General features: G+C 38.4%; 4 protein-coding genes across 12 annotated transcripts; 2 read left to right on the forward strand and 2 right to left on the reverse strand.

Moving 5' to 3' along the window:
- Nucleotides 1-6845: 6845 nt before the first annotated feature.
- On the forward strand, nucleotides 6846-52004 carry cltb (clathrin, light chain B). 3 transcript variants are annotated; one of them, XM_039773927.1, is made up of 6 exons: nucleotides 6846-7070; nucleotides 23073-23119; nucleotides 33226-33343; nucleotides 35723-35834; nucleotides 40296-40349; nucleotides 48931-52004. In XM_039773927.1, exons 1-6 carry the CDS (start codon nucleotides 6896-6898, stop codon nucleotides 49100-49102), a joined length of 678 nt encoding a protein of 225 aa, XP_039629861.1. In that variant the 5' UTR covers nucleotides 6846-6895; the 3' UTR covers nucleotides 49103-52004. The 3 variants fall into 3 exon arrangements, with proteins under 3 accessions (XP_039629861.1, XP_039629862.1, XP_039629863.1); XM_039773928.1 differs by lacking the exon at nucleotides 40296-40349 and adding an exon at nucleotides 40093-40116 and having other exon boundaries at nucleotides 6847-7070; XM_039773929.1 differs by lacking the exon at nucleotides 40296-40349 and having other exon boundaries at nucleotides 6861-7070.
- Nucleotides 52005-82327: 30323 nt separating this feature from the next.
- Nucleotides 82328-99377, reverse strand: higd2a (HIG1 hypoxia inducible domain family, member 2A). Its single transcript, XM_039775387.1, has 2 exons — nucleotides 99165-99377; nucleotides 82328-82683 (listed from the first exon to the last, which is right to left on the reverse strand). The coding sequence occupies exons 1-2, from the start codon at nucleotides 99343-99345 to the stop codon at nucleotides 82517-82519; spliced, it is 348 nt and encodes a 115-aa protein (XP_039631321.1). The 5' UTR covers nucleotides 99346-99377; the 3' UTR covers nucleotides 82328-82516.
- A 4819-nt stretch (nucleotides 99378-104196) lies between these two features.
- LOC120543131 (lysophosphatidic acid receptor 6-like) lies at nucleotides 104197-125613 on the forward strand. Of its 2 annotated transcripts, XM_039776016.1 has the most exons (3): nucleotides 104197-104583; nucleotides 122064-122162; nucleotides 124110-125613. In XM_039776016.1, the coding sequence occupies exon 3, from the start codon at nucleotides 124120-124122 to the stop codon at nucleotides 125158-125160; it is 1041 nt and encodes a 346-aa protein (XP_039631950.1). In that variant the 5' UTR covers nucleotides 104197-104583; nucleotides 122064-122162; nucleotides 124110-124119; the 3' UTR covers nucleotides 125161-125613. The 2 variants fall into 2 exon arrangements, with proteins under 2 accessions (XP_039631950.1, XP_039631949.1); XM_039776015.1 differs by lacking the exon at nucleotides 122064-122162 and having other exon boundaries at nucleotides 104198-104583.
- A 673-nt stretch (nucleotides 125614-126286) lies between these two features.
- Nucleotides 126287-385497, reverse strand: pdlim7 (PDZ and LIM domain 7). 6 transcript variants are annotated; one of them, XM_039774500.1, is made up of 11 exons: nucleotides 385399-385497; nucleotides 328864-328974; nucleotides 255269-255420; nucleotides 191191-191221; nucleotides 184921-185108; nucleotides 149238-149296; nucleotides 142739-142982; nucleotides 138797-138977; nucleotides 136877-136997; nucleotides 136009-136124; nucleotides 126287-127838 (listed from the first exon to the last, which is right to left on the reverse strand). In XM_039774500.1, the coding sequence occupies exons 1-11, from the start codon at nucleotides 385441-385443 to the stop codon at nucleotides 127752-127754; spliced, it is 1335 nt and encodes a 444-aa protein (XP_039630434.1). In that variant the 5' UTR covers nucleotides 385444-385497; the 3' UTR covers nucleotides 126287-127751. The 6 variants fall into 6 exon arrangements, with proteins under 6 accessions (XP_039630434.1, XP_039630433.1, XP_039630435.1 ...); XM_039774499.1 differs by lacking the exon at nucleotides 385399-385497 and adding an exon at nucleotides 385183-385346; XM_039774501.1 differs by lacking the exon at nucleotides 385399-385497 and adding an exon at nucleotides 350926-351073.
- Nucleotides 385498-576716: the final 191219 nt, after the last annotated feature.

Here is a 576716-nt window from a genome sequence, read left to right on the forward strand (position 1 = left end):
CTTAAATATATAACTTTCTTATGTAGGTGTACATTGTTTATTTATCTTTTGTATACTATTTTGTCATTATTATTCTTATCTAAATTTATTTTGTTTTTCTTTGCAGCTAACTACTTTTTTGATATGTAAAGAACTTTTAGCTAAATGTTGCTGATGTTTAATGAAAAAGCTATTAGATTTGCATTTTTTATTGGACAGAACCAGTTACTGTGAACATCTAGGTGAAGGATTTGTCCAAATTTAAATTGAGCCAATTTTAACTAAGGTCAACGCTACTCCAAGACAAAGAGCCTTGCAATATTATCCATGGACTGTGATGAAGCAGAAAAATGCTGACACACTTTGAAAAAGACTGCAACTACTTGTGCTTCTCTGTAAGTAGAATTTTGTTGACACTGACACTGGACCCCAGAGGTTTATTTTTTCCAGGGAAGTTGCTGACTGAAGTTTTTGTTTTTCACTTCTCTGATGTCAACTGGCCACATTGTAACAATAACACTACTGAAAATATCTGGTCCCTCTGGTAAACGTAATATTAAACAGTAGGCCTCATGTCAGTTTAAAAATCTTATTTACACCATTTCTTGTAGGATGTGTCCAGCCATCTATATAGGAGAAATGGGGAGATGGCTAGCAGATCATTTCAGGTAGCAAGTTTGAACCATTAAGGTCAAGGATCTTATAAAATCTTTTGTAGAGCATTTCATATTTCTTAACATAGACACACTGATCTCTCTGTTTCTGTTGTTTCATGTGGGTTCAAAGACATCTTAAAAAAATAGAAGAATCATGGCCCATTATCACCACTGGATTAAAAATTTCTCCCAGGTTTTAATGACTGGCATTTGAATCTCTCCCTTCAAATTGTCTAATAATAGCATTTCACAATTCCATTTGTCTTTCATTTCTTTTATCTCTTGCTGGCTTTGTTCCCTCCTTCCCCTCCTATATACTGTATGCAACCTCCTTTTCCTTTTTAGTCACACCTGATATTTGCAATTCACTTGAAATGCTACTTCTCTTACCTTCTTTTCTTTTCAATATGAGGAAAAAAAGCTCTTACCCTTATTTTTATGCAGATGCACACCAGCATAACTCTTCAATGTTCCAATTCCTGGATATACGTTGTTATGACCGATTTATATTAGGATTGTCCAACTCCGGTCCTGGTGGGCTGTAGTGGCTGAAGGTTTTCCTTCCTGCCACTCTCTTAAATAGTGTCCAGTTTTTGATGCTAAATGGTTTCCCTTCCTTTCATCTTAATTGTCTTTAGAGACTCAGACTTCATACTTACTTTTTTTTCTTTACCTAGCAGCCAAATAAAAATGAGTTGTGAAATGAGCAAGCAGACCACTTGCTAAGTTGGGGCTTCAAACTCCAGCCAACTTCACTTAAAACCATTCTTAATAAATTTGATTTGTTAATTAAACACATTGTTTAATTTGCTTTTTGGTACTCTCATTCTGCCACAGCAGACATTTCCAGAGCTGTTAATTTTCTTTTTTTCTGACAGCACCATCAAAATCTTTTGTGCAACAGAGTAGATGAACATTACTGAGACCTTCACCTTTGTTTATTTTCCTACATTATATGATAGCCACAAGTTAGCTAGTCATCTATTGCTGTTTGATTGCTAATTAAGGAAAAAAAAATTGGTTCCAAGTTTTAAAAAACAAATCAATTAATATTAAGGCAAAAGAAGTTAATTAGCAGCAAACAATGGTCACTAATTAAAAAGACAGAATGAAAACCTACAGCCATTGTAACCCTCCAGGATTAGAGTTAGGCAGCTCTGATTCATGTTAATCAACTGGAATTTTTATATTGTGTGTTAAATATAATGTGTAGTTTTATGTGTGTACATTATGTATTTAAGAACATTTATCATTTGTGTTATACCTGTAACCTTGTTGCAGGGCTCTGGACCTGCACTCAGTGAAGACCACTACACAAACATGAATTGAATAGAATGAAATTTAAAATTTTGTGCTAAATTATAATCTAATTAATTATTTTTGCTCTTAAAACAAGCATGCAAATATATCTAACAGCTAATTTAAAATTATCAACACAGCTTACAGTATATACATCAACTGCCTTTCTGAACCCAGCTAGTCCAATACAGTGTTGCAAAGAGCCAGACTATTAGGAACAAGAAGAATCCCACCTTCAGTTGGGGCCGGTCTACCATAAGGCACATACTTGCTGCCAGATCCACATTCACTTAAACTGACATAATTTAGACCACATGCATCTTTGAGACATGGTGGGAAATTGGACTGTTTAGAGTAAACCTGCAGGAAGAAAGTGTAAATTCCACACAGACATCGCTTACCAATATGGTAACATATTGCCTGAACAAGGTGTAATTTCATTGAAATAGTAACAATGTAATAAAACTAATCTTTTGCAATGGACAATTTATTTTCATTTGTATATATGAAATTACATTGTTTAGCACTGCAAACAAATCCCATACATGGTGTATTCTCTATTTGGAATTTACACACACCTCCTGCAGGTCTTCTCCAATAATGTTATGAGAATTAAATAAAGCATGGCATAAGAGTAAGTGTTTAAATAGGCAATTTAGAAAGACAGTTGTGTAGGAAACAAAAATAATTCTTGCATCATTTGTAATTACCTTATATATACAGTACTAGCTGTGCTACCCATCTAAGATTGGTTAAAATCTAAGTAATCAACACAGACTCCAGCATTAATGTTTCCATTATATTTTACATTGGAATGTATGTTGTAGTGCATGTAGTAATAAAATGCATTACAATACAATACAGTTTATTTTTGTATAGCCCAAAATCACACAGGAAGTGCCGCAATGGGCTTTAACAGGCCCTGCCTTTTGACAGCCCCCAGCCTTGACTCTCTGAAAAGACAAGGAAAAACTCCCAATAAAACCTTGTAGGGAAAAATGGAAGAAACCTCGGGAAAGGCAGTTCAAAGAGACCCCTTTCCAGGTAGGTTGGGCGTGCAGTGGGTGTCAAAAGTAGGGGGTCAATACAATACAATATACACAACAGAACAATTCCTTAAGACAGCATAATAATAAAAATTTTAGAAGTACGGTTTCACAGTAGATGATATGACATAATTAGGTTTGGATATTTTTAGAGTCCTGGAGACTTCATCCATCTAGCTGCCTCCCCATTTGGCCATGCCACGGCTGAAACGTTGCTCCGATGAAAGGACCCCTCTTTCCCATGATTCCTGTGATCCTCCATCAGGGATGACTTTACCATAGGCAGGCAAACAACTTGGCAGGTGGGCCGTGGCACCAATTGCCACATTTGGGTACCGAGAAAAGAAACAGAATAGGTGAGGGTTAGTATTCAAATATAATTATCATGTTACTTATGTTATAGTGCTAATGACTAACAACAGAGATGCAGTATGTACAGTTAATCAGCAGCTCTAGTCAGGATATGCTAAACTGAACATTGAACTGAAACATTACTAAAATGTTTGTAATGGGCCATCTATTGGAATGACAAATGCAACGCATTTTATCACTAAAAATGTTTGTCACACACCACCTTTTGGAATGACAGAGACACAGCAACCAGACGGACCAACAGACATATTTTCAGGTGCTTATCCTTTTATTAAAGTGGATTTACAGTGGTAGTAGAAATAGTTGTGGTGTTGTCATGTGTACAGTGTGTACATTCAATTCTAACTTGCATGTACTACCAACATACAATATGTCTCCACTCTCCAATGCCACGATACACAAGAATGCTTTAAAATAAAAAAACTTCAGCTTACCTATTGTACTCTTTAGTCCTGCTTCCATGTGACCAGCTAACTTCCCTGTTCCTGAAATCTTGTGGAATGCTGTTTGAAAACGGTAGCACATTGTTCCCATTTCTTATGATATGCAACTGCATACTACTACCAGACCTGTAGGAATCATTCATTCCATTTGATGTGCTCCACATACATCTTCTATTGTTTCTTCTAAACCAGCACATTTTACTCATGAGGATTTTTGTATATTTTAGGTTGTAGTTTCCTACTGTAAATTGTAAACAAAATCATAATAGTTAAAATAAAACAAGCATAATATGGCAATCCATGTAGGCTTTCTGTCTACAGCTCTGGAGTTTTCTTTGACAGAGGCATGATTTTTTTTTTTTTTTGTCACACTGGATTTTTACAGGAACACTTCACCCAAAAATTATCTTTTTTTAATCTGTTACTTACCCTGTGTTGCTTGTAGTAATGGCATGAAAAAATGTTGAATGTCGTGCTTTCATACAGAACAAATATAAAGTTCCTGATACAATGGGCTTCAATGGGGGCAAATGCTGAACAGCAGCAAACATTATCAAATGAGAATGAAGTCACCTCAAGTTACTTGTGTCAAATGTTCTACATTAGTTATCCGTGAATGCTCACAATGGTCTAAAAATGAAGCTCAATCAAGCAAATTCCGGCTTTTGAATTGAAGACAGGACTCATGAGCAGTGAGTGAGGAGGGGGTTAGGTCTTCATTAAAAAAGATCAAATAGACTGCCATCATATCTAAGATATAAGCTCTGGCTCATTGTGTCCCTGAAATACAATAAGCAATTTCAGATAATTGTTGGGTGTAGTTTGGCTCTTACGACTAGTGGTCTGTAGTTGCAGAAAAGTTAAACATATTGTATACATATATTGTATATTGTATACAGTCATGTGAAAATGTAAATGCAAGTCATGAAATGTTTTCTCTTTTTGAATATATGTGGATATACCTGTATCAAGATTGCATCTTCATTTAAACAGTGCATACAGATAAAGGTGATATAACAAACATTTTGCTACATTTTCATTTTGTAATCCATTATATAATTGAAATAAACAAAAAAATGCAAATTTTATATTTTAAATTACGGGTGAATGTAGAGACCTTCGGGAAGAAGGCTATAGATGTGTATGAATCTGGAAAGGGATTTAAAAAGATCTCCAAACAACTGGAAATCAATCATTTCACTGTCTGGAAGATCATCTACTAGTAGAAAAAATTTCAAACAAATGCTAGCTTGTCTATGCAAGACAACCCACCAGGTTCAGAGGAAAAATTAGCGCAAAATTAAAGATTCTGAAAGAAGTCTCTTAGAACCTTAGATTTTCATCACAGGACCTACATATAGGTAGTTCTTCCTGCTGTTCATGTCAAAGTTCCTGAGTCTACCATCAGAAGGCAGATGCACAAATTAAATATACATGGGAGGTGTGGCAAGAGGAACCCTTTGCTGAGCACAAACAACATTAGGGTATGACTAAATTTTTCCCATGAAAACATAGACAAAGACTAGTGATCTGGGCAGACAATGCAAAGAAAAAGTCATGTGGCCACAGTACCAGAAGACATATATGGCAAAAATTAAAGACAGCACTAACCAGAAGAACTTGATACCAAATGCAAAGCACTATAGTGGGAATTTTATGATTTGTGGCTGCTTTGCAGCTTCAGGGCCTGGGCAGATCACCATCATAGAACCCACCATAAATGTTTCATTGTACCAGAGGGTGCTTCAGAATAATGTGGGGTCATCTGTCAGAGAACTGAAGCACAAATGAAAATGAACCTTGCAACATGACAATGACCTTAAGCATGCCAGTAAATCCACCAAGGAATGGCTGAATGAAAGAGATGGAGAGTTTTGAAATGGCTAAGTCAATGCTTGGACCAGAATCCCATTGAAATGCTTTGGGGAATTTGAAATGGGCTGTGCATACTATATACCCATCAAACATTGCACAGCTGAACACATTTTGCATGGAGGACTGGGAAAAATGTTTTCCCATTTGATCTCTGAGTCTAGTAGACTGGGGAAACACCACCTTGAGGTTGTTTCTGCCAAAGGCAGTCAATATGAGCAAATAGAGCCAAAGGCCCACATACTTTATTCTCAGATGGATATGGCACTGCTTATGTTTTGAGGAATCAAAAAAAGTCAAATTTTTTTGTTTCAATTACATCTTTATCTAAAGATACTGTTTAAATGAAAATCAGATCTTCTGTCCTTCCATCAAGGTTAAAACTAAAAAAATGGAGAAACATTTCTAGTCAGACTAACATTTTACAACTTAATTAACACACACGTAATTAATTTCAAAATGTGCAGTATGCCTTCATAACACGTGTCACCAAACTGGTTAATCGGGTTTGAAAATGAATGTATTTCATTCACTTAACAGTTTAACCTTTATTCTGGTGTCATCAATTAAAACGCGCTGTTTTACAGTTTTAAATTTCATGTTAAACGAATGGGAACACGTTTATTCTTCTCAATAACAATTTATGTCACAAATTTAAAAATGATGGATACAGTACCATGCCAACATGTTAAAATATTCATAATGAATCAAGCAGTAAATCGAAGAACGAAGAACAGAATACAGGAAACAATTAATGTAATGGAGTACTTTGGCTCTTGATCAACTCGATAGCAGATATATTTAGTATATATATATAGTATATACACTGTACATTCAGAATAAGTTAATAATGGATTACACGCGACCCATTTATATGTATGAATGAAACATTTCCCAAAATTATTAAAAATATGTTAAGGAATGAAGCAGAGGAATTAACAGATGCGCTCTCATTAAATACAATAACACCCTTTACATCGATGCTGATTAAACGATCCAGTATCTGTACAATTCACGAAGACATTTTTTTAAGTCAATTCTTAACCGTCTCGCCCCCGACACAGAATGAAACACGTCAGCGTCAGAGAAATTTTCACTTCCTGTTGACTGGCAAAGAGGCGGAGCTCACATGCCGGAAAACGGGAAGTCATTCCGATTGGGCGTTACAAACAGAGCTAGTGTCACACAGTGACGGGCACGTTATTGGAGCTACGTGTACTTCTCTATCATGGCAGAAAATTTTGGCTTTTTTTCTTCCTCGGATAAGGGTGCGCCGGTCGAAGAGGACCCCGCGGCTGCCTTTATTGCTCAGCTGGAGAGTGAGATTGCGGGCATTGAGAATGATGAAGGGTTTGGAGTGCTTGAAGGTGCTGGGCAGCAACCGTTGTCGCAGCCCTTCTACGGTATGTAATCACAGGGTGTCACTGCTTGGTTGCTACACCGAGAAACGGAAGGAGTATCGTCAATTGCTTAGGTTTGTTCTGAAAACCAAACAAAAAAAGAACTAACCAGGATATAGAAAAATGATAAAGTGTATTGAAAATGTTTAACAAATAAATAATAATAATAAAAAGCTCTACGGGTTTAAACCTATGCGCGTTGGCAGCCGGTGTTCCCTGGATGTGGTATAATTCGCGCATGCGCGTGAATGGTATTCTGTGATGAGGTCCAGAAAAGTCGCGAATCTATGCAAATTTTACGAATTTAAATTTATAAGCGATCAAAACTTAATAAGGAGCTTGTTTTTAGGTAGTGGTATTATTACGTTAACTATTATGGTTTATTTATTTTGTTCTGGGAGCACTATACAAGTAACTTGTCAAGAGAAATCCGTAGAGGGTTCTCTCATTTTAGGGGTGAGTAGTGTCAGGATAAGAACACACTTGAAAGTTAGAATGGGGAGCAGGAATCTGACATTAAACCAGTGTCAGTCCTAAGTGTGTATGTTTTATTCTTTATTTTGTATTTTGAGACGGGATTCGTAGGAGTTAGTAGGTCAACTAGGAAGAGACCATGAAAGCTCTGGTGCCCTTTACACAGCTGCGTCTCTCTCTCTCTCTCCCCCTCTCTCTCCATTAGGTTTATGAAGGAATGCAAGGGAAGGGACTGGGTTTCCATAGAATGCGTAGATAGGAAGCAATGTATTGATTGCTTTGGAAACAAAAAAAGTAAAAAAAAAAAAAAAAGTCGTGCAGTAAAGTGTTTTTTTTTTTTAATCCTGCTGTATTGTGTTTCTGAGATTGCTTCTAACGTGAGAAAAAGAGCAAGTGTAGGTGGGTAGGAGAAGGAGAATATTCATTTGAGTTCTTCTTCAGGAGTTTTGATATGAACATTAATTTGTATATGGGCATTATCAAACTTATAATCAAATTGGAGTATTGGTTTCTTTTTTTATTTGGAGCTATGTCTTGTCAGTATTCATTATAGCTTAGAGTAGAGGTGCCCACACTTCTTCGGCTTGCGAGCTACTTTTAAAATGACTAGGTCGAAATGATCTCCCTCCATTAAAAATGCTATATAGATAGATAGATATCTATCTATCTCTTTCGAGTATACTTTATACATAAAATATATGTTGTCGTACCTTGCATAACTGAATAACCTTTATGACACAATAACAATTCAATACATTTATGGTCACTACAGTATTTGGATTTAATAATCTTCATGTGGGACTCATGTAAATAAGTAAAGAAGAATAATGCAGTCAAGGAGGTAGCACATTTCCTCATGTTTGGGTACTTTTCCTCTGTGAATAATTTCTAAAACTGTCCATGAGCCCCATACTTCATCTGAATGTCATCCTGTAGTGTCAAAATCTCATCATCCACTGTAGAGGAGTTTTAGGTAAAACAGCGTTGCAATTTTTGATGCGGGTGAATCACTTTCAACATCTTCCCTAAATGGATAGCACTTAAATGTAGCGATTGGCTCAAGTAAAGCTGAGTCTTGTAACTGTCAAAGTCTGACAGGCAATTTTCAATCTGCTCTGTGTAGCGTATGCTGTGAAGTTGCGCACACGCCTTCCATTGCGTCTCCAGCTCTGACGTGAGGTTTTGGATGTTCCCCAAATCAAGGCGCTGCAGCTTTGTGGACAGTTGTTGCATTTTTCGTTTGAAAGTATTAACTGAGCCAATCGTATTGACCATGGAGTTCTCATTTCCTTGCAGCTGTAAATTAAGCTCATTCAACATGTTGGTGAGGTCCGGAAAAAAATGCCAAGTCTAGCGGCCATTGATCGTTATTCAGTTGCTTGTATTCTGCATGTTTAATGACAAGAGAATGTCATTAACAATAAGAAGAACAATAAGAAGAGCACACTGGTGCAGAGGATAGTGCTGCTACTTTGCAGCTCCAGAAGACACGGTTGTAATTCCACCTCGTTACTGTCGATGAGGAGTTTATACATTCTCCTGATGTCAGAAGGTTGTTAGGGTTTTTCAGTTTTCCTCTCACCCAGATATGTGCCAAGATAATTTGTAAATGTACATTGGCCTGGGTGTGCTCCCAGGATAGTCCCTAAATTCGCTTAATCCAAGATTGGGATAAGGAGTTGGAAAGTGAATCGATAAAGTAATATGAAATTTAACCACTGGACTGAAGCATATGACACTGTAACTTCCAATTGGTTTTGTAGTGACAAGCTACTAATTTGTGTCTGTATGTATGTGTGTGTCTATATATAAATATTATTATTCATTTATTCATAGATAATCAGGACCCAGTTTTTCCCGTTAGTGATAGGACCCAGGTCCATTCCAGGGTGAAAATGCACACACTTTGCCAGAACAGTTTAAAGTAACAAATTAACATAACACACACTGTGTGTGTGAGGAAACCAGAGTACTTGGAGAAACTCCATATGGACATAGTGAGAAAATGCAAACCACACAGATTCTGATAGCTGGAAATTGAACCAAAGTCCTGGAGTTGTCGGGCTGCAGCACTAACTACTGAACTACCTTGTTGCTTGTGACTGTTTGTTTGTGTCTACAATATACTGTATATAGGATACATTTAAATAGATAGCTAGAGCTAGTGTAAAAAGTCTGTCCTTTGCATTTGCTCTGAAATACTTTTCATTCATCAGGCAGGGTGGTTTACTGGGACCAAAGCTATGCTAGAGTCCATGTGCTAATAATGGTATATTATTTTTGAGACACAGTCAGAAGGGCGTCACTGGCACTGTCAGCAGTCAAGCAGGCAAACCCTGTATGACGACTTCATGGGCCTTTGCTAAAAACTCTTTGAAAAAATAATCAGATGCTTTTCTGTGTTTAGTAAAAAAATAGATTTTGTTTAACAGAAATTACAATGGCTGAAAATGGTGCTCCTAATAAGAAATAGGAGCTCATCATACAGTACATTGAGGATATTTCCTTATTGCAGAAGTTATAATAAGGACATAAGCCCTTTTACAGAAAAGAGGAACAATTCAGCCTGTTAAACCAGTGGACAAATTTATTGATGCCATAACAAATTTTTGTCTACTGACAAAAAAAGTAATTATTTCAATATTGGAATGTTAGTTTTGGAAATTTTAAAAATGATTTGGACAGCTTTTTTGGCCCACTTAAAAAGGATTTCAATGAGAGGTAGGTGAATTTCATTTCCTATGTGCTTCACCTTTAGTGTTAGCTTTGGCAACTTATCATCTTCCTCAGCCCCCTTTAGTTGTGAGGTATCACAAGGGTTTGTTCTTGGACCAACTCTGTTTTTCTTTATATAGGTTGCCACTTTGCATTATTTTAAATAAGTAAACATTCCTTAGCACTGTTATGCAGATAATACCCAAATCTACCTGCCTCTGTAAAACAATGATAGGGATACTCTTACTAGTTTTTAATTGCCTTGGCAAAATTAACTGTTGAACGGAAACAGGCTTTCTTCAGCTGAGCAAATCAACAACATAGCTTATTATTATTGGAGGTTGGACAATCAAAAAGAATATCAACAGCAGCCTAGGTCCATTTACTTCACCTGTCAGGTCTCAGTTTAAAAATCTTGATATCACGTTTGACATAGATTTTAACATAAATGAGGTGGTTTAAAATAGCTTTTTCCAGCTTTGGGCCATTGCTGCATTACACTGACATCTGTCTTATTCAACCTGTATAGGCTATTGTAACTATACTGGTGTTTGCCACTCATTTCTATCCCACCTAATATTCATTCAGAAAGCTGCAATCCAAGTTGGCTTTTCTACATTAGCTCCCTGTTAGGTATGGGGTGAATTTTACGATTTTATTTTTTTTTTTGTTTAAACCTTTATGTGAGTATTGTTATTTGTCAGGCATTTCTCGTGTTGTTTGTATTGTTTTTTGTATTTATCCTTTCACTTGTCATGTTTCTATTCCCTCTTTCTAATCTGTTGTTGGTCTAATTGTTAAAATGACTACAAGTTGACCAAAGTGGTTAACAAGTGTGCTATATAAATAAACTTGACTTAACCTCACATATATTGTAAGTTGGTGCACAAAAAAAGTTGTCCTATGCACAGTAAAGAGCCCAGCCGTGTTTTATGAGTAGCAAGTGTAGACCAGTGAATTCTTAATGCGCATTTTGCTTTGTTTTTGTTAGTTCTATTATGTGAGCGCATGCTGGAGAGAAGACCTGAAATGTTGGTTGGAAATGTGCATTTTAATTGTGGAACTGCTTGTGCAGACTCTAAAATTGACAAGTGAGCGATTCATGAAAAAATATTTTGTTGCAACTCATCCTGCAAGGTGCACAGTTCGACAATTTTATGAAAAAGGGGCACACCTCTGCTTCTGTGAGCAATGGACTGAAACCAACAAATCCTTCCGTCCATACTTCCAAAGGTTGTCATAAATATTGCAGATGGTATGGGAATATGTCCTCATAAGTTGACTAAAAATCATCACTAAATACAACAATTTTAAAATGTATTTCTAAACAGCCTAGCATTTGTTTCTACTGTTTGAATTGATATTAAAAAGGGAAGCCCACACAACTGTATTGCACCTCCTGGGAATGTGTACATAATAGAAAAACTGAGAAAAAGATCTCGTTGATTATTCTTAAGAATTATTGAAAAAATCCACACTTGATCTAAATGCTGCAATGGAGTGATATGAGCAATGATTTCTACTTTCACTTTGTGATGAACACTTTGCTAAGATGTGTCATGTGATTGGAAACCCAGAAGGGTCCCACTGCTGAAAGAAACACTTGAGCCAGACTGATCTTTTTTAAAAATGTTCTTCCTGGGGGAATTTAAAACTATCTGGATATGCACATGTTATCGGTTTGTCTATGAAGAGGAAGTTGACGCCTTCAATGAAAATGACACTCTCCTTACAATTAAAAACATAGTGGGGGTTTCATAGTGCTGGCCTCTGGTACTAGAAGCTTTGTCTGTGGACATATCATCTTGAAATCTGAAGATTAGATTTTTGATTGTAATTATCCAGACTAGCCCAGTGTTCTGAAAATCAAGTGTCTGTTCTTAAACTTAAATACAAAATTAACCAGTAATGGCACAAGAGGAAATTCTGCACTGTAGGAATGGCCACCAGTGAGTCCTGGTCTAAATGTTATTGAAAGGCTGTAGTTAGGAGGAGGAGAACATGTATTTTATACTCGCTACCAATACCAGTAAAATTGTGCCATACTCGATACCTTCCAAAAGAAACTCCTTTCAGTGGCTTTTTATTAAAGTACCTCCATTATTGAAGTGAACAATTGTTCTGTAATATAAAATATATGTATAATAATAGTGACAACTGTCATTTAAATAAACAATTGTTGGCATTAATAAGTATAATACAATGCAAGGCTTGAATTTTAATTTGTAGCAGGGATTCTCCACAGTGTAACAACTAATGGTGGCATTTATAGTCTTGTGAGAAATTTCAGCATAAGGTTAATAAAGAGCAATATCATCATAAACCACCTAATTTATGTTTGTATACATGCATTCAAAAATTGACATTTTTTTTGTCCAGTAACTGAAAAATACTGCTTAAAATTAAAATCAAATTGAATTCAAACAAATAATGCACATTTAGCAATGAAAAATGCTGTTTTGCTTGTCTTGCTAACTGTCTTGCATTTCTGTTAACATAGCACATATTCGGAGAAGTATTAAATTTTATTTTTTAAGTGGAGCTGCTCATGTTTTTATATCCCACAGTCATATATGCATAACTGTGAATGTGTGTGAGGTCCTGTACTTTAGTAGCCAAGCTGTGGACTATATATGTCAGTTAGAAAATGGATAAATACTTGATGGTGGACATTTGTAAAAGTGTTCGTTACAATCAGAGGATGAATGCAAAGGTTCCGTTCATATATTGAAACTGTGTACAACATTATTAAAAGCCAGTAATCTCATTGTCTTTGCATCTCATCTTACAAATGACAGCACAAGTTAAATGATTAGACCTCATTTCACTCTTAAAGCATGCACAAATCTGTTACTGAACTAATTTCGTAATTGGGGGGAAAAGTAAATATAATGTAAGCCTTTATTTATTTATTAAATAAAAAGCATGATTCTTGCACTGGAAATTCTCTTGCGTGAATACAAAAGCATTTTCAGACATGACTCTTGCTGTTTTTTTAATTAAAACTACCGAATAGTTGATATGGAACCGTAGCATCACCACTGTGAGCCATTTTTGTATGTAGCTTTTTCTTAAAATTTTCTCATATATCACTGTGAGAAGTATCAAAATATTGGTTCTTGTGACATTGCTAATCGTATAAAAAAAGCAAGTACACTCTATGAAATTTTTTTTTTTGCTCTTTTTTTTTTTAACATATGTGGGTATATCGATTTGATTTTCATTTAAACAGTATATTTAGATAAAGATAGCGGGGTAATGAAAATTTTACTTTCCCAAAATTCAATGAAAAATTAGCAGATATGCTGTTTCCATTTGTGGAAAAAGAAAGTACATCATTGGCTCTAAAGGTTGGTAGTGCTGTCTTTGGCAGAAACAAGTAAGCATTTCTCATAACTATTTACCAGTCACTGATAATGGACTGAAAAAAAGTTTTCCCCACTCCTCCATGCAAAATTCTTTCAGCTGCTCAGAGTTTGAGAGTTGTCTTGTCTTCACAGCCTGTTTCAAATCCCCCACAGTACCTTGACAGGATTGCTATCTGGGCTTTAACTCTTTTTTCCTTGGTGGATTTACTGCTATGTTTAAGGTTTTGGTTATGTTGCAGAGTTCATTTCCAGTTGACCTTCAATCTTCTGACAGATGATCTCACACTATTATCGGGAATCCTTTGGTACAGTGAAGAATTCATAGTGGATGATGTGATCGTCAGCTACCCAGGCCCTGAAGCAGCAAAGCTGACTTAATCCATAAAATGTTTACCACCATGCATTGGCCTTTTCTGGTCAAATGATGCCTTTGGTTTTCGCTAAACATGTCTCTTGTTACTGTGGCCAAATAATTCAATCTTCGCCTCAGCTGTCCAGGGCACGTTGTTTCAGAAGTTATGGTATTCAAATAGGTGTTTATGGGCAAACTTTAGTCTTACTGTGATGTTCTTTCTGATCAGCAAAGTTTTTCTTCTCTCACACTGAACCACCAAGTACCGTACAGATTTGGGGAGCTCACTACGTGTCTATCTGCACATGATATGGACACTGGAGATGCACTTTAATGCCAGGTGTACGTGTAATCTGGTTAAACTACATACAGAGTCAGTCTTTATATGAAGCATACTTAAAATTGGGTCTTTTTGAACAAATGAAAGTCATTGTAGGCCATACTGTATATAACGCAGTCTTAAGTTTGACAGCTCTGCTGTAGTGATTGCAATTATTTTGCTGCTGTTTTACAATTGTTTTCAGTCATCTTCTGGTTCCCCCAGAAGATGGTTCCAATTGAGATCCACTGCTTTAAAGAACCTCTACATAGCAGACATATTGTATCAACTGGGGGCTCAGTGGATTTTTTTAGCCCTTCATGTTCACCTTCCAGCTGCAGTCACACTCGTGTCCCTCTGATTACATCCCTATTATGTGCACGATTGACTCATATACCTGTGTGCAGAGGCCAGTTGTTATACTATTTTGTTTTTTTAACTTGCTTTACCTGTATAATTTAAAAGCTGGGAAATGCAGTATGTATTTACATATCTTACATTCCATTTTAATCTGAAACCCAGTGAACAATTGTTAAAGTTCTGTGCCAAACTGCTGATACATAATGAGCCAAAATTGGTATGTTCTGATCCACTGCCAGAACACCCCTGCCATCACTAAGCCAAGGAGTGGTTGGCAATGTCAACAATTAATGTTGAGCTGTGCATAAGCGTGTCTCTTGGGCTCCTTATGCCAAGTTACTTGTGACTTATCAGTGAATAAGAGGGAGGTTTGACCCCAGAGATTGTATTTTAGTGATTAGTCCGCAAAGTTTTCCATTCCACTTTGTAGCCTTCAGCTCTGCTTGTCTAAAACCATGCTAAATTATTTTATATAAACTGGATTATTTTTATCTTTGCATGTTTCACAAATAAAGCAACTGGTACACTAAATCTCAAATTTTAATGATTAGTAGATTGTGTATTAGACTTTTGGTACATGTGATCCTTTGGTAGGCCTGGAGCATTCACATGTCTACCCCAGCTAATAGCACGTGTAGCAGGAGACATGTTGAAGCTGATATTGATTTCTGGTACTAATGGGGTGGCTTCATTGCAACAGGAACACCAGCTAGCATTATTGATGCATACTGATCCACAGAATTACACAGTGGCATAAGGAAATGTTGGTGAAAGTGGCCCTTCCTGTTGGTAGTATACTCTGTCACTCACTCTTTTTATTTTACTGTATTCTTAATGTGTGCTACATTTATGTTGCCATTGTCATATAACCAAGTTAATCTTTTTTTTTTTTGGTATGATCACCAGATCAGATTCACTCACCTTTGTTTATGTACCATAATATAAACTGCAGTGAAACAGCTGAAATCACATTCTTCACATTAATATATGAGCACCAATAATTGGTGAAATTTTTTTCCTGTTACACCTTCTGAAAGGCATGGTTGATTAGCATTATCAGCTTGTTTCTAAAGGGTTCAGTATTTGATGAGAAGTGATTGATGATGTGGTATTATCAGCTACAGAATGTTGACAGGTTTAGGGTCACTTTGAAGGGAAAACCTAGGTAGATTGATGTGATATACACAAAGTTATATTGAGAGAAATCTTCTAGCATGTCCAAGAGCCTGAATTTGATCTTATCTTCATCTTCTGATTATTTCCTGTAGCTTCTGTTTATTATACATTATGCAATAGACCTAATCATAATATCAAGCTGTCTAAGATTTTGTTATTTGCACATGCTGGTGGTTTGAGTATGATGCCTGTTTAAACATAGTGATTGAATATGGGTTGCAATCAAATATAATTATGAACATTTTTTGACCAAAATAGGGTATTAAAAAGGGAGCAGTATAACTGTAGGTTGATTGTCCTTTGCACAAGTCATTTGAATAAGGTTTATATTAAGTTGTTGTTTCATTTGTAGTAAAAGTTTAGATTACCATAAAATTGTTAATCCATTTCATGTTTGTGATAGGCTGTGGGTTAATCCCTACAGCATTAGGAGCAAAACAGGAATGTACCCTGAATGAAATGAAAGTCCATTGTGGAGCTTTCTCATATATACACACTTTAGATGTGCACTATTATGAAGCCAGTTTAGAGTCCCCAGTTAACCTACGGTAACTCGGAAGTTGTTTGGATGAAGGAGGAAGACGGGAGTACCTAGAAGAAAAAACCCACAAAGACCCGGGTAGAATGTGACGGTGAACCAGTTGTAGGATTTAAACCAAAGGTGCTTGATCTGGCAGTTTACCAACAAGTCATCCAGTTTAAAGTAGTAACAGTTTAACTCTGAAGTATAAACAAAATACTTGGATTATTATTAGAGTGAACTGCTTTAACCTATAGTTAAATGATTCCCAGAGGTGAAAGATTGCCATATGACAGATACATGACCCAGCTTGGCCCTTACAGAGAATTAAACCTGCATTGGCTGTACAGATGTATTGCCAGTATGAACTGGGTGCAGTAGGATGGCAAAGAAGGGCATGCACAGGATGAGAATGTATATACTATGAATATGCATTACTCAGGCTAGGATCTGAAAAAGAACTTTGGAGCCTTTAGGCTGCATGGGTAACCACTATGCTGCCCTTGGTATGCATTTAGTGTTCTGGATCAAGGGTGAAAGGAATTGTCTTTTGCTTTAATGTCTCTCTTCCCCTTAAATCTTAACCCTTTCAGACTCCTTGGTTCCCACTAAATCCAGACTGTATTTACTATAAATTGTGTGAGCAGAGGCTACTTTTATAAACAATGTATAATGATGTTTAAAACCTAAACCATGTAATGCCATACAAATATTTACGGGAATCTCAGACCATGAGGATGCACATTTCTGCTCAGTTTTACAAACGGGCAGCACCCAGCCTCAAAGCAGTGATACTTTTTCTTGTGGTTTCCTTTTTTTTTTTTTTTTTTTTTTTTTTCTCATGACGTAGGCTTTATCAAATACTCCAACATTAATTATGTATGGTTTACAGATTAAAGGCACTTGATTCTAATCAATCTTTAAAAATATAATGGTGCATGGAGTGGCCAAACTATTCCAAATGCCATGGCTCCTTTAGAGTTGTTAGAAGACATTGCAAATTGAATAATTAGAAGAGAGCAAATATTTAGAGATCATACTGATTTCTTGTCATGTGATGATGACTGGGTTCTAAGTTGATTTAGATTTCCAAGAGCTATCCTCTTGGAGGTGTATGCTGAACTGGAGCCGGCTTTACAAAGACAGGCTTTGAGAAATTGTGCTGTACCTGTTCCTTTACAAGTTTTGTCCTCTCTCTGGTTTTTAGCCACAGGAGAATTTCAACATGAACTGGCTACCGATCGGGTAATTCTCAGTCATTCACTGAGTCGCGACATACCACCTATATGGAATGGCATTATCTGCTTGTCGGATATATTAGATTTCTTTATAGTGTGGTTAAACAGGCAAACATCAAAGTGCAATTTGCAGCATCATCCAGTTTTCCCAAATGTAATTGGAGTGGTCGACTGCATGCACAATGTTACGAAGGTGCCTTCAGAGAGCGAATTTACTTACGTACATAGAAAGCTCTATTAATGTGCAAATTATCTGTGATGTGAAAATGTATCTCATTAATGTTATGGTGAGATGGCCTGCCTCATCTCATGATTCATTCATTATGAGAAATAGTAGTGTTGGGAACAAACTTGAAAATGGTATTGTGTGTAATAACTGGCTTATTGTTAAATATATTACCTATTTGGTCAAAACTGTAAATTATCTGTATGATGTAACCATATAGCATGATTACTTAGGTGACAGTGGGTACCCGCTGAAGATGTAGCTTCTTATTCCACTTGCCAACCCATTGACTGAAAAAGAGCGACATTATAATGACCTCCACTCTCGGGCTCAGATAGTGGTAGAACATACTATAAGTAACTTAAGAGTTGTTGGTGCTGCCTGGATAAGATTGGTGAAGTGCCGCTATATAGTCCACAGAAAATGTGTTGTATGATGCAAGCATGTAGCATGCATCATAATGTGGCACACAATCATGCCTTGCTCATACCTGAAGAGATGCAGTATGGTGAACCTGACACTGACCCACCAAATGGTGCAAAATTGGACAGCGTTACAACTTCATTTGAATGTAATTAGCAGAATGTAAAAATGGGTAATCTGATACAGCATTGTTTTTTAACCAATTAATTTAATTTGTGGTCAAGATCACATAGTGCAGCATTTATAGTTCCAGTAAGAACAGTATGCTGCTATGCTAACAACAAGCCATGGATTACAAGTGACATCAAGGGCCTTTTGAACCAGAAGAAAAGGACTTTTAAAGGCGGTGATCAGCATGAGCTGAAGCGTGTGCAGAAGGAACTCCGAGTCCAGCTCAGGGCGGCGAAGGAGCAGTCAGTACAGGAGAAAGTTGGAGCAGAAGTTGCAGAATAACAGCATGAAGGAAGTGTGGGATGGGATGAAGATCATCACTGGCTGCAGCTCGAAGCCGGGTGCCACCAGAGAAAGACGTGGAGAGAGCAAACCAAATGAACAATTTCTTTAACAGGTTTGACCACCCTAACCCACTCTCACGTTGGAGTACTGCACCCTTCACCCCTCCTTCTACTGATACCAGCATAAGAGAGACATCCCCACCCACAATTACAGCAGCCCAGGAGAGCAGAGAGCTGAGGAGACTTTGTGCCAGCAAAGCAGTGGGTCCAGATGGAGTATCGCCACGACTGATGAAGTCCTGTGCGCTGGAGCTGGGGAGTCCTCTACAGCGCATCTTCAACCTGAGCCTGGAACACGGGAGAGTCCCGAGGCTTTGGAAAACATCTTGCATCATCACCCCAGTCCCAAAGGTGTAACGTCCTAGTGAGCTGAATGACTTCCGGCCTGTCACCCTGACGTCACATCTGATGAAGACCATGGAGCGGCTGCTGCTTCACCACCTGAGACCACAGGCCCGCAACACAGGAGCGCCACAGGAGACTGTACTTTCTCGTGTCCTGTTCAGCCTATATACATCGGACTTCCAATACAACTCGGAGTCCTGCCACGTGCAAAAGTTTGCTGACAACACTGCTATCGCAGGCTGCATCAGGAGTGGGCAGGAGGAGGAGTATAGGAACCTAATCAAGGACTTTGTTAAATGGTGCGTCTCAAATCACTTACATCTGAACACCAGCAAAACCAAGGAACTGGTGGTGGATTTTAGGAGGCCCAGGCCCCTCATGGACCCCGTGATCATCAGAGGTGACTGTGTGCAGAGGGTACAGACCTATAAATACCTGGAAGTGCAGCTGGATGATAAATTGGACTGGAATGCCAATACTGATGCTCTGTTCAAGGGAGGACAGCGCCGACTATACTTCCTTAGAAGACTGGCGTCCTTCAACATCTGCAATAAGATGCTTCAGATGTTCTATCAGATGGTTGTGGTGAGTGCTCTCTTCTACGTGGTGGTGTGCTGGGGAGGCAGCATAAAGGAGGACGCCTCGCGCCTGGACAAACTGGTGAGGAGGGCAGGCTCTATTGTAGACATGGAGTTGGACAGTTTGACATCCATGGCAGAGTGATGGGTGCTGAGCAGGCTCCTGTCAATCATGGAGAATCCACTGCATCCACTGAACAGTATCATCTCCAGACAGAGGAGCAGCTGCTGTCACTGTCCTGCTCCACTGACAGACTGAGAGGAGATTGTTCCTCCCCCACACTATGCGACTCTTCAATTCCACCTGGGTGGGGTGGGGGTAAACGTTAACATTATACAAAGTTATTGTCTGTTTTACCTGCATTTTTATCACTCTTTAAGATTGTTTTTTTTATCAGTATGCTGCTGCTGGAGTATGTGAATTTCCCCTTGGGATTAATAAAGTATCTATCTATCTTATATTCCTTAATTCCTTTTTCCACATTACTTACAGCATCCACTATTACATTTTGTCACTCCATAACAATGCTTAATGGCACACGGCCACATGGTTGCCTTGCAGTTTCTGAGGCAGCGGGGTGTGTGCTTGGGACAGCAGCACCATCTCCGCCTGGAGTCGCGTACCCAGTACTGGGGTTCCCTTTTGTAATATTACCTGAAACAGAATACATAGTAATACCTCATCTGGTGCCTGCTATTTGTCTAGTACAGATTTTATTTTTTTTTTCTCCAGCCGTCTGGAGTTTTTTTGTTTTTTCTGTCCCCCCTGGCCATTGAACCTTACTCCTATTCGATGTTAATTAATGTTGATTTATTTTGTCTTATAATTGTGTCTTTCATTTTTCTATTCTTTAATATGTAAAGCACTTTGAGCTACTTTTTGTATGAAAATGTGCTATATAAATAAATGTTGTTGTTGTTGTAGTTAAATAAGCAAATTATGTACACATGTATTTGTAATGGTAAGTGGGGGGGGGAAATTAAAACTCCCCCTTAACAGTGGGTAAAATGCTAGTTGTATCTGTCTCAACTAATAATTGGAGCATCTCGCTGCTCAAAAGGTGTGAGCACTGGAATGTGGATACTTCCTCCAGTAGTGACACTTAGACAGTGGGCTGTGACTCGCCTTTTCATTTCAACTTTGATATCTGACCACTTTTATTTTGTGCATTGTGCACTGACTTTCAGAACTTCAACTTTTGAGTGCTTCTGCCATGCTGTGCTGCTCCATCAATTTTCTTTTGTTGCTTATACCACTTTTCAAGTTTCCAAATAGTATGTTATTTCCTTGGCTCCATTTTGCATTTGTTGAAATTCTTCTTTTACATGTCCTTTTGCCATTGTCTTTGAACAAAACACTGAACAGATGGTGCTGTTTATATTGATTTACATTTAAATAGGTGAAATTCTGGGAGGAGTTGGGGTGGGGCTCATGCATGTGTAGTAAAATTCACATTGATTGCAATTTATAAAAAAGGAAAGTCTATAGAACTTTGTTTATGCACAGTAAAATAAAATCTGAATTTGTTTGTGTATGCACACATTTCTAGTTTTGTTCATATGCTATGTTTTAGTGAGAATTCTACAGTACACAAGGTGTTGTTACACATGAGGACCCAGATGTGTAGAAGCAGGGTCACCTATTCAAAAATAAACCTACATTTCAGGAACCATGGGGACACGCATCATATTTCAGTAATCTCTATTTAGAGTTGTTAGTGCTTATTAATATTTCTTGGTTATTTCTGAGTTTACTTTCTTGGTTCCCTTTCTGTCATCTTGTCATATGCAGTTTAGCCTGTCCAGGAGAGAAGAACAGGATGCACTTGTAGAATGAAAAACTGTAGGAGCAATTGGCTTTTGGTTTATGAAACCAAGGATGATTTTGAGGGTTGGTTTGTTTTTTCAGTCACCTTATTATTCATACTTAGTGTTGATAAATATTAAATTTATATTTTGTATTTGCTTAAATAAAGCACATTAAAGCAGCTTTGTAAAGAAAAGTTGCTTTAAAGGAAATATTCACAAATCAGAAAATAATTCAAAGTGCTTTTCATTTTACTTGAAGAGAACTGTGCTGTTCACATGAGTTTTCTTTAACTGCCATGTTTAATTAAAATTACAGCTGCTTTACATTAGTGATGTATGATGTGAGCTATATTGTGTGTTATGAAAATAAATGACAATACCACTAGTTGTGTGGGACTAATTTTGATATACTTTGTTTCACAATGCACGGCAAATGCCACTTGGTCTTTTGTAAAGTAATGTTTATGAATCAACCATGTACAAGCACGAAGGTATACTTCATCTCTTGTATCTTGGTCTTTGGAAGCCACACAAAGTAGGTCTTTGTGAAACTTTCTCTAGGTTCCGAGAGTTAAACAAGATGAAAGGCTTGGGGGATCTGATCTCCCAAATTCTGTAAGAGTTTAATTTATACATTACTTTTTTTTTTCTTTAGACAAAATATTAAAAAAATGCACCTAATCTTACTTATGCATTTAAAGTACTTGACATTCTCATCCAAAGAATCTTGGTCGGTTTATCCTGTACTGGTGATGATGGTAGAAAAAGCATGAATGCAGTAGAAAAATGCCATCGGTTTATGGTTAGCAATGGGCCATGTCCTCTTTCATGGTAAAAATGTTGAAGATAGAAACCATTTGCAAGCAAAATGTATAGTTCAGTTGTTTAGTTAAGTAGTAAATTATATGTGTGATGGAAGTTTAATGCATTAATGTTAAAGTAAAAATGATGACCTGGTAACTGTACATATGTATGATTCCATGAAGCTATGAATGGACCAAAGTACATTTGCCTAAACTGGTGGTGAACTCTCTATTAAAATTTTTCATTCAGTTTCCTTAGTTTGAAACAAATGGGACCTAGCACAAAAGGTATTCCTGCTTGCAAGTACTTGTATTGCCCCCTCCCTGATTTTAACTGCGTAATTTAAACGTTTTGTCCTCCGAAATCCAATAGCCTAGAAGTTCACAACTGTTATTCCATTTTGGTGGCTGTAATATTTAATGATATCTGCAGTGTGCAAAGTTTGTTTTAATTAACTGTTCCTTGTTTTTCCTTTTTTCTTTTTCTAAAGTAGCCACATCTGAGTTATTTTTTCAAAAGACTTTTTAATGCCTCTAACATATTGATGTTAATTTTCACATGACTTATTTGGCTTTGCAACACCAGTAATCGTTCAATAGAACATACAATAACTATAAAAGGTAGCTTATGGAAGTGGTTCTGTATCTTGGTCAATAAACTTTTATTACTAAATGAGGTAAAGCCTATAGCATTTGAAGACCATGTTATTTATTTTTTGTTATACAATGAGCTCATCAGTAGCATGTGTATTTATCTTTACCCTGTTCCTCTTTATAATTCCAGATGGCTTTGACAGTGCACCGACAGCCATCAATGGAGATCTTTTTCCGGTGAGTGTTCCCAAATCAAGTTCATTTGAAAAAAAATACAAATTGGGCTTATCACATGCACTGCCTTGCCACATTACATTTGAATTAACTTTTGTCATCCAAAATAAATCGGCTTTGGAGTCCTTGAATTTGAGAGCATGCTTTTACATCCATCTATTTCATTTGTGAAAATGTTCAAACTCTGTAAAATACAGAACATACCTTCAGTTGCTTTTTAAAGATTATTTTCAAACATCTTATGTGTCTTTTTCTTATTATTGCTACCTAGTCAGAGTTAAAACCTTTTTTTATTTTTTTTTTGTCCAGAGTTGCTTCATAACCATAATACAAAAATAATTATTAGTACCTCATCAGCATTACTGTATTGACTAATCAATGCAGCTATACACAACAGTTTCATTCTGTACTAAAGGCTGCCTAAAAACTTGCCATATTTATATACACTACTGATGAAAAGTTTTCTAACACAACACTTTTTCCAGTGTTTCTTCAAATTGAATCCGTTGAAATGCAGTCAATGACCTAAAATGGTGAAAAGGCAACCTGTAAACTGCTTCAGGTTTAAATTTTAAAGTTTAGGTTAGCAAAAACTGAAAAGGAAATATCCAAATATTACAAATTGGCCTTCAGGGAACAACTTAATGGGTTACAGCCTACAGATGTTCTGCAGCAATTAAAGTAAGTTAAGCCTTGCAAGTTGAAGCAAACAATTTGCACATTTGTCCAAACTTTTTTGTTGATTTACTTTAATTACTAAACACCCTCTGTCTGTCTTAAAGCAGAGTTGGAACAGACAGTGTTGCTTTACCTTAAAAAGTTGTAAATTCCATTGATAATGGCAATTCAGGGGTGTGGAAATCAAATTTGTTTCTACTTGTCCATGGACAAGTAAACTTAGAAAATCCACTTGTCTGCCAGTTAAATTCACTTGCCCATAAACAAATAACAAAAGTGAAAAATAGTTAATTTTTTCTGATCTCTTTTATTGATACCAAAACTGCCTTCCATTTTAAAACTGAAAAAAGTTCTTTCAGGAAGTAGTATTTTGCCACCTTGCTCTAGAACATTATATAAAAGATCCCCTTATTTTAACTGGCTAATAAACAATGTCTTCATTATAGCTACCCTAGTTCTTTTTTCATATATTACAGTTACATAACAGAACACTGTCCTGATTCATTTTCTGGCATGTTCTTCAGCTTTTGTCTTGCAACATCTTCTCCCCCAAGAATCTTTACTATCTCGGACAGCATGGGCTGAATGCTGTTCATTTCTGCTTGAGCTGAACTGCATGGTTCCTGGACTGATGGTCCTGCAGAAGTGAATGCTGTCGACTTTTCAGGTTTTTTATGAGTGATGTGCCTGTTACCAGGTGACAGCCAGAATTCCACAGCTGGTCATGGGTCAAACTCTTCTAAAGAAGCAGTATTGAACAGCCTAGCATAACGCTCAACCTCCAAGCGTTCAGCTTTAAAAAGTGCTTTTTCAATTGAACCAACTTTTTTCTTACTTTTAGACTCATGTCTCAATCTGACGTACTAAACCTCCAGTTCCTATCCTTTTTCTTTCTGCACATATCCAATCACCACACGATAAACGCATTTGTGAAATTAAAACTAGTTATAAGCTTAGACCTCTGAATGGATGGCATAATTAAACATGTATAATGAAATTTTTTTTTAAAGTTCTGAAAACTGAGGTCTAGGTTTATAACTAGTTTTAATTTCACAAAGACTTTTATCGTGTAGTGATTGGTTGTATGGAGAAAGACAAAGGATAGGAACTGGGGGTTTAGTACATAAGATAGACACAGCAAACATGCAATAAAGAAAGCCTGCTCAGAAAAACAACCATTGAATTCTGCGTTCGTGTCTCAACCTCCAGAACACAAACCCAACATTTACACAATATTTCAGTTAAACCTGTGCAATACCCATTCACATATCCAGTTTTTTGGAGCCTCGTCACACCTACCATAAACTTCTCTACACTGAACGTAGACCTGAGGACCCCTTAATGCAAGGGAGCAGCACTACAGCCACGCCACCGTGCCCCCCGCCATCCATGTCTAATACATGCTTTAATACATTTCATCATGAAAAAGATATCCAGTTTTTATCTTAGTATTCTGAATGTTCATTGAGCAGGAATATCATGAAGTCAATGTACGGCGATTGCTGCTGGCGCTTCCTCAGTGCAAGAGAAAGTCAGTTTAAGAAGCGTGCAGAGATTAACAACTGGGTCGGGGAACACTTAATATAAAGCATTTAATGTGCTACATTAATTTATGACGGGGTTTGAGAAAATCTAGTAAATGAAACATTCATTTTAAGATTAAATTTAGTTTGCGACATTCTACTGACAAAATAAACTATGAGAATAAAGTAGAAATGTCGACTTTAATCTCGATGTAAATGTCAAGAATAAAGTCAACATGTCCACTTTAATCTCGACATTTACATTTTTTTTTGTCTTCACTGTGTCCGTATTTTTTTCACCGTGGCCTTAATACGCTTCCATAAGTTTTTCAGGGCCTGTTGTGCCAGTTTTAATAAAGAAATTATCCATTTCTCACCCACGATGCTACTTGTTTCAGTTTCTGCAGCACGCATATAGCGAGAACAACGTGCTTACCGCAGTGCATTATGGGTTGCGCATGTAATTCCTAATGACGTATTCGAAATTCCGCAAGATGGTATATTTCCAAAGAAGTAAATATTACCGATGATGTTGGGAATAATCGCGTCTAATACGGGACGATTTTTGTTGATATTTTATAACATTTGGAAAACGTTGGAATGTTTTCTTCTTGTTTTATATAAAAAATTCTCTAATCAAAAACGATCTATAGACAGCTCATCAAAATTGATGTCACGCAATAAAAATCAATATATCAGAACCTACACGAAATCGCAAATTTCAGGAAAGATTAACTGCCTAACAAGCTTTATGTGGCGAGAACAATTGCATTGTAGGTGAAATGGCCGCATTTTTATGTAGAAAATATTAATTTCATCAATAATATATGTTATCGATTATATATAATGAAAAATCATCAAATTACATCGTAATGTCGGCATGAAAAAAATGCATGTACAGTAAATAGTAGGGTAAAATACTTATGTAAGAGCACAAGAGTGATTCCCCTTTGAAAAATCAGCTGTCATTTTGTAAACAATATTGAATACCAATTTGAGACATGAAGAACATGCCAAAGTAGACTGTTTCACGTAACCAAATGTTTAAAATTTGAAAGTAGTGGTAAAAATGTGCCCTGCACTGCACATTTAATTCTTTTTTCTCCAGAAAATTGCACTTGTCCGCGGACAACTGAAACCAGAAAAACACGCTTGTCCGACGGTCAATTTACCCGAGTCGGGTGTTGGATTTCCGCACCCCTGCAATTAACAAATCAAATGAGACAAAGCATTATTACCCTTAGAAGTGTATACTTTGATTTAGAGAAGTTGTAAAAAAGCAAAGTGTGAATGAGTGTGGTATCCCTACACAATCCAAAGGCAATTGGAAACTGGAAGAAACTCTGATAGAAAGAGATGTAGCAGACCCAAAGTCATGGCCCAATCAGAAAACCATTTTCTGAGGGTCACCAGCTTGTGTGATAGGTGTCTGTTAGCACAATAGCTTCAAGCACAGTTTAACAGTGGTAGAGTAAAAAAGCAAGTCTCAGTTTCTACTGTGAAGAGGAAGGAGACTTTGTGCAACAGCTTTGACAGAGCAAGTGGAAGTAAGAAAACCATTCCTTAAAGGACAAAATAGGGCCTTGAAATCCTGGCTATAGACTACTGCGGACTGGAAGAAAGTCTTCTGGACCGGTGAATCAAAAATTTGAAATCTTCAGTTCATTCAGTGTTTGTAAGCCATCAAGTTGGTGATCTTTCTTCAATGTGTGACACCAGTTGTCAAGCATGGAAGAGAAAGTGTGATGGTCCAGGGTTCTTTTGGTGGAGGCAGAGTTTGTGACTTGCATAGTGACTGGCATTCTGAATCGAACGTTCCCATAGTTTGGCTTTTATATCCACAAAAGGTGATGTTTTAGAGAATGGGCTCACTTTCTTTTCAAAGTAAACACTCAGAGTTTTGAGATGGGCAAGCAGAATAGACTTGATTAAAAAGTTGCACACAGCTGTCTCGGTTCAATGATGTGAGTGCCCTTCGATGGGTGAATCTTAACATTTATTATAGTTCTTCTCAGTATCTCTTCTGCACTTAAACATTTTTCATCATTATCTGACTCAAAAAACACAAATCCTTTATTCCTAAAATGAATCCATACTACCAGTGTTTTCTCTTGCTTTATCAGAAATAACTGCTTTCTGCCCCCTTACTTTGCCACCATTATTTTTAAAACCAAAGCATAGTTACCATCTGCCCCACAGAGTTACCTTCCCTCTATGTCCACTACATCACTTTTCACATTTCTGACCTAGGGCTGGTAGATAATGGTGACTTTCCATGCATTAAGAGAAATAAAAATGCAGTCATGAGCCTTTAATTATTTAACTCTTTCATAACCTAAGGCTAGCTAGTACAATATGTTCCATTTTAATTTAATAGAGATTACATTAATACACAGGTTTAAATCCACTATAGTGGCTACTGTCATGAATCAAAAATTTGAATAAAATTTGTTCACTTAATGATTCATTGACTTTTTTTTTTTAATTTGCCATTGTTTATTTTTTTATGTCAGTGTCATATTGTCCAAGTAGTACTTCAGAGGGTGTAGTAACACAGTCTGTTCCAGCTCTGCTTTAAGACAGACAGAGGGTTTTTAAGTAATCAACAGAGGTTGGAACACCTGTACAAATTGTTGGCTTCAACCTCCAAGGCTTGATTTACTTTGTTTGCTGCATAAAATCTGTAGATTGTAATCTATAAGTTGTTCCCTGAAGAAGGTCCATTTGTAATATTCTGAAATTTCCTTTTTTCAGTTTTTGCTAACCTGAACTTCAAATTTAAACCTTGATATCAGTTTACTGCTTACCTTTTCACTATTTTAGGTAATTCTTTGAATGTCAAACGATTAAATTTGAATAAGAACTGGAACAAGGGATGTTTTCTAAAACTTTTGACCAGTAGTCTATTCACTGTTCACATTGATTATTTCTGTATATTAGCTGATACAGTCTTGGGTTGAAAAGTAATAAACACGGTCCATAGGTGCTACATGGTGATGTCTTACAGTAGACAAGACTTTTTTTTTCCAACTTTAATTTTTTATGTTTTGTCTCTATTCAATTAGAGTTTCTGAAATTATGAGATAATTTGCTTTTTCTTGCCATTGTACATCATGCTGTTAATAGGATGCGTGTAATTGTGTTTCCACGTTCTACACTGTGTGCACAATTTTTAGGCAAGTGAGTATTTTGACCATATCATTTTTATGCATATATTCCAACTCCAATCTGTATTAACTTGAATGCTTATTAGATTTAAGAATATTAGGTGATGTGTATTTGGGTAATGAGGGAGGGTGTGGCCTGAGTACATCACACCCTATATCAAGGTGTGCATAATAATTAGGGCTCATTTATACTTCATGCTCAGAATGCGTACATGCATGCATTATGGCTGCCACGTGCTCCCAGTGTTTATTTGACACATCCTTTAAGCAGGTCCTCAGAAATTAACCTGATGCGTGCATGAGTTGCAGTCCCAGCAAAAAGTGTTGGGGCGGGGGGTGTGAGGGGGGCAGAGTGTGATAAAAGTTGGAATGTGACATCACAGTCTCTGTTTACTATCTACGTGACAGAAAGCCGCTTTGAGGATCCCATGGGATTGATATACTTTTATATTCAAGCGTCACATATTACCCATTGTGATAACACAATACATTTTAAAAGTCTCACATACCATCCTCTGTGCCTTTTTTTTTTTTTTCCCCCCCAGAATGTATAGTGCTGTATTTGTGCCACAGAGAAAAAAAAATGAAGGGCACAGTGAAAAGGTATACTTTGTGAATAAAGTGGAAATTTCGGCTCATAGTTTACTTTTTCATTAAAATAGACTGTCGTAAACGTCATGTTAGAACCGACCCAGTTGTTAATCGCTCATAGTTTACTTTTTCATTAAAATAGACTGTCGTAAACGTCATGTTAGAACCGACCCAGTTGTTAATCACTATGTGCTTCTGGGGCTTCCTCATGACCTGACAGCAGCAACTGCCACACACAGAACACATTAAATGTATGATATTCCAACTCTCTGCACATTTAGAATCCTTAGATTTATACTTCATATCAAGTTCATGATGAAATGCGTTAAACTATGTATGTTACATTTTACAAATGAATCATTAATTTAGCTTAAATAATGAATACTGTTAAAAATTTACACACATGGGGTGACACGGTGGCGAAGGGGTAGCACTGCTGTCTCGCAAGGGGAATCATGTTGCTGGTGTTCCCTGCCTGGAGTTTGCAAGTTTTTTTTGGTGGGTTTCCACAGTGTGTTCCGGTTTCCTTCCAAAGATATGCAAATTTGGGGATTTGGTTATACTAAAATGACACTAGTGTATGTGAGTGCTTGTTTTCACCTTGCAATGAGCTGATGCAGCATCCAGTGATTGTTTCTGCCTCATGCCCAGTACTAGCTGGAATGGGCACATCCCTGGATTGATGGATGTAATCATTAAACGTCATTTTCAGAGATATTGTGGCAAGGTGTCCTCAGAATTTAATGGATGTTTCAGGCAATTCACAACACAATGATGCTGATCGTTTTCTTACCGTGATGATATCTTGCACTGTCACCTGATGAAATCTTCCAGATTTACACAAAGTATGCTCGCAAGTATAAATGGTACAATGCTTGTGTAGCACTAGCATCCGCTGGAGCATGTGTCGCATCACGTGAAGTATAAACCTGGCCTTAGGCAGTTTGTTTTCCTCTGGCAAAATGGGCCAAAAAAAAAAGATTTAACTGACTCTGAAAAGTCAAAAATTGTAAAAAGCCTTTCAGAGGCATGCAGCACTTTTGAAATTGCTAAGATAATGGGGCGTGTTCACAGAACCATCAAACGTTTTAATGCAAATAGTCAACAGGGTCACAAGAAACTTGTTGAGGAAGGAAAAAAAAGACACAAGTTAACTGCCAAATATTTGAGAAGAATCAAACGTGAAGCTACTAGGAAACCATTATCCCCCAATGCTGTCATATTCCAGAACTGCAACTCGCCTAGATTGCCCGGAAGTACAAGGTGTTTAGTGCTCAGAGACATGACCAAGGTAAGGAAGGCTAAAACCCGACCCCCACTGAACAAGACACATACTTTAACACGTAAAGACTGGGCAAAGAAATATTAGAAGACAGATGTTTCAAAGGTTTTATGGACTGATGAGATAAGCATGAGTCTTGATGAACCAGATGGATGGGCCCGTGGCTGGATCAGTAATGGGCACAGAGCTCCACTTCGACTCAGATGCCCGGGAGGTGGAGGTGGGGTACTGGTATGGGCTGGTAGCTAGTTGGACCTTTTCAGGTTGAAGATGGACTTAATCAACTCCCAAAGCTACTGCAACTTTTTAGAAGACACTTTCTTCAAGCAGTGGTACAGGAAAAAGTCTGCATCTTTCAAGAAGACCATAAATTATTTGCAAAACAGTGCTCCATCGCTTGCATTGAAGTACTCCACTGCATGGTTAGCCAGTAAAGTCCTTTAAGATGATAGAATAATGACATGGCCCCCTTCCTCACCTGACCTAAAGCCCTTCTTAAACGGGAGATTTACGGGGAAGGAAAACGGTACACCTCTCTGAATAGTGTCTGGGAGTCTGTGGTTGCTGCTGCAGAAAAAGTTGATCTTCAAAAGATCAAGAAACTGACAAGACTCCATCATTGGAAGGTTTATGACTGTTATTGAAAAGAAGGGTGGCTATTGGTAACTGTTTTTTTTTTTGGAAATGTCATGTTTATTTGTGGGTGCCTCGCAGTTAGGAAACCCAGGTTCGCTTCCCGGGTCTCCAGCGTGGAGTTTGCATGTTCTCCCTGTGTCTGCGTGGGTTTCTTCCGGGTACTCCGGTTTCCTCCCACAGTCCAAAGACATGCAGGTTAGGTGCATTGGCGATCCTAAATTCTCCCTAGTGTGTGCTTGGTGTGTGGGTGGGTGTGTGTTTGCCCTGTGGTGGGCTGGTGCCCTGTCTGGGGGTTGTTTCCTGCCTTGCACCCTCTGTAGTTCGGATATAGCGGGTTGGATAATGGATGGATGGATGAATGTTTATTTGTAAATTTTGAGTTGTTTGTTTATTATTCTCACTTTTAACAGATGAAAAGAAACAAGTGAGATGGGAAATTTTTCGTTTTTCCTTTAGTTCCGTAATAATTCTGCACACAAATGGTTGCCTAATAATTGCACACATACATATTCCCCTGAGAATTTTCACACTCATATTTCCTTTGTAAAACATTCAGGTTTATTAAAATTTTGGATTGACTGATAGCACTGTATTTTGTTCAATATTAAAATGAATCCTCAAAAATACAACTTGCCTAATAATTGTGCACACTGTGTATTGATACTTGAAAGTTTCTTCAGAGCATTACAAGTTTTAATCTTTCCATTATCCATATACCTATACAGGGTCACAAAGAGCTGGAGCCTATCCTGGCAGCAGCTAGCGCAAGGCAGTCCATTGTAGTCTGGATACCAATGCATTGTAGGATATAATCGCACTTAGGCCACACTTGAGCTAACTAAATTCAGAACAAAAAGTCAGTCACCAATTTATCTCACAAACATCCTGGGGATGTGGAGGAAAGAATATTAAGCAGAGAAAACATAATGAAAGTTGGATAACATCTCACAGATATTATTTTGGCTATAAACTGAAACTGGGTACTAGTGGGGTGAGCTAGTGTTCTTTAGTATTAGCATACATTTAAATGAAAATTTATCTGAATAATAATACAATTCAGACTAGAGTTTTGTTTATTCTATTGTTTTATCAAGCGTACTTTTTTTTTAAAACAAATAGACACATTATTGAAAAATTTTATTTTTTCAGTGGTGTTTACCCCATTGATTATATTCAAATACTGACTATTAGTCATGAACTGTGACACTGGTGCAAATGACACTGAAGAGCACCTATTTCAGTGTTATTCCCTTGTGCCATCTCTTGAAAGCAAGATAAAAAAATTTAAAGAAAATTCGTAACACACACCGATGCTTACTACATTCCATTACAATTTAGCAAACTAATTTTATAATTTCTGCATTACCACAAAAGAAAAATTGGAAATAATAGCTTGCTTAAATAAGACAGGAGTCAAGTTAAAAGGAGATATTGATCGGAGTAAACACCTGTAGTTGTGGTTGTCCACAGAATTGAATTTGAGAAGCACTGATTTTGGTCATTTCTTACAAATTAAGACATAAGAGCATAAGCCTAAAGTAGCTGCTCCTCTTTATCTTTCAGTGTTGTTTGCATCTGTGTGAGCACAGCTTGTCAGTAGTTGTAAGAATGTGGATTCAGTTGTGAGAAAAAAAATCAACAAAAGTGAATTTAAAAGAAAATGGTAAAGGAAGTGTGTAAGGCTATGAGAAAAAAACCTGAAATTTCTGTTGAATGTAAATTGTACTAGTGCACATTTCTGAAAGCAAACGACAAGAAGAAAAAGGCTAGCTAATGAAACAACTAGATGAATTAGTCGTAACAGTGAAAAATTGGTTTGTAAAACTGGTTGGAATAAAAGGATTCAGCCACAGTAGTACCCAAGGACTGAACCTGAGAACTGTGGTCTTAGACACTTGGTAAACTTTGAGACTTTCCCCTACTCTAAAGACAAGTGAGGCCAGTAGAAGGCAGTTTATGATAAAGAAAAACCTTTAACTTGTATTATTTGCAGGGCTGGCTAAATTAAGAAAGCTTTTTGAAACAGACTATGTCTAATTATGTTGTGTTGTCTGTTCAACAGAATGTACAGTATTTGTTTTTTGCTAAAGTTCTTATTTAAGAGCTTTGCTATTTTTTCTTAATTTTCAGTATGTTAGATTCACTACTGATTCTAAGGGTTCAAATAATATATGCACATTTCTTTACTGTCAATATTGATGAAAAATGATGATGCACAATTATCTTTTATAGGAGACAAATGGCCCCAATGACAGCTATGCTGCAATAGCACGAGTGGACCAGCTTAGGCAGGAACCAGAGAGCCTGCGAAAATGGAGGGAGGAACAGAAAACTAGGTTGGAAGAACTTGGTATGTTAAGTTGTTTTGTTATGGGAGTAAATTTTTTTTTCCGTATATTCTAGTTACTCTTTATCTATACTTTTTTTATATGTCATTCAGACTTGCACAAGTGATCAAAATTAGAGAACAAAGTACATTATTCTAATTTACAAAGTCGCTGCTTATCAGAATCCAGTGTTATTTCCATTTGAATTGAAGACACATATTGTAATCATATTTCAGTGGTGAAAACTATCCCATATCACAAAATATAAAAGATTTAAACAAGAAAATAGAAGATCAGGGAACAAATTGTTCTAGGTAATTGCTACTTCTGATGTTGCAAGCAACACCAACACCAACCAATTTGTCAACCTTATTAGGCATCTGGGAAGATGTTGAGCCTCTCTAGGGTAACTGAAATGTTGCAATATTAGTTTGTTCAGATGAAGGCTGATGAGACGACCCTCTCAGCCGTTGGAAAAGAAGTTGGTTGTTCCAAGAGTATAATTTCTAGAATTTTGAAGCTGTATAAAGAATCAACGTCATTCAAGTCCTGAAAAAAGGCCCATCGCCCATGTAAGATGAGTGCACAATAAAGAGGATAATACAGAGATTACTCAATGTGGGGACTGTTTCAGCCCTGCAACTGGAATTGCTCCCTACTTTTGTGCTGAACAGGGCAAGAATTTATTTCGATATACAGTGCCACTTATTCAGAGACTGAAGGCCCACTCCACAGTGACAAAGCCTTTCATCAGCAAGAAGAATTAAAAAAAAAAAACAACAAAAAAAAACAAAAAACTAGACTGGCCTTTGCTGCAAAGCATGTTGTGTGGACTGCGGAGAACTGGTGCAATGTTAATTTCAGTGTTGAAAGTAAGATTCATTTAGTTGGTTCAGGTGGAAAACATGTTCTGCATTAAATTGGAGAAAGACTGAACCCAAAGTGAGTGCAAAAGTCGGTAAAGTTTGGAGGAGTAAGCATCATGGTATGTATGCAAGATACTCTCTGTAGCAGGTGTCACACCTCATACAGCTAAATGGAAAGGTGAATGCTAATGTGAATCAGAACCAACATGTGGTTCCATCTGTGCTAGCATTACCCAATCAGCCAGTCATTTTTATGCATGACAGTATCCCTTGCCACACTGCAAAACAGGTAAAATAATTAGAAGCAGAATAGCACAGTGATGAATTGGCCAGCCAAAAGTCTAGATCTGAATCCAATTAAGAATCTCTGCAAGATAATTGGTGACTAAGTTACGGCAAACAAACTCGCCCCGTTATTGAATTGTGGAAGAAGGTGGAAGGTAAATGGAGCATAAATCAAGCCAGAGCAATGCACAAAACTGGATATGTCTGGTGGGCGCAGATGTGCCAAAGTCATTGAATGCAAGGGCCTCTACACTTCCCATTCAATTTTGATAGCTGTAATCGTCCATAAACATTGACAAAGTTAATTTTCAAGCTTCTTTTTGCAATACCATTGTAGTAGTTCTCTAATCTTGATCACTGTACTTTTCTAAAATTAGTAGCTTTTGTTGAATTTGTTTTTGCCTTGGTTATTTTTTTTAAATATTCTAATAGAATGTTCTAGTAATTGCACATACAACAACTATGACTAAGTTTTGAGCAGTGATGTTGCCAATATTTGAAAGAAACAATTTCTCATAAATATGTTCTCTAATTTTGATCAATAGTGTATCTATATAATGTATACATTCCTAAATAGTAAAATCAAGTCACTTTTATGGAGTTTAGAAATGTTTGCTGTTTCTAAAATGTAAATTTTAACCTTTGACACAATTACAGTAGACAAGCTACTGATGGGTATATGACTAGGTTTTGCAACAGTTATATAGTATGCCACTTTGGTGGAATTTATTCATGTTTCGCATTTTAAATAATTATACAATGTATATCCAGCTGTTCTAATTATTTTCAGAATCTGTGTAAATGGATGTGGCATTGGTCCTTCTTTCAAAATCAACACTTACTTAGAGACATCAGTGGAGAAAATTTAAATTAATCTCATCCAAAAATAAGAGAAAATAAATGAAACAAAAACCCTCTCTGCTGTATATGTACCTAACTCAAGACTTGCCTAGCATGTTTTCTTTTTGCACAAAGTCATTTATACCCCTTTTAATGGGCTATTGTTCTTCGTCTCTCAACTTTATGCCTGTACACTGATGAAAGGTGTCTGTTTACATAACTCTTCCTAAGGTATACTTCTAGAAAACGCTGTAGTTGTGTTCTAGATTCAGAACCCTTTGATACCCCAATATTTGGATGCCCAGGAATCCTAATACATATTGAATAAGAGCTGAATATTTTCAAAAGTGTATTTCTTAATAAATAACTCTCTCTTTTTTTTTTTTCTTTCTCCTTTTTCTTACCTTGAAGACCATGCATCAAAAGCAGCAGAGCTAGAGTGGAGAGAAAAGGCCAAGAAGGAGCTAGAAGAATGGCACTTGCGCCAAAATGAACAAATGGAGAAGAACAAAGTCAATAACCGGTAAGATAAAAAAAAAAGCCATCAGCTTAGTAAGAGTTAATGCTGTTGGCCTTGCAGACTATTTAAAAAATTCTGTTAAGCCTGAAGGATGTTCTCTGTCCTATTAAACTGTGCTCTTTATTGCTTTCAGAAAATTTTTAAATTGAGAGTGTGTTCTGTTTACTACTTTTATTTTGAGTATATAAATAAAAAAACATTTTGGAGTATGTTTTTTGCCATTGTGTAGTTCTATAATTCATCATAATCACTCACTATCTTATGACTCTAACTGCCAAGTAAGGAAATAGTTTAACTGCACAGTAGGTATCCTAGGTGGCTATCAAAGCAGTTTACAGAAGAGATTTAGGAAGTGCATCTAATTCATCCCTCCAATTTAAGGATCCATTTCACCTATTGCATGTGTCCATTTGTAGAGGTAGAACATCACATTTTAAGATAACATTATTCAGTCTTTGGTATTTTAAACCCCCTTATTCAATTAAGTGTGTTCATGTGTATTTTATTCATTCATTCTTATATGTTTAGTACATTAACTAGATCACTATTAAATAATAGAGTGTGGAGAGTCTCTTTGCAACGACAGTAAATCTAAAGACTTGTGGTGAAGTGTCTACAACAAATTCAAGTGAAAATAGCAAGGGATCAGTGCCAAGAATGAAGTTCTTACTTTTCTGCATTAAGATATTCAGTATAAAGAGATGGTCCAACTCATATAATGGTTGGCCCCCAGCCCAGTACTATTATCTGATGTGGTAGCTTGGAAACTCCAGTTTTATCTGGTGTTGACTTTTTACAGATTGATTAGATATGGTTTTAAATGTATCCAGTAATAGAGCAGGTTGCAGTTACAGTAAACTAGCATGTACTGACTGTCCATCTGGACAAACAGCTGTGATCACAATTTATAGGGTTTATAATCTGGGGCTTTTACTTGGGAATATTAGCCAAAAATATAGTAAAAGCTGGTTATAATCTTCAACTCTATGCTTTGTGCATAACATTTTTTCCAACTTGGCTGGCACCCAACAAGGTGCTGCTGAATCTGCTCAGTATATTTAACGTGGATGTTGCATCCAATCGGGAGCAATTTAAAGGATACCTTCTGCATGTCTGTCTTTTGTTTTTTCACAATCATGGAATACATTCATTTGCCCTGGAAGTTTGTATTTTTGAAAAGCTGTATTTATAAATGTAAAAAAAAAAAAAAATTGTTCTGGTTTAAAAGTACTGATCACGGGGAAGCAAAAGCCTTAAATGCTAACAATATATCAAATTGAAGCCAAAAAATACAAAGTATCCATCCATTTTCTAACCCGCTGAATGCAAATACAGGGTCACGGGAGTCTGCCGGAGCCAATCCCAGCCAACACAGGGCACAAGGCAGGAACCAATCCTGGGCAGGGTGCCAACCCACCGCAGGACACACACAAACACCAAGCACACACTAGGGCAAATTTAGAATCGCCAGTCCATCTAACCTGCATGTCTTTGGATTGTGGGAGGAAACCGGAGTGCCCGGAGGAAACCCACGCAGACACGGGGAGAACATGCAAACTCCATGCAGGGAGGACCCGGGAAGCAAACCCGGGTCTCCTAACTGCGAGGCAGCAGCGCTACCACTGCGCCACCATGCCGCCCACTACAAAGTATTGTGATCACAATTAGTTTGGAAAAGTATGTTGATAAAAATACAGTACAATGTGTATCTTGTGAAATTGCAACATTTAATAAACATCTGCCTACCCTGTTCACCTCATTCATTATGTACAAAAGTGACAATCTTCCACACTTGAGATACTGATGCAAAGTTTTTTCAGTATATACTAAGGAATTGCACTATAATATATTATAATGGGTATAAAAGCAATCACTTTTAGGTGTCTTGGGTGTTAACATTTTCGTAACAGTTTAAATGGAAAGCAATATTGTACTGAACAGCTACAGATGTGTTTTACTTCTAAATTATTTGCAGTATATTTTAATTATATGTACCAGTGACATTGGCAACACAGCATTAAAATTCACACAAATTTGGGTATAATATACACCAAGACTTTAAAAGAGAAGCATTCCATGTTTTTTTAATATAGACTTATTAGACAATGTACAGTATATGTGTGTTATTTATAATAATCAAACATACTGCTGTGACATTAAAACAGATTGACACATTCATTTGTAAATAAATCTTCATATGTATAAAATGTAAATGTGTTCTGAGAATTTTCAGAGAAGGGAGACAAGAAGTTTTGAGGTAAGGTTGTTATACTCGCTAATCAAAGCACCAAAGAGTGGTAACATGTTTCATATTGATTAGGACATGCAAGTAAAGATTTCACTATACTCGGTATAATGCTAGATTGTACATTGTTTGCTATTGGCTCCAAGGTGTTTTCTATATCTGCCCATCCATGTGACTGTGTGAATGGAGAAGAGAGCACAAATGCTTCCCTTGAGAAAGAAGGGACAAGAATCTGCCATACAAATAAGTTATTTACTACTTTGTTTTCTTGTCTTAAACATATTTTGTAAATGCAGAAGGCTTGTTTTTCAAAACTGCAAGCGGGTGTATTTGGCCTGTTTTAAGGCTTTTGCATTGCACTTCTTCTATCATCTATCCCTTTGGTCACAATTGTAAGCCACGATAATCAATTATTACATCAATTATTACAGTATCACTTAAAAGGGCAAATTTCTGGGTGTGTGCAGCATGATTATGAAAAAAAATAACCGAGACTTCAAAAATAATGAAGTTATCCTTTAAGTATAATCATACATACATTTGTTTCCTGCTGCTGCATCAGTTTCTTTCTTATAGTAATTTTTAATTTCATGGTTTTATGGAGAAATTACATATTGAATATTCATTTTCAGTGAGGGCCTTATTCAACCTATTGTTATATCTTAAGGTACACTAAACTAAGACCAGTACTTCATCTAGGTTTTATAGTGTATTGTCATTTATTATCATGAGTAAAGGCTTAACAAAGGGTTTAAGTTTGGCATAAGTAAAATCTGTTATCTTTACCCCATGGTTTTTATCCTCTCTGTGTTTAAACATGTTCTGATTCCTGTTTTTGGTAGGGATTTAAAGAAACAACAAATACAACGCAAAATGGGAGAAAAATAAGTTTGCTTACAAAACTGAATTACAAGAAAAGCTTTGTTTAAAAACAATCGGTTAGTTGGGTGTTAGCAATAGAGACTAGTAAAGTTAAAAATCCGGAGAGTTTCCAAGGTGCAACTTCTTTGGCCAGTTGGCCGAATTCACCATATAACTGTGACTTTCTTGGACTTAGACTTTGGTTTTCTCTTTTAAATCAACTCTGGATCATCAGATTTGCTTTGCACAGGAATTCTGTTGCTTAGAACTTTTGTATTCCTTTTCTCCACTGCCAACTGTTCATATGTCCATTATAATATTAATTGACCTGCATGGTCATTTATGTCAAACTGAAGTCATTTTAATGTGTGTAACCTTAATTATGTTTGTGTATTTAAATGATTTGTGGCTGAAATATTTTTGGTATTGCATTGTTGCTACAAACATGTACAAGCACTTCAAGCCTGTACTCATTGAAGGGTACTATACAAAAATAAATTGAAATAAAACAAAATCTCATCACAGTAAAGAACTAATTTGAATTGCTACGTTTGAACCAGTCTGGACACATGGTATGGCCCTAGTGTGTTGAACAGGAAAGACTATTAACTCTTTCAGTCTTAATCCTTCGCTTATTATTAGCCACCTTCAGAAGCATTTTTGGGAAATCCAGAAATCAGCTTTGTAATTACATGTACTTTAAGACCATAGATTTGAATTTTTTTTTTTTTTTTTATTATTAGCCTAAAATGCCATCAACATTAAATAGATCTTACAATGTCTAAGGAGAGCCCTTTTTAGAGGCATGTCTTTTTATGCATTGCTGTTGATATTCTGAGACAAAGGTATGTGGTAACCACATTCTTGTGCTCAAGCTAGAGGGTACATACAAAAAGGCTGCTTTTCTCCAAACTGGGGGAATATCATCAAGTTAATATAGCAAGATCTATAGAGTTGTATACGCAGCATGCCACAGCTACAGTATTTCATTGTTGCGGTCTCCGAACAGTATGTACAAGTTATTTCACCTAGTCTAGGAAAGGCTTTTATTCAGAACTGTAGTAATTTAAACTTAAATATCTACTTTTTTGCATCAAGTACAGAAGTGTTGAAGAAGATATGTATTACTAATGATCGTTTCTTTGTGTTTTTCAGCAGAACAACCCAAACTCTTGCACGGTATCTGTTAATATATCTTATTACTCTGTTTGCACTAACTTATTTTTTCCCTTTTGCTATGTCAAGTATATTTGATCCTAATACTTGCTTGCTGTGATGATGCCTTTATGTGGTTTTGTCTTTTGACCCTTGCTTTTCTTTCTCTTTCTCTTCCAACCTATCTCTCGCATGCTCACTAGGATTGCTGATAAGGCTTTCTACGAGCAGCCCAACGCTGATGTGATAGGCTATGTGTATGTTTTCCTACCTCTTCTTTGTTTCTGCTTCTGTTTTATAGTTCTAGGGTGTTTTTGTTTTACTTTTTTTATGTACATTAGCAATCCTCCTGTATAAGGAAACTAGCTAAGTAAAGGAGGAGCACAACAAATATGGACTGCACCATATAGCATTCTTTGTCAGATATATAAGAATTAAGGCACGATTGCCTCTAGAATGACCATGATATTGAAATTTAGCCTTATTTCAATAGTTGAATTTGATCTCATTATGTTTTTATATTGGTTATGATACCCTTGTCCAACAGTTCTGTACCCTTTTCTTTAGAAAAAGTGTTATTTATCTTATGTAGAACTGCATAGCACAATGATTCAAATGCTTTTGAATTACTCCATACTGCAGGTTGGATTCTCAATTTTGTTTTCTAATTTCTGACTGATACAGTGCAGTATTCAAAATATATTTCAGAAAAAGAGGGAACATTTGTAGAACTTATTTTATGTTCTACCATTCTTCCAATGAAATCTTTACAGCAGAAAACTAAGCAACAATCTCCTCCACTCCCAAAAACACACATTTCTTCCATTGAAGCTTTTGCTGGGCAGCTGACCTGTTATGTGTAGACTGCAAAAAAAAATGGAGTGAGGTTGCACCGGTAATCTTGGTGATTTATTTTTGTTCAGACTGTTAACTACTAGGCCAAGCTGCCTCTATTGTAGTGTACAATTTCTGTTGCTCGGTGGAATAGATCTGTCAGGGGCAGGAACACCTGATGCTGGCAGGTCAAATGTTTTTAATTTAAATATACAAAGCAGGCTTTGGGGAAGTGAGTAATTAAATTAAATAAACGACACAGATGCAGTTGTATTTTAAAGCATTGAACTTGTCTTTGTAAATATCAACTTTCTAAAATGATAATTTCACATTGCAAAACAATTCCCTGTCATTTTTACTTGCTGTGTGGATAAAATTAAAATGGCACAAGTTGTCCTCTTGTTTATGAAAACAGTTCATTATTTAACATACCCTGTTGAATGCTATGACAAACATTTTAACATAAACACAAACAGTATTATTATTATTATTGGTACACAAAACCTTAAGAATATCACAAGGATATTTACATTAAATAGTGTTTCAGAAATTCTGTCTGGCTTACCTCAGAGAACAGACAATACACATTTTTTTGTCCATGTAGATATATAATATATATATTATATAGATATATAATATGTCCAATATTATACTTCACTGAATACAGGAGCAGAGCACTGTGACAAGTTCACAAATAGGTACATGTTTAATCTTTTCAAATTACGAATTACATAATGGCTATTTGAAAACACACATTTTTAGCATTTGCAAGCAAGCAAGCATGAATATAATCAAGGCAATAATTATGTTACTGTAGAAAAAGTAACTATACACATACACAAAAAATGATCTGTTACTTATACACCCCCATGGTACAGCACATCCCTCCTCTTTCTTTCCAAAACCCCCGACAAATAAACCAGTAATACCCTTGTTGTTCATGCTAGCAAGGATCTCGCCGGGCTATACCTTAGACCAGCCGAAACAACACTCACAGTCCTTTTCCACATGTCCACCCGGCCCTCTCCAGAGTTCCTGCTGCTCATCCAACCATTCATTAACCTTCTCCCTCCTGTACAGATGAACCCAGGTTCATCTAATGGTGGTATATTTCCGTTACATCCGGCACTTTCTCTCTTTTTTCTTTTAATCAGTGCTGCCCTCCCTTATTTATGGGTCTCGCTGGCCCTCCGAGTCAAGTGGTCTATCCAAAGCAGTTCATGGCTTGAAAAGCCCTGAAACTGAATTTCTGTATTATTATAAAACAATGAAAGGTACAAATGGACACTGACAGCAAATATATCCGACAACCACTACGCACCTTTGGCAATGATTATGGCCTTGTATCTTCTTGGAAATAATGCAACCAGCTGTGCGCTCCTGAATATGTGGATTATCTGTCATTCTTCTCTGTATATCTTCTCAGACTCTGTCATAATGGGTGTTGACTGTTTGTCGTGTTGAGGTCTCACCAGTTGAGTTCAAGTTCAGATTGTGCCTTGGTGACTCGAACACTCCTAGTGTTGTCCTTAAGCCACTCCTGTTGGAATGTGAATCTTCAGCCCAGTCTGAGATCCAGACTGCTCTGGAGTAGGTTTTCCACTTATGATATCCATGTAGTTTGCTCCATTTAGCGTTCCCTTAACCCTGTCTACTCTCCCAGTTCCTCCCTCTGAAAAACAACCCCACAGTATGATGCTGCCACCACAATGTCTCACTGCAGAAATGGCATTACACAGGTGATGATGAGCATTGCCTGGTTTCATCAGACCAGAGAATCTTGTTTCTCACAGTCTGGGAGTTCTGTAGGTGTCTTTTTGTAAACTGCAAGTCGGCTTTCATGTGAGGAAACTGTACAAAGTATAATAAAGCCCAGATCAGTGGAGTGCTGCATCTATGGTTGTATGTCTGGAAGTTTTTTTTTTTTCTGGGTGTTTTTTCCACTCACCAAGCTTGCTCAGAGTGGTTATCTTGGGTTACTGTAGCCTTTCTGACTGTTCAGTCAGTCTGGCCATTCACCTCTGACCTTTGTCATCAACAAGGTGTTTCCATCTGCAGAACTGCCACTTACTGGATGTCTCTTTGTTTTTTGCACCATTATGAGTCTGTTGTGCTAGACAGAAATGCTCCAACCAGCCTGTCTGACACCATCTACCATGCTGTAATCAAAACCACTGATATTACATTTTCCCTCATTCTGGATGTGAACAAAAACTGAGGCTCCTGACCAGTATCTACATGATTTTCTATATTGTGCTGCTGCCACATGATTGACTGACTTAGATAATTGAATGTATAAGCAGGTGTAAAGGTGTTCCTAATAATTTTTTTCAGTGAGTGTGTAATATAAACATACACACATCATATGTAAATATATCCTGAAATCTTTTAGGTAAGGAAAACGGAGGTTTTGAGATAAGGTAGTTTTTCTCACAAATCGTGGCACTGCAGAGTTTTAACATGTTGCCTATTGATTAGCAACATTATCTACACATGATAGTTTTTCCTGTATAAACATATACAGTCCAGCTCCATTGACACCAGCCATTTAGTTCTATGTCAGACACAAAGTGTACAGGTCATTGAATTTAAGGCTCTTTGGGAATTATATAGGTCACCGATACTTCAACTGATGGTACAGAGTAGCACAATCCAGTCTTCTGTTTCGGTGACTGTAAAGCCAGGTCAATGTAAAGAAATGTTTCTCATCCAATGCTTCACATTTTACAACGGTTGCATTCTGTCGCCTAAGTGATAGGCAACACTGCACAATATGCTTTCCCTTTTCCAAGTGAGCTTGCTTCACCAGGAGGCACTCTCTTTCATGCTCATTTCATCAATCTGTGGTTTGCAATTTTTGCTTGTGGCTTATTAATGAATTTAAAAAGGCAAAACTGGGATGCGGGACCTAAAGTTTAAAAAACACAGGTAAGGAAGGAGGTGTGGGCCAAATACATAAAAATCAGCCACGTCCAACAACGCCAATTAAAACTATCCATAAAAGGCCCTCCAAGAGTTAGAAAACATATGATGAGAAAGACTTATTACTTACTTTATAAAGTATTATCTCATTGTTTTCCTATGACCCTCAGCCCCAAGTACAAATCACCTGAACTCCGTTAACTGTAAATCCATGCATGACTGTATAAATCTTTCATAAGATCTATTGATTATGCCTGCTGGTCACATGGATCATGCCATGAGATCTCTTTTAATACGCTGGCATTCCGACTGGTATGCCATTCTGATGCATATGCTTGTGCTTCAAATCTGAATCCTCTAATGAGGTAGAAGAAACCTGAAACGTTGCATGGAAGAACTTTGCAACTGATTTTAGCTAAAATGCTATACATACTAAAATACTGTGCCTCAGGCCTGCCACTTCTTAAGCAAAAAAGGTCTCCCATTGTATAGCCTTATTTAATCTGATCTGTGAATTGTGCTGTACAAAAGAGCTGAAATGAGAGTCCAAATCGTAGGTGAAGGTTAAGTAGGTTAAATTTGATTACATTGTTACGTGATCTAGCCTCATTTAAACAAAGTTTTAGTCAATTGTATTTAGTTACATTTTGGGATATTTGAGTACTTGTTACAGTACTATATTTTAACATATAAATTAAACGTAAACTGAAAATGAATGAAGTTTTGGTAGTGGACTGGTACCCAAATGAGGAGTTCTTCTCTTGCACCAAATCTTACTGGGGAAGGTTCCCTACAACAGGACTGAGCAGGGGTATTAAGCTACTTAAAGGTAGTCTTGAGGGGACATGTTTGCTTACTCAAATACAATACAGAACATAAAGATGATTGGCTGGAAGTTTCATTCTTTTCTGGAATCTGGATTGGTTTTTTTTTTTGTTCTTGACTTTCAACATACTGCAAGTTTCACAAGTCCATGCTTGTACCTTCCTCCTGAGCCCTGCCAGCAGTATATTTTTGCACAAAACCATTTTTTCATGCCTGGAGCTTGTGCTTGTATTTATTTCATCATAGCCTATAAATGTAGAATTCCCAAATGGCTGCAGGAGTAATCATCCATTTTGTAAAGTGTCATGCATGATATGTATATAGTGGTGCTACAGCCTTGATTTCATTTGCACTGTAAATTACGTGATAATAATTCTGAGTATTATAACTTTTAATGTGACATGAATTTGGAATTAAAATCTTTTTATTAAAACAGCAAGAAGATATTATTAAAGAGCAAAGGTTATGGGTTTTCATGAAGGCTAAAAAGGAGTGAAAAAATCTGCCCAGCTTGGGGATGAAGGATGTTTGTTGCACCGGTTCTGTGATCCTCTCTTTCTGTCCCAAAACCTATGCAATTAAAACTTCACTTTTATAACTATGACTCTTCTGTCCATCCCAGTCAAGTCAAGGCTATATTTAGACTTATTAAAGATTCCTGTGTGGGAATTTTGTTTTTCTTTAAATTTAGTATAATTAACATCGGGGGGTCTTGTGTGGCTGCTTTATTCACAAGACTTAAATTTAAATTGGTACATGTACAGTAAGTAGTAGTAGTAATAATAATATTATGTAAAAAATATTTAGAAAATATTTTTACCTTTTATATATTCTCACAAGAACAGTCCTTTGTAAAATAACTAACTTTAATATTAGCTTAATATAATTTCATGTTTTTACTCCAGAAAAGGCTGAAATTTGTTGCATTATGCTCTTCAAGTTGATAGACTGGGACAAGTGGAAAAGCATTTGCTTTGTGCAAACCACATGACTAAAAACAGAATTCTGAAAGAATTCTCTGTGCTGAAGATATTTTTGTGCATGCCAACTTTAATTTGGATTGCACCCATGTCTTCCCTGGAGCCCGAGTTTAGGTAGATGCCCTTAATTTTTATGGTACAAAGGTTATTTGATATTCAGTTTTCTGGAAACCTGATATGTACATCTAAATTGTACCTGAGTCTAATTTTTTTGGTTTTAACTTCAGCCAAAAATACCATTGGAGTTTTAGGCAAAAAAAAAAACAAAAAAACTGGTCCTCTATGATTAAGTGAGTTTGTGATCTGTGATGCAGCGTTGGTACCAAATGTGTACCAGATGCTGCTGGGACAAGCACTTGCTGTTTATGATCCTGAACTGGGTAAGTTGTTTAGTCAATGGGGAGAAATACGTACTTGTTTACATATAGAGACTTGTGTTAACTGCAGACGTCAAATGTTTGTATAACCGTGATCAGATGTCTCTCATCTGTGTAGACTTCCTTCCTGACTTCACTGAAGTAGCATATCTCTTTCTGGCACTGGTTGGTTGACACAGAAGAATTTCAAGCTGGAGGTCACATTCGTCATAAGGATTATAGAAAAATAAATGCTGGGTCCTATTCATTTAAATAAAAAAAAAATAAATACAGTAATCCCTCCTCGATCGCGGGGGTTGCGTTCCAGAAACCCCGTGATAGGTGAAAATCCGCAAAGTAGAAACCATATGTTTGTTTGGTTATTTTTATATATTTTAAGCCCTTATAAACTCTCCCACACTGTTTATAAATATTCCCTGCACAGTTATACAGCATAATCCATTTGTATTCTCTTAGATATTAGGTAAGATTCATTGAAATTATGTATGTAAACACACTGTTTATATACAGTAAAATCTAAATATTATTTTAAAGATATCGAGTGTCTCCGATATCACATATGTTACAGCCATTACGATAGACAGGCCACCAGCAATAAATACGTACAATGCAAGAAAAATTGTATACAGTAAATGTGTGTACAGTGACACTAAATGTAGTACACGTACTAAGTACTGTAAGTAGAAAACTAATTATGGTTACTCACCAAAAATGACACAATGACTTGTCCGATAACAATGAGTTTAATTTTACTGCACAACAAAGGAGAGCGTTACAGCCCTTCTAAAGGAGCCACTTCAGGTAACTGTGTAGCACCCCCGTTATTCGTCTTCAATCCAAATCCCTAAAGCAGATTCCATCCAGACTAGTGCCTTATTACATCCACTTACAACTCGTTTTGCACCCTGGTTAAAAGGACACTGCGGCCGTAGATCTTATATTCCTTTCCTACTTTTTAAATAAAAAGAATCATAGCCTCATTGATGCTGTAATGGCGTCCTAGTGTGGTGTAGCTTTTCTCTTCCTTCAACAAATCCAAAACGTTTACCTTTTCGGCAATCGTTAACATCTTCCATTGGCGCTTCGGCACAGACCCTGAAGCAGTAGCAGGAGCAGATCGTTTTGGACCCTCAATGAAGGGCTTGACTATGCACAAAGATAAACACAAAAGAGCACAAAAGTTGACTCTCTACACAGCGAAACACGTTGATGCTGAATGAGCGAGACAAGACTTCCTGGTTAACACCGCATTCAGCACACAGGAACTTAACTGCGTGCTCTGATTGGTTAGCTTCTCAGCCATCCGCCAATAGCGTCCCTTGTATGAAATCAACTGGGCAAACCAACTGAGGAAGCATGTATAGTAAGTAAAAAGACCCATTGTCCGCAGAACACGCGTAGCAGCGAAATATCCGCATTATATATTTAGTTATGCTTACATATAAAATCCGCAATTGAGTGAAGCCGCGAAAGTCGAAGCACGATATAGCGAGGGATTACTGTAATTGAATTAGTCATGTAGCTTACTCATCTGCATTGCTTAAATGTTACTTTGTGTGTACATGTTGCTTGGACAATTGTGCGCTGTTGATACTTGCTGAAACTGTGAATATTTTTCTGGGGGCACCCCTTATGTCAAATTAGTGAGAAAGTTGTGACAATGCCGGTCCGCTACAGACTCACACCACCAACATGGGAGTCAGTGGAACCAACACCATTGATAGTTATTACCGGGATGAGCTGACAAATGAGGACAATTCACTGATTAAAAACCAATCAAAACAAAAGTAAAACCAACAAGTGTCAATAGTGCAGTGTTCAAAAAGTACATAAATAAATTGATAAAATCCAATGAAAATTGTGGATTAAAAAAATTAGATGTGCAGGCTTCTCTGTTCTTTCTCTGCTTTGTAAGTCTCTGTGCTGATATGATATTTGGAGACCATGTTCAAGCCAGTTGCATTTTTTATTTTTCATTCAGGTGTATCAGTGCTAGAAATTGATGCCAGCTGAAGCTAGGAATGGTATTCCAGTCCACCGTGGACACATACTTGAACAGTTTAGATTTGTCACTCAGCCTAACTGCATGTTTTTGGAATGTGATGTGGGTACCAAAACTGAGCACAGAATGTACTCATGCAGGAATCGAGGAGGTCCAGGCTCCTTGAGGTGGCAGTTTTACCCTTTCTATATCCTTGGTATCTGCAAAAATGAATTTGATCTTTGAAATTTCCAGTTGCTTTTAAGACAAAAGCAATTATATACATAATAAGGATAACATCTTGGATAACATAAAAAAAAAATTGTATCTTATTAAAACCACAGTAAATTTGCACCAGATTTTAAAAGAAGTTGAAGTATTTGAACAGGTCAACAGAGGTATGTGTGTAGCCCTGTGTTGGGATTTTAAACTGCCTTCAGTCTTTAAATAAGGGTGTGATTGTTTTGTGTGCCACCCTCAAGTTATTCAGTTATAGTCCTTAACCTGACTGCGGCCAGACCCTGTAATCAAACGAGTGCTTTCCAATTTTGACTTGCTTTAGTTCTTGGTACTCTTGTATAACATACGCACACATGGAAAAATGTTCATTTATATTAGTAAAATTTAAAAAACAGGTTTCTACATTTAACTATTCTGTCACTGCCTTCAAATATCCATGTAGAGGCAAAATTCTCGTGGTATTGGTGCTTTCCACATTTCGGCTGATGCCCATGTTTAGGCTGTAATGAGAGGATTCAGGGTCTGGCAGAGTCTGTTTGCAGTGTGCATGCAGAGTGAATCTGTCCCGTTGTGCCCCGTCGTTGTTTGAATATTCTGTAAAGTTTGCTGAAACATCTGGTGCGTACCATGAGTCCTTCTTGTATTAACTCATGACTTTTTCTTTTGCTTCTTTTTGCAGGGCCTCAGAGGAAGCTTTCATGAAGGAGTGTGATGAGGACACTCCAGGCTCAGAGTGGGAGAGGGTTGCACGGCTCTGTGACTTCAACCCAAAAACCAACAAGCAATCCAAAGACGTGTCACGCATGCGCTCTGTGCTTATATCCCTCAAACAGACTCCCCTGGTCCGTTAATTCAAATTTTGACAGGAGTGAGTAGATTTTGAGGGCTTTTGCCCCCAAAATGGCTTCCTCCAGATAACGGTAGTAGCTACAAAACTGCCGTGTCTTTGTTGCCTGGACCAAGGGTAGTACCAAATATGTTGCAAGTGGTTCTTCTCTTACCATCTTCACCATGCAGGAACACTCTTGTCTTTTTCCCAATTTCTTTTTCAACAATATTATTTTTACTAATATTTGTTTTTTAAGCTGTTGATTGTTTGGTTTTCATTTTGCATTAGCCCTATTTAATATATAAATTCTTAATAGAGGGCCATGTTTGATGTGAATATCCAAACCTGACATGTGGATATTCTTGCTTTTGCTGCATTTTTTTTTCTTGTTGTGCTAGATAGATGTACAGGAGCCAAAATGTTTCTTCAGTGGATTTTGTATTCTGCCTTTCCACTAAGATGATAGAGGCTCATGTCTTTCATCAAATGAAGGTGCCATTTTCTTGCAGCGTTTCATCTATCTTAGCAAATGCTGCTTCTAAAAATGCCTTTTAACATTGTGTTTTAGTAGCTCCACAGTGCTTATTTGTTCACTCTGAAGGCTCAGATGCCTTTTCTGCCAAACAGACAATCTCAGAAGTTCTACAATCACGGCCAATGATTACCTTCCTAAAGCAAATGAACCAGTGACATTTAAATTTATTTAAGAGGGGGAAAAAAACACAAAATGTTTTGTCTGTTACATTCACAGGTGCCATAAGCAGCTGTAGAGATCATCTTTAGCAATGAAATGCCTTTAGGCAGGGCCTCATTAAATCTCCAAGTGCAGTTTGGGACTACTTCTACATGGCTGCTTCTTCTTTAGGGGAAGGAGGAGTCAAGTTGCATGTCTTATGGTGAAAATGTTTATTGCGGAGAATTGTTTACAACTTATAGGAAGAGAAAGTGTTTTCATAGTGCAGTCTGCATTACTGTTGCTTTACATTTAGTGGCATGTGTCAAAATAATCATCAGAGTGGCACAAATTCATGGCCATTGATATCTCCTTTCAGTTTGGTTTAGTTGGATTTCTCAAGGGTGTGCATCACCCCATGACAGGCATGAAGTGAAACAGTATTTTTGGGACAGATTCTGTGTTCAATTCAGTTTCAATGAAGAATGGTTAAATTCTAATTTTCAATCAAAGCAGAAGAACTCCATCTTGTGTACAAAGGAGGTTTTCAGTCTGTGTGACCAAACAGGCAGGTTAAAGTTTCCATATAGTTCATAAACTGTTACTGACTTTTTCTGGGAGATTTCCAGAATTAATAACCGTTGCTGTTCACATGTTATAACATTTTTGTTAATAAATCGAAGACAAAATAATTTGGGAAATTGTTGCCTTCAATGATAAAGGTCCAAGTTGTCTATTTTATGCAAAAATTGACTTAAGTGGTGTAATAATATCAGCAAGGCAGTTTTGATCCTCTTTAGGTTTTAAGTCCCTATCATCCATCCACATTTACAGTAAAGTTAATCAATATAGCATTTAGCAAACGGAAATCCCTGTTGTGAACTGAGCTCTGCCATCTACTCCATTGTACGTGGCCACTGTGGCTTTCACCTTTCTGTGCTTTTAGAAGTAGTTCTTGGGTGATCTGTCTTGGTAAGGAACGTTCTCATGGATTTTAGTCTTAGTTAACCAACGGTTTTAAAGTGCTATTAAAATAATGAAACGAGAAACTGCATTTAGGTGTATTTCTGCTACATTTTAAACGATTTTCACTGCCACACAATTTTTGCATATCTAATAACAGCTAAATTTGTGAAGATGAGAAGGTCTGCTGTATACTTTTTCGCAAAAATTAGCCTTTAGGTTTATCTTCTTTAATTTAGCTACTCTTTCATTCAGACTCCTCTTTTTTTATCATGACTCTCTAAAATCTTAATTTTTATAAATTCCTTTAGATCAATCTTGGCAGCATGTTCATAAAAAAGATATTCATCCTGTGCCTTCTTATGGACCTATGAGTACTGAAGTCTGGGAGAAATTGTATCTAGTTGGCGTGTCCCACTGAACACTGATATTATGCCTGCCTGTAAGGGAGCTTTAGTAAAAGACCATCCTGACCAGGCCCTGAAATCACAGAGCCGCCTCTTCTAAACACAAGCGGACATTTAAAAGTGGGTCTTTGGGTCACTTTTGTGAGAGCTGCTGCTGTATGGCAGCCTTTCCAGTCAATGTGCACTTTTGATCTTATCCTAACCACCATTTTTTTTTTTTTTTTAATTATTATTATTATTTTTTCTTTCCTGAGTTAATTTAGCTAATTCTTCAGATTTATTAGAGTAGTGGCAGTCCGGTTTAATATACATAAAGGTTCGTATTATGTGGCTGCCATGTCCAGAGGGCTAAGCCATGGCCAACATGTTGAAAAGTAAATCATTTAGCAAGACTGCTATTTTAGATCAGAGTAGGCAACACAATCTACTTGGCTTTTAACAGATGGAAAGGTTAATTATCTCAGTCGGCTTGAGGAAAATTTACACTACAGGCTCTGAAATTGTTCAGTGTATTTCTGTCAGTCTATGGTTGTCAATGCTCAGATTCTGAAGTTTTTTTTTTTTTTTTTGCACTTCCGCCATGCTGGTCCCCCTGTCTGTCCCCTTATGAGCCGCGTTTTTGCACCATGCTGCTGTTACTTTGCATTTGCCACCTGTTCTTGAACAAGAACACCTCTGCTAATATTCAGATTTTGTGTTTTTTTTTTTTCTTTAAACCCACCCCCCCCTTACTCTTTTTTGTTGGTGCTTATGTATTTGTGCATGACTGCATTTGGTGTCACTGAAAATCAAGCATCACTTTTGGAGATGAGATAGCTGTGCAAAATAATCAAAACTGTTACTCCACATGGTTACATAAATAAAAATCAGTTATCTAGAAATTATTTCTGTTTGGTCCATATTTTACCCACTAGGTGGTGCAATAACATTTCAGTTGCATTATTCTAGGATTCATAATCAAAGCAACAGGTTTTATGTTCTTGTGTAATCCTTAGTTTTTTAGTTCTAAATTATCTCTCACCTAGTGTAGCAAAATGCCTGTTTAATAAAGGGGGCTTAATGGTACAATGGCAAGTTTGTTTGCTTCAGTTGCAAGTTACATTTACAACACTCTGTTCAGTGAGTATGTCTTACATGTTACCTTTTCCATTGGACATTCAAGCCCTTGTATCCCCGTTTCTATGTGTGTCTTGTTGCATTCCTTCATTGGACATTCAAGACCCTGGATGGCTAAATCGATAAATGTATATTGTGCAAATATTTATTGATATTGATAGCAGTGAGCAGAAAAGACCCCCAAAGGTGCTTCTTAGTACACTATAGTTGAATGAGCTTGTGGCTAAAAGTGCTCAAAGAGAGCACTTCCTGGAGGGGATTTTTCATGATGGCATCTAATTTTGCCACCATCCTCTTTTTCCACAACAGTTTCCATTGTGTCCAGGGGTCATTCTGTAATGGAGTACTAGTACGTTTGTTCGGGTGTTGTGATTTTGCTTCTTTTGAACGCAGGTTGCCACCCCTGGGAGACTGTGGCACTGAACAACACGCTGGCTACTGTAGACTGATAGAACATTTCCAGCAGCTTGCTGCACACATCAAAAGACCACAGTCTCCTTAACAACTATAGTTCTGTTTTGGCCCTTCTTGTAAAGAGCCATTGTGTTGTCAGACCAGTCCAGATTGTATTTCATGTGAACTCCCAGGTAATTGTATCTCTACCCCACTTTCACGTCCTCACACTTAAAGGTGACTGCTCTCACAGTTTCCTTGATATGCCTGAAGTCCACCACCAGCTCTTTTGCCTTGCTGATATGGATATTTCAGGTTGTTGTTCCTGCACCACAAAACGAAGCCCTTCATTCTTCCTGTACTCTGACTCGTCTCCATTTTTAATGCAGCCTATGATGGAGAACACTTCTAAGAATTTCTGTAGATGGCAAGTAAGTGCTAGTATTGTCCTGGAAATCTATTGTGTAGAGCAGGGGTGGCAAACTCCATGCGTGGAGTGCCGCAGTGGCTACAGGTTTTCATTCTAACCCTTTTCCTAGTCAGTGACCAGTTTTCACTGCTAATTAACTTTTTCCCCCATCACTTTAATAGCCCTGTTAGTGAAATGATTCCTTTCTTCATTAAATGACAGCCAAGCAGAAATGAGACGTGAAACGAGCTAACAGATGACCAGCTAAACTGGGGCTTCAGACTCCAACCAATTTCACACCAATCACTTTGTTAATGAGAAGCCAATTCTTGAAGTTAGTTAAACCCGTTATTTAATTCTTTTCCTGTTCTTTCTAAGACCCACATCAAAATGTTTTGGTGACCTGAGAGATCAACCTTACCAAGACCATCACCTCTCTTTAATTTCAGATATTGTGTAATGGGCACAGGGGAGCTGGTCAAGTGATGGCTTGTTTTGTGTCTCATTATTGTTTTGCTGCTGATTAAAGAAAAAGAACAACTATGGGGCCTGAGTCAAGTTAATTTAAAAAGTAATCAACAGCAAAAACTGGTCACTAAGAAGATGTTAAGAATGAAAACCTGCAGCCACTGCGGCACTCGAGGCCTGGAGTTCACCACCCCTGGTGTAGAGGGTCAGTAGGAAGGGAGGCAGGACAGTTCCCCGAGGTGCTCCACCATTTCTGACACTCAACCTCACAAACTGCTGTTTTATTTATTTTTTAATCTTAAGCAGAGTGATAAAAGGACAACACAGGGTTTTTGTCAACCTTTAATAGCCTGAGTTTATTAAGGAGGATTAACCCATTTATGCCTAAGGTTGAAATTTTTGAGTTTGTGCATGAAATTCACATAAGTTGCGCAGAAAAATATAAGGAACAAGAATTTGAAGAGAAAAAAAATGTATTCCATTCCAAAGTTATATCTACCTGTCTTTGGGTTGGTTCTTCAAAAATGTGAGAAAATTCACATCACTTCTTGAGGAGATCCCAGCACACTGACTAACTCTGTGCACGACGTGATAAGGTGTACCCCCAGGAAGCAAACGTGCGTGAAAAGTCGGAGCCCGATGATGGCCTTGAGCTGTAGGGTATAAATAACTCCAACGTGACTGTCGTTCCAGTAATGGAACACAAGGCATAAATGGGTTAAATGCTGTTTGCATTTGGGAAAAAATGCTTTTTGTATACAGGTGCATCTCAATAAATTGGAATATCATTGAAAAGTTAATTTATTTCAGTAATTCAATTTAAAAAAAGTGATCTATATATTGATTCATTACACACAGTGATATACAATGCATCCGGAAAATATTCACAGGGCATCGCTTTTTCCACATTTTATGTTACAGCCTTATTCCAAAATGGATTAAATTATTTTTTTTCCCCTCAGAATTCTATACACAACACCCCATAATAACAACGTGAAAAAAGTTTAGTTGAGGTTTTTGCAAATTTATTAAAAATAAAAAAACTGAGAAATCACATGTACATACGTATTCAAAGCCTTTGCTCAGTACTTTGTCGATGCACCTTTGGCAGCAATTACAGCCTCAAGTCTTTTTGAATATGATGGCACAAGCTTGGCACACCTATCCTTGGCCAGTTTCGCCCATTCCTCTTTGCAGCACTTCTCAAGCTCCATCAGGTTGGATAGGAAGCGTCGGTGCACAGCCATTTTAAGATCTCTCCAGAGATGTTTAATCGGATTAAAGTCTGGGCTCTGGCTGGGCCACTCAAGGACATTCACAGAGTTGTCCTTAAGCCACTCCTTCGATATCTTGGCTGTGTGCTTAGGGTCGTTGTCCTGCTGAAAGATGAACCGTCGCCCCAGTCTGAGGTCAAGAGTGCTCTGGAGCAGGTTTTCATCTTTCCCTTTGTCCTGACTAGTATCCCAGTTCCTGCCGCTGAGAAACATCCCCACAGCATGATGCTGCCACCACCGTGCTTCACTGTAGGGATGGTATTGGCCTGGTGATGAGCGGTGCCTAGTTTTCTCCAAACGTGACGCCTGGCATTCACACCAAAGAGTTCAATCTTTGTCTCATCAGACCAGAGAATTTTGTTTCTCATGGTCTGAGAGTCCTTCTGGTGCCTTTTGGCAAACTCCAGGTGGGCTGTCATGTGCCTTTTACTAAGGAGTGGCTTCCGTCTGGCCACTCTACCATACAGGCCTGATTGGTGGATTGCTGCAGAAATGGTTGTCCTTCTGGAAGGTTCTCCTTTCTCCACAGAGGACCTTTGGAGCTCTGACAGAGTGACCATCGGGTTCTTGGTTACCTCCCTGACTAAGGCCCTTCTCCCCCGATCGCTCAGTTTAGATGGTCGGCCAGCTCTATGAAGAGTCCTGGGGCCTTATGTATGAATGGAGTGTACGCACAGAAATGTTGCGTAAGAACTTTTCCACGTTCAAATCGCGATGTATAAAACCTACACTTGGCGTAAAGCCACGCACTTTTCCACGGTACCTCATGCCTTGTCGTACGCAAGTTCTCTGCTCGGTTTTGCAGACTGGCGGCACCCAGCGTCAAAGCAGTGCTACTGTTCCTCTGTGGTTAATCTTTATTTTCCTGATGTGGCTTTATAAATACACTGAAACTAACCGCATATTGTTTATTAGTGTAATGCATCTGATTGTAATTAACTTGTAACAATATAATGGTCCAGGGAATAGCCATAGTATTCCAAATAAAAAGAATTGCAGGTTAGTACGTTTGAAAGAGACGGTACTGCTACAATAAATGACTTCATTGAAGGTCGCGGGTGGTGCAGCAGCATCTTGCGTGAGACATGAACAATCACTGCGCCTTCGTGTTCTTAATAACATGCTTTCATTCCAATCGTCATGAAAATGATATCATGTATACATCTCAGTATTTTAATTATTCAGAGAGCTGTAATATCACGAATGTAATGGATTCTGTGTCCTGTCAGAGAAAGAAAGAGAACGGAAGCACGCAGTGATTCACACACAGAGCACATTGAAGATCAAATATAAAACAAAGCATTTAACATGCTACTTTAGTTACGATGGGATTTGAGAAACTAGTAAATTAAATGATTTTAAGATGAAGTTTATGTTCTACTTCAATGACAAAATAAACTACGTGATTAAAGTGGATATTTCGAGATTGAAGTTAACATTTCGTGCTTTTTTCCTACTCTATCCCTTTTTTTTCTCACTGTACCCTAATAAGCTTCCATATGACACTCAGACGGTGGGCTACGTCTCGCCTTTACACGGCAACTTTGATATGTGACAACTTCTTTTTTTACGTCGGGCACTGTGCGACTTGAGCTTGTTTCTCCAAAACATTATGTCACCCAATCAACTTCCTTTTGTTGATTATACCACTGTATAAACCAACAAATAGTAAGTTTTTCTTTGCCTCCACTTGGTATTCGCTGAAATTCTTATGTTTTCCCCTAATGTTTTTGCCATTGCCTTTTCACAGAACACTGAGCTTAAGGTCTATTTATATTGATTTGCATATTCAAAGAGGCGTAATTCTGGGAGGAGACGGGGCGGGACAGAAGGCGCGTGCACGTGCGTTAGTTTTCATGCTGATCGGGATTTATGGAGCGGAAGAACACGGAAGTTGGAGTATGCACAGATTCCTGCATCTGGAATTTTCTGTGCGTAATCACATTTCGGCTTTTGTGCTTACATCATGTTATAGTGCGAATTCTATGCATGATGTTATACATGGGGCCCCTGGTGGTTTCGAACTTCTTCCACTTACGGATGATGGAGGCCACTGTGCTCATTGGGACCTTCAAAGCAGCAGAAATTTTTCTGTAACCTTCCCCAGATTTGTGCCTCGAGACAATCCTGTCTTGGAGGTTTACAGACAATTCCTTTGAGTTCATGCTTGGTTTGTGCTCTGACATGAACTGTCAACTGTGGGACCTTAAATAGACAGGTGTGTGCCTTTCCAAATCATGTCCAATCAACTGAATTTACCACAGATGGTCTCCAATTAAGCTGCAGAAACATCTCAATGATGATCTGGGGAAACAGGATGCACCTGAGCTCAATTTGGAGCTTCATGGCAAAGGCTGTGAATACTTAAGTACATGTGCTTTCTCAGTTTTTTTTTATTTTTAATAAATTTGCAAAAACCTCAAACTTTTTTCACGTTGTCATTATGGGGTGTTGTGTGTTGAATTCTGAGGAAAAAAATGAATTTAATCCATTTTGGAAAGAAGGCTGTAGAAAATGTGGAAAAAGTGATGCGCTATGAATACTTTCCGGATGCACTGTATTTCAAGCGTTCATTTCTTTTTATTTTGCTGATTATGGCTTATAGCTAATGAAAACTCAAAATTCAGTATCTTAGAAAATTAGAATATTACATAAGACCAATTTAAAAAAAAAATTAAACAGAAATGTTGGCCTACTGAAAAGTATTTCCACGTACGCACTCAATACTTGGGGGCTCCTTTTGCATGAATTACTGCATCAGTGCGGTGTGGCATAAAGGCGATCAGCCTGTGGCACTGCTGAGGTGTTATGGAAGCCCAGGATGCTTTGATAGCGGCCTTCAGCTCGTCTGCATTGTTGGGTCTGGTGTCTCTCATCTTCCTCTTGACAATACTTTAGGGTTTAGGTCAGGCGAGTTTGCTGGCCAGTCAAGCACAGTGATACCATTGTATTATGAAACCAGGTATTGGTACTTTTGGCATTGTGGGCAGGTGCCGAGTCCATAAAGCTCCATAAAGCTTGTCAGTAGAGGGAAGCATGAAGTGCTCTAAAATTTCCTGGTAGACGTCTGCGCTGACTTTGGACTTAATAAAAGCAAGTGGACCAACACCAGCAGATAACATGGCTCCTGAAATCATCACTGACTGTGGAAACTTCACATTAGACCTCAAACAACTTGGACTCTGTGCCTCTTCACTCTTCCTCCAGACTCTGGGACCTTGATTTCCAAATGAAATGCAAAATTTACCTTCATCTGAAAAGAGGACTTTGGACCACTGAGCAACAGTCCATTAATTTTTTCCTTAGCCTAGGTAAAATGCTTCTGACGTTGTCTCTGGTTCATGAATGCCTTGACACAAGGAGTGCAACGGTTGTAGCCCATATCCCAGATACGCCAGTGTGTGGTGGCTCTTGAAGCACTGACTCCAGCCTCAGTCCACTCCTTGTGAATGTCCCCCAAATTCTTGAATGGGATGTGCTTCACAATCCTCTCAAAGCTGTGGTTATCCCTGTTGCTTGTGCACCTTTTTCTGCCACGTTTTTTCCTTCCACTCAACTTTCCATTAATATGCTTGGAGGACACAGCACTCTGTGAACAGCCAGCTTCTTTAGCAATGACCTTTTGTGGCTTACTCTCCTTGTGGAGGGTGTCAATGACTGTCTTCTGGACAACTGTCAAGTCTGCAGTCTTCCTTATGATCGTGTGGCCTACTGAACCAGACTGAGAGACCATTTAAAGGCTCAGGACACCTTTGCAGGTATTTTGGGTTAATTAGCTGAGTGATGTGTGACCCCATGAGTCTTCAATATTGAGCCTCTTCACAATATTCTACTTTTCTGAGATGCTGAATTTTGGGTTTTCATTAGCTATAAGCCATAATCAGCAAAATGAGAAGAAATAAACAGTTGAAATATATCACTCTGTGTGTAATGAATGTATATAATATGAGTTTCTCTGTTTGAATCGAATTACTGAAAAATGAACTTTTGATGATATTCTAATTTATTGAGATGCACCTGTGTATATTCCATTTTAGATTATCATCTCTAGTAGCTCCTAAGTTCCTCCTTCCCAAAATAATGATGAGAAAACATGCAGATCATTGTTTCTTTCATTTTTATTTTTATTTTTTTGGAATTCGGAGTAAGAGTTCTTATTACACCAGTTTAAAACCAAACTGTTCACTGGAGTTAAAGATTGGCTTTCATCTGCTGCAGACGTGTGTTCATGTATGGAGTCATCCACATACGTGATAATGGAACAGTGGTCATTGTGTTGTCTCGGGTCACTTGTGAACAGAATAAAAAGTAAAGCATCTGAAATGTGGCCTTGGAGACTCTCTGTGTTTAAATGAATGACTTTGTGAAAAGTGTCCTGTACTTTGACTGTCTGTGAACGATTTATAAGAAAGTCCTGAATCCATAATGTAATAAATGGGTCAACATTCATACTGTTCAGTTTTTATCAATCAGTATATTAGCCTGGATGATATTAAACTCTATAGAAAAATCCACAAATAGTACTCTGATTTAGCAACAAGGCCTATCGAGAAAATGGTAGATTCTGTTTGCACAGTATGCAAGTTGGTAGAACTGACTTTGTCTCTGTTACTAAAATGTTTTCACAAGTGCTCAGTCGTTCAGACTGCTTCGTTTGGGGACCTTAGGGACTGCCATAATGTCAGACTGTATCCATGGCTCAGGTACAAAACTACAGTTTAGGGACCAGTTGAAAACTGGACAGAGCTGCATAACATAGGGCATCTGGAGCCAACTTGATGTGCCATTTGGCACCACTGCCCGGTTGTGTTTGTGTTTTTTTTTTGTTTTTTTACCTGCCACACACCTTTCCTTTGCTAAGTTCTATCCAAGCAACATTTCTGGTATTTTTACAAAGCACCTCTCTTACTTGTGCATTTTGTGCAGTGAAGTCATTTGTTTCATCTGCTAACAGCTTGCGGTCGTTGCCCATTGGAAAGGTCACAATTCAGTGGCTGGTTTCGGGCCTTTTTAAACTCTGTTTGGATTGTTCTTTTTTTTTTCCTCTGTACATCTTTCTGTTTAGTTTAATTAACCTGCTAAACCTTTGCTATAAACCTCACTTTTCTTCTGCCGTATTTTCCTGGGGAGTGTGTTGTTTATCTGATAGTAGTGGTGTTACCTTCTTAGTGGTCTGTGGTTTACTATGTGGGTACATCTTGGCAGTTCTTTCCTTAATGATCACAGACTCGCACAATTTCATGTATTTACTGATAGTTGGGGTGAGGATGTCGGTACAGGAGCTCTTACGCTGTCACCGCATCAGATTTGTGTTTTCCATTTGGAAAATGTCAAGTGCAGATTTATAATTTAAAAAATGCCATGGACTTTGCACTACAACTGTCTACCTTTGTTTATCTAGTGGGGTCCCTTGCCCACCTCTGTGTCCTTCCGAATCATTGGCCCTTCTGCCTCAGTGCAAGCTGAGATTCTCTTTATGTCTCAGTGGCTCCTTGGGCTGAATTAGGAAGCAGTTTTTAATCCCAGTTAGTAGTCCTTCTGGACCACTAAAACCCCAGTGACAAAGTGGGCCTTACATACGTGAGCATGTTTGTGCCACTAACCATCCATAATGACTATCTGGCTCTTACTACTACTAAAGGCTCATCCTTTTCCAGAACTGTGCAGGGTTTGAGCTGTCTGTCACTCGGCTGCAGTCTGGCTTTGTCTCTCTGGTCACCTTGGAATGGCAACTTCTTGACAAGCCTCACCAGCTGCAGTTGGCACTGGTCTGACATTTCCTATTCACTACTAATATATTCATCAACAAAAAAAAGCAATCGAAGCCATAAAGAATTAAGGTGATGAAGTCTGATTAGTGCACTGAGGTTGTACAGGCAGACGCTCAGAGAAATTCTGGATCATGCGAATATACAGCATAGCCTGTCATGGTTAGGGGAGAGTGGGGTAAGTTGAGCAGTAGTGCAGATTTGTTGTCATGTGACCATACATTTTGAAAGCACCCTCCATTTTGCTGCCCTTGTGATTTAAAGAAGCTTGTGGTAGTGTGGTAAGTATGCTCAATTCACAAAAACCTGTTTTTGCCTTGTCAAAGTAAATTTTTTGCATTTCAGTTATTTTGACTGTAACATGAAAGCTAATTTATCCAGGCCTAAAAATTAATGCCATACATGTTGATGATTTACTAGCATATTAAACCATGTGAACCATTTAGCTAAAGGTTTGCTTGAATTGCTAAGCTAGGTAACTTTTTCCAAAGTGGTGGCTGTGGGGTAAAGTGAGCCAGATGCCTTGGGTTAAGTTGAACCACTGGCTCAACTTACCCCATCTTGAAGCTCAAGTAATATTATGTTTAAAATGTCAAAAAATATTTTATTGTGGTATTACAAAGCTCTAGATGGGTGGATGAGATCTAACCCAGGTAAAACAGCCACCATTTGCCAGATCGCTGGATGTGTGAATGAAGCTTTCATGTCAGCAATGACACCACGGAATATAATTTCTGGATTTAGGTTCACAGGGATCTTTCCATACAACCGAGATATTTTCCCAGATGCTGAGTTTGCACCATCCATGGTGTCAGACAGACCAAACCCTGAACAACAGTCTCCCACTGTAGTAGATCCATCTACTGCCGATGAGCCATCCACTACTTCAACCTCCATTACTTCTATGCTGCCTTCATCAACCTCCCCACAAGGATGTGCATTACCAGGTGACACAGATGTGTGTCTCAGCCACACTGCATATGTGTCTGCAGATGAAATTCTGCCCTTACCCAAAAGTCCACATCCCAGAGCACAAACAAAGCGAAAGCGTGTAAAAACAAGGATCCTAACCGATACACCTGAAGAGCAGGCAATTGAAAGGGCTCACAAAGAGAGAGCAAAGAAACATAAAAGAAAAAGGAAAGCTGAAGAAGAAACAAACCAGGAAGAAAATCACAGTGAGCAGTAGCTCTGAGAGTGATGTTGCCGTCCCACTCGAAGACACATGTGAGGATGACGCAACAGAGGATGAGAGAAGTGAACCAGAAAGCACAGACCTGTTAGTTGGTGACTTTATTATAGTTAACTTTGCAACCAAACACAGGAGCTACCATTACATTGGCTTGGTTGAGAATCTTGAGGGCGAAGAAGTAACTGCAAGATTTCTCCGAAGAATCCGAGGGAGCACAGCTAAAGGGAAACCAACTTTTGTTTTCAAGGAGGATGACGTGGCACTTTTCCGGCAAAGTGAAGTGTTAAAGAAGCTGCCTCAACCTCAAAAGGCTGGAGGAACTGCACGGCGAGAGCAGCAATTCATATTTCCCTGCAACCTTGAGGGGTGGAATGTGGAGTGGATAGTTAAGGAAAAGCACAGTAGCCCTATTCTTCTTTTTTGTGAGTTTGTTACAGTTGGTCTACACTGTTGATAGTGTTCAATTGTTAGGCCTATATCATCATTTTTATTAAAATAATTTGAACAGTACACTTGCATTTGACTTATTTATATATAGTTTAACGTTTCCTTTAGGATAATTCAAAATGACAATCAGGTTTAAACTGGAAAAAGTATACTGGTCAGTTTACACACAGGTGGCTCAACTTACCCCCTGGCTTGGCTCAACTTACCCCTAAGCTGGGGCTGAGCCACAATACCACTTTTTTTCAAGAGGTCACTTTTTCTTTTTCATATGTCGTGTATGCATTCTTAGCATGGGAAACATCCTGAAAAAGACATTTTGGTTTTATTTACATATCACTTTCCCTTGCCTAGAGGACAGCCTAAGTAAAAAAATGGCTCAACTTACCCCACTCTCCCCTGCAGAACGGTAGGCCTGAGTACTGAATAATCAGAGCAAGAAACACCTGACTGAGCCCACCTTTGGAGCAACACAGCATCTCCTCATCACTCCAAAGTCTCTGGTAGAAACGCACAATTTACACGGGAATGCAGCCAGCTAAGGCCGTGGACACGAGTGAAGTACATTTAACTCGAAGGCAAACATCTACACAGAAAGCCGGCCTGACTCCTTGAATTGAATTTTGCCTTGAAGGCCCACAACAACACTAACCGCTACTCACCATTCATTTAATTTGTGTGTTTAGGAAACCAAAGCAAGTAAAATCTGATTGAGATCTGGTTGGATGGACTCCTCCATATTCATTGAGGAAAACCCCTAACTAAAATGACCGATATCAAAAAGACTGCATACATTCGTTGTAATGTCGGCTTTTGTTAATGTTAAGGCTGATTTGAAAACCTGGCATGTCAGCCCTTTATTAAGATACTGTAACCTATAATCAACAAATTCAAAAATATTTAGTTTTTCTACCCATGCACATTGTTTATAGTGAGCAGCATACTGCTTTTCATTTCAGTGTACCTGTGCATTCTTGTACATTTCTTATAGTATTTTGCTTCTTAGCAGTTGCCTAATGTTTTGTTTCTTTGTTTATTTTGTAGCGGGGCCACATACGTAGTTAGTGTTAAATGTCACTTCTGAGTGTGTCTCGTTTCATTGTCCCGTTTGCTGTTTGTATGTGTAGCAGTTAATGCCGTCCCCGTAAAGGAGGACGGATGATGGAAGGAGACCACCTGTTCTTAATTAATCAATCACAGCCGTCACAGACTATTTAAGTAATCAGGAAGGAGAGAAGAAGGAGAAAGGAGACCATTTTGTTTGATCTTGCTTGCTGTTTTTTCACCTCGCGCCTTTTCACCAGTTCGCTTTTCATTTTGCCGGACTGTCTTTCAACCTCCATCTGCTGAGACCCCGGGGTCGATTCGCCATCCGCCATACGCCGAGGAATCACAGTGAGGTGCTCCAAACGCCGGGAAAATCAAACCACGCACTTACCGCTAGTTCAGTCATCCGTATTCAGGACAGTTTTATAACGGGACTCAAGTTCACAATCATTCAGTTTATCAGTCATTTTGTTATTCGTGTTGTGTGTTATGTTACGGGGGCAAGGGAGGGTTTTTGTTGTATTTATATTTGGTGGTGTCTTGTTGTTGCTGGGGTGGAGGGATATTTATATTTATATCTGTTTTTTTGCATGTCTTGTTTCATTTAATACGTTTAATCCGTTTAATTTTACATCCTGCTTGTGTGTACTTACATTTACACCGTCAATTGTGGGGAAAAGTTTAATTGGTTAGAAGTGCAGCTTTATAGGTAGATTATTTCTCAGTAAATTATCCAGGCCACAGGTCTTGGAGGTGTAGCTGCCGGCTGGGTAAAGGGGTCGGCCGTTACAATTTATTTACTTACTTATTTAGCTGTCCGATGATTTGATATTTTTAGCCTGCTGGCCCACGACCTGTACAGTAGATGAGAGGATTTGGCTGAGAAGTCCTTGTGAAAACATTTAGAATGAAGTAGCATCTCTGTAACTGAAAGCAACACCACACACAAGTCGATCTGACGAGCTTTAATGTAGCTGGTACATGGCCTATAAGAGAATTCACCCCTACGTTGAGTCACAGTGGGTTTATTTCGGCTTTTCTGACACTTATCGGCGGTAAAAGGCACCTTAATGACAAAGTGAAAACGGAGTTCTGCACAACGGTCAAAATTAATTACAAATATCAAACACAAGATTACTGATCTCATATAGGCATTGACCCTCTTGGGTCAGTATTTTGGCAGCCATGACAGCCTTGGGTCAGTGTGTAAAGGTCTCTTTTGGCTTTGCACATCCTGACACTGCCATTCCTCCCATTCTTTGCTTTGTCCAAGCCAGCCACAAGTTCTCAGCTGCATTGAGATCCGACCCTCAACGGCCGCTAGCAACACAAGAGCTCGACTTGTTCAAGGAGTTCCCTTTTTGTCCTTTATTTTTTAACTTTCCCAAATCTTGAACCAATAGACAGATGAGAGTTGCTTACTTTCTAGAGGTTTTGCTTTTTTTTTTTCCAACAAACAATCTGCTTTTCAAAGAATCTTCTATGGACAGTTGATGAAAACTCTGTATGCTGACTCCACCTTAGCTACTATTTGTGACAAATTTAAAGAGGTGTGCTGGACAAAACCATGTCCATAAAAAGCTCCTTTCATGCAGACCTCAAGAAACGACGCTGCTCAAACAACTTAAGGGGACACTCAATCATCCCAGTCTAACACCCAGTCAGTTAAACTTCAGGGATGTCATTCTGTCCAGTTCATAAGCGATTGTGGATCAATTTCACCAGCTTTGATGCAAATGAAAGTGACAACATGTGCACTGGAGAGCAAGAAAACTCCCAAAAAGGGAATTGTTTTGCAGGTGGTGGCCACAGATAACTGCTCTCTCCGTATCCTTCCTGAGGATTCTGCTCTAATTTTGCTAGTGTCCTTGTCACTACTGGTAGCATGAGTTGGTACCTACAGCCATTTCAGTTTGCACAGGTAGTTAAGCTCCTCCAGGATGGCACAGGAAGGTTTGCTGTTTCTCCAAGCACAGTCTCGAGAGCATGGAAGAGATACTAGGAGATGGGCCGCTACATGATGAGAACTGGGCAAGGCTGTAGAAGGGCATCAACCCAGCAGCAGGACTGGTATCTCTTCCTATGAGTGAGAAAGAACAGGAGGAGCACTGCCAGAATCCTACAAAATGACCTCCAGTTGGCTACTGGGGTGTACATTTGTGACCAAACTCCATGAAGGTAGTATGACCAGTGGGACCCGTGCTCACAGCCCATCACTGTGCAGCTCTATTGGTAGTCGCCAAAGAATGCACGGTTGGCAACTCTGCCATTGTTGCCTTGGTCTCACAAATGAGTGTAGGCTCACGCTGAACACACGTGATAGAGGTTAAGAGCCTGGAGACACCATGGTGAACTTTATGCAGCCTTCAACATCATCCACCATGACTAGCGATGGTCTGGGATGGTATATCCTTGGAGGGTTGCACAGACCTCCACATGCTAGGCAACGGTACCCTGACTGCTGTTAAGTACCAGGATGAAATCCTCAGAGCCATCGTCTGACCTTACATTGGTGCAGTGGGCACTGGGTCCCCCCCCCCAGAGTGTGTAGGCAGTTCCTAGATGACAAAGGAATTGATGCCATTGACTGGCCTGCACGTCCACATACCTGAACCCAATTGAGAACCTCTGGGACCTTATGTTTAAGTTCATGCAATGCTGCCAAGTAGCAACACAGACTGTCCAGGAGTTGACTGATGCCCTGATCCAGGTCTGGGAGGAGATCCCACAGGACACAATCCGCTGTCTCATCAGGAGCATTCCCAGATTATGTCAGGAGTGTATTCAGGCATGTGGGCGCCACACACACTACAGAGACACACTACAGAGTCACATTACGAGTTGCCATGATGACATTCATACAAGTTGGATCAGCCTATGATTTCTATTTCAGTGTAATGTTTAATCCAGCCCTCAATGGGTTGGTGATTTTGGTTTCGATTTACTGTTACATAATTTTGTTTTCAATGAATTACACAGTATTACTTTGTGAAGATTTTCCTTTTGAATATTTTGTTCATCGAGATCGGATGTGTGATTTAAGTGTTCCCTTAATTTTTTTGAGCAGTCTATATAACCATTTTGAGGACAACAAGGACAAGTAATTCAATCACTGGAGCGCAAATGTTCTTAAAATGTCTAAAAAAAAAACTAAAAGACATAAATAGACAACAAAAAAGTTCATGAACACAGCAAAGAAAATAATTTACTTCTTTAAAAAAAAAAAACGTCTCTGCATATTTGTCAGTGTCCCAGACATGTCATGCAGACCGCGCCTGCATCCAAGAAATAGAAATTAGTGTGTTTTTTTTTTTTCTTGTCTTCTTTAAGAGTCGAGGCTGGGGGGCTGCCAAACTAAGGCCCCTTAAAGCCCATTTAGGCATTCTTTGTGTGATTTTCAGGTCCCGAGATCTGAAGCTAGAATCTATTGGAAATGGACACAACCTGCTGTTTCAAAAACACAAAGCAGGCTCAAAGTCTGCGGGCAGAAGAGCCGTGTATACTTACTGACCGAGACCGGCCCAGCCGTGAAGGGACAGAGCAGCGCCTCCGATCAGAAGGTTTAGATCCCACAGCTGTTTAACTGCTGCAGTTAAAGCCGCACAGTATGCTCACATCAGTAATAATCTCTCTGTGTGCCAGCCAGGACTGCATCTGATTGTCTCGCCTTCGACTGACACTGTGCTTAATTCCCGCTGAGCTTTAAAAATCTTGCCCCATTGGTAAAGCCCAATCATTTCCTGTCACGCGTGCACGCATCGCTTTAACTTCACGCTCAGAACGCGTACACGCCAGCATCATGGCTGCCACGCGTTCCCAGCGTTCATTTCACGCGTCCTCTGACCAGGTCCTCAGAAATTAACATGACGTGTGCGCGAGTTGCAGTACCAGCAAAAGTTGGGGGGCGCAGTGTGCTAAAAGTCGGAACATGACGTCAGAGTCTCTGTTTACTATCTACATGTGACAGAAAGCCTCTATGGAGGTCCTTCGGGGGTCGATGTGCACGCTTTGCTGTTTGAAGAATGGTTCAAAGTGGTGAAGCAAAATGCCGACATACAGATGCATTCGTGGTGCTTTTATATTCAAGCGTCGCATATTCCTGATCGTAATGACACGATACATTTTAAAAGTCTTACATACCATCTTTTGTGCCGTCTATTTTTTATTTTTTTACTTTACCTGCTGTCAGGTCCAAGAAGCTCGTAGCGATTAAAAACTGGGATGATGTTTACGATGGTCTGCTTTAATAATAAAGTCAACTACGAGGTTAAAGTGGACATTTCGAGATTAAAGCCGAAATTTCCACTTTAATCACAAAATACACGTTTTCACCGTGTCTTATTTTTTTTCTCAGTGGCTCAAATACAGCGCTATACATTATGTTGCCGATGTGAAGTTGCAAAAAAATAGCACAAAAGATGGTATGTGAGACTTTTAAAATGTATCGTGTCATTACGATCGGGAATATGCGACGCTTGAATATAAAAGCACCGCAAATGCATCTGTATGTCGGCATTTTGCTTCACCACATCGAAGCATTCATCCCGTAGGACCTGCATAGAGGCTTTCTGTCACATGTAGATAGTTCTCGAACGTAATGACACGATACATTTTAAAAGTCTCACATACCATCTTTTGTGTCGTCTTTTTTTTATTTTTTGTGTTCGTATTTTCTTGTTCTTGTAATAATTCTTGCAGCAGCATTTTGAATTAACTAAAAGCTGTATAAGGAAAAGTTTGAACAGCCAGTGAACATGACATTGTAGTAGTCGGTACTGGAAAAAAATGCATGAATGAATTTCTCAGTATCTTGCATTTTTATAATTTTTTTTTATATAATTTACCAACATTTTTAAAATGAAAAAATATGTTTTGGACATTTTGTAATGTGTGCTTTAAATGACATGCTAGTGGCAAAGATAACGCCTAGATTGTGGGCTGATTCAGTAAAACTAAAGGGGAGTTAAATGATGACAAAATATTGCTGTGGTCAGCATCATTCCCTCCAATAGTTAACATCTCTGTTTTATCTGTGTTTAAAGACAAGTAGTTCTCATCCATCCACTCCTTTAATTCACTAAGACATCTAATTAAAGACAACATTAGAGAAACATCATTTGGTCTAAAAAAAGATATAACTGGGTGTCATTTACATAAGAGTGAAAATGAACATTATATTTTCTAATGATAGATCCCAGTAGAAGCATGTAAAATGAAAACAGTAAAGGTCCTAGTATTGAGCCCTGCTGGACACCATATCTCAGTTCTGTGTATGATGATGGAGTCCTGTCAGCACATTTCTGTACGAACTGGAATACATTTGATAAATAAGAACTAAACCAGGAAAGCACAGTTCCTGTACGCCCAATGTCAGTTTCCAGCCTGTGTAGTAAAACAGAATTGTCAATGGTGTCAAATGCTGCACTTAAATCTAACAACATAATTACAGTGGAATTTCCTTCATCAGAGGATATCAGAATGTCGTTTACAACATGCGTTAGTGCCGTTTCTGTACTAATACCGGTGCAGAAGCCAGACTGCAAATAAATAAATTGTGATATTAAAGGTGAGACTGAAGCTGATTGCTGACTACCTTTTCAAGTATTTTAGAGAGAAAGGGTAAATTTGAAATGGGTCTATAGTTTTTAAGTATATGTGGGTGTAGGTCTGATTTTTAAAGTAATGGTTTGATGACTGACACTTCTAGTGCATCAGGTACTATGCCAAACAATAATGACTGATTGATAATGTTAAGAATAGGCGCTGCAAGAACATCCATTGTGCTTTTTACTAGTTTTGTTGGTGCCAGATCTGCAGGACAAGTAGTAGGTTTTAGAAATTAAAGTCGAGACTTCCTTTCTAAAGTGCTGAATGCAAGGTGAGACGGGGTCTGCCAAGCTTTTATGCGGTTAGCACTGTGATGCTGAGCTCCGGGATCTTATATTTTTGATTTTCTCATTAAAGAAGTTCATAAAGTCTGTACTGCTAATGTCTGTTGGTATTTTGCACTGTAGTTCTAAATTCCCATTTGTTAACTTAGTCATTGTTCTAAACAGTACAGAAGGATTATTATTTTTTTATCTATTAGTTTAGAATAGTAGTCTAGGCAGGCTTTAAAGAGAGCTCTTTATATTTTTTAACACTCTCTGTCCATGCAGACCCTGCAGCTTTGTTGTTCTCTGTCTACACTCCAGTTTTTAACACTCTAATTTAAGAGCTTGAATGCTCTCATCAAACCAGGGAGACTTTCTATGTTCTTTAATCACTTTTGTTTTAAGGGGAGCCACTGCATCCAAAGCCTCTCTCAAGGTCATATTATAATTTGATGTTCGCTGATCTAAATTGTTTTCCATGATTACACTTGACTTACTCAAAATATCGTTAAATTCTGAAACAGAATTACAAACTAGATGTCGTACTGCCTACGTTATAACCGGTAAGTGTATTGGTGAGGGCAGAACCAAATCAAACCTAATTCAGTAGTGAACAAAAATAACTTCATTTATTTGAGTAATATTTAAATTTTTAATTTCAACTTCGATTAAGTTTTATAATTAAATCTAATGTGTGGTAATGATTATGAGTTGGACCTTTGACAATCTGACTAAATTATACTGAATTTCACAAAGAAATAAAACATTTGCTAAAAGTGTCAGTTTCCACATTAATGTTTACATTAAAATTCCCCATCAACGCTATGCGATCATAATTTATAGCCAAATCAGATAACAGGTTGCAAAATTCAGACGTGAGCAATAAATATGGCCCTGGTGGTCGGTAAACTAGCACTACAATTGTGCTACAATCTGTTTTAATATTTAAAATGAGCGCTCAAAGGATGTGAAGTTGACTAAATTTTTAGAAATGATTTGCATTTTGTCACAATGAATTATTCCAAAGCCTCCTCCTCGACCTTTCAGTATCTCTAGATTTATGAAGGAATGTGTCCATCAGATGATGTCTCAGCTAGGGGAACAGTTGCAGATTAACTTCAGTGAGAAGATACAAATCAGACTTTCTTTTTAATATAGTATTGTCAGGGATGCCGGGGCAACGACTCGGCTGGGACGCCGTGAGGGACCGGAAGAGGGTCAGAGCCCACCCTGGGTCACGTGGGGGCCGCCTTCCTGGTTGCTCTGGGGGCCACGGGTACAGGGCATGGAAGCTCCACCCTGTAGGGGCCTGTGGTCACCGCCAGGAGGCGCCCCAATGCCTTGGGGACCTGTTACCCCAGCACTTCCGCCACACCAGGAAGTGCTGGGGGAAGATGTAGGCGGCACCGGAGAGCTGCCGGGAGGACAGCCGGCACTTCCGCCACGCTGGGGCGTGGCCAGAGGAGGAATGTCGGGAACACCTGGGGCTCATCCGGGGACTGTTTAAAAGGGGCCGTCTCCATTCATTCAGGGCTGGAGTCGGGAGGAAGAAGGACGAGGCAGAAGAGGTGTGGAGGCGGCCCAAAGAGAAGGCATTTGTGGCCAGGACTGTGTGATTATTGGGGTGTTGTGCACTTTGGACTGGGTCTGTGTGACCATATCATTTGTAAATAGTGTAAATAAAATACGTGTGGTGGTGAATTACAACATGTCCGCCTGTCTGTGTCCGGGTCGTTTCCACAGTATCATTTACTAAAGTGGCTTTACTTCCAAGAGAGTGAATGTCTAATATGCAGCATTTACAGTTAGGTCCATAAACGTATGGACAGAGACAACTTTTTTCTAATTTTGGTTCTGTACATTACCACAATGAATGAAACAACTCAGATACAACAACATTTATTTATATAGCACATTTTCATACAAAAAGTAACTCAAAGTGCTTTACATAATGAAGAAAAGAAAAATAAAAGACAAAATAAGAAATTAAAATAAGACAACATTAGTAAACATAGAAAAAGAGTAAGGTCTGATGGCCAGGATGGACAGAAAAAACAGAAAAAGAAACTCCAGACAGCTGGAGAAAAAAAAAAAAAATCTGCAGGGGTTCCAGACCATTAGACCACCCAGTCCCCTCAGGACATTCTACCTAACATAAATGAAACAGTCCTCTTTGTAGTTAGGGTCCTCATGGAGTCACTTGATGTTGATGGTCATACAGACTTCTGGCTTTTAATCCATCCATCATTGTTGGAACATCACGGTGCTTTGAGTAGATCGCCACCACCAAAAGGACACCGGAAAAGGAAACAGAAGAGAGAGTAGGGGTTAGTACAGATTTTAGAGCCCCCAAGAATAGTTATTATAATGAGTTGAATATACAGAGTATCAGGATTAAGTTAAAGTGAAGTTATAAAAAGGCCATGTTAAAGTAATGTGTTTTCAGCAGTGTTTTAAAGTGCTCTACTGTATCAGCCTGCCGAATTCCTATTGGCAGGCTATTCCAGATTTTAGGTGCATAACAGCAGAAGGCCGCCCGCCTCACCACTTCTTTTAAGTTTAGCTTTTGGAATTCTAAGGAAACACTAATTTAAAGATCTAAGGTTACGATTTGGAATATAAGGTGTCAGACATTCCGATATATAAGATGGAGCGAGATTATTTAAGGCTTTATAAACCATAAGCAGAATTTTGCTGTTGATGCAGTTGAAGTGCAGACTTTCAGCTTTAATTCAGTGGGTTGAACAAAAAGATTGCATAAAAATGTGAGGCAACTAAAGCATTTTTTTAACACAATCCCTTTATTTCAGGGGCTCAAAAGTAATTGGACAAATTAAATAAATGGAAATAAAATGTTCATTTCTAATATTTGGTTGAAAACCCTTTGCTGGCAATAACAACCTGTAGTCTTGAACTCATGGACGTCACCAGATGCTGGGTTTCCTCCTTTTTAATGCTCTGCCAGGCCTTTACTGCATCGGCTTTCAGTTGCTGTTTGTTTGTGGGCCTTTCTGTCCAAAGTTTAGTCTTCAACAAGTGAAATGCATGCTCAGTTGGGTTAAGATCAGGTGACTGACTTGGCCATTCAAGAATTTTCCACTTCTTTGCTTTAATAAACTCCTGGGTTACTTTGGCTGTATGTTTTGGGTCATTGTCCATCTGTATCATGAAACGCAGCCCAATCAATCTGACTGCATTTAGCTGGATCTGAGCAGACAGAATGTCTCTAAACACCTCAGAATTCATTCGGCTGCTTCTGTCCTGTGTCACATCATCAATAAACACTAGTGTCCCAGTGCCACTGGCAGCCATGCACACCCAAGCCATCACACTGCCTTCACCGTGTTTTATAGATGATGTGGTACACTTTGGATAATGAGTTGTTCCACGCCTTCGCCATACTTTTTTCTTGTCATCATTCTAGTAGAGGTTGATCTTGGTTTCTTCTGTCCAAAGAATATTTATCTAGAACTGTGCTGGCTTTTTAAGATGTTCTTTAGCAAAGTCCAATCTAGCCTTTCTATTCTTGAGGCTTATGAGTGCCTTGCACCTTGCAGTGCACTCTCTGTATTTACTTTCATGCAGTCTTTTCTTTATGGTAGACTTGGATATCGATACGCCTACCCCCTGGAGAGTGTTGTTCACTGTTTTCTGTTTTCGCAGCTTAAGGATGGCTTCTTTCACCTGCATGGAGAGCTCCTTTGACCGCATGTTGTCTGTTCACAGCAAAATCTTCCACATGCAAGCACCACACCTCAAATCAACTCCAGGCCTTTTATCTGCTTAATTAATAATGACATAATGATGGACTTGAACACACCTGCCTGTGAAATAGCCTTTGAGTCAATTGTTCAATTACTTTTGAGCCCTGAAATGAAGGGATTGTGTTAAAAAAAAGCTTTAGTTGCCTCACATTTTTATGCAATCTTTTTGTTCAAATTACTGAATTAAAGCTGAAACTCTGCACTTCAACTGCATCTGAGTTGTTTAATTTAAAATTCATTGTGGTAATGTATAGAACCAAAATTAGAAAAAAGTTATCTCTGTCCAAATATTTATGGACCTAACTGTAAATCTGCATAAATGTTTCTGAACTGGTGATATATTTTTTGTTTTAATTTCAATTAAGTTACTATTACTGGTGGAGGATCTGGTTTTATCTCTTGGTCAAATTATACAACTTATTTTTTGGTTATCAAGTAATTTAAAGTTTGCATCAAGATTACCAAAATGAGAAGTCTGTAAGTATCATATCATCTAAAACAAATTAAAGTGCTTCCTCAATATTTAAAAGTCTAACCTTGTGGTCTGTTATACCTTCTGCTCAAATCCCCACTACTACTAACCACAGTGGCTGCTCCATGCGTATTGCACCTCCACCCTTGATCGTTTCATTTTGGCCCAAAGCTCTCACAAGGGTCCATTTATCTCCCATTTAAAGCAGTCCTTAAGACTGACTTTCTCTCATCACTGCCTTTCTTTAGGTTTTGGAGTCTGGGAGTTGTCAAAAGCAAATAATCAGCCAGGAGCACCACAGAGGTGAGAGGATTTCAATGCAGCGGTCTTTATACACCTGGAGGATTGAGGGGCTCTGATGGTGATAGGGGCACCCACTGCGCTTTTGTATTGTAGTTCCTTTATCTTCATCTATGGCTGTGGTTGGTACCCATGTGAGTTCACAGAATTCTCATCTCTGCTGGGAACCAATCACAAATAAGAAGTAGCCTTAAATTACGACGATAGATACAGCATGTACGGGTAAACATGTCCCATGTCTAAAATGTTCTGCCGACTCCAAAGATTCATGCCGTGCTTTTCTGTGAAACTTCCGAGTGTGCCCCGGAGGAAGAATTATGAATCAAGATGCTGCACCAGACTTGAGGAGTGAGCTGAGGCAAACAACTCTTCACAGGAAGCCTTCTACTCAGAATAAGAGTTGGACCACCAAATAGGCCGTGAATGACATCCACCTTTTTACTAATCTAGAGTGGTAGGGCAGTCCCTCAGTGTGTGATACTATCTGAGTCTTTGCAATGTCTGATACATGAGCACTCGCCACTCTCCACATGATGGCCTGAAGCGCCGGGAGAGTCAAATCTCATGGTGCATGGAGCTTCAGTACGTGAAAGGGGCCAAAAAAAAAGAGAAAAATAGCCATCAGCCAGTTTTTAGTTGTCTCTTTAACTCAAAGGCAAAGCAAATGTCATCTTCATTTTAGATTAATACGGTACAACGATATAAAAAAACTGTGAAAACATGAACAAGCATAACTTTCACAAGTTCCCAAACATAAGTTTCTAAAGTGCAATACACTGCAATATGTGGTATAAACATAATGGTGAATCTGAATAATTCTTTATCTCATAGAACAGCTTTAACACATGAAGAATAAGCAAGAGGAGTTCTACTCCCTTTTAGTATCGTACCATAAAAGAAAGTGAACATAATCCTTCATAATCTTACTTTAGGGTTATCAGGAAGTAACAAACATAAAAGAGACAAATAAATGTTTTCCGAGCTTTGAGCAGATGAGAAAGATGGAGGTGAAGCAGAAGCAGGGATTGGTTGATTATGTAATAGGAGAGAACGCCTGTTTAAACCCTGGAAGGACAGTGAAACGGCTGACTTTGCTTTATGTAGTGGTGTAACCCTCCTCGTAGAGAAATGCCTTCTAAATTTCAGGGGCAATTTGACCTTTAGATGGAAAAAAGTCCTCCAGACAAACATGGCTGAACTCCTGTCTTCTAGCCCATGATGTTGTCATAGACCCTGGAGTTACTATAAGAGAATGTCCATACTGCCTCCTGGACGTGAAGAGGGCAGACATGGACCTGCATATATTTAAGAAGATGCTTGACCTTGGCATTATCAAAGAAAGTCTTGGCCCTGCCAATAGTTTTGTTCCTCAAACCCAATGGGGCTTCTGTAATGGCGTTCATCATTTAAGTCAAGTACCTATATTTGACACGTATGCTATGCTATGAAAGGTTGGGATAGCCCATTATCAGACCACCTTAGACATGATGGAAGGATATTGGCAGATTCCCTTAAATTTGGCTACAGAGGAAGCCACATTTAGCACCCCTGGTGGAAGCTGGCAGTCACTGCGTCATTCCATTTGGGCTGCACAGGGCCCTAGTGACCTTCCAGCAACTGGTGGCCAGACTACTGAAGCCCCATGAAGCCTTCCTAGATGATATAATCATTTATTCTAGCACCTGAATTGAGCACATACTGTATGTCTTCGGCATCTTATGTCGCTCCACCATGTAGGATTACGATTCAGCTGTAAAGAATGTTACTTTGGCTTGTTCTATTGTGAAAATGGAGGAAAGGCACTGAAGGTGCATGTAGGACAAGAGATAGCAGACATTCTGAAATGATTCTATTCCCATTCATTAACAGGTACTGCAGCTAGTAATCAATAAGTATAGTACAGTAGTATAAATTTGAAAAAACACATAATGTAGACTGTACAAAGAAATCCACATTTGCGCCAAGGCCAGGAGTAGAATATGACCAAAGAGTAGCCACTGGGTCGGTGCCTTCTGTAACTGCTGTGGGTCTCCCAGACTTTCTTAGAGGGCACCAAGGAGGAACACTTCATGGACTGCCTCGAGGCTAACATGACTCCTGCAGGCAACTTCACTGGGACAAATGGCCATCTTTGAAGTGGACCAGTGCACTAGGATTTACATCATAAATTTAGTCCTTCTAAAGTAGAAAAGGCTTCTGACACCATTAGAAAGCACTCTTGTTTTGTGGCTAGGAGATTTCCATGGATGACAGCATCAGACATGTAAAAACATGAATGTTCAGCCAAAGGTGGTCCTGTGGTGGTAAACAGATTATTGGTGAACAAATGAAAAGGGCTCACAAATCGACGTGACCTGTGCAAAGTAAGCCATGGCCAACAGTGGTGCCCAACAGAACAGACAGCTAGTTATACTTCTACAAGATGCAGTTGAGATCTTGTCAGTGAACCAGGAAGACACAGTTCTATTGTGGATTAAGAAATACAAACACAGGAGGGCTGGTGAAAGAAACCTGATCTCGTCTGTTGGCTTTCTGCTGATTCACGTTGAAGGGAGTGTCAGGGTATTGTGAAACCCCCTTCATTCCATTTTGTCAGGTGTCAAAGTTGTAGGCTGGAGCTGTAATGTGTGCTTTTCTGACATACGCTGAATCAGTTCACACGAGCAGGCGACCGGGTCAATGCCACTAGGATGCAAAGACGGGAGAGTCTTCGATAGGGTCCAGTTATAAGAAAGGGACTTCACTTTAGTGCAATGAGCTGTTCAGTCACCATATCTCCAACGACTTGAACATCTCTGTGATGAGATAACACCAGCTATCTGGAGTAGAGGCGTGCTTTTGGCCAAAGTGCAAGAACTATGAGAGATATTGGTCAGCATGGTACAGCACTCCTGAGGTTCCTGAAACACCTGCTGTTGGAGTGAGTCCAGACCCTCACAAATTCTGAATGTTCTAAGGCCAACCAGTCTGTGCAACTGATCAGCTCCTGACAGACACCACCATGCTGTTCTGCCTGAACCATAATAACCCAAGTTAGTTTGAATGTTTAAAGTGAGCACATGGACTGTCAGATTTATTAAAGTCATAAACTTCATTTAACTTGCTCATCACATTCCTGTCCCACTAATTCACAAATTTATGCAAGTCTTTACCACTTTACAAACACCAACATGCTTTAAGAGAGAGTTTGTGAAATAAATGGGAGTTTTCAGTTGAAGACAAACGAGAAAGTTCACATTCTCTTAAATTAGGTGGAGCAAGTAATTCAAGATGAGGCGTGCATTCCTCTTTGCTGATTATTACTACTTGGTATTGTTTTTATCTGTCCTTCACATTAGGTATATTGGCACTGCGTTTCTGTAGGCTCTTTTAAAGTTTACAGTATCTAAATAAAAGTTCCATTATGATACACACTGTTTTTGTAAATTGATTTTTTTTAACCAAGTACGAAAATTAATAGTTTTATCTCTCGCGCTCTCGCTCTCTATCTATATCTATATATACACACACACACACTGTAGGCTGATTACATGATGAAGAACACCATAATAGGAAGATGAAGAGCTGAGCATCAAGCAAATCACAGAAACTGATTATAAGTGATGAAAACTGAGGTGCATACGTGTTCAGAAGTCATAATCAAAGATGAACACAGTGATTCAAGGGTATGCAAGACAAAGTAAAAAATACAAAGTAACTTCTAGCGGAGCAGAGAGGACTAATTTATTTAGAAAGCTCTTTACCTTTAACTTGGCTTTTATTTGCATTTTATGTGAGAAGTGTGGGTCCATGTGTTTCACTGGTAGTTTGTAGTATATTTCTGGCAGGACATTACATTACAGAAGGACTTGAATAGCATACAGGCTTGGGCAGATTTGTGGCAGATGAAATTTAATGTCAGTAAATGTAAAGTATTACACATAGGAAGTTAAAATGTTAGGTTTGAATACACAATGGGAAATAAAGAGTACACCTTATAAGTAGGATTTAGGAGTCATAGTCTAAGCTATCAACTTCCCAACAGTGTTCAGAAGCCATTAAGAAGGCACACAGAATGTCAGGTTATTTAACACGATGTGTGGAGTACAAGTCCAAGGAGGTTCTGCTCAACCTTTATAATGCACTGGTGAGGCCTCATCTTGAGTACTGTGTGCAGTTTTGGTCTCCAGGCTACAAAAAGGACATAGCAGCACTAGAAAAGGTCCAGAGAAGAGCGACTAGGCTGATTCCAGGACTTCAGGGGTTGAATTATGAGGAAAGATTAAAAGAGCTGAGCCTTTACAGTTTAAGCAAAAGAAGATTAAGAGGTGACATGATTGAAGTGTTTAAAATTATGAAGGGAATGAGTACAGTGGATCGAGACTGTTATTTTAAAATGAGTTCATCAAGAACACGGGGACACAGTTGGAAACTTTTTAGGGGTAAATTTCACACAAACATTAGGAAGTTTTTCTTTAGACAAAGAACGATAGACACTTGGAATAAGCTACCAAGTAGTGTGGTAGACAGTAAGACGTTAGGGACTTTCAAAACTCGACTTGATGTTTTCTTGGAGGAAACAAGTGGATAGGACTGTCGAGCTTTGTTGGGCTGAATGGCCTGTTCTCGTCTAGTGTTCTAATGTTTTAAAAGAAGCCTCCAAGAGATTCGCCTGTTTGTTTTGGAGCTGCACTGCAGTGTATCTTTAACTAAGATATGTCTTTGATTTTTCTGCTGATCCTGTCATGACTTCTTAAAGTAGGGGTCTGCAAAGTCAGACCTGGAGGGCGGTAGTGGCTGTAGGTTTTTAGTCCAGCCTGATGGCTTAATTAGAAACCAATTGTCTCCAATAGCAGACCTAATTTAATTTTTCTGACTTATTAGTATCTTCACTCTGCCGTGTCTTTTTAGATTGTATATTTTTCCTTTGCAAGGGTATCATCTAAAAGATTGTTAACCTGAAGTGGTTGAGTAATTCCCTGGCTTTTACTTTTTTTCTCTTCGGTTTCCTTCCAAATATTTTGTAAAATCAAATAGTCTAAGATGAACACACAGGTGCAAATGGAAACACATTAGTTGGCGAACTGCTGGTTCCTTTGTCATTGGTATCTTATTGCTAAGAAGGAGTAATTAAAACATTTGAATCGTAAAAAGCGAGACAACTACATTGAAACATGAAAATGTCACTTAAACAATAACTGACTTCTCATTAAGCCACCAGGTTGGAGCAAAAACCTGCAGCCACTGGGGCTGTACAGGACCAACTTTGCAGACCAGTGCTCAAGTATAGAATTCAATTTGAAGGGTGGCATGGCGGCACAGTGATCAGTAACACTTGCATTTCCAAGGTCTCTTTGGTTTCATGCTCAGCACTGTCACAGTCTTGTGAGAAAAGAGGGGTTCAGATGGCTGTTTTTCTTCAGCAGGTCTGAGTGTCCTCCACATCCTGATGATGCGCAGGATAGGTGTGGCTGATAGAGTGTGTGTGTGTGTGTGTTCTGTGAGGGCCTGGGGTCCTCTTCAAGAGGGGGGTTTGGGCTCATGCCTTGGCTTGCACCAATGCTGGTGATCGCAAATTGGATGATGGAACACCTTTTCATGGAATTCATGAAGGCAACATTGGTGACCTTCTGATTCTTTTAAGTGACATTATAATGAGTACTCCTACAGAAAGCCATTCAATAGCAGCAGGGATTCCACTCAATCGGAACCATGCAAGGGAAAAACAAGACACGGCTTTACTTACAGTCCATGCATAGTATTCACCATCTGCAGAATTAACTTTCCATTATTCCACATAACACATACCATCATTTAAGGGGCCATTGATCCAGATGAATAGCAGAAGACAAGTAGCTTGACAAGCTTCAGCCATTCTATCTATGAAATCACCTTCTATCACTTTTTGTGCTCTTTTCAGTGCACTTGTTCAGAAATAACCCGCGCCCCTTCTGAAATCACTACAGCAAAAATAAACAGTACATTTAATTTTTAGGTACAAAAGGAATAAAGCAGAATAGATCAAATAAACCAAATATTGTCTGGAACCACTTCCATCATTTGATAACTTGGGCATTGGCACTTTCTTTGGTTTATGATACACAGTGTAGTTCATTTAATTCAGTCAGCCATTACTTATGTCCCATCAGTATTCTGCTCACAATATTAACAGTGAATAGTGAGAAAACCTGGTTTGGGATGACTCTGTATGGAGGCATTCAGGGGTCGCCATACTAACTGCTTGTTACCTTCCGTTAATGATATCACACTTGGTAGCCCAGTCTTATGGTGAAATGTCATCTCATTTTCTGGAATTGGATCTCATTTGGCAGCCTTCATCTTCCTTGTTTCAGCTATTAATTGTATGAAATCTATCACCTGTGTGCCCAGTCATGCTGCTTGCCAAACCCCGATTAGATTTCTACTAAATTCACTTACATTTGTCCCCCAATATTATTTTGTTGTTTTAACCCCTCAAACAGCTTGCATGAACTTATAAATTGTTTTTGCCCATGTTCATGACAGTAACACCATCTTGTTCATTTTTGTGACCTGTTCCATTGTCCTCGATGCATGATGTTTCAAGCCCAAGCTCAAAGCTTCAGTGTAATGCATGACATAATCAAATCACCTTATGATGCACCAGGACTTCTTCAGAGCTAGCACATAGGACAGGACAGGACAGGACAGCAGACCAACAACTGATAGGAGGTTGGTGTCCACATTTAACTGTTAATCCACCACATCTGTTGGTAGAGCACACTACTTACTCTGCTTTTAAGTCAGGAGTTGCTTCTATTTACTGGGGAGGAGAGAAATAAAGTTGCTGGCACCGACTGCTTTCTGGTCTTTTTCATTCTTGATCAACTTTTGAAGTGCAGCTCCTCCGATTTTTTTTCCCCCCTGGACCAACAGTTTGGCTTTCCATAGCGTCACTTCATTTTCATTTTGACTGATTTCTCATTTGACAGTTTACAATGCTATTGCTTTTTACTACATTCCCAGGCTTGTAAAGATGGTGCATTTAGCTAACCTGCCTGAAAGTAAGTAAAGCCACCAGGCCATGCTGGTAGAGCTACTACTGCTTGTGACTGAAACCTGTAACCAGCCTCATGAAAGTCAGGTCTTACTAAAAGTGTGTATTTTAAGATGATGTTAACTTTTTGCATGTCACATTTGCAAGTATTAAAAGTGTAATTTAATTAGCCCTACTATAATCAAAAGTGACATGAAAATATGAATTACAAATGCACTTGTAGCCTGAGATTTACAGAAGGAGTACCAAACTGTTAAAGCTTCAATGTGCATTAAAAGCTGCAAGTCATACATACACACCGCCTACTTGTATGTTTACCCTTTGGGCAAAGCCAGTTCCATTTAAAGCTTCACTGTTCATTACTGCCATTACATGTCTGGAAGTTTCAGGACATCCAGGCTAACATTCTTTGTGCTGAAACTGGTGTAGTCACCCACAGAAAGAGTCTGCATCTGTGCATCAATTGGGTCGACTGACGCAGAGCTCATTGCCCACCTTAATCTGACAAATGTTTGGTAGGTAATGGAACTCAGATGAATGAAGACTATAGAGGATAAAATGGGCATCAGTTCTGGGCCTGTACAGTAACATCTACCAGTGGACTGTGGAACCGTGTATTGGAAGCCAATGTACATGGCAGAATGAACAATAAACCCCAAACAGGTATGGGGAAAGACAAGAGAAAACAGACATTGCCTTTAGTCTGCAGCGAGCTTGCTGGTTAGTGCAGCTGCCTTACATGTTCAGGAGCCTGGGATAAATTCTGTAAGCCAGTCACTGTCTGTAATTGTTCTCCCACATCCCAAGCAAAATGCATGTAAGATTAGCTGGCGATACTGCATTGACCCCACAAAAAAAAAAAAAGACAATGGCAAGGATATTTTGTGTAAAAACAGCAGCGGTATTGGATTTAATACATTTATACAATGAGAAGTCAAGCAAAATGACACCTTTTATTGGCTAACTGAACAGATTACAGTATAGAAGCTTTCGGGGAGCTCAGGCCCCTTCATTACAACTTGCCTGAAGAAGGCACATGAGCTGCCTGAAAGCTTGCATACGGTAATCTGTTCAATAAGCCAATAAAAGGTGTTATGCTGTTTGACTTACTGCATCCATTATGGCTACCACAGTACAACACCCTAGTACTATAAACATATACAAACTGTTTCACAGTCTACAGACTGTAACTGGTCAATCACTGGTTTAGAAAGATTGTTGTCTTTTCTTCTTCCCTAAGGCGAGTCCTAAGTATGCCACTTACTGAAGTGTAGCTCGACATTACTAGTGTGCACACTGTGATATGTAGTCCACCAAGAAAGAGCAGCAACATGGTAACATATAGAATGGGTAGTGTTAAAAAAAAAAATGCACTAAGAGATGCAGAGGCAAATGCACTAACAGCTAATCACTTACTGTATAAATTAGTAGCTTAAGACAGTATTGTTGTGGGCAATTTCACCTTCAGGGTAGACTAGAAAGCACACACCTCACCAAAGAGAGTATATTCATGTACGTGATGTCATAGTGGGATTTGAACCCACAAGTCCAAATCCTTAACCACTACACCACACTGCCTGCTCCTTCTGTTCTAGAACACTATCATAAACCTTTATTCAAAGCAACAAAAAGTGTAAACACACACTGAAATGAATCTCTGCTTATCGGATCACTTTGACATTAACAATTTTTAATAAGTCACAAAGTGCTTCATCCAAGCAACACCTTTAAAAGTGCAGTTTTATCATAGGTATTCTTGAACTGTAAAATAGCAATGCAGACAGTATAGTTGTGGAGGTAACAGTTTCAAAGCCTCTCTCTGTTACTCAGAATAGCACTCCACCGCAGGTGCTGCTCTTCACTGCCTTGACTTGAAGGCGGCAGTTGCAACACCAACCAAGATAGCAACGACTGTGAACCCTTGTGCAGCAATTCGAGTTCTCATCAGTAACTGAGACTGACGGGTTTTACCCTTCTTGAAGGCAATGAGTCCATAAGTGAGTGCAGCTGCTGTCGCCAAACAACCTAACAAGACAAGAACAGAACTTTAGGTCATAAAAATTCACATGTCATTGGTCAATTGGCAAATGAACTGAATGAAAATAAAAATTACACCAATTAGCAAATGCAAGCTGTAAACCAAATTATGAAGAAAGAACAAACCACATTTAAACCAGCTACCATCCTTAAATGGCAAATGTGGGAGGCCCAGTAAACACTTCATGCTGTTCGCTAGTATTCTTTCCATGCATATTTAGGGTTAACCGGCACTAAAGTATGGTGCCCTCTGAGACAGAGCAAGTCTTGCTGGCATTGGCTTTCTGCCACATTGATAACATGAAGTGTGTTAAAACGTGCTGATGCCGACCCTGGGCGGTAAAATGACCTCATTACAAATATTATAATGCTAAGGAAAACAGAGTGTAAAATACAATTATAAAGCAGAATTTTTCACTTGAACTATTTACGTACCCCAAAATGTACAGTTAAACACAAATATGCCTTTTTAAACTATGAATGTTTAAAAAACAAAATGCAAGGGGAAAAAGGATAAAGAACAATCGTGAAATGACATTTTGAACTTCAATTGAACTGTCACCTAGGTGGATTTCAGGAGTCCAATTTACATTAATAACTGCCAAAGCAGGCTCAAAAATAACTGGCACATTTAACTAAGCTGAACAAAATAAACCATAAAACATAGCTTCACTGTTCATATTTAAGATGGAAAAGTAAAAGTGTTTGCTAGCACAGATTTAAAGGCGTAAAAGCCACTATATATTTTTTTCTACCCCCAAAAATTACTGGATACTTTGTAATATTGCTAAGTACATCCAGTAGCAGAGATAATGCGCAAAGGCTTTGTTCATGTATGTTTAATAAGGTTGGGCAGCATATAGGTTTTGAGGGAGAAATCTTCAGGCCAACACCTACTCACTTGTCCTGTTCAATTAGGCTAAGATGGTCATTCTAAAGTGCATATTTTGTTTTCAGTAAACCATCCACTTGTTTGTTAATTCAGAGGAGTGTTTAGGGTCATCACCATACTGGAGAAGGTAAAGTATGTTGCAGCTGGATGGGAATGGCAACCTGGTTCTTAGACCGACTATTCTCAAATATGAACACAAACTTAACAGAAGTCCCAGCATCAGTGACAGCAAAACTGCTGCCAAAAATGTTCATGAAGCAAGAATGCAAAAGGATTGGTTTTATTCTCCTTCTCACTTCATAGGACCCTGGCAAATTCTAGCCACTTCAATGTATTTCTTGTTGTTATCATGCATATAGAAATCTAGAAAGCATGACACCAGAGAATAGCTGAACAAAAAATATACAGGGCAAGCCAAAATGATATTAACATTTGAATGGCTGAAACAATTTAGCCACAAAACACTTCATATGTGCAAGATGATTTACAGGAATGTCTCAATCTATTCGCCATCATGCTCAACACATGTACCATATGTGGCACATAAATTGTCCACAAAAAGTATAAATATAGCAGTACCATTAGTGTTAACATAATCATTACTCACCCTGTACTTCAACTGCATAGTACAAAATGTTACTTCTATGTAAATTCATTACTTAATGGAAGAAAACCTCATGTTTTACCAAAAAACAAAACAACCATACACACACATTGGAAAAGCAGGAATTCCAGAAAAATGTAACTGGTTTATGATTCATCACCACATTTCTTAGGTACACCTGCTCCCTAACAGGGTAGGAGTGGCTCTGAGGCTTGGGATCTGCACCGGCAATCGGAAGGTTGCCATTTCGAATCATGTAAATGCCTGAAGTGATTCCACTCCGTTGGGCATTTGAGCAAGGCCTGTAACCTGCATCCTGCCTTACAAGCAGGTCCTCCAACTTGCAGGGGAAACTTGGGGCTGATGGCAGGATTGGCACTCCAGCCACAAAAAAAAAAAAAAAAAAAAAAACCTCACACTGTTGAACTCCATTCAAACTAGTGTGGCGCTGAACTGTCCTCCTCCTCTCCCTAACACAAATAGCTTCCTCCTCCTCTAAACTCGTTATACATGAGCAAATATGTCTTAGTTTTTGTGTGCTGAACCATTAGACTATATAGAATACAAGATATAATAGACTTTGAGATTTGAGTTTGTGGTGATTTCAGCATCTCAGAAACCGCTGCTCTAGCTGGGATTTTCATTCATTAAAATAAACAAAAAAATCCAATGAGTGGCAATGCATGGTATAAAACGCATTGTTGGTTTTTAGGTGATGTCAGAGGAGAACAGCCAGACTTGTTCAAGTCAACAGAAAGGTCACAATAACGAAAACACCTGCCAAAACTGAAGACTGGAAAAATGTTGCCTGAACACTAGTATAAGCCGCAAAATTTCATAAAGTTTTAATGTGCATCATTTTATTTTCACAGTCTATATTTTAATTTCAAACTGATACTTGGAATAGATATTGTGCCATGTTACAAAGCACACATAGCAAGCATGTCACAGGACATCCATCCATCCATTTTCCAACCCGTTGTATCTGAACACAGGGTCACGGGGGTCTGCTGGAGCCAATCCCAGCCAACACAGGGCGCAACTTAGGAACCAATCCTGGGCAGGGCGCCAACCCACTGCAGGACACACACACCCACACACTAGGGACAATGTAGAATCGCCAATCCATCTAACCTGCATGTCTTTGGACTGTGGGAGGAAACTGGAGTACCCGGAGGAAACCCACGCAGACACGGGGAGAACATACAAACTCCACGCAGGGTGGACCCAGGAAGCGAACCCGGGTCTCCTAACTGCGAGGCAGAAGTGCTATCATTGCGCCACTGTGCCGCCCTGTCACAGGACAGTATCTTCCATTTACATCAGTGGACTGCACAGCCCCAAATCTCAACACAATACAGTACAGCACTTTTAGAATGAGGGGGAACAGAAGATCCAAGACATGAATATGTGCATGAACAATCTGTTGAAAGTGTGTGATATTTTCAAGTTTGCATGGACAAAACACCCTAAGGAATGTTTCCAGAATCTTTTTAAACTCGTATCATAGAGAATTTGGGCTATTCTCTGGGCAAAATGAGGGGTCATGTCCGACACTAGACAGGTATGCTTAAAATGGCCACCAAGTGAACACAAACAGCCAGAATTCTCCTTGAAATAACTTGGAAAAAGACAATACACAGTACTCATTTTAAATGTTATTTATTAACTATATTACAGAATAAGAGACCCTGTAGTATAGTATCATTTTTTGCCATTGAATAAATGAATACATTTTTTAACTCAGCATGCCAATTACTCTGAAAGGATAAGTTTGGCATTTTTCAATCATGATATATTTTTAAATGTTTCATAAAATTGTGTTCTAAAGTATAGCATTTTTTTTTTTTTAAATATCTTGTCTGTTCTCACAGCTTAAATGGGGCTAAAGGGTATACGGGTCCATAAGTAAATGCATAGGCCTTAAAACTTACTGAATGATCCCACTTTGAAGCAGCAAAAGTTTTGACTTAAGAAAACATGAGTTTTGTATTTCTGAAGAATCTTTGTGATAACAGAGTGAGCAAGCGAGAGACAGAGTTGAAACTATTTGTCTCCTGGGGGAAATTTGGCTTTTTACAGTTCATTAAATATATAGTTAGATATGTTAGTGAATAAATACATACATAAATATACTCAGTAAAAAAAACGTCCTCTGACTTTCAACTGTTTTTACTTTCAGTAAACTTAATGTGTAAATATTTGTATGAACACTAAAAGAATCAACACCATAAGACATAAACTAAAAATGTTTCACAATGTGTCCCTGAATGAAGGGAGGCTCAAAATCAAAAGTACCAGTCAGTATCTGGTGTGGCCACCAGCTGCTTGAAGTACTGCAGTGCATCTCCTCCTCATGGACTGGACCAGATTTGTCAGTTCTTGCTGTGAGATGTTACCCCATTCTTCCACCAAGGCACCTGCAAGTTTCTGGACATTTCTGGGGGAAATGGCCCTAGCCATCGATCCAAATCGATCCCGCTCCAGGGTACAGGCCTTGGTGTAACGCTCATTCCTTCGACGATAAACACGAATCCGTCCATCACCCCTGGTGAGACAAAACCGTGACTCATCAGTGAAGAGCACTTTTTGCCACTCCTGTCTGGTCCAGCGAAGGTGGGTTTGTGCCCATAAGGCAGCGTTGTTGCTGGTGATGTCTGGTAAGGACCTGCCTTACAACAGGCCTACAAGCCCTCAGTCCAGCCTCTCTCAGCTTACAGTCTGAGCACTGATGGAGGGATTGTGTGTTCTTGGTGTGACTCGGGCAGTTGTTGTGGCCATCCTGTACCTGTCACGCAGGTGTGATATTCGGATGTACTGATCCTGTGCAGGTGTTGTTACACGTGGTCTTCCACTGCGAGGATGATCAGCTGTCCTTCCTGTCTCCCTGTAGCGCTGTCTTAGGCGTCTCACAGTGCGGACATGGCAATTTATTGCCCTAGCCACATCAGCAGTCCTCATGCCTCCCTGCAGCATGCCTAATGTACGTTCACGCAGATGAGCAGGGACCCTGGGCATCTTTCTTTGGGTGTTTTTCACAGTCGGTAGACAAGTCTCTTTAGTATCCTGCGTTTTTAGAACTGTGACCTTAAATGCCTACTTTCTGTAAGCTGTTAAGGTCTTAACGACCATTCCACAGGTGCATGTTAATTAATTGATTATAGTTAATTGAACATGTATGAAAAACATTGTTTAAACCCTTTACAATGAAGATCTGTAAAGTTATTTGGATTTTTAAAACATTATTGTTGAAATACACAGTCCTGAAAAAGGGACGTTTCTTTTTTTGCTGAGTATATATACACACCTGAATGTCAATAAAGTGACTTTAAAAAAAAAAAAAAAAAATTCTGACTTGGCTGTCACAGTGAGGTATCATACAGATTAATGTGAATTTCCCCTTGGGATTAATAAAGTATTTATCTATTATCTATCTATCTACAGGTGTACTGCCGTTGGTATAAAGGACTCCAAGTAACGTTTCTTGACCAACGTCTGCTGAATAATTCATTAGATTACTGTTAGTATATCAGAGAGATAAAAAATGATCTTAACACAGATTCTTGAAACTTTTTTCGTAAGGTGTTTTGTCTTGGTAGAGTAATATATTGCTCTTCTTTCCCCTTTTGTATTATTAATGTGTAGCCTTTGTGTATTATTGATAATATTCATAAATAATAACAATATGCAAAGTACATTTGAATATTGGCAACCATAAACCTGATAAATGGTGATGTGTAGTTTCAGGCTGCACACAAACTTATTAAATCTTTTGTTTCTTGTTTTCCCGGTGCTCAAGTCCAAGATGTGATGAGACGGGCGCCGACCATCTACCAGAAGCACAAGAGGGCAGTTGGATCCATTATTTTACACGCTGGCATAAACGACATAAGGCACCAACAGTCAGAGGTTCTCAAGTCTGACTTCGCAGCCCTAGTTAAAGACACGAAGGAGAGAACCCCATCGACAAAAATTTTCATCTCGGGTCCACTACCTCTCGTCAGACGATCAAATGAATACTACAGTCGTCTGCTGGGTTTAAACAACTGGCTGAGAGGCTTCTGCGAGACTCAAGACATCGGGTTTATTGACAACTGGGACCTTTTTTGGGAAAGGCAGTGCTTCTTCAAGCGGGATGGACTGCATCCGAATAGATTTGGCGCCCGGGTCCTCTCTGAAAACATTGCTAAGGTAATTTGTCTCTCTTGACTGTCTATTTCTACTTTAAACCCCTTCCGTAATGCTACTGCTTTGATAGGACATAATGGCTTAACACAGTCTTCCGTTAAAGTGTACAACATTAATAATCTAATAACCAATCTTAATGCACGTAAAAAATCTAGGCAGTGCGGCATAAACACCAATAATTTAATTGCAATTACTACTTTAGATCAACAATGCATTAAAACTATAAAAACAGATTGTAGATTACATAAAAAATACACACAGAGCGGCGTTAACAAAAATTAACTTGTTCCAAATACCAATAACGTGCATAGAATTCAGCTCTGCCCCTCTGAAACATTAAATATGGCACTATTAAATGTTAGAGCTTTAACTAACAAGACATTTTTTATAAACGATCTTATTAGTGATAGAAACTTTGAATTTATTGCACTAAGTGAAACTCGGCTTAGCTCAGATGGCACGGCTGTTTTAATCGAATCTGCCTCCGGATTACAGTTTTACTCGTGCAGACCGCCAGGGAAAAAGGGGGGGGCTTGGCAAACATTTACTCGAGCCGATTAAAATGTAAAGATGTTAGTTTTGGTAAATTTAAGTCCTTTGAGTATCTCGCCGTTGTTATTCATGGAGATTCTCACGTTCTAGTATTATCCGTGTATAGACCTCCTAAATATAACGCGTCTTTCTTTGAGGAATTCTCTGACTTAATGTCAATTTTAATTACGAACTATGACACACTCTTAATAGTCGGCGACTTTAACTTTCATATCGACAATCAGTGTGACCAAAAAGTAAAAGAATTCATGAACCTCCTGGACTCTTGATTTGAGACAGCTCGTTAATCAACCTACACATAAAGCAGGTCATACGTTAGACTTAGTGATTACTAAAGGACTAAAAGTTGATATAAAGCAGGTCATTGATATCGGTCTATCAGACCATTTCCTTCTACTATTTAATATAGAAATAATGATAGAAAACATCATGAGAAGCATATTGTTAAAAACGCTTCTTTGACTCATCAGCAGCTTTAAAACTTACAACATTCTAAGCAATCAGTCCGTTTATAGTGCCAACTATAATAGCGAGGATAATGTAAATAGTAAAGTGGAAAACTTTAATTCTAAAGTAAGAACTGCTGTTGACATAGTTGCACCTGAAAAGACAGTTAAAAATCTTCTAGCATTGTTATTCCATGGAAGACCCAAAGAGTGTCTGATTTAAAAAGAACATGTCGTAGAGCTGAGCGTAAATGGAGGAAAACTAAACTAACTATCCATTATGAGATATTGAAGGTTAAAATAACAGAATACAATAACACAGTCCGTCTTGAGAGGCTGCTATTTCTCTAAGATTATAAATAACAATGCTAGTAATCCCAGAGTCTTATTTTCTACAATTGATCGTCTGTTAAACCCAGGTAACACAAAGGAATGCCCCAGAATACTTCCAGTGAAACCTGTGAGAACATTGCTGTATTTTTCAATCAAAAAATTAATGATATTAGAGATAACATAGTATATCTCCCCAACACTGCAGAACCTCCAAAGCCCGGTACTCCATTATAAACAAATTAAATGCTTTCACCAGGATAGATTTACCTGAATTACATAGTATAATCTCTCAACTGAAACCCTCCACCTGCGTCCTTGACCCAATACCAACAAGGTTTTTCAAAGAAGTATCAGGCGTGCTAATTGACAATATTCTTGACATAGTAAATTCTTCATTAGATACGGGGGTCTTCCCAGACTGTCTTAAGACTGCTGTAGTTAAACCCCTGCTCAAGAAAAATAATCTTGACCCCTCTGCTTTGAAAATTTTAGACCCATCTCTAACCTGCCCTTCTTAAGTAAAATTCTAGAGAAGGCAGTCATTATGCAGTTAAATGACCACCTCAATAAACATGCTATTCTTGATAAATTTCAGTCAGGTTTCAGAACAAATCACAGCACAGAAACTGCACTCGTTAAAGTAGTAAATGACTTGCGGTAAATGCAGACAGAGGCCATTTATCTGTTCTCATCCTCTTAGATCTGAGTGCCGCATTTGACACCATTGATCACAATATTCTTAGAAATCGCCTTAGTCAATGGGTGGGCCTCTCTGGCAGTGTCTTAAATTGGTTTGAATCCTACCTGGCAGGGAGAAAATTCTTTGTTAGTTGTGGTAATCACATCTCAAAGACACATGATATCCGATATGGTGTTCCACAAGGCTCTATCCTGGGTCTGCTGCTCTTCTCAATCTATATGCTTCCGTTAGGTCAGATTATCTCAGGTTACAACGTGAGCTACCACAGCTATGCTGATGACACACAGCTGTACTTATCAATAGCACCTGATGACTCCGACTCTCTCGATACACTAACACAATGTCTTACTGGTATTTCTGAATGGATGAATAGTAATTTTCTCAAACTAAATAAAGAGAAAACTGAAATTTTAGTAATTGGCAATAATGGATACAATGAGGTTATCAGAAATAAACAGGATACATTAGGATTAAAAATTAAGACGGAGGTAAAAAACTTAGGGGTAACTGTTGACTGTAATCTGAATTTTAAATTGCATATTCATCCAACCACTAGAATAGCATTTTTCACTTAAGAAACATAGCAAAAGTTAGACCTCTTATATCATTGAAAGATGCTGAGAAATTAATTCACTCTTTTGTTTTCAGTAGACTAGATTACTGTAACGCACTCCTCTCAGGACTACCCAAAAAAGACACAAATCATTTGCAACGAGTGCAGAATGCAGCTGCTAGAATCCTAACTAGGAAAAGAAAATCCGAACACATTTCTCCAGTTTTGATGTCACTACACTGGTTACATGGGTCATCCAGGATTGACTTTACAATTCTGCTTATAGTTTATAAAGCCTTAAATCATCTCGCTCCATCTTAATAAATCTGAATAAGTGGGTTAGGAAGACGGATACCTATCTGCTCAGCTCATCACTTGATTACATACTATGTGCCTACTCAATATTCTCAATCAATGATGCAAATGTATGTATTATTAATCTAAAAGCAGTAAGCAGTCTTTATAACAAAGAAATAAGCTTCCATATACTGAAACAATAAAAACACTCATAAGTGTGCCTTTTTCAGCTGTTGTCTAGAAGTCTACAGAACAGACATCAATTCATATCAACTTTCCATAAATGTCAACAAAAGATCCTTGGTGATGATTTCCGAAGGTGAAGCCACACCCCAGGGGCCAAGTTCTTCCTTCCTGTTCTGCAGATGGCAGCGAGGACACTATCTGGGGCTGAAACGTTGCTGCGGAGGATGACAAAATGTCTTTTTGATTTTTTACCTTCTTTAAGCAACATGGATTGTGATATGCGAGTCAAGACAAAGATCAATACTCAAATATTTGTCTTGAAAAATTGATAATATTTGGTATTTTTTAGGGCTTTTTCATTCACTTATGGACTGGTGTACCTTTAGCCTCAATGTAAGATGAACAAACAGACAAGTTTTTTTTTTTTTTTTAAGATGATAGAAAATGTTTCAATTTAGAGCAGAGTTTTGTGTAGCAAATTAATATACAGTACCACAATTGAGAAAACTTTGATTTGAAAAATACCAAATCTATCCTTTAAGTGTGCTTTGGATACTACTACTTTTTATTTATTTATTTATACACAGTAGAGGCACCTTTCTGCCACATTTACACAATACTTAACAAGCATATTGTGGCACAACTTGATGGACTTCATTTCCCAGCTGCCCGAAGGGTATTGCCCTCGTTGGAGGGCAGCTAGGAACAAGAGGGCTGTTGTATTACTGTTGTATTGGAGTCAAGTTTTTGTCTTGTGTTCGCCTGCATCATCTTCATCGGAGGGTGCGCTAACATGCTTCTCAACACGAAATGCTTCAGAAATGGTAGAACAAACTTCCATATCCACCTCTACAGTTCACAGGATTTATCACCCTATCAGCTTAATTTGCATTCGTAAAATGATTCACGGACATTAGCATGGGTGTTTTGCAAAATGTGTTTATTATTGTGTGCTGCATTTGTTATCACCGAAGGGGAATGTTGTGTGATTTTTTGTTATTTATATTTCATTTCCATTTAAAATATTATTCATTCATGTATTTATTTGATTCGTGTCTCTGTTTGTGAATAAGTGAGAGAGTCTGGCATTTTTCTGGAATCCCCGCCAAAAAAAAAAATCATTTACCATGCCATCAATGGTGTGAATCTGAGCAGCACTGGACCGCTACAATATAATGTAAGAAAATACATTACAAATGAAAAAGATATACATTTCAAGATAACTAATAACAAAGATGGCACGGTGGCGCAGTGGGTAGCGCTGCTGCCTCACAGTTAGGAGACCCGGGTTAGCTTCCCAGCTCCACCTTGCATGTTCTCCCCGTGTCTGCATGGGTTTCCTCCCGGTGCTCCAGTTTCCTCCCACAGTCCAAAGACATGCAGGTTAGGTGCATTGGCGATTCAAAATTGTCCCTGGTGTGTGTGTGCCCTGCAGTGGGCTGGCACCCTACCCGGGGTTTGTTTCCTGCCTTGCACCCTGTGTTGGCTGGGATTGGCTCCAGCAGACCCCCGTGATGCTGTAGTTTGGATATAGCGGGTTGGATAATGGATGGATTGATGGGTAACTAACAACAAAGATTTTGGTTAACACAGTACTTTCATTAAACCCCTAAACGCCATTCCCAGCAGCACTAACAAGTTTTAATTATTTGTTTGCACAGAATATCAGTATTTCTTTGTACATCCCATCAAAAACAAACATTTTAAATACATACATATTAATTCCATTTTCTATTATATCTCTTGCAATTGTATTGCAACTGAGATTTATAAAAATTTTGTAAGGTTAAAATTAAAGCTGTAAACAGATTTTAAAACAGAATTTAAAAACATTAAAACTACTTACAAATGCATGAATTACTATAATTAGTTTTAATTAGCAAGAGCTGTTCATCACATCTACAACACTCATTCAGGAAAAATGTTCTTTTTCAAATCACAGTTATCCCCTACCACCTTACTATCTCCAATAGTTGTGCAGAGCACAATGAGTCCCAGATACACCCAGAAGCAGGTGGAGTTTAGAGCAAAGCCATTCACTGACAATGTTATGCTAAACTATAATGGAAATGGTGTCTCTGTGATTATAATCAAACAAACAGACACTTTTAAATGTAATAAATGCAATATTTTAGCAATTAACAAATTAACATTAGTAAATACACTTCATAAATGAAAAGGCATTTCTGGCACTGGTGTATACAGTCAGCTCAGATTTTCACGAATGTGTCTGAACCTGCCTGTAGTCAAGTTCCAGAGCATACAGCACTTTTTGTTTTCAATTCATAGCTATTAACTGAAAACAAATCACAAATTCTACATTTCCAACAAGTGTTCTGAATAAGTTTAACAGAGAAGTGAAAACTGACTACATTTCCTATAAAATTACAGACATACTGTAGATGACTGAAAATAGGAACATGGAAATATGACTTAAGATGATCATACTAGTTGTTTTATAGACACCTATTTTAATGGTGAACAAAAACTACTTAATTGTTAGACATGGGTAAGATCATTATACTATATTTGGCCATTTACAGTAAAATTAATAGAATAAAGTGACTAGACAAATGCTGGTAAGTTGAGACCGCTTGACAGAATCCTGTAAATTAAACTGCAATTTCATAAACTCAGTTCCTATCTCAGCATATTGCACTGGACCTCGGATTGTTGTGTATTTTAGTCTCCATTTGCTACCAAAATGTTTTCTTAATTTTGAAAGAATTATATTTAGCTTGCACAACACTGCAATATCAAGATTGCAATGTCTTTTCTTTTAACTGGCCTCAATGTAATGGTAGACGTTTGCATAATCCAAGTATTTTTTGTTATTATTGAAAGATAAATACTATATAGTAATTTCTTTTTTCAGTGCAGGATAACAGTTTTGGAAAGAAAGCCATCCTCTGTGTTCTGGGATTCTGTTGCATATGCATGTGTTTTATTCGCATTACAGTGGGCTCAAGTATGACTCTGATCATTCTTCATTTCAAACTGTAAGTCATGTCATTATGCCTAGCCTAGCAAACATTACTTTCACATCTCTGTATCACACATAACACTGAAGTAACATTCAGCTTACATTATGTTTCCTTTTCAAATGTTCGCCATTGTGCTCTTGTGCCATGAGGTCAGTTTTGCATCTCACAACCATTTTTCCCTGTGTTCAGAATAAAGTGCTCCCATACTCTGGCAGTGTTAAGTTTCTACCACCTTTTCTGTAAATTGCTTACTGTCTGCTATTTTTCAAACTTGTCCATAAATTAATAAAGTAGTGACAGAATTGTGCACCATGACATAGTCAGCCTAATGACACAACCAACTAATCAATGAATGTGATCCATTGCCAACGTTTTTAATAATTGATCATATTATTATGATTAGTTCTTGCAGCCCTAACACTGTGTCTTCTACATTAAATTACAATGTACTGTTACTTCATATTACTTTTCACAAGGTTGTTTCATCCCAACAAAGGCACCCTATAATAAAAGCATTGTGTATCGATTGTTTTTCAATTAATCAAATGCTCTTTTGCAGGTGACTTCAGGGGCTGTAATAAAGGTTTCTTTGCTCTTGGACTTTTCCTCATAATCCTAAAGAAATATCTATTAGATTGAAAGGCAATATTAAAACAATTTGGTAGGGTTACTGCATTACAGTTCCAGTGGACCAGAGTTCAATACTTTCTGGTCAGCCACTCTCTGTATAGTTTTTCTCCTTCTGCTTTTTTTTTTTTTTTTTAATCTACATTCGAAGTACATACAGAATCCATTAGGTTGTTCAGCTTAATAAAGTAATAATTTATTAAGGATGTTCCAATTACAGTGTGCAAGTGAGGGCACATCTGTTATACACCACCACCTCCCAGGAATGATGCCGCTGCAAACATGCAACAAATTTTATAGTGCATAATATAGACAGTCAAAGCATTTAACTGTCATAAACGTGAAAAGAAAATAATGAATTGCAAACATTTCTATAAACATTAGAAAAATCAACATCACCACAAGTTGTTGAAATTATACAGTTCTAATCAAACGTTTGGACACCTCTAACCAAATAACATATTTTGTTGATATCTGAACTAAAATAATGGCATTTTTTTTAAACTAATGTGCAGTTAAGATTTATTTGATGAACTAAAACAAAGAATGTTGTTAGGCGTTAGTCTGGTTAAGAATTGTCATTAGGAGCTGTTAACTGATGACACTTCCAGTGCCTAATGAGGACTAAACAAGATCTGGAAGACTCAAGGGACAGACTTTTTGAACTAAAGACAGCACTCTTGACAAATGAATGACAGGTAGAGGCACATCTTCAAGTCAAAAAGTCACATGTGCACAGATAATACCAGAAGGAACTAACAATATTTTACAAAAACAAATACTGCTTTGTATGTTGACTGGCTAACGACCATATGGATTATGTTAATTGAAGACTTTTTTTCAATAGAAGTTTTCACATTGTTTTCCAGTATACAGCAGTGCTCTTTATTTGCTTCTGTTATGTGAAAAATTCCATTCTGCACGAAAATATAAGATTACATTTTTCATTGGCAAGCACTACAAATTGATGGGATTAACTAAAACTTTAAAAAACATCAGTTTAAAGTTGAGTATGGCATTAATATAATAATGTCTAACTGTATGTACTTGATGCCCTTAACGTCGATTGACCGGTAGATCGTAAAGGCAGTGCAGGTAGATCGCGATGCATTCAAAAAAATAAATTTAAAAAAAATTAAACGTTAGTCTATCATATATCCTCCCTATGGCCTTTGCCACTTGATTTACATACAGGGCGGCCAGTCTGAGATCTCTTTTCTTCTAACACACTGGTCATCCTGCACTCACGATCAAACGTGCGAGCTACTGCAATACTCTGGCTATCTAAGTGATCTAGTTAGCCTTCCAATTTATATCGACTAAAGAATGGATTTTAAAAAAAATTGTTTGAGCTATATGGGCTATATATGGAATTGGAAGAGGATTTTTTTTCTCACAGTGTCACAATCGAAGTGCATTTGTCTGATCTGTCAATCTATCATTGCTACTCCAAAGAAGGAAAATGTGGAAAGGCATTTTCGAACTGTTCATAAAAACTATGAAACTGACTTCCTTCCGAAAAGCAATCTGAGAAAGAGAAAGGAGAGGGAACTAAAATCGCAGTTAATAGGACAGCCGTCATTTTTCACTCGGCTGAATTTGAAAGCAAAGGCAGACACAACGAAGCATCGTTCCGGGTGAATCACTCGATCATTAAGCATAAGAAGACCTTCCAAGATGGAGAGATGATAAAAGAGGCCTTCAATGAGACAGATGGCTAGGGAGAAATTCCTGCTGAGATTTCAAGACCCCTGGCTGGAGAAAAAGGAGTTTCTCCTTGTCATTAAACATGCAGAATACAAGTAATTTAATAACAATCAAGGCAACTTGGCAATTTTTTTCCGATCTGACCAACATGTTGAATGAGCTTAATTTACAGCTGCAAGGAAAAAGAGAACTTCATGGTGAATATGATTAGCTCAGTTAATGCTTTCAAACGAAAAAAGCAAGTTCTGTCCTCAAAGCTGCAGCGCCTTGATTTGGGGAACATCAAAAACCTCACGTCAGAGGTGGAGACGCAATGGAAGGCGTGTGCGCAACTTGACAGCGTTCGCTACACAGAGCAGATTGAAAATTGTCTGTCAGACTTTGACAGACGGTTTCAAGACTCAGCTTTTACTTGAGCCAATCGCTACATTTAAGTGCTATCCATTTAGGGAAAATGTTGAGGGCGATTCACTAGCATCAGAAATTGCAACACTGTTTCACCTAAAACTCCTCTACAGTGGAGGGTGAGATTTTGACACTACAGGGTGACATTCAGCTGAAGTCTGGGGCTCTTGGACAGTTTTGGAACTTACTCACAGAGGAAAAGTACCCAAACATGAGGAAATGTGCTACCTCCTTGACTGCATTATTCAGGTGTACTTATTTACGCGAGTCACCCTTTTCCCACATGAAGATTATTAAATCCAAATACTGTAGTGACCATAAATGTATTGTGCCATAAAGGTTATTCAGTTATGCAAGGTACGACAACATATATTTTATGTATAAAGTATACTCGATAGAGATATATATATCATTTTTAATGTAGGTAGATCATTTGACCTGGTCATTTTAAAAGTAGCTCACAAGCTGAAAAAGTGTGGGCACCCTGCCTTAGATATTCAAAAGTACATTTTAGCACTGAAACACAATACACAATTACAAACAGCAAATACATAATTGGGTATATCAGACTCAAAAAGGTGCTTTTGTCACAAGCTGCAAAGTTTTATGAAAATATTTTCTCTCTACTCTTTTTAAGAGAACAGAAGATTTTTATATACTGCCACTGGCCCACTGACAGGCCTTATTAAAACAAATGGTTATCATTAAAGGACAAAACCCTGTCTCAGCTAAGAAGGATATCTAAATAGAGGGTTTAGGTTTTCATTCTACAGTTGTTTGTTTCCTTTATTTAAATGTATTCAAAACACTCCCATACTGGGCCTTTAACCTGCAATCCTTGAATATTGGTAAATGAGAAATAAGAACACCAATATCTAATCTGAAATTACTTATCCCTTTAAATTTTGAGATTGTTTGTACCTTACGACATGTTGACATCACACTTTAATGGAGACTGACACCTTTAAACTATTGTTACTTTTCATGAAGGTGTGGATTTGTTAAAATCCCACCAGATCTATCGCACACCTCCCTCCCCTGAATTAATTCCTGTCATTATGTGACAGCTCGCTCATTAGTGAGAAGGGTCTAACTGCTGCCTGCAATATCTATGACTTAGGTCAGGTAATGCCCACATCGTCAGACACAAAATGCCTTTTGAGTCAGATAACCCTCCCAAAACCCTAATCTTAACCATAGTGTAACGGGGCCCTAATGCCAAGCATTGTCTAATAGGATGGGTGTTTTGTGATGTTGGGGCAATACATGACTGACCTCATAGGTACTGTACTGCAGGCTGCAATTACACTGTTGTCATTAGTTGCCATTTCTCTAAAGGCAATTTAGAATTTATCTCGCCTTCTCTAATCTCTTTACTTCCACATGCAGGTTTCGTGACTTCTAAACTAACCAATATAGATTGTTGTGTGCAGCACAACAACATTTAATCCATTGGATTTCCCTTTAAACGTCACAGTAAACCCAGCTGATTAGATACGGGTGTATGCCAACTTTGCCAACCCATTTACCCGCAGTGGGCTGGGCAAAACTTAAATGCATCTTAAAGGCATCTGGATTTTCTCGAAACTGTGAAAATGAGAGTGTCTCAACGACATTTAACAATCTAAAGTGCCCATTAAACATCCTGACGATCCAACTTATTAGATATGCGACTTTACCAACTTTGCCTGCCGCACTTACTCTCGCTTGGCCGGGCAAAATTCAATTGCTATTCTCCAAAGGTATATCTGTCGTTGTGTTAACGCTAAATTAGTAACAGGTCTTCAGGATGAAAGCGAGTAAGGAGCTAACTTCTGCTTCGTTGTGCGCCTTGCGGCGGACATGCACACACTTTCCGGGACTCTCGTCAAGTACGAGGTGCTTACGCTGACCTTAAATTTCTTCTCAATAGCCTTACCTTCCCTGCTCTTACTCAACACATCTGTAACATCAACAGCCGAAAGTCCTTTCAAAAAGTCCTTGAACAAAACTCACCTACTGGAACAAATGGATTTTCCTTTGTCTTTCTTAAAAATTTTTCCTTGAAGCCTTCATCTAAAGTCCGCCTATGAGGAGTAAAGCCTTCAATATTGGGCGTCTTAGATAAGTCAAACGGCACAGAGGCTGCACCTTTAGAGAGGGAATCCTCTTTCACTGAACTTGAAGTAGCAGCCATCTTTCAAAACTACGCAGGTAGCAGCCGCAGTGCACTGTGGGGAAAAACGACATCTTGTCACGTGACCCGAGGAACCCAATACAAGCGAGTGTCAGTCGACTCGTTTTTCGTTGCCGTTAAGAAGCGGACTGACATGGAGTTGCGGTGGATACTTTGAGAAGAAGCTACACTGTTAGGTGTATACAAAACTCACAAATTCAGTGTTATCCAGAATTTAAGGCAAACATGCAAATTATTAGTTTATAGAGCAGCTGCTTAGTGAAGTAATGGAGAAATTGAATTAAGAAATCAAAGAAACAGACGGGATATACAGACATCTAAAGATGTGGTATACTGGGGCATGCAGAAGAGCAATGAGCTAAAAAAGAAAAAAGCAGATAAGGACTTCTTCCCGGGTCCTCCCTGCTTCCTCCGGTGCTCCGGTTTCCTCCCACAGTCCAAAGACATGCCGGTTAGGTGGATTGGCGGTTCTTAATTGGCCCTAGTGTGTGCTTGGTGTGTGGGTTTGTTTGTGTGTGTCCTGCGGTGGGTTGGCACCCTGCCCAGGATTGGTTCCTGCCTTGTGCCCCGTGTTGGCTGGGATTGGCTCCAGCAGACCCCCGTGACCCTGTATTCGGATTCAGCGGGTTAGAAAATGGATGGATGGATTCTATTATGAAAGTAGAACAATGTGTCTCTGTAATCAACATTGAAGAAAAGTACATTTACAATATCTGCTTAGCAGATGCTTTTATCCAAAGCAACTTATGAAACAGGTCAACATAATCGAGTTAACATCAGTCTAGGGGAGTTTAGGAACAAGTGTTACAGGAGAAGGTACAAAATTGATCACCACCGCTAATAACACACCTAACAGTTAATATCAGTTACACAGAAATTCACCACATAACACAGTCTTTAAATGCTTCTTAAACACATTGAGGGAATCAGCATTTCAAATGGAAGTGGTAGCTTGTTCCATTAGCTGGTAGCTATTTCAGATTTGTTACCATGCGGAGGTGGTATCATAATATGCTGCAGACCTGAGTAGTGGAGAACAGCATAAGGCCTCACAAGTGTCTCCATGTATATACTGTATAGGTGCTGACCCACTGACTACACTGTAGGTAAGCATACTAGATTTTAACTTAATACATGCCACTATATGATGCCATGTTGTGAGAGTAGTATGGGGTGAATTGATATGAATAGTTTTAGTTATTTAATCCTTTTTAGTGTTTGTGGCACATTCTTGTTGGTTGTTGTATCTAAGGCTGGTATGGAAAGCGCTTGTGTCGGCATGGCCATTACCTATTAATGACTGCGACCTAATAGCAGCACAGAAATCAGAGGGCGCCAGCTGATGGTGATTTTGGAGAATGAAAGGGTGTGGGGTTTGTACAATAGAGAAAGGTAAAGGAACAGGAAAAAGGAAGTAAACAAAACAGAAAGCAATCACCGATTTTTTACTGGTAAACATGGAGAATGAATTGGGCAGTATCCATACTGCTGATGAGTTTCTAGAGAGCAGATCGGAGAGCTGGAGGAGCTCAGAAATGTGGTTGTTGTGCTCTCGTTGGCTGAAAGGGTGACAGAGGCCATGGGAGTTGGTGGAAGATGGGGTCCTGACACGCAGGCATTCAGGAGAGGGAATGGTGCCTCAGGAGCTGCAGTTACTGAAAGAGATGGCAGGTCCAGATCCCCCAGTGCCAGCTGAGTACTCCCATGGGTCCTAATGAGGATGTAGAAAGAGGTAGAAGGAACATACATGAATTTTATCCCCTGCCTTTTGAATTTTAACTTATTTGGAATATTTATTCATTACACACCCTGGAACATTTTGTTGTTTTTTTAATGGCACTATTTTATGGATTTTTTAAAAAATGTATTTATTGAATGACTTTTTAATTGCACTGTTTTACACATCAGTTTGTAGTGCTTTTTGATTTCTCTGTGTTTAAATAAACTGCTGTTACTTTTGACAATTAAATCTTTCAGTGCCCTGGGAAGTGGGTAGTGCCAAGGCTGAATCACAAGACAATGTAGTGACCTGAAAAGTAGAAAAGCTGCCCAAATGTAGGACTCAAGGTACCCAAGAATAGTTCCAGTGATGCCAAGGTCAGAGAGGGTGGCAAAGAGGATCTGGTGGTTGACGGTGATGAAGGTGTAGGAGAGATCTAGCAGGATGAGGACAGATGACATGTGGGTAGCTGTAGCCAGCCATAATGTGTGGACAATGTTAAGTAGAGCTGTCTCGGTGGAATGGAAGTCTGATTGATTTGAATTAAGTAGTCTGTTCTGCAGAAGAATTTAAGAGAGTTGGTTAGAGAAGGGGCGGCATGGTGGCGCAGTGGGTAGCACTGCTGCCTCACAGTTAGGAAACCCGGGTTCACTTCCCGGGTCCTGCCTGCGTGGAGTTTGCATGTTCTCCCCATGTCTGCATGGGTTTCCTCCGGGTACTCCAGTTTCCTCCTACAGTCCAAAGACATGCAGGTTAGGTGCAATGGCTATCCTTAATTGTGCTTGGTGTGTATGTGTGTGTGCGCCCTGCCCGGGGTTTTTTTCCTGCCTTGCGCCCTGTGCTGGCTGGGATTGGCTCTAGCAGCACAACAATGGGTCGGCTATGTGTTTTTTATTTAAGAGTAATAAAGGCCTATTTTCTATATCTACAGTAAACAAGTAACACGTATACTATACTGAAAGGATAAGGTACTAATAGAACATTAGTCTAATGTTATGTTTTGCAGTATATTGCAGTGTAGATAGACCAACATGCAAGACATTGCCACTCTCCAGTGACGTGATAAACAAGAAACATTAAAAGACACAACTTCATTTTATTTAGTAGAAAACATAAATCAGTAACACTGCATCAGAGGTAATGTGTGCAGTTCTAGTCTCCACATTAAAAAAAAAAAAATCACTGTGGCACCAGAAGCTGTGTGCTGCCGAGATAATCAACATGAGCTACACTGAGAGGCTAAGGCAAGTAAAACTCTTTAGGCTTGAAAGGACTGAGGAGTCCAGAAATATCAAAAGATGAATCCAGTGGGATTCTTTTATTTAAGCAGTAAATCAAATACTTGAGGGAAGAGCATTTGAGACAGATCTTACTGGGCTTTATATCTGAAGGAGACACCTTGTATTTGATTTCAGATGTCTGATTTAATGTAGAGAGAATTTGACGGTTAGCTACCTCAGCTCTTTCAGTCTATTGTGATGTTCTGCTCATGTCCTCTATTAACTTTCCTAGTCTCTCTATGACTAGCCCCCAACCCATGACCTCCACCCTACACTTTTGTCTTTTTTGTATTGTACTTCATGCTTAGACCATTTACTCCATCAGTGTTTGCAGGCCTTCCTTACTTATATGTATGCTACGACTTTATCATCTGGAGTTTTTCTGTCCTTCTTTAGCTCTCCACTTCATTAAAATCACACAATGCCCAATTTACGTCAGTTTTAAGTCTATCAAGCAACCTTTGTTCTCTCAATCTTCATTCATTTTCTAATCCGCTTATTCCTGAATAGGGTCACCAGGGGTGCTGGAGCCAGTCTCAGCTAGCATAGGGCGCAAGTTAGGAATAAATACCCACACAGACACGGGGAGAACCTGGGACACAAACCCCAGTCTCCTCAATGCCAGGCAGCAGTGCTACTACTGCACCATGGTGCCACTGTAGAAGCGAAAAATACGCTGAAGATTCTCACTTTAAATAAAGGCTAAAGGAGTTGAAGGATAGGCAAACAGAGTAATTAGATTTATTGCAATAACCAATAAGGTAGACTCAAGCCAATCAGGCCAAAGTGAGCTGAGCACTGAACAGGCCAAAAATCACAGTTTATATACTGTAATAATTTCTTATCATCCTGACCTCGCTCAAAACAGCTCATTCGTTGTTCCTTCTGACTCGCTTCTGCAGCTGGCTTCCCAGGTTTTCATGTGAACCATCATTATCTCCCATATTTTGCTATTCACCTTCACTTTTTTGCTTCACTTATTTTGTGGTAGGCCTGGAGCTTACAGATGCTCCCCTTTTTTCATTCTTGGACTTCTCCAACTATTCTTCTCTCCCTTCCTTGCCTCTCAAGCTGATAAGATATTGGCGACTTCAGCTAAGCTTTAATTAAAAAAAAAATCTTGGCATGTGCCTTTATTTAACCATTTGCTTAGTATGTCTGACTTGCATTAATACTTGTACTAAGGTTAATGCTTATAAGTTTTTCTATATTTATTTATGCTAATACATGAATAAAATAATTTCTTATTTTCCATACCACCCACCTATGTTCAGTATAAATGTAAATCAAGTGCAGATAAATATTTTTTATAAATTCTACAATTGAAGCAAAGGGACGTTACATGACTTGTTTAGGATAACATGGTGGGTGAGCACTCTGAATATGCTACTAACCAATGTGTTAAGGTTCATAAAGGGCTTTTACCTTGAGGACAGAATTCCTGTCTGTGTTTGTTACTCTTCACATCAAGTCTTCCTTGCTGTTAAATCCAAGACGATACAAACAGAGGACCATGGCCAGCAAGGGGCAAAAACGGCACTAGCACCGCATTGTTAGCACACAAGTGAATTGATTAGGCCTGCTGCTTTGTAGATCCATGGGCACAAGTCGGATTCCTGATGCAGTCACATTCTGGGAGGTCAGCATGTTCTTCCCATATCTGTATGAGGCGTCCGTGGTTTTCTTTGACATCCCAAATATCTGCTTCACAGTCAATTCCTTTGCCACTCACCACACATCCTGAATAATTCAGGCAGGCTGCACTCACAACGCATCTATGAATATTCTCTGTTAGAGCTTCTTAATTTGGGTTTACGGGATAGGAAGGGCTACCTTTTCCTTTAAACTCTGAAACCTAACATTTAACCAAGACTCACCACAGAGTTGTTAAAGGTCTGTGTTTTATATTGCAAGGTTTGATTAAAAATATGTATCCTTTTAAACACAGAATATAAATATGAGTAAGAAATAGAAATGGAAGTACAAGTAGTGCATCACAGATGACTTCAATACACTTCAAACACTGTCATTAATAAATTATTTCAACACACATGTGATAAAAATCAAGGCTACTAAAATGTTCACCGCAATCGAGTCACCAGCACATCACCAGTTTCTCTTCCTGCTTCATGTAATAAAAGCAACTCACCACCCTGATAAACCATAACAGCTTCTGACAAGGCATCCAGACAGAGAGGTCCCAGTGCTTGGTCTGCAAAGGAAAAGGAACACGATTAGGTGAGTAACCTGGGAATGCCAGAGAACATCCAGCTCTTACTGGAATACTTTAGATGTTAGCTGTGAAGTTTAATTCAAAATTAGTGAAAGTTATAGGTGCTGAAAGCTGTGTCAAGCTACTGGGCAGTCCTGAAATGCCCGCCTGCTTCTCTGAAGTAATATCACAGTTCTGTCTTTGCATTCAGGAATAAGTTAGAAAATGTAGGTACTGAATGAAAGGGGAGAGAAATTATACAAGCATCACTCTGTAAATGGGGAGTAAACAAGCGTATTGAAAATTTAGAGTGAGCTGATGTTATAGAATTTAAAGTGAATTGATATGTATTCCATATTTAGAGTGAACAAACGAACTGAGAATGTAAAGAAAAAAGATATGTATTCAGATTTTAGAGTGAACGGATTATGTATTCAGATTTTAGAGTGAATAAACATAGCCTATATTCCGAATTTAATTACAAATATGTATTCACTGTCTGAAGTTACTAATCCGTATTGAGTATTTACAGTAAGTGACAAGGAGACACGGCTACATAATCAGCAGATCACAGTGATTCTGTACTTGTCTTTATCAGCAGATCTCCAGATCTGTAAACCATGGTCGGAAGCTGCCTCCATTTTTACCTTGCAGCTCCAACGGATATTTTTAAATCTTTGGGTATTTCTTTAAAAAATGCGATGTTTAAGAATTTGAGCTTCATTGACCCACAGACAACCAAGGACTAACAAACGTCAAGCACAGCACCTGATGTCAAGTACATCACTTGAATTACAATCCGCCGTCTGTGAAGGCTAACTGAGCCATCACGAACACATTTGGGGGACAACTACGTGATATTGTAAAGTGCGTTTAAAAAGCAGGTACTTACAACCATCACATGTAATTGCATTCTGTTTTCTCTTTTATTGTTTCATATGACACACTATTCCAAAAATAATTAGTAAACAAAAATTGCTGTTATAAAAGTGTAAATGTGATGTTTAAAGGACTGTAAAGAGTTAAAAAGCGTAAGCGTTGGGGCACCCGGACTGTCACGTATTTTGTAAAGCGCAGTAGTCACATGGATTTTCTTGGATTAAAATGTTGAACATTCAGCAGTAGTTATCTGCATGACTCGATAAATATTTTAACTACTAAAGCTCAACTGAACTTGACAAGGTTTGTACAGAAGTGTCAGAATTAAATAAGGAGCGGCGAATGAGTAGCCAGCCGCTTAAGGAGCAGAGCGGCCTCGTAATGGACACGCAATGCTGGATTTACTTTACTGAGTTATGTCAACAATTTCCACACAACTGAGTTGTGTAAACTAAGAATAATATTTTGTAGTATTATCTCCTTAAACGACTTACACTCAGTCAACATAATGTGGTCAAGTTAGATGAAGTGATTTTTTTATGTTCAACAAATTAAATTAACTAACACCATCTCAACATCGTTTTACTTTGCTGGACCAATTAATGTTTAGTAGAATGAACTAAATTAATTAACATAAAAGTAGTGTCACAGAATTTTGTCTTTACTTAGCTGTAGTTAGCAGTACTAAAGGAACTATTTTGAATATTCCCCACTAAGTGATCTGTTTAATATGGATTGCTTTTTATTTAGCTGGTTTAACAAAATTTATGGGTGTCTATTTCCACACAATTCACCTACATAACATACCGACAATTATGGTGCCTTTTAATCTGTATTTATTAACAAATCTACAAATTGTGAATTTCCCCTTGGGATTAATAAAGTATCTATCTATCTATCTATCTATCTATCTATCTATCTATCTATCTATCTATCTATCTATCTATCTATCTATCTGTCTATCTATCTATCTATCTATCTATCTATCGCAAAGTTGAATTATATAAAGCAACAATATAAACATTAAATAAAAGAAAAATTATATAAAATTATATATTGGTCTTTATAACACTGATAAAAGTCATGGAATATAGGCTGAAATCACATTTAACAGCGGTGGCAACAAAAAACAGCCTGTCCCTTTTCAAAAAAACAAAAAAAACCCAAAGTGCCCTAAATTTTTCCTTTAAACAGGATTAGTTAGGAAAATAACAACAAGAAAACAAATAAACACAAATACATTGTGGTATGCAACACTTATTGCATCTCGTAAGCCTAAGCTGTCGCTTCAAACAGTTTGTTTTTTAGTATTTGGGCCTTGTTTGATAGTTTGGCTCCATCTGCGTCCATCACTTTCTTTTGCAGAACCTCAAAGGTATATCTCAAATTTTGTGGGTGTCTCAAATTCAGTGAATACATTGTGCCAAATGCATTTGCAATATTGTGTAGGTTGTGCATCACTTCAACACCTTTGATAATTATTCCAACATCCTCAAAGTCATCAGTGAGTTCTGCTCCTTCATGTATGATGATGAATATGCCTATGGTTGTCTGGTTCTTGGCTTCCTGGCTCTCTGCAATATCCTTGAAAAAAAATTCAAAAGAGACAAATCATTACCAGTAACACATGGCAACAATACTTCCTTTTGAAAACAAATTCTTTCTCAGTTCTACTTTCTGAGGCATTTTTTAAAGTAAAATCTGGCCAAAAGTAAAAGTGGGTGAATTTCTTTTCATGCTTTGGTAGATGGCTAGCATAGACTGGTAACTCGCTACTGAAAGACTGACTGTAAAAAGATACTTGAACAGTTTTATTTAGATTTCAAATTAAGTGATACACTTCAAACCTGGTAAAGAGCAGGGGCTTCATGTATAAACGGTGCGTATGCCCGTTTCCACTCTTAAATCACAATGTATAAAAACTAAACTTGGCATAAAGCCACGCACATTCTCACGGAAGCCTACCCCCCTTGAGTATGCAATTTTCTGCCCGTTTTTGCAAACGGGCATACCCAGCATCAAAACAGAGCTACTGATCCTGTGGTTTCCCTTTCTCTTCTAGAGTCATATCCATGATGCAGGCTTTATCAAATACCCTGAAATTTACGATTATAAATTTAAGGCACCTGATTGTAATCAACCTGTAACAATATAATGATGCACGGAATGACCAAACTATTTCAAATACCACAGCTACTTTAGTGTTGTTACTCTCAGTGCAAAACTCAAAATAATTTAACCCATTGTATCTAAGTGTGGTATCATAGCTATACAGAAGCTGTTCGGAAGGCTCTACAGCGAGTTGTGTCGAGAACGCAGATGATGATCAGGATACAGCTTCCAGCAATGCATGACATTTATAGCATATGCGATCTCAGGAAAGCTACCAGTATCTGCATGGATTATTGTCAGCCATGAGCACAGTCTATTTGAACTTCTCCCAAATGCTTCAGAGCCTTTCCTGCATGGACCTCAAGGATCAGAAACAGTTTCATCCCAAGACCTCTAAACACACTCAATCAGTCCATCAAGTGCTGATCTCAGGGCAGACAAGCTACACAATCAAGCTCACACACCCAAATATCCATCCATCCATCCATTTTCCAACCCGATGAATCCTAACTACAGGGTCACGGGGGTCTGCTGGAGCCAATCCCAGCCAACACAGGGCACAAGGCAGGAACCAATCCTGGGCAGGGTGCCAACCCACCGCAGGACACACACACACCCAAATATCAGAGGACCAAATTTGCATTCCCAATTCATCTAAATTTGATGTCATTGGATTGTTGGAGTACCCGGAGTAAACCCACATAAACATGTGGGAAAATGTTTACAGATTTCTGGTCCATGAAATAAACACTTTTTGGAAAACATTGCTCCGTAAAGCATGCCTTTTACAATATACATGTGTTTGCATACTTACAAGGTACTCTTTTATGATGTCTTCAGGATCCTCATTCAGGTAAACGATACAGTAAGTGCTTTTAGTATGCAAGCTCTTCTCATTTGTTCCAATAGGCACTTCTGTAAGGAACTGGGACTGGATAACTCGATGATTTTCTGCTTATGACCATGTGTAAACTTCTGAGCTACGGAAACTCTTAACGGACAAAAACTAACCATAATACTTGCCTTGTGCGATTTATTAAATGCAGTTTTGTAAATACAACAAAGGTGGCTTTAGTGTTTACAATAATATTTTTAGTCATGTTCATGTTACTAAAGTGCCTTATGTTTTTTGCTTAAAACACAGCTCAGTTATTTAAATTTTGAGATATTAGTTTAGTAATTCAAACAAATCATTTTCAAATGAACAAATCAAGTTCATTTTTTTGAGTGTAGCTGCTTTGCTGCGTCTGGTAAACAGTAAACCAACGGCAAAGTAATCGGTTGTCCTCCACAGGACCAGGCTTACTGAACATTGTGCTTGTCGTACGATGTTTAGAACATTTAGCATTCAACCTGGGCTCACCTTTCTGTCTCTCGTGCAACTAACTCCATGATTCAAGCTTGACAATACTAAAACATCAGGAGTGGTCTCCCCTAGACTTTCTCGTATACTCACATATGGGGATGGTTATTTGAGGAGTAAACTCAATAGAGCTGCCAGGAAAGAGGAAAAGAGGAAGGCCTAAGAGGAGGTGTATGGATGTGGTGAGAGAGGACATGCAGGTGATGGGTGTGACAGAGCAAGATGTAGGGGGCAGGAAGATATGGAAGAAGATGATCCGCTGTGGTGACCCCTTACAGGAGCAGCCAAAAGAAGAAGAAGACGTACATTAAAGAACATTTAACAACAAATCAAATCAAACTAATAATATATTAAATAGTTATTATAAAAGTAAAGTTAAATAAATCAGATTCTAAAGCCGCATGAATAAAAGGTAAAGTACCACTTCCAGTTAATGGAAATGGATTAATCAAAATCTTGACATCGAATCTTTGGATGATTGCAATACTTGCCCTATACTTTGTATACGAGAAATTAAAAACAGCCCTTCTTAAACTACTAAAAATATTTAATCTAAAAATAAGATGTTAGATGTAACTTTTCTTTATAGCAATACAGGTATGAGTACAGAATAAAAATGAGATGTTAGATGTAAATACAAACACGTTTCTAATTTATTCTTGTTCAGGTCCCAAAGCCCAATCTTCTATTTTTTCGATCCTTCTAAATTGTTGACCATATTGGAGGCGCGATTCCGAATGCTTTCGCCACGTCATTTTTCTTCATTGCAGTATCAACTTTTTCCAGGATTGTTGATTTTTCTTTTACCGTAAACTGTCGCCGTTTCTCACCTTTTTTGTTCATCGCAAAGAAAATTTAATAAAACAATATGCTGTCCGCACATGAGCTACCTACCTACCCCCCGGGGGGCTCACTGATTCAGAATTCGGCTACATTGGATGATATCACGCCTACACTATCACTGAGATTGCCTGAGACAGGAAATTTCACAACAGACTGTCACTTTCTTTTGGATTAACAAGAAGGTGACAGCATGTTGCAGGTTCCCGGAGCCTCTGCGATAATTTAGGTATGGTATTAAGTATTTTTTTTGCATTGCATGAATATCTTCGGTCCATTTTTGGTCAAAGAAAACGTTTGTTATACTGAAATTTACATTTCATTCAAACGAAATCCCATTAGAATGATGTTGCATTAACGTTTGTCTGAGCCAACAAAAAGCATTGGTTATTTTGAAAAAAATGTGTTATTTCGGTATACACAATAACAGGATTTGACCAGGATAAACTTACAGAATCTATTCATTTTTCTTTTTCAGTATTCACATATGCAATGAAGTCATGGCACTGACAGGTGCAAGACAGGCATCTCCTGGGTAGGACGAGGGCGCACAAACACTCACACAGGCCCAGCCAAGAGGCAGCCATAAACCAGAGGCCACAAATTCCCTGTATGCAGAGCCAGTTGAAGGATTTTTGCTGCCCTAGGTGACGTTGTAAATGGCACCCTGTCACCCCCTTTGTTTTGGGAGGAATCATCACTGCCAGACCTGGAGACCTGGAGGACTTGAGAAAGTGAAATATTTAGGACCTCAGATTCACAATTTGAGAATGTCAAGTTATAGCAATGTCTATCTCAGAAAAATACACTTTTGAGGGGTCCCATTTCAGAAGATGAGGAGGAATCGGGCTGTATTAGTAGTTAGTAGTTATCTACGGCTTTTAGCGTGTATCTAAAGGAAATTTAAAACAAACACTTAACCTGCTGCTAAAACTGTAGTTTTGTTTCCATAGTTACACTCCGCGCCAGCCACTTCACGTCTCTGCCGCTCGCGTTGTAAAGAGGGGGGCTGAACACACCCCAAGAAGACTCTGTCACTCCTCCGACACCCCCTCTTAAATGGTGATACAATTGGAAACAAATACAGTTTCTTTTTACCTCCTCTTTGCTTGATCAGCTGCTGGCTTGCTGCTGCTGCCGTGCCGCGTGATCTGCTTCTCACATGGCACTTTGAATATTTAAAAGCCTGTACAGCGGCTGTCCTTTAGTATCACTGCCTTGTTTCTCTTCTCCCCAAGACATCCTCTGCTCCCGTTGGGGATCCCGCTCCTGAGGCACGCCCCTATGAAGAGGAAGATTTTCTATTCTTTTAATTGAGAGTTGGAACTGTACACATGGAGCTCGATTCACTCCTGAAAGAGACTTATGCTTTGAAGTGTCTGAATAACGTTTCTGTCTCTAAAGTCTCCTGTGTATCTGTGCAACTCTGTGACCCAAGCGTGACAGCGTATGTGGATTTCACTTTCACCAAACAACAAACCTCTCTGACTTAAAGTTTAAATCTGAACAATATATTCATTCTCTTTTCACTGTTCCGTTATTTCACCGAGTAATAATTTATATTTGCTATCATTTTTTTGAAACTTTCGAATTTTCATACTTCCGTTATCTTTAACCTGCTCTGCATGTGTATGGCACCACCGTTTTTTGATTCTTTACGATGTTCTTCTTTGTCATCTACTCTTTGTCTTTTGTTTCTGGCCTCGGCCGTGGTTAAATCTCTTGGCACAAAGTCTCCTCTCGTGGGACGTGAAAGTGTCTCTCTGAGAAAGTCGCATCTCGTCTCTCTTCCCAAGATTTTTTTTAGATAGATAGATACTTTATTAATCCCAAGGGGAAATTCACATAATCCAGCAGCAGTATACTGATACAAAAAACATTATTAAATTAAATAGTAATAAAAAAGCATGTAAAAGCTGACAATAACTTTGAGTAATGTTAACATTTACTCCCCCGGGTGGAAGTGAAAAGTCACATAGTGTGGGGGAGGTGCGATCTCCTCAGTCTGTTATATTTTATTATATTTATTATATTTTATTATAATAGAGAGATATTTAACCCCCAGGTAAAAGTGTGCCTTTTGATAATGGTGACTTTCTTTCTTTCTTTCTTTTAACTAAAACCATAATATATACATGTTGTTATTAATAAAATTAATTGAAAGCTTAGCATAATGATAACATTCAGTGAAACTGACAATATAATGACCATCTTTAAATAGCAATCTTTACCCACAATTCCTATTTACCATATGTATGCAAATATGTATATGTATATGTACGTGGGGGCGGCACGGTGGTGCAGTGGTAGCGCTGCTGCCTTGCAGTTAGGAGACCCGGGTTCACCTTCCCGGGTCCTCCCTGCGTGGAGTTTGCATGTTCTCCCCGAGCCTGTGTGGGTTTCCTCCCACAGTCCAAAGACATGCAGGTTAGGTGCATTGGCAATCCTAAATTGTCCCTAGTGTGTGTGCCCTGCGGTGGGCTGGTGCCCTGCCCAGGGTTTGTTTCCTGCCTTGCGCCCTGTGTTCGCTGGGATTGGCCCCAGCAGACCCCCCATGACCCTGTAGTTAGAATATAACAGGTTTGATAATGGATGGATATGTATGTGGGATGTTCAAAAAGTTTTAACACAAGTTTTAAAATATGGCCGTTAAATCAGCATTTAGCAATTGAAGAGCTGCAGTCCTGTTGCCGTTTTGATTGTTTAATTTTATTTCGCCATGTCTGTCTCTTCATGGCTGCAGTTTGATTGTTATTGGCATCATCATCGTTGTTGTTCGTGTTATTGTTGGACTGTGTAGGTCGTCAGAAGTTAACACCGAAGTATATAAAAATAATATAAAACGCTATAATCGGACATTTGGTTTGAGTCCAAGTGTTCATTAGGTCTGTATTGTTTTAAAAATGTTGTGTCACCCAGGGCTGTTTCTGGGCAACATAATGTGCTGTCCATAGTGCAGGCGCTGCTGAGGCGCACCATATTATCATTTCTTTGTGTTTTGGTCCATCCGGTCATTTCTAAAGAGAATGAAGATCCAGTAGGTCTTGCTACATGGGGCTGACCACTAGAGGGCGCTGTAGGCGCTTGACTAGACCGCTTATGCCCAGAATCGGCCCCGCCTGGACAACATCGACTAGGCTACAACTGTTTTCCATCTTGCAATTTCACTTTTCAGGATTTCTCTTCTGATCATTTATGTAACACAGGCTGTGACTTTCAGATGTAATTTATTGCTCTGCCATTTTTTTTCAGATGCTTCTTCACTGCCAACCATCAGACGAGCAAGTCAATTGCATTGTTGTTTGCTTTGAGTTGGCCATTTTGGTTAAGAGGTCTGTGAAAGGCATTATATAAAATAAAGGCTAATAAATCAGTGAATACTTGAAGGTGCCAGGACTTCATGGCTCACCTCAATGTGGCCATCGACTGGGCATCGTCCATTTTTACAATGCCTGTTATAGCAAAGTCTGTAGAGTTTGTGGCCTGTTTTTTTGTTGTTTATATATCATCGGGATTCTAACAATTCTATATAAAGAATTTTACAGACGTATCATATGTTATTTATTTTCTTCTCTTTTTCTTCCAACCTCGTGTAACGGTCACACAAGAGATTTTAACAGCTACCAACTACATACTTTGTTATATATCCACCCGGGGGAGTAAACGCTAACATTACTCAAAGTTACATACTGTTGCTAAAAAGTCATCTGCAATGTCAGCTTCTTCTTAAAATGCAGAAAAGAAAAAATACATCAAGAAAGTTGACAAGACTGTATCTATTATTAGAATTATAAGTTTATTATAAGAATTATGTTTCACTTCTACATTTGTTAAACTATATGACATCTTGGTGGTTTGTTGTTATCATAGAAGTTCGTAATAATCGGAAGGAAAGGAGGAGGGAAGTGTAAAAATTAACCATTTATTTGAACTTTGTCCATTTTTTGTATAATGGTGACTCATGGAAATTCCACAAAGTCAAGGAGAAGTAGCTGCCATGGGTCAAACTGTATGTGTGACAGAGCTGCAGCTTATCTCAGGAACATTAGGCACAGGCCATGACCAACTCAGGCCTGGATGCCAGTCCATCAGTGGGCACACTCACGCATACCTGAGCTTCAACAATATAAAGTTCCAAGTTAATCTAACAAGCACATGTAGACATGTGAGAGGAAAGTCAGAGAAACCTTCCATAAAGTTCAGGTAGACCTTCTGAGAGTCATACATGATGCCAGGAGGTGGCATTAATCACTGTGCCACATCCAATTTATTGACTGCCCACTTGGAAAGCTGCTTCTTGTGCCAGGTGACTCCTCCACCTTACTGTACGTTGTGCCACTCAGTCCAAATCATGCAAACACAGTGCCGGAGTCGGGCAACCTGGTGGTGTGTTTGGTAAAAAGCTCCAGGTTCAGTTCTTGGCATTGCTGCTGTCCGTGTAGAACTTGCATGATCTCCTTGCGTTCCTTTCTCAGAAGATGGTTTAGCGAAGTGTCTGCTAGCTGTGGTATAAATTTATGAAGCCAATCCACCTGCTTCAGGAGACTTTGCAAAGCCTTAACCTCAGTGAACGGTGGGTAGACGTCAATGGCAGCAATTTCCTCCAGATCCAACCTCTCTGGTTCAGCCAGAGATGGCATTTATTGGGGTTGAGCATCACGTGGTCTTGTCTTAGTTGGGCAAAGTTGTTTTTCAGGTCCTGGAGGTTCCTTACCTGGATGGGAGGCTCCTAGAAGGCAGACAGGAATCCCGACCAGGGAAGAGAGAGGAACGAGACCCAGAAGGGATGGCCAGAACAGAGGGACGAACAGCCCACCAGAAGTGCAAGAGGTTGCTGGGGGCTTTCTATTCCCTCCAGACACTAGATGGCAGTAACCCACCATGAAGGCGCCCATTCGGGTATCAGCAGGGAATGCTGGGAGATGCAGTCTGGCAATACAGCCCTGCTGCAGACCATGGGTGCCATAAGGTGGTGCTGTGTGGAGATGTGTTCCCCAATTTATGAGACTCCCGTGTGAGCAGGAATTACTTTCATTGGGTAATCACCCTGGCACTGGAAGTACAACTGGGTCCGTAATAAAAGAAGAGGTATTGTGGAGAGAGGGAACTTGTGTGTTTGTGCTGGTGTGATGGTACCCATCTAAAATAGGCCGAAATCTAAGAAATCAATGTAGACCCCAGCCTTAACATTTGCATCGCATCTTCTATTTGAATGTATTTTGTAACGCATGTGGTAGTAAAATGCATTGCATTTATCTTTTCAGCAGATGGCACATCACAAACATTTGTAGTAATAAAATCTAATGGAATAAAAATGCAATGCATTTGTCTCTGCTGTATGTCATTTGGTATTGGCTGCGTTAAAGCAGTTTTAATGTGTGTGATTTGTCATTTGTTGGAATGACAAATGCGATGCATTTTATTACTATAAAAGTTTGTAATACGCCATCTGTTGGAATGGAAAATTTGTATGTCTCTGTTATGGGATTCATTAAAACAGTGCTAATGTTTGCAGTGCCCCATCAATTGGAATGACGCACTGCATTTTATTACTACAAATATTTGTGAAATGCAATCTGTTGGAATGACAAATGCAGTGCATATGTCTCTGTTATTTGCCATTTGGTATGGGATTCGTAAAAGCAGTTTTAATGTTTGTGTTGCACCATTTTTTAAATGGCATGCACTGCATTTTATTACTACAAATGTTTGTGATATGCCATCTTTTGGAAATAACATTGGCAAGCTAAATGGATGGACACTCAGACACATTATGATTATTTGTTATTACTTTTTTTATAGTTACCTTGCATGCACTTTGCACGGTTAGTTTGCCATTACTTTGGTGTGCTGTAGCCGATGAAGGTGTCTGTGTTTTTACATCCATCGTCTGTTCATTTATTTCAGCAGGGTGGTGTTCTTTTGAAGGGAGGGTGCCAGGGCTGAACTTTGCCGAGAGCTGCACGTGGACTTTGACTGGCTCTGACTGTTCCCCCTAGTGACAGACACAAAGGCATGGGGTATGTGTCATGGTGGGATTTGGTATTGAAAGCCCTATAGTCTCCCCAGAACTGCTATGAGCCATTTTGTTTTGTGAATTAGCACCACGGGGTGAGGCCTAAGCAGAGGTGAAGAGTTCCAGGATGTTGTTCTTAAAGGGTATGTGCGGCCCTTTTCAAGTTGAAGTTATTTCTCTGGTTTTAGAGCAGCACATCTTAAAGCCTTGCAGATTTGGTTGTGGGCTGTGAACTGGCCTGTTGTGAACACAGGAGAGGGCATTCCCCATAATGGCCTGTCCCGTCCTGGGTTGCTCCTTGACTGGTATCTTAGGATACCCAAATTGTCTTTACATTTACATTTATTTGCTTAGCTGATGTTTTTATCCAAGGCGACTTTCAAAGGAGGTCAACATAATTAAGTAACAACAGTCTAGGAACTATTTAGTACAAGAATAGCAGGGCAGGTTACAAATGCTGGTCACCACAAGCGAGCATAACAAAGAAAATGATAACGACAGATATCCATCAAGCAGAAACACTCATTGAGTAATTGGGTTTTCAATGGCTTTGGCATCCTTCTACTTAACATTTACGACCATCTGCGGTCCATAAAGGCAGCACGCCCGTAGCTAGGGCAGCTAAACGTGACATTTTCAGTCTTGCCTTTCCATTCACATAACAAAGCTCTTGTCTGGAGAGCGCAGACCTTGACTGAAGTGGGCCTGTGTTAGGGCCGAGCGCTTCACACATCGCACTTCCTGCTCACAGGTCTCTCTTTGGCCGAGCGCCAGCACCAGTGTCACTTGTCACATGTAAATGGGGGCCAAGGTGCCACCTGAGGAGAGGCACAGCACTGTGCTCCTTTCATCACTAGAAGGAGATGATCCTTTTTTTCTCATTATTTATGTTTTGCTACAAAACTGCCAATTTGTGCAGATTTGACATTGTGAAATAACACGGTGTCTGTCCCTCACTTCATTCACTCAGATTATGTGGCCAGTCCATTGCAGAGCCCTGTGATGTACACAGCAACGCTCATGCTGGGCCTAGGCCACCATCTTCAGGGGGGATTGCGGATTGCGGGTTGGGGCGTCACTGATTCAGCAAGCTAATTTTGCTTTGTTGCAGGCAGTGTGTGCTGTGCTCTACACTCTCCTTGCATCTTTAAGACTACAAGATGCATGAAAAAATATTTTTATTTGTTTTGGAAAGAAATGTTCGTACTACTAGACAGGCAGAATTAACCAGATAAGTACAACTGCGGTATATGGGAGGAAAACAGGAGATCGGACATGAAGATAGCAAATGTATCAGTTATAAACAGGCCCCCAGAAGATCTGCGCCATAACTTCTGGTGTATAATGACTACGCCACAGACATTTTAGCACAGAAAATGAAACCACTTATCTGGTTCTGTGGGTTTGTAAATTGCAATGTCACAGTGAGGGTGCACAACTTGCAACTTGTTTGTCCTCTGAGTGGACTGCCCTTCACAAAAGGCCACCACTTTGTGGAACGACCAGAGTGCGTCGCCATTTTAATTCTACACTGGAGCAGTGGTGGCAGTGCTGCCTCGGCACATTGAGACCGGGGATCTCGTCCCTGGTGCTCCCTGCATGTTCTCCCTGTGTTTGTGTGGCCTTCTTTAGCTCCCTCGCACACTCCAAAGATATGCAGGTTAGGTGGTTTGGTGTTGCTGAATGGTTCTGCATGTGTGTGGGAATCCAGCAGGGGTGTAAACCCCCTGGGAATATGTTCATTAGAGAGTGCCACCAAAAGTCTATAACTCGCTATTATAAATAGAAATCCTGAGACAAGACTTTCTTGGAAATCATTTGAACTCCCGAGAGGCAAGACTTTTTACCAAGACATTTTGACAAGTCCTGGCCTCCTCTCAAACATTTATAACCACGGCCACCGTCCACTCTCTTCTCATTCGTGTGAATACTATTATCAGACACAGTTCCTGCATTCTCAGCTCCAAGAGGGGACGGAAATAAAAGACAAAGAGTAAAAGACAAAGTAGAACATTGTAAAGAGGTTCAAAAACGTTGGCGTGATTCATAATCTCTAACCTGCTCTGCTTGTGTAAGTACTATAATTCGAAGTCTCAAAAAACTGATAGTAAAAATTGCATTAGTGCTAACAAATGGAAATTCTTACTCGGTGAAATAACGGAAGAGCGAAAAGAGATTGAATACAGTGGAACCTTGGTTCACGAACGTCTCGGTACACGTGCAAATCGGTTTACGACCAAAAAGTTCGCCAAACTTTTGCCTCGTTCACGACCACACACTCGGTATATGAAGAAGCCAGTTTCTCTTTCGGTTTGTACATCTTCAGTCTCTCCCTGTGCAGCGAGCAAGAGAGAGAGAGACACACACACACACAGGAGTGTGCTAGAGAGACACACACAGGTGCTCAAGGCTCGCGAAAGAGAGACACACGCACACATGGACGCATAAGGTAGAAAAGACTTGTTTTTGTTTTCACTTCTGTTTACAGCGATCGGTTCGTAGCGTGCATTGTGTCAATGTTACTTTTCTTGGTGGTTTATTAAATTATGGATTTTTCAAATGTTAATTTTTTTCCCTGTGCTTAAAACTCGTTAAAAAAAAGTGTTTTTAGCGAGCGGTTCCTAGCACTATAGCGCAAATTATTGCAGTGTTAGTTTTCTCTGTTGTTAAAGGTTTTCTCAATGTTATTCAATATTTTTACATTTAGTTTACTATTACGCTGTGCATTCTATGGTATAATTAAATATATTTGAGCTTAAAAACTAAAAAAATATATATTTACATACAGTTAGTATGGTCTGGAACGGTTTAATTGTATTTACATACAATCCTATGGGGGAAATTACTTCAGTTCACGACCAAATCGGTTTACGACCAGAGTTTTGGAACGGATTACGGTCGTGAACAGAGGTCCCACTGTATATGGACATAGGTGATATGACAGAAGTATATAGATATTGTTTGGCTTTAAACTTTAAGTTGGAGACTTGTAGATGGTCTAATTCAAGATGCCATTAGGGAAAAGCAGTGTTTCTTCCCAATGAAGAGACGTATCTGCGAGAATTAAAAGCTTTGTTGTTTGGTGAAAGTGAAATCCACATACGCGAGCAGCAGAGATGGGGCATAGTGCCCGCCTGAGGGGTTGGGGGGCAGGGAGCAGAGCCCCCTAATATTATAAAATAAAATATTACCTCCTTCCCTAGTGGTATGGTGGTAATTCTAATATGAAGAAAGAAAAAAATCTATAAAGGATATACTTAGCTTGTATTGGCTGACTCAGTCTCCCTAACCGGCAGCTACACCACCAAGACCCGTGGCCTGGGAAGTTGAGGGCGTTAGACCCGACGAGCCGTACTTCTTCCAAATAAACTTCCTCCAACCAACGATGAAAAATAAGCCAAAAAACAAACAGTATGTAAAATAATAAAATGAGTATATATTAATAAAGAAAGAAATGAACAAACTCCAAACAATATGCAGTCATATAAAAAAGTTTGGGAACCCCTCTTAATTCTTTGGATTTGTATTTATCATTGGCTGAGCTTTCAAAGTAGCAACTTCCTTTTAATATATGACATGCCTCATGAAAACAGTAGTATTTCAGCAGTGACTTTAAGTTTATTGGATTAACAGAAGGCATCATAACAAAATTAGACAGGTGTATAAATATCCCCAACAGAGATATGACATCAATACTTAGTTGAGCCTTCTTTTGCAAATATAGCAGCCTGTAGACACCTCCTTTAGCCTTTGATGAGTGTCTGGATTCTGGATGGAGGTATTTTTAACCATTCTTCCATACAAAATCTCTCCAGTTCAGTTAAATTTGATGGCTGCCGAGCAGGGACTGTCTGCTTCAAATCATCCCATAGATTTTCGATGATATTCAAGTCAGGGGACTGTGACGGCCATTCCAGAACATTGTACTTCTCCCTCTGCATGAATGCCTTTGTAGATTTCGAACTGTGTTTTGGGTCATTGTCTTGTTGGAATATCCAACCCCTGCGTAACTTCAACTTTGTGACTGATGCTTGAACATTATTCTGAAGAACTTGTTGATATTGGGTTGAATTCATCCGACCGTCTACTATAACAAGGGCCCCAGTCCCTGAACTAGCCACACAGCCCCACAGCATGATGAACCTCCACCAAATTTGACAGTCTAAGAGAATACAAAGGGTTTATGCTGTATAACTGTGTGGGAAATGTGGGAGAATTTAGAAGGGCTTAAAATATATAAAAAATAGCCATATAAACATATGGTTTTTACTTTGCGGATTTTCACTTTTTGCGGGGGGCTCTGGAATGCAACCCCAACAATCGAGGAGGGATTGCTGTAGATATAAGAAGGTGATATCCCTCCCTAGTGATACGGTGGTAAGAAATCACATAGGAGAAATAGCTTAGCTCTCTTTAATGACGGTTTCGCTGCATAACAGATGAAGGAAGCCAATGGCAAAAACCAGTTTGGGAGAGGGGGCCAGATGTGCAGAGTCTGGCATTTTTTCCATTGCCGTGGAAGGATTTTCAGGATTGGATGACGTTATCTCCCATCCGTCCGTCGGCATCAAAGGCACGCTTGGCAATGTTCCAAAGCTTTATACTCTTTCTTCACGTGCCAGGCTCCCACTTACGTGAACAAGGCAAAGAGGATACAGTTTGACACACAGAAATAGTATACAACAGTCCTCAGTCTGACTGCCTGTTTCACAGTTGTGTCTATCAGTCTTGTCTAATAATGTTTGCCTAGCAGTTCAATATGGTGAACCCCTGTGCTAAATCTGGCTCGGTGTCAACTGTGCATCTGAGTAGAAAAAGGCAGATTTATAAAATATATTTGCATGGAGTACAGTGACATATTAAACTTATACTCTTATTACACCTGGATGACCTACAGCACATCCACATAAACTACAGTCGTGGTCAAAAGTTTTGAGAATGACACAAGTATTGGTTTTCACAAAGTTTGCTGCTTCATTGTTTTTAGATTTTTTTGTCAGATGTTTCTATGGTATACTGAAGTATAATTACAAGCATTTCATAAGTTTCAAAGGCTTTTATTGACAATTACATTAAGTTTATTTGCAGTGTTGGCCGTTCTTTTTCAAGACCTCTGCGACTCGCCCTGGCATGCTGTCAATCAACTTCTGGGCCAAATCCTGACTGATGGCAGCCCATTCTTGCATAATCAATGCTTGGAGTTCTGTCAGAATTTGGGGGTTTTTGTTTGTCCACCCGCCTGTTGAGGTTTGACCACAAGTTCTCATTGGGATTAAGGTCTGGGGAGTTTCCTGCCAATGGACCCCAAATTTTGATGTTATGTTCTCTGAGCCACTTAGTTATCACTTTTGACTTATGGCACGGTGCTCCATCATGCTGGAAAAGGCATTGTTCATCACCAGACTGTTCTTGGATGGTTGGGAGAAGTTGCTCTCTGTGGATGTTTTGGTCCCATTCTTTATTCATGGCTGTGTTCTTAGGCACAATTATGAGTGAGCCCACACCCTTGGTTAAGAAGTAACCCCACACATGAATGGTCTCCGGATTCTTTACTGTTGGCCTGACACAGGACTGATGGTAGTGCCGCTCACCTTTTCTTTTTTCTGGATGCCCCAAACAATCGGAAAGGGGATTCAGTCTTTCTTTGATGTTTTTCTTGGAGAGAAGTGGCCTCTTTGCTTCCCTTCTTGACACCAGGCCGTCCTCCATCCTCACTATGTGTGCAGATGCACTCACACCTGCCTGCTGTCATTCCTGAGCAAGCTCTGCACTGGTGGTGCCCCGATCCCACAGCTGAATCAACTTTAGGAGACGGTCCTGGCGCTTGCTGAACTTTCTTGGGTGCCCTGAAGCCATTTTCACAACAATCAAACCTCTCTGTTCTGACTCAACCAACATGACAGAGTGATCTCCAGCCTTGTCCTCGTCATCACTCTCACCGGTGTTAACAAGAGGATCTCGTTATGATGTCAGCAGGTCCTTTTGTGGCAGGGCTGAAATGCAGTGGAAAAGAGTTTTTTTGGAATTAAGTTCATTTTCATGGCAAAGAGGGACTTTGCAATTAATTACAATTCATCTGATCATTCTTCATTACATTCTGGAGTATATGCAAATTACCATCATAAAAACTGAAAATTAATATTTGTGTCATTCTCAAAAACTCTTTTTTGTCGATCTGTGCTCAAAAAAGTCAAATCCACTGTGATTCAATGTTGCATAACAATAACATGTGAAAACTTTGCACCAAAATACGCTTTTCACACTAGAGGGCTAACCAGACCCCTTGATTACCTCAGGTTCTATTGCATGCTGATCATAAAACACAGGATATTGGACTGATACCAGCACACCCCCCTCCTCAAACAGGCTTAGAACACGGATGGACGGATGTAAAGGTAAGAACTTCTGCTACACTGCGAACCGCTATGCCACTGCTTTATATTAAGTGCTATTTCTACACCCAGGCCAACTAACCCACGTCTCTCCCACTTTGCTTCAGCTCTTTACCCGGCATTTTTTTCTGGTGGACCCTAGTCCCTCCACACCTTCATTTAGCTGGGGTTCAGGAGCAGTCAAGTGTGTCGGTGAAGCCCACCCAGTGCCTAATCTACTGAGTGTCCTCCTTCCCCTCTGTGGTCAAATCATCAGTGGGTCTGTTATCCCAGGTCTTCATGGCTAAGCAGGTTACATGGTGTTCACTTTGCAGGGTTTGATGAATTCCGGGTGACAAGACGAGTGTTGCACTCTGGGCCAGCGACTCGCATACACGCCGTGTTCTTAAAGAGTTGCTTACATTCGGTCACTTGTTCTGTCCCTTTAAATGTCACGTCCAGAGCACAGACGTGAATGTTGTTCTCGTCTCGTGTTTCACTGCAGGTCCACTGTTGCACAAAATGTATGTGTGGCTCTACAGTTTTAAAGTCTTTTGTGAATGCAGATAGTGCAAATAACAAAGTGTCCATCAATTAAACAGAAAAATGATTTTTCCATAAATTTGTGTCCTTCATGAAACAGAAATTCTTCCCTATGAAATATATCAAACACACAAGACTTTGCTATAAATTGCATATAACAGAGATCCCATGTTGTGTGGCACTGCAGAAAAATAAGAGTTTGCACACCTGTCACTGGCACCTTGTATCAATAACTTAACACAAAGTAACACAAACAAGCTCATTGACTGTGACGTTGGTACACTTTGATGTCTTTCTCACTTCATGTACTTCTCACGGTGACATCATGTGCTGAACTGTTTCCTATTGATGAATACTGCAGCTGCCCAACCCTGAGTGATGTTTCCACTAAGACAGGGGTGGTGAACTCCAGGCCTCGAGTGCTGCAGGTTTTCATTCTTAACATCTTCTTAATTAGTGACCAGTTTTTGCTGTTGATTACTTCTTTTAATTAACTTGACTCAGGCTCCATAGTTGTTTCTTTTTCTTTAATTAGCAGCCAAACAATAATGAGACACAAAACAAGCCATCACATGACCTGCTCCCCTGTGCCCATTACACAATATCTGAAATTAAAGAGAGGTGATGGTCTTGGTAAGGTGGATCTCTCAGGTCACCAAAACATTTTGACAGTGCTCTTGGAAAGAACAGAATAACAACAGTTTTCGAAATGTGTGCTGTGGCAGAATGAGAGCAGCAACAGGCCATGGAATTAAATAACAGGTTTAATTAACTTCAAGAATTGGTTTCTCATTAACAAAGTGATTGGTGTGAAATTGGTTGGAGTCTGAAGCCCCAGTTTAGCTGGTCATCTGTTAGCTCGTTTCACGTCTCATTTCTGCTTGGCTGTCATTTAATGAAGAAAGGAATCAATTCAGACGGCTGAACAGGGCTATTAAAGTGATGGGGTGTTTGCTTGCAGGAGTGATATATTCACGCTAATCTGAGACAGGGGCTGCAGGCTGAGGGGAGGGGGAAGCGTGATGTTAGGAGTAGAGAGCTGGGCCGAGCCCTCCTCACTGTCCCATTTCACTAATACGCAGGCGAAGCCGCGGTGGATGGCTAGTAATTAAATAAAGTGTTACATCTTTAATGTAATATATGGAATACGATTTATATTTTTCATTTTCTCATCAGCATGTGAGAGTGGATAGAAATGAACATTAAAGTAAAATGCAGAGACAGAACTTGAGCATAGGAGTGTGTGATAAATGCCTCTGTGGGTCACTAAGTATCTGACATCCTCTTTTCTGATTCTTTTTTATAGACTTAAAACGGCACAATTTTCAATGACTTCAGAGCAATTTTTACACTAATGTTTCTTCTTTCCATACCAGAGTCACCAGTTTCCTTATAATAACAATACACTCCTTCCCCTTTTTCTTTCAGTGAAATCCCCATGGACTTAACAACGTGGACGGCTAACACTTCCCCATTGGACATGCAGGAGTCAAACGCCAATATGCAGGCCAACTCATCCATGAACTCCAGTCTTCAGTGCACTGAAATGGCCCAATTTCAGCACTACCTTCTGCCCATTGTCTACAGTGTTGTCTTTGTCTTCGGTTTACTTGAAAACATGACTGCACTCTACGTTTTAAATAAGCAGTGGAAGAGATTCCCTCATTTCACTGCCTTTACGCTGAGTATCATAGTTATTGACATTCTTTTTGCCTTCTCTCTACCGTTCATGATTTCGTATTATCACAGAGGGAATGACTGGATTTTTGGGAATTTTCTGTGCAAGGTGGTAGGTTGTCTTTTTTTCTGCAATATGTACAGCTGCACAATATTCTTGTTTTGTATTTGCATTGACCGATACATTGCAGTTATGCATCCTATCAAGTACCTGCAACTTCAAAATTCTTTTTACCGTGCAGTCACTTCTTTTACCATATGGATGGTTATTATTCTGGCTGCAGTCACGTTTATTTTATTGGGTTCCAAAACCCGTATGTTTTCAAATGGGAAACATGCTTGTATGGAAAATTTTTCACATGATTTCTGGACTAAGCGGCTTGCCACATTTAGTACTATTTCAACAGTTCTGGGGTTCGTCACACCATTCCTCACCATTCTTGTCTGCTACTCCATCATTGTCAGGCGCATCATTGACATGACCCAGAAAAAGAAAGGCAGTCAGTACTTGAAGAAAAAATCCCTTTGTACCATAGCAGGGGTTGTGATGGTGTTGACAATCTGTTTCCTTCCCTTCCACGTTGTTCAGATGGTGCACATTTTAATACGCACCAATGTACTGCCTTACCCAGGATGGTTACATTTTACATGTGTTGCTAAACCTATTGTAACTGTGATGGCGAGCCTCAACTGCTGCCTGGATCCTTTTGTGTATTATTTTAGCATTGACAATTTTGACTTCCTTCCAGCATGTTTTGCCAGAAGACCCGAAAGAATTATTCAGAAAGAATCGTGTAGTTGAAGCATGTTTACAAATGAAGGGAATTGCTGTAAAGGTGCTGCACACTTGCCAACTTTGCCATTTTAAATGTCTCTGCATCTGCAAATATCTGAAAATAAAAAAGCGAGGGAAAGTTGTGAAAAAATTGATTATTTTCTTCATCTTTAACTCTTTAATGATATATGTCATGTATAGTATTTGCCATGTGTATGATTAGCTTCAAAAGTAATGTTTATTTTGAACAGAGTCTTTTAACCATTTCATAAAACTGCCATATCATACATTTTTTCTTAATATCCAGATCTCAGATACCTTACAGTTCAAACCTGTGAAAGCCATCAAAAGGAACTTTGAAACATTTGAAATGCTGGTAATTTCATTAAAAGTTTCCACTTGTGTTTAAATCCAGAATTTCTGCTGTACATAAAAAAACACCAGGAATGTACTCCATATTTTATTGAAGTATTTAGGACCTCAAATTCACAATTTGAGAATGCTGAGTTATAACAATGTCTGTTTACAAAACACTCTCAGAAAAATACACTTTTGAGGGGTCCCATTTCAGAAGATAAGTTAGGAATCGGGCTGTATTTGTAGTTATCTATGACTTTTAACGTGTATCTAAAGGAAATTTAAAAACAAACGCTTAACCTGTTGCTAAAACTGTGGTTTTGTTTCTATAGTTTTACTAGGGAGCTTTGCCCCCTGCTCGCTTCACTCGCCAACAAATCCGACATTAACACCCTCACCCCCCAACCTGTGCTACATGCCACCCCATGGAGATGCAGTCACTCCTCCGTAACCCCCTCTTAATCGGCAATACAATGGGAAACAAAAAGATTTTTTTACCTCCTCTATGCTTGATCAGCTGGCTTGCTGCTGCTGCTGCTTGTGCCGTACTGCATGTTCTGTTTTTCACGCTGCACTTTGAACATTTAAAAGCCTGTACAGCAGCAGTCCTCCTTGTCTCACGGGACGTTAAAGTGTCTCTGAGAAAATCACACCTTGACCCAAGATTTTTTTTTATATAATAGAGAGATATACAAGAGCCATATATAATAATATGCACTCAAGACCATTTAAAACAACATACAGATTTATGTTATGTTCCACTATAAACAAAAGATTAAGTAAAACACACAATGTCTTATATCCAGTGATGTAACAAAGTTTATTTGCCTGTTTAAAATCTCTAACAATTAGATTTTTTTTATCTTTCACATAGACATATCTGTAGAAACATTATATGCATTTAACATACAAAGAGATAAAGAAATATTTTAAAGACAGTACATGTGATACTGAAAAGAGAAAGGGAAAAAAAAAGGCTTTACAAACAGCAAAACAACCAAGAAAATGGTGCTGTGGGGCTTTCATCAAGGAGCATGTGCCTGGCTCTCTGTGCTCAAGCTACGGCATCATTCAAATATCAACAAACACCTTCTAATTTTTAACTATAGCAAGAAGTGGAGAAGGGCACACTAAACTAATCTTAAAGCTGTGACCATTACACTTTAGACTAAACATGCATGGGTTCACGTATCCATTGTTTCATTACTGGAAAGTAAATTTAACTAATGACTCTGACACCCCTTGCATGTTTCTTACAGGTTCTGAAAAGTCCTTGCATGTTTAAAAAATTCTCTGGAGCTCTGCCCTTCTCTAAAAGTCCGACAATACACTTGAAGACTCTAATTTCCTATTTTGCCCAGGAATATTGTTTTGTAGATCTTTCCTTTAATTCACGTAGGATCTTTAAATCCCACAACAGGTCTTTCTCAATGGGTATTCATGAAGTTGAACATCTTAGTATAGCCAAAGTTTGACTCCAGGTTGACCAAAAATATTTTAAGGTCAGAAATTTTAAAATGTTTTATTATTTGATAAGTTAGAGCTACCACAGTACACTAGTGATTTAAAGATTAAGCAACTAAAATGAGTAATAAGTAATTATTTTGACTGAAATAAAACTTCTACCAACTTTGGAAAACTGGTTAGCCTAGTAGAAATACTCATTTCTAATGAACTTTCATTTTTAATTTAATTATCTTTACATTAGAAACTTGGGGAAAGAAAAGAAAACAGCATCAATCCGTAAAATACAATGCTTTGATTATATCCATAAATGTAAACAATAAGAGAATGTTGCACTCTATGAAATGTTCTTTATTGCAGCTTATAAGCTATTAAATACCTGCGTCTATGTACTCCCAACATGATTGAAGACGGCACAACAAGTGATGCAGTGTTAGAACACAAATGGAATGAACATGCATCAAAGGCTCTCAAGAAACAAACTGGATTTAGCACACATAAAAACAGAAAATGGTGACAATAATAAATGAACACTGCAGGTGGTTAGGATTTTATTGAACTTGAGCACAATTTCATTTTAATTCCTGTTTCTCAAAGTGCGTGTCCAGAAAAATATTTGCAGGTTATGATTACAAACTATTACCAGTATAAATGGTTGGGTAGAGTAGTTGGAACTATGAGTAAATCTTATATTTCTGGTTAAAAGCAATGATGTTGTAAAAATGTTGTTTTTGTTTTGGCATACTTGTTTTCTTTTCCCAAGTACCTGTATCCATCCACTGGATCTCAAGGCAGATTCACACGTGAGAAAAAGCATGGGTTTTGCATAAAGGTTTGTCCTTCTTGGAATAAAATGTCTTCCCTTCCAAGTTCATCTGGCAAACCTAGAGAACAGAATAAACATTCATTCTGATGTAAACATAAGAGTAAAGGTTTTTTCATGAGCTGAGCAAAAAAATCACTGCAGAACGAATTGCAAAATGATTTACTGTATACTTATACAGTAATCAGAGCTAATCATGAAGCTTTAACATCTCTCAATATAGTATTTGATATTGCACCTTTTGTACTGAACACTACCATTGTGGTACAAACAATAATAATACTGCATACTAAATAAGTGTACCTAAAACTTGTGTGTAAAGTAAATTCACTCTATAGCCCAAGAATAAAGTTTGACAGTAGGTGCCACACCAGAGAGAAATTTTCCTCTTTTCCACCTACATCACCAACTATGCTGCAGCAAACTCTCGCTAGGGGCTGATTCTCAACATTCAGACTTCCTTTCACAAGTACCTACAACATAAACTTGTCCTAGCACACCATCTGACTATGTGTGCCGTAGACCGCAAGGACAAATTCCATCTTATCACCACCACCATATAACTGGATTGGGCAAAATAAGAGTGGATGGATGGAGCTGGCATAAGAAAAGGCTTAAATAATAAGTAGACCAGTTGTAAATTTTGCTGACTTGATAAAGATTATGGTGTGTTGTGCATGAAAGGCTATTTATACTGGAGGATATGTATTATTTTGCCATACAGAGAAATACAAATACTGTATAAGCTTAAGAGGAGTACCAAAAACTTCAAAATGATGTTAACAGTACACTCCTGTATGAAACTGTTACTCAAACACTGCTAAATTTTATGATAAATTACTTTTCTTGCAGTAACTTTAAAACGTGAACATGTCTTAGTTTGCTGATAATGGGCTGGGAAATATAGCCCTGGCAAAATTGTTAGTCCTATCTAAAGGTCCAAGATAACTGGACACTGCATTTATAAAACTACATAAGGATTATTTCTTTCTCTTTTATTAGCTGTCTGCAATTTCTTCCTTACTGGTGTGGGGAAAGACCAATACTTGAACTGTCATTAAAATAAAAACTGAAAGAAAAGCACAATGAAATAATATACATTGAGAGTAGCTGATAGATACAATTTGTTATAATGGTTCAATGGCATTTCTACACAGACTGTAGTTGGGAAAGGTGTCAGGACTTTGCACAACTATACAGAATGGAGCTAATCTGTAAACAGATGTGGATATAAAACCTCAGGATATGTGTGTGTTGTCAGGTTCAAGTGTTCCATTAATGACACTTTCTATAGGGAATTTATGCATAGATATATCAGCTTGTATTTGGCAGTGATACTTTTAAATGTGTGATGTCTTAGGATCCATGTGAAACCTATAGAGGTTGTTTAGCAAGATCAAATATGAGAGTTCCACTAGTTACACCTATAAATTAGGCAAAAAAGTGACAGAAAGACTGCAAGACTCATAAGTATCAGAAAATAAAGGTGTTTGTGTGCTATCAGAAATAGCCAGCTTTTCCCTTGTGCATTTAAAAGTGCAAATTTTCTCTTACCCATGAGAAAGGATATAAATAAAGATGTAACAAATTAAATGATGAACCAAATATACATTTTCTAATTTAAAATGTATAAGTTACTTTTACTTCCCACTCTGGAGCTAAACATATACAATTGTCAACACTTTACTTGATGTCTGGCTTGATCTTGGTTTATGCTCATTGCAGAGCTTCACTGAGTTAAGAATATCAGTATTTTAAAGTTGAAATGAAAATCTATTATGATGCCACAATGAGTACCTGGAGAAGAAAAATGTCTCCTCCAGCAGTTATCACATTCACATTGATAAAACAGTCATGATAAATTATGGAAATTTAACGTTTAATCTTGTGCCATTACATATCAATGAGGGACTGAAATAAGTTCTCCAATTTTTAAATGAAACAGATGTTACAACTATATGTTACAACTATCATATTCAAAGAATTATTAAAATAGCTGTGAGCAGTCCAAGTTGAACAGGACTTTTTCATAAATCAATAAAAAGTAACAGCTCTATAAAGAATGATGTTTTCTGTTTTGAAGAACAGATTCATATTATAACAGATTCCATGTAATAAGATGAAATAATCTGAAAATAAAGCAATTTGAGATTCAAGAATATTGTTAATTGTTGTTAGGTTAATTGTCTAATGACAGAAAAAAATACTTGTTTTCAAATAAGACAGACAATTGACTTTCAAGAAATAAAAACAATTATAAAGATGCATATGGTTATTACTTTTCATTAAGTGCAACAGGAATATGAGTGGTGAATTTGTGGGTGCAATTACTTAATGGACCTAATGTCCTGGGGTTAAAATCCCATGACCAGTTGTTGTCCCTGTTGAGTTTGTGCCATGTCATGCGAGTTTTCCTGTACAGTAATCTAAACCTTGCGAGTCTCAACTGCCCCTGTGTGATGTCGCCCAGTAATGGACTGGCACCCTGCCCATTGCTAATTCCTTACTTTCACCAGATGTTGCCAATATAAGCTTAAGTTATGTTGGCCCTGAATCAGGCTAAGCAAGTTTGATAGTGTTATGTTACAAAAGGAATATTTCTGTTAGTCAAAATAGGTCAGTATCTTTAGAAATGCCAATCTGGTCATGCTATGTCCTATCCAACAACTCTGAACTTCAAACATGACTTTAACTCTGCCTCTAACAATTCGGTTCACCAAACCGGATGACTTCAGATGTTCTCCCTTTCTCCTTAAATAAAATGGCCACCGCATTTCTGAACACCCTCATAAAAGTTTAACATGTAACTTTCTTTTATCACTTCCACAGACACACACCATCAGTTTTGTTTATTTATAAGTTTGTCAGCTATTAGTAATCACAAATACAGGTTGGAGTCTGAACAAAGGTAGCTTTAAAAGATTTTTATACTAAATTGGCAAAGAGTTCAGTATTTATTTCAAATTGTGCAATGAGGAGTAGGAAACAGAAACTATTTTCAAATTATTCTATTAAAATAACTGAAGAGATTTAGTTTTAAAGTTGATTGACTTGGAAAAGTTTATCCATCCATTAATTTCATGAGTCCTGTTATCCCAGTCTAGTGTCAAAGGAAGGTGAAAACTGTCCTGGGTGTTAAGACGTTGAGGCAGCCCTACTTTATGCACCCTTTCATCACAGTTTGCACTCACACATGCCTCAAAACTCCCTCATTCTAAGCAAGTTTGCAGTCACCAATTTTTCAGTCAACATGTCTTTGGATTAAGGGAGGAATACTGCAGCATTAGGGAAAAGTATGTGAGCTGCACACAGACAGTGAGATATGGGCTAAGAATCAACCCACTTTTCTGGAACTGTGAAACAGCTACACAAATCACTGCACAACCAAGTTGCTTTAAAATCAGAAACCAATTATCAAATTTGTTATAACAGTCAGAAGAAGAAGAAGAGTTCATGTAGTCTGTAGCTGAAGTTAACTAGGTTGTGTGGTACTTTTTTTTTTAAAGAAGAAGTATATAAAAAAGTTTATGTATTACACAGTGAAAACATTAAAATATTGATATTTTTCTATATATTTTTTGTTTTTTGCACTGTTTTCAGATTACGCCATTCCTTGTGTTCACATTTTGCATTTCTTTTTTAATACTGTTGTTAATTAAATGCCTGATAAGATGAAATATTTTATCTTTACTGAAGCTATGTTGGTCTTTTTGGAATATGCTCAGAAAACTGTCTTCCCTTTGCAAAATAATAATACAGACAAGTAAAGAAAGTATCTATCTTACATCTATCAATGTAATAGTGTGTCAGTGATGAAACACTTTTCTGAACATTAGCAGAAATAAGCACCATTGAAAAGTGTGGCCACGTAAAACCTTCTCACAATTTACTAAGTTTTATCACTTTTAAACAATAAAGTCTGTCATTTAGTTTATTACTGTCAAATCTGTTAACAATTTTCAAACATGCATGTATTCAATGATTTACATTTTTCTGTTCATGCATGTTCATACTCTTTTTATACTTAGAAAGCTTACTACAAAAGCATAATGTTTACTACAATTTGTGGGAACAGAAAAAAATAAAAACATTTAAAATGATTTATGTTCCATGAAGTCCATTTGCTGTATTAACTTTATTCACTCAAAGTTAGTTTAAAATTATCTAATATTTTATTTATACTGAGGACTGCTTAAGCAGAGTTAGGTTGCTTTCTCATAGGAATGATAACAATGGAAACAAATTTGTGACTCTAAAAAATCTGGAGAAGAAAACAAAAAAACATATGTTATCTTCATGCAATAATTTCTTGAACCTTAATTCTCTGTATAGTGTCATGGAAACTGGAGTCAATCCTGGCAGCATCAGGCACAAGGCAACAGGAAACCCTGAACAACAGGCTAGTTCTTTATTGGGTATGTTAATGAATATGTTACAACTGGGCTAATTACAAGTTGCCAATACACCCAAAATCATGTTTTTGAAAAGTAGGTGGAATCAGAGACCTACAAATATCTACTGATCTATTAATAAATACAATTTATTCTTAAAGAATTAAATATGTAACAACAAATAAACTGCTCAAAAAAAATTAAAGGATGATTTGAAAACACATCAGATCTCCATGGGTAAAAAAATCACGCTGGATATCTATACTGATATAAACTGGGTAATGTGTTAGGAACAAAAGGATGCCACATCGTTTAATAGAAATGAAATTTATCAACCTACAGAGGGCTTAATTCTAAGACACCGCAAAAATCAAAGTGAAAAAATGATGCAGCAGTTTTGCTGAAATTTCATTGCAGCAACTCAAAATAGTACTCAGTAGCTTGTATGGCCCCCACGTGCTTGTATGCATGCCTGACAATGTCGGGGCATGCTCCTAATTAGACACAGATGGTGTCCTGGGAGATCTCCTCCCAGATTTGGACCAGGGCATCACTGAGCTCCTGGACAGTCTGAGGTGCAACATGGTAGCGTCGGATGGACCGAAACATAATGTCCCAGAGGTGTTCTATTGGATTTAGGTCAGGCGAGCACAGGGGCCAGTCAATGGGATCAATTCCTTTGTCCTCCAGGAACTGCCTGCATACTCTGCATGTTTTGGGGGTTGTCTCATTGTTGCCCCTCTAGTGCAACTGTTATTAATTTCATTAACACCAAAGCAGCTGAAACTGTTTAACAACCCCCTCTACTACTTAACTGATCAGATCAATATCCCAAAAGTTTTATTGACTTGATGCTATATTCTGATTAAAAAGTGTTCCTTATGTAATGGATCACAGAAATGGATGGTTGTCCCGGCCGGGACTGGTGCCTTTCCATTAATCAGCTGGGAGGACAATGTGACGATGGAGGGAAACTTTGTTTCAAAACTATATGCCATCCCTAACCCACTAGATGGCAGCATTCTTGAGTTCCAGGACCCATTCTGATACCACAATGAGTTATGGGACTTGTAGTGCAGTAAGGCAGCCCTGCTGAGATCCATGGGTGCTACAGGGAGCTGTGCTCACTGTTTTAGGGAACTTCCAATTGACCTAGAAGTACTTCTTTTTTTTTTTTTTTTAATTTATTTATTAATTTTATTACAATCAATACATAGCAATCAAGTTTTTACAAAAAAAAGAATTATGTTAAGAACAGATCGATCCCCACCCTTGAGAGAGAGAGCAAGCTAAACGGTGTAAAATTTAAGGCTTGTAAAAATACCTAAATTAATAAATTCTCTGTGCTTTATAAACTTATTTTAAAATATTACTGATTAGATCCTGCCATGTTTTGAAAAAAGTCTGTACAGATCCTCTAACTGAGTATTTGATTTTTTCCAATTTTAAATAGTATAACACATCAGTTTCCCACTGACTTAAAGAGGAGAGTTTGGGTTCTTCCAGTTTATCAGAATAAGTCTGCGTGCCAACAGTGTAGTGAATGCAATCATAATTTGTTTGTCCTTCTCCACTTTAAGACCCTCTGGAAGAACCCCAAACACAGCTGTTAATGGGTTAGGAGGGATTGTGAGTCCAAGGCTGTCTGAGAGGTAATTAAAAATTTTTGTCCAGAATAATGTTAATTTGGTGCAGGCCCAGAACATGTGACCTAGTGAGGCTGGGGCTTGGTTGCAACGTTCGCAGGTTGGATCATGCCCTGGAAACATTTTGGAGAGTTTTAGTCGAGACAGATGTGCTCGATATATAATTTTGAGTTGTATAATTGTATGCTTTGCATATGGAGCTTGAGTGAATTCTCTGCATTGCTACTTTCCACTCCTTTTCTGATATATTAATTGAGAGGTCTTTTTCCCAGTGTCCTCTTGGATCTTTGAAAGGAAGGGATTGTAAAATGATTTTATATATTGTAGAGATGGAGTCTAATTCCTCAAAATTGAGCATTATTTTTCCAGCGTGGATGAGGGTGCAAGATGAGGAAAATCTGGAAGGTTCTGTTTAACAAAGTTCCTGATTTGAAGATAGTGAAAGAAATTTGTAGCTGGAATGTTAAATTTGGAATGTAATTGTTCATAGGATGCAAAGACGTTGTCTATATAAAGATCTCTAAGCAAGTTAATTCCAAATTTTTTCCAGATATTAAAACTGCATATGTTTGTGAGGGTTGAAAGAGGTGGTTCTTTTGCAGGGTGCCACAGAAAGAAGCTTCTCCGTCTTAAAATGCTTTCTACATTGGTTCCAGATTCTAAGTGAGTGGAGCACAATTGGGTTATTAGTGTATTGCCGATAACGTGTGTTTATTGGAGCGCAGAGCAGGGAATACAAAGAAGTACTGCAGGATTTTACTTCTATTGCGGTCCATGCCTGTGTATGTTCTTCTATTTGTGTCCAGGTTCTTATCGACTGTATATTTGGCCCAGTAATAAAACTGGAAGTTAGGTAGAGCCATGCCGCCTTCTGCCTTTGTAGGGTCGCTCTTTTGATGCGTGGATGTTTAGAATTCCAAATAAATGAGGTTATTGTTGAATCTAATTGCTTAAAGAACGATTTATTAATGTATATTGGTATGTTTTGAAATAAAAAAAGGAGCTTAGGAAGAATATTCATCTTAACAGTGTTAATTCTTCCAGCTAGTGTGAGATGAAGGGTTGACCATCTATGCAAGTCTTGTTTAATTTTTTCCATGCAGACGACGAAATTTTGTTGATATAGAACTTTATGTTTACCCCGAGGTATTTAAACTGTTCTGCAATGATAAAAGGTAGGGTGTCTAATCTAATATTATATGCTTGAGAATTCACCGGAAAGAGTACACTTTTATTCAGATTAATTCTGAGACCAGAGAGCTTTTGAAATTCTGTGAGTGCTGCTAAGACTGCAGGCACAGAATTTCCTGGGTCCGATATATACAGTACCATGTCATCTGCATATAATGAGATTTTCTGTTCCAGTCCTTCTCTGCTAATCCCCTTTATCTGATCAGTATTTCGACAATGTATTGCCAGTGGTTCAATGGCAATTGCAAACAGCAGTGGTGACAAAGGGCATCCTTGTCTTGTGCCACGTTCTAGTTTAAAGTAGTCTGAGCAAATGTTATTGATGCAAACTGAAGCTTCTGGATTAGTATACAGTAATTTAATCCATGCACAAGTACTTCTGTCGGGCTATGCTGTGGCACAAGAAGTATTCCCGAGTAAAAGATAAAAGGAGCCACTTGACCTCATTCTGCAAGTCAGAGCTGGGAAGAACAAGGCATCACTTGTGGGAGGAAGAGGAGTTGATTGTGTTTTGTCTTAGTCAGAAAGGTATTGGAAGAATGAAAACCTTTATTTGAAACCATGACTGTGTGTGCATGTCAGTTGTGTCTGGGGATTAGGGCTCTATGGCCGTCTTCCACAGTTATTAAACTCAGGAAATATTAACATTAATGAGATTTTGATTAGATTACAGTTATTACAAATGTATAACTATTTTTGTTTTAAAAACAAAAAAACAAGTAGCAAATCAAATTAAGGGAGTAGGTACAAGCATTATTAAAAATGACTGGAAAAAACTCATTTGTGATAAACAGATTTAAACTGCATATGTCATTTGTTAGAATGAGTAAGCTAATGATTAAACAGAATAGTTTTTGTGCCTGTCTATTTCACAAAAACAGTCTGAAGAAATCATTTTTAATTTATTTAAAGTTTAAGATTTGTTTGCCGTTTAAAGAAAAAAAATAGAAAAACCACAAGGTATTAAGTAAAATCTGAGGAAACCTCAAATTCACATGCTTACAGCGCATACAAAACAGGTGTCATGCCAACTGTAGCCCAAAGCCTCGAGGAAACGGTCACCAGCATCTATCTTGAAGTCACAGCCATGACATTTTGTGCCAAACATCTTCTCATAGTCTGTAAAAAATTAACACCACAAAGAGTATACATTTATGTGCAATATCATTTTGAAAGAAAGAGATGAAATTCAACTAAGTCCCAAAGTAAACCACAGTGTAGGCTGAGATTGGTTTATGTAATGGAAAACATTACAACCTTATAAAAAAAATGACCCAAGTAACCAAATATAATGATTTAATTGGTTTGTGCTTTTGTAGTTGTATATGGGTAATTATGTTTGCAATTGGTAAAAACTGTCCAGATCTTGATGGATTATTTGAAAGTATATTTGGTGTTTTTTCTAATCTCAACTTGCTCCTCTGCCACTTTAGAGATTGTCCAGTTCTTGTTTCTATGTTTGTTTGTATGATTGTTTGCATTTTTAAAAATACCAATTTCAATTCCGTTACACATTTTTAATGGTTCTCTAAAGCTATATAACACACACCCTACATTTAATCTGTAAGAATGCTGTTGGTTTCATTGTAACTTTTAAGAAGTGATTTATTAGTAGCTAACAGTAGTCAAGATTGTACACACAGTTTTTATATTTCAGTTTCTAATGTGTAGAGGAGTCAGATATGCAAGACACTCTGCTTAAGAAACCACTGATATGTACTACAGGAAATATAGCATATTATCTGTACTATTTAGAAACACACATCTACACACAAGGACCTCAGATATCAGAAATAAAATATTTAACCATGTGTAAAGTCAGAAAGTTTTAATATATACATATGTTACTGTGCTAACATACGTATGCATACCTTTCTCACAATATGGTTCTCCTTCCTCCATATAGAAAGCATTGTTTCTTATCGGGGTTTTGCATGCAGCACATACAAAACATTGAACATGCCAAGTCATCTTCAAAGCATGCATGATTTCCTGGAAAACAATAACAGAATTTGCTTCATGAATGTAGCATGGGTCTGAAAATAGATTATATTAAAAAAAAATTATCCATCCACATATAATTTACTGATCCTTTCTTATTCTATTATTTTCTGGGGAATGGAAGCATTTATGGCACTGACCATAAGGAAGGAACCAATGGGTTGAAATGTTAACCATTATAGAACTCACGTATGCACACAGTGTGGCTTTTCAGGCCATTAATTATGTATTTGGCAGGCAGAAGGAAACCCATGTAAACATAAAAAAGATAATGTGTGAAATACATTTTTGACTCAGCCAAGATTTGAAGCTCAGGTATCTGGATTGGCAAAAGAGAACACAGCACTAACCATTTTGCCTCCACACCACCCTTCGAGAATTTATAAAGAATACGTGCAGCTCAGAATGTAAACACACTAGGTAGTATTTCCTTTGGGGACACAAATTTTGCATCACAATACAAAATGATGATGAAAGGCAAATTAGGCACTTGTTGAAGATCTAAAGCTGAAACAAACACATACAATCTTTCTTTTTTAGCTGAAGCCTAGACTCACCTTTGGATTAGTACTAGAAATTACTGTATGTAAACATTATTAGAATGAAAACTATACATTGCGAATTGTAAAAATCTATATACCTGCATGGGGTTGTACTTGAATGGGAAGCATGATGTCTAATGGGTTTGGCCTGACTGTGTTTCTTATTTCTATGTCACATAGTAAGCAATATGCTTGTAGCCATATAGCAGGCACAAACAATACCAAAAACAACTTCGATGTACTGCACATTATGGAGGACTTTCAACTCATCAGTACAAGTGAGCATGGCATGAAGATTATACATAACATGGTGAGGTGTCTATTTCATTTAAATCAAATGAGATTTCTAGCCAATCTGCATAAGTGGGGGAAATACTATTGCTAATCTAATGCTTAAAACAAACAAAAATAGCTTTCATGAGCCTTTTACCAATCAAAATATTTGATTTCCAATCTTTTATTTTACCCTGTGATGGACTGCTGCCCTGTAAAGCTGTTGATCTTGCCTTGCGCTCAATGATCGCCGAGATAGGCCTCAGATTCCCTATGACCCTGCCCTGGATAACTGGGTTAGGAAAATGGATGGATGTTTTATTTTTAAGTGTGGTGTTAACTTTCATTGTATTTTAAATTTTTTAAACATCACTGAATGTGTCTGAGTTTATGTTAAACTTCGATAACACAGATGTCTTCATGTTTTTAGGGGACACAAAATGTTGCTGCCGTTAATTGTTTCTTTGACTTTTTTTATCCTTTTTTGTTATTAAAATAAAAAAGATACATAAAATACATATTTTGTCTTTCGTTAGGTAAAACGGTTAAATAGTACTAACCCTCATTAAACTCACTAAAAAAGTATCAAACTGTTCAAACAAAATTCCCAATAACCCTCAGCCACCAATGGGTAAATACAATAATTTTAACAAATAATGGAAACAACATAATGCAGAAAAAAACAATAAAATTATTAAAAAACAGAAGTAGCTTATTGACTCTAACTTTGTATTTTCAAAGAAATATTTTCACTTTTAATTGTTCATTAGATTGATAACAAAGGCATATATCATTGTTATTTATCAAATGAATTAACACTAGCTTTCAATGGCTGGTTAAAAAGCAAAAGTTAATGTATTTGTGATGTATGGGTTGTGTAAAATGTTTTTTGTCTCTTCATATTTCACATTTTTTAAACTGTTTACATTATTTTTATCTCATACTGTGTATACAGAAATATTCAGAAATACTTACCCCTGTGATTATCTTCTTGCATTTAGCACAGTTGGGTGCATAGCGGCTATCATAACATTTGGTGCAGTAGATAGAACCTCTCTCCTCAAAGAATCCTCCTTCCTCCAAAACAGCCTTACACTGGCAGCAGGTGAACTCTTCTGGGTGCCATGAACGACCTAATGCTACCAGGTAACGACCCCTACATAAATGTAAGAGGAACATAATATAAATTGACTCAGGGCTAAGCACAAAGAAATTAATAGCCATTGTGACTACACATAAATATGGAGAGGATCTCAGAATGTAGCAATAAGCAGACAGGATTCCATTTTATTTTGTATACTTATTGTTTACTGAGAGGGCAATAAGGCTAAAAGTGTATAAATTTGACTTTGCAGCAGGTGCAATCCAGCACTGAAACAACCCGAGTTTCTTTACTAGCAAATGAAATTTCTTGCCAAGATTACTCTTTAACTTCAGTTCTTTTTAAAGACAGCACGAATGGTATATGACAAAAACAACCAGTTTCACTACTTCACCTTTACATTTATTATTTCCAGATAATATATAATTTTAAAAACACCATGTTCTAAAATGCTAATGATTACTTGTTTTAATAGGTATATAAGTGGGGGTAACACAGGTAGTCATGTAATGAAACAGTCATTCTATTCTAAGATCATTATTATTATTGTAATATTTAATAGTTATTTTTTTTAATAATCATCTTAATTTTCAAATAAAAACAAGCATTTGAATAAAGTAATAGATTTGTATATGTGTGAAGTACTATGCTATACAATGGAATGTGAGCACTGGAATGTACAACCACAATTCTAAAAGAGCTGGGATGCTTAGTAAAATGTAAATAAAAACAGAATGCAATGATTTGTAAATCTCATAAACCCATACTTTATTCACAATATAATACAGAATATATATCAAATGCTGAAAGTGTGAAAATGTACCATTTTACGAAAAGAATAAGATCATGTTGAATTTGATGGCAGCAACACATCTCAAAAAATTTGGGCCAGGCCCATGTTGAACACTGTGTAGCATCCCAACAGTCAATAAACATCTGGGAACTGAGGAGACCATTTGCTGGACTTTTGGGAGAGGAATTTTGTGCCATTCTTGTATGATATAGGATTCTAGCTGCTCAACAGTCCTGGGTCATCTTTGTCGTATTTTTCGTTTCATGAAGCGCCAAATGTATTCAATTGGTGAATGGTCTGGACTGCAGGCCAGCCAGTTCAGCACAGGGACTCATCTACTACAAAGCCATACTGTTGTAATAGAGGCAGTATGCAGTTTAGCATCATCTTGCTGAAATATGCAAGGTCTTCCCAGAAAAAGAGTTGTCTGGATGGGATCATATGTTGCTCTAAAACCTGTATATGCAGTACTTTCCAGCATTGATGATGCCTTTCCAGATGTGCAAGCTGCCAATTCCACGGGCACTAATGCACCCATATAACATCGCAGATACAGGCTTTTGAACTGAGTGCTGATAACAGATAATAGTCCGGAGGATGTGGCTTCCATCTTCGATTTGTCTGACCACAGACCATTTTCTACTTTGTCTCGGCCCATTTTAATTGAATTTTGTCCAAGAGAAGAAGGCAGCATTTCTGGATCATGTTCATATATGGCTTCCTCTTTGTATGATAAAGCTTTAACCTGCATTTTTGGATGGCATGGCCAACTATGTTCACAGACCATGATTTCTGGAAGTGTTCCTGATCTGATTCAGTGATCTTCATGACAGAATCATGCCTGGTTTTAATGCAGTGCCGCCTGAGGGCCTGAAGATCACAGGCATCCAATATTGATTTTCGTCCATGTTACTTGCGCACAGAGATTTCTCTAGATTCTTGGAATCTTTTGATGATAATACATAATGCAGATGATGAGACATTTAAAGTCTTTGCAATTTTATGTTGAGGAACATTATTATGAAATTGTTCCACAATTTGTAGATGCAGTGTTTTTGCAGATTGGTGAACCTCTGCCCATCTTTACTTCTGAGAGACCCAGCCTCTGTAAGATGCTCTTTTCATACCCAATCATGTAACTGACCTGTTGCCAATTCACCTAATTACAGTAGTTGGAAAATGCTCATCCAGCTTTTTTTTTGTACCACTTACTTTTCCAGCCTTTTGTTTCCTCTATCTCAACTTTTTGAGACATGTCATCAAATTCAAACTAAGCTAAGAATTTTCTAGAAATAGTAAAATGTCTCACTTTCAACATTTGATATATTTTCTATGTTCTACTGTGAATAAAATAGGGGTTTATGGGATTTGCAATTGACTATATTCTGTTTTTATTTACATTTTACACCGGATTCCAACTTTTATGGGACAATTCACATAATCCTCTACCAAAAACTTACTAGTACAGTATTGCTATTACTTTTTAAATTCTTTTGATAAATACAAAGTAGACACTTCAGCTTAATTTTAATATTTTTTAAATTTCTTACATTGAAAACCCAATTTGTTCTGTGATATTTTATATTGTTGGTTAAGTTGTTGTTAGAATTGCTTTATTAATTGCAACGTATGATTTTAAATGCATTAGTTATTACATCTTTTCACTTGTGACAATCAACTTTTGTTACCTGTCCTAATACAACTGCCAAACATACAAGCCCTAGTTCTTTTAGGTTTTTTTTTTTTGGTCTGCTCTTCACTTTTTTTCCACCTTCTGCTATTCATCTCATGGCTGTATACGTGATGGTTTTTAGACTGACTTAAGATATGTCCCATCATCTTAGCCTCCTTTCTGTGATTATATTCTGCACCCCTGAAGTTTTCCCTTTTTAATACCTCTTTATTTTTTAATGTGGTTGAGATGGGGTAGGCATCATTGATGACACACATTTAGCTAGTTCCATATTACTTGTGACTTCCCGATTTGTGTACTTTCTTGGAAAGTAGTTCCTGCTTTGCATAGATGTGCAATCACTATCTTCAGCTGTCACACTTCCCAGGTAAGTAAACTAATCTATGCTTTCTATTGCACTTTCCCTTGAAATTACCCCCTTTAATTAAGCATTACCTCACATACAAGTAGATAAGGGAAAAAAGAAAATTATTAACCACAATTATTTTTGTGAGAAATAATCAGCAAACAAAACTCCATGACTGTCAAAGGACTACAACAAATTCAATCAATTACTCTTTACCATAAAGATTCTAAAATGAAAGCTATTATAGACTTGTAAGCTCATCTCCTATGTATAATGTTATGTCCAGGGAGTGCTTCAGGCCTGATGGGTGACAGATGTCAGATTGTTTGTTTTCTCCCAATGCATTAATATACTAAATGGTTTGTAAATAATTACTAAAATACTATTGTCCATTCAAGGTCTTGATATAAACATAGCAAAAATAGGCAGCTATCAGAGAACAACTTCTTCTAACTCACTAGATAGGTCATAATCAATTTTTTACCTTTCACACTATCTAGCTCACAGTCCATAAAAATGTCACATGAAAAATAACCAGATACTGATGACTTTATATCACTATTATTAGCACAAAGGAGAAATACAGCTGCTACAATGTATGCTACACTGGAAAAAAAGATTCAAAAGTAAATTCTTTAGTTTGAAATATATTAAATAGTTAAACAGATAGATAAAGGAAAGAATATTTTATGAAACAATTTTAACTCAATTCTACAAATTTTATATATTTTCACTACCAAATTGAGGAGACAAGCAATAATTTAATACGCGAAACCACATTTAATTTCTTTCTGTATTATCACTGCTTGGGGTGTCAGCAAAAAGATATGCTTAGTACTTCACCAAAAGTTTTTATATCCAAAACAAAAAAATAAATTTAGTTTAATCTTCTTATCAACTTCAAACAGAAAGGAGAATTCAATGGTAACTACTATCCCTCCATCTCATTATCTTTTCGCTATTCCAATAACCCACCAACTCACCTAATGATCTTGTTGCAGTGAGCACACACTGGTGTCCGGCCAGGATCACCTGGTGCCTGCTGTGCTGCCTGCACAATTGAGCTGCGGTTCTGCATTGGAGTAGGCTGGGCAAGTTGGCTATGCTGGGTCATTACAGTAGTTGTCTTATCAGGACGGTATCGTTCAGCAAAATCTGTATCTGTCACCCATGGGGGTCGGCAGGAAGGCATAGGTGAAGTTCCAGGAGGTCTTGTAGTTCCTTTGCCTGATAAAGTTCAGGGGAAAAGTAAAGATGTAATAGGACTGTGCTCAAAAGACTTTGAAAACATCCCGAAATCCCCAATTAATCAATATTACATAATATTAAAGATAAACAATGATTAAAATCAGAAATGCACAATGCAATTTTAAGACATGTTAAAATCAGGAATCTAAACTGTAAGCACTTGATAAAGGAATTCTATAATTGTGTGGAATCCCAATACAGGAGAAAAAGATTAGCAGGGGTTAAAAGAACACTTTCTTTCTATTACATTTTATGAATGAAATTACTTTTCCTATTTGATCAGTGAGCAGCTGATAAAATGTGCATCAATTCATTCCATAATACGTTGTTTACTTTAGTTGGAAATCGTGCATGTCTCACCATTACATTTAAAGAAAATAATTATCATTCAGTATCTTAGGGGATACTGAGAACATGGAACAGGTCTCCAATAAACATTTTGTGGTCATAACAGAAGATAATAAATTTCATGTAGTCATAAACCTGTAAATCTGTCCTGGGTATGACACTGAACTGCATCTGGCCTCCAACTTGCAGGAAATACTTGGAGGCTAGTAGCAGGATTGATACTCCAAAAGCTCCAAGCCACAATAAAAACTTCACACAGCTCTGAAACAGCAGATCCTTTCTGCTCTCTGTGGGAGTCGCTCTGCTGCAGCTGCACATAGGAAGATTGCTTGCATTATGAAGACGACTGGTATTAAACCCTCGGGAGCCTTATCCCTGGAAGAGTCAAAACCACCGGAGAGCCAATGGCGTCAGTCCTGTTGGGGATTGGTACTGATGTGGTGCTGAGGAGTCGCCTTCTACACGGCAGCACTCAGGTCCCAATTTGAGGCAGCCCATCCAGGTAGGTGTGCAGAATTTCTTGTCTCTCCAGCATGTGCTGTTGGAGGAGCTGCGTAAATCTCCCAGCTCAAGCCAAGGCTCCTTATCTGCGTGTGAGGCGAGTTGTCTGGAGTTGTAAAGGGTAATAAATACAGTATATCATTACTTGGAATACATGCATTTCATGTGTGTTCCATGTCTACAAAGGTCTGGGTAAGTGTAGGATGAAAGGAAATCCAAGAAATGCTGAACACATACCTAATGCATAAACTTTTTCTATGTTATACTAATAATGACCTGAAGTGTATAATGTGTGTACATTTTGGCTACTTTTAAATGTTAGCGTTTGTTTTGTATTATTCAGTTTTATTCTGTCATTGATGTTCACGTGGTACAACGACCTTGCCTCTCTCTCTCTGTTGATGGCATTTATCTCCATTCTTTTTACTAGAGCAGTGCTGTTGCTGATGCCTGCTCAGAACTATTTGATGTCCCGTGACCGCTATCAGACTGGACAAAGGCAGGACAGTAGCAACAGACAGCTTCTTCACAGAAATTTCTTCGGCTACCGATAATTCTCTTTCCAATCAGCTTCTGAGGTGTGATTCCCCACTCAGATGCAGTGATATAAATACTCTGAGTGGTGAGAGTAATATGGAAAAAGATCCGCTGTGGCAACCCCTAATGGGAGCAGCTGAAAGGAGAAAAAGAAGGTGCAGTGAGAGTAACAATGCTAAAGCAGCTATGGTATTTAGAATACTTTGGCTATTCCCTGGACCATTATATTGTTACAAGTTAATTACAATCAGATGCCTTAAACTAATAAACAATATGCAGTTAGTTTCAGTGTATATGATAAAGCCACGTCAGGGATGTGGATCTAAAAAAGAAAGGGTAACCACACTGGAACAGTAGCACTGCTTTGACGCTGGGTGCCGCCAATTTGCAAAACCGAGCGGAGAACTTGCGTATGCCAGGGTATGAGCTACCGTGGAAATGTGTGTGGCTTTAAGCCAAGTTTAGGTTTTATACATTGCGATTTGAGCGTGGAAACATTCGCACGGAACATTTTTGTGCGTATGCATCATTTATAAATGAGGCCCCAGGTCATTATTTGTATAACATGGAAAAAGTTTCTGCATTTGCATTACCTTTCATCCTACACTTACCTAGATCTTTGTAGACAAGGAACACACATGAAATGAATGTATTCCAAATAACAATATACTGTATTATTTACCATATACAACTCCAGGCACCTCACTTCACATGCAGATAAGGAGCTTGGCTCGAGCTGGGAGAGTTTTTTGCTCGAGTTGAGTGTCATCAAGGCTGGGGATGGGACAGCAGGCTGCTTGCTGCTTGTGCTGATTGACGCATTTACAGTACAAAAAAAGACACTGATGGAGAGGTGTGAAGAGATTTAACGTAGGCCGGGATAACAAGCATTTTTGTAGGCTTCAGGAAATCTAGGACTTCTTGGGCACAGCCATCAGTAGTATGTCTGTCTACGGGACAGAGTGTCGACCTTGTCAAGAGTATTAGTTACCCCAGCAGCGACATTCATGTCTCTGGTGACTCTTCTTATTAAGTCAGTAGACAGACTGGGAAAGCATGGGGTGGTCATGAGGGTGCTGAAAAGGGGTGTGGGGCACTCCCAATACCTTTGAAGAAGGACGATGGTCCAAGTCTTTAGAGTCCTGGTGCATCCTATTTTGCTATAAGGCATGGACGCTATCCAGTGACCTGAGACAAAGACTGGACTCCTTCAATACTATGTCTCTTCAGGGAATCCTTGGGTACCGCTGGCTTGACTTTGTGTCAAACGAATGGTTGCTCATGTAATCACGAACGAGGCACATTATCTGAATTGTGAGGGAGTGTCAGTTACAGCACTACAGCCATTATTCCCGGAGGGTGATTGTGCTCACAGGATCATCATTGTTGAGGACCTGAGTGGCTGGACCAGGCCAAGGGAATGCTCACGTAACACCTCGCTGAAGCAGACACATGGTCATTTCCAAGGGGTGGGACTGGACCGCTTGTCTGCTTTGGGGGGGGTTGCCAACTAGGATACCAAGCTGTTTCGTTGTGTGGTGGGTGCTGCAAAACGCTGTACCAGTTTATGCTCCCCAGCTTGACCTGACGGAATAAATGTATGAAAAGTACTAACTCTCAACAACACGGACAGCAGCAAAATCTGACAAGTTTTTTAGGTCCCAATGTTCTGATGTTTATGACATTTGGTAAACTTCAAGCAAATGTGTTGGGTCCGTTCAGTTTTCATTGAAATTTATCAAATTGGGCTTGTTCTACAATTTCTGAAATTTCAAAAGCTCCCATTAAAAATCACTGGTGAATTTTCAAAATCACCCGTCTTAAAACATAAATATTCTGTGCAACTTTAATTACTGATTGATTTACTTTTTTTTTACATTTTTCTTCAGAAAGGTTACTTCAACTTGTATATTTCAATAACATGTACGTTTTGATAAGTTATATTGTGGATTTGTTTTACTGTTAGGAGTGGCTATCAGAAGGACCTCAACAGACATTTTAACTATTCACTAGATACATTTTACAAAAATTATGTGTAAAAATTAACTATGATTAACCATCAACATTCCACAGCTAGCAGCTAATCACAGCATATTAATGAATACAATTTTTACATCACTTTAATTGGATTTTGGTTTCTATGCAAGCGATTTAAAAAAAAATAACTGACCTGCTCTTGCATGTTGAAATGGAGCGATATGACTAGATGTGGATAATGTGACACAGGTAAAAGAATGATATTGTTTACTATTGTCCAGTGCTGGTCACAACCCACTTCCATTAAAGCATAAACTTTATAAGCTCCATTCTGAATGAAAACATGAGACACATTTTTTTCTCAGCCATCACTACAAACTACATGGGGTAAGTAACATTAAAAAAAATAGCACTTATGGGTAGAGTATGCCATTAGGAAGGAAAAAAAAGCAAAAATAAAAACATTTCAATGAGATTCTGACATTTCAAAACACAACAGAATGTGCACTTCACTCCCTGTTCATCTTCCACTGAGGCAATCTTTCAGGGCCAGAGGTATGGATTCCAAAATGCGGCTGCAAGAATTATTACAAGAACAAGAAAATATGAACACATAACTCCAGTTCTTAAATCCTTACACTGGCTCCCGGTTTAATTTAGGGCAGATTTCAAAATCCTCCTTTTAACATATAAAGCATTAAATGGCGAGGTCCGCTTACTTGTCTGAACTTATCATGACTTACAAACCTGAGCGCACATTAAGATCTCAAGATGCCGGTCTGCTTATGATTCCAAGGATTAATAAAATTACAGTGGGAGGTCGAGCTTTTAGTTACAGGGCCCCTAAACTGTGGAATGGTCTTCCTGCTTCTATAAGAGATGCCCCTTCAGTCCCAGCCTTTAAATCTCGGCTGAAGACTCACTACTTCAGTTTAGCATATTCTGACTAGAGCTGCTGATTAACTGTACATACTGCATCTCTGTTGTTAGTCATTAGCACTAAAACATAAGCAACATGACTGTTATAATTTGTTACTAACCCTCACCTATTCCGTTTCTGTTCTCGGTACTCAAATGTGGCAATTGGTGCCACGGCCCACCTGCCAAGTTGTTTGCCTGCCTGTGGTAAAGTCATCCCTGATGGAGGATCACAGGAATCATGGGAAAAAGGGGTCCATTCATCAGATTGGCTGGCTGAGCAACGTTTCAGCCGTGGAATGGTCAAATGGGGTGGCAGCTTGATGGATGAGGTCTCCAGGACTCTAAAAATATCCAAACCTTATTACGTGATATCATCTACTGTTAAATTCTGCTCCGTACTTCTAAAATTTGTATTATTATGCTGTATTAAGGATTTGTTGTGTTGTGTGTATTGTATTGTATTGACCAACCTTCTTTTGACACCAACTGCACGCCCAACCTACCTGGAAAGGGGTCTCTCTTTGAACTGCCTTTCCCAAGGTTTCTTCCATTTTCCTACAAGGTTTTTTGGGAGTTTTTCCATGTCTTCTCAGAGAGTCAAGGCTGGGGGGCTTTCAAGAGGCAGGGCCTGTTAAAGTCCATTGCGGCACTTCCTGTGTGATTTTGGGCTATACAAAAATAAACTATTGTATTGTATTGTATCTCAGACGGTTATTGCCCAACACCGTTATTGACGTTAATAAATGTTGATTCCGTCAATTGTAACTTAAAATGTCACACTTCAGACAGATCTCACATGCTGCTGCCATTATCTTAGTGCAAGTGTGTACTTTGGTGGTCTAGCAAGGGAAAGACTGAACATGTGTGTTGCATCATCAAGTGACAAGAGTTAAACACATTACAGGCATATACTTAGCCTTAAACAGTTTAAAGTGTAGTAAACTTTAATACAGATTTTTTTTTTATAGCAAAAGCAGAGTAATACAGTTGTCATTTCTGCCTCATAGTGCCAGGTTTCTTAGAGCTTACATGTCCTACCCATGTATTTATGGGCTGACTGAAATCAGTGAGTTTACACACTCAAAAACTTTGTCCTCAGTTCTTTTATTACCATATCTTCATCATACATTAAAAAATTTGATAATTGGTTTGTTGTGGTTCAGTCTACTCTAGTCATGGTTGGACTTTATTGCACTGATTTTTTCATTTTCTGAGTATTTTATTTTAACATGCATACACACAACAAGACACAGAAAGTACAACATGCAGGTGGCTTGGCTGTTTCAAAAACCTACAGATTATTAAAAATACAATGCAGTATAATCAGTTCATTTCAGATTTGTCATTATTATTGGTATAAAGTGCAATGAAGCTCTTATGTGCACTCTTCACCAGGACACTACTATCTGTGTGAATCTCAGTCTATAGACTATGTAAAATAACAACACAGACTTGAGTATGCATGCCTGTTACAAGCCTTGGTGAAACATAACCACTGAAGAAACAGTATTGTAGAAACAAAAGCAGGATGATAAGCAGAACATTGCTTGGAAGTCTGGGGGTTGTCATAACTACACCCACTACTAGCATGTAACATATTTAAACTTTGAAAAAATAATATGAAGAGTCTGTGATATGATGTATTCTTTTCAGTGTGGTTTTGTTGTCACAAGCATATCTCAGAACCCTAGTAGACACGACAAAGTGGATATGTTCACTAAGTTTGAAAGCTCCCCCCCACCGGGACCCTGGTATCCATTAGCTCCATTATATATTAAATGTAAGAGCAGGCCATTTGTTTTTTTTTAATTTATAAAATATGCTTCACTTTAGAACACATTTTCATGTGGCAAATTAATACTGTACCATGATTGTGAAGAAATAACTTTGACATGAAAAATACCAAACTTATTCATTAACAAGCAGTTACCCATTTAAACATTGTTTTACCTAAATTCACATCTGGTTTATCAGCTCCCGGTGCACTTGCAAATGCCTTTATTTCATGCCTATAAAAGAAAGAATTTTGCTTTATTTAGGAAAAAAAGAAGGGTCTAAAGCACTGCTGTTTCACACTTACACAGAAATATAAATAATATTTACTGTACATACAGTATAGCACTTCTTCATTCAACCAATTATACCTACTGTCTTGGTTTGCCTCTTGACGTATATAATTTCACAGTGATGAGCACAACCAGATGATGTTTTCTGCAAATTCAAGTGGGGCCAGAGTATTTGAATAGTATTATTTATTGGTATCATTTTTACATGTCCGTTCCAATACTTCATAGTATATTTTACACATATGTGATAGCATGTACTTCTTGGTAAGGAGTTACACATATGTGATAGCGTGTGCTTCTTGGTAAGGACTTTCTAGGGTTAAAGCTCACCACATTAAAACGGTACATATTTAGATATTTACTTTAGACACCCCACTATGTGGGACCCTGTGTGTGGGAAGATATGGGTCACTTTTAGCAACCCTAGCATAGTGTCACTAACAATGAAGGTCATATCTAACACCAGAACTGATATATGCATGGTTAAAGCCACTGCAAGTTAAAGATTTAATGATTTGGAGTTAGAAGGACAGTCTGTATTCAGAGTGACAGATGTGATGTGCAATGGAAAAGCACTTAGATGTGCTACTTAGGAGGTGGCCAAGTAGATGAATGGGCATAGTCAGCTGACAGAGGTAAAGAAGCCAGGAAGGCATCTGTGATTTTCCTTTAGTGTTGCTATTTTCCTGTATTTACAGAGGGAAAATAAGTATTGAACACATCAACATTTTTCTCAGTAAATATATTTCTAATGGGGCTATTGACATGAAATTTTCACCAGATGTCGGTAACAACCCAAGTAATCCACATACAAAGAAATCAAAACAAATAAGTACAAAAAATTATGTGTAATAAAGTGGAAGGACACAGGGAATAATTATTGGACACACTTACTGAAATGTATTTAATACTTAGTAGAAAAGCCTTTATTGGTAATGACAGAAACTAGTCGCATGCATTGCTCAGGTTTGATTTTGGCCCATTCTTCCACACAAACTCTTCAAATCTTGAATGTTCAGGGGCCTCTTCTATGAACTCTGATCTTCAATTCTTTCCATAGATTTTCAATTAGATTCAAGCTGGGTGATTGACTGGTCCATTCTAGCAGCTTTACAGAGTTTCTTTGGCTGTCTATTTGGGATCATTGTCGTAATGAAATGTCCATCCTTGTTTCATAGTCAGCATCCTGGCAGATGGCAGCAGATTCTTTTCAAGAATGTCCTGGTACATTTCTCTATTCATCTGTCCTTCAATTATTTGAAATCTGCCAGTACCATATGCTGAAAAAACAGTCCCACACCACGATGTTCCCACCTCCAAACTTCACTGTTGGTATGACATCTAAAGAGTTCAATTTTGGTCAGATCTGACCAGACTATATTCTCCTAGCATTTCATTGGCTTGTCCAAATGTTGTACTTTAAACAAGCTTCAAAACGCTTTTTCTTTAGCAGTGGAGTCTTATTCAGTGAGCACAGAGGCCAAGGCTTTCGAGTGCATTATTTTTTTTTTTTTCTTTGAAACAACTTTACCTGCAAATTCCAGGTCTTTCTGAAGCTCTCTGTGAGTGGTCCCTGGCTCCTGGACAACTCTTCCGATTATTCTTTTGACTCCTCTGTCAGAAATCTTGCAAGTAGCACCTGGTCGTGGCCAGTTTATGTTGAAATGTTGTCCTTTCCATTTCTGGATTATGGCTCCAAAGGTGCTCATTGGAACATTCAGAAGTTTAGAAATATGTCTGTAACAAATGCTATCAGTACATTTTGCGATAATAAGGTTGTGAAGGTCTTGAGAGAGCTCTTTGCTTTTACCCATCATGAGTTGCTTCTTGTGTGACATGAGAAACCTTTTATTGGCTGTCATTTGGGACTCAACCAGCTGATATTAATTTGCACTGATAGGGGGCAGGTTTGCTTTCTAAATACTGACAAGATTTCAGTTGGTTTCTTGGCTTTCCACACCTTTTGCATCTCCTTTTCTTCATGTGTTCATTACGTTTCCCTGTGTCATTCCACTTTATTACACATAATTTACAGATTTATTAGTTTTGATTTCTTTATATGTGTGGAATACTTTGGTTGCTACCAACATCTAGTGAAAATTTCATGTCAATAGCCCCATTAGAAATATATTTACTGAGAAAACATTGATGTGTTCAATACTTATTTTCTTTCCCTATGTGCATTAAAGATTGGAACATAAACACACTGATTTAAGGACGGTAATGTCTCCTTGGCATCATTTCAGGAGTACAGAAATTCCTGAAGAGGGCTCTTGTTTCATGAGGTGGATTCATAAAATATTTACACCATTCGCTTTTCTGCACACTTATTTGCGTTACAGATTTAATTTTTTAAATGGATGGATGGATAAACTTACCATTTTTGTACATCGATCTACACTCAATAACCGATAATGACAAATTGAAAACGCATGTAGCAGTGCTACCATTGGTTAGAACTGCATCTCCCAGCAGTCCTTGCAGGGCTGTTGGGGGCAAAGGTGGCCAGAGGGGTTCAAAAGGAGGGCAGGGGACGAAGAGGAAGAAAAAAGTTTTGTTTTGGTCGTTTTGTGCTTGTATTTATCTGTGGAACTGCCTGTCGTTTTCCTGCTTTACATCTTCGTGTCCTGGATTGTGTTGTTTGTTGGGGTCTGGAATCATTCGTCTACCTGTTTACTGTTACTGAGGACGTTGTCTGGATTATTTGGCTTTCACGGAAGAAGGAGCACTCCTGAACCATTCATCTGTCAACTTACTTCAGCAACTACCGGTAGGACTGTGTTTTTCCATTTCCCTCGCTTCATTCAAATCACTGGACATAACTTCACCGCTATTATTTCATACATGGACTTTACTGCGTGTTTGTCATGTTTATCTGTTAATTGTAATATCGCTGAAGGGATCAGGGGTGGTATTATTGTTTTCATTTAGTAATTTAATTTCATTATACTTTTTTGTTGTTTAAGTTCCCAGTGCGTTTTCTTTGTCTCTGTAGTGTGTGTGTGTGGGGATCGTGCCAAGGCTGGGGTTGTCCCTGGTAATCCTCATATAAAATAAATAAATCACCGTCTTTCTCGACGGTGTGAATCTTAGCGGCTTCTGACCGCTACACACATTCCCCGAAAATTAAATTAGAATCAAAAACTGAAATCTGATTTGTTTAAGTAATCAGACCCTTTGCTATGGCACTCCAAATTATGGTCAGGTGTATCATATTTGCTTTAATTATTCCTGTGATTAAGAGTCCACCAATTTAGAAAGGCACACACCTGTGTATATAAGGTCCCACAATACACATTGCATGTCAGGACAAAAACCATGCCATGAAGACCAAGGAACTCTCTGTAAACCTCTACAATAAAACTGCGGTGAGGTACAGATCAAGGTAAAGGAATAAAACAATTTCTAAAGCTCTGAGTGCTTCCAATAGCACTGTGGATTCAATAATTGTGAAATGGAAAAAGTTTGAAACCACCCCAGCCTCATCTTAGAAATGGCTGTCTGGCCAAACTATTTAACCAAGCAAAAAGATCATTGATCAGGAAGATTACCAAGAACCCAAAGGTTACTAACAAATGGTACAAAATGCTCTGTTGTGATGGGAGAACCTGGCAGAGCTACAACCATCTCAGCAGCACTCCATAAATCAGATTAGATGGAAGCCACTCTTAATTAAAAGGCATATAATTGCCTTCCTGGAGTTTGGGAAATGGTATTTAAGACTCTCAGGGCATAAGGAAAAATATTATCTGGTCTGATGAGAATAAAATTAAACTCTTTGGGCAGAACACCAAGCACATTATCTGTTGAAGACAAGGTACTGCTCATCACCTGCCTAATAGCGTCCCTACAATGAAGGATGGTGGTGATGGTGGCAACATGCTATGTGGGTGCATCTATGCAGGTGGAACTGGGAGACTGGTCAGAATTGTGGGAGGGATGAATACAGAGAAATATAGAGTGGTCTATAAAAGAAAATCTGCTCCAGAAGGCATGCAACCTCATACTGGGGTGACAGTTCACCTTTCAGTACAAAAATTACCTGGAGTATACTGCCAAGACAATTCTGGAGTGGTTTTGGGACAACATTTTGACTGTTCTTGAGTGACCCAGGCACAATCAAGACTTAAACCCTGTTGAATATCTGTACAGAGAACTGATGAAGGCAGTTTACAGACACTTCTTATTCAAACTAGCAGCGCTTGAGAGAATTCAAGCCAAGAAGAATGGGATCAACTGCTCAAATCCAGGTGTGCAAAGCTTGTAGAGACTTATCCAAGAAGACTCAAAGCTATAATTATTGAATAAAGAGTCTGAATACATAAATAAGAGATTTCAGTTTCTGATTTTTAATACATTTGCAAAACTTTTTTTGAAATCATGCTTTAACTTCGACGTCATGGATAACTGAGTGTATATTGATGGTCAGAAATGGCAAATTTACCTATCTATACTAATAAACGGCAAAGCCCTCACTGACTCACTCACTCACTCACTGACTGACTGACTGACTGACTCATCACTAATTCTCCAACTTCCCGTGTAGGTAGAAGGCTGAAATTTGGCAGGTTCATTCCTTACAGCTTCCTTACAAAAGTTGGGCAGGTTTCATATCGAAATTCTACGCGTAATGGTCATAACTGGAAGCTGTTTTTCTCCATTTACTGTAATGGAGATGAGCTTGAAACCCGTGGGGGCGGAGTTTCGTGTGACATCATCACGCCTTCCACGTAATCACGCAGTACATAGAAAACCAGGAAGACCCAAAAGCGCTGAAGAAAACATGCATTATATAATTGAGAAGGCAGCGAAACAATAAGAAGCGAGCGAGTGACATATACAACCATATTCATGAGTTCTGCTACTTCGAAACAAAGCACGATGTAAACCTACACTTTAAATTAAGTTCATAGACAGGCTGCGCTGGCGCTTGTAATTTAGTGCCTGCCCATATAAGGCCGTCCGTCAGCGCAATCCAATAGCAAACTGCCACGGGTAAATATTCACGGGTGAAGGACTGTGCTTATGCAGAGGAAGATGAGATGGTCAGGGTGGTGTTTGGCACAAACTCAGCGAAACTGCGAGAGAAAGTTTTAAGTGCCAGGACTAAGGTAACATTAAATACAGCCATGGACATAGCACGAGATGGCACCAGCACAGCTGGGAACCTTCGATGCATGTACACCGAGCGGCTCACGGAACTGACGCAGTGCACAGATAAAAGCAACAGTTCCAAAGAGCTGAACAAAACCGAATTACACAATTGAAAAGGCAGCAAAAATATGAAGCGCCTGATACATACAAGCATATTCATAAATCCAGCTACTGTGGAAACAAAGCACACGGTGGAAAAAGTCAATGTCCCGCTAAAGGAAGACAGTGTAAAAAACCCGTGCATGCAGTGTGTCAGGTCTCAGATAAAGAAGAAGACGAGCTGTTTATTGATGCAGTAAGAAACGAATCGATGAATGAAACCTGTCATCTTTACAACGATTGACAAACACGGAATGTAACTTGAACACAACACATCCTACAAATACGAACCTGATTGAAAGAAATAATGATAATCAAATCCTTGATGACAGCAACACTCAGTAACACTCACAAAACAAATACTGTATATTGACAGTCATGTTACGCTATTTTTAAAATGTTCCCTTTTCTTTTCTAGCTTTTTAACACACTACTCTCCTGATACGCTGGTATATATATATATATATATATACCCGATCTACATACTCGAATAATGGATACTTTATTCGCCATCAATGATTGTTTTGGTAAAGCCATACTCAGTGTATTCATTAGATGAACGGTAAAAAGTAAGAGCAGGGAGGATGACTTATTGAGGCATGCAGGCTGTAGTGCGCCAACTCTATCTGAATTGCGCGATCACATTTGAAAAATATATCTTTTCAAGTTCTATTTAGTCCATATGTGTCAAACTCAAGGGCCAGGCCACATCCGCCCGCGTAATTATATCCGCCCGAGATCATTTTATATACTGTATTATTGTTATTAATGGCCCGGTATATGAAGCGCTGGTAACACAATAAACTACAGATCCCATAATGCAGCGCTTCAGCTGCCTTGCAACACTTACGCGTTAATCAAGTCTAGCTTATGATGCTGCAAGTTATTGCGGCTAGCTCACACGATGCTGAAGAGAAAAGTTGATTCTGAAAATAGAGCCTTTAAAACCGATGGGAGGCTGAGTATATGTTTACTGAACCCGTGTGTCTCATTTGTGGAGCTAATGTGGCTGTAATTACAGAATTTAATCTAAGACGGCACTATGAGACAAAACATCAGGGTAACCTGAAAGACCTGAATGCAATGCAGAAGATACATAAAGCAGAAGAATTAAATAAGAATCTGACACTTCAGCGGACGCTTTACCCGTGCACAATCACAAAGTGATTTCAAGTGAAGCTGCTTTTATGGGAGACACAAATGCACCAGTGCAACTTGCCCCACTTTCCCTGTTGCCAAGTAATGTTAAACCAAGTCGTCACTACGGTGTTCCCAAATACGCACTTTGCTGATAAACTGAGCGCACTGAGTTTGCACGGCGCTTTGGTGACTTTGAAGAACAAAAAGTCCGCCTACATGCGGCTCGAACCTTGTGCATGTTTGGTAGCACATATCTGTGTGATAAGCTCTTCTCAGTGATAAAGACTAACAAAACAGCACACAGGAGTCGCCTCACTGATGAGCACCTGCAATCCATCCTGAGAATCTCCACAACACAGAACCTCACACCAAACAGAAACGAACCTGTTGCCAAAAAAAGATGCCAGGCGTCCAGCTCTAAAATGACATATGAGCAAAGACAACTGAATGATTTGATTTGTTATTGCTGAAAGGAACACATTTTATTTATATTTCCAGGTTTTGTTATGCAGCATGTTCATATTTGAATTTGTATAATTTTGACAGGATATATTTTTATGGAGAGCAAAATCTTTTGGGATATTTAAAATCTAAGTTTATTTTTTATATAAAATTACATAAGAGTCAAGAAATTTGAATGTTTGTTCTTTTAACGTTTACTTTATTTCTAACTTGTATAATTTAGACAGGATATATTTTTATGGAGAGCAAAATATTATAAGTTGTTTAAGGTTTGAGTTGATTTATTCAGGAATAATATTCCTGTCTGTTTTACCATTCCTACCAAAGATATTTCTGTCGACTAAATAAAAATTCCTTCTATTTAAAATTTAAATAGAACTTGAACAAATACGATAGTTCATAATATCCACGCAGACTTGCACGTAAGAGCGGAGTTATCCGTTTTAACAAGCAGCGTATTGCACTGATACGAAATAGCTGTGTGTGTATATATGTAGATATGTATGTATATGTATATATATGTTTATATATGTGTGTGTGTGTGTGTATATATATATATATATATATATATATATATATATGTGTGTGTATGTATATGTGTGTGTATATATGTAGATATATATATGTGTGTGTATATATGTAGATATATATATGTGTGTGTGTAAATATATATATATATATATATATATATATATATATGACAGCAACACTCATCACTCACAACAGTGACAAAACAATTACATTGACAATCATGTTACGTTATTTTCAAAATGTTTCCTTTTCTTTTTCATTGCTTCTTTAACACACTACTTCTCCGCTGTGAAGCGCGGGTATTTTGCTAGTTTAAAAATAAATCTACAATACAATAAAATGTGCAGAAACTGAAGGGGTCTGAATACTTTCTGGATTCACTACATATAGCCTATAATATTTAGTAATGTTTGTTATTTTTTTAATCAATTCTTATTATAAGCAGGCAAGAATGATATACAGTGGGATGCAAAAGTTTGGGCAACCTTGTTAATAGTCATTATTTTCCTGTATAAATCGTTGGTTGTTGCGATAGAAAATGTCGGTTAAATATATCATATAGGAGACACACACAGTGATATTTGAAAAGTGAAATGAAGTTTATTGGATTTACAGAAAGTGTGCAATAATTGTTCAAACAAAATCAGGCAGGTGCATAAATTTGGGCACCGTTGTCATTTTATTGATTCCAAAACTTTTAGAACTAATTATTGGAACTCAAATTGGCTTGGTAAGCTCAGTGGCCCCTGACCTACATACACAGGTGAATCCTATAATGAGAAAGAGAGTATTTAAGGGGGTCAATTGTAAGTTTCCCTCCTCCTTTAATTTTCTCTGAAGAGTAGCAACATGGGGGTCACAAAACAACTCTCAAATGACCTGAAGACAAAGATTGTTCACCATCATGGTTTAGGGGAAGGATACAGAAAGCTGTCCCAGAGATTTAAGCTGTCTGTTTCCACAGTTAGGAACATATTGAGGAAATGGAAGACCACAGGCTCAGTTCAAGTTAAGGCTCGAAGTGGCAGACCAAGAAAGATTTCGGATAGACAGAAGCGACGAATGGTGAGAACAGTCAGAGTCAATCCACAGACCAGCACCAAAGACCTACATCATCATCTTGCAGCAGATGGAGTCACTGTGCATCGTTCAACCATTCGGCGCACTTTACACAAGGAGATGCTGTATGCGAGAGTGATGCAGAGGAAGCCTTTTCTTCGCCCACAGCACAAACAGAGCCGCTTGAGGTATGCTCAAGCACATTTGGACAAGCCAGCTTCATTTTGGAATAAGGTGCTGTGGACTGATGAAACTAAAATTGAGTTATTTGGGCATAACATGGGGCGTTATGCATGGAGGAAAAAGAACACAGCATTCCAAGAAAAACACCTGCTACCTACAGTAAAATATGGTGGTGGTCCCATCATGCTGTGGGGCTGTGTGGCCAGTGCAGGGACTGGGAATATTGTCAAAGTTGAGGGACACATGGATTCCACTCAGTATCAGCACATTCTGGAGACCAATGTCCAGGAATCAGTGACAAAGCTGAAGCTGCGCCGGGACTGGATCTTTCAACAAGACAACGACCCGAAACACTGCTCAAAATCCACTAAGGCATTCATGCAGAGGAACAAGTACAATGTTCTGGAATGGCCATCTCAGTCCCCAGACCTGAATATAATTGAAAATCTGTGGTGTGAGTTAAAGACAGCTGTCCATGCTCGGAAGCCATCAAACCTAAATGAACTAGAGATGTTTTGTAAAGAGGAATGGTCCAAAATACCTTCAACCACAATCAAGACTCTCATTGGAATCTACAGGAAGCGTTTAGAGGCTGTAATTTCTGCAAAAGGCGGATCTACTAAATATTGATTTCATTTCTTTTTTGTGGTGCCCAAATTTATGCACCTGCCTGATTTTGTTTGAACAATTATTGCACACTTTCTGTTAATCCAATAAACTTCATTTCACTTCTCAAATATGTGTCTCCTATATGATATATTTAACTGACATTTTTAATCGTATCAACCAACGATTTATACAGGAAAATAATGACTATTAACAAGGTTGCCCAAACTTTTGCATCCCACTGTACACACTGATTCAAAAACACATACATTTACAAAATGATTTAGACAAATACTGTTAAAATTAAACAAAACAAAGAAAATAAAGTCATATGTACAGATCTAACACTAAGTAATTAATAAGATAATAAATACAGAATGAAACCTTGCAAATATTGGTATACAGTCAGTCATTGTCCAACCTGCTATATCCGAACACAGGGCCACGGGGGTCCGCTGGAGCCAATCCCAGCCAGCACAGGGCGCAAGGCAGGAACAAACCCCGTGGAGGGTGCCAGCCCACTGCAGCGCACACACACACCAAGCACACACTAGGGACAATTTAGGATCGCCAATGTACCTAACCTGCATGTCTTTGGACTGTGGGGGGAAACCGGAGTACCCGGACGAAACCCACGCAGACACGGGGAGAACATGCACACTCTACGCAGGGAGAACCCGGGAAGCGAACCCAGGTCTCCTTACTGTGAGGCAGCAGTGCTACCACTGCGCCACCGTGCTGCCCAAATACTGGTATACACATATTTCTATTTTTCTTTACATGCATATCTTGTGTGGCCCATGAACACTGGCCTTTTATTTGGTGCATTGAACACCAAAGAATCCAAACAGTCTGTGGCCTTTGATGAAATGAACTGTAGCAGACGTTTTCTGGAAAGGTGAACAAACCATAGTTCCTTCAAGAGGTGGATACCGGAGTCAACAACAATACCAGACATCTCATCTGAGACTTGGCAGAAAGATTTTTATTGATCTCCAATGTTAAATCTCAACAGTGAATAGGTAGACAAACACTCATTTGTTAAACTGAGTCACCTGTCAATTTTTCAGTTTTCACAGCATTTAATGAATTATTGCGGTTAGCAGCTAAAGAAACTTAACAACATCACAAGGTGTTAAAAGTGGTAAGAAAAGAACAGTATACATTGCTTCCATCTAGAGAAGTGTTTTAACACAATATATAATTATCAGTCTAGTTCAAGAGATACATAACTTCTAAAAATTCCAACATAAAATTTTACCCAGTATCAAAATTGTTGCAAGTGATTCATTACAGGCTAGATGTACGCAAATACTGTACATTAGGTCAATAAAGGGGTACATCAAATGCATATTTCTTTTGTTTGTAGAAGAACACATGAATATTATAAGGAAACTGCTTCAGGAAATGTGCAAATTCCATACAGATAATGGCTGTGTTCAGTTTCTAACCCAAGTCCCAGTAGCTGTGGTGCCATTTATAATACATTCTGTAGTAAGACACCATGTAAAATACAGGTCTATGAATGCAGTTATTCTAGATACAACACCTAGAAGCAGAATGTTCTTGTACAATGTATCATGTTGGTGAATAGAACAAATTGCTACAATATTTGTAACACTATTACTAAGTATGTACTATAGATACTCCAGAATATATGTAAAGATGTGCCAAGAATTTCACAATTGTTAATAATGTACAGAAAGTGATGTATTTTGTAACAATTTTCTGCCTATTAAAACAGAGACAGGTTGTGGTTTGCAATGATTCTACAGTATATGGTGCTAGCTGCTTTAAAAAAGTAACAGATCAATGAATAGCTGCATTTTATATGCCAAGGAAATAATCTGTCTTGGCTAATACTTATTTCATTTTAAGGCAACCAAACTAAATTATTAGAGAATGCTTGGAAAAAATATAGCATTGTGTTATTAGTAAATTCTAAAGAAAATATATACCTAAACCATAGAAACTGTATTTTCCAAAAATGCATGCTATGATTCATATAAAAGTACAATTCTGAATTATGAAGGCCTAGAAAAAACTATATTTTAAGCAAAGAAATAGTTGCAACAAATTCAGTAATTCTTTCTGAGCTTTATAATGGTTGGCGAAGAGAGGTGGAATCACCAGGCAGTCACCTTTTTTGGACAGAGACTGCTCTTTTACAAGATGATGAAAGTTCAATTTGTGACTATATATATCTAACCTAGCAGTTTTTTAAAATATAATTTCCAATGGAAGACAACATTGCTTTAACTTTGTTTTTGTCTGATATAAAAATAAGTCTTAATTATTTCATTTTTAAATTCCTTTAGAGAAAGCAAACTTAAACCACAAAATGACACTATCTTTTAGGAATTTAAAATGTACAGTAACCTAAAAAGTAACTATGGAAATTCTTCAACATCTACTACTCACTCAGAGTAAATAAAATGAAACTTTCACATTTTCTTTTTATACATTTAACTATAATTACTTGTGTTTATCATTAGATTTACCAAACCTATACATGATAAGCACAATGATATCTAAAAGAAAAACCTTCAGAATATGTAAAAAGTCACATACAGGGTGGGCCAGATCTAATTATGCAGATCCAGATCATCTGGATGACTTTGATTTATGCACGAATGATTCCAATTCGACGCGAAGACAATTCTTCATGTCGTCAGTTTGCACACTTCTTGATGGTCCAGAGCAGACTATACTTTCTGAGAAGGTCGGCATCCTTCAACATCTGCAGTAAGATGCTGCAGATGTTCTACCAGACGGTTGTGGCGAGTGCCCTCTTCTACGCGGTGGTGTGCTGGGGTGGCAGCATAAAGATGAAAGACGCCTCATGCCTGGACAAACTTGTTAAGAAGGCAGGCTCTATTGTAGGATTAAAGTTGGACAGTTTAACATCTGTGGCAGAGCGACGAGCACTAAGCAAACTCCTGTCAATCATGAATAATCCACTGCATCCACTTAACAGTGTCATCTCCAGACAGAGGAGTAGCTTCAGTGACAGACTTTTGTCACTGTCCTGCTCCACTGACAGACTGAGGAGATCGTTCCTCCCCCACACTATGCGACTCTTCAATTCCACACGGGGGAGTAAATGCTAACATTAATTTTATTTTAATTGTTTTCATTTTTATTACTATTTAATTTAATATTGTTTCTTTGTATCAGTATACTGCTGTTGGATTATGTGAATTTCCCCTTGGGATTAATAAAGTATCTATCTATCGATTTTTCGAGTGATTTTTCTACGTATTAAACTTAATAAGTTATAGCGTAATGAAAATTGCATAATTAGATCTGGATCACCCTATAGATAATTCATATACTTTGATTGCAGCTGTTACTACTCTCATAGAGACCCTCTCAAACAGAAATACCACATGATCCTTTTAACAGCATTGCTGTGTTATCTACTGTACATTAAGCTAGGCGAAAACCCAAAAGTATTAACAAACATTTACAAAAATATGGACAGGAAGTCAAGAACTTATACAAAGTTTTTTTAATTTCATCATAAGTCAAAACGATTGGTCATCCCAACTGGCAAAAAGAGAAAAACACTGATTTTTTTTCTGCCTGTACTGTTTTGCATCTTAACTGAAAACACCTACTGTAGTAGCTTTGCTATAATATATATTATTTTAAGAAACAAATTTGTGCCCTGATTGCATTCATGAATACTGGTGCAGAATGCATGTGTCACATAACTCAATTTAAAAACTGACAAGAGATTACATGATTCCTGGAGTCAGCACAGTGAACAACAATTACTTTCTACATTTGATGCTACACTTTAGGTCAACAACAACTAAGAAGAAAACCAAGCATTAACTGTGGTATGATTCAACTTCTTTTACCTTACCCGCATTTGCTTCACACAGTCAAAAAGAACTATGTTGATACCTAAAGTCTAAACCCAATGATTCTGTATAGCACAGTGGTTAGCTTTCACAGATCAAAAGTGCTGGGTCTGCATCCTTCACACGGTCATGGTTTCCTTCTCTGTCTACATGGGTTAACTATCAGGTTCTTGGGTATTTCTACACACATTCCTTAAAACATACAGGTTAGTGCTGTGCAGGAGCTGTGTGTGTGAGCGGACATTGTGATGGACAAGACACCTTCTCTATGGCCATTTCCGACATTGCATCCTGTGCTGCCAGGATAGACTCAGGATCCTTACAACACTGAATTGCATAGTGTTTCAAAGCTTAACATTCTCAAATTCACTTAATATCATACAACACATGGTGAGCATCAATTTTATGATGTTAATTTTTAAAAATAGAAAGTTTTTAAACCCCCCCACAATTACATACTGTATTGCACCCTTCACATGTTCTTACTGTTCTTAATTTAAGATTTAAAGGCCTCAATTACTATTTTCATAAAACAGGAAAGAAAAGCAAAACTTACCGTAAATTGGCCAAATACACCAAATCTAGTAATGTGACAAGAAGGCACCACTATTTATCTATCTTTTTTGTTATTTCAAAGTCTAGTTATGAAAAACTTATACATATCTCACAAATTACATTTAATATGTTAGGGTTGAAAAAGACTCAAAGTAACACATATAATCTAATTACTGATGATGTCTACATCACAATGTCACTAACTAGAAAGCACCAACCCAATTAATTTGGCTGCTTTTTTACAAAACAGTCTTTTACACTGATATTCCAAGAGGGAGGCAGACCAATAAACTATATTATAGTGATTCATTTTTCTCCAAGAGTTTTTTCTTTTCTAGGCTACAAGTGAGTAATAGTTGCACTGTTTTGAAAGTCCTGAGCATAATAAAGAAATAAAGAGACTGAGCACAACTCATTACATTTTCAGATGTTTTATGTATTTTTAAAAGCAGAAAAATACACCAATTAATGTTCCTAATAAATACAAGGTTGAAAGATCAGAAACAATTTAGTTTGGATGTCAGAGTGCAAAAACAAGGATACTTTAAAAGAAGAACACGAGAGATTCAGAAAGACACATAAAAACCTGTTTTATTAAAAAGATGGGTAGTATTGCACTCTCTTCTCAGATATTCTTCAAAATAAGATCTACTAGTGAAATGTAATTAATGGATTTTTTGGCTTTATTCTGCAGAGTGTTCATAAACTTAGCCAGCAGAAGAAGGAACTGCAATTATTTTCTAATGTTTCATTTATTTATGCATTTTATTTGTTTATTTACTCCCAATAAGGTTTGGTATTGTATGTTCCATTTTCCATATCAGGATTTGATGTTTAGGGCGCGGGCAGATCTATCATGGTGCCAGTCACGCAAGCGGGCATAGCGTGGGCTCTGAATTTCAGTAAGGAACTTTTCCCTAAAAAAAATAGAGAGAAACAGAGAGACAGAGAGAGAAAAAGGACAAAAAGCAATGTAGTGTCTAGACAATGAAAAGGGTGAACAGTTCAGAAATATAAAAAAGAAAACACATAAAAGAGAAAGTCAGAATAATTTATCAAAAAAAGTACTGCTATTTACATTGTTGCTATTCTTTCCATGATTTCTATCTTGTACACTTGTGCAGAAGCCTGCAAACTAAAATGTCCAGCTCTTATTTTAATGAATAAGGGGTCCCAAGAACATAGTTCCTGTATACCTACAAAACAATCACTAAATAAAGTGAATACAATTTTTGTCTCCATGACTAATTAGAATTTTACACTACAAGCAGGACAGTTGGCTTTCTTACGTGAAAATTTTGAAGAAGGTCTTCATAAATTTATGGGTATATTTTCAAAAGTTACATACATATTTCAAAAGAGTATAAATTAAAGTATATAAATATGGACTGCTTTTCTTTGAAGTACATTAGCACATTACATTGCTTAGAAAGCAATTAGAAAGGGGTCACCCCACTTTGAAAACACATTAGGTCCTTTTAAGAGATAAAACTCTACAGGATGCACTGAATTTCTTTGTTCAAATAAGCTGGAAACAGCATTTCATAACAAAGGCTTATTTCTCAACGAAAAACAAACCTAGTGAGAATTCCTATTCATTGTGAAAGTAAAAATGATTAAAGACAATGTCAGAGTAATTTGAAATGAACTGCTGCGAGAATTTTTATTTATGGTGCAAAGTATTTAGCCATCCTAATATCCTCTGTTTTTGCATATTTCACACAATGAATTGTCTCAGACCATTAGTCAAAATGCAATATTACAGAAATGGCAACCTTAGTGAGCATGCAGTACAGTTTTTTAAATGACTACTTTATTTATTCAAAGAACAAAGTTATCAACACCCCGAATATCCATGTAAAAAAGCAACTGCTCCTATTGTTGCAATCCTTGAATGCAACTCCTTTGGCAGGAATAATCACAAATAAATGCTTTCAATCATTTGATATCAGTCATTGTGATCACTATTGTGGAATTTTACCCCACTTTTATTGCAGAACTGCTTTAATTCAGATGCATGGGTGGCCAGGATTCATATCATGCATGTGCCATGGATGGAGTGTGCATGTTCTCCCTGTATGTACTGTACATAGGTTTCCTTTCACAGTTAAAAGACACGCAGGTTAGGTGGACTGGCTTTTTAAATTGTCCCTAGTGCTTGTGTGTATTCACCCTGTGATGGGCACTTTAAATAATAGCAAATTATCCAGGTCTTGAGTTGAAAGCATGCTTTGCTGCTTATTACACTATCATCTCCATATTTTTTGTAGGTGTGATATTTTTACTGTAGAAATCCAGGCATACTGCGATCTGTGTTACTGAATATTTTTCACTTCAGACTCATTTGTCTGTAGATAATTATCCCAAAAGGTCTGGGGACAAAAGCTGATAATACTCTTGGATAGCATATGCTTCTATCTTACTGTTCTCCCATGAATTAAATTTTAACTCAGTCTCTTACTTACAGTACAGTCATAAACACAAACCTTAACGGATGATAGAGATGCCTGCATTTCTTTATATGGTCTTCTGTGATCCTCTGTAATTTCTCGAATGAGTCATCATTGTTAGTCTTTCCTAAGAGGATTAACCCCTGTTCCAAATGTTCTCCAGATATAGGTTTGTCACTCTTTCCTGTTCGTTAAGTTTCACAAGCTTTTTTTTAATAACGTCTGGAATTTCCTTTGATTAAGGGAAAATGTTCTTCTAAAAAACCTTGTGGTGACTGCATCACTCTCATGGGTTCAATGTATGGTGAAGTTTAGATTCAATAGGGCTGACTGAAATCAGTCTGTCGAGTCTAAACATCAATTAAGTTTGGCAAGCTATTTGAGGGAATAACCAATGGGGCAATTACCTTTTCACACAGGCAATTTGGTGTCTGATAATTTTACTTATCAAATATATGTTGAATCAATTTATGAATAATATTTTATGCTTACTCTGGTTTCCTTTATCTGATGTTACATTTTGCATAGATCTAAAGACATTCATTGTGACAAATATATGAAAATAAACTCAGGTGGGAGTAACTTTTTTTCATAGCTCTGTATGTCAGATTTGCTGTTAAAATCTAAATTGCATCTAGCAATTACAGGACCATACAATCACACACAGCAGCTTACCTGCTCTTTTTTAAGTTTTCATCATCAGGATCCTGCACTATAAGAGCCAGAAGAGAGGAGACACAGTTCTATCATTCATAAAATGAGGCATAGAAAATAAGTACCAAAGCAACATGCCAGGATGTTTATAGAAGGTTACACCTCCAGTCAAATGTTAGACTTTGATAACTGATTTTGACTACATTACAAGATCAAGACCTGTTATCATAAATAAAAGTTAACAGTATCTAATCTGGTAGCTTCAATAACTGATAAACAGGACAGATGACACAAACAACTTAAGTATCTTTTTTTCCCCCACTACCAATAGTAATAAGAACATACGTACTTAGGACCCTATCAATACTAGCATTAAACTCAAAAATACCCTAATTGGTGAGGCCTGAATTTGCACATCACATCATCACCCGGGGGAGTAAATGCTAACATTATTCAAAGTTATTGTCTGTTTTAACTTGCATTTTTATTACTCTTTAATTAATTTTTTTTTGTATCTTTATACTGCTGCTGCATAATGTGAATTTCCCCTTGGGATTAATAAAGTATCTATTTACCTATCTATTTAAAAGAGTAATTATTTTGTTTGTCAAGAAGCAGATACTAAAATGTTCTTCTGTAGCAAACCGGAAGAAAAATAAACATAGTTTCATAGTAAGTTTATGGTATAACTACTGTGGTATTAGTAGTTGAAAATGCAGTATTCAGAATTGTGGTGTTGCACTTAATAACATTCTTACATGTACCTTGAAGCTCAAAAGTGAAACACTGCAGTTATGCTGTGCCATGTATTTTATTAAAATGTTATTTATTGAACACTGACAAGTTAACTGCAATATAAATAAATAGCTGATTTACCCCATGGTGAATCATTCAGTGCTGTGTATATACTAGAACGTTTTAGATGACCAATTTCAATTCCTCAACATATACACATTTACACTTAAAAAAAAAAAAAAAAAGCCATTACAGTTCTGCACTTTGTACTTCTTGAAAAAATTCTGCATATTTATTGCAAGGCTTCCTAGTCACATATAAAATATACATCTATTTAGGTTTTATGTTGCTGAACCCTTGTTTGCTTTTGTCTTGCTGATATGTTCAGTGATTTGTACTTTATAATAAAACTTTTAAAAACCAATATCAGTAAATTAAAAATACTTTTTGTTCAGTTAAAGTTACTGTTACCAAATATGAAAAGATAATGCTATTTGAATTTTAGAGAAGGTAAATTTTAAAAATAATATGAAATGGCTACATTAATACTAGTATCTCATAGTTAACACTACAGTACATTTATTTTATCTGTAAATCTTTTACAAACCATTCAAGTTTTTGAAAATGCTATTTTTTTATTTCAGTAATGAAACACTCAGGAATATTTTTAATACATATCCTGCTCTGAAGTTTTTCTGGTAACGCTTTATGAATTACTTGCCATTTTGTTTAAAAGTACCAGATACTCCTGTAATGTGATTTACCTTTATTCATGAAAAACCAACTTAATTGTTACCCTAATGTTCAGAAACTGACCAAATGCAAAGCAATGGTCTGTATTCTCCGACCTTATAAAATGTTACAAGAGATAACTCCATGCTGTTATATTGAAAAAGGGAGGTTGTACAAAGTATTGAATGCAGGGGTGCCAACAATTGTGGCACAAGTGTTTTGTTAAAATATTTCTTGATGAGGGTTTTTTTTTTTGAATGAACTTGTTTCAATCAAAAGTCAGATGTTTCTCATTTTTCTCCGTGCAAACAGTAATTTTTTTCTAACCCTTCTTACTCATTTTTACAACAGGCCAATAATAGTGGAGGTCAATATTCTTGTTTTTTTTTTAATAACCTTTTCCTGAAACATTGCTACTGTGTATTACAGTTAACGCTAATATTCTACATAAAAAATGATAAACTGAAAAATGTGTGTAACATAAATGTTGAGTTTTATCTTACTTTATTGTAAAGTACCATTCTGTTCATTTTATTAATGAAATCAACTGAGGAAATCTGGAATTTGCATAGTAAAATCTTCAAGCTAGACCTCTCTTGATTACGTAACAATCAAAATTAATTGATCACTCAAAACTATAGCAGCAAGAATTAAAAAACAAAAATCCTTCTATACAACTGTATCTGTTAAATCTCTGTACTTGCGTACATGTTGCATCAGACTTACTGAAGTCAGTGCCTGTGAGCTGAGCAAGGATTCGGAAGGAGCGTGACTGAGAAGTCCCAGTTCTGGGCTGCCAGTCTTGAGTGTCTTCAATCAGCCTCTTCTTACTGGCATCATTGGGGATAAAGCAGGGAACACTTTCCATTCGCAGAGAGTGCCTTTGGTCAGCGAAAGTAAAGAGGGGTATGACTGTTAACTCTTACAAGATTTTTTTTTTAAATTGTGTACCAGATTAATTATGTAATAGAAAACAGTGATTTCTTGTTATAGGTTACTCCCAAGTAAGAAATAAAAAAAAAAAGGCATTAATACATAATTCTTTCAAAAATTAAACAGTTGTATACAGAAGTCTCAATGTTTGAAATGACCATTTACTATTAAAATAAAAAAAACACATTCTCGTCTGAAATCACAACCTAAACAGAAGCATACAACATCAGCAATTCAACCTATAAACCAAGCAATGCATGCACGATTAAAACACTTTGACGTTTATTAATGCAACTAACAATCTGCTTATGTGCTAAATACTTTGAATTACCTGAATAAGTTAGGTCAAAATAAAAATGTAGAATTCAGAAATGCAACACTACTAATACTATAGTTACTTAAGGCTGCAATAATGCACTACATTATGATTTTCTCTGCAGCAATGAAAAAATCAGAAAGTATACAGAATGTCTAATTCAAAAGTAGTAATTAAGAAACATTTATTGAAAGCAAACAATGACAACACAAAAAGCAGAAGATATCATTCAGTACTAATCATGGACCCATTCAAAATATAAATAGCTCTCTGCTAAAAAACAAGCTCATCTACTCCTAACCTTGTGTAGCAGGCAGAGGACAATTAAGTGCAAAAATATGCATGTTAGTGTATATTAAGAACTTAATCTTGACACTTAATGCTAAATTACTTTAACAGAGTAAAAAAATTCAGGGGAGGTATAACACATAAGTAAATATACAAAAGGACCACAAGAGGGTGCTAAAATATAAATATTTTACCAAAAAAGTAAATCTGAACAAGTAACATCAGAGTGGATACTCATACTCAGATTTCACTGTATGCTATATAACCTAAAAATACATAAAAGAATAATTTAAAACCAAGACATTCATAATATTATAACTTTCTTTATTTAGAACCTAAAATTGCCATACTGGAAAATAAGAAAATATTTGATACTCAAAAGAAATTCAAGAATATACTGTAGTTTTTAATTCTATAGAATTTCATAATAATACTTCATGAATCTTTGCAGAATCCTCTCAGTCTATTAATTTCATTTCATTAAAAAAGCCCCTGCCTTTAACTTTCCCTGTGATCCCTTTTGTTCGAATCTCCTCTATAAATTAGGTTTTTGAATCTTACAATTTATGCAAACTCAAATGTCATGTATAAATACTTAATATCCTCCACACTTCGTTATTCTTAAAGATATGGGTTGTGCTTTTAGTTGTTTTGTAAACAGTTAGTACTCCTTAAGAGTGGGTGCTATAGACAAATAGCCCTTTCCTCTTGAAGCTAAATCTAAAGGGCTTATTTTTACATGCTATATACGTGTATAATTTAACTCATTAATAGTGACAAGTTAAACAATATGCCAACTCCAAGACAACTTTTACATGCAGTTCAATTCAGAGTAAAGAAAAAAAAACTTTCATTTGTTAACTTTACCAAAAAAAAAAACACAAAGAAAAGTTCAAATCAGACACACAATACAAATGTAAATACAACTGTGTGAAGTTAACTATATAATATTTATTTTGTGTATATCAGACAGTTATGTTTCAATAATCTGTACTTGGGTGTGACAGTTCAAATCAAAAGAAATTCAGTGTTGGCATTCAGCACATCTACTGTATGTTCACTGCAACTTTGCAAATCATGCAATATTCAATAAGCATTCCTAATTCCCTTCCTTACTTGGATTCTGGGTATAATTCTTCATAGAAAGTATGTTCAGTTTGGGGCACATAGCTTTGAGGTTGTTGGACCTCAGTTCTGCTGTAGGAGAACAAAAGATAAACAAAGAAAATAGCATGGTGACATTTGAAAGACCATAGCTATTGGGCAGTATTCGCTAAAAACAATTTTGTAATACACTGTGTCAGCTGGTCTTACTATTACTATTATATAGTAACTGAACCTCTAGTCACCATCATGCCTTTGCTGTAAATGGCAATACTTCAATTATACTATTATCATTAGTAAGTTAAGTTAATCTTTGACCTGATTTCTGTTTTACTGTGTGTTGTGCATAATTTATTTGTTTATGTAAATAAATGTAGCATGTTTATATGTCAAATAATTTACTGTTAGTACATAAAAGTTATTGACTATGTTTAAGTGCTCTGATCCAGTACTTTGGGAGCTGATGGATGACTTCAGCTTATTATTTAAGCAGTTCCCATGGAAATGTCGAGAGATAAACAGACCCACATAAAAAAAATGTCTACTTAATAGACAGAAACAGAAAGAGTCTCAGTCAATTAAGGTACTTGGCAGTTGACATCTTCCCAGAATGCCTCACAAATTCAGGATATTGCAGATTAAGAGAGATATACTGAATACGAGGCACCATTTTTTCCTCTCCACAAAGGTCATATAGATTATAGATAGTGCTCTCTTACAATGACCAAAAAGAATAAAAAAAAAAAAAAAAAACTAAAAATTGAAAACTGCCTCTGTGAAATTGAAATTTTAGTTAAAGTTGATATTGTGTGTTTTATTAATAAAATGGGCAGAGACAGCTGTAAACATTAATGTCGTCTTTGGTTTATTTTGCAGACACTGATCAGACACAACTAAGAGAAGCCTCCAGTATAATTTCTTAGTTTTGTCCCCACGTCTGACATAAGTAGGCATGGAAAATGGAAGTACAGTAAAAGAAAAATGGAAGATGGCTTTCATATCAATCAATGTGCACCAGTGAGATGTTAAAATATCTTGGCTTTTATTTATTTTTGAAAAACTTAGAAATTTGCATTAAACAAACATGTTTCACATCACCAAAACAGTATGGTTTCTTAAAGAAAGTTGGACTTTAGGTTAATGAATAATGTACTTGATTCAGGTATAATATACCTCTCCATTTTGGCAATTGTTTATTGTCATTACTTTTGCTAAGTATGCACATAATGAGAGTTTGCCTGACACCACTAACTCAAATGTCCAACTTTGCCTTGTAGTTAACACTGTCTTAAAGCAAACTACAAGTCGAGATGCATAGCCAAATTAGTTTATATTGTTTTAACTGTTTGGCACTGGAAGATTAAGTAACTTGCTTTGAGTGAAAGTAAGTCACAGACAGGAACTGAATGCACTGTGTTTTATTTGTATGCATCTTTTCTAGTGGATAGAAACTGTTATCTGTTTAAGATTTAATGTAGTGAATAACAACATAAAGAAGGAATTGAAAAGTTTTACTGACTTGTCAAGAGCCTCCAGCTGCATAGTAAATGAAGGAGGGAGAGAGAGAAAAAACAGAAATCAGTGTACATAAAAATGAGCAATACTATACACAGAAAAGATCTGTGCATACAATAATTGCAGGCAAGCAGCCAGGTGTTTCTTTTTATGCAAAATCAAAGCTCCATGCATGTAAAACTTCAGTGCCAAGTATCATTAATTTAATATGGTTGATTAGCTTAAATTTACATTGAAACAATGTCAGTTGGTCACGGCAATGCTAAACTCATTTTAGTCCTAATGCAGAGAAGAAAAAAAATCAACAAACAAAAGCCAAATGCTTTTAGAAAAAATTGTATTGTTGCACTCTAAATCTTTGAAAATGCACTAAAAGGCACTCAAAACAACTTCATTTTTCTATTGCTTAAGCATACTCATTGTGCTTATATGAAAACCAGTTAACTGGACAGAGAACAATGAGCAACAATATCTGTCACTCTGCTTTAAAACATATTTGTATTTTTATATTATATAAACTTTGGTATACAGTACTTTTAAAATTATTTTGCATGGGTTTCTATAGGCTATCTGGTTTTCTCCCACATCCTAAATATTGGTATATCTTCTTTGTTTGCAACTTGAAATTGCCCTGAATCTGGTTGTGTGAATAAAAACGCTCTGCAATGTGTTTATTCCTGCCTTTTGTTCAGTATTGCCAAGACAGACTTTATGTCTCTATTACCATGTGCAATATTTAAACTAATTGGTTTAGGAACTGAATAACCATTGTTGATTATTAGGGTTCAGATAATTAATGGTTTTGAAATAGCCCGTTTCTTGTTTTTACAATTAGGATTTACATTACACATATCACCTATAGTCTCACTTGACTCCACATAGTAAACAATAATAATAATAATACATTTTATTTACACAAGGCACCTTTCTGTGAACTCAAAGACATGGAGCAAACAATAAATAAATAAATACATTATAAACAACTTAAAAAAATCAGAGAAAAACAGAAGATATAAAATTAAAACCAAACAAAGCCACTGTAATCATAAAGAAAAAGCCATTTTAAACAGATGCGTTTAAAGTTTACATTTAAAGGTTGAAAATGATTTGATATTTCTGAGCTCAGCAGATAATGAATTCCAGAGCTTGGGAGCAGAACAGATGAATGCTCTGCTTCCCATGGAGGTTAGACGGGCAAGAGGGATGATCAGGTGGATGGAGGAAAAGGATCGAAGGTTATGGGAGGGAATGGCAACATGAAGAAGGTCAGACAGATATGGAGGGGCGAGGTTATGAATGGAGTTATCAATCACAAGAGAAAGATTATCGGCTTTGGATAATGATGATTTTGAGCCAATGAGGAGAACCTCAGTTTTGTCACTGATTAATTTAAGAAAATTCGAAGAAAACCAGGATTTAATTTCAGCAATACAGTCAATAAGCGAAGATGGTGGAAAGGAAAAGGTGGGTTTACTAGCAAGGTAGAGCTGGGTTTCATCACCATAGCAGTGAAAATTAATGTTATGTTTACGAAATATATTGCCAAGGGGAAGAAGGTAAATAATAAAAAGAAGAGGCGAAGGTTTTAAGCTGAATGAACTGAGTGCAGCCTGAGAGGTAGGATCTGAACCAATCAAGTGGAGTGTGGGTAATTCCAATCAAAGATAATCTATTAAGGAGAGTGGTATGACAAATAGTATCAAAGGCCGCACTCAGATCAAGAAGGATGAGAATAGTAATTAAACCAGAGTCAGCAGCCATAAGAAAGTCATTGGTAATTTTAACAAGTGCCGTTTCTGTACTGTGAAGGGGGCCAAAACCAGACTGGAACTTTTCATATAGATTATTATGAGATAAGTGGGAGTGAAGTTGGATAGCTACTATTTTTTCAAGAGTTTTGTAGATAAAAGGGCAAATTAGAAATAGGGCAAAAATTATTGAAGTTAGTAGGATCAGCACCAGGTTTTTTCAATATTGGGGTTATTGCAGCAGTTTTAAAAGATGGAGGAACAATACCAGTAGTGAGAAAAGAGTGAATTATGGCAGAAATGAGAGGGACAAAATAGGGGAGGGCAGGCTTTAACCAGAACTGTAGGGAGGGGGTCCAGCTCACAAGTAGATGACTTAGATTTACAGATGAGATCTGAGATTTCTGAGGAAGTGGGGAGCTGGAAAGAAAAAAAAAAGAGTGAATAGGCGAGTGTAGTTCAAAAGAAATACAGAGAGAATCTGGACCGAGGTACTGATATATCCTTTGGATTTTCTCATTAAAAAAGGACATAAGAGAATTACAGAAAGCAGTCGAGTAAAGGTGAGATGGTAAAGAGTCTGGAGGTTGTGTAACATTATTAAGTAATGAAAACAAAGACTTGGTGTTACCTTTATTACTAGAAGTTAACGGAGTGTAATAGATAGATTTGGTTTGTGTTATACAGTCCTTGTAATAAAGTAAATGATTTTTATGCATCTCTTAGTACATGTTCAGTAAATTAATTCTGAAGTAAAGGTATACTCTTTTAAGTAAGCTACCCTGTTTGCAGGGGGGAAAAAAAGGTCAACTGAATTATCTTAATCATAGTGAAAATGTTTGTAACCTAGAGAGTATACTCTCTCTTAGATCTCACCATGGCCGCCTTCTACCTCAAAATTAGTAGTGTAGGAACACAATGGTGTCACCACTGCATACGAAGGCTGGATTTAAACATCTAATACAGCAACCTGGGAAAGGCTGGAGCACTGCTTCTCCAAGAAAGCAAATGCTCCAGTACTGAAAGCATCAAAGGTTGCAAAAAAACAACACAGATTTCATACACAAATGACTTATTTTTGTAACAGTAGTGCAGAGGGGTGTTAATCAAAAATCACTTTTTAAAAACAAAACAAAGATGATCAAATCTTTATAAACTGCTCCTCATATACAGAACAACCTGGATAAAAGGGTAATGGCACACAACACTACTAAACAGATCTAGGAGACAGAAGAATGAGTTTAGCATACACTCTTCCTATGTCTGTTATCCTTACCATTTTAAAACACGGTATGTAGATGGGAAGACGCATTTCAGTTTACTCATATAGATCCCCCTTTACTATAGTGAGTCAAAGATCTGGATGCATTCCTCCACCTATCAGTTCACCAGTGACAAATTACACCCGCCCACCAATTTTTCTAGTTCATTACTTAGAAAATTGCCAAGATTTCTTCTGCAGCTAGTTTGTATGGTCCTCAAATAGGCAGCAATGTGAACAGAACATTCTAGAGGTGCATGGTTGTTTACTTTTGCTTTGAAGATATTATTTTTTGACTATGGAATAACCAAGATTCACCCCCATGAGAATTCCTCCAATTCCCTTCAATCCCTGCAAGCAGGTCCTCCAGCTTACAGGTAAAACATTGGGGTTGGTTGGCAGGATTGGCACCCCAGCCACCATAAAAAACCTCACACTGTTTCAGTGTGGTGCTATGGTGTTGCCTGCTGCACTCAGGTTCCACTTCAGGTGGTTTGTTTTGTGATATTCATTTTGAGATTTCTGTAGCATTTTATGTAATTTATCTGTACAAAATTTACATGTACATATCATTACTTTTAGTAATAGTCTCAGAAAAACTACTTCCATATACTCTGTATATGTAACAATTTTAACCCTATAAAGCTATACAAAGTATTACGTAGGCAGTACTGTTTCAATACTGATTACCAATAAGGCCTTGCCATGCTTTGCTCTTGTACTGGTAATCCAATTTCCTGTCTGCAACCTTCCTGCTCAGTGAGGCACCTCCTAAAGATCATTGTTCAGAGATACTCAGATACTGAAAAACATTCATATTAATTTATGTGCCACAGAAAATGCTAATAAATTAAATTACATACATACTGCATATATTATACTGTGTGTAAATGCCCCTTTACCCAAGCTGTGAGATTTGAAATGAAAGAGAACTTCACCAGATAAACAAATTTAACTAACTTTCAAAAAAGGAAGCATGATGAAGACAGAATTATTAATTGAGCTGTTCAATTGGAATTGACACTGTGAGAACCACAGTAGAATGCACACTCAGAACCAATATATGAACACAATTACAATATGTTATCTTGCACAGCAAATGTTTTGTATGGATTACAACTTTACTTTGTAGCAATCATAAAATGTTATTTTTAGTTTATAATTTCCACAATTATAATCACCAATATTATTTAAATACTGATGAATTCTAAAGATGAATTGAAATAGAATAATATTCAATCTCATACAAGTATTTCATAATGCACACCATGTTTTCAGTGTCAAAGCAAATAAACAGATTGATATAGAAAATAGTTGCAGTTCCATGGGGCTAAACAGTAGAAGTGTAGGCGACTACACACCCCACTTATGAACAGATTGGGAGGCTCATGTGTTTTGCAAGATTCTTGTCCACTGCTCTTTGGCAGTCTTGACTTGAATAAGTGGCTCTTATTTTGGTTGTACAGTAAATGGAAGGAAAAGCTGCTTAAAAAAAAAAAAAAGCTACACATAGCTGAATCAGAAGATTATTTTAAAATATTCTCCCACATTCATCTCAAGATATAAATAAACATGACAATGATGATGAATGCCTGTGTTGTGCCAAATGCTAAATATTAAATATATGTTTAAAGTTAGCTTTCAGGTTTCATAAAATGCATAATTTTCTTTCTAATTATCAGATTTTACTCGCTGCATTTATTATTGCATCAGTGCAACAAATGTTTTTCATTAGGTGCAAATGTGAGGCCTTCAAAAGGAATACTCAATTATATCAACCAGCAAAAAAGAACACGCTTGTGTTTTAGAGTCATATACTGTACTGTCCCATTTCTGTTAAAAGACAAAATGTTTGTCCTGGCAATATGAGTTTTAATATATTATTTGCTCTCTATTATAAAAGGAAATCTTGAAATGAGACAAGATTATTGCCAAAAGATTTTGTCAAGTTGGTCTCAACCATTTCTAGTTGACAGCCCACGGCCATGGTCCTCTCACCTCTCATTCGTGTGAATGCTTTTGTCAGACACACTTTCTGTGCTCTCACCTCTCATTTGTATGAATGCTTTTGTCAGATACACTTGCTGTGCTCTCAGCTCTGATAAATTGTTATGTTTTGTTCATTTTAAGTCGTTTATGAAAAGTCCTCAGTTTCATCCTTTAAAGAAGCTTTTCTGGACAGTATTGTTATATTTACAATCTTTTCGTTTCCTTCATTGTAGTCCTTTTCTGGACAATAATTTTATAAGTTTTAGATGGCAAGTCAACGACGACTAAACAAAGAAGTAAGGGCAGTGCGTCGAAAAGAGGCTAAAAGCGTTGGAGAGAAAAGAATTAAAAAAGAAAAATAATTTAAGTGTCAATTCAGAAAATAAGGAAAGTAATAATCAGCCCAGTCCAAGTGGAATTGAAAACCTAGCAGGTCCAAGTGCTGGTTGGAAATAAAAGACAAAGAGTAGAAGACAAAGTAGAATGTTGTAAAGAGGTTCAAAAATGTTGGCGCGATACACATGCAGAGCAAATTACAGATTATTAAAGTAGTAAAATTTGAAAGTCTCAAAAGACTGATAGTAAGGCTCGCATTAGTGCTAACAAATGGAAATTATTACTCGGTGAATTAACGGAACAGTGAAAAGAGATCAAATATATGGACACAGGTGATATTACAGAAGTATGTAGATAAGTCAGAGACTTGTAGATCGTCTAATTCGTGTTGCCATCAGGGAAAAGAAGTGATTCTTCCAAATCAAGAGGCAATCCATGCGAATTAAAAGATTTGTTGTTTGGTGAGTGAAAGTGAAATCCACAAACACTACAGGCAAAATATCCGAATCTACAATAATCTGTTCACATTCGCATCATTCAATGCTCAAAACGTACATTTACACGATTCTGGACCATACACAATGAGAATCTGTGGTCCTGCAAAAGTTAAAGCTACTACAAGTTTAATTACGAAGAAACCACAATTCGGTCAGGTTTATACTTATGATCACGGAGAAGCGATGCAACATTGAATCGAAAGAGTTAAACGATCGTACGTATTAAAAACTCTACAGCCAATAATGAACACAAATCCATACGTCCAAAAGTATTGCACTTTACACGAAATTTATCTGCAAAACGCGGACAAAGAAGTTTTCTTGGATTTCTATATGAATCCGAAAGATCATGGTCGCATTTATAATAAACCAACATTGTCAGAGATAAAAAACGCATTCAGAAAAACGAACAACACGCTCACACTATTTCGGGTCAAAATTAGCGATACGTCCCAATGTATTTAACCCACTTCTGTCATCTCAATGTCTATCGCAACATTACATTATTAATGCGTATCTAAAAGTCGAAGCTAATCGTCTCTTCTTTATTAAATCGAATCAAGCAAAATAAGAACGGAACATATGCAAGGTCTCATTGATCATGTCCAAAATTCAAATATCAATAGTTCTGACAAATTCAATAGGTAAAGCAGTAATATTACACAGTTCCAATAAAAATAACAATCTGTTTAAATTGTATATCTGCTTACCCATATGCAAAGTGGCCGGTGCATAGCGTCCACCAGGGGTTTGGCGAGCGAAGCGAGCAGGGGCAGAGCCCCCTAGTTAGTTCCAAATTTTGATAGATTTCTATTTATGAGTTCAGTTTATAGTATACAGTGGAACCTGAAGTAATTCCCAGATAGGATTGTATGTAAATACAATTAATCTGTTCCGGACCATATGAACTGTATGTAAATATATTTTTTAAAGATTCTTAAGCACAAAAATAGTTAATTATACCATATAATGCACAGTGTAATAGCAAACTAAATGTAAAAACATTGAATAACACTGAGAAAACCTTGAACAGAGAAAACTAACCTTGCAGTCCCTTTAAAAACAAGCCCGGTGCATTCTTTAACTGCCGTATCTCGCTCTCTCTCTCGCTCGCTCGCTGCTCAAAGAATGCACAGGGAGAGACTGAACACATGCGGAAATCTTCGACACATATGAACTGGAAGGGAAACTGGCTTGTTTGTCACCTGAGTGTGTGGTCATGAACAGATCCAAAAGTTTGGCGAACTTTTTGATCGTAACCCGATTTGTACGTGGTCCGAGACGTTCATGACCTGAGGTTCCACTGTATTGTGAATTAAATATATGATTTGTTCTATTTATATAAAAATACCTTTTAATTTGCATGAGCAATTGCACAAATTATCTCAAAACACAAGAGTGAATGACTAGGAAGGAGGGGAAAAAAGAAGAATGAAATTTGACGTTGCTTGTTAAAAGGTTTAAAATCATACCAAGCCTATTCAATGCAGTAAATAAAACTGTAAGATCCTAATCCAGAAGACACTAGACAGTATATCAGAACAATCAAGAATAAACTTGTTCAGCATTACAACTGTAAAAAAAACATTTAAGGCTTATAAAAACAACTTCATTTATACACATATAAATAAGCAATAGAAGCAATTATTATTTAAGTGGAGATGATGGCACATTTCAAAGTTATTTGCAGTGAATAAGTCTGCGGAAAAAAATGAAACTCTATTTTGTTAAACTGGAAGAAGCTAATATTCCAATGGGGCACTGATATAAATATAAAAAAAAAAACATTTAGGACTTAAGAACAAATGAAATACATAATTATCGTTCAGATATTCATTAAGGTATCTAGAAACAATTGACTAGATACACCCCATGAAAACTACACCAGCACTGACTAAATAAAACTTCAAGAAAACTGCACCACAATTGTTATTATAGTAAACAAGCTCACTTCTCACGTTACTCCTGTCACAGAAAATACCAGGGCCTTCCAAACCACCACCTAGATAAATATAGGTTGATGAGTATCATTACATATTACTTTAATCAACTTTTCGTAGTCTTGGACTTTAAGGTTTAAAGTTTTATTTAGTAATGTTGGGTGTAACCTATTCTACTCATGTAATCTGTTACTACTTCTAATCATGTTAACTTCCATTTTGGTCTCAATTAAATTACTGAAGGTACAAAAAATGTATTATATTAATTATTTTTATTTTGCACTGTAGAATTATAAGTAGTTCAGACTGTTAAAATGAAGTTTACAGTGCAGAGAAAGAGCAGCTGTATTAAAACACAAAGAAGCTTTATATACCGTAGCTGTTCCACAAACACTGTTCTCTATTGTGTAATGTTATTCTGAGTGCATAGGTTTATGAAAACACAGATCAGAAAAACGGACAGAACGCTCTGTAAAGAAATATAATATTAATATTATTATAATATACTATGTTATTCCTTTAAAAATCAATGACAATATATTTAATTTTTTTCATGTTAACCTGAAGAAAGTAACCAGATCACTATTCAATGCAATTTGATGTCTCACTGTTTGCAACATTTGTGAGGTAAACTTAGATTTCAAAAACTAATTATTCAATCAAAACAATTTTATTTAAACATTTAACAGAACATCCTCAACTTCACATGCTGCTTAAATGTCATACACTTTATTGTTTAAATGTGTGTACAACTGGGGAGAACATGGTCAGGGTTTATTGGGACTAATGTTAGCACAACTGGACACAGATCATTCATTTCCTATATTCTATCAGCCTTAAGTGCTGGGATAAAGTTCAGGGCCTTCTTAGCTATATACTACTTTTGAAAAAGATGAGTCTCTATTCTGCATATGCACAGAAGATTTTGTAGTGGATACTACATCTGAAGTGCATGGCGGAACAGTGATTAGCATTGCTTTAATGGTCTAGAGAAACAAATTTTTTGGTTTACATGGCCCCATGCGGGTCTGTGCATGAATGTATGTTGTGATGGACTGGGACCCTGTTTGTGATTGGTTTCTGTGTCATACAGCACTGTACACCACGTGAACGTATAGGAGTGTAAACTGACTTTTCACAGACCATATGTGCTCAAATCTGCACCTCAGACAACCATACTGCCTACAGATCTCCTTTCACTCACTAATTATATTTAATTTAATTTGCTTAAAAAATCATTCAATGCTCTCAGTCATGTGTTAAAAACAAAAGAGAGTGTGTTCTTTACCACAGGTGGCATCCTCTTCACAACTGTTTCAGGCAACTAAAATAGTGTACTTCTTATATTAATTGCAAAACTTGCACCCTGCACTGGACTGTGTTTTGTAAAGAACACTATTTCAGAACTTTATCAGATCTAACCAAATAATCAATAAGAAAACTTTTTGAGCACAGTTATTTGTTTTTAATTAAGCAATGAAATAGTAGTAGTAGTATTGCACTGAAAGTATTACCTCTTTGAACGTCAATAAAATACAATATAAATAAACAACTAAAATTTTATAATTTCATTTACATTTAAAATAAAGTATTCATCCATTTTCTAAACCAGTTTATCTGGGGCAGAGTTGCAGGGCATTTGGAACCTATCCCAGTAGTTATTGGGCAGAAGGCAGGAAATACACCTGCACAGGGTGAACACACAATTTACATAACTTGCAGATATTTGAGTTGTGATAAAAAACTATAACACTCAGAGAAAACCCAAGCAGTCTTGGAGTGAACATGCAAACCTTGTGCTGAAAGTACCTGAGGCAGGAATCTATTGTAAAGAAGTAGTGCAACCACTGCATCACTCAAAAATAAAATATTTACAACAAATCTACCTGGGACACTGACCTGAAGTAAGAAATCTTTAGAAAGGGATATATAGTAAATAGACTAATTTCTAGCTTTCAAACTGATATTCAACAAATAAAGAGACGGTACAAGACAGCTGTTAAAATCAGAATGGAAACTGCTTTTGGGTAAGAGTGATTGAAAAATTACCTTCCCTATCGAATTGCACAGGGCCTCCCTGTAACTCAGCACTCTGCAGTGTACAAGCCACCTTAGACAAATTTAGCTCTTAATAAATCTTCTTCCCTCACTCCAAGTAAGGCTGTAGGGTAATCTAGCACCTCTGACTGTAGTCAAAGCAAACGTGATCAGTCAGCACATGTGAAGTGAAAGAGTCTCTAAAAACAGCCAAGGGCATGTTTAGGGCATGACCAGAATGTTTAGTTCAGTCTAACCCTTTATTATTTAACATGCCACATAGTGAGTGACTTTTCCAAGAAAATCGTTCCAAGTAGCAGGTAACACTCCTTTACCCTTTGACCAACTGATGTCAATATCCATTAGAGGGAATGAAAGGATTACCCACTAAAGAAAGAGTTTTTAAATTGGCTACAAACATTTCTTTTAAATAATGAATTCTTGCTGACTATAAAATACAGATAAGAACATTACTAATCAATTACCATTCATTTAATTTTTTTTTCTCCAGCTGTGTGGAGTTTTTTTTCTGTCCACCCTGGCCATCGGACCTTACTCCTTTTATATGTTAACTAATGTTGTCTTATTTTAATTTCTTATTTTGTCTTTTATTTTTTTTTCTTCATTATGTAAAGCACTTTGACCTACTTTTTGTATGAAAATGTGCTATATAAATAAGTGTTGTTGTTCACAGCAACAATTAGCAATACAAAAATCATTAAAATGATAAAAAGACCACTTACATGATTCTCAGAGTTATGAAAGTAATTACAGATACTCTAAGAAAGTGCTTTTTGCTGTAAACAGCACTAATATAAAATTTGAGAAAAAAGAGTTATGCTACTGATACAATAAAAAAAAAAAAAACAGCCTACAAATCAAACATAAGGAATAGCCCAAAAAAGATACTTTGGATGGCAGCAAAATTGTTTTCAAACAATGTGATTCATTAAACCTAGTATTTTGGAGTACAAACTTTAATTTAATTTATTATTAGACCAACAATGCTCTAAAGAAACTATTTTAGGCCAATAAACAATAATACAAAAGGGGTTTCAATTGTTAACATTCATTATTTTTCAAATTCAAAATACTAAAACAAATAAAACTGATTTTATTATTTTTGTCAATAAAGCCCTGAACAATCTTGGACCTTCCTATATCTTGAGACGTCTTTTTCCATCCTAATAGCAATCTCAGATCAAAAACACTGCTTTGCTCAATATTCCAAGATTAGAGCACAGAACTGGTGAAGTGAAATGTAGAATAATTTACCAACAGAAATATGTCAGGCTAGTACTGCTGAACAATTAAAAAAATGCTATAATACCCACATGTTAATTTTGAGATTTTCGTAGGTTATTCTTAATATGTCTGTTGTAAAAGATTACAACTTATATTGCATAATTGCACATTTGGTTGAAAGGCTGAAAGCTTACTACCTTTATGATAATACATCTTCTAGGTCTTTTCATTGTAAGTGGGTAGTACTGAATTACTTCAGCACATTTAAATGCTGCATAAGCGCAGGGATGGGTGGTATTGACTTTTCAACCCCTAAAGCATCCTTGCCAGTTTCAGACTTTGTTTTCCCTCTCCTTTCTGGCCATAGCTTATTTATCATGACATAGACTTTACCATTTTAAGCATCAGAAACTACAAAACTAGAATTCTTTGGTTTTACCTATTCCACAACTTTCATTTTGATTTGTATCACTTGTTAGTTTGAGCTACAGTTGTGTATGAAAAATTTGCTAAATAAATAAATGTTGCTGTTCTTGTTAAATACTATATGCATCTCAGAAAGGTAATCTGTGTAACTCTTTGTTAGTGTGTTTGAGTCAATTAGTTGTACAGTGAAGAGGTGCTGTTAGTATGAATAAGTAGAAGATTAAAATTCTGGTTGCAGCAGTCCAAATGGGCAGGAACAGCTTAAACTATTAAAGTGAAATAGCAGTCCACCTTAAGAAATAAAGATCAGTCATCTGGAAAACTTCAAAGACTTACAAAGCTTCTTTAAAGTGAAGGTGCAAAAACCACAAAGCGCTAGGATGAAGCTGGTTTTCATGAGGACTGCTATTGGAATGCATGCCAAGTGTTAAGTCTGTGCTACAGGATATATATTATAGTCACCAGCCTAACAAATAACCAATTAACTACAACTCAGAATGCTTCACAGAGTTCAAAGCAGCAGAAACCCCTCAATATCAACTCTTTTTAAGGAGAATATGCGGCTCAAGCCTTTATTGTGCAACTGCTGCAAAGAAACCACTACTGAAGGAGACAAACAAGAAAATACCCATTTAGGCTACTGTAAGTAAAACAGGAAATGGATATCAGACCAGTGGAAATCTGTTTTGGAATGATTCTTTCAAATTTTTGTTTGGAACTATCATGTTGTCGTGAAATGCAATTCACATTATAAAGCTTGGGCCTGGGGATGCTAGGATAGTGTGGGGGTGCTCTGCTGTTGACTTTGTTTGCAGTTTATTTAGAAATTAAGGAACACTTACTGCAGCGTTAAGCAGCAACATGCCATATCTAGTCTGCACTTAGTTGGACCACTGTTTGTTTTTCAACAGGTAAATGACCCAAAACACACCTCTAGGCTGTGTTAAGAGGTATTCTTCAAAAAAGTATCATGATCATTATGTGGCAGCAAATGGCATGACATTCATAGTCATCCAACCAAAATCCAATAGAGATTGTTAAGAGTAAGTTGGACCAGAAAGTGAAAACAAAATAGACAATTCCTCAGCATATCTGTGAACTCCTTTCATGACAATCCCATGAAGCTAGGTGACAGAGTGTGTATATATATATATATATATATATATATATATATATATATATACACCTGTATATATATATCCTCATAATAAATAAAACTTTACAACCAACACCCTCCTAACCCCACCTCATTACCCCCATTATATATTTGCACAAACATAATGCAAGTTATGCTTTGTGTTTTTGCTACATGTTTTTTGTGTTTTAATTTAACACTTCTGTTCTGTATTTACTTTGCTGTATGTTGTATTGTATAAGCACTTTTTATCATAGGCTGTGTCAGACGTTTTCTTTCTTTTTAGTAATTCTGGTGTATGTCTGATGGGGGTAGTTGTTACTTGTTATAATATTTATTTTTTATTGAGCTAAATTTCTGTGTTGGGACAAATAAAGTACTATCTGTTGAGCAGAGTTTATAAAATGGAAGAGTTATTTACAAATTTAATTAAAGTTAAATGCAATTTGAAAAAACTAAGCTATAGCTATATGGGTTTTAATCAGAGGTTCCAGAGTTCAAAGGTACACAAACTGTATACTGCAAAGTCCCCATCTGACCAATTACAATTCTACTGTTAGCAACCTACCCATTATGTTGCTGGAGTACATTTCCTGGAACCTTGGAGAGAGGGTTGAATTTTAGTGCTGAAGAGACAGGCTTGGTCAGTGACCCAGGCGATGAGCTGACTTCACCAAAGGGACGTGCCATCTTATTTAGGGACATGCTGGATTCAAATGAGTACTTAGGTTGTGGAGCTACATCAGCATGCATGTCCTGAATAAAGGAAACAAAATACACACAAAACATACAGCAAACTAAAAACTAAAACCACCATGCAAGTTAGAAGATTCAAGACAAATGAAATGATGATCCCAGACCCATTGCAGTTTGTGTCACTTTATGTAAGTTCATTCATTTTTAAATCTAAATATCAACAAATTGTTCAGTAGAAAGAGTTTTATTCTTACAATAAATAATTTGAATTTTGTGCACTTCTGTGAATTCTTTCTTATTAACAGTAGTTAGTTTAAGTGAACGTTTATAACAACATTATATGCAAACATAAGTAAATGGCTAGATGGTAAAATGCTATACCACTCCGAGCCCATTAAATCTGATAAGCATGTATGCTACTGCAGTGGACCTGGGACAAACCAAGTAAACAGGTAAGCTGACAATCAGACAATATTAAGAATGCAAACACTGCAAACAGAACCATGTACTGGACCAACAGTGAATGATGTATAAATAACTGATACCTTAAAAATCTCTAGGGATGCTCGAAGTAGATTTTTCACTATATTTCATTTGCTCTCTACATTAAAGATTTTAGAGTCCTTATACAGCTTTTCCATAGTGTAAAGTACAATTTACATACTGGGCAATTTAGTATACTGTATACTTTGATAAAGGATTGTAAAAAAAGAAAATGAGACTATATAGAGAAATATGGATTACCAGATAACATGACAGATGTAAACTGACTAACATTGGCACGTATTTAATAAACGATATATCATGCTAATAGTCAGAGGGGACTGGGCGGTCTCTTGGTCTGGAATCCCTACAGATTGTATTTTTATTCTCCAGCCTTTGGAGTTTTTTTTTTGTTTTTTCTGTCCACCCTGGCCATCGGACCTTACTTATTCTATGTTAATTAATGTTGACTTATGTTTATTTTTTATTGTGTCTTCTATTTTTCTATTCTTCATTTTGTAAAGCACTTTGAGCTACATATTTTGTATGAAAATGTGCTATATAAATAAATGTTGTTGTTGTAGGCAACACTGGTGTTAGTTTGGTCATGGCAGTTCTTGGACAATAGTGGTAATTAAATTAAAATCTCACCTCTAAAATAGATTTCAAGATACTTCAAATTGCCCAGTACCTTAAAATGAGGGGACGTTATTCAAAGATATCTAAATACCATTTTCATTTATCTGAAATATAACTATATCGTAAATGCATTTCTAGATATCTCAAACTACCTTCCTGTTCATTTTCAGATATCTTATAAAAAATCTGGAGATTTTGCAAATGCATTATGAGATCATTTTAAAATAGACAAGTCCCATTGAAAGAAACAGAAATCTTACAGTAAGTGATTCTGAGATATCTTAAAATTAATTTCGGATATCATAAAATGTAAACAAGGACAATTTAGAATATATCAATAAAATGTAAAGGAAATTATTTTGAGATATGTTGCACTGAATATCTGATAACTAAAAAAGTAGAATACATTTTAGGATAGCTGAAATTCATTCTGGGATATCTCTAAATGTTAAATTGGTCTGTAGTAGAAACTATCAGGTAAGGAAGAACGAGGAAACAATTTTGTAACAAGACAAAGTACTACTGAATACTTTGTTTAATCTTTCCAATAAAATAGCTTCTACAAAAGCAATATACGAGAAACATTTGATCCTAGGACCCACAAACTGCAGAAAACCGTACTGTATATATTGAAATATCCCTATACAATCCCTTGCCTTGTCCAAGGTACAATAAAATTAGGTTTGCCAATGCAAGTATGCACAGTATATTTATGTATTAATGTCTCCAAATATAAATTTACATCAGCAGCTTTAAATACAACATACCAATGTACCGTGACGTTATTCTGAAGGTAACCCAGGCTCTGCATGAAAGGTTACTACAGAGATTTTATAAGTCCAGTATAGCCAAAGTTGCATATGAATAGCATATGCTAGGGATTTTGGCTTCTAGCTTTAAGCCACAAGTTAGAAACTTAGGAGTAATTTTCAATTCAGATCTAAATCTTTGAAGGAGAAAAAAAACCTGATACAGTGTTGTTTTTATCAACTTAAACTTACTGCTAAAGTTAGATCCTCACCTATGTTACTGCAAAGCTTTGTTTTCTTATGTAAATCTGTGAACCTTGACTTGATTTATCTAGTTCAGAATTCTGATACTACACTGCTTACAGGGACACAACCTACTACCTTGTGGTTACCTTCCTGTGCTGCTTGGAAATATGATTTAAAATTAACATTAAGATATTATCAATTACATACAAGGGTTTGCAAGGTTTAGTTCCAGATTATATTTCAGAGGAGTTAAGATACTAAGAGATCCACAGATCACTCAGATCAGAATACCATGCTGTTCCTAGGTATAAGCTAAAATATAAAGGGAGAAAGGACTTTTTCTGTTAAGCCCTCTAGACTTTGGAATAATTTGATGGTAAACATAAGGCTAAGTGTCAGTACTTGTTTTTAATTTATAACTTAAAACATGTTTGAAAACACTTTTAAAACTTTGTAAAACACTTTTGTATTTCCAATATTTAAATTACCTATTTTATCTTATATTAGTTATTCTTAACACTGAGTTTCAGTTTAATACACGAGTTACATTTTGCTGTTCAATTATAATTTGTCAATTTTAATTGCTTTTCATTTATTATTTATTTTCATTCTGGTTTTAAATTGTGAAGCACATTTGCATGAAAAGTGCTATATAAATATAGCTAGCAAGAGGAGATCTATAAATGAGAAGATGCAAACCAAGTGTATTACAAATTGATAATAGGCATATCACTAATTTTCGTGTCATGGTAGGTGATACTGAATGAGTTTATAGGACGTGTACTGTAGTAACTTGGAGAAAGAATAATGGGATGAGAGAATCTTTTTGTGCCACTAGGGGGCTGTGGCCCCTGCTTGCTTTGCTCGCCAATCCCCGGATTTGGTCCTGTGGAAATACGATTTAAAGTGTTTTTTTTTATGCATGGGAATTGTTACATATGCACGATGTTCACTTTTTATTTTAAAACTTCAGTAAAAACAATATTTGGAATGGACTTTTCTTCAAGATCGCATTGAAGTTTGATTCCTTGTTTGGTCATACAGCATGATAATGCAACATATAACTAGCCGTGAGTGAATATTGTTTCTTTGTCTCTTATAAATAAACCGACTTTTCCAAATGTTTGTTCTTGTGATTTGTTAATTGTCATTGTAAAAGCTATTCTCACGGGAAACTGTAAACGTTTTAATACAAATGGCATATCAAGATCTCCTTTTTGTCCGAACACTGTGTCCAGTTCATTCAATAAAAATAAGACTTTCTGATAAGACAATCTATACGAAAGTGGGAATCTCCAGAGCCAATGTAGTCATTAGCATTGTTCTCAAGAAGCAGCGGGTTTCTGGCCATTGTGGATTGCATATCATTTGTAAGAAATAAATCTGGCCAACCGACAGTTCTGGATATTGCCACTGCATCATGATATAACTGTTGCAATACTCTTGGACTACCTTGATATGATGATGGTAATATTACTGCTTTACCTATTTTGAATTTGCCTGAACTATTGATATTTGAATTTTGAACATGATTAATGAGACCTTGCATATGTTTCGTTCTAAGTTTAGCTTGATTCAATGTAATAAAGAAGAGAAGACTAGCTGCGAGTTTTACATATGCATTAATAATGTAATGGTGCGATAGACGTTGTAATGATAGAAGTTGGTTAAATACATGGGAACATATCGCTAATTTGGAACCGAAATATTGTGTGGGTGCTATTTGTTTTTCTGAATGTGTTTGTTTCATATTGAACGACCATCCTGTTTCGCTATCTGGGAAAAGCAAAGAAAGAGTAAAGGGTCGGCATGTGGCTGAATAGGGCGATGTATTTGATAGAAATGACGAATTGTGCTTTGTCTTTGGACATAAACAAAAATCTACTCTGTCTTTGATATCTCCGCCTTTCGAAATTATTATCGCTGACAATTCATCACATGTTGGTTTATTATAAATGGGACTGTGATCCTTTGGATTCAGATAGAAATCCAACACAATTTCTTTGTCCGTGTTTTCTGTAGATAAATGTTGTGTAATGTGCGATACTTTTGGATGTATGAATTTGCATCCAATATTGGCAGTATAATTTCTAGTATGTCGGATCATTTAACTCTTTCGATTCTATGTTGCAGCACTTCTCCGTGATCATAAATATATACCTGACCAAATTGTGTTTTTTTAAAAATTAAAAAATTCAAATTTTAGTACCGTCATATTTTTGAACTTGCTCCGCATGTGTATGACGCCACCCTTTTTGAACGTCTTTCTGAAGTTCTACCGTGTCTTGTACTCTTTGTCTTTTATTTCTGACCCCAATTGGACCTGCAAGGTTTTCAATTCCACTTGTTCAGGGCTGATTATTACTGTCCTTAGTTTGTAATGTTGAACTAGATTATTAGTATTCTTGTTTCCATTCTTTTCTCTCCATCGCTTTTGGGTCTGTTTTCAATGTGCTGCTCTTGCTCTTTCTTCATCACTTTGTCATTTATGAAGTTCTACTTTGTCTTTTATTTTTGACCCTGTTTACTTTCTGGGTCTCTGTTTGATGCGGTGCTCTTTCTTCTTTGCTTAGTCGTGGACGTGTGATGTTTAACTTGTTAATTTTGTTTGAGCTTCTCTTTCTTCTTTGCTCTGTCAGATTATTATTGTTCTTTTTTGCATTTTTTTCAGCATTCTTTTGTTTCCAGCAGTTTTGGGTCTTTTTTGACATGCTGCTCTTTCTTCTTCTCTCAGTTGTGGTCATGTCATCTTCAACTTATCAATTGTTTTAGAGCTGCTCTTTCTTCTTCACTTTTTAGATGACCATGATCTCGCTTGAAAATGGTTGTAAAGTAGGCCAAATGGTTGTAAGTAGGACAGGGCAACAACTGAGAGGTTAGATGACTGATCTTGTTTGACAATGTTTGCAAGCAGGGCGTGATTTGCCTAGGTCACCGTCTCACGGGAACATGCTTCCAATGGATATCAGTATGATGTGACTTGACAGTGTCACGGGAAGTGAAAGTGTCTCTGCCTCTCTAAAGTGTCTCTCTTCAAGATCATGTCTCGTTGCAGGATTTTCTTTTATAATAGAGAGATGTGTTTAAAATGTGTTTATCTTTTTTATGTTCTTCCGGCAGTGTGTGTGTGTGTGTGAAATTTAATTTTATTAATTTTAATTTACACAAGTTAAAATTCTACTGTAATAGCCATTTTCTGGTATAAAACCCAATGTCATAAAACTAAAATGGATTCAGAAAGCATTCTATCCCTTTAATGGAAGAAAAAAGTGAACAGCATCTACACAGATAGACTGGAAACAAAAAAGAACCAGCTAAAACGAGTCAGTTCCATACCACCACTTCAAGGCATGGCCAATTAGTGCTCCTAAGACTGGCACTCTGTGGGTACAACTATAAATAAATAAATATATATATTTTTTTTACTTATTGCAAGTTTGTGGCCATTTGTTGAATTTTGTTTGTGACAGTCATTTGACTGCGCCTTTTGTTGTTTGAGACACAGTGTTGCACTAATGCCTCACAGCTCAGGTCACATTTCTGGCCACAATAATCAGTCCACCTTAGTTGGCAGATGGTTCTCCATCACTCGGGACACTTAAAAGATCATTGCCTCACTGTAATCTGCTCAAAAATAGTTCAGTTACTCCTTCCCCTTTACTTCAATGCATTTTGTCAAATTCTGCATTTTTTTTTTAAGCAAACTGCACTGAGTTTGCTCATCACCATTTGCTGTTATAGTATTATTACGGTAAACACCAACTCTTGATTTTTAGGTATATTCTGTTATTAAAAAAATGACACATTACTCCAAGTTAAAAGCAAGATACTTTCCTTGCAAGAGAAAATTATTGTGTTCTTTCACATACTAGATTAAAACAAAAAATAAATGGTTATTGGATTCTGAGGGTCCATTATGTCAGAAATGTATATTAATAGGAAACAAAGCAGAATTTATTAGTTACTTATGCATCACACACTGTTGGTCTTCTATATAATTGCTATTAAAATTATCCACATCTTACCTTCTTACTGGCTGCTGTTGGGTGAAATGCTCTGTTGGGTAGAGAGAGAGCGAGAGGAAAAAAAAAAAAAACAAGAATTTAAAAAAAAAATACATTTTTATATATACTGTAAAGTCTGCTGAGTATACAACAATGGTTATAATTTGTTATGCTGATATTCAAAGTCAAATAATTATAGTTTGAAAATGGATAGTTTCAAATTAAATTTGGACATGTAAAGGAAAATGAAAACCAAAACAAAAAAACCCTTCCAAGTATATCTGAAAATAGTAATGTTACATACTTTGATCTGTGTAGCAATCACTGCTGAGAACTGAATCAAAATATCAATGAATGCTGTTTTATGACTTGCAGCTTTGCATTTATGTATAAACCTTACTTTTTTTTTCCACTCTTCTTCAACTGAAGGTGGCTACAGCACTAAATGTTCTATAACAATGTCTCACTAGAACTTTTTTTTTTAGAAGCTTTTGTTTGCCCCACACTGTGATACTAACATACAGTGCATCCGGAAAGTATTCACAGCGCATCACTTTTTCCACATTTTGTTATGTTACAGCCTTATTCCAAAATGGATTAAATTCATTTTTTTCCTCAGAATTCTACACACAATACCCCATAATGACAACATGAAAAACGTTTACTTGAGATTTTTGCAACTTTATTACAAATAAAAAAATTGAGAAAGCACATGTACATAAGTATTCACAGCCTTTGCCATGAAGCACAAAATTGAGCTCAGGTGCATCCTGTTTCCCCTGATCATCCTTGAAATGTTTCTGCAGCTTAATTGGAGTCCACCTGTGGTAAATTCAGTTGATATGACTTGGAAAGGCACACACCTGTCTATATAAGGTCCCACAGTTGACAGTTCATGTCAGATCACAAACCAAGCATGCAGTCAAAAGAATTGTCTGTAGACCACTGAGACAGGATTGTCTCGAGGCACAAATCTGGTGAAGGTTACAGAAAAATTTCTGCTGCTTTGAAGGTCCCAATGAGCACAGTGACCTCCATCATCCATAAGTGGAAAAAGTTTGAAACCACCAGGACTCTTCCTAGAGCTGGCCAGCCATCTAAACTGAGAGATCGGGGGAGAAGGGCCATTAGTCGGGTAGGTGACCAAGAAGCCAATGGTCACTCTGTCAGAGCTCCAGATGTCCTCTGTCGACAGAGGAGAACCTTCCAAAAGGACAACCGTCTCTACAGCAATCCACCAATCAGGCCTGTATGGTAGAGTGGCCAGACGGAAGCCACTCCTTAGTAAAAGGCACATGGCAGCCCGCCTGGAGTTTGCCAAAAGGCACCGGAAGGACTCTCAGACCATGAGAAACAAAATTCTCTGGTCTGATGAGACAAAGATTGAACTCTTTGGTGTGAACGCCAGGAGTCACGTTTGGAGGGAACCAGGCACCGCTCATCACCAGGCCAATACCATCCCTACAGTGAAGCACGGTGGTAGCACAGGTCTGGACAACAACCCTTAGCACACAGCCAAGTTATCAAAGGAGTGGCTTCAGGACAACTTTGTGAATGTCCTTGAGTGGCCCAGCCAGAGTCCTGACTTGAATCCGATTGAACATCTCTGGAGAGATCTTAAAATGGCTGTGCACCGACGCTTCCCATCCAACCTGATGGAGCTTGAGAGGTGCTGCAAAGAGGAATGGGCGAAACTGGCCAAGGATAGGTGTGCCAAGCTTGTGGCATCATATTCAAAAAGAATTGAGGCTGTAATTGCTGCCAAAGGTGCATCGATAAAGTATTGAGCAAAGGCTGTGAATACTTATGTACATGCGATTTCTCAGTTTTTTTATTTTTAATAAATTTGCAAAAACCTCAAGTAAACTTTTTTCACATTGTCATTATGGGGTGTTGTGTGTAGAATTCTGAGGAAAAAAATGAATTTAATCCATTTTGGAATAAGGCTGTAACACAACAAAATGTGGAAAAAGTGATGCGCTGTTAATACTTTCCAGATGCACTGTAATGGTGTGAATGCTTTAGCATAACATATCAATTTGAAGGTCATTTAATATATACAATGTTTTGTGATGGAGGCAGCATTGCATAGAGTTAATTTGGTGTCATGGTAGAGAAGGATGCATGGTATAATTTGACTGGGTTAGGACAGAATCAAATAGCTTAATTTGCAAAAATGCATTATTGTAGATAGTAGTGAAAATCAATAATTAGTGTGTCTATTTGTGGTCTTCTATTTAATAAACTTTGGACCCATATAAACAGGCTGTTGTTCTATACACAGTAAGAGTATGAGGAAGTATTTCCAGGGCTCTTCCAGGAGAGATGCCAGTAAAGTTCTTTGATCCTGAGATTTCTAGAAAGGGGGTGGTGAAACTCCTACTGAGACATTAGTAGACCAAACACAATGCTGGTTATCACACTATGTAAAGTTTGCTTTGTTTATAGTGCCTTTTTAAAGGCACAACAGTGACAAAACTACAAATACCAATCATGACAAATAACTGTATATTTAGGTTGTAATAAAGAGACATACAACACAAAAAAATACATTGTGAGGTATACTGACACAAAAAAAACAATATTGTCTTAAAGTTATAAAAATGATTGGCACACCCTGGCATTTCAGATCCAACAACCTTTGGGCTCTGGATACACTGGAACACCAAAGCCACTAATCTCCTCGACCCTAGAACTTTCAAATTTCTGCTCCTCATAACCTTTCATCCTCAAAACCTCTGCAAGATAAGACAAAATCTGGAGAAGATAACAATTGGAACAACTTTTATCACAGGTCTCCTGACTGAGCCCGATTATAGATTGTGGTGAATTTCTCTTTAGTAAAAGTTAAGTATAAAACATTAATATTCTGATTGTTTTTTTTTTTTTATTGTTGCCATTATGGTTTTGAGGTAGCACTCTAAGCAGATCAGCCTTTCTACAGTGCCATTCCTAACACTGCACCTGGTCCACTTGTGGAGCTAACACTGCCTGCTGGATAGAATTGTATTTTAAAGTTGCACACAAGGCATACCCATCAATGACTCAGTGTTAAAAAGCTACTTCCTGGCAATAAACGCTGTATGGTTTATAAACATTTAAATGTAGAGAAAAGCCAAGCAAAATGACACCTTTTATTGGCTAACTAAAAAGATTACAATATGCAAGCTTTTGAGGCAACTCAGGCCCCTTCTTCAAGCTTGGCTTTTCTCTACATTCATAATGGCTAACACAGTACAACACCCTAGTACTACAAACATTTAAATGAAATCTTTAAGTAGAATGGAAAGCCTTTATTATTATTGTACCTGTACAACGAAATTATAAAAGTTACCTTGTAAATGATGCAAGTACAACAATCAGTGACAAACATAACATAAAAAGCACACATTCTATAACAAATAAATATCATATGTAAATAAATAAGGGGCAGAAATTATTATCCACTAAAGTAATCATAGTACATACTGGGGAAAAAAGAAAAAAGTACAACAGTTCTAGAATTTTTAAAATATCTGCAAATCTTTTGGTTCTACTTTTAATGCTCTTGTACCGCCTGCCGGAAGGCAGTAGTGTGAACAATGTGTGGCCAGGATGGGAAGTCTTTACTGATTTTCCTGGCTCTGCTGAGGCATTAGGTACTAGATATATCTTAAAGGGAGAACAGAAAGCAGCCAAAGATTTTCTCTGCTGTGAATATACCCCCTGCAGAGATTTCCTCTCAGTTACTGTACAGCCAAGCATATCATGTTGAAATACAGTATTGTAAGAGTTGAATTTGCACCTTGGTTCGAATTGCACTTAGCAGATGACCAGGAAATTTTTGAAAGGAGCCCAACTTTATTATCTGCTGGGTTTGTGCTTGAGTTTAATATTTTTATCTTCTAAGCTTATGCTTAATGGCTTAAGGTTTTGTTTTACTATTCACTACAATAAAGACATTTTTAGTTATTTTATAGCAAAAAAAATATAAAGCTTAAGAAAAAATTGTTATATTTAATGCATAATCATTGTTCTGTTGTTATGCTTAGGATAGATTTCCTGTTCCAAACTTAGGAAGCATATGGTACAGAACGAAAATGAACACATTCTGTGCATGGAGTGTATTTTTAACACTCCTAAAAAGTCACATACTCCTAAGCTAACAGGACTGTCAATCAACCTAGTGGATGTGGTTAATTGTGGTTATTTAAGGTATCAACATTTGTCATGTCCTGTTAGAAACTGGATGTAACCAATCATGTTAAATGTTTTCTAATTATGTAATGAATTCCTTGGAATTGTGATCTAATCAATGAATCGTATACTAGAAAAAGTAGTCGACAGTCAGCTTCAGTCACACCTTACGCATTACAATTTATTTGAGAAATTCCAGTCTGGTCATAGTACAGAAACGGCACTTACACAGGTTGTAAATGACATTCTGATATCCTCTGATGAAGGAAACTCCACTGTAATTATGTTGTTAGGCTTAAGTGCAGCGTTTGACACCACTGACCATTCTGTTTTACTGCACAGGCTAGAAAACGATGTTGGGCTTACAGGCCCCGAGCTCGCTTGGTTTAGTTCTTATTTATCAAATCGATTCCAATATGTACAGAAATGTGCTGATAGTACTCCATCATTATACACAGAAGTTCAATATGGTGTCCCGCAGGGCTCAGTACTGGGACCTTTACTGTTTTCACTTTACATGCTTCCACTGGCAACTCTCATTAGAAAACATAATGTTAATTTTCACTCGTTTGCAGATGACACCCAGTTATACCTTTCATTTAAATCAAGTGAAGTTTCTCCGATGTTGTCTTTAATTAGTTGTGTTAGTGAATTAAAAGAGTGGATGAATGAGAACTACTTGTCTTTAAATACAGATAAAACAGAGATGTTAATTGTTGGAGGGAATGACGCTGATCACAGCAATATTTTGTCATCATTTAACTCAGTTGGAATCCCAATTAATTTTACTGAATCAGCCCGCAATCTAGAAGTTATCTTTGATTCTAGCATGTCATTTAAAGCACATATTACAAAGTTGTCCAAACATGTTTCTTCCATCTTAAAAATATTAGGAAATTAAGGCGCTTTCCAAATAAACAGGATTCTGAGAAATTATTCATGCATTTATCTCTAGTAGGATTGACTACTGCAATGCGGTGTTCACTGGCTGTTCAAACTGTTCTCTATACAGCCTCCAGTTAATCCAAAATGCGGCTGCAAGAATTATTACAAGAACAAGAAAATATGAACACATAACTCCAGTTCTTAAATCCTTACACTGGCTCCCGGTTAACTTTAGGGCAGATTTCAAAATCCTCCTTTTAACATATAAAGCATTAAATGGCCAAGGTCCGACTTACTTGTCTGAACTTATCACGACTTACAAACCTGAGCGCACATTAAGATCTCAAGATGCCGGTCTGCTTATGATTCCAAGGATTAATAAAATAACAGTGGGAGGTCGAGCTTTTAGTTACAGGGCTCCTAAACTGTGGAATGGTCTGCCTGCTACTATAAGAGATGCCACTTCGGTCTCAGCCTTTAAATCCCGGCTGAAGACTCACTACTTCAGTTTAGCATATCCTGACTGAGCTGCTGATTAACTGTACAGACTGCATCTCTGTTGTTAGTCATTAGCACTAAAACATAAGTAACATGATAGTTATAATTGAATACTAACCCTCACCTATTCTGTTTCTGTTCTCGGTACTCAAATGTGGCAATTGGTGCCACGGCCCACCTGCCAAATTGTTTGCCTGCCTATGGTAAAGTCATCCCTGATGGATGATCGCAGGAATCATGGGAAAGAGGGGTCCTTTCATCGGATTGGTTGGCCCAGCACTGTTTTAGCCGTGGAATGGCCAAATGGGGGAGGCAGCTTGATGGATGAGGTCTGCAGGACTCTAAAAATATCCAAATCTTATTATGTGATATCATCTACTGTTAAATTCTGCTCCATACTTTTAAAATTTTTATTTTTATGCTGTATTAAGGATTTGTTCTGTTCTGTGTATTGTATTGTCCCCCTTCTTTTGACACCCACTGCACGCCCAACCTACCTGGAAAGGGGTCTCTCTTTGAACTGCCTTTCCCAAGGTTTCTTCCATTTTCCTACAAGGTTTTTTTTGGGAGTTTTTCCTTGTCTTCTGAGAGAGTCAAGGCTGGGGGGCTGTCATGAGGCAGGGCCTGTTAAAGCCCATTGCGGCACTTCCTGTGTGATTTTGGGCTATACAAAAATAAATTGTATTGTATAAGTATAGTGCAGAGAACGCTCCTTTCCTTTGTAACACTTACTAGTAAAATATGCATTTGTTGCCTCTTGCAAGATTTAGATAAAGAATAATGATTGCCACTTTCTCCTGCCTGTGTTTACTGTCTATATGGGACACCTAGTGGGGGGTGTCCATTAAATTTCTTCCACAGCATGCTAAAACACTCTCAATGGTTGAGCAGTAGAAGGTCAACAGCAGTTTCCCCTTCATTTCCACTTTCCGGAGAAGTCTCAGGAAATGCAGTCGCTGCTGGGACTTTTTGACCACCGCTAGAGTGTTTGCTGTCCAGAACAGGTCCTCAAACCTGAAATCCTGAACTTTAACCTTTCATATTAATAGCAATACAACACAATATTATTAGTAAACCATAAACAGCATTATAGCGTTAAGAATCATGCTGCAAGTCATTCTTTATTAATCAGTACAATTTAAAATTTTCCAACTTTAACACTTTCTGTACAAGTATTAAGAATGTGCAGCACCTCTGCTTTGGGGGCTTCCTACTTGCAGATTCCAGTTAAAGTAAAACAAACCCTTTAACATTATAATACAAATATATCATTTTAAAATAGAAGGTGACTTTATCTTAATACTTTAAAGTATTTTCCTCATTCACCTCATCTGACTCCTCCGCATCGAGAGGAGTCAGATGAGGTGGCTCGGGCATCTGATCTGGATGCCTCCTGGACGCCTCCCTGGTGAGGTGTTCCGGGCACGTCCAGCTGGGAGGAGGCCCCGGGGATGACCAAGGACACGCTGGAGGGACTATGTCTCCTAGCTGGCCTGGGAACGCCTTGGGATTCTTCCGGAAGAGCTGGAAGAAGTGGCCGGGGAGAGGGAAGTCTGGGCCTCTCTGCTCAAGCTACTGCCCCCGCAACCCGAAGCCGGATAAGCGGAAGAGGATGGATGGATGGACTTTAAAGTATTTTATTCCAATTTGCTATAAAATAAACTATGAATGCACTTAAATCCATACTCATCATTTTAAGCATATTATTTATTCAAAATAAATTTTAACACTGTCCTATATTAGTATGAACTGCTAATGATACTAAAAGCATAAGTAGTATTGATTTGTTAACATATTCTAGAATTTTAGCCCTATAAAGTTTCTTATGTATCAATAAGTTAGCTACTACCATATTGCCGACTTATTGCTGACTGCCTTCGTGACATAAGTCTCTAACAGTAATTGCTGCATGAAATTACGATGACTTTAATACAAACTACAATGTCAATGACAGCATCATGGTTCCAACAGAAGGGTTTCTTTGTCTCCACACATTGCTCATAGAACCAGTAGCACACCACTTTTTCACCAATTGCTGGAATTCTTCTTCGGAGCAACAGAATATTGTTCCCTCAATCCCTCTCGTGTTAAACTGAAAGAAGTTTGTACAGCAACATACAGCTCCATAATTATAACACACTGCTCAGATAAATATGGCATGTCTTTCTCCAGCAACAACACATATAACAGAACTTAAAAAATTAAGCAAAACGTGCACACAGACTAGCTTCACCTTACTATATTTGCTACTATTGAAACTAGAGGAGGGCTCCTTACTGTTACTGGGGTTAGTTTTCTTTTTTTTTGATCCACCCTGTATTATTTTGCAGGCTCAATCTCAGTTTATTAAAAGATCAACACTGTAAAATATTCCACATATGTTTAACATAATAAATGCCTCGGCTGATGTATTTTTATTCTTGGAGGCAGAAAAACCCTTTGATGTACTACTAATAGTATTAGACAAACTAGAACAAGACAGCAGCATGATTTGTCACCAATTTTAGTGTCATTGCAATGAAACCCTTTGCCACCTACTTGTTTAAACAATCTGAGACTAGGTAATTGTAAGGGATGGACTTAAACAAAAAAATAACTCTTGACATGGTGCTTTAAGTTACTAATCCATTCTCATCACTTCCACTTTTACTACATGTAGGAGACGAGCGTTAATAATTTCAGTGGAAAGATATCAGTTTAAATTTAACCAGCTGAATGCTTTTTCCTTTAATTAGGCCTGTACATCACCTTTATCTGTATTCTTTAACGGTCTCATGGCACTTAACATTCAGTATCTAGGAATAAGAAGTATAGAAAATTTAAAGAACCATTTAAAATTAACTTTTGCTACCCATTTGGAATGCACTCCAGAATTTTTTTTAACTGTTCTTCTCTTCATCTTACTTTAGATGGAAGTATTATTGTTGTTTATATGAATATTCTCCCAAAACATTGGTTTATTTTCCAGTGGATTCCAAAATAACAGTATTTTAATAAACCCTTTATTTAAAAAAAAATTGACGCAACTTTCACTTCATTTATTTGGAATACCAATAAGCCAAGAATACAAATATCAATTCTTCAGAGCAGAGGGAGGCATGACACTACCTTTTAGATCTTCTAATAGTGTGAGAGTACAAATATTAGGACACTATGGAATAAACCACAAAGAAATTACTTGTACCAATTTGGATGAGAACGGACAGCAACTCCAGCACTAATTTGTCAAAGCATACTTTGATCTGTGAAATAGTTGTCACTAATTACCACTGACTACACAGGAAATCAGTGATTCAGCACTTGCTTAAAATATGGAACAGGAGACACTTGAAGGATGAGATGCTACATTGAGTAGCTGTCAAAGAGCAAGATATTTAACATGTCAAATATGCCTGATATTGTGACCTTTACAAAGATGTATACAGACAATATATAAGTTTTTGCATCCTTTGAACAAATTTGCCTCACATAAAACATATCATCAGACCTTTGCTAAAAGAAATGTAACCAAAATTCCTAATCGTCCCTATTGTTTTGTCATGGAATCGCATCATCTGTCCCGATTTGCATTGTGATAACTGATAGTGGCCAGCCACGGACTGCAATGTCTGCATTAGAAAGGTCCTCAGAAGCAACTCCATTTATGCCATGAGATAACAGAAATCCTATGCTCATGTGCACAGGGTTTGCCACTAAACACTGTAAAGGGAGCACTTCTTGGTGGTGACAGATGAGCACTTTCTCACTCAACTCCACCTTTTGCATGGCCACAGTACCACCACAACTTTTAGTAATTATAGGTTCTAGTTGTGGTAAATTGTGGTGAAGTGTGTATAGGATCTGCGGCAGTGCTTGTTTTGTGTGTATGTTTTTTTTTTAAACAATAAAAGTTGTGAGGCAGCGCAGATGCAGTGAGAGTAGTTGTGTGAGATAATGGAATTTGCTAATTGCGTTTAATGTGTTCGCAAGTTGTTAATGCAACTCTCCCTTATCAAGGCTCCATAGTTTGTTTGGCACATTCACTCGCTGAGGATAAAGAAAGGCTATGATTGAGAGTGAAGGGAAGGAATGGAAAGAAGAGAAGCTGGGGTAGAGAGCGTACGCAGGATCAAGCCTGATGCTTTAGTGAGAAGTCTGTGCAGTCAAAGAAACCCAGCGGGGAAGCGAGTGTAACTGTCCTCTGCATATCCTTTATCCCTCAGAAGGTGCTACTTCTGTGCAATCTTTAGCAGGAATTAGTTTATTACTTAAGCAGGACCTAGAAGTTGGACTGTTAACTTTGGTTATATCTTCTTTCTAGATTTGACAATTGCTTTTATTTTTTTCCTTTGGCTGTGGTCACTTAGTTCTGACTGTCTTCCTGGTTTTGACTCATTATTACTCATTTTGACCATGTCTTTTGGCTTCATTTTCATCTCCTGTTTACCATCCTCACAATAATTCTGGGGCACTATGCAAGTCCTATTTTACTAATAACTTGTTAATACTCCTAATCACCATATTCAGATGGTGTACAAAAGACAAAAAAAAAAAACAAAAAACATTACAACTAGAACCTTCTCACAAAGTGCATTTTCAAATTCCAAACCTTCTGTTGTGTACTCAAATGCAACATTTTTATTTCCTACATTCAACTGGAATGTTAATACAAGTTTTCATTATCACTGATTTATTTGATTTTTATTATTATTATTAATTTATTTTATTGTTATGATGATGATGTAATTCAAATGTCACTTTGGATATTTTTTCTCCACCATTTGTGGTGCTTCAGATGGTTGCAGCAATGTTGTTTATGGCAATGAAATCTTTGCTGGTCATGCAAGTGTAATTAGTGGCATTATCTTGTCACTCTAAGCTGGAAGAATGCTGCACTGTTTTTTCTATGCACTGGATCAAAGAACAAGAAAACAAAAAGCATTTAGTTAGGTATAAGTGAAACAAGATGGTTTTAGGACCACTGCTTTTAAGTAATGTGTCTATGGTTTCTGTTGAGTTTTTTGGTTTTGATGCTTCACTTAGTCAGGTCTTCTAGAATTTTTTACTCCAGCCTTTTGAAAGACTACATATTTGTCTAGTTAAAATTCATCTCAGTTCTCCAGCATGGAATTAATTTTTTATATTGCATTTCACTAAGTATATATTTGCAGCTACAATGCAAATACAATAGTACACATGAACAAACTACGTTACACATAGTAGAAGAGGAAATTTCAATTTGATTGTTTAAAAATAATACTAGACTCAAAAACTGATCATTTTTGTATCTGTTACTCTTCGCAAAGAAGGGCATGAAAATACTGGCCAAAAGACAATACTACACTCTACCATGCAGGCTGAGGTCTTGTTTTAGTATCAGGAAGAATAACTTGATAATAGTGACAGTGAAATAAAGAGTCCTACAAGACACTGAGAAGTGGGAGACTTAGTTAAGGTATCAACGTGACTGCAAAAACTATTGTTTAAATTGTTAACTATAGTTTAAATGCAGACACCGATGCAGTAGTAAGTTTGTTATTTTTTATTCTGAAGCAAAGACTTGGTGTAGGAATCTTTGGATGAAAGTGCAGTCCTGAAAGGTCAGCATACCATTGTGAAAAATCACAGAACATAACTTTCACTTTTATTGATAGTATGGTACAAGAACAGAGCTTCCAATCATTTCAGTATTAGTTGCGCCAAAGGATCATTTGTTTCACATAGATTAAAATATTTAACAATATTTAAATAAAAAGCTTAACAACTTATAATAACTATGGTAACAACAGAAACTATAAATTCCTTAGAAATCTAAACAAAGTCTCAGGCTTTCCTGTTATTTAGTTCCAAAATTGTCTCTTCTGTCTTTTCTTTCTTGAGCCAGGAGTGTTTAAATACACATTAATTTGAACTAATTTGTTTCTTCACATACAATTAATAAATAAGCATTCTAATTCGAATTTGGATGTTAAAGGAGGATATGAAGAATCCAACAGTAGATGCAAACAGTTCTGCTAGCTATCAATCCAGAACACCTCCCAAAACTAACAGGCAAAAGCAGGAAACACAGAGTGTAGAGTTTCCTACCGTGGTGTTACAAATCACTTTTCTTTTCCCTTTTTCTTTATCTATACTAATAAAAGGCAAAGCCCTCACTCACTCACTCACTGACTCATCACTAATTCTCCAACTTCCCGTCTGGGTGGAAGGCTGAAATTTGGCAGGTTCATTCCTTACAGCTTCCTTACAAAAGTTGGGCAGGTTTTATATCGAAATTCTACGCGTAATGGTCATAACTGGAAGCAGTTTTTCTCCATTTACTGTAATGGAGATGAGCTTCAACGCCTGGGGGCGGAGTTTCGTGTGACATCATCACGCCTCCCACGTAATCACGCAGTACATAGAAAACCAGGAAGACCTAAAAAAGCGCTGAAGAAAACATGCATTATATAATTGAGAAGGCAGCGAAACAATAAGAAGCGAGCGAGTGACATATACAACCATATTCATGACTTCTGCTACTTCTGAAACAAATCACGATTTAAACCTACACTTTAAATTAAGTTCATAGACAGGCTGCGCTGGCGTTTGTAATTTAGTGCCTGCCCATATAAGGCCGTCCGTCAGCGGCAATCCAATAGCAAACTCCACTAAATATTCACGGGTTAAGGACTGTGCTTATGCAGAGGAAGATGAGATGGTCAGGGTGGTGTTTGGTACAAACTCAGCGAAACTGCGAGAGAAAGTTTTAAGTGCCAGGACTAAGGTAACATTAAATACAGCCATGGACATAGCACGAGATGGCACCAGCACAGCTGGGAAACTTCGATGCATGTACACCAAGCGGCTCACGTGAACTGACGCAGTGCACAGATAAAAAGCAACAGTTCCAAAGAGCTGAACAAAACCGAATTACACAATTGAAAAGGCAGCAAAAATATGAAGCGTTTGATACATACAAGCATATTCATAAATCCAAAACAAAGCACACGTTGGAAAAAGTCAATGTCCCGCTAAAGGAAGACAGTGTAAAAAAACCGTGCATGCAGTGTGTCAGGTCTCAGATAAAGAAGAAGACGAGCTGTTTATTGATGCAGTAAGAAACGAATCGATGAATGAAACCTGTCATCTTTACAACGATTGACAAACACGGAATGTAACTTGAACACAACACATCCTACAAATACGAACCTGATTGAAAGAAATAATGATAATCAAATCCTTGATGACAGCAACACTCAGTAACACTCACAAAACAAATACTGTATATTGACAGTCATGTTACGTTATTTTTAAAATGTTCCCTTTTCTTTTCATAGCTTTTTAACACACTACTTCTCGCTGCGATACGGGTATATATATATATATATATATATATAACCCGATCTACATACTCGAATAATGGATACTTTATTCGCCATCAATGATTGTTTTGGTAAAGCCATACTCAGTGTATTCATTAGATGAACGGTAAAAAGTAAGAGCGAGGGAAGGATGACTTATTGAGGCATGCAGGCTGTAGTGCGCCAACTCTATCTGAATTGCGCGATCACATTTGAAAAATATATCTTTTCAAGTTCTATTTAGTCCATATGTGTCAAACTCAAGGGCAGGGCCACATCCGCCCGGCGTAATTATATCCGCCCGAGATCATTTTATATACTGTATTATTGTTATTAAAGCCCGGTATATGAAGCGCTGGTAACACAATAAACTACAGATCCCATAATGCAGCGCTTCAGCTGCCTTGCCAACACTTACCGAGTTAATCAAGTTATTGCGAAGCTAGCTCACACGATGCTGAAGAGAAAAGTTGATTCTGAAAATAGAGCCTTTAAAACCGATGGGAGGCTGAGTATATGTTTACTGAACCCGTGTGTCTCATTTGTGGAGCTAATGTGGCTGTAATTACAGAATTTAATCTAAGACGGCACTATGAGACAAAACATCAGGTTAACCTGAATGCAATGCAGAAGATACAGAAAGCAGCATAATTAAATAAGAATCTGACACTTCAGCGGACGTTTTAACCCGTGCACAATCACAAAGTGATTTCAAGTGAAGCTGCTTTTATGGGAGACACAAATGCACCAGTGCACTTGCCCCACTTTCCCTGTTGCCAAGTAATGTTAAACCAAGTCGTCACTACGGTGTTCCCAAATCGCACTTTGCTGATAAACTGAGCGCACTGAGTTTGCACGGCGCTTTGGTGACTTTGAAGAACAAAAAGTCCTCTACATGCGGCTCGAACCTTGTGCATGTTTGGTAGCACATATCTGTGTGAGAAGCTCTTCTCAGTGATAAAGACTAACAAAACAGCACACAGGAGTCGCCTCACTGATGAGCACCTGCAATCCATCCTGAGAATCTCCACAACACAGAACCTCACACCAAACAGAAACGAACCTGTGGCCAAAAAAGATGCCAGGCGTCCAGCTCTAAAATGACATATGAGCAAAGACAACTGAATGATTTGATTTGTTATTGCTGAAAGGAACACATTTTATTTATATTTCTAGGTTTTGTTATGCAGCATGTTCATATTTGAATTTGTATCATTTTGACAGGATATATTTTTATGGAGAGCAAAATCTTTTGGGATATTTAAAATCTAAGTTTATTTTTATATAAAATTACATAAGAGTAAAGAAATGTGAATGTTTGTTCTTTTAACGCTTACTTTATTTCTAACTTGTATAATTTAGACAGGATAATTTTTATGGAGAGCAAAATATTATAAGTTGTTTAAGGTTTGAGTTGATTTATTCACGAATAATATTCCTGTCTGTTTTTACCATTCCTACCAAAGATATTTCTGTCGACTAAATAAAAATTCCTTCTATTTAAAATTTAAATAGAACTTGAACAAATACGATAGTTCATAATATCCACGCAGACTTGCACGTAAGAGCGGAGTTATCCGTTTTAACAAGCAGCGTATTGCACTGATCTGAAATAGCTGTGTGTGTATATATGTAGATATGTATGTATATGTATATATATGTTTATATATGTGTGTGTGTATGTATATATATATATATGTATTTGTGTGTATATATGTGTGTGTATGTATGTGTATATGTGTATATATATATATATATATATATATATGTGTATATGTATAGATATGTATATATATATGTTTATGTGTGTGTGTGTGTATATATATATATATATATATATATATGACAACAACACTCATCACTCACAACAGTGACAAAACAATTACATTGACAATCATGTTACGTTATTTTCAAAATGTTTCCTTTTCTTTTCATTGCTTCTTTAACACACTACTTCTCCGCTGCGAAGCGCGGGTATTTTGCTAGTTATAAGCATAAAAAACAAAAAATATATAAATTAAACACAGAAAACATAACAAAAACTTAATCAAATCAAATCTAAAAATATTTTACAAAATTTTGGGCAGCTTCTGCAATGCTGTTTAAAGTAGAGATGCCAATGCAGTATCAGGAGCATATTAACATAATAATTTAAGCAACTACATTTGTAGACAGAAACTAATATAATTATTAGTGATTACATGTAAACTATTAAAACCACTGTATGACTGTGTTACATATGCAAAGGCAATGGGCTTCTATTCAGTCTTAAAAGATCTTAATGACATCACTAAGACATACTAGCTTGCATCTATTTCATATTACACTGCAAGTGGGGAATGCCTCTAGCGACAATGTTGGTGAGATTAAATCTATACTAATAAAAGGCAAAGCCCTCACTGACTCACTCACTCATCACTAATTCTCCAACTTCCCGTGTAGGTAGAAGGCTGAAATTTGGCAGGCTTATTCCTTACAGCTTACTTACAAAAGGTAAGCAGGTTTCATTTCAAAATTCTACACGTGATGGTCATAACGGTCGACAACGTCCGCCATGTTGAACTTTCTTATTCATTGCCCCATCTTCACGAAGTTTGGTAGGCGGATTCCCTGCGCTAACCGAAACCAACGTACGTACTTATTTCGGTGGCATGACGCCACTGTCAGCCGCCATATTGAACTTTCCAACGTCACTAATTCTCCAATTTCCTATGTAGGTAGAAGGCTGAAATTTGGTACTTATTTCGGTGGTATGATGCCACTGTCGGTCGCCATATTGAACTTTTCAACGGTCTTTGTTACTTATGGGCCCATCTTCAAGAAATTTGGTATGCGGGTTCCCAACGCTAAATGAATCCTACTTATGTACATATATACGTCCATAGCCTGCAGCAGTCCCCCATCCCAACACCTCCCACGTTGTTGGCTGCCTGCCTATATAAGGCCGTCTGTCCCTCCAGTCTCTACATTCCCTTCCTTGTTCGCCACGGGATTCACGTCTCCCTGCTGATAACTACAGCCTTTTTATTTAATCCACGGCTTCTCCACTGTTTTATTGCACATTTATTATGATTATAGTTATTGTGTAGGTATTTTAGACTTACTTTACATTGTTCAGGTACCCATTTCCTTTATCAATACAACCATACCCCCATTAACAGGTGATCACCATCGATCAAAGAACTGTCACTTACCGAGTTGTTTCCATGCCCGGAGATGGCACCTGCGTTTTCCATTCTCTTTGTTACATATTGCATGGCCATATCAGGCTCACTCTTGATATCCGGAGGAACATTACGTCTTATGTATTGAATGACTGGGACAGGTTCAAGATGTGGACTGATGACGGTACAGGAAATAATTATACTACACAGGAGCACTATAAGAGTGAAATGCTTAAGCCCTTCACCTATGCATCTGCATGTGAGTTGATGGCTGCCGCTGAATTGTTCGGTTGTCGCTTTCAAGTGTACCGAAATGGCCAAATATTTTACACCTTTCGACAACCGCCAATGCCTCTTAAACATCTTAGATTGACAGGTGACGATTTCAGTAATGGACACTTTGATGTTTATGAATGTTTAAACTCTCAAAAGCTGGATGTGAAGTTATCGATGAAACCGGTTGTATACTTACAACGCTTGACAGATGCCGAATGTCTCTTCAACACAAGTCCTATAAATACTGTCGTAATTGAAACAAACCATGAAACTCAAACCGATTATGACAGCAGCAATCCAAGCTGTAAGATTTGAAACAAGATTACTGTTCACATGGCTAAATGTACGTTGCATGCTCAAGAGTAAGCTCAGCGCACAGCTTCGTCATATAACAACCAGAGAGCCAAACTCACAAAGTGGTATACAAAGAGATCCTTAACAAATAATTATTGGTACTAGGCTGACCCGCCTTTTAAGGCGACTGACTTTTAAGTTGACCACTTCTTAAGGCAATTCAATATGTAGATCAATTTGATATTTTATACAAACTCATTAATTTGGTTATATTGCATTTGAGTGGTATTACTTTAATACTCGTAGTTTCTGTTATTTTTGTGATGACATTTAAACTTTTTTTCTATATTGAGGTCACCCTTTTGAACCCCCCCTGACATTTACTACGCGGTGAGGCATTTGTACTCCATCAATATTAATTATTTCCAGAGACATAATTTTGTCTATTTTTCCAGCGCATGGCTCACAAAAGCAAGGGAATGATGGGAGCATCAGAACTCTGCTCACATCATGTCGCTTCGTACCGCAAGCTGCAAGTAGTAAGTCTGTGATAAGCGGAATCCCGACCGCTTTTATATAGTAAGAAAGAAGAAGAAGATATCGCACAGTCTGGAGTAGAAAATCATCTTTTACCTGGAAAAACGAAACTACAAATCCAATTGTGCATTGCAAAATGGACGGGTGTGTGTGAAACTCCGCGCCTGCATTGCACTCACGGGACGGAAGGACAACCGAGCACTTTTATATAGAAGGATATTTTCCCTCAGTTTAAAAAGGTTTAATTTTCTTCTTAATAAAAATTTTAAGGCAGTACTTCGCCGCTGCGAAGCGTGGGTATTTTGCTAGTTTAATATATTTGCTAATTCTTTTGTAGTTAAGAATAACTTTAGTTACATATGTGGGAGAATAAATGCTTGAATTAAGCTATCTTTTTCTTTCTGAAATTTGCACAAGTTAGTATCTGCAAGTGCAAATGTTTGGACAGATCCCTAAGAACAATACAGAGAACGTGTTCTTTTTCAATAACTACTTCATATATGGTCCTTGATTTACATGGTGGTCATATTTATGAAATTAAAAAAAAAAATACATAATAACCATAATCTGATGTCTGACTTTTACCAAATTAACTGCATCTTATACCTTATAATCATCATGCACATACTAGGGACAATTTAGGATCGCCAATGCACCTAATGTCTTTGGACTGTGGGAGGAAACTTGAGCGACATGGAGAAACGGGGAGAACATGCAAATTCCACCCAGAGAGGACTCGGGAAGCGAACCCATGTCTCCTTACAGAGAGGCGGCAGCGCTTCCACTGCGCCACTGTGGCGCCCTATACAGAAAGTATAGCTTATAAATCAGTCACTGTTTGTCAGATTTAAATACAGAAAGTACAGTGTTGGAGCACTTACTCCCAAAGGCTACTTGCTTGTATTACATAGGGCAATGTGCAGTGCATTTTATCTGGACCTAAGCCAGTTTCAACACTTTCCTGCAAATAAAAATAACCCTGTTAAAGATGTTTTTGTTAATTACATTTACTGGTTTTTCATTATAAAAACCTATGATGTCAATCTTTATTCTTTTAAAAGGCAAAAAAATCAGTGAAATGTAATATTCTACATTTTTCTGCATATTTTTTTTCTTGGCTAAACATGAGAAAGTGGCACTCCCTAGAAAAACACAAGATAACGATAAGCTATACCCAGTAGGGTGGATTTATTCCTGCAGACTGAACTGTTGTTCAGATTTTAATTTTTATTTTGAATGTTGCGATTGTACTTCTGGCTAGTAGGGGGGTTGGCAGGTGTAAACATTAAACTGGAAGATTGGGAAAAGCACAAACAGGAAAGGCAAGACAAACCCAAGCTGGTGACTTAGGATGCTTTATGTACATGAAAGAGGATTTAGCCAGTAATCTCTGCAAATGCAGACTGTACCCCAGACAGAGCCCCTCTAACAAAAAAAAAAAAATTAAAAAATGACAATGAGGTATAGTAACAGTATTGTATCAAATCATTATATAATAACCAGGTATACCACTTGAGAAATAGTGAGCCTGCACTTTGTACACCAACCAAGATGTTGCACTGATTTTCTGGGTAACCTTTGGCCCTACAGGGGACCTGGATGAAAACAAAATTTAAACTGCAGTATATACCGTAAAATATTCTAAATTTGCATTTTTCTTTTTTTTTTTGGGGGGTTGAATTCTTACTTTGTTAGATTTTGGAGTCATTTTTTGAATAAGTTCTGCAAATTGCATTTGTGTGGAGTATAAGTTAACAAAGGCTATACTTAAACAGTATATAAACACACTTGAGAGGCCTTAACTAGATTACCGTGTGTGACTTTGATCTCCATATTACAAAAAAGACATAGTACCGCAAAAGAAATTACAAAGGATAGTGGCTAGACTGATTCTAGGTCTGTAAGGAATGAGGTAGAAAGACTAAAGGAATTGAACCATATTAATTTAAGCAAAAGAAGATTTAAAGGTAACATGACTGGACTGTTTAATAATATGAAAGTACTAATTTCCATTTAGAAAGAATGATAACATTCTTGAAACCACTCAATTCAGAATCACCAGATGTCACAGCCTACCCTCAGCAGCACGAAGCAGGAACCCATCCTGGACAAGGTGCTGTTCCATCATAAAGCCCACTGACACATACAGTGCATATGCTTACACAAAGTCAATTTAGAATCTACAATTAACCTACCTTGTAAATATTTTTGCAAATCAGAGGAACGCCAGATTATCCATAAGAAATCCCATACTACATGGGGTGAACACGTAATCTTCATACAGACAATGAACTGATGTGGGATTTAAACTCAAAACACAGGATCTGTGAGGTGGCATGAGACAGTGTGGGTCTGGCTCCATGCTCCCTCTTCTCACATTTGAGCCTCTTGACCCGACACCATCAACAGTCATGACCGGGATGAGCTCTGCAAATGAGGACACCACATGAAGCAAGGAGAAAGTGCAAAGTGTTCAGTGCTTTTACTAAAAGCCAATCAACAAAAAGCAGCTCAAAAACAAAGTGCAGTGCTCAAAATATCCATAAATAAGCCACAAAAAAAGTGAGTAAGGAGGTTAAAATCCAAATAAAAAAAAAAACAATAAAAATTAGGTCAAAATACTGGCAGAAGTCTTCAAAATCCTCAATCCACGGTGCTTCCCTCTTAAAACCGACACCTTGCAGCATGGAGATAAGTCCACCAAAAGGCACAGACATGCATTAAACCTGGCCTGTGACCTCATTACCTAATTAATGGTGTTCTGCAGTGAACCACCAGACCTTGCAACTACGCTCACCGTTGCCAATCCAGGCTCCACCCAGCAAAAGCACGCCATCCTCGCACATTTGTCAATCCAGGCTCCACCCAATGAGAGGACGCACCGCAGCATAGCGATCATCTCGTGTTCCTGGCTGCACAGCAGGAGTGATCATTGTGCCCCCTCCTGAGTGCTGGCTTTGCGCTGCCTCCTGGGGCACCATGCCCATGTCTCTCAATAAGTGCTGGCTTACTCCTGCCTTTCCATCATTTAACCACCACTCTCTTTTTCTCAGATTTTTCTTCCATTCATTTTTTTTCTTCCCTTGCACTCTCGTTTTAAAATGGGGACGTGGCTTAGCTGTGTCGATTAGCAGCTCCCGGCGTCAATTAGGGTCATGGACGCTCCTATACCTGTGCACTTAGTGTAGGGCTGTCTGCTCCTTCATCGCGCTTGGGAACCGCTCTCACCTCGCTACCCCCTCTTACCAAAACACAAGTCTGGTGATAATTCATTTAAAAAGATGCCGATCAGCCGTGGACCTCACCTTACCACAGGCCACTGCACCAATATGCTTCCTTATGCAAACAAATATTTAATATTAAATTGATCTAAGCAAATTACAGTTTGAAATATGTATTGGTTGTGTTTGTTTTTTCCACAAAATTAGGTAAGAATGACAAGTTGTGAGTTTGTTGAGTTTTGTCATTGACTTATTGTTTGTGAGGGATTGCCGGCCGTGTATCCTGGCCAATAACCCCAAACCGCCAGATGGAGCCATCCCTGCAACATGAAAGGGCCCCGAATTCCAGCAGGGCATCATGGAACTTGGAGTTTTTCACCACAGCCTTGCTGGATACCATGGGGGCCACCAGAGGACGCTGCAGGGAGATCCAGGGACTTATACTTTCCTTATAGCCCGGAAGTATTTCACAATCGCGGAAATGGAAGAAATATATTTCCAGGCTGAAGAAAAGAGAAGATTACCCGACCCGGAAGTGTTGGATAATCACATGGACTGAGGGCTCAGAAACACTTCCGGGTTGAGGAGTATAAAGGACTGTGGGAGATCCCAGACAGAGGAGCGGAGTTGGGAGGCAGGGTGACTAAGCATCTGGGAGATTGGAGGACTGGATTATTATTGTTTTTTGAGTATTTGGGAGTGGAGGGTGCTTTATGCACATTATTATTATAATAAATCAATTATTATTGGACTTTTACCTGGTGTCTGACGTGTGGTCTGAGGGTTCAAGGGAGCGAGAAAACTATAATCTGTCACAGTTGGCGTAGACTCGGCAGGATTCTCTGGCCGTCGGTTTGGCAGAGGACCTGTATTTATAAATTTACTGTCAGAACCCTGAGAAGGCAGCGTCACGACAGGCAGAGAAAAAAACCTCACCTTTACTAAGGACGTCATGGGAAAAAAGAAGACAAAGCAGAGTGCCAGCAAAAGCAGAGGTCTAGCGCTCGGTATTGCCGGTGCTCAAGACGAGCCATGGAGCGGCTATGCATATCGGGAGAAGCATCCTGATGAGGACGACTTTAAGGAGGTATGTGCCGGGGAAGGGTTTGAAAATCTTTTTAAAATAACACGTTGTCCCGTGCACATACCTCCCAGATGTCCATCCGTAGGCTCTGCGGGAGGCAGAAGGAAAACCCGAAGGCAATGGCGCGCTCTTGTTCAGGCGAATGAATAAAACACAAGACTTCCGCATTACGGGTGCCAGCGAGGGACACGTGACCTACCATGAGGGATTCCAGGAAGAGGGCATTCCGTGTCCAGCTGTTTGTGGCTTCGCCCAAGAAAAGACAGACTTGGTTTTTCTGAAAGGGAAAGGGGAGGCGAGCGATGCACCTCTCTCCCTACAAAAAGGTAAGGAGGTCCGGGAAATGACTGATCGGTCCGTTGATAAATTGAGACAGACGGATTGCAGTCAGCCAAAAGTGGCACCGCGGACCTCCATAAAGAACTCCAAGTCCCAGGCTCCCTTGCGGAACCCGTCAGAGCACGTGCCAGGAGCAGGTGTGTTCATTGGCTTCCGGCCGACAGGTAAGGAGAATAAGGAAATGAACCTGCCTTTGGCCGAAATAACTGATATTATTGACGTACGGGAACTCGAAACATTAATAAAGCCCGTACGGAGTATTCTGCAGACATTGGAGGCGATTAAGAAGATCGTTGGGGAGATGGGAGCAGCGGCTGAAGCGCCTTTAAGGAAAGTGAGTGAGTACCTGCGGCGGATCAGTCAGGAGCCTCCCGTATTATATGATTTGGCGGTACAGGCAGGTAATGGCGGTACCATATATAATGTAATAGGGACGCAGTGTGATTCGGGCCCACTTTTAATAAATAGCGGGTGCCAAATCACTGCGTGCTCTACAAGAGAGGCCGGAACGTTGACCGAGTGGTCAGGGAAAGGGCCGATCTAGCCAAAGCAGCTGGATAGTGCTGTCTTACGGAGCGATTCGGCCCTGAAGACCCTTGGCCCGTGCTGTAAGTAAATCAAGAGGGGTGCAGACAGAAAAGGGTCTCTTTTTATTAAATAGAGAGACTCAGACTGTGGAAATCCCCCAGATCAAACAGGAGATCCCAAAAATAAAACAGGGGTCTTCTAACAAAGAAAGAAAAGATATGGAAACTTTAGAGGTGGCGGGGGTCTCCTCCTCAGCAAGAAAAGGGGCGGACCTAACTTTTCCCAATTGTTTTCAGTCCCACAGGGGGAAAATAACAGGAGGAGGGAGACAGTGCTACGGATGCCTAAGGTCGGGCCACATTTGGCGAAACTGTCCTTGGAAAGCGGAGGACCAGATGTCAATTCGGAATAATATTCCCCCTAGATTCTCCAGGGAACGAAACACAAGGTTCAGCCAAGGTTCAAACGGAAACTCCTCCTGGAGGATGATGTCCCTCGCAGGGCTGGACGCTCCGCCCCACTGGACTTCGCTGAGGGGAGGGAACTGTGAGGGATTGCCGGCTGTGTATCCTGGCCAACAACCCCAAACCGCCAGATGGAGCCATCCCTGCAACATGGAAGGGCCCCGAATTCCAGCAGGGCATCATGGAACTTGGAGTTTTTCACCACAGCCTTGCTGGATACCATGGGGGCCACCGGAGGACGCTGCAGGGAGACCCAGGGACTTATACTTTCCTTATAGCCCGGAAGTATTTCACAATCGCAGAAACGGAAGAAATGATATACTTCTGGGCTGAAGAAAAGAGCAGATTACCCGACCCGGAAGTGTTGGATAATCACATGGACTGAGGGCTCAGAAACACTTCCGGGTCGAGGAGTATAAAGGACTGTGGGAGATCCCAGACAGAGGAGCTGAGTTGGGGGGCAGGGTGGCTAAGCGTCTGGGAGATTAGAGGACTGGATTATTATTGTTTTTTGAGTATTTGGGAGTGAAGGGTGCTTTATGCACATTATTATTATAATAAATCAATTATTATTGGACTTTTACATGGTGTTTGACGTGTGTTCTGAGGGTTCAAGGGAGCGAGAAACCAATAATCTGTCACATGTTATAATTTATGAAGGAAAGTGGCCTTTTTTGTTTTATTATCCAAGCTGCTGACCTGTTTTTGCTTTCCTCTCTTCCAGTGTCAACTGACAATAACAACATCAATGGACATAGACTGTTAGGATGTTTTTTTGTGTTATTGGATTGAAGTTGCTTGTATAACACGTGTTTAAACTAATCTGTATTTTTATTTGCATGCCTTTTGTAACTAATGGCTTGTAAATGTACTTTACTTGTGAACTTGTTACAGAGATCTTTTTTTGTACCATCAATAAAAAAAAAAAACTGAACATAACCTTTTCAACTGAGCAAGAAAACACACATATGATTACTTTGCATGAAACAAATTACTTTTCTTTTAGAAAATCATACCAAAAATATCACAAAGATTAACACAGTTAATGCTGTAAAGTACTAAAACACCACTACCAACTAAAAGCACATTTCTACCAACTATAATAATGTTATAAATAATGACATGGTTTGATGACACTTTATTCTATTACAAACTTCACCTCTTAGGAGTTGGACTACAAGGATCACTTAGTTAAAACTTGTAAAAACTACCACCCTGACCAGGACAAAAAAAAGCAGAAATTGAAATGGGAAATGTTATTGCCAAGATGTCAAAATTAGAAATATTCAGGTAGGCTATCAGGTTATTTGTTCAAATTTTGTATGGGTACGCTCCTTTCTCTGAAGTTGCATTGACAGCAACATAAAAATAAAGGTTGCGACAGGCACAGGACAACTCATGGTTTGACACTTGTGCTCTAATGAGTGTGGAATCTTTTTTGCTTTTTTACAAATTGTATGGGTTTCTAAATATTCATCCTTTATCCAACCCGATGAGTCCTAGCACAGGGTCACAGGGGTCTGCTGGAGCCAATCCCAGCCAACACAGGGCACAAGGCAAAAAAAAAAACCCATATAATGTGAATATTGTAAATTAACCATCTATTCACACGTACATATTGCATATGCTGTTGGAATTACATTTGAATACTACTTCACCAAAAATGAAAGGGAAAAAATGTTTACTTGAATTTTAGCAGGTAGAAATAAAAAACAAACAAAAAAGTAGAAGCCATTTAGCAATTAACCATTCTCCACAAATATGATTACTTCAACAAAAGTGATAGTCGAGGACAGCATCAATGAAGAAATGCCAAAAACTAAAAAAAAAAATAAAATAAAAAAAAAATAATGGTCCTAATAGAATTACTTTAATTCTTTAATTACTATCAAAACAGACTGTTCTTATTAGGTATCATAGCTGCTAAATTTATTATTGAATCTAGACGGAAATGACTGCTCAACACTGGGTTGTTACATTTTTTTTTAATTTAACCCATTTAAAAATTTCCACTGATAGAATTAGTAATGCTTCATCTAAATCTATTAACCTGTGGAGGTTTGGCGCTGATGTACTAAAAGCCTATATACAGCTTCTTTTTTCTTTTTGTACTATTGTTGTCGAGTATCTGTTGTGGTCTTACAGTATGTATCTATAGTTGAAACTCCAGACCCCTGGGAGGGTCAGAGGTTATATATTTTTTTTTTTATGGTGAAATTTTCATTTTATAATGGGACGGTGGGTGGCGGTTGTTTTTAATTACAAATATATACAGGTTGGGATTTTTTTTTGTTTGCAATATTCTATCACATGTGTTATTTGAAACTTTTGACTTTATGATGGAAAAAAAATAAAAACTGATCACAAAAAATATTTTTCTAAAGTAATAAATATAGTTTCCCCAGTATGTCATGAAAAAGTACTATCTTTAGAAACTAAAATGCAATATATGAGCATAGTAGAAGCCCGAGAAAACTTAAAAATGCCAAACAGCAAAATCATTGGTGGTAGAACTCAGCTTAAAAGGAGCTGGTGCAGTGCCTGGAAGACAGGCCATTGATACAGCAGTTTCAGTCACAGAAGTAACCAATGTCCAACAAAACTCCATCCAGATCATTTAAACCCATATACAGTGGGTACGGAAAGTATTCAGACCCCCTTCAATTTTTCACTCTTTGTTATATTGCAGCCATTTGCTAAAATCATTTAAATTAATTTTTTTCCTCATTCATGTACACACAGCATCCCATATTGACAGACAAAAAAATAATAATTTTTGAAATTGTTGCAGATTTATTAAAAAAGAAAAACTGAAATATCACATGGTCCTAAGTATTCAGACCCTTTGCTGTGACATTCATATATTTAACTCAGGTGCTTTCCATTTCTTCTGATCGTCCTTGAGATCACCTTCATTTGAGTCCAGCTGTGTTTGATTATACTGATTGGACTTGATTAGGAAAGCCACACACCTGTCTATATAAGACCTTACAGCTCACAATGCATGTCAGAGAAAATGAGAATCATGAGGTCAAAGGAACTGCCTGAAGAGCTCAGAGACAGAATTGTGGCAAGGCACAGATCTGGCCAAGGTTACAAAAACATTTCTGCTGCACTTAAGGTTCCCAAGAGCACAGTGGCCTCCATAATCCTTAAATGGAAGACGTTTGGGGTGACCAGAACCCTTCCTAGAGCTGGCCGTCTGGCCAAGCTGAGCTAATGGGGGAGAAGAGCCTTGGTGAGAGAGGTAAAGAAGAACCCAAAGATCACTTTAGCTGAGCTCCAGAGATGCAGTCAGGAGATGGGAGAAAGTTGTAGAAAGTCAACCATCACTGCAGCCCTCCACCAGTCAGGGCTTTATGGCAGAGTGGCTTGTCGGAAGCCTCTCCTCAGTGACTAGACATGACAGCCCGCATGGAGTTTGCTAAAAGACACCTGAAGGACTCTGAGATGGTGAGAAATAAGATTCTCTGGTCTGATGAGAGCAAGATAGAACTTTTTGGCCTTAATTCTAAGTGGTATTTGTGGAGACAACCAGGCAATGCTCATCACTTGTCCAATACAGTCTCCACAGTGAAGCATGGCGGTTGCAGAATCATGCTGTGGGGGTGTTTTTCAGCTGCAGGGACAGGACGACTGGTTGCAATCGAGGGAAAGATGAACGCGGCCAAGTACAGGGATATCCTGGACAAAAACCTTCTCCAGAGTGCTAAGGACCTGAGACTGGGCCGAAGGTTTACCTTCCAACAAGACAATGACCCATATCACCATGTGATATTTCAGTTTTTCTTTTTTAATAAATCTGCAACAATTTCAAAAAATCTTTTTGTCTGTCAATATGGGGTGCTGTGTGTACATTAATGAGGAAAAAAATTAATTTAAATGATTTTAGCAAATGGCTGCAATATAACAAAGAGTGAAAAATTGAAGGGGGTCTGAATACTTTCCGTACCCACTGTACATATGGTACATCTTTCTTCAATAACAAAGGTTCTTAGATTGAGGTAAGATCTTGGAACACATCTGCTTTGCTAATTGAAGGCATTGCTATATAAGATACTTTGGAGGACAGATTCAGATTCTTCCAGTTGAGTAAGGTCAATTGATATATGGGAAATGGAGTAAGGAATACAAAAATAAATTATTAGTTGCATTATTTTATCCTACTTGTTACAATAAATAAGCTATAGACATTTTGGGAATATTTGTAAATTCATCACTAGACCGATGTGTATTTAAAGGAAGGGAAAGAATCCTTGGCAAGAAGAAAGATTGAAGGAAAAAAGGGAATTTTACAGTTTACTAAATATATGAAAGCAAATGAGCAACGGGCACTCCCAGAAAACACGAAAGAAAGTACCAGGGAGATGTAGAGAGCAGGAGTGACATAATGAATCTGATATCAAGTGCTGCATGAATAGTTTGAAGTTGTGAAAAGGAGTGAATGTGCAAGTTCATTTAGCATAAGAATTAGAATAGCCAAGTTATTAAATATAGGTGTTTGCCTGTGTTACCTGGGTATAAAACTAAGTCTGTTCTCGACAGAGTGCCAGCACTGAATGGCATGAGTCATAACAGGCCCGAAACGGGAGTCTACATGACATTATTGTGTAAAAAATAAAATATTACTTAAGAGAGTAAGAGCTAGCTATAGAGGACTCAAGCAGTAATCAAGAGCAAGAACACTTAAGAAAATGTAGCCAAGCTAACAAGGGAAGAACTACAAAAGGCAGATGATATAATTCAAAGTCTGGTAAAGAGAGGCCAGCAGCATCTGCAGCAGATGTTACAGTTGCATATTTCAACCGCAGTTTCCAACTATTCCAAATAACAATATTCATTTAGAATGCAGCAATTCAAGCAGGAAGGGACATACGGTTGTGCTTGAAAGTTTGTGAACCCTTTAGAATTTTCTATATTTCTGCATAAATATAACCTAAAACATCAGCAGATTTTTCACTCAAGTCCTAAAAGTAGATAAAGAGAAACCAGTTAAACAAATGAGACAAAAATATTATACTTGGTCATTTATTTATTGAAGAAAATGATTGAATATTACATATTTGTAGGGCGGCACGGTGGCGCAGTGGTACCCAGAGACCTGGGTTCGCTTCCCGGGTCCTCCCTGCGTGGAGTTTGCATGTTCTCCCCGTGTCTGCGTGGGTTTCCTCCGGGCGCTCCGGTTTCCTCCCACAATCCAAAGACATGCAGGTTAGGTGGATTGGCGATTCTAAATTGGCCCTGGTGTGTGGGTGTGTTTGTGTGTGTCCTGCGGTGGGTTGGCACCCTGCCCTGGATTGGTTCCTGCCTTGTGCCCTGTGTTGGCTGGGATTGGCTCCAGCAGACCCCCGTGACCCTGTATTCGGATTCAGCGGGTTAGAAAATGGATGGATGGATTACATATTTGTGAGATGCAAAATTATGTGAACCTCTAGGATTAGCAGTTAGTTTGAAGGTGTAATCAGAGTCAGGTGTTTTCAATCAATGGGATGACAATCAGGTGTGAGTGGGCACCCTGTGTTATTTAAAGAACAGGATCTATCAAAGTCTGCTCTTCATAACACGTTTGTGGAAGTGTATCATGGCACGAACAAAGGAGATTTCTGAGGACCTCAGAAAAAGAGCTGTTGATGCTCATAAGGCTGGAAAAGGTTATAAAACCATCTCTAAAGAATTTGGACTCCACCAATCCACAGTCAGACAGACTGTGTACAAATGGAAGAAATTCAAGACCATTGTTAACCTCCCCAGGAGTGGTCGACCAACAAAGATCACTCCAAGAGCAAGGCGTGTAATAGTCGGCTTGTTCACAAAGGACCCCATGGTAACTTCTAAGCAACTGAAGGCCTCTCTCACATTGGCTAATTTTCATGTTGATGAGTCCATCATTAAGAGAACACTGAACAACAATAGTGTGCATGGCAGGGTTGCAAGGAGAAAGCTACTGCTCTCCAAAAAAAACATTGCTGCTCATCTGCAGTTTGCTAAAGATCACGTGGACTAATCAGAAGGCTATTGGAAGTTTTGTGGACAGAAGAGACCAAAATAGAACTTTTTGGTTTAAATGAAAAGTGTTCGAGTATGTTTGGATAAAGGAAAACACTGCATTCCAGCACAAGAACCTAATCCCATCTGAGAAACATGGTGGTGGTAGTATCATGGTTTGGGCCTGTTTTGCTGCATCTGGGCCAGGACGGCTTGCCTTCATTGATGGAACAATGAATTCTGAATTATATCAGAGAATTCTAAATGAAAATGTCAGGACCTCTGTCCATGAACTGAATCTCAAGAGAAGGTGGGTCATGCAGTAAGACAAAGACCCTAAGCACACAAGTCATTCTACCAAATAATTGTTAAAGAAGAATAAAGTTAACTAGCCAACCCGCGGTGTAGCATACACCGCATAATCAGGCCGCTTTTAACATTTGAAAAATCCGTAATTTAATAAACCACCAAGAAAAGTAACATTGCAACAATGCACGCTACGAACCAACATACAATTGTCCGTGACTGAAAACCGGAGGAGCGCCGTCGCGCTTTCTCCTTCCAAAGCGAAGGACGGGTTGAACGGCGCCGCTTAGTACGCGCTGCCCGCTTATGTGCCCGCCCCCAACTCCCTACCTGAGTCACTTTCGTCTGTGTACAGTCCACACGCACCTGTGATTCACGTTGACTGTTAATTTTCCAAACACCGCCTCAGTCGGTTTCCACGTTGATTTTTCATTGTTCTTTGCGGTTCCGGCTGCTTTTTATATATAATCCACCAAGTCACCCGACCATGGGGGGCTTTACAAAGGGCAGGGACGTAATCAGTGCGAGCATATGACCAGCACGTACTGGGAATTTCTCGTTCGTGGGGAACAATTGGAAGCCACGGTCTCCATCACGAATGGGGTTCAACGGCTTACCTACACCTCCCCGCGCCAGGTAGACACACGTTGATCCATTCAGTGTAGTGCGCGTGCAGTACCGGACATACAAGTGCATCACAGACCTGTTAATGCTCAATCTCACGTGGCTGAAAGCCACTTGTAGCCACTTGTCCCTCTAAGAATTTGGACGCCGACCACTGTTGGGTCGTGTAACTATTTAGCAGGCGGGAGTCTCGTTCGTTTTCGGAAATAACCAGCCAAATCGCTCCACCAACTAAGAACTGCCATGCACCAACACCCACAGAATCGAGAAAGAGCTATCAATCTGTCAATCCTGTCCGTGTCCGTGCCGGGTGAGGTTTCCTGTGTTGAGTCAAATGAAGCGAAAGGCTCCACACCTGGTGGTGCCCTTCCGTCAATTCCTTTAAGTTTCAGCTTTGTAATCATACTCGTCCCTGAACCCAAAGACTTTGGTTACCCGGTTGGCTGCCCGGCGGCGTCATTCCCATGATCGCCTGTTGCGGGGCCTGCATTGGTGAAGCAGGTGAGACGGTAATGAAAGGCACAGGGCTTATTGGTTTTTAATGACTGCTTCCTTCATTGGGTTTTAACCAATGCACGGAAAGAACCAACACACAATTGTCCGTGCGGCACTCAGGGTGGAACGGGAGGGGAGGAGAGGACATCCACTCCGCTTCCTCCTTCATGCTAGTCTGCTGATTTCTCGTTCAGTATACACTGCCTGCTCACGTGCCCACCTCCAACTCGTCACTCGAGTGGTTGTCGTCTTTGTACAGTCCAGATGCACCTGTGACTCACGTAGACTTTTCATTGCTCTGTGCGGTTTTGGCTGCCTTTCTATATATAATCCACCAGGACACCCGACCACGGTGGGAGGGGGGTGTGTACAAAGTGCAGGAGTATCTAAGAAGACGCATATTTGTCGCGGATGCGAATTGCTGTATGTAGCGTGTAAAACAGTTTGCTATAGTGCACGCCGTCGTGTGTCGTAACCGAAAACTCATTTTTTAAAGACTGCTCACTTCATTGTGTTTTAAACTCAGTTGTAAAGGAACGTTTTCAGGATCCCATGGGATACCCCTCGCAAACAGTTTTACACGCCGCATGTGGCGATTCACCTCCACGAGAAACATGCCTCTATTAACAGTCAACGTGGGTCGGAGCTGTATGTGACCTCTACAACAGACGAATATAAATGACGCCGGTTTTTCTGTGTCGTCGCGTCCGAGTTGGTGGGCGTGGCTCTGTGAGTTGTCGTCGTATCCAGTGGTCTTGGAGTTGGTGAGCGTGGCTCCTTCCTGCGTGTGCCATAGGTGTCTCACTTGTTGGCGGCTTAGTGAATCCATGCCCCTTCCGGCGTGCTTTCCATGGTTGTCTTGCCTTAGTGAATTATATATATAGATGTTTTGGAATGGCCAAGTCAAAGTCCTGACCTTAATCCAATCAAAATGTTGTGGAAGGACCTGAAGTGAACAGTTAATGTGAGGAAACCCACCAACATCCCAGAGTTGAAGCTGTTCTGTACGGAGGAATGGGCTAAAATTCCTCCAAGTCGGTGTGCAGGAATGATCAAAAATTACTGGAAACGTTTAGTTGCAGTTATTGCTGCATTGTCACACCAGATACTGAAAGCAAAGGTTCACATACTTTTGCCACTCACAAATATCTAATATTCAATCATTTTCCTTAATAAATAAATGACCAATTATAATATTTTTGTCTCATTTGTTTAACTGGTTTCTCTTTATCTACTTTTAGGACTTGAGTGAAAATCTAATGATGTTTTAGGTCATATTTATGCAGAAATATAGAAAATTCTAAAGGGTTCACAAACTTTCAAGCACATCTGTAAAAAGTGAGGAGCAGGAGGAAAGAGATTGTTTCATTTCAAAATACAGAAACAGTTTAAAGTAACTGTTTTGTTCAGTGATACATATACATCTACTGCCAAATACCTGAATTGATTGAATATGGAATGTTAGCAGGACTACTACTGATATGGTATTTAGAATTGAATGGGTGCAATGCTTATTTATTCCAATTGATCTTATGTCCAGCAGTTTTCCCAAAATTACTAAACAATTTAAGACATTAGTTATATATCTGGTGAAGCATCACTCAAGAATAAAAGACTATCATCTAAATACACAGAGATGGCATGAATGGAGCCTCTGATCCAAATAGGAGAGATTTCACCACAACTACAGACTGCTATATCCAGGGGCTTGAGAGGACAAGGAATTAAAGAATTTGTAAGTACTACTAGCTGAAAGAGAGGGACAGAGTGTTTTAATCATATAATAAAGCCATTTCCAAAACCCATATGATATAGGACTAACCATAGATATTTCTAATTTAGCTGGTCAAAAGCTTTCTCAGCATCTAAAGACAAAAAGTGAAGCAATAGATTTTAAATTAGGAGTAGATTCAATAACATGAAGAAATCTGTGTAAGTTATCTGAAGACATTGAAGACTTGATGAAACCAGTTTGATCTGGGTGAACTAAATTATGAATAACCTTTTCAAAGTGAATAGCTAAACTTTTACCTAATAATTTAATATCTATACTGATAAGGGAGAGGGGACTGCAATTCTGACATAACTTAAGGTCCTTATTCTGTTTACACAGTAATTACTGCTATGGTCAAGCTAGGATGGAGCGAACAGCAATAAATGGAAGACTGAAGCATTTGAACTAAAGGTTCAGATAACTATTCCCTAAAAGTTAAAATTAGTTCTGATGGTAACATGTTGATACCAGGTGCCTTGCCCTTATTTTTAGCAGACAGTACTAGATGTAACTCATTAAGAGAAACTGGAGTATGCAGTAAGTAGGCCTCTTGATTTGATATGCTAGGGATACCAAGATTAGATAATGAACACTTAATTTTTTCATGAGTTGTGATATTATTAGAGGAACATAATTTAGAGTAACAGGATTGGAATTCTAAGTTAATTTCTTTAGGACAATGTGCAATATTTCCTCTACTTGTCTTAATGGAAGGAGCTGTAGGAAATGACTCAGATTTGCATAAAAGTAAGGCCAAATAACATCCAGGACATGCTGATGTTGAATACATTTTTGTTCTAGTTCCGTGCAACTGAAATTCAGCTTGACTCTTCAGTAAAGAAATAAATTCACAATTAAAGATTGAGATTACTATTCAAATGTAGAATCTTACACTACAGGGTACAGATGTTCCAAAGCTGCCAGTTCAATTTGCTTGGTTAATGTTAAAAGATAGAGTGCATACGGAAAGTATTCACAGCGCATCACTTTTTCCACATTTTGTTATGTTACAGCCTTATTCCAAAATGGATTAAATTCATTTATTTCCTCAGAATTCTACACACAACACCCCATAATGACAACGTGAAAAAAGTTTACTTTAGGTTTTTGCAAATTTATTAAAAATAAAAAACTGAGAAATCACATGTACATAGGTATTTACAGCCTTTGCTCAATACTTTGTCAATGCACCTTTGGCAGTTACAATTACAGCCTCAAGTCTTTTTGAATATGATGCCACAAGCTTGGCACACCTATCCTTGGCCAGTTTCACCCATTCCTCTTTGCAGCACCTCTCAAGCTCCATTAGGTTGGATGTGAAGCGTTGGTGCACAGCCATTTTAAGATCTCTCCAGAGATGTTTAATCGGATTCAAGTCTGGGCCACTCAAGGACATTCACAGAGTTGTCCTGAAGCCACTCGTTTGACATCTTGGCTGTGTGCTTAGGGTCGTTGTCCTGCTGAAAGATGAACTGTCGCCCCGGTATGAGGTCAAGAGTGCTCTGGAGCAGGTTTTCATCCAGGATGTCTCTATACATTGCTGCAGTCATCTTTCCCTTTATCCTGACTAGTCTCCCAGTTCCTGCCGCTGAAAAACAGAGATGGTTGGCCTTCTGGAAGGTTCTCCTCTCTACTCTGGAGCTCTGACAGGGTGTCCATCGGGTTCTTGGTCACCTCCCTGACTAAGGTACTTCTCTCCAGATCGCTCAGTTTAGATGGCCAGCCAGCTCTAGGAAGAGTCCTAGTGGTTTCGAACTTCTTCCACTTACGGATGATGGAGGCCACTGTGCTCATTGGGACCTTCAAAGCAGCAGAAATTTTTCTGTAACCTTCTCCAGATTTGTGCCTTGAGACAATCCTGTCTCGGAGGTCTACAGACAATTCCTTTGATTTCATGCTTGGTTTATGCTCTGACATGAACTGTCAACTGTGGGACCTTATATAGACAGGTGTGTGCCTTTCCAAATTATGTCCAATAAACTGAATTTACCACAGGTTGACTCCAATTAAGCTGCAGAAACATCTCAAGGATGATCAGGGGAAACAGGATGCACCTGAGCTCAATTTTGAGCTTCATGGCAAAGGCTGTGAATACTTATGTACATGTGCTTTCTCAATTTTTTAATTTTTAATAAATTTGCAAAAATCTCAAGTAAACTTTTTTCACGTTGTCATTATGGGGTATTGTGTGTAGAATTCTGAGGAAAAAAAGTAATTTAATCCATTTAGGAATAAGGCTGTAACATAAAATGTGGTAAAAGTGATGTGCTGTGAATACTTTCCAGATGCACTGTAGATAGATAGATAGATAGATAGATAGATAGATAGATAGATAGATAGATAGATAGATAGATAGATAGATAGATAGATAGATAGATAGATAGATAGATAGATAGATAGATAGATAGATAGATAGATCTTTATTAATCTCCAAGGGGAAATTCACATACTCCAGCAGTAGCTGAATCCTTTAATTGCCTCCCACACAACTCAGTGATCTAAGAGAGAATTTCTGTTTATTAAAATGAAACCTTCTAGATTGGATTTAAAATGGCTACAAAACTAGTAATTTGTCAACAATGTTGGGCACGTAAAGGAAGCTGGGAAAGATGTAAATTAGTTACATTTCTTTTGTGATCTAACAGTGACCATCAGAGCTAGTTTAGAGTTAAGGACGATAAAAAAAGCAATTGAGAGATACAAAGATAGTCTATTCTAGATTGTGATTTATGTCAGTATGAGAAGAAAGAGAATTCTTTTGAGGAGGGGTTAATAGCACAATAACAGTCGATCAGGTTTAAGTCACTAAGAAACTGTCTAAGCGCTTTAGTAGATGAAGGAGTAAGTCTCAGATGGGGTGAGGGTGAACGATTGTGGACAGGATTTTTCGCAGCATTAGCATTCATGCCCAAGCACAAAAAGAAATGCGATGAATTGAAATCTTCTGTAGGTTTTGCAAAGAAGGTCAGGTCAAACTGCATAGAAGTATAACATGATATACAGTGGTGTGAAAAACTATTTGCCCCCTTCCTGATTTCTTATTCTTTTGCATGTTTGTCACACAAAATGTTTCTGATCATCAAACACATTTAACCATTAGTCAAATATAACACAAGTAAACACAAAATGCAGTTTTTAAATGATGGTTTTTATTATTTAGAGAGAAAAAAAAAATCCAAACCTACATGGCCCTGTGTGAAAAATCATTGCCCCCTGAACCTAATAACTGGTTGGGCCTCCCTTAGCAGCAATAACTGCAATCAAGCGATTGCGATAACTTGCAATGAGTCTTTTACAGCGCACTGGAGGAATTTTGGCCCACTCATCTTTGCAGAATTGTTGTAATTCAGCTTTATTTGAGGGTTTTCTAGCATGAACCGCCTTTTTAAGGTCATGCCATAGCATCTCAATTGGATTCAGGTCAGGTCTTTGACTAGGCCACTCCAAAGTCTTCATTTTGTTTTTCTTCAGCCATTCAGAGGTGGATTTGCTGGTGTGTTTTGGGTCATTGTCCTGTTGCAGCACCCAAGATCGCTTCAGCTTGAGTTGACGAACAGATGGCCGGACATTCTCCTTCAGGATATTTTGGTAGACAGTAGAATTCATGGTTCCATCTATCACAGCAAGCCTTCCAGGTCCTGAAGCAGCAAAACAACCCCAGACCATCACACTACCACCACCATATTTTACTGTTGGTATGATGTTCTTTTTCTGAAATGCTGTGTTCCTTTTACGCCAGATGTAACGGGACATTTGCCTTCCAAAAGTTCAACTTTTATCTCATCAGTTCACAAGGTATTTTCCCAAAAGTCTTGGCAATCATTGAGATGTTTCTTAGCAAAATTGAGACAAGCCCTAATGTTCTTTTCGCTTAACAGTGGTTTGCGTCTTGGAAAGCTGCCATGCAGGCCGTTTTTGCCCAGTCTCTTTCTTATGGTGGAGTTGTGAACACTGACCTTAATTGAGGCAAGTGAGGCCTGCAGTTCTTTAGACGTTGTCCTGGGGTCTTTTGTGACCTCTCGGATGAGTCGTCTCTGGGCTCTTGGGGTAATTTTGGTCAGCCGGTCACTCCTGGGAAGGTTAACCACTGTTCCATGTTTTTGCCATTTGTGGATAATGGCTCTCACTGTGGTTCGCTGGAGTCCCAAAGATTTAGAAATGGCTTTATAACCTTTACCAGACTGATAAATCTCAATTACTTCTGTTCTCATTTGTTCCTGAATTTCTTTGGATCTTGGCATGATGTCTAGCTTTTGAGGTGCTTTTGGTCTACTTCTCTGTGTCAGGCAGCTCCTATTTAAGTGATTTATTGATTGAAACAGGTGTGGCAGTAATCAGGCCTGGGGGTGGCTACGGAAATTGAACTCAGGTGTGATACACCACAGTTAGGTTATTTTTTAACAAGGGGGCAATTACTTTTTCACACAGGGCCATGTAGGTTTGGATTTTTTCTCCTAAATAATAAAAACCATCATTTAAAAACTGCATTTTGTGTTTACTTGTGTTATATTTGACTAATGGTTAAATGTGTTTGATGATCAGAAACATTGTGTGACAAACATGTAAAAGAATAAGAAATCAGTAATGGGGCAAATAGTTTGTAAAAGAAAATTTCCTCCCACAGAGCTCAATGAGAAAATATGTGAAACAACCTTTATCATCACTCCCAGAAGCTATAACATATTTGTTAAGTTGTGACATAGTAAAATTGGCACAACACGTTTTCGACATAGCATAAGAACTCGTTGCCATGAAATACCGTCTAACAGAAAGCCTTGACACATCAGGCACTTTAAAGTGAGTTTTCTGTAAAATAGAAATATCAGCATGCAATACCGAGTATTCTCAACCTGCCACCTCCCTAGCCATCAGTAAAATAAAAGGTAATTGAAATAAAATGTCAGAGAGTGAAGGCTGCACAAACCAGAGGTGAAGAGTTTGCGTCTTCTTTACAAACTCATGATCATTTGCAAGCGAAGTAGCCATAATCCCAACAAAACAGCCCCAAACCACAAGACAGAATGAAATACCAATACCCCGAATTCAATCATGAACAAACCTTTAAAAATAACAATAAAGACACTGTTATGTACTGTACCAACAGTTGTAATAAAATTAATAAATTAATATCTTTTATTTGGAGACAAATGTACAACATATTCTGAACAATAACCTTTCAAACTTGGAGGTATCGCTTGGAGCAGGAAGTAGAAGAGAGACTGATTACACAGAAAGTCTCATTCAAATCTTCATAGACCTGGAAGCAGGATCTGAAGCTCAACTTTAGTGACAATGGATACAGAATAAAAACTTGGGAGGCCGGACACTTTGGCTTTCAACATAGCAGGTTGTAATGCTTTCCAATTAGCCACTGTAAACCAGCTAAAATCTGGGAAGAAGTGTTTTATTTATTTATTTATTGTTAATAACTTTTATTGAATTTATTTAAAGCAAGTAACATTCCATACGATCAAGTCAAACTTAACAAAACTAAATTCAATTCAGCACCCACCAATGAGAAAGAGAGAAAGGCCAACATCCGGAGTAAAACGTTTGAGAGCTGTATAGCGGGAAAAGAATCTTTTTCCCCACCAAGTGCTGAATCTAAAATATTAGACACTGCCAAGTTTTTAAAAAGTTTTGAACATATCCTCTAAGACAGAATTAGATTTTTTCAAATTTCTAACAGTAAATAATATCAGTTGCCCACTGATTTAACAGAGGTGGGTTAGACTTATCTTGCTCAACTGGAAGAATCCTATGTGCCAATAGTGAAGTAAAGGGAATTACAGTTTGTTTGTCCTTCTCCACTTTCAGGCCATCTGGAAGTACACCAAACACAGCTGTTAATGGTGACTGTGATACCAAGGCTGTCCGAGAGGCATTTAAAGATTTTTGTCCAGAATGATATGAATTTGGTACACGCCCAAAATATGTGGCCTAGTGAAGCTGGAGCTTGATTGCAATGTTTGCAGGTTGGATCTTGCCCTGGAAACATTTTGGACAATTTTAAATGAGGTAGATGTACTTGATAAAAAATTTTGATTTGAATAATTGAATGCTTTACGCATATGGAGCTAGAGAGAATTCTATGTATGGTGGCTTCCTTTCACTCCTTTTCTGAACTGTTGAGCAAGATCCCTTTCACTGAACTTTGGGATCTTTAAAAGGAAGGGACTTTAAAATGGTTTTACATATTATAGAAATGCTGTCTGAGTCTTCAAAACTGATCAATATCTCTTCTGAAACAGAAATATGTGGGAAGTGAGGAAAATTGGGCAGATTTTGTTTAGCAAAATTTTTAATTTAGAGATAGTGGAAAAACTGTGTTGATGGGAAAATAAATTTAGTGTTAATTAATCATAGGATGCAAAGACAATATTTATATACAAATCTCTAAATTATTTAATCCCATACGTTTTTTAAACAAAAACTGTGTAAGTATGAGAGGATGTAAATAGGTGGCTATCATGTAGAGGTGACATAGATAAAATATTCTCTAACCTGAAGTGCTTCCTTCCATATTCTGAGTGAATGAAGGACAATTGGGTTGTTAGTATATTGACGATACCTTACATTTACCTTTTGTGCAAAGCAAGGAATATAAAGAAGTACTGCAGGACTTTATTTCTATTGCAGACCAAGCTAGTGTGTGTTCATCTATTTGTATCAGTGTCCAGGTTTTTATTACTTGTGATGTTTACCCCTAGATATTTAAACTGATCTGCAATGATAAAAGGAAAGGTGTCCAATCTAATGGTGTTTGCTAGAGAATTCACTAGAAAAAACACACTTTTGTTCATATTAATTTTGAGTCCAGATATCTTTCGAAATTCTGCTACTACAGTTAGGGCTGCAGGAACTGAATTTAGTGGGTCTGATATATACAGTACCATATCATCTGCATATAGTGAATTTTCTGTTCAAGTCCTTCTCTGATAATCCCTTTCATCTCTGATGTATTTCGATAGTGAACTGCCAATGGCTCAATGGAGATAGCAAATAGCAGTGGTGACGAGGGGCATCCTTGTCTAGTACTACGTTCTAGTTTGAAGAAGTCTGAGATAGTGTTGTTAATACAAACTGAAACTTCTAGACAGGTATACAGTAGTTTGATCCATGCATGTATGTTAGGGCCAAACTCAAATTAATACAAAGTGGTGAATAGGTAATCCTATAATTCCATATCAAATGCTTTTTCTGCATCCAAAGATAATAAAATCTCTGGAGTGCTGGACTTTATGGGTGAATATATTACATTAAATAGGAGATTGGAAGCCAAAGGTCTACCTTTAATAATTCCAGTTTGGTCTTGTGATATTACTGAAGGGAGCTCTTTCTCTATCCTTATTGCTAAGACTTTGGAGAGTATCTTAACATCGTTATTCAGAAGTAAGATTGCTCTGTATGATGCACATTCCAATAAGTCCTTAATTTTCTTAGGAAAAATGGTAATTAATGCTTGACAATAATGTTAAAGGTAGAATTTTATTGTCTCTAACTTGACTGAAATTTTTTTTATAAAATTCAGCAGGGTAACCATCAGGACCTGGTGCTTTCCCACTCTGAAGTGAGTTTATAGTGTCTAGTAATTCTTAGAATGTCAGAGGTTTATCCAATTCTTCTGCACTGAGACTATCTAGCTGTGGTTTCCTTAATGTATCAAAAATACATTAGATAGTGTCTTGTATTCTTTAAACTGAGTAGAATATAAGGTTAATAATATAGTAATCTCTAAATGTTGGCATTCAATTTTTATGGCCAATAATTCTCTCCCCATCTGTGTTGGTGATTACTAATATTGCATTGCAAACTTCTTGCTTGTGAATTTGTTGAGCTAAGATCTTATTAGCCTTCTCTCTGTGTTCATAGTAATGATGTCGTGATTTAAAAATGAGTTGTTCTGTTTCTTTTGTTGTCCTTTTCCTAAAAGGTGTCTCATTTGGAGACCTGGTATGTTCTTGATCTATTCTGGTAATTTCAGTGATTAACTCTGAGGCCTTCTTGGTTTCAGATTTAAGTGAAGTGTTGATCAGTCATACTGCAAAGGTGGAGGATCTCCTAAAAGCCATGAGTATTTCTTGCCGATTAGTGATATAATCCAACAGGGTCAGAGCCTTCTGCTCCCTTTGGTAAACCAATTAGACATACATTGCATCTTCAGTTACAATCCACCACGTCAACCAGCTTGTCAGTCAGTATGGCCTGTTGTAGCGGGGCTACATAGTATTAATAGTGTTTGTGTTCGTACCACGTGCGTCTTGTTTCCATCGTCCCGTTTACTGTTTGTGTATGTCAGTGAATGCCGCCCCCGTAAAGGGGGATGGATGATGGAAGGAGATTGCAGCCCCAAACCTGGAAAACACCGGTTTTCAATTAATCAATTACATTCGCCACAGGACTATAAAAACAATCAAGAGAAGAGGAAGAGGAGGAGAGAAGGAGATTTTCGATATACGACCACGAACCACCTGTACCTGCTGTATTTCACATCGTGCATTTCCATCCAGTTTGTTTTTCATTCCGCCGGACTCACTCCAACACCCTCATCATTGAGAGACCCCGGGGTCGGTTCATTTTCCACCACCGCCGAGGATACACGGTGAGGCTGTTCCATTTTTGTTTCCGGGAATTACAAACACACCATATATCGGTTAACCAGTCATCTGCATTCAGGACAATTGTTACTCGGACTCAAGTTCACGACCGTTCATTTCCGTATTTCATTCATTCTTTTTTGGTATTTGTGTCGTTTGTTATATGTTACAAGGGCAAGGGAGGGGTAGTTATATTCATCTAGGGATTTGTCACGGTGTTGCTTTGGTGGAGGGATATTTATAATTTATTTAGCTTTTCTGTTTCATTTAATACATTTTATCAGTTTAAGTTTACATATCTGTTTTGCTTTTGTGCTTATTTCCACCGTCGATTGTCGGGGAAAGGTTTCCATTTGTTAAAGGTACAGCTTGATTAGATTCAACCTCAGCAATTAATCCAGGCCACAGGTCTTGGAGGTGTAGCTTCCGGCCGGGTAAGGGGCAGCCGTTACACTGTTGTCTTTTCAGAACAGCAAATTCCTTGGCTTGCTGCCGTTGCCTCCTCTTGTAAGGCTGTAACATTGAGATGCAAGCCTTTAAATTTGGATTTCAATACATTATGCTATCCTAATTTTTCTTATTGGCGATTCTAAATTGTCCCTAGTGTGTGCCCTGCAGTGGGCTGGCGCCCTGCCTGGGGTTTGTTTCCTGCCTTGCACCCTGTGTTGGCTGGGATTGGCTCCAGCACACGCTCATGACCCTGTAGTTAGGATATAGCGGGTTGGATGATGGATGAACAATCCAAAGCTTCTTCAGAATTCCGTAAGAAGTCTTAACTGCTCTTCAAAAATAAGCTTGCTGGATCTCTGCTTAACCGAACCTTTTTGTTTTTGATGTTCCTATATTCATGAAGAACAATCTTGTAATAGGCTCATGGGTACATAGCTTGCTGAACTGGGTAAGGGATGGACTTGAAATATACAGTGCTTCCGGAAAGTATTCACAGCGCATCACTTTTTCCACAATTTGTTATGTTACAGCCTTATTCCAAAATGGATTCAATTCATTTTTTTCATCAGAATTCTACACACAACACCCCATAATCACAACGTGAAAAAAGTTTACTTGAGATTTTTGCAAATTTATTAAAAATTAAAAAATTGAGAAAGCACATGTACATAAGTATTCACAGCCTTTGCCATGAAGCTCAGGTGCATCCTGTTTCCCCTGATCATCCTTGAGATGTTTCTGCAGCTTAATTGGAGTCAAACTGTGGTAAATTCAGTTGATTGGACATGATTTGGAAAGGCACACACCTGTCTATATAAGGTCCCACAGTTGACAGTTCATGTCACAGCACAAACCAAGCATGAAGTCAAAGGAATTGTCTGTAGACCTCTGAGACAGGATTGTCTCGAGGCACAAATCTGGGGAAGGTTACAGAAAAACTTCTGCTGCTTTGAAGGTCCCAATGAGCACAGTGCCCTCCATCATCCGTAAGTGGAAGAAGTTCGAAACCACCAGGACTCTTCTTAGAGCTGGCCGGCCATCTAAACTGAGCGATCTGGAGAGAAGTACCTTAGTCACGGAGGTGACCAAGAACCCGATAGTTACTCGGTCAGAGCTCCAGAGGTCCTCTGTGGAGAGAGGAGAACCTTCCAGAAGGACAACTATCTCTACAGCAATCCATCAATCAGGCCTTTATGGTAGAGTGGCCAGACAGAAGTCACTCCTTAGTAAAAGGCACATGGCAGCCCGCCTGGAGTTTGCCAAAAGGCACCTGAAGGACTCTCAGACCATGAGAAACAAAATTCTCTGGTCTGATGGGACAAAGATTGAACTCTTTGGTGTGAATGCCAGGCATCATGTTTGGAGGAAACCAGGCACCGCTCATCATCAGGCCAGTACCATCCCTACAGTGAAGCATGGTGGTGGCAGCATCATGCTGTGGGGATGTTTTTCAGTGGCAGGAACCGGGAGACTAGTCAGGATAAAGGGAAAGATGACTGCAACAATGTACAGAGACATGAATGGATGAAAACCTGCTCCAGAGCGCTCTTGACCTCAGACTGGGGCGACGGTTCATCTTTCAGCAGGACAACGACTCTAAGCACACAGCCAAGATATCAAAGGACTGGCTTCAGGACAACTCTGTGAATGTCCTTGAGTGGCCCAGCCAGAGCCCAGACTTGAATCCGATTAAACATCTCTGGAGAGATCTTAAAATGGCTGTGCACTGACGCTTCACATCCAACCTGATGGAGCTTGAGAGGTGCTGCAAAGAGGAATGGGTGAAACTGGCCAAAGATAGGTGGCATCATATTCAAAAAGACTTGAGGCTGTAATTGATGCCAAAGGTGCATCGACAAAGTATTGAGCAAAGGCTGTGAATACTTATGTACATGTGATTTCTCAGTTTTTTTATTTTTAATACATTTGCAAAAACCTCAAGTAAACTTTTTTCACGTTGTCATTATGGGGTGTTGTGTATAGAATTCTGAGGAAAAAAATGAATTGAATCCATTTTGGAATAAGGCTGTGACATAACAAAATGTGGAAAAAGTGATGCGCTGTGAATACTTTCCGGATGCACTGTAAATGTAAGACATGTTGAAAAACACAAAGAAGCACCCAACATGTTTAAGTAATAATATAAGAGTGAGGCTCATGACAACAAATTTCTTGAGTGTTATTTAATGTAATTTAAGTTTAACCATCAGTTTGTAATATTGTACTGATTGATTTCTTGATTCATCTGTGTTTTATTTGTTTTCATGTTATGTTTAAGCTCAATTACACTTATTGAACCAAATTTATGATAAAGATTGGAGGCAATTCTTTTCACTTAAGTAAAATCTCCATAGTTGATAAAGAGGCAAGGTTAGAGAAGTGAACTATAAAAGTAACAACAAATCTCTGACTTACAAGTAATTGAAAAAAAAATGTGTTTGAGGGTATGTTTAAAAAAGCAGGTCTCCATAAGACAAGAAAATTGGTGTATGCATTAGAAAAACATATGAGTAAGCTTATGTGCATAAATAGCAAACCCCTGACTTTATCACCTGCACAAATGAACACTGATTAAATAACATGGTACAGTATGGTCTTAACTATAAAGGTGAGTTATAACTCATAAAGATCAAACAAACTTCACAAGTAGACCATCGACATCTGCAAAGAATTCAATCATAAACAAGCATAATAGTAGGAAGTTTCAAGATGCATAAATCTCTGTAAAATGCATAAGATTCATGATAAATTACATTTTATTTCTACTTTTATCCATGTTTGTAATAATGAAGAAATCATAATATTTAAAAGAAGGGACGATTTAGGTCACTCTTGCAGGTTTTAATCTTTCCACTCACCATTTATGACTACTTTGCTAACCAGTGCAGACAGTGGTTTGCTAGAAAAATAAAGTAGGATGCTTTCAAATGTTATTTTGTTTATAAATTCTTAAAAGGGCTGAGCAAGTTAATGTGTTATTAACGCATTAATTAATTAATGCCAACAATTATTTTATCGAGCATTAACGCAGTTTTTTTTGTCATTATTATTTTGGAAGCCTCAGTCTCACTAGCAATCGATAGAGACCAGTGATCTTCTCGTTGCAGTGCTTTTCAATAAGCTTTTGCTAGAAGGAAAGTTTGCTTTGTTGATTTGACCTCGATTCTCTGTGCGTGCATGAGTAGTGAAGAGAAAACAGCTTCTAAAATGGCATGTGTAGAGATACAAAAGTGAATGCTCAAACCAAAATAATCCATCGATGACTTTTTTTTGTAATATTGCTGAATCGGACTCTGAATTGTAAGTGATCTGGAGATGTAGATCGAAAACGAGAGTGAGGTACCGGCATCAGCTGATTGGTCTCCAGCTGATCATGGTGCTGAACATGTTTGTGTAACTGATGCACCTATGGCAATGTTCGCCTGGGAGGACAGACACTTAGGATGACAGGAAGTACAAACCAGATTGCGTCTCACTGCAACTGCCACCCCCACGCACATGTCTCACAAAGATAGCCAGGCAGCCAGCCCCCCGTGCATTCCTGCTGGCCATTGAGTCGCTACTGAAAATGGACTGTTTATGCTGCTCCCTGATAAAAGAAAATGTTTCTGCTGGTATCTGTTCAGATAAAAAAAAGAAAACAGATTTAGAAATGTTAACTTGCTATTGCTCGGAAGGTACCCGTTATAATGTTATGATTGTGGCTCTGGACTCTTCGGGTAACTTCTTTTTCTATAACCCATTCATCCATCCATTATCCAACACGCTATATCCAAACTACAGGGTCACGGGGGTCTGCTGGAACCAATCCCAGCCAACACAGGGCGCAAGGCTGGAAACAAACCCCAGGCAGGGCACCAGCCCACCGCATGTTTTTCAATAACAAAATAGATAAAACACTAATGCCCTAGCAGTGGCAAATAGCTTTGTTTTTATATTTGATTTGATTACATTGATGTTTAAGTTGAGATTTACAAGAATATTTTAACTGCTACTATGTAAAGGGAATACCGCTGTTAAAAAGCAGCTTATTTGTTTAAAGTGTTTGCAAACCACTACTAGTGGAGTTCATTATTAAATTTTCGGCATAACAATGTGATTGTTGTGATTGTCTGCAAGTAATCACAATTAATTGTAGACAATCGTGATTAATTGTGATTTAAAATTTTAATCGTTGCCCAGCACTAATTCTTAAGCATAGCTGGTATTAAGAGGTTTCAGGAGAAAAATATAAGGATTGCCAGACAATTAATGTTTGAATAAATGGATTGTTAAAAAAAAACAAAACAAAAGAATAATGTTCACTGATGAAAGAAAGGGAAATAACTCCGAAGTGGATTTTTTTTCAATGCAGTGGATATAATGGGAAAAATTAACTTAACTCTGTATTTATTTTAATTCTATGGATCTGTACTTGATGGTTGTTTTATTTATGTTATCATAGACCTGCATTTTCTGTAACAAACACAATAAATATCTAAATGCTTGTCTGCAAAACTGCTTTTCTACTAAAGCAAATGAGACATTTCTAGATTTTGTTTCTTTCCTCTAGTTTTGCTATTACTTGTGTAGTAGAGCAGGACATTCTTCTTTTACATTGTGCACACGCATGGCTTCCGGCAATAACAAACATTAAAACTTTCACAGAATAACCACAACCAATTGACACTAACATGGACATAGATGACCATATTCATTTTTCTATTTTAAAACCAGCTTTGAATAGAATGTCATTACACACACTTCTCGCTTTTACCAGGCCAGTTTAGAGTCACTTTGCAGTAAACTGTCACAAAGATAAGTTGCACAGGTATACAGGTAAAATTCCGTTACAATGAACTCCAGGGACCTTAAAACATATTTCGTTGTAACAAAAATTTTGTTGTAATGAGATTCTGTATTTGTTACTATAGTGCTTTCTTTAACCTGTATCCAGGCATTTGCAATCATTTCAATAGCTTCTTTCGCGTTAATTTTAATCTCCTCCTGACTACAAGTTATGCTGACGAGCTTATTTCTTTTCTTTTTTTCTTATTTCTTTCCGAATTCACTGGCAATATCTTTTTTCTTTTTGCTGCAATCGAGAGCTGCAAAAAATGTTACATTTTTTTTTTTCTAATATGAACGGTTATCGTTTTTTTCGTGCCTGCTATTTCTATAGGTGGGTGACAATGAGTTAAAATTCCAATGGATGTTTTTCAAATGTTGACGAGTAATAAGCAAAAGGTATCACTGGAAACTGCTGGAAACAAAAAAGGCAAAAAAAAAAAAAAAAGTATGAGGAAAATTCGAAGAAAGAAAAACAATTACTGTTTCTGTTTGGGGATCGTTGTGCACAACTGAGCTGGAGCCACTGAACTAACTGCTCTATGGATGATTCATTCAGGCATTTCAAGGTCTTTTGTGCACTACGTTGTAATGAAAGTATCTGCTGAATGTACTTCGTAGTAACAAGATTTCTATAGACTCGTATCATATGGGGAAGCTGTCAGGACCATAAAAATACTTCGTTTTAATGAAGATTTCGTTGTAAAGATATTCGTTGTAACAGAATTTTACCTGTATTTGTATACTGGGGAACTGGCTTATATTTCAGCATGTCAGTTGCATGTTGCTTCCAATCTACTGAAGGACAAAAACATGTATCCCATATTGTGCACAAAGAGCAAACAAACTGAGTTTTTGATTGCTATAGGAAGTTTACACTTCGGCACTGTTTCATGTGTAACGCAAGTCCAGTTTAAAATTTACATTTTACCTACACTATCTTTCAATGCTGCTATCTAGTAATATTGACAATATAACACATATGGCAATATATGGAGAATGCATCATGCTAGTAACTACTATTGTTGGCTTATCCAAAGATGCTTTTGCCTATATCCAGTGCTGTGCAAATAAAGATTCTGCAAAGAATTCTAAGACTAGCCCTAATGAATAAAAATTACATTTAGCAGAATCATTTTAGGGACAAAAGCTTATCTTCATCTCTAAGTGAAACAAAGGTCACTTGAAGAAAGCAGAGAGTGCAGGCCTGTCAACACAGGAATGCAAAAAAAGAAGACGGCGGCCCCGCCAACTTTTACATCCTTATGAATAGATGAACTTTTTTAGAGGTAAAATAACTACAATGACAAGTAATTTACACCAAGGGAAACATGTTGGTGCCTCAATTGTCCAGTTAGCGATGAAACAAGGATACAAATCAGTTTGACAAGGTATTTATGTGGCAAGTGAGTGACTGCAATTGGGATTTTACTGGCATTTAAAGTACAAAATGTCTCCCCGAGATAACATTAGTTCCTTTCTGGAAATTGTCCATGTAACATTTTGTTGTATAAAAACAAAACTTTGAGTATATGCTAAATGTAGCAACAATGGGGAAAAAACTTGTCAATGAAAAACTCATTATAAATAATGAAAAAATGCATTTATGGAAAAGACCATTTAGTAAAAGCATTACAAACTTAATTAACTTTTTGTTCTTTTCCCTGTTTTCAATATTACAGAAGAATTTCATGTCGAGCAGACAGCAAGAACCTTGCTGACCTGGAACTTCTGAAATTTATTTTTAAGTGAAGAGTAAGAACTTATGGTAAAAGCCACAAGTCTACTATCTTAGCTGAGATAAAAATCAGCATCCTCAAATTGTAAACTATAAAGAAATAGTAAGCAAGCAAGGAAAAAAACTTTCTGGATTGCAATAATTAAAATGAAATATTTGTTAAAATGCATTTGTTATAGACATTTTGCTAAGATTGTCTTCTTGCACACGCAGGATCTATTCATAGACTTGAGTATATCAACATCAATAAATAATGTTTTATTTGTTATTCAGTGGTGAGACATAATATAAACTGTTGATGGAAAACCATAGTATTACTGTGTTCTTTAAAAAAATATGCAGTTGCATCTTAAAAGGTAAACATTTAGAAAGACTTATGAATTCTTCTGATCCAATCCTCAAACTTAATTTTGTATTGCATATAAACATTTCATGTTTAACTTCAATGAATATTGTGCATGCTGTCAGTTAAATAGTGAATAAGCTACTCTTTTGGGTTCATGTATTTGTAAATCTGACTCTGAAGGAATCAGTGCCTTACCAGTTTTAGTACTGGCAACAGAAATCGTCAACATACAGTCTGCTGGCATAGCATGCTCACATTGTGTTCAAATTTCCTCACAATTTTTCTCATAGCAACTACTTGCACTAAATTGTCACTAAGTAGGTGAGGGACACGATATTTTTATGTATTAAATTTGTCAATGAACATGCATATTGAACTTCTCTGTTTAATTTTGCACAGATTGCCTATTTGTACAGAAGACCATATACTATGTTTTATTCCAACATTTAATCAGGCTGCACCCTGCACAGTGCCAGATACCCTTACTTATGTTTGTTCAGTATACAAATCCACACCATTTAACCTTTTTCCAAAAATATTACACAGATTCCACATTTGTACAGGAGAACAACACGGGCCATGATTTGCTCCAAAATTTACTCCTCACACCGCAAAGCATCAGCTGTTGCCTAAAACCCAGGCAACACTGGTTACCCCACTAAGCACTAATTAATATGTAGAAAAAAAAGAATAGAGCATATAGATAAAACAAATAACCATTTAATAGATTATGTATGCCCTGTCAATCATCACCATTGCCTAAAATTATATAAATCCAACTTCAGTTGACAAACACATAACAGATTTTACTTTGACATTATTTATTCAAGAAGAAATAAATCAACATACTCAAGCCAACTGTGAATAGGTACACCGTTACTGTTCACACAAATTAAGTCTAGAAGCAGATGTGGTTAATCAAATGCATTTGATTATTTGGTGATAAGGAAGTATTGACCCCTCTTCACTAGGGCTGCAACGATTAGGCGACGTAATCGACGACGATGACTACAAAAAATCATTGACGTGGATTTTTTATTGGCGACGCGTCATAAACAGAACCTTCAATAGAGGCTACAGTCACAAAGAACCACATTGGTTTTTGTAACTGCAATGCACTACAAGCAAATCTAGGGGCAGTATTGTTTGTTACTGTTTGTTTTCCTACCAATAAAGAAGAACATCTGAGGTAAAGAAGAATGTAGAGGAAAATAAACGTGGTTGCAATGGCGAGCCGCATAGAGGAGGGGGAAGGAGATGGAAAAAAATTGAGACAGAAACCTTCTAAAGTGTGGGAGCATTTCACTGAAAAAGAAAAAAAATGTTGAATGCACATTAGTTAGTTAGTTAATTAGGGTCAGATCAGGAGGGGAGAGAGAGCGTGAACAACACTGAGAAAATAAAAGTGAAAAAAGTTAACTTTTACAAGTAACAAATTATTGCATTAGTGCGATGATGTTTTCTGATTGGTACTATTCAGGTTATATATACAATGATTTCTTTAAAATGTCACATATATTTGTCTTTTGTTCCCCGGTGCTGTGCGCGGACACCAGAAGGCGTGAGCTTATTCAGTGCTAGCAGGAGCACACAGGAGGCCGGTTGCTTATGCTATAACAAGCTTGACCTGGCAGCGATCAAAGCACATGTACTGTGTACATGTACGGGGTCCACTGAGAAAAGAAGAGCGTTCATGGCTCACCTTGCAGAAGAACATTCTTTCCTCTGCATGTCCTGGAGTCCTGTGCAGACTGGGGGGAAAAAAAACGCGGTCACTAATTACAACCACAAGAAGGTACACGAATGAATATGAATAATGTTGCATCCGTGCCACAATGTTTTCCAAAATGTACTATAAGGTCATAAAATGAATAATTCCAAATATCATATATACCTATGTCTCTGTTTTTTTGTCAGTGTGGCTTTGACATCACGGGCCATAAGGCGCATACTAATTCAGTGTAAGAAGGAACACTCAGTAAAATTGAATAAAAAAAAAAATTAAGTGACAATGAGATACGAATAAGGCAGATTCGTCAGCGTTTGTGTGTCAGCTTTTATCCATCCAGGTCAGAGAATTTCCAGTTCGATTGTCTCAAAAGAAGTATCTTTTACAAGTACTATACATTTACAGTGGCCGTTACAGATGCAAATCAAAATGCATGCGTTTATTGTAGAATATTAACAATAAGAGCAACTCACTACTCAAAACGGTAAATATACGAGGCTATCAGGATCGAACTGGGGGACTGATTATATGTCAGCAATTCCTACTGCTGCACCACAAAAGCTATTGTATCGTCCTTGAACCTTTTGTGAAAGTGTTTATTTGATCTTTGCACTTCAGGCTTTACACATTATATAGTTTATGCCTACATTTTGTCATTTATTTCTAAAATATGAAAAACGTTTCAGTTTTAACAACGTATTTTTTGTTTAAGTTAAATGCACTTTTTTTGTTTAAAGAATACGTGCACTTTAGTTTGTATTGTTTAATGTATTTCTTTTTTTATTGTGATGGTCACACTAATATAAAAACATCGGATTATTTTCAAATTCATATATTTCACTGGCTGTTATTTTAATTTGATTATTATTAATTTTAATCATGTTAATGCAGAGACATCAGGGTGACATTCACAGGTTGACAGACATGAGCAGATGAGGTAAGACATGCACTGAAATAATTGTGACTAATCGAAAAATAAATTGAATGATTAGTCGACTACCAAAATAATCATTAGTTGCAGCCCTACTCTTCACAAAAGCAAAAAATACAGCAGTTCATTCTAGAGCTTTCAGATTTGTGCTTAACACCATGACAAAAGCAAAATATATGTTCAATGGTCTCAGAGTAACAACTGTTGGTACTAATCATTCCAAAAAGTCAATTTCAAACAAAAAAGACCACAACTCTAGACAGTCCATAATTATTTAAGAAAGGGGAACATTCAAGACAACTGTCAGTCCTTCTAGGAGTGATCGTATCTGCACATTGACCGATTAGATGGTACAATGCTTCAAGAAATAAAAAAAGCAAAAATTACATCCAGGAATGTACAGGCATTTGTCATCAAAGTAAATGTTGCAGATCTTGATTCTACCATCAGAAAAAAGAACAAGTATGGTTTTTATAGAAGTGTCACCAGGAAAAAGCCTCTTCTATACACAAAAGAACATTTCAGCAAACAAATAATGAAAAAAAATTAAAATAGCTAAAATGTATACCTGCATTATCTATAAGATTTCTTGAACACTGTCCTCTGTAAGTTATGTTGTCATAACAAACAAAGCCATATTTATTACAAAATACAAATAGCATATCACCACAATAAGGTCATACAACTATGAAACATGTAGAGAGGTAATGATTTGCTTGAAATTTTTGAGTACATAATAATCTCTGCTTTTAGAGGAAAATATGTAGCCATCTGTCTGCCTACTAAGCTTGTCCAAAATTGAATCACACAGCAGAACAATGGATCCCAGGCCAGTTTATAAAATCAACAGCAGAATTACTAAAAAAAATAGCAATCAAGTTTTTGGAATGGCAAGGTCAAAGTACGGACCTCTGACCCATTGAGAGTACTGACTGCAAAAAGGGCAGTCAGTCAGAAAACAAGAGTGAGGCACAGGAGAAACAACAGGGTCAAAGCAAAGGTCAAACCAAAAGTCAAAAAGAGAGAATGTCAGAGACAAATTATAGACCAAAAATCAAAATGCTGATCGTTGTGTTTTAATAATAAATGAATAATAATATTCAAAATATTAAATATAAGTCACCAGGTTTGGTCCAATCTCAGAAGTGACTGTTTTGGGGAAATCTTTATACTGGTGCACTATTGACATCACAACTGATACAGCCCCATTGAATCATGGGAGAATCTCCATGGCAACAGATGACACAAATTGGTGTCAGAAAGAGAGAGTAAAAATGAATCAACTTCAAAATAGAAGCTCTAAATAATACAGTGGTACCTCGGTATAAGTCCTTAATCCGTTCCAGATCCTTGGACTTATACCAAACAGGATGTATACCAAACTAATTTTTCCCATAAAAAATAATGGGAAAATGATTAATCCGTTCCCATGAAAAAAAATCCTATTGTTATTGGCATATTATACATTGATGGGGTTGTATAAAATAATTTAAACACTGCTTAATACTAAAATATATAAATTCAAAAGCAATTTGATGAAATAAATGAAAATTTAACCTCAATTTACTTTTTAATAACATCTTTGTTTTTCACAATCGTAGATTCCATCGTTCTCGGCAAACGGTATTCAACAGCCATGTCCTAGATACGCATGCCACCTTCACACTTTTCAACAATCAATTCAAATTTACGTGAAAAAACACAAAATCACGTTGTGACGATGCAGGTTTGCTTTATGCTCCCATCTGCTGTCGGGGATCCCTTGAACCCTACACCGTCAGTAATGTTATCGATGAGCTTAGCAGTGAGGCTCAACAAAGCATGGGGATGGTGAAAAAGTGCTTTTATTAAAACAATCAACAAAACAAGGTGTTCAAATTAAAGTGCAGTGTCCAAAGTTCCAATAAATAATTCATAAAATCAGAAGTGAAACGGAGGTTAAAAAACGATTGAAAAAAGTCTTCTTAAAAATAACGAGGTTAAAATACAGCAGGGCGCATTCTTTTAAAAAAAAAAAAAAAGAAGCCCCCTGCTTCCCAACAGGGGAGTCAACCTACTTGCAGCTGACCTTCACTCTGCCTACTTCAGCTGTTCAGTTCACCTCTCCGAAAGGCTCCTCATGACAGCGACTTGGGATCCACAGCGACCAGGGCGCCTACGCTGGGGAATACACTCGCCCAAGTCCTTACGCAGAGAGTCACCCTTCTTTCGATCAATCCCGCTCCATGACCACTACTACTATTCCCCGAGTGTCGGCCCAACAACCAGGCTCCCTGTTTAGCTGCAACGTTTTCCTGCACCGTGAAACAAACGCCCCAACCTCCCGTCTGTTCTTTCTTTTTCCTCCCCTTCTAGCCGACTCGTGCTTCTATTTATCAAGATAAGCAGTCCCAGGAACAATCAAAAATGCAGATGGTCTCTCAACTGTGCACTTAGGTGAGAAACGGCCACATAGCGAATCGCCCCGAGAACCGCTTCAGCCATACAACAACCACGCCCCCTCACCAAGCCACGAGCGCGGTGATTATTTATTTTAAAACTGGCCTTTGACAGGAGCTGTGGACCCGCTATACCACACACGTGAAAATTCACAGTGAGTTATAGCGCGGGTTGTTCACTGAATGCTAGCAACTGGCGCACTGCTTGCAGAATTCTGGACTAGATGAAGCTTATGGAGAGATTTATTAGAGAGACCAAAGAGGAGTGAATTGCAATAGTCCAGACGAGAAAAAACAAGACTCTGAATAAGAATGGCAGTGGTAAGGAGAGTGAGGGAGGGGCGGATGCGATTAATATTATGTAGGTGGAAATAAGGAGACCAGGGGCCTCATGTATAAACAGTGCGTACGCACAGAAATTTTGCGTAAGAACTTTTCCACGTTCAAATCGCGATGTATAATACCTAAACTTGGCGTAAAGCCATGCACATTTCCACGGTACGTCATACCCTGTCGTACGCAAGTTCTCCTCTCGCTTTTGCAGACTGCCAGTACCCAGCGTCAAAGCAGTGCTACTGTTCCAGTGTGGTTTATCTTTCTTTTTCAGATCCATGTCCCTGACGCGGCTTTATAAATAAACTGAAATTAACCGCATATTGTTTACTAGCAAAATAGTGTGTTAAAGAAGCAATGAAAAAGAAAAGGAAACATTTTGAAAATAACGTAACATGATTGTCAATGTAATTGTTTTGTCACTGTTGTGAGTGATGAGTGTTGTTGTCATATATATATATATATATATATATATATATATTACACACACATACATAAACATATATATATATATACATATCTATACATATACACATATATATACATATATATATATCTACATATATACACATACATATGCATACACACATAAATACATACACACACATATATACACACAAATACATATATATATATATATACATACACACACACATATATAAACATATATATACATATACATACATATCTACATATACACACACACAGCTATTTCAGTATCAGTGCAATACGCTGCTTGTTAAAACGGATAACTCCGCTCTTACGTGCAAGTCTGCGTGGATATTATGAACTATCGTATTTGTTCAAGTTCTATTTAAATTTTAAATAGAAGGAATTTTTATTTAGTCGACAGAAATATCTTTGGTAGGAATGGTAAAAACAGACAGGAATATTATTCGTGAATAAATCAACTCAAACCTTAAACAACTTATAATATTTTGCTCTCCATAAAAATGTATCCTGTCTAAATTATACAAGTTAGAAATAAAGTAAGCGTTAAAAGAACAAACATTCACATTTCTTTACTCTTATGTAATTTTATATAAAAATAAACTTAGATTTTAAATATCCCAAAAGATTTTGCTCTCCATAAAAATATATCCTGTCAAAATGATACAAATTCAAATATGAACATGCTGCATAACAAAACCTAGAAATATAAATAAAATGTGTTCCTTTCAGCAATAACAAATCAAATCATTCAGTTGTCTTTGCTCATATGTCATTTTAGAGCTGGACGCCTGGCATCTTTTTGGCCACAGGTTCGTTTATGTTTGGTGTGAGGTTCTGTGTTGTGGAGATTCTCAGGATGGATTGCAGGTGCTCATCAGTGAGGCGACTCCTGTGTGCTGTTTTGTTAGTCTTTATCACTGAGAAGAGCTTCTCACACAGATATGTGCTACCAAACATGCACAAGGTTCGAGCCGCATGTAGACGGACTTTTTGTTCTTCAAAGTCACCAAAGCGCCGTGCAAACTCAGTGCGCTCAGTTTATCAGCAAAGTGCGATTTGGGAACACCGTAGTGACGACTTGGTTTAACATTACTTGGCAACAGGAAAGTGAGGCAAGGTGCACTGGTGCATTTGTGTCTCCCATAAAAGCAGCTTCACTTGAAATCACTTTGTGATTGTGCACGGGTTAAAGCGTCCGCTGAAGTGTCAGATTCTTATTTAATTATGCTGCTTTCTGTATCTTCTGCATTGCATTCAGGTTAACCTGATGTTTTGTCTCATAGTGCCGTCTTAGATTAAATTCTGTAATTACAGCCACATTAGCTCCACAAATGAGACACACGGGTTCAGTAAACATATACTCAGCCTCCCATCGGTTTTAAAGGCTCTATTTTCAGAATCAACTTTTCTCTTCAGCATCGTGTGAGCTAGCTTCGCAATAACTTGATTAACTTCGGTAAGTGTTAGGCAAGGCAGCTGAAGCGCTGCATTATGGGATCTGTAGTTTATTGTGTTACCAGCGCTTCATATACCGGGCTTTAATAACAATAATACAGTATATAAAATGATCTCGGGCGGATATAATTACGCCGGGCGGATGTGGCCCGCCCTTGAGTTTGACACATATGGACTAAATAGAACTTGAAAAGATATATTTTTCAAATGTGATCGCAAATTCAGATAGAGTTGGCGCACTACAGCCTGCATGCCTCAATAAGTCATCCTTCCCTCGCTCTTACTTTTTTACCGTTCATCTAATGAATACACTGAGTATGGCTTTACCAAAACAATCATTGATGGCGAATAAAGTATCCATTATTCGAGTATGTAGATCGGGTTATATATATATACATATATATATATACCGCGTATCATGTGAGAAGTAGTGTGTTAAAAAGCTAGAAAAGAAAAGGGAACATTTTAAAAATAACGTAACATGACTGTCAATATACAGTATTTGTTTTGTGAGTGTTACTGAGTGTTGCTGTCATCAAGGATTTGATTATCATTATTTCTTTCAATCAGGTTCGTATTTGTAGGATGTGTTGTGTTCAAGTTACATTCCGTGTTTGTCAATCGTTGTAAAGATGACAGGTTTCATTCATCGATTCGTTTCTTACTGCATCAATAAACAGCTCGTCTTCTTCTTTATCTGAGACCTGACACACTGCATGCACGGTTTTTACACTGTCTTCCTTTAGCGGGACATTGACTTTTTCCAACGTGTGCTTTGTTTTGGATTTATGAATATGCTTGTATGTATCAGCGCTTCATATTTTTGCTGCCTTTTCAATTGTGTAATTGGTTTTGTTCAGCTCTCTTTGGAACTGTTGCTTTTATCTGTGCACTGCGTCAGTTCCCGTGAGCCGCTCGGTGTACATGCATCGAAGTTTCCCAGCTGTGCTGGTGCCATCTCGTGCTATGTCCATGGCTGTATTTAATGTTACCTTAGTCCTGGCACTTAAAACTTTCTCTCGCAGTTTCGCTGAGTTTGTACCAAACACCACCCTGACCATCTCATCTTCCTCTGCATAAGCACAGTCCTTAACCCGTGAATATTTAGTGGGAGTTTGCTATTGGATTGCGCTGACGGACGGCCTTATATGGGCAGGCACTAAATTACAAACGCCAGCGGCAGCCTGTCTATGAACTTAATTTAAAGTGTAGGTTTACATCGTGCTTTGTTTCAGTAGCAGAACTCATGAATATGGTTGTATATGTCACTTCGCTTCGCTTCTTATTGTTTCGCTGCCTTCTCAATTATATAATGCATGTTTTCTTCAGCGCTTTTTTAGGTCTTCCTGGTTTTCTATGTACTGCGTGATTACGTGGGAGGCGTGATGATGTCACACGAAACTCCGCCCCCACGGCGTTGAAGCTCATCTCCATTACAGTAAATGGAGAAAAACTGCTTCCAGTTATGACCATTACGTGTAGAATTTCGATATAAAACCTGCCCAACTTTTGTAAGGAAGCTGTAAGGAATGAACCTGCCAAATTTCAGCCTTCCACCCACACGGGAAGTTGGAGAATTAGTGATGAGTGAGTGAGTGAGTGAGTGAGTGAGTGAGTGAGGGCTTTGCCTTTTATTAGTATAGATTAGTTTAATGCATCTGATTGTAATTAACCAGTAACAATATAATGGTCCACGGAATAGTCAAACTATTCCTAATACCATAACTGCTTTAGCGTTGTTACTCTCACTGCACCTTCTTTTTCTTCTTACAGCTGCTCCCGTTAGGGGTTGCCACAGCGGATCATCTTTTTCCATATTAGTCTCACTGCACCACTCAGAGCAGCTGCTCGGAAAGCATCAAGCACACACTGCCTCAGCCATGCTTCCTACTTGAACTGCTTCTCACATGGCAAACGCTTCAAAACTTTCTTGTACTGACCTCGCGGTTCAGAAAGAGTTTCATCCCAAGAGCTCTAAACGCACTCAATCAGTCCATCAACTGCTCCTTGTAGAACTGTTTGTACTTATAAGTACAATCACCTCACTGTAAACTTGCACTACAGTTATAATAATTGCACAACCTGAGCCACTTTATAAAGCGCGTATTTACATATGATGATGAGATCATTTTTAAGATGAAATGCAGCAAAACATGTTTATTATACACATAAAACTTTAACTTTATTTAAATAATTTATATTGTTAATAATTAAAGTACACAGTGTTGCTACGCTAGCAAGGATCTGGCGCTCCCGCTTCCTGCATCGCACTGTATGCTTCACTGGGACTGGCATGAAGGATAGAATAATTAAACATGTACTACGAAGATATTTCAATGTTCCTTAAAAGTTTTGAAGAATTGGCATTATAAGCTTACAGATGACTTAACGTCTATTACAGAGCTGATTGTGTGGTGATCGGTTACTTGGAGAAAGAAAAGGAAGGACAGGAATTGGAGGTTAGTACGTTTGAAAGAGACAGTACTGTAGGGGTGGCCTTAGGCATGTGCAAACTGTACATCTGCACAGGGCTGCCACGCCAATATATACTGAACAAAAAAACAGAAAGAGAAAATAACGACACAGCTAAAAACGCAGTGGCAAATTTTGGCAAAAGAAATGCTTGTGTCATGAGCACGAGGTGGCTATGCAGTGTCCGCAACGGACATGGCCATCTGCCGTGCATAAAATATCATATTGACATTGGCGGGCGAAGGGGCCACTGATTCTTTCTCTGCCCAGGGCCGCCATGAGCCTAGAGACGCCCCCCCGAGTACTACTGCAATAAATTATTTCATTGAAGGTCGCGCACCATCACTGCACCACCATGTTCCCATGTTTAATAATGTGCTTTAACTCCTATCATCATGAAAATGATATCACTTATACATCTCAGTATTTTAGTTATTCAGAGAGCTGTAATATCACGAATGTAATGGATTCTGTGTCCTGTCGGAGGAAGAGAAAGCCAGTTTAAGATGCAGGTAGTGATTCACATACATAGAGCACATAGAAAAACACATACAAAACAAAGCATTTAACGTGCTACTTTAATTACGATGTGATTTGAGAAACTGGTTAACTAAATGATTTTAAGATGAAATTTATGATGTTCTACTTTAATGACAAAATAAACTACGTGATTAAACTGGAAATTTCGAGACTGAAGTTGACATTTTGTGCTTTACCACCCCCACTGTGTGCCTTTTTTTTTTTTTCTGTAACCTGATACGCTTTCATATGACACTCAGATGGTAGGCTACGACTCGCCTTTTCACAGCGACTTTGATATCTGACAACTTCTTTTTTATTTCGGGCACTGTGCGACTTTGTGAACTTGAGCTTTTGAGTTTCTCTGACACGGTATGTCAGTCGATCAGCTTCCTTTTCCCATTGCCTTTTCACAGAAGGCTGAGCTTAAGGACTATTTATATTGATTTGCATATTCAAAGAGGCGTAATTCTGGGAGGAGTTGGGGCGGGACAGCAAGCGCGTGCACGAGCGTTACTTTTCACGCTGACCGGGATTTATGTAGCGGAAGTTGGCGAATGCACAGATTTACGCATCTGGATTTTTCTGTGCTTATGCACATTTCGGCTTTTGTGCTTACGTCACGTTATAGTGTGAGTTCTACACATGGCGTTATGCATGAGGCCCCAGGTGATATTATTAATGTGAGATTGGAAAGACAGAGTACAGTCGAGGATGACACCCAGACTCTTAACCTGAGGTGATGGGGAAACAACGGAGTTATCAATCACAAGAGAAAGATTATTGGCTTTGGATGATGATGATTTTTGAGCCAATGAGGAGGACCTCAGTTTTGTCAGTTTAGTTTAAGAAAATTTGAAGAAATCCAGGATTTAATTTCAGCAATGCAGTCAATAAGCAAAGATGGTTATTTATTTAAATTATTAGTATTATTTAAATACCAAATAATTATAATGGTCAGTCTTTGGTAGAATGCTGGGATATTAGCAAAGGAATTCAGTACGCTAAAATAATGCTGGGTAAAATGTGTATTGCATTGGAAAAGTTACTGTTCAGATAATTTGATTTGAGCAGTTTACAATGACCACTAATTGTGCTGATGAATCAAAAACCTGAAGTGAGCTCCAAGCTAGAGTTTAGTACAGCTAAAAATAATACAAAGTGGCATTGTAGTTGTAGAAAGTCATTACCAAAGACAGCAAACTCTTTAGAACAAGCATATTTAAGAATGATCATCCTGTTTCCCTCCTGCAGTTCATGTCCAAGAATGCAAAGTCCATAAACAGCTCTCTTCATTTCTCACCGACAATAATCTACTACAGGGGGGGTGAACTCCAGGCCTCGATTGCCGCAGTGGCTGCAGGTTTTCATTCTTAACATCATCTTAAATAGTGACCAGTTTTTGCAGTTGATTACTTCTTTTAATTAACTTGACTCAGGCCCAATAGTTGTTCTTTTTCTTTAATTAGCAGCAAAACAATAATGAGACACAAAACAAGCCATCACATGACCAGCTCCCCTGTGCCCCTTACACAATATCTGAAATTAAAGAGAGGTGATGGTCTTGGTAAGGTGGATCTCTCAGGTCACCAAAACATTTTGACAGTGCTCTTGGAAAGAACAGAATAACAACAGTTTTCGAAATGTGTGCTGTGGCAGAATGAGAGCAGCAACAAGCCATGGAATTAAATAACAGGTTTAATTAACTTCAAGAATTGGCTTCTCATTAACAAAGTGATTGGTGTGAAATTGGTTGGAGTCTGAAGCCCCAGTTTAGCTGGTCATCTGTTAGCTCGTTTCACGTCTCATTTCTGCTTGGCTGTAATTTAATGAAGAAAGGAATCAATTCAGACAGCTGAACTCTTCTAACAGGGCTATTAAAGTAATGGGGAAAAAATTAATTAGCAGTGAAAACTGGTCACTGACTAGGAAAAGGGTTAGAATGAAAACCTGTAGCCACTGCGGCACTCTAGGCCTGGAGTTCGCCACCCCTGATCTACTATATCTGTTTCAGTCAGGATTCCATAAGGGGCACTCTGCTGAGACTGCACTGCTTTCAGTAACTAATGCTCTTAGATCTGCTCAAGCTTCTCCTCTCTCCTTATCCTCCCCTGACCTTTCATCAGCTATCAAAACTGCTAACCACTCCTTTCTTATTTATTACCTTGATAACCTCTGAATCAGTGATTCTGCCTTGGACTGGATCAAGTGCTACATCTTGGACTGATCCTTTTGTGTTTACTGGTCTAACTCCTTATTTTTTTCATTTAAGGTTACTACAGGTGTGCATCCAGGATCACTACTGAGTCTGCTTCTCTTTTCTCTACATTCGTCCCTTAGTTCTGATATGGCTTCTCCCACCATCTCTGTGCTGTTGATGCGCAGATCTTCCTCTCAATTCCATCTTACAACCCACAGCTTTCGGCCCAGATCTCCACCTGTCTGTCTGCCATTTCATGATGGATTAATGGTCATCACCTTAATCAACTTAACCTTTTAAAGTCAGCTACTTTGTATTTGTTCTCTCATCCTCCTTTCTCAAGTTTGCCTCTGTGCATCACCCTTGAAGTTACTACCCTTTCACCACCGTCATGATCTTGCTGTGACTTGAGACTCCTTGCTTTCATTCATCGAAATGAATGATCTCTCTCTTTTTATCCTATTTGAACAGCAACAATTTATTTGTATTTAGATGTCTTTTATAAACACACCTTTTCAATAAATATATTGGAACTGCTTAATTTCTTTCTTACAGGGTAACTGCTGTGGTACTGACAATGTATAATTTATACTGATTTTTGTCTTAGTCTAACTGCAGGCATAATTATGTTGTAGTTCTACCTCCTTGTACTTGCTTTTTTTAAATCTTTTTCTCTGTTACTTTTGATGCTTGTAGCTTCAGTCTTGTAAGTATAATAACTTGCTTTGTGATATTGCTTTTTGTCAGACAGTCTGTTAAATAAGTAATAATTTGTGTACCTTTTTCATGAATAGTCTGATAAAGATACAAAAAAATAAAGGAAAAGAGAGGGGCAAATGCTCCCAGCTCAAAAATGAAATATTTTACCTTATTAGTAATAGTGAATGTGCCAGACAGGGTGCTACTGGCTCAAAAAATGCATTTTTCCGTGTCTCTTGTGTATCATTCTGTTACAAAAGTGCAGATGATTTTTGAAATAAAGAAAATTGCAAACCTAAGTTACATAATCCATTCAGAGATGCAAGATTGATTTTTTCTAATAATTTATTGTTAGAAAGAAATGCACACTACACTCACCTAAAGGATTATTAGGAACACCTGTTCAATTTCTCATTAATGCAATTATCTAATCAACCAATCACATGGCAGTTGCTTCAATGCATTTAGGGGGTAATATAGAGACTGAAATTCCCTGTGTTTATATAGACACTAGGACATGTACAGCATTGGAAAACCTTTAAGACAGACATCTTAGATGTAAAAAATTTATATACCTCTCCCAGCTAAGATTCACTTAGCACGAGAGAACAATGTATAGTCAAGATTCTTTTATAACTATCCAACAAAGTCTTTTGAAGATTTTGATGACTTTTACATACAATGTGGATCTGTAGTCAGGTTGTATGGGTCAGTCCGAGAGATGTAAACAATCCTCATATCTTGTTATAATCCTCTTGTCTCTATTCAAACCATGTTGTAATGTGTTACATTTTAGTATGAGTTTAACTTCCCATTCTTCTCTTACTTGCTGTGTTTTGAAGTTACCCATAAGCACTGTGACTTTAAAGTCCTTCTCACAGTGTCTATGGCTGCTGAAGTGAGCTAATACAGGAACATCCCTATTGCCATGCTTAATGAGGAACCTGTGTAAATTCATTCTTGTTGGAATTTTTGTCCAGCTTCTCCCACATAGAGGGCAGTGTTGGGACATTTCATATAAAGAAATTGGGTAGACCACATTAGATGATCTGCAGGAAAATTATCCCTTTATGTGATGTTCTAGCTGGGAGTGTGGTAAAACTATATGATCAACACTCACCTAAAGGATTATTAGGAACACCTGTTCAATTTCTCATTAATGCAATTATCTAATCAACCAATCACATGGCAGTTGCTTCAATGCATTTAGGGGTGTGGTCCTGGTCAAGACAATCTCCTGAACTCCAAACTGAATGTCAGAATGGGAAAGAAAGGTGATTTAAGCAATTTTGAGCGTGGCATGGTTGTTGGTGCCAGACGGGCCGGTCTGAGTATTTCACAATCTGCTCAGTTACTGGGATTTTCACGCACAACCATTTCTAGGGTTTACAAAGAATGGTGTGAAAAGGAAAACATCCAGTATGCGGCAGTCCTGTGGGCGAAAAATGCCTTGTTGATGCTAGAGGTCAGAGGAGAATGGGCCGACTGATTCAAGCTGATAGAAGTGCAACTTTGACTGAAATAACCACGCATTACAACCGAGGTATGCAGCAAAGCATTTGTGAAGCCACAACACGCACAACCTTGAGGCGGATGGGCTACAACAGCAGAAGACCCCACCGGGTACCACTCATCTCCACTACAAATAGGAAAAAGAGGCTACAATTTGCACGAGCTCACCAAAATTGGACAGCTGAAGACTGGAAAAATGTTGCCTGATCTGATGAGTCTCGATTTCTGTTGAGACATTCAAATGGTAGAGTCAGAATTTGGCGTAAACAGAATGAGAACATGGATCCATCATGCCTTGTTACCACTGTGCAGGCTGGTGGTGGTGGTGTAATGGTGTGGGGGATGTTTTCTCTGATGGCTACTTCCAGCAGGATAATGCACCATGTCACAAAGCTCGAATCATTTCAAATTGGTTTATTGAACATGACAATGAGTTCACTGTACTAAAATTGCCCCCACAGTCAGCAGATCTCAACCCAATAGAGCATCTTTGGGATGTGGTGGAACGGAGCCGTGCCCTGGATGTGCATCCCACAAATCTCCATCAACTGCAAGATGCTATCCTATCAATATGGGCCAACATTTCTAAAGAATGCTTTCAGCACCTTGTTGAATCAATGCCACGTAGAATTAAGGCAGTTCTGAAGGCGAAAGGGGGTCAAACACCGTATTAGTATGGTGTTCCTAATAATCCTTTAGGTGAGTGTATATGTGTTAAACCTATAGTAGTGTTGTATCCAAAGGAATTATTCCTCTCCACAAACTGTCTTCAGCTGGTTTTAATCTTGTGGCTGCATGTTTAGCACTGAACGCAAAGGGAAATGACATGCACTATGCACCCTCTGTTTGAAGTGATCACTTGATGGATTATATGCTTAGTCATAATGGGTGGGAAAGTACATTTAGTTTTGATGGAGTTATGCATTGTGTAAGCTTAGATAACTAAAGCTATCATTTTTTTCACAGCTGCAGTCACCCATCATGTAATGCTGGTCTTCAAATAGAAATCTATTAGTGACTGAAATTGAATGTGGTTAAACCATTAAAAGCTGCAACTATGCTCTAACTCAGTTTACATACTTGCAAAGGCAAGTTAAATATCATAATATAACCTTAAATAAAACTCTCTGATCCAAATATCAATGGACCGACTGTGTCAAGCAGCATGATGCAATATTTTAATGCTAAAAACTAGGAAATGTAGAGTTTCAATTTTAGTTTTTTCTTTGAATGTTATAAGGGTAACAATTTGGTGTATACAACAGAATATGCAAAATATACTTTTACAATTCTTGAAACAATAATTAATAAATAATCTAAGACATGTTATTGAAATTTGTTACTCAAAAAAAAGTATGTAGCTACTATCGTTCTGCCTATAAATCACTCATACTTGAAGCAATAAAGTTCAATGTTGTAATTTTCTACCTGCTTAGGGTGAGGGAGAGACTATCAGTACATGCTTTGATCTTGTTCTGTGCCTCTACATGTGTTAAACCTTCGGCATTCACACCATCAATGGATACCACCCAGTCTCCAACTCCAACATTCTGCTGGGCTGCCTTGCCACCTGGAGTTAGCTAGAAAAACAAAACAAAAAAACGTTAGGAAACAAATGGTAGACATGCTGATGCTTAGAACTATATCAGGGCCAGTTCAAATTCAGTTATTTTTGTCCTGATCACATGGCTTTAAAAAAAAAAAAATTCTAAGCCTAAACAGACATGTGGTTACTGGTAGCCTAAAAGATGATCATGTCTTATAATCAAAAACAGATTGAAAAGTACATTAATGGCTAGAATAAAATCATCTAGCTGTGGTACAGTACAGGCCAAAAGTTTGGACACACCTCCTCATTCAATGTGTTTTCTTTATTTTCATGACCATTTACAGCACTCCATCATTCTCCTTCTTGGTCAAATAGCCCTTACACAGCCTGGAGGTGTGTTTGGGGTCATTGTCCTGTTGAAAAATAAATGATCGTCCAACTAACCTGACTTCTGCACAACACAACTGCTGGTCCCAACCCCATTGATAAAGCAAGAAATTCCACTAAATAACCCTGATTAGGCACACCTGTGTAGTGAAAACCATTTCAGGTAACTGACTACCTGTTGAAGCTCATCGAGAGAATGCCAAGAGTGTGGAAAGTAGTAATCAGAGCAAAGGGTGGCCATTTTGAAGAAACTAGAATATAAAACGTTTTCAGTTATTTCACCTTTTTTTGTTAAGTACATAACTCCACATGTGTTCATTCATAGTTTTGATGCCTTCAGTGAGAATCTACCAATGTACTGTAAATGGTCATGAAAATAAAGAAAACACATTGAATGAGGAGGTGTGTCCAAACTTTTGGCCTGTACTGTATATATGCTGCAAAAGATTATCTAGTAAATGTTTTGTGAACGTACGTCTCATAGACAGCAAATTGCTTCAGCTAATAAAAATGTATCCTACTGTTGGAAGTTTCTTTTTGCACCCACCTTCATAGTTTTAACAGTACTTAATAGAGGGTCTCAGGAAAACGTCTTATAAGTGAAATGGCAACAAAACCGCTGATTGCTGGAGATAAAAAGTCACATTAGCATCAAGATTTCTCTGTTCCCCCATACATCTGTCACTCCATGGCTTTGTTTTGAATTCTAAGTACCAAAGATTCATGTGTGAACATATAATTTAAAACCTCCCAAAAAGGCATCTCTGCAGTATGCAATGGCTAATATATGATGAACTGATAATGAAATGAATCCATTACAGCATGCAAGGAAAAAGTAGATATTATCTATCTAAATGAACAAAGAAACATTTTAAATTAGAAAGTATTCTGGTTGAACATTAGAACAATGTAGACGAGAACAGCCCATTCAACCCATCAAATCTCTCCAGTCCTACCCATTTAATTCTTTTTAAAAAAAACATCAATTTTTAAAGGTCCCTAAAGTCTTAAACTGTCTATGTCGCTACTTGGTAGCCTATTCCAAGTGTCTATGGTTCTCTGAGTAAAGAAAAACTTCCCAATATTTGTGCAAAATTTACCCTTAACAAATTTCTAACTGTGTCCCCATGTTTTTGATGAACTTATTTAAAAAAATAACAGTCTTGATCCACTGTACTAATACCCTTCATAATTTTAAAAACTTCAGTCATGTCACCTCTTAATCTTCTTTTGCTTAAACTGAAAAGGCTCAGTTATTTTAAACTTTCTTCAACCTCTTCAGCCCTGGAATGAGCCTAGTCGCTCTCCTTTTCTAGCACTGCTATATCTTTTTTGTAGCTTGGAGACCAAAACTGCACACAGTACTCCAGACACGTGCATTATAAAGCTCAAGCATAACCTCCTTGGACTTGCACTCCAAACATTTTGCTATATAACCTAACATTTTGTTTGCCTTCTTAATGGCTTCTGAGCACTGTCTGAAAGTTGATAGCATAGAGTCACCTACGACTCCTAAATCCTTCTCATAAGGTGTGCTCTCGATTTTCAGACCTCCCAGTGTGTATTAAATCCTAAAATTTTTACTTCCTATGTGTAATACCTTACATTTACTGACATTAAATTTCATCTGCCATAAATCCACCCAAGTCGTGTCCTGTCCAAGTACTTCTGTAAGGATTTAACAGATTTTAAAATTATGTGCCAATCCACCTATCTTGGTATCTTATTGAAAACAGCAGCAGCCCTACAACTGGTCTCGATGAAACACCACTCTTAACATCAGCCAAATTCTGATAATTTCCCGTGCACCATCACCCTCCACTTCCTGTGTCTGAGTCAATTCTGCATCCATCTACAAACATCATCCTGAACTTCTACTTTTTAATTTGATGCCCAACCTCTCATGTGGCACCTTTTCAACTGCTTTCTGAAAGTCAAAATAAAAAATATTATATGATTCACTTTGATCATATCCTTTTGTTATTCCAGCATGTTAGTCAAACATGATCTCCCTCTTCTGAACACATGCTAACTATTCAGAAAACTTCTTGTACTTGTGCTGCTCAATGTTTTCCTTAATAATTCCTTGCATCAATTTTCCTGTGATGCAGCCTATAGTTGCTTGGATCTGCCCAGTCACCCTTTAAATATAACGGGATAATATTTGCCATTTTCCAGTCATTTGGAATCTCCCCAGTGCACAGTAACTTCCTAAAAATGTGTGTCAAGGGTTAAAATATGTACTCGCTAGCCTCCTTAAGAACTTGAGGGTAAATATTACCTGGTACTGGCGATTTATTTGATTTCAGCCTATTTAATCTGAGCAGTACTACTCTCTCAACAATTTCTAAATCACCTCCTTAGAAGTCCCATTTACTGCTGGGAGGTTTTCCACTTGCTCACTTGTGAAGACCTCAGAAAAATGCAAGTTTAGAGCATCTGCTATTTCATTGTCTGTATCTTTTAATTCCCCTTTACAATTCCTGATGTATTTCACCTCCTCCTTGACTGTTCTTTTACTACTAAAATACTTAAAAATATCTTAGGGTCATCCTTTGCCTTATTTGCTATATTACTCTCCAACTGTCATTTATCCTCCCTATCCTTTTTAATGATTGCTCTTAAGTTCTCATACACCCTACAATTCACTTTGGAGTCATTAGTCTTATACGCCTTATACAGCTGTTTTTCCTTTGCAGTTCTTTTTTAACTCTTTATTAACTCACTGTGGAATTTTTTTAAATTTCCTATTAATTCCAAATTTAGGTATATACCTGTCCTGCATTACATGTAAAATTTCTAAGCCTGCTCCACTGCTCTTTGACCGTCTCCACACTTAAAAGCTTATCTCAATCTATCAGTCTTTAAACTTAACAACCTTTGTTTTTGCAACCACACTCTTATAAAATACTGAGAACTGTATTATATTATGGTCACATGACCCTAGTTGTTCAATCACCTCTACACCCACATTTCTATCCGGATTACTACAAAATACTAAATCCTGACCCATTTTGAATCTCAACCGATTTTAGCTTTAAAATACTGTGTTAAAAACAGTCACTGATTAATTGTAAAAACTCTTGTGCTCCGCCATTTCCAACTTCATTCTAGGTAATATTCAGATAGTTAAAGTCACTGATGACTATTATATCCCCCTGTAAATTTGCCTTTTTAATATTATAAAAGTATTCAAGTCTTCATGTGTATGACATGAGCTGGAAAATTGGTGTTAATTTCACAAGTAAATGAATGGAACAAACTATCCAAAACAGGGATGATAGAGAACATTCAATATGTTTTTGGACAGAGCTTCACAAATATGCTGACATTTAATGAGAAAGCAACACACATATTTGACTACAGAATTGTCTAAAACATAGTTACCTCAATCATAGGGTAACCATCATAGGGTGTCCATTATTATTCCTCCCTAATTCTGATTCAAGCAAGGAAATGAACAAGGAAAATCACTGCTGACCCCTCAAACCCTGGATCCTTTTTGATCAAAGAACTCCCCACTGGTAGGCACCTCAGAGCATTAGGTGCCAAAGTAAACAGATACAAGAAGTTTCTTCCCATTTGTCATAAGACTCATTAACAGTTACAAGACAATGGGCCCGACTCTCTCTCTCTCCCTCCTGGCACAATGTAAATATTGCTAATTTGTGCAATATGTGTAAAGTAAAATATACAAGGTGTAACATATGTTTTACTAGTTGAGTGCCTATCTGTCAGTTCAACATCTGTATAATATATGTTTATTTTATGTAACTCATGACTACTTTATGCATTACATGTTTACATTATACAGTTAGGTGAAAACGTAAGTGCACCCCATGAAATGTTTTATCTGTAACATATGTGGAAATACCAAGTTTTGATCTTAATTTTAAAAGTATATATAGATGAAGGTAATATAACAAAACATTACACCATAGTTCTATTTGTAGTCCATTGTACAATTTAAATAAATATATATGCAAATTTCACATGTGGAAAAAGTAAGTATATCCCTACATTTATCAATACCTTAAATACCTAAAATTACAGTTAGGCACACCAAATCAGGTTCAAATGATTAAATTGTCATTAGAAAGGATCTTATCTGAATCTGGCTAATTTAACCCGCAGATATTTAGTTTGGTTTGCTCTTGGTTGTTGAAGTGTATATTATCACAAAAGTGTAGATCAAAAGAGCTTTATGAGGTCTCCAGAAAGAAGGTATCTGGGAAGAGATTTAAAAAGATCTCCAGAACAGTAGGAAATCAACCATTCCACTGTCCAGAAGATCGTCTACAAGTGGCGAAGATTTTAAACTACAACCAAATTGTCCAGACCAGGCAGCATGAGGAAGTTCAGCTTGAGAGCAAAACAAAAGAGGCTGAAAGAAGGCTCTAAGAATCCAAGAATTTTATCACAAGACATACAGGTAGTTCTTGCTACTGTTGATGTCAAAGGGCAGGAGATTACTATTAGAAAGAGGCTGTACAAATTAGATCTACACGGGAGTAGTGCCAGGAGGAAACCTTTGCTATGCAGAAAGAACATCAGGGCAATAGTAAAATTTGACATTGAACATCTAGGCAAAGATATGCTCCGGACTGTTGCAAAGCTACGATTCCAGGGCATTGTACAATGGCTGACCCTGCTCTCTAACCACTAAAGGTCATGCAAAAAGACTATTTCCCCTCGGGGATTAATTAAGTATATCAAACAAAAACTAAACTTGTGTGGCTACAGTACCAGAACATGTTTAGTGAAAACTAAAGACTGCATTTGATCAGAACACCACCATACCAGCTGTAAAAAATGATGGTGAAAATGTTATAGTTTGGGGCTGCATTACTGTATCAGGGCCTTGACAACTCATCTTTATAGAATCCACCATGAATTCATCATTGTACTTCAGGGTGCCTGAGGGTAATACAAAGCCATTTATCAAAAGATTAAAGCTTACCTGAAGGTGGACCTTGCAACATGACAATGACACTAAATATACCATCAAACCAACCAAGGAATGGCTGAAAAATAGAAATACAGAGTTCTGGAATGACTAGGTCAAAGCCTGGATCTGAATCCCATCGAGATGCTGAGGAAGGGATTTGAAAGATGCTGTACATGCAAGATAACACCTACCTGAGGTTGTTTCTGTCCATAAATTTTAAAAATGAAAAGAAAAAAAAAAGAAAATCATGGGATGTATTTACTGTTTTACATCACTGTATGTATATATATATATATATATATATATATATATATATATATATATATATATATATATATATATATATATATATATATATATATATATATACACATATACTGTATGGGGTGGGTGTGTCTGTAAGGGTTAAGAGGTGACACATTCTTGTATGTAGAAATATACCTGGCTAATAAAGCCGCTTCTGAAAAGCACATTCTCTCCCCACATTCATACTTTTATCCCACAACCCAGACATGAGTGTTAGGTTAACTGGTGATTATGAATATGTTTGGAGTAAGAAAGTGTGGGTGGGTGCAGAAATGTGTCCTATATTGCACAGGTAACAAATCCACAGCTGGTTCCTAATTTGTGTCCGGTTTTCTCAATGACCCCTAAACATGAATTAAGATGATTTAAATACAGGATGGATGGATGCAAGTAACTCTCTTTATACAAATCAAGGTAAATAAGCAGATATTGCAGCATCAATAAATTCCCTATAGACAGTCCTGGGCGAAATCCAAATTTTCATTGATATGTGTACATTTTAAAAAGTAAATTAAGTAAATAAATTAAAATTTACTGCCTTTCACAGAATGAGAAAAAGATTAAATATAAATACACAATGAATGGGATCTAAAACTAGAGAGTACAATGTGAAAGAAAGACTTGTAAGCTTTAGTGAATTTGTCAGTATATGGAGTACAAGTCAAGAGAGGTAAACTCAAATAATATAATGCACTTGTTATATCTTGAACACCATGATCCATTTTGTTTTCTATATTACAAAAATAACATACCATTACTACGGATGGACTTCATTTATTCATAATCAATCAATGACATCCACTTTAAATCACAAAAACAAAAAAATTACCTGTATGTATAATTTTTTAAATGATTTTTCCTGCCTTTAACGTGTTAAAATTAGTATACTGTATTTTGATAGGTACTCTCCTTTCTTCAAAATGGTGAACGAATACTTGATTGGACACTATTCTACCACTATAGTAGAAAGGAAAACATACTTTAAACTTTACCATAAGGACCAGAAGATCCAAGAATGCACAAAGTCAAACAATAAGCAATAGTCTAAACTGGGAAATACAGAATACCAAACGTTTAAGCCAAGTTGAGAACTAGAAAAAAGTCAAAATCATGCAAAAGTCTAAACTCCTTAATAACCACATACTGTATTAGAAGCTTCTTTAACAGTTTAAAAAGAAAATTATCTCCATGTTTACAGAGTCTTCCAATAACAGTTAAAGTTCAAATTGAGCATTCATTAAATATTAGTAAAACTAAAGGTCTTTATTGTAGGCAAGCATGGAATATCTATTGTAACATGTATGTCTGCAATTTCAAGTGACTTCATTATCTGCATCTCTAAGCCATGAGGCATGCACAAACAGAAACCTTTTCTCAAGGCATTTACAGTGCATGGTCTTGCTGTAATAGCATGAGCATAAGCCAGTGGACATTAAATGATGGCATATTCAAAATGGATCCCAGTTACTTATTAAAAGACTTTGTTATAGACATTGCCATATACCCTTTCAACTATTTTCAAAACAGGAAACTGGATACTATCCCAACAACATTCTCAAAATAGCAAGCAAACCTAAAAGAGAGTAGCACTGTAGGGCACACTTACAAGTGCATTCATCCGCAATCATACTTTCTCATTCTGACATAATTTTGAATCCTGAGTTAACATGCATAAATGTTAGGGATACCACCACACCATAACTTTTGTATTCAATACTAACACCAGTGATCTACTGTACAACAACATTTGATACCATTTGAAATAATGGCAAAAATAGAAATCCCTTTCACCATCTTTGTAATTAAAAGTACCTACATTAATCAGGTAGACCATACTGTGCCGTTTTCTGTAACAGAATATAAAATACATAAAGACTAATAGTAACAGCAAATTTAAAATAGTGGAACATAATTTCAATCAAGTATTTGACCAGCAATAATTTAAATAAACTATAAATATCAAATTACAATGCAAGACTTGAATTTAATTTGTAACAAACACAGGGATTCCTCCAGTGTAACAACAAATGCAGATGATGTTATTGCGGACTGCATAATTTCTCTTATATATGCACATTCTAACTTTATCCTCTGATATTATCCCTCCTGTTACTGAAAAATACTGGCAATACGAAAAATAAAAATTCAAACATTATCTGTACTGATGAATTACTGAATTTCAAGAAAATTCAGAATATTTTCATGTAAACATTGTCTTTAAAGCTGTTTTTGTAACAACGTCCTCTTAAATGAAGTATATCGGTGTTCTTGCAGGCTGTGGCTTACAGAGCTCCAGAGTCCGCGGTGTTTAGTGTTAATCTTTGTTCGTCATTGTCAACTAGTATAAGAAAAGAAGTAGATTTAAGTGATAGTAGTACGCAGACATACATTTATGAGCGGCAAATCCTGCTCGATTTCCAAAGAAACTGTGCCGAAATATCCAGTGAGTTGACAGAGACGCTCCGCAGCCTTTGCTTTCTTCGGCAGCCTGAGAAGCTGAGCTGGCGAAAACGCAAGCACAGTGATCGGAAGCAGAAACGAGGCGCTGTTTGCACAAGGCTAAAAACTAACCCCACCAGACCTGCGATGCCGTCCATTCTGCTTTCAAACGTCCGACTGCTGGACAACAAGCTGGATAATATAAAGCTGAGAAATGAGAGCCTGTTGCATCCTTATTTTACCTGAGACATGGCTCCAGGAAAACATTGCAGACTCAGCCATCCAGCTAGATGGACTGACCATCTTCCAAGCGGATAGAGGCGCCTCTTTGTCCGGTAACACCCGCTAGGGTTAGGGGAACTGTGTGCTTATGTGAACAGAGAGTGGTGTACGAATGCTGCCTCAGTTGCGTGACACTGCTCCCCGCAGATTGAGGTTTTATCGGTAAGGTGTCGGTCTTTCTACCTGCCGAGAGAATACAGTTGCGTGCTGGTGGTTGCTGTCTACCCCCTGCCTAGTGTAAATGCTAACCAGGCGCTAGCGGAACTCTACAAGATAATCAGCAAACTCCAAACGATGCACCCCGAGGCATTTTTCATTATTGCTGGAGACTTCAGTCATGCCAACTTGAAGTCAGTTCTCCCAAAATTCTTTCAGAATGTGAACTTTGCTACTAGAGGAGGAAGCTGTCTGGACAATGTTTACAAGAGAGCTCCTGATACCTACAAGGCCCTACCACTCCCCCACCTCGGCTACTCAGACCATATCAGCATTTATGGTTCCTGCATACAAGTCCTTGCTAAAGTTCACTAACCCAGCCTGCAAGAACATCAGAGTGTGGCAGGTTGGTGCTGGTGCACTCAACTGGCTGGTGTCCTCACAGACATCTTCAACACATCTCTGAGCCAGTCGTCAGTCCCAGCATGCTTCAAGTTGACCACCATTATACCAGTGCCGAAGAAGTCATCAGTGACATGCTTGAATGACTACCGACCAGTTGCACTCACGCCAATCATAATGAAATGCTTCGAAAGGTTAGTAATGTCACACAAAGACTAATCTCCCTGCCTCCATTGACCCTCTTCAGTTTGCATACCGCTCAAACAGGTCAACTGAGGATGCCATATGCTCTGCCCTTCACCACTCCCTGACACATCTGGATAAAAAAAGACACATGTCAGGATGCTATTCATACACTTTAGCTCTGCCTTCAACACAATCATCCCTCAAAAGCTGGTTGTAAAACTGAGCAGGTCGGAACTGAACACCATCCTCTGCAATTGAATCCTGGACTTCTTGACAGAGAAGCCCCAGTCAGTTTGGATAGGCTGAAACATATTCAGCAATACCACAATGAGCACTGGAGCGCCGCAGGGCTGAGTGCTTGGTCCACTGCTGTTCACCCTGCTGACTCACGACTGCACAGCCACATTATCAATTTTGCGAATGATACAACGGTGCTGGGACTGATAAGCAGGAATGATGAAACAGCATACACAGATGAGGTGGAACGGCTATATGCATTGTGTGAAGACAACAATCTATCTTCTCAATGTTGACAAGACAAAAGAGAAAATCGGCGACTTCAGAAAATCACATCCTGCTCACATACCAGTCAGCATCAACAGTTTAGATATGGAGACTATTAGGAGTACCAAGTTCCTCGGTGTGCAAATAACTGAGGAACTTACGTGGGCACATAACACCTCATCACTATTCAAGAAAGCCCAGGAAAGACTGCACTTCCTGAGGTGGCTGAAGTGAGCAAGTCTTCCCCCTTCCATCCTCACCATGTTCTACAGAGGCACCATTGAGAGTGTTCTGACCAGCTGCATCACTGTCTGGTATGGCAACTGCAACATATCCGACTGCAAGCGCCTGCAAAGGATAGTGAAGACAGCAGAGAACATTATTGGGGTGCCTCTCCCTTCACCACAGGATATATTTTACAAATGCAGTATCCACAAGGCCTGCAGCATTGTGCAGGACCCCTTACACCCCTCATATGGACTTTTCACACTTCTGCCATCCAAGAGGAGATACTGCAGCATCAAAGCCAGATCTGCCAGGCTGCAGGAAAGTTTTTACTCTGAAAATTTACAACGCTAAGATAAATACTTGATATTTTCATGATGAAATGCATTAAAGCAGGTATTAAACATGCATGGTAGTGAGGCGGTAGTGCTGCTCGCTCGCAGTAAGGGATCCCCAGGTGTACGTTCAGTATAGAAAACTTTATGGCAGGTGTGATGATGCTTAAAAAAACTGGATATATGAATGGGTATTACACAGGTTTAACTTAAATATTGTGTAAATGTTGGGTTCGTGATCTGGTGGTTAGAGACACGAACATGGAATTCAATGGATGTTCTTCTGAGCAGGCTTTCTTTATTGCATGCATGCTGTCTCTATCTGACGTACCAAACCCCCAGTTCCTATTCTTCCTTTTTCTTTCTCCACACAACCAATCACCAGACGATAAACGTCCTTGTGAAATTTATTAATAGTTATAAACTTAGACCATGGAGTGTTCAGAACTTTAAAAAAATCTTCGTTATACATGTTTAAATATTCCATCCATTCAGGATTGCGCCCATCCCAGCAAGCATTGTGTGCAAGGCAGGAGCAAATCCTGAATGAGGTGCCAGCACATCGCAGGGTGAATACAAGCAACACATACACTAGCAGGGTCAATATAGCATAACAAAACCCCATATCCTACATGACTCTGAAAGGAAACTGAAGCACGCAGAGTAAACCCATCAAAAAAAACATGCAAATTCAAGGCAGGGAACCCCTGGGACCACCTTGCTGCGAGGCAGCAGTGCAACCTCCACGCCACCATGCCCCTACATGATTAATACATGCTTGAATTCATTTCATCATGAAAAGTATATCAAGTATTTACCTTAGCATTCTAAATGTTCAGGGAGCAGGAATATCATGAAATTAATGTATTGTGTGTGGCGAGTGCTGCCTGTGCCTCCTCTTAGTGCAAGAGGAAGTCAGTTTAAGAAGCAAGTAGCAATTAACATGGCTCGGGGAACACTTAACACAAAGCATTTAATGTGCTACATAACTTATGATGGGGTTTGAGAAAATCTAGTAAATTAAATATTCATTTTAAGATGAACTTTATTTTACGATGTTCTACTTTAATGACAAATTACAAGAATAAAGTCAGTATGTTGACTTTATTCTCATCATAAGAGTCGAGATTAAAGTGGAAATGTCGAGAATAAGGCCAACATGTCGTCACACTATTACACAGTACTTAAAAAAAAATAAAACAAGTACAACTTGGCTTTCAGTATTATCCAGTAGTATAGAAACATTATTTACGCATTTGAACATAATGGTCCACATCCGACCTTTTAAAACCAAAGTATCTCCAGACAACAGGCACGGCTCCTTTTTTCGGCAAAAGTTCTTCTGTGTCATCATGTTCAACTTGATCGTCTGCTACAGCTTCAGTTTCGGAATGTTCTCTTTCCATTTTCACCGTTCAATATCTCCACTAATGCATGTACTCTGTTGCATGCGTGTTTAACTCTTTTTAACGGTGCAGCAGTGAAAGAGTTCCCCCTTAAACAGTTTCCCGCTGCGCCACGTTCTGAACATTGTTTAGGCTATTTAAACCGGTGTTGCGCTATAAGAAAAATCCATATCATAACAAAAATAAAAAAACATTTTTGGTATGAACCAATATACCACCCAGCACTACCTGGGATACACAAGTCAAACAGATATTTTATTTGAAACTCGTCTCAATATTTAATGCTAACAACTGCTGTTAACATTGCAGGTAATGCAGTTTCCTCACACATTCTAAACTCCTTTATGCATGATTCTGGATGTGTGCAAGAGTCAGAAAATGGATCAATGTTTAAACAGGCATCTGCAGACGTTCAATCACAGAGTAAAGGGAAAGCCTTTCTTTTATCAGGACTGTGTAAGACATAGAATTAAAAGTGGTAATAACGAAAACCTATGTATGTGGGTCTTCAGTTTTATTTTTCCAATTATAACCAGGATTCTACAAAGCAATTATGTTTTGAAATTTTCCTGTCTCTAACACAAAGCATTTCTAGATATGATTTTTCCTGGCTTTCTTTTCGAGATTGTTAATGTAGTGCAGTAGAACTGTGAGCCATTCTCACATGTAGTTTTTACTAATGCTTTTATCATGTACTAGCAAAATACCCGGCGAAGTACTGCCTTAAAATTTTTATTAAGAAGAAAAGTAAACATTTTTAAACTGAGGGAAAATATACCAATAATTATTTGTTAAGGATCTCTTTATATACCACATTGTCAGTTTGGCCCTCTGGTTGTAATATGACCAAGCTGTGTACTGAGCTTACTCTTGAGCATGCAACATACAGTTGGCCATGTGAAAAGCAATCTTGCCTCAAATCAATGCCAACCTTTTATAGGGTCTGTCCCTGAGATTTATTAATTGTCATTGCAAAGCAGAGCCTTACTGGAAATTGAACGCGCTTGAATTGAAATGGGAGATTAGATGGTATAATGGGGATGCGAGGAATAAAAACTGTGTCACCTGAGGCACTGCCAGTAAAAATAGTTGCTTCAGTTAGGTTGTTTTGTAGAGATGTGACCTGAAGTCTCGTGCCGTTACAAAGTTTCGGTGGTTGTAAGTTTCTCAGTAACATTATTGGTGCCCCAATCTTCAAAATGAGATTATGCTCAGGAGTGCCTGGAGGATTTAGAGTGTGGAGAAACTCTACCAGATAGTGCACCGCGTCTTCTACTTCTACAACTGAATCAACAGATTGATATGTTTTTGGTTGTGAAGGTAGTTCTTGAAGTAAAATGTGGTTTATAGTCGTAGTCATGTCATTTTTTGGTGCGAGGATAGCTCTCTCTCTTAACCATGACACATCATTTTGGTGGAGACTTCGTAGATAGGGGTAAACATTTTGAAGAAGGCTTTGTAAGGTATTCACGATGAGACAGAGATTTGTAGGAATATTTATTTTATGATTTTCTTGTATGATGGTGCCATCACCTATACTCATCAGAAGAGAAGAGAACTCCTCTGCTTTTTTGTCGCCTTTCAAATGAACTCTCATGTTTATTTTTAAAGTAACAACATTGATTTGTGGCCATAGGCATGAAGATTTCAGAGATGCTTTAACTTCATCAGCGCGTGTTCCTCTGGGCACGACTGGAAGGGTTTGGCGGAAGTCTCCAGCTAGCAACACTGTCAAGCCTCCCATAAGTTTGTTGGTGTTTCAGATGTCTTGGAGGGTCCTGTCTAAAGCCTCAATACCTGCTCTGTGTGCCATAGTGCATTCATCCCAGACAATAAGCTGACAATGTCACAGCACTTCAGCCATGTTGCTCTGCTTTGATATGTTACACATGGGGGATTCAGTATGGTTGAGTTTAGAGGAAGCTTGAAAGCTGAATGAGCAGTTCTGCCACCTTCTAGAAGAGTTGCAGCAATGCCAGAAGAAGCCACAGCTATGGCAATGTGATTTTGTTGAGCAGCACTCGAAGATGGTAGCATTCAGAGTTATTCGGGCATACAGTGTAGACCCATCCCAGTACATTATCCCTTTTCACTCCCGAATGCCCTGGTACAGGGTTGCCCTGTTTCCTTCGAAGAAAACATGTTGTTTGCCCACACATAATATGATGGAATTTCATTACAATGAAGTTGTTTTGCTAAATCATCGTGTTTGCAAAGGTCAAAGAACGCTAAAAGGGTCGTTTGTGGTGGATTGTGTACTTTATCGGCAACATTGCCTTCTGTGAAATAAATTCTTTGTCCGTTCTCAAGATGCACAGCAAGATGAACGACCGGAGGGAAACGTTCGTGAATGGGAAAACATAAAATGCGCCAGGCTGCTTCAGAGCTACTAATGTAATGACCAGCTTCATATCGGGATACTTTGTCATTTTGATTTTGTATTGTAAATACTGCCTGGTCACTTCCCTTGTTAACATACTTGCAGATGTATTTGATCGAATTTACTGAATTCCAAAATTCGACATTGATGTGAGTATTGAAGAAGCGGGACAGCACAGGACTATAAGGGACCACCCATCTGTTGTCGATATCTACTCCTTTGATGTTAATTGTATGACCTCCATCAGCAGGTGCGCGCCGGCGGTACCGAGGGTAACCTTCTCCAGTTCAAGTTTCTGAGATAAATGGACGTGGGTACTTTTTAGTGCATATTCTGTTGATCCTGCTGGGCGATTTGATATTATGAGGTCCACATGGGCCGTGAATCATGGTGGATTTTACTATTTTGTGTAGGGCAGGGTCAGTATGTGGATCAGGAATTTCCGCACGGATAAATTGATCGATGAGAGCTGGTTTAATCCTATCCTTTAGCCACAATAGAATGTGTGCATGGGGAATACCTTGCTTTTGCCACTCTATGGTGTACATGTAGCAATTTGTACAGCCGAAAATGTTACTCTTTGTGAGCAAGTCTATCATTTTGCGAATCTTGAGATGAAATACACGACTGATAAGGTCGTGGCGATCGTGAGGTTTTTGACGTGGAAGGAGAATTTCACTGATGTCAGGCCATTTAGGATTGCAAGTAAATGTGATGAATAACTCAGGGCGGCCATAATGATGTACGTATGTCATTGCGTATTGTGTACGCTCGTGCATATAGCGAGGTCCTCCAGTGAAGGAAAATGGTAATATCACAGCCTGACCAAGTTGTATTAAATCAGTGTCGTTTTTGTCAATAGCATCTTTTAAGTGAACGTAATTTTCAGCTCGTAGTTTTTTCTGATTTAGTCGGATATAATTTAGTGTTTCGGATTCTATTTTTGCGTACATAGCAACTAAAAACTGATTTAATAAAGTTTGGAAGAAAAGGACAGTATTATCATGATGTTGTCTGATCATAAGCCGGTATGAATAGAAGTTTGCTGCAGAGACGGTTTTGTTCATAGGCAACTTACTGGAAGCATGAACTTGAGGTATAGACACAGAATAGCCGTCTTCACCATAGCAGAACATGAGAGGATATTGAAGTGCATCATAGGATCTGTGGGTTTCCTTAATGCGTTGCAGTTTATGGTCTCTGGTTTTCAAGACAATATCTCTATTGTTGAACGTTTGCCCAATGATGACAACACCAACTTGATGAACTGTGGGTTTATTAAATCTGCCTTTGTGTGCATGTAATGGTTTTTTGTCTGCATGAATGACAACTTTGAAGTCTTTGTCATCATCTGAAATACTGTCCATTGTGGAGTGGAAGTCCTGGATGTAAGTGTTACAGTCATGGAGCATTTTTTGTAGTTGCTTGACCAGGAGTATGTTAAGTCCAGAAAAATTAGCACAGCGGATTTGTGCTTCCTTTTCATCATCTCCGACAAAATAAATTTGCAAAAATTTCTGTTCCTCACTCGGCATAGGTAAAAGACTGCCCATCAAGTGATACACTTGTCCCTGAACTTTAAATGAAGGCATAAAATTTCCCTCAAACGATTTGGTTAACACCAAATGACGTCATTTGAAATGCGCTGTTGTACTTTCGAATGTTGTTCAAGAAATGCTCACTTTGAAGATGTTTGCCATTTAACAGGCCCTCAAGAAGTTCAGGAAGCTTACGTAAAGGAGGGAAAGAGATTTTACCACCGTTACAGCATAAACCAGGAGACTCGCATTTCCACTTCTGAGCTTGACAATAGTCACAGTGAACATCCATGGATCCAATGTGTACTGTTTTGTCAGACTCATAATGTATGTTTGGGTCGTACGCAAATCCACAATTTACTTTTTTGAGCCAAACCTGTTGTTTTCGTATGAGCCGCTTTTCATTATTGGGATCGTATCTAGATACAGAAGCTCTATTAACTTGTGGATTCGCTTGCGAGTATTTAGCGACAGCGTCTCTATGAACTTGTGGATTCGCTTGCGAGTATTTAGCGACAGCGCCCCTATGAACTTGTGGATGTGCTTGCGAGTATTTAGCGACAGCGTCTCTATGAACTTGTGGATGTGCTTGCGAGTATTTAGCGACAGCATCTCTATGAACTTGTGGATGTGCTTGTGAGTATTTAGCGACAGCGTATTTATTAACTTGTGGATTTTTCTGTGAGTATTTGGCGGCAGCTGCACGAAGTTGCTTCTGTTTAGCTGCATCAGAAAATCTACCACGACGTCTGATACGCCTCCTTTTTACTGTGTTCTCCCAGCTTGGATTGCTGCTGTCATAATCGGTTCGAGCTGGATTTGTGTTGAACTGACATTCGGTATGTGTCAATCGATGTAAGCATACAACCGGCCGTATACAGTATACGAAAGTAGGTTCCAGTTATGACCGTTACGCGTAGAATTTCGAAATGAAACCTGCCTAACTTTTGTAAGTAAGCTGTAAGGAATGAGCCTTAGAAAAACACTTTTAAAAAATGAATAATGAACACACTCGTGCTGGGGAAGGGAGTAGATGCGAGCAATTGTCTGCAAGGACGGCTTGTCTCCGGGTTGGTGCAAGGTGGCTAGCCAGCCATGCGTTGCCATGCTGGCACTTGCAGGTGGTCTGATTGTCTCATTATCAGCCCAGGGCCGCAATCAGGAAAAAAAAAAAAAGAATGGAGGTTAAAGAAAGGAATAAGAGGCAGGAATGTGAAAGAGGGTAAGCAGGTGTAATGAGAGGTAGCAGGCGGACAAGAGTGGAGCCCCAGGAAGGTGTGTGTGGCCAGCGCTCAGGAGAGGGCTAAGGAGTAACTCCTGTTGAACATCCAAGTATCAGGAGTGACCACTATGCTCAGGTGTGTGCTCTTTTCGGGAGGAGCAAATGGATCGGCATTGATGAGAGGACAGAGCACGCTTTTGCCAGGTGGAGACCGGAAAGGCAGTGGTGGGTGCAGAGCAGAGTACAGCGGGCTCCCCATAGACACCATAGTATGTGCAGTGGGGACCTGGGGCAGGATAAGAAAATTGTCTGCGCCTGCTAGGGAACTTCTCCTCGGGCTGCAAGGTCAAAAGAGGGCAAGCCAAAGAGGAGTCAATTTTTAAAGGGGCACTAAGGCTCATTAGACAAAAAGACAGTTTCCAGCCTATGTTTAAACCTCTCTGCAATGGATTTTTTATTGATTGAATTTTAACCTCCACTTGCACTATGTTTTTATGGATTATTTATTTACTAGCAAAATACCCGCGCAGCGGAGAAGTAGTGTGTTAAAGAAGCAATGAAAAAGAAAAGGAAACATTTTGAAAATAACGTAACATGATTGTCAATGTAATTGTTTTGTCACTGTTGTGAGTGATGAGTGTTGCTGATGTATATATATATATATATATATATATATATATATATATATATATATATATATATATATATATATATATATATATATATATATATATATATATATATATATATATATATATATATATATATACACACACACACAAACATATATATACATATCTATACATATACACATGTATATATACACACACACAAATATACATACATATATATATCTACATATATACACATACACACATACATACACACACACACACACACACACAAATACATATATATATATATATATATACACATACACACACACATATATAAACATATATATACATATACATACATATCTAGATATATACACACACAGCTATTTCGTATCAGTGCAATACGCTGCTTGTTAAAACGGATAACTCCCGCTCTTACGTGCAAGTCTGCGTGGATATTATGAACTATCGTATTTGTTCAAGTTCTATTTAAATTTTAAATAGAAGGAATTTTTATTTAGTCGACAGAAATATCTTTGGTAGGAATGGTAAAAACAGACAGGAATATTATTCCTGAATAAATCAACTCAAACCTTAAACAACTTATAATATTTTGCTCTCCATAAAAATATATCCTGTCTAAATTATACAAGTTAGAAATAAAGTAAACATTAAAAGAACAAACATTCAAATTTCTTTACTTTTATGTAATTTTATATAAAAATAAACTTAGATTTTAAATATCCCAAAAGATTTTGCTCTCCATAAAAATATATCCTGTCAAAATTATACAAATTCAAATATGAACATGCTGCATAACAAAACCTGGAAATATAAATAAAATGTGTTCCTTTCAGCAATAACAAATCAAATCATTCAGTTGTCTTTGCTCATATGTCATTTTAGAGCTGGACGCCTGGCATCTTTTTTTGGCAACAAGTTTGTTTATGTTTGGTGTGAGGTTCTCAGGATGGATTGCAGGTGCTCATCAGTGAGGCGACTCCTGTGTGCTGTTTTGTTAGTCTTTATCACTGAGAAGAGCTTCTCACACAGATATGTGCTACCAAACATGCACAAGGTTCGAGCCGCATGTAGACACTTTTTGTTCTTCAAAGTCACCAAAGCGCCGTGCAAACTCAGTGCGCTCAGTTTATCAGCAAAGTGCGTATTTGGGAACACCGTAGTGACGACTTGGTTCAACATTACTTGGCAACAGGGAAAGTGGGACAAGTTGCACTGGTGCATTTGTATCTCCCATAAAAGCAGCTTCACTTGAAATCACTTTGTGATTGTGCACGGGTAAAAACGTCCGCTGAAGTGTCAGATTCTTATTTAATTCTTCTGCTTTCTGTATCTTCTGCATTGCATTCAGGTCTTTCAGGTTACCCTGATGTTTTGTCTCATAGTGCCGTCTTAGATTAAATTCTGTAATTACAGCCACATTAGCTCCACAAATGAGACACACGGGTTCAGTAAACATATACTCAGCCTCCCATCGGTTTTTAAAGGCTCTATTTTCAGAATCAACTTTTCTCTTCAGCATCGTGTGAGCTAGCTTCGCAATAACTTGCAGCATCATAAGCTAGACTTGATTAACGCGGTAAGTATTCGGCAAGGCAGCTGAAGCGCTGCATTATGGGATCTGTAGTTTATTGCGTTACCAGCACTTCATATACACGGGACATTAATAACAATAATACAGTATATAAAATGATCTCGGGCGGATATAATTACACGCCGGGCCGGATGTGGTCCGCGGCCCTTGAGTTTGACACATATGGACTAAATAGAACTTGAAAAGATATATTTTTTCAAATGTGATCGCGCAATTCAGATAGAGTTGACGCGCACTACAGCCTGCATGCCTCAATAAGTCATCCTCCCTCGCTCTTACTTTTTTACCGTTCATCTAATGAATACACTGAGTATGGCTTTACCAAAACAATCATTGATGGCAAATAAAGTATCCATTATTCGAGTATGTAGATCGGGGTATATATATACATATATATATACCCGTGTATCGCAGCGGAGACGTAGTGTATTTCTTTCAATCAGGTTCATATTTGTAGGATGTGTTGTGTTTAAGTTACATTCCGTGTTTGTCAATCGTAAAGATGACAGGTTTCATTCATCGATTCGTTTCTTACTGCATCAATAAACAGCTCGTCTTCTTCTTTATCTGAGACCCGACACACTGCATGCATGGGTTTTTTTACACTGTCTTCCTTTAGCGGGACATTGACTTTTCCACCGTGTGCTTTGTTTCCACTGTAGCTGCATTTATGAATATGCTTGTATGTATCAGATGCTTCATATTTTTTGCTGCCTTTTCAATTGTGTAATTGCTTTTGTTCAGCTCTTTGGAACTGTTGCTTTTGTCTGTGCACTCGCCAGTTCACGTGAGCCTCGGTGTACATGCATCGAAGTTTCCCAGCTGTGCTGGTGCCATGTCGTGCTATGTCCATGGCTGTATCTAATGTTACCGAAGTCCCGGACTTAAAACTTTCTCTCGCAGTTTCGCTGAGTTTGTGCCAAACACCACCCTGACCATCTCATCTTCCTCTGCATAAGCACAGTCCTTCACCCGTGAATATTTACCCGTGGCAGTTTGCTATTGGATTGCCGCTGACGGACGGCCTTATATGGGTAGGCACTAAATTACAAACGCCAGCGGCAGCCTGTCTATGAACTTAATTTAAAGTTTAGGTTTACATCGTGCTTTGTTTCTGAAGTAGCAGAACTCATGAATATGGTTGTATATGTCGCTTGTTATTGTTTCGCTGCCTTCTGAATTATATAATGCATGTTTTCTTCAGCGCTTTTTGGGCCTCTTCCTGGTTTTCTACGTACTGCGTGATTACGTGGAAGGCGTGATGATGTCACACGAAACTCCGCCCCCACGGGTTTCAAGCTCATCTCCATTACAGTAAATGGAGAAAACAGCTTCCAGTTATGACCATTACGCGTAGAATTTCGATATGAAACCTGCACAACTTTTGTAAGGAAGCTGTAAGGAATAACCTTACCAAATTTCAGCCTTCTACCTACACGGGAAGTTGGAGAATTAGTGATGAGTCAGTCAGTCAGTCAGTCAGTGAGTGAGTGAGTCAGTGAGGGCTTTGCCGTTTATTAGTATAGATTATAGAAGGAACACTGCACTTTTTGTACACTGTTGTGTTCGTTTGTCTTTTAATAAAAGCACTCGAGCACTTTTCACCACCACCTTGCCTGATGTGTTTCTCCTCATCTGCTTAGCTCACCCTGGTCATGACTATAGGCAGTGGCATATTTAAGAGGCTCCTGGTGGGACCCAGTAGCTTGGGGCCAACCCGCACCGTCACAAAGTGTAATTGTACCTATATTGTGTAACTACTACATGGAACACATCATACATCAAAAAGCTGTATGTGCAAAAGTCACAATATACTGTATTATAATAGTAATCCAATATTTAAAATTGAATGTGTTTAGGTGTGATTGGTATGCAAATCCACACTGTTGAACCTATTTCTGTCAAAGTTTGCACAGATTACCCATTTGTACAGAAGACTATACTCTATGTTTTACTACAAAATTTAGTCGGTGCCTCCACCTCAGGCAGCACCTGGTACCACTGTTTGTGTTTATCAGGCATGAATAGCCACACCCTTGAATCTATCTTTAACAAATTTTGTACAGATTCACCAGTTACACAGGGGAACACCACGGGCTAATTTTTGCTCCAAAATGTAGTCAGTGCCCCTACACCAGGAAGCAGCAGGTATTGCCTCTAATCCAGGCAATGCCTGAGACCCCTGTTAGATTTAAATAAAACATAGTGATGGGGAATATATACAATATGTCCATCCTTTTCAAAATGCTTTAGCATGGAGTCACCATAATATTTTCCAATGGGGCTCGGCCAGGCACAGCCCGAAGAGGTAACGTGGGTCCTCCTTCTCATGGGCTCACCACCTATGGGAGGGGCCAAGGAGGTCAGGTGCAATGTGAGTTGGGTGGTGGCCAAGGCGGGACCTTGGCAGTCTGATCCTCGGCTACAGAAACTGGCTCTTGGGACGTGGAATGTCACCTCTCTGAAGGGGAAGGAGCCTGACCTAGTTTTCGAGGTCGAGAGGTTCCGGCTAGATATAGTCGGACTCACCTCGACGCACAGCTTAGACTCTGGAACCAATCTCCTTGAGAGGGGCTGAACTCTCTACCACTCTGGAGTTGCCCCCGGTGAGAGGCGCCGAGCAGGTGTGGGCATACTTATTGCCCCCCGACTTGGAGCCTGGGCATTGGGGTTTACCCCGGTGGACAAGAGGGTGGCCTCCCTCTGCCTTTGGGTGGGGGAAAGAGTCCTGACTGTTGTTTGTGCGTATGCGCCGAACAGCAGTTTGGAGTATCCACCCTTTTTGGAGTCTCTGGAGGGGGTGCTAGAGGGCGTACCTTCTGGCGACTCCCTCGTTCTGCTGGGAGACTTCAATGCTCATGTGGGCAATGACAGTGAGACCTGGAAGGGCGTGATTGGGAGGAGTGGCCCCCCGATCTGAACCCGAGCGGTGTTTTGTTATTGGACTTCTGTGCTCATCACGGATTGTCCATAACGAACACCATGTTCAAGCATAAGGGTGTTCATATGTGCACTTGGCACCAGGACACCCTAGGCCTCAGTTCGATGATCGACTTTGTGGTCGTGTCGTCGGACTTGCGGCCACATGTCTTGGACACTCGGGTGAAGAGAGGGGCGGAGCTGTCAACTGATCACCACCTGGTGGTGAGTTGGCTTCGATGGTGGGGGAAGATGCCGGTCAGGCCTGGTAGGCCCAAACGTGTTGTGAGGGTCTGCTGGGAATGGCTGGCAGAGTCCCCTGTCAGAAGTAGCTTTAACTCCCACCTTCGGCAGAACTTCGACCACGTCCCGAGGGAGGTGGGGGACATTAAGTCCGAATGGGCCATGTTTCGTGCCTCTATTGTTGAGGTGGCTGACCGGAGCTGTGGCCGTAAGGTGGTCGGTGCCTGTCGTGGCGGCAATCCCCGAACCCGTTGGTGGACACTGGCGGTGAGGGATGCCGTCAAGCTGAAGGAGTCCTATAGGACTTTTTTGTCCTGGGGATATCTGGAGACAGCTGATAGGTGCTGGCAGGCCAAGCGGAATGCGGCTTCGGTGGTTGCCGAGGCAAAAACTCAGGCATGGGAGGAGTTTGGAGAGGCCACGGAGAACGACTTTCGGACGGCTTCGAGGAGATTCTGGTCCACCGTCCGGCGTCTCAGGAGGGGGAAGCAGTGCAGTGTCAACACTGTATATGGTGGGTATGGTGAGCTGCTGACCTCGACTCGGGAGGTTGTGGGTCGGTGGGGGGAGTACTTCGAAGACTTCCTCAATCCCACTAACATGCCTTCCAATGAGGAAGCAGAGCCTCGGGACTCTGAGGTGGGCTCTCCCATCTCTGGGACTGAGGTCACCGAGGTGGTCAAAAAACTCCTTGGTGGCAGGGCCCCGGGGGTGGATGAGATACGCCTCTGGAAGAAGCTGGAAGAAGTGGCCGGGAAGAAGGAAGTCTGGGCCTCTCTGCTTAAGCTGCTGCCCCAGCGACCCCACCCCGGATAAGCGGAAGAGGATGGATGGATGGATGGATGGGTATGTGTTGACATTCTAGACTATTTTGATATTTATTGATTTCTAAAATAGCTAATGAGAAGTCAAGCAAAATGACACCTTTTTTGGGTAACTAAAAAGATTACAATATGCAAGCTTTCAAGGCACCGGAGGCCCTTTCTTCAGGCAAGGTGTAATATAGAGACTGAAATTCCCTGTGTTTATATAGACACTAGGACATGTACAGCATTGGAAAACCTTTAAGACAGACATCTTAGATGTAAAAAATTTATATACCTCTCCCGGCTAAGATTCACTTAGCACGAGAGAACAATGTATAGTCAAGATTCTTTTATAACTATCCAACAAAGTCTTTTGAAGATTTTGATGACTTTTACATACAATGTGGATCTGTAGTCAGGTTGTATGGGTCAGTCCGAGAGATGTAAACAATCCTCATATCTTGTTATAATCCTCTTGTCTCTATTCAAACCATGTTGTAATGTGTTACATTTTAGTATGAGTTTAACTTCCCATTCTTCTCTTACTTGCTGTGTTTTGAAGTTACCCATAAGCACTGTGACTTTAAAGTCCTTCTCACAGTGTCTATGGCTGCTGAAGTGAGCTAATACAGGAACATCCCTATTGCCATGCTTAATGAGGAACCTGTGTAAATTCATTCTTGGTGGAATTTTTGTCCAGCTTCTCCCACATAGAGGGCAGTGTTGGGACATTTCATATAAAGAAATTGGGTAGACCACATTAGATGATCTGCAGGAAAATGATCCCTTTATGTGATGTTCTAGCTGGGAGTGTGGTAAAACTATATGATCAACACTCACCTAAAGGATTATTAGGAACACCTGTTCAATTTCTCATTAATGCAATTATCTAATCAACCAATCACATGGCAGTTGCTTCAATGCATTTAGGGGTGTGGTCCTGGTCAAGACAATCTCCTGAACTCCAAACTGAATGTCAGAATGGGAAAGAAAGGTGATTTAAGCAATTTTGAGCGTGGCATGGTTGTTGGTGCCAGACGGGCCGGTCTGAGTATTTCACAATCTGCTCAGTTACTGGGATTTTCACGCACAACCATTTCTAGGGTTTACAAAGAATGGTGTGAAAAGGGAAAAACATCCAGTCCAGTCCAGTCCCGTGGGCGAAAATGCCTTGTTGATGCTAGAGGTCAGAGGAGAATGGGCCGACTGATTCAAGCTGATAGAAGAGCAACTTTGACTGAAATAACCACTCGTTACAACCGAGGTATGCAGCAAAGCATTTGTGAAGCCACAACACGCACAACCTTGAGGCGGATGGGCTACAACAGCAGAAGACCCCACCGGGTACCACTCATCTCCACTACAAATAGGAAAAAAAAAGAGGCTACAATTTGCACGAGCTCACCAAAATTGGACAGTTGAAGACTGGAAAAATGTTGCCTGGTCTGATGAGTCTCGATTTCTGTTGAGACATTCAAACGGTAGAGTCAGAATTTGGCGTAAACAGAATGAGAACATGGATCCATCATGCCTTGTTACCATTGTGCAGGCTGGTGGTGGTGGTGTAATGGTGTGGGGGATGTTTTCTTGGCACACTTTAGGCCCCTTAGTGCCAATTGGGCATCGTTTAAATGCCACGGGCTACCTGAGCATTGTTTCTGACCATGTCCATCCCTTCATGACCACCATGTACCCATCCTCTGATGGCTACTTCCAGCAGGATAATGCACATGTCACAAAGCTTGAATCATTTCAAATTGGTTTCTTGAACATGACAATGATTTCACTGTACTAAAATGGCCCCCACAGTCACCAGATCTCAACCCAATAGAGCATCTTTGGGATGTGGTGGAATGGGAGCTTCGTGCCCTGGATGTGCATCCCACAAATCTCCATCAACTGCAAGATGCTTTCCTATCAATATGGGCCAACATTTCTAAAGAATGCTTTCAGCACCTTGTTGAATCAATGCCATGTAGAATTAAGGTAGTTCTGAAGGCGAAATGGGGTCAAACACCATATTAGTATTTAGTAGTAGTTCCTAATATCCTTTAGGTGAGTGTATATCAAAAATGTAAGGACACGTTTTGCAAATTTTCTGTAGGCAGGGAGATGTACCATTATCTATTGATTCACCCAGGCAGATTCAGACAATTTCTTGCTGCATGGTTTGGTGGTTGTCTGTATGCCAGGAGGGGAGGTTCTAGAAGTACATCTTTCAGCATTTCATCATTATTTAGTATTGGATGAAGTTATTTTATAATTTTTCAAAGTACTTCAAGATGTGGGTTATAGGTGACAAAAAAGGGGGATGTGGTTCTTGTTGTCTATGTTTTTATATTGCAGGTGGTTTTTTCTGGGTATGGCAGTAGCTGTTCTTATTTGAGTGTCTCTTGTTTTGGGAGTATAACCTTGTCTGAAGAAATATTGTCTAAGCCCCTGCAGTTGTTTCCCCGGTCTGTCAGGTCTGAGCAAATACAGTTGTAATGTATTGCTTGGCTGAAAATAATTGTGTCTTATATGCTTGAGGTGGAAGCTATCACTTCTCAGGTAAGTCAGTCTGTCTCTCTGTCGGTTTGTGAAAAACAGAAGTTACAAGAGTGTTATCTTTCAATTGAACGGTGGTGTCAAGGAAGCTGACTTCTATTTTTGAGTAATAAAAATTTAAAGTTAATGAAAGTAATCCATTTTAACTTACTCCTTAGATAAGAATTGAATGTAAAAACCTAATTAATGCAATTTACAAGTACATAATCCTTCTAGTGGCTGTAGTCATAGTCCTTGTAAATTGTAAGCAAGCAAAACATTTTCTTATTTCAAAAGATCAAATTTTACTAATATTTGTAATGTTAACACATGGAAAAGTAGTGTGGATGAATATGGATGGAACATGGATGAATATACTGATACTGTAGCATTCAAAATGTCATTCCGTGTAGACATATACCACCCACAAAAATCTAGTATGAGACAGAAGAAAGAATAAAAAGAAACAAGCAGTTGTGTTGGTCATAGTACTTGTTGTTCACCAAGGAGCTGAAAGTCCTCAGATTTGAGAAAGATCATATGTAAATGCCTGAGAACAAAGAAGAATTCAGTTCTCAATACATCAGTTTACCAAAGCACCAAAGGCTACAAAAGTTAAATACAAAGAATGGATGGAGAGGACTTTTTCCAACAATAGCGGCATGGTAGTTTGGCATTTCCTGCAAAGTCTCACTAATTTCAAAGTTAAAATCTCCCAATCCTTTCCCTCTCTGACCTTGGTCAATCAGTTTTACTCTTAGTTTGGCAATCAATATCCATCACGTTTTATTTCTATTTACCCTGTTACAATCCCAGTTCCTTTCACCCCTGACACTATCCTCCCACCCTTACTTTCTGTGAGACAGAAGGATATATAGCACACCAACACTTTGGGAACCTAATTGTCAGGAAATCAGCTGGCCCTTATAATGCGTCGTCTGGAACTGTGAAATTCTATGCTGATGAGCAGTTTTCTGTATTTGCCAATATATTTGATACTTCATTGCAGAGGAATTCCAGTCTGCTTAAAGCTGCTATTATTATCCCAGTTCTACAGATGAATAAAATTAGAGGACTTAATGATAATAGGCCAGTAAGTTATGAACACCTAACAGCATTTGATGCTGGCACACCTCAAGTCAATTACTGATTTCCTCCTTGATCCCCAATGAGCAAAACATTCAGATGAAATGTAGTCAATTGATGCTGCCATCACACCCTTAAACATGGATTCTCCTAATATCTACATTTGGATCTTGTTTGTGGATTTCACCTCAGTTTCCAGCACTATAGTGCTATATATTTTAAATTTACCAGGTACCATCAAAGAGGTTGGTGGTGGGGGGGGGTTCACACAGCAGCCATACAGAAGCCCCTCAGTTCCGACTGAAAACAGCAATACCTGGAAACCTTGCCCAACCCTGTCATCTATGTAATGTGCTTTTCAGAAAGGTTTGCACTAGGCAATTTTCATAAGGCCAAAAAATTCATGCCAACATATCTCAATAATGTAACTGCACATAAATAAATAGTTCTAATTCTGCAAGACCACCTGGAATAAATGAAGAAATACACCAGAGTACCAGCTGCAACATTGTTAAGAAGGGGCTCCATGATCTCAGCAGTGTTTTCAACTTCCATACTCCTGTGACCAGCAAACTATTTACATCCCGCCCTCTTACATCACCATTTACATGAATGAAGACAGTTACTTTTGTATTTTTGTATGAATCAGCAGGAGAACCTAAAGCAGCAAATGGTCTTACTTATTCCTTAAATCCTTAAATGATGCATCAGTGCTCAAAATGGGACAACATAAAAGAAATTAAAAAGAATGTAATGTAGCACACCCCCTGGAGTTTAATATGATACTTTGGTGATGCACTAAAGTCATCAAAACAGACATGAGCTTTCACTACAAATAAGAAGCCATTAAACTATTTACCAATCCTGGAATTAAAAATAAATTGTAATAGTATTTGATTAAAAACAAAAAGACCCTCAGACGCATGGAGGCAACTGCAGACTTTTTGTAATTAGAGATATATGTAATTACATTTTAGATAGATAGATAGATAGAGTACTTTATAGTCAACAAAGGGTCTCTACCTTCTGCCCATCTTAAGAGACTGGTAACTTGAGGAATTACCACGCCCTTTAAACAGGAATTGGGACCTAAGAAGTAGACATTCCTGGGTCTACTGAAGGGAATTCTATGTAAAATGGCTCAGGTATTCCATAGGATATACTTGAAAATGGAAGTTATCTTCAGAACATCCGCATAAGGACCTCCTGGCCTGGGATTAATGTTCTGTTTAATTGCTATGAGAATTTTATGGGAGTTAAAATTTGTGATACTTTAATGTTCCACTCAATGATTTGGAAGAAATATCAGGCAACTGTTTATTTGCTGCTGGATCTGTAGACAAAGATATAATTTTCTGTTTTGTTACTATGAAGTAAATGCCTAGTTGTGTGAGGAATGTAATCATTTGTATTGTTTAACTTTGCTCTTCTCAACTATATACCTGCTGAATGCAAGAAATATACTAACTCCAATCTAATCTGTGCTTTTCCAGCTCCATTAAGAAAACTCTTTCATTTGTTCTATAGCTTCACGCAGTGTGAAAGGTGACTAATAGCATTAGTAGCAGGTGTACTTTTATATAAATTATCACCGGCAAAGGTGTAATATTAAGGTTAAAAGCCCCAAAAAAATTTTTGCCCTTCAAGGATTAACATACTCTCACAATATAACATTTATAATAAAGAGCAACCACCATAAGCCTTTTGTTTGGAAAAAGAAGCAGAGATTACATACCTTCCTAATTAAAAAAATTACAGTGTGGCAGACCACTAACTGCCATAGTATAAACTCAGCATTTAGTGTGCCTTTGGCCGTGAAATTAATTAATGTAAAATTATAAAACAAAATGTTCAATTTCAGTTCTGTATTAACTGGTTTAAAGTTTAAAACTGGCCACAACTAAATTATTAATTGCCAAGCACAAAAATGGTGGAAATGGTTGAGAAATCATGGACATGAGCTCTCATTTTAATTATTATGACCAATAAACCCAAAAGTAATGTAAACTTAGCCAAAGCTACTCATATAAAACCAACCACAAAAAAGTTAACAGCTAAGCTTTAATTCACTGAAATGTGACTATTAAACACAGGGTTCCATTAAAAATGTTTTAACCTGTATAATTTAAAGTAAACAAGTTTTTGAAAGTAAATGATTAAAAAAAACAAAAACCTACTGGTAATCAAAAAAACTATTTATTTTTAGATCATATTTTCAACACATGTAAAAGCACCTTTGACAACTGCCTATTTTTTCTACTGACAAGTCCTACGCTTGCAAATACATACTTTTGCAACATTTTACCACAATGAAGTTTCAACAAAAATGTGAATATTTCACTTTTTTGCATACATTATGTATTGTGAATATGACTATGAAATGTAAACAATTTTGCAAAGATAATGTTTTAGTTACTGGTGCATGTTTTTAACAACAGTAGCATGCCTGCTAGGCTACATTAACAAAACTCCCAATTCTTTGCGGTTTAACATGTAAACAGACCCACTTTGCATTTAAAATCATATGTTCGTCACTTCATCTTGAAGGCATCTTTTGTTTCATACTAAAATATATCAACAACAAAGGTGCTATTTTGTTTGATTAAAGCACCATCCAGGCATGAGATAAAACTTGATTTACAGATACCAATGCCACACTTATTGCCTTGTTCAACAGTTATTTTCTTTCTGTAAATTACATACAGTATTGAACTTGGAGTGATGTTTTAATGGTAAACCTCAAATAATGTGAAAAGATCTAGGATGAATTACAAGTTAACTGCAGCTACTGGAGCTGCAACAACCAATTGATGTAATCAAAAATGACTGATGATGTAAAGAGTTGGCAATAAAATTTATTATCACTTATTTGCATGGTTACGTATTACATACTGTATGTAACGTCTGAGCAAGAGTAATAGTACAGTACTTATATGTTGATGGATATAGACAATGTAAATGCAGTGGAGTGTGGAAGATCAAAAAACTTAAAAGAATGCAGTTGCTTCAAGTTTGGAGCTAGCAAGAAAGCATTCTTATTAAAGATATGTACAACCATGATATGGAAGCATACGAGGAGAAAAAAAAAACATAATACGTACATGCTGAACAAACTGGAGTAACAGTGATTCCACTCTCACTCATACTTGAGGATAATCCAACAACACTCTCAGTGTGCAGTACTGTTCCTCATTGCTAAGACAGATGTTACATACTCATCAAAACTAGCTTGTCCATTGATGAAACCTGACTGTAATTCAGATGAAAAGTAAGATTTTGGGATTTCAGGTGCTTGTTTGTATCTGTGGAATTGCCATAACAGTTGGGCAGCAGCAAAAAGAGAACTGTCTGTACTAAACTTCTGACTGAATTAGCTTTAAATTTTAATAAAGAAGTCTTTAATACTGACTTTAACAGTCACATAGAAATTAACTTCTTCAGCATTTTCTATCACTCTAGGATTTTTGCAAATTTGTTCAAGTCTTAATAAAATATTATGTTTACTTATTACGCGATATTAACATTCACTCAGTAAAAATCAGCTTTTGTTTTGAAGCCTATAGATGATTATTTAAATAATTATTTTTCTCTGCTCCTACATATCTACCCTTTCAAAGGGAAAATAAAAATTAATTAACTTCTTTGAATGTAACCATTCTGCTTTTAGGCTACAAAGAATCTCTCCATAGAAAGCTACTTAAATAGGTCCAACCACACTTGATGGTTTCTTTCCAAAGAATTTGATCCAACTAAGAAATTTGAGAGTTGTAGCCTTAATCACAAGGTCCTTGTCAAATAAAAACTTTAGGAAGAACTGTCTTGCAGTGATTACTGCCAGTAATTAAAGCAAGGTTAGGTGTTCTTTTGGAAGTAGGTTAAAATAGAAAAAAGGCAATACTCTTGTCATCAAGAGAACACCATTTGAATTTGTTGCATTAAAAGACAAAATAGCATATACGGAATAGTGTTCAAAAAGTAAAAACCTGTGGACTGTTAGGGATATGTTAAGATGTTAAAAGCAATGAATCAAATATTTTATGCTACTTCATCTTGGCCTCTTGAAATGTCTCGCTTTACAGGGTTCAGTTTGCATAAATATTATGCATGCTCACTGCATCCATAATACTAGCATAATATTCTTTACAGTTCTGCACCAGAAGAGAAAGGCTGTGCAAGTTCATTGACACAGACTTCACCATTAAGAATACTTATCTTTTTTGATACAAAAGTAAAATACTTTAAATGAATAAGTATCTGAGAGTATATCGGGGTATTTTTTTAAGAGGTACGTGAGGCATATTTCAGTAGTACAGGGCAAATAGTAGTCACAGCATTAGATATTCAGGGACAGGTCATATGACTAACCAACAGAGACACATTAACATTATAGCTATTCTCAGAAATGCATTTAACTTGCATTTAACTTACTTTTTGGACCTGCCATGCTATAGTCACTAGTTTGTGCAAAATATGCAAATAACAATTTTATTGTACTGTGTGAATATGATAATGAACTTGAAGTGGACACCACTGACTGATAGGAATATCAATAATTCAAACAGATTTCTAGTTGTTTTGATTTTATATATTTTAGGAAAAAAGTAACCCACGTAAAAGAAAAACATTTAATACAAAAACAGATTGCCAAGTGCTCAAAAAAGTAACAACAGATGGTGGTACCCTACTTGGTTTTTAAAACTTTTAGAACAATTATACTTAATATTCATTAAGTTTAAATTAAATTATTAACTCTAAGGGGGATTATGTTGGCTGTGCTTCTAATGGTGTATGGTAATGGAAATAAATAAAATGTTTGCTACAGTACACTCTTCCACACCTTTTATTTCTTCATTCAGATCAATTCTATCCATCAATCCATTATCCAACCTACTATATCCTAACTACAGGGTCACAGGGGTCTGCTGGAGCAATTCTAATTTTACTAAAATGCTTTATGGACATCTCACTGAACTGTTAAATTTAGATCCTTAAAAATATTTTCTTGAAGTTTTCATTACTTATACAGTTGCTTTTACTTCTTTGCTGTCAAACAGTTTAATTTCAACTTCATAATTCAAATTCATAAACAGATTACACTGCGGTGGGTTGGCGCTGTGCCCGGGGTTTGTTTCCTGCCTTGTGCCCTGTGTTGGCTGGGATTGACTCCAGCAGACCCTCATGACCCTGTAGTTAGGATGTAGCGGGCTGGATAATGGATGGATGGATGGAAACGGATTACATCTTTGTTTCCCACATTTAACTATAATTTGTGACTGATATTATTACTAATCTAATGGCAACAACTAAATGTGACTTTTGATTTTCATCCCTTGGTTCTTGTTCTCCTAAATGGAAATATAGTACTCCCTACTGAATAACAAGCAGTTCTGCTAAGAGCTATATTAATTTATCATTGCTCTGTTCCTCATATGTAAGGCTTTAATGTTATGCAGAGTGAAACAGAAATGTTGAAAAATCTGCCAGCAAGAATTGAAACTGACAGTAAAGGCCACAAGTGTTCTCAGTGACAACACAGGAAATAACAGATATGCCTTTTCCAGAAGATTAAACTCTATTCCAGATGAACAAGATATGCACCCATTATTACTTTCAGGAGGCACCAATGTCATGCCAACATCAGCACAAGTGGCACAAAATCGAAATCCTCAGCTTTAATATGGTCAATAAAAATGTAGAATCATGAATTAAAAAATATTGCTGTAATTCATAAAGAACAAAATGCTGAATGTATTAGTATTCTTTCATAAGGAACAAAAGGCTGAATATATAGCATTCTCTGCTGTTTCCAGTATGGCTTGCAACTTCTCTAGAAAATACTGCATGTTTCGATCGAGCTTGAACCTGCCACAACCAGTCCAATGAGGGGGCAGATAGCCTTCAACTTTGAACAACTGCTCAGCTCTTTAAATTACTTGCCTAACTGTATAAGGCAAAGCTCTTTTTCGCACCTAACCCACTGCCCTTAATTTTACAAATCTCCATTAAGAATTCTGAACTACACTTCTTTACATGGCAGCGATTACTCTACTGCTCATGCACAATAGCCCTTTCATGTGTCAAAATTGCAGGCCCTTTTCTTTGATTACTATTGACAATAAAATTATTGACTGCAAAAATTAAAATTGTCTCCCCAGACCATCTATCCATGAAATTCCATTCTTAATGCCAATATATTAAAGATGTAGCTACAAATCTAAACTTAACATAAGAATTATCCTGCAACAAATTGAATTTGGTTATAACTGATAAAAAAAAATTTGAATTTTAAACAGTTATACTAATAAATTCCAACATCTTCCACTCACAGTATACAGTAGACTAAATCTGAGCATCTATTTTCACATAACACCTTGCCAATCAACGTATGTCTAGTCATCCAATTCAGGAACTTTGGATCTCCAAACTAAAATAAATTCTGTTCCACAATACAAATGGCTTGACCCCTCATCAAATGCAAATGTTTTACTATAGTCCCATCATATTCGACTTGAAACTGTGATATTTTTAAAATTTCCTCCAGAGACATCTCTGTATTTAGGGCAGTCTGAATTAATATTTCCATTTGGGGTACATAGGCACCCCTATTTGACACCAATTCAGTGTACCAATGAACACTGTAGGCTGATACAGAGTCCTGATATAAGTACTTCTATTAAAAACAAAAGAATGATGCTATGTTTTCAGTAACAAACGAAAAAAAGTCCTAGTTTTTATTCAAAATAGAATAAACACATTAATTTAATTATATTTATAAAACAAGTAATACCTCTTGGAAATGTTTTTAATATATAGCAAACAACAGATACTACCTCTCTTCTAATTAATAAAAAAACAAGCTGCAGTCCAGCTGTGATTCTTGGCAACTTTAATGTTAGAAACTGCTAGGTTTACCCTAACATTTTTTTTTTCCATCATGAAGTAGTGATACTTACAGTTGCATCAGTAGCACTGGAAACACAGAGGCACTGAGAGCACATTGCTTTGCTAAGTAGGCTCTTATACATACATTCAGACACCAAGAGTGTTAATATCACCCACAACTGAAATGGCTGAATGTACCAAAGGCTGCATTGTGATTTTCATTTTCATTCCAGTATTTCCTTCTTATCAGTATTTACTACTTATAAGAAGTCTGAAATTGCATCTGATATATCTGAAACACATTTAATATTATTTCATTTTAAGCTATTATCAAATATCTAATTCTTTTTAAGCTATACTAAAATTAATTTTTATATATGTCTCTACATGCTATTATAGGGGGGCCATATCAGAGGTCAGAAGTTTCCAATATACCAGGCAAGGGATAAGCTCAGTGTGCAGTATTTTTTTTTCCACTAACTACATGTCAGTTTGTATTTATTGTATTCATAATTTGGTGTTATTGGCTACTCCTTTTACTCTCCATCTGCATTTAGTTTTCAAGTTTTGGATGTATCTATTTCACTGAAAAACAATCATATGTATTATAGGTTCAGCACACCACACAAAGTATTTAAGGCAAGTCTGTGTCCGATGTATGTTTTTTTTTTTTTACTTTTTCCGTTGGGTTAATTAACATATTTATCTGCATGGTCTTGTTCAGATTCAATATTTCTGGCCCAATGTGTTCAAACTTTTATTCTTAACCTTAATCTCCTTTAATCATCAACAGACAATCTGCAGGACGTAATGATTTTATAATCTAGCTATATGGAGATATACACTGATCAACCTCAACATTAAAACCACCTGCCTAATATTGCGTAGGCAATTCTTGTGCTGTTAAAACAGCTCTAACCCAGTGAGCCATGGATTCCACAAGACCTCCAAAGGTGTCCTGCGGTATTGGGCAACAAGATGTTAGCAGCAGATCCTTCAAGTTCTGTACAGTGCAAGGTGGAACCTCCATAGATTAGACTTGTTTTCCAGCACATCCCACAGATGCTTGATTGGATTGAGACTTGGGAGGCCAAGTCAACACCTTGAACTTTGTCATGTTCCTCGAACTATTCCTGAACAATTTTTGTAGTGTTGCAGGGCACATTTTCCTGCTAAAAGAGGCCACTCTATCGGGGAAATGTCGATGCCATGAAGTGTTCATGATTTGCAACAATCTTTACGTAGGTGGTACATGTCAAAGTAAGATCCACAAGAATGACAGGACCCAGAGTTTCCTTGCAGAACATTACCCAGAGCACCGCTGGCTTGTTTTTCTTTCCATAGTACATTCTGTTGCCCTTTCTTGCCCAGGTAAATAAAACACACATACTTGAAAATCCATATGATCCAAAGGGAAACCACTCTGTCATGGCCAGCATTAAGCTGTTCAGCATTTTGTGCTACAGTAGTTCTTCTGTGGGATCAGACCAGGCAGGCTTGCCTTTGCTCCCTATGCAAATCATCGAGCCTTGGGTGACCGTGACCATGTCATTAGTTCACCACTTGTTCTTCATTGGACCACTTCTGGCAGGAGCTAACTACTAGATACCAGGAACACCCTACAAGACCTACAGTTTTGGAGATACTATGACCCAGTTATCTAACAGTCACAATTTATCCCTTGTTAAAGTGGCTAAGGTCCTAAAACTTGCCCATTTTTCCTGCTGCAAACACATCACTTTCAAGAACTGACACCTGCAGTCTAATACACCCCCATCCATTGACAGGTTCCATCGTAACGAGATAATATTATACACTTCACCCATCACTGCTTTTAACAATGGGGCTGATCGGTTCTGTATCTAAAACATTATTGAGGATAATATGTTAATTCCAACTATCTGATGTATAATACTCTTTCATATAATAATCTTTGTAATGTAAAAACAATTTCTAAATGAATTCCCACCAGAAGTGCTCTTTTTGACTTTGCATACATATCTTTGGAATGGGATTACCCAGTGAAAATGCCACTGGGAGAAACTGTGAACTCCATAAAAATGGTAGACAAGTCAAAATTCAAATACAGCCCCTGGACATGAGACTGCAGACATATTTACTGTGTCATTATACTGTTCATTAATGATATAAAAATAATTAAATACAAATTTCAATACTGGATTATGGCCCTAGAAACATACAGTAAATATTTGCAATGAGCAGCATCTTAGGTTTACTATTAACATGGAGAGCCTTCACAGTAGCAGTTTCCAGGTCTTCCTGTATTTTCTCTCAGAATTGTCCAGGGTCAGAGCTTTTTCTCTCATTCAGAGGTATGTAATTAGATCAATTTACTTATCACTAAGCTGAAATTGTGTTGTCTGCTCTCTAAGCACTCTTACCTTGAAGATGCTGCTGCCAGGACACCCTAACTAAAATAAGCAGAAATTAAAATGTAAATTTAAATTGGTAAAATTGCTTGCCTCACATGTACTGTACTTTTAAAATTTTCATTAACAGCCAAACTATAACCCTCAATTAAAGCTTCCTCACACTTTTTGATAGTATTAATATCTTGCAGTTGGAAATTTGTGGTTGACTACTTATGCTAAATAATATGAATTCAGTAATTGCTCGGTCAGCATATTTTGAATGTCTGTGCTAATAAAATGTTTCACACATTAGTACATCCAATACACACATAATTCTTTTTACCTTCAAGTTTATTAAAGAGGGAATACCAGGCAAATTTTTGAATTTTTGATACCTTTTCAAGAAATTTTTACAAGTAGATTACTTTGTAATGCAATTTGTGAGCTATTTAACATTAATATCGTTGCAAGTAGCTTTGCAATTTTACAAATATGTATAACTTTGACGAAACTCATATTGCTTTTTACATACCACAACTTCCATTTGAGAGTGTTTTGTTTACAAAAGTTGCTTTAAGGGTTTTGTCTACATATTAATATTCCCATTTCTGAGTTCTTATTCTGGTTCTTCTTTCTTAAACAAGTATTTATTTTGCTTTGTAAGTAATCATCATTGATTCATAAATTAGTTTGTTTTGGTTCAAACTGAAATGTGCTAAAGTGACTGAAGTAATATAAAGTGCTTTAACAAAACTTCAGCATGCTAGTCAGTGAAGACTGAGTTGCAAACAAAAACTTAGCTTCAACAAACTAAGCAAGATCGATTATTCCCTGCATTAGTTTAATACTTAGGATTTGGTATGGGTCAAAAATTGTATTTAGTTATAATTCTAGGCTACTTGGTCAGATGAATGTAAAGATTATGATGTTTCAAGATTGAGAAGTTGGTAATTGATTACTGTAACTTGTGTAATCAGTTAAAATCTGTCATTGGTGTTTCCTCATAGTTTTAAGGATCATTTGGTTTATATTTTTCTAGGTTTCATTTGTGTACAGCCATTGATTTTAGTTTTACTGAGGATTCCAAAATTTTATTTAGCATACAAGGATTCTCTACACACAAGTTGCAGATATTCTTCTTGCTATCCTGTGATCTTACAAGGATAACAACATATTACAAAGTTTAAAAGTCATTAAGATTAATAGTAAATCTTCACTTTAAGTGAACATGAAGAAATCACAAAAGACATAAAGAAAATATAAGTAAAATTAAAAATGGATCCGACATGAAGTTGTGGACATCTATTTTTAAATGTTTTAGCTTCCTGTGTTGGTGCAAATTTTTCACGATAAAAAAATCTTCAACATAATATAAAAACCTGATTGCATTACAAGAATGGGCTAACTTACCCTAACTAAAACTTTGCAGTTTTATAGAACTGAAACAATCCATTTGTGGTGGGTGTCACTAACATATTCTTTTCAGAATAGGTTTACAGAAGGCCTGCTGGGAAAATGTTTGGAAATGCTGGTTCAGGCATGAAAGCATTTTACTAAGCTGTGCTGCCATTTCATCATCAACATCTAATCAATAGTGTTTGTATTAAACTGTCTTTGTAGTATATTCCAGGCAGAAGTACACCTGAGAGCAGATGACAGCTAAAATAGTTTTAAAATACTGTACATTAATATACAATGCATGCCCTTCAGTTGTTATTCTTCTTTAGAATCTGCCATCTATTTCCAAGGCAGGAAACAATCCCGGGTAGGGTGCCAACCCACCGCAGGACACACACAAACACACCCACACAACAAGCACACACTAGAGCCAATTTAGAATCGCGAATCAACCTAACCTGCATGTCTTTGGACTGTGGGAGGAAACTGGAGTGCCCGGAGGAAACCCACGCAGACACGGGGAGAACATGCAAACTCCAAACAGGGAGGACCCGGGAAGCGAACCCGGGTCTCTTAAATGCGCCACCGTGCCGCCCATAATGTCTTTATAATCATCAAAATTTAGAATTAATGTTCATCAAATACACTGAGCATTGTTTCTTTAAACAGTGCTTCTATTACAATTAAGCCTTTAAGTTTATTAATACAGAAGCAGTGTCAGACTTGGTTATTACATGTCTGGACATTCAGAATCATCTATACTGACAATGTGTTTGCATTCCCTGATCAACTAAATTTCAAGTATAATCAACAAATAACACACATTTTCTGTGAACTTACAAAATATTGAACACTCAAAAAAATAAAGGTATCAAACAAATGTGTCAAGCATAAAAAACTAACTTATTTGTACAAGAAAAGTGTTTGTATGACAGGTGGATGAAAATCAAATATAAACTCTGTTGAAAAACCACTGTTGTGACTATACATAACACAAGTACCTTGGTTGTGTTATAAATGATAAAACATGTAGGGGAACACGAAGACTGCATGGAGAGACAGAAACTGACAATCACACTAATGGCTGAAGTGATTTCTAAAACCAGAAGTCTTTAAACACAAGTATTCACTACTGCTACTCCATATGCAATAGATTCACGCAGATGGAACAACATTAATCAACGCAATTACTTCATGGTGGGCTGGCGCCCAGCCCAGGGTTTGTTTCCTGCCTTGCGCCCTGTGTTGGCTGGGACTTCTCCAGCAGACCCCCGTGACCCAGTAATTAGGATATAGCAGGTTGGATAATGGATGGATGGAAGGAATTACTTTTCATAGATAGATAGATAGATACTTTATTAATCCCAAGGGGAAGGACAAGATCCTTCAGGCACCTTTCTTTTTATTGCAATTAAAAATTGTAATCTTTTTCACAAAGACTATATTATTTCAAGCATTATTTTTTTAAATTTATAAAAAAAAATAATAAAATTTGAGATTCAAAGATTTGGGAAGTTTCATATCAACTATCTATGTTAGAATGGTCCATAAATGTTAAATAAGCATTCTTCTGTTTGAATTTCCTTGTCATAAAATTATTTCTAATACATTGAGATGAGGTGTGTACATGTCTAATAATTTTGTATCTTTAAAACAATCTTTCAGCATATCATATAATGTACAACAGAACAGTTAAAACAGGCTTGCTAAAAATGTTATTAATTATTTTCAGTTTAAATATGTTAAATTATCAAGATTTTGATGTAATGCTCATATACATGAGCCCTGGTTACTGCTAGCTTGTTATCAGTGATGAGGCAGTGATTCAAGGAAAATGGGGATGGGGGAATATGCCATTTTGTGACCAATGAAATTCACACCATTGACTCAATGTTTAGTACAGTGTATATAAAAAACCTTTTCCAAAAGCCCCCCTCCCCTTATTTTTATTTGGACCTTTTTCTAAGCAATTTACAGGTCCAAATGGGGTGAATGCTGTTGAAAAACTCTTACAGTCCTTATATATTCCTTTTTTTAACCCCTAAAAAAATCTTTGAAAAAATCCAAAAAAACTTTCGTGAGTTTGCTGTTGCAAAACTGCACGTGAAACAAATGGGAATTTACTCCCTGTGTACACATCAACAATAACTTTGAAATAACAAACATTATGCCATCAGTGCCTCACTGCAAAGCCTAAATGTTTCTGAAAAAGCCAACAATGTTGTATACTTACATATCATTACTAAGTGCAATAGCTCTAAGCTTGGATGAAATGGAATGAATGATTTTATTTCTAGAGCATGCTGTTGCTTAGAATATGGTAGAAAAAGAATGGAGGAAAGGGTTAGTAACTTTTATAGCTTTCTTGATGTAGACATTTATTAAAGTCCATTTCATGATGAGACGGTTATAATTTTAGGCTTCAATATACAGTGATGTGACTTGTAGAAATCTGAAATCAATTTTGAATCATCTTTCTAACATCATTGTATACCACTGCAGTCTATCTATCTATCTAATACAGGACCTACCACTGCCTGCTATAGATGCTTTCCACATCACAGCTATAATTTTCAAAGCTCCAACACAGCCTGTCTTTCTTTTGGCTAGAAAATTAACCTAAACATCGAAGCCCAACCACAAAACCTTTATAGAATGCTAGCATGAATCTGCAAAGATGCTAGCCGATGTAATCTGCAAGCATTAAAAAAATAGAACTGATTGAGTTAATGGTTCATATACTAGAGCTGTCATTCCTGCACCTGGCCATAATCACTATATTACAATCATTTTTATATTCTTATTATTATTGTATATTTGTAGACACCTTTATCCAAGGCAGTTTACATAGTCAGGATACAACTGTTTACAGATATTTTACTGCTGACACCCACATGATTTAAGTGACTAGAAAAGTGACAAGAAAAAATAGGCAGCCTTGTAATTTAAAGTCCAGTGTCTTAAGACACAAGAAACCTGCCATTGTTGTAAAGTAGCCTAGGCAGCTAAAGAGTCTTACTCCTCAGGAGGTCACCATGCAAATCCTGTACAGTTGTTCTGCCATATTCTACCATATTGACTGCTGTAAGCGATTCTGAATATTTGACACTGGATCACTTATCGGAAATTGTTTCACTACCTTACAAGAAATTAACTTAACAAGAACTGAAACCTTAGGGGAGAATTACATGTCAAAAACAACTCCACTCTAAACAATTTCTTTTACCTTAATAAAGGAATTTTCAGGCAAATGTTTAACTATTAAAACTACTTTTAAAATCTTACCTATTTCTAAGAATTAGAAGATATTAAAAGGTAATATGAAAATTTAAAAAAAGGCACAGGGCTGTATAGTTTTTCAATGATGTAATCGCAGAGCTGAGCTCATGCTCTACCACCACCAAGTGAAAGACAGGGACACCTGTGCTCTGCTTCTTGAATCATTTCACAACTGTTAAATAGCTCGGGTGTATGAACAAAACTGCTGAAGTAACAGAATTAAGTGGACAGAAATAACTAAACTGTTCAGCTAGGAAAGATCCAAAAAGCCACTTTAAAAAAGCAGCATACTGATTCAAATGGAAATGAATAATAGTAATGACCACTAGTGATTCAGAAAAATTCAGAATGAACTTCAGAATTAACAATTAATGTGCTATCATACATTTATTACATTTTCACTAAGATAACTATACAGAAGAAGGTTTGGAGATGGAGGTACAAGCTAATTTAAAAACAGCCAGAGTTAAAGCCTAAATAATTTAGATTAACTTGCTAACAAGCAAAACAGGAAAATGAACACAGCCTCACAAATGTGTCATATGATCTTTAGTTATTTCTCGGTTTTGAACAAGACAAGTTTCAAGAGTGTATTTAGAAATTAATATTATAAGTCGTATTCATACACACTAAGGTTAAAACTAAAAACGATATTAAAAAAACATCATGTTCGAGTACACAATCTTTCATTATAATCACACAAAATGTACAGTTTGAACAACTGCATGAATTGAGCCTTTTGTTTTATAATTAAGAAAAATAATTACATTTCTTTTACAGAAATAACATTACATGACTGATTTCTGTACAAAAACTCTGTCCATTTATTGAATTATCCTCCATTTCAATTCAACTTGGTAATTAAAAAAATAAAAATAGTATTCACATTTCTAATTTGAAGATATTGTGGCATAAAATATAGTATCAGTAAACCTGCAGGGTGGCATGGGAAAATAGGATATTCCAAGAAGACTGGGTAAGCGTTAGAAAACAGCCCTTGACATGGTGGCCAGTTCACACACAACTATCCACATCTGCACTCTCACAGGTTGCCAGTTAATCAAACAAGCACATCTTACCCTGTTGTTATTATGATATAATTGTGATTTTTTTTAATGTACAATATATCAGATAGTGAAATTCAGTTGAGCAATATACTGCAACTTATTGTTTATTTTTATTGAATTTTAAGTTTGAATCAAATTCTTATAGGCAAAATGTCAGTCTGTTACTCCTATTGACAAATTCTTGACTCAATCCACCACACTTTTTTTCCAACTCTAGAATAATACTGGGAATATTCTGTTACTGTTCATAGCATAAGCACATTGAGGCATAATCTGACCTTTAAGATAGGCAAATCCTTCTGACAGGAGCTCGAATTATTGTAGTAAGGCTGTCAACCGAGAACAGTAGTGGTGTAAAAAAATATCGATACACCCGAGTACTGCAATATTATGTTTTTTGATAGTGCATTGATTCTCAAAAACATAGTATCGATTTTTAATGACTAGTTTACATTCAAATATTCAAGGCACACAGTTAATTTTGCTTGGTGTTTAAACACCCGATCGCAAGGTAACAGCTAAAGTAACAACATAAACTGAGACAAGAAGTAGTGTAAGGGTTGATGTATGTAGGCTTTCAATGCTCAGGCAAGCGGATCAGGTAGACAACGTGGATCGTGCCAAGACAAACCGAGCTGACTAGTAACTCGACAACTGATAGCTAAATCTAGAGGAGTTAGAGTGGCTCCTGCGGAAGTGTGGGCTCATTTTGGCTTTTACAATAAAGAAAGCACTAAGGAGATTGACAAGAGCCATGCCGTCTGCAAATTGTGCCATGCCAAAATCAAATATTCGGGGGATACAACAAATCTGAGAGCACGCTTAGAAAGAAAACATTCTGATGTACAGATAAAGGAGCAGCAAACGGCAAGCGTTAAAGTTGGTCCCTCTCAACTCACTAATGGAACAAGTTCACACATCGAAGTTAGCAAACAGACCTCAACTCATGCAAACAAAATAATTCAGTCAATACTCTGTTTCATTTTCAAAGATATGCGCCCTCTGAGTGTTGTAGAGAGTGAAGGCTTCCAAAATATGGTGAATGCAATAGAGCCTCGTTACACCATACCCTCCTGACAACACATCACTGACATCGCTGTGCTCAAGTTGTACGAGGAGGTAAAAATGAAGAAACTGGAATCTCTCAGCTTCACTGCAGGAGACACTGGTACTGCAGAGAAGTGTCTTGAAAGCTGGGTGTGTAGAGCAGCTCATCTTCTTCCACAAAAACCTTGACATTAAAAAATAAGAACTGACATACATACAAACTGTAATAACATGTGCAATCCATGTTTAAGATCTAAAAATGTTCACTATCTATATATACGTATTTTCTTACATTTGTTTAATATTTTCTTTAGGAATCTTGTAAGCAGTTTTAATTTTCACTGATATAGGCATATATAGTTCCTTTTTTCCAGATTGCAGAAAATATAGTGTTACCAGTAACGGCGCACGGCACGATAACATCCAGTGAATACACTTGACGTGAGCATTCATAGTTTTCATACTCCTTGTATGATTAGCATTCGTTTGCTCAGAGGTTGATGCGCTTGCTGCTTCCTGAGCAGCTCTTCTTTTCTCCACCCTAGCGGCCCGCTTCTTCTCTTCTTTTGTCGGCATCTATTCGCATTAAAACTGATTAAGTCAGTTTTTGTGTTGCAATTACGCAGAACATTTTCTTTAATTTGGCACTTAAGTCTTCAATCTACATCAAGATTGATTTAAGATATGAAGACGTAGGGATGAGAATGGTGCTCGTACACATCCGCTTTACTACCGCCCTGCTGGCCGCTGCTGAGAGTCAATTCTACAATAAAATAAAATAAAAATAAAAAGAGGAATAACCTTGCAGGTCAATTGTCACCCCGAAATTGGATAGCAGACGTCACGTAGTATGTGTATACCAAATTTCAAGCCAATAGGTCAAATGGTTTGTGAGCTACAGGTGATTTAATATCCTAGACAGACAAACGGGCAGATGTTGGATGTTACAGGGACAATGCATTTTCTTTTATTAACCACTTCAGATTGAAAAATTAAAAAAATGGCCTACATACTACAATAGAATGTGAACCTTTAAAGCAGAATTTAATATACATACTGTCTGAATTTATTTGGAACACTGTTTGATTTTTTTTTTAATTTTCTCAATTTGTTTACCTAAAGAATCCTGCAAGCACTTTTATTTTTTACTGATATACTGTAAGCAAATGTTAATTCCTTTGCTCAGGTTATAGTGCTATGATGTTATGCATTTCTTATAAACTGCTTGAAACATAGTGAGGCATACTATGAACCTTTAAAGCAGGATCAAAAAGTATAGTGATTTTTTATTGAGACAGACAGACAGATACTTTAGAAATCCCCAAGGGGGGAAATTCACATACTCCAGCAGGACCATACTGATAAAAACAATATTAATTAAAGAGCAATAAAAGGGCAGGGCAAGTTTTAAAGTGCAAGGTGGAGAGTGCAAGGCAGGTATAACAGTCAATAACCTTGTATAGTGTGTGAACCTTGACCCGGACACAGACATACAGACATCGTTTGTTGCACCCAACACACGTTTATTTACAATGATTATTTACAGTTCATTTAGTGCACGTCCCAGTGCCTCCAGCACCGATCCCCCAAAGTCCAGGCCTCACAGTCTAGATGCCTTTCTGGTCGCCTCCAGTCCTCTCTCCAGCTCCGTCCTTCTTCCAACCGACTTCCGCTTCTGAATGAAGGGAGGCGGCCCCTTATATAGGAACCCGGATGGGCTCCAGCTGCTTCCCGGCATTCCTCCGCAGACACGCCCCAGTGTGGCGGAAGTGCCAGCTGCGCACCCGGAAGCCCTCCGGGTGTTCCCTGTCATCTTCTTCCCCCCAGAACTTCCTGGTGTGGCGGAAGTGCTGAGCTCCAGGTTTCTTCTGGCACTGGAGCGCCGCCTGGCGGTGGCCACGGGCCCCTACAGGGTTTGGCTTCAAAGCCCTCTACCCATGGCCCCCAATACAACCATGGCGGTCGCCCCCTCGTGGCCTGGAGGAGGTACAAGCAATTCTCCGGTCCTCCTGGGCGTCCCGGCTGGGCTCCACCCCCAGCCGCCTGTGACAAGTGTTAACATTTAACCCCCTGGGTGGAACTGAAAAGTCACATTATGTGGGGGAGGAACGATCTCTTCAGTCTGTCAGTGGAGCTGGACAGTGACTGCAGTCTGTCGCTGAAGCTGCTCCTCTGTCTGGAGATGATACTGTTCAGTGAATGCAGCGGATTCTTCGTGATTGACATGAGCCTATTTAGCGCCCGTCGCTCCGCTAAAGATGTCAGATGTTAATTCCTTTCCTCAGATTGCACAAAAGGTATTGCTATGATGTCTGAAATTATAAGGACTGTGATAAATGCAGTTGCAGATCCCACTGTTCTGAGTGCATAAAAAAGTACACTTTCTTTTTTTTACTCAGATTTTATGCATATAGTGGTGTGCTTTACACTATGATAGTTTTCCTAAAATTAGATTTAAAAAACTGCAATATATCACCTTGCTTACATTATAGTACTGCAATATATTGAATTGTAACCCCTGTATTATGATACGAACCATATTGCAAAATTCTTACCAATACACAGTCCTACATTATAGTAGTTCAAATTTAAAATACTGTCTGAATTACTATATATAAATGCTTATTTAAAATCCTTGGGACAACATGCATTTAAATTACCATAGAGTACGTGCTGAAAAACACTTTATGATGCTTTGAATACACTTCATTATTTTTTATTATAATATTTGGCTCCCATTTCTTTGGCTCAAGAAGCTTTATTGTAGCTCTCACAAAGATGAACTTCAATCAATCAAGCCAGGAGCCAGCAAAAAAACCAATGGGGATTGCATATGTCGAGATGAGGTTTCTTACTTCTTTACCTTGTCTTTAATCACATAACTAAATTCAACATAAATAAACTTCAAGGCCTACAGTAAGATGGAGTTGAACAGAGAGCACTAGGGTGTGGCTTGCCAAAGTACTTGATTTTAATATGATAATCGTTTCAATTTGCATGTTTCCTATAAGGCTCTTATTTGTAAATTGCAAAAACCAAAAAGAACTCAAATGCAAAATGTAAATGTGGGGAGAGAAATTTGTTTAGAGAACTCTGCTGTGGTTGTAATGCTTGCAGAATGCAAATCTGCATTGGCTAACATTTGCAGTCATGGTATATATTGCAATAAATTGTTTATGCATATAATAATAAATACATAACTGGCAAAAAAAAAAAAACAAATCAGAACTTGTTTCAGTGTATCAATCAGTGGTGTTTCTGCAGTAAGGGCCAGTGGGGGCGCAGCCCAGCTAAAATTATATAAAATAAGTAAAATGCTTCAGTAACTTAATTACTGATTATTTATTATTAAAATGTTCATAATAACAATCAAGGTTTCTCTTCTTTACATTGCGCATGTGAAACTGGAAAACAACTGCTAATCACTCACTACTGAGTCAGACCAATCTAAATGAAAAAAAAAAGCCACCAAAGAAGCCTGCATTCTCCTTTCACTTGGTGGAATAGGAATACAGAATCCTGGTGCAGAAAAGAACAAGCATGTATGTATGTATGCAGAAAATAATTTTTTCATCCGTTTGCTGGCCTTGACCTGACCATCAAACTCCTGGCTTCAAACTAGTTTGTGCTGCTACCATGTGTGTTGTGTACAGTATGTGTAGTCTAGGCTTTTTTTACCTCAAAGTGTTGTGCTCTAAACTTTAAATTGAAACAGCAACGCCTAGTCAGCCAATATATTGTCCTGGGCAGTAAATATTATGTTAATTAACATTTATATCTACATTGCTGTATTTTGTCACATAATGGTGATGTCAAGCAATATCACAATGATTTGAAGCCAATCGAGACAATACACCTGTATTCCATTATTTGACTTTCTGCAATGTTAAACTTGAGTAAACTTTCATGTTGCTACTTATCAAAATATGGACAGATAAACATTAACTTAACTAATACTAAGTTACAGACGTCTGCACACATACAGGAAAATTCTAGCATGGCTCTACCAAACTTTTGATAGCAAAAACCAGCAGATAACAATAGCTCAATGTATACAACTATTGGTTTCTGAAACTTATTTTGTGAAAGAATAGCTCATCACATCTCATCCAACATAGTTTCAAATGGACTGAGATCTACTGAATCCCATTACATTGACCTGAATTTACCATCACATTTCTGGAATCATTTTAACAGTTTGAGCCTTGTTGCATGTACAGAGACAACATTATACCTCAACAAATACTAATACCAATGGTATTTACGCATTCTATGACAATCAAATGTTTCCTTTTGTATCTGTACATATGCCACAAAAACATAGCATCCAATAACACTGCCAACTAGTCTCTGTATTATTAAAATACAGTAAAATGACAAAGCAGTCAACAGTTTTCACAGGCAAGAAACAGTTACTGAACCAGTTATGCATTCTGGTATGTTTCTCTGCACTACTACTGTACTTAGAAGTTAGGTGAATCTGCAGCTAGGCAACAATTATTTTGCAAAACTCTTAGAGCCTCAGTTAGCATTTATCCGTTATGGTAGGTTTCTTTATTTACAAAAAAAAAAGAGCACTGTTGGCTTTAAGAAGTCTAGATTTGAAAGTTGAGCTGGTCTAAGGCATACTCTTGGGAATAAAGTGATAAAAATGTAAGGTTAGGAACAAAGTGCTTTATGGAAATACAACATGGGAAAATGGTAAAGCCACCCTATCTACCTGATACACCTTTCTTTACATGTGGCAGGTCTGTCTCTCACTTTAATTCATCCAGTGTCTGCTGGTTTTTAATAAACCACTTACTGACACATTCTAGACTTTTTGCCACTTTATCCTGAAATTAAAATATTATATAAACACTCAAAATATATTGTTATTTTTAACATTCACTGAAATCTCTGTCAATAGTCAACTGCCATGTATGAACTAGCTTTGACTACAGGTAATTTCAGACTATAACAACAGCATTGCAAAAAACACCATGTTGAAGTGAGAAATTAGTCCTTGTGCAATTTTGTGTAGAACAAAAATTAAAAAGCTGCTTTCCTATTCTGAAAATATTGAACTACAACTTCATGTTGATGCTAACTGAATGACAGAACAAAGGTAATATGCCCTAGAGCAGAAGGCATATTATACATAAGAATTTTTATAACCTCAACTGTTAAGCTTTCAGTATTATTCATTTTTGTTCTGCTAATAGTACAGTAACTTCAGTACAACATAACATATATTATGCATGTCTAGTGAAAATGTCATCTGATTAATGAAGCTGCATAAGGAATAAACAGATATTTCTTTTTAAAGATGAACACCAAGAGCTTTTTCCGGGGAACCCACACAGCTGTGTTACATTTATTACAATGACATGCAATTTTTATACTAATTGACGTGTATTTGATTATCTTGCAAATTTTAATTGACTCTGTATAAGGAACTGTGGGTGTATGCAAGAGAAGGTGGCACCCCAGGACTCTGAAATGGGTAAGAAAGCGTGCGTCAGTGAGTGGATACACTCTGTTATACCACCCACAGCACAAAAGTGGAGAAGGACAAACTGTAAACTTATCTTGCTCAACTGGAAGAATCCTAACTCTCCTATTCTAAGTCAGTGGGTAACTGATGTTATATACTATTTGAAATTGGAAAAAAATCTAATTCGCACTTAAAGGATCTGTACAAACCTTTTTCAAAACCTGGCAGGATCTAATCAATAACATTTCAGAATAAGCATTTAAATTGAGGAAGCAGGTTCTCTCTCCTCTTTTACTCCATTTATCTTTATTCATTTATTAATTTATCTACTGACTTATTTTTACTAGCTTAAGAGTTTTACACAGCTGTCCTAGATCTCTTTCTCAGGGGTGGGGGGGATTGATTTGTTCGAACCTTTTTTTTTTTTGGTGAAGCATGAGTTATTTCTATGGGAAGTTATTTGATTTGAAAAAAATCAATAAAATTATTTAAAAAATACCTCCCACAGCACAAAGACATGGAGTTTCAGTTTATATATTAGGTACAAATTTATTATTCTGTAAACAAAGTTCACTGACTGAAGACCATCACATTTACAATATTGGGAATGAGCAAATCCTACATCAATATTCAAAAATATTGTCAACCACAAACAAAGAAAAAACAAACCACTACACCTACATGTAAAGTAAAGGAAAACATCACACATCATTTTTCACCCCAAAGGATTACAAGAGAAGATGGTAGGCTATGACAGAGCTTTGAAAAGACAAACATCATTGTGAAGCAAAAACATGATATCCTCATTTATAAAATAAGGGATGTGCTTTTGAATTGAAACAATTTTGATTTTGATTTTAATCATTACAAAATAAACTGCTATTGCCTCATACTGTTGGTATGTATAAATGTTATTTTTACACACCTCTGGCAACTTCATGCACGCAAACATTCTTTTGGTGTAACTGCGCCTTGGACTAATGGATTTTGGCTTTGCTTTAGAGTTCACTTACATTTTCTTAGAACTTACAGCAATCTTAAACAGAAACAGATGGGGGAAGTGGAGTCACATTTTCTTTTTTATATTGGAAAGGCACATTTGAACACTGGTTTGTACTGCTGCCTTACAGATCTAGTGCAATGAGTTTTAGTTCTGGCCTAACTACTGTGTGGAGTTTGCTTGTTCTCCCAGTTTTCATTAAACAAGTGCAAGTTAACTAAAATGCACTTTTAACTATGTACTGTACATAAGTGGGTCCTTTGAACAACAAACTGGCATATTGACAGCTTGTTTGTAAGTAGGCTCTGTGATGCCAGCTACTACAGGCTTTGCTCCCCCTAATAAACAAATAAACCAAGAGCTGGATTAATTGACTTTGAGACTGTTATGCTTGATACTTGTTGGGTGTAATATTGTGTTTAACACTAGAATTACCAGAGCCTACGAAAAAACTCGTAGATCCGTCCCACCTTAAATCGATACTTAAATCCGTCCGCACCTCTCCTAGCGTCTTTTGTCCTGTTAATGTGCAGATTAAGAGCAGCAAGCAGCTATTCCATCCCCCACCGTCGCAGAACATGCACAAACTTCTCACAGCTCATGCCTTGGTTGATTATCTGGGAGTGAAGTGGAGTTTTAGAGTGGAAACAATACATCGTTATTTGGAACACACACATTTCATGTGTGTTCCGTTTCCACAGTAATCTGTGTAAACACGTTGTTAACATAGAAACTTTTTCACATTCTAGTAATAAATGTTACACAATGTAGACATAAACTATAGAATATGTGAGGGCTGATTTCCAAAGATCAAATAAAAACTTTCACAAAAGGTTCAAGAACAACACAGCAGCTCCCGTGGCGAAGCGCTAAGATTTACTGTCGTAGATGCCTACTGTGCCTCAGAAGCTTGAGTTCGATTCCTCGTTGGTGAGAAACTGTTATTTTTTTCTTTTTAACCTCAAACGGACATAAAATTTATAAATCGGTATCACTGTCAGTTACAACAATGAGTTTATACAGATTACTGTAGAAACGGAACACACATGAAATGTGTGTGTTCCAAAAACGATCTATTATTTCCAGTCTAAAACTCCACTTCATTCCCAGATAATCAATCAAGGCAGGAGCTGGGAGAAGTTCGTGCATGTTCTGCGACGGTGGGGGTTGGAAAAGCCGGCTGCTTGCTGCTCTAAATCTGCACATTAACAGGGCAAAAGATGCTGGCGGAGAGGTGAAGACGGATTTAAGAAGCGATTTAAGGTGGGACGGATCTACAAGTTTTTTCGTAGGCTCTGGTAATTCTAGTGTTAAACAGGAGTGTATTTCTTAAAAAGAGAACCTTTTAAAGACAATATCAATTCTTACTGTAGTATCCACACATACTGCAGTTCCTTTATTTACCAATAATTTTTGAAAACCTCCCTTTCCTACTTTTATAACAAAAGTGACTACTAAGTAGGTTATGAATTATAGTGACAATAACAACAACAAAAAAGTCGAGAAACTATAGAAAGGCCTAAAGTTTGAGGAAAAAAATATGCTTATAAAGTAGCTCAAGATTTTACAGTAATCATTATTTTCCAATTTGCAATAACATGCCGATGTGTATAATTTATGCCACACTCCCTTCATCTGTTATGTGAATATTAATAATCCTTGAATGCCATCTATTCATTTTTGTTAAGCACATGCAATTTCTGCTTTTTGTGTTAGTTCAACCATGCAATCGTGGTGACCAATATCTATGTTACTTTCTCTTTTAGAATCACATTCTTTACAAAACACTGCTAAAATAAAAATCCTTAAACAACATCTATACTAAAGTACCTAAATTATAGAGTTATGAAAATCTTATTTACAAGCATGTTAAGCCATAGTGAAAGAAGTTCTTATAAGAACACACTCTGTTGTGAATGGTTTCAATTTAATTTTTAAAAGATGCCAAAAGATGCAATAGCAGTGATATATGGATTATCATTCATTTGTTGCTTAAAACAAACATGATAAAGTTTTTTTCTTCATTTAGAAAAATCAGCTCTATTCCTTTTTATTCATTTCAAAGTTCTCAGTATATCACTTTACATAAAAACTGAATTTCTGTCTGTCTCACTGTTAGAACATCATCCAAAAACCCACTGCACCTATTTCTACAAAACCTCACAGTTATTCCTGCTAAAGTCTAACTTAGAATATAGGCTAATTATAATTTTGACCTTCTACGTACAAATATGTACAAAAAAATAAAAACTGAGACTACCTCAGTAAAAGTTGTCATTATTGCTGGACCTTTGTGCCTTCTGAACCTCAATACCACCAAAGCACATGATATTGACAAGATTTTTACTTCAAAAGAATTAGAAATGATTGCATAATAAAAACACACATTTCAGTTGATTAAAATTCTGAAAAATTACTGTGGTCAACATAAATATTTAAGTATGCTGAAAAAAGGTTTTTAAGCGTGCTGCTTTTTAATACTTGATCATATCAAACATCCACTCCAACCTTGCCTGGATACTAATTTTTTGACAAGCAAACAAGGTCAAATTTTTGTGTAAGGCAAATTAAAAAATATCCAATTAACCATCTGTGACAAAATCTGTGATTGAGCTTGAGTAACCAAAGTGTTCTGAGACAGAGGGAGTAATGGGGTGAACACTTTGTGGAGATCCAGTAGGAGACTTGATTGGATGCACTCTGCATACATGCTCTATAACACTTCAGTATTATTATAGATCAATTGACAGCCATGGCCATTACCTAGTCAGGAAACCAGCTGGATGGAAGGACCAGGGAAGAGAGCATAAACAAGACACTACCTTCTCAGGGACGATAGAGGGCAGCCCCACTGGGTGGCTATGGGACCACAGACTCCAGCAGGGCAAGATGGGAGTTGGAGTTTGATGCAGCCCTGTTGTGTTCCGTGTGGGTCACTAGGGGGAGCTATAAAGACGGCACAGCCCTGCTATATCGGGTGGAAGCAAAATGAGAAAGAGAAAGACAAGGAAACAAAGTGCTGAGGAACTGTATATTGGTGCTTTATACTGTCCTGCTGTGGGGAGCAAGGGAAAAGCACTTCCCTACTTATAAATAAAATGTGTGGTGAGCTGCACTTGTGCCTAGTGTCTGTCTGTGGCAAGGTTGGGGAGGCTGGAGCACCCTGTGTGGTTCATAATATATACACTTGTTTCTGCTGCAATGAGGAGATAAATAAGTCTTAGATCAGTTTTTTTATTTATTTTATGCATGTACATTTAATCACTTTTTAGACTGAATCTCAGTAGAGTATATGTTGTAGTTTATAAATAAAATCCTCCCATAACAAGCATAACAAGCTCAGTTTGCTCCATTATTTTAGAAATTCAAGAACAATGTGTTCATAGCAGTTAAGGATTTTTTTTATTAATACTGTGTTCTTGATTTCTGATTAATCACTTATAAAATAACCATATAACATTACTTGCTTTTTAGAATTCAGATGAATTAAAAGCAAAGAGCTACTGTATAGATAGGCTCTCTTTTTTACATCAAAAAAAAGCATGGTTCATACAAAAGCATTTGTTTTGAAACAGGTGAAGTAGAATACAAGTCTGAACTGATCCCTTTTTTGGAGGATATAAAATATGACTCATTATACTGTATGTGTTGTTTATTTTATACAGTTTATTTTTTTCTCCCCATTTCCATGAAAGACTGGAATACTACTCAGGAACATTGCAAAGAATGAATAATGCATCTAAAAACATATGGTGTCTTTGCACCATGGTATGAAACAGTATTTTAAAAATACAACTTGTTGCAATATGCTCAGTGATTATACTGAGCTTCAGGAAATTGTAGAATACTTTCTTAAATAAAGGGAAGAAATAAATCTCATACAACAAAAAAAGATGAGAATGGTAGATATAAATTCACATACTAAAAAAGGCTTTCTAAGAGATTAGATTGTTATAGTAACATATGTAAAAATGTTAATTAAGGATCAAGCTGGTTTGAGAATGCTCTGATAATAAGGCTTCTTGTCTTGCCACATAACTGCATATGTTAAAGTTCATGTAACTGTAAAGTGTTTGTATTTTAAATGATATCATCCTGCTGCAAGTGGGAAAAAAATCTAAAATCCTGATTGTATAGGAATGGTAGTACCTAAAAAAAACCCCACAATGTTAACATGTTGTACTAAAACACTACACTATATACTGCATAATATTCTGCCTAAATGATGATTAAATATACTGTAACTAAAAGGACAAACCATCTATCTAATTTTAAGTAGATTTTTATTATTTGTTTTCTTTCATATTTGAATTCTCTTAGCAGCCATTGCAATTCTTATTACAGTACCTCTCCCAAGCACGTACATAATTTTATGGCTTAGTGGTTTCTTATATTCATCTTTATTTTTATATTTTTTCCAATGTTTCTAGGTTTTCTTTTTTAATTTTTATTTCTGAATTTAAGTAAGCTAGTTTCTGTTTAGGTTAGATTAGAAAAAAATATTACCACAGAAATGTCTTAAACTTAAATCTTGAAAGTAGTGTACTCGGCTATTTGCTTTTCTAGGTAATGCTCTCTGTGGTCTCAGCATTGTGTGAAGGGAAACTCTAGGAAGAATTAAAAGTAAAAAAAAAAAAAAAGGTAGTACAAAGGAATGAAGCCATTAGTATAAATGTCCTGTTCAGCATGCTAATAGCATGGAGAGTTTAAGTGATTATAAGACAAATGGCATGAAAATGTCACACTATATTAATTCTAGAGGTTGTAACAGTCACTACTTCTCAGTTGAATAAATAAAGCTAACATGTACAGTTTTGACTGTTCTTGGCATAAACCTTACTTGAAAGTAACAACTTAAATTGGGAAAAGCTGAAAATTCCAGAAAACTGAAATGTAGGAATAAATAATGAAACAATATATGTGAAAATGTTCAAGGAAACATCCCTAGGGCTTTTGCATTCAAACTTCCAAATTAAGCCCATGAATATGGCAGTCAACAAAAGAAAGGTTCCTGCCAATCGGTACTGGAGCAATGTGGCCTAGCAAGCAAAAAACAAAAAAGAAGAAACAGATTTTTCTTAGCAAAAAACAGTACTTCAGAACACAAATTATGGTAACTATTGTAGACACAAACACAATAAAGAATTTAATAAAATCCAGGATAATCTAAACAAAAATCATTTATTATTATTAAATGTTAAACTGGTAACCATTTCACTTGTCCACTATATAAGCTATTAAAATAACAATCAGTATAAGGGAAAGACTTCATGGGGACCTTGGCCTTTTTAAAGAGGGTAACAGTAACAAAAAACAATCTATAAAAAAGATATGGCTCCACAGTACTGTACTATTTGTTCACTACCAAGAAACAAACTCTGGCATGCCAGTCACAGGACACACTATTAAACTGACACTAGTGTTCAACTCAAATAAGCTAAAGAAAATCTCCTAAATTCAGAACCACAGCAGGCTAATCATACATGTCAAACACCATTAAACATATTTTAACTAAAATGAGTATTAGTCAAAATCAAAAGTAGAAAACAAACCAAGTCATACTCCTTGAAAGTGTGAAGCAGCAATGGCAGCACAGACAGAAAACATATCACTTGCTTGATCCAACTCAGAGTTACAGAGGAGGCTGAACCCTATATACGGACAGTAATGGGCATAAGAAAAGAATCAAGCCTGGAAGAGGCACCGATGTATAACACAATCAAAATCACACATACACATCCATACAAAGTATAAACACATTCATGTCTCTAGGATGGAGGAAGAAAATTAGTAGCAGGAGAAAAATACTATTGAGGCAGGAAAAACATGCAAACTCTTGTGTAATTCAAAACTAGGGTTCGGGATCCTTGAAGTAACAGTGCTAATTACTACCCCAAATGCAGACCAAATGCTATCCAGAAATAAATGCACAGTGTAAAAAAAAAAAGGTAACAAGTTTGGAAATTTCAGCATTCCAGACAACAGTTTCACTGTGTACACCAATGAAGAGAACCTCCAAAGTGCAATAATGTGACTGTCATAGTGACCTCCATACCCAACGGAAGCACATTTTATTTATATATATATATATATATATATATATAACATAACATGTACTACAGTAGTATTTCAGTATTAACCTTTACACTCAGTTTTTACCAGATAATTCACAGTTTCAAAACAAAATATTATGAAGCATCAAATCTTTTTTATACTAGCTAGATGACATTACCTAACTATATACTTTACTAATATAAATCAAGCGAATGACCTCCGTTCTACTGGACACTGACTATTTAAAAAGACTGAGCTAGAATTTCAACCAATCTGCTTGCTGGCAGTCTAAAAAAAGCTAATGATGACAGGTGCATGTTGTAATCCTCATGAGAAAGATTCAGACACACTAATGATTGATTAACATACTGTATCTATACCTCCTAGAGTTGGGTTAAATGATTAAAACACAAGGTCAATGTTGATCAAATGATATGTTATGTATTTCTGGTGTAAGACTAAGGTATAATACAGGTGCTAATGTTTAAGACAGCTGCAAAAGTTACCAAATTTATTTTCATTTTGCTGTAATGAGTAGAATGAGTTGCAGATCATGTGCATCAGTGCATGAGTTTGCCCACTGCAGTAACTCAAAATTCTTACCTTTTCTTGGCCATACTATTTTGCTTAAGTAGAAATCAAGACAGGTAACAAGGCCCAGTATGTGTTTTTAATAAGTTTCACTACCTGTCTTAAATACCCTAGCATTTTTGGTCAAAATTGTTCCCCTATAGGGGCTTTTGTTTGAAGCCTAATAAGGTTCTTTATTAAGAAGTGATAACCCCTAATGGGAGCAGCCAAAAGAAGAAGATGATGATTATTAAGAAATGTATATGTGATTGATCGAGTTGTATTCTATTATGTTGTTTCGTTTCCAAATTAAAAAAAAAAAAAACTCTTTCCTTTTTGCTCCTCTATAACAGAGTTTCATGGACTTTGTTTGAAGCAAATTCTACCACTTGCTAAGATATTTTCATTTGCTTAATAGAGTTGTGTTCTTTTATAACATTTTGTTTTCAAATAAAAGGAAAAAAATAAACACACTTTCCCTTTTGCTAAATCTGCCAGATGTAATTCATAAAATATATTTATTCTTACCTATGTATAGATATATCTTAAAAGCTGAAGAAACGGGTATACTGATATCATTCCAAAATTTTCAGCAGAAAAGCACACACAGCAAGAAATTATATTGAACTAAGGATTGGGAAATAACAGCTTCACAGTTAAACATTGCCAAAATGAACAGAGCAAAATATCTTGTATCTGTTTACATACATCTATGACGATTAAAAAAGGGTTTTACTTGTTTTGTACATTCACTTTAAGAATTTAACTTAATTTAATTTAAAAAGCTAAATGCAGTTAAAGGATAAGTTTTGGTATTTTTCAAGTTTAACTTATTTCTTCACAATCATGATATATATTAATTTCCATCCGTCATCCAACCCGCTATATTCTAGCTACAGTGTCACGGTGGTCTGCTGGAGCCAACCCAGCCAATACAGGGAGCAAGGCAGGAAACAAACCCTGGACAGGGTGCCAGCCCTCTGCAGATATATTAATTTGCTACCCAAAATTGCATTTTGAGGAGAAGTGATTTTTATAAATTTTAAAAATACCTTGTCTGTTTTTGTAGCTTATTATGGGGTTAAATGGTACACGGATGTATAGGTCAATGTAAAGGCATTAATACTTACAAAGATGTCCACTGTGAAGCAGCAAAGGTTTTGATTTAAGAAAACTTCTTCAGCGTTTATGAGACATATTTGTGATAATGAAAGGAAAACAGAAATAAATATTTGGTCAAAGATTCATGGAATGTTTTACTTGAGGTAAGAATACATTTTCTGTTCTCTTGTCTTCTCACAGCCTCCATTATGGGTAAAGTTATAACAACCCAAAAAGCCACCAGCACTAAGCTATATTCTGCTTATAATCCTACATTTGCTTCTGCAATTCATTTCCTTCAGAATTTTATGTTCTCCCTTGTAAGAACAGACATATATATACTCAAATATGTAATAGTGAATTGGTGCTCCTAATGTGACCTGTGTGTTCACCCTGCGGGTGTTGTTCCTGCCTTGCTCCCAATGCTTGCTAGAATAAGCTCCAGCTGCCCCACGGCCCTGCTCTAGATAAGAGAAGTAGGAAATGTATGGATTATCGTTAACATTACTATTGTGTCTAAAGCTGAGGAAAACTCATGAATAGATTCATCTACTTTCTAGCCTTTGTCCAATGTTAAGACAGGGTCTGGTCCACTTTTCAACAAGTCACTTTTCACTTTTTTCAATCCAGGGCATCTTTGTGGGCAGTGTTGACTTTGTGTATATCATCCCTCAACCAATTAAGCCAGTGTCTCTCAGGGCACCTGTGTGGCCCCTTTCCTTGGGACGGAGGTGCAAGGCTGCCTGTGGACAAAGTGGCCATACTATCAGAGGCATTGTATTCTATTTTAATAGATTAATGGATGAAAGATAATGACAGCAATTAATAACAATAATATTATTGGGCAACGCAATGGTAGTGAGGTTTTCTTGCGGTGAAGGAGACTGGGCTTTGTGTGTGTGTCAAATTTGCATGTTCTCTCCAAATGCTCCAGTTTCCTCCCATAGTCCAAACACATACATTAGATTTACCAAAATGGCCCATGTGTGTCTGTGTGTTCACCTTGCAAAAAAGTGGTAGGGTACTCCGTGCAGTGATTATTTCTTTCTTATATCAGATGCTTGATGGAAGAGGCTCCAGCTGCCCCGTGACCTTTTCCTGGATAAGCAGGTTAGGAAGACTGATGGATGGATGCCTCTCTGTTCAGTTCTTGTTAACTGATTACATACGAAATGCTTGCTCAGTTTTCTCACTCACTGTAGCATACGCATAAATTATCAATTAACATCAGTTGGCAAGCTTTGTGATAAAGAAATATGCTTAAATATAGTGAAAGAATAAAAGTGATCATTAAGTGCGCTTTTTCAGTTATTATTAACTAGATGTTAACTAGTTGTCAACAGAACAGAAACATCAATTCATATCTGTGCATCAACATTCAAGGTCAGTAGCAGGAGCTTGGCAGTGACTTTCAAAAGTAAATCCATGCCCCTGGGCCAAGTTCCTTTTGAACATGTGTACATTAAAAGCTTTTTAATAACAGAGGTAAGAGAAGAATTGACAAACCATTTGAGACGATGGACACTCAAATAATAGCTTTATATGAGAATGGTGTGAAAAAAGTAATCTCTGAATGGACTATATGCTACTGTAGCAGATCTCCACACCAGGTTTCCCTTTGGTCAGCTTAGAACAAAAAGATGAGCATTTTGTTGTAATTATTTTGGAAAATTGTAAAACATATTGTCTGGCTTGAAGAAACTCGGTTTTTGTCTCTGACATGCTGATGGCAGTGCCAAAATCTGACATAAACAACATGAATCCCGCCACATGATAACAACAATTTAAGTTAGTGGTGGAAAACGTATGTGCAGACTCAACAGAACCAGACCCATCTTAGTTCCCATGGACAAAACTTAATAAATTCATATTTTTCAAATGTCCCCAAACATTATCTAACACATAAACAACAAGACAAAGAAAAAAGTAAATAAAAGAACAAGGCCATGATGTCATAAAACAAATTGTTTTAATTGTTTAATCCCTTTTATTGGCAGCACATCCTGTTTTCAGCTTGTGTAGCTGCGGAGTTAGCACATCCCAGAATTAATTATTCCTAGCCAACAGCATTACAATAAGGCATTGATTTGTCAGTGCATTGATGTTGTGGCATCTGGGAAAGGCAATAGTGACCTAGGTGTTAGGTAACCAAACCAATGGAGGTTGCAACCCTGAGTCTACAGGTAGCACTTGATAGGTTGAATGAAGGGGAATGTGGTGGGCTGAATCCAGAAATATATAAGGAAGAACATTTGTAATTTTACAACTCCTCTTTGGATTTTAATGTTTATTGGAATATGTATTTTAAACATACTTGACACATCTGATTTTATGGCACCATTTTATTAATTATTTAGTATACTATTTATTTATTGCACTGTTTTGCACATCATTTTTGATCACACTTTACATTCTCCATATTCGGAATAAACTGTTATTCTTTTGACCAGTAAGTCTCTCGCTTGTTTATTCCATTGACCTGGTTCACCCTTGGTTGTGACTATCGATGCCCTGGGAAGCAGGCAATGACATGGCTGCAGGCACACAGGGCATCACACACAGAGATACAATCTTCATGTTACAGTTTAATATTTTCAGAAACTGGTAATTTTATTGAGAATTACTTTCTTTTTACACTCTCAGGTCTTTAAGACATTTTTTCAGTTACTGTGAAACATCAAATATGTACTGATCAAGTCTGATCATGCCAGATTTTTAACTGAGAATGTTACCAATTATATACATTTAAGTCACATCAACATTCCCCCTTTAAACACCAATTCCCCAGAAAGCAGCAATGTTAAAAGTAATAAGGAAGCAAATTGTCCAAAACAAAAACCTGTTTACTGCCTCCTGCTTCGGCTTTGACATACAGCTCTCATTCAGGGTTCAAAATAAAACGCGTCCAATTTGCTGAATAAGAATATTAGTAATTAGAGAACGAGGAAAAAAAAGTTGACCACTCAAAAAATTTGAATTCCTTCTTATTATCCTCAAAAAGTATTTGAGTTTATGAGTATACTGGAGATAGCCATATGCTACAGGCTTTTAAATTTCTTGCAATTTTAAATGTCTCATTTTATCCTTTGATATATGAAGGCCTGAGAATAGGCTGTATTGAACCTAGGCTGGCAGCTTTTTCCAAATGATAGGACTTGTAAATAAAAATGGTTTATAGTATGTTAACAGGCGGCACCAAGGAAAGCTTAACTGTTGCCAACTTTACTCTATGAAAGGGCTTTGCATGCACCCTCAACACTTGGAAAGCCACATGGACAAATAAGGGCTGGAAAGCAGAAGCTATTATCTCATGAACGAGAAGAAACTAGTGTGCTTGAGAAAAGACAGTACACCTGCCCTACATTTAGTAGCAGTTTAAGACTTTAAAGGAGATGAGCTATATGAATACTGGCTAAATTACAGCAAGCAGATTAACATTTTCCTGCTGGATGAAATACCCCAAAGAAATATATAATTACAAGCAACAATCACATTGTGGTTATAGCTTTACACAAAAAAAATCCAGTATTTCTTACCACTCAGCATTTTTGTTGACTCAAGATATTTGCATTGTAAAGACAACTATACTTAAGCTCTGAATAGAAACTGCTTTTCCCATCCTTAAATTATGTACATATCTAAATCAAGCACTTTTTCTTTCCTAGAAACTGTACATATTGTGAAAAACAAAAATCAAATCAAAGTTGCTTACAGTAAAAAAGTTTATATATACTCATACAAATGGTCCATGTTGTTAACAAGGAAAAACATTCTTATTTTCTGCAGTAAAGGAGAATTATTTCCCTAGTTAGCAAAGCAGCAAATTTCAAAGATCCTGCCGGTGAAGAAATGTGCAGGCTTAAACTAGCAAATAACTTTCTTTCTTACAGTATTCCGATAAACATTCATCTAAAAACAAAAAAATAAACAAATTACAAATTAAGCCAGGGAAAACATATTAAATGTTTACATGAGTATATTAAAAACATACTCCCGAGACCCCCTTGCTGTGAGGCAGCAGTGCAACCTCCATGCCACCATGCCCCCACATGTTTAATACATGCTTTAATGCATTTTATCATGAAAATGATATCAAGTATATATCTTAGCATTCTAAATTTTCATAGAGCAGGAATATCATGAAGTGAATGGATTCTGTGTTGTGATTGCTGCCGGCGCCTCCTTTTAGAGTGGAGGAAGTCAGTTTAAGAAGCGTACTGATTAACAACTGGGTTGGGGAACATTTAACACAAAGCATTTAATGTTCTACATTATATTATGATGGGGTTTGAGAAAATCTAGTAAATTAAACATTGATTTTAGGATCAAGTTTAGTTTACAACATTATACTTTAATTATAAACAATGAGAATAAAGTGAAAACGCTGACTTTAGCCTCAACATAAACAGCGAGAATAAAGTGGAAATGTCGAGAATAAAGTCAACATGTCGACTTTGTTCTCGACGTATAGTTTTTTTTTTCTTCCCTGTGTTTGCATTTTTTTTCTTCACCATTTCCCTAATACAATTCCGTAGAGCTATACCACAAATAGCATTATAAATTCAAGTTGCAGTTGTACTATTTATGTGTATAGCTTAGCTTGAAGCAAGGTCCGTATTAATGCAATTTGCCTAAATGATGGTTCAGTTGGTAATGATGTCATCACCAGGTTGCACTTGTTTTATATTGTTTTATTTTTATTTGGTGAATACTGTGTGATGCACCTGGGCTTGAAGTCTTTAAGTAATAGTATTATTACTGGAAGCTGCACTATTATTTATTTTATTGTTATTATTTGTCAGTTTAAATATTATGCAGTTTAATGATGGTAAAGTTGTTTAAAAAGTCACTTTCATGTGTTGGTGGACAGTGATTGTTAACATTAACAGAAAGTATAGTTGGTTTACAGAAAATATTCAATATTTATTCCTTTTCTAGGACATGTTCAGTGCAATACAACTTTTGAGAAGCACCTCCGAATAGTCTAAATACCTCTTTGGATGATTGAAAATATGTTGTCAAAATTTTAGCTTAAGTTGTTTGCAAAATTTGGTCAATAAAAAGGTTCCATATTTTGACTGCAACTGTCATGCAATGTGATTCCTTCTCTTCATTAGTGCCACCCCCTTGAAAACTATCACTTTATGGGGCCATGCAAACCTGTATTAATACTTGTGTGCACATTAAAATGTTTTTTTTGTACAATGTACAATGCTCATGACAGTGGAATAGGATATTCTTAGCTAGTCTACTGCAGTAATTGCAGTGGAAAATGAGGTTAACATCCACTCATGCATGGGAAAAAAATACCGTTGAATACCATGAAACCGGGATAATTTAAAAAAAAAAAAAAAACACAACGTGATATAGAATTTTGGTCATATCGCCCAGGTCTAGTATACAGTGAGTGAATGATGTGTACCAAATATCACATCTCCCTTTTTATCTCTCTGGTTAAATATTACACATGTTATCTACACATTCACGAAGTTCAGAAACTTAAAAAATAGAACTCTGCATATGTGTCTAATTCTAAATTTAGATTACTTATTTTGACGTAAATTGGATGTTGATGGAGAAGTTTAGAGAAGGCCAGATGGAGTTGCATTGCGTCTGTGGACCTGGACAAAACATATGACAAGGTGCCTCGAGAGGTGCTGTGGTATTGTATGAGGAAGTCGGGAGAGGCAGAGGAGTACGTAAGAGTTGTACAGGATATGTACGAGATAAGTGTGACAGTGGTGAGGCCTGCGGTAGGAGCGACAGATGCATTCAAGTTGGAGGTGGGATTATATCAGGGATCGGCTCTGAACCCTTTCTTATTTGCAATGGTGATGGACAAGTTGACAGACGAGATTAGACAGGAGTCCCCGTGGACTATGATGTTTGTTGATGACATTGTGAACTGTAGCGATAGTAGGGAGCAGGTTGAGGAGACCCTGGAGAGGTGGAGAGATGCTCTAGAGAGGAGAAGAATGAAGGTCAGTAGGAAGAAGACAGAATACATGTGTGTAAATGAGAGGGAGGTCAGTGGAATGGTGAGGATGCAGGGAGTAGAGTTGGCGAAGGTGGATGAGTTTAAATACTTGGGATCAACAGTACAGAGTAATGGGGATTGTGGAAGAGAGGTGAAGAAGAGAGTGCTGGCAGGGTGGAATGGGTGGAGAAGAGTATCAGGAGTAATTTGTGACAGACGGATATCAGCAAGAGTGAAAAGGAAGGTCTACAGGACGGTAGTGAGACTAGCTATGTTATATGGGTTGGAGACTTTGGCACTGACCAGGAAGCAGGAGACAGAGCTGGAGGTAGCAGAGTTAAAAGATGCTAAGATTTGCACTGTGTGTGACAAGGATGGATAGGATTAGAAATGAGTATATTAGAGGGTCAACTCAAGTTGGACGGTTGGGAGACAAAGTCAGAGAGGCAAGATTGTGTTGGTTTGGACATGTACAGAGGAGAGATGCTGGGTATATTGAGAGAAGGATGATAAGGATAGAGCTGCCAGGGAAGAGGAAAAGAGGAAGGCCTAAACAAAGGTTTATGGATGTGGCAAGAGAGGACATGCAGAACAAGATGCAGAGGACAGAAAGATATGGAAAAAGATGGTCCGCTGTGGTAACCCCTAACGGGAGCAGCCGAAAGAAGAAGATCTGTTGGCCCACTAAAAATCCAATGTTCTAGGTTTACATACAGAAATTCTTTAAATTATTTAGCAATATAATATTTTTGATTTGAGATGTACTTTATAACAGTGTTTATTATGAAATGCTATATAAGAGGACTGATATTACATGAAAAAATGGGAAACTTGTAGCCATGGGACCAGGAAAGAACATGATGTTGTGTATGAATGCCTCCCAAATTTATTACAAAATCTCAGCAATGTAGCTGAATCTGTCCTATTTAATATTAAATGCTGACTTACAATGCCTATGGGAGGGGAAAATCCACCAAGTAGGATGGAATATACAGTTGAGCTTTGTGAACCCTTTAGAATTTTCTATATTTCTGCATAAATATGACCTAAAACATCATCAGATTTTCACTCAGGTCCTAAAAGTAGATAAAGAGAAACCAGTTAAACAAATGAGACAAAAATATTATACCTGGTCATTTATTTATTGAGGAAAATGATCGAATATTACATATTTGTGAGTGGCAAAAGTATGTGAACCTCTAGGATTAGCATTTAGTTTGAAGGTGAAATTAGAGTCAGGTGTTTTCAATCAGTGGGATGACAATCAGGTGTGAGTGGGCACCCTGTATTATTTAAAGAACAGGGATCTATCAAAGTCTGCTCTTCACAACACATGTTGTGAGCTTGATGCTCATGCTTCACAACAAAGGAGATTTCTGAGCATGATGCTCATCAGGCTGGAAAAGGTTACAAAATCATCTCTAAAGAGTTTGGACTCCACTAATCCACAGTCAGACAGATTGTGTACAACTGGAGGAAATTCAAGACCATTGTTACCCTCCCCAGGAGTGGTCGACCAACAAAGATCACTCCAAGAGCAAGGCGAGGTCACAAAGGACTCCAAGGTAACTTCTAAGCAACTGAAGGCCTCTCTCACACTGACTAATGTTCATGTTCATGAGTCCACCATCAGTAGAACACTGAACAACAATGGTATGCATGGCATGGTTGCAAGGAGAAAGCCACTGCTCTCCAAAAAAACATTGCTGCTCGTCTGCAGTTTGCTAAAGATCACGTGGACAAACCAGAAGTCTATTGGAAGAATGCTTTTGTGGACGGATGAGACCAAATAGAACTTTTTGGTATAAATGAAAAGCGGTTTGGAGAAAGGAAAACACTGCATTCCAGCATAAGAACCTTATCCCACCTGTGAAACATGGTGGTGGTAGTATCGTGGTTTGGGCCTGTTTTGTTGCATCTGGGCCAGGACAGCTTGGCTTCATTGATGGAACAACTAATTCTGAATTATATCAGAGAATTCTAAAGGAAAATGTCAGGACATCTGCCCATGAACTGAATCTCAAGAGAAGGTGGGTCATGCAGCAAGACAACGACCCTAAGCACACAGGTCATTCTACCAAAGAATGGTTAAAGAAGAATAAAAGTTAATGTTTTGGAATGGCCAAGTCAAAGTCCTGACCTTAATCCAATCAAAATGTTGTGGAAGGACCTGAAGTGAGCAGTTAATGTGAGGAAACCCACCAACATCCCAGAGTTAAAGCTGTTCTGTACGGAGGAACGGGCTAAAATTCCTCCAAGCCGGTGTGCAGAAATGATCAAAAGTTACCGGAAACGTTTAGTTACAGTTTTTGCTGCAAAGTGGGGGTCATACCAGATACTGAAAGCAAAAGGTTCACATACTTTTGCCACTCACAAATATGTAATATTCGATCATTTTCCTTAATAAATAAATGACCAAGTATAATATTTTTGTCTTATTTGTTTAACTGGTTTCTCTTTATCTACTTTTAGGGCTTGAGTGGAAATCTGATGATGTTTTAGGTCATATTTATGCAGAAATATAGAAAATTCTAAAGGGTTCACAAACTTGCAAGCACAACTGTAAGATAAAGTACTATCAGCGAATATTGTTTCAGAAAATGTATTAAACGTTCTTGTTTAAACAAGCTTGTTACTTAAAATGTAACTGTTATATTATTGTTTAAGGACACCTCAAGCAACTGTATACTTCAAACATGCTTTAAAATTTTGGTATTCTTATGAAGCCAACATCAGTTCAAATAGACAATCCCTTATAGCATTGATACAGTATTTGATTCAGAAGCCATTTTTATTTAGCAGATAAATTTCCTTGTGAGGACACTTACTGTTAGTTAAAAATTTCTAAATCTTTTTGAAAAGAAAAGGAGTATCCCGTTAAACCTTTTGTAACACAGTATGTTCTGCATATGTTTTAAATAGCTCAGTAGCAAAGTCTCACTTTACCTAATTCACAAATATTGTATCATTAATGTGGCTAATTCAAATGACATTGTTTATTTTATATCAAAATATAAATTTGTAATTTTATCATCTTTAAAAAGATATTATTACAGTAAGTATAGGTATTAACACAATACTCAATAATTTAACTTATCAAAAGGACCACCTCAATCTATTTTGGCTTACCACAATACAATTTGAAGCAATCAGTATATATATATATATATATATATATATATATATATATATATATATATATATATATATATATATATATATATATATATATATATATATATATAGGGCTGTGCGATATGACCAAAATCTTATATCCCGATATTTCATTTCATATCCCGATATCACGATATAGTACATTTTCTTTGTATTCAGTGAATAGTTTATATAATCACCACTCCTTTTTTTTCATTTAAATTAAAAATCAAAATGAGAAGTACTCAACTTGTAATTATTTCTGTTCTTTTATTTAGAACATTTGAGCAAATGTTTGACTTAGAATGTAAACATAAAATGTTAATGTATCAAATATAAAACACTTTTCAAAACAAATTACTAAAGGCCCAATATAAAATACTGCTATATAAAATGCCTGACATAAACAAAATGTGAACTGTAGCAGCAATAACTCTCACAACATATATTAAATATAAAAGGATCAAAGCACTAACAACTAAACTATATAAGGCCAATAAACCCTTAAAACAAAATAAATACAAGTCTAACATTAACTGTCAAAACCAAATGTAAACATTGTACTTCAAACTGTAGCAGCAATAAGGCTTACGACAAAAATATATTAAATATATAATATTAAATATAATATTTTTAGGCTACATTCTAGTAAAATGTTAATTTGCACATCGTAGTGTGGCAAATCTCCGTTAATGAGTTACAGCTGATCTCCCCGTGCGTGGGATTGGACGGCGCTAACGTGTTGATGCCGTCCAGCGCCAAGCACGGGGCGATCCGCGGTAACTCGTTAACTGAGATTTGCCGTGTTAATGCAGTTGTGGCATAAACGTAATGTAGCGTTCTGTTCTTTAATTGTAGAGTTCTGTTCTGCAGTTTCGGTTCTGTGATTTACATCCCTCTCAGTTATTTATTCTGTTGTCCCTGTTATTTCTAATGGACTGTAATAGAGTGGAAGGTAAAGGAGGTTCCGGAGGGATGGGGGTGGAGCCGATTGGGGGCTTGGGGAGCTGTGAAAAGGAGGAGTGGACGACGATCTTGTCGCCCCTAGCTAAGAGAGTTTGTTTTTGGATTGCTGTCTGTTCGGCGTGGTTGTGGCCAACAGCAACCATTTTTTGTTTGTGTTTAATAAAGAGGGAACTAACCAAGTGACCGTCTCGGATCGCCATTACGCCTGGAAGACGCTGCAGTAATTTTAACAAGATTAACGCTGACAGCAAACGCTGCAGGGAAAATTATGCCTTAAGCAAATTGTTTTGGTAGCAATTAATCTTCCAAGCTTTTAACATGCTCGTTTAAATAGTACCTTTACAACTGTAATATCCTACGTGGCCTGCCTCTCAGTTGTAAACTCTCTGCATGCTCGCTCAAGTGCTTTTATGGAGGTGGTAGAAGAGGTTTGTCGTGTTGGAGTCTGTGGTAGTGATCGGTTTGCAGCATAATTTGCACAGTACCGTTTTCTGGTCTGTGTCAGACTCTTCAAATCCAAACCATCTCCATACTACAGAGGTAGCCCTCGCTTAGGAACAAGGTCCTTCTGTGTGGAGCTACCTGGTGTTGCCTCGTCTTCATCAGCCATGCTAGTGTGTCTGCATCCACGTGGTGGCCATCAAAACAATGAAAAAAATATTGCCGTAAACAGTTTATTTTGCGACACCACGAAACAAACGATAGCGTAATGTGCAGTGATAGACGTTTTCATATTGTCATCCGATATATATCGTTATATCGAACAGCCCTATATATATATTATATATATATATATATATATATATATATATATACACAGTGGTGTGAAAACTATTTGCCCCTTCCTGATTTCTTATTCTTTTGCATGTTTGTCACACAAAATGTTTCTGATCATCAAACACATTTAACCATTAGTCAAATATAACACAAGTAAACACAAAATGCAGTTTTTAAATGATGGCTTTTATTATTTAGGGAGAAAAAAAATCCAAACCTACATGGCCCTGTGTGAAAAAGTAATTGCCCCTTGTTAAAAAGAACCTAACTGTGGTGTATCACACCTGAGTTCAATTTCCGTAGCCACCCCAGGCCTGATTACTGCCACACCTGTTTCAATCAAGAAATCACTTCAATAGGAGCTGCCTGACACAGAGAAGTAGACCAAAAGCACCTCAAAAGCTAGACATCATGCCAAGATCCAAAGAAATTCAGGAACAAATGAGAACAGAAGTAATTGAGATCTATCAGTCTGGTAAAGGTTATAAAGCCGCTTTCTAAAGCTTTGGGACTCCAGCGAACCACAGTGAGAGCCATTATCCACAAATGGCAAAAACATGGAACAGTGGTGAACCTTCCCAGGAGTGGCCGGTCGACCAAAATTACCCCAAAGCGCAGAGACGACTCATCTGAGAGGTCACAAAGACCCCAGGACAACGTCTAAAGAACTGCAGGCCTCACTTGCCTCAATTAAGGTCAGTGTTCACGACTCCACCATAAGAAAGAGACTGGGCAAAACGGCCTGCATGGCAGATTTCCAAGACGCAAACCACTGTTAAGCAAAAAGAACATTAGGGCTCGTCTCAATTTTGCTAAGAAACATCTCAATGATTGCCAAGACTTTTGGGAAAATGCCTTGTGGACTGATGAGACAAAAGCTGAACTTTTTGGAAGGCAAATGTCCCGTTACATCTGGCATAAAAGGAACACAGCATTTCAGAAAAAGAACATCATACCAACAGTAAAATATGGTGGTGGTAGTGTGATGGTCTGGGGTTGTTTTGCTGCTTCAGGACCTGGAAGGCTTGCTGTGATAGATGGAACCATGAATTCTACTGTCTACCAAAAATCCTGAAGGAGAATGTCCGCCATCTGTTCGTCAACTCAAGCTGAAGCGATCTTGGTGCTGCAACAGGACAATGACCCAAAACACACCAGCAAGTCCACCTCTGAATGGCTGAAGAAAACAAAATGAAGACTTTGGAGTGGCCTAGTCAAAGTCCTGACCTGAATCCAATTGAGATGCTATGGCATGACCTTAAAAAGGCGGTTCATGCTAGAAAACCCTCAAATAAAGCTGAATTACAACAATTCTGCAAAGATGAGTTGGCCAAAATTCCTCCAGAGCTGTAAAGACTCATTGCAAGTTATCGCAAACGCTTGATTGCAGGTATTGCTGCTAAGGGTGGGCCAACCAGTTATTAGGTTCAGGGGCAATTACTTTTCACACAGGGCCATGTAGGTTTGGATTTTTTTTGTCCCTAAATAATAAAAACCATCATTTAAAAACTGCATTTTGTGTTTACTTGTGTTATATTTGACTAATGGTTAAATGTGTTTGATGATCAGAAACATTTTGTGTGACAAACATGCAAAAGAATAAGAAATCAGGAAGGGGCAAATAGTTTTTCACACCACTGTATATATATATATATATATATATATATATATATATATATATATATATATATATATATATATATATATATATATATACATACATACATACATATACACACACACACATATATACATAAAATATATGTGAATTAGTATTTTGAGAATAAACCAATAATCTGTTGCCTGTTTTGCCAATATTGTTACTGCCAAGTCTTTAATGTCACACAGGCAGTGTACATTAAATAAAGGCTTTAGTTCAGTGTTAGCTGAAGATCATAAGATGAAAAAATATATATTGAGCATGAGCATCAGTAGGATTTACGCCTTAGGAACCAAGTAACCCAAACTACTCCATAACATTTATTTAATTATTACTGCTCTGATGCTGATCTTTCTGGTCATAAAACAGGTCATTACAATAGCAATTGACGAGAATAATTCATAATTAGTTGCAGAAGTACGGTATTTGAGGGTTCCTCTAGAGTGCCTCTTTCTCTTGCATGATTTGGCTCAAAAACTAATCAGCACATCGTAGTCTCATAACAGGCTTAAGTTTTGAGTTTGATATTTTCCATCGTTTTGGGTATAGACCTTTCTTAAGAAACTGTGACTCACAGACACACATTTATCATCGAGGTATTGATGTTTTCGGTATCAGGGGATCCCTAAAACGTTGCGGTATGTCGAAAACCAGAGATCGAAATTTCTGACAAATCTAAACTTTTTCTCCTTCCCCATAGACGATTGGTTATGGTGGGAGAGGGCACGAAGCAAAAATAAATGTAGAAATAAAATAAAAATAAACAATATTTACAAAGCAAAATTTGTTTTAAAAGATACTTGTAGAGAGAGCTAATGTACTGGTAATTGTGTCAGATCATAAAAATACAAGGAATGTACTGCCAACTGGCAGAAAAATGTAGTAGTGCAGAAAATAAAACAATTTGCATTGACATAAGAATAAGTGAACCTCTGAGTAACTGAGACAAACCTTAGAGTTTGCCAAAACCTCTGAAAATGTACCAAGAAAAATGAATAGCTTTTCATCCTAAATTAGTTATTTAATAAATTCTTTTGCTACTGTATAATGATAATACTAATGCAGTGACATACTGCATATACTAGGTGAGATAAATTATATAAAAAATATTTGATCTGCATTTTGTAGTCTTACCTGGACTATTTTAAAGTACTGGAAGATCCTGCACAGTTTGTTATTCAATCTGGTGTGGCTGGACTATTTCTTTTTTGGAATTCAAATTAAAAAAAAAAAAAAATCATCTTAAAATAATTAAACCCTTGAACTAAAAATGGCTAAAACACCCTTTTTTTAAGACTGCAGTTTTATTTACCAGCTATTTTTAAAATCTGCAACATCCAGAACGTTTTTGTTATACGAGGTGTGATCCAAAAGTTCCTGGAATGCATTTATTCTGCAGCCAGAAGGGTTTGGTTATATCAATCGGCGCTAGATAGTAGCTCAAGTTGTCTTTGAGAGCTGTTATAACGCGTTATAACATTAGCGCAGTTGTTTTTCAAGTCGCTGTTCTTGTTTAAACTTCAGTTGTGTCTGTGAAGGGTTGTTCATGAAAATGAGTGATATGAAAGACCCAAAAAAGCTCGACAAGTTCGCAGCAACACCAAGTCAATGCTCATTTGCTTCTTTGATGTGAAGGGTGTCATCCACAAGGACAGACGGTGAATGGAGCATTCTACAGGGATGTTCTAAGGCATTTGCAAAATCGAATTCGCCGAACACGTCCTCAAATGTGGGCTGACAAGTCATTTCTTTTGCATCACGACAATGCACCAGCTCACACTTCTCTGATTGTGCGCAAATTTTTGGCTTCTACAAAGTTTACTGCCATCCTCCACCCTCCGTACTCCCCTGATTTAGTGCCGTCTGATTGTTTTTTTTTTATTTCCTAAGATGAAGATGAGGCTCAAGGGATGCAGATTTGAGACGGTGGAGTAGATCCAAGCGGTAACAACCGAAGTCTTGAACACACTGACAAAAAACGACTTCCAGGGGTGCTTCAAAAGGTTGAAATCTTGCTGGGATTGGTGTATCAACTCAGCGGATGACTATTTTGAAGGAACTGCTCACCATTAATTGTTATTTGGTGTGTATGCTTTTAAATAAATACATTCTGGGAACTTTTGGATCGCACCTCGTATATATTTCCTTCAATGTTATTGTTTAATACAGCCAACATATCATAGAATAATATAATAGTCCTTCCATTGATCCATTTACCTAACCTATTTATCCAGGACAGGGTCATGGGGAAGCTGGACCCTGTCCCAGTAAGTTAAGGTCACAAGGCAGGAAGAATCCTTGGTATGACAAAACTTTGTCAAACAGTAGGTTTGCTATTTTCTATTTTTCTAATGAACCAGCCAGATTTTCATTTACCCAGGAAACATGCATTAAGTGAAGGTGTATTAATACTGTAGATTAATAAAAGTGGTTTACAGCTAAGACCATTGGAGCACAAAGGGAAACTTGAACGAAAAGCCTATACTTTCTCTCTGAAGCAGCAAAGGATTCATTTTCAGAAAACATGCCTTCTTGGTTTCAGAGGTATGCTCATGACAACAAAGCTAAGTTGTACACAATTAAAATTGATTAGACATTTTTAGCTCCATATTTCCAAAGAGAAGAATACATGTTCTCCTCTCTGTTCAAAGTTACTCATACGGATAAAGTGTTGTTGTAAACAACAGCCAATGTAAATAATAATGTGGAGCCAATTCTAAGTGCAGTGATGTAAAATAAAAACATGTGTCTATAGCTGTCAGAACAAACATTTTCTTTCAGCTAAAATGGCGCAGAAATGTGCATAGCCATATGTGAAAATAACATAAAAAAGTTATAGTTTCCTTTGTTAAAAGTGCAACTTTAGTACTATTGAGACTTACTCCCAGTAACAAAGGCTCCAAACGTAAAAGACAGTCATGTATTTAGAGAAACAATAAAGTGCACATGTATACCCTTCTTTTAAAAATGCTGAAATCTCAACAATAACCACTACTTTTAAAATGCCATGTACACACTTCATAAAGTACAATCTGAAGATATGCATCAATAGGTAGGAACACTCTAAAGATTACACCAGTAGTATCCCACACAAAGTTGAGAGAAAGTGTGGAGAGGCCACCCGTCTAACAAAGGGTCCGCTCACACCCCAACACAGGCCCAATTCAGAGTAACTTAATAACTTAATACACACTTATTTGGGGTGTGAAAGGAAAACCAAGATACCCAATGAAAAACCCATGTAAACAAACAAAGGAAAGTATTACTTCACATTCAGAAAGTTTATGATTTAATTTATTGTTGTTTGCCCACAGCTGTAGCTGAAGCATCAAACATTGTATTTCCCAGACCCAAAAAGTCTTTAGAATTTTATCTAAAATTCAAAGACACAAAGCACTTTTCATGTTTCCTTTGATGCTATCAAGCTATCAAGATTATGAAGCTACCAAGTTTCACCAAATCACAACAATACTCCTGCCATGCTTGAGAGCTGCAATTGCTTTTTGACAAAGTTATCAATGCCCATGTCACAAAAAATAAGAAATACTGAAATTTGTGTTCATGCAGTATTGCTGAAAAAGTCTTGAGAATCAACAATGTGCTTTGTGAAAACCGTATGCAATTGATTGCCTTGCTGATATCCCAGTTACTTAAGTGTTTTAACAGACAGCAAAGCCATAAGCACCAACTTTAGCAAAGGCTATTAAAGCCAGTAGATGCTTTGCTGCGGAAAAGAACTACTGAGCAACATCCTTGTTAAGTATATGTAAGGTAAAGGTAGAATAAATCTTTTAGCTTCACAAGACAAAAATAAATCACTATTTTACTTTTCATGAACTACAGAAGACAAAAATATAGATTTACAGTAGTTAACAAAGCATGGTTGTAGTATTAATTCCTAGACCACTCTGTTCTTAATTGACATCGTTAGCAGAAAATTAGCCGTAAATTACAATACATTAATCTTTGTGGGTAAAAAGTATTTGCACAGATGGACATGGAAATTGATTACCTCAGTATCAGTTTTCTATTCCAGATTAATTTTGTTCAGTTTACCAAATTGTGAAAGTTTCTACACACTGTTATAATCATACTGTAAATACAGATTATCACCAATGATGTTAACAATAAGAGTATAATTACAAACAAAACACTGGTATGCCTTACCCGTGAAACTGTGAGGGGCATATTGAAATCTTTTCCTCCTTGCAGGCGGAAACCCCAGGGAGCTGGTCCTTCGAGAGTCACACTATATAAATCCATGTTGTTCCTATTTATCTAGAGAAGTAAATAAAATATCTATTAGTCTTTATTTCATGTAGAATTAATATAAAGTTCATTAGACACACAATACAACACAGCTACATCAATATACAATTAAAAAAATCAGGCAAAATAAGTGATTTCTTCCGGTTCACATAGTGGGTCACTTTTCCAACCTTCTTGTTCTTTGATAAATTCTTCTGACACTAGGCCAGTAGTTTCCAAAGCAATTTCCTAATGTCAAAAATAAGTGTAATCACCTATGGCCAGGAGTAACCTTTTTTAGTGTAAATTTCAGGTTTCAATATTGAGTTTTATTTTACTACAGCTATTTATATGGAAAATAGAAAAATATTTAATTTAACCATTACTAGATTTGTATTTAATAATCTGGTCTTGCAGCCAATGATCATAATAACCCAATGGTCTTGAAGACAATCTTAACAGCAGGTAACCAGACAGCACTAATGCAGCAAAACCATCATGGATAATTGAGTGCCTGCAGTTAGGGATTGCTATAGGCTGACGTAAGCAGCTGGAATCTGGAAGCAGATTTTTGACACTTTAGGGAAAATACCAGCAATACATAGCATTGTACTCTTATTCAGCATGACTTTGGTTTTTGTTGTGTATTATGTTCTTACTAAAATGAATTTTAATAGTGTACAGTGCCCTGATGTAAAGTGGAAATGTGCTTTATATAAAGAAATTTAGTTAAATATTGTCCACGATGCAAATGGACTTTCATATAATAGCAAACCTTCCCAAGAGTGTCTATCTTGCCAAAATCTCTTTAAGAGTAAGATGTACAATTTTCCATTGGAAATGAACATCAAAGTCAACACTTAGGGATCTGCAAGCCTCTCATCTTAATTAAGGAAGTGTTGATAATCTACAGTAAGGTCAGCAAGAATATGATCCATGGCAGTGTACCAAGGTAAAAACTACTGCTAACCAAAAAGAGAAAAAATATTTACCTCAAAATGGGATGGGGTAAAAATAAAAAACACCAAAAAATATTACCTATACCCACCAAGTCAGTCAAGGTTCATTATGCCATGTTTATATGGCGGTAACCAATCTCAATGTTTTTTAATCTGGCAGAGTGCCAATCACATTTATGAAACAGTTTATTTTGATTAGCCTTTTTATTCACTTCTTAAATTACTCAAAATTCAGTAGGACAGTATAATTTAAACAGCGTATTTCAAAACAAGCTGCATTAATAAGGCTGAGGACAACAATCAGCTGTCAAAACAAGTAAATAGCCTTTCTTTGGCCTAATACACAATCACTTCACTACAAAAAAAAATTTGCTAAGACAGACTCATTTAACTAAAACAGAGAGGCTGCAAATTTCAGTTTAAGTGTCCTTTGAAAGAACAAGTTTATGTTATCTTTCATTTGTTATTTTAGCGGAGAATAACAGGGTGTGATGGGGCTCCATGCTCACACTCCTATTTGGGAGCCTCTTGAACCCACCATCATAGATAACATTACCGAGATGAGCCACAAATGAGGACATACACAAACACCAAAGGGTTTGTGTAACAGTGCACATGTGCTTTTATTAATACTGTATTATCCAAAAACAAATAGTGCAGTGCTCAAAAGTCTTCAATAAATAAATACATAAATAAATAATCTAATAAAAACATGATCGTTGGAAGTTAAAACCATTTCAATAAATAATCTTGTAAAATCAAGGTTAAAACTCATAGGCAGGAAACTGTCCTTTAAAACTCAGCTCATGGCGCAACCCTTTAAAAACTGACATCTCCTCAGCTTATCTCTTACAAGGAACAACAACAGAGAAGAAGATGCCCATCTGACAAGCACAGCCTACCATCTTTTCCAGGTTTGGGTCCATACTGCTGCATGGCTCCCAGCTGGGCACCCCATCGGAATCTCCTCGCCTCAAAGCTCGAGTCCCTGCAGCCATCTGTGGCCCCAACTGGACTCCTTATCTGAGCCTTCCCAATTCCAACTGCCTTTTCTGGACTTGCGCGGTCTGTCTTCTGCCTCTCTTATTTGCTTGCTTGCTCGTACTAGGCTTTCTCCACCTTTCTGCCAGCTTCTCTCCATTCTTCTTTTCCCTCATTCTTTCGTGTCAATTCTTTTGCTGTTCTTTTATTCCTTTCTTTCATTCTTTTTGCTTTGCCGTGCCTACTCATACCTTCTATGCTGCTGTGGATGCAGCACCTCAATCGGGGACCACGAAAAGCCAATGGAGCAAAGACACACAGTACCAAACCCAAACGTGCAGGTGTGCTCCATCTCAACTACCCCACCAATCTCCCACAGCCACGCAAGCATGCACACCCACAGAGACTGAGATGGCTACCATCTGCAAAGCTGCAAACCCTCCATTACACACAGGGGTTACAATATTAACTGCTATATAGAACTCTTTCAGATGTTTAGTTGATTGCATGCAGGCACAGGTATTTACAGTGAGGTTAAGTCATGACTGGGAAGTGCTCCTCATGTGCTTTCCACCAAATAACAGATTTTGCCCGGCGTTGACATCTTCATGCGAGTATGAAACAAGAACTGCATACAAAGCAGCTCCTTTTCTTTGGAATTGTAGAATAGCTGAAACGATTTCCCAGGTTTTGCCACTTGCCACGTTGTGGTAGTATTGCCTAGTATTGCTTAGTAAGCAATGTACTTTAAAACAACTTTGTTTGCAACTCCCCGACATGTTGCTTTTTAGTAATTTTTTTCTTTTTCAACCACAAACCTCTGCTTTGACCATTACATAAAGCAAAACATATAGTTGCTATACATATACTACAGATTGCAATGTTCAATTTGTATATATTTTGTAAAAATACCCTCGGGCAACAGCATGCAAACTAAGACCACTTCTCCTAGTGTTTAGCTTTGCACAGAGCAGTTAATGTCCATCTTTCCCTGAAGTAACAACTCTGGTCTCTAAGGTCAGGTTTATATTTCACCTGACACGACGTGCGCCTGTGGATGCAACTGCTACACATGCATTGTACTGTTTATACTTGTGCACATACTTTACGTAAACCTGGAAGATTCCACCAGGTGGCAGTGCGAGATATCATCACGGTGAGAACAGGTTTGGCTTCGCTGTGTTGTGAATTGCTCAAAACACCCATTAAAAATTCTGAGGACACCTTGCCACAATATCTCTGAAAAGGATGGAAGCTTAGTGATTACATCCATCAGTCCAGGGAAGCACCCATTCCAGCTAGCATTGGGCACGAGGCAGAAACAATCCCTGGATGAGGCATTAACCAATCGCAAAGTGAATGCAAGCTCTTGTGTACACTAGTGTCATTTTAGCATCACCAAATCCCCAAACAGGCATATCTTTAGAAGAAAACCAGAGTTCACTGTGGAAAACTACCAGGAAAACATGCAAACTCCAGATAGAGAACACCAGGGACACGACTCTCCATGAGAGACAGCAGTGCGCCTTCTCCGCCACCTTGCCGCCCCCACATACTGTATCTAATTATTAACTGTATACATTATTTAAATGAAGTTGCCGATTTTTTTGTAATATACATAGTTTAATACATTTCATCATGAAAGCGATATCAAGTATAAATCTAAGGATTCTAAATGTGTAGAGAGCTGGATTATCATAAATTTAATTTATTCTGTCTGGCGATTGCTGCTTGTTCAATGCAGGAGGAAGCCCCAGAAGCAAGTAGCAATTAACAACTGGGTTAGTTTTAAAATGATGTTTACAATGGCCTACTTCAATGACAAAATAAAGTACAAGATTAAAACGGACATTTTGAGATTCAAGCTGAAATTTCCACTTTAATCACATATTTTCACTGTGTTTTCAACTTTATTTCTCTGTAGCTCAAAAATGCCGCAATACATTCTGATGCTGTTGTGAAGGTGCAAAATAAAAAAAAATAAAAAAAGGATGGCACAAAAAGAGGGTGTGAGACCTTTAAACTGTATTGTGTCATTACGATGGGGAATAAGGGACACTTGAATATAAAAGCACCACAAATGCATTTGTATGTCTGCATTTTGCTTCACCACATCGAACCATTCATCAAACATCCACACTTTGTCACATGCAGATAGTAAACAGAAACTCTAATGTCACATTCCGACTTTATCACACTGCGCCACCCACTTTTTTTCTTCACCCGTGGACGCACGTCTTCCCTGTGACCCACAGGCAATACACAGTCCCAAGACACACCTGCAACACCAAACACTCTTCTTCTCTCCTCTACCACCACTCATCCTGAAGCTCAGTTCTCCTCCTCCCAACTCCGGCTATTGAGTGGTGGTGGCTGGCCCTTTTTAAAGCCCACCCGGAAGCGTTCCAGGTGCTTGACCACCTGCTCCTAATTGCACTTCCGGGTGGGGCTGAAGATTCGTCCAGCCATGCTGCTGATTCCATGCAGCTCCCCCTAGTGGCCATCCAAGCCCCCAACCAGGCTGTGGAGGACTCCATCTCCTGTGGAGTCATGCGACAGACTGGGGGATCACCAAGTGTCCCAGGTGAGGTATTGAGCTGTCCATGGTTGCTCCCCTGGAACAGATACAGCAGGGGCGTCCTTGCCGGGCATGGGACCTGGCTGTCCGCCACAACAGTCATATGAAAAAGTTTGGGAACCCCTCTTAATTCTTTGGATTTTTGTTTATCATTGGCTGAGCTTTCAAAGGAGCAACTTCCTTTGAATATATGACATGCCTAATAGAAACAGTAGCATTTCAGCAGTGACAAAGTTTATTGGATTAACACAAAATTTGCAATATGCATCATAACAAAATTAGACAGGTGCATAAATTTGGGCACCACCAATAGAGATTACATCAATACTTAGTTGAGCCTTCTTTTGCAAATATAACAGCTTCTAGACACCTCCTATAGCCTTTCATGAGTGTCTGGATTCTGGATGGAGGTATTTTTGACCATTCTTCCATACAAAATCTCTCCAGCTCAGTTAAATTTGATGGCTGCCGAGCATGGACAGCCTGCTTCAAATCATCCCATAGATTTTCGATGATATTCAAGTCAGGGGACTGTGACGGCTATTCCAGAACATTGTACTTCTCCCTCCACATGAATGCCTTTGTAGATTTCAAACTGTGTTTTGGGTCATTGTCTTGTTGGAATATCAAACCCCTGCGTAACTTCAACTTTGTGACTGATGCTTGAACAGTATCCTGAAGAACTTTTTGATACTGGGTTGAACTCATCCGACCCTCGACTTCAACAAGGACCCCAGTCCCTGAACTAGCCACACAGCATGATGGAACCTCCACCAAATTTCACAGTTGGTAATAGGTGTTTTTCTTGGAATACGGTGTTCTTCTTCCGCCATGCAAAGCACTTTTTGTTATGACCAAATAACTCAATTTTTGTCTCATCAGTCCAAATCCCTTTGTTCCAAAATGAATCTGGCTTGTCTAAATGAGTACTGTATTTGCATTACAACAGGTGACTCTGTTTGTGGCGCAAGTGCGGAAAGGGCTTCTTTCTCATCACCCTGCCATACAGATGTTCTGTGTGCAAATTGCACTGAATTGTAGAACAATGTACAGATAGACCATCTGCAGCAAGATATTCTTGCATGTCTTTGGAGATGATCTGTGGGTTGTCTGTAACCATTCTCACAATCCTGCGCATATGCTGCTCCTCTATTTTTCTTGGCCTGCCAGACCTTGGTTTAACAGCAACTGTGCCTGTGGCCTTCCATTTCTTGATTACATTCCTTACAGTTGAAACTGACTGTTTAAACCTCTGAGATAGCATTTTGCAGCCTTCCCCTAAACCATAATACTGAACAATCTTTGTTTTCACATCTTTTCAGAGTTGCTTTGAGGATCCCATGCTGTCACTCTTCAGAGGAGAGTCCAAGGGAAGCACAACTTGCAATTGACCACCTTAAATACCTTTTCTCATGATTGGACACACCTGTCTATGAAGTTCAAGGCTTAATGAGCTAATCCAACCAATTTGGTGTTGCAAGTAATCAGTATTGAACAGTTACATGCATTCAAATCAGAAAAATTACAAGGGTACCCACATTTTTTCACATTTGATTTAATTTCATACAACTAAATACTGCTTCACTAAAAATCTTTGTTCGGAAAACACCCCAGTACTCAGATGTTCCTAGGAAATGAAAGACATACCTCTGTTATCTTTTTTATTGAAAGAAGAGTAAATTATTATGCAGGCCGAGTGGGGTTCCCAAACTTTTTCATATGACTGGATGGTACTACAGAAAACAAGGAATGCCGTGTTAAACTACTGTATAATTGAGCTCTTTCTGCAGAGCAACCAACATTTAAAATGGATAAGAAAATGTGCACTTGGTCTAAATAAAACATTTGCCATTAATTGCAACAATTTCATTTAATTTTCTTGAGGTATTTTTTACAATGCCAGAATGTTCAGCTGCTGAATGAAAACAGCTTTGTGTCAGATCTATGATTTGTTTTTTTGAATCCGTAACTTTTTGCCACAGGATATAGCCTGGGTCATAGGACTCCAAAGATTATCCTGAAAGCAACTGGCTTTATGTGGGAAGGACACCATCACACAGCACACCCAACACTCACACTCACTCACAATAAACACAAAGCAAACAGAAGAAGTGTGGAAGACTATTCAAACTCCATGAAGAGGGACAATAGCCAGGAAATAAACATGTCTCCAAATGTTGTAAAACAGCAATGTCATCAATGGCACCACTTACTGTCCATGTCCAAGAACACATTTTTTCAAAACAATAAGAATGGAAAAGAATAACACGCCTTTATTCTGGTGATCTACATTTCATTTAAGCAATTATTAAAAAAAAAAAAACACACACACACTTAGCTCTGCAAGGTCAATATTTCAATCTCAGAATTCTAGTCATTTATATTTGTAAAATTCACAAAAACAGAAAACTGAATTGTAGTTACTTATAACATGGAAAAAGTGCTTAAATATATGAAGCCTGTCCAGAAACCTACAAATATAATGTGTGTTAACATTTAGAATGCTTTTGTAAATGAAAATAATTGAACAATCCATTTTCTAATATTTCAAATCAAGGTGATACCATTTATCTGCCAGTTGCTATGAACATATAACCATGTGGCTGGCTGCCCATCCATCTGTCCACTTTCCAAATCTGATTGTGCAGATAATGAATTGCAGCAAGCAAATGCCTGTTCAAGTAGATTCAGTTGCATATCAAGAATCAGTTATGCTTGTGATGTTATCCCATTACAGATCACACATATGCATGTAACTACATTTACACAGTACCATGTAACCAGAAAGCATGTCTCAAAATTAAAAGAAAACAGTATTTATCAAATGACAGACTGTACACTGAAAATATCAAAATTAAACTTAAACTCATGGTAAAGAAAAAAAAAACTAAACAATAGCTTGAAAAATCCCTAATTTTATTTTTGATTTTCCCTTTTTGGTGCATTCTGGTGAAGGTTGCCAGGACAACAGGCTGAGCAGTACTGACTAAGCTTTCCTTTCTACAATAACCTCCTGAGGAATTACAACTCCTCTGGCAACATTCTGAACATCTCCCTGTGCTCTAAGGGTATTTTTTCCAATACCCCCCTCATGGAATTACAATCCTGGTACATCTCCACTAGATCACTACAGACAGCTCCTGCCAATTTAGAGCAGATTTGCTCCAAAATGTTTTTCTCAATCATAGAAATTTAGAGCAGATTTGCTCCAAAATGATTTTCTCAATCATAGAAACAGAGCCCAAAGATAATCATTTTTTTCTTCACAAATCACAGTCCTTTGCCACAGGCAAAGATAGGAATGTTCTTTGTTAAGTCTCACTTCAGAAAGTATTTGCAGTACAGTACCCACAGTCCAGCTGCTCTAACATAAATGTGGAAGTCAGTTCCATAAAGCCCAATATCTCTGTTCAAAATAAAGACTAAAAGGAGTTAAAAAACTTTGCCATATGATAAAACCCATTACCCACACCATAACAGATCAAGCTATAACTGAAGGAAAGGATCAGTTACACTCCAATCATTCGGCCATCAATCCAAGTCGGAGGATTTTTACTACAAAAGACTTGATCAGTGATTGGTAAACTGGGAAATTACAAAAACAGATTTTTTTCAGTACCTGCCTTTTTTTTTTTTTTTTAAACAATAATTTAGTTGTAGTGCTCCTTTATGCAAGGTATTACAATATAGTTACACTAGGCATGTCTGATTTTTGTTAACATTCTGTAAACAAAGAGCAGTTAGGCATAGTTCATCAGAGAGAAACCTGGAATATTAGCGTTTACATTAAAGAAAGAGGAATTATAAACAGTGTTTATAAACACTTTATATCAATTTATAAAAAAGAAAAAGGAATCAGAAGTAGTCATGTTCAATTAGACAAAGAGCAAAAAAGTTACTTTAATTAATTCATAACCTTTATATTATGTTGTTTAATTAAACTGAGCAGTGTTGTCTGAGTTTGGATGGCGAGTGAGCTGGAGTTAAGCACAGCGGAACAATAAGAGATAAAGAAGAATGTGAAATAGCTGCTTAGTAAACAATAGACTTGTAATCTCAACAGAAAAATGTGTCCATTTTATTTGTAAACGAGTTAATCATATTAGCCATGTATATTCTTGATAAACATCTTATGAAAACTGGACAGATTTTTAACAAGTACTGCATAATTAAAATGGCAATCCCCATTTATAATTACATTTCAATTAGGACTGTCTAGCTAGTACACGGGTAGGGGAGAGGAGAAAAAACCTGTATAAATACAGTAAATATATGCAGTCATGCACCAACGTATGGCTCCATTTGAAACTGGCCATTTGACCATATGTTGGTCACAAGTGCAAAGGTCATTGCAACTGAAGCTATTTCAGTCTGGTATGGGTCACCTGTATGAATACTTCAACTGCCTATACAGAATAGCACAAACTGATCTTCAAGTCTCAGCGATTACATGCATTGTCCATGTAAGGCAGAGTTTATCGACCACTGGATTGTGGCACTGGTGGGTCTAGGGTTGCCATTGTTGGTTTACAAGTGGGTTACAGAGGATCACCTAAGTCAGAGTTTCTCAACCATGGAATTGACTGTCAGTGCTGTACAACATTTTTTACCCCGTTTTTAAGTGAATTTGTTTCATCAAGGGGACCCCCAATCATGTTCATTTCACCAAGATGGCAGCTTGCAAGTGCTGCTAGTGGGTCGTCAATGAATTTAAAATGGCATAACTGGGGTGCAGGACAATAAAGTTTGAGAAGCACTAGTGAAAGAAAGTCGGTGCAGTCTGAATGCATAAAAATTACCCACATGAAGGAGCGCCAATCAAAACAAACCCTAAAGAGAAAGAAAACATTATTATTATTTCAGTGTTTCATAATACTAAAAACAACACAAAAGGAGTCATTACTGCGGCTGGTTTTAGCAATTTCTAGAATATTAACCTATTGTTTTCCTATGACCCCCTTTCTTAAGCTGTAGAGCAATTAATGATTAAAACCTGTAAGTGCCTGTATATTTAAATTTAAGCTATGTTTAGCTGCCAATATTAAATAGCTGAACCAGTGTATGAGAGTATTGTTTTCTGTTATGCAAATGGTGAAAACTACCTTTTTTTTTTAATTAAGCCTTGTTTCAGAGTAAGTGCATTACAGAAGAAATTAAACAATATGACAGCTTGTAATTATCAGAATAGTCATTCCATGTCAAATCAACCGAATTTCCAGAAATCCCATGCACTTCGGTCTCAAAAAATTCTGAAAAAAGTACTAGGTGTATCCATTTTGTGCAGGAGACACCCTGTAAAATTATTCTGATGCAATATTTTCCAAGATACAGCCAATTTTGTGATGGGAGAGGGTGTTAAATTTGACACCGTTTTATTTTTTCCCATCAATTTCACAAGACCAGATCCCAAGAACTAAACTACCCAGCAGACTCAAATTTTACATACAGGTACCTTTATATATAGTATGCAATGAAATTAAAGTGTTTGGTCCAGATGACACCAGTTGGTAACAGCAGTCCTTCAAAAATGGGGAAAAAAATATTTTGTGTCTTTGGCTTTACAACAGCTGTTTGAATTATCATTAAATACAACACTACTTATAATGAAATGTTAACATCTTGGTATTGATGCAGTAGAATGCGACCCATTTCATTTCTGTTTTAATCGAGGTGTAGGCATGTATGCCTTTGAGATAAAGATGGTACCGCCTCCCACTGACCATTGTAAGTGCACTAAGCAGTGCAATGACACACTGCAATAGCACCCAACAAATATCGTCTCCAGAGGACCAATGGAAAGACTTTGTAGGATAGTCTAGATGCATGAAACATATATCCGATTCAGTTTCACTCTTGTCAAAAACGAAAAAAAAAAAAATAAAAAAAAATCACACCATTCCAACATTTTTCATCATACATGCACCCAACATAGCCTCCAACTGGACACTGGTCTAATGCAAGGGATGCATCTGATCCATCAGGACTGTGATTGTGAGGGCAGGATTTCAGCTGCTGCTTCAGTGGTGAATATTCGTACAGTCTGTTGACTGTTTTCACCAGACACCTCATTGACTTTGAGCTTGCCATCTTCTGTAAGGATGTAACAGTGGTATTCTCGAGTACCAGGTACTCTTTTGGCCACAGAGAATCACATTCTCTGTTCAGCAACATGTAGTCGGACATGGTCATTTGATATGAAAAAATGTTTGACATTTTTGATAACTTACTAATTGAAAACTCTAAGATTACCATTATTGACACTTGGCACATTCAGCCTATGTTTGGAAAGGAAAATAAACATGAAACATTTGCATAAGAAAAGCAAAGTTTATGTTTTGAGAATGAAGGGGTAATATACAGAATAAATGAAAAATGTTTTTAAAAATCATCTGCACATTCCCACATACCATGAGGGTGCTCTGAAACTGAAATCCAAAATTATTTTTTGGATTTGAGAGGTCTGCTGATAAATGAAAAGCAACTGTTCTGCATATACCTACATGCCTTTGATATGTGTGGAAAGAGAAGAAACATACTGCTTATTCAACAAAAGATATTCTAAAATGGCCTGAATTCATTTGGTGGTATCCTTAGAAAAGATCATAAATAATTGGATTAGAGTGATTTTTCAAACTAGCTGTTTTCTTCAATTAGTATCACACGTGTCTTTAATCATGTAGTCATTCTGTTTATTTAATTGGAGAAACATATTCACTGACTGTTTGGTATCTTCATGTGTCCCACATTGAATGTGGAACAAAGAAAGCAAAGGAGAGAATTGTCTGAGATTAGAAAGAACATTATAGACAAGCATGTTAAAGGCCAATGCTATAAAACCATCTTTGAGCAGCTTGAAGCTCTGAGCCACCAGTTGCAAAAAGTATTATTAAGAAGTTTAAGGTCTAAGGAGACTGAGGCTAGCCTCCTTGCACACAGCCGCAAGTGAAAAACATCAACCCCAGAATGGGAAGAATGACAGTGCGAATGTTAGACAAAAAGCCAAGGACAACTTCCAAAGAGATACAAGTGGAACTCCAACGTCAAGGTCCATCAGTATCTGAATGCACCATTCATTGCTTTTTGAGTAACAATGGACTCAATGGAAGACGACCCAGGACTCCACTGTTGAATGAAAAACTTAAACACCAGGGGCCTCATGTATAAACAGTGCGTACGCACAGAAATGTTGCGTAAGAACTTTTCCATGTTCAAATCGCGATGTATAAAACCTACGCACTTTTCCACGGTACCTCATACCTTGTAGTACACAAGTTCTCTGCTCAGTTTTGCAGAGTGGGGGCACCCAGTGTCAAAGCAGTGCTACTGCTCCTGTGTGGTTACACCTTATTTTCCTGAGGCAGCTTTATAAATACACTGAAACTAACCGCATATTGTTTATTAGTGTAACGCATCTGAATATAATTAACTTGTAACAATATAAATGGTCCACACAATGGTCAAACTATTCTAAATACCATAACTGCTTTAGCGTTGTTACTCTCACTGCACCTTCTTTCAGCTGCTCCCGTTAGGAGTTGCCACAGCGGATCATCTTTTTCCATATTACTCTCACTGCACCACTCTGAGTAATTATATCACTGTATCTGAGTGTGAATCACAGCAGCAGCTGATCAGAAAGATAATCATCGGTAAATAGCTTCAAGAATACGCTGTCTCAGCCACGGCAAAACGCTTCAAAGCCTTTCTTGTACAGACCTCGCGGTTCAGAAACAGTTTCATCCCAAGAACTATAAACGCACTCAATCAAGTGCTCCTTGTAGAACTGTTTGTTGAAAAACGTGGAAGCTGGAGTACGCACAGATTCCAGCATCTGGATTTTTCTGTGTGTAATCATATTTCAGCTTTTGTGCTTACGCCATGTTATAGTGCAAGTTCTACGCACGGCGTTATACATGAGGCCCCTGGAATTTTCTAGAATGCACATTGACAAAAATCTGGGAGAATGTATTTGGACAGATGAGACAAAACTGGAGCTTTTTGGCAAATCACATCAGATCTACATCTACAGACAAAAAAAATGAAGTTTTTAAAGTAAAGAACAGTACACCTACTGTGAAAATAGAAAAGGTGCTCAGTTATGCTTTGGGGCTATTTTGCTGCGTCTGGCACAGGGTGCCTGGAGTCTGTGCAATGTAATCTCAAGACTATCAAGACATTCTGGAGTACTACCCAGTGCTAGAAAGCTCTGTCTAAGTCGCAAGTCATGAATCCTCCAACAGGATAAAATATACAGCTAAAAGCCGCCAAAAATGGTTATGAACAAAAACCTTGGATTATTCTGAAGCAGCCTTCTATTAGCCTTGATTTGAATCCTATTGAATATCTGTAGAATGAATTGAAAAATGCAGTCTGAAGAATGCACCCTTTAAACTTGACACAGACTGAGCAGTTTGCTCAGAAAGAGTGGGTCAAACTACCTGTTCACAGGTGCAGAAGTCTCATTGAGAGCTACTTCACTTAATATTAATTTTAAGGTCCCAGCATTTTTGCCCATGATATTTTCGTTTGTATTATAATTTTTTTTTTAGATTTTATTAATTTTATTACAATCATTCCATACAAATCAATCAATTTTTACAAAAAGAAGAATTAAAAACAGGTCAACCCCCCACCCCTGAGAGAGTGAGCAAGGCCAATGGAATAAGATTTAAGGCTTGTAAACACACCTAAATTGAAAGTTTGATAAGCCAAAAGAGATGAATGGAGAAGAAAAAGAAATACAGAAATAATTGCTTCCTCTGTGCTTTAAGAGCTTATTTTAAAATATTACTGATTAGATCCTGCCATGTTTGGAAAAAAAATCTATAAAGATTGTCTAACTGAGTATTTGATATTTTTCAATTTCAAATAGTATAAAACATTGGCTTCCCACTGACTTAAAAGAGGAGAGTTTGGATTCTTCCAGTTTAGCAGAATAAGTCTGTGCGCCAAAAGTGTAGTGAATGCAATCACAGTTTGTTTGTCCTTCTCCACTTTAAACCCATCTGGAGGAACCCCAAGCACAGCTGTTAATGGGTTAGGAGCCTTGTGAGACCAAGGCTGTCTGAAAGGTAGTTAAAAATTTTGGTCCAGAATGATGTTAATTTGGTGCAGGGCCAGAACATGTGACCCAGAGGGGATGGGACTTGATTGCAGCGTTCACAGGTTGGATCTTGCCCTGGAAACATTTTGGAGAGTTTTAGACGAGACAGATGTGCTCGATATATAATTTTGAGTTGAATAATTGTATGCTTTGCGCATATGGAGCTCGAGTGAATTCTCTGCATTGCTACTTTCCACTCCTTTTCTGATATATTAATTGAGAGATCTTTTTCCCAGTGTCCTCTTGGATCTTTGAAAGGGAGGGACTGTAAAATGATTTTATATATTGCAGAGATGGTGTCTGAGTCCTTGAAATTGAGCAATATTTTTCCAGCATGGATGAGGGTGCAAGATGAGGAAAATCGGGAAGGTTCTGTTTAACAAAGTTCCTAATTTGAAGATAGTGAAAGAAATGTGTAGCTGGAATGTTAAATTTGGAATGTAATTGTTCATAGGATGCAAAGACGTTGTCTATATAAAGATCTCTAAGTAAGTTAATCCCAAATTTTTTCCAGATATTAAAAACTGCATATGTTTGCGAAGGTTGAAAGAGGTGGTTCTGTTGCAGAGGTGCCACAGATAAAAGATTTTACATCTTAAAATGCTTTCTACTTTGGTTCCATATTCTAAGTGAGTGAAGCACAATTGGGTTATTAGTATATTGCCGATAACTTGTATTTATTGGGGCACAGAGCAGGGAATATAAAGAAGTACTGCAGGATTTTATTTCTATTGCGGACCAAGCCTGTGTTTGTTCTTCTATTTGTGTCCAGGTTTTTATAGCTTGTATGTTTGCTGCCCAGTAATAAAACTGGAAGTTAGGTAGAGCCATGCCACCTTCTGCCTTTTGTCTTTGTAGGGTCGCTCTTTGGATACGTGGATGTTTTGAGTTCCAAATAAATGAGGTTATTGTTGAATCTAATTGCTTAAAAATGATTTATTGATGGATATTGGGATTTTTGAAATAAAAAAGAAGCTTAGGAAGAATATTCATCTTAACAGTGTTAATTCTTCCAGCTAGAGTGAGATGAAGGGTTGACCATCTATGCAAGTCTTGCTTAATTTTTTCCATGCAGACGGCGAAATTTTGTTGATAAAGAGCTTTATGTTTACTTGTGATGTTTACCCCTAGGTATTTAAACTGTTCTGCAATGATAAAAGGTAGGGTATCTAATATTATATGCTTGAGAATTCACTGGAAAGAGTACACTTTTATTCAGATTAATTCTGAGACCAGAGATCTTTTGAAATTCTGTGAGTGCTGTTAAGACTGCAGGCACAGAATTTTGTGGGTCTGATATATACAGTGCCATATCATCTGCATATAAATACATTTTCTGTTCCAGTCCTTCTCTGATAATCCCCTTTATCTGATCAGTATTTCGACAGTGTATTGCCAGTGGTTCAATGGCGATTGCAAACAGTAGCGGTGACAAGGGGCATCCTTGTCTGGTACCATGTTTTAGTTTAAAGTAGTCTGAACAAATGTTGCTGATACAAACTGAAGTTTCTGGATTGGTATACAGTAATTTGATCCATGCACAAATGTTCGGGCCAAACCTAAACTTCTCCAATGTAGTAAAAAGGTATTTCCATTCAATCATGTCAAATGCTTTTTCTGCATCCAATGATAATAATATTTCTGGGGTGTTTGATTTAGTTGGCGAGTATATTAATAATAATATTTCTTTGCATTTATATAGCACTTTTCTCACTACTCAAAGCGCTCAGCAATTACAGGTTAAGGGCCTTGCTCAAGGGCCCAACAGAGCAGTGTCCCTATTGGCATTTTACGGGATTTGAACAGGCAACTTTCCGATTACAAGTGCAGATCCCTAGCCTCAGAGCCATACATTAAATAGGCGTTGAAGATGTGTCAGCCCTTGATAAATCCCGTTTGATCTTGTGATATTACCAAAGGGAGCACTTTCTCCATCCTTCTAGCTATGATTTTTGAGAGTATTTTAACGTCATTATTCAAAAGTGAAATTGGTCTGTATGATGCACATTGTAATAAGTCCTTATTTTGTTTTGGAAAAACGGTGATTAATGCCTGGTGAAAAGTTTGAGGAAGAGTTTGATTGTCTCTGGCTTCTATAAATGTTGTTAATAGGAGGGGAGCTAGCTGAGCAGAGAATTTCTTATAAAAATCTGCAGGGTAGCCATCAGGGCCTGCTGATTTCCTGCCTTGAAGTGACTTTATAGCATCTAATAATTCTGATAGAGCCAGAGGTTTATCAAGTTCCTCCGCACTAAAAGTGTCTATTTGTTGTATCTGTAATGTATTAGATTGTGTATTGTCTTCTTTAAACTCAGTAGAATATAAGGATTTATAGTAGTCTCTAAATGTGTGCATTATATTTTTGTGGTCGATGATTTTGTCTCTGTTCGTGTTGGTGATTGCTGGAATTGCGTTGCGGACTTCTTGCTTGTGAATGTGTTGAGCTAAAAGCTTATTAGCTTTCTCTCCATGTTCATAGTAATGATGTCTGGATTTATAAATTAGTTGTTCAGTTTCTTTAGTTGTCAAGAGGTTTAGTTCTGAATGCAGAGCCTGCCTTTTCCTATGTAGAGCCTCACTTGGAAGCCTGGCATGTTCTTCATCTATTCTAGTAATTTTGCTTTTTAGCTCTGCTACTTTCTTGGTTTCTAATTTATTTCTGTGGGAAAGATATGAGATAATCTGTCCTCTTAAGAAGGCCTTAAGAGTTTCCCAGAGTATTCCTGCAGAAATCTCTGAGGATGTATTTGTCTCTAGGAAGAAACTGATTTGTTTGGATATAAATTCTGTACAATTCTCGTCTGCTAATAGAAGCGGGTTGAGACGCCATCTGCTATGTGAGGGTGTGGGGCATAGTAATTTTAGCTCCAAGATCAGAGGTGCATGGTCAGAAATAACAATAGCATCGTATTTGCAAGATTTAATCAAAGGCAAAAAATTATTATCTATAAAAAAATAATCAATTCTTGAGTAGCAATGATGTACTGGTGAGTAGAAAGAATATGTTCTTGAGTTTGGGTTTAAAAACCTCCAGGGTCTGATAAGTTGTGATCAGTTATAAACTTTGTAATTATCTTTGCAGTGTTAGATGTCGTCCCCCCTGTGGTAGAAGTCCTATCTAAGAGTGGATTTAAAACACAATTAAAGTCCCCAGCCATTATAATTTTATGAGTGTTCAGATTGGGAATGGATGCAAATAAATTTTGTATAAATTCCTTATCATCAACATTAGGTGCATAAGCATTTATCAAAATCATTTTACAGTTAGATAAGTCTCCCATGACCATCACATATCTCCCTTCAGGATCCAATACTACATCTGATGCTACAAATGAGACTGTTCTATGTATGAGAATTCCCACACCTCTAGTTTTCTTTGTAAAGCTAGAATGGAACATTTGGCCAGTCCAGTCCTTTTGCAGCCGGAACTGATCCTTGCTTAGTAAGTGGGTCTCCTGTAAAAATACTATTTTAGCATTTAAACCTGTTAGGTGAGAGAGTACTTTCTTTCTCTTTAATTGTGATTCAAGCCTTTAACATTCCAGCTCACAAGTTAACTGTCCCATCATGGAGACATTGATTCTGAATTTTTGATGTCATTTTATAGTCTTAACTGGAAGTGAGACAGCTTCAGCCTTAATTTCCTATTTCCCCAAGAGTTATTGCCATGCAGCCTATTATTACGTTGGTAGTTATAATTATAAAGATTAAAAGGATAGATTAGGTATAGATATAGCCTGCTCTCTTTCTCTCCCCCCCTTAACCCCCACCCTCCCCATGTGAGGCTAGACCCAACTTCACACAGTCCCGGTCCTCTGACATACCCAGAGACAGAGCACGTCCAAAGCAAAACAAGCCCCACGCAGCTGTGTTTTAGGATTAAAAGATAGAGATATCTATTACCAATATAGTCTAAATACTATATGCCTAAAATTTAATCATTAACAAACTATGAACTTAAAATATATATAATCTTCAGCAATCTTAATGTATTAAGATAATATACCCGGATAATAAACCCGGGGAATGGTGTTAGAAAGTGGTCCAGAATAAGCATAATAAGTCTTAATGCAATAATAGCAATAACAATAAACCAAGGGTATGATGTTGAACAGTCTCGTTTAGGGTAGAGAAAAAATAATTAGATAAGAAAAAAAAAAAATTAAGCACAAACGTCTATAACTGTAATTAAAACATAAACAGATAGCTGAGTAGTAATAATGAGGATATATAATGATAAAACCCGTATCTTAACAAATAGATCAGATAGTAGGTTATTTATCCTTTTCATATCAAGAACGGCTATGACTCAATATTATGTTTCAGAATAGTGCCAGATCAGCTTTCTTAATTCCTTTTCTGCTTCTTCCTTGCTAGCGAAGACATAGAATTGACCATGCAATTCCACTTTCAGTTTGGCAGGAAACAAGAGGCTGTATTTGATGTTGGCTTGCCATAACTGCCGTTTAATGTTGTAGAAGGCGGCGCGTTTAGTAGCTGTTGCTGGAGAGAAATCAGGGAAGATACGAATGTGGTTATTTTCATATATAATCTCTTGCTTGTGTCTGAGGAGTGCCATCACCTCTATCTTAAATAATAATCTCTCAAAGCGAATAATAGAAGATCTAGGTCTAACAGTATTTGATCTGCGTACGCGATAAGCCGCTGCTATCTCAGAATCTGCTTTAAAGTCATCTCCAATTATTTTAGAAAATAGTTTGGCTGCGAATTTCACTGGGTTTGGACTTTCTCGATTCTCAGGCAGACCTTCAATTCTGATATTACTCCTTCTGCTTCCATCTTCCAAAGCAGCAAGTTGGCCTCCGAGTTTTTTTGCATTCGGAGCTGACAGCTGTTGCTTTTTCTTCAGCACTGGCAGCTAGATTTTCGGCTGTTTCAACCCAAGTCATGAATGTCTCCTTGACATCCTCCAGTTGATCAGCAAGCGAGCTCAGTTTAAACGAGGTTTCCTGAATGTGTTCTTCAATTTTACCCAGCATATCTTTAAAGACTGCCTCAAAGCGAACCCACATGCGTTTCTCCAAGTCTTTATTATCCTGCTACCATTCCTGTCGCAGCTTTTGTTTCAGCTTGTCATTTGCCTTTTCCCTTGCCTTCTCGCTTTTCTTTATATCTTTCTTTATCTCTTGCATGAGCTCAGCGATCATCACTTTCAGTTCAGACAGATCAATTCTGCTTTCGTGCACTGTAGGTAAGGCTGCAGGCTCCATTTTAGCCGGTGCTCCTGATGTTCCCGGCTCGCGTAGAGTAGTTGAAACTGCGGACGGCAAGGCCTTTTCCAGTTTCAGGTGATCTTCTCCAATCAGCGAGCTATCGAGACCTGCTTCACTCACACTCATACATTCGCTCCCCATTTCGCTCTCAGCCGAAGACGATGTGGCGGACTGTGGTCCTGAGGAGTCTGGGCTTTCGCCCATCTGATCCAGGTCAGTCTCTGAAAGGCCGTACCTTGAACTTGGGATTGCTGATCTTAGCTTGGATGTAGCTTTAGGTTTCGGTTCTTTTGGACCCCCTTTCTTGTTGGCCATGTTTATATATGCTTGCATATACTGTAGTAGTGCCTCTCAGGTTGGATAAATACAGGATATCTCAGGATAATACGCAATAATAGGAAAAATAAACACCGCTGCTAGCGGAGCTCCACTTCAGATGTCCATCTCTCGCAACGGACGAGACCAACTCCGTTTGCATCATAATTTGAAATATTCTGTTGAATCTAACTGCGGTGGGCTTTCGCCCGGCCCAGGGTTTGTTTCCTACCTTGTGCCCTGTGTTGGCTTGGATTGGCTCCAGCAGACCCCTGTGACTCTGTAGTTAGGATATAGCGGGTTGGATAATGGATGGACGGATGTTGAATCTAAACTCTGAAGCAAAGTCTGATTTTTGTTAAATAGGTAATAAAAATGATGGATGCCAATTAGTTTTGTCAGTTTCAAGTTATTTGACAGTGACAACTGTAGGTTCTTCTTTTTCCATGGAGGGGTGCCAATGAATTTGCCGACATCTGTATTATTTTATTATTTTTATGGCCAATGAAAAACAAGGCTATAGAATTTAATTTTGTTAATAAAAAATGAACAGGTAACACATATTGCCTATAATTTAACAATAGAAAAATACCAAACAACTTAATATAGAAAATAAAGCTTCTCCATGTAGTGTAAAAGTTTTTTCTGAGATAAGAGAGAGGAAGGAAAAAAAACAAGGTATTGGCAGATCCAGTAACATAATATCGGTGATCAGTATAGGTTCTAAAAAAACCTGATAAGAGCACTCATAGAATCATTACTTGGATTTGAACAAGAACAATTTAATTTTAACCACTTAATACCCTGCTGAGAAAAGGTCTACTATATTCTAGGACCTCACAAACCAATGCTGCAAAAAAGGACATCATATTTATCACATTTCTGCTTTTTTGTAGTCAAGTGTCTGAAAATCTAAAGCAGGAGGGAAGAAAATAATCCACAGTAAAGACGGACACAAGTAGCTGCTTCTTAGAAACAAACAGCCAGGCAACTCTTCACATTAGGTCTACAAGATAAATGAAGACAGGATTGTCTTACATTATAAAGTCCTTAGATATCTGTGCAAGAACAAAAAGTTGGGGCACTGTTGCAATTCAGAAAAGAACATCCACTGATCCTTTTTAACCCAAGGTCTGATTAATAGCTGGAGTCACTTTAACATTAATATTCCAGTATTTCACCACCTATGTGTTTACATATGTAAATCCAAAGCATAGTTTACAAGATATTTTATGTATGAATGTATCACAATTCGTGTAACTTCTAACTTAAACAGACACCTGCTTTACTGTACAGTATTCATGAGCTACCAGCTCAAGTGTCAAAAGGACCGCTATTTTTAAGCTACTTTGCCTGTTGCCAAGAACATGGACCAGTATATTTAACACATTCATGGGGGTGGGGTGGGGGGCCTCCATCTGGCAAACAAAAACCTAACTCAGCAAAACAGTGTGTTCTCTATTGTTACTTTTACATTGCCACATCTGTGTAAATCAATTTTTGATAAAACTATTTCCTGGCAATTTTAATTGTCCACTTGATTAGTCCACCACTTTTCCTAAGCAAAGGATTTTGGTATCAGAACAAATTCATGTTAATGATTATCAAATCAAAATACTCTTACAACTTACACCAAAACAAGATTGAAGAATCCGATTTGTTTCAGATCTGCAAACAAGAAGCTATTACACTACAATTTACAGAAGTCACAGAAAGTATACTGTTTACAGAGCACTTGGCATACAAACACTATAAAGATCATAACTATCATTCCATCTTCAAAAATAAAATGCTGTGGGTACTTAACATTGTAAATGTTAATAATTACTATATTATGCATTATATTTGGAACACATAATGCCATAATAAAGTATTTTTTTAACTAAGCATGTTGAAGCTAAAGTAATAGCATGACAAACACAATAAAACAATAACAGACTCAACAGAATTAGGAGTGAATTCTATGTTACGCGGTATTACATTGTACATAACCAATTTGCCAGAAGAAAAAGTCTAAACAAAATCTGCAATGGCGCTTTTCAATAAGTTGCAACAATATTTACAAATATTTGTGAAATCCATGTTTCACATTGGATCCACTATATACAGTATGGTTTACATGTTAAGGCTCACTTTATACAAGGCTACTAGACATGTAGCCAGAGCTTACTTATCTATTAAGCAAACCTTTTAACATGACAAGGTTTTAAATTTCAACTGTTCTTTTTTCTTTTTAAAATCTATGAAGCAAAATATCTTAATAATTCCCATTGATGAAAGCATTAAAACCATTATATATGATTTTCAGAGACAGAGAGAGAGAGAATCTGATCACCGGTTGCTACCAAATGAAGTATTTACATTAAAAAAAAATAAATTATTAATACACACAACCACAGAATGACTATCAAAACCAACATTAATTCCTGAAATCTGACGATACTTTGCTATATATTCTATGAAATGCAAGGTTTAGTACTTTAGTGATAAATGTGAACCTTAACACACATCTTCCCATGTACACTGATCAATACTGATATTTATTATATTCAGCTAGGAGGAATTAAAATTTCACAACTCATTTAACAAAAATTTGAAAAACAAAACAAAAATTGAAACTGTACATCACAGATGTCATTTGTCACAACACAGAATTTGTAGTATATCTGAAATTGTTAAATTGTTCTGCTATTTATTCAAAAGAAAAAAAGGCTTTTAAAATATGTTTCAAGAAGGGAAAACAAAGTTGCCCCATATAAAGTATTTAATTCAGAACAATGGTACTATCACCCATGTGCCCTAAAAACATACCTTTCTTGCAATGCACACGTCAGAATCTTGAGCAAAATAAAACCCAGTTGAGAAAGTGGACTGATGTGAGCCTCAGCTCCCTGGTACAGTCAGTCTTCCTCGTTTCCAGCAACAACTCAAGCTCAGTGTGCTCCCTCTCTCTCTCGCTCACTTTGGAGGCTATATAAGGAATGTAAAACTACACCAAACTATTTCAAACTCAACACCCCCATGAGTCACGGCTCATAGAAGGGACGTCAGCCGCCTTGATTTCCTGGCTTTAGTTTAACTAGAGCTGTAATCATTTGGTGCAAAAGAAAAAGAAAAAAAAAAAAAAAAAAAACCAGTGGACATACACACAAAATTCACATTCTTTAATGCAGGTATAATTTGCATTGCAACTGCTTCCTTGAAACTTATCAACTGAATTAAATATTTAAAACAGATAAAAGTCCACTATTGCAAAATAACTTTCAGCAGCATTCATTATGCTGTGCAAAAGATTTCACTACATTTATATATACAAAAATATTTGCATATTCATTGGGCAAAGGTTTATATAATAAATATCTCACATGTATTTTACCGTCAATAAAGGCTTAATTCACAAGCTAGCTAAACTGCTTGTTAAGTTAATTGTCATAACAGAAATAAAATGTCAGTATTCCATGCTTCCCTGGGTCACATAACCCCTCTGACATAGTGTTAAAACTATACTTGGCATAACAACAATTCTTCCTTGATATGACTATTTTGGAATAGCTCAATAGACAGAGGGGCATGAATAAAAAACAACTTTGCCCTGTCACCTGCCAGTGGTCATTTTCAAACATTTCAGGAGCACACATCTCTACAAAATTCATGTGACGTTTTTAGAACAGACCATTTCTAGCCATCTTCCCTGTGCCTTCAAAGAGCAGCAGAAACACGGGCAGTCCTCACTCCCATGCCAACAGAAAGAAACCAAATGCTGGTAAAATAAACTTATTACTTGACCCTAAAACTTCAAATTGGTGAGCAAAAGTACTAAATATGTCCATGTACATTATGGCTTAATCCATCAAAAATATTAACTGGCCATATTTCCACCCTAGACTGTAGTTCCCAGTAATCATCAACTGGAATAAAAAAATAGGCAAAGAAAATGGCTGAAAGAATGGATTTGTTTCCCCCACTCACTATTATTCAACATTAGGAAACCGTACAAAAACACTCACTATCTGAAGAACACTTTCTTCTGGAGGATTTTTATGATAACATCTCTTATATTAAAATACTATGTTTATAATGGTTACCCTTTTTTTGCCTGTGGGTGTTCTAAAAGCATAAACAACTTCTTTTAAATACAAAAGCAATTCGGGTCTTGGATGGATAAATAAATAGTCTATTGGGTAGAAAATGTGTTTGAGAAAATATAATGTGTGTGACTAATGTGAATTTCCCCTTGGGATTAATAAAAGTATCTATCTACTTCCACTGTTACTGTACAATACTCTTTACTGCAAAATCAAAAGAAATGCATAACATTTTTAAATATCTTGGAAAGTGTTTTAAAACTATAAAAATAGCTGCATAAAGTAAGGCCTGTGTCCAAATAGCCAGCACCAATACTGGTGGCTCTATGGCTACTCCTTGGAAAAAAAACCATTTATGCTGCTACCAGGTTACCATTTTCAACATAAAGAATGCATGCTCATACTGAGGCATCACCAAACTCAATCTGCGAGCACTGCATCCCACAGCACTTTAACCCCAGTTTATTTCTATTACTTGGCTGCTGTCTTGTGTATGATGACACGGGAATAGGCTGCCATTTCCTACGACACTGCACCAGAAAAAGCGTGCTATAAAAATCCTATTCTTCTCTTTTCTAAATTAAAATCCAATTCACAGGTGAACATTTTGCAATGTGCAAGAGAAATATATTACCTGGTTATATGAGCATGACACTGGCACAGATGTTTCTAAAATTTTATTATTTTCACTATGTGTTTTTCTTTTGGACACACATATTTTACCTACTGTCTTCCTTTCTTTATTGCAGTATTCCTCTGTTACCTCAAATCTTTCTTCTTTTAGAACTTTCTAGGCTTCCACTGATACCCTCTGAACGAAAGTTATTCTGTCTGGGTACTTTGGCAGCCAAACTAATTATTGTCTCCCACTGGATGACACCTGAATCTGTCACTGTTGACAGCTGGCAGTCCTCATTCTACAAGTTAAAACATTTGGATTTCTCTGTACCATGGATTAATAATGCTTCCAGTAATGTAATTAAATCCTGGTCTATTGCAGCTCAATTGTGTAAATCTCGCCTTGTAACTGCTTGATTTTGTTTTTTTAATATCCCTTGGCTCAGGCTGGGTGGAAAAGAGTGGGTTTGGTTACTTTGCATGTAGTATATGTTTATAGATATATACAGTACTGTCAAAGTGTCTTTACTTAATAAAGGGCTAATCACAAAAAATATATATTATTTGACCATTTAAAACTTGGGAATCATGCATGCGAACCATATCTAGTTCACTGGTACAGCCCAAAATATGCTTGAGTGTGAAGGCTGTTCACATTCACTGCAAAACCAAAAGATCAATGTTTGGCTTTATGTGTGATAAATCCAGTACCATTCTTGACCTCTGACTTTACTGTGCAATACTAAAGAATGAAACTTCTTCCTTCTCCAACAAAAAAACATCTAACAATGGTGGCCACTAATATGAAGGGACAAAGTACCTTGCTTGTGGTATGTGATTAGAAGGTAAGGAGAGAGTGGTGCATGAGCCATAATGTTTATTTCATTTGCAATGTATTATAGATTGTTTTACATTATACATTTTAGAGGTTATATATACAGTGGTGTGAAAAACTATTTGCCCCCTTCCTAATTTCTTATTCTTTTGCATGTTTGTCACACAAAATGTTTCTGATCATCAAACACATTTAACCATTAGTCAAATATAACACAAATAAACACAAAATGCAGTTTTTAAATGATGGTTTTTATTATTTAAGGAGAAAAAAAATCCAAACCTACATGGTCCTGTGTAAAAAAGTAATTGCCCCCTTGTTAAAAATAACCTAACTGTGGTGTATCACACCTGAGTTCAATTTCTGTAGCCACGCCCAGGCCTGATTACTTCCACACCTGTTTCAATCAAGAAATCACTTAAATAGGAGCTGCCTGACACAGAGAAGTAGACCAAAAGCACCTCAAAAGCTAAACATCATGCCAAGATCCAAAGAAATTCAGGAACAAATGAGAACAGAAGTAATTGAGATCTATCAGTCTGGTAAAGGTTATAAAGCCATTTCTAAAGCTTTGGGACTCCAGCGAACCACAGTGAGAGCCATTATCCACAAATGGCAAAAACATGGAACAGTGGTGAACCTTCCAAGGAGTGGCCGGCCGACCAAAATTACCCCAAGAGCGCAGAGACGACTCATCCGAGAGGTCACAAAAGACCCCAGGACAACGTCTAAAGAACTGCAGGCCTCACTTGCCTCAATTAAGGTCAGTGTTCACGACTCCACCATAAGAAAGAGACTGGGCAAAAACGGCCTACATGGCAGATTTCCAAGACGCAAACCACTGTTAAGCAAAAAGAACATTAGGGCTCGTCTCAATTTTGCTAAGAAACATCTCAATGATTGCCAAGACTTTTGGGAAAATACCTTGTGGACTGATGAGACAAAAGTTGAACTTTTGGAAGGCAAATGTCACGTTACATCTGGCGTAAAAGGAACACAGCATTTCAGAAAAAGAACATCATACCAACAGTAAAATATGGTGGTGGTCGTGTGATGGTCTGGGGTTGTTTTGCTGCTTCAGGACCTGGAAGGCTTGCTGTGATAGATGGAACCATGAATTTTACTGTCTACCAAAAACCCCTGAAGGAGAATGTCCGGCCATCTGTTCCTCAACTCAAGCTGAAGCGATCTTGGGTGCTGCAACAGGACAATGACCTAAAACACACCAGCAAATCCACCTCTGAATGGCTGAAGAAAAACAAAATGAAGACTTTGGAGTGGCCTAGTCAAAGTCCTGACCTGAATCCAATTAAGATGCTATGGCATGACCTTAAAAAGGCGGTTCATGCTAGAAAACCCTCAAATAAAGCTGAATTACAACAATTCTGCAAAGATGAGTGGGCCAAAATTCCTCCAGAACGCTGTAAAAGACTCATTGCAAGTTATTGCAAACGCTTGATTGCAGTTATTGCTGCTAAGGTTGGCCCAACCAGTTATTAGGTTCAGGGGGCAATTACTTTTTCACACAGGGCCATGTAGGTTTGGATTTTTTTTCTCCCTAAATAATAAAAACCGTCATTTAAAACCTGCATTTTGTGTTTACTTGTGTTATATTTGACTAATGGTTAAATGTGTTTGATGATCAGAAACATTTTGTGTGACAAACATGCAAAAGAATAAGAAATCAGGAAGGGGGCAAATAGTTTTTCACACCACTGTAATGGACATAAAAATCCAGTTTATAGATAGAAGAAGAACTAAGTGTTGATTTTCAACAATCTACAAGAAAGTCTGAGTGTTTTGGTTTATTTATTTATATACAAGAGATCCTTGATTTATTGTTTTTGTCCTGAGAAAGGTAGACTCTGCAATGGTGGAGTTAGTCGTTTTACTGTGGAATCAGGATTAGAAGGACCAGTTTTCCAACTGTGCTATTTGTTATCTTTCACAAGATTTAACAGGCAGTTCATTTTGAGTTTTATGTACTTTACATTTGGTAGGTTTGGGATTATTAAGTTAGTGTTATGATGTTTGGTTCTGTTATAAAAAATAGGAAGCATGACATGTTATACATGGTATGACATCAGAACAACTATGACAAGAATAAGCCATTCAGTTCACATCTTATTCACCAAATTAAAAGTCCTACTCTCTATTACAGCATTTGGTAATTTATTCCATGTTTCTATGGTTCTTTGCGTATAGTATTTTTCTAGTTTTAAGATATTTTTATATTTACTTTTTATTATTTTCATTCTATTTTTATAATTTATCTGACACAGACTTGGAAGTCAAAAAGTTTTCCTTGTAGTTGTCAAATTGTATATAATTCATGTTGTATACCTGTTAATGTACACTGCATATAACTGTGACAGGACCTAATTTTCTCATGACAATATGACAGTTCAAGGTTTCCAGTATAATAAAAAATGCAAGAATTAAGCAGGTAGTATGATGTCTTAATTTTCTAAAACACTTTAATTTCTATTTGTGATTCTCTGTGTAATGTTATATTTATTTTAAATACCAATGCTGACTTTACCATCTACCCATTTCCCGACTTTTAGTATATTTGTTAATTTCTACAAGTTTTTTTTGAAATACTGTTGTAGTCACCATGTTGAGAAATATATATGCATAGGGCGCATTTCTACAAGCATATCAACATTAAATAGTGAACATCCACCTGTAAAACAGGAAATCCTGCAGTTATGCACAGTCAGTCCATGACAGGTACACATGGAAAGAACTCCACACAGACCCTGACCAGTACAGCAATCAAAATTGAGCTAATGGTGCTGGGCGACAGGAATACTAGCTGTACGCCACCACCCTGTCCATGTTAAAGCAACAGTACTAATTAACCTTGCAAAAACTTAATGGATACATGTAACTTCAGTACAGTTGATAGCATTGATGCATGCTACATGTCCACTTAATCTTTCACTGCAATTATATCACCAACAAGCATGCAATAAATATTCTTGCTAAATAAGGAAAGTATGTTTACTCCCCTGTGCCAACCAGACAACTGTGCTCTAATCCACACACTACGAAATGCATGGATCTTATTTATTCTACCAATTTATGTTAATTTGACCACTAGATATTACTATATAATAATAATATGCTTATGACATCAAAGTCTAATTTCATTTTTCCTTTTTTATTTTTGCAAATAGAGCTAGTGAACAAATACCTATAGCCAAAAATTGGAGGCACAGCATTAATGCTGGCTGGTGAACTTTCCCACTTTTTGGTGTACAAATATAACACTTTTTTCCCCCTTTTATTTATTTTGCCAGTTTAAATACTGACCGAATTTGAAGCCAGGTGGCTATTCAAGTTTGTAAAATATGCCAAAGGAACAGGTACCTATTTTTAGTGACTTCTCCTTGGTCCACCATGACTCCTAAATCCTTCTCAAAATGTATATATTTAAGTTTCATACCTCTCACAGTGTATTAAAAGCTAAATCCTGTAGGACTTTGTTACGTTAGTTGCATTATGCTCTTATTTTCAGCTCTATGATCTCATTCTATTCATTTTACACAACTCACTTTGATTTTGCTTAACACTAGAATTACCAGAGCCTACGAAAAAACTCGTAAATCCGTCCCACCTTAAATCGCTTCTTAAAATCGTTCACAGCTCTCCACCAGCGTCTTTTGTCATCTAAATGTGCTGATAAAAATCAGGCTGCAAGCAGCCGGCTATTCCATCCCCCCACCGACTTTGAACGTGCACAAACTTCTCCCAGCTCATGCCTTGATTGATTTTCTGGGAGTGAAGTGGAGTTTTAGAGTGGAAATAAAAGATCATTGTTTGGAACACACGCATTTCATGTCTGTTCCGTTTCTACAGTAATCTGTGTAAACACATTGTTAAAACAGAAACGTTTTGTATATTCTACTAGTAGATGACAAAATGTAGGCATAAACTATACAATGTATGAAGCCTGAAGTATCCAAGAAATACTTTCACAAAAGGTACAAATCTAACACAAAAATTGCGCTTTTATTCAAAAATATAACTGCAGAAACAAAAAGCCGCCTTAACATGCGATATTGACAGCCATTTATTATGACTGCCTCCGTGGTGCAACAGAATCAGCTGCAGACTGGGAGTCAAAAGGTTGCGAGTTCGATCCTGCACCACTCCGTTTTGAGAAGTAAACCGCTCTTAAGTCTTACTATTTTAAAATAAAAACATACATTTGATTTCAGTCTTTAACAGCCGGTGTAGTTTATGATACTTGTAAAGGTTAGCTTTGTTTTTTTTTAGTCAGTTTTATCTCAGCCTCCTTCACGAGCCCAAATGCACCCCACCCCTGCATCTGACACTGCTGTTTTCACATAGACGCGCTAGAGGTAAACTCAGCTCCCTTCTACATCGGAGCAAGAATGCACATACCATTGCTTGCATACTAAAGTGTCAGCAGGCACTTTTCATGGCATTACACACATTTTTGAGCATGCCCTCTGCACACTACTTGTGAAGTAAGCAAATAAATAAAGATAAATCGTGTCATAAAATGATTTCTTCAAAACGTCGAATGTTATTTATTTGGCACGGACATGCTCAAAAAATACATGTGTAATGCCATAAAAAGTGCATGCAGACATTTCCATCCCAAATAAATAACATTAGACGTATTGAAGAAATCATTTTATGAACCGATTTACCTTTATTTAAAAGTTCAACTTTAAACTTTAGTTAAGAAGAAGCATTATATTGCAAAAGACTGTAAACTACAAAGAATCAAATTTCCAACAGTTTAAAATAACAGTTAAATAACACAAGACATTATGTTTTATGTGAGTGCACATGTAAAAAGACATGACATTCTTTAATGTCAGGCGTAGACACATGGGCAGAGTACCCTAGTCAATGGGCAGTCAATGCAATGAAAAATGCGTAAAACTGAAGTAAGTGTAAGAACTGGGTCCAAATTTTGTGGTTTTTTGGGAAGTCATTTCAGAGACAGTTAAGGCTGGGTATGGTCAGGAAGAGGTATGAAAAAACCTGTTCAGTCTACATTCCTTTTGATTACACTGAAAAGAAAATGGAATAAATTAGAATAAGTGAGTTTTAGCACTGACATTTCTAAACAGCCCTAATGTTGACTGAATATTTTGATTCAAGATATAATGAGGTGAAGTATTATATTATATATATATATATATATATATTTTGTTATGGAGCTATTCTTTCTTTTTTTTTTTAAACTAGGGATACTTGCCTCATTGATTTATTACAATTATTTTTAACAAAGTGCACTTCCAAATTACTATTTTTATTGTTCAATAAAATTATTATTAATGGTTTAGTTTTAGTTCTTCTTCATCATGTATTTTTGGTTATAGTTTAGTTTTTATTTCACAACGACATTTCTATTTTATTTTTATATCTATTAGTTTCAGTTTTAGTTTTAGTAATTATGGCATGGAGCTTTTATGAAGTTTACTGTACACTTAACAAATACAAGTTTAATGTTAGTGGAAGCTTACTACACTAAATGGTTCACTATCTGGTTTTGTTTTTGTCTAATAAAAACAAGCATAATCAACACTAGATACTGAAATATGTTAATTTTACACAATTTTATAATTTTTCAAATATTTTCACATGAACATCACGGGGGCTTAGGAAGAACATGACTCTTACACTTGAATCAGTGTGCAGACCCCACCTAGCTGTATTGAGGGAAACAAAGAAAAACAAGCATGTAGTGTCAGGGTTTGGGGCAATATCAGGTATTTTGAGTTGTGAATATTAACTAAAAAAGATAAATTAATAAATATAGAATAAATACAAAAGCCCATTAGTATGTTTAGTTTTTCATCACTTGGCACACTCTCTTCACCTACCTACCTTTGTTTGAATCGCTTTATTGGTAAACAATGTTTTTAAAGCAAAAGTGATTGGTCAGCAACAATATGCTGATCTTGTATGATGACCCAGTCAGTCTCTCGATCAGTGCCGCTTTATTTTCAAAAACCGGGATTGGTCTATCCTCGACTTTCTTGCATACTTAGATATGGGGATGGATATTTGAGGAGTAAACCGGAAGACAATGATTATATTTTTATATTATGTACATTAAAGAACCATCAACAACAAATATAAATAAAATAAATAAAAATAAATAACATATTGAAAAATTATTATAAAAGTAGCTGTATGAATAAAAAAAAATAAATACAAAATAATAATAAAAAAATTGAGTATGTGCTTAGGTAAAGTACCACTTCCGGGCGATGGATTTGGCCCAAAAGTTAGAGATCTACAATTGTGGTTTAACAGCCACATGCCGAATTTCATCCATCTGACTAGTTGCGTTTTTGAGCTACCGTGTTTATACACACATTCACACACACACAGACACACAGACACAGACACAGACACACACAGACAATTCCAAAAAACAGTATTTTTGGACTCTGGGAGGTCTAAAATGTCAAGACTCATCAAAATATCGAGGTTGAATTTTTTCATGATTACTATACTTTCTCTATACTTCGTATACCTGCGCCACCACCACCTGCTCAAAGCATCAGGATGCTCCAACATTGATGGACTAAAAGCCAGAAGTCTACATGACCATCATCATCAAGTCCTTACGTGAGAACCCTAAATACAAAGAGGACTGTTTCATTTATGTGAGGTAGAATGCCCAGAGGGGACTGGGCGGTCTCATGGTCTGGAATCCCTGCAGATTTTATTTTTTTCTCCAGCCGTCTGGAGTTTTTTTTTTTATTGTTTTTTCTGTCCTCCCTGGCCCATCGGACCTTACTCTTATTCTATGTTAATTAATGTTGACTCATTTTATTTTCTTACTGTGTCTTTTATTTTTCTATTCTTCATTATGTAAAGCACTTTGAGCTGCATTTTTTGTATGTAAATGTGCTATATAAATAAATGTTGTTGTTGTTTTATATGAGAAAGTAAACACGATTTCTCCTGTGCGAAGAGGCAGGTCAATTGCTGTCAACAAAAAGCAGTCACCTGAGAAATAAACTGAAATATTACTCATGATTTTTCTGTCCATATGGTAAACGTTTTGTTGACCAGCACATTCTGATTTCAGCCATTTGAATTACATCTTGATATACAAGCACAAAGAAAGGCAGCACGTAAATTGCTTTCTAATTCACACGCTTTATGCGCCCACATTTAGCTTGCTCTGTCACCGCAAATGCTGTGTGAACAGCCGCCCTCCATCACCCGCCGCTGTTCACTGGATGAATATGTGCAGGCAGCTCGTGGTGGATGACTTTCTGTTTTATGGTTAAAACTTACATGGGTTAAAGACTAACGGCAAGACTATTTATTCAAAAACTAAAAATATTTTAGTAAATTATTATTTTATTTCAGTTAGTCTTTCCAGCTACTTTAATAGTTTCGTTTAGTTTTAGTTTTTCATTTCGGTTTTGCTAATTATTTTATTTCAGTTTACAAAAATGTTTTTTTAATAATAGTTTCAGCTTTGATTTTAGTTTTCTTTAACTATAATAACCTTGATAACTCCTACAGCAAACCTAACCACTGTCACACTTCCCCCGTACATATTCTGTACAACTCTTACATACTTCTCTGCCACTCCCAAATTCCTCATACAATATCATAACTTCTCTCTAGGTACCTTGTCATATGCTTTCTCCTGGTCCACAAAGACACAATGCAGGTCCTTCTGGCCTTCTCTATACTTCTCCATCGACACTCTGAGAGCAAACATTACACTTGTGGTGCTATTTCCTGGCATGAAACCATAGTGCCGCTTGATAATTATCACCTCCCATCTTAACCTAGCTTCCATTACTCTGTCCCATAACTTCATGCTGTGGCTCATCAGTTGTGTCCCTCTGTAGTTAATACCGCTCTGCACATCCCCTTTACTCTTAAAACATCATTATTAGTACACTTCTCCACTCCTCAGGCATCCTCTCATTTTCCAAAATTGCATTCAACAATCTGGTTAAAAACTCCACTACCATCTCTCTCTCCTAAACAGCTCTATGCTTCCACAGGTATGTCATCTGGACCAATGTCCTTTCCATAGCTGTCCTTGCTTCCTGATTCACTATCTCCATATCATCCAAGATTCTCTCTCTCATTCATCAGTCTCTCAAGTACTCATTCAATTTGCTCAACACACTCTACTTGCAAGTACGTTTCCATCTTTATCCTTTATCACCCTAACCTGCTGCATATCTTTCCCAGCTCAGTCCCTCTGTATGACCATTTGGAACAGGTCCTTTTCTTCCCTCCTTAGTGTGCAACCTCTCATACAGTTCATCATACACCTTTTCTTTAGCCGCCTTCTCTTTGTACCCCTGTCTACTTTCTGCATCTCAGACTATCCCATTTCGTCTTCACTAACCTCTCTTTCTTTCTCTGTATACTCTCCTGTATTTCCCCATTCCACCAACAGGTTTCCGTTTCCTACTTCCTCTTTCCAATGTCACGCCAAGCACCCTTCTTGCTGCCACCCTTACAACTTCTGCTGCAGTTGCCCAGTCATTTGGTAACTCTTCACTACCATCCAGTGCCTGTTTTACCTCTTCCCTGAACTCAACCTTGCAGTCTTCCTTTTTCAACTTCCACCATTTGATCCTTGGCTCTGCCCTCACTCTTCTCCTCTCCTTGAGCTCCACCATCGTCCTACAGACCACCAACCTAGGCTGCCTAACTACGCTTCCCCTGCCACCACAATAGTATAGAATCTCCTTTAGACTGACCCTCCTGCATAGGATATAATCTACCTTGGTGCATCTTCCTCCACTCTTGTATGTTACCCTATGTTCATCCTTCTTCTTAAAATATCTATGTACCACAGCTATGCCCATCCTTTTCGCAAAATCCACTACCATCTGGCCTTCTGCATTCCTCTCCTTGACACCATACCTACCCATTACCTCCTCATCTCCTCTGTTCCCTTCACCAACATGTCCATTGAAATCTGCTGTGGCTATTTGGTTTTGTGTTTATAATGATTCAGGAGTTTTACACCTCAGAGAATTTATTTTGACATGGTTTTATTTTGCTCCATGTAAGTTTGATTTTTCCCCATTTTAATTGTAGGCACTGCCACATTTGGAGAATGGCAAGGCTTGCTGCCATGACAATGTTTCCCAGGGCTGCTTAATGCACGATGTCAACTATGTGACCGTATGTGCACACTCACTTCCACACTTTCCAATACTGGATAAACCCCACAAATTGTTGGCAACTGTTTCTTTAGCATACTTCTGTTTGAAAGATTTTTCCATTCTAAATTGACTTAAGTTTTAATTTGTCCTTTGGCTTAATGAGCAATAAGTTTGCTTTATAGTTAATGATACTGGCACAGCTTCTTTAATGTCTCCCCTCCTAGTTCTTTCTAAAAATAGATTCCTGTCATCAAGACAGAACAAAATACCAGTTCCTTTAAATATGTGGGATCCTGGGATGAAACACATTTATTAAGAAATTAATTTAATAGTGTTAGAGCAGCAGAGACATAGGAAACAGATATTTGAACTGGCAACTGATGTTTATTTCAGTCTTTGATTAAACTGTCTATAAGGTGAGAAAAAAAGAGTGTTTAAACAACAATGGGGGAATTCAAATATACTAAATATACAAAAAAGTTGGAACACTCTGTAAAGTGTAAATAAAAACAATGTGATGACTGGCAAATCATGCAAGCTCTATATTTAATTGAAAACAGTACAAAGACAACATATCAAATGTTGAAATCAAGAAATCTTCATTTTTTTCTGTTTAATCGGGAGTTTTTCCACCTTAGGAAACTAATTTTTGACATTATTTTTTAATTTTCCTCAAAAAATAAAACATTTAAATGTTTTATTTTGATCATGGGCACCATGAAATGAGTGTCTCGTTTCCATGACAATATTTCCCAGAATCCATAAGGCCTATGCAATCTATGGTGGCAACTATGCAACCATATGAAGGTAAGTGCTGCTACATTATCTGATATTGTTTAAAAAAAATAAGTTATTTCAGATTTTTTCCTTTAGTGTGCTTTCATTTTAAAAGAGCTTTTCCATTCTGAAATTTGACTTTGATTTTTAATTTGTTCCTTGGCTAAACAAATGACTGGCTTGATTTCCAGTTAAATATCATGGCTTTTGTTTAAGTTTCTTCTCCAGGCCCTTTCTAAAAATAGATTCCTGTCTCTTTGGGACAGAATATTAACATCTTGTTTAAAAAAGTCCAGATGCCACTTTGTTTTTGCCATTTACACTGCCATTCTGTGAATCTCATTGTGAAGATGCACATAGGTATGGTCACAAAGGTTGCAATCTATGATGTTGTTAATGTGACAGGATATAATGATCAGCTATGGCAGTCATGTTTTATTAGAGTTTGTGGATAATGTTATGAAACAAAGAATTTCTGCATTCTTCTTTAGGTTTTAATTCGATTTTTGCCCACCTGCTATCTTCTAAGACTTTGACACCCAATTTATTTTTCACCCAGGTTTCTGATACTTGCAGAGATATTGACTGCAATTTTTGCTAATCCACTTGCTAATCCTTTACTCTTTTCTCAGCCTCGCTTCAGATCAGCATAACATAATGAGCTTAAACTGCAGGATCTTTATTTAAACTTGTTTTTATGTTTGCAGTTCTATTTGGTACCTGTTCTATGTAACTTAAGGTAAAAAAATACATCTTAATTTTGATCAAAAACACTATACCCATTAGGGAATTAAAATCTGAAATTTGGTAAACAATTTGCATAATGAATCACAAGCATTTAGACGTGGCACATGACATTTTTCAGCATCCATTCATCCATTATCCAACCCGCTATATCCTAACTACAGGCTCACGGGGGTTTGTTTGATGGAGCCAATCCCAGCCAACACAGGGTGCAAGGCAGGAAACAAACCCCAGGCAGGATATTTTTGCATATTCTGTTGAACACTAGAAGGCCATATGGATCGTGGATCTTGAAAATCTTCTAGTAAGAAAGTATGGCTGCACTAGTTGTTCCCTGTCTTACGCTTACAAACATTTATCATGCCATTGCTAATCCACTGGAAGGAGGAACACATGACCTCTGCTTATTAAAAAATAAAAATGAAAAAACATGCTCTAAAAAAAAAGGTAAATACGTGAACATCCCCCAAAACACTTGATGTTAAACCAAACTTGTGGAAAACAGCTTGCTTAATGTTCTTTTCCTTAGATCAATAAAGCCTCCAAACCCCACCACAACAGCAAAGACTTTTCCTTCAATAAGGTAATCCAACTTTCTCATGATACTGCTCTAAAAGTGCTATTAAAGAGTATGCAACATATTGCATATTTAAACATATTCCTATTTAAACCAAACTCATAATTTGGGAAATGATAGAAATAAGTTGGACTCCTGCAGAAGGATTTTAAATACTACAGTACATACTCTGAAATGATGTGGCACTCATGCATACCACTAAAAGGCATTTAAATAGAAGTGCCATCATGCACCTGGAAAGAAAGCAGAGACTTGGACTACAATCACATTAAGTCAATAAATTATGAAAGTGTTAATTCCAGTTACTCAATAAAAGAAAATTAAAGTTCAAAAACAACATAAAAGCACTTACAGACTCCTGGACACATATAGTCAGAGAGCTCTGACCCTTGTCATTGCTCTTGTAGGAGTAAAGAGAGAGAAAACTGTAAGAGCAGTAAAACAATAATTTTAACTGCAACTTTATATATAAAACAAACAAACTCACATATTCACATATTTTCTTTCACAAAACGAAAAAGACAAATTTACCAAACAACCTACCAGTAAGAAGAAAAAGAAGCCCATCATCAAGCAGCACTATCAGTTCTTAAAAAGGTTAAGGAGCAGCGAGTGCTCAATGACACCAAAAACCATTAGATATGATGATAAATATTGGTTATTTCATTTACTATAATGTGTTCCAAATCTGAAAAAGTTCTGATACATCTTTTCTTAATGTATCCATATCATATACACCAGTATCTTAGGCAAAAACTAAAAGTATATTTTCTCCCCACTTTGTTCACTGCTTGATTATAACTTCACTGTTGCTTTCATCCCTGTGTTAGTAAGTTCTCATTATGCATGTGAAGTCAGCAGGGAGGGGATCCAAAAGCCATTTTACCTGTACCTGTAAAAGGTCACTTTACTGTTTAAAATACTTGATTTGATGCAGTTGTATAAACTAGAGTCTCAGCTTCTTTGTTAACTTGCATTTTGATACTGTATTGTAATTTTGCTTTCTCTGTAAAATTTAATACCAAGTAGGAGTAAAGACTAAGTTACATTATCTTCAAATTGCTTGAATATTTAAACTTTCTTTTTTATTCACAACCCTAGTACCTATGAAGCTATTTTTTTTTATTCATTTTTATAATACTTGCAAAACAGCCAATACAATTCCTCTGAAACATACTGATTTTAAGGCATACATAATCTTGCACTATATTACTGCAGTCTTCTGCCAAGATAATATTAATCACCATTAAGGTAAGTAACATTCTTTGCCAAATAAAAGTGAAGGCCTTGAAAGACAAGTTTTCAATCTTCTTACACCCTATAAAAAAGTGCCTACTTAATCTTAATCCTGATATATTATTGCTCAATTCACATTCTTCATCCTAACTGCGGACACTAGCAGATACTTGGTAAAAATTTGCCATCTGTTACATAAAAGAGACACCTGCTAACAATTTCTGATTCTTCTGAATTAATGAAAATAATAATATACACCTATCTTGACTCACTGAATCAATTCTTTATCGCTCTATTACAAGAAAAATCCTGGGAGAGAAAGACGGGAGACGAGATGTGATCTTCACGTTAAGATCACGAAAGACACTTAAAAGACCCACGCGACACAAGAGATTGGCCACAGACGTCTCGCGGGGACTTTAAACATGAGATTCTTGCAAGACACCCATATTACAACCAATATCAAATAAGACAATAGGTAGCAAAACACACGTGTAAATGCTGCACACACAGATCCAGGGTTCTCAGCGCATATAAAGCGTACAAGGACAATACATTATAAATGAAATATCGATAACTAAGCGAAAAAAAAAGCAGCACGGAGAAAAGAGACCCAAAAGCATTGGAGAGAAAAAAAGAGCAAAAAAGAAAAAGAATAATCTCTAGGTGCAAATTCAGAAAATAAGGAAAGTAATTATCAGCCAAGAACAAGTGTAATTGAAAAAAAGCACGTTCAATCGGGGGCTCAGAATTAAAAGACAGAGAGTTAAAGACAATGTAAAACTTCATAAAGATGTTCACAAATGTTGGAGCTATACATACAGTGCATCCAGAAAGTATTCGCAGCACATCACTTTTTTCCACATTTTGTTATGTTACAGCTTTATTCCAAAATGGATTCTTTTCCTCAGAATTCCACACAAAACCCCCTATAATGACAACGCGAAAAAAGTTTAAGGTTTTTGCAAATTTATTTAAAATAAAAAAAGAGAAAGCACATGTACTTAAGTATTTACAGCCTTTGCCATGAAGCTCAAAATTGAGCTCAGGTGCATCCTGTTTCCCCTGATCATCCTTGAGATGTTTCTGCAGCTTAATTGGAGTCCACCTGTGGTAAATTCAGTTGATTGGACATGATTTGGAAAGGCACACACCGGTCTATATAAGATCCCACAGTTGACAGTTCATGTCAGAGCACAAACCAAGCATGAAGATAAAGGAATTGTCTGTAGACCTCCGAGACAGGATTGTCTCGAGGCACAAATCTGGGGAAGGTTACAGAAAAATGTCTGCTGCTTTGAAGGTCCCAATGAGCACAGTGGGCCTCTATCATCCATAAGTGGAAGAAGTTCAAAACCACCAGGACTCTTCCAAGAGCTGGCCGGCCATCTAAACTGAGCAATCGGGGGAGAAGGGTCTTAGTCAGGGAGGAGACCAAGAACCTGATGGTCACTCTGTCAGAGCTCCAGAGGTCCTCTGTGGAGAGAGGAGAACCTTCCAGAAGGACAACCATTCCTGCAGCAATCCACCAATCAGGCCTGTATGGTAGAGTGGCCAGACGGAAGCCACTCCTTAGTAAAAGGCACATGGCAGCCTGCCTGGAGTTTGCCAAAAGGCACCTGAAGGACTCTCAGACCATGACAAACAAAATTCTCTGGTCTAATGAGACAAAGATTGAACTCTTTGGTGTGAATGCCAGGCATCATGTTTGGAGTACCAAGCACCGCTCATCACCAGGCCAATACCATCCCTACAGTGAAGCATGGTGGTGGCACATCATGCTGTGGGGATGTTTTTCAGCGGCAGGAACTGGGAGAATAGTCAGGATAAAGGGAAAGATGACTGCAGCAATGTATAGAGACATCCTGGATGAAAACCTGCTCCACAGCGCTCTTGACCTCAGACTGGAGCGACAGTTCATCTTTCAGCAGGACAACGACCCTAAGCACACAGCCAAGATATCAAAGGACTGGCTTCAGGACAACTCTGTGAATGTCCTTGAGTGGCCCAGCCAGAGCCCAGACTTGAATCCAATTGAACATCTCTGGAGAGATCTTAAAATGGCTGTGCACCAACGCTTCCCATCCAACCTGATGGAGCTTGAGAGGTGCTGCAAAGAGGAATGGCCGAAACTGGCCAAGGATAGGTGTGCCAAGCTTGTGGCATCATATTCAAAAAGACTTGAGGCTGTAATTGCTGCCAAAGGTGCATTGACAAAGTATTGAGCAAATGCTGTGAAAACTTATGTACATCTGATTATTCAGTTTTTTTTTTATCTATACTAATAAAAGGCAAAGCCCTCACTGACTCACTCACTCACTCACTCATCACTAATTCTAAAACCTCCCGTAGAAGGCTGAAATTTGGCAGACTCATTCCTTACAGCTTACTTACAAAAGTTAGGCAGGTTTCATTTCGAAATTCTACGCATAACAGTCATAACTGGAACCTACTTATGTGCATATATACCGGCCATAGCCTGTAGGTCAGTCGCCGTGTGAGGTGGAGTTGCGTCCCTCATCGTCACGCCTCCCACGTAAACACAGTACGTAGAGAACAAGGAAGAGCTCCAAAGAGCACTGAAGAAAAAGCGCATTACACAATTGAGAAGGCAGCAAAAGAATATCAAGCGAGTGACGCATACAAGCATATTCATAAGTGCAGCTACTGCGGAAGCAAAGCACGGTGTAAACCGTAAGTTTAAATTAAGTTTATAGACACATTTCCGCTGCCGTTTGTCATGCCTAAGATGAATACAATATTCACGAGATACATGTTTAATGAGTAGACACGAGGTATAAACAAGACTTTGGATCACTTTGTAATGGAGTTAAAATTGCTGTAGCGAGAAACTTTTAAGTGCCGGGTCTTAGCTAACATTAAATAAAGCCGTGGACATCGCAAGATCACACAAGAGAGCAGCTCACGTGAACTGTGAACGCAGCACGAGTGATCACTTCGATGAATCAAACGTGTTTAAAAAATGCATAACACAATTGAGAAGGTAGCAAAAGAATATGAAGCAAGTGACGCATACAAGCATATTCATGAGTGCAGCTACTTCAGAAACAAAGCACAGTGTAAACCTAAAGTTTGAATTAAGTTCATAGACAGGCTGCCGCTGGTGTTTGTCATGCCCACGACAAATACGATATTCGCGGAATACAAGTTTAATGAGAGGACGCAGGGTATAAACGAGAGTTTTGATCACTTTGTAACTAAGTTAAAATTGCTGGTGAAGGACTGTGTTTATGCAAATTCTAAAAGACTGTGTTTGTGGGGGGACTGACGGGTGGGGGATTCACCTCATCATCTCCCCTCTCATTCACCTCATTTCATTCACTTCATTTCGCTCCGAGCTGAGCTCCGCACCGGGCGCAGTCTTACTGTTCTTTTTCCTTAGTGTTTAGTCTTCTCTCCTTTACTGATTTATATAAAAGAGAGTTGAGATCGTCAGGGATAGAGTAGTGTTTGGCACAAACTCAGCAAAAGTGCAAGAGAAACTTTTAAGTGCCGGGTCTGAGCTAACATTAAATAAAGCCATGGACATCACAATCCGAGAGACTGTGTTTGTGGAGGGATTGACAGTTAAGGTGGGTGGGGGAGTCGCGTCATCATCTCCCCTCCCATTCACATTATTTCATTTACTTCATTTTGCTCCGAGCTGAGCTCCGCAGCTAACACGGCCTTGCGGAAGCAACTTCGTGACGCTGCTACCAAATACTCATAGAAAAATCAACAAGTTAATACACACACTGTCTCTAGAGTTTCTCCACACTCCACACAGCCACCGAGACTTCAGGTCACGTGTCTGCAAAAGAACATAATTGAGGCAACTATTTTTACTGGCAGTTGCTCAGGGGAGAGAGAGTTTGTATTCCTCGCATCCCCGTTATACCCTCTGATCTCCCATTTCAATTCAAATGCCTCCAATTTCGAGTAAGGCTCTGCTTTGTGATGACAATTAATAAGTCTCAGGGACAGATCCTACAAAAGGTTGCCATTGATTTGAGGCAAGATTGCTTTTCTCCTGGACAACTATACATTGCATGCTCAAGAGTAAGCTCGCACAGCTTGGTCATATTACAACCGGAGTGCTGAACTGACAATGTGGTATAGAAAGAGATCCTTAACAAATAATTATTGGTATATTTTCCCTCAGTTTAAAAAGGTTTACTTTTCTTCTTAATAAAAATGTAAAAGAAGTACTTCGCCGCTGTGAAGCGTGGGGATGGTGATAGATATATATATATATATATATATATATATATATATATATATATATATATATATATATATATAGATATAGATATAGATATAGATATAGATATATATATAATATAGATATATAGATATAGATATATAGATATAGATATATATATATAGATATACGTAGAGAACAAGGAAGACCTCCAAACAGCACTGAACAAATTGAGAAGGCAGAAAAAGATTATGAAGCAAGTGATGCATACAAGCGTATTCATAAATACAAGCCGCCTACCAAATTTCGTGAAGATTGGGCCATAAATAAGAAAGTTCAACATGGCGGACATGGTCGACCGTTACATGTAGAATTTCGAAATGAAACCTACTTAACTTTTGTAAGTAAGCTGTAAGGAATAAGCCTGCCAAATTTCAGCCTTCTATCTACACGGGAAGTTGGAGAATTAGTGATGAGTCAGTGAGGGCTTTGCCTTTTATTAGTATAGATAGATAGATATACAGTATATCTGTCTATCTCTATATTATATATATATATATATATATATATATATATATATATATATATATAATCTCTCTCTCTATATTTAGATAGATAGATAGATAGAGATATATATATATCTATCTCTATATATATCTATATATATCTATATATATCTATATATCTATATATCTATATCTATATCTATATCTATATCTATATATATATATATATATATCTCTCTCTCCCCATGAGCTCACCACCTATGGGAGGGGCCAAGGAGGTTGGGTGCAGTGTGAGTTGGGTGGTGGCAAGGCGGGACCTTGGCGGTCTGATCCTCGGCTACAGAAACTGGCTCTTGGGACGTGGAATGTCACCTCTCTGAAGGGAAGGAGCCTGAGCTAGTGCGCGAGGTCGAGAGGTTCCGCTAGATATAGTCGGACTCACCTCGACGCACAGCTTGGACTCTGGAACCAATCTCCTTGAGAGGGGCTGGACTCTCTACCACTCTGGAGTTGCCCCGTGAGAGGCCCGAGCAGGTGTGGGCATACTTATTGCCCCCACTGAGCCTGTGCATTGGGGTTTACCCCGTGGACAGAGGGTGGCCTCCCTCCGCGGGTGGGGAAGGGTCCTGACTGTTGTTTGTGCGTATGCCAACAGCAGTTTGGAGTATCCACCCTTTTGGAGTCTCTGAGGGGTTGCTAGAGGGCATACCTTCTGGGATTCCCTCGCTTTGCTGGGAGACTTCAATGCTCACGGGCAATGACAGTGAGACCTGGAAGGGCGTGATTGGGAGGAATGGCCCCGATCTGAACCCGAGCGTGTTTTGTTATTGGACTTCTGTGCTCGCCACGGATTGTCCATAACGAACACCATGTTCAAGCATAAGGGTGTTCATATGTGCACTTGGCACCAGGACACCCTAGGCCTCAGGTCGATGATCGACTTTGTGGTCGTGTCGCCGGACTTGCGCCATATGTCTTGGACACTCGGGTGAAGAGAGGGGCGGAGCTGTCAACTGATCACCACCTGGTGGTGAGTTGGCTTCATGGTGGGGAAGATGCCGGTCAGACCTGGTAGGCCCAAACGTGTTGTGAGGGTCTGCTGGGAACGGCTGGCAGAGTCCCCTGTCAGAAGTAGCTTCAACTCCCACCTCCGCAGAACTTCAACCACGCCCCGAGGGAGGTGGGGACATTGAGTCCAATGGGCCATGTTCCGCGCCTCTATTGTTGAGGCGGCTGACCGGAGCTGTGGCCGCAAGGTGGTCGGTGCCTGTCGTGGCGGCAATCCCCAACCCGCTGGTGGACACCGCGTGAGGGATGCCGTCAAGCTGAAGAAGGAGTCCTATAGGACTTTTTGTCCTGTGGGTCTCTGGAGGCAGCTGATAGGTACCGCAGGCCAAGCGAACGCTGCTTCGTTGTTGCTGAGGCAAAACTCGGGCATGGGAGGAGTTTGGAGAGGCCATGGAGAACACTTTCGGACGGCTTCGAGGAGATTCTGGTCCACCGTCCGCGCCTCAGGAGGGGAAGCAGTGCAGTGTCAACACCGTATATAGTGGGGATGGTGCGCTGCTGACCTCACTGACGCTAGGGTCGGTGGGAGGAGTACTTCAAGACCTCCTCAATCCCACTAACATGCCTTCCACGAGGAAGCAGAGCCTGGGGACTCTGAGGTGGGCTCTCCCATCTCTGGGACTGAAGTCACCGAGGTGGTCAAAAACTCCTTGGTGGCAGGGCCCCGGGGTGGATGAGATACCGAGTTCCTTAAGGCTCTGGATGTTGTAGGACTGTCTTGGTTGACACGCCTCTGCAACATCGCATGGACATCGGGACAGTGCCTCTGGATTGGCAGACGGGGTGGTGGTCCCCTTTTAAAAGGGGACCGGAGGGTGTGTTCCAACTATAGAGGGATCACACCTCAGCCTCCCTGGAAAAGTCTATTCGGGGTTCTGGAGAGGAGGGTCCGCCGGATAGTCAACCTCGGATTCAGGAGGAACAGTGTGGTTTTCGCCCTGGTCGCGAACAGTGGACCAGCTCTTCACCCTTAGCAGAGTCCTGAGGGTGCATGGGAGTTTGCCCGACCGGTCTACATGTGTTTTGTGGACTTGGAAAAGGCATTCGACGTGTCCCTCGGGAATCCTGTGGGGGTGCTCGGGAGTATGGGGTACCGGACCCCTGATAAGAGCTGTTCGGTCTCTGTACAACCGTGTCAGAGCTTGGTCCGCATTGCCGCAGTAAGTCGAGCCCGCTTCCAGTGAGAGTTGGACTCGCCAGGGCTGCCCTTTGTCACCATTCTGTTCATAACTTTTATGGACAGAATTTCTAGGCGCAGCCAGGGTGTTGAAGGGGTCCGTTTGGTGGACTCAGGATTGGGTCACTGCTTTTGCAGATGATGTTGTCCTGTTTGCTTCATCAGGCCGTGATCTTCAGCTCTCTGGATCGGTTCGCAGCTGAGTGTGAAGCGGCTGGGATGAGAATCAGCACCTCCAAATCCGAGCATGGTCCTCAGCCGAAAAGGGTGGAGTGCCCTCTCAGGGTTGGGGAGAGATCCTGCCCCAAGTGGAGGAGTTCAAGTATCTCGGGTCTTGTTCACGAGTGAGGGAAGAATGGAGCGTGAGATCGACAGGCGGATCGGTGCGGCATCCGCAGTGATGCGGCTCTGCATCGGTCTGTCGTGGTGAAAAGGAGCTGAGCCGTAAGGCAAAGCTCTCAATTTACCAGTCGATCTACCTCCTACCCTCACCTATGGTCATGAGCTATGGGTAGTGACCAAAGAACGAGATCGCAATACAAGCGGCTGAAATGAGTTTCCTCCGCAGGGTGTCTGGGCTTTCCCTTAAAGATAGGGTGAGAAGCTCAGTCATCCGGGAGGGGCTCAGAGTAGAGCCGCTGCTCCTCCGCATCGAGAGGAGTCAGATGAGGTGGCTCGGCATCTGATCAGGATGCCTCCTGGACGCCTCCCTGGTGAGGTGTTCCGGCACGCCCAACCGGGAGGAGGCCCCGGGAAGACCCAGGACACGCTGGAGGGACTATGTCTCCGGCTGGCCTGGGAACGCCTTTGGGATTCTCCCGAAGAGCTGGAAGAAGTGGCCGGGAGAGGGAAGTCTGGGCCTCTGCTTGCTGCTGCCCCGCGACCCGACCTCGGATAAGCGGAAGAGATGGATGGATGGATGGATATATATATATATATATATATATATATATATATATATATATATATATATATATATATATATATATATATATATATATATATATATATATATATATATATCTCATATATATATCTATATATATATATATCTCATATATATATCTATATATCTATATAGATATAAATATATATATATATATATAGATATACACTAGCAAAATGCAGCGAGAAGTAGTGTGTTAAAGAAGTTATGAAAAGAAAAGGAAACATTTTAAAAATAACGTAACATGATTGTCAATGTAATTGTTTTGTCACTGTTATGAGTGTTGCTGTCATATATATATATATATATATATATATATATATATATATATATATATATATAGCAAAATACCTGATATGGCCGTGCAATATGCAACAAAGAGAATGTAAAAGGTAGGTGCCATCTCCGGGCATGGAAACCACTCGGTAAGTGACAGTTCTCTGATTAATAGTGATCACCTCGATAGACATGGTAATGGAGGTTGGAATGATAAAGGAAATGGGTACCTGAGAAATGTAAAGTAAGTCTAAAATACCTATATAATAACTATAATTGTAATAAACAAACAATAAAACAGTGGAGATGGAAAAGGTAGGTGCCATCTCCGGGCATGGAAACCACTCGGTAAGTGACAGTTCTTTGATTAATAGTGATCACCTCGATAGACATGGTAATGGAGGTTGGAATGATAAAGGAAATGGGTACCTGAGAAATGTAAAGCAAGTCTAAAATACCTATATAATAACTATAATTGTAATAAACAAACAATAAAACAGTGGAGAAGCCGTGGATTAAACAAAAAGGCTGTAGTTATCAGTAGGGAGACGTGAATCTTGTGGCGAAGCAAGGAAGGGAATGTAGAGACCGGAGCGACGGATGGTCTTATATAGGCAGGCAGCCAACAACGTGGGAGGCGTTGGGATGGGTGACCCAACGCCACCTCACACGGTGACCGAGCTGCAGGCTATGGACGTATATATCTACGTAAGTAGGATTCAGTTAGCGTTGGGAACCCGTGTACTAAATTTCTTGAAGATGGGCCCATAAGTAACAAAGACTGTTGAAAAGTTCAATATGGCGGCTGACAGTGGCATCATACCACCGAAATAAGAACGTACATTGCTTTCGGTTATTGCAGGGAAGCCGCCTACCAAATTTCGTGAAGATGGGGCCGTAAATAAGAAAGTTCAACATGGCGGACGTTGTTGACCGTTGCTCGTAGAATTTCGAAATGAAACCTACTAAACTTTTGTAAGTAAGCTGTAAGGAATGAGCCTGCCAAATTTCAGCCTTCTACCTACACGGGAAGTTGGAGAATTAGTGATGAAACAGTCAGTCAGTGAGGGCTTTGCCTTTTATTAGAATTATATATATATATATATATATATATATATATATATATATATATATATATATATATATATATATATATATATATATATATATATATATATATATATATATATATATAGATATGTATATACAGTATATATGTAGATATGTATATATATTGTCATGGGATGCCAGGGGCATTGACCCGGCCGGGACACCGTGAGGGACCGGAAGAGGGTCAGAGCCCACCCTGGATCACGTTAGGGCCGCCTTCCTGGTTGCTCTGGGGGCCACGGGTACAGGGCATGGAAGCTCCACCCTGTAGGGGCCCGTGGTCACGCCAGGAGGCGCTAATGCCTTGGGATTTACCCCAGCACTTCCGCCACACCAGGAAGTGCTGGGGAAGATTTAGACGGCACCCGAGAGCTGCCGGGAGAACAGCCGGCACTTCCGCCACGCTGGGGCGTGGCTAGAGGAGGAATGCCGGGAACACCTGGGGCTCATCCAGGGACTGTTTAAAAGGGGCCGTCTCCATTCATTCAGCGCTAGAGTCGGGTGGAAGGAGGACAAGGCACGAGGAGAGTGTGGAGGCAGCCCAAAGAGAAGGCATATTGTGGCCAGGACTGTGTGTGTTGGGGGTTTGTGCACTATTTGAACTGAACTGGGTCTGTGTGACCATTGCTATTGTTGTAAATAAACGTGTGGTGGTTTGATGAACAACATGTCCGCCTGTCTGTGTCCGGGCAGGGTCCACAATATATATATATATATATATATATATATATATATATATATATATATATATGCCAGCAACACTCATGTCAATGACAACACAATTACATTGTCAATCATGTTACGTTATTATTAAAATGTTTCCTTTTCTTTTTCATTACTTCTTTAACACACTACTTCTCCGCTGTGAAGCACGGGTATTTTGCTAGTTTTTAATAAATTTGAAAAAACCTCAAGTACACTTTTTTCATATTGTCATTATGGGGTGCTATGTGTAGAATTCTGAGGAAAAAAATGAATTTAATCCATTTTGGAATAAGGCTGTAACATAACAAAATGTGGAAAAAGTGATGCGTTGTGAATACTTTCCGGATGCACTGTTTGCAGAGCAGGTTAGAGATTATGAAAGCAGTGGAAAAAAAATTAAAAATAAAAATGGCGCGATACACATGGAGAAAGGTAAAGAATATGAAAGTAGGAAAATTAAAGCATAAAAAAAGTAAAGATAGCAGGAGCACAAACAGAAATTATTACTCGAAAAAAGGAAAATAATCACCACGGACCAGGTGTCACTGAAAAAAAAAAAAGCAGGACAAAGCGAGGTCACAAATAAAAGAGAGTAGAAAACAAAGTAAAACATCATAAAGAGATAAAAAACAAGGGGCCAAACACATACAGAGCAGGTTAGAGATAATGAAAACTGGAATTCAAAAGACTCAAAAAAAAAAAAAAAAAAAAAACAAAGGCGCAAAACACAGGCAGAGCAAGATATAGAATATGAAAGCAGAAAAAAAAACGACAGTGTCAAAACAAAGAAAGTAAACACTGCATTAGCGCGAAAAAAATTATTACTCGGAGAAATAATGAAAAGGCGACTAGAGATTGAATATATGGTCATAGGTGATATGTCAGAAGTATGTAAATATTGTGAGGATTTGAAGTTTAAGTCAGAGAATTTCAAAAACGTGGTTTACCTCACATGCATTTACTGGTTACTTTGCAAAAAAAAAAAAATACTAACTGCTGATGATGTCAATCGTTTTGTCTGTGCTGAAATTCAAAACAGAGAAACCTATCCTGAATTATGGTACAAAGTCATTAAACACATGTCTCACTGACCTCATTTAAAAGATTCAGCATATTAGGACTCGAAAGATTCCAAATATTGTTTTAAGAGAAGTTCTGAAATAAACTTGTTAGTTTTCATTCTGAAACTAATGAAATAGCAACAATTCAAAGAAAAAAAATCTTTAAAGCGTGTATCCGGAAAACTAAACGAAGCGAGCAGGGGGCGAAGACCCCCGAGTATTTTAAAGTATTAACTTGCATAGTAATTTTTTCCATGGTTTCCTGATTTTTAAAATTGTAAGGCAAAACAATCTAATACCTGCTCTGTGCAGATTGTGTAGGTAGTCCCTGCCAAACATGCCACTCCATGTTTGAGTGTTAAACTACACACGTATAAAATGAAATGTACTGGTAGCGCTACCGCCTCTGGTTGTGTTCTTTTGTGATGTGTACCTAAGTAGACAGATCACTTTGGATAATTACAAGCATACACCCAAACAATAAATGTTCTCTTGTCTGCACTGAGGTAGCACTCTCACCCAAAGATATACACACACATAGGAAAACAGGTCAATGCAGCATCTAACAGTGATATATCTATGCACCCACCACAAACTCATAGGCAAGTATGAATACATGTGGAGTTCTTGTAATTGGCTGTAATTTTACTACTTCTCAAGCGAATGTTAAATCAACTACAAAAACGTCCAGTATACTACAGTGATCTTCTTTTGTTGATGTCCGGTGCTGTTATGATTTTAAGCAACATCTGTTTATTTATTTTTTATATGCATGTTTTTTTATTCATTCATTCCATGACAAACCACTAGCTCTGTATTTATTGTTATTTTCATTGAGGTACCCTAATATTCAACGAGATTTCACTATCCATGTTGTATCTTGCCGTGTCCTTGTTTCTTATGTACTGCTGGTTATTCATTTAGGACAGTAAGCCTTAAACCAAATTCATCTCAAATATCATAAAACACAGGCAAGTAATATAACATATCTTATATGTGCTCTATGTCAACTAAATAAAATTGTGGTATGTGCCCAAGCATTAAAATATCACAATATCATAAAAGACCTGCACACAAATTCAAAATGTAAATGTTTCTTGTTATTGGAAACCTTGAGAAGTAAATCAGCAAAGCAGTGGCACACTTCTAAATAAAGGTACGAGTTGCTGCTGTACCCTCAGGGGGTATGACAATTGTACCACTGGCTTGGTTACAGTGTTTTTAATCTCATCTTTTAATCTTTAAGGGAACAAATGTTGTAAATAAACTGGAGTTCAGCTGTCATACCCCCAGCTGCACAGCTCCACCAACAACTTTACCTTTCTTTTCCCCATCAGTGCACAGTGGAAGGTGCAAGGGTCTGAGTTTTCCCCAAGGAATACAAGAAAGTAATAAGACGGACAGCTTCTCCATTTGGCGTGAACTGAAGATGAAAGGCAAGAGATGTTTGGAACTGCAGCACATATTCAAATACAATGGGAGGAACACAAATGCAGTAGACTGATTGGAAGATCGGTGACAGATATAACATCCACAATGCGTTAGATTTTCAAAGCAGTGATCTAAATTTAATCCACTAACATTTGTCCAAAACACACTTGAAACATTAAATATATCTTAAGCACATTTTGGTCTCTTTCTATTTTTATTAAATGCACAGATATTTTGAATGACTTAATAATGACCAAGTAGATAGTTAGATGGGTAGACAGTTTAAAAATAACCCCATGCAGGGCTGGATGCACATTAACGTCATACCCAGGATGAAGCAATTGCACGTTAAGGGCCTTGCTCAAGGGCCCAATGGAGTAGAGTCACTTCTGGCATTTACAGGATTTGAATCGGCAACTTACTGGTTGCAGGCGCAGATCCCTAGTCTCAGTGCCACCACTCTGGCAGATTCTGTCAACATTACAGGTAAAACTGGTGCTCCTTATGCATCTTTAAAATGAAAAGTAGACCGCTCCAACGTGGTGGGTCAATGGACAAGCTTGGCTGAAGCAAATGTGGCATCTGTTTGTGTATATCAATGCTTTCAGACTACTACTAATATGAGTACAGGATACCTTTCTTCATCAGTTAAGTAATATTCCCAAAGCCAGGTTTCTATTATTAAGATCCAGCTAACATTAAATTTGTCCAAAATATGTATGTCATTAAACAGACATTACACCATTCCCCATAATTAACCTAGTGTGAGATGAGCTCACATAACACCACCCCTAATCTATAAAAAAAAAGTTAGCCTAAGCACCAAACAACTAAGGCAAATGAGCATCCAACCTGGGATATTCTGATCTTTGACTTTTGGCCCACATCACACAGAGTCCACAAACTCTGTGAAACATCAATCCACCCATCATCAAACTGGCTTTATCAATGTCAGAGTTTTATGGTCAGAGCCTATTTCAGGAACAACTATTTCAAGGCATGAACCACTTCTGGACTAGGGACCACTCCAGTGAAGGGTATCTGCATGGCTTACAACATATGGAATTAGCTTTGCATGCGCATGTCTTAGGAGGACCCAGAACAAAATGCAAAAAAAAACACAACACAACACAATATGCAGACATGTGAATACCAAGACAGACAGTGCTTTTGCCAGAATTTATATGTAGAACTCTGGACTTGGGAAGCAACAATTCTAGCCAATCTATAATAAATAATAACCAAAGCTCAGCGCACTTTGCCTCACAATGTTCTTCAAACTCAAATTCACAGGAGAACATCTACATTAAACTCACAGATGACTGCATTTTCCCAAAATCATTGCTGATACAACACCAACTCTATACTGCTAAGTCATTCATTTTAAAGAACAATAATGTGTATTTTAGACTCTTCCAGATAGTATCTTTCTTTTATAATATTAAATCAACTGTTAATGAATATTACATAAGTCCATATACAGGTATATCAAATACAAAAAAAATAACAACCAACCAACCAACCATTTTCTAACCCGCTGAATCCGAACACAGGGTCACGGGGGTCTGCTGGAGCCAATCCCAGCCAACACAGGGCACAAGGCAGGAAACAATCCTGGGCAGGGTGCCAACCCACCGCAGAAAAAAAATAACACTTGCATGAAAATGAGAAAAAAAACTAAATAAATGCAAGAAGTATTTTCTTTCCTCATCTTTCATAAATAAATCATTACTAATTCAATTTAAAAAAAAAAAAACAACATTATTCATTGTTTCCCCTCCCTAGATTTACGGCAGAGATCTCATTTTTGATTGTGGAAGTGATCCCTTCCATATAACAAAAATGATTTTGGTCTACAAGTCACTGAAAATTTAAAAAGAATTAAATATAAAGTATCACCGATTATTTATCTTAAAATTAATGACTAATCCTAGTATATGCACGTGTGGTCTTTTTAATGAATGATGATGATACATATTAATGTGGTACCTTTCCCTATGTTTAAAAATAAATAATACTTTATTACAAACACCATCAAAGCCTCTTAATCCAATTCAGTCACCAGGTGCTCACACTCAAATAAGGCCAATTTACAATTAATAATTACACTGACACACATACAGTGGGCATACAAGTCTACACACCCCTACCAAAATGGCAGGTTTTGTGTGATAAAATAAATAAAACCAAGAGAAATCCTGTTAGAATTTATTCAACCTGGATTGCAAAATTGCAATCTATATGAAGAAGGGGAGGACAAATCAGAAATTGTTTGTGAAAAAAGAAAAAAAAAAACAAACAAAAACCTGATTGCATTAGTGTGCAGACCCCTTCAACCCTTCAGTATTAGTTGACCTTTTGACCTTTTATGAGAACTTGGCGATTTTTGCCCACTCCTCCTTGCAAAACATTTCCTGATCTGTCAAAATACACAGCTCTCTTCAGGTCACCCCTGAGATTTTTTAACTGGATTAAAGTCTGGGCTATTCCAGAATATTGATCCTCCTTTGATGAAGTCACTGCTTTGTTAATTTCGATATATGCTTTGGGTTGTCATGCTGAAAGGTGAAGTTCCTCTCCATTTTCAGCTTCCTAGCAGATGCTTGAAGATTATGTGCCAAAATACACTGATACTTGGAGCTATTCATTATTCCATCCACCTTGATTAAAGCCCTACTTCCAGCTGAAGAAAAACAGCCCCAAAGCATGAATCTATTTCCAACATGCTTCACTGTGGATATGGTGTTCTTTTGATGATGTGCTGTGTTATATTTGCACCAAAAATACCTGTTGGAATTATAGCCAAATAGCTCAACCCTGGTCTTATTGAACCATAATACATTTTTCTAATACATTAGTACACTGGATAAATCTTTTTGCAAAGTTTAGCCAGGCTTTGATGTTTTTCTTTGTGAGAGTCTTGCTACCCTACCCCATAACCCAGACATATGAACGATACCATTGATTGCTGTCACATGAAGGGAACCACCAGTACCTGCCAACTCCTTTAATGTTGCCGCTGGCCTCTTGGTGGCCTCCCTGACCATTTTTCTCCTTGTCTTCCCATCAATACTGGAGGGACATCCTGATCGTGGCTGAGTCACTATTGAGCCACATTTTCTCAGTCTGTTGATGACTGTCTTCACCATTCTCCATGGAATGCTTAATGCTTTGGATACTTTTTTGTACCCCTGTCCTGACTGATACCTTTCAATGATAAGATCCCGTTCTTATTTTAAAAGTTTTTTGCAGATCATGGCTTTTGGACTATGTTGCAACCACTAGGATATCAGAATAATCCAACAGAAATAGCCAAACTTTATCTAAGCTCAATCGGAGCCATTTTAATTGATGTCGGGTGTGTCCTAACTTCTATTTGAGATGACTTATCATGATTGGTTGATTTTGAACACAACCACATCCTTGATTATTAATTTTGATGACTATTACTTACTCAGAATTTAAACTATAAATATGACCATCCTTAACTGCAGTGTATTTTATTCATGAAGACTGTGTACAAGTCTCACACCATTTATTTCAAATATGTGAAGGCGTGCGGTCATAAAATTTTATTCATTGCACTTATAAACACTGCATTGTCCTCAGAACTAAACAAGCTTCACAAATGTATTTAACAATATGTTTTAGCACTGAAATAGACAGTTTTAGTAGTCCTACTTACTTAACGACTCTTTACACTCACACTAGTACTTTATGTATGATATTATTACATCTATGTGTCTTTCTTTTCTAAGCATGAGCTGATGTGCACAGTTGTCTGGCTAGTTTAGACATTTAAAATTCTGACAAGTAGATTTTAATTTTAGAAAGAACATGGTATACTGAGCAATTAATTTTATAAGACAATTTTAGAAAGAACATGGTATACTAAGCAATTCATTTTATAAGACTATTCAGAGACTGAATGTAGCTTTTTGGGTTTTATATAGCCAGCAATACAACTGGTTCATTCATTGTAATCCTTCATCTTTGATAAATGAGATACTAATGAGAAAAACAGTTATCAGTTATATTTTATTGACAGTCACAAAAGCACTTACGGAGTATGTATTTTTTCTTTCAAACTCACACTATAATTGGTTCACATTACAAACAATATTATTATTTTATTTCATTTTTTATAGTATTGGGATATTCATGCTGGATTAAAGTAAAATGTGTTGTGTTGCATTTTAAAATGCCAAGTGAATAATTAATATTTATATAGCATCATTCCAACGCTCAAAATGATTACCTTAGGAATCTCCTCTCTCGGCATTCACTAATTCAGATATTGGATAAATTTACTATGGTTTGTGATTGATTTTTTTCAACTTTATATCAATTGAATGCACATTCACTCAAATATCTATCCATCCATCCTCTTTCGCTTATCCGAGGTCGGGTCACGGGGGAAGCAGCTTCAGCAGAGATACCCACACTTCCCTCTCCTCTGCCACTTCTTCTAGCTCTTCCGAGGGAATCCTGAGGTATTCCCAGGCCAGCCGAGAGACATAGTCCCTCCATTGTGTCCTGGGTCTTCCTCGGGGCCTTCTCCCGGTTAGACGTGCCAGAACACCTCACCAGGGAAGCATCCAGGAGGCATCCTGATCAGATGCCCGAGCCACCTCATCTGACTCCTCTCGATGCGGAGGAGCAGTGGCTCTACTCGGAGCCCCTCCCGGATGACCTTATCACCCTATCTTTAAGGGAAAGCCCAGACACCCTATGGAGGAAACTCAATTCGGCCGCTTGTATTCACGATCTCGTTCTTTCGGTCACTACCCATAGTTCATGACCATAGGTGAGGGTTGGAACATAGATTGACTGGTAAATTGGGAGCTTTGCTTTACAGTTCAGCTCCTTTTTCACCACGACAATGTTATGAACAGAATCGGTGACAAAGGGCAGCCCTGGCGAAGACAACTTTCACTGGAAACGGATTCGACTTACTGCCGGCAATGACGACCCGGTAACCCATACTCTCGGAGTACCCCCCACAGGATTCCACGAGGGACACTGTTAAACGCATTTTCCAAGTCCAAAAAACACATGTAGACTGGTTGGGCAAACTCCCATGCACCCTCCAGGACCCTGCAAAGGGTGTAGAGTTGGCCCACTGCTCCACGACCAGGACGAAAACCACACTCTTCCTCCTGAATCCGAGGTTTAACTATCTGACGGACCCTCCTCTCCAGGACCCCGGAATAGATTTTTCCAGGGAGACTGAGGAGTGTGATCCCTCTGTAGCTGGAACCCACCCTCTGGTCCCCCTTTTTAAAGAGGGGGACCACCACCCCGGTCTGCCAATCCAGAGGCACTGTCCCTGATGTCCATGCAATGTTGCAGAGGCATGTCAACTAAGAGTCCTACAACATCCAGAACCTTGAGGAACTCCGAGCATATCTCATCCAACCCCGGGGCCCTGCCACCAAGGAGTTTTTTGACCACCTCAGTCCCAGTGATGGGGGAATCCACCTCCAAGTCCCCAGGCTCTGCTTCCTCATTGGAAGGCATGTTAGTGGGATTGAGGAGGTCTTTGAAGTACACCCCAACAACGTCCCGAGTCGAGGTCAGCAGCGCACCATCCCCAAAATATACAGTGTTGACACTGCACTGCTTCCCTCTCCCGAGACGCCGGATGGTGGACCAGAATCTCCTCCAAGCCATCCGAAAGTTGTTCTCCATGGCCTCCCCAAACTCCTCCAACACCCAAATAATAATAATAATACTCAAATAAGTAATGAAATTTATTTTTTCCTGTCAATACGGTAAATTGTTTTTCAACTTACAGTCTGAAAAGAATCATTAGTATGTGAAGTATTTCACTGAGACAATCAGGGAGTGAAAGCACAAGGTTTTAATGGTAATTCTAATTAAATCATTACCAAGTAAAATGGGAAAAAAATCTTGCATCTGTTTACATTTCAGATAGGTGCCCAACATATATTTCTACATGTAAAAGGCATATAAAACTGCAAATCTGTACTCTTAAAAACATGTTGACAAGAAACAATACATTCTGTGCATATGTATAAAATCACTTGTCTCCTTATTGAAACTAGACTTTCCTTAATTTCAGACAAGATTCTATAAAATCTGTGTGTACAATATCCGTCAAACGGATCAGACACCTAGTCCGCATTAAATATCCCATCTAAAAAATTGGAAACGTGCTGCTAAAAAATAAGTATTTAAAAAACACTTGAAAAAATATAAAAGACAAAAACGAGCTGCTAATGACCGGTTTTGAAATAAAATCCTCTAATGCAGTCACTGTAATTTTCGGACTCCCAAGAGGGAGTTAATTAATACTTGTACTCTCCACAATGTGGTTACTTAAAAAGCAGGAGACCCCGTGCTCTTCACAGTCACAAAATGCACAATAAGATGAAAAAGTAAAAAAAAAAAGGTCACACGAACACACACAATATAAGATAACATAAGGAATGTGGAAACATGACAGTAATCGTGTTAGTCAAAGCAATGAGCAAGAGTACTGCCGAAAGCCGGAAACTCGAGAAAATGTTTATAAGTTAGTGTTCGGAGTTCAGTCCTACCCTTCTGCTTGTGTAGCGCCGGTTTCCAAGAAGCTCGGGAAAAACTTGTAAAGAATTTCCCTTCTCTCCGCGAATGGGCCCCACTTCCTTGGGCTTGTCTACATCCTCGCTCGTTTTGTGGGACAGTGCTGCAGCCCGCAAAGAAGCGGTAGGCGGCGACTGACGAAAGGAGAAACCCGCCTTCGACGAGGGAGATGTGGGCGGCATGTCACTTACCTGCTGCCTCCACAGCGGCTTCACAGGGCAGTCGGTGACAAACATCTTACAGTTTTAACTGTCAATAACCACATAAAAAGGTGTGAGAGAGGAGCTAGTAGGACGACTCCTTCAAACAACCTCCCAGCTGTCTTCTGCTGCGCCTGTAGTTTCGCCTTTACTCCAGTTCACAGACGAGGTTGTGACGTCAAAGAAAGCGCCGTTCTGGCTTGCCACTTTCTCGGCTCAGGTACTGAACAATCGCCAGGGTGTGTCCGTCTTCAGTGCTAACAGGTCCTATGCCTCGCGTCTGCCAGCTGTCTGCTTCTTTCGAACCTGCTAAGAGGCGGTCAGATGTTGTTAAAGGAAGATAGTCCCATATTTAAACCTCTCAGCATCTTCGGTCTCCATTCAAAATTAGACTAGCCCCGTTTAAAGGGCCGAGCATCGCATGCACAGTTCTTGGTGGGGGTGGTTGCTGAGGGTCACATGGTTGAAAAAGTCGCCCACCTGTTCTGAGTGACTTTGTGCGGCTTATTGAAGTATTTGCAATTTAAATTATTATAATTATTAATTATAAAGCGATACGAGCTGAGCTTTCCCAGCGATAGGCTGTTGTCTGCCCTGATGTGGTGCTTGCTGCTTTCGTGACACGGAAGAATACAATAAATAGGGTCCAGAAATGAATGACTGGAAACTATGTGACTGTTTAACCCAATTAATATCGATATGTTTAAAACTTCCGATGTGTCTGTCACTCACTTCGTTTGGGGTACAAAAATATGACATAGCTATCTATCTATCTATCTATCTATATAAAGAAGCGCGTCTCCAGTCCTTCCGAGCAATCTGATTGGTTTGTTTGCCTTTGGTTTGATTGGTTATTATTTTTTTTGTTTTTTGGTGATTCAGGTAAGGTCTATGACATGAGTTCAATTCCCAATTATGACAATTGTGTTCATGAGAATTATTTATGAACACTTTGAAATAGCTTCAGTTTCGTATGTGTCTGACACTTCCCGACTCACCAGGACAGAAGAACTCCCACATATGACATATTGTTCAATGTATCCTGAAGTCTTGTTATGCGAGATGTTGAGGTTTTTGGAGTTCCTTTCTTATTTTTGGCCCTCTTGACACGAAGACCCCTCATTTGTAGGCAATTTTTAGACCATATTTTGTGCAGGAAATTACACCCTTATGATAAAGTGCACACCAATAGGTGTCTTTTTCAAAAATAATCAGAAAGACTTGAAGTCGTGCATGCCACATATACACAAATATTTTAAAATGTATTCTATTGCTTCTCTTTGACAGGTAGCATAACTAGTGCTTACATAAAAGCAGAAACAACCAATGCTTTATTTAAAAGCCCAAACACAGGTGAATTTTTTCAAGTCAGTGGCATATGCAGTTTGCTTACAGTGCCAGGAATATGAACAAGTTCAATGACTTGCTTCTTTAGAAGGCATTATTCAATTTCCACTAGTACATGTTGACTATTTCTGGATCATATCAAACATAACATTCAAATGTGGGCAGACTGGATTATAAAATCTCTCAATTCTAACAGTTAAAATCATGCCTGTACTTCAATATGATGCCCAATTTGACTTTATATCTAAAATGATTTTTATTTTGACATATTCAGAGACAGATTTATTTAACAGATGCCTTTATCCAAGATGACTTACAAGGCAAGTTGCAATACATTAGAAAAATTAGAAACTGCAAGAGTCAAAAGCAACAGAGAATAAGATAAAAACTGAATATGATGGAGTAGTTCTCCTACTATATAATTTTACCTACCGCTGGGCTAAGACAAACATCAGTATCCTAAACTCTTTGTCAGTATAACAGCAGATTTCCTGCAAAAGAGATGTTATGCAGTTCCAGAATATTTAACGGAAATGTACATTTTTGAAAGACACCTGAACATAAGTAAATTGGGTGCAGTCCAAAGGGAAATCATTCCACAACCCTGGTGCAAGAACAGCTAAGTATTGTCCAGTCTTGGCACATCTGGCAAGAGGTGGGACAGTAAGTAGACAGTCAGAGACAGAATGAAGACTTATTGAAGGGACAAATGGAGAGACCAAAGACTGGAGATATTGAGGAGCAGAATCATTCTGAGAACTATAAGTCAAGACAACTGATTCATTTCAGCAACAGGAAGCCATTGAAGAGACTAAAGTAGAGGAGTAGCAGGAGTGAAATTAGGAACAGAAAACCACAGTTGATCAGCTGCATTCTGGAGATGCCGGAGAAGTTGGAAAGCGGTCAAAGGAAGCCCTGCCAGGAGAGAGTTGCAGTAGTCCAGCCATGACAGAATCAGTGCCTGAATATGGATTTTCTTGGCATAATTAGCAAGTGAAAGGTTGGATCCTCTGAATGTTATGAAGAAACAAGTGACATGATTGGATGAATATATTTCAATAAACGACAGTGAGAAATCCAGAGTCACACTATGACTCCTCTCCATGATTGTTGGTGAAAATGTGACATCTTCAAGGGCAATGCACAGGGACAAATTTGAGGAAGGAAAATCAGAAGCCAAGTATATGATATGTGCCTTTTAAAAGTTAACTTTAAGGTGATGAGCATTCATCCAGGATGAGATAGCATAAAGAAATCTGGAGATCTCCGCTGAAACCTGTGAGTTGTAAGAGAGGAAATTAGAGGAAGATCTGTTGATAATCAGCACAAAGGTGGTAGGAGATGTCATGAGAAGCAATAGTATTGCCTAAGGAGCGAATGTAGAGAGAAAAAAGAAATGGATCCAACACTGATCCTTGAAGCACACCTGTGTCAAATTTTGAGACACAAAAGAATTGGTCAGAAAGGTAGATTTGGGATGTAAAGAGCAGCAGCCTTTTTTATTTGAGTCATGTTGAATTCATAATAAAAGAACTGATTTCTGATTAGCATCCACAAGTGTGAATGAACATTATATCAGTTTTGACACAAACAGGCTAGTTAGCCCAACAAACTTGTTAATCCTAGTCACCTAATTTCTTCAAAAGGAAATCAAATTTTGAAGGTTCTCAAAGTACTATTGTCTGTCTCCCTACTTGGGAATTTAGTCTTTGGGTCTATGGTGTAAAAACTTTCAAACTTATTTGGGAAATGTACCCTTAAGAAAGCTTTTACTCTGTTTACAAGTAAGTAAGAAAGTAAGTAATGTCAAGTCATTCATACTGGTACAAGTGACATGGGTGTCAGCAAATACAATAAGCAATAGGGGAAAACCTGAGTAAACACGCAATTATGTTTACACATGATGTTAATAATTCATGTGAGTGCTAACTGTAGTCACACCTTTTCCTGCTAGGTTGTTTTGAATTTAGATTTAAGTAAGCCAAGAGTTTAATTGGGCAAGAGACTTTACAAGCTTAAAGTACTTATTGATTGATTGCATTGAAATCTAATGGCACTATGGAACCAAATTTGCCCAACTCTGCACAAATTAAAACAGTGCTTACAAACCTACTGGATGGCACATGCTGTATGTCTGTGGCATGACTTTAAACGTAATATTTTATTTGTATCAAGCAACAACCTAAAAAACCTCAGTGGTAACTTTTGGATAAATATTAAACCATTGTCTGATAAGTTTGTGATTGCTGTGAACAGGAGAATATGTCTTTTGTCACACACGTGTGATTGGGAGGCAGCTAGATGGCCTGAATAATAGTAGTACCACACCAGACCAGGGGGTGGTGAGCTGAACTAATTCTCTCTCTCAATCCTCTGCAGACCATCAACAGGAAATCCTGCTAGGTTCCTGCGCCATTGATGACATCACTTCTAGTACCAGCACCTTTAAAGACATCACTTCCGGTCCCGAAGACATCACTTCCAGCTCCAGTCCCCGTCCCAATGACATCATTTCTTTTACTGGCCTAAAAGCGGCCATGTTCTCACTATCAAATCAGTTCTGTTTTGGACGTTATACCATTCACAATTCATCAAAATTACCCATTTTGCAGCCAAGGATATTATACGGGTGGCTGCCCCAAACCTTTGAAGTTTCCTGTGTCTTATTGTGACACTCAACACTATGAGGGAGTTAACAAGTAATATAACCGTAATTTGTATGATGGGTGAGTATATGTAATCAATTAAAAAAACATATATAGTGAGTAGCCTGTCCAGGCAAATATGCTCTACATGTGTTCTCATTTCTAGTTCTGATGAATACTACTGCTTTTAATCCAGTCAATTGCAGCCTTTAACCAACACTTGTTCAACATACAGGGCCCTCTGGAATTATTGCCACCCTTGGTAGCAAAGAGTAAAAACGACTGTGGAGAAAATATATTTGTTGTCATTAACTTGATCTTAAGCAAAAGTACATATTTCTTCCTTACAGCATATGGGTCAGAATTTTTTACCTTTTAAAAGCACATACGTGTCTTCAGAAACTTTTACCTGAAAATCAATGACTTCCTGTTCCACTTTGCTGTAAATATGAGGTAATACACATGCCAGATTACTTTTCATTTATCAACATGGTAAGACCATACAATATACAATTTAAATGAGAGAAAAGGTTGTTAATTTCCATAAATCAAGCAGTGGCTATAGAAATAAGTCAAACACCTGCAAATTCCCATTTTTTGGTATTGCAGCAGTCATTATGGAGTTTGAAACAATTGTAATTGTGATGAACCCACCTGGAAGAGGATGCTGATCTATTTTCTTGAATGTACAGTAAGGAGAATAGTTCAAAAGACAACACTTGTACCAAGGATCACAAGTGGACAATCGCAGCAGTTGTTTGCATTCTGGGATTACCAAAGGCCTCTAAAGTACAATTAGATGTCATCTCCTTGCCACCATATTATTTGTTAGGTTTGCCAGAAGCCTCTGCCTATATCGAGCTATAAATATAAGCACCTGGAGTTTTCTAAACATTAGTGGAATTTTGATTGGCACCAGGGGAATTCTGCAACAAGCATTAGAGAAATGCTTGACGTAAAATGAGCCACAGTGCTTCTGTGAAAAATGATGATGGATGTGCGATGTTGTGTGTCTGGTTTTCTTCCAAATTCTAAATCAAAATCTGGCTGCCTCTGCTAAAAGGGTAAGACTAGTTCATGGTTGGCCCTATCAGTGGAACAATGATCCGAAGGATACCTTGAAATCCATACAAAAATGGTTTATTAACCCTACAATCAAGTTTTTCCAGTCCTCAGTGAAAACTTGCAGGATGAACCGAAGAAAGAGTCTACAAGTGTGCTCCAAAGCAGTGGCATAGCTAGGGGCAGGCGGAGGAGGCTTTCTGCCCCAGGCAGCACATTTTGAGGGCACCATTATTGGCCAAAAGGTTCAGTACAATTTCTGTGTAAGCAGCAGGGTTCGGAAAAATATCAATCATGAATGAAAAAACTAAAATTCTCTGATTTTTACCCACAAATTCTTCAAAAATAATTTTCAGACTGTCATTCTCTGACGGCATCAGATACAGCAGTTGAAATTTATGAGGCAATAACAAAAATAGACATAAACATTACACCGATAATAATTTCTAGGAAGATAAACAACTAATTTACAATTTATAATTTCATTTCGTTATTAATCCGAATGCGTTCCTGCTCGGCACAGAAAACATCCCCACCTATCACTTGTACACTACACTGGTTCTGGTTTTTGCCGCATAATTATATTAAACTAATAATATGCACACAGCTTATTAGTGCGTCTATACTATCGCCAATCCACCTAACCGGCATGTCTTTGGAATGTGGGAGGAAACCGGAGTGCCTGGAGGAAACCCATGCAGACACGGGGAGAACATGCAAACTCCACGCAGGGAGGACCCAGGAAGCAAACCCGGGTCTCCTAACTGCGAGGCAGCAGCGCTACCACTGCGTCACCGTGCCGCCCTTATTCTTGTCTAGTTGATGCTTATAAATTATTATATGTGAAAAACTATTGCTGTTTCTCTATATATATGAAGAAATCTATACAAAATGTATCTTAATTTTTCTCTATACATCATTTTAATTTTCTAATTAAATAGGTTAACATATTCAAATATGTTGGAGGGCAGCAAATTGAAGCCCCACCCTGAGTGGCATAAACTCTAGCTACGCCACTGCTCCAAAGACTGAAGGATTCGGACAGATTTTTTATGAAGGAATGTTCTTCAACCGTTTTACATGTGTTGTCCCATCTCATCCAAAATTACAAGAAAATATTCAATGCGACTATCATTGCAAAGTGTGGATGCGCAAAGTGCAAAATGTAGGGGTGTCAATAATTGTGTGTATGGAGAAATACATTTTTTTTAATTATTTTTTTCTGTAAATAATTTTACCTGGGTGAAAGGTAATGAAAGATTAGATTCCTCTTGTAATCTGAGTATAAGAACAAGCTAATGAAGAATAAACACATTTTAATAGCATTTTTTTGCTCATCTTTAGGAAGAATGTGAGTAACTTTGTAGGGCACTGTAATCTTTTATTGGCGTAGATTGAAGCTGGTGGATCTCAGTGGGATTGTTTTGCTCTCTTACTGCTTTCTGTGTATTTTTTGCAAATCATCACTTGATGCAAATAATTATAAAGCATTGTTTCAGTTTTTAAATTATTATTAAGCATTTAAGGCAAAGCTTGGTTACATAGCAGTTCAATGAATCAATTAGAAATTGAAAAAACAAAAACCTTTCAAGTGAAACAAGTGAATAAAGTTATGTAACAAAAAGAGCAGTAAGAACTAGACTACTGTTAAAAACTGACTTTTTATTTTTTTCGGCCTTTCACAGAAAAGTGGCATATCATATTGAATTTGGCAGAATCTACAGAGTATGTTTAAACTTTGAGAACTACAATAGATAGATGTTAAGTCATTTTCAATGAAAGCAGGAAACACCTGCAGATTAACAAATTGGCTTGAGTGAAAGCAACAACCAGTGTGCTTCCTGCAGACCGGGAATAACAAACAATACTTTATGATATGTACTTGTCTTATCAGGATATGCTGAGTGGCTCTGAATCAGCCTGGTGTGTGGCCTGATTTATAAGCTCTGTTACAATTAGTAGTGTTGTTTCTTTGTGGTTCTTAAAAAAGTAATAAATTATCAAGATAAGTTAATCAGGTGTTCCTCAGCCTAAGTGGGGCCTTTGTTTTGAGCCCAGAACTGCTAGTAATATTGAGTTTGTATAGATTTAAATCTACTTACACTTAAAAGAAAAAAAATCATTTTGTCAGTTGTGTAAAGATGTGTTTATTCTATCTACATGTGGGATGCCATCAGTAAACTTTTTTTTTCTTTTTCCTACAAATGCAAGTAGGCTCTCCAACCTGTTGGGAAAACCTAGGGGTTTGTGGCAGAATTGGCACTCCAGCCACCATAAAAAAAAACTCACGTAGGTTCCATTCCATCTGAACCAGCGTGATGCTGAGGTGTCACCCGTTGCATGGCTGCACCCGGGTCCTAATATGGGATCCTGAGTTGGTTTGTCATGTGGTGGGTGCGGCAATGTGCTGTATCAACACATTCTCCTAACCTCTCTCTCTCTCTCTTTCTCTCTTCAAATGCTTTGGCCCATGCATTAGTTTTGTCTCCCTATTCTGGAGTTCTGCTCACTCTCTTCAATGCCACCCTACCTTGCCACATACTGTATTTTTTTACCTATAGACATTTCAGTCCTCTCTGTCACAGTACAGTACTGTATCTGTTAAACCTTCCCTTGCCACTACATCATGGGTGTCAAACTCAGATCCTGGAAGGCAGCAGTGTCTGCAGGTTTTCATTGCCACCATCTTCCTAATTAGCTACCATCACTGCTGCCATTGGAACATGCTCGTTTTGCTGTCATTTCAGTTCCCTTGATTTTTAAGATTCAAAAATTTTATTCCTTTTTTTGAAAGAAAAAGTGAAGGTCTGTGAAATATTGTTCTTAACTGGTCCTCAGAACATTTTAGAAGTGATCTCAAAAGAAGAAAATCAGCAGTTTTGGAAGAGTCTGAATGAGATAACTAAGAAACACTAGACCTGGGATCTTCACCTAAATACCTGGTGGGCCACTGTTTTTGCCAGTTTTGTTCCAACCATTTTTCTATCCTAATTACTGTGCTGTAGAAGCTAGTCCTTGCTGATAGTGAAACTCTTACACCACTGCTTGTAAGTGCTTTCATTCATCCAAGAAAATGTAATTACATTGTAAAGATTCCTTTTTAAAGAATGTTGTCCATATATTTTGCGGACCGGAACAGAGTTGCATTTCATGACCCCTTTTCTTTCACATTTGTTTCTAAAAATTTTATTAACAAAAATACTTCTTAATGGATAGTCAGCATTGTAAATGTAACCTAGTTAGCTGGAAAGCTGGCGACTTCTATGTAATTTGCATTTTGTTATTAGCAATGGTTGGTTAAGAAAGCAGGAAATAATTACTTCCTAATTGCAGCTGATTAAAACTAAAATATGAAAATAAGAGTTCTAGACCGTAACAAGTAACTTAACTAAAGTTAAATCCAAAAAACGTATTGCTTTATCTGCAAAACAATTGGTTCTAATTAAGAAATTGGTTGAATAGAAAACCTGCAGCCTCTGTGGCCCTCCAGGACCATAAGTGAGAATCCCTGCCCTATGATGTAATTAAAATTTGTTTTGGATGAATGAAAACACTATCAAGCAATATACAGTAGTTAAATATCAAGTTTCATTATCAGCAAGGTCTGCCTTCTAATTAAGAAAGTGGTTGGAACAATAACATGCCACCACTACAGCCCTCCATGAATGTGAGTGGAAATCCCTGCCTTAGAGTTAAATTACAAGCTTCATTACCAGCAAGAATTGGCTTCTAATTAAGGAATTCCAGCAGAAATAGTGTCCTTCTGGGAGATGAGTTTGAGACTCCTAATTTAGTAGGTTATCTTGAGGCTTGCTTTGCATTGTGTTGTTTTTTGGCAGCTTTTTAGAGAAAATAGAAACAATTAAGGTGACTTAGACTTAAAATGCAAGTCAATTTAAATTAAGGCAAAAGACATCAGTTCTGTTAGCTGGAGTAACTGGATTGAAATTGAAGTGGTTGTAACCTGCGACTCTCTGGCTTCTGTGTTTGACAGCACTACTTTTGACGGAAGACCCAAGCATCATGACTGTGTACATTTTATAATTTGATACTTTTAGAGCTGTGTATATGACAAATTAATGGAGCATTGACCAACTTCATTCACAACTGTGAATCTGCTTCTTCCAAACCTAAACTTCTTATGAGCAAAAAAATGTAATGCTCTGGAGGGAGTGAAGGGAGAGGGGCACTGTTTGGATTTGTTTCACACGTTGTTGGTATCTCGTTCTGGCTTGTTGATTTTATTAATAAAAAATTATCACAAAAAACATATGTTATGACTTGGGTTCAGACTTTGGCACCCTGTAGGACATAATATCGCTATCCCTTTTTGACTTGCATGGGACACAGAGGGCAAGACTCTTTTAATGCCAGCTAAAGTCTTAAATTTCCTGGACTGGACCCCTCTTTGGAATGCAGGCTGTGTTAACATACCTGATAATATGATTGGTTTGAGACTAAATAACAGTACAGAGACATATCTTGGAAGCACCAGCTGGACACTCAATTTGAAACAGTGCATGGAAATATTGATGGACAGAACTTTGTCCCATTGGGCAACTTAAAGGATAGACTTATGTGCTCGCAAGGTACCAATGGCAAGATCTCTATTCCTTCCCTGATGTGTCATTATAAAACTCAGATAATCTGTCTTTTCATAAAGCTTACTACACTCTACCTGGCCATAACTTTGATTGTCTATAGCCAGACAATATAGGGTGAGACAATAACAGAGGCTGAAGCAATCTCTTTCCTCTGAAGGGGAACTGTGCTGGACCGGAAGAGTGGGAGACTTGTCTGTATTGGAGTTGGATGAGGTTGCCATTAGTTCAAACCGTGCTGCTAAATAGCTATACATCAAAGCCATGCGTACACCTTGCTAAAGACAGCTGACCCAGCAGGCGTTACTTTACTAGCAACAAGAGCACAAACATGATGTGTTTGATCCTAAAAGGGAAACTGCAGTACTGCCCACAACCAGAAGGTGTGACCAAGGCAATGATGTAGACAAACTCCTAAAACAACGAAAGAATGTGTGCTGATGATTCTTCCACATGTCTGGAAAAAGGCAAACAGGAAACGAACAAAGCATTGCTTACATCAGACCTTAAAACTAGAATTACCAGAGCCTACGAAAAACCTTGTAGATCCGGCCCACCTTAAATCCATTTGCACCTCTTCATCAGCGCCTTTTGTCCTGTAAATGTGCCGATAAATACAAGCAGCAAGCAGCCTGGTATCCCATCCCCCCACCGCCGCAGAACATGCACAATGTTCTCCCAGCTCATGCCTTGATTGATTATCTGCGAGTGAAGTGCTGGAGTTTTAAAGTGGAAATATTATACCGTTATTTGGAACATGTGCATTTCATATGTGTTCCATTTCTACAATAATCTGTGTAAACACATTGTTTAAACAGAAATGTTTTTCATATTTTAGTAGTAAATGACAATATGTTGGCATAACCTATATAATGTGTGAAGCCTTAAGTCCAATGATCAAGTAAACACTTTCACAAAAGGTTCAAGGACAATACAAAAGCTTCCGTGGTGTAGCGGTAAGATGTGCTGACTTGTAATCAAGAGTCCCTGGTTTGATCCCGACTGCCTCCTATATTTGCCCTTTTCAGTAGTGAGCTGCTCTTATTGTTAATATTATACAGTACACACATACATTTGGTTTGCATCTGTAACAGACGGTATACATTTATAGGACTTGTAAAAGTTACCTTTTTTTTTTTTCACTTTTATTCTCTCAATCGTGATCACAATACATACTACCGCCCTAGGGATCTGACGCTGTTAGTTTGTATTTGAAACTGGGAGTAACTGTAGATGTGAGTGGTGTTTTGAGGCAATGGAACTGGACATTCTCTGATCTGGAGGGATAAAAGATGACAAACAAATGCTGGTGAATCTGCCTTCTTCGTATCTCACCATCATTTGATTTTTTTTTTTATTCAGTTTTATTGAGTGTTCTTGCTCACGCTGAATTAGTATGCATCTTATGGTCTATGATTTATAAAAAAAACCAGAGACATAGGTATGTATGATATTTGGAATTATTTATTTTATGACCTGTATAGTACATTTCAGAAAACATTGTGGCACGGATGCAACATTATTCATATTCATTCGCATAACATCTTGCAGCTGTAATCAGTGACCGAGTGTTTTGTCTGTTTTTTTTTTCTTTCCCGATCTTGCCAGTGTCCATGTTGCTATATGCTGGAGTTTCTTTTGTACTCCAGGACATGCAGAGGAAAGAAGAGTACAGAGAGGTCAGTTCAGCATTATATGTAATCATCAAATTCAAATGTTAACTGTTCACACACATGCAAGGACCATCCTTCCTACATTTATGACATGTGTACCTGTTGCAATGCACACACGGCATATTTACAGGACAAAAGACGCTGACAGAGAGGTGCGAACGGATTTAAGGTGAGCCAGATCTATGAGTTCTTAGGCTCTGGTAATTCTAGTGGTAAGTAAACCTACGTTGATTCTCAGTACTGTTAATTGTAACTTAGTAGTTAGGAATAGGCCAGCTAATGTATTATGGTATTGCTGGAATAAAAAGGTAGTAAGGATAAGTTCAGTCTGTCATTAAGTTTCTTCCTATGTCCAGTAAGAAAATGCAGAGCAGCAGCTCCCACCCACACACACACCCTGAAACTGTCTGGGGGGAAGGTAAGCTAGTGCAGACAAGCTGTGAGCAAATGAATGCCATAGTTCAGGCAACAGAAGCTTACTAATTAGCCTAAGAACGCATCCATTTTAACCACATGAATTGAAAGATCAGAATTCATAAGTTACTAGTAACGGCGGACTGCATGATAACATGCAGTGAATACACTTGACTTGAGCATTCATAGTTTTCATACTATGTTATTTGTACATTTAGAATTCATTTTTTCAGAGGTTGATGCGCTTGGTGCTTCCTGAGTGGCTCTTCATTTTTTCCTCCCTAACGGCCTGCTTCTTCTCTTCCTTTGTTGGCATCTTTTCACATTAAAACTGATTAAGTCAGTGATTGTGTTGCAATTACTTAGCACGTTTTCCTTAATTTTTCACTTAAGCTGGCACGTAAGTCTTCAATCTGTCTCAGGGATGATTTAAGATATGAAGAGGTAGGGGAAGTGACGGTGAAGGTGATAGGGATGAGAATGGCACCCATACACATGCACCGCATGGCTGCTGCCGAGAGTTGTTTCTACAATAAAATAAAGTAAAGATAAAAAGAGGAATAACCTTGGAGGTTAATCATCACCCCGAAAGCAGATAGCAGATGTCACATAGTATATGTGTACCAAATTTCAGGTCAATAGGTCAAACGGTTTGTGAGCTACAGGTGATTTAAAATCCTGGACAATCAAACAGACAGCCACGGTAGCATGTTATATAAGAAGACAGCCTTTTTCTACTAGATAGAAAAAGATCTATCTAAGCCAAGAGATATAATTAATTATTTATGTGCATTTTTCCACAGGAGAGAAAAAGTTCAACTAAATTTTTTTGCCATTTTGTGATAAATAAAGTGTATTATTTTGTTAATTTTAATATAGGTGTTTGGTATTTGTGAAAGTAAGTCTATCACCACATTGAACCACAACAGAGAAAGTGAAAGTGTAAGTATAAACTTTTTTAGAATTTATGAACTTCATTTAAATTGTATAGATTTCTTCATACTTCTGGTGACCAGACTAGAAAGTGAAGTAATGATCCCTCACTTGACCTGAATTAATTTGGTGAATTATGTACTTAGAACTTAAGATGTTTTATGAAGAGTGCCTTAACCATTTAAGTTGTATGTATTAGTAGCTCAATGTCACAGTTCACTCCTTCACTCTTTGAAGACTATGTAGGAAGCTCAGGTAAAATCCTGGGGAGACAATATGAAAATCCTTGAGCCATGTTCAGCGTAAGATTAGAAGTTTAAGAAGATGGACACTGGAGGTTCTGTTAGCTCAGCAAGATCAACTACTGTAGTGGCACCCATGTGGTCATTTGGCCCAGGGTAATTATTCAGGTGGGATAGTATTAATGAGGGTCAGTTCATGTCTGATGCGTTTTGAAGGAAGAACTCTGCTACATCATCATAAGGTGTCACAGCTACAAGGAATCCTACCCTCAAAGCTAGAGAAGAGACCATTTCTAAGCCCAAAGAAGGACTGAACTTTGCTGTTTAACATAAAAGAAGGTTCCATTAACTGGCACAAATAGTTGGTCTTAGAATTATTTATTGCTTTATTCTATGTTATAATTACATGCACTGCTTTAAAGGATGTAAACCTAATTGAAAGGCTTTATTTGTTGTCTGGTTAAGTAATAACAGTCAAAACAAGTAAAAAATGGGCAGTACTGGTAAATGGTATAGCAGGTTGAATCTCCAATTAATAATATTTAATTCTGTTTGGAGACTACAGTATGTATATAGCCTCCATGGAGTATAGCACAAAGAAATGCATACAGTGATTTGTCTTAATTTCTACTGCCTTCAAAATACAGTTTACTATGAAAATGCCAGCTGTTATTACCCTATGTCATATCTGAGGACAATTCAGTTACAGTATATTGATATATATGTCTATACTGTCTCTCTATAATAAAAGAAAATCTTGAGACGAGACGAGACTATTGCCAAGAGATTTTTTCAAGTTGGTAGAGGGGGTCCCACCCTCCTCTCAACCATTTCCGGTTCACGGCCCATGCCTGCACTCTCAGCTCTTATGAATTTTTACGTTTTCCTCACTTTAATTTCCCAATAAAAGAAGACTTATTATGTCCAAATCTTATTGAAGAATTTCATCCTGAAGGGTTATAAAAAGAAGAAATGAGTACACGGGCAATCCTAGCACAGAGAAATGATGAAGTTAAACGAATTAACGCAAAAAGTGTTGATCGGTTACATGGCAGATTGGTTAAATGTGTATCAATATGCTATGCTGAAACAGTTGGTGGTGATGGTGCGGAAAATGAAAACATCAACTTACAATATCCCGTAGAATATCTATAACTGTTAACAGTGTCCAGTCTTCCACTGGCCAAACTACTGTAGAAAGAAGGATGTACCATAATATTATTGCGTAATTTATGTATGAGTGATGGGCTATGCAATAGGACAAGATTAGTTGTATTCAAAATTGTTTGAACAATTCTGACATGTAAAATTTTAACAGATGACAAGAAGGTAATGTAGTACATTTTCTGCAGAAAACATTAGATACCAAAGGAGATCTTGATATGTCATTCGTATTATAACATTTACAGTTTCCCGTTAGAATAGCTTTTGCTATGACAATGAACAAATCATAGGGACAAAGATTCAAAAACATCAGTTTATTTATTAGAGAGAAAGAAACTATATTCACTCACAGGCAGTTATACATTGCGTTGTCATGATGTAAGTCCAAACACAGAATCAAAATTCAAAGCGATATTGACGAAAAGTTAAATCCAAATGTTGTTTTTACTGTAGTTTTACAGTAAAAGTGTAAGTTTAAAAAGTATGTGCATGTTAATTTCAAAGCCAAACATAACCAAAATATATGATGCAAGGAATACCTCTAACGCAACATGAAACATAATTTTCTTTCAATTGATTATGTTTTACTATTTTTTAGTATGGTTAATTATTCGCTGTAATGTGAAATAGTTAGTTCTATTATGCATATCTAACAATTCCCATGAAAATAACAATCTATTTAAATTGTACATCTGCTTACCTATATGCGAAGTGGCGAGTGCGTAGTGCCCGCCCGGGGACTGGTGAGCGAAGAGGGCAGTGGGCAGAGCCTCCTAGTATATACTCGTACATATTTTAAAACAAAACATCAAGATGAAGAATATGTTGCACATCCATCATCCAAGGTCTACCTAAGATCTGGGGAGTGGTTGGTTTATTTACACAGAATGAACAGTGTGGTGAAATTTTAAGATTAATGAAAATTATTCTGCAGGCTCTATCCTAAAAGTTCTAAATCTTTTACTTCTGCTACATTAGCTGTTTTTAAGACTACTTCAAATGTTGTTCTTTTATTACATAATGAAATACAGTACTTGTGCATATTTTCAAACATTAAGCTTTATTTCAGTCTTGCAGGGATCTACATGATTAGTCTCCAACATGAAATATACTGAATGGAAATCAAATCATAATAAGTTTAAAACTAAAACCATTTGCAAAGTAAAAAACACAAAGCTTTTACTTGCTCTCAAAAACATTAACACGTTCTAGAAAATATACTGTGTTTGCTCATATTTCCACTCATGCAAGCACAAAAATTGCAGGTTAACTTAAAGTGATTAGTAGTTGCATGCAGTTATGTCAGAGAAATGATCAGTGTTCATTTTGTCTAGCGACTTTCATGATGACTACTGTTCCAAAGTGCAGTACTGTGGTAATGTGCTATTTAAAGTCAGTCACATTCCTATATTTAAAATCAATATCCAGTCAACAGACATGTTGGGGGGTGGTGAAGACTTGAGGTTTTGCTTTGAGAGATTCATGTACAATTCTTTAGCTGATGAGACATTTCCTTTGTTGAACCTCTACATTTTCTGAGAATATAAAGCAGTGTTCATCAGCCCTCGCCCTGACTGACTACTGTGGTGCTGGATTTGTGCTAATTACTTCTGTAGTGAGACTGAAGGTTTCTGAGTTACAATGATTTTGTTTAGTTAGGAATTGCAAATTGTGTTATTGAATTTTTAAAGGAAAGTAAGAAATGTACGTGTATGTTTTGTGCACGAGAATAGATTTTGATTGATCATCATAGAAAGTTGGAACTAACACAGAGTGAGCACTTGCCTGTATTTATATATAGTTACAATATTATAATATAAGTTTTTGATATCTCTTTGTCACACTTTACTTTTTTTTTATTTTCATAAAAGAGTATCACCACATTAAATAACTAGTATTATTTAAGGTAGTGACTATCTATTTTAGTAAAATAGGAGCTATCTGAAAACTTGCAGCCACATTAATCTCTCACACCATTTTGCACAGTGGTTAGGGAGTTCAACAGTACTAAGGCCTAGTGACTAGAGGAAGCTGTGGCTTTCCAAGTAGTCACAGGCCAGGGAACTGCTGTATGTAGCACATCACAGGAAAGCTATTAAAAAATCAGTGTTTGCAGAGAATGCCTACAACCAGTCCCAATACATCTGCTTTAAAATGAGAATTAAAAAGCATTAGCCTTTATAATAACTTAGATGGTATTAAGAGATCCCTTAGAGAACTTGTAAGAATTCAAAATAAATGTACATTTTCTACAATTACTGTCAAAGCATATACAGTATAACCTGATTTGGGCCAAATTGGACCATATGGATAAGATGGACTACTTTGAAACCCAAAATTTGGACCCTGGGAGACCCAGTGGGTTTTTCTTTTCTGTGTGCTACAATTTGTACACCAGTGCTAGCTGCTAGCTCAGAAACATCTGAACAGACTGAAGAAAAACTAGCAAACAAAATGACCAGAGGTAAACATCACTTACCCAGGCAATACCATGTGCTGCTTCTGTCTACTGTAGTATAAAAGGGGGGGGGGTTTGGGGGTTTGGGTGAGGCTTGATCGAGAGTGGAAGTGCAGCGCAACACAAAAAAGAACCAAAGAATTATTGTTTAAATCCTGCTTTGTCAGCTTATCTTCATAATTTTAACACTTTGAACTGCCACCTTGAACTAATAGGACGAGTCAGACATGACAGCATTCATGATTATAACCGCAATTCTCGAATCAAAAGGAACCCGACAAGAACAAATTCTCAGTGCACAAGGGCAGAGTCATTGATAGAGGCAGCGTGGATGATGGATGGGACAACTAGCAATAACAACAGGGTTAGCATTTTGAAAACAAACAAACCTTTGCTTTGTTTCCTTAACTCATATTATAAATATACCTGGGCAGCGTTGATTCAACACTTACCAAGTGTAATCTTTCTTGATTATTTTATTCTGTGCTTCTGTGAAGTTAGCTTAGCTGTATTTAAAGAGTCCTTTCACGTGAAGCGTGCATGTCACAAACTACAAAATGATTATTTAGTGTAGGGAAAGTAGATTATATACTGACTAGAATAAATATATCCTTTATTTCAGGATCATTGGCACATCTCTGTACACCACCCAGTGGTGCAATGGTCAGCACATCTGCCAGACAGCTCAAGGAAGTGGAGTTCGGTTTCTGGCCTGGTCAGTTTCAGAAACTGAACAGTCTGTTTTAAATGGAGTTTGCATATTTTTTCTACAGTTTGTATGTCGGGTTTCTTTTGAATATTCAAAATTTTATGAAACAATTCTAAGATAATTATGTTGGCCAGGTAAATTGCTGGTGCATAATTGCTCAGAATGAGTGAGTAAGTGAGTGAGCCTGCAATGGTGTGGTATTTCATGCTTGTTTTGCCTTGTAGTCAATGTTGCTGTGATGATATCTCAAACATGATGGAAAGATGTCCAGCCTTCCTCACCTTGGACAGATTACTCTGCAAAATGTAAAGTTCATAAAAATGAAACTATTTGTATTTACATTGGGAGTGTATATAATGACCTTTTTTTAGTCTTATGGGAAATACGGGCCATATAAAAGAGAACAACATCGTTTTTATATAGCGCCATTCACATCACCACATCTTATCAGAGTGTTAAACAGATTGCAAACACAACAATTATCAATAACTGAATGTCAAAAATGCAGAAATACATATCATATTTGCAAATTCCTTACTTTATATTTTGATAACTGAATATTGTAGGTTGAATGCAATGGCTAGCATTGTTTCACTGATTTTAGATGTCAAATTTTATTCTGTGTTGTCAACCATCTTCTTGAAGTGTTCATGTTCTCCTTGTGCAGAATTAGTTTCCTTTCACAATGTTAGACAAGCAGACTGAGCAAATTGATCACTACCAAATAATTAAAAATCACTTATAGGAGAAAAAACAATTAAAATCCTAACATTTGAATAATACAATAAGAAAAAATATTGTGGTGATTTCTACTATTTAATGTGTGTATTTCTATTGCGACCAGTAAGGGGCATTGCAGCACCCCAAACCCCAGGTACAATCACCATGACACAAGTTCCAGGTTCCAATAAAAGTTTTTTTGTACGAACACTTTACAAAAGGCTTTTTATAATCAACCACAAATCTCTTCTTCTCTTTTTCTCTCCTCCCTCACTCCTCCCAGGCGAGTTTTGTCCTCTTTCACCTGATTCCAACTCTCCTGGGTGACACAGAGCGACTTCTTTTGTCTTAGACCCAGGATTACTTCCCCTGCCAGGGCATTATCCGTAGGAAGCACTTCTGGGTCAGAGAGAAACCCCACAAAGTACAGCTTGTGAATGAGTCGTTGCCCCTTATCCCACCATAACACTGGCCTCATAGCCAGGTAAGGGTCTTTGGGCCATCCCAGATGACATGTGCCAGGTATCATTCACTATCCCAATCAGGACACCAACCTCTGCCTGCTGTCCATCACACTATATAAAAGCATTAAATAAATGTAAAAGTGGAAGGTCCCATGAAAAAGAATAAAATGTGTTCCTCTGCACTTTAACATTTAAACAAGAACATTGTCTCTTGCCAAAGGGAGCAAAAGAATGATCCTCATACAGCTGAAGCAGCAGTTGTCAAATGTCTCATATTTTGGCTAACATACTTGCTGTCTTTACAAAATGGAAATTGTTTCCTCATCCTTCAGTAAATCCCAGCTTTTGCAGATGTCAACAGAAAAGCATTTCTCTTCTAACCAAACTTTTTCATCTTTCCAAATTGAGTAATATGCTACTCTAGGTTTCTTTTGAAAAAAGAAAATGAGTGCATATTAATTTTAATATACTGTACACAGTTTTTTGATGGTTTGATTGTTTTTGCCTTCTGATCAAAAAATGAATGTAATGAAACATTTTCAAAGAATTTTGCTTTTAGTTTGTGGTACTCCAATGACATTTCCGATTCTGGTTCTGGCATTGTCTAAGCATTCTTTATATTTCAGGAGGGAAAGAAAGATTTGCCACTGTAGTTCAGTTTAACCCAGACTGGGCTGTTAACAACTGAATTGGCATTAGTTTTACTCTTTGGAATGCTGCTGCACAGATTTGAGATTGATTTTGAAGGTAAGTTACATGTAGTATAACCATAAAATTATATATTCATTGATCAGTTTCTGTTTTTTCAATAGCGCTCACCAGACTTAAATAAGGGTAGTTGGTAGGCAGTGCCATAATATACACAGCACACATTTGCCCCACCGGATGGATCATATTTCTGTTATTTCTTCATCCTTGGTATTATCTATTTTGATATCAGGAGACCTTGAGCCAGGATGAGTGTTGGTAAATCAGCAGGCCCCTATTAAATCCAGAGAGAAATGAGGGAAAATTGGCCAAAATAAATAATACACGAGGGTGCTAAAGCAAGAAACAAAGTTGTGGTTCTGACCATTCCATCTCAGTCGCTGGTAGTCATCAAACTTACTACTTCCTCCCAGTACCGGTGGGTTCTATAGTGCTGAGTTCCGGAAGGGGCAGATCCTAATGGCGTGAACCAGGAAGTGATATCACATGCCTTCTGTTCTAGGTTCCCCTGAAGGGCATATGGAAAGAGAGATTTTGTTAACAAGAGTGTCATCTTTCAGCTCAGGGTGGTAATGCTTACCCTGAGTACATCTTTGAGCCTTTTTTTGTTTCTTAGTATTTTATTGAAGTTTGAAATTTTGGTATTGTGACAGCTCTCTCTGCCACACCCCTTGGTAATTTATTCCATCTGTCTGTGGTTTTTAGTGAAGAAAATTCTCTAATACTTGTGAAAGGTTTGCCTTTAAAATATTTCCAGTCATTTTTCTGTGTTTACAGTAACAGCTGGGATCCACTGTACTAGTTCCTCATCATAATTTTAAACATTTAAATTATATCAATTCTTAATTGTCATTTGCTTAAACTGAAAAGATTCAGCTCCTTCAATCTCTTCTCATAGCTCAAACCTCTCAATTGCAGAATCAGCCCTGTTGCTCTCCTCTGGGCTTTCTGCTATGTCTTTTTTGTGATACAGAGAACAAAACATAACACAATACTCCAGATGAGGAGTTGTTGTGGCCATCCTGTACCTGTCACGCAGGTGTGATATTCGGATGTACCGATCCTGTGCAGGTGTTGTTACATGTGGTCTTCCACTGCGAGGATGATCAGCTGTCCTTCCTGTCTCCCTGTAGCGCTGTCTTAGGCGTCTCACAGTGTGGACATGGCAATTTATTGCCCTAACCACATCAGCAGTCCTCATGCCTCCCTGCAGCATGCCTAATGCACGTTCACGCAGATGAGCAGGGACCCTGGGCATCTTTCTTTGGGTGTTTTTCACAGTTGGTAGACAAGTCTCTTTAGTGTCCTGCGTTTTTAGAACTGTGACCTTAAATGCCTACTTTCTGTAAGCTGTTAAGGTCTTAACGACCATTCCACAGGTGCATGTTAATTAACTGATTATGGTTAATTGAACATGCATGGAAAACATTGTTTAAACCCTTTACAATGAAGATTTGTAAAGTTATTTGGATTTTTAAAACATTATTGTTGAAATACACAGTCCTGAAAAAGGGATGTTTCTTTTTTTGCTGAGTATATATATATATATATATATATATATATATATATATATATATATATATATATATATATATGTGAAGGATTGCCGGCTTTCCATGCCGGTCCGCACCCCCAGGCCGCCAGGAGGAGCTCTCCCGACAGCAGGATCATGCCCCGAGGTCCAGCAGGGCATTATGGACCTTGTAGTATTTTTACACAACCCTGCTGGATACCTTGGGGGCCATCAGGAGTCGCTGTGGGGGGGCTTATGGGCTCTTTCATGCCCTATGACCCGGGAGTACGTCATGGTCACGTGACAGGAACTAACAACGTGCTCCCGGGTTAAAGTAAAAGACTGATTGCCCTGACCCGGAAGGAGTAAGGAACTATGGACTGTCGGGACAGGAATACCTCCGGGTCAGGGGCTATAAAAGGACGGTGCCTCTGTCCAGACACTGAGCTGAGCTGGGAGGTAGAGGAGCAAGTGTCTGGGCGAGGAGGAGAGTTTATTGTGTGTTACTTAGAGTATTGGTTTATGAGTAGTGTGGAGGGTGCTTGGTGCACATTGTTATTAAACAATAAAGGGTCGTGGACTTTTACCTGGTGTCTGGAGTCATCCCTGAGGGTTCAAGGGTGCACTACTGCCCCCTACTGCCACAATATATATATACAGGTAAAATTCCATTACCCCATGAACCCCTCAGGGACGTAAAAAAATATTTTGTTATAATGAAAATTTCATTGTAATGAGATTCTGTATTTGTTACTATAGTACTTCCTTTAACTTGCGCCCAGGCATTTGCAATCATTTCAATAGCTTCTTTTGTGTTAATTTTAACCTCCTCCTGCCTATAAGTTATGCTGATGAGAATTTTTCTCAGCATTTCCTTGCGATAATGCACTTTCCCGAAGCACAATTGCAGCATCTGTGGAAGATTTTTTGTCCATTGCCAGGCAGGGCAAAAACAGGCTCATAGCGTTGCCGTGAAGTGACACAGAAGCAAATCATAAAAGATCGGGGTCGCACTATAAGTCCCTGTTTATTGTAGCGTGATCTGCCACTCTGTTTTACGCAGACACAGCAATCAGGCTGCAGCACCCACCGATATCTTCTCTGCTTGCTTTGGCGGAGAGACGCAGCATAGCTGACAGACGCAGAATATCTTTGAGCCAGCTGTTGCCCCCGGCAACAGATAAACAGTCTTCCATAGACGCAGAGATTGGACTATGCGACGCTCTTCAGCGTGTCGTCCAGTTAGGGGAGGTCCCAAGAGTTTGCAATCCTCACATTTTCTTGAATGAGTGTCGTATTAATAGGAATGTTTCTTGAATGGGCATCACTGGACCACATAAAAACTGCTTTTTCAACGTTTTCAAATGCAGCAGTTCACATACATTTGTAACCCAAGATTTTTTTTTTCTTTTTTTGCTCGGTCTTTCAAGAAAGTTAACAGCATCGATGGCAAAATTCTGAATTCACTGGCAATGTCTTTTTTTTTTTGCCGCAATCGAGAGCTGCAAAAATGTAAAGTTTTTTTTTTCTAATATGCACTGTTATTGTTTTTTTGTGTCTGCCATTTCTATAGGAGGGTCACAATGATTTAAATTCCAATGGATGTTTTTAAAATGTTGACGAGCAATAAGCAAAAGATATCACTGAAAACTGCAGGAAACAAAAAGGGCAAAACAAAAAAAACAGTACGAGGAAAGTTTGAAGAAAGAAAAAAAATGACAATGTTTCTGTTTGGGGATCATTGTGCACAACTGAGCTGCGGCCACAGAACTAGCTACTCTGCGGATGATTCATTCAGGCATTTCAAGATCTTTTGGGCACTTCGTTATAATAAAAGTCTGCTGAATGTACTTCGTAATAACGAAGTTAAAGTTAAACCAAATGTTACTGCTTCAGTTACAACATTAATTAACTGCTATTTTAACATAACACAGCAGATATATTGTTGAAACTCAGGAAAAACAGACATTCTTTAAGTGGTTGGTAATTGTGTTAATAGTATGTCAATACTAAATATCTTTAACTCAAAAGAACTGAATTTAGTTATTTTTCCAAATCTATCCAAAATTTATGTATTGTCTTTCAGAAAGCTTTAAACTTCAGGCATTACAACTCAATGCTTTGTAAAACCTGATTTCTCCACCTTAGATATATTGCAAAAACTTAAAGAGAGTCAGTCACAACCCCAGCAAACTGCAATTTTTGAAATTAACTGCCTTTTAAAAAAATATACAGTATAAAACTGCAATATCTTTAAAAAGGCAGTTGATTTATTAATTTCAAACAAAATTGACTACTGTAGTGCTTTACTGTCAGATTGTTGAAATTTACCACTTGCTGTTGTACAGTTGGGCAGCATGGTGGCGCAGTGGTAGCGCTGCTGTCTCTCAGTAAGGAGACCAGGGTTTGTGTCCCGGGTTCTCCCTGTGTGAAGTCTGCATGTTATCCCTGTATCTGTGTAACTCCATCCTACTCCGAGATGTGTCAGAAAGAAGTCAACTAAGGGGCATGTTGAGCTGAAATTGGAGTTTATTCCTTTGCCCTTTTCAGAAAACAAAAAAAGAGAATAGGATTTCATACAAACAGCTTCTCGCCAATGCTTCTACAGCATCCGCCATGCATCTGGCTCCTTTTTCATAACATAGCATGCAGTCATGTGAAAAGGAAAGTACGCCCTCTTACAGTTCTATAGTTTTACATATCATGATGTATTGAAAAAACATCTGGTCCTTACCTGGTTCTAAAATTATTTAAATCTAATTGCAGGCGTAAAACAACACACAACAGATTCCATCATATGATTATTTATTTAAACAAAAATGAATTAATTGAGGTTTGTGGACATTCGTTTATGCACAGCTCTCTTAAGGTCCCGCCACAGCATTTTAATCTAATTGAGGTCTGGATTTGGCCTGGGCCAATACGATACCTTTATTAATTTCTTTCTCAGCCATTCTGTTGTACATTTGCTGATGTGCTTGACTTCATTGTCCAGCTGCATGACCCAATTTCGGCCAATGTTTAATTTTAAGACAAATGCCCTCACATTTCACTCTAGAATACTTTGGCATACAGTTCATGGTCAACTCAATGACTGTAAGGTGCCCAAGTTCAGTGGCTCCAAAACAAGCGCAAATTATCACCCCTCCACCACCATCCTTGACAGTTGGTATGAGGTGTTTGTGTTGATGTGCTATGTATGGTTTTTGCCAAATGTGGCTTTGTACATTATGGCCAGACATCTCCACTCTGGTCTCATTTGTCCAAAGGACATTGTTCGAGAAGTCTTGTGGTTTGTTCAGATGCAACTTTGCAAACCTAAGCCATGCTGCCATGTTCTTTTTAGAGAGAAGTTGCTTTCTCCTGGCAACCCTTCCAAACAAGCCATACATGTTCAGTCTTTTTCTAATTGTACTGTCATGAACATAAACATTTAACATGCTAACTGAGGCTGTAGTCTGAGATGTAGCTCTTGGGTGTTTTGTAATTTCTCTGAGCATTGCACAATCTGACCTTGGGGTGAATTTACTGGGACATCCACTCCTAGGAAAATTGGCAACTGTCTTGAATGTTTTTCACTTGTCAATAACTTACCTCTACGGCATCTGGTGGCTTAACAAAGGTGCAATATAGCCTGTGGGGTGTAAGTGGCCATACTATAACATATGATCGGTATGCTAATAACTACCTGTATATACCGAAAAAATTGCTTTTGAAGATGTTCATAACTAAAAGATATAAAAATTTACAAAAGACAATACATTTTGCTACATCTGCCTGTGTTTTCCTGAGGGTGCTCTGGTTTCCTCTCACTGTCCAAAGACATGCAGGTTAGATGAATTGGCAATACTAAATTGGCCCGTGTGTGTCTGCACTGCTAAAGCTGTTAATATTAGTTTCCCATTTTGACTTTTAATTATCTGTAGTAGTAGTTTTTATTGGCATCAAAAATGAACTGAGTCTCTCCCCTTGTCCTCTTTTTGTCTACCTTTTGCCCTAGGACCCTTTAATCTAGGCAAGGTTTGTTCAACAGAATTCAAAGAAAAGTTTCAATAGTTAAGTGACTTGATGACCACAAACAAGTCAACATTCAAACAGACCGTGAGTGAGTGACCTGGGGGAAGCATGCTCTCTCATCACCTTATTCAAATATTTGTAGCATTACTGCAATTCCATTTAAGCCCCTTCTTCTCACTCCTTGCTTCTGTACCTAAAATGTTACATCAAGTTCATATTTGAATAACATATTTGGCACCTGGCTACCAGTTGTTTTCTAGTTTGTCTCTAGATGTTTAATTTTGAAAGGGCATTGTTGTATAGTTCATACTGAGTAGGTCAAGCTGAACACTTTTAAATGTATTTGTGCTCAAATTTAATCATTGTGCAAATATGGAACTACCAGTAACGGCACACTGCACGATAACGTGCAGTGAATACACTTGACTTGAGCAATCATACTCTTTCTCTGTACATTTAGCATTCATTTGCTCAGAGTTTGATGCGCTTGCTGCTTCCTGAGTAGCTCTTCTTTTCTCCACCCTAGCGGCCTGCTTCTTTTCTTCTGTCGTCGGTATCTTTTCGTGTTAGAACTGATTAAGTCAGTGTTTGTACTGCAATTACTTAGTATGATTTCCTTAATTTTTCACTTAAGCTAGCACTTAAGTCTTCAATCTGCCTCAAGAATGATTTAAGATATGAAGAGGTAGGGGAAGTGACGGCGAAGGTGATAAGGAATGAGAACGGCGCCTGTACACATGCTCCACATGGCCGATGGCTGCTGCTGAGAGTTGATTCTATAATAAAATAAAATAAAAATAAAAAGACGAATAACCTTGGAGGTCAATCATCACCCCGAAAGCAGATAGTAGCAAATTTCATGTCAATAGTTCAAACGGTTTGTGAGTTATAGGTGATTTGAAATGCTGGAGAGAGAAATGGACAGCCACAGTAGCATATTATATATAAAGATAGGAAGCAAACTCATTAAGTTCTGAATATTCATTGCAGGTATAAATCAACGAAATGCTAGTCATTGACTGTTTTGTAGCACACTACAGGTTTGTAATGTGTCCTGTAGGGGGTTTTGACGCTGGCTTAATTTTTGGATTTTCAAGTTTAGTCTTGAGCATCTTCAGTAACAGTTTTAGAAGTTGTAGAATTATGTATGCGTAGCACAAAACAACAATTTGGCTTGCTTTTGTTCAGTTAATAATGACACTCTTCCAAGGATGTGGCCTTGGCATGGTGTGTGTGTGTGTGTATGTTGGGGTGGCCTTGTGCCTCAATAATCTTTACAATAAAGCTGTCTGGAAATGTCTACTCATAAGAAGCTTACCCAGGATAAATATGAGTTAAAGGGAAGTTACAGTCACACAACAATCCAAAACCTTCATGATAATGTCAGATAAATCAAACAGAATCTTTGCTAAAACAGAGATGCCAGTCCTGGTGCCAGGTCCTGGAGTGTTGTTTTTATTAGCGAGCACTTGGTGGCTATATTGCATGGTAAAACTTGATCTGACAAAGTCAGAAGGCTGGCTACAATGCTAGTCAGACAAAAGGCCAGTGTGGGACAAATTCCGGTGTACAAAACCTTAGCAATGGAAACTGTTTCTTAGGATGTGGAATGTTACTTCTCTGGCAGGAAAAGAGCAGGAGCTTGTGCAGGAATTTGAAATATGCCAGCTAGATATAGTCAGACTCATGTCCTTCCACAGCACTTTCTCTGGAACCAGTTTTCTTTAAGAAGGGTGGTCTTTGTCTTAATCTTGATTTGTCCCACTAAGCAAGTCACATTCATGAATTGGAATAATCACAATCCTCTGGATGGTTGCCCTCAGCTGGAGTTAAGAGAGTCCCTTCAATGCAACTTCAATTTCCTGAGAGGAAAATGTTGACTATTGTTTGAATGTATGCACTGAACAGCTGTTCAGAGTGTTTGGTCTTTGTAGAGTGTGACAGATAGGGGGCGCTATCGCTCCTTTGAACCCTTGTCCAATATGCCAGACACTAGATAAAAGTCCAATAATTGACTTTATTTATTAACAACAGTGCACAAAGCACCTTCCTCTCCACAATACTCATTAATCACTGCAAATACACAAGAAACCAATCCTCCACACTCCCAGACACATTGCCGCCCTTCCACCCAGCTCAGCTCTTTGTCTGGAGTTCCCAGAGTTTTTTTATATTCCCTGACCCGAAAGTGTTTCCAATCCCCAGTCCATGTGATTCCTTATCACTTCCGGGTCAGATAAAAAGTCTTCTTCTTCACCCCGGAAGCACGTCATTCCCCTTGTCCATGTGACTCGGATGTACTTCCGGTGCATAAGGCAAATAAACGTTGTTCCTCCCTGCAGCGTCATCTAGTGGCCCCCACGGTATCCAGCAGGGCTGTGCATAAAGACTCCAATGTCCATGATGCCCTGCTGGTCTTTGGGGCACCTCCATACTGCAGGGAGGGCTCCACCTGGCAGCTTGGGGGTATTGGCTGGGATGAATGGCCAGCCATATACCACAAGAGACATTGGATTCAGAACTTGTAAGGGGACATCTACTGATGGGATACCTGAAGGATCATGGCTGGGATGAATAAATTGGCTTATTTTAACCTACGTGGTGAGTTGTTACTGGAATTAGGTGATATTCATAGATTGTTCATAACAGAAACCATGTTTGAGCACAAAGATAATCATACTGTGAAACTTACAGCAAAGGTAAATGATCAACATTATACAGCAGTTGTGTCATCTGTTCTGAGGTTGTATGTTCTGGAAACTCGGGCTGGTATGGAGCTGTCTCTTGATCACCACTTGATGCTAAGATGAATCAGACAGATGGAGCACCTACTGGACATACTGGAAAGCCCAAGCACACACTGAGTGTTTGTTGTGAATAACTAGTGCATACCCCTGTTTAGATCTCTGGAGGAACTTCTGCTGCACTTCAGGAGAGATTAGGGACACAGAGCCTGAATGGATTGTGTTCAAGGTCTCTGTAATGGGAGCATCTTCAAGTAGCTGTGACCAGGAGGTTGTTGATGCCCATTATGCTGGCAACTGTAGGACCACTTGATTGTAAAGGAAGCTATCAAGGTAAAGAAAATTCATTCTGTAAAATATTAACAGGAGGTTCCCCAGATCTGAGTAAGAGATACTGGCATGCCAAAAAGGCAGCAGGTACAGCAATAGGCAAAAGTGAAAGCCTATGTTTGGGTGTAGATTGTTTAGGCCATGAAGAAGAAGAGTGACTTTCAGACAGTCTCAATGGGGTTATGGCAAACCTTTTGATGATTCAGGAAGGGTGAGCAGTACATTGCCCAAGCTGTTCTTAGAACAGACAGGGGAACATTGACTAAAACATGTCATATCATTATTACTTGAAAGCAATAATTTGAGGAGCACTCAATAAACTCTACTCAGCAAAGGCATTCGTTAAACTGAGCTGATCTCTTTGGCAGAGATCACTATGTTAATTGAAAAGCCTTGTAGTATCAAGGCTACAGGGGATTAAGTCTGACCTGGCTAGCATGCTTAATCAATGTTACATGCAAGGTAGATAACTGTGCCTCTGAAGTGGACAAAGACCTGGACTAATATAACAGAGACTCTGTCCTATAGTTGGAAAACAGATCCAGGCTGCAAAATAGTGGAACAGCTCTTTAACCTTGCACAGATATTTGAGGGGCCATGAGAAATTGACAATGCTGGTTGTTATGATCTTACTGTGCAGATAAAAGCAAAAGGATGGGAGACCTCCTAAGAGCTCTATAGACCAGGCAAGGGCCTCTCTAGCCTGCCTTGAAATAGGCCCCATTCCAGGCAGCCTGATCCCAAACACACACACAGATCCAAAAAGAACAACCATCCATCCATTTTCCAACCTGTTGAATCCAAACACAGGGGTCTGCTGGAGCCAATCCCAGCCAATACAGGGCGCAAGGCAGTACCCAATCCTGGGCAGGGCGCCAACCCACCCACCAAGCACACATTAGGGACAATTTAGAATCACCAATCCACCTAACCTGCATGTCTTTGGACTGTGGGAGGAAACCAGAGTACCCGGAGGAAACCCATGCAGACACGGGGAGACCATGTAAACCACGCAGGGAAGACCCAGGAAGCGAACCAGGTCTCCTAACTGTGAGGCAGCAGTGCTACCACTGCGCCACCGTGCCACCCTCCAGAAAGAACATTTGGCTTAAAAATGAAAAATATATACTGTATGGTTTTTAATTTAATAAGAATCATATTATTAAATCAGACTCTCCTGATGGTGGATATGAATTTAATTCTTATTCTTATATTGCATAATCTAATTTCTGACAATACTGAGGTTTAATGTAGAAGTTACTGAAGAAAAGAAGAGGGGATAGGAAACAAACACCAACTTAAGATCACAAGGCTTCAGTCAGGCAATCTTGAAGACTTATTTTGGGATAAAATATAATATTCTCACTAGTTAGGATAGAGACTGCCCCTCTTTCTTGAAAAATCCAAAACTTCTCAGAAATTATTCCAACTATTTAATGCAGGCTGTGCTTTAATTTGGCTCCTACCCAGAAGTGAAGGCAACACAACCTACTATAAACAACATCCCCTCTAAATAATATGTGTAAGGGTCCAGATACAGATTCCTTTGGCTTTTATTCAAATATTTGTAGCTCTTCGTTAATTCCTCAGATTGCAGTAAAAATATATATTTAGTGTCAACATGCAGTAATAAGATGGATACTTTGCTCTCAGATAACATTATCTGCATGAAGCAACAGTGCTGTTCTCCCTAGCTGGAAATCCTCACATCCTCAGCTGTGCCTTGATTCCCCCGACCATGAAAACTACAAACAGGAGAGTTGACAAGATGCAGTCTTGACTGAGCACACCACCCACTATGAACAAATTTGCCTTTTTTGACTGTGACCTTTGGCCCGTACGTGAGTGGTTTGCTGCCAGTGTGTGACCCAGCTGGGACTGAGGTTCAGCACCTCTAAGTCTGAAGTCATGTTTCTCTCTCAGAAAAGAATTGATTGTTCTTTGGCGGTGGTGGGTAAGTGGTGTTTTTGCCCTTAGTGGAGAAGTTCAAGTATCTCAAGATCTTGTTCACAAGTTATGGAAAAAGGGAAGTGGATTCGGGTGACGGCAGATGCTGTATTGGCCCATGGTGAGTTTAAAGAGAAAGCTGCCAGTTTACCGGTTGGTCAACAACCCTATCCTGACCTATGGTCAACAGCTGAGGGTATGAAGGAAAAAACTCAGTGATTTGGGAAAGCCACAGAGTGGAGTTGCTGCTCCTGTGGATCAAGAACAACCAGTTGAGGTCATTTGGGTATGTTGTAAGGGTGCCCCCTGTGGTTTCTACCTGGAACGGCTCTAGACATTGGGTAACTATCCCACTAAGAAGAGACCCTGTGGCAGACCAAAACATACTGGAGGGATAATATTTCTTGGCTAGCTAGGGAATATCTGGGAATTCCCCAGGAAATGCTGGAGTCTGTAGCTGGGGAGAAAGAGGTCTGGACTAACCTGCATGGATTACTGCAACCACAGCAGGAAAAGCAGTTTCAGAAAATGAGATGAGACTTTACTGTTTGTTAAGGAACCTAACTCACCTTAAATGTTGGGAACCTTGGTACTCAGTAAGGATGTTATTCTAACTCCTTAGTTTAAATAGCTTGGGATTCTATTAATCGCACAATGAAATCGCCAATTACAAGCATCTTCTTATTATCAGCCTGAACTAATGTGCTGCTGCTTGCTTAGTACAATATCTTATTCTGATTTGGTGAGGGAATAAAGTTTGAATTCTTACACGCTAGTCTCATACTGTAGTTATCCAGTTTGTTCTGGCTGAGTTTGTGAGGCTTATTTACTGTCCACCGACTGCAAGTAAAGCCTGGAGACAAGTCAGAACTTGGCAAATTATTTAAACAAACTACATCACTCATATTTTCAGTTTGCCAAATGGCTTTCTGGGTTTATGTGTAATCGTCCAAAGCATTTATCTTTTTCATCAAATTTAACGATGCATTTCAGACAGATTCCACAGCTTTTACTTAGGGCAGGAGAAGCTAACTTGAACATATTACGGGACACAAAATGCATAATAAAGCTGCAATGCATGTATTCTGGGGAGCCGGTGCTGTGTAAAGCGTAGTTTTCATCACATCCAAAAGAGCACCAGCTCCTTGATGAGCAGCAATATTGCATTTAAGGCCAGTATGCTTAATTTAACAATACATTATGCAAGAGCAGAGTAACCCCAGTATTGAACTATTTTGGAAACACTGCACAGTCTTCTGCTGATGTATAATCAACTTCATATTGTAAATATTAGGAATGAGTAGGGAAATTGAGGAAGTTCTGAGTATTCACTACTGCGCAACTGCACAATTTTTAAACTGGTATGTAGCAGTGTTTCTTTGATATCTTTGAAATAAAAAAACATAAAAATAGACAATGGTGTATTATGTCTTTAAAAGGCTGCTAGCACTCTAACTGGTACTACTTGTGCATAAAAAATGGCCAAAGTAGAGAGATATAGAGTCATACAGGCTCCTGAAATTTGAGCTTATTTTGCTATGTTGCAATGAGTGAAAAGGGAGACATGCAGTAATCTGGATGGATTTTCAACTCAGTGGTCATAATATGAGAAGTGCCTGTAAGATTGCAAGTAATTGGGAGATATGTCAGTTATTTAAGGAGTAACTTGGAAAGTTAAATTAAGCTAAATATGCTGAAATACTGAAAATAAGTTTTCATACAAGACATTAATGCTAGTAAATAAGGAATTAGGCAAATGCATGTTCACAACACTAAAATGGGAGTTAATTAGTGAGCTAAATTCAACAGACTAGTCTGAGCCTATTATCATCAAAGCTGTTATAAGTGCCCCATGACTGACCACAAAAGCATGTGCTGAGCATTCAACTTATTTAACAATGATGTAGCATTTTTAAAACTGTTACCCACCCATTCTAACCCTAATATCTAATTTCAGTAAAAGATGGGATCCATTCTGCTATGTACAGATACTCTATCCCATGCTCACTGTTTTAAAGATTGAGATTGATATTTTCAGTATTCGCTTCCTCTTGGCTCATGATGTCAGTACTTTAATTCAATGCTTTTACAGTTGGGTTACGCTGCACTCACAGCCATGTGCAGATAAAAACGATGAAGTGGGGCTATGGAGTCGGTACACAAAACCTATAACTCTGACTCTGACCACTCAATTTATGGGATCACCACCTCCTACTCCTCTCATTGTAATTAGACTAATATATTTACTATCAGAGGCGGCCTTAGAGGTGTGCGGGGCCTATAGTTGATCATGTGGATATTACCAGGGCCTCTTCTAGAAAAGTAGCCAAATTGCAAGTATACTCTGAGTCTCAATATGCAGGATGTCATAGTCATAACTCACGTTGATGTCATGTCAGCCAGTTCTCATTAGCGTTAATGTTTTTGTGCATTAATATTTAGACATGTTTATGGCCTACAAATAAAATGTGAGTTGCAGTGTTTCGACTGGAAGTGTGAAATTAACATAGAGGTATCATCATGAAATCTCCAGTTTCAGAGACAAAAATCCAATTTTCTTGCCTTCCGATTGGAAAAGTTGTTGATGATATCTTCATAGTCTAATCTGGATGCAATGTCTTTTTCTATAATTTGGAGAAGCCCACCCAGCGACTAATGGGCTATACTTATTTTAGGAAGGAATTATGCTGGCGACCCTTTTTGGGCGATGAAGGCGGACTATGGAATGTTTTCAAATATGTACATGTATGGAATTTGAACTTAAAGAGGAATTTTAAAAAGGTTAGGATTAGGAGCATCTCAAATATATATATACTGGAGAATATAACTTGAAAAATCTGCTCAAATGGCACAATGGAAAAGCGGGGCCCTCTTAGGCACGGGGACTGGGGCAGTCGCCCCACTTGTCACCCCCAAATGCCCCTCTTGCTTACTATGTTGATTGAAAACACACAAGATACAAGGCATTTCATCACTTCCAGCATAAACCAGGCTACTTTTTAGCACTCTAACCTGTTAAAGTGCGGGTTTAAAGGCTGTAGCAAAGTTGTTGTGGCTTACAAACACTTAGTAACATTAACATAAGACTAAACTTACAGAATTCAAATCTATAGTTTTATGAAACATCTTGAAGAAGAAATAATTTAATCAAATCAGTATGTGTGAAATTGGAAATGTTAACACATATTACAATTTACATTTAGCCAAAGTTGGAGTCAGAGCCTGTACATTTTTACAGACGCCAACTCCAGTAATCCAATAATTGCTTCCAACTCCAACTCTAAGGCCATACCATGAAATGTATGCCTCAGGTAGGGTCCTGATTCCCCTTTACAGTCAATGCATGCCCTCTAAACTGCACCTGACCAGGAAGTCACACAGCAAGACTGTTTCAAACAGATTGAGACTTTAATGGTGAAATTCTATTCAGCTGGTCCCTGTAATAATCTACCATATAATAAAACACTAAGGTCTGTGTGTCCAGTCTCTCTGAGCAATCTGCTTGTTCAGTTTGGCTTTGGTATGATTAGTCAGTTTGATTTTGATACGCCAGTGTGCGACACCTCAGGAGGTCAAAGACAACAAGTATAAAACTGGACAGGAGCTGAGAAAAGTGTCTTGCAAATGACAGGCAGGCTTTACAGGAATGTGCTCAACAGAGGGAGTGCCGGTTAAGAGATATTCACAAATGCTAATACTGAGGAAAGGCACTGAAGGTTCATGTAGGGCAAGAAATAGCAAATATTTTTAAGCAATTCTATTACATGTCTTTGACAGGTACTGTGGCTAATATTTTAATACATTTACAAAAATAAGACTTAAATGTGAAATAAAAACTTATCACAAATCAGTTTTGCCAAAGACAGTCAGATAGAGTAAGTACTTTAAGGCACTCCATGACTCAGTTGATCAATACGTTATCAGATTAACAAATCAAATTCATTTGAAGACATGCTTCTTTCACTGTGCACCAAGCTTTACTGTAAACAGAATTTAATACATTTGTATTGTCAGAGGAAATCGGAGTAATAAGGGCCATACATTCAAAGTGTGCAGTAAATATTAACAGTAATTAGTGTGTCAATATGGCCTTTGCTTTAGATATACTGTATTTACATATATGTGCTCTTTTCATGTTTACCCATTCATTTAGTTTGCATTTAGAAATAGTAGATACCATATAAACTGTGAAATTGTCTTTTGTAAATACTCATAGGCAAACTACAAAACAGGAGGATAGAGCTCAAAGTACCAGCAAGGCCTTAGAGTTGGATGGAGTTGGTTATTTTTTGGCAGTGTCAGAGTGCTTTATCAAGCAGGAATACAATTCCAACTGTGACATCTGTCAATTTTAAATGAGTAAAACAATAAATAAAAAGTCTGAATTAGCATAAGCTGTTCAAACTCAGGGTGTTCATAAGAAATTTAATGATTTACTTCATGAGGTAAAAATACATAATAAAAAAAAGAAGTTGTGTCAGATATTTGAAATATTAAATGAAATAATGTGTACTTCAATTTAAAATTTTAAAATCTAAATATTATTGATTGTAGTAGAAATGTGTCATTTTCTCTGATAGAGGGCCATAGAGAGCCAGATGCCTAAAAAAGAATTAAGATATAAAATATACTGCTCAAAAAAATTAAAGAACACTTTTTAATCCGAGTATAGCATCAAGGCAATGAAACTTCTGGGCTATTTATCTGGTCAGTTAAGTAGCAGAGGGGGTTGTTAATCAGTTTCCGCTGCTGTGGTGTTAATGAAATTAACAACAGGTGCACTAGAGGGGCAACAATGAGATGACCCCAAAAACAGGAATGGTTTAACAGGTGGAGGCCACTGACATTTTTCCCTCCTCATCTTTTCTGACTGTTTCTTCACTAGTTTTGCATTTGGCTACGGTCAGTATCACTACTGGTAGCATGAGGCGATACCTGGACCCTACAGAGGTTGCACAGGTAGTCCCACTTCTCCAGGATGGCACATCAATATGTGCCATTGCCAGAAGGTTAGCTGTGTCTCCCAGCACTGTCTCAAGGGCATGGAGGAGATTCCAGGAGACAGACAGTTACTCTAGGAGAGCTGAACAGGGCCGTAGAAGGTCCTTAACCCATCTGCAGGACCAGTATCTGCTCCTTTGGGCAATAAAGAACAGGTTGAGTACTGCCAGAGCCCTACAAAATGACCTCCAGCAGGCCATTGATGTGAATGTCTCTGACCAAACAATCAGAAACAGACTTCATGAGGGTGGCCTGAGTGCCGAACGTCCTTTAGTGGGCCCTGTGCTCACCGCTCAGCACTGTGGAGCTCAATTGGCATTTGCCATTAAATATCAGAATTGGCAGGAGAACGTTATGCTGCCTGTAGTTTAGTTATGCAACATATTGAGCATAACCAGCATGACTGGTTTGGTGGTGGGTCAGTGATGGTCTGGGGAGGCATATCCATGAAAGGATGCACAGACCTCTACAGGCTAGACAACAGCATCTTGACTGCCATTAGGTATCGGGATGAAATCCTTGGACCCTCCTGGTGCATGACAATGTCTGGCCTCATGTGGTGAGAGTATGCAGGCAGTTTCTGGAGGATGAAGGAACTGATACCATTGACTGGTCCCCACGCCTGACCTAAATCCAATAGAACACCTCCTGGACATTATGCTTCTGTCCATCCGATGCCGTCAGGTTGCACCTCAGACTGTACAAGAGCTCAGTGATGCCCTGGTCTAGATCTAGGAGGAGATCCCCCAGGATACCATCCGTCCTCTCATTAGGTGCATGCCCCGATGTTCTCAGGCATGCTTACAAGCATGGGGGTCATACAAACTACTGAGTACGATTTGGAGTTGCTGCAATAAAATTTTGACCAAAATGACTAGCCTGCTGCATCATTTTTTCACTTTGATTTTCGCAGTGTCTTTGAATTTAGCCCCCTGGAGGTTGATCATTTTCATTTCCATCAAACGATGTGGCATCCTTTTGTTCCTAACACATCACCCAGTCCTTATCAGTAGAGATATTCAGCATGATTGGTTTTCTCATTGAGACCTGGTGTGTTTTCAAAGTGTTCCTTTAATTTTTTTGAGCAGTTTAAAATCACATTCATAATCGCTAACCTTGCAAAACTCTAAAATGATATCCCATATGCTTGTGTTTGAAATTTGTCATTTTTAACCTTCTGGTACTGGCTTATAGAGTGGCTAAGACTAACGGTAAAGAACCAAATATCAAAAATATTATCATGATCAGTGTCCTCAAAACAGCACAAAATGACCATCCACATGCTATAATACTAACCTCCAGTTTTGTGAAAAGAAGTAAATTTTTAGCCCTTGTATCCCATTGGGTGTGATCCCCTGGGGACAGCTGATGTGACATGCACAACCTCAAGTCCTTCTGATAATTTATGCTGAAGATACCTATTGTTTTACTCTTTATCATAAGGGTGTAATTTCCAGCTCAAAATATGGTCCAAAAATGGCCAAAACATGAGGGGTTTCAAGTCTAGAGATCAAAAAACAGGGACAGGAACCCAAAAAGCTCAATATGTTGCATAACTAAACTTCAAGATGAGTGGAATGTTGTAGCATATGTGGGGGTCAGGAGGCACCAGATAAAAAAAAACTGAACTGTTTTCAAATCATTCACATGGAATTCTTTTAAACACAAAAACACACTACTATGCCAGCTACACATTTAATTTGTTCTAAACTTAATTCAAGAATGCCACACCAAGCTAGGCTGCAAACAGTTGCACAGGGGATGCCCCGTGATTTAAGCTCTGCGGCACATGCAAATAAAGTTACGGAGTGAGAATGAGTGTCAGTGGAGCTGCATGGTATATATACAGTAAAATAGAGTACACACAAATTAGTGCTGTGCTCAACACTGTTTTTAAATTCTGCTCACACAATTAATCTGACTGTTCCCTTCTGCTATACTATTTTTAAATGAAGTTGACTCCATGAGTTCATTCAGATGAACTACCAGATACTTAGGGTTGTCCCCTCCTCTTTAAAATGCTGGACAAGCAGTTCTGTCTCTTGGGGTACCACCCACAAAACATGGCACATAGCAAAAGATGTTTAGGCATAAAGAAACAAAATAGCCAATAATGTTAATATAACAAAAATGAACAAAATACTGTATATACATAGGAGACATTTGAATCCCAGCCAAGGGAGGAACTCTGGCGGAAATATAATATTGCCACAATTATTTTTTCTGCGTTTTATTAATTTTGCGGTAGTATAAAGCAGCTATGCAGAAGTCTCATTTTGTTTTAATCAGCTGTCCTCATGTGGGTAAAGTTTTATATGTGAGGTGCTATAAAGCAGATATAACTAGTTTTCATACACACATACATAGAGAAACACACACTCTGTAGTTATCCAAACAATGTGGTGTGGGCAAACCAAACAAAATGAATATTTGACCTTTCACAATAATGCACTTATGTTTCAGGTTATATTGAAGTTACCATAGTGCAAATGTCCAGACTGGAGTGGATTGTGCTGTGTACTCCATGACCAAACAACTGGAGACTTTTTTGCACATTATAGGCAACTCATAATACTGCATTTCTCAATGCTGACTGCCAATTATATGATAGTAAAGAGGTCCAATATCCTCATATTTTACACGGATCCTAGTTCACATCTTTGCACATCTTCATTTGTTCCCACCCTTATACGTCTTATGCCCTATTCAATAAAGGTGAGTATACTACTAATTAATAAATACCAACTAATCATTATAGAATAGTAATGTCTCCTGTAAAAGCTACAGTTATAAACCTAACATATAGTAATGATGGAGTTAAACTTTTTAAGCTTTCTGGAGTCACACATTTTTTTAATGATTTCACAACTCCTGGGTATTATAACAAAATATTTTTTATCAACAAGAACCTGCCAGAATATTCTGAATACAGAAAGAAAGGGAGGTAGTGGAGAGAAAGAAAGTTAGGGATACATTTATTGAACTAATTGTTGTATAAAAAATAAAGACCAGCTAACAAATGATGTTGCTCACTCATTTTCTGTCTCTTGCACTTTTTTTGTTATTATTTTAAAATCACCATTCAAATCCTCTTTCCCTTGTTTAGCGTCACACAGCTTATCCACAGCCCATTGCATAGTAAACTAATGCACATCATAAAAGACCTATTAAGAGTGGTCATGTTTTTTAGTTGAATATTTCTTACAATTTACACCTGGTTGTGGAATTTGTGATGATGTCACTGTGTGCAGCTTGTATTCAAAAGAGACTTTATGGTGGCCATTTTGGAGTTCTACTGTAAAGTCTCAAGTACCCAAATAAGAAAGAAAATATATATAAAAGCTAAATTACCATTCTGGATGCAAACATCTACTAATAAACATGAGATATGTTTAAAACAGTTAGCTGTAGTACAAGGCGTTGCATTCATACATGTATGATATTCAGTGTTATTAACGTAAACTTCATCAGAGATTTCTCAGGTCACAATTTTCCTCACTGAAATTAAAACCTGGATGGAGCAGAACTCTTTAAAATTAAATTGCAACAAATCCAAACTCCAGCAAATTGGCACTAAGACTGAGCACACTAATATAAAGGGGGAAAAATAAATGGTGTTACTAGCCTGTCAGGATTGTTCAACACCATCTAAGATAAGCAACTAGAGTCCAGTAGCCCCGCTTGTATTCTTCGTTCACGGCTTTGTTATGTTACATTTGGACTGCTACATTTCACTTACCAATGGTCATCCTGTAGATATTGTTACTATCAGAGTTTTCTTGCAGAGCTGCTATCTCCCATATCTAAGACTGGCTCTCATTGTTGCTTCCCTCACACTATCCTATCTGAAACCAGAAGTCCTCTCATGCCAATGTTCTTGCTATTTCAAAGACCCATTATGAAGCTTAACCTTTGTGTGGCACCTCCATTTTGAAATTCTCTCCCTAGGTTTATTCATAACGCTCATGTTAAAGTCAGGAATGAAGGATAAGTTGTACTTTTCAAGTAAAAATGATTTCTTCTCAATCATGGACCCCTGCCCCTTCACCTCCATTTTAAAATACAAGAACAGGCTAGTTATTTTTAAAAATGTATGCAAATGCTTCACTTTAAAATGCTAATTACTCGTAATATACACCGTAATTATGAAAAAAATACCATTGACTTGAAAAATACCAAAACATATCATCTTTCCTCTGTTGTATTTTAATCTGCTAGACCTGTAACTTTATATTCTTTTTATTTTTTCTGTACCTGCTGTATTGATTATATTGTCACCTTATATTACTAATACACTCCCATTTACTTTTTTACTTGGGTATTGGGTATTCTGTTCAGAAGCTTTTATCTTTTTTCATGGTTTTACTTATGTATAGGGTCATTAATGTCAGGTATAAACAGTAAAGTAAAATTCTTGCGTGGATGTGCTAATCAATCTGCAACTTTTCACCACTCTCCGGCACTTGGATTACTGAGTACAACCACCTTACCTCGAAACGTCTTGACTTTGTTATCTGAAAAAACTACCTTAAAATTTCTGTCTTCCTCACCATAAATAATAAGATAAAGAGTTGGGGTACCAGCCCAGTATCCCCATATAATTTAATTGCAAGCAAAAATGTAATGCATGCAATAATTGTGGAGATGTCTTTTTAGACTCGAGTTAGAGCTTGGAAGGAAGAGGCGGGTCCAGGTGGATGGACACTGGAAGTGATGTCAGAGGTGTTATAGCTGTCAATCTTCTGGTCGGCAGAGGGAGGAGAAATTAAATACATAAGGACACAGCACCAATCCCTGGTGTGGCAATAAAATTATGATCACTAGAGCCTTTCAGCTGACCCCTATGCACACGACATGAAAAAAAAATATATATATGTATATTTACTGTCAGTATGCAGAATTAATGAAAAATTAAATGTTAAATAGACTGAAGAAATGTTGATAAATTAAAAGTTTATAGTATTTTCCACTGTCACAGCATTATTGCTGTGAATACTAGATTATTATAAATGACACAGCAGCATGTTGCCTAAATCTTCTTATATAATACTCTACCATGGCTGTCCGTTTGTCTGGCCAGGATTTTAAATCACCTGTAGCTCACAAACCGTTTGACGTATTGACCTGAAATTTGGTACACATATACTATGTGACATCTGCTATCTGCTTTCAGGGTGATGATAGACCTCCAAGGTTATTCCTTTTTTAATTTTTATTTTATTTTATTGTAGAATCAATCTCAGCAGCAGCCAGCAGGGCATCCGTGCGGGCACCGTTCTCATTACTACCACCTTTGCTGTCACTTCCCCTACCTCTTCATATCTTAAATCATTCTTCAGGAAGATTGAAGACTTAAGTACCAGCTAAAGTGAAAAATTAAGGAAAACGCGTCAAGTAATTGCAACACAAACACTGACTCAATCAGTGAAAAAATGCCAACCAAAGAAGAGAAGAAGCAGGCCGCTAGGATGGAGAAAAGAAGAGTTGGCCAGGAAACAGTAAGAGCATCAACCTCTGAGCAAACGAATACTAAACGTACAGAGAAAGAGTATGAACACTATGAATGCTCAAGTCAAGTGTATTCACTGCATGTTATCAAATACTAAAAAAAAGTTTTATTATTATTATTGGAGTGTATACATTTAACCTCAGATAAATTTACCAGTGTGCACATGCTTGTAAGAAGATGTGAAATACATGGTTAGGATTGTTCAGTTAACATGTTTTTATATTTAACTAAAAGTAGCTCCGCTGACAAATAACAAGACCATGGGAAACTATAACTTATCACATTTCAGCTGATACAACGATTGCTAATTCTTGCATCACCAGCTACAAAGGCACTCTATAAAAGAAAGGGTTTTGAGAGTAAGTAATGACTCAGTGTTTGGTGTGTAAGAGACAGGGCGCCCTGTAGGAGATGTGTAATAGATACAGTTTGGAAGATGCAGTGAAATACCATGCTGTCACCCTCAACATGAAAGTGTAGCCCAAAGGTGCTAAAGGAAAAAGGCTGCAGAATGGCATGCACCTTGTTTGGATTAAGAAAGGACTCTCAATCTACACAGATATCTCTTTTGGTTTTACTGATGAACATTGATTTGAATTGCTCAGACTGTATGATTACTTCTTTCTTAACTTCTAGTGTTTTATATGCCTTGTTTCTCTGCAAATTAACATAAGTTTAGATTAAATAATGTCCGGATATTATTTCACTGAAGTGCTGTGTTGTTTGCTGACACTAGTAATCACTTGAGTGTTGTGAGTTGTTCTATAAAATGAGGGACTGAAATATTTATCTGGGTTCATTAAGATCCTAATTCATGTCATGAGTATTAAAACAATTAGATGTGCTCATGCAAGTTAAATCTTTCCAGAAGTAACAAACTGGAAACAGAAGGATTTAGGTGATCCTGGCAGAGGTAGGCTCCTGGCCTCTGTTAGGGTGTTTAGTGTAAGCCTTTCGAAGGTGGCCTGTCCCTGTTAGGTATATTTGTTCCATATCCTTTCAAAGGTAGTGAACTGGGAGCAGGCTGTGTTCTGTGATTCTGGCCATTTCAGAGGCTTAATGTTGAATCCATTACAAAAGTAGTGAATTCGTATTAAGGGGTCTAGAGGTAAGTGTTGCAGGTGTGCATGTAAAACAAGTGTAGTGGTTTAGACACTTCCAGGATTAACTTGTCCACTAATAAAAAAAGAACCTGAATAAGTTATGTAAGATATGGCCGGCCATTCATCCCAGCCAATACCCCCAAGCCGCCAGGTGAAGCCCTCCTTGCAGCATGGAGGTCCCCAGAAGACCAGCAGGGCATCATGGACAATGTGGTTTTTATGCAAAGCCCTGCTGGATGCCGTGGGGGCCACAGGAGGGAGCTGCAGGGAGGACCGAGGGCTTCTTCGTGCCCTGTGACCCGGAGGTTCGTCATAGGAAGAGCGACGGACTTCCAGGTTGAAGAAAAGGACTATTTACCCTGACCCGGAAGGAATAAAGACTTGTGGACTGTTGGGCAGAAACACCTCCGGGTCAGGGAGTATAAAAGGACTATGGGAACTCCCAGACAACAAGCTGAGTTGGGAGGCAGGGTGGCTAAGCGTCTGGGAGTGGAGGATTGGTTTATTGTTTTGTTATTGAGTATTGTGGAGAGGAGCGTGCTTTGTGCACATAATTATTATAATAAATAATTATTTGGACTTTTATCTGGTGTCTGACGTGTGGTCCGAGGGTACAAGGGTGCGAGAAAGCACTTAATCTGTCACAGTTATTATTGTGTAGAGTTAAAGTGAGAGGTGATATTCATAAGTTTTTTTTATAATTCCTTGTAACTGTCCTTGTCTTGTCTGCTTATTATATTATTCACATTGTCATTTTGGAAATGTAAGAAGGCACTAGTGTAAAGGTTTGTTGGTTTAACTTAGAACAATCATCTTAGAAACACAGCTAGAGTATATCCTCTGTCTCTAGAAAGTTGGAAGAGGTGTACAGTCTAAGGGAGATGTCATTTAATATGGTGGTCTCTGATTGTACTGTAAAGTCCTCAGTGGAGCATTCCCAGGTATATGAGTTTTGGAGAGGTTCATGGAGAACAGTCCCTGCATTTAATTAACCATTTGCTATCAAAAATTGACACTGGGCTTAGGAATGCAGGAGATCCGGGGTGCATGTAATGTGCTGAGGAGCCCTCAGGACAGTATACAAGTCCACGCTGAAACCACATATTATTGTGGAATTAATCCCCACATTAAGGTTTAAATTGCAACTTTTATACAAAGTATTTGAATTGCATTAAAGGACAGTTTTCTGAAATGGGAGAATGGAGTGAAAGAGAGAGGTAGGGAAGGTTAACCAGACTGATTATGAAGACCTAGCGACTGTTATTTGAAAAATGGAATCCAACAATGTGGTAAGTCTTGCCGGCAGAGAGCAGATAATGTGTGTGTTCTGTAATTAAATATCTTCTTAACACTAAACACACCTTTGTATATTATTCACATTTCACATGTCAACCTGGCAGAATATAAGGTTTATACTTTTGTTAGAATTAATGGTAGATGTATAACTAGTTTTAGACTTGTAACTGCATCTCAAGCATACGATTTCATGTATTTGCCTCATTAGGACACAACCATTAAAACAAATATGAGATCCATATAAATGAGTCATAGTCCCCTTCTGGTGAGTATGACTAATAACAAAGATATGTGCTAAAACATTCAATTTGCATACATCACAATGATAGAATAGTAAGATGCTTAAAAAGAAAATTTATTTATTTACATGTGTTCACTTTCTCTTTTAAATGTCTCTGAACTTGTAAAGCATCTTTTAACTTTACTTGCTGCAAGGGTTATTAGATAAAATAAAAGACTGATTATTATCTGTACATCTTGAATTTATTTATGACCATAGTTAAAGAAAACTATCACTGGTTACGTGTGCGTCAAAAGCAGTTAATTAAAACTGGAGGGAGGTGGGATGGCAGAGAGGCAAGGCTTCTGAAACTCTAAGGTCTCCTAACAAACATTCATAAATATGAAGCTCTCACTTCCCAAAGACTAACAGTGCATACACTGGCGCTCCGGCATATCCTTATATGGAAAATGTGAGGCTGAAGTGCCAGAGGAATAAATCACTGCATTCTCCCTTGAAAATGCCAATATTCCCAAAAGGCAATGTTTATACAGAGATCGTTCCTGCTGCCAGAAGGCTATAAACACCAGGCTCAGGTGTCTGAACACAAGTAAAATTAATGAGAACAAGTAAAACATGTTTCACAGTAGGAGAATTCTGACATAAAATATGACTAAGATGTGAGAATGCTAAGAGGCGGACAAAGGAATGTAGCTTGTATAAGGATATGAAACATGTCATTTCTGCAGAATTTATTGGTTTCTTGACCCTAAACAGAAAAAAAAACACATTGTAATGCAAAATGGATGCACAATACTTTGTTTAATAAATGACACTAAATTTACAGCAGCTATTCATAGCAGAAACTATTAGATGATCAATTTCTGTCAATTAAATGAGGACGAAAGAAGCAAAGGTTGTGCAGTAAACTGGTACTGAAAAAGTCAGAAAAATGGCACAGTACCAGCATTTCTTTAATTTGTGGTAGTTTTCAAGTACCTTATGCTCAGTCGTTTATTAGCGCGATTGGAACTCCAAGGGAATAACCGCTAACAACTCCCACCACTCTGTTTGATTATTAAATTTAATTAGCACAAAACACTAGGGGGTCCCCTTCCTATTTGAACATATTTATTTATATTAATGTGCCAGGCACTTCAAGGAGTGAACCCCCCAGTTCAGTGGTGTGTGTGTTTGCAAGTTGAAGGAATAAAGCAGCTGTTAAAGGGGGGGAGAGGGAGAGTTATCTTTTATTTGCTTTGGAACTGTTTTGATACAATTAGTGAGGTCCAAAAGCTGGCATCAATACCAAAGTCAAAATTTTAGCAACAATCTAACAGCACAAGGAACAGAATCACAATCTTCAAGTTTATTTCCAAACTTTATTTTCTCTGCTGACCTCATCATTCTCTGTAGTGCTTTCGGGTCCTGAGATGGGAGGATCCTTTCCAGGATGAAGTAAACCCAGTGAGAATGACCTCCTCTGTGCACCAGCAGAAGTTATTGAGTACAGATTGCTCCATTCCTCAGACACGCAAGGAAGTAAAAGTGTTGGTGAACTTTCTTGATGACAGCCAACATGTGTTGTGGCCATTAATGTGATCAGTGGAGGTGGTGACTCCAAGAATTTCCAACCTGCTTGACAAGCTTATACAATCTTCACTGATGTGAATGAGATCCTGAAGTCTATGATCAGCATTTTGATTTTGCTGATATTAAGGGAGAGTGCCAAAAAGGAAATCTCTTCTCTCTAAGCCAGGGTTCGAAAAACTCCAGTCTTGGAGGGCTGCAGTGGATGTAGGTTTTCATTCTAACTCTTTTCTTAATTAGTGACCTGTTTTGCTGCCAATTAACGTCTTTTGAATTAATTTTATTTGACTTGCTCTTGAAGACTCAGACCCATTAATTGTTTCTTTTTCCTTAATTAGCTGGCAAACAATAATAAGATATAAAAAGAAGCCAAAATATGAGCAGCAAGCTGTGTCCATCATGTAGTATCTGAAAATAAAGAAAGATGAAGGTCTCAGGAATGCTGATCTGCTCAGGTCCACAAAACATTTTGATAATGCTCTTAGAAAAGAGAAAATCAATTTTGGAAATATATGCTATTGAACAAAGGGAGCAGCAACAAGCCGTGGAATTAAAAAATGGGTTTAAGTAATATCAAGAATCAGCGCCTAATTAAGCAACCGGTTGGAATGAAATTGGTTGGATTTTCAGGCCCTGACTTAGTTGGTCTTCTATTGACTCACTCACTTCACGTTTCTCACATTTCTCTTTGGGTACCATTTAAGGAAAGGAAACAATTCAGAGGAACAAATCAAAAAAAAAAAAAACAAGTCAAGGAAAAGGAGGTAATTAGCAGCAAAAACTGGTCACCAATTAAGAAAAAGGTTAGACTGAAAACCTGCAGCGACTGCGGCCCTCCAGGATCAGAGTTTGAGACCACTGCTCTAGGCCATCTCCTCTTTGTTAGTGATCAGACCTACAATGGTGGTGCCCTCAAAAAAGTAAATGATGACAGTGGGTGCTGTGCTTGGCTACAAAGTCATAGGTGGGCAAGGAGCACAATGAGGGCCCAGCACACTAATTTGATGGAACATCAGTGTACTGAAGAACATCAGTACTATCACACACATCCCCTCCAACTCATGTCAGAACAATTCAGAATTACCTGTCAAACTAAAATACACGTCATTAAAATAAAACCAAAGCCCACAGTGACACAGAGAGACATACAAGGTTTATGTAGACTTTGATTTGGCTGAGAACTAAGCTTCAGTCTCTGGAGCCCCAGAGGAAGTTCTGCCAACTCTATTTTATACAGCATAATTCAAGTGTTTACAATGAAATTCTTACTTTCCACCCTAGACTGTCACCTTGACATGTTGGTGGGGCTTGTGCACCTTAGTGGTACTCAGAGTGAGGTCCTCTGGAACTTTATGCTCCTGGTAGGGTCTCCTTTGGCTAACAGGTTTGGCCTGGTACAAGATACAAAAAGTGTATCCTGCTTGAGATAGGGTTACCAGGACCAAAATCTGGAGCCAGGCTTGACGGAAGCATTCACCAGCGTGCACCTGTTAGTCAGGCAACCCACATAACCCGGCCAGGCTCATCCTGAAACAGCAATGTGGAACCGTCTTGTGGGCTCACCACATGCAAGACGTAAGGTGAGGGTCTGGTGCAATGCCAGTTTAGTGTTGGACATAGGCAGGAAAGACCAAGATAGACTAGACCCTGGTAATGGAGTCTAGGTTTGTGAACTTAGAGCATTACAACTCTGGCGAGAAAGGAGTTTGAGCTGGTATGGGAGGTGGAAAAGTACCAGGTAGATATAGTTGACATCTATGGATTCAGGAACCAAACATTTTGACTGGGGATGATGTTCTATCTCCTACTCTGGAGTTCCCATATATAAAAGACCTTGGGAGGATATAGGGATACTCAAAAGCCCCCAGCTGAGGGCTATACCATTGGAGTTTTCTCTCCGGTGGAGAAGAGGTTTGCCTTAATGCTGTTTGCGAATCGCAGAGAGGAAAATTCTGACAGTTGTTTGTGCATATGCCCCCATCAGCTTTTTGAATTTGTCAGCCTTCTTACAGTTGACGGGTGAAGTGCTTGAGGATGATGCCTTCTTAGGACAGCCCAATAATTTGTTTGTGGTCTTACTAGGTGACATCAATGCTCACATCAGGAATGATTGAGATACCTGTGGAGATGTGATTGGGAAGAACCTCTTGCTAGATCTGAACCAGAATGCTGATTTATTATTGCATCTCTATGCTTGTTGTGGATTTTCTATAACAAACACTGTGTTCAAACACAATACGTCCCATAAGTGTACCTGGTAACAGATCCCCTTTGGCCAAAGATCAATGGTAGACTTTGTGGTTGTGTCATTCAATCTAAGGCCATGTGTTTTGAGCACTCAGGTGAAGAGAAGGGCACAAGTGGTCGTGGAAACAAATGGTCAAGTATTGGTGGATTTGTAGATGCCATAAAGAAAGACAGTTGGATGGCTTAGAGGCTGTTCTTGCAAACTGTTTGATGCCTCAGGTGGGGAAGGTGTGACCTTGCACAGACTGTCTAAGCAGGGATGGAGACGTGCTGACCTCTTCTCAGGAAATTGTCGAGTGGTGGAAGGAACACTTTGAGGGACTCCTCAATCCAGCAAACATGAAATCCTACCAGAAGGCAGCATTGGACATCTCCGATTTGGGTGTCACCATGGATGTTAGGCTGCAGTGGTGGATAAAATCTGACCAGGGATGTTGAAAGCACTTTACATTGTTGGGCTAGTGTGGTTAACACGTCTTTTCAGTGTTGCATGGAAGGCAGGTGAAGCATCCTTGGAATGGCAGACTGGTGTGATGATCCCTATATTTAAAAAAGGTGTCCAGAGGGTGTGTTCCAACTACACTTCTCAGCTTCCCAGGTATGGCATACGAAAGGGTGCTGGAAGAAGGAATCCGTATTGTAGTTGAGCCAAAGATACAGAAGGAACAATGTGAGTTTCATCTTGGTCATGGAACAGTAGACCAGCTCTTCTCCCTGGTGCAGGTGCTGGGATTAGGATCAGCTCCTCCATGTCTCAGGTCATGGTTCTCTCTTGGAAAAGAGTTGATTGCTTTCTCCGGGTTGGGGACAAATGCCCTTATTGCAGGAGTTCGACTATCGCAGGATGAGTGATGGAAAAAGCAAGTGTCAGATGGACAAGCAGATCGTAGTGGCAGTTACTGTTCTACGGCTGCACTAATGACCGAAAAAATGAGATTGAGGCTACAAGCAGCAGAAATGAGGTTTGTTTGCAGGGTGGCTGAGCTGACACTTTGCAGTAGGGTGAGAGGTTAGAGCACAGTTGCTGCTCCCCTAGAGTGACAGGAGCCAGCTGAGGTGGTTTGGGCATGTCATAAGGATGTCCACCCTGGGAGGCTTTTCCTGGAGCTGCTCTGGGCATGTCCCACTGGAAAGAGACCCTGCAGCAGACTCAGGACATGCTGGAGGGATGAAATCTCTCAGCTGGCTTTGGAACGCCTGGGAACTTCTCAGGAAGAGCTGGGATCGGTAGCTGGTGACAAGGAAGTCTCGGCTGACCTGCTTGGCTTGTAGCCTCTACAACCCTCAGCAGTAAAAGTGGTTGAGAAAGATAAGATGAAATGAATTTCCTACTCTGCAGATGTGTTTTACAATTGTTTCCATATTTCCACAAACTGAACAATGGAAGGTAATGCAACTGCCTCAGTATCGGGCAAGGCCTTTTTCCATTACTGCATTGAGTCAACTGTACACTGTTGGCTCTTTTGCACAGCTTTGTTAGAACTTCTCCAACAGAAAAAAAATCTGGCAGCAGGGCAGATTTTCATATATCTGGGTTCAAAACCTGACTAAGGGATGAGATGTGTTTTTTAGGCACTGCCTGTGAGATACAAATAATCTTTGACAATTAGTGATCTTCAACATTTGGAATTTGTCCAGAAAAATGATCATTTTGAATATTCTTATACTCCATTCCAACTGCACAGCAACTTCACCATTTCTCTTGAATATAAATGTATTTATGATCATCTTGTGTTACAGAGAGGGTCTTCTCTCATCAGTGCTTTCCTCACATTGGGAATTATGTGGGAGACTGGACAGTATAAGTTTACCTTGCCATCTAGTTTCACGTTAGGCAGGCTGAACTTCTTGTTTCATGCTTTAAGGGTCCTTGAGAACTATATGAACTGTAAGAATAATAAATGTGGAGACAGTCAAGGAGCAGTGGAAGAGATTTAAAGATGTTTTACATGTAATACAGGACAGGTACATACCTAAATTTGGAATTAGAAGAAAATTCTTTCAAACTCTGCAGTGGGTTAATAAAGAGTCAAAAAAGAAGATGAAAAGGAAAAAAAGAGCAGCTGTATAAGGCATATGAGACTAATAACTCCAAAGTGAATCGTAGAACTATGAGAACATGAAGGCAACCATTAAGAAGGATATTAGGGAGGCTAAAGGACAGTTGGGAGAGGAATATACAAGATAAAGCAAAAGATGACCCTAATAGATTCTTTCAGTATTTTAGTAGTAAAAGAACAGCCAAGGAGGAGGTGAAGTGCATCAGGAATAGTAAAGGGGATTTAAAAATACAGACTGTGAAATAGCTGATGCTCTAAACTTGCATTTTTCTGAGGTCTTCACAAGTGAGGAAGTGGATAATCTCTCAGAGGTAAACTGGTCTACTAAGGAGGTTCTGAGTGATTTAGAAATTACTGAGAGAGAAGTACTTCTTCTTCTTCTTCCGGCTGCTCCCGTTAGGGGTCGCCACAGCGGATCATCTTCTTCCATATCTTTCTGTCCTCTGCATCTTGTTCTTTTACACCTATCACCTGCATGTCCTCTCTCACCACATTCATAAACTTTCTCTTAGGCCTTCCTCTTTTCCTCTTCCCTGGCAGCTCTATCCTTAACATCCTTCTCCCAATATACCCAGCATCTCTCCTCTGCACATGTCCAAACCAACACAATCTCGCCTCTCTGACTTTGTCTCCCAAACGTCCTACTTGAGCTGACCCTCTAATGTACTCATTTCTAATCCTATTCATCCTCATCACACCCAGTGCAAATCTTAGCATCTTTAACTCTGCTACCTTCAGCTCTGTCTCCTGCTATCTGGTCAGTGCCACTGTCTCCAACCATATAACATAGCTGGTCTCACTACTGTCCTGTAGACCCTCCCTTTCATTCTTGCTGTCACAAATTACTCCTGACACTCTTCTCTACCCATTCCACCTTGCCTGCACTCTCTTTTTCACCTCTCTTCCACAGTCCCCATTACTCTGTACTGTTGATCCCAAGTATTTAAGCTCATCCACCTTCGCCAACTCCACTCCCTGCATCCTCACCATTCAACTGACCTCCCTCTCATTTGCACACATGTATTCTGTCTTGTTCCTACTGACCTTCATTCTTCTCCTCTCTAGAGCATATCTCCACCTCTCCAAGGTCTCCTTAACCTGCTCTCTACTTTCGCTACAGACCACAATGTCATCAGCAAACATCATAGTTCATGGGGACTCCTGTCTAATCTCGTCTGTCAACCTGTCCATCACCATTGCAATTAAGAAAGCTGATTCCTGATGTAATCCCACCTCCAACTTGAATGCATCTGTCACTCCTACTGCAGACCTCACCACTGTCACACTTCCCTTGTACATATCCTGTACAACTCTTAGGTACTTCTCTGCCACTCCTGACTTCTTCATACAATACCACAGCTCCTCTCAAGGCACCCTGTCATATGCTTTTCCAGGTCCACAAAGATGCAATGCAACTCCTTCTGGCCTTCTCTATACTTCTCCATCAACATCCTCAGAGCAAACATTGCATGTGTGGTGCTCTTTCTTGGCATGAAACCATACTGCTGCTCACTAATAATCACCTCACATCTTAACCAAGCTTCCACTACTCTTTCCCATAACTTCATGCTGTGGCTAATCAATTTTATTCCCCTGTAGTTACTGCAGTCCTGCACATCCCCCTTATTCTTAAATATCAGCACCAGTACACTTCTTCTCCACTCCTCAGGCATCCTCTCACTTTCCAAGATTCCATTAAACAATCTGGTTAAAAACTCCACTGTGATCTCTCCTAAACACCTCCATGCTTACACAGGTATGTCATCTGGACCAATGGCCTTTCCATTTTTTATCCTCTTCAAAGCTGTCCTTACTTCCTCCTTACTAATCCGTTGTACTTCCTGATTCACTATCTCCACATCATCCAACCTCTTCTCTCTCTCGTTCTCTTCATTCATCAGCCTCTCAAAGTATTCTTTCCATCTGCTCAACACACTCTCCTTGCTTGTGAGTACGTTTCCATCTTTATCCTTTATCACCCTAACCTACTGCACATCTTTTCCAGCTCGGTCCCTCTGTCTAGCCAGTTGGTACAGGTCCTTTTCTCCCTCCTTAGTCTCCAACCTCTCATACAACTCATCATACGCCTTTTCTTTAGCCTTTACCACCTCTCTCTTCACCTTGCGCCTTTTCTCCTTGTACTCTTGTCTACTTTCTGCATCTCTTTGACTATCCCACTTCTTCTTTGCCATCCTCTGTATACTCTTCTGTATTTCATCATTCCACAACCAGATTTCCTTTTCCTCCTTCCTCTTTCCAGATGTCACGCCAAGCACCCTTCTTGCTGTCACCCTTACTACATCTGCTGTAATTTCCCAGCTGTCTAGTAACTTTTCACTGAAACCCAGTGCCTGTCTCACCTCCTCCCTAAACTCAACCTTGCAGTCTTCCTTTTTCAACTTCCACCATTTGATTCTTGGCTCTGCCCTCACTCTCTTCCTCTTCTTGATCTCCAATGTCATCCTACACTTTTCCCTGCCACCACTTTGCAGTCTTCAATCTCCTTCAGACCAACTCTTCTGCATAGTATGTAATCTACCTGTGTGCATCTTCCTCCACTCTTGTACGTAACCCTATGTTCCTCCCCAGCCATGTCCATCCTTTTGGCAAAATCCACTATCCTCTGACTTTCTTCATTCCTCTCCTTGACACCATACCTATCCATCACCTCCTCGTCTCCACTGCTCCCTTCACCAACATGCCCATTGAAATCCGCTCCAATCACCACTTTCTGTCCCTTGGGTACACTGTTCATCACTTCATCCAACTCACTCCAAAAATCTTCTTTTTCACCCATTGCACACCCAACTTGCGGTGCATATGCACTAACAACATTCATCATCACACCTCCAGTTTCCAGCTTCATAATCATTACTCTGCCTGACACTCTTTTCACCCTCAAAACACTCTTGACATACTGTTCCTTCAGAATAACTCCTATCCCATTTCTTCTCCCATCCACACCATGATAGAACAATATAAATCCACCTCCAATCCACCTGGCCTTACTCCCCTTCCATTTAGTCTCTTGCACACACAATATATCAACCTTCCTTCTCTCCATCATATCGGCTAACTTTCTCCCCTTACCAGTCATACTGCCAACATTCGAAGTTCCTACCCTCAGTTCCACTCTCTTTACTTTCCTCTTCTCCTCCTGCCTCCGGACACATCTCCTCTATCTTCTCCTTCTTCTTCTTCGGCCAACAGTAGCCCAATTTCCACCTGCACCCTGTTGGCTAACAGTACTGGTGGCGGTCATTGTTAACCTGGGGCTCGACCAATCTGGTATGGAAATTTGTATTGTTGTCCGCAAATTGATTAGGAAAAATTGACGGAACTCTCCCCATTTATCCGGGCTTGGGACTGGCACAAAGAAACACACTGGTTTGTGAATCCCCTGTGGCTGGGTTTTGAGAGAGAAGAAGATTAAATAGGCTGAAATCATATAAATCACCAGGACCAGGTAATATTTACCCTTAAGTTCTCAAGGAGGCTATTTTTAGGTAGTCACTGCACACTGGGGAGATTCCAAAGGACTGGAAAATGACAGATATTATCCCGTTATATAAAAAGGGTGACTGGGCAGATCCAAGCAACTATAGGCTGTGTCAAAGGAAAATCAATGCAATGAATTATTAAAGATAACATTGAGCAGCACATGGCAAGTGCAGGAGTTTTTCTGAATAGTCAGCATGAGTTCAGAAGAAGCTGTGTTTTACTAACATGCTGGAATTCTATGAGGAAGCAACAAAAGGATACAATCAAAGTGAAGCATATATTATTTATCTTGACTTTCAGAAAGCACCAAACTAAAAGAACTGGGTGCATGGTGATGTTTGTAGGTGAGTGCAGAATTTGCTCAGACACAGGAAGCAGAGGGTGATGGTGTGAGGAACCTCATCAGAACTGGCCGATGTTAAGAGTGGTGTTCCACAGGGGTCAGTGCTAGGGTTGCTGCTATTTTTAATGGGAGGTCTGAAAATCAAGAGTACATCTTATGAGAAGGATTTAGGAGTCACTATCAACTTCCCGACAGTGTTCAGGAGCCATTAAGAAGGCAAACAGAATGTTAGTTTATATAGCACGATGTGTGGAGTACAAGTCCAAGGAGGTTATGCTCAACCATTATAATGCACTGGTGAGGCCTCATCTGGAGTACTGCGCACAATTTTGGTCTCCATGCTACAAAAGGGGACATAGCAGTACTAGAAAAGGCCCAGAGAAAACAACTAGGCTGATTTCGGGACTACAGGGGATGAATTAGGAGGAAAGGTTAAAAGAGCTGAGCCTATACAGTTTAGGCAAAAGAAAATTAATAGCTGACATGACCGAAGTGTTGAAAATTATGAAAGGAATTAGCACAGTGGATTGAGACTGTTATTTTAAAATGAGTTCATCAAGAACACAGGGACACAGCTGGAAACTTGTTAAAGATAAATTTCGCACAAATATTACAAAGTTTTTCTTTACACAGAGAACGATAGACACTTGGAATAAGCTAAGTTAACAATTAAGTGGATAGGACTGGTGAGTTTTGATGGGCTGAATGACCTGTTCTCATCTAGATTGTTTTAATGTTCTAATGTTCTAATAATAATAATACATTTTATTTATTTAGCATCTTTTCCATGCTCAATCCCATTTGGCAGATTAAAAAGTTAAAACCTGGCATCTCTAAATCCAAAGTTTATAAGAGAACAAAAACTGCTGCTTGAGCAACAGAAGAGCATGCTTGCAAAGTTACTTACGATATATATGCATCATTTCATAAATAAAAGTTTCATGCTTAGCAATATACACAGTATATAGGCATCAGAAGATAGTTTAAGACAATAGTACATTAAATACTGTTGTACTTCACAGCTTTAGAATTCTGGGTTTAAATCTCATAGCAGACATTGCCAATATGAAGTTTTAATGTATTTTTGTAGGTTTTTTCCGGGTGCTCCAGTTTCTTTCCATATCCCAAAGACTCCAGACTGACTCATATGTGAGGGGCGTAAGTGTGTGACTGTGTCCTGTGTTGGTCAGGTTGGTTGATGCTGCTGAGACAGGCTGTGGATCTCAGCAACACTTTTTTGGAATAAGAGAAGGTGATTGATCAGTTTGACGGCTGTGAAGCGCTGAGGAGGACTGAAGAAAACACAGAAAGACACACACAGACACAGACACAGGGAGAACCTACAAACTCCACACAGATAATGACAGGGCATGGAAATGGAATTCACTATGCTTGAGCTATAAGGCAGCAATTACATTGTGCCACCATGCCTCCTTCTTTTTCAACTTAAGTTGCATCAATATTTCAACCATCAATAGAGATATTTAAGAAAGAAATTTAAGCACAAAGGTCATGTATCCAAGTTAACGGTTGTAGAATGAAGAAATGCAGCCCTCAGAGACTCCACACTGACAGTAATTAGTTTGTAAGTTTAACAGACGTCTCAGAAACAGTGGAATGGATAAACTAGAGGCTACTTCAGCAGTTTGTTTCTACTAAATGGTTTTGATCTTTTTTTTTCTGCATTGGTTTAATGAATAAACAATGCCTTTGGTACTAAGAGGTAACAGGAAATACAGCTATGAGTGGGTAACTAAACATTCCCAGAATTATTTTTTTTGTGATAAATTATTTATTGAATATGCCCAATAAAGTACATAAAACAATTGCACATAACATTTATAACTGAATCCTTGCCCTAACAACAAAAAACCCCAAAGCCCCACGTCAGCCCCCCATCCAGAAATGAGAAGCACTGAACCAACAGTAGCATTAATGAGCAGCAGACATCAAATGTGAAGGATTCATAGGACTGAAGATTGGTAGACCAGCCCTCAATAGTTTTCATGGATACCTTGTTAATGCTGTCATGGATGGCAGGGGCCCCTGCCCGGTCGGGAAACCTCTGCTTTGGGGAGCAATTGTGGACAGAGCGCTATCTCCCCCAGAATGCTAGATGGCAGCCTTGCCTTGGACTCCCACAGGGCTTCATGGGAGATGGAGTTGAACACAGCCCTGTTGGGATCAGGGGGTGCTGCCAGGGGGCATTGCAGCTGTTCCTGAGCCCATGGGGTGGTTTTTCCTCCACACCTGGAAGTGCTGCCGGAAGTGGGACAACAAGCACCTGAAGCACTTCTGGGTGCCTTATACTGTATAAGGGGCCAGTGGACAGTACTTGGGGAGCCAGAGTCGGGTGGAAGGTGGACGAAGCTTGTCGAGGAGGAGTGGAGGAGAAAAGAGAGTAGAAGACATGCTTTGATTTGTCCTGAATGTAGTTCATCTGTTGTCTTGTCTTGAACAAAATATAATGGAAATATAAACCAACATTGTACAGATTTTGTTCCCCACAACAATATCCTTTTAGTAACCTGTAAAATATTGAGATGCAATACGTGTATATTGAACTGCTAAGGCATCTACGACAAAGCATCAACAAAAATACAACACAGTGGTGCACCCAAAAGGATTTTGCACAATCCGCACCGTGTAGTCAGTCAAAGAGGTTTGGACCGAAAATAATGTTGTTATGGCTTCATGCCCTCTGTGTTTGATAGCTCTCACTCCCTGTAATTTCTTTTTATTCCTCAAATTAAAATTGAGGCTGAAGGGATGAAGATTTGGTACTGGGTTGGAAATCCAGGAAAAAATGTAGGAAGCTCTAGACATGGTGACAAAAATGAGTACAAGAAACATTTCCAGGAATGGAGGATGTGCTGGGAGAAGAGCATTGCATCCCAAGGAGGGCATTTTGAAGGTGACTATAAAGAAATTGCTGAATGTTTTATAATAAAGGTCTTTTTTAATTTTGAGTTTTTTCTCGTATACTCATGGGTGTATAAAGAGTGAAATCACACGAGGAACTAGAGCTGAAATAAATTAAATGTGGAATAACTGCATACATAGTGACTCAGCTAACCTGGCAACAGCACAACATACTGCATACATAAGTTAATTCAGCCATGCAGTACCTTTTCTTTGTTTTAGCCTTTTCTATAAAATAAATTGTTTTTATGTCTCTTATCTTATTGTATTATGTTGTATTTATCCTTGTGCTCTGGCCCCTCAGCCTTATCTCATTTATATTTGAGGAATGGATACAGTAAAGGCACAAACATATCCTTGTGGTCTCTCAATACACTAGGCAATGTAGTATGAAATTTAAAGTCACCATAAAAGTTGAATTGTGAATGGCTTTATCTCTCATGGACCACCACTTGTGTGTTTTTGTTTTAAAGTACGTTATACTTATTTCCAGATATATGCATTTCAATAGAAGAGCATAAATACAATAAGCAAGCATTCATTGTTACAAGCAAAAAAGTAAAGTTAGTCCAGTCAAAAATACAAGCAAATCACAAAATGAGTTAAGATGTGTAACCCCTAAACAAAACGAAAAGCCATATCCTTATCCAATATAGAGAGCTCAGTTAGTAATGGTCTCTCTTCTCTTACCACATTTAACTGCTGTCACGCATGTGCGTCTGAGGATCACCATCCAAGGTATGTAATACCACCTCAGGCCTAGAGGAGGCGCTACCACTCACAGTCTTGTCATATTCTTCATTCACAGCTGAGGACAATTGACCCTGTTCCTTCCAGTCTTGGGGCTTTAAAAGGGATGGCAGCCAGAATGGAGGTGTCTTTTGACCAGGGAGACAATCTGAAGAGAGAGAAAACATGTTTATTGTGAAAACATCAGCCCATTTTCTCTTATCAGACCATTTCCTCTTACTATTTAATCTAGAAATAATGATAGAAAATATTCATGAGAAGCATATTGTTAAAAAATGCTTCTTTGATTCGTCAGCAGCTTCAAAATTTACAAACATCCTAAGTAACCAGTCCGTTTGTAGTGTTTACTACAATAGTGAGAATAATGTAAATAGTAAGGTGGAAAATTTTAATACTAAGGTGAGAGCTTAGTCGCACCTGAAATGATAGTTCAAAAATCTTCTAGCATTGTTATACCATGGAAAACCCAAAGAGTGTCTGATCTAAAGAGAACATGCCAGAGAGCTGAGCCTAAATGGAGAAAAACTAAACTGATTATCCAGTATGAGATATTGAAGGTTAAAATAACAAAATACAACAACATAGTCAATCTTGAGAGGTGCTGTTATTTCGCTAGAATTATAAATAACAATGCTAGTGATCCCAGAGTCTTATTCTCTACGATCGATCAGCTGCTAAACCCAGGTAACTCAATAGAATACATCCAAAATACTTCCAGTAAAACTTGTGAGGCTTTTGTTGTATTTTTTAATCAAAAAATTAATGATATTAGAAATAATATAGTACATCTCCCCAATACTGATCCTCTTAAACCCCAGTACTCCATTATAAACAAATTAAATTCTTTCACCAGGTTAGATTTACTTGATTTATATAAAATAATTTCTCAACTGAGACCCTCCACCTGTGTCCTTGACCCAATACCAACAAGGTTTTTTAAAGAAGTATCAGTGTGCTAATTGACAGTATTCTTGACATAGTAAACTCGTCATTAGATAAGAGGATCTTCCCAGACTGTCTTAAGACTGCTGTAGTTAAACCCTTAAGAAAAATAATCTTTCTGAATATATGAGTAGTAATTTTCTCAAACTAAATAAAAAGAAAACAGAAATTTTAGTGATTGGCAATAATGGATATAATGAGGTTATTAGAAATAAACTTGATGCATTACTTGACTCTGACCTGAATTTTAAATCACACGTTAATCAGATTACTAGGACAGCATTTTTTCACTTAAGAAATATAGCAGAAGTTAGACCTCTTATAACATTGCAAGATGCTGAAAAATTAGTTCATGCTTTTGTTTTCACTCGGCTAGATTACTGTAACACACTCCTCTCAGGACTACCCAAATAAGACATCAATCGATTGCAACTAGTGCAGAATGCAGCTGCTAGAATCTTAACTCGGAAAAGAAAATCCAAGCACATCTCTCCAGTTTTGATGTCACTACACTGGTTACCTGTGTCACTTAGAATTGACTTTAAAATACTGCTTACGGTTTACGAAGCCTTTAATAATCTCACTCCATCTTATATTTCAGAATGTCTTACACCTTACACTCCAAATCGTAACCTTAGATCTTCAAATGAGTGTCTACTTAGAATTCCAAATGCTAAACTTAAAAGATGTGGTGAGGCGGCCTTCTGCTGTTATGCACCTAAAATCTGTAATAGCTTGCCAATAGAAATTCACCAGGCTAATACAGTGGAGAACTTTAAAACACTGCTGAAAACACATTACTTTAACATGGCTTTCTCATAGCTTCATCTTAGTTAAATCATGATGCTCTGTATATTCAATTAACTATCATTATTATTCATGGTGGCTCCAAAATCCGTACTAACCCTTTCTCTCTCTTCTGTTGTTTTAACGGTTTTCTGTGGCGCAGTTCTGCACCACTACCACCTGATCAAAGCACCATGATGTCCCTACATTGATGGATTAAAGGCCAGGAGTCAACATGTCCGTCATCATTAAATTCTTCCATGAGAACCCTGAATACAATGAGGTAGAATGCCTAGAGGGGTCTGGGCGGTCTCGTGGCCAGGAACCCCTGTAAATTTTTCACTGCTGAAAACACATTACTTTAACATGGCCTTTTTATAACTTCATTTTAATCGTAATTTAACTTAATCCTGATACTCTGTATGTTCAATTCATCATAACAACTTTTCATGGTGGCTCTAAAATTTTATTTGTTTCTCCAGCCGTCTGGAGTTTTTATTGTTTTTTTTCTGTCCTCCCTGGCCATTGGACCTTACTTTTATTCTATGTTAATTAGTGTTCCCTAATTTTAATTATTTTAATTTATTTATTTCTCTTTCTTCATCATGTAAAGCACTTTGAGCTAAATTGTTTGTATGAAAATGTGCTATATAAATAAATGTTTTTATTGCTTATGGCAATGGCACAGGCCGGAATAATAGAGAAAGAATTAGGTCACAAAGAAACTAAAAAATAGATGGAAGATCCATTGATGACACAGGTCTTAATTTAATGAGCAGGGACCTCATTGCTCCTTTAACCTCCCTAGTGTTATTTTAGTGAAACATAATTCCCAAAAAAAGACCAAAAAATGTTCTTTTCTTTTTTAACAAGAAAAAATGTTATTATACAGTATGTGACAAAAACATGTAAATACTAAAATGTCAACATAAATTGGTGAAAGTAATGGCTAGTGCCCACTGCTGTACTGCTTCACATTAGTACATGTCATTGCCTAACGTCACAATTGGGACAGCAGAAGCATGTTTCTTTGCACACTTTTATTACAATACTTTTTTTGTTGCTTGCGTGAAAGAGAGAAGAAGGTCAATGCCTGGCCTGCATGATCAACACAACCCTTGTGTTATTGTAGGCTACCACAGCACAAGGCTTTGCGACTTTTACATTTCCCCACAAATGAAAATTGACAGTTGCTGCATTGTGAACAGTGCCTTGGGTCCTAATGTCTTTTTGTCATTCTAGCTGATCACAATCATTTTGTCTTTTTTGCCTTGGAACTGATGTCACCAGGCATATCACGGTGTTTTGCTTGTACAGTGTTGTATGCATCAGCTTCACTATCTGTGTCAACATTTGATGGCCAATTCACATTGTCATCACTATCGCGTAATTCAACTAATAGTTTAGTTTCAGTTTGTTCTAAAACTTGTTTTGCAGCTTCTCGTTTACACACCGTTGTGTTTTGGTTGAAGGCTCCACCCCACTCATGAATACTGATGAGTTACCATAGATATATTCATAACTTTTTGCAGTATAATGTTATTTTATTCACTAGATCGCAGAAGATTACTGTCCCATGAGTTATTCAGGCTTTACACGGTAAACAGATCATTAAACGTCTGACTCAGGCTTAACCGTAATAACACAGAATTCTGACCCCGAGTCATTCTACGGATTATTAAAGGTGAAGAGGTCTTGCAGCAGGACGGCTGTCCCTGAAACATGGCCTCTTAAGGTAATGGAAGGCTCAAGAGTGCGGGAGCCTATTAGAGGAAGCCATAACTGGGTATGCCTGTTGAAAAAGTATGATCACTGCTAAAAAAGAAAATTATTCCAGGACTTGGATGACATTAAAGCCACCTCAGATTCCAAAGGCTAATTCAGTCTTAGTAGGCAAGCTGAAGCAAGAGCTCAGTTAGAAGTTGATACAGAGCCCAGAGTACTAAGAGAGATGGGAAGAGATTAAATGATTACTGTTAAGTGGGCCCATATAAACTGCTTAACAGGGAGGAAATCCAGCGCAGTCACGCTCAGAGGGAAAGCATGTTTTATTAGTTTGTCTTTATTTTATTGCAGTACTAGCAAAATACCCGCGCTTCGCAGCGGCAAAGTACTGCTTTTAAATTTTTATTAAGAAGAAAAGTAAACCTTTTTAAATTGAGGGAAAATACACCAATAATTATTTTGTTAAGGATCTCTTTGTATACCACGTTGTCAGTTCGGTACTCCGGTTGTAATATGACCAAGCTGTGCTCTGAGCTTACTCTTGAGCATGCAACGTATAGTTGTTCATGTGAAAAGCAATCTTGCCACAAATCAGTGACAACTTTTTGTAGTGTCTGTCCCTGAGACTTATTAATTGTCATCTCGAAGCACAGCCTTACTGGAAATTGGAGGCATATGAATTGAAATGGGAGATCAGAGGGTATAATGGGGATGCGAGGAATAAAAACTCTCTCCCCTGAGCAACTGCCAGTAAAAATAGTTGCCTCAATTAGGTTCTTTTGCAGACACGTGACCTGAAGTCTTGTGCCGTTACAAAGTGTCGGTGGCTGTAAGTTTTTCAGTAACATTATTGGTGTCCCAACCTTCAAAATTAGATTATGCTCAGGAGTGCCTGGAGGATTCAGAGTGTGGAGAAAGTCTAGCGACAGCGTGTCTATTAACTTGTGGATTTTTCTGTGAGTATTTGGCGGCAGCGTCATGAAGTTGTTTCCACAAGACCGCGTTAGCTGCGGAGCTCAGCTCGGAGTGAAATGAAGTAAATGAAATGAGGTGAATGGGAGGGGAGATGATGACATGACTCCCCCAGCCACCTTAACTCTCAATCCCTCCACAAACACACACAGTCTCTTGGATCTCAAATCTCCTTTATATAAATCAGTAAAGGAGAGAGGACTAAACACTAAGGAAAAAGAACTGCAAGACCGCGTCAGCTGCGGAGCTCAGCTCGGAGCGAAATGAAGTGAATGAAATGACGTGAATGGGAGGGGAGATGATGATGTGACTCCCCCACCCGTCTTAACTCTCCATCACTCCACAAACACAGTCTCTCGGATTACAACTCTCCTTTATATAAATCAAAAGTTCAGATAAAGGACTGGGGAACGTGTGGGGATTGTGTGTGTCTGGGTGTCTAATTTATATGTGTATATAGTTATAATATAGGTTAAGTATATGTGAATATATTTGCGCTGTTTATAAATAAGATATTCTTTCCATTTCTTTACCTTGCTTTCTTTCTTTCCTGCTTTCTTGTCGGCAGTGTCTCTATGAAGTTTTGGATTTGCCTGTGAGTATTTTAGTGACAGCGTGTCAATTAACTTGTGGATTTTTCTGCGACTATTTAGCGACAGCGTGACAACCTTGCTTCCGTTTAGCCACATCAGAAAATGTACCATGACGTTTCAATTACGTGGGAGGCGTGGGAATGGGGGACGCAATATAGATAGGCAGCCAACTACGTGGGAGGCGTGATGATGGGGGACGCAACTCTGCCTCACACGGCGACCAAGCTGCAGGCTATGGCCTTATATATGTACGTAAGTAGGATTCAGTTATGACCGTTACGTGTAGAATTTTGAAATGAAACCTGCTCAACTTGGTAAGTAACCTGTAAGGAATGAGCCTGCCAAATTTCAGCCTTCTACCTACACAGGAAGTTGGAGAATTAGTGATTAGTGAGTGAATGAGTGAGTGAGTGAGTCAGTGAGTCAGTCAGTGAGGGCTTTGCCTTTTATTAGTATAGACTACACAAGCTTATTCTCATTTCCCACCATTCCAAAAAAATTAGATTGCGATATTTCACAGAAGTATTGCCTTTTTACTTTCTCGTATATGGAAAGTATTGTAGTCATCCAAAGATTTGATGTTGAGATTTTGATGAATCTTGACGTTTTAGACTTACCTGACTTTCTCAAATATGAAGTATAGAGAAAGTATTGAAATCCTCCAAAAATTCCATTTTGAGATTTTGATAAATCTTGACTTTTTAGACCTCCCTGAGTCCAAAAATACTATTTTTGGAATTATATCTGTGTGTCTGTCTGCGTGTTTGTGTGTATGTTGTTGTAGATGGCTGGGACTCCGGTCCAGCTGGAACCCCTGGAGGATAGAAGATCCGGGAGAGAGACTCTACCTCCCCGGGACACGAGAGGGCAGCCCCCCTGGTTTGCATCGGGGCCACGGGATTGGAGCTTAGAAGCTCCATACTGTTGGGGCCCATGTCTACTGCTGGTTAGGTCATCAACGAGCACCTGGAGCACATCTGCGTACAACATAAAAGGGGCCACCTCACACCATTCAGGGAGCAGGAGTCGGGAGGCAGAGGACAGAGCTTGCGAGTGGAGGACTGAGGGTGGCAGAAGAGAACAGAAGGGAAAGAGAGGAGAAGAAAAGAAAGGACTGAGTAATTGTTACTGTTTGGGGGCACTATGCTATGTGCTAAGAGGGTGTGTGTTTTGGAATTTCTGTGTGTCCTGGTGTCTGTCTGTGGTCCAGACTAATCTTCACAATGTAAACATGATAACTTGAGTATGCTTTCACTTAGGTCAACCAAATTTTGCATATAAGTATTAGGTACAAAACATAGATTTTTATCAACTTTTGGGCTATTTACGCTAACCGGAAGTGGTACTTTACCTTTTATACATGCAGCTGCAGAGTCAAATTTATTCAACTTTACTTTTATAATAATTGTTCAATATATTATTAAATTGATTTGATTTGTTGTTGATGGTTCTTTAATGTATGTAATATAAAAAATATAATCATTGTCTTGTGGTTTACTCCTCAAATATCCATCCCCATATCTGAATATACAAGAAAGTCTAGGGAAGACCACTCCCGATTTTTTATTTTGTAATGTCATTCATTGCCTGCTGCTGCCAGTGTAACATCGTACACAAGCACGCTCTGGCCTTCTGGTGGACCTACTGAGGAAGAGGCTAAGCACATATATGTATCGTGCAATCAAGCAAAAAGAACTGATCAAACATTCTGAGTATACATTTAATCCCTCATGTGCTGAGAGGTAAACTTAATCTGCCCAGTTTAGGGTCACAGGAAGCCAGTGATTGGTCCCACCAGTGTAAGGCAAGATTCTATAACAAGTCCGTTCTAGGGCTCAATTGCACGTCCAAGCAGAAAAGAGTGTGCTGCATTTAATCCAGCAGCAGAAGCCTAAAGAAAAAATGTCAGTCCAGTTTTCAATTGGCTCTTTGCTAGAATTATGTTGAAACAGTGTGATCAGGTGGTGTAGCAGTCAGTGTCCATGCCAAGAATCTTTAGGGGCTCGCATTGGGAATGGAAAAAGAGGGCGGATGTTACTTACCTCACGGCACATGAAGGTCTAAACGTATTTATAAATTACAAAAAAATGATCAACTTTATCAGCATTTCTGGTCATTTTCATGAAGGTTCATATCCAGATGTAGGATTTAGTAAGAAATACTGCCTAGTGAATTGTGCAGTTTGTCATACAAAAGAAGAAAAAGTAATGGAATAGTACACATTACATTTTATAATAAGTAACTCTATAACATATATTTTTTGTAAGTAATGAGTAATGTAACTAAGTTACTTTTAAGAATAATGCTCCTCAGCACCAGTGGCCAGTACTACTGCCTTCTTTGACCCAAAAAGGGTCTACTCAGTAGTCTGTGAGGCTCACCCAGAAAAAGTAAAAATACAACATGGCGACATACAAGGACAGAGGGCAGAGCCAGCAGAAACCTGACTGCAGGCTATTTCAGGAATGAAACTCCTTTATCACTCTTGGAACATTTTAGTGATACTGTGTCCTTACTCTGGGACAAAGAGCATATGTCACCTTAATAAAAACACTTCAAAGATGACAGTAAATTGCTATAATTTTCCTTTATGATGTTAATATAATTAATAAATCTGAAAGAAAAAAATCTTTAATAGGCTTCAGATTCATTCATCAATCTACTCTAGTCTGTCCTGCCGGCACCTGGAGTAAGGCAGGAGTAATGCGGAATGGGATAGAAGTCCAAACTAGGGCATATTCATTTATACCTGTTGCAGTCACCAGTGACCAAGACATCCACATGTTTGGCACATAATAAGAAATCGGAGTCCCAGACAAAAGACAAAAGAAGGTGCAAGCTCCACTTAGATCAGTTACAAACACCATGCAACTCTGATTTAATTTCAGCCCTAATTACATACAACGTTCACCAATCATTTTGAGAAAGAATGAAGCTCTACTTGAATTAGTTCAAGAGAAGTGAATGCCTGCTATTGCATCTATTTGAAGAGCAGAGCATTAACAAACATATTGCTGGATAAGAGACACGCCTCTGTGCAGAAATAATCATTAGTACATTTGTTATTTGATAAGAAAAAATACGGTACAGTCTGAAAAGTACATCCGCATACATTATACAGTAATCCCTCCTCGATTGCGGGGGTTGCGTTCCAAAACCCCCCGCGATAGGTGAAAATCCGCGAAGTAGAAACCATGTTTGTATGGGTATTTTTATATATTTTAAGCCCTTAGAAACTCTCCCACACTGTTTATAAATATTCTTCACACAGTTATACAGTAAACCCTCCTTTATCGCGGTTAATCTGCTCCAGACAGATAAATGAGTTTCCACGAAGTAGGATTCTTTATTTATAAATCTAATATTTTTGCAGTTAGAGAATAGAAAACCTGTTTACAACCTTGTAAATACATTTTTTAACATTATTAGAGCCCTCTAGACATGAAATAACACCCTTTAATCAAAAGTTGAAACTGTGCTCCATGACAAGACAGAGATGACATGAGAAGAAGTATAAGAAGCACCCGCGATAAAGCGGCCGCAATGAAGGGATCAATGTGAAGGTAGACTTTCAGCATTTTTTACAGGAGTGTCAGTATCTTCTAAGCAAACAGCCAAAGTGCAAACAGCCCCTCTGCTCACACCCCCTCCGTCAGGAGCAGAGAAAGTCAGAGAGAGTTAGAGAGACAGAGAAAAGCAAACAATGAAAAATCAATACGGGCTGTTAGAGCTTTTAAGTGTACGAAGCACCACGCGGGAAGCATATCATTGAGGAGTTTTATTTAATATGTAATACGTGCTCTGATTGGGTAGCTTCTTAGCCATCTGCCAATAGCGTCACTTGTATGAAATCAACTGGGCAAACAAACTGAGGAAGCATGTACCATAAATTAAAAGACCCATTGTCCGCAGAAATCCGCGAACCAGAGAAAAATCTGTGATATATATTTAGATATGCTTACATTTAAAATCCAAGATGGAGTGAAGCCGTGAAAGTCGAAGCGTGATAGAGTGAGGGATCACTGTACAGGTATCTACCAAAATCTTAAGAAGTTTTAATTACATCGTGATATGAATTTTTAGCTGCACCGACCACTTCTAGTCCTGTTGTTTGTTGCTATAGTAAATCCTTCACCAGCTTTCAGAATGGTGTCATGATTTCAAATGACTAAAATCATTTACTGGACCTTTTAAACTTACGATAGATAGGATTTTCAGGGTTTTATAAGTCAGAGTATTCAATGGGAACAATTCAATTTTGCTAGAGTGCATTTTTAACAAGTTTTTTTTTGTTCTTTATTTCGCCTTATACAATTTCTTTTATTAGGAGTTTGTTAGTTTTCGCATACCTCTTGGGGTCAGAGCACAGGGTCAGCCATTGTACAGCACCCCTGGAGCAATTGAAGGTTAAGGGCCTTGCTCAAGGGCCCAGCAGAGTACGATCTCTTTTGGCGGGGATTCGAGCCAGCAACCTTCAGGATACCAGCGCAGATCCTTAGCCTTAGAGTCACCAATTAAATTTAATTAAATGCGACTTCCTATTAATTTTGTTATGGGCACCGCCATTTAGTGCCATTGTTTTTGGTTGCTTGCTATGAGGCGTACTTGGAGTACACAACATGTTAAATTATCCATATGTCAGAATTCAGCATCTCTAATAAGTGAGCTTGTTGATCCTCATTAATTTCTTAACACTCAAGAAATCTTATTCCTGATTTCCTGGTTAAGATCTTAGCTTCTTTCCGACTGCATTTTAGATCTCTTGTTACAGCACTGGTTTCTCAATTCTCTCTGGATTCAGACCTATTTCACTAGATATATTTTAATCTTGATTGCTGTCTACCATCCTTGGTTTAATTTTGAAAGATTTTCCTTTTCCCTTCTCCTTACCTTCCATGCTTTCTGTTCCTTGACTCAAAAATTAAAAACTTAAATATTGCTCTTTAAATCACAGTCATGATATATGGACACAGTGCGTTGCCTCAGAAAAATGTTTACAAATGGAGTGGAAAGTTCAGGAATGACCACATGAGTGTTACAGATGAAAAATGATTAGGTTGCATGTCCATGTCAACCACTGCTGACAATTCTGAATGTGCCTGTGACATGATCCTGGCAAACAGCAAAGTGTGTGTTAATAACCAGGGAGATTATGTTGAAAGAGGATATTCAAGGAAACTCTATATTCTTTTTTTGTATTTCTATATATTGTGGACACTATTTACTTAGTTCATGTTTTCCAAATAATATCTCAACTTCATAAACCAAAAAAGGCCGTCTTGTGAACTTTTATAAAGCTTTTATGGGCTGAGCATTCAATGTCCTCATTTTGCATGGATTGGGTATTTGATTTGCAGGTTTTTAGTTTTCAGAGATTTGGTATATTTAGGGTTAATCATTCCAGTTGAAGGTGGTCTGGTGAGTTCCATGGAACATTCGTTATGTAAGAGTAATGTCAGAAGAAATACCAGACTTTACACACATTACTCACTTACACACATTAGCATTACTTACCTTGGGTACTTTGCCAACTGCATGCCACTGCAGATGCACCTTGCCACCTGGAAATACTGTAGCTGATTCATGTCCTATCTGTGTCTGCGTCTGGGACAAGGATGAGAAAGAAGCCTGAGGGTAAAAACTAGAGGAGGGATGGAGAAGACTATGCCTGGTAAATTATACTTTAAGGTACTCAAGGTAGGCATAAGGTCTGTGAGTGTACTCCTAGGCTATTTACTGTATGTTATCAGTTCCTAGGTGGTCACAGTAAGAGAAATGAGCCAGGCCCACTGTCAAGTGGAAAGCTGACCCCATTGCTGCTTATTTACAATATACATAAGAAGGTATCCTGCTTAACAAAGGTGTCGGTCAACAAATGGACCTCCTTATGGACCCACTGTCTACAAGCCTTGGCCAAGTCGGGGTATCAATGATCAAGTGGTCCTGAGTTACATATAAAATGAAGAATTAAATTATTTAAAATCACACTTAAAGCCAGGGATATAGCTGACATACTGTATACAGAGGTAAAACAGAAACCATAATTGTTATTCTATTATTGTGTCCAACAGGGGCACAAACAAATTTCTTCCTTTTGAATTACAGCTCATACTTGAACCCACACATATCCTGTCCCAGTAACCATGGCGGGCGTATTAAGACAAGGAATTATAGTACAAAAAAAATGATCAATTTAACTTTCTTTACAATGCAACTTTCACTCCAAATGTATGTTACAATATATAATATTAAGCCATGGAAGGATACGGTTGTCTTATAGTTCTTCAGTGGGGTTTTTGTTGATTGTATCTTCTTCTTTGGTGGAGTCTGAGGCATTTCTCTTAGACACAGAGTTCTTCCACCTGCGCTACCTGGAGGCTCCTGGCTGTGATAGGCTTTATATCCACACTTTCCACTGGCTATTACTATAGACCAGGGGTCGGCAACCTTTCGGCGGTGTCATGCTGAACCTATGTTACAATGTTATTCCATGTGCTGACATAATTCTACCAATTTTGTTATATATAGTATCATGGGCTTCCCTATTATAACCAGATCTTACATTATTGCTCATTCAATATTTTAAAATACATTGTATGAAATGTGAAAAGAATGTTTTGTCAAATTTTTTATAACTACATTTGGTGGCTTTATTTTTGGTTCCAATTATTTGACTAAAATCTGTAGTTTATTTCTTAAAGCCAGGAACAGCCCTTTTTATAGCTTCACCTTTCTCATCAGAGTTTTTAAATTGGAACTGATGCTTAGTTTGATAATGTCTTTGCGCACTTGACATACAACCACAACACTTTCACAGCATAACGCACACACAGCACGATCTTTTTGTTGTACAAATCCATATTCATTCATCCAAGAGTCTCTTGAAAATGGCGAACATCAAGTTTATGTCTTTTATGAGTCATTTAAGGGCAGTATATCACTTAATAATAATGAGGTTTGTTTTAACATACCACGGCCAGCACTGAACACATGGTTTCCATTTAGATGGGAGTCGCAAGCGCAAAATGTAGGTGGGGGTTGCAGTGCGTGAACGCATGCGCTGTAATTAAAATATAACAAGAGCACAAGAGCTTGGTTTTAACGTTCCACAGCTAATTAAAAGGCTTTTTTTTTTTTTTTCTTTTTTCTTTTTAACTATATTACAATTCAATCAGAGTGCCATTGAAAATCGTTCCATAGGTTGCCGACCCTGATAGACGGATTAGGCTTTATTCTCTCAATTTATCACATTCTGTGTCCTATGCAGATTCTGCAAACCAATGCTATATGCAGATAGCACATTCTGCTTTACCTGTACATGTTTTAACTTGTCTCGTTGGAACGGCACCTGCTTCAATAAATAAGGTCTGTTTTGTCATGAACTACCAGTCCCAAAGCGTATAGCCCAACAAACACTTCCAAAAATGACTACTAGAGATGGATATCGCCATCAATCCCTCTCTGGTAATATGGCAGAGAGTTTATAAATAAAAGATTAATTCTTCAAAAAACTGCTTGTAGGAGCACAAAAAGCAAAAAGGCAGTTGCCTATACATATTTTATATATATATATATTGTCAGGGATGCCAGGGGCACCGACCGGCTGGGGCGCTTGAGGGACGGAAGAGGGTCAATGCCCACCCTGGATCACGTGGGGGCTGCCTTCCTGGTTGCTTTGGGGGCCACAGGTCGAGGGCTTGGAAGCCCAACCCTGTAGGGACCCGTGGTCACTGCCAGGGGGCGCCCCAGTGCCTTGGGGACCCTGGGCCTCAGCACTTCCGCCACACCAGGAAGTGCTGGGGGGAAGAAGAGAAGGGACACCCGGAGAGCTTCCGGGAGAACAGCCGGCATTTCCGCCACACTGGGGCGTGTCCAGGGAGGAATGCCGGGACACACCTGGAGCTCATCCGGGATGATATAAAATCATTCGAGGCTGGAGTCAGGTGGAGGCAGGACAAGGCAGGAGAAGAGAGAATGGAGGCGGCCCGAAGAGAAGGCATTGTGTGGCCAGGACTGTGTTGGGGTTCGTGTGTGCACCTTGACTTTGTAAATATTGTTGTAAATAAACGTGTGGTGGTGGATTACAACATGTCTGCTTGTCTGTGTCCGGGCCACGTCCACAATGTATATATATATATATATATATATATATATATATATATATATATATATATATATATATATATATACAGGGTGGTCCAAATATAATTATGCAATTTTCATTACGCTATAACTTATTAAGTTTATTACTCCGAGCCTGTATCCAACTGAATGGAGGACAAGTGGGACATTACAAAGAAAATCAGTGAATTAATTCAATGTAAGTCCATTTTTGTTTATTACAAGATATTTTGAACAATTCTTTTCTATTGTTTTCTTGCATTGCATTAAAAGTTGCATAATTAGATCTGGACCACCCTATATAGTGCCCTGTATATATATGTATAAAACATCTGCATAAAGGGCAGCACAGTGGCTATGCTGCCACTTCCAACGATGAGACCAGGGTTAATTTCCAGGGTCCTTCCTGTGTGAGTCTGCATGTTCTCCTCATGTCTGCGTCTTTCATCCCACTATCCAAAGACATGCATGTTAGGTGAACTGTCAATGCTAACTTGGCACTAGTGTGTTTTTGGTGTGTGGGCGACTCTTTGTGTGTTTGCCCTGTGATGGATTTGTGCCCTGTACTGTGTTTGTTTCTTCTTTGCATCATAGGCTAGCTGGGATAGGCTGCTACAAGCCTGGTCTGGATTAAGTGGGTTAGAAAATATTGAACATGACATCTACATAAAGGGAAATTTTATTTTTATATTATATTTTATTGTTGATTAATTTTTTGTATTTTCTTTTGTTTCAATTTTTATTTGCATTTTCGTGTTATTTTTCATCATTGCTACGGTGATATTAGGAACACTTTAGTATTTGATTTTTGAAATTTCTCTTTTGCTCTAATACAGTATGTTAGTAATTTTTTATTTCTGGTTATTGTTATTCTTTTATAGTGCTTTTAATTGTGTGGCTGCAGATTGCCAGGCGAGTAGTGCTTACCTTTGAAGATCAGGATTTCAATGTGGTTGTACAATGTGAAATAATTTGTCATACACAGTGAACCGTCCAAATATGACTAATCAAAGGAAATAGTTAATGGGGTCTAGTGCTTGAAAATGACGTAAAAAAAAAAACAATCAGGGAGGGAAAGGATTTCTGGTTATGACTCATGTTTCATTTCATTCATGGCTTTGATTCTGGTTTTGTTTTAATGATGTGAAAAATGATTAATAATGAATCCTGTGTTTCACCTCTGCTCAGCCTGCCTGGGTTTTATGTTGATGAAATGAAATTCCTTTTGAAATCTCAGTTGCCTAAAACAAAAAAAGAACGTACACAGATTAATGATCGGTGTCATACAGGAATGATCAAGACAGAGCTTTGGTGAACAATGGTGTGAGGTTCAAATGAAATGTTAAATAAACAAAAGGGGAGGCAGTGGGCAAGTGTAAATAAATTCAGACAGAGTGGTAAATATCTGAACGGGTAAAATAAAGAATACAAAGTTTATTGGATTAAATTAGACAAACTTCATTAATCTCATGGGGAAATTCAAATGCATACAGCAGCAGATACATAAAAAAACAAGAACACAGACTCACATGACAGATAATACAGCTAATCAATCAATTGATAAATAAAGTAAATAAATAAATATTGTGCAGATATTTTTTAAGCAAACATAATGAGTACATTGGGAGTACAGTAGATTCATCATAGAAAATTCCATTTTTTTGGTGAAAACACTTTTCTGTGTTAGGTGAGAAAAGAGTCACCAGGCAGGGTTATGAGGGCAGCAACATCAAAAATGTGTAATAAATGCTGCATGTTATGTGTAACTTGGTGGAAATGAATGAATCCACTGAGAGCGGGATGACCCGCTGCAAACAACATGCAATAAGTTTTGCCAACAGCTTGTGGCAGAATTTAATAAGGAGACTGGCTAACAGTTAGAGCAGTCAGAGAGCTACATAGCTTGTTTTAAGAGAAGGCAGAACATGGCCATACTAATCAAGGAACGTGTTTTGGAGGAAGAAACAACAGTATATCTCATCTGCTAAACTGTGACTGCTAAAAGAAAAAAGCTTAGGAGGTAAGCAATGAAAACATGGAGACTTCGTGAGAGCATGGAGTCCAAAGCCTGCTTGAGTCCAACAAGAAAAATTGGACCAATCCAGCAAGTAGGCATCTTCCTGAAATGAAGCTCAAAATGGACACGTTTTTCACTTCAGAAGATGACAGGTTGGAGATTTCAAGAAATAATTCAGAATAGAAATCAAGCAACTTTTTGTTTTCTGAATGATTATCTATGAGGCAGCCATTTTGATATTTTGTGACCAATATAGAGATAAATGCCGAACATACTGTATAAAGCCTTATCCCCAATAATTAAACGAGTTTAGCACCAGACACATAATGTGAAATGTAATATGTAATAATCTTCAAACTACTCTGTCCACAAAATCAGAGACTTTAATGCAGATGCAGAGATGACAGGCATTGCTCAAGTTCAAGTTGATGCCAGTCGTGACTGGGACCCTTGACATCCATCCCATTGTTTGAAGGATAATGGCAATAAATTCCTCCATCTTAGCAGATAACTTTTTTTTAAACAGAATTCAGAATTATCGAGACGAGAAGAGTTAACCTTCCAGAAAGCACCATGTAAAACCAATAATGTAAAGTAAAACAGTGAGATATCACATTTACACTTTGAGAGGTAATCAGTGACAATAAAAACATTTAGAACCAAAGAAAAGAATTACACAGGAAAAAAAATGACAATCATATCTAGAATGGGAATGATGTCACAAGGACTATAATGAGAATTTGACAGTAGTGGAGTTCCACAGCTAAAAGGAATAAACTCAACTTTAATCTAACAGAAAATGTATCTAAAGAACACGTAGATTGTGTGGTGGGTTGCTGAAGAGGACAATGGACTTTATCTAGTGAGGGGTTTAAATACACTATATATATACTAATATTCACTAAGAATAATATAAATATATTAATATTCTATTCTATTAAATTATATTAATATACACTAAGAATAAATTCACAGCCATTCAGATGTGAGAGTTGACAGTTGAAAGGCTCTGGGGATGGTACTGTAATTCTCCAGCATTGGCGCTGTGTCAGCTTTTCCACAACCGACGTCATTTCCAGTGTCCGTCTGCCAGAACCCGCCTCTTCCTGATGGAAGTTAACAGAACTGGAGGCTTTGCCATTTTCTGGTCAGTTGAACCAAACTCCCATCTGTAAAGATGCCTTTGCTAACACAATTAATCACATTTTGTTTTCTTTTTTGAAAATTAGTTATACAGGGTTTGCCAATGGGTACCCCAACACTCTGCTTGTTATTTCACTACCTAAATCATTTATGCCCAGGATACATATTTCATCATTATGATTATGTCGCATAAGAAAAGCAACTCCACACCACTTTGAACCAGCTAATGATGAGGCAGCAACAAAGAAGCACTTGTCACTAAATCAAAGAACATTTTTGCATAGAAGCTTAGATTTAAGAATAATTGGTAACATCTACTCTGTTATGTGATAAATAATCAAGGAGCTACAGTCATTTAACGTTTAACCCAAATATTCCACAAGGCCATTGATAGTTTAGCCACAAAACTGACAGACAGAGATTGAGAAGCAATGCAAAAAATTGTAACTGAAAGGTGCTAGCCCTGTCATTCCAATAAATCTTTCCAACTCTTAGCCCCAAAGATGATAAAAAACAATGAACAAACCATAACACCCTCAATTTACCCCACCATGTCTGTGAGAAAATACCCCATATGTATAAAAATACTGCCCCCAACTAAACTGTGCTAAATGTATTTATAAACAGGCAACAAAATGAAGTCCCCAAATAATGCCTCCATCATACTCCGGCAGTAAAAAAGAAAAAAGAAAACATCTTTATACACACACACACACACACATACACACACAAACATATATATATATCGATATATATATATGTTTACCGATAGAAATTTGTCAAGCTAATATGGTGAGACACTTTAAAAAACTGCTAAAAACCCATTAGTTTAACATGGCTGTCTCATAGCTTCATTTTAATGTAACTCTGATAATCTGTATATGCATTTAATTATTTTTTTTTCATGGCTCCAAAGTCTGTATTAACCTCTGCTTTCTCTGCTGTTCTTTTTCCAGTTTTCTGTGGTGGTGATCATCACTACCCCCTGATCAAAGCACCATGCTGTCCCTTCATCAATGGATTGAAGGCCAGAAGTCCACATGGCCATCATCGTCTAATTCTTCCACATGAAGCCTGAAGACCATGAGGCCTGATTGAGATCATTTATGTTAGGTAGAATGCCCATTGGGGGCTGGGCGGTCTCGTGGCTTTGGAACCCCTGCAGATCTTTTTTTTTCTCCATCCCTCTGGAGTTTCTTTTTGTTTTTTCTGTCCTTTGGCCATCGGACCTTACTGTATTCTTTGGTATTTAGTATTGCCTAATTTTTATAGTTTTTCTTTTTTCTTTCTTCATCTTGTAAAGCACTTTGAGCTACATCATTTGTATGAAAATGTGCTATACAAATAAATGTTGTTGGTGGTGGTGGTATGTACATCTAATAATATCTAATAATACATTTAAAGAAAGCCCACAGATTCAACAAGTTAAACATTATAGTTAAAACTGCTCTTATAAAGATACAAAATAATACTATGTGAACAGTCACTCTTAAAGTTTGGTAGCACTTTAGCCCTCTTAATCTATATAAAAATATACACGTTTATACTACTAGATAACAGAAAAGTTAAATAATCAATTACTTTATTCTACCTACACCTACAGTATTTCATGTACTGTATAAATCAGTGAATTATCATCAAGAGTACCTCCACAATTAAAAAAAAACTAATAAAAAAAATATCTGGCCAGGAATGAATTTATGTCATTGTTCCCAAAAACAAAACAAACATTGAAAAAAAAATATTTAGTGTGTTTTGTTGGAGCTGATGCAATAAAAACAATGGTGTAGCCTGCATACAGTGTTCTCTGTGTGCAAGTAGCACATTCAAAACCAAACCCTCAGTAACACGGGACCGCCACAGTGCAGTCATCATAACACTGAAGCATCCAATGTGGATTCCCGTTCTGTACAATGAATTCCATGCATCACATTCTCAGCGTTTTAAGCTAACAGTTTTCAACCAGCTAGCTGTCCACCCACACTTGATGACTTGAGTGTTTCTGAATTCATGTTTAAGTTCACAAAAGTTCACAAAACCAGACAGAATGAGGTAACCTGCATGACACATTCTCAAGTTTCACTGTGACTTGAACGTAAAGAAATCTCTTGTATGTACCCTCACTAACACAGTTGCTTTTTTGCTTTGTCTTTCACTATGTCATTTCTCTCTCTCTCTCTCTCTCTCTCTCTCCTCCTTTCCCATTGAACATCAGAATATGTCATTTTGCACCTAACCATGTCAGCTCTACAGTAATATTAACCACATTGAGCAACCAAAACAAATTTCAACATAAAAAACAGCAGATTTTATAAATGTATAACTTATTAATAATATTAATTTAGTGCAGTGCTTCCCACACTCGTTCCTGGGGACCCCCTGTGGCTGCAGGGCTTTGTTCCAGCCAGCCTCTGTTTTTAATTGGACTCTTGGGCTAATTAAATGCACTGTTATTTCCCAAGTTCTGTGGTTTGGGAACAAAATTGAAATAAGAAAACTTTGGTTTGGTGTATATATATATATATAAAATCCTAAGCCTAAAATGGCAATGGTGATGTTCTTATGTCATGTTTTTCTCACGCTTTAAATCAGTCTTATTTTAAAAACTACCTATATATTTTTGGTATCATTCTTTTCAGAATTTTAGCAAACTTTTAATGTGATGTTGTTAGATTTTCAGATTCTTATTCCATTTTTAAATTATAAAGTAAAAAATATCAAGAACTCATGTCCCGCGAGACTTGAGTTTGTGCCAAGAGATTTAACCACACCCGGGGCTCAAAATAAAACACAAAGAGTAGGACAGCTGCTACACAGGCTTTTAAATGTTCGAAGCACTGCTCAAGATGCAGATCATGCAGCACGGCAGCAGCAGCAGCAAACCAGCAGCTGATGGAGCAAAGAGGTGGTAAAAAAAAACTGTATTTGTTTCCTATTGTATCACCGTTTAAGAGGGGGTTTCAGAGGAGTGACTGTGTCTCCTTAGGGTGCGTTCAGCCCCCCTCTTCACAATGTGAGCGGCAGAGACGTGAAGTGGCTGGCGAGTGAAGTGAGCAGAGGGGAACCCCCTTAGTACCTTAGTGTATATATATATATATATATATACTGTAAAGGCCGCTCTATATAGCGCCTCACCCGGTACAGACCACGCAGCGGCACGTGTAAAATCAACAGGCTTTATTTTTTTTCTTCACCCGTGGGCGCACGTCTTCCCCATTTCCCACAGGCCCGACACAGTCCCAAAAGCACACAACACTGTCTTACAACTTTCCCTGGCACCTCCACTCCTCCCAGACAACCTCGTCCTCTACCTCCCGATTCTGGCCTCGACTGAAGGAGGGTTTGCCCTTTTATGGTCCACCCAGCAGTGCTCCAGGTGCCTGAGCAGCTGGTCTTAATTGAACTTCCGGGTGGGGCTGGGAAGTCGTCCATTGTGGCAGCTGGCTCTCCACAGCAACCCTAGCGGCCACCCCATCTCCCAACCGGGCTGTGGTGGACTCCATGTCCCATGGAGCCATGGGGGAGACTGAGGAAGGACCCACAGCCAGGGATGCTGCCCCCAGGCACCCTGGGGGAGGCATTGCACTGTCCATGGTGCCTCCCCTGGGACGTGTGCAGCAGAGGCGTCCTGGCCGGGCATGGGACCCGGCTGTCCATCACAATACATATACAGTATATATATATATATATATATATATATATATATATATATATATATATATATATATATATATATATATATATATATAGTGATATATGGCCGGCCGTTTGTCTCGGCCAATACCCCTAAGCTGCCTGGAGGAGCTCTCCCTGCAGCATGGAGGTGTCCCGAATGCCAGCAGGGAATTATGGACATTGGAGTTTTCTTCTACAGCCCTGCTGGATACCACGGGGGCCGCTAGAAGGCGCTGCAGGAAGGAACAGTGACTACTTGCCCTACACCCTGGAAGTACGTCCGAGTCACATGGACAAGAGGAATGATGTGCTTCTGGGTTGAAGAAGAAGGATTTTTTATCTGACCCAGAAGCGTTCCTAGTCACGTGGACAGAGAGAGCAAAACACTTCCGGGTCAAGGACTATAAAGGATTGTGGGAAATCCTCAGACGATGAGCTGAGCTGGGTGGAAGGGTGGCAATGCGTCTGGGAGAGGAGGATTCGTTTATTGATTGTATTGTGGAGTATTTAATGAGTATTGTGGAAAGGAGGGTGCTTGTGCACTGTTTATCAATAGTAAAGTCATTATTTTGGACTTTTACCTGGTGTCTGATATATTGTCCGAGGGTTCATGAGGACGAAAGCGTCCTCTATCTGTCACAATATACAGGTGCTGGTCATAAAATTAGAATATCATGACAAAGTTGATTTATTTCAGTAATTCCATTCAAAAAGTGAAACTTGTATATTAGATTCATTCATTACACACAGACTGATGTATTTCACACGTTTTTTTTTTTTAATTTGGTGATTATAACTGACAACTAATGAAAGTCCCAAATTCAGTATCTCGGAAAATTAGAATATCAATTAAGACCAATGCAAAAAAAGGATTTTTAGAAATGTTGGCCAACTGAAATGTATGAACATGAAAAGTATGAGCATCCACAGCACTCAATATTTAGTTTGGGCTCCTTTGGCCTGGATTACTGCAGCAATGTGGCATGGCATGGAGTTGATCAGTCTGTGGCACTGCTCAGGTGTTATAAGAGCATGTTGCTCTGCAGAATTGTTGGGGCTGGCGTATTGCATCTTCCTTTTCACAATACCCCATAGATTTTCTATGGGGTTAAGGTCAGGCGAGTTTGCTGGCCAATCAAGAACAGGGATACCATGGTCCTTAAACCAGGTACTGGTAGCTTTGGCACTGTGTGCAGGTGCCAGGTCCTGTTGGAAAATGAAATCTGCATCTCCATAAAGTTCGTCAGCAGCAGGAAGCATGAAGTGCTCTAAAACTTCCTGATAGACGGCTGCGTTGACCTTGGACCTCAGAAAACACAATGGATCAAGACCAGCAGATGACATGGCACCCCAAACCATCACTGACTGTGGAAACTTTACACTGGACCTCAAGCAACGTGGATTCTGTGCCTCTCCTCTCTTCCTCCAGACTCTGGGACCTTGATTTCCAAAGGAAATGCAAAATTTACTTTCATCAGCGAACATAACTCAGCAGCAGTCCAGTCATTTTTGTTTTTAGCCCAGGCGAGACGCTTCTGACGCTGTCTCTTGTTCAAGAGTGGCTTGACACAAGGAATGCGATAGCTGAAACCCATGTCTTGCATACGTCTGTGCGTGGTGGTTCTTGAAGCACTGACTCCAGCTGCAGTCCACTCTTTGTGAATCTCCCCCACAGTTTTGAATGGGTTTTGTTTCACAATCCTCTCCAGGGTGCGGTTATCCCTGTTGCTTGTACACTTTTTTTTACCACATCTTGTACTTCCCTTCGCCTCTCTATTAATGTGCTTGGACACAGAGCTCTGAACAGCCAGCCTCTTTAGCAATGACCTTTTGTGTCTTGCCCTCCCTGTGCAAGGTGTCAATGGTCGTCTTTTGGACAACTGTTAAGTCGGCAGTCTTCCCCATGATTGTGTATCATATCAATCATATATAAGGGGCGGCCAGGAAAGAAAGGCACAAGGACTGTGAGGCCTGGACATTTGGGGGAACGGTGCAGAAGGCACTGGGAAGTACACTGAGTTTATTATCTGTAAATAGTAGTGTAAATAAACGATGTGTTGGGTGAAAACAAAGATGTCCGTCTGTCTGTGTCCGGGTCAAAGTTCACAATATATATATATACAGGTATATATATTAAAATGTACTAAGCAGTTATATGAGAATAGTGTATTTTTTTTCTTTTTAACAAAATTTTCATCTTGATTTTCATTGAACTTTTCCAGGTGTTCTAATTGTTTTATTAATCCATCCATCCATCCATTTTCAAACCCGCTGAATCTGAATACAGGGTCACGGGGGTCTGCTGGAGCCAATCCCAGCCAACACAGGGCAGGAACCAATCCTGGGCAGGGTGCCAGCCCACCGCAGGACACACACAAACACACACTAGGGCCAATTTAGAATTGCCAATCCACCTAACCTGCATGTCTTTGGATCATGGGAAGAAACCGGAGTGCCCGGAGGAAACCCACGCAGACACGGGGAGAACATGCAAACTCCACACAGGGGGGACCTGGGAAGCGAACCCGGGTCTCCTAACTGCGAGGCAGCAGCGCTACCACTGCGCCACCGTGCCGCCCTTTATTAATCCATCATTTATTAATTAGTGGGTCTGACGCTAAAGTCGTTGCAGCCATTGATTATTCAGTGTTGTTTGCCTGGGTGTCTGCTTTTCTCGTTTTTAATTGTCATTAATAAAATACAACAAAGAGGGAAAACTGAGAAAGAGCAAAATACTGTATAATAAAATTAACAAAAGGGGGTTAAGCATTTAAATCTATAGGAAAAGCAGAAATATTTCTAAATGTATAAATGTAAAAGTTATGCTGCTGTGCTTTTCTGAATGTAGAATAAGATAAAAAAATACCAGTTAATTAAATGAGATTAGTGCTATCAGGTGTTGTCACTGATTATGAAGCTGGTTGAAAGAAAAACCTGCAGCCACAGTGTGCACAGAGGACTGATTTAGTGTGATATTTCATTTAGTAGAGCTCTGTGTCTACTGTACCTATGCACACACACACACACTCATATACATACATACATACATACATACATACAGACAGACAGACATAGATATTTACACACATGTTTCAACATTAGGGATGAGCAAAAATCAAAAAGACACATGGAGCAAAAGTAAATGGGTACAAAATGAAACAACCTATCAGAGGAGGTAAAAGTTCTCTCTACACTAACAATGACCTGGAAAAACCACAGGTAAGTTTAATCTCATTAAAAGTCAACTTATCAAATGAAGATGAGATTTTGCATTTAACTTAGAAGTCAAGCAAAATGACACCTGAGTTGCCTCGAAGGCTTGCAAATTGTAATCTTTTTAGTTAGCCAATAAAAAGTGTCATTTTGCTTGACTTCTGACTATGTCCATAATGGCTAACATGGTACAACATCCTAGTACTACAGAATTTAACTTAGAAAATCCCAAAATATCTGCAGAACACCTGCTGATGAATCAAAAAGACAGTGAGAACTCCCTAAGTAAACCTATGGTACAGACCACAGGAAGAGGCCACTTTCTTTTTGCTTTCGTAAAGACTGTGTTGATCGCCTTTGTTTCTTTGGAATGCCACTTCTCTGAAATCCTGGAAACACTTCATGAGGGCTCCATTGTGAACACCACAATGTAAGACCTCTTATAGAAACCTCATTTGTCTGCTTATCTGTCCAAGATTCTGTGAGCCTGCTCAATTTTCATCCAATAGGTGAAAACCATTTTGCTAAAGTCTTGGCCAGGAAAAGAAAAACAAAAAAACAAAAACAAATCCAACCTCTAAGCCAGCCCCATAATCCTTACAATTTTAGGTGATACTCAATTCTAAGCAAAACAATATCTGCACTTAGGTCTCCAGTTTCAACATCTGTAACTTTGACTTCTCAAATTGAATTCACATATATCTATAACATACTACGCAGATGTTTCATTATATTATCTGTAAAAAATGCATGGATGTGGTCTGTTGCAAAGTAATAAGTATTCAAAAAGGTGAACATTTGAAATCCCAAGCATCAGCACTATTTTTCTACTTGTATGTGGCTGCTAATATCATAATTTCCAGCACTGGTGCTCACTGCTATAACTGCTATAACTAAAGTGAGCTGCTAATGCAGGCACATAACATAAGGAGTACTTCGAGTCGGTAACATTCTGTTCTAGAACATGCCCAATAGCAGCAAAATAATAGTCTCAAATGGAGAAGGAGCCTTTAGCAGATGTTTTCACTTCTGTATGAGTTAGACTCATTCACTAGTCACACTCTAACACTGAGACTTTAGAGATACTCTATGAGAATGATGAAGGACAGCGCAACAGTCATGTATATGGAAGATTAATAGATGAAGTGCTGTCTAGACAGTCTTTATTTATCATTAGTCATGAAGTAATAAAACTGATTATAGAGATTCAAACATTTTCCTCAACACAGAACCTGACAGAGTATGGTAATCTGTTAAAAACCAAAGTAAAATGGTCCATTTCTCAGCAAGTTCTGCAAAGCTATTACGTGTCAAACCACAACAACATTGTGAAATGGATGGACGCCTGTTGCTTAAATGGAGAACAGCATGCTTACCTGTAAAATTGAGACATTTTACAATTAATAAATAGCTTGCTTTATGGATGTTACCAGCTTTGTAACACTTTGAGCAGGAAAATATTACATATCTGCTGAAAACTGTTAAAAGAAGTACAATTAAAGGAAGTGGCCATGTGAATAACTGCCATTAGCTGTTTTCTTTATCAAGGTTGTGGTGGGCACGAGTACTTTTAGTTATGCTGTGTCTGTTTTCAGAGGAGTCTGGAAAGCCAAGTTCATGCATCAGTGACCCTCAGCTGTGGTTGTTTGTACAAACTTCATGTTCAGTAAAATACATGCCAGCTGAAATGAAACAACTTGTCTTTCCTACAAGAACAATTATCCGATAATTACTGGAAAGGCTCCAGAGGGGCCTAGAGTTTTTGAAATGATGTAATGTCTTTGCTTTCAAGGCTGACTTCTGCTATCTTGTATGAGCACAATTCTAGGACAAAACACTGTTGCCATTTTATTTAATCGAGCCTCACTTCAAGGTTTCTTTGTCAGTAATGTTGTGTGCCTGGCGTTAGTTGCATCCACTGGATTTAAATGGAAACACTCATTTCTCTTTCAGAGAGGCTTTTGCTCACTCAGAATTGGCATTTTCCGCAAACAAAAAAAAAAACACTGTGTGCCACCCTAAGAGGCTTTTTGTATTCAGATCTTTATTAATTTCTTTTGTCTGCCACCTCTTGACCCTCTAATGGGTTTCTGCATAGTAGGAAGAATTCTAAGCATTCCACCTAGTTTATTATGCTGTAAACTGCAATGGTGTTTTACTTTGTCTGTGTTACTGATCATCCTCATCCTGCTTGTTAAGTGAAATCTCATATAGCACACTTGGTTAATATGAAGTGTGCTGAATGTAGCAGAAGTCTACATCAGTGTAAGCTGCCCTGATTCGGGTTGTTCTTAAGAAATAGGTCTCCATTTTCCACATCTGTAACTATGACCTCTTAAATCTAATTTGGTTATTTCATACCTCAACTCATAGAAATGTGCATACATTCACTAATGATCTACAACAAACTATGCGGATGTTTCATTATATCTCTCTTTTATAAAATAAATTCTTGAGACGAGACTATTACCAAGAGATTTTTTCAAGTCCCACCCTCCTCTCAACCATTTGTGGTTCACGGCTCATGGCCACGGTCCTTTCCCTTCTCATTCGTGTGAATGCTTTAGTCAGACACAGTTCCTGTGCTGTCAAATGAATTAACGCGATAATTGTCGTTTGGTTACATGGAAAATTGGTTAAATGCGTATCAATAGACTATGCTGAAACAGTTGGTGGTGATGATGCGGAAGATGAAAACAACAACTTACAATATCCCATAGAATATCTACAACTGTTAACACCGCCTGGTCTTCCACTGGCTTCAAATTATTGTTGAAAGAAGGATGTATCGTAATGTTATTGCGTAATTTATGTATGAGTGATGGTTTAAGCAATAGGACAAGATTAGTTGTATTCAAAATTGGTCGAAAACAATTCTGACATGTAAAAATTTTATAGGCAACAAGAAAGGTAATCTTCCACGGAAAACATTAGACAACAAAGGAGATCTTGATATGCCATTCATATTAAAACATTTATAGTTTCCCATTAAAATAGCTTTTGCTATGACAATTAACAAATCACAGGGACAAACATTCGAAAAAGTTGGTTTATTTATTAGAGAGAAAGAAATGAAATTCACTCACAGGCAGTTATACGTTGCTTTGTCACAATGTAACTCAAAACACGGAATCAAAATTCAATTCAATATTGATGAAAAGTTAATTCCAAATATTGTTTTTACTGAAGTTTTACAGTAAAAGTGTAAGTTTAAAAAGTATTTGCATGTTAATTCAAAGCCAAACAGAATTAAAACGTATAATACAGCGAACGCAACATGAAACATAATTTGCTTTCAGTTTATTAAGTTTTACTATGATTAATTACTCACTGTAATGTAAAATAGTTAGGTCTATTATGCACATGTAACAATTCCCATAAAAATAACAATCTGTTTAAATTGTACATCCGCATCCCCATACACGAGCAGCAGAGCCGCGAAGTAGCTGGTGCGTAGTGCCCGCCTGAGGGTTGGCAAGTGAAGCAAGCAGGGGGTAGAGCCTCCTAGTTATCTGTAAAAAAGTGCATGGATGTGGTCTGTTGCAAAGTAATAAGTATTCAAAAAGGTGAATTATTTGAAATCCCAAGCATCAGCACTATTTTTCTACTTGTATGTGGCTGCTAATATCATAATTTCCAGCACTAGTGCTCACTGCTATAACTGCTATAACTAAAGTGAGCTGCTAATGCAGGCACATAACATAAGGAGCACTTCAAGTCGGTAACATTCTGTTCCAGAACATTCTCAATAGCAGCAAAATAATAGTCTCAAATGGAGAAGGAGCCTTTAGCAGATGTTTTCACTTCTGTAGAGAAGGTAAGTAGAAGTATATAATAATTAAGAATAGCTGCGTCAAATATTTGAAATACTAAAATGTGTCCTTCAATTTAAATGTTTAAAGTCTTTAAACTATTCTTGTAATTTGCCATTTTCACCCTCTGATAGAGGTCCATAGGTGGCCAGATTCCAAATGAAGCATCAGAAATCAAAAATAACAACATAGTCACAATCACTGAGCTTGAAATAGTCTAAAAAAATAACCCACACGCTTATGTTTGAAATTTGTCATTTTAACCCTCCTTGGAGTAGCTGTTAAAGTGTTGGGACCACCAGTAAAGAATCAAATATCAAAAATATGATCAGCAACCTTGAAATGGCATGAAACTCCACATGCCTATATTATCGACCCCCATTTTTTCAAAGCTTTGTGAAAATGAGAAATTTTGACCTTTTATATCCCATTATCGGGTGAACCCTGGAATTGCATGATGTGGCAAGCGCAACTTTAATTCATTTTTTTCCAAGTCACTTTTGCTGAAGATACTTATTTGTTTACTTTTTATCATAGGTTTGTAAGTTTTGTGCACAAAACATGGTCTAAAAATGACCTGAAATTAGTTTTTATAAGGTCTAGAGAGCAAGAATAGAGGGGAATCCCCAAAAAGTTCAACATCTTGCATAATTAGACATTAAGTCAAGTTTTCTCTGACCAGTAGATCAGGAGGTGCCAGACAAAATAAACTGAAGTGATTTCAAAGTGTTCTTACGTAATTCTTATAGACACAAAATATGTTCACATTCTGAAGGGAAAGCAAAGTGCAGGAAAAGGCTCAATTCAAAGTAAAGTTTCAGCAATTCTATAGCATGTATCACTTGATTCAAGATATCCTGTAAATTACTTCAAACTGTCCCCCTCTAGTGGAGTCGTCTTGAATTGCAAAATGTTACAAGCAATTAACTGATTTTAAATTGAAATGCTTTGTGATGGAATGGCACTGTCCAGGACTGGCCTTTGAGTTCTTGCTGTGTACCTAATGCAGTCAGAATAGGCTCTGGGCCCCAGGAAGTTAATATTCAGAGAAACAACAACAATTTATTTCTTGAATAGCCCAAAATGACACTATTAATGCCTCAGTTGGCTTCAACAGGCCCTGTTTTTGACAGCCCCCCAGCCTTAACTTCCTTAGAAGAAAAATGAATTACATGGGAAAAGGATCAATAGGTATTACTTTAATAAATACCTGAAATAAATGTACTGATCTAAAGATTATGAAAACTTTACATTGAGAACTTGATGCCTTTTTGTTTAATTGCAGCAATCAGGGCATACTTACTTGTGTAATAGCTCATACAGGGTGCCCACCATTGGCTAAAATAATTTCATGTTAATTTCTGATTCCAGAAAGGGGCAAAAATGGCTACTTCTTCCCAAAATCTAATGAAATACCAGACATTATGTTTACTGTATATAAAACTCCTCTGGTGGATGGACTAATGATTATTGAAAAACTAAGTGACTGAGTCGAGCCGGCACCAGATGGCATCTAACATCATTGCTCTTGTGTTCTTCATTTTCTGAGGCTAACTGTGTAACCATAATACTGTCGTATTTAATGGGTTTCCTTAGAAATTTAGGATCAAAAGTGAATGTTACTAATAAGTACAAGCTGTGGAGTTTCTCCTGCGTTACTGCTGTTGTTAAATAGCTGTGCACTGAAGTTCCTTGCAGACCGGAGAGATCCTGTCATCTTTTATTCATTTTGTTGGCTACTATTTGTTTGGACAGGTGCAAATAAATTCAGTTATCAGTAGGTGGTATTTTATGCAAACAAATTAAAGCAGACACACACACACAAAAAAGAAAGGCCTATGCTGTTCAATACTTTTTTTGTCATATCTTTTACATGGAAAACTCTAAACCAGATACTGTATCACTAAATTTATATTTATTTTTTAACTATCAACATTGGGTTTACACTTACAGGTCCTTACTTTGTTTAAGTTTTTTAAAATGCATCTCCCTATTATAATAAAATAATCCTGTGACGAGATAAGATTTTCTGAAAGACATGAGGTTTTGGAAGATTTTTCAATTCCTGCGAGTCAAGACTTTGGCCATGAGATGTTTTCAAGTCACACCCTCCTCTCAACCATGGAAAACCACATGCACGGTACTCTCACCTCTCATTCAAGTGAATGATTTTGACAGACACAGTTCTTGCTGTGACTAGATGAGACATTTCATCACGAAGGGTTATTAACAGTAAAAATGAGTACACGGGCAATTCTAGCACTGAGAAACGATGAAGTCAAACAAAGTAATGCCAGAAATCATGATCGGTTACGCTACAGATTGGTTAAATGCGTATCAATAGACTATGCTAAAACAGTTGATGGTGATCGTGCGGAAGATGAAAACATCAACTTACAATATTCTGAAGAATATCTACAACCGTTAACAACGTCCGGACTTCCTCTGCATGAATTACTATAGGAACAAGGATGCATCCAAGAAAGTTAATGTAATACATCTTCAAGGGATAACATTAGACAACAAAGGAGATCTTGATATGTCACTTGAATTAAAATGCTAACAGTTTCCCGTTAGAGAAGCAAAGACAATTTACAAATCTCAAAGCCAAACATTCGAAAAAATAATTTTATTTAACAGAGAGAAAGAAATGAAATACAATCACAGGCAGTTTTATGTGTGGCGTTGTCACGATGAAAGTCCAATACAGAATTACAATTCAATGCAATATTGATGAAAATTTAATTCAAAAAATTGTTTGTACTTATGTTTTTGGGTGTTCATTTCAAAGCCAAACAGAACATAATCATATTACGCAACAAATAACTCTAACACAACATGAAACTTAATTTACATTCAAATTATTAAGTTTTAAGCAAAGAGGCTATTGCATAGCACAAGCCTGGGGGTTTGGCGAACGAAGCAAGCAGGGGGCAAAGCGCACTAGTTTTAATCATATATATTTGCAACGGTCTAGGACAGGGGTGCCCACACTTTTTCAGCTTGCGAGCTACTTTTAAAAAAGTAATTTACAGGATATCTTGAATCAAGTGATACATGCTATAGAATTGCTGAAACTTTACTTTGAATTGAGCCTTTTCCTGTACTTTGCTTTCCCTTCAGAATGTGAACATATTTTGTGTCTATAAGAATTACGTAAGAACACTTTGAAATCCATCCATCCATCCATTTTCCAACCCGCTGAATCTGAACACAGGGTCACGGAGGTCTGCAGGAGTCAATCCCAGCGAACACAGGGCACAAGGCAGGAACCAATCCCAGGCAGGGTGCCAACCCACCGCAGGACACACACACAAACACGGGCCAATTTAGAATTGCCAATCCAGCTAACCTGCATGTCTTTGGACTGTGGGAGGAAACTGGAGTGTCCGGAAGAAACCCACACAGACATGGGGAGAACATGCAAACTCCACGCAGGGAGGACGCAGGAAGCGAACCTGGGTCTCCTAACTGCGAGGCAGCAGCGCTACCACTGCACCACCGTGCCGCTCACATTGAAATCATTTCAGTTTATTTTGTCTGGCACCTCCTGATCTACTCATCCGAGAAAACTTGCCTTAATGTCTAGTCTTTTTGGGGATTCCCCTCTATTCTTGCTCTCTAGACCTTATAAAAACCAATTTCAGGTCATTTTTAGACCATGTTTTGTGCATGAAATTACAAACCTATGATAAAAAGTAAACAAATAAGTGTCTTCAGCAAAAGTGACTTGGAAAAAAATGAATTAAAGTTGCGCTTGCCACATCATCCAACTTCAAGGTTCACCCGATCACGGGATATAAAAGGTCAAAATCACTCATTTTCACAAAGCTTTGAAAAAATGGGGGTCGATAATATAGGCATGTGGAGTTTTATGCCGTTTCAAGGTTGCTGATCATATTTTTGATATTTGATTCTTTACTTGTGGTCCCAACACATTAACAGCTATTCCAAGGAGGGTTAAAATGACAAATTTCAAACATAAGCATGTGGGTTATTGTTTTAGACTATTTCAAGCTCAGTGATTGTGACTATGTTGTTATTTTTGATTTCTGATGCTTCATTTGAAATCTGGCCACCTATGGACCTCTATCAGAGGGTGAAAATGGCAAATTACAAGAAGTTTAAAGACTTTAAACATTTAAATTGAAGCACACATTTTAATATTTCAAATATTTGATGCAGCTATTCTTAATTATTATATACTTCTACTTACCTTCTCTACAGAAGGGAAAACATCTGCTAAAGACTCTTTCTCCATTTGAGACTATTATTTTGCTGCTATTGGGAATGTTCTGGAACCGAATGTTAACGACTTGAAGTGCTCCTTATGTTATGTGCCTGCATTAGCAGCTCACTTTGGTTATCTCAGTGAGCACCAGTGCTGGAAATTGTGATATTAGCAGCCACATACAAGTAGAAAAATAGTGCTGATGCTTGGGATTTTAAATAATTCACCTTTTTGAATACTTATTACTCTGCAACAGACCACATCCATGCACTTTTTTACAGATAACTAGGAGGCTCTACCCCCTGCTTGCTTCACTCGTCAACCCTCAGGCGGGCACTGCGCACCAGCTACTTCGCGGCTCTGCTGCTCGTTTATGGGGATGCACATGTACAATTTAAACAAATTGTTATTTTCATGGGAATTGTTACATGATGACGGTCATGTTGACTTCTGGCCTTTAATCCATCAATGTAGGAACATCACAGTGCTTTGATTGGGTGGTGCAAAACGCCACCACAGAAAACCGGAAAAAGAACAGAAGAGAAAGTCGGGGTTGGTACGGATTTTAAAACCACCATGAATAATAACGATAATTAATTGATTATACAGAGCATCATGCTTAAACTAAGATAAAGCTATGAGAAAGCCATGTTTAAATAATTATTTTTTAGCAGTTTTTTAAAGTTGTTCACTGTATTAGCCTGGCGAATTTCTGTTGGTTAGCTATTCCAGATTTTAGGTGCATAACAGCAGAAGGCCACCTCACCACTTCTTTTAAGTTTAGCTCTTGGAATTATAAGCAGACACTCATTTGAAGATCTAAGTTTAGGATTTGAAGTGTAAGGTGTAAACATTCTGAAATATAAGATGGAGTGAGATTATTAAAGGCTTTGTAAACCATAAGCAGTATTTTAAAGTCAATTCTAAGTGACACAGGTAACCAGTGTAGTGACATCAAAACTGGGGTGATGTGCTCGGATTTTCTTTTCCGAGTTAAGATTCTAGCAGCTGCATTCTGCACTAGTTGCAATCGATTGATGTCTTATTTGGGTAGTCCTGAGAGGAGTGTGTTACAGTAATCTAGCCGAGTGAAAACAAAAGCGTGAACTAATTTTTCAGCATCTTGCAATGTTATAAGAGGTCTAAATTTTGCTATATTTCTTAAGTGAAAAAATGCCGTCCTAGTAATCTGATTAATATGTGATTTAAAATTCAGGTCAGAGTCAATAGTTACCCCTAAATTCTTTACCTCCATCTTGACGTTTAATCCTAATGCATCAAGTTTATTTTTAATAACCTCATTATATCCATTATTGCCAATCACTAAAATTTCTGTTTTCTCTTTATTTAGTTTGAAAAAATTACTACTCATCCATTCAGAAACAGAAGTGAGACATTGTGTTAGTAAATCAAGATTGTTGGGGTTGTCAGGTGCTATTGATAAAAACAGTTGCGTGTCATCAGCATAGCTGTGGTAGCTCACGTTATGCCCCAAGATAATCTGACCTAATGGAAGCATGTAAATCGAAAAGAGCAGCGGACCCAGGATAGAGCCTTGTGGAACACCATATAGAATATCGTGTGTCTTTGAAGTATAATTACCACAACTAACAAAGGTAGGATTCAAACCAATTTAAGACACTGCCAGAGAGCCCCACCCATTGACTAAGGCGATTTCTAAGAATATTGTGAACAATGGTATCACATAAGGCACTCAGATCAAAGAGGATGAGAACAGATAAATGGCCTCTGTCTGCATTTACCTGCAAGTCATTTACTACTTTAACGAGTACAGTTTCTTTACTGTGATTTGTTCTAAAACTCGACTGAAACTTATCAAGAGTAGCATGTTTATTGAGGTGGTCATTATGCTTCTCTAGAATTTTACTTAAGGAAGGCAGGTTAGAAATAAGTCTAAAATTTTCAAAAGCAGAGAAGTCAAGATTATTTTTCTTGAGTAGGGGTTTAACTACAGCAAGCCTAAGACAGTCTGGGAAGACCCCGTATCTAATGATGAGTTTACTATGTAAAAAACTATCAATTAGCACGCCCGATACTTCTATGAAAAACCTTGTTGGTATTGGGTCAAGGACGCAGGTGGAGGGTCTCAGTTGAGAAATTATTTTATATAAATCAGGTAAATCTATCTTGGTGAAAGAATTTAATTTGTTTATAATGGAGTACTGGGGTTTAAGAAGATCAGTGTTGGCCAGATGTACAATATTATTTCTAATATCATTAATTTTTTGATTAAAAAATACAGCAAAAGCCTCACGTTTCACTAGAAGTATTTTGGAGGCATTACATTAAGTGACCTGGATTTAGCAGACGATCAATCGTAGAGAATAAGTCTCTGGGATTACTAGCATTGTTATTTATAATTCTAGAGAAATAACAGCGCATCTAAAGATGGACTATGTTGTTGTATTCTGTTATTTTAACCTTCAATATCTCATAGTGGATAACCTCTGCTCCTTAGGGACAAGCTGACAGAGATGGGAGTAGATTCATACCTGGTGGCATGGATCGTGGACTATCTTACAGACAGACCTCAGTATGTGTGTCTCGGGAACTGCAGGTCTGGCATTGTGGTCAGCAACACAGGAGGACCACATGGGACTGTACTTTCTCTGGTACTGCTCAGCCTATATACATCGGACTTCCAATACAACTCGGAGTCCTGCCACGTGCAAAAGTTTGCAGACGACACTGCTATCGTGGGTTGCATCAGGAGTGGGCAGGAGGAGGAGTATAGGAAACTAATCAAGGACTTTGTTAAATGGTGCGACTCAAACCACCTATAACTGAACACCAGCAAAACCAAGGAGCTGGTGGTGGATTTTAGGAGGCCCAGGCACCTCATGGATCCTCTGATCATCAGAGGTGACTGTGTGCAGAGAGTGCAGACCTATAAATACCTGGGAGTGCAGCTGGATCATAAACTGGACTGGCCTGCCAATACTGATGCTCTGTGTAAGAAAGGACAGAGCTGACTATACTTCCTTAGAAGGTTGGCGTCCTTCAACATCTGCAATAAGATGCTGCAGATGTTCTATCAGACGGTTGTGGTGAGCACCCTCTGCTACGCGGTGGTGTTCTGGGGAAGCAGCATAAAGAAGAGGGATGCCTCACACCTGGACAAACTGGTAAGGAAGGCAGGCTCTGTTGTAAACACAGAACTGGACGGTTTGACATCTGTGGCAGAGCGATGGGCACTGAGCAGGCTCCTGTCAATAACTGAAAATGCACTGCATCCGCTGAACAGTGTCTTCTCCAGACAGAGGAGCAGCTTCAGCGACAGACTGCTGTCACTGTCCTGCTCCACTGACAGACTGAGAAGATTGTTCCTCCCCCACACTATGCGACTCTTCAATTTCACCGGGGGGAGTAAACGTTAATATTATACAAAATCATTGTCTGTCTGTTATACCTTCATTGTTATCACTCTTTAATTTAATATTGTTCTTTATCAGTATGCTGCTGCTGCAGTATGTGAATTTCCATCTTGGGATTAATAAAGTATCTATCTATCTATCTATCTATCTATCTATCTATCTATCTATCTATCTATCTATCTATCTATCTATCTATCTGTCTGTCTGTCTGTCTGTCTGCCTGCCTGTCTGTCTGTCTGTCTATCTATTTACACTCCGTTCTCCGCCATGTTCTCTTAAAATCAGACACTCTTTGAGTCTTCCATGGTATAACAGTGCTAGAAGATTTTTTAACTGTCTTTTCAGGTGTGACTATGTCAGCAGCAGCTCTCACCTTAGTATTAAAACTTTTCACCTTGCTATTTAGATTATCCTCGCTATTGTAGTTAGCACTACAAACAGACTGATTACTTTGAATGTTTGTAAACTTTGAAACTGCTGATGAATCAAAGAAGTGTTTTTAACAATATGCTTCTCGTGAATATTTTCTATCATTATTTCTATAGTAAATAGTAAGAGATAATGGTCTGATAGACCAATATCAATGATCTGCTTCACATCAACTTTTAGTCCTTTTGTTATTAGTATGTCTAACATATGACCTGCTTTGTGTGTTGGCTGACTAACATGCTGGCTCAAATCAAAAGAGTCCAGGAGGCTCATGAATTCTTTTACTTTAGGGTCACACTGATTGTCGATATGAAAGTTAAAGTCACCAACTATTAGGAGCGTGTCATAGTTCGTAATTACAATGGACACCAAGTCTGAGAATTCCTCAAAGAAAGACGCATTGTATTTAGGAGGTCTATACATGGACAATACTAGAAACTGAGAAACTCCATGAATAACAATGGCAAGATACTCGAAGGACTTGAATTTGCCAAAGCCGACATCATTATCTGCGGTGGGCTGGCATCCTCCCCAGGGTTTGTTTCCTGCCTTGCGCCCTGTGTTGGCTGGGATTGGCTTCAGCAGACCCCCGTGACCCTGTAGTTAGGATATAGCAGGTTGGATAATGGATGGATGGACATCTTTACACTTTAACCGGCTCAAGTAAATGTTTGCTAAACTGCAGCCTTTCTTTCCATGGCGATCTGCATGAGCAAAGCTATAATTTGGAGGCGATTAAAACAGTCGCATCATCCGAGCTAAGCCACGTTTCACTTAGTGCAATAAAATCAATTTTTCTATCACTAAGAAGATCGTTGATGGAAAACGTCTTGTTGGTTAATGCTCTAACATTTAATAAAGCCATATTTAATGTTTTGGAAGAGCAGAACTGAATAGTATGTGCTTTATGGGTATTTGAGATAGAAATGAAGTTATTTTTATTAGCGCCACTCTGTGCATATTTTTTATTTAATCTATAATCTGTTTTTATAGTTTTAATACACAATAGTATGGTACACAAAAGGAGGCTAAAAGAATGTTGGGTTACACCGCACAATAGGCAAAGGTGCAATCAGATATTAGGAGCAGTTATGGATTCAATTTTACAAAAAAACATAATCGCACTCGAGGAAATTCAAAGAAGCTCTGCTAAGCTGATTCTAGGGCTGCAGGGTATGAACTATAAGGATAGAATGAAAAAGTTCAGTTTTAATTTTAAAAATGCATGAGATCAATCAGTTAAATCCATCCATTATCCAAACCCCAGCCAACACAGGGCGCAAGGCAGGAAACAAACCCCGGGCAGGGCGCCAGCCAACCGCAGGGTGCGCACACACACACACCAAGCACACACTAAGACCAATTTAGAATCACCAATGCACCTAACCTGCATGTCTTTGGACTGTGGGAGGAAACCCACACAGACATGGGGAGAACATGCAAACTCGGGTCTCCTAACTGCGAGGCAGCAGCGCTACCCACTGTGCCACCGTGCAGCCAATCAGTAAAATGACTGGATTATTTAAAATTATAAATTGAGTTAGTTGGATAAGCAACAGCCTATGTTTAAAATGAGTCCTTCAGACACAAAATACTAAAATGGAAGCTAGTTAAGAGTTAATTTCTCACATACCTTATAAAATGTTTCTACAAACAGAGAACAGGAAGTGCAGCCTATGTCAAATGTTAGGAGAGCTGGGAATCACAAGCTAAATAAGTACGAATGGCTTGTTTTTATCAGATCTTTGCTCATTTTAATTGGCCATGGTGTTACATATGAAATTCTTACTTGTGGGTTGAAGTATAAACTTTTATACCCGCATCACTTCAAGCCGAGTTACATCTCGTGACTCAACTTAATCCATATCCATTGTTTTAACATGCTTAGTCTCAGGCTGCCTGAGGCCATCCCAGAATCATCAGGCATAAGAAAGCAAGTCAGACTGGATTGGATATGAGCTCATCACAGAGCACATTCACACACACGAACGCTTAGTTAGACTGCGCTGGTTTAGAGTCACCATTCAAATTCACCTGAGATGTGTGGAAAAACCAGATCACTTAAAGCTTGTGCAAAGCCCACATATACAGGATTTGTATTAGCGAAGAAATTAACCAAGATCTGAAGTGCTAGCAAACAGCAATGCTATACACACTGTCCTATACCTCAAATAACAGAAAGCTGGAAGCACACTTTACTAAAAGAACCGATCTGCTTCTTTAAAGCCATTCACTTAATCCATTTCAGGAAGGACAGGGGGTCAAACTTGATTACAGAAGAAAAACCACACTCTCTATGCAGTGCAATCCTCTGTAACCTTAACATTAAACATTTTGTGACATAGTGTTACAAGATATTATTTTAATTATTATTACAACCGGTCATTTCATTAAGTTATCACAAGCTCTCAACTTTTATTGCTGCTGAGCAATAATTTAAAAACCTATGTTCAGAGTAAGGACTGATTTTCCCTAGGCTAATTCCAGTCTTTCATGCTTGAAATTAAATAATAATACACCTCCTTACGCCAAACTGTGCAACATAAAAGGAATCTTAACAAGTTGTCTGCAAGAGCTTATGCTTGAAGTATGCAAAAAAAAAAAGTTTTCCAGGGGATGATAAATTGAAACAGATGGCCATCTCTGCATGTGGGAGATTTGGGAATAGCATTATTATGGAATTAACACTGACATCCAGTGGTGACGTAGCAAACTGCTTAAAGGGAAGAGCCAGGAGTGTGGAATTGAGAGGACTATATACAGTATTGTTATTAGAGAGCCAATCTTCAGGGAATTGACCTACCGTCAAGTAACTTTCCTATAATTTGAATTCTTTGTTGGTTTTATACCATGTAAAAACAGTTCCTCAATGACTGTGATAAACTGTGACTGACCACAGATGGACATTCATAATTTATCCACTCCTGAAGAACTGGTCTCACACTATAACACTGGACTTAATGGTATTCTTAACTCTGTCACTCCATTAAAAACTAGATCTGTTTCCTTTTCTGCTCCCTGGTTCACGCCTGAACTTTGGCTTTTGAAAGCCAAAGGCCAGTAACTTGAACTTTGTTCACAAAGAGATGTACAAAAAACATATACTTTATTACCAAGGCTGTATTGCCCAAACTAAATCTAACTATTATACTCTCATAATTATACTCTCATTATTTCTTCCAATGAAAGCAACACCAAGTCATTGTTTTCACTACTTAACAATATCACACAACCCCCGGATTCTTTACCTTCTCACTTTTACTCAACTGAATTTTGCAATTCCCTTATGTCCTTTTTTAATGAAAAAATCCAGAAGATTCATCAGTCTCTCTGTATGGATTCCTCCAGTACTTCATTTGAATTTCACCCACCAACTCATTCATTTCCCTCTTTTCAGCTTCCTACTTTCTCAGAAATCTCAGATCTTGTCTGTAAGTCTAAGCCATCCACCTGTCAACTGGACCCCCTCCCTACAGTTCTAGTCAAAGCCTGCCTCCCCTCGCTGGGCCCCTTATCTCTGCTATAATCCACTCTTCTCTCACTACTGGTACTGTTCCTTTATCTCTTAAAACTGCTGCAATAACCCCAATACTGAAAAAACCTGGTGCATATCTGACTAATTTAAGTAATTTTCGTTCTGTTCGTACTCTTCATTTCCAAAAATCTTGAAAAAATAGTGGCTATTCAACTTCATTCTCATTTATCTCAAAATAATCTCTATGAACAATTCCAGCCTGGTTTTCGTCCCCTCCACAGTACAGAAACGGCACTTATAAAAATTACTAATGACCTCCTTATGGCAGCTGATTCTGGTTTAATTACTATTCTCATCCTCCTTGATCTGAGTGCAGCCTTTGACACTATTTGTCACACTACTCTTCTCAATAGATTATCTTCGATTGGCATTACCCACACTCCACTAGATTGGTTCAGATCCTACCTCTCAGGCTGCACTCAGTTTGTTCAGTTTAAAACTTTCATATCCCATCCCACTGCTGTTACATCAGGTGTGCCCAAGGGCTCTGTCCTGGGTCCCCTCCTTTTCATTATTTACCTCCTTCCTCTTGGCAATATCTTCTGTAAATATAACATTAGCTTCCACTGTTATGCTGATGACACCCAGCTCTATCTCACTAGCAAACCTACTGCTTCCTTTCCACCCTCCTCACTTAACTGATTGCATAGCAGAAATCAAATCCTGGTTTTCTTCAAATTTTCTTAAATTAAATAGTGACAAAACTGAGGTTCTCCTCATCGGTACAAAATCAACATTATCCAAAACTGATCATTTTTCATTTGTTATTGATAATTCCTGTCTCCCCTTCCCTTAAGACTCTGGGTGTCACCCTTGGCAGTACTTTATCCTTTCAGTCCCACATCGATAACATCTCCCGGTCTGCATATTTCCACTTGCATAACATTAATCGCATTCACCCCTCCCTCACTCTCCACACCATTGCTAACCTTGTTCATAGCCTTGTCACTTCTCGTCTGGATTATTGCAATTCCCTTTTCTTTGGTCTTTCTTGCAGATCTCTTTATAAGCTTCAACATGTCCAGAATTCAGCTGCCCGCATCATTACTAGAACCCCCTCTATTCACCATATCACTCCCGTTTTTCAGCAGCTTCATTGGCTTCCAGTTCAGTTCCGAATTCAATTAAAAATTCTCCTACTACCTTTTAAGGCTATCCACAACCTTGCCCCTCCATATCTGTCTGACCTTCTCCATGTTGCCATTCCCTCCTGTACCCTTAGATCCTCTTCCTCCATCCACTTGACTACAATTCATCAAAATCCTGGTGACCAATGACTCACTACATACACACACTCACACACAGATTGAAAACACTTTACGACCATTCTAAAGGAATAAAAGTGTGTTGTTATGCATGTGTGTCCGAGGATCACCTTGGGTCTTTTCTGAGGTAAGCACTACCACTCCACGATACTGGTGCCGCGATTGCTAACTTTCGTATCTCATATCCTAAAGATTCTTCATTTCAATTAGAATCCACAACACTGTTATAATCATTAATAAAAGTCCAGAAGGTTTTCATTCCAGGTATTTCTGAATGTTACACATTACAAACCTCTTTCATAAAGATGGAAGGTCTGCCCCTTCTCCCAGTGGCTTCCTTGTCTCCATTTTCTTCTATTCTTTTTTCCTCTACCCTCCTCAAGAATGTAACCTTCCTGTAACACTTTGCTTCGCAATAAAAAAAAAACAAAAACTTCCTGACTTCACATTACATAAGGAAGTCTTTTCAAAATAAAAGATTAAAAAGGAATTCAGGATTTTTCCACCCAAACTCTTCTAAATGAAAAATTAGGAGTTTATTGTGACTTTGTTACAAAATTTACATTACACACACATATGTTGTAGTTTTGACTATTTGTAGCTCACATGAATGACATTGTGCAGCACAGTGGTAGCACTGCTGCCTCACAACAAGGAGCCCGGAGTTCATGGTAAAGATCCTCCCTGTGTGTAGTTTACATGTTCTCCCTGTGTGCATGTGGGTTTATTCCAGGGGCTCTGGTTTTCTCCCACAGTCAAAAGGCATGCAGGCATACATACTCAGACATGTCAAAATTTTATTCTGATGAGTCAAAATTACATTTTATATCTCCTAAATTTTGATTACCGGTAGGTAAAATTCTTATGAGGTGCTACAGTTTATTTATAATTATCCATCCATCAATCCATTATCCAACCTGCTATATCCTAACACAGGGTCACGGGGGCCTGCTGGAGCCAATCCCAGGCAACTCAGGATGCAAGGCAGGAACAAATCCCGGGCAGGGCACACACATACACAGACCGGCCCGTCTGGCACCAACAACCATGCCACGCTCACCTTTCTTTTCCATTCTGACATTCAGTTTGGAGTTCAGGAGATTGTCTTGACCAGGACCACACCCCTAAATGCATTGAAGCAACTGCCATGTGATTGGTTGATTAGATAATTGCAGTAATGAGAAATTGAACAGGTGTTCCTAATAATCCTTTAGGTGAGTACTATATAGTATATATATAGTGAATTTCCCCTTGGGATTAATAAAGTATCTATCTATCTATCTATCTATCTATATCTATCTATCTATATCTATCTATCTATCTATCTATATCTATCTATCTATATTTAAATATATATATATATATATTGTGACGGGTGATTCACTGTCTTGCACCCGAAACCACAAGACTGAGTGTCAGTACTTTAGCAAAACCAGCTTTATTCAGCTTGAAACAGGACAGCAGGCAGCAGGGTTATTTATTGCAGCGGGAGCTACCACTCTCCTATACACAGACACAGCAAAAGGGCCTAGTTGGGGCCAAGTTATACTGTTCCCTGCATTTACATATAATGTTCCTAGCATCACCCATAGGTGACAGGCGCTTATAGTGCAACACAATCAGGTCACAGTTACTGTGCTACGCTGCGCTACGAACCTGCGGTTGCCTCAGCAATGGACAAGCAGTCCTCCACAGAAGCAACAGTTGCACTACGGTGTGTTGTCCTGTTGGGGGGTCATAAAAGAGTTCACAGATCTCACAATACATATATACAATATATGCATGACTAGTCAAATGTAACCTGGAGATGTTTAGAAGAATTCAGAATACGAATTAAAACTATATATACACACTTTTCTCATTCTCGTTTATAGTTTTTCACCCATAAATGCATGTATTGTAATCTTGCTTTGACTACTAGCCAAACCTTGATTCAGATATAACATAATTTTGATTAGCTAGTAACTAACATTAAAATTAGAGAGAATTGTGTTTTACTTTTAATGTTCTAAGTCAACATATGGAAATCTACAAAACAGAATCCTCATTTGCTTGGCCAGCATTGTATTTTTATTAAGTATATGATAAACTTGAAGATGACAATCCTTATGTATCTTTTGGAAAAGTGCCGGTTTTGTTATGGGAGGTATTTTCTGCAAAAAAAGAAAATGAAAAATTAAAATCATAAAATGACAATGCAATCTCTCTTTTGCAATTTCATGTTCAAAGGCTGTGCTCAAGAATGCTGCATAAATTAAAATTCGAATGAAACATCCCAATTTCCAATTTCATTTTCAAAGTCTGAAAGCAAAAACGTTGAAATACGTGGGATGTTCAAAACTCTATTAAGAATTTCAAAAACAAACTACATCACTTTTCTATATACCTTCATTTGCGATGCAATTTTCCCAGCATTAAGCCAACTTTTTAATGCCCAATTACTACTCCTCTCGCCTTCACTGTTTTCAACGAAAATATAAAAGTGCGGAAACTTTTTGAACTCCCCTTGTATTAAAATTAAAATGAAACAACCCCATTTGCAATTTCGTTTTCAGCAAAAAATGCAATGAAGCTGCAAAAATGAAAAGTGAAACGCAAATAAACACTGGTGCCACTTTCCGCTCATTGACTTTTCATTTTCCCTCTTGGCATTTTCATTTTCAAGTTCTCAACATGCAAACAGTGAGGGCCAATGGGCGGGGCTTGTCAATCTTCCACAAATTTTTGCCCTTCATAGCTGTAGAGCACTTTAATTGATAGAATACTTCTCACTTCGAATGGGTTTAATTCAAGTGATTTTGATCTTTTCACCCCCATACTGTGAGCTTCACAGCAAAACTGTCTCACAATATCTGAAGACCACACATAATTGTAGTTCTGAAGAAATGAATCTGCAATTTAATTACAATATTTAACATGACAGAAATCAGCCTTTATTACAACTTAGTTTACATTTATTTACACTGAAGTGGAAACGGGACTCTTTCCTTTTTTTGTAGTATTATATTGTACCTTCAGCGCTGAGCACAGTAATGGCTCTTCATTTGAGGTGCTCGAGATCCTCATGGCTCAAATCTGTAACCTGCAGTGCTGTTTGCAGCAGCAGTACCAGGAATGGAGACAGCTGACAGAATGACACCTGGGAAGCTCCACTACCGCTAAGGTCCATTTTTCCAGGTGCACGAACACTGGCGGAGCTTCAGGTTCATGAAAATAGAGAAAAGTGTGGCAAATCGAGTTGCCACTGAATCCAAATGAGCGATGAGAAGCAGGGCCAGTGGTATTAATGAGCAAGCAATGGGCAAGGCAAGTCATAGAGGCGTTGTTAAGTGGCGGTGAACAAAGCTGGGATCCAGACCTGGAACGTGTTTTGCAGCACCAGTTCAGTAAACAAACAGCTAAGAAACCAGTACATCTATATCTTCATACCAGGAGGTTCGCCTGCTTCCCTACAGCTGATCAGCATTGTTGTGCCACCTATCAGTGTAGCATACAACATCCCTGCTGTGCCATCTGACAACATAGCATTCCCAAACCCTACTGATGTGCTCTCAACACTGGCTCCATGACCGAAGGGGAGGGAAGACAGCCAAGCCGTTTCGACGATTTTGTGCACTGTTGCAAGTAGTTGGAAGTTTGCAGGGAGGGCTATGCAACGGCACAAGACAATTTACATCAACTAGGGATGAGTCACCAAAAGATTGAGCGGGCATTGTATCATCAATATCAAGAGTGCCTATAAAAACGGAAACTCTGCACAGTCGCATGGGCTTTTTCAAACTAGTGCTACAAAAGGCAAGCAGTCCTTTAAAGGATAGCCAGCCACCTCAAAGAGCCATGTGAAGAGCAGGGAATCCAGCCATTGCGGTACTGACCCTACACTATAATACTACAAACATACAAAGCGTCCCGTTTCTACTATAGTGTAAATAAATGTAAATCATTACATAATAAAGGCTAATATCTGTCATGTTAAATATTGAAATTTAATTGCTTTAATTACTTCAGAACTACAATTATCCATGGTCTTCAGATTTTGAGACACGGTTTCGCTGTGAAGATTGTAGTACAGGGATGAAAAGGTCAAAATCACCTTAATTAAACACAGTCGAATTGGAAAGTACCATATTCTATCGATCGAAGTGGTAAAGAATTGTGGGAAATCGAGGTACAAAACCCAGCCCATTGACCCACGCTCTATTTGCATGTTGAGAAAATGAAAATGCAAAGTGGAAATGCGTTGTACTTTTCATGTTTGCAGCTTCATTGTTGTTCAGACTGAAAAATTAAACTGCAAATGGGGTCATTTCATTTTAATTTTAATGGATGCAGAATTTTTGGGTGCATACTCTGAAAATGAATTTGCAAAAGAGAGATTGCATTTTCAATTTGTCATTTAAATTTTCATTTCTTTTTTTTTGCAGAAAACACCTTCCATAGTTTATGTATGCACAACACCGTGGATAAAAATATTTTATAATATTTAATTTACAATCAACTGAACTTGTACCTCAATGCATTATTTTAAGAAACTCGGCTGCATTTTCAGTTTCCGATTTAAGCAGCCAAAACAGAAACGACAGCCATAATCATCTTCGTGAGAAAATGTCCTGTCCAGTTTTAAAGGGGTAGGTTATAGTCCCCATTAGTAGTGTTCATATATAATTCAAAGTTTACTAGAATGTAAAGTTTTTAGAAATATCCATCTGTAATATTTCATATTTCACAAGACCCTGCTCAGGATTAAGTAGGCTTAGAGAATGGCATGTTATTTTAAGGTTTGGTACTTCCGGGGCGCAAATTGCCCACGTGCGATCGACATCCATGAGGGTGAGGTGCGTGTCTGTCGGTTTTGATGGTGTCACTGTTTTGAATGTAGAGCTGTAATCAATAAATAGCATTCTGACATAATGACCCTTGTTCTCAAGGTGTGACAGAATAATGTACGACAATACTGGCAGCATTCTCTGGTGACCTATTTGCTCTGTAGAAAAACTGGAGAGGGTCTGGAGTGAGCGGTATACTACTCTGGATGTAAGTCATGACCGCAGTCTTTCGAAGCACTTCATCACAATACGGGTCAGTACAACCGGTTGATAGTCATTTTAGACAAAGACGTTTTTATAGAAATATGAATGTGCTTTGTTTATGTGCCGAGTTCAGATTGCCATAAACAAAGAAATACAGTAAAAATTCTTGTACTTCAGCATATATGTAGTGGAAAGCATGTATTTTCATATTCCAGTTTGTGAATCGGTGTACAAAAGAAAATGCCTCGGAAAGAAAAATCCGAATAAGTACACAACATCACCATCATTTGCAACTTTTACCTCTCATCTCTCTCAGTAAAATAACATACACAAATACAAAGACGTCTAGAAATGAAATTTTGCGGCCAAGTTGTATTTGGAGCAATGCGGTACCAAGGAAGGCTGTATGGTTTTGTTTTTGTGAGTAGCGACTTCCGGTTTCTCCAAACCGCCAAACTAAAATTAAAGTGGACAGAACGAATAGAAAAATGAGACTCCAAAAGTGGTAACTGCAGAATGAGTCCATGATTTTTTAAATTTACTATTATTTTATTTTTTACTATTAGTTTTTTAGCATTAAGACTTGCGTAAGAAGCGACTGGCTCGATATGACGAATTTATTAACTGAAATAGAACATGAACACGGCATTACTGACGGCGCTAAACACAATTAGGAAAATTCTTCGAGAAGGAAACGTAGCATACACAGAAGAGCTTTAAACAGTCCTGACCAGCGCTAACTGCCACACGTAATATGTATGAAAACAGTCTTAAGCTGTTTCGAATATACATGGATTTTTTTATAGTATTTCACAATAAAATTTTAATTTTTCTTCATAAATACGTCTTTGTCGAAAAAAGAATACATTTTTTTTGTGAATAAAGTCTCACTATACTGTATATGAAGATGGACTGATAATAATGGATGAAAAACTAATAATGGATATCTCTATCTTTTAACCTTAAAGCGCCACTGCATGGAGGCTTGATGTGCTTTGGACGTGCTCTGTCTCTGGGTATGTCAGAGGACTGGGACTGCGTGAAGTGGGTTTTAGCCTCACCTGGGGAGGCAAAAGGGAGGGTGGGGGGTTAAGGGGAAGAGAAAGAGAGCAGGCTTGATCTATATCTAATCTATCATCTCAATCTTTATAATTATAACTATCAACGTAATAATAAGCTGCATGGCAACAACTCTTGGGGGAATAGGAAATTAAAACCTAAACTATCTCACTTTCAGTTAAGACTATAAAATGACATCAAAAACTCAGAATCAGTGTCTTCATGATGGGACAGTTAACTTCGTAAGCTGGAATGTTAAAGGCCTGAATCACGAATTAAAGAGAAAGAAAGTACTTTCTCACCTAACAGGTCTAAATGCTAAAATAGTATTTTTACAGGAAACCCACTTACTAAGTAAGGATCAGTTCCGGCTGCAAAAAGACTGGACTGGCCAAATGTTCCATTCTAGTTTTACAAAGAAAACTAGAGGGGTGGGAATTCTCATACATAGAACAGTACCATTTGTAGCATCAGATGTAGTATTGGATCCTGAAGGGAGATATGTGATGGTCATGGGAGACTTATCTAACTGTAAAATGATTTTGATAAATGTTTATGCACCTAATGTTGATGATAAGGAATTTATACAAAATTTATTTGCATCCATTCCCAATCTGAACACTCATAAACTTATAATGGCTGGGGACTTTAATTGTGTTCTAAATCCACTTTTAGATAAGACTTCCTCCACAGGGGAACGCAACTAACACCGCAAAGATAATTACAAAGTTTATAACTGATCACAACTTATCAGATCCCTGGAGGTTTTTAAACCCAAATTCAAGAACATATTCTTTCTACTCACCAGTACATCATTGCTACTCAAGGATTGATTACTTCTTTATAGATAATAACTTCTTGCCTAAGATTAAATCTTGTAAATACGATGCTATTGTTATTTCAGACCATGCTCCGATGATCTTGGAGCTGAAATTACTAAGCCCCATACACTCACCCGCAGATGGCCTCAATCCGCTTCTATTAGCTGACGAGAATTGTACTGAATTTATATCCAAACAAATTGAATTCTTTCTAGAGACAAATACATCCCCTGAGATCTCTGCAGGAATACTCTGGGAAACTCTTAAGGCCTTCTTAAGAGGACAGATTATCTCATATCTTTCCCACAGAAATAAATCCGAAGCGAAGAAAGTAGCAGAGATAAAAAGCGAAATTACTAAAATAGATGAAGAACATGCCAGACTACCAAGCGAGACTCTACATAAGAGGAGGCAGGCTCTACATTCAGAATTAAACCTCTTGACAACTAAAGAAACCGAACAACTAATTTACAAATCCAGACATCATTATTATGAACATGGAGAAAGCTAATAAGCTTTTAGCGCAACAAATTCACAAGCAAGATATGCATACGCAATCTCGGTAATTACTAACACGAATGGAGATAAAATCATCGAACACAAAAATATAATGTACACTTTTAGAGACTACTATAAATCCCTATATACTACTGAGTTTAAAGAAGACAATATACAATCTAATGCATTTCTGGATAAATTACAGATACCACAAATTGACGCTTTTAGTGTGGAGGAACTCGATAAACCTCTGTCATTATCAGAATTACTGGATGCTATAAAGTCACTCCAAGGTGGAAAAGCAGCAGGCCCTGACGGCTACCCTGCAGAGTTTTACAAGAAATTCTCCGCTCAGCTAGCTCCCTCCTATTAGCAACATTTACAGAAGCCAGAGATAACCAATCTCTTCCACAAACCTTTCGCCAAGCACTAATCACTGTCTTTCCAAAACAAAATAAGGACTTATTACAATGTGCATCATACAGACCAATTTCACTTCTGAATAACGACGTTAAAATACTCTCTAAAATCATAGCTAGAAGGATGGAGAAAGTGCTCCCCTCGTAATATCACAAGACCAAACTGGATTTATTAGGGGCCGACACTTATCTTCAAATCTTGACGCCTGTTTAATGTAATATACTCACCAACTAAATCAAACACCCCAGAAATATTATTATCATTGGATGCAGAAAAAGCATTCGACATGATTGAATGGAAATACCTTTTACTATTTTGGAGAAGTTTGGGTTTGGCCCGAACATTTGTGCATGGATTAAATTACTGTATACTAACCCAGAAGCTTCAGTTTGCATCAATAACATTTGCTCAGACTACTTTAAACTAGAGCGTGGCACAAGACAAGGATGCCCTTTGTCACCACTGCTGTTTGCAATTGCCATTGAACCACTGGCAATACATTGTCGAAATACTGATCAGATAAAGGGGATTAGCAGAGAAGGACTGGAACAGAAAATCTCATTATATGCAGATGACATGGTACTGTATATATCGGACCCAGAAAATTCTGTGCCTGCAGTCTTAGCAGCACTCACAGAATTTCAAAAGCTCTCTGGTCTCAGAATTAATCTGAATAAAAGTGTACTCTTTCCGGTGAATTCGCAAGCATATAATATTAGATTAGACACCCTTCCTTTTATCATTGCAGAACAGTTTAAATACCTCGGGGTAAACATCACAAGTAAACATAAAGCTCTTTATCAACAAAATTTAGTGTCTGCATGGAAAAAATTAAACAAGACTTGCATAGATGGTCAACCCTTCATCTCACACTAGCTGGAAGAATTAACACTGTTAAGATGAATATTCTTCCTAAGCTCCTTTTTATTTCAAAACATACCAATATACATTAATAAATCGTTCTTTAAGCAATTAGATTCAACAATAACCTCATTTATTTGGAATTCTAAACATCCACGCATCAAAAGAGCGACCCTACAAAGACAAAAGGCAGAAGGTGGCATGGCTCTACCTAACTTCCAGTTTTATTACTGGGCAAATATACAGTCGATAAGAACCTGGACACAAATAGAAGAACATACACAGGCATGGACCGCAATAGAAGTAAAATCCTGCAGTACTTCTTTGTATTCCTTGCTCTGTGCTCCAATAAACACACGTTATCGGCAATACACTAATAACCCAATTGTGCTCCACTCACTTAGAATCTGGAACCAATGTAGAAAGCATTTTAAGACGGAGAAGCTTCTTTCTGTGGCACCTGCAAAAGAACCACCTCTTTCAACCCTCACAAACATATGCAGTTTTAATATCTGGAAAAATTTGGAATTAACTTGCTTAGAGATCTTTATATAGACAACGTCTTTGCATCCTATGAACAATTACATTCCAAATTTAACATTCCAGCTACAAATTTCTTTCACTATCTTCAAATCAGGAACTTTGTTAAACAGAACCTTCCAGATTTTCCTCATCTTGCACCCTCATCCACGCTGGAAAAATTATTGCTCAATTTCAAGGAGTTAGACTCCATCTCTACAATATATAAAATCCTTTTACAATCCCTTCCTTTCAAAGATCCAAGAGGACACTGGGAAAATGACCTCTCAATTAATATATCAGAAAAGGAGTGGAAAGTAGCAATGCAGAGAATTCACTCAAGCTCCATATGCAAAGCATACAATTATACAACTCAAAATTATATATCGAGCACATCTGTCTCACTAAAACTCTCAAAATGTTTCCAGGGCATGATCCAACCTGCGAGCGTTGCAACCAAGCCCCAGCCTCACTGGGTCACATGTTCTGGGCCTGCACCAAATTAACATTATTCTGGACAAAAATTTTTAATTACCTCTCAGACAGTCTTGGACTCACAATCCCTCCTAACCCATTAACAGCTGTGTTTGGGGTTCTTCCAGAGGGTCTTAAAGTGGAGAAAGACAAACAAATTGTGATTGCATTCACTACACTGTTGGCACGCAGACTTATTCTGATAAACTGGAAGAACCCAAACTCTCCTCTTTAAGTCAGTGGGAAACTGATGTGTTATATTATTTAAAATTGGAAAAATCAAATACTCAGTTAGAGGATCTGTGCAGACTTTTTCAAAACATGGCAGGATCTAATCAGTAATATTTTGAAATGAGTTTATAAAGCACAGAGAATTTGTTGATTTAGGTATTTTTAAAGCCTTAAATTTTACACCATTTGGCTTGCTCTCTCTCTCAAGGGTGGGGATCGATCTGTTCTTAGCATAATTCTTTTTTTTTGTAAAACTTGATTGCTATGTATTGATTGTAATAAAATTAATAAATAAAAAAAAAAAAAAGAAAAACTAATAATGTAAAAGAACGAATGTAATTGTACAGGTTAGAACACCAAGATACATACATGAAGACGAACAGAACGAATCACCCTCATCCAAAACTGCTGCGTTAACGGAATTTAACCCTTTGCTTCAGTAAAAATCTAGAAAATCCTGCTCAACACTGTATCTCCTTTCCTAGCTGAAACAGCGTTACGCTCTAGGACTCTATTTGTTTTCTCAAAGTAAGAAGAGTTGTTTCATTAACTGTCATTTATTTTTTAAGTTGAGAAGTAGTATTTACAAATAAAAAGGTTGCACATTATGCTCACAGTGGGATCTATTATTTTTAAGTGAGAAGTAGCCTCAATGAAAGTGGCATGCTTTTGAGATGTATTTGAGACCTATAGTAGGCTGTATGTGTTGCTTAGATTTCATGTAACTCAAGTCGAAGTAACACCAAAGCCTGGGGCGGGGAGTGCCATTGCATTTTGGCTACAGGTGCTGGTCTAACAGGGGTATTGATCATCTTTCACAATTATCTGTTGGCAGTATCTAGAGGACACCCCATTTTATTAATGTGATTCTAAAGTAACTGTGCTGAACCTTTTTATCTTATTTGTCGTTGGCATTGACAGTTAGCACTCGGTAATCATATAGTGCGCTTATTTTAGCTGGAGTCCTGATTTTCATGGCATGTGTTTGTGAGCTACTATGGTATTTGCTATATTATTTTCACTTGATAGAGTTGTTTTGTTTCTGAAATAAGATAATTTAAGAATACAGTAGTTGTTAAAACAAATCAACAATTGCTTGATTAAATATCAGTTAAAGGAAATGTTTACTTGAAGACTGGTTTTTGTCGATCCGTATTTTTTGACTCATACTTGAGTGATCCATACTGATGTTATTTACAGTGATGTCTTTTAATACTTTTAATAATGATATTTCCCAAATGCTTGTTCGCTAAACTTTATCATTTCTCCTGCCCACTTTTTATAGAATACTTCTGATAACCAAGTAACTTTTTAAAAGGAATATTTTACCATAAATTTTTTTTTTCTGTGTTTCTTACCCCATGTAGTTTGCAGTTATGACCAAGAAAATTTTTTAATCTTGTGTTTTTGTGGAGAGCAGAAGTATCAAAATTTCTGATAGACCAGGACCCAATTGTGACCAACGCTGAACAACAGCAATTACTATCAAAGACATCCATGAAAAAATCTCATATTAACTTGTGTCACATAATCCGCTTCCCAAGTGATTCACTTTTAATGCTCAGAATATGCAAAGCACATGTAGTTTTTGCTAAAATATTGTTAAAAAATAACTCTGGAAAATGAAAGTAGTGCACAAATAGGAAGCTCCTTTATATGGACATATACTTTTGAATTGAAGGCTATTGTGGAAGTAACGATTCTATAATGTTTTAGCAAAATAGCATCTGCTTCACATTTTTTGAGCATATGACTGGATAACTGACATGTGGATTATGCGACTAGACTAACTTGAGATTTTTAAAATTTTTTCCCATGGATGTCTTTCACATAGTTTGGACACTACTGGCATTTATTATGTCATAAACTTCTTTCTCTCTGTTGTGCATGAAACCATGAGATTATAAATTTTTCTTTGCCATCATTACAGATGTCATCTTTTGGGTGGCATATTCTTTAACACAGATTTGCAAAAAGGATGGATATCTGTGGCAAAAGCATCTGACATATGGCTCTGCTTAAGAATTCATTACACTCTGAAGTGATGGACACTCCGGCGCACCACTAGTATGCATTTAAAACAGCTGTGATGTCAAGAGCCACAGAAGAATGCGGATGTTGTTGACTGAGATCAGACCAAGTCACTAGAACATGAAAGTGTAGATTCAGGTTAACCTGTAGAAGAAAACTGAAATTGTATGACAACATGAAAAGAGCTCTCTGGGTGTTTACAGTTGGAAAGCTGTAACCTCTGTCACCACTGTGGTAGGAGCAAAGAGAGAGAAAACTTTAAGAACACAAAGCCTTTGGTTTAGATGCAACATTTCATTGTCATATTGCGTCCCGAATCCAAGAAAGTTCTGATACAGTTTGCTCAATACTACATACTCCAATATCTCAGTCTCCTTAAAGTATACTTTCTCTGTTCTTTATTTGCTCGCTGCTTGACTGTAGCCTCACTATTGCTTGAAAACCTTTGTTATAGAAAGCGCTACTGTGTGAACATGTTTTGTAGAAATTTTCATTGTGTGTGTCATCACAGCATGCAAAATAAGGAGGACTGGAAAAAAGAAGTTGGTAACCCATTTTACCTCCATTTTTTCAGAGGTCACTTTATTGTTATATATTTGATTTCATTGTGCAAATTTGGCAAAAAGAAAGCTATACTGAAATCTTGTTTTCTCTGTAAACTGAATTGTGATTAGGGTAAGGTGAGAATAGCGGCTGGGACTTTGGTGCTGTTTTTTTGTTTCCTAAAGGGTTTTCTTTTTCAGATTGACTAAATATTGAAACTTTTTTTATTCACATTCCTAGAGTCTGTCAATATTTAAGCTTCCGTGTGGGGTTACAAACGTCAGCACTGGTTCTATGGATAATGTAATCAGTTACTTTATGCGATTTTTGTCCTTTGCCCGGAGCAAGTCTAGCAGATGAAACAAAGTCTTCAGCAGGGGTTGTATCTGATACAGACACAATCATACAATATTAATTTCAGTGTTTGCTCACTGGAGAACAATATAACTTTTTTGTTTTTTGATAAATGTTGCAGTTTGATACTGATATATATATATTAGAGACAATCTGTGTCAGATCAACAGATTTTAGAAAATGTTTCTTTGCTTCATACTTGCTGAACATAATGCCATTGCACTTTATAACTAGTCTGGAAGCTATTAGGTTGAAACATTAGTTTTTGAGATATTGAAGCTTTAAAAATGTCTCTCACACTAGAAGAGAGACATCTGTGCAGGGGAAGCCTTCATTTATCTGTTTCATGCAGTCTCTGCACAATACCGAAGCACTGTAAGTGTGAATTAAAACAGCAACATTTGTACATTTCTGTGGAGTGACCTATTCAGCGTTTTACATTCACTGCATTACTGGCCTTTTCAATTTTAAGTTTGTACTTTTGTTTAGCAGGTGAACTGAGCTTCCTAATTACATTACTTGGCATTAAATAACATAAACTTGTTGTCCTGATGATCTTTGAATCTGTTAAGATTGTTGGAAGAAGTCAAATATACTACCATGTGGCCACTTTCTTTTCTTTTTTAATGTTTCCAAAATTCTTTGGCTTTTGGAAATGTTTTTGGCATTGAGTATGAAGTGTAAACAAAGATTCCACAGTGAAAGCGTCTTCACATTAAACATTTTAGTGAAATTCAAAGAAAAACAGTTGATTTAAAACGAAAGGAAAAGTTGATTGCTCACCCACATAAATAAAGTAAGTTTTCACTTATGATATTTCTGTTTAAGGTTCAAATTTTTGTTACATTTATTTAAGCTTCTATATTTACATATATGCCTAAAAGATGTTAAAATTTGCACTGGCCGTGACGAGGATGGACAGGATTAGAAATGAATACATTAGAGGGTCAGCTGAAGTTGGACGGTTGGGAGACAAAGTCAGAGAGGCGAGAATTGTGTTGGTTTGGACATGTGCAGAGGAGAAATGATGGGTATATTGGGAGAAGGATGCAAAGGATAGAGCTGCCAGGTAAGAGGAAAAGAGGAAGGCCTTAAAGGAGGTTTATGGATGTGGTGAGAGAGGATATGCAGGTGATGGGTGTAACAGAATAAGATGAAGAGGAGAGGAAGATATGGAAGAAGATGATCTGCTGTGGCGACCCCTAACGGGAGCAGCTGAAATCAGAAGAAGAAGAATTTACATATATGCTTAAGTTTACATTTACAATCAGAAAACTTTATGCCTCTGTACCTTTCCCTTTGCTAACTCATTCTAGTCCTATCCATCTGTAATTGGAAATACAGTAGGATATTTCCATTAACATACTAGCTTATAGGGTACAAAACAGTATCTTCCATTTCCCATGTGGCTAAAACTTACATACCATTATAATTAATCAAACACTTGTGAAAATTTAACATTAACGTTACTTTAGGATTGGTTCTTGCAGATAATATTACAGAGGTTAGCACTAGGATAATAAAATATCATATCTACTCTCTATATATAAAATCCTAAGCCTAAAAGTGCAATGATTTTGTGCAATGACTTTATGTGACTTTTTATGTCACTTTTTTGTCACACTTTAAATCGTTTTATTTTAAAGCCTTCATATATATGTTTGGTATCATTCTTTTTAGAATGTATTGAACTTTAATGTGATGTTGTTAGATTTTCAAATTCTTATTCCGTTTTTAAATTATAAAGTGAAAAATATCAAGAACTCGCGTCCCGCGAGATGAGACTTTGTGCCAAGAGATTTAACCACACCCAGGGCCGGAAATAAAAGACACAGAGTAGGACAGCTGCTGTATAGGCTTTTAAATGTTCAAAGCGCAGCACAAGATGCAGATCACATGGCACGGCAGCAAGCCAGCAGCTGATTGAGCAAAGAGGAGGTGAAAAAAAGAACTGTATTTGTTTCCCATTGTATCACCGTTTAAGAGGGGGTTTCGGAGGAGCAACTGCATGGGATGCACGTTCAGTCCCCCTCTTCACAACGCGAGTGGCAGAGACGTGAAGTGGCTGGCGCGTAGTGCAGGCCCGGGGTGTTGGTGAGCAAAGCGAGCAGGGGGCGAACCCCCTAGTACCGTTATAATTAATTAAACACTTACGTGAATTTAACATTAATGTTAACATAGGATTGGTTCTTACAGATAATATTATAGAGGCTAGCAATAGGATAATAACATATCATATAATCAAATAAAAATCTGCTTGATTTAATAAAGCCAAAGTTTATAGGGAAATATTACTTCACTGTTCATTAGGCCTGAAAATGAAAGTAAATTTTTGGTGTGTGGGTGGCATGGCCCTATTTCCTGTAAACTATCACCAGCCCCTTACAGACTCTTTCCTGGTACCTACACTAATTATACTGTAGTGAAATAAGAATTCAAGAAGCTATTAAGAAATCACTGCATTTAAAATATGAGTTGTCTGGCTGCAAATACAGAATGTACTATGCTGGTAATTGTAATAAGGTAACCCATATGCATACAGAATATTACAGAAAATAAAAAGGACATATATGCAAAATTTGGAACTGTTACAAAGGATGTAAATTATAAAACAATATGCTGTTTGAATAATATTCATAAATCTGCCAGTTATGATCTGTGATTAGCATGGCAATGAATCAAAGACTTTTTCTTTCCTTATGTAAAACTGTTGGAGGGATGAGGGAGAGAGAAAGAGAGAGAAAGAGTGAGAGATGGAGAGAGAGAGGCAGAGGGAAGGAGAGCTGTTTCATCAACTCAAAATTCAAAATTAGAAGGGAAATTCCCCCCCTGCCCCTAAAGTTATCACCAGGGTAATTTTAGATTCAAAGTTGTAATGAAATTGTGTTTGGTGTGGTCAAAAACCTACAGTTTAAAAAGCACTTTGATGTTATTATTTTAGGAATTTTAAAAAATATTCTCTCTTATATCTACAGTCGTTAATACAACTTTTTAGTAGATAAATTATTTGAAAGACTAGCTGATAAGTTTATTTGAGCTGCTGTAACTTCATAAACATTTTGCATGCTGCAGTTTTTACTCATATTTTGCCAAAATAAATACCGTGGCGGATGGCTGGGGACCCTACACAGCTGGGACACCTGGAAGAACCCGGAGAGGGACAATACCTCCCCTGGGCCACGAGAGGGCAGCTGCCCTGATCCATTGTGGGGCCACCGCCAGGGGGTGCCAGGAGGATTATGGAGCCCTGGACTGCAGCACCTCTGCCACAACTTGAAGTGCTGCCTGAAGATCAGTGCAAAGCACCGGGAGCACATACAGGGCATTATAAAAGGGGCCGCCTCACTCCATTAGGAGCCGTAGTCGGGAGGAAGAAGACAGAGCTTGTGAGAGAAGGAGTGAGGGCAATAGAGAAGACTTGGGGAAAACATAGGACTAAGCTGTGTTTATTGTGATGGTTTGTGCACTGTGTGCTAAAAGATTATTAAAAGAGTGTGCTTTTGGACATCGTTGTGCCTCAGTGTCTGTCTGTAGCCGGGCTGGTCTTTTACTATACTTGCCAAGTAAAAACTGCACCAGTAAAATATTAAAAAAATATACAGAATATAAAAAAATACTTTTTTCATAGTTTGTGTTTCATGCTGGAGTATAATTTTCTGCAACTTTAAGACCGTTACACAATCAGCATAAACCTGCTATTGTGCTAATTTAAGAAGTATGTGCTACTTTTTGAAATATAGTTAACATACCTTTAGCTGAAGCGTCACAGTAGTGCACACTGATTAGCTCTGCCACTTTACAAATCCAGTGTACTGCATCATGTTCAAATACAGCACTAGGTGGTCTGTGTGAAATACTGTATGTATGTCCTCCCTGTGTCCTGTCTTCTTCTGGGTACTTCAGTTTGCTTAAATGGTCCCAGTGTGAATGTGAGTGTTGCTATGTGCATTAGTGGAACCTGTGATGGATTGCTACCCTGATGAGGCCATTTTCCTACATTGTGTCCAGTATTACCAGGATAGGCTCTTGCTCCCTGCTCCTCAAAAACAGAGTGGGTTCGAGAATAACTATGACCATTATTAGTTTTCCAGTGAGCATATTTACATACTTCTGTAACTCCATTAAAGAGCCAATTGCTGAATTCTGCAGCTGTGTGTCTCTGTCAAAAACAACTTTAACAGGCTGGTGACATCTTGCACATGAGAATAACAAAATGTTCACTATGCAAGAAATACATTCTTAAGTACCAAATTTGGCATAATTGTAAAATTGTGATTTAAAAAGTGATGTTGACTATTTTTGCCACAAATAACAAAGTGCTTATCAAATAAATGTGTGCATGAAATATGTGCACTAAAAAAGTCATATTTTTGCGAATTACTCCCTTTGTGCAAGATACCTGCAATCCTGTGCCAAATTTCAGTCTTTGTGAAGCACAGCATTTCATGAAAAATCTGTTTCATTTGCTTATATTTAATAATATTATTGCAATAAAATATTTCCTGGTTTTGGATTCTATACAGAAAATGTTGTCACACACGTGCGCATGGGAGGCAGCTAAAGGGCTTGAATAAGGACAGTTCCAAAGCATACTGGGATGTAGCAGAGTGCACTGACACTTTTTCTCCCTGTCCTGTAGACCATTCACAGGAGATTCCACCTGGCTCTCTTGACGTCACTTCTGGGACCAAGCCTAGGGAAAGAGACCTTGCCGGCTCCGGCCCCTGTGATGTCACGTCCGTATTCGAACCAATGGCTGAAGACCTTCATGAGCACAAACCCGATGAGCTCACTTCCTGTCTTCCCCTTTAAAAGCCTGCACCTTTTCCCTATTCCCTCAGTTCTGCTTTGGACTCGGTTTTGTGCACAGCAGTGCTGTATTTACTTGCTCAACTTTTTAGCCAGGAAATCAATTATACGGGTGGCTGGCCCAAACCTTTCCATGACTCTGAGTCGAGTTTCTGACAATGTATGTGTGCATGTCAATGTGGTGCTGATCTCCAGTCTTTAAGGTGTTTTGAGAACATATCAAGATAAACACATTTTGGGACACAATAATTGCAGTATCAATTATTATGCTTACTTCAGAAGAGTAATAAAAAAATCCAAAGAGATGTAAAATAAAAAATACTATAAAAAGAAGTATTTTTGTTTTGTATGCATATTATATTCTATTGTTTTTCCTGTCAGAATGTAGTTTTATAAAACTTTAAGACAGTTGAACAGTCAACATAACTTCATTCACAGTTAAAGCCTTAATTTAAAAAAATATTTTGTTAAAACACAGTACAGTTAAAATACTCTTAGCTTATCTGGCACATTAGCATAAACTGAATAGTACTGCCATGTCCAGGCCCTTTTCCTGATTTGTGCCCAGTACTGCCATTACAAGCTCTTGCTCTCTGCTCATCTGCTTTTCAATATGCAGGTTTGAGAATGGCTGACTGTTGTTGGTTTGCCAGTGAACATAGCATATTTGCTTTGGGATTACTGTTGTCAAAAAAAATAAATGTTTCATAAAACCATAATAGGATGTAAAGGTTGTCACAAAGCAGCTCCAGACAGATACAAAGGTCTGGGACAACCACCCATATATTATGTTCCTGGCTGCAAAAATGTTGAAATAAATCAAGTTGTCCAAAACAGAACTGAATAAGTGGAGATAAGATGGTGGTTTTTAAAGGCTGGTGGAGGAAATGATGTTATTAATGCCGGAACCAGAAGTAACATCTTCGGAACCGGAAGTAGCGTCATCAAATGCGTCAGGACTGGAAGTGACATCATCACAGGTGCTGGTACCTGAAGGGATTTCCCGGGAATGGTCTGCAAGAAACTGAGAGAGAGAGACAGTCGGCACACTCCACCACCCCCTGGTCTGATGGAGCATTACAATTACTCAAGCCATTTAGCTGCCTCCTATTTGCACGTGTTTGACAAGATGTGTTGTGGTGTCATAAGGAATATTGTTCTCCAGATTTCTAATTTTTCTATTGAAACGTCCTACTTTACAGTTACAGACGTGCCAGCCTTAGCCCAGGGTACAGTTACAGCCAATTTTCTTGAAACTTAAATGAAACCTTGAACGTTATTTTTTTTGTCTTTTTTGTGTGTGTCAATAATTTTACCTTTCAGATTCAGGTTTAAAGTCGGTCAGTCCACTATAACATTTTAAAGAAATAACGATTAAGGTGTAACAGAGGTCAATTTATCAAATAAAAGGGACAAAACTAAATATAGTAATTCACCAAACAATCATTTACAGGCTTTTTGTAACCCGCATATACAGTTCAGTGTTGCAGATCAAGAAGCGGGACCTCACATGTATTCACAGTTAGGGACATAGGACTGTGGGATGTGGGAGGACTGGCAGGACTAACAACAGTAACAGCAAGTAAACATCGATGCAAGGGACAAACGAAGAGGCTATTTGACTTTTCTACATGGGTTGCTCCATTTGTTAAAGCCAAAATAGAATTTATTTAGTGTTTCAAAGGATGAGGCACATCTCTTTATGAATATGACATGTACTGTGTTTGAGATGCGTAATCACCGAAACTCAGTTGGCAGAACAAGCAAAACAGCATGCTTGGTTGCTAAATATGAATACGCAAAAACTGAATTTGTGCATAGTTTAAACTTCTTAAGGCAAACTAATGTTCATTAGTATAACCCATTTGTAATAGGATACATCATGTACTTGAATGTTACATTGAAGAATGTAATGCTGCCTCACAATTAGAAATTCACTGAGTACAAGTAACGACAGCCCATGTAATTTTCAAATTGAGAATTTGTTCACAGGCATAAGAAGATTTTGCACAGGAAGCTTTAAAGTGGGGGATTTGTAAAAAAAAAAAAAGGAAGGACAGATTTGGAAAATTAAATCACCATGAGTTTCTGACATTTGAAATTTGAAGTAATTGAGCCCATCAATTAAATGTTATTCTGTAGTAATTTTTTTTATCCAGCTAATGTTGCAACTATAAAATCTTAAAATAGCAAAAGTTACAAACTTAACAGATCGGTTGACTGACAAACCACACTTGAAAAGCGTGTTGTTTCAAAAACAGCTTTAAAGAGTTTATTTAAATGGAAATATCTGTAATTATCTTGAAATTCAAAATTCCAACTGTACATGCATATTAATGTTTGAAATGTTATATTTAATATAGATTTTAAGCAGTATTTTTCAGTTATTGAATACCAGATCAGATTAAATTTAGAGTGTGCACTTGCTTGCTAAATCAGGTAGTACATGATGATACTGTTCTTTATAAGCCTTTGTTACACTGTGGGGACAAAGCCTGACCCCTTAGCCCAGCATTCTGTTTTGATATTTATGAATGCCAATACTTGTGCACTTAAGTTTTAGCTGGGTAACTACTTCATAGATATACCAGTATTTTAAAGCTGTTGTTAGTATGTACTGTTTCAAAAGTTATCAAGTATTATAAAATTTTATTGATATTGGTATTGAATACAAGCATTATGGTATTGTCACATCCATATATAACAAACATGAAACCATTTGGAAAAACACAGATAGATTATTGCTAGGAAAATACGTAGATCCAATATAATCATATTATAGGATAACAGCTAATCTAGCTTGTTAATTAATTAATCTATATGTATAAAAGCCAAATACCACTCATCACAAAATCTCTCAAACCATGAGGACTTGGGACTTGAAACTTGGAATATAGGTTACTGTTGGCCCATAGGTGCTCGCTAAGAAACGGTTTTCAAAATTTCGTGGTCCAAGCACAGAATTTCTTAAAATTTCTTAGACCCGTTGGTATGTTTTTTCACAAGCGAACTACTTAACGGATTTAGACCAGGTTTTTATCTATAATTTGTGTAGCGGCTTTAGAATGGTTGCTGGTGATTTGGAAGAAGACAGACACAGCAATACCCGAATTCTGCCGTTTATTCTACAAAAGCGTCATCCAGCTTTTTTCTACAAGACAAGCAGTAAAGGGCACAGTCAGCACATGCAACGTCAGGCTCTCGGTCTCCTGCAAAAGCGTCATCCAGCTTTTTTTTCTTTTAATTAAACATGTATACACAAATACAATAAATACAAAATTTAACAATTGAATATAAACAACAATAATGAAGAACAATAATTAACGTTGCAACATACCTACAAGACAAGCAGTAAAGGGCACAGTCAGCACATGCAACGTCAGGCGCTCTCGGTCTCCTGTAGCAAGCCAAACAATATACCATTGAGGTTGAATCTCCGCCAAACCAAACACTTTTAAAACCCATTTCTGCCGACCAAAAGGTACAACAGAACCTTAAAGCACATCGACAACCACATGGCGTGATGGTTCCATTCAGTTTCATACAGAAAACACTTATTTAAAACTTATCAACTTATACAAGAGACGGAGAGCGTTGAGAAGCACCTTACCTGCAAAAGCGTCATCCAGCTTTTGCCAGGAGTCTGCTGTACGCTACATGCGCGTCCCGTGGGTGATGCATCAATTAAAGTGACCCCCCCGCTACAACAGACAAATAGGAACTATATACAACAGATACAATGATTACATTCAAAAATAAATAAAATTTACAATATATATAAAACAAAAGAAGTTCAGTATATATAAAAAAAAGTTTTGAGAATGTTCACAATAAAACAAACTAACTCAGCCACATACTCCCCCCTGAACTTCTCAAAACACTGAGGGTCAGGCAATGGCAGAGTTCTAAATAACAGTAACATAACATGTCATTATTTTCTCACAGTACATCACAGTACTCTTACGTGCGACAAAACCCGTCTCCCAACCAAAAGGGAAAGTGTCAAAAGGAAGCTGGCCAGACTTCCAATGTTCACTTGCATAAGAAAGTGCCTTATACACAATCTCATCTTAATGAATAAATGACTGTTACTCCAACATTGAACTTACTTAACAGAAGTATACATATTATACACATTGCTAATTAACTTAGAACTATTCCAATAGGATAACTGACGATTGTTCACAAAAATAAAGTTTTGGCTAACCCACTAACACCACCACTAGCTTGTTTGTTTCTCTCGTCATGTTCTGAATCAATCTGTTAACTGGTTTTACTATCCTTCCTACTCTTGTTCTGATGTGCCCTACTGTGCTACTTGGTGCTCTATCGTGTCTCAAAGTGGTTTCTGACATCGATCTTCTAGCTACTTGGTCCTCAGGATGACTGTGGTTCGGTTCTGGCACTTCTGCACCATGCAAACTATCCGTTTCACTGTTGTTGGCCCGTTTGTCTCAACCCCAACACTATGACTATCGGCACATGGTCCAGCATGACTATCACTACTGTCTGCTTGGGAGTTGTCAGCCTCTGGCACAGCATTCTCAGCAGATACTTCAGGAGATTCAGATGATGCACATTCTCTTTCTGGAGGAACTAAAGTCTCTGCTACCCAACTGGTAGTACGCTCTATTGGGTCAAACTCTGATCCAGTCACAGAGGCAGTTCTATCCACATCACACTGGTCCCAACTTGGTTCAGAGCCACTATCAAAGGAAGGCTCCACTTCCTGTTCGAATACCACTGGCAAGAAGCTAGCTTGCAGATCAAATTCCTATGAACAATCTTCTCCTGTCCATTGATGGTGTTTTTGATGTGGTATGTATGGCACTTTGAATCTTTAGAGACCACAGTGTACAGTGTAGAGTCCCATCTGTCAGCCAACTTCCTGCGACCACGTTCACCTCTGTTTGCCAAGAGAACTCGATCTCCTTCCTCAATGTCTGCACCTTTTGTCTTCATGTTGTACAAGTCTGCCTGGCGCCGCTGGCTGGATTCAGTGTTGACTTGGGCCAAGATGAAGCTTCCTTGAGGTCATCCCTCATTCGCCTGACATAGCTATCATAGTCAATGATATCACTGTTCCTCTCCACATTGTGGAACATAACATCTACCGGCAGTCTAGGGACCCGCCCATACATGAGGTAGAAGGGAGCATACCCAGTTGACTCATGAGCTGTACAGTTATATGCGAAAGTCAATGTCTGCAGCATTTGCGCCATTTAATCTTATCCCTGGGCGGTAAGGCTCTGATCATGTTCCCTAAGGTTCTATTGAATCTCTCAGTGTGGCCATTCCCCATTGGGTGATAAGGTGTTGTTCTTGACTTTTCACACCTGCAATTTGTAACAGCTCCTGGATCAGTTGGCTCTCGAAACTCGCCCTTGGTCTGAATGGATCCTCTGGGGAATCCATAGACACAAAAATATCTATCCCAGAGCTGGCGCAACTTGTTTTGCTGACTGGTCTGAGCAGCAGAAAGCATGGGCCATCTTGGTGAAGTGGTCTGTCACCACCAATACATTCACACTCCTTCCTCTGGAGTCCTCGGCAGACCAAAAGTCCAGACAAACCAGCTCAAGGGGGACGTAGTCTTGATACTTTCGAGTGGGGCTCTTCCCTCTGGCTCCAGGGTCTTGCTGACTACACAGCGTTTGCAGCATTTGACATAGTCTCGGACATCGTGCTCCATGGTACTCCAGAAAAATCTCTGCCTTGCCAGGAACAGTGTCCTACTCTGACCCTGATGACCGGCATCATTGTGGACACCACGAAGAACATGTGTGACTAAGGAGGAAGGTGTCATATACTGGTGGCGCTTCTTCCCAGTCACTGAGTCTTTACATACTCTGTACAGGATACCATCAAGCATTTTCAGTTTCTCCCATTGTTTCAGAGTCTTAAGAACCTTCAGCGATAGTACAGCCCTTTCTCTCCTTGACGGCCGCCTCCCTCGGGTGACAAATGGGATGACCTGGGACAATATAGCATCTCTCCTTTGCTCATCCTGGAGCTCTTGGAGTGAGAAGACGGGCAAAGCATCTTGGCCAGGTGGGATTAGCTGTTCCAGGTCTTGAGCCAACCAAGTGACCACCCTTTGGTTGGCTCCTTGGTCCCATTCCATATGACCTGAAAGGACCGCAGACACTTCACCGCTTGTCATAGAGCAATGTCTAAGGCTCTCAGGTGGGAATGAGCACTTGATACTCTGGTTGTTAGCACTGACTCTAAATGCCTCCTGGACCATGCCCTCTCTAACCTGCTCCGACTCCTCTAACAGTGCTTTGTACGGCTCTTTAATGAGCCTCTGGCAAACACGATTTTGGACAAAGGGCTGCCTGCTTAGGGCGTCTGCAACAATGTTCTTACTACCAGAGATGTACTTGATGTCGAAGTTGTATGGGGACAGTTTTGCTACCCATCGCTGCTCGCATGCATCGAGTTTGGGCTTTGTGAGGATGTAGGTTAGCGGATTGTTGTCTGTCCAGACGGTGAAGTTGTGTCCCTTTAGCCAATGGCTAAATTTATCACAAACAGACCATTTCAGTGCCAAAACTCTAGACGGTACGCTGGATAGTTGCTCTGAGCACGGGTGAGAGCCTTACTGGCAAAGGCAATGGGGCGCTTTACTTTCACCCTCTTGGACCTGAGATAGCACAGCCCCTAATCCATCCTGCGAGGCATCAGTGGACAAGATGAATGGTCGACTAAAATCAGGGTGTGCGAGGACAACAGAGTCCAAGAGAGTAGATTTTAACTGTTCAAATGAGTCACGCTGCTCCTGCCTCCAGTCACTTGGGTGTAGTTTCCTGAACGAAGCAGCACCTCGTGCATTCCCTTTCCTCCCCTTAGGTGCAGCAGTCAGGGCGAACAAGGGCTTGGCTATACTGGAACAATCTTGGATGAACTGCTGATAGTACATGACCATGCCCAAGAATGACCTGATCTTCTTCTGTGATGGCGTTAAGCCATCCTCCATCATAAGGTCAGCCTCTGTCATAGCAGCGATAGCTTTGACCTTGTCAGGGTCAGTTGAGACACCACTTTCATCCACGATATGCCCCAAGAACCTCACAGTTCTTCTGAGTAGCTGGCATTTTTTTGGGGCCAGTTTCAGTCCATGAGCATGGAGCCTGCTGAAGACCATCTCCAGCCTCTTGAGGGCTTCAGCTTCATTGGGTGCATACACTAGTACATCATCCAAGTAACAGAGCATCGTCAGGAAGTTCTGGTCACCAAAATACCCATCATGAGGCGCATGAAGCTTGCAGGGCTATTACAGAGGCCCTGGAGCCTGTTAAATTCATACAGCCCCATAGGTGTGGTGAAAGCTGTAAGTTTTTTGTGTTCCTCTGCCATTGCGATGTTATAAAAGCCAGAGGTAAGGTCCATGGCACTAAAGATGGCGCTCCCTCCTAGAGCTGCAAGACAGTCAGACTGGTGTGGCAAGGGATGTGTCCTTGATTGTGCGCGTGTTCAGCCAGCGATAATCCACACATATCCTGAGATCACCATTCTTCTTCCAAACAAGCACTAGTGGGGAGGCCCACTCACTGTTAGACTTGCGGATGATCTCAAGCTCTTCCATCTCTGTGAGCACTTGACGGAGCTTATGATATTGCCCTGGTGGGACACGTCGATATGGAAGTCTGAAGGGTCGATCATCAGACAGATGGATGTGGTGAACAAAGTCTTTAGCCATCCCACAGTCAAGCTTACTCTTTGAGAACACATCCTCATACTTTTGCACTAGCTGCAGCAACTGAGATTTCCAGTGGTGGGACACCTCACAGGAGTCAATATCCAGATCTTCCAACCCCAACTTATGTAGGCTATCGTGAAAACTGGGACAAGGAGGGTCACCTTGCTTGTTGGCCACTTCATCACACAGCGTCTGACTCTGCAGCTCAAGCTCCTCTGCTGGTGTCTGTCCAGTGGTCACATCCAAATCTTCAACAGCAATGCAGGGTGACACATTTGCAACCTTGGTGTTGCGCTTTAAGATGATTGGTTTGTCAGAGGTGTTCAAAATTCTTATTGGGACCCACTTATCACCACTCATGGAGCACACCGACCTGCAGACAATGATGCTTTTCTTGTGAGTTTGTGCCTTAGATGGTTCAATCAAAATGGCACTGCCCTCAGAAAGAGGTGAGGCTGCAGGTAATTTGGCCCAAACCAGGTGTTCTTGTTTAGGGAGAAGAGTCACTGCCTGCGCCAACCTGGCGGTTCCAATAGCCTCTGGGATTGTCTCACCTCTCCACCTGCTAATGCCAGACAGCATATTAAGAAACTGCACTATTTCAGGTGCTTTAGCGGACTCAGGTTTGCTTACAACATGCCAGAACTGAGGAGACTGCTTGAACCACTTTAGAAGGTGCTTTATAACATTTGTGCCCAGGATAAGCTGGTCTTTTGCCCAGGGACAACCAGGGCAGGCACACTGAATGCACATCCATACACCTCCATCATTAAGTTGTAAATGCACTTGGGCCTAACCTCAACTCCACCACAGCCAATGAGCACAACATCAGTCTGGATATTGTCAATCTCCAGTGCCAATCCAGCATTCTTTAGCACCTGCTCAGCTTCCTCATTAATGGTGCAAGCCATAGAGCCGGTGTCGAGCAACGCTTGTAATGAGACTTTATCACCCACCTGTGCACTGGTATAAAACAGACTGTCAGCTTTATCAAGTCTAATCATGTTCTGAAACAGTACAGTACTCCCAGGTGGGGCAGATTTCAGGCACTTTGTATACACAAACTGCACATCTTCATCAAGGTTGAGGGCTTCAACATTTTTACTCACACTGTCCCCTCCTGAGTGTGAGCAACTTAGTTTCCCTGATCAGATGAGCTAACGTTTTGTGCAATAATGGCTTTGGGGCAGTCTCTCCGCTGATGCCCTATTTCTAGACAGGTTAGACATCTCCTCTCCCGCATACAATGTGTTCGTGTTGAGTGAGAGGCGTCCCAGACTTGGCATGGAGGGAAACGTGCTGGGGTTGAAGCCTGTGGTCTAGCTGTAGCATGAACAGGCTGACTGGTGCGCTCCAACACTCTCTCCAGCATACTTAACACACGCTCCAGAGCATTTGGCTCTGAAATGACTGCCTCACTTGACTTGGTTGGATTAGGCGGGCTGCACCTGGCTGTGTTCACATGAGCACATGCAACTTCGGGTTCTGGCACACTGCTACTTGTTACGGTAGTGGCCACTTGTATAGCATGTGACTTGATCATGTCTGCACCTGATCTTTTAGCTCGGCATTCTCGCTGATGCTCATCTATAGCCTCTTGTACCTCTGTAATTGACCACTTGCTTGTAGGCTTACACTTGAAAACACATGCGAGACTACGGTCAGGACAGTTTCGGATAAACATCATGGCTATTTCTGCATCCATATTCTCTAATTTACTACCCTGACGTCCCAAGTGCCTATTAGCCACTTCAGCAGCTGTGTTCAACCTGACCCAGTAATCTATTGGCGTTTCTGTTGCTATTGGTTGGGTGGCATAGAAATCGGCCAGTGGTAGACATGAAGCAGGGCTCTCACTAAAATAACGTCTCAATATAGAATAGATTGTCTCAGGGTTAACAGTAACACCAGGTGAGGGGTTGCTTTTCAGTCCCACTTTGACTATACTTTTTGCCTTACCAAGGAGGTGGTTCAGGACCTCATCTCCCTGTTCATGACTTGGAAGGACTTTTTTATGCAGGTACACCTCCATCAGCTCAATCCACTCCTGAATGGAGTATCTGTCTGCACCATCGCCACGATACATCGGGGGCTCTTTAATATCTGGCCTCACTACTAAGCTCACTTTGGACAAGTTTAGGGTTGTGTCAGGTGGTTCAACCCTAGCTGACTCAGCTGGTGGAGGCTGACTTGGAGTGAATGGGTGCTGACTAGCCAGCAAACAGCTGGCTATGGATTCACCTATCTGGCTCCCCAACTCACCAATTAACACACGTAATTGTTGTACAGTGTTGTCATTTGTAACGGGAGTCGAGAATTGAGGTTCAGGGGCAGGTATGTCATTTACACTTTCTGATTCAAATGGTTCATTTAAATCATAGGTTAGCACTGAGGTCCTACCAGCTGCTCCATCTATATTAAACAAACCCTCCCCTGCCTAGAAGTTGTGTAGAAATATTAAAGGTATGTTGACCTCTGCCTGCCATATCTCACACAGGAACAAAACAGTTACAATAACAGTGAGCAAGAACTATAAAGCAGTTTACATTAAATATTTCAACTTATGTCACTAACTCTTAACATGAACTTATATTAACCACAGTTGCGCTTATGCAAAACACCAAAAACCATCTCAGCAGCTACAAAAGATCCACACTTCCACCAACTTGATATCCCACGATGTCACGAGCACACAGCTTGACCTCGGCGATCGGCAGTAGCTGATCAGTGGATCCGGGTCACGGCACCAGTTTTATGTAGCGGCTTTAGAATGGTTGCTGGTGATTTGGAAGAAGACAGACACAGCAATACCCGAATTCTGCCGTTTATTCTACAAAAGCGTCATCCAGCTTTTTTCTACAAGACAAGCAGTAAAGGGCACAGTCAGCACATGCAACGTCAGGCGCTCTCGGTCTCCTGCAAAAGCGTCATCCAGCTTTTTTTTCTTTTAATTAAACATGTATACACAAATACAATAAATACAAAATTTAACAATTGAATATAAACAACAATAATGAAGAACAATAATTAACGTTGCAACATACCTACAAGACAAGCAGTAAAGGGCACAGTCAGCACATGCAACGTCAGGCGCTCTCGGTCTCCTGTAGCAAGCCAAACAATATACCATTGAGGTTGAATCTCCGCCAAACCAAACACTTTTAAAACCCATTTCTGCCGACCAAAAGGTACAACAGAACCTTAAAGCACATCGACAACCACATGGCGTGATGGTTCCATTCAGTTTCATACAGAAAACACTTATTTAAAACTTATCAACTTATACAAGAGACGGAGAGCGTTGAGAAGCACCTTACCTGCAAAAGCGTCATCCAGCTTTTGCCAGGAGTCTGCTGTACGCTACATGCGCGTCCCGTGGGTGATGCATCAATTAAAGTGACCCCCCCGCTACAACAGACAAATAGGAACTATATACAACAGATACAATGATTACATTCAAAAATAAATAAAATTTACAATATATATAAAACAAAAGAAGTTCAGTATATATAAAAAAAAAGTTTTGAGAATGTTCACAATAAAACAAACTAACTCAGCCACATTTGCTTGAACATTCCATTGATTTTGTGACTTTCTCATCGCATTAAGTATCATAGTTCGCTTTCGGTACCAATTTATTACCGCGAATCCGAGAGAGACTCATCGGGCTGAAGGGAGAGGGGACGGGACCCTTACTCACTCATGTGTCTGCCTCGGGGCGTAACCTTAACTCCACTTAGTTAGCGAATGGATGAACTACTTAACGGATTTAGAACTTTTTTTTTCTATAATTTGCTTGAACATTCCGGTTGATTTTGGGACTTCTCTCGTTGCGCTCAGAATCATAGTTCGCTTGCAGGAGCGATAGATTTCTGCTAATCTGAGACAGAGGCTGTGGGCCAATAGGAGGGGGAACAGTGACGTCAGGAGTAGAGAGCTGGGCGGGCCCTCCTCACTGTCCTGTTTCACTAATACGCAGGCTAAGCCGCGAGGATGGCTATTTCTATATAAAAACTGGTTTTCTGATACTGTTACCATATTTGTAGAAATGTACCTTGGTATTTATGAACGAATTCCTCCATGTAAAAATGGCTCACAAGATTCGTTATGTGTCGGCCTACGTTAATACACAGTAAACTTAATAGACAGGGAGGATACATGAACTTTGGCTGTGCAAGCATCTTGTATAATCAGTGCTTATTACCCCTTAGCACTCCACATTAGGGAATCACTGGCTTTGACCTGAGCAGATCAGATGGGTGTCTCCTGGACGGTGGAGCCTGATAAACCTTATTTATTACCACTTCAATGTTGCATTACTGCTCCTGGTGGTGCTCTAGACAGCCCACCCCAGCCAATAACTCCTGGGGAGACAAATGGCAATCTAACTACATGAGGTACACTGTATTTACCTTATTACTCAGTCTCTCAAGATGGGCATACAAAGTATTGAAATTTAAAGCAAAGTGATATTTATTAGAAAAAATGTATAAAAACAGCAAACACTACTGTAGTAATAGCTAAGCCTGTATGTATATGATCTAAATACACCCTTGTTTCAAAGTCAAAGAGCTTGAGCAGTGCTTTCTATAAGAATATGAAAACTGACTACTAGCATTAAAGGAAACATCTGAGTAAGAGAAAAAGATTAAATGAGAGAACTCTTCTTGGCTGATTGATTTAAATCAAAAGTCAGGTTGATTTATGGACAGTCTCTTAAGTCCACATCGAAGTTCCTGTCGCACTCAGGCGTACACTTAGGCCTTGTCTCTCGTGGGATTCTAGGCCCTGTGTTGTTCCATACAGATAATGAGCTAACTAGTCTAATAATGGACTGCTTGTCCCAGTAGATTTAATCCTAAAATTATATGCATTGCACCTTATATTTTCAACAATGTTTATCAATCCTGTGTTAAATTACCTCTGGATAGATAGATAGATCTCACATGGTGTTATAAGCTGATCAGTCATTGTAACCTAAGATTATAATGTGAGTCTTACACTGAGATAAAATAAAAAGAAAAACAGAATGCATAGGATTATAAACTAAAACATGAAGCAGAGTCTCATGATATTGCACTGTATGAAACATCTTTAAGTAAAGATCCATGTTTGTAAGTAAAAAAATTTTTAGAAAAGAAAGGTGACGTGAAATGAAGACGAGGCATTGTTGCCTAACAGGAAGAAGGTTTACTCTTCAATGTGTCACTACTGAAAATTGTCGAAAGGGCCCATGTAACTGTAATTTCATTTCCATTTACTGTAGTTCTATTTGGTATTCTTTCATTTTATTTTTTTAATTTAAATATTTTCTGCCGCTTTTAACCACACTTTTGTATTAAAACATTATCTATATAAATGTTGCTATTGTTGTAACCAAAAAAGTGATTTTTTTTTTCCTCTGAACCCTCTTTAAAAGAACAATATAAATTACAGAATATCTTAAGGCATGGACAGGGCCAATGCAGGAGCTGAGTCTAGATATTGCAGATGAACGGATGATGACGGTTGGGGTAAGTTAATTCTCATGACATGTGTATAGGTTTTTCAATAACTAAACTCAGTATAATCCAATCAAGCACACATTCACTTTTAAGCAAAGAACACCATATAGTAGTCACAAATAGAGTACAACCGAAATGCAGTGTAAAATGATACACAAATCACACTGCAATAGTCAAATATTGGGAATAAAAGATCTGTATTTTACCAGCCATGGCGTTAAGTCATAATGCTGCCATTAAAGTTACTATCTAAACATGAATACAGCCATCCTTAAGACTTTAAAAAAGCCAACCACTCTTACAAAGTACAAATGAACAGCAGAACATAATTATATAGTCATTTTCTTGTATACATCTGTAGCTCTGTGACAGTAGTGTTTAAAACCTTAGTGAGGTTTGGGTTATATATTATCCAGTGATTACATTATACTGGCTTTTAGAATGTTCCACTCAGGGCAAAATGAACAGAGCACTCAGGGTTCAGAGATAATCTGCTATCGAAGTACTACCTGAAACCAAGCACGAGATATAAGGTGTTTTGACACTCAGTGTGGCCAAGAGAATGTACAAGGGCTTTTTGTGCTGTTAATATAATAAAGATTAGGGAACCATATTCCAGTAGGCAGGCTGTTATTAAGGCCCTCAGCCTCGGTGTGATATTCAGGATCACAACACCAGTGGCAAAAACCTTACATCACTCAGGGGCTCCCCAGCCTGAGTGTGTTTAGCATACGGAGTCAGATGATGTTTACTGCATTTACACTGGTGTGGCTGTAAGTAAGAGTACAGCTCAATTGCACTGTCTGTATACACAAGAACGGTGGAGCCCGATTCAAATACAATGGCTGTAAATGCTGAGCTTCCGAGATTAGACTTGATCAGGCGCGTTCACACTGGTGTGGCCGTAAGGGAAGGTCCCGCTCCTTTACGCTGACTATATATATAGTGAAGGACGGTGGACCCGCTTGTAATAGAAAGGCTGTAGATGCGTTTCCCAGCCATACACTGATGCCTAGATTGAGTAAAACAGTAATGGCCAAAAGCTTACAGCACTCGGGGTTCCCAGGCGGATTCCCATCAAAATACTTCAGAGATCTGACGAGAAAACGTAAATTATTGAGATTAGAAAAAATAAAATAAAATTGATGTGTCACAATATGAACAGGTAACCCATTGTGTACCATTTACTCATTTTGTTTGTAGATAAGTGATATCTGTGTTAGCATATCGATAGAAGCACCTTCGTAAAGTTTGAGAAAATGATATTGAATCCTTTTGTTTCATATGACTGTTTTTTTCTTTTTCATGTACAGTTTATATATACATTAATGGGTATTACTTGCTAGAATACTTTTCTCAAAAAACCTACATTATTAAAAGATTTTGGTTTGTGTTCCTGTATGTATACTTTCCATGCCTTTTCTACTTATTTATTAGTGTGTGAAAGTCTCTTCTCTGGTGTGAGTTCCTGTAAAGCCTTCTTTTCCCTCTCTTTCATCATTTTCGAGGCACGTTTCTCTTCTCCCTTCCCGTTTTACAGATGAGATTTTTATGGAGAGTCTCTTTGTCTGACTTATACACCTTTACCCATACTTGTGCATCTGACACTTGCGTTTTCGTCGCGTCATCACAGAGACCTTCCGACCAATCAAAGTAAATCAGATTTCTCAGACCTTATCATCTTACTATATAGTAGATTTTTTTCATTTGTGTGGTTTAGTAATTTTTCTGTAGTATATTTTCATATCCTTTTAAAATCGTAGTAGTATTAAATAGTTATCCTTTAGATTTACTAATTTTCTAGATATATCACTCTGATTTCCACCCATAAACATAACCTATGTAATCATTAGTTTTACATTAAGTTGTTTTTGCTGTTCCTGTTACAGTGGGAACTTAAAGAGTATGAAAATATTAATTTAAGAAATGACGATTTTACTGCAGTAGAGAGGAAACTTGAGGCACACTATAAAAAAAGTTCTTCATAGTTTGCCTCTCTGTGGAAATACTTTGACCTGGATTTTTGATTGGACGAGAGATTGCCTTATTTGCATATGTAGACTAGTGTGCAGACATTATGGGTAAAAGATTCAGCAATACTATACTTTGATTGACTTAAACTTTTTAATATTATTGTATTTTTTATTTTTTATTTTAAGGCTCTAAATTTATTTCACATATCTACGGGGTTGAACAGTAAAAAGTTAAAATGATTACCATCATTGTAATTAAACTCTTTGTTTAGTAATTTACATTTAGGTATAAAACTTATATCAACTTTTAATTGTTAGTTTTTTGAGATTTATATTTAAGTTAATCTTTTTTGAAAAATTTTAAATGATTGAAAGTATACGAATAAAGTCCGACTGATATGTCTTTTCTGACACATGCATATTTTTCCAAGACATGAGTGGCGCCTTTCTTGTGTCCACCGATTTGTATGTGCAGATTCAGCTGTGATGATTTCACTCAAAACATCCCTCCTATGCTGTAAATAACTCACAGTCAGCATGCAACTGGCATCGATGGTTGTGTCTTAGGTTACATCTGCCTTAAGAATGAACTTTTATTAATTTTGCCTATTTAGGACAGATATCAGTATACAGTCATATTAAGTTACATTCATTAAACCCAGTGCAAGGACAGACACAAACTGATGTGAAGAATGCTAGCAAGTTGGTGGGTCTGAGACAGCAGGTTCTGGCTGCATACAATGATCTACAAAGTTCAAAAACCTCTATATTTGGGGAAAGAGTGAAACGCCATCCTTTGTTATTTGCTCTGGAAGAGGATACCTCAAACACATTCTCAGTAACTGCACAAATTCCCCTGATGGAGGCTGCTAGCACTGTCCACAAGTTCCTGAGATATTAGCCTCTGCCATTACTACCACCAGACACCATTACCCAAAGAAGATCATTTCCATGGTCAGGGCTAGAGAAAAGTTCACTTCACGGTCAAGATCAGCGGCAGACTTCCTCACCTTTTTTGCAGACTGACAGTGGAGGTGAAGATTTGGGCAAGCAACTAAGGTTTCTTGAACACATTGCCATAACAACACTCTGTCCAGACATGGTCATTTTTACGAATGTGTTCCAAAAAGATGTTCATGTTAGAATTTATTGTACCCTGAAACAGTGCATGAAGGAAGTGCACCAAGTTCCTGGAGCAATGTGTTCAACAGGGCTAGAACAGTGATTGTGAGCCAAAAGCAGTGAGCTGTCAGGCTTTGCAGGCAAGTCCCTCTGTAAAGTTAGGACCCAGTTGAGTATGGTAAATATTGCAAAGAAGAAGGCAATTAGGATTTCCAATGCCACCTAAACAGCCCCCAGATAGTTCTGCATAAACAAGAAAGTCCCGTGGTCCGATGCTACTGGAACACAAGTCACACCCAAATGGATCACATGGATGAGTGTCTGATGTCGAAAGATCCAAAATGCCTGAAGACGTTGAATGTTACATCACTGAGAACTGTCCCAGTGCATCTGTGAGATGTATTGAGTAAACAGGCATGTCTAGCTGGTGTCGATGTGTGGTGCTTCACATGAGAACCCTATTAATGTTAGCTCTCTAATGCATATATTGTCACACATGTGTGCATGTGAGACAGCCAATGGCCTTGACTAACTATAAAACACCGGGGCAGGGGCTGAGAAAGTGCACTTATGTCATTTCTCCCTCCTCTGCAGATCATTCGAAGGAAAGACTACCTAAGCCCCAACCAGGCGGCTAAGAAAGGAAAAAAACAAGAGAACAGGAAAGAACGGGAGGTTGCAGGAGAAGGCAGGAAGCAGGAGGAGAAAGCCGGTGCAGGAGAAAGAGCGAGTGTGCAAGCGCAGCCTCTGCGTGCAGCTGAGCAGGGAGCCTTGGTGTTTGGCCGACACCCAGGGAGCAGTGGTGGTGGTCACTCCTGCTGAGTTTATTGTGAAGAGCGGGAGTGACCAGAAGGCAGGTGACTCACCGCGTAAGGCCATGAAAGGCAGTGGGAGTCAGGAATTGGGACTTGTATTCCCCAGCTAGGGAGCCCAAGTCGCTGTTTGGTGGAGCCTACCGGAGCTAGGGGTCGGTAAGGCAAACCGGTCAGCCGAAGCAGGCAGAGCAGGTCAGCTGCAGCAAGGGTGACTCTCCTGTTGTGGGGCCCATTTGGGAGAAGCAAGGGAGCCGTCAGTAGTAGAAGGATGCACCGGAATTTTAAAAACACAGCTTCCAGCCGTTGTTTTAACCTCGGTGTTTTTTAAGAGGTTTTTTTCTGATGGATTTTAACCTCCACTTTTCGCCTCTGTTTTTAATGGATTATTTATTTAATGACTGTGTGATGCACTGCACTATTTATTTGAACACTTTTTGTTTTTTGTTTTTGTTGTTTTTAATAAAAGCACTGTCTGCACTTTTGCACCATCCTCTATTTGTTGTGCCTCACTGCCGTGTTCATCAGTGACATTACCGATGGTGATGGGTTCAAGGGCTTCCGGACGGAAGATGGGAGCATGCTGCGAACCCGCATCGTCACAGTGCCATTGGACCCTCCTCTTCCTTCCCATCACCTATATAAAGCCAGCCACTTTCATTCGGCAGTCAGTCCCATCCTGGGCTCAGTCTTTTAATACACTCAGATTATTAAAGCAATTTTTAAATGGGGTGCAACACCAAGCTTTTATTTTGTCCTTTGTGCTTCCTTTTACAATATATACACTCTCTCTATTTATATATCTATATCTAATCTCACTAGTTACTTAATTTTATTTGTTATGGAAAGGGAGGAAGTTAGTTCAACTACAAGGTCCATGACAAAAACAAATGAGAGTTTACTTCTGGGTGCATGGCAGAAGCAAAAACAGCTGAGGATGGTAAAGAAACTGATACTCATTTAGATGAAAGTAATGCAGAGAATGCTGCCAGAAGCTCTGCTGAATCTGCACATCCCCAGTCCAAAGATCTTGATACTATATAAGACAATACTCTTGTCGACGATTTTGTTCCAGCATCAAAGTGAGTGCATTGAAATATTAAAAGATGTTTAGAAGTTTTTTTTCTCATTTCTTTTGTTGACAGTTACCACGCCTAGTAGTATTGCCCCCCCCCAAATCCCCCATTAGCCCCAGAGTGAAGGTGAGCAGGTCACTCCACAATTGAAAGACATTCCCATTCCACCCGTGGTTATGAGCCAATTAAAAAAAAATCACAATTTACTCACTTTTACCTGCAGTCTGAGTGTACCTTCTGTAGTATGTAGCAACATATGGACTTCAACTCAGCTGAGACCTCATGTATAAATGGTGTGTACGCACAGAAATGTTGCGTAAGAACGTTTCCACATTCAAATCGCGATGTATAAAACCTACACTTGGCGTAAAGCCACGCACTTTTCCATGGTACCTCATACCCTGTCGTATGCAAGTTGTCCGCTTGGTTTTGCAGACTGGCGGCACCCATTGTCAAAGCAGGGCTACTGTTCCTGTGTGGTAATCATTTCTTTTCCTGACGCGGCTTTATAAATACACTGAAACTAACTGCATATTATTTATTAGTGTAATGCATCTGATTGTAATTAACTTGTAACAATATAATGGCCCAGGGAATAGCCATAGTATTCCAAATACCATAACTGCTTTAGCGTTGTTACTCTCACTGCACCTTCTTCTTCTTGTTCTTTTTCTTTTTTCAGCTGCTCTCTTTAAGGATTGTTACAGCGGATCATCTTTTTCCATATTACTCTCACTGTACCACTCGGAGTATTTATATCACTGTATCTGAGTGGGGAATCACAGCAGCAGCTGATCAGAAAGAGAATTATCAGTATACAGCATCAAGCACACGCTGCCTCAGCCACTGCAAAACGTTTCAAAGCCTTTCCTGTATGGACTTGGCGGTTCAGAAACAGTTTCATCTAAAGAACTAGAAACGCACTCAATCAATTGCTCCTTGTAGAACTGTTAGTACTTATAAGTTCAATCACCTCACTGTAAACTTGCACTACAGTTATAATATTACACAACCTGCACCACTTTATAAAGTGCGTATTTACATATGATGATGATATCATTTTTAAGATGAAATGCAGCAAAATATGTTGATTATATTATACAGATAAAACTTTAACTTCATTTAAATAATCTGTATTGTTAATAATTAAACATGTGAGGACACAGTGCCGTAGCACTAGCAAGTTCACGTATTGTTCCAGCCTTGCGTGCTATATATTTGCTGAGGCTGGCGTGACACTGGAGGGATAGACGGATAGAATAATTAAACACGTACTATGAAGATATTTCAATGTTCCTTAAAAGTTTTGAAGAATCGTTTGTTGTAAGCTTACAGATGGCTTAACGTCTATTACAGAGCTGATTGTGTGGCGATTGGGTATTTGGAGAAAGAAAAGTAAGGACAGGAATTGGAGGTTAATACATTTGAAAGAAACAGTACTGCTACAATAAATTATTTCATCGAAGGTCACACATGGCGCAGCAGCATCTTGTGTGAGACATGAACAATCCCCTGTTTATTAAACAGTTCCCATGTTTAATAACATGTTTTCATTCCAATCATCATGAAAATGATATCACATATACATCGCAGTATTTTAATTATTCAGAGAGCTGTAATATTACGAATGTAATGAATTCTGTGTCCTGTCGAAGAAAGGGAAAGAACAGAAGCACGTAGTGATTCACACACAGAGAGCACATAGAAGATCAAATACAAAACAAAGCATTTAATGTGCTACTTTAGTTACGATGGGATTTGAGAATCTAGTAAATTAAATGATTTTAAGATGAAGTTTATGATGTTCTACTTTAATGACAAAATAAACTACGTGATTAAAGTGGAAAATTTGAGATTAAAGTTGACATTTCGTGCTTTTTTCCCACTGCGTGCCTATTTTTTTTGTCTGTACCCTAATAAGCTTTCATATGACACTCAGACGGTGGGCTACAACTTGCCTTTTCACAGCGACTGTGATATGTGACTTCTTTTTTATTTTGGCACTGTGTGACTTTGTGAACATGAGCTTTCGAGTTTCTCCAACACGCTTTGTCACTCAATCAACTTCCTTTTGTTGTTTATACCACTGTTTAAATCAACAAATAGTATGTTTTTCCTTTGTCCCCACTTGGTATTCGCTGTAATTCTTATATTTTTCCCCGTGCTTTTCTCATTGTCTTTTCACAGAACACTGAGCTTAAGGGCTATTTAGATTGATTTGCATATTCAAAGAGGCGTAATTCTGGGGGGAATTGGGGCGAGACAGCAGGCGCGTGCACGTGTGTTACTTTTCACGCTGACTGGGATTTATGTAGCGGAAGAACGTGGAAGTTGAAGTATGCGCAGATTCCTGCATCTGGATTTTTCTGTGCATAAGCACATTTCGTCTTTTGTACTTACGTCATGTTATAGTGCAAATTCTATGCACTGCGTTATGCATGAGGCCCCTGGTGTGGACTTTTCAATGCATTTATACCATCATGACTTTTCTGTAGCATATTAGACTATTTTGGCATTTGCTATTATCCTAATGTACAAAAAAAAATGAATGTAGAAAAAACAGTGCACCATTTTACAAATGGATCCTCAAACAGTATTGTTCTCAGTATCTCTTTGGCCCCTCATTACAGGATCAAGTGCAACAGCCTGGTAGGTTGTATTTCATACTTGACAGTTTTAATTGTAAGTAATGAGAAAACACAACGTCACAGTAGTGTCGGTAAGACACCAAGATGTGAGTGTATTATGGAGGGTTGTGTAGAGCCTGCTGCTTCAGTACTTTTGGAACTTAAAGGGCAGTGTTTTTGTCCAATGGGAAGGATCATATCAGCTTCAGACAACATTGTTTTTCATCCATTTCTATTGCTGTTAACAACGTTTTCATTGACAAATATAATTCAATATTAGTAGTGTAGTGTAAATTTTACATTCTTCCTGTGAAAAGGCTGTAATTGCATTGCTGCAATTCATGTCCATACTGCACAACTTAAATGGAATAGGTGCATATTCCAATTTTGACTTGCTTAAGTAGCACCTCATTGTGCATCAGACCTTTTGTAGTCAATGTCGTATAAAATAAACCATTTAATCAACTTAAATATTTCTTCAGCACTACAGATTAACCTCTATAGTCATTTTCATATAAGAATACTAGGGGGCTGTGCCCCCTGCTCGATTCGCTCACCAACCCCTGGGACTGCGCTACCTGCTAGCCTCTTTGCGGTTCTGTCGCTCGCATATGCGGATGTGGATGTACGATTTAAACAGATTATTATTTTCATGGGAATTGTTACATATTCATAATAGAACTAAATATTTTACATTACAGAGAGTAATTAACCATATTAAACAATAGTAAAATGCAATAATTTGAAAATAAATTATGTTTTATGTTGTGTTAGTTATTCTTTGCATAATACGATTTTGTTCAGTTTGGCTTTGAAATAAACACGCAAATACTTTTTAAACTTACACTTTAACTGTAAAAACAATTTTTTGAATTACATTTTTGTATTAAATTTATAAAAAAAATAAAAACATTAAAAATATTTTGTATGAATTTCATTATTGTATTAAATTTTGATTCTGTGTTTGGACTTTCAGCGTGACAATGCAACATATAACTGCCCGTGATTGAATTTCGTTTCTTTCTCACCTATTAAATAAAACAACTTTTTCGAATGTTTGGCTCTGAGATTTGTTAATTCTCTTTGCAAAAGCTATTCAAATGAGAAACTGTTAATGTTTTAATACGAATGGCATATCAAGATCTCCTTTGTGGTATAATGTTATCTGTACTACATTACTTTTTTTGGATACATCCTTCTTTTTACAGTAGTTCATGTGGTGGAAGACCAGATGGTGTTAACTGTTGCAGATATACTTCGAGATATTGTAAGTTGATGTTTTCATCTTCCGCACAATCACCACCATGCTTTAGCATAGTCTATTGATACGCATTTAACCAATTTGCAGTGTAACCAATCACCATTTTTGGCGTTAATTCATTTGAATTCATTGTTTCTCTGTGCTAGGATTGCCCGTGTACTTATTTTTTCTTTTAAAGACCCTTCGTGATAAAATTCTTCAATAAGATTTTGACATAATACGTCTTCTTGAATTATGAACTTAAAGTGAGGAAAACATGAAAATTTATAAGAGCTGAGAGTGCAGGAACTGTGTCTGTCAAAAGCATTCAAGGTATTGGCCTTGGAGGGCAGCTAAGAAAGGACATGGACTCCAGTAAACCTCATGTGAAGGAGGAAGGAAGAGTCACTGCATTTCACAATGTATTGGAGTACTAGCACCAGTGGTGATAAAGTGTTAGCTGAATAACGCCATAAGAAATTTATTACTTTTTAAGTTTTGCAAAACTGCACCATCTGCAGGGTGCTTAATGCAGAGACATACTGTATCTGTTCCTGTTAACTTTTTGCATTCTCACCCTGTCATTCCAAGTAGAAGCTGGCAATTCTGGCACCTTTAGTATTCGGAATAATATACTATAGCATGTTTCATGCCAGGTTGCTCTTTACTCTGCACTTACCTGGTGCCTAAACATGTTGTCGTTCCAGGGCATTCAGTAAGTTTAGAGGGCTTACTGTTTGCTGGTCATTCCCTTTTTTCCTCAATGGAGATGAAGACATGAATTTTTAGATCCTTGGTGAGCCTTCTTTCTATTATGTGCCAACATTCCCTGTCTGTTGTGGTAGCAACATACTGAGCTAGGATAGCCAAACCACCCTGTTTCCAGGAACATCCTCCAGCCTCTACCATGACATTTGGAGTTATACTCCCACCCTTGTTTCTTGGGTTTAGCACTTAGTCTTTTCCCAGTAAGCCATGCCCTGCTAGATACCTTTTGTTAGAAGCATCAAGGGATATCAATGTCCAATCCTCCTCAATTGGCTTCTTGTGATCTTAAGAAGCAACAATTCTGCTTTGATTTTATCCCATATTGTTGTGCTCCTTACCCTGTCATGGAGAACAGGCCCATCAACCCTTGCAGCAATCTCACTTCTTATGTGGTAGTCTCAATTAATCATTCTTTCAGCCTGTACTTAAGAGTTTGTGACCACAGTTAAGGAAAGAAATGTTGAATTGTCAATACATTGATAGCTTTGTCCACAAGGTGAATTGTTATTGGATTTCTATTGTAGTCATGGATTGTCCATAATGGACACCATGTTTGAGCACAGCATTGTTGTTGAGTGTACCTGGGACTCAATTATCTTAGGCCAAAGGCCAGTTATCCACTTTGTAGTCATGTCATCTGCTCTGAGACCATATATTTAGATACTCAGCTGTCAGCTGATCACTACTTGGTGGTAAGCTGGCTCAGAGACAAACAGAACCCACTGGAGAGACCTGAAGACCTAAGTAGGCGCTCTTGGTTCAGTAGACTTTTTCTAAATCAATTTAAAAATTCTGATATACATTCAAGAGATTTTAACAATTGGTAAGAGAACATAAAGTTATTTTTCAACTGAGGACACAATCGGAGGTAAAGCACAAGACATTAGAACCACAGTTAGCATTAGGAAGAGTTAATAAAAATATAATAGTTGCTATTTCTTAAGAGTAAAATCTAATGCCAGAGTTATCCATTTTTCCCATTATCATTTGCTTTTGAAAGACTGGCTCCAGCAGACCCCCGTGACCCTGTGTTAGGATATAGCATGTTGGATAATGGATGGATGGATGGATTAATTTGCAAGAATATATAAATTAAAAACATATAGATCCATAATATCTCAGTCTGTATACTATCATAAACCCTCTACCCTCTCATATGGTGATGATGAAAAAGCAGCTATTTGGTGGAGAATTGGACTTTTACAGTTTTCTGCTTTAGTTCTAGGAGCAACAGATAACCTGAACAATATTGCTGCTGACCTTTTAGATTTAACACATAGTGCTTTGATAACATGCTTTTTTAATCTCACGTTTCTTTGTTCAACAATAGAATGTTTCCAGGCAAATGAAAAGGACAGTTCTGTAAATTAATAATAGACTGCTGTCTTTAAATCTAATTTATCCAATTGATGGAACAACACCAAGAATATTTATAGCATCTCTCCTTGTTTAACAGGTCTCAGTAAATGTATTAGACATCGTCAAGGCTAAATGTGCACTCTGACAGACCAGCTCTGCTCAGCAGTCATTTTCTTTCAGCCACTATGCTTGCACAGCCACATCAATCATTTCATTGCCTTCCTGTTGTCTTCTAAATCACAATCAATTCTTCTGTCTATTTCACCTATTTCTCTTGAGTTGTTGATAAGTGCAAGAAAGTCTTTTTATTGACTGTTTCTTGATAAGATTCTCTTACTTGAGTAATTTATCTCCATTTGTGCAAGTCACTGAAGGGTTAGTATTGTGATCTTCTCAATATGTTCGATTAAACATTCTAACTACACACAACGTAATGACTATACTTGAGACATGAATGGTGTACCCAAAGATGTGTGAGATAGAGAGTGGGCGAGTGAGGCTGGGTGCCCTCCAATGGACCTTTACCCCAATTAGTTCCTGCATTCTTCAACATGAAACCAGGAGATCAGGCAAATCATTGTCGGCAGGTCTCAGGTGTTATTATTATGTAGCATTTACATTTTTTTTAAGCTTAAGAATTTTTTATTATGCATTTCCATGACTACTTCTATGTTTTCAATACTGAATTTTTAAAATATTTGATTACTTATGTTAGAAAGTATTTTGATGGCACAATGCTGCAGAATGCATAGGATGTGTTCATGTGTTTCTATGCAGCGTCTTCCAAAAGTCACCATGAGTATTGTCTGAAGCTTATTAGTTGACTTCACAGATATTTCTTTATCCAAGTTTGTGGATACTTTGTAAAAAGTCTCGTACATAATTATTTTTCAGTTTCTGACAAGTGAATTTGTGATTATGTGTTGATAAAAACTTTACCTTAAGTTCTCATTTTGATGGAGGGTAGGCTTGACTTTGTTTTTATGTAGCATATTACAGACTTTCATTTCATCTTTTAACTGGTAATTGTCTATCTTTGAGCTGTTTTTTCACCTCTTGGCAGCACATCATCATGCCATGTTTGCCCATTCACAATACTAAGCAAATCTATTAAACATTTATAATGAGGTCAAAAAATGTATTATATAAAAAAACACATATACAAATGTACATTGTGAGAGACGGCCGGCAGCTCAGCCTGGCCAAGACGCCCAGGAAATGGAAGGAGGCAGCGACTTTTGGACACTGCCTCCCCCAAAAACGCTAGATAACAGCTCCCCTGGCATCCTGGGAGTTGGAGTTTGGTTTTTCAGCCCTGTTGAGTGCTGTGGGTGCCACCAGGGGGTGCTGTGAAAGGACCTAGGGAGTTATGCTTCCCTTATAGCCTGGAAGCATTAGGAAGTCATGAGGACGGAAGCCCCAAAGTACTTCCAGGTTGATTAAAGACCTGGAATTTTCCATCTGACCCAGATGTGCTGGCATGTCACGTAGAAGGAAGAACAGAAGCACTTCTGGGTCAAGGACTATTTAAAGGACTGCTGAGAGAATTGTGGTGCTTGGAGGCACTGAAACGGAAGAAAAAGAATGGAAATTCTTCTGAGTGCTTTTACCCTGTGTCCTATCTGTCTGTTTGTTGGGTTTAAAGGGGCAACAGTGCCACCTAGCGTTCATAACATATACATAAACAGAACATATAAATACACATACAGTTTTCAGTAAGGGGAGTTGCAGCACCCCAAACCACAAATAAATACAAGTCCTGGGTTCAAATAATTGATTTATTGTACAAAATACCTTTACAGGTTATTTAAAATCACAAGCCCAGACAAAATTCTCCCCTTTTTTTCCTTTGTTTCTTTCTTCAGGCGAGCATTGTCCACCTCCTTTCCTGAATCCAACTCACCTGTACTGAAGAGGAACTGCTTCTTTTATGCAGGTTGCGGGAGTACATCTGAAGTCATGAGACTGTCCACCGAAAGCACCTCTGGTTAGGCGGAAGTCCTATAAAGTAGGGGCCTTTAATTCCTTCAGTGCCCCATGGCAACACAGAACCCAACGGGGCTGTTCAAATGGACTTTTGCATTGTAACCCAGGGATGCTGCCACTTAGCATTTTAGGGTAATAAATAACCCTGTCCTTCTATTGTTCTGGCCTCTCAGCCAGGTAAGGATACTTGTTCAGTCCTGGTCAGGATGCCAGTTCCATTTGGTATCCATTACATTGCAGTGGTGTGGGACCTCTTATGGGTAATAGAGGAGCCCCGTTCTGTTTGGATTGCCTTCATACTGTACCTTGTAATAACGGAACAATGTCAATGTCAACTTTATTTATATAGCAAAACATAGGAATGCTGTGGCCAAAGTGATTTACATTAATAGAATAAAAGAAAAATATTCATTAACATGAATAACATAAATAGAAATAAAATAAATGAACATAAATAAAATAAATAATAAATAGAAGTAATGTTACATAATCACAATGAGGAAACCATCAGTATTACTGAAGGTCACAGAATGCAAGTGAATAGAAATGAGATTTTAATCTTGTTTTGAACGGTTCAATGGTAGACGACTCCTTTATGTGATGAGGTAAAGAGTTCCACTGGCGAGGAGCAGCAGCTGCAAAAGCCCTGTCCCCCTTAGTTTTACACTTGGTACGAGGGACAACAAAAGAAAACTGACCAGAAGATCTAAGCACTCTAGATGGCTGGTGTAAAGCACACAATTTAGATAAATAGGCAGGGGCAAGGCCGTGTAAAGATTTAAATACTATCAAAACGATTTTAAAATCAATTTGAAAACTGACAGGCAGCCAGTGTAAAGAAGCTAATATTGGAAAAACAGAGTCATACTTTCTTGCCCCAATCAGAAAGCGAGGGGCAGCATTCTGGACCAACTGTAACCTGCATATCAGGGATTTGCTACACAATGAAAATGTTTCTCAAAAGAGAGGTTATTTTCAAAGATAACACCTAGATTGCTGATTTGAAGACGGAGAGAGAGCCGAGAAGTCCAAGACCAATTTGGGCTTTAGCTGATGGACCCACTATAAGCACATCCATTTTATTTTGATTCAGATCTAGAAAATTATTAGCCATCCAGGATCTTAGTTCAGAAAGACAGTTGTGCAGTTGATTTATTGCAGAGTTGCAGACGGGAATATAAATCTGAGTATCATCAGCATAGCAGTGAAAAGAAATGTTAAATTTCCTAGATATATAAGAGGTTGTAAATTGCCTAAGAATAAGAGTTACTTGGACCCCTGCATGAATACCAGAGATGTTTCACTCTGTATTCTGTCTACTCCTGCTGTGTTAAACTCTTCAGTCTGAGTTTCTACTCCTTTGACTTGAGACGTAGGCATAACAGATGGTTTAATTCCTTGAGGATCTGTTGGAAATGATGCTACTCAGTTCTCCTCACCAATGTCAGGGACTTGAGCACAGAGCTCAGAGTCATTCTATTGGTTCTACCCTGGACAAGAACACTCTTCCCATCAGCTCTGCAGGTCATCTCATCATTACATCATTTTCATTGTCTCCCAGGTATGCCAGAACTTGAGGCTTATAGTGAGCTTGTCAACCATTGAGGTTTGCATCTTTCTGGAGCTTTGTTGAACTTTCGCTTTCCGTTTCACACCTGACTACACACAACAAGCATGATCACGTCCTTTTTAAACCTATCCAGGTCTTCAACCTCTCATCAGTCCTCCGTCCACCTTATTGGTTAGTTGGTGCTATTCGACCCGTCAATTTCTTGGGCTCAGTCCTTTGCTCTTACAAAGCATGCTCTCAGCATAACAAAGAGCATTTACATTAACATAATATTAATAAATATCAACACACAAAAAACGGTTGGCCAATTTTCTGTTTTTTTTTTAAATGTCACCAAATTTCAATCAAATCAGACTAAGTGTTTTTGAGATTTTGGGTTATTTAGTTTTTCTATTTTACCCCTAAATATTGCTGTATCAAAATGAACCTTCTTAGCAGATATCTACAGCCCTAGATTTACCATCCTGCCAAATTTCAGGTGTTTATTACATTAAATACAGAACACATAATACATAGACAGAAAATCTATACTAATAAAAGGCAAAGCCCTCACTGACTGACTCACTGACTGACTCACTGACTCATCACTAATTCTCCAACTTCTCGTGTAGGTAAGAAGGCTGAAATTTGGCAGGCATATTCCTTACAGCTTCCTTACAAAAGTTGGGCAGGTTTCATTTCGAAATTCTACGCATAATGGTCATAACTAGAAGCTATTTTTCTCCATTTACTGTAATAGAGTTGAGCTCGAAAGCCGTGAGGGGCAGAGTTTCGTGTGACATCATCACGCCTCTCATGTAATCACGCATTACGTAGAAAACCAGGAAGAGCTACAAAAAGCGCTGAAGAAAACATGCATTATATAATTAAGAAGGCAGCGAAACAATTAGAAGCGAGCGAGTGACATATAAAACCATATTCAGCGGCTCACGTGAACTGACGCAGTGCGCAGACAAAAAGCAACAGTTCCAAAGAGTGCTGAACAAAAGCGAATTACACTGCTACGCTCAAATAGAGAAACCACACGCCGTGGCGCAATAGTAGAGCTTTCGCTTCTAGCGCCGACGTCTGAGGCTCGATTCCCGAGAGGGGATGCACTAAGTATGTACGCGCGCTTCTCGATTCATTTTAGCCTTGCATCCCCTTGGTTTGAGACGTATGAAAAAATATGCGGTTAACGCAGAAAGACAGATCACCAATTGATACTTTATTCGCGATCAATGATTGTTTTGGTAAAGCCATATTCAGTGTATTCATTAGATGAACGGTAAAAAAGTAAGAGCGAGGGGAAGGTAACTTACTGAGGCACACAGGCAAAACCACAATAGCACGCGGGCCCAATGTACTGTAGTGCGCGTCAACTCTATCTGAATTGCGCGATCACATTCGAAAAAATATTTCTTTTCAAGTTCTATTTAGTGCATATGTGTCAAACTCAAGGCCCACGGGCCACATCCGGCCCGGCGTGTAATTATATCCGGCACACAAGATCATTTTATATACTGTATTATTGTTATTAATGGCCCGGGGATATGAAGTGCTGGTAACACAATAAACTACAGATCCCATAATGCAGTGCTTCAGCTGCCTTGCCGAACACTTACCGCGTTAATCAAGTCTAGCTTATGATGCTGCAAGTTATTGCGAAGCTAGCCCACACGATGCTGAAGAGAAAAGTTGATTCTGAACATAGAGCCTTTAAAAACCCATGGGAGGCTGAGTATATGTTTACTGACATTGTCGGTAAACCCGTGTGTCTCATTTGTGGAGCTAATGTGGCTGTAATTACAGAATTTAATCTAAGGCGGCACTATGAGACAAAACATCAAGATAACCTGAAAGACCTGAATGCAATGCACAAGATACAGAAAGCTGAAGAGTTAAAGAAAAATCTGACACTTCAGCAGACGTTTTTACCCGTGAAAAATCACAAAGTGATTTCAAGTGAAGCTACTTTTATGGGAGACACAAATGCACCAGTGCAACTTGCCCCACTTTCCCTGTTGCCAAGTAATGTTGAACCAAGTCGGCACAATGGTGTTCCCAAATATTCACTTTGCTGATAAAGTTCGCATGGCACTTTGGTGACTTTGAAGAACAAAAAAAGAATTTTGAGTTGTTTCGCAACCCATTTGCCGTCGATGTGGAAACTGCACCTGTACAGATTCAGATGGAGGTGATTGAGCTGCAGTGTAATGGCACACTGAAGGCAAAGTACGATACTGCACGGCCCGCACAGTTTATTCACTCCATTCCTGCACAAGTGCTCCAGCTCCGTCTACATGCGGCTCGAACCTTGTGCATGTTTGGTAGCACATATCTGTGTGAGGAGCTCTTCTCAGTCATGAAGACTAACAAAACAGCACACAGGAGTCGCCTCACTGATGAGCACCTGCAGTCCATCCTGAGAATCTCCACAACACAGAACCTCACAGCAAACATAAACGAACTTGTTGCCAAAAAAAGATGCCAGGCGTCCAGCTCTGATAAAATGACATATGAGCAAAGACAACTGAATGATTTGATTTGTTATTGCTGAAAAGAACAAATTTTATTTATATTTCCAGGTTTTGTTATGCACCATGTTCATATTTGAATTTGTATAATTTTGACAGGATATCTTTTTATGGAGAGCAAAATCTTTTGGGATATTTAAAATTTAAGTTTATTTTTTATATAAAATTATGTATTGAATATATTTGAATGTTTGGTCTTTTAACATTTACTTTATTTCTGACTTGTATAATTTAGACAGGATATATTTTTATGGAGAGTAAAATATTATTTTATTTAAGGTTTGAGTTGATTTATTCCGGAATAATATTCTGTCAACTAAATAAAAATTCCTTCTATTTAAAATTTAAATAGAACTTGAACAGAAACGATAGTTCATAATATCCACGCAGACTTGCACGTAAGAGCGGGAGTCATCCGTTTTAACAAGCAGCGTATTGCACTGATACGAAATAGCCTGCCCATTTAATTATTTAGGAATGGATAAATAAATTAAGATTTTGGACAAATAATGTTTTTCATTTTTCTTCCTTCATGGATTCTGGCACCCATATATATATATATATATATATATATATATATATATATATATATATATATGTATATATATATATGTGTGTGTGTGTGTGTGTGTGTGTGTATGTGTGTATATGTAGATATATATGTACAGTGGTATGAAAAACTATTTGCCCCCTTCCTGATTTCTTATTCTTTTGCATGTTTGTCACACAAAATGTTTCTGATCATCAAACACATTTAACCATTAGTCAAATATAACACAAGTAAACACAAAATGCAGTTTTTAAATGATGGTTTTTATTATTTAGGGAGAAAAAAAATGCAAACCTACATGGCCCTGTGTGAAAAAGTAATTGCCCCCTGAACCAAATAACTGGCTGCAATCAAGTGTTTGCGATAACTTGCAATGAGTCTTTTACAGCGCTTTGGAGGAATTTTGGCCCACTCATCTTTGCAGAATTGTTGTAATTCAGCTTTATTTGAGGGTTTTCTAGCATGAACCGCCTTTTTAAGGTCATGCCATAGCATCTCAATTGGATTCAGGTCAGGACTTTGACTAGGCCACTCCAAAGTCTTCATTTTGTTTTTCTTCAGCCATTCAGAGGTGTATGTGCTGGTGTGTTTTGGGTCATTGTCCTGTTGCAGCACCCAAGATCGCTTCAGCCTGAGTTGACGAACAGATGGCCGGACATTCTCCTTCAGGATTTTTTGGTAGACAGTAAAATTCATGGTTCCATCTATCACAGCAAGCCTTCCAGGTCCTGAAGCAGCAAAACAACTCCAGACCATCACACTACCACCACCATATTTTACTGTTGGTATGATGTTCTTTTTCTGAAATGCTGTGTTATTTTACGCCAGATGTAATGGGACATTTGCCTTCCAAAAAGTTCAACTTTTGTCTCATCAGTCCACAAGGTTTTTTCCCAAAAGTCTTGGCAATCATTGAGATGTTTCTTAGCAAAATTGAGACGAGCCCTAATGTTCTTTTTGCTTAACAGTGGTTTGCGTCTTGGAAATCTGCCATGCAGGCTGTTTTTGCCCAGTCTCTTTCTTATGGTGGACTCGTGAACACTGACCTTAATTGAGGCAAGTGAGGCCTGCAGTTCTTTAGACGTTGTCCTGGGGTCTTTTGTGACCTCTTGGATGAGTCGTCTCTGTGCTCTTGAAGTAATTTTGGTCGGCCGGCCACTCCTGGGAATGTTCACCACTGTTCCATGTTTTTGCCATTTGTGGATAATGGCTCTCACTGTGGTTCGCTGGAGTCCCAAAGCTTTAGAAACGGCTTTATAACCTTTACCAGACTGATAGATCTCAATTACTTCTGTTCTCATTTGTTCCTGAATTACTTTGGATCTTGGCATGATGTCTAGCTTTTGGGGTGCTTTTGGTCTACTTCTCTGTGTCAGGCAGCTCCTATTTAAGGCCTGGGGGTGGCTACGGAAATTGAACTCAGGTGTGATACACCACAGTTAGGTTATTTTTTAACAAGGGGGCAATTACTTTTTCACACAGGGCCATGTAGGTTTGGATTTTTTCTCCTAAATAATAAAACCATCATTTAAAAACTGCATTTTGTGTTTACTTGTGTTATATTTGACTAATGGTTAAATGTGTTTGATGATCAGAAACATTTTGTGTGACAAACATGCAAAAGAATAAGAAATCAGGAAGGGGGCAAATAGTTTTTCACATATATATATATGTTTATATATGTGTGTGTGTGTATATGTATATATGTAGATATGTATGTATGTATATATATATATGTATGTATATTTGTGTGTGTGTATATATATATATATGTGAATATGTTTATATGTATATATGCATGGATATGTATATATATATGTTTATATGTGTGTGTGTGTATAAAATATATATATATATATATATATATATATATATATATATATATATATATATATATGACAGAAACACTCATAACAGTGACAAAACAATTACATTGACAATCATGTTACGATTTTTTCAAAATGTTTCGTTTTCTTTTTCATTACTTCTTTAACACACTACTTCTCCGCTGCGAAGCGCGGGTATTTTGCTAGTAGTAAATAAACAGAATAATAGTAACAAAAATCGGCCATGATTGATCAATACAGTACTTCCATTTAAATTACACTTTAGTGATATTATCCATTACAACCAATTGCACTGTAAAATATTATAAAATAAAGTACATAAACTAATATTTATAATGTAAACAAAGAAATGTAGATTAAAATGAAAAGCCACTTCAATAATATTTAAATTGAAACTAATCACATTAGGTCAAATGAAGTATAGGTATGAAAGGGGTGGCTTAATGACCATGTCGACCTTTACAGATGTAGGTATGCGTGTGTGTGTGTTTGTTCAATTCTTTCTCTTCATCATCCAGCATGTGCTCTGATTTGTTGTAATTATCTTCAGTTATAAATTCCATTTAATATGTTTGTGTGCGCTTGTGTATGCCACATTTTTGAGTACATGTATATTTTAATAAATTATACTGTACATCTCAGAAACTACTAGGTGCAAATATTTTGCATATCAATAGGCTAGATCACATGACTATATAGAGCAGACTCAAAAATCCCAGTTACATTAAAAATTTTCTACGGCAGTTATTGACAGACATAGATCAAACTGTTTTTGAAAAATATGGGGACACGTGACAGACCAAACTGGACCAAAAACAAAGCCATGGACCAAGTAATAAGACAAGGAAGATGCCACTTGTTGGAAAAAAAATGTCATTGTCCATAGGCCTCAGCATTCAGTGATATGCTTCTTGTAAAATGTTCTCTTTGCTGAGATGTAGTCTACGAGGAGCTGTACACAACAAATGCAAGAAAAGGCTTAATTTTCTTAAGACAATTACTGTATAAATTTAAGAACTAAAACTCAATTTATATTTTCCACAGATACCATGCTAAAATAAACTTTTCTCGATATTTTGAACATCGTAGAATCTGAACAAACCCGAATGTGAATTTTTGAGCCCATAATCAAACTTCCATTTACATGGAAGTGTAAGTGCATGAATACAATGAATACCTGAAAAATAATACTTTACAAAAAACAAAGAAGAGCCAAACGAGGAACATAAACAAAAGTCAGGGAACACACCCTGGATGAAACATGGCAATTGCATTTCTAGAAGTAAGCACAGCATTTTATTTTGTTTTTATTTACCATTACCATGGCACCTTTTGTTTACTCATGAGCATTATTATTTCATTGGTCTGTCGCTAGCACGCTGGAAGGTGAGGTCTCATGTGCTGTAGCATCTGACGTCACCTATGTGGCATGTGTCACCAACCATGATTTGGATAAACTCAAAAACTTCTGCGTGTGTCTCATTGTCATTCTGGTTTCGAAAACTTTACCAATGTTTTTTTTTACTTTGATGTCAGGTTAGTGGTTTGATTCTGACTTTGACTTTTGTTCACCTCCTGGACCAGTGTGTTCATTCTTGCTCTTCTCTGTTAATGGGCGGTACAGTTTTCTTCCACCTTTGCTGTCATTGTTTCAAGAAGTTAAATCAGCATTAAAAACTAAGCTAAGTGTCTGAATGTTTTGTTCTCCACCAGGATTTCTTCGATGTAGTTTTTCTTGCCTTATGTTTGACAGTGGGTTGCACGGTGGTGCAGTGGTAGCACTGCTGCCTCTCAGTAAGGAGACCTGGGTCTGCTTCCTGGGTCCTACCTGTGTGGAGTCTGAATGTTCTCCCTGTGTCTGTGTGGGTTTCCTCCGGGTACTCCGGTTTCCTCCCACAGTCCAAAGACATGCAGGTTAGGTGGATTGGCGATTCTAAATGGTCCCTAGTGTGTGCTTGGTGTGTGTGTGTGCTAGCGCCCTGCCCGGGATTTGTTTCCTGCCTTGTGCTCTGTGTTGGCTGGGATTGGCTCCACCAGACCCCCGTGACCCTGTAGTTAGGATATAGCGGGTTGTATATTGGATGGATGGATGTTTGCCTGGTGGTGCACTTTCAATATGACATCCTGCTCAAGCAGTTTAATAGAATATCAAAAGCAATCCAGTGTGGTAGCACATGGAATGATGTAAAAGCTATTGATTGCTTTATTGTTTATAGCTAACGTATTGCATATATTCTCCATTTTGGTGGTTGAGATGTATAAGAATAACAAGAATATATTTTTCCTCTATTGAGAATATGATCTAAAGTGGGTATCAAAAGTGTATATATCCATATTGAAATGTCACATTTCCATTAGAATAAAGAGTGAAAACAAGACAAATTATCTAGGACATTTTTTTCACATGTAGTAATCAATCATTTAATGGAAAACACAAGAATAATTTATTGGGTAAACAACAACAACAACAATAATAATAGTAATAAAACTAAGATGCTAAACGTTTGTGTGATTAAAAGGTAACATAAATCATTAAATAAACCACCATACCTACCCAGCTGAGCCTCACTAAATCAGGTCAAATCACTATCTAATCACCTAGTGTGGCTTTTACACTTGCTCTTAACACTGCACCTAGGTATGAATGCGTCTCTGACCTAATGCAATTTTGGACAAATTAGGTGAATAGGACTGATGAGGTTTCTTAGGCTGACTGGCCTGTTCTTGTCAAAATTGTTCTAATACTTGATTATATTTAAAAGTAAAAGTTTATACTGAAGAACCATTGCAACCAAAGTGCTAAACATGAAATGTCAATTTCTTGCTGCAGTGTCCAGTAAAAGAGAGGAATCCAGGAAAAATTCAATCTGAGAATTAATTGGTTTAACAGAGTCAGAACATGGACGGATGAACGGCAGCCTAATTGCATTGTATCTTAATGGATCTGCATTTTTGTCTCTGGATTCTTAGGGTTTGCTCTCAGTTTCAAAAAGTCAGCTCAGAATTTTTCTAAATTAATTTAATTACATTTTTTAACCTGTAAAAACATGGACAATGAGTGGACATAAACAACTGGGGTTGTTGGATTGGGCAAAAAAGATAGACTACAACATCATAATACAACATAAATAATAATCCAATAACAATGATAATAATAATCCTTAAACTGATATACCTATAAGAGACACAAACATGGAAAAATCAAATTAAACAATCAACATGGAAACAAGAGTGCAACTCTTGGCTTTAAATGGATTGCTAAAACCTGATTTTATTTAAAGTATAAGCATCTACCAGATTGGCTTACATTGAAATTTGCATTGAAACTCCACAAACGTCGTCCTTCATTGTTCACCAATTCTTGTAACTTCATTGATTTCACTCTTCACATTCTCTTCTGACATGCTATAAAAGTTTTCCAAAGTTGGTCTCTTGCTGGAAAAAACTCTAAGGTAGTTCATTGATTGGATGGTGAAATTGCATTTTTGGCATGTGTCCAGTAAACAGATGTCATGGAGAAAACTTCTTCAGAAAAATTGAGCAGAGTCTTCAGAAAGGCAGTCAGAATGAGACTTTATTGCACTGCATAGGAAATCATTGCAGAGCACATAAAGCCTGCCTCAGTTTAATGAAGTGAGACCCATGCCTTGGGTGAGCCTTACATTTATTACAATTCTTATCTCAAAATATCCCTCCTTCACATCGTTTCCCATCATCTGCTTTACATGGCTACTCATAATAATGACCTTGCTCAATACCTTTACTCATAACAATCACCTGGTCCTGTGGACTTTCTCATAACAACCTCTTTCCCAGTAAACCTTTTCATAACAATTTTCCTTCCCAGTCTACTCATTGTCATAAAAAACATTTTGGCTGGAAGGATGTATTTGCCACTTGGAGGTGAACATCATCCAGTTACTCCTCCCTGCATTATCATATTCCTAATCCTGGGCTCTTAAAGATTGATGGCTTTTTGGTTAATCAATTCTTGCCATTAAGTTGGAATCATGAGAAAAGTGGACTGCTCAATTATTGACTCAATTAATACTTATTTGTTGCACTAGTGTCCTTTAAGGCTTAAATCATAGGCGGCCGTGCAGGTAAGCAGCACCCTGCAGCTTCACTGATAAGGGCCAACCTGCGGATGTCCTTGAGTGGACAAGCATGGTGCTCCCTGGCTGCTTGAAAAAAAGGAAAAATATAAGCCTGTAAGAATGAATTCTTACATAACTTAAAGGTAACTAGATTAATACATTCTGCTGTAAAATGATTTTATTATTATTATTATGATTCATAAAGTAGCATTGACATATAAACTTAAATGTTATCTAAAACACACATATGCATGCTAATGTGAAAGTCTTCAAACATAAGCAGCTACGCCATTGGGCAGTGGTGTGCAGCCGCACACTTTTTGACTTGCCAGCACAGGGGTTGAGCTGCTGGGCATGGAAGCAGACCCCACTGAGCTCACAGGCATTTGCGTAAAAGAGAGAAAGACAATAATCAATGCGTAAACTCCTATATAGCTCATACTAGCTAACACAATGCATTTTGTTTTAACTTGATCACCTAAGGTATTGGTGAGCCTAAATATATAACTTTAAATGGGATTTAAAATGTTCATATTGTGGCATATGGCTGGTCGTTTATCCTGGCCAATACCCCCAGGCCGCCAGATGGAGCCCTCCCTGCAGCATGGAGGTGCCCTGAAGACCAGCAGGGAATCCTGGACAATGGAGTTTTCATCCACAGCCCTGCTGGATACCAAAGGGGCCGCTAGATGGAGCTGCAGGGAGGAGCAAAGAATATCATTTGCCCTACGCCCCGGGGTGAAGAAAAAGGATTTTTATCTGACCTGGAAGTGTTCCAAGTCACGTGGACAGAGAGGGAGAAACACTTCCAGGGCGAGGACTATAAAGGACTGTGAGAAATCCCCAGACGTTGAGCTGAGCTGGGTGGAAGGGTGGCAATGCATCTGGGAGTGTGGAGGATTATTGATTATTATAGTGTGTATTGGTGAATTTATGAGTATTGTGGAGAGGAGGGTGCTTTGTGCACTGTGCATTATTAATAAAGTCAACTTTTGGACTTTTATCTGGTGTCTGACGTCTTGGACAAGGGTTCAAGGGAGCAATAACGCCCCCTATCTGTCACAATATGTTTATGCACTAATGTGATAGTTTGCTTAGTTTTCTCAAACACTGAAGGCCTTAAATGCTTGTGGAAGCAAGTAGCCTTCTGTCAGTCTGAAGCCCCAATACCTGTGTTCCCAAAATAAAAATTTGCTTTCTTGCTTGCTCAGTTCCTTCAGAGAACACAGGGTCCTTGACTCACAGAAATTCACAACAAAGCAAGTAAAAAGACAGGCTGGCCAGCGGCCCTTATGCTAAAATAAATGGTGACCTTTTAGGATGCCTCAAGCATAAGCATTTTATACCTTATAGCACTAAAACTAACAATAAGGCACAGCAATCCTTAATCTAAATTCTCAATACAGTGATTATGTTTAAATATTAACCCATAATTGTTATACTTTGGGTTCATTGATTTTGTAATTATATTGGACTAATATATTTATTTCAGGGCACTAAATCTATTGTAAATGTTTATAGTGTCATATTATTATAATAATTTTCCAATGTCACCATCACTGCAATCTTCTTGTTATGCTGGTTGGTTAAACAGAAAGCTACCCTCACAACAACTGGTTTGTATTGATGTTAAATAGTATATAGTTTTACTCATGTGACAAAGATTTAATCATTTTAGAGAAATGTAAAGCGAAAAAATGAAAGAAAGCCTACCGATACAAACCGATTGCCATGTTCTGAAATGCATTTTTTTTAAACAATCTTGCAGAGTGGCTTCTCTGTTGTGCCGAGTTGGACCCCGGTGTCTCAGGAGTAGGACCCACTCTTATATATATAAATCGTGACCAATTTTACCTCGGGATGGTGTACCTTATGGTAACGCAGATGCAGATATTCTGTTGGATTTTCGATCTACTTTATCTAGGTCATTGTTCTCCATCTGAATCCTGTTTGTTTTTGGTTTCTGCCTCTCTCCAATCATTTTAAAAAATAAAATCAGTAAGATCTTTATTTTTTCCCTTTCATTTTACACATTGAATTTAAGCTTATAAAATGAACATGTTTTTTGGAATTACTTAGCTATTTCTAGTTAGGTATTCAGTAATCTACATACCCATAAGTCTTTTGTCGTTTCTATTCATCCCTTTATGTCAGTTTGTGTTCTATAAAGTTACTTAAAGAGATTTCATGGACCAAATTACTGACCAATCAGGACATAGACAGAGGAAGGACTTCCTGCTCAGCCCAGGAAGAAAGCTTTAAAACCGTATTTTTTGAATGAAGAAACATGGTTTGAAGGGTAGTCGGTAGCAGAAACTGGTTTGATAATCCTGTGTTTGTCTATCTTTGGTATAATTTCCATCCATAGTTGTGTTGCATACTACTAGTGTATGTTTGGTAAGATTTGCTGCAGTGTGGGGCTTTGTAAACATCATTTCTAAATTCGCATTGTGTTCCACATTAATAAGTTTGGTGGCGGTTGGTAGCAGACCTCGCCTGCTTCACCCTTCAGCAATACCGTAGTTAGTTAGCTCTTGAGTTACGTTCAGTCTTTCTCCTTAGGTTTTATAATTCATGCTGTTATGACTTCATAAATGTGTATACATACTTGTGATAAATTGTAAAAGATTATCACATGTACATTAACTAAATTCCATTGATGCTGCTGAAGTATTTTCTTTATTGTTTAAGGTAATTTTATTTTTCTCATAACTTTGTGTGTATGTGTAGTTTTTGGTTGTGTCTGTTTTTCTTGTATCTGTGTAAAAGTGCCTTCTATTTCATACTTTCCTGCTGCAAACATATTCCCCCCATGGATAATAAAGTCTAGCCAATCTATGACCTAATGTATTTTCCTTGCAATCTATAAAACTAATATAGTCTTAAATAAAAGGTTGCATATTCTGTATCACTTGTGTAAATATAGTGTAAATGGTGGGTATGAATAAAAAGTATTTGATATTACATTAAAAAGTGTTTTAATACATCTTGGCTAGCTTTAGAGAATGTGAGTGAATTGCTTTATAAACTCTTTTTTTTGAGTTTGAAGTCCTTTTTGTATGGATTATTCAAAATAATTAGTAAACAGAATAAATGATTTTTAAATTTGGATATGCTTAATTCAATTGGTGTGAACAACTTGACCTAATTCATTAAATCCCAAGATTATGAGTGTGTACAGACACCTGCTCAGACAGGGCTAATTTGTAACATGTACAGTATGGTTTAGGGGCAAATGAGAGTATTCAGAGAAAACCCACACAGACATTAGAAAAAGGAGTAAACTGAACATGGTCAGACTGAAATGTCAACCCAGAATTCAAGCTGTGAGGCCACAGGTGTGGCAGTTAATTTATACTTTACTGTGATTTTATCAGCCTGATTTTATTTTTGCTGCAGACTTTACTTGGATTGTTATAAAACAGAGTATAATAACCAAAAGTCAGGCATACATGGATGGTAAAGAAAGGTATAACAGAAGTTTCAGGAAGACTATAGGGTGGTTCAGATCTAATTATGCAGTTTCATTACGCTATAACTTATTAAGCTTATTACATAGAAAATCATCCAAAAAATCCCAGACCATTGAGAAGTGTGCGAACAGACGACATGAAGAATTGTCTTCGTGCTGAACTGGATTTGTCCTCACATAAATCAAAGTCATCCAGATGATCCGGATCTGCATAATTTAGATCTGGACCACCCTGTGCATTGACATATTACACCGCAGCACAAAAGTTTCTGGAAAGCTGCTTGTGGCTTTAACAGGTAAGGTAATGATTAAAGTCACACTAGAAAAGCACTTGGATACTTTTAACAACAGAACATGTGTATACCTTGTGAGCACTTAATTTTTGCTCCTTTTTACTTCTCTCATTTCAGCTTAAACTTTTTTTGGAGCTACTTGACTTAATCAGGTTTTAACATGCAGAGAACATTTAAAAACATCAAATTGTTCAAAGCTTCTTTATTATGCTCCGTGTGGCAGTTACGTAAAGTTAACCTGTGTACAATGTGTTAATTTCAGCGATGGTTATAAAATTTTGAAAGTGCTGTTTTATGGCAGTCTACCACATGTCCACCATCTGTTGGGGAGCAGAGAGTTTTTTTTTGTTGTCCATATGTTTTAGTGGAAATTGTGCCCTGTTTTGGAGATGGCCAGCTCGAAGTGTGTCTGAACCATTTTAAACTTGAAACTGAGGGACAGAAGGTGTGTGTGTGAGGTTTTTTTTAAATGTTTTGTTTTAAACCCCTCCATTGTTCATATGGGTTTTCCAAGTGCATGGTAATATGGAATTTGCTGTAAATATTTTACTTTTTTCAGAAGGATCCCAAAAATGTATCGATTAGATGGAATAACTGCATGCATTCTAACTTAGCCAGGAATGACTAAATTTAGGTATTGTGCTTAAATGTTCTATACAGTGTACAAAGGTGTAAAGCAAACTGCAATACTGATGAGTAGTCTAAAAGGTATGTGTCCAAAACGAGGAAGTGGCAGGAAGGAAAAGGGGGTTCAATGGGGAACAGTTGGAAGTGAGGTCAGTAGGAGCATGTGGTCTGGAGACGGAGGTGGTACTGAAGTGGAGAAAAGACATCCATGCACTTCGTCAACCTCTGACCCGCCATTTTACCCTTTGTTAAGCCTCACATCTGCACATGTGTGAGAAACAATAAATACAGCACTCTGTAGATCCTCAAGGAAAAGTCCTTTGGCTCCTATAGCAACTTGGATCATAAAGTCATAGTACAAAACAGTAATAATAAAGAGCAAAACCCAGAGCTGTTCACTTAATGTACCCAGTGTGCATTTAATGTGTGCAGTGTCTCTTAGCACAATGAAGTGGTATAAACCAGTGACTATAGGTGCACCAGGAAAAAGTGTCATGAACATGATGGACAGCATGAGTCATGAGGGAGTTTATTGTGGTCAGTCTGGAGTTGATTCCTACCCTTCACACGGTGCTTGGCTTGGCTAGGCTTTGGCTTCCCATCAACCTGGACTGAGCAACCTTGGTGGAGAGGAATGGATGGATGTAAACTTCAGCGCGAGATTACATTAGCACAACTTTCATACTCTTTTTTCTTTCTGTCTAAAGTTTGTTGTTGATCGCCATGAAAAACTTTGTAAACGTCAAATGAAAACGAAACTTGTACAAGTCCTTCTAAACTGAGACTAACAAATGGAGGTTAGACTTGAGGGGAAGATTATTCTCCAGGAGATTTATTATGAAAGAAAACATTACAGTTTAATAAATAAAGACACCCATAGTGTGGAGAGGCAGCTTTTGGACAAACACTCTTAACTCTGTCCCTTCTGCATTACCCAGATAAATGGGAATCCGCGCACACAGTGTTCAGTTTTGACCTGGGGAAGAAATATGCACATCTGTCTGAAGAAACAAATCGAAACCGCTATTATTCAGAATTTGACTTAAAATAAGTGCACATGCAGGCTGTGTTCAACCTCAAACCTCAATTTTCTCTTGCATTTTCTGGCTGTGTGGGGTTAAAACAATGACTGTAAGTTTCCCTCTGTCTGTGTATAACTGCTAACATTGGATTGAAATCCTAACAGGCGTGCACTTTAGTTTGCAATTTATTGACCAGCTTATTAGCCATCTATAAACCTTTGTAAGCATTTTATCTGTTAATGAGTATACATAGATGTTACATTTTCTGTACTCGTCCAGCTCCACTACAGCCTCATGTCGTCTTACCAACAATGGCATTAGAGAGTGAACAATTACTCTCACTCCAAACTATTGTTTTAGTCTAAAATACAAATTTTTGACTTTTTTAGTATAAAGTTACTGTAATATTTGAGGTGGCCAATAGTCTTTTTAATCCATAGCCTTCAAGATTAAGCACTTGTTAGCTAGTGGATGCTTCATAATACCTCATAGGCAAACTACCTAACTTAGATTTTCTTAGATAATATTTAATATACAAGGGTGAAGTTGATTTTGTACCAGGGTTTTTAAGGTTCCCCTCTCCCTTTTGAATGATACAAACATTGGATTCTTTTTCTTTATGCAGTCCACAAAACCAGCTTCTTATTTTTGGAACCAGGTTTTCCTAATGGTTTCTAGGTTTCATTTGAGCAGCAATGCCTGCCGTTGAGCTTTGTTTGTGCAGCCTTGCAAAATGTACGGTAACTGACAGCTATTTTGTGGCAGAGCATGGTATTTACTTATATGTTGCCAATTGTTATCATTATGACAGTGATGTCACCCTGCCTCCTTTTTGTGGTTCTTGTTGCCATTGAGCCACTATTTGGTGATATTTCCTTGTGATGGCAGCCATGTTTACCAGTTGCCAAGCTGGGTGCTATGTTGTGACCCACTTTAACATGATATACTGTATGGTGTCATCATTGTTCAAATATTTAAGGTGGCCAAGCTGTCTGCTTGCTGTTTCAGTTTTGGAATATAAACTTTTCAAATCACTGCCTTTACTATTTCAGATTGTGTGCTCTTTGGTTAGAGCTTCTTTTTGATAATTTTGGCTTTAGATTCTTGTTCATGTCGCTTAACTGATTATGTCTTTCAGAATCATTGCTGTTCTTATAATACCCATCTTTAACTGCCTTTTGATTTCTGTGTGTGTGCTGTGACAGATTAGGGCTCTCTCGCATCCTTGTACCCTCAGACCACCCGTCAGACACAAGGTAAAAGTCCAATAATGATATTTATTATAATAATAAAGTGCACAAAGCACGCTCCTCTCCACAATTCTCCAATAAACAATAAACCAATCACAATAAAAAATCCTCCAAACTCCCAGATGCTTAGCCACCCTGCCTCCCAACTCAGCTCGTCTGTCTGGGATCTCCCACAGTCCTTTATACTCCTTGACCTGGAAGCGTTTCACCCTCTCTGTTCATGTGACCTGGGACACTTCCGGGTCAGATAAAAATCTTTCTTTTCTTCACTTAGGAAGCACATCATTCCTTTTGTCCACGTGACTATGATGTACTTCCTGGGTGTAAGCCAAATAGTCTCTGGGCCTCCCTGCAGCGACTCCTGGCGGCCCCCATGGTATCCAGCAGGGCTGTGCATTAAAAGTCCATTGTCCATAATTCCCTGCTGGCATTTGGGGCACCTTTATGCTGCAAGGAGGGCTCCATCTGGCGGCTAGGGGGTATTGGCCGGGATGAATGGCCAGCCATGCACCACAGTGCGGTATTTTTTTGTTCTTTCTCTCGTGATTTGAAGTCATTACCCCCTGGGGTGATTTATGACCTGTATTGCCTATTTTTGAATTATTTCTGTTTTGCTTTTCTATTCCTGTGTATGATCATCTGCTTGCATTCTGAATGAGGTTTAATAAATGTTCATTGCTTATATGTCTGTCATTCTTACTATGTGTGTCCTAATCAGCATAACTTTTTTGCATCTGTGTCCAATAAAACAGTGTACAGCACCATCACTGTATGCGTGACCTGATTTAGCAACTTTATTCTGTTTTTCTTTACAGACTGATTCAATCCCAGTCAACACGCACAGGGACCGAACATGGACTTTAAATCAAACATAAAACTTTATTCCTAAAGTTATGTTTGGCTTCCTCAGAGCATAAAGTGCTTCCCATGTAACTTTCAGAGATTAAATATGTCATAATGTGAAATGTATCCTGGCTTTGGTGATCTTATTTTTGTGTAATGGTGCCATTGTTGCCATCCTAACTTACATCTCAGTGTTGTTGAATACAATAAACAACCAGGGCCTGTCTAGCCATCACTAAACCCAGAATAAACACTAAGGAGGCCAAAGTGTTAAAATTGAATTTGTAATAATGCAACACACGAGAAAATGTAAGGATGACCAACCTAACATAAAGCAGACAAAAAAGAACCAGACCTTGTGGTGAGGGGTCCTCTTCACTTGTCTGTCTTTAAAGTACCAGAATAACCTTCTCCATCATGCCTAACATAATTCTTTGACTCTTTTTTTCTGCTAGGTGGTCCTGTACATGACTCCTACTCTCCTACTGTTGAAAAGGCTTTTATGCCCAGGCCAGTAAGTTTTGGGTCTTTTTTCAGAGACAAGTTACAGGGACAGTAGGAGTCGCATCATTTCTTAGCCCCCTGTCTCTCAGTCCATCTAGTTGGATTCAATTCATACTGAGAACTCTATGTATTTGCCTTTTCAGAAGGCACACAATGTGATTGCAACAGACATTTCAAGCAGATAGATCACTGGAATGAATTTCAGTTTTTGGCTTTTTTTTGTTACACTACTGTAGTTTCCTGTGCATAGCTGTTATTAAAATGTCACTGCTGATACAAGATATCCTTGATGGATCTGTCTGCCAGTTAAATTTAATTGAAATTTTAAAATCGTCTCTTTGCACCAGTGGGCCTGACTACCAACAGAGCTCTTTCCTGTATCTAGAAAAAATGTAAAGCTGTTGGACATGCAATAGTGTGCATAAACATTTGGACAAGCAGTAAAATAAGAGCAGAGAACAGCTTAATGCCGCAGAGTTCATGGTCTAGCAGCTTTAACTGGTTAAATAGTTGTGCTTTAACCTGTTATTAGTGGTACAGCATTATTAAAAAGGTCTTTTTGACAATTACCAGACCTTATTTGTCATAAGAGATAGTGCTTTATTTGTTCCAAGGGAAAACTGAGCCATTTTATAAGAGCTCAAGAAATATTGAAACAAAGAACCCCCTTAAACACTTAAAAGAATAGTGGCTAAAGATAAGAGAGCAGCTCCAATGCGTCATTTTAAAGGCGCATGGCGTTAGATATAAAGTACTTCCAGTACCGTTGTTTATACACGTCTGCTGACTAATGAAGCGTGCCATATTGGTGGACACCTCATTTCTTTTCCACCTTGGTCTCTTACCTATTTGCACTCCAGGGGAGATGTTTTTGATGACTCGGGATTCCAGACATTCCAAGCAATGAGGTCCAAATTCTTAATTTGCTCTTCTATTTTAGAATGCATGACTTACATCGCCGACCTGGGGCTTAATAAATCTAGGTGTAGGAGTGGCTGCAAAGGTACTCTTCAGTGTGGCGGCACGGTGGCGCAGTGGTAGCGCTGCTGCCTCGCAGTTAGGAGACCCGGGTTCGCTTCCCGGGTCCTCCCTGCGTGGAGTTTGCATGTTCTCCCCGTGTCTGCGTGGGTTTCCTCCGGGTGCTCCGGTTTCCTCCCACAATCCAAAGACATGCAGGTTAGGTGGATTGGCGATTCTAAATTGGCCCGTTGTGTTTGTGTGTGTCCTGTGGTGGGTTGGCACCCTGCCCAGGATTGGTTCCTGCCTCGTGCCCTGTGTTGGCTGGGATTGGCTCCGGCAGACCCCCGTGACCCTGTATTCGGATTCAGCAGGTTGGAAAATGGATGGATGGATGGTACTCTTCAGTGTACCTAACCCCTCCTTAAAGACGTTGGCATACCTTGAAAGCACATGCTGCAAAGTTACTGTCCTAATTTGCATATTTTAACTTCTCCCCAGTTCAGCTTAATCTCCTGAAGCCATCCTTTGCCTAATAAAATAGGTCCTGCTCCTTCCACAATCACCAGAGGTCAGTCTCTTTGCTGCTTCTAATATCTGACATATACATTGGCCACCCCCAGTACTTTTCTTGTCTCTCCAGTATAAATTTTCAGCACAATGTCAGTCCTTAGCAATGAAGGGATCGCAGTGTATGGCTTACGCAACTTTAAATTTGAACTTGCTCATTACAGTGACAATACTACCATTGTCAATCTCAAAATGAACAGGTTTGCCTGGGATGTTCATCTCCACCTCAAATGGTTCCACTCATTTTATGTTATTACTCGTAATACTCTACAACGAAATGCTTGCTCCGTTTGCTCCTCGTCTTTTGTTTCTTTGTTGAACGTGCTGTATGTGCGCTGTGCTGTTTAGAACTCTTCCCCAGCTAGGTTTCTTGTACAGGTTTTCGCTGTACAGTATATGCCCTGCTTTGCCACATGCATGACTTTTCTTGTGTTTAAACTTGCATTTCAATGGCATATGCTTACATCTATAACATTCTTCAGTTTGGTGGGATGTCTCGTTTTTGGGCTTTGCTTGCGTTTTTATAATCTGGCTCCTGGTTTGTATATGGTGGAATGCCATTCCCTTGCAAATCCTGTGCATTCTAATTTGTGCTTTCTCCTGCAATTGCTATTTTTCAATGCATTCTCAAAGGTTAAGTTTACTTACAATGACAACCGTCTTTGAATTCTGTTACCATTGATTCCGCAAACCAGTCAGTCTTGTCATCTGCTCCAGCGTGTCCCCATAATTACAACCTTGAGCAACTTTCTTAACTCCCACCGTATTCTATCACTGATTCAGTAGGCTTGCAGGAATGAAAGTCTAATTTAAATCTTTGTACTATTTCACTCATTTTGGGGTTAAAGTAATCTTTTAAATGGTTCACTGATTCAACATAAAACTTTTTGCTCTGATTCATGGGGTTCAGGAGGTTCCTTATTAAACTGTTTGTTTGCACTCCCACAACACTGAGAATTGCTCTTTTTCTGTCCCCTTCTACGATCTCTTTGGCCACAAAAAGCTGTTCTAGGATTTTGCCGTATTCTTCCTATGTTTATACTTTAACTTAAACAGCTGTCAAATTTCCTATTGTCCCCAGTCCTTCTTCCTTTCTCTTGCTGGCTTCTACCTATTATTAAAACAAAAGGTACAATGCTACTGCACTTCTTGAATTGATGCTTTCTTCTTCTTGTTTTTACCTCCCTTTACGACATGGTCATTCCAAAGCCTACTAGCATCATCCAAATATGTATCCTTATCGCCAATATTTTTCTGTTCTGGTGGGAGTAGCAATGACCCATTGACTGAATTACTACTGAATTATTTTTATTACATCCAGTAATATGTGATTAAGGTCTTACTCTCTTACAGTGCACACCTTCATTAGAACTTCCTGTCTGTCTTATCCAACAAACTACCTCCCACTCCCCTGATAACTCTGTATCAAATTGGCATAACACCCCATTGCTAATATCAGCTGGATTTGCAGATGTTTACCATGGCTTACTTAAGTCTGTCCAGGATATTTATGTTAATTATTGAGACTTTTATTAGATTTCTAAAGAGTTATACCTCCTGCTGGATTTTTATTTTCCTTTTGACTGCCACTTTTAGGTCTTCTCCCAATCATCTTGTTTAAATCTAATTTTGGTCTTTCTCTGCTCTTTTCTGTATTCTCTGTTCTTTCTCTCTTCTCTATTGGGGATAAGTTTGTTTCCATTTCCCCTTTCTCGTGTGACAGGTCACACCATTTTCTTTCTTCATGGTGGCTTCTTTTCATTGAAGTTCTATTTGCAGCTTTATAGGATGCTACTAGTGCTACTAGTCTCTTCTTGTGTTTCTTCAAGGTAATTGTTTCCTAAGTTATACTCTTGTGGAGTGACTAGAAATCTCTACCTCTCTTTATTTTATCATTACCCCTCAAATATTTTCTTTAGGGGATTTGTTAATTTTTTGTTGGTTTTCATTCACGCAGGTTTGAAAAGCGTCACCACTGTTATCTTCCTGCTCTTTCTTACAGTAGTTATTTTGGTTTTGGCAGGCTACATCTCCCTCTAGTGACTGCTGGTGTTCCTGCATGCCTGAATACTTTTAATTCCTTTAAAAGACACTCCCAGTTTGCCTTAAAATGCTGTTTAATCAATACTAGCCAAGGACCACCAAAAGACCAGAGGCCTCATTTATAAAGTTCATGCATACAGAAAAATATGCTTGATATGTGTGTACTCCAATTTCCAAACAAAAGACTGGAATTATGAGAAGTGAAACTTGACGGGGAACTTGTGTATATTACGACAACTCTGACCCTTGCGTATAAAACATTTCGGAAAAGCTGGAAAATGAGCATATCCTACTTGATAAAGTAGCCAAACCGTCTAAATAATGACTTGTGTATTATAATAAACCGGTAATGGTGCATTGCACAGTAATGTGCAGTGAATACACTTGACTTGAGCATTCATAGTTTATATGAATAGTTTATATAGTTTATATGTATATTATGGTATCCTAGCTACAAAAACCTCCGCCAGAGTGCTAAGGACCTCAGACTGGGCCGAAGGTTTACCTTCCAACAAGACAATGACCCTAAGCACACAGCTAAAATAACGAAGGAGTGGCTTCACAACAACTCTGTGACTGCTCTTGAATGGCCCAGCCAGAGTTCTGACTTAAACCCAATTGAAGATCTGTGGAGAGACCTAAAAATGGCTGTCCACCAACGTTTACCATCCAACCTGACAGAACTGGAGAGGATCTGCAAGGAGGAATGGCAGAGGATCCCCAAATCCAGGTGTGAAAAACTTGTTGCATCTTTCCCAAGAAGACTCATGGCTGTATTAGCTCAAAAGGGTGCTTCTACTAAATACTGAGCAAAGGGTCTGAATACTTAGGACCATGTGATATTTCAGTTTTTCTTTTTTAATAAATCTGCAACAATTTCAAAAATTCTTTTTTTTTGTCTGTCAATATGGGTTGCTGTGTGTACATTAATGAGGGAAAAATTAATTTAAATGATTTTAGCAAATGGTTGCAATATAACAAAGAGTGAAAAATTGAAGGGGTTCTGAATAATTTCCGTACCCACTGTATGCGCTCAGTTATATGAATTCTATTGCCGAACTGCTATCACAGTATGTGTTAACATGACAAACGTATTAAACCTAAAAAATGTTGAATGCGATTTTATAGACTGTATTTCATTTCTCTTTTAAGGCTGCCAATATCTTCTTTGGCTTTAAGTTGGCCAACTTTTACTTCTCTTGGAACTGGCCATATGTTGTGTCATATATGATGCCAAGATGAAGCTGACAAACATCACATCTCTGTGACTTCAGTCAACGCATGATTCATTTATTTTGGGGCAAACTAGCTTAGGCACACCTCAGCATTTCATATGTTCTAAACTATTTGTTGTATAAGCAATCATGTCATTACACGAGCCAGGTAACAGCAGCTACCCACATGAATGCTAGCGCCTTAAGCCTTTCCCAGACCCATGGAACACACAGGATAGGTGGTATAATGCCACATATGGTCTTGCCTACTCTCAGTTGTGGAGTGTAGGCGGGTGCTTTTGAATGCAGAAGGCGAGGTCTGTACACATTAGGAGGACGGCTGCTCTACCAGCCAATGAATGTCAGCAGCTTCAAGATTGCATATGAGGCCGATTAGGAATGCACGTTTACTAGTTGATTGATGTTATAAAGGGTAAGTTATGTAGAAATGTGTATATGCCAGGTTTTATAAATATGGTTTTTAAATTTAGTTTCATGCCTGAATCCAAGTAAAATTTAATAAATGAGACCTCCGGAGGGAAAAAACAGCGTTCATTCTTGTCTCTTGTACAGAATACAGTGAAGTTCTTACTTGCATGCCTAGAGCAAATCGTGTAACTGGGGGTGAGCAACAGAGAACAATATGTACTAAGTTTTAACACAAGTTTTAATGTATGTCCATTTGGGAGACTATCAAGGCCATTTATGGGCAACAGACTGCACTGTGCATAGTGAAGACAGTTTAGGTGCTGCTGAGGCAAACAGCATAAACATTTCTTTGTGTTCTGGTCTGGGCACATTTTTCTGGGCCTAGACGCTTAATTAGGCTGCCTGTGCCCAGTAATGTCCCTGCTTGCATGTTTGGTTAACATGCAAAATGTAATTCACTCCTTTCTCAAACTGGTTGGCTATCTCTCTCTCTCTCTCTCTCTCTATCTATCTATGATTAATAAAGTATCTATCTATCTATCTATCTATCTATCTATCTATCTATATACATATACATATACAGTACATATACAGTACATGCTATGTCCCTCGGAACCTTTGTTGGCAGCTCCCCTGTGTTGCATCGGGGCCACTTTCAAAGAGTGTGAAATGAGGTGATTTTTCTTTGTGTGTGTTGTGAGGACTGTGTTGTGCCTGTGGGGTTCATGGGAAAGACGTGCCCCACAGGTGAACAAAAATAAATCTTTTTATTTATTTTACACGTGCCTCCATTGTGAGTCTGTGTTGAGTCGGTGCAATAAAAGCACCCATATCCCTATATATATATATATATATATATATATATATACAGTATATATGTATTGTCACACACGTGTGCATGGGAGGCAGCTAAAGGGCTTGAGTGTCAGCGGTTCTGAGGCATGCCGGGATGTGGCAGAGTGCACTGACTCTTTTTCTTCCTTTCCTGTTGGCCATTCCCGGGAGACTCCACCAGGCTCTCTTGACGTCACTTCCGGGACCGAGCCAATGGAAGTAGACCTTACTGGCTCCGGCCAATGGCTGAAGAACATGGGCCCGATCCTTATGACCTCACTTCCTGTCTTCCCCTTTAAAAGCCTACCCTTTTCCCCTTTTCCCTCAGTCTTGTTTTGGACTCAATTGTATGCACATCAGTGTTGTTTATTTTGATAAATAACGACTTTTGCAGCCAGGATACCAGAATATACGGGTGGCTGCCCCAAACCTTCATCTGAGTATGTCTCATCTTTGTGACAGTATATATATATATATATATATATGTATATATATATATATATATATATATATATATATATATATATATATATATATATATGTATGTATATGTATATATATATATATATATATGTATATGTATATATATATATATATATATATATGTATATGCATATATATTGTGAACGCTGGCCCGGACACAAACAGACGGACATCATTAGTTCACCCAGCACACCCTTTATTATATACAATATTTACAATCAGTGCACTTCCCAGTGCCTCCAGCACCGTTCCCCCAATATCCAGGCCACACAGTCAAATTGCCTTTCTGGCCGCCTCCAGTCCTCTCTCCAGCTCCGTCTCTCTTCCACTCGACTTCTGCTCTCGACTGAAGGGAAGCGGCCCCATAAATAGGAACCCGGATGGGCTCCAGCTGCTTCCCGGCACTCCTCCGCAGACACGCCCCAGTGTGGCTGAAGTGCCGGCTGCGCACCCGGTAGCCCTCCAGGTGTCCCCTGTCTTCTTTCCCCCAGCACTTCCTGGTGTGGCGGAAGTGCTGGGCTCCAGGGTTGTTCAGGCACGGGGCGCCGCCTGGCGGTGGCCACAGGTCCCTACAGGGCTGGGCTTCCAAGCCCTTTACCCGTGGCCCCCAACATAACCAGGGCGGTCACCCTGTCGTGGTCTGGAGGAGGTACAAGCCCTCCTCCGGTCCTCCTGGGCATCCCGGCTGGGCTCCAGCCCCGGCCGGGTATCACACGGGATATTCCGGCACGGGGCGCCGCAATATATATGTATATGTATATATATATATATATATATATATATATATATATATATATATATATATATATATATATATATATATATATATATATATATGTATATGTATATGCACACATATATATATACATATACATTGTTCTCCCTAGCGTCTTTTAGCCGGGCGCTCCGCCCGGCTAATTTAGTTGAGCGCCCGGCTGTCATCTCGCATGACATTGTGAGATGACAGCCGCAGATCTGCAGGCACAGGCTGATCTAATGATCTGCAGAGATGGCAAGGGACGAGCGAGCGGGTGGGCAAATACTGCTAAAGCTAATAGCAGGTGTCAAGGCAGAGCAGAGTTCACAAGCAAAGAGTATGGGGAGGTGGGGTTTCGAGATTGGGCTGTACATGGTAATAGTGGGGGTGTAGCAGCTTAATACAGTTGCAAGGAGTATGGAGAGGATGGCGGGCGAGAGGGGGCTGTACATGCTAATAGTGGGAGCGGAGCGGCAGTTCACAAACAAAGAGGATGTGGAAGTGGGCGGGCAAGATGAGGACTGATAAAATAAAATTAAAAGTCTAGTAAAACCAGCCTGTCAGATATCAGTAAAAAGGCGTGAGGAGGTGATATCTCTGTTCTCAGCGTCAGCACAGTCTGTATAGTGCGACTGAGTGTACAGCAGCTCTCTTCTTGTAAAGTACATAGCAAACCAATATATTCACATACAGTTGTTTAAGCATTAGGTGTGTTCTGTGTGAAAAAATCCTTGTAGCACTCACTGTGGTTCCTGTTTAAAGTGACCCCATCTGCCGTTCTTATATTTGCTCATATTTGGAGCTGCGTCCATATTGCAAAAAGTGTGCAGAAACTCTTGCAGCACACACTGTGTCCTGAGCAAAAGTTTTGTCACTGAATTGCTGAGGGTTTTGTACGGAAGCGTATTAGGGCCACAGTGAAGAAAAAATAAATACGGACAAAGTGAAGAAAAAACACTATGTTGAGAATAAAGTCAAGATATTGACTTTATTCTTGACATTTCCACTTTAATCTTGACGCTTATGATGAGAATAAAGTTGACATGTTGCTACATAACTTATGATGGGGGTTTGAGAAAATCTAGTAAATTAAACATTCATTTTAAGATGAAGTTTAGTTTATGATGTTCTACTTTAATGACAAACTACGAGAATAAAGTCAACATGTTGAATTAAATCGCGAGATAAACAGCGAGAATAAAGTAGAAATGTCGAGATTAAAGTGGAAATGTTGAGAATGCATACCTGCTGTAGTGCAAGTGTGAATTGAATATCCAACAGGCTCTCCCTTTCCCACTCAAAAATCTTAAGGCTGGTAAAAATGCACATCACACTTCTGAAAGAATAATGCAAGAGCTGGTGGATGTCTTAGCATCAGAAATAAAATCTAACATACTGAAAAATATACACACAGAAAAGTTTTTCAGTATTCTGTGTGATGAAACCACAGATATCTCAGATGTAAAACAATTAATTATTTACAATAAATATGTTTGCCAGGTCACTAAAGAGGTCAGAGTTAGTTTTGTATCAACCTGCAATATGATTGGCTGCATAGCGGGGACTATAACCAACACACTTAGTGAGACTATAGACACTCTAGGCTTGAAAACTGCTAATCTGGTTGGACTAGGGTCAGATTGAGCGGCTGTTACGAAGGGAAACAGAAAGGTGTGGTAAAACTGCTTAGAGATAAAACTGGACTCTTGGTCAACTGCCACTGTGTAAAAACACCGATTGGCCCTTGCAATTGCCCAAGCAGCAGCTGCTATACCTTATTTAACAAAACTGATCATCTTAAGGCAGCTGTTCTATTTCTTCCAAAATTCTTCAGTTAGGATGGCTGATTTAACGAAAATTCTGAATATTCTGAACATTCCCCAGATTAAGCTGAAAATGGCCAATGACACTAGATGGCTGTCTGATGACTTTGCAGTATAGTCACTACGACAGTGTACGAGTGATCTCCTTGGAGGGCTCAGATCCTGGGAACTTTGATTATGGGAACGCTTCAGACAACTGGGCCTCTATGAAGGAAAGAAGAATAAATATTTAACTGAAGACATCTTCTGCATATTCAAGTTGGCTTTGAAGAATATTTTAAAACTTTTCTTCATTAGGTTTCCTATTCTTTTTTTCAATGTTTTTATTTTTCTTCCTGACAGTGACAATACTTGTGTCTGTTGGTTTATGTCATAACAATTGTTATTTAAAATTTTTGTTAGGGTTGCAGAATCCTGAATTGGATACTTCTTAAATTTAATAAAAATATTCTTTCACAAGTGTCAAACCTTAAAAAAAGAAGTCATATTGAGCTTTGGAAAATAATTAATAATAATTAACTAATAAAAATAGTGCACATTTAATTTTCCACACCACCAAATTTTCCCGTCCCGCCCCACCTGGCTACTTTTTCTTGCCACCTGGCTGGAAAAATTTTCTGGGGAGAAAAATGTATATATATATATATTTATATATATATATATATATATATATATATATATATATAAATATATATATATATATACACTAACAAAATACCAGCTTTGCAGCGGAGAAGTAGTGTTAAAGAAGTAATGAAAAAGAAAAGGAAACATTTTAATAATAACGTAACATGATTGACAATGTAATTGTTTTGTGATTGTCATGAGTGTTGCTGGCATATATATACATACATACACACATACATATACACTCACCTAAAGGATTATTAGGAACACCTGTTCAATTTCTCATTAATGCAATTATCTAATCAACCAATCACAATGCAGTTGCTTCAATGCATTTAGGGGTGTGGTCCTGGTCAAGACAATCTCCTGAACTCCAAACTGAATGTCAGAATGGGAAAGAAAGGTGATTTAAGCAATTTTGAGCGTGGCATGGTTGTTGGTGCCAGACAGGCCGGTCTGAGTATTTCACAATCTGCTCAGTTACTGGGATTTTCACGCACAACCATTTCTAGGGTTTACAAAGAATGGTGTGAAAAGGGAAAAACATCCAGTATGCGGCAGTCCTGTGGGCGAAAATGCCTTGTTGATGCTAGAGGTCAGAGGAGAATGGGCCGACTGATTCAAGCTGATAGAAGAGCAACTTTGACTGAAATTACCACTCGTTACAACCGAGGTATGCAGCAAAGCATTTGTGAAGCCACAACACGCACAACCTTGAGCGGATGGGCTACAACAGCAGAAGACCCCACCGGGTACCACTCATCTCCACTACAAATAGGAAAAAGAGGCTACAATTTGCACGAGCTCACCAAAATTGGACAGTTGAAGACTGGAAAAATGTTGCCTGGTCTGATGAGTCTCGATTTCTGTTGAGACATTCAAATGGTAGAGTCAGAATTTGGCGTAAACAGAATGAGAACATGGATCCATCATGCCTTGTTACCACTGTGCAGGCTGGTGGTGGTGGTGTAATGGTGTGGGGGATGCTTTCTCTGATGGCTACTTCCAGCAGGATAATGCACCATGTCACAAAGCTTGAATCATTTCAAATTGGTTTCTTGAACATGACAATGAGTTCACTGTACTAAAATGGCCCCCACAGTCAGCAGATCTCAACCCAATAGAGCATCTTTGGGATGTGGTGGAACGGGAGCTTCGTGCCCTGGATGTGCATCCCACAAATCTCCATCAACTGCAAGATGCTATCCTATCAATATCGCCAACATTTCTAAAGAATGCTTTCAGCACCTTGTTGAATCAATGCCACGTAGAATTAAGGCAGTTCTGAAGGCGAAAGGGGGTCAAACACCGTATTAGTATGGTGTTCCTAATAATCCTTTAGGTGAGTGTATATATATATATATATATATATATATATATATATATATATATATATATATATATATATATACACACTAGCAAAATACCCGCACCATGGCGGAGAAGTAGTGTGTTAAAGAAGTAATGAAAAAGAAAAAGAAACATCTTGAAAATAACGTAACATGATCATCAATGTAATTGTTTTGTCACTGTTATGAGTGTTGCTGTCATATATATAAAGATATATATATATATACATACATACACACACACATATTATATAAACAGTATATATATCTATATCTATATATATATCTAATATCTATATATATCTATATCTATATCTCTATATATATACACATACATACTGTACATACATACACACATACACACACACACATTATATATATATACTGTATATCTATATATCTATATCTATATATATATACAGGTATATATACATACATACACGCACATATTATATCTATATCTATATCTATATATATCTATACTAATAAAAGGCAAAGCCCTCACTGACTGACTCACTCACTCACTCACGCACTCACTGACTCATCACCAATTCTCCAACTTCCCATTTGGGTAGAAGGCTGAAATTTGGCAGGCTTATTCCTTACAGCTTACTTACAAAAGTTAAGCAGGTTTCATTTCGAAATTCTACGCATAACGGTCATAACGGTCAACAACGTTCGCCATGTTGAACTTTCTTATTCATGGCCCCATCTTCACGAAATTTGGTAGGTGGCTTCCTGCGCTAACCAAACCAATGTATGCACTTATTTCGTGGTATGACGCCACTGTCAGCCGCCATATTGAACTTTCCAACGTCACTAATTCTCCAAATTCCCGTGTAGGTAGAAGGCTGAAATTTTGTACTTATTTCGGTGGTATGATGACACTGTCGGCCGCCATATTGAACTTTTCAACAGTCTTTGTTACTTATGGGCCTATCTTCAAGAAATTTGGTACGTGGGTTCCCAACGCTAACTGAATCCTAATTACGTACATATATATGTCCATAGCCTGCAGCTCAGTCACCGTGTGAGGCGGCTTTGGGTCCCCCATCCCAATGCCTCCCACGTTGTTGGCTGCCTGCCTATATAAGGCTGTCTGTCGCTCCAGTCTCTTCATTCCCTTCCTTGCTTCGCCACGGGATTCACGTCTCCCTGCTGATAACTACAGCCTTTTTATTTAATCCACGCCTTCTCCGCTGTTTTATTGTTCATTTATTACGATTATAGTTATTGTGTAGGTATTTTAGACTTACTTTACATTGTTCAGGTACCCATTTCCTCTATCATTCCAACCGTACCCGCATTAACATGTCTATCGAGGTGATCACCGTCGATCAAAGAACTGTCACATACTGAGTGGTTTCCATGTCCAGAGATGGCACCTATCTTTTCCATTCTCTGTGTTACATATTGCACGGCCATATCAGGCTCACTCTTGATATCTGGAGAAACATTGTGTCTTCTGTATTGAATGACTGGGATAGGTTCAAGGTGTGGACTGATTACGGTACAGGAGATAATTATACTACACAGGAGCACTATAAGAGTGAAATGCTTAAGCCCTTCACCTATGGTTCTGCATGTGAGTTGATGGCTGCCGCTGAATTGATCGGTTGTCGCTTTCAAGTATGCCGAAATTGCCAAATATTTTACACCTTTGGACAACCGCCAATGCCTCTTAAACATCTTAGATTCACAGGTGACGATTTCAGTAGTGGACACTTTGATGTTTATGAATGTTTAAACTCTCAAAAGCTGGATGTGAAGTTATCGATGAAACTGGTTGTATGCTTACAACGCTTGACAGATGCCGAATGTCACTTCAACACAAGTCCTTCAAATACTGTCGTAATTGAAACAAACCATGAAATTCAAACCGATTATGACAGCAGCAATCCAAGCTGTAAGATTTGAAACAAGATTACTGTTCACATGGCCAACTGTACGTTGCATGCTCAGGAGTAAGCTCAGCGCACAGCTTGGTCATATTACAACCGGAGGGCCGAACTCACAATGTGGTATACAAAGAGATCCTTAACAAATAATTATTGGTATATTTTCCCTCAGTTTAAAAAGGTTTAATTTTCTTCTTAATAAAACTTTTAAGGCAGTACTTCGCCGCTGCGAAGCGCGGGTATTTTGCTATATATATGTATAGATATAGATAGAATGTGTGTGTGTTTGTATGTGTGTATATATATATATATATATATATTGTCAGGGATGCCAAGGGCAACGACCCGGCCGGGACGCCGTGAGGGACCGGAAGATGGTCAAGGCCCACCCTGGATCACGTGGGGGCAGCCTTCCTGGTTGCTCTGGGGGCCACGGGTTGAGGGCATGGAAGCCCCACCCTGTAGGGGCCCGTGGTCACCACCAGGAGGCGCCCAATTGCCTTGGGGACCTGTTACCTCAGCACTTCCGCCACACCAGGAAGTGCTGGGGGGAAGAATAAGGACGATACCTGGAGAGTTGCCGAGAGAAGAGCTGGCACTTCCGCCACGCTGGGGCGTGGCCAACGGGGGAGTGTCGGAAGCACCTGGAGCTCATCCGGGTCATGTATAAAAGGGCCGTCTCCCTTCATTCGAGGCTAGAGTCGGGTGGAAGGAGGACAAGGCAGAAGAGGTGTGGAGGCGGCCCGAAGAAGGCATTTGTGGCCAGGACTGAGTGAGAGTTGGGGTTTGTGCACAATTGACTGGGTCTGAGTGACCATATCTGTAAATAGTATTTGTAAATAAAACGTGTGGTGGTTTGATGAACAACATGTCCGCCTGTCTGTGTCTGGGTTGGCTCCACATCTGGCGTAGTCGGCAGGATGCTCCGCCTGTTACAAGGCGGGGACCTGATAAACAAAATTCTGTTGTGGACGTGCCGCGGGTGCTGCGTGCACACAGCCCTGCGGGGTAAAGGAACCCCACGGACCACCAGGGGTCCGCAGGAGAGCCGTCTTCCCCTGTTGTGGGCTAGCGGCTTGCATGGCATGACTGCAGCGGCCTCCGACGAGTGCGCTGTTGTTGGAGGCGCCCAGGATGGCATTGCGTCCAGAGAGGCCACGCCGTGGATGTTTCCTCGGTTGGACGAGTCCAGGGAGGTGAGTGCCCTGCCTAACGGCAGCCGGCCCTTGGGGGCCGCGTGTGTTTTTGCTTTTCCAGGCAGGGACTTCCCAGATCCACGTCAGTGGCGGGCGCATGCCGGTCTGCGGGCTCCAGCAGCACGGCGGCAGCCGCGAGGGCTGCAGAGGAGGAGACGCTGCAGCTTGAGGGGCGCCAGAAACAACAGGGTTGCCGGCAAGCACATCGCCACCGCAGAAGTGGAGGCAAGATGGCCGCGGACCAGAAGTCCCTCCCCCTGACAGGCATGCAATTGGACGGATTTGTCTTGTGTGCCCGCCGATGACTGCAGAGAGGCGAGATCAAGGAATATCCATCATGGGCAGGGGGGAGACTCGATTGGGCCGGAGGAGAAGGCCCACGGGAAATGGCCGGCATCGGAGGCTGACAGACAGGTAGGCTCCGCATCGGTTAACTTCCTGTCTTTGCCGGCTGCTCTGGCGGAGCTGGAGGCATGCCTTCAGCCTGCAGAGCAGCATCTGTTCAAGGTGCTACGTGCCCTCCGGGCGGAGATGCAGGAACTGGAGAGGAAGGCAGTCGCGTCCATAGAGGAGCTACGAGTAGCGATCCGATGGCGCGGCGCTGGATTCTCCAGCCGGAACGGCACGGCGGGGAAGGTAGATTTCGCCGTCCCTGTACAGCATGAGGGAGGGTTTGCCGAACATGGCTGTGATGCCAAAGATCAGCTCCAAGTAAGTGGCCCTCCGACAGTAGGTGCGGCGCAACGAGCTGTGTGCACGGCAAGGGGGGAGTCCGTTAGGACGCTGCCTGGACACAGGCTGCTGAGTGCCCCGGGTCCTAGCGCCCTCCACCCTGAGCCGGCCGCAGTCTCACGCCATACTGTAGGGACGCGGACGGGAAAGAGGCTCTTTCTTTGTAGTAAGGAGTCTCAAACCGTCAGGGTGTCCCAGAGTGACAGGAGGAATGGCAGGCTGAGTGCTGGTTCCTCCGATATGTTGGGACGCGGTGCTGGGTGCATGCCTCCGGGTGCTGGCCGCCCTCTGCGGGGGCAGAGGGAATCCCTGAGGCCGGCGGAGAGCGCAGGCGGTGCCGGCGGTTCCACCATCAAGAGGGACATGGAAGCCACAGAGAGGGTGCCGAACAGGCAAGTGCCGGGGTGCCGAATGGAGGGGGGAACGTTGCCAGTGCGTGGCAAAGGAAGGGTGCCTAGGCAGCGGTTCTGCCCCTGTGTTTTTCTCTATTGCAGGGATGGACCCCGGGCGAGCAGTAGGACCCCCTTCGTTGGGGACCTGCCCTCAGATGTCGGACCGTCTGTTGAGGGATCTCTCTGCTGGTGTGCGGGTGCCACCACGGCTGGAGGAGGCTGCAAGGGACTGAGTGACTCCGACCAAAGGGGCACGGAGGCCTCGGAGGGGGCCCCGGGGTGCCGGTAAGAGGTGGGAGTGCAACCTGTGCGAAGCACAGGGGAGCACCAAGTGGTGGTGCTCAGGCCGCGCCTCCGCCCCTATTCCTGTTTGGAGAGCGGGACCAGACCCCGGCTGTCCTGGAGTAGGACCCGCTTCGGGGCTGTGCTGCCCTCGCGGGACGGGTCGCTCTTCTCGAGTGGTCTTCGCTGGCTGTGGGGCACTGTCAGGGATGCCAGGGGCAATGATCCGGCCGGGACGCTGTGAGGGACCAGAAGAGGGTCAAGGCCCACCCTGGATCATGTGGGGGCTGCCTTCCTGGTTGCTCTGGGGGCCACGGGTTGAGGGCATGGAAGCCCCACCCTGTAGGGGCCCGTGGTCACCGCCAGGAGGCGCCCCAATGCCTTGGGGACCTGTTAACTCAGCACTTCCGCCACACCAGGAAGTGCTGGATGGAAGAATAAGGACGATACCCGGAGAGCTGCCGGGAAAACAGCCGGCACTTCCGCCACGCTGGGGCGTGGCCAACGGGGGAGTGTCGGAAGCACCTGGAGCTCATCTGGGTCATGTATAAAAGGGGCTGTCTCCCTTCATTCGAGGCTAGAGTTGGGTGGAAGGAGGACAAGGCAGAAGAGGTGTGGAGATGGCCCGAAGAAAGCATTGAAGTACTGCAGTGCATCTCCTCCTCATGGACTGGACCAGATTTGTCAGTTCTTGCTGTGAGATGTTACCCCACTCTTCCACCAAGGCACCTTCAAGTTCCTGGACATTTCTGGGGGGAATGGCCCTAGCCCTCACCCTGCGATCCAACAGGTCCCAGACGTGCTCAATGGGATTGAGATCCGGGCTCTTCCACTGCGAGGATGATCAGCTGTCCTTCCTGTCTCCCTGTAGCGCTGTCTTAGGCGTCTCACAGTGCGGACATGGCAATTTATTGCCCTAGCCACATCAGCAGTCCTCATGCCTCCCTGCAGCATGCCTAATGCACGTTCACGCAGATGAGCAGGGACCCTGGGCATCTTTCTTTGGGTGTTTTTCACAGTCGGTAGACAAGTCTCTTTAGTGTCCTGCGTTTTTAGAACTGTGACCTTAAATGCCTACTTTCTGTAAGCTGTTAAGGTCTTAACGACCATTCCACAGGTGCATGTTAATTAATTGATTATGGTTAATTGAACATGCATGGAAAACATTGTTTAAACCCTTCACAATGAAGATCTGTAAAGTTATTTGGATTTTTAAAACATTATTGTTGAAATACACAGTCCTGAAAAAGGGACATTTCTTTGTTTGCTGAGTATATATATATCTGTCGCTCCTGTCTCTACATTCCCTTCCTTGCTTCGCCACGGGATTCATGTCTCCCTGCTGATAACTACAGCCTTTTTATTTAATCCACAGCTTCTCCGCTGTTTTATTGTTCATTTATTACGATTATAGTTATTGCGTAGGTATTTTAGACTTACCTTACATTGGTAAAGGAAATGGGTACCTGAACATTCCAACAGTACCCCCATTAACATGTCTATCGAGGTGATCACCATCGATCAAAGAACTGTCACTTACCGAGTGGTTTCCATGCCTGGAGATGGCACTTACCTTTTCCATTCTCTTTCTTATCAGGTTCACACTTGATATTGTGTCTTATGTATTGAATGACTGGGACAGGTTCAAGATGTGGACTGATGACGGTACAGGAGATAATTATACTACACAGGAACACTATAAGAGTGAAATGCTTAAGCCCTTCACGTATGGATCTGCATGTGAGTTGATGGCTGCCGCTGAATTGTTCGGTTGTCGCTTTCAAGTGTACCGAAATGGCCAAATATTTTACACCTTTCGACAACCGCCAATGCCTCTTAAACATCTTAGATTCACAGGTGATGACTTCAGTAGTGAACACTTTGATGTTTATGCATGTTTAAACTCTTAAAATTTGGATGTGAAGTTATCGATGAAACCGGTTGTATACTTACAAATACTGTCGTAATTGAAACAAACCATGAAACTCAAACCGATTATGACAGCAGCAATCCAAGCTGTGAGATTTCAGACAAGATTACTTTTCACATGGCCAACTGTATGTTGTATGCTCAAGAGTAAGCTCAGCGCACAGCTTGGTCATATTACAACCGGAGGGCCGAGCTCACAATGTGGTATACAAAGAGATCCTTAACAAATAATTATTGGTATAATTATATTATATTAATATATAAATATTGGTGTAATATGACCAACATGTAACGTATAGTTCAGGAGAAAAGAAATCTTGCTTCAAATCAATGGCAACCTTTTGTAGAGTCTGTCCCTGAGACTTATTAATTGTCATCGCGAAGCAGAGCCTTACTGGAAATTGGAGGCATTTGAATTGAAATGGGAGATCAGAGGGTATAACGGGGATGCGAGGAATACAAACTCTCTCTCCTGAGCAACTGCCAGTAAAAATAGTTGCCTCAATTATGTTCTTTTGCAGACATGTGACCTGAAGTCTTGTGCTGTTACAAAGTCTTGGTGGCTGTAAGGTTTTCAGTAACATTATTGGTGTCCCAACCCTCAAAATTAGATTATGCTCAGTAGTGCCTGGAGGATTCAGAGTGTGGAGAAACTCTAGAGACAGCATGTGTATTAACTTGTGGATTTTTCTGTGAGTATTTGGTGGCAGCGTCACGAAGTTGCTTCTGCAAGACCGCGTTAGCTGTGGAGCTCAGCTTGGAGCGAAATGAAGTGAATGAATTGAGGTGAATGGGAGGGGAGATGATGACGTGACTCCCCCACCTGCCTTAACTGTCAATCTCTCCACAAACACAGTCTCTCGGATCTCAACTCTCCTTTATATAAATCAGTAAAGGAGAGAGGACTAAACACTAAGAAAAAAGAACGGTAAGACCGCATCAGGTGCAGAGCTCAGCTCGGAGCGAAATGAAGTGAATGAAATGAGGTGAATGGGAGGGGAGATGATGACGTAACTCCCCCATCCGCCTTAATTGTCAGTCCCCCCACAAACACAGTCTCTTGGAATTTGCATAAGCACAGTCCTTCACCAGCAATTTTAACTTAGTTACAAAGTGATCAAAACTCTCGTTTATATCCTGCGTCCTCTCATTAAACTTGTATCCTGCATATATATCGCATTCGTCATGGGCATGATAAATGCCAGCGGCAGCCTGTCTATGAACTTAATTTAAACTTTAGGATTACACCGTGCTTTGTTTCCGAAGTAGCTGCACTCATGAATATGCTTGTATGCGTCACTTGCTTCATATTCTTTCGCTACATTCTCAATTGTGTAATGTGTTTTTTGAACAGGTTTGATTCATCGAAGTGATCACTTGGACTGCATTCACAGTCAGTTCACGTGAGCTGCTTTCTTGTGTGATCTTGCGATGTCCACGGCTTTATTTAATGTTAGCTAAGACCCGGCTCTTAAAAGTTTCTCGCTACAGCAATTTTAACTCCGTCACAAAGTGATCCAAGGTCTCTTTTATACCTCTTGTCTTCTCATGAAACTTGTATCTCGCGAATATCGTATTCATTTTATGCATGACATATGGCAGTGGGAGCGTGTCTATAAACTTAATTTAAACTTATGGTTTACACCGTGCTTTGTTTCCGCAGTAGCTAAACTTATGAATATGCTTGAATGCGTCACTCGCTTGATATTCTTTTGCTGCCTTCTCAATTGTGTAATGCGTTTTTTCTTCAGCGCTCTTTGGAACTTTTCCTTGTTCTCTACGTATTGCGTTCACAGTCAGTTCACGTTATTATGTGGGAGGCGTGATGATGCGAGACGCAACTCCGCCTCCCACGGCCATCGAGCTGCAATCTATTACAGTATATGGGCGAAAATAGGTTCCAGTTATGACCATTACGCGTAGAATTTCGAAATGAAACCTGCCCAACTTTTGTAAGTAAGCTGTAAGGAATGAGCCTGCCAAAGTTCAGCCTTCTACCTACACGGGAAGTTGGAGAATTAGTGATGAGTGAGTGAGTCAGCCAGTGAAGGCTTTGCCTTTAATTAGTATAGACTAGCAAAATACCCGCGCATCACAGCGGCGAAGTACTGCCTTAAAATTTGTATTAAGAAGAAAATTAAACCTTTTTAAACTGAGGGAAAATATACCAATAATTATTTGTTAAGGATCTCTTTGTATACCACATTGTGAGTTCGGCCCTCCAGTTGTAATATGACCAAGCTGTGCACGGAGTGTACTCTTGAGCATGCAACGTACAGTTGGCCATGTGAACAGTAATCTTGATTCAAATCTCAAATCTGCTGTCATAATCGGTTTGAGTTTCATGGTTTGTTTCAATTACGACAGTATTTGTAGGACGTGTGTTGATGAGATATTCAGCATCTGTCAAGCGTTGTAAGTATACAACCTGTTTCATCGATAACTTTACATCCAGCTTTTGAGAGTTTAAACATTCATAAACATCAAAGTGTCCACTACTGAAATCGTCACCTGTCAATCTAAGATGTTTAAGAGGCATTTTCGGTTGTCAAAAGGTGTAAAATATTTGGCCATTTCGGTACACTTGAGAGCTACAGCCGAACAATTCAGCGGCAGCCATCGACTAACATGCAGATGCATGGTGAAAGGCTTAAGCATTTCACTCTTATAGTGCTCCTGTGTAGTATAATTATCTCCTGTACCGTCATCAGTCCACACCTTGAACCTGTCCCAGTCATTCAATACATAAGACACAATGTTTCTCCAGATATCAAGAGTGAGCCTGATATGGCCGTGCAATATGTAACAAAGAGAATGGAAAAGGTAGATTCCATCTCCGGGCATGAAAACCACTCGGTAGGTGACAGTTCTTTGATCGATGGTGATCACCTCAATAGACATTTTAATGGGGGTACGGTTGGAATGATAAAGGAAATGGGTACCTGAACAATGTAAAGTAAGTCTAAAATACCTACACAATAACTATAATCGTAATAAATGAACAATAAAACAGTGGAGAAGCCGTGGATTAAATAAAAAGGCTGTACTTATCAGCAGGGAGACATGAATCCCGTGGCGAAGCAAGGAAGGGAATGTAGAGACGGGAGCGACGGACAGCCTTATATAGGCAGGCAGCCAACAATGTGGGAGGCGTTGGGATGGGGGACCCAACGCCGCCTCACACGGTGACCGAGCTGCAGGCTATGGATGTATATATGTACGTAAGTAGGATTCAGTTAGCATTGGGAATCCGCGTACCAAATTTCTTGGGCCCATAAGTAACAAAAGACCGTTGAAAAGTTCAATATGGAGGCCGACAGTGGCATCATACCACCGAAATAAGTACCAAATTTCAGCCTTCTACCTACACGAGAAGTTGGAAAATTAGTGACATTGGAAAGTTCAATATGGCGGCTGACAGTGGCGTCATACCATTGAAATAAGTACGTGCTTCGGTTTCGGTTAGTGCAGGGAAGCCGCCTACCAAATTTCGTGAAGATGGGGCCATAAATAAGAAAGTTCAACATAGCGGACGTTGTCGACCATTATCGACCGTTATGTGTAGAATTTCGAAATGAAACCTGCTTAACTTTTCTAGGTAAGCTGTGTCACACACGTGTGCATGGGAGGCAGCTGAAGGGCTTAGAAAATACTGATTATACATCTGCGCGTACGCTGACGCTCTTTCTGAGTTCTCTGCAGGTCCTACCCGGGAAATCCCACCAGGAGCCGCCATTTCCAGGAAGGACACATCACTTCCGGTTCTGGACCCCAAGGATGAGGTCACTTCCGGTTCCGGCCCCAAGGATGATGTCACTTCCAGTTCCGGCCCAGAGGACGACATCACTTCCGCCCTCTGTACTATAAAGCCCACTGCCTTTGCTCTGGCAGGCAGTTCTGTTTTGGACTCTGTTGTGTAAACTGTTATACAATGCCTCAAATACTTTTGCAGCCAGGAAACCGCATTAAACGGGTGGCTGCCCCAAACCTTTCCACGCCTCTCGTCTCTACTTATTACAGCTGTAAGGAATAAACCTGCCAAATTTCAGCCTTCTAACTACACGGGAAATTGGAGAATTAGTGATGAGTCAGTGAGTGAGTGAGTGAGGGCTTTGCCTTTTATTAGTATAGATAAAAAAATTGAGAAAGCACATGTACATAATTATTCACAGCCGTTGCCATGAAGCTCACAATTGAGCTCAGGTGCATCCTGTTTCCCGTGATTATCCTTGAGATGTTTCTGCAGCTTAATTGCAGTCCACCTGTGGTAAATTCAGTTGATTGGACATGATTTGGAAAGGCACACACCTGTCTATATAAGGTCCCACAGTTGACAGTTCATGTCAGAGCACAAACCAAGCATGAAGTCAAAGAAATTGTCTGTAGACTTCCGAGACAGGATTGTCTCGAAGCAGAAATCTGGTGAAGGTTACAGAAAACTTTCTGCTGCTTTGAAGGTGCTAATGAGCACAGTGGCCTCCATCATCCGTAAGTGGAAGAAGTTCAAAACCACCAGGACTCTTCCTAAAGCTGGCCGGCCATCTAAACTGAGCGATCGGGGGAGAAGGGCCTTAGTCAGGGGGGTGACCAAGAACCCGATGGTCACTCTGTCAGAGCTCCAGAGGTCCTCTGTGGAAAGAGGAGATCCTTCCAGAAGGACAGCCATCTCTGCAGCAATCCACCAATCAGGCCTGTATGGTATAGTGGCCAGACGGAAGCCACTCCTTAGTAAAAGGCACATGGCAGCCCGCCTGGAGTTTGCCAAAAGGCACCTGAAGGACTCTCAGACCATGAGAAACAAAATTCTCTGGTCTGATGAGACAAAGATTTAACTCTTTGGTGTAATTGCCAGGCATCACGTTTGGAGGAAACCAGGCACCGCTCATCACCAGGTCAATACCATCCCTACAGTGAAGCATGGTGGTGGCAGCATCATGCTGTGGGGATGTTTTTCAGTGGCAGGAACTGGGAGACTAGTCAGGATAAAGTGAAAGATGACTGCAGCAATGTACAGCAATTCCTCCTCGATCACGGGGGTTGAGTTCCAGAACCCCCGCGATAGGTGAAAATCTGCGAAGTAGAAACCATATGTTTGTATGGTTGTTTTTATATATTTTAAGCACTTAGAAACTCTCCCACACTGTTTATAAATATTCTCTGCACAGTTATACAGTAAACCCTCAAACCCTAATCCGCTCCAGACAGATAAATGAATTTCCATGAAGTAGGTTTCTTTATTTATAAATCTTTATTTATAAATATTTTCACAGTTAGAGCATAGAAAACCTGTTTACGACCTTCTAAATACGTTTTTAAACATTATTAGAGCCCTCTAGACATGAAATAACACCCTTTAGTCAAAAGTTTAAACTGTGCTCCATGACAAGACAGAGATGACAGTTCTTTCTCACAATTAAAAGAATGCAAACATATCTTTCTCTTCAAAGAGTGCCGTCAGGAGCAGAGAATGTCAGAGAGAGAGAGAGAGAGACAGAGAAAAGCAAACAATGAAAAATCAATATGGGCTGTTAGAGCTTTTAAGTGTGCAAAGCACAGCGCGGGAAGAATATTGTATATCATTGAGGAGTTTTATTTAATAAGTAATACGTGCTCTGATTGGGTAGTTTCTCAACCATCTGCCAATAGTGTCCCTTGTATGAAATCAACTGGGCAAACAAGCTGAGGGAGTATGTACCATTAATTAAAAGTCCCATTGTCCGCAGAAATCTGCGAACCAGCGAAAAATCCGTGATATATATTTAGATATGCTTACATTTAAAATCTGCGATGGAGTGAAGCTGCGAAAGTCGAAGCGCGATATAGCGAGGGAACACTGTACAGAGACATTCTGGATGAAAACCTGCTCCAGAGCGCTCTTGACCTCAGACTGGGGCGACAGTTCATCTTTCAGCAGGACAACGACCCTAAGCACACAGCCAAGATATCAAAGGAGTGGCTTCAGGACAACTCTGTGAATGTCCTTGAGTGGCCCAGCCAGAGCCCAGACTTGAATCCAATTGAACATCTCTGGAGAGATCTTAAAATGGCTGTGCACCGATGCTTCCCATCCAACCTGATGGAGCTTGAGAGGTACTGCAAAGAGGAATGGGCGAAACTGGCCAAGGATAGGTGTGCCAAGCTTGTGGCATCATATTCAAAAAGACTTGAGGCTGTAATTGTTGCCAAAGGTGCATCGACAAAGTACTAAGTAAAGGCTGTGAATACTTATGTACATGTGATTTCTCAGTTTTTTTATTTTTAATAAATTTGCAAAAACCTAAAGTAAACTTTTTTCACATTGTCATTATGGTGTGTTGTGTGTAGAATTCTGAAAAAAAGAATGAATTTAATCCATTTTGGAATAAGGCTATAACATAACAAAATTTGGGAAAAGTGATGCGCTGTGAATACTTTCCGGATTGCACTATATATACCTGTATATCTATATCTATCTATCTATATATATACACTATATATATATATATATATATATATATATATATATATATATATATATATATATTGTGGTCCCTGGCCGGGCTCGGGCTTGTGCCTCCTCCAGACCGCGAGGGGGCGTCCATCCTGGTTATGTTGGGGGCCTCGGGTACAGGGCTTGGAAGCCCTGTAGGGACCCGTGGCTACCGCCAGGCGGTGCCCCGGTGCCGGAATATCCCGTGTGGTACCCGGCCAGGGCTGGAGCCCAGCCGGGATGCCCAGGAGTACCGGAGGAGGACTTGTGTCTCCTCCAGACCGCAAGGGGAAGATAGCCCCACGGGTAGAGGGCTGGTTAGGGGCCCTTGGGCCAGGCGGCGCCGGTTGGGAGCCCAGCACTTCCGCCACACTAGGAAGTGCTGGGGGGGAAGAAGACAGGAGACACCCGGACGGCTTCCGGGTGCACAGCCGGCACTTCCGCCACACGGGGGTGTGACCAAAGGGGAGTGCCGGGAAGCAGCTGGAGCCCACCCGGGTTCCTACTTAAGGGGCCACCTCCCTCCAGTCATCGGCAGATGTCGGGTGGAAGAGGACGGAGCTAGAGTGAGGACGGGAGGCGGCCAAGAGAGAGGCACAGAGACTGAGAGGCCTGGACTTTGGGGAATCGGTGCAAGAGGCACTGGGGTTTGTGCATTGTAAATACTGGCAAAAATAAACGTGTGTTGGGTGAACTTATGATGTCTGTCTGTGTGTGTCCGGGCAGCGTCCACAATATATATATATATACTCTCAGTGTATGTATGTTCCAGCATTAATTCCAGACGGCTAGAGCAATTTTCATGAAATTTGGTACACATGTTTCTCAGTGGTTGACTAAAAGTACTGTAGGGTGAACTCAACCCTAACCCACCCCCTTTTGGGTAGGGTGGGGGGTGATCATGTTATCATCCAGTTTACACTCGGACTGACCACCAGACGGCGAACTGCAGGTGATTGCCAGCATTCTTTAAGTTTGAGCAGCATCGTGCCCCTGTTGCTTTTGAAATCAAATAGTTGGCCGATTCCGAGCATCACCTGGATGATAACATACATGTAAGACCACAAGACAAGCACATTAGTGAGTGCTCATTGTTTAATTTATTTTTTTTTTAAAGTTGTGTTTTTTTTTTCTCTAACAATTTCAAAATAAAAAAAACACTTTATTTTCCTCTCGGCCAATGCTGGGTATTACAGCAAGTTGTGTTATAAAAGTATAGAAATAGAACCAATGGAACCTGTTACATTGTCTTTCTTCTAGCATCCTTGCATAATGCATGGAGTGAGTTGTTGAAAATGTTCTATCAGTTCATAGTAGCCAGTTTATTGTTCTATGTTGCAGTCTCCTTGGGAAATAACTTAAGCTTAAAAGATCTAACCTATGGAAAAGAGGATAGCAGTAACATTGGATGCCATCATGAAAAGTCCCCTCCAGGTGCCGCCATCTTGGAACACTTTTAACCACAGGTTCATTCTGCCACAGTGTGCTGAGAAGACCCTCTAGGAATCGTTTCTGCCCATGGCCATCGGGCAATTCAATGCTTCCTCCCGACACCCCAAACTAAATACTGATACTCCAAGTTAATTTTGCAATTCCTGCACAATATACGTTATTGTATTTGTCCTATGAATCTGTATCTTTTTTCCTGTGTTTCTGCTGCTGCATGCATCTAAATTTCCCTTTGGGATTAATAGTTTATCTAATCTGCTATCTTCTTTCTTTTAGAGTTAATCTTTCACCATGTCTGTCTTGAAACTTCCTTTTTATTTATTTTTCTTTTTAGTGCAGAATTCTGCTAGGATCCCATTAAGTGGTAGCATGGCTTATTTGCTTTGTTTTTCTCAGCTCAGTGCATCTTAAATAACATTTCCAGCTGGATACCACCATGTGGTATGATCACCAGGTCACCATGGATGATAAGGTAAGGGCCTAAACATAAAAAGCATGTGCGCTTAGGGGTTTAAGGGTTTACACGGATTAGTAAATTTATTAGATACTTTACATATGTACTGCGCATCTTTGAAAGCAATGGCATTTGTGCCTTCATGCTTCCCTGTGTGTGCCTCATGCATCAGCATGTCCTCCCACTCTTCATTCCTCACATCTCTTAAAGTACCAACTAAGTGTCATTGAAAACTGTGCCACTTTTAAAATATACAACTGCGTGTTCATACAAAAACAGTAATTAAGAGCCCATCATAATACATTATTAGGAGAAGCACAGCTTCACTATCCTTAACAAGGAAAGAAGCAGTGATGACAGCAGGATAATTGAATGCAATGGTAAGGAGACTGCGTATGAGAGTTAATGTGTCCACCACATTGTTACATATCTTGAAAAAAAAGGTTGCTGTGAAATATTTAAAAAAAAAAAAAAGGTTGATATTAATGTGGGCATATCCACTAGGGATGGCTGCTAACTGTCTCTGACATCTTAGCCCTTCTGCTGCCCTGTTCTGTATATGTAATGAATTTCTGTTTTCTTTAAAAAGTGTGAAATAAATTCTCCTGCCAAGGCATTTGCTGCTGAGCCAGCACTTGATAAACCTGATGGGTCTGGGTAAAACAGACTTGCATGCATGGCTGCTTTGTTAGTTCTGCATAATGGGCCTGATTTACTAGGGTTAGTAAAATATTACTCCTGAGGAAGAGAAGCAAATGTGTTGAAAGCATCACTTTTGAATGATGCCGAATAGTTTCAGAGGAAGGCGAAACTTTGGAGTCTGTCCATTTAATCAGTGTTGGTGAAACAGCAGGAGCTTTTGAACTTACTATAAAGAGATTAAACCTGTATAGAAGCTTTGCCATGCACATTATTCATTGATACTTGGTTTGTAATTTTAGTTTTCTAAAAGTCTGTCTCTAAAGGTGCCTTTATATTTCGAGAGATCTGGTTTAGTAAAGGCAACCTGCGTGCGCAATGTGGGACTCTGCATTGACCTGCCTATATGACAGACAGATAACCCCTCCATGGCTGTTTCATGCCTTGCAGCCATTGATATTGGGATACACCTGCAATTCATAAATGTTTGACAATAAAGGAAGGATGAATTTATCAGGGTCTCATTTTTACGACTTTGGGTTTGAGCAAGAAAACGTGTATGCCAGAAAACAGGGAAATGCATACAACAAAAAAAAATCCAGATTTATAAAACCTGGCATTTGCAAATTTCTGTACAATTTAACTTTATAAATTTCAATCTTCTAAATGTGCAAAAGGTGCCACCCTGAAACATCCACATATTGACCATGTGTGTGCCAGCCTCATACATATGAAAGAACAATTCTACAGAACTTCATTGGCTGGTAGAGTGGCCTCACTGCTGACACGCCACAAGTCTCCTTGATGTGTCGAACTTGATTCGAGTTCCTGTGTAGCAAACTGAATTGACTGAACATCATTTTGAAAGGCACATACCTGTGTTTATAAGGTCATACAATTAACACAGCATGTCTGGACAAAAACCCAAGGCGTGAAGTCCAACAAGCTCTCTGTAGTTCGCTGCAGTAAAAATGATTTGCATCGATCAGGGCAAGGGTGTAAAACCATTTTTGAAGCTTCAAGTGTTCACAGGAACACGTTGGCCTCAATTTTGAAATGGAAGAGGTTTAGGATCTCTATTACTCTTCCCTTGAGTAGGCCATCTGGCCAAGCTGAGGATACTGGGCAGAAGTTCCTTGGTCTGGAAAGACACCAACACCCTCATGATCACATTAACAGGGCGTCAGAGGTCCTCTGCTTTAATGGGAGAACTTGTTGGAAGAATCATCAACTCAGGCATTTAATAGTGGAGTGGCTGAATGGAAGCCACTTGAGTAAAAGGCATATGACTGTTTAAATAACTCTGAGAGCCTGAGAGAGATTTTCTTGTGTGATAAAACAAAAATTAAACTCTTCAGATAGAATGCCAAGCATTGTCTGGCTAATTAATGTGACGTGTGCACAAGTTACAGTACCGTAAAAAAATCCGAGTGTTGTGCACATTCAAGTTTTGGTACGTAACATCAACATCATTGTTTACTGTCAACGTGTGGCGGCAAGCTGCATTGTAGCTTCAACAGGATCAATCTGCGTGCTTTGATGTTGCACCTTCACAACAGCATCGGAATGCAAAGAATGTTTATCTTTAACATCTTTGTTCTCTTAACTCACAGCACAGCGAAACCAGACATTTTGTCACAGTAATGATTTCTTGCATTGCCACCTGGAAGAATCCTTCAGATTTACGTAAAGTATAGTCATTACACTGTTTGCGTAGCAATAGCGTCTGCAACTGCATGTATCGCATAGTGTTAAGTGTATCCCGGCTATACATCCTCACTCTCCTTTGCAATCACTCTGACCAGAAGTTACTCATCATCCCGACGTATAAATGATATTTAACTACCCGTGATCCTCTTGTTTATGTGTTTGTCACATCATTTTATTAGAACATTATGAGATTGTGTGTTCTTCTTTTATATGCTGTGACCAGGAATTGCACTACTCACACACAAACTGTACCTGCATACACTCTGAATACTGACTGGAATATGCATCTGTACTTATAAAACATTATCTGTGCAATAACTGCCATTTGTACTTGCTGCTCATCAACTCATATTGCTCTATAACTTCTTTTAAAATGTACACATTTTATTTTATATAGCTAGTCTATTTTTAACTTGTAATTTTTTTTTTTTAATTATTTAAAAATTATTTTTTAGCTTTATTGGATCTAGGCTGAGTGACTTGTTTTTCTCGTCATACACATTTCATTGTATGTTGACCCTGTGTTAACCTATATATGACAAATAAACCTAAACCTAACCTAAACCTAAACCCAAATAACAAACAATTTGGAGGTGGAGCATACAAAACAGAAGCGGTAATGGCAATCGAGAGGCAGTACATTTTAAATGTGAGAGACAGAAAGGTAAAAGATGATGTGAGCTGTGTGCAAAATAAGTTAGCTGAATAAAGACTGCAATTCAGTGTGCTGCCACTCTTACAAAGCAACAGCATTATGCAAGCGCACCTTCTCTTTGCAATGTGCTGAATTAAGTCATGTCTTGAGGCATGTCTAACGGACAGTAAGAGATTATGTTGATTTCTTCTTGTTTAGCCCACTTAGCCTTTGACAGCTAGAACTGTAGTCATCAGTAAAATGTCTAGAGTGTTGTTTATAAGTTACTTCTGCCCCAAGGTACTAACAACTACAAGAGCCAAATGTGTAGATGAAGTTAATTTGCTGATGTTATGGTGGTGCTAAGGTGTGCAGTGTGTGTGCCTCTCTGCGAGTTTGTGTTTTTATAATGTACTAATAAAAATCAGTTCATCCAGAACACTGATTTAGCTAGTAGCTAATGTCTCATCTGGTTGCTATGGCTGACAGGATCACTCCTTCACTTAAAAGACTTTATAATTTTTACATGATTTCCATGACATCATAGTACATTTTACTTTAAAATCCAAAGACAATCATGAGTTGAACGGTTATCCTTCTGAATTAGTCAAGACCTTTTGTTGAAATTCTGTATATGTAAAAAGTATAATCTGTGTACCAAAAGTGTCATGTTCAGTGTTTTTATTTATACAAAATTTTGTTTGATGCTTTAGTTCTTGCTTGCTGTGTTTTCATGTGATATCTTGCTCTGCTGTCTGTAAAAACTTGCCACCTAATCTTGAGGCCATAAACTTGAATTGAAGCACATGGAATTAAGGATTATATTTCGTTTTCCATCTTGAATGCACTTTCTTGTCCACTAGGTGTCCCCGTATGCATGTCTTACTATTTAACTGAAAACTCTTCTGGATTACATTTATTGAAATCTCTGAGAATGAGCACCTGGATTAAGTTAGCAAATAGATGTATAAAAAACAAAATGATGAACATTTATAATAAATGTGACAATCGCCCAAGAAGCAGACTCTAATAGGACCACTATAATAAACTGTTTATTAACTTAAACATTTGTACTAAACTGATGCATACTATACAACAATTTTAAAACTAATTTGAAAGATCGAAGTGCATGTTCATACAATTTTAAAGATAATTGAAAAGGTATTTTCATTGAAAAGGTAATAAAATTTAAAGATAGGTCTGCCCATGCTTGAATTAAATGTTTCTTGCTTTTTGACAGAAATTTCAATACGCACTGATGTCATGATGAGTATGGCAGGCTTTTCTTTCATCACACAGTGTGAATGATGCACAAGCTTTTCTTTCTGCTAGTTTCTCACCAAGCTTTGCTTTTTTTGGTCATTCCAGAGACTTTAGCTGAAGTGTTATGGACTAGGAACTCAATCTGTGAAGCCATATCTGAAAGAGGGAACAAAATCTTCCATTTGTTTCAATCAAGCCTGATGTGGATCAAATCATAAGACTAAAGGGAATTTTAAAAAGGGTTTGAGCAAGCAATGCTGGGAAAGTACGATTTACAGAAAATATAACACAATGTACTTCATCAAAAAGCTTCTGTTGTTAATAAGGTCACTGTCATAACACTGATATTTATTATACCAGTAGATGGAGGTGCTACGTGGGGGCTGTATAGGAGTAATGCCCACCAGATCCCATACTGTGGAAATGTTGTGATGTTAAAAATGAGTCCAAATCCATACTGTCTGCTTTTGAGCTCATATTGTGATAGACTGCTAAAGCTATATCCAGACTGCAATTCAAATCAAATTTTTGTTTAATTTTTAATTATTTGTTTGACTACTCATTACATTTGCAAGCAATTCAAAGCTGCTCAATTCAGGTGTAACCTTATCTCCTTGCATATTAAAGAAAAACTAAACCTGTAAGTTGTGGGATCAAGCACTACTTCTTACTAATGCCAAGATCAAACAAAGTAGCGACCATCCTACATTTTCCCACCCTCTTTTATTGTGAAGGGGATGGGAAAAACATGTAAGTGCTGTTAATCAGTATACTGCACAGACGCCCATTAATATCATGCTGGATTTACCTGGTTTATAGTCTGAGACATCTGCACATTCTTCAGATCAGGATGACTAGGAAGAGAAAAAGGAAAATGAAAAATATGTTGCTTTGAGTGAAATTGTCACTGCCCAATCTTTGCGGGGTAACTTGTGGATATTAGAGAAGAAGAGGATGAGATATGAAGGGTGTGAGGCAAAACCTTTAATTTCACAATGTAGAGTGGGGCCATTGGATTACTTATGGCATCTACTATCTGCAAGGATCTCTCAGAAAAAAATATCTGTGCGAGGTACGACACTCCTGAAAATGGGTAGTAATTGGGCTGTATTGGCAGATAACATTTGTAGTGTACCATGTATAGTTCACCCTACAATTTGGCAGTTTTTGGTTTTGTTTTGCATTTAACATTTCTATAGAAAAATTGGGTGGCGCAGTGGTAGCGCTGCTGCCTCGCAGTTAGGAGACCCGGGTTCGCTTCCCGGGTCCTCCCTGCGTGGAGTTTGCATGTTCTCCCCGTGTCTGCGTGGGTTTCCTCCGGGCGCTCCGGTTTCCTCCCACGACCCAAAGACATGCAGGTTAGGTGGATTGGCGATTCTAAATTGGCCCTAGTGTGTGTTTGTGTGTGTCCTGCGGTGGGTTGACGCCCTGCCCAGGATTGGTTCCTGCCTTGTGCCCTGTGTTGGCTGGGATTGGCTCCAGCAGACCCCCGTGACCCTGTCTTCGGATTCAGTGGGTTAGAAAATGGATGGATAGAAAAATTACAATTTAAACTTGTCACATAAGTTTAAGTTTAGTGGCAATATTAAAAAATACTACTGCCAGTAGTGATATTTATATTCCATGTAACTGATTGTGTAGTCACCATCACTGTAAATCTTTTTGATGCAGTAAAAACAGTAAAATCATAACAGTAAAAACTGAATTTAGGTTGCTGAGGTAAATAAATGACCTAGCCTAATATAATGACAAAAACTGTGAACAGCCCTAATTTAGGGTGTTCATAAGAAATGTAATGATCTACATCATGGGGTAGAAATACATAATAAATGGTAATAGTTACATCAGTTATTTGAAATATTAAATGGGCTTCACTTTAAATAATGAAGTACAGCCGGGTCCCATGCCCGGCAGGGACGCCCCTGCCACTTTTGTCCTGGGGGAGCCACCATGGGCAGTCCATTACCTTCCCCTGGACGCTTGGTGACAGCCTCCCTGGCTGATGGTGATTCCCCAACCACCCGCAGGGCTCCATGGGAGATAGAGTCCTCCACAGCTTGGTTGGGGCCCAGGGTGGCTGCTAGGGGGGGCTGTCTGCTTCCAACAGCCCGGCTGGATGAGTCTTCAACAAAAGGACCCAGCCACCATCACTCGACGAGCCAGAGTTGGGAGGAAGGAGACGAAGCTTGAGGAGGAGTGGCGGTAAAGGAACAGTGGTTTGATTGGGGTTTTTTGTGCTTTTGGACTGTGTATTGCCTCTGGGTCACTGGGAAGATGTGCGCCCACGGGTGAAGAAAAATAAAAGCCTTTAGTTATTTCATATGTGCCTCAGTGTCCATCTGTGTTGGGTCGGGCGAAATAAAGCGATTTTGTTACAATATTGAAAGTCTAAATATTCTCAGTTATGATTAGAGGGTGATCAGGAATAACATTCAGAATCACTGACCTTGAAATCGTCAAAAATAATACCCCAAATGCTTGAAGTGTTGTCATTTTTGCCTTTCTGGGAGTGGCTCATAGAGGGTGTGGACACTAGGTGGCACTGTTGCCCCTTTAAACCCAACAGACAGACACACAGGACACTAGGTAAAAGCACTAAGAAGATATTTTAATTATTTCCTTCTTTAACAGTGCCCTTCAAGCGCCACAGCCACAATACACATGTACAGTAAGTAAATC

Source organism: Polypterus senegalus, chromosome 13 (assembly GCF_016835505.1).
Source record: "Polypterus senegalus isolate Bchr_013 chromosome 13, ASM1683550v1, whole genome shotgun sequence".
Lineage (NCBI taxonomy): Eukaryota > Metazoa > Chordata > Cladistia > Polypteriformes > Polypteridae > Polypterus > Polypterus senegalus.

Bases quoted from the DNA above. Each gene is read 5' to 3' on its own strand.
- cltb (XM_039773927.1), top strand. From the start codon at position 6,896: ATGGCAGAAAATTTTGGCTTTTTTTCTTCCTCGGATAAGGGTGCGCCG. The intron at 23,120-33,225 runs GTGAGTGTTCCC...TATCTTTTATAG, and splicing joins TCAATGGAGATCTTTTTCCG to GAGACAAATGGCCCCAATGA. The intron at 40,350-48,930 runs GTATGTTTTCCT...TTCTTTTTGCAG, and splicing joins GCTGATGTGATAGGCTATGT to GGCCTCAGAGGAAGCTTTCA.
- higd2a (XM_039775387.1), bottom strand. From the start codon at position 99,345: ATGGCTGCTACTTCAAGTTCAGTGAAAGAGGATTCCCTCTCTAAAGGT. The intron at 82,684-99,164 runs GTGAGTTTTGTT...TTGTCTTGTTAG, and splicing joins AAATCCATTTGTTCCAGTAG to GTTGTTTGGCGACAGCAGCT.
- LOC120543131 (XM_039776016.1), top strand. From the start codon at position 124,120: ATGGACTTAACAACGTGGACGGCTAACACTTCCCCATTGGACATGCAG.
- pdlim7 (XM_039774500.1), bottom strand. From the start codon at position 385,443: ATGTTTGTCACCGACTGCCCTGTGAAGCCGCTGTGGAGGCAGCAG. The intron at 328,975-385,398 runs GTAAGTGACATG...TTACTTCTCTAG, and splicing joins AGCCGCTGTGGAGGCAGCAG to ATAAATAGGAACAACATGGA. The intron at 191,222-255,268 runs GTAGAAAATTAC...TCTACCCAACAG, and splicing joins CTCTCCCTCACCCTAAGCAG to AGCATTTCACCCAACAGCAG.